This window comes from Sander lucioperca, chromosome 19 (genome assembly GCF_008315115.2).
Source record: "Sander lucioperca isolate FBNREF2018 chromosome 19, SLUC_FBN_1.2, whole genome shotgun sequence".
Taxonomy (NCBI): Eukaryota; Metazoa; Chordata; class Actinopteri; order Perciformes; family Percidae; genus Sander; species Sander lucioperca.
In genome coordinates, this window is record NC_050191.1 from 18,954,275 (window position 1) to 19,490,170 (window position 535,896).

Sequence of the window (535,896 nt, forward strand, 5' to 3'; positions counted from 1 at the left end):
GTTTGTACAGGTATGAAAGATTGACACACTGTGGACTGAAGGACCTATTATCTGGGCTCTTTTCTTGAGAGGGGGAGGTAGAACAGCTAATTCCGTTTGCAAAATTTACAAAAATACATGACATCCATATGGAAATCATGACATCGCTCTCGTTCCTAATTTTAAAAATCACTCGGCACTGATGTTTTCCACGCAAATGATACTTTCTATTGTACACTTAAAACTGCAGAAGAGTGAGCCTTAGCCCTTTTCGTCGCGGATCACATCAACCATTGGGACGTTTGCTCCTTTCAGCACATGGGGGCACAGTTGAGTCTCTTCACATTTCTTTCTTTTTTTTTCGCTGTCAAAACCAGCCAGTCACTTGTATGTACTTATACTCATTGTATGTTTAAGGAGACGTCTACAGACACTGATCTCCAGTCAGTTCTGTTAACGATGCCTGTTCTGCCCCTGAGATCCACGCCAAACTGTTTGAAAAGGTTGAAAACAGGTGGATCTTGAAATGAATTGACCTCAAGTATAATGGGGAGGGGGAAATGGCAAAACTTGCAGTGTTAAGTTTTGTTTGAATTATTGAGTACTCTTCTTGTCCATATACTACATTCTGGTTGTGAGTTTTCAGTCTTTTTAAAGCATAACTCTCGCCAAAATGCAACCTAGGGTCTTTTTGTGAATGTACCTGAGTCAAATTTTAGTTTAAAAGCATATTTAGGAAGGAAACGCCACTTTTAAGATTTACCGTATTTTTGTTTTTCGGTCAAATGGCCTTTTGAATGGGAGTAATAGGGGCACTTCTATGCTAGCCTCAAAATAGCTATTTTTAAAACACTAAGAAGGCTCGACACAACATGAAACTTTGCTCCAAGTATCACCAGTGGCTCTACACATGAACTACACCGGTGCACAAGGGATATACTAAATCTGTGGCTACTTGTTTTGATATCGACTCGTTTTGACTGCCGAGGTGGTAGCGGCTGGAAACAACAAGAGCTACGGTGAGTTGTTCAAAACCTTTCTTTTTAGTAAACTCTGTGTACACAAACAATGTTCTCAATGCTCGAGTTCATGTATAGAGACCCTGGTGATACTTGGAGCAAAGTTTCATGTTGTGTCGAGCCTTCTTAGTGTTTTAAAAATAGCTATTTTGAGGTTAGCATAAAAGTGCCCCTATTACACTCATTCAAAAGGCCATATGACTGAAAAACGAAAATACAGTACATCTTAAAAGTGGCGCTTCTGTCCTAAATATGCTTTTAAACGAAAGTTTGACTCGGGTACGTTCACAAAAAGACCCTAGGTTGCATTTTGGCGAGAGTTACGCTTTAAGGGGCTCAGATACTGATACATACTTGTGGCTTTCCAGTGAAGTGACTTCCTTTCTCTTCATCCTTTTTTTTTTCCTTTTACAATTGTAGCACATTCCAGTGTATACTCATTGTCCAAAAAGGCCTTATGAATACAACTGAAATACCACAACATACTGTACAAGTCCTTGGGTGCTATGCGCCAGTGGTTCTTGGGAAAGCAGAAAAAAATTCTTTTGTGTTTTGTAAGTGTTTTTCTTTTTGTTTCTTCATAGTAACCTATAGCTCCACCAGTCTTGGTATACATATCACTGATCTTGCTATGACAAAGCCTCTAATAAGAAGTTTTGTCTGCTGGAAGAGGATTAGCAATCGTACGTGATATGATGTGACGGGCCCTGTGTTAAAGGGATTGGAGTATGAGGTCCCTGACACGCACAGCACTCATGATCTGAATGAAAGTGTTGCTAACAAGAACCTGTTAAAAGGAACTTTTCGTGTAAGACTGAGCAGATTCTGTCCAGCGCATTTTCTCTTTGTGCGTTAAAGTGGAACAAGCTCAGTTTTGTTAGTGCAACTGCCATTTCAGAAGGAAAGGTTTGTCTGTCTATGGAATACAGAGCAGTTCTGGCCAGCCAAAAGAACCCCCTTTCATTCAAAATTAGTTTTTTATCTCACTTAAGCTCTAGTTATAACATGCAACACATTGTCTTGTTTTGTTCCAATCTAACCTTGGTTTTTACATGTGTTAGACTCATGAGTGCAAAAAAAGAAAAATTCAGAGCTTCCTTGTTTAGCTCTATGGGTTCCTCCTGTATGTTGATGACTTGACAGTGTTTTAAAAGAAATGACTAATCTTTTACCATGAATATCTACTTTCAACAGTTACAAGTTTTCTTTTGCCGTATATACTTGTGTGTCATGTTAGTGTGGGAGAGATAAAGGTATGAATATTTCTGGACACGCTCTCCCGACACCACATACACACAAACTCACATGCACGCCATTACTCTCCCGTAACTGTGTTCAAAGCAGGTGTATGCTAACAGGTTATATTGTACTCTGAGTATTGATCGCTCTGCAATAGAATGTAGCATCAGTGATTTACGCTGTGTGGGAAAAAAAAAAACTGCAGTGAGGTTAAATGCGACACCATCTCTCCCATGACAGACCTCGTCCAGGCGACTGGCCGGCAGGCCGCCTCAGTTTGGACAAACTACCCAATAATGACTATCTATCTGCCACTTTTGTTTACAAAGGAACTGTCATTGTAAATGGAAAAGTATATTATTTGTATTTAAAATCATTTCAAATAAAAACTTTTAAATGAGATGGTGTCATTATTTTCCCAATAGACTGTAGGTAGCTAATTACAGACAGGCATGTTAGATCCCAGAGAGGATGCCTGTCATGGGATTTTCTTTTTTCTGTAATTTAATGAATTTCAAACCTGTTAAAAACCACAATATCAACTAAGGTGGGTCCTGCATTATTCTAATTATAATCTTGTGCCCCTGTCAAACTCTAGTCTTAGCATATTAATTATTCTACTTTATAGTGCTCACGTGGCAGACCAGTTTCCTCTTCATGTGAACAGGTGTGGGAATCCCCTGATAGTATGTTTTGCAAATTTGGGCTCAGTTCCTCAAGATAACATGACTTGGCCAATATGATTGAAAGACATGTTGCCATCCAAGAGAGGCTAAATATGTACTTTGGCTAATGAAGTGAAACCACAAAGCATATCTTAATAGCCTATAGCTATACCATAACTATTATTATGAGAAACAATAAAAAGCAATGTAGCCTATCATAAAATATGTGTTCAACTCAAACACTTTATCTCTATCAAGGAGTTTTTTGGGGTTATCAAAAGGGGGCTGAACATCTTTAGATTGAGTGCTGCTATTTCATTTACCGTGCTGTCTCTCCCTCTGCAGGTAAATGAGATGCAGCTTTAAAGCCAGATAAGAAAATTATCCTCACCAACAGCCACGCTAACGAGTCAGTAACACGTTTCCCACCCAACTTGCGCCCTTGAGCACGTTAACTCCTACCAAAAACCTCCGGACAGCGTTGGGAAGGTTAAACTGCGGCTTTGCTTCCCGCCCCGCAGACTCTAGACCAGCCAGCGGTAGGCTACTCGCTCGCTTCCCTGCCGCATATGCAGGGGTGGAACCCGGACAAACCCAAGCCGAGAGTTCCCCTTGTGTGCCTGCCGCTTCTCCTGCTCCATGCACCGGCTCAGCGTCTGTCAGCCTGCTGTAGAGAAATGGATTCCCTCCGTCGAACCGACCCCATCGAGATAGGTAACAATATGAGACTATATCACAAACACGAACTTAAAGGCATCCTTTATCCTAACAGTTTGTAAAATGAAATTACATAGAACACGTCAATTGTTAAATTATTAAACGCAGACTGCAACAAGGTTAAACTCACTTTAATCCCTGTAGAAGTCTCTAGAGAATAGAGATGCTACGCTGCCTGCTTGGTGCTTGCATGTCATGATATCATACTACTACTTTAGACTTGTATTCTATAAGAGGACTTATTTAATATACTATCCAATTTTCATTAAAAAGATCATATAATAGCCTACTTAAGTTCTCTTTGATTTCACATGCATTGTTTAAATCTGATATAAAAAAAACATTTGACATGGTAATTATTTAGGCCAAATTCATAACAGAAAAGTTGATTGCAGTGTGCTGCATGAACTTGATAAATCCTCATTTGCCTAAATGCACATGCACATTTTTAAGATGGCCACAATGCCAACCTGCAGTGGTAGTAATGTGTGTGTAATAATGCAAATAGTGTAGAATAATTTAACCAATATCCCTCTTTACTCATCTCAGCAGGAACATTTTGGTCTGTGTTTTTGGGGGGTTGAAGCCGGGTCAGTGAATTTGAAATATGCACACTGAAATTAAAAGTTTGAGAAATGATTGCACTTTGCAGAATGACTGCATCTCCACACAAAGAAATAGTCTATGCAGACAACATGCACACCTTTGCAGACTCTTCAATAAACACAGTGGGTATGTGATTTTTTTGTCATCCATTTTTTTCACATTTCCCGGGATACAAAATGATGGGTGGCAAGAGTTTAGCAGATCTAAAACCAAGGCCATGAGATCAAAGTTATGTCATGAACGAAGTTTGTAGCCCATCATTTCACCAAGTCCACCCTGAGCTGTGTTTTTGTTTCAGATGGCGCTGCACATCACAGCACATCACAACTGAATGTATTGATTTAATTACTTATTTCTTATAAAATACTTACTCTTTTGAAAAGACAGGCATTGCAGAGTAGCCAGTTGCTGCAGTTATGGCTTAACAACAAGGACAGTTTGTTTTGAGCCTCTTTGCAAGGCACTGCTTTTTAATAAAGAAAAGGTGGTCAGCATTGAATTGCAGAGGGAAATGGTTTCAGGGTGGCACATTATTTACAGTGGCTGTATAAGAACTATTGAAGAGGTTTTCACACCTAACCCACACTGTACAGACGGAGGTCAGTGTTCACAATGAGAAAGCCGATAGATATAATATAAATATAAACTACTGCGTGACTGAAAGCAGAATGCTGGATGATTTTCTGCCAGGTGTTTTGCCCAAAATTTCACTTTTGACCCCCAAATATATCAACATTTTGTCTACAGTATGCCAAGTCTAACTGCAGTGACTGAAATGTTTACTCAATTAATCAAATTACTGTAATCAATCAAAAACAAACGTGTCAGCAATAATTGTAATTAATAATAGTTTAAGTTGTGTTTTTAAACACAAATCCATAAATTCACTGCCTGCATTTTCTGTTTTGATCTGATGATGATCAACCTAAGCCCTGATTTATCAAGACAATAATTGGCAGAATTATCGATAATGAAAATAATTATAAAATAATTATTTATTACAGTACAGTACACTGTGATCATACCAGGACTTAATTGGCAAAAAGGTCCCATACAAGTATTGTTGATATCAGATTTGAAATTGTGCACTGTTAACCTATATATAATTAAGTAAATCAATCAATCTATTAAATATATTATTTACAAATGTGATATAATAGTAATTGTTTTTTTCCTCTGCTTTGCACAAAATTTACAGTTGTCACTACTGACTGAGAACTATTTATGTAAGTATTATTATGTAGGTCATTGTAGTAAAGCCATAAAACTGAGTTTCTCTTTCACTCAGGCATTTTCTCCATCACTGCTTAGCTCTTCCACAGCTTTTGGGGATGAACAGCAGGTGTGTGTGTGTGTGTGTGTGTGTGTGTGTGTGTGTGTGTTTGTGTGTGTGTGTGTGTTCATATTTGATTTCAGCTACACTTCTGGCGGGGCTCCAAGCCACAAGTGTTTTGCTAGAATGGCAAGACAAAGTAGTTTCCTGCTCTCATGGGACTCAGAGCCTTTAGATAGAAACAGAAGCATTCCTGTGTGTGTGTGTGTGTGTGTGTGTGTGTGTGTATGTGTGTGTGTGTGTGTGTGTGTGTGTGTGTGTGTGTGTGTGTGTGTGTGTGTGTGTGCTGGGTTGCACTCTGTTTCATCAAATCTAACTTTTTTTATTCTGGTTGTTTCATGGTGCTACAGATAGACTGTGTGTGTGTGTGTGTGTGTGTGTGTGTGTGAGAAGAACCATCTTCTTTCATGTTTTTCAGGATGACTGTTTGATGTTTCTGATTTCTTTTTTGGTGATATGGAATACCAACCTGACCGAAGCTGACAGTTCATCCCTTAAAAAAATGTTTTATCTGCTCTTTTAATGTCCCAGTTTTCCACTGCATGTTCTTTTCTCATATCTCTCTCCTCTGTATATATAGGACACGTCTAAGTTATTTACTACTTTCACTGTTTTTAACTGAATATCTTGTAGTGGGCCTGTGCTTTGTGAGTATTTTTTTGCCATGCGAGGTCCACCACTGAAGACTGAAATATCTCAACAACTGTAGGATATTTTGTACAACCATTCATGGTCCCCAGGTGATGGATACTGACTTTGATGATCCCCTGGCTGTTCCTCTAGCGCCGCCATGAGGTTGACATTTTTGTTTTTTAGTGAAATATCTCAAACTGTTGTGGGTTGGGTGGATTGCCATAGAAATTGGTACAGACATTCATGGTCACCAGAGGATGAATCCAATAAACAAGTGATACCATAATGACATTACTATCAGCTTCAGCTGTACTTTGTTTACAGCTAATTAGCTAATGTTGGCACACTAAACTATGATTGGTCGATGTGTTAAATATTATACCTGCTAAATGTCAAAATGTTTGCATTGTTAGCATGCTGATTCATTTAGTTTAAAGCACCGCTGTGCCTAAGTAGAGGGTGACAGAGTATATATCACATAATATTTGATTACAGTTTAGATAAATTACTTTTATTATATTTAATGCACTCCTTCCATTGCTGTCAAATTATATTAGCTGATAATCCACAAATCTATTGAAGGAAGCAGAAGAAGCCTGTTCTGTATATACTTTTTGTGATGGGACAGAATGCTAATGCAGAATGTCTAATGGTGCAACCCAAAATCTAACCTCCAAGTAGGTAAAATATGATATACCATTGTACACATTATTTGCTCTAAACCTGATAGTGGTAAAAAAAAAAAAGCCCTGGGTAGGACTAACAACCACCAAACAGAAAAAAAGATCTGCATGCAAAATAGGGTAATGGGTGATAATGTGAACATTTCCATCAGCTTTTAAACCTTCACAGTTTCCCTCTTTACCTGCCTTTGTTCCATCCAATACAGAGGAGACTGAAAGCTCAGTTAGTTAAACGTTAATCAGTAAATCCAGCACCCTGCAGGCCAAATTGCATTTACTTTACAGCACAATAGATGCATTGTCCCCAATACTTTTATCATTAGCAAAGTCATATTCTTTAGTTCTTTGACCTCTGAAAACACACTGGTGTAATTACACAACCACCTCCCCCAATTTATTTTTTTGTGGATTGAAAACTCTAAAATCAATTTGTTGAGGACACGATTAATGTTCATTTTTTTTTTATATTGGAGCACTTCATCATGAGCAAAGGGTGATAAGTAGAATTCATATTGATTAAAAAATGAACTGTGAATACATTCACATTTGACAGCAGTTTTATATACCTGTGTACAACATTTGACGTATATTGTTGTTTTCTTCAGTGTGATGTATCTCGCTTTCCCATGGCGGGCTGCGAGGGCATGAGACTGCGAGGCGGCCGGGATTTCAACCCTGACTCCTACCTGGAACTGGCCCCTTCTCCTCCCCACCCTGTTGCTTGGTTACCTGGTGTCCTCAGCAAGGGTGTACGCCTTCGTCTGCGTTTGGATCGCCGTGACAACCGGGGGCGGGGCTGCTGGCAGCTGGTGGACTTGGAGGCGGAGTCAGAGCCAGTTGGGCGGAGGCTGAGGAGCCGGGCCCCCGACACCTGCACTCAAAGTAAGAGTTGATTCTTAAAAAATGATTCTCGGCACTTAACTTTGAAGGGGTGATTTGGCCAGACAGCCAGTATCTGCTGGAATGTAATTGGTAGTCTGTTGGTGTTTCAGTTTAACATCAGTGGTGGAAGAAATCCTCGGATCCTTTACTTAAGTAAAAGTAGCAATAACACAATGTAAAAATACTACATTAAAAATGTGTCTTAGCTAAAAGTATTTAAGAATTATTAGTAAAATATACTTGTCATGGTGGCCGAATGTCACTCTATTATTATTATATATATTATTATTATTATTATTATTATTATTATTATTATTATTATTATTATATATATTACTGGATCTTTATTAATGACTCATAAAAGTGTGTTTTATTTAAAACAATGCATCATATTTGAAAGGTCTTCTTATATTTTGTATATGAAGCTCAAATCTGTAAAATAACTGCATCTGTCAGAAAAAATGTAGGGGAGTTGAAAATACAGAAATACTTTGCAGTACTTGAAGTAAAAAGTAGTGCAAACGTGTGCAGTCTATTTATGTGTGTGTGTGTGTGTGTGTGTGTGTGTGTGTGTGTGTGTGTGTGTGTGATGTGAAAAGAGGACATTTAGGTATTCCTGGATGTTATGTATCAAATTCTCTCACTTCCCCCTGATCCATAGTTGATGAAAAGAGCAATACTCTCCACCTTCCCTTTCTTTTGGAGTGTGTTGTGTTATGAAGGAGCTCAGTGGAGATAAGGAGGGGCAATGTGTATGTATGTGTGTGTGTGTGTGTGTGTGTGTGTGTGTGTGTGTGTGTGTGTGAGCGTGCCTTATCTAATACACACATTGTTGTTTATGCGTTTATTTATTCCCACCTTATCACATGACTCTGGCGCAGAATCCGATTTCACTGTCTGTTACCATGGCGACGGCCTGCCTGAGCTGTAAATAAATTCAGGGGGTTGGTTACATTGATTAGACACACACACACACACACACACACACACACACACACACACACACACACACACACACACACACACACTAATCTTTTCTAGGCAAGCAGGCGAGGGGTATATAGTTTCTATTTAAAGTGCAATCATTTTATGCATGCAATTTGGTGTGTGTGTGTGTGTGTGTGTGTGTGTGTGTGTGTTTGCGACACTGTGTTTAGACTGTTTATATGTGTGTAGGTGTGCAGTTTAGTGAGGCATACTTCATTGCAGTTTTTCTTCTGCATAAGTGAAAACAGATACAAATCTCCATCCCCTGAAGCCGGTGATTAAGTTATGCTAATCATTGCTGATCATTGCTGCATTACTGTGTCCATAACAGTGGGCTCCAACGGCTTTCAAATGCCTTCCTCTAACATTCAGCTTCCAAAAAAGAGACAATATCCCTTAGTCGGAAAATTAAATTGGGCGTAGGGGTTCACTGATCTCTTAATTGCTTAATTAGCCATAAACAAATGAGGCTGCGGCTGCAATTGTATTGTGTTAAGGTGCAGTGGTGCAAATCTTTCCCCTCGCCTGCAAAAATGGTGTTACTGCCTAATATTGTCAGACAGTGTTAATGGGCTTCCCCCCTCATATCCAATTCTTTTTAAGTAAAAGGTGATTATCTGTTCTCTCTCAGTCTGTCTCTGTCTGTAATGTGATGAACTGTAATGGGACAGGACTGATTGAGGAGGGACATCAGGATTAATCTCACTGTGTAATTACTTTTATGATTTATGGGTCTCTTCCTTCACGCGCACACACACACAAACACACACACACACACACACACACACACACACACATAGGCCTCCTACCATCATGGTTAGTGTGTGCCAGCACTCAGTATCTCAGCCTTATTGTCCTGACCTTGCTGTTTATTTTCCCTTTTTTTATTATCATGTACATTATGGGCCTCAAGTAATGAAATACTGCCGTTTGTCTGGCCTGTCACATTCAGTATTAAAACAGCTTATGAGCAACCGCTTTGCAGCCGACTCCTGACAAATCTCTTTACACGCTGGCAGCGCTTCTGTGTGCGAGCGAGGGCACGCCGGCGTTTGATCCTCCCTGTGAAAGGTTAACCTGATTTTGATTGAGCGTTAAGACCCACCAGTGTAGCTTCTTTGACCGCGAATGGGAATCGGCATAGCAACCTGAGCAAATAACTAATCGATATGTGGTGGTGAAGGGGAAACCTGAGTTGTACTTTTGTAGACAATAAGAGCAAATAAGCCCTTTCTTTTAATACCTGCACCTCAGCGGGTAAAATGCGCTCAACCTTGCCTTTGGCTGGTCTTTTTTATGTATGTTTTTTATTACAGATAAAAACAAAAGCAGCATACACCAGCTGACACAAAGGCAGAAGTCTATAAATGAAATGAAGGCTGTGAGCTTTGACAGTAATCATTTTTTATCAGAAAGAAAAGCAGCCGAAGGTGTACAGAGCAATTGATCTCTTCACCTGTAAGCCAGACTGTACCAGAAAAGTTCAAGCATTTAGGAGTGATTAAAAGATTTCACATATTAGGATTTTGGTAAAATGTTTGGACATGAGAACATGCTTCCTGCGCAGAAATTGGAATTGTTCAGAAATAATTTGAGGACAGATTACAGTTTGTAACTCGAGCGCTTAGAGCACAAAACACTGCACAGCGTGAATCCCTTGTCACCCGCTATAAGCTTTTTTTGAAGACCGAAAAGAAAAACCCTGAGCTGCGGCAGCTGTAATTACATTACAGTCCAACCCCCCGCCCCCCCTCACACACACACACACACACACACACACACACACACACACAGACATCGTTTTGAGCTCAGCACGTCTGCCGACTGCCGCGGGATGTTAGAGGCGTGTTGCCATGACGACTGAAAGGGGACACAGAGGAAGGGGGTTAGGGTAGAAGCAAAGTAGAGGTGGGGGTTGTTTCGGAGGAGGACGGTGGTTGAAGATTGAGGAAGAGAGAGAGAGAGACCCACACAGAGTTGCCGGCGTCCTGACATTGTGTTGCAGCAGAGAATAGTAGAGGCAGGCTGTGGGAGATCCTTCAGGGGATTATTCAGAAACCTGCTGCTGCAGAGGAGCATCTCACAGACAGCGATTACCAGACGGCTGTGTGCATGGTAAGCAATACTCACAATGATTATATTGTGCTAATTTTGAAGCTTTTTTTGTGTGATTTGCTCTGAGAGGCATCATGCAAATGCACGTGCTCTGTCTGTCTCTGTTCCTGTTTTTCCTCAATGACAAATTCTTTGTCATCACAAGAAGATGATTTTATTCTCTAACATCTCTCTGCATTGAAATCCAGCCAGTTCTGCACAATATTATTTAGCCATTAGAAATAAAAGACTAATAGGCATATGCCGGCTAATTACTAGAACATCAGCCTCGACTTATAGCTTCAGTTTAAAAGGACATCGCCGGTAAGGGATTGTGTTGCATGAATGAAATGATGGTGAAAGGGATGTATTGTGAAAGTCATGGCCATGTGAATTAATGATACCAAGACAAACACTTGAAACCACTGCTATGTGTGTGTGTGTGTGTGTGTGTGTGTGTGTGTGTGTGTGTGTGTGTGTGTGTGTGTGTGTGTGTGTGTGTGTGTGTGTGTGTGTGTGTGTGTGTGTGTGTGTGTGTGTGTGTGTGTGGCTTTGTCTGTGCAGTAATGATATTTATTGCAATCTTTGCAGTTGGAGAGGGGGAGGGGTGTGATGGAGTACACGGCTCTATGTGGCTTTGTTTCTGCTATTTCCTATAGTGTGTGTGTGTGTGTGTGTGTGTGTGTGTTTGTTTGTGTGTGTGGACGGGGTAGACTCACATGTACATCTAAGTTTCCGTTCCAGTTTGGAGCTGAGGCAGTGGTGCATGCAGTTTAAAGCTGACACTTCCTGTTACTTTGAAATTGCATTTAATAATCTCTCTATCTCTCTCAGGTCTGATGAGTACTTTGTCCACCGGCTCAGAGATGCAGACTCCTGCTCTCTGCCCCCAGTTCATAGCGGGGCCCCAGGGTAAGGTACCTGGCAGGAAGAGGGGACGGCCTCCTATCCGTAAGCTGGAGTTCCAGAGTCACTATGTTGAGCCTCTGTCGCCTCTCAAGGTCCCGAAGAAGAGAGGCAGAAAACCCGGCTTTAAGGTCAGTCAGGCAGTCATGATTATATTTATTTATAATTCTTTGCGTCAATGCCATATTTTAAAGCTACCCTCTTTCACATTCAATTTCTCATTAAACAGTAGTGTGTGTTTCCTAGTGGCTGAACAAATGTGTTGAAATGCATTTCCTTCCTCATGAAATGCTTTGTTTACATCCACATTTACATAGCTAGCAGTCCTCTTCTTCTGTGCCTTTAGCTGGTGCTTTGCTAGGTTTGTTGTCACGATACCTCCACCAATTGTCAGTGAAAACTGGCAGTACAAATATAGCGTGGTTGGGCCGGCCTCTAGCTCACCCAGTAAGAGGGTTCATCTCATGTTGGCTGAGTCTTGCAGCAGCCCGGGTTCAAATCCGACTTGCGGCCCTTTGCTACGTGTCATCCCCCATCTCTCTCCCCCTTTCACATCTATCCACTGTCACTACAATAAAGGGAAAAGCCCCAGAAAATAATCTTAAAAAGAAATATAGTGTGAATGTCACATAAATGTTGTCATTAGTAATGGTTTTCATATTGGCACTGGTATTGTTATTGGTAGTTTTAGCTGGATTTCTTTAGATTAGGGAGAGGAGAGAGGGTATGGTATGCAACACATGTCCTAAGCCAGAAATTAATTGGGTACATTTGGACGTTGAAATGCGTCCTAACCAATAGTCCACTGGACGTGCCAGTATGTTATTATAATTCTTGGAATTGGTACTGGTATTGGTATCAATATAATGGTAATGGAATTGATATTATTATTGGTATGGTGCTGATTTTTTTAGTGGTAGTACTGTTAGTAATGTTCTAGGTTTGTTTTCGTCTAGTGCCACCTATGGGTCAAAATGTACACCTTTTTAACACTTAAGTGGATGAATATTTCTAAAACTGATGACCACATTCTCCTTAGCATCAGCTATACACAGCACACTGTGGCGCCACCCATTGGCCAAACTTTTTTTGCCCGAGTAGCAGGAAGGATCTAAGAATTTTCACAGATCCAACTATTGTTTTCTGATGTGTTTCGAGAATCATTCATCATTAAATAATGTGCATATGTGTACGTGTGTGTGTTTGTGTGTGTGTGTGTGTGTGTGTGTGTGTGTGTGTGTGCCTGTAGCTGAAGCCCAGGATGGTGATGTCCCCACTAGCTAACTCTCCTCCCAGCAGCACACCGGAGCCTGAGATGGGCTCCATCCCACAGGATGCTGCTATTGTCCCCCACTCTGCCACACCTCAAGTGCTAACAGGTAACACCACCACACACAGACACACATTTTAACCTTCATAAGCTTTTCTATCCAGCAGTGGTGTAGTCTACGTGATACGCACTAAGAAAGCTCCAGGATTTCCATATACCCACTTAAAAATGCCCAATGATACGCAACAACATACTTTCCATTATATTTTTGATATATTTTGAATTGGTATCTGTGTTTTTCTTCTTCACATAGGCTAAATAAAGGTATTTTCACCGTGAATTGGTGCTTAAAAGTGTATCAGAATACAGGAAATGAAGTCATTGATGCTCAAAACTTCCCTGGGGGAGGACACACAGACCCCCCACTATGATATGCCCTCCCTCCCCCAAAGGCAGATTCTGGCCAATATATATATATATATATATACAGTACAGTATACCCACTACAATACATTAGACACCTACACCACTGCTATCCAGTAACATGCTCATAAACGATAATGTGTCTGTACTAAATAAAATCCTAATCAGGACATTTAATGGTAAGAAGCAAGCAGGTTGATTCAAGTTCTGAGGTCTGATGATTTTTTTAGGCCTTGAGACCTGGATTCATTCAGTATGAAGATGGGGTTCTTAATATTTTAACACTTATTATACACTCACAGCTTAATTTGGTGGTGTGTTTGTGATATGAAATGTGCCCTCCCTTCCTCTCTTTTATTTTTGTATCTTATCTTTTTCATCTGTCTGCTACCCTGCTCTGACTGTGACTTAAATTCAGTGCTAAAATGCACACCTGCCAGTGTGGTGTCTTTCTTCTTTGTTCTCTAAAATACACAGATGACTTGTTCTCTGTGATGAGATATGCTTTTGGATGTAAAACATTACACTCTTGTGCATGTCTGCTTGTTGAATCAAAGACAGCACTAGTGTGTATGGTTTTACTATGTTTACGTAATGTACATACAAATGAGAAATACATGTCTTCAAACACAACCCAAACATGTCATTTCTTATTCCCTTTCAATCTTCTCGCCGAGCTTTCCTTTCCTGCTTTGGCTCTGAAGAAAATCAGAAATTTTTAATTCTTTCACAAAAGAAAATACACAGCCATTCTTTCTGACTCGCTTTCATTTTTTTCTCTCCTTTTTTCCCTCTCGGTCTGTCCTGCTCTGAATAAGCAAATATTTAAAGACTGCCTTTAGTGTATTTGAGGTGGGAATGGGAATCTCATGTGTCAAGGACCAGCAGTTTGCTCTTTGTTCTTGCAAATCGTAAAAGGTGTTTGATGTCAGACTGTAGACATTCAAAAGCAAAGCACGCACACACACACACACACACACACACAAAAATTGTCTATGTATTTCATGGTGTTTTTTGGGATACTGTCTAAGCAATGTACGCTCCCTTTCAAATACTGAACATTTTGTCACTTCGTATAATTATTTTAAATAATAATATGATTTTATTATCTTTTATAATATTTACAGGGTTCATTTTAAGAATATTTCAGATGTTTGGATGTAAAGATTTAAATTCTAAAATTTTAAGCATTTACTATAGGCTATAAAGGCAGTTCTGCACTGTGTGTGTGTCTGGTGTGTGTCAATATATAAGCCTCCCAACTCACATGCGCAGATCCTATCACATAATAGATTTTTCAGAATACAATAAAGTACGTTTGACCTCTGTGTGAGCACAAAGGAGAGGCAATTCAGAATGATCTCAGTGGAGAATTTCCATTTTATAAATCCCTCATCAAGTGAATTCATAACTCTAGCCATCCCTAGCATAACCAGCAGGCATCTACATTATTGACGATCTGAAAAACGGTTGGCACAAAGGGAGCAGATTCAGAGAAATTACTGACTACCTTTCAGCCGTTTCACATCCATACAGTTACAGGCTGAAGGAGCTTCAACACATCTTAGCTGTGTATTCATTGAACTCAGTAGTTAAAAGACATGAAAAATGTATCTGCCGTTTAATGTAGTGCATAGTCTGCAGATGTTATATTGGTCTGAGCGCAAAGTAAAACCCTTTCATGTTGATATATTTAACACAATGAATGAAGACGTATGCTTGCTGACAGACAAATATCGCCGCACTTTCCCAGATGGGCTAAGCATTAAAGGTCCAGTGTGTAACGTTTGTAGTTGTTCATTATCAAAATCTGTATTGCCCGTTCACAAACTTGTCCTTTTTCATGAATATTTAACACCACCATCAATTACAAGTATTCCTTTTGGCTTGAAATTTTACACTTGCATTTGCATGAACTGGGGTAGACACTCCATATTCATGCACCATCTTGAAATACGTTAGCCGGTAAGGGACATACTGCTCCGCCTTTCGCGTTTTCGCTGTCGCATGATAAACTCATAGGTGCTACTAATGCTGTTAATGGGTATCGTCGCTTCCCGGCCCCGGCAAGTTTGAAGAAGGAAACATGGAGGACCACACGTATTCAAAATCCAAATTTCAGGAACAGGAGTCTTCTTCTTCACCCAGAAAAAGAAAAAGGATATTGAAAAGAACAAGAGACTGGCATCCTCAGAAAAAAGCGTGAAGCCTACCGTAGCTGTAATACGTACTTTGAACTGCGTGGAGCGAGAGAGTTGATTGCGATATATGATCTCAACGCTAGATGGGGGAAATTCCTACACATTGGACCTTTAATGATGCTACTTCCTGTCGTTCCTCTTCCAGCAGAGACGTCGATGCCTGAAGACTTCTTATGTGACCCACCAGTGGACTCCAAGCGCTACGCTGTAGATCCTAGTGACTCTGCCTTCAGTGTCATGACATCACAGTACCCACCGAAGCACTCTTACAGTTACCGTGGCAGCAGTTGCTCTACCCCAATGGGCTTGTGCAGACAAGCATCGAGCCCAGGAAGCTTCCAGGAAGTAAACAGGAATGGTGAGACTGTGTTTTGCAATTTTGCTTTAGAAGTATATTTTGCTTTCGTTTACATCTTTTAAACACCTATGATTTTTTTATGACACTTTTATGACATTATATTTCATGTCTTTATTACATACTATACTACGACTTTTTATGACTTTTTATTACATACTATACTATGACTTTTGTATATGATGTTTTTACAGCATACTATAATTATGAAATTTCTAAGGCATACTATGGCATTTTTTGTGACAATGCTGTGGAACTTATGTCTTGTCAGGTGACATATAGGACTGTCAGTATTTTGTTTATTTGTTTTTTTTTGGCTTAATTGGATCCCCATTATGTTGAGCATTTGAGCATCTTCCCTCCACCTGTTCCCCTGTGTTACCTAGCATACAGTCCAATGCCAGACTCTGGAGAGTGCAAGCGTCCTGCTGGTAAGGACCCATCCAGCTGGGGTGTTGAGGAGGTTGTTTGGTTTATCAAAGACGCAGACCCCCAAGCCCTGGGTCCCCACGCTGATACATTCAGGAAGCATGTGAGTCCAGACCACTTGGCCCATGGCCATCGACTTATGCTGAAATACTAAATGTATTGGAATAGAGCTTTATATCCTAGCATGCTGCGGGGTGTTAGGCAGGGAACCTCTTGCAAGAGGTAGGATATACTTGTATACTGTTGTATACAACTGTAGCTTTATTCACCCATCACCCAGTTCTCTCTGGTCCTGAATATAAATCAGCAGATGTGTAAACTAATATTTAATGTTACTTAGCTTTTCTTCTCATAGCTACAAGGCTCCGAAACAGCCTGAGCGCTAGTCACACTGTCTCTGATTTGTTTCAGGAGATAGACGGAGATGCTCTGCTCTTGCTGAAAAGTGAGATGATGATGAAGTATCTGGGACTAAAGCTGGGACCTGCGCTCAAACTCTGTTACCACATCGACAGGCTTAAACAAAATCGATTGTGATTTGCTGCGGAGGAGGAGCCAAACCCCTGATCACACTGCTGATTCTCTCAGCTGTTCTCAACCATCAGCAATACATCATGAACACTTTTGGATCCTGATTTTGTTGACAAATTGGACATGTTGACTGTACATATTAAGACTATTTGCAGCTGAAGCAATTATTTCATTTCCATCATTGTTTACCAGGTATCTGAATGGCTTGAGATTGTTAATAGTTCGGCTCCACAAAGATGGCAGCTACTGTATATTGAAAAGTGACCTGTCCACTCTTTAGTCTGCATCTGACTCTCAACAGCATGAATATGTGCAGATCTTAATCATGGACAGGGTGCCAACACCTCTGAAGACCTACAGACAGTGAACTTACCAAACTTGTATAGTGCTTTACCTCAATATCATATTTACATTTAAAAGAGTCTTTGGGTTAAGGCACAATGCTGCTGCAGTTTTAAAATAATAGTTTTGTTGTAAACTGATGATAACGTTGACCCAGGTATCACTTCTCCTAGACACAAACTGTAACTAATAACCAATCTCTCAAACTCTTATATTAAAACATAAAAAACTGCATATGAAACAAGTGATGTATCTCACACTCAAGAAAAGTGAAAGAAACATGAAGATTTTTACCACAAACCACAGCACAGCACAATAGTGAAGCGAGGTGCATATAATCATGCAGCGCTCATAGCGACAGGAAGGAAAGGAGACAAAGACACTGGTTTTTTTTTTTACCATGTTCTCATGAATTGTGGTAGACTGGAGAAAGCAACATGTAGCAAACTCATACAGTACAACTTGGTGCTCACTAAAACCGTTACTGCCACTACCATGCTTAACAATTGAATCACTCTCCTACACTTCCCTACTATGTCCAGATAGTGTGACCTCCAGATAACACAGATATGACATTCTTCTCATGCAATACCTCTTCAGTCATTTTGAATATAAATTCCTCTGTTTTGTTATGTCAAATGATAAAGCAGTATTTCATTTCCAAACTGTAAAAAAGTATTACTATTACGTAAACTGCCTTGAGCATTAATAATAACATTTTTGGCAGCCACCATATACAGTTTTGTCATATGAAACTTGTATACACATTAATGATCAGTCGCGTGCAGTATATGACAGACTTGTACAACTGGTGGTTTATTACAATGCTTTCTTTCTTACTATACAGTACTTGTTACTCACTTTAATCTTTTGTGTTCTATGTGTTTTGCTTAAATTTGCCACAGCATGTATGTCTATGTATGAATTATGTATTTCATGACTGTCTTGAGCCCGAGGGAGCGACAGTATGGGCTGCATCTACCTTTCATATTTTATTTTCCAATGTACAATGTACTTTTCCAACCTGATAACTTGATGTCAGTGAGTTGCAGGAAATGAGACAATTGTGTTGCACATGAGCTGTTTACCCAAATTAGAATTTTCCAAATGTTTTCCACAAATCAATTTTGACTCCCTAATGACCTTACTTTTCTTTTCTATACAATGTTTTTTAAACCATACTTTTTTTCCAGAGAAAATAAACCTTCTTGTTCAATAAAGTCTGACTTATTATTATTATCATTATTATTATTATTATTATTATTATTATTATTATTATTATTATTATTATTATTATTATTATTATTATTATTATCATTATTATTATTATTATTATTGGTAGTAGTATAATATATGTGTTTCACTGTCAAAATATATAAATCAATTAATGTTATTTATTTTGACCATATACTGTAAAAATAAGATTTTAACACTGGAAAAGAACTATTAAATTGAGAGGGCTTCCGGACCTTTATTTTGAAGAGTGCGAGATTAACGTCGCTGTTGTATCGCGTGAGTAGTAAGCGATTCACTTCCTGTATGAGAGTGTGTTGATTTTCATGCGACTTACACAAATGTGTGCATCTGTCAGCCAGAGGTGAACATGGCTGAAGTCTCGGAGAGGACGCTACAAGTCGCCGTCGTGGTTTCTTTTGCTGCCGGCTTTGTAGCGGGTTGGCAGGCTAACAGAATGAGGAGAAAGTTTCTGGACTGGAGGAAGAAACGGCTGCAAGATAAACTGTCAGAAACTCAGAAGAAGCTGGATTTGGCTTGAATGGTAACGTGGAATGTGTCTTGCTACATTGGGTGTCATACTTAACGTTAGGCCTGCGATTAGCTACTTGACTAGTCTGCCTCTAAATTGGCAGGGAAACTAACATAACATTAGATATTGGTCAGAAAATCGTCATCTGAACGTAGATTTCGACCAAGCTTAAAGTGACTATATGTAACTTTTAAATGTTTCTGAAACTGTATTTTTCATCTGATGATCACAAATGACCTGTAACAGTAAACGAGACTAACAGTGAAAAGAAAAAAAAAGTTTTTTTTTATATAGTTTTCTGGGCCCTGTTGAAAGGCATTTTCTATGGGCCCCTCCCCGCATCCACAGCTATTCATTCTAGCATATTTTTGGGCCCTCCTCACATGAGGGCCCTGGGTACTCAGTCCCTTTTAACTCCTCAGTCCGATGCCCCTGTTTTTTTATCAATACCTTTGTCCGATTTTCACAAAATGATTTGAAGCAGGTAGACGGCGCTACAGAGCACACAATCTGATGACTCACAGAATTCAGCATAGCACCTGAAAAGCCTGTGTTAGTGAGTATGCAGGTAAAAGGTAGCAGTAGGCTTAATGTTTCTTCTGCATACCGAGGGCCAATTATGTAAGACAACCTGTTGCCTAATGTAGTCTAACTATTGTCTTAGTCATGAAGGGTTAAAGCTACATTGTGTAAGAATTTCTACCATTCACATGCGGTGAAATTGTATATCTCTCTCCATTGTTTACACGCAGTTGTTCTAGCCACTCCAATATTAACTTTGGTCTTGTTGCTTTGCCTGTCGCGTTGTCGTTTTAATTCTCTTTTTCGCTTCCCTGGCGAGTAATCTCCCCCTTGCATTCGTCACGGTGCCAATATGTGTAAGACGGCGACATGCGGTGGTATGTCCCTCTTTGGCTAATGTATTTTAAAGTTGGAGGCGCTACATGGCGGCCGTCATTCAAGTGAGTCGCTCGTATGTATTCTGAATGTCAGATTCTACTCTTAGGAGAATACTTTGATTAGTTGGTGGAAGTAATTACACATGAATGAGTACATATTTGTGAAAGAACAAAGGGATTTTTTGCTAAGAATCAAGTCAAAAAAATTACACGATGTAGGTTTAAAAAGTTTGACTTGTCTTTGTGATCATAGTGCTTCAGCTCTCAACATATATGTACATCCATGCTCTCAACACTTGCATTGTGTTTTAATTCTACCAGTATTCACTCCTGTCATTATTTCCATGGTGAACAGTGTCTAATCATTATTATATTCTTTATTTGCCAGGTCTGGGGTTGTCTGGTCTTCTCTGTAAAGCTGCTGGACCCTGGATGTGCTACACGTCTGTCACTGTGGAGAAGAGACCTCAAAATGACCTACCTGTGTTCTGCACTACCAACATTTTCGTATCACACCTTTTTAAATCAAGACTGGACTTGACATAATAGTATGGTCTATGGAAATACAATCATTACCTACAAACAGCAGCTTCTTTTCTCCCCTCAGACACTTGTCTGGCATTGCCAGACATATCTCCACAGCCTGGTGTCAGCGCTCGAGTATTGTCTGGCTACACTGCTTATCTATTCTGGGATAGTGGGGGGAAAAAACGCTCTGGCTTGTTATTTTTTCTTCAAACCAATCAACTATCCTGGGCTGCACTAACTAAGCCCCTGATGCACCGACCGTGCCCTTGCAAAATAGATAGAAGAAGGGGGGGGCTTCATCCCAGCAATGTACAGGACACTAACAGGGAAGAAATTTGGGATCTGGTTTTAGTGGTTTTCCTTTCCAGCATGTCTCAGTTTCTATCTGTTTCATATCTGGTCAAATAAATTATTGTGTTTTTCATGTTTCTCTTCATGTAACTATATTGTTGTTTATTTGGAAAGCTGGTATTCCACATTGAGGTTACATATTTGGGGATAAGGGTTCTCATTTGTTGGCTTTTGTCACTGTTGCATTTTCCTAAAACATACTGCCACGTCATCATCGTAATTGACACACATTTGAGGTGACTCATCGGTGACATGGCCAAAAGAGCTTTTAATGTATAAAATTGTTTAAATAAAAGTAATTTCCAGAACTTGTAGTGGTGGTAGTTAAATTACTTAAATATCTTGACTTGACACTTGGCCTCAAACAAGTCAGCACCTTGCATTTTTTTCTCCCCCCAACCAAGGGCGTTGGACTGGGGAGAAAAAGGGGACTGAGTACCCAGGGCCCTCATGTGAGGAAGGCCCAAAAAGATGATAGAAGAAATAGCTGTGGATGTGGGGACGGGCACATAGAAAATGCCTTTCTACAGGGCCCAGAATTTTGTGCTACGCCCCTGTCCCCAACATTAGTGTATGAATAATAAATGCAGTCTATTTACACGCCCCATCTTGCAATTAGTCTTGGTTACATATAAGTGTGCCAATTAAATTTAGGTATTAATATTAAAAGCTCAATTTAATAACGTCAGACTTGAGTTTTGCTCTGAGTTGTGGCGCCACCTGCTGGATAAAAGTGAGAGTCACAACTTAGACAAGCTGTGTAGATGGCAAAAATTACACATGGCACAGGATTTGTATTATTTTTGTGATTTAAAAAAAAAAAAAAACGTTTATACACATTACCTGTTATGTCTGTAAATTGAGAATGTTCAAAGGTGAAAAGCTGCAGTACATTTTAAAATAAAAAACCCTGTACCCATGGTGCATCATCATCCTAATAAATTATATATATATTTGACAAAATAATGCTAACTCAAGTTCCACGTTTCAGTTTTTATTTGCCTTGCTTTTAGGAGCTTTCAACTTAATCTAACTCCATCTGCTGATGAAGGCTGTGAGATGCTGTTGCTGATAATTTTGTCAAATTACAGTTTACAATGTCAAAGATGAACATTCCCGCTCAATATTAGAAGTTTTATTTGAACCTAATATATACTTGTTCATTCATTAAATTCTTATTTATATTGTAGATGTTTATTCACATGTTTTTTAACAGCTTAATCTTTACATGTACACAGCTTGTCCATGGGTGGTGCTAGTGCACTTTAATACTTTATGCACACAAAACAAGTGTTTGCCTACAGCATTCTAGTCACTGGCTGTGAAATTAGACCTTGTGAGCAGATCTCTCTTTTTCATCATCACCAGTCTAGCAGGCCTGTTACCCCCTCTCAACAAGCGTTTGACAAGACCTTAAGAAGTCTATTTTCCTGTAGCACTACATCAGTGACTTGATGAGACAGAAGGTGGAGAGTGTACTGGAGAGGGATCGTGTGAAGTTAAGATGACAGACAAATAGAAAAACTCTACTGAGCTTCATCTCATTCAGGAATATAGAATTTGCACGCCTTAATAGATTTACAGAGAGGAGTACAAAACAGCAGTATGCTGTTGTAGCTGTCAGTGCTCAAAAACTACAAAAAACATATTTCTTTGGAGACGTTGATCCAGTACTTTGATAGTGTGGTAAAAAATGCATGGTAATGGTGGCCTTTAATTGCTTGTGAATCAAACTGAAATCTAATTTCAAGCCACTTTATACTAGTTTGGGTCATATTTCATTAAGTTAATGGGAAGGTATTACATTATGTTGTATCAAAATCTTTCATTACAAAACTGTTGTAGGACTGCTTATAATGTATTGCACACACTGATGCATATCTGATATCAACACTCTGTGTTAGAAGACTTTACAATTTGCCTCTCATTCACACACACAATCGGGAGCAACTAGGGATCCAGTGTCTTGCTCAAGGACGTGGCCAGGAGGAGCCGAGGATTAAACAGCCAACCTTGTTTTAAAGGACAAGCCACTCTACATCGTGAGTCTCAGCCGCATCATATATAACTAGATCAACTAGCCTACTCAACTGATTATAGCTATATTTTGTAATTTAGTCACATAATGCATGGATTATAGTACAAAAAAAACATTCTAAGGTATTTTTCAGTTTCATTGAATTTCTCTTTACATTCACTTGAATGGCATAGCCTAGTTTTTAAGGAGAAAAAAAGAGAGATGACAGACAGCTTAGCGGGAATTAAAAAGTGTGAGAGAGTGTGTTGACAAATGGAGGGGAAAATGAGTGTCATGGGAGGAGAAGTGTGTAGCTGTTTTTGTTTTGGATGGTATTCTAGAGAGGGCGTTATTGTCCCTCAATGTCTAATGCTGTGGCTAAATTGTGATGAATAGCTTGCTGGAGTGTGTGTGTGTGTGTGTGTGTGTGTTTGTATTTGTGTTTGTGGACTTGTCTATTCCCTGTTTATTTTGTAGCAAGCTGTGTGTGATCGTGTGCAACAGCAGTGCTGGTGCGTATAGCTGAGAATTATTTTCAAAGTAGACGAGAGGGATGGTGAGTTAGTAGAGGAGATAATGTGCAAGAGAGGCGAAAGAAGAGACAGTAACAGAGAAGGAGGAAAAACAGAAGGAGTGAGGGAGAGTTCACTGACTGTGATGATTGATTTGAGTTTCCTAATTGGCACGTAGACCTCAGAGCCTATGTCCTTCGCCTATATTGAGTGTGCTCACTAAGTGTCATGTTTAATAAGCTTCCTGATTGGCTTTCTGGTTGTGATTGTGCCCTCTGGCTAAAGGGTGTCTGCAAAACAGGGAGACGAGAGGAAGCAAGAAGAGCAAAGAGAACACAGAAGGATAAAAGTAAGACTAGATTTGCTTAGTATAGTTCATGGGGGGTGGGGGAGGTTACAAGCAGTCTACAGCCATGCGAGCGGCTCTGTGAGGAGTGCTGTGAGCTAATTGCTAACATCATCATCATGCCAACATGCTCACAATGACGATGCCAACACGGCAATGTTGAGCAAGTATAATGTTTACCATGTTCATCATTTTCTGTTAGGATGCTAACGTTTGCTAATTAGCACTACACACAAAGAACAGCTGGGGCTGATGGGAATGCCATTAGTTTTGCAGGTAACTGGTCATAAACAAAAGGACGAATAAAAAACATAAGACCAGATTACGAAGCTCGATATGAAGTTCAGTGTGGACAAAGATGTGGACCAAAGACAGACAGACAGACAGACAGACCGATATTGCAATCCATATAGCCATACCACTAGCATGGCTACATGTAAAAACACTGTGGACTTTTTGATGCACAAAAAACACAAGTAAAATGAAAAAGACTGCTCCGTTTATAAGAAGAAGAAACAGCAACACTAAGAAACAGCATATAGGCCTTTTCCACAGCAGACATTTTGACTATCAATATAGGAAAAGCACAGGTGTTACTACTAACATTAATGATGGACCCTGACACCAAAGCAGCTAAATGGAATTCAGCCATCACTAATTGTATCATATACACCTGTAATTGTTTCCTTCCAATTTTAAAATAAGATTATATGAATGCACAATACATCAAATGTTCAGCTAAAGACAGGATCTCTACCCCAGCTCAATAAATGTTTTGCGTGAAATATTCCTTTCTATTAGTCAGCACTAACCTACACAGGAAATAGTTGAGTGTGCATTTATGTGTAATATAGGGAAGAAAAACATACCATTTTCTAATGCTTTTCATACTCATATAAACATAAATCCTGAGTACACATAAACGTGGACACACACACACACACACACACACACACACACACACACACACACACACACACACACACACACACACACACACACACACACACACCTGAGTTGTACTGAGCTTCAATCCAATACACCTCACACGCCAGTGTTTAGAGTTCAGAGTGTTTACATGCTTACGGATGACTAGGACCATCTCTCAGATAAGTACTGAGACTGTAAATTGGGGTGATAAAATATTTCCATTTAAATGTTGGTGTGATTATGTCTCGCTTTATTTGATGGAGGCTTATTTTGTAACATCCTTTCCAGAAGGCTTTTAGGAGAGAGCAGCAGCACCTCCATCCTCCTTTACAGTAGAAACATTACAGTAAGTAGAGAGATTATCAGTCTTTTACAACCCCTGAAAGAAGTGTTCTAGCCATACTAGCTAAAAAATCTCTATTGTAATTATTCAAAGTATGGCAGGGTACAGTTTCAGTACAACTTTCTAATAAGGCATTCCTTTTTAGAGGCTTAATAAGCTGTAACTTGTGTTTTGTCACCTTTTTTTAATAGGTGATAATTCATTTAGTAAAACATTACATTAAATTCATTTGGCGTTTGATGTTTTTGTCCTATTTTTCCAACATAAATACATCGGGAGCAATTTGGAGATCTTGCTAAAGGACACTTGATATGCTTTATAGATCAGTAATATAATGCTTTATTGATCAATATTAACCAATAATACAAACATTTGGTTAGTGCAAAATTCTCCTCTAACATAGCACTTGTTTTGTCTTTTTAACCTCCCTGGCAACCCAAAAGTTATTCCAAATAGTAGTTTATTACTTATTTATCAAAACTTGTTACAAGCCCAAGTTGGTATAGGGGAGAAGGGAGTAACATAAAGCCAGAAGAGGAAAATCAGGAGTCAAGTGGTGCAGTTTAACCCTTTATTGCCAGACATAGAAGCGTGCAGATCCCATCAGGGAGCGCCCAGGCCAAAATAAACTGTCCCTAAGTAAAAATGAAATAGCCTAACAGCTTCCTGCTGCTGCCATAAACAAAGGTGATGAGAGTGAAGCTGAAAGACGCTCTGCAAATAAGGGGGGGGACTGCAAAGGTGGTTGTTAAAGGTGCTGTAGGTAGTATTACGAAGATCCAGGACTTAGCCAAAAAATTTGAACATCGACAACTTCTCAGTCCCTCCCCCCTTTCTGCTAAAGCCCAAAACGGTCTCCTAAGCCCCTCCCCCCACAACGGAGAATGAATGCGTGTGCATGAGCAGTGATTGACACGCAGTTAGACACCCCCTCTGGCCCTGATTGGTGCATCTGAACAGGGAGCTGTGGATTTTTGCAAATCGCACTACAGGCTGTAGGTGGTGCCAGAGGAGCCAGATTTTGTCATGTAGTTCTACTCGAACATATGGTCAGTTTCAGCATATATGACAGAAAGTTAGTTTTATAAGGCTTACCTACTGCACCTTTAATTCTCTAGGGACACCTTTCACAATTCATGTAGTCATTTGACTCATTGTTCACCTACAAATATTGATATGTGCAGCTTTAAGAGAGGTGTGCAGGTTTATGCAGCAGTTTTACTACTCTAATCAATAAATTATTTGGTTTAGCTGGTTTCCCGCCTACTCGATGATTCAACTTACTTGGCTCAAATGAGTAGATTGTTTTGCTTTCCTGCCAACCAACTGTTTTGAAAGTGCGTTCAGTGGTGTAATGGGTAGAGTGTGGTGCTGGTAGCACTGCAGGGTTACAGCTTCATTTCCCACTGGGAACTAAATGGATGCACTCAAGATGCTCTGGATAAAAGCACCAAATGAATGACAGATGTGGCATTAAGCTATACAGTATTGGTACAGGCTCGCATCCTCTCATCTTTCTGTTTTTAGTTCTGAGTACACTTGAACAGTCTGGACAGACTCAAGGGAGTGTTTGTTGTTTACGCTCTTCAGTCATGGGGTAAAAACACTTTGAGAGCCAGATTGCTTTTACTGTTCTTTAAAGACTTTAAAGCAGAACCACCATCACCACCTCTTAAAGTACCATACACACAGTTCACCAAACTACGGTTATAGAAAGTATTTCTTTGTTTACATAAAATGGGTGTTGTGTTCCTAAAAGTTCACTAGAAACACTGTATGATACATAGGCTAGGCCAGGGCTCTTCAACAGGGGGTCCAGGGCCTCTAGGGGGTCCTCAGAGTCAGTGCAGGGGGGCCTCCAAATTATTGTTAATTTTTGAAAGTTTTTTTTTCAAAAATGAAAAAGTCTTGACATGAATCCAACATATTATCAGCAAACATAAATCCCCACTGCCTACTGGCCTATAGGTAAGGTAGTCACTAAGGGCCATCCACATACACAGTTCATCCTAAGAGTTCACTGTGCTACATGTATGTTTAACATGAACACATGATTTATAAAATCATGCCAACAATTAATAGGCTATTTAAATACCTTAGTATTCTATGCAAAAAGGTATAAAGACTTTAGGCTGCCCTACACATTATTGTAGGCACAGTTTAATATGCAACATAATTTTATCCATGAGGTCCATGCTCTCTCTCTCTCTCTTTCAGTTAAGGGGTCCTTGGCTTAAAAAACGAAGACCCCTGGGCTAGGCTATATATTACTGTCTCAGTGATGACTCAATGTCATCAACTGTCCTTGACTTTTAACATACAAACCTCAGCTGAATTTCAACACAAGTCCAATCTTTCTTTAATGTCTAATAGCTTGAACCAATATTTCACTGAGCACAAACATTTTCATCTATGAAAGCCATTAAGCACTGTGTGGAAAGCAGACTAGAACATTAGACAATTAACAAAAAACAACAACTATGAATTATTGAGAAAGATGCTTTTTAAAGCACAAGAATAAGAGAAACATAGGTCTATAGCCAAGCGGATGGCCCCTGAAGGCTGCTTGTTTCACACCACACAATAAAACTGCTGGATGGATAAAATTGGAGACACATTTTATATCCTTAAATCCTTACCACTAGGGGCAAACATTTTACATTTGGGTGGTGCCACAAAATAGACAATTATGTTACCCATATCTCATAGTGAGCAGCAGTGTTTTGAATCACAGAACAATATTTTGGACCATATTTTCTTGGGTTAAGGTTTAGTTAGTCTCAGCATTCGGGGATATGAGGAAAACATGCTCTGGTTTATTGGCATTTCTTTAAACCAATCACAATCGCCTTGGGAAAAGCCGCGGTGCCGCTGCAAAATAGTCTCGGAAGGAACTTGTTTTGGTGGAACATGTGTACGCTCAAAAGTTGTTTTAGTCTTGCAACAGAAAACTCAGATTGGACAGCTAGTCTAGCTTGCTGTCTGGATTTACCCTGCAGAGATCTGAGGAGCAGTTAACCATAGTCCTCATAAATCAACCGGAGTTTAAAATGCCAACACAAAGGAAGCCCGTCGGCAACGGAGCAATCCCGGAAGTGGAACGTCAAGGATATAGACTAAGGTTTAGTAGTGCTAGAGGACAGGCTGTCCACCCATCCTAATGCTTAGTATGTAATTTCACTACATTTTACTGTAGTATTGTATGTGACGAATAATAAAGTGGAGTGATTGGCAATTGTAAGACAGCTACTGTATGAAACATAACCTGAACCACGTAGCTGTCATGACTAAAAACATGACTATATATATATATATATATATATATATCAATAGAACTAAGCGTTCTATTTGACCTGACAGTGGCACTAGAAGAGAAGTAAGAGAGTGACCAAAACACTGATCGCCATCCTTTATGAGCTCATGACACTAAAAATCCAACATGTTCTTATTACACCCATTATATAAAATCTTACAGACTCTATAATAATACCCTTGATTCATACTTTATCTCTGCATGCGATTCATATTATACTCAGAAAGTATAATGGTTATGTCAAGGATAGTGTTAAAAACCAATTTGGGTTATAAGAATGTGAAAATGAAATATGCTTGGTTGTTTTTTCGTCAGAGTTCTGAGAAGCTAGATACCACTCTTGTATCTATACGCTAAATACAAAACTATCGCCTGCAGCTGGTTAGCTTAGTTTAGTCTGTCCAAACGTAATAAAATCCACCTACCAGCACCTCCAAATCTCACTAATTAACATGGCATATCTAGTCTTGTCTTCACCATGAGACTGCCAGATGACCAGATAAGACTGAAACTTTTCCATCAAAAAAGAACTTAATACCAGTATCGTACTTTACTACACTACTACACTTTACTGCCTGTTTTGCTGCTGAGCTAGTCCCTGTTTGTAATGTCAGGTCACCTCCTGTTTCATTGATTTATAGAATAGAATCTGTAAAATTATGACATGGCCCTTTTTGTAACTATACATGCAAATCTGGTATGAGGACAGGCTGACAACTGCAGTGACTATCCTTATACTTGTATTTAAATCAATCCCAAAGGAAAACCCATCACATTTAGTGTATTCAGCATTCATTGTATGTCACACCTTTTTGCACATTTGGCAATTATTCCTAGTTTGAGAAAATCACATTTTGACACACGCAATAACCTTGGCATAATTACTATAGGAATGAAAAATTTGCCTTTTAATGTGATAAAGTGCACATGTGCGAAGATTGTGCTCATGTGTTTCCCCTCATAAACATGCCATACACACAGTTTCAAAGAGGGCAATATGCACACACAAAGTCAGATCGTTGGCGGAAACTGCTTATTCCAGCTGATGGAGTGTATAATTCCTACATTGGAATAATAATGATGGCATTGTAATTCAGATGGATAGAGTAGAAATTAGATTCTGGGGCTTTTTGCATATTGCCATTATTGAGTTCTGCAACATTCTCTTCGTGAGAGCGAAATGAATTGAGAGATGGGATGAGTTTACATGTCTAATTTACTGAAGCGACCCGTGAGTCTCACCTTGCAGCACTCTGTGAGTCTGAAGTGAATCTAAAGTGAATCTTAATTATGTCCCAAAATAAAACAGTAACACACACAAATTTATATACACATGCACAGACACACATAGCCACCCTGTTGGTGTGCAACCTGAAAGTAAATGGCTGCGATCACATTAAACACCCCAGCAATGAGGACAAACAGCATTTCTATACAGCATTTCTCATAATGCCACTTCACAGATTGCCCTAATTGTGCTCCGTTTGCTGCAGAAAATAATCTATGTCACTCTCGCTTTGCTCCACTCAAGCACCCAAACAGCTAATCAAAGAGCCACATTTCCCTTTTCTCTCCTTTATTCAGAACTGTCAAGAGTCTTTGAATGAATGCTGAGCATTATGGTGCCATCTAAGGCCTTTTAAGAGAAGAAGATGTTCAATCTTCTCTTTTACTCTTCTTGTATTTGAGGCTGTGGGATGGCCTGTGGCGAGGGGTTAGCTAAAAGAGAATTTCCCACTGCTGATCAATAAAGTATTGTGTTATTATTATCATTACTTAAGGGACTCTGCTGCCTTTTTATTTTTTATTGTTGAAGATGGAAGGAGACCAAGGAGAAAATGTTCCTGTCAATATGTGATCTCAGCCTTACAGGGACAGAAAGGCTTCTTGTGATTTAAGTTATTTATTAACAATGACATCACTCTCAAGCCACAAAACAACGAAGAGCTCTGGGCTACATATCACTGTTGCCTTAAACTTTATAACCTCAGACTGTGATGCTCCACGACAGTCACTGTTTTAAACACGGGGTACACATGGTTAAAGCTGTGAATTCAAACAAAACTACTTGGTTAGGTTTAGGCAACAAAACCAATTGGTTAAGGTCTGGAGAAGATTGAAGGTGTAAGCTTTAAGTTTGGACTCATTAAATGTGATTGAGCAGATATCAAGACTGGTTTTGTTCCTAAAAAGGTGCCATTTTTTTTAGATGCAAAGGTATTATTAGGCAGTGACAAATAATATGGGCTCAAAGCATGAGCAAAACATGGCTCAGTAACTGAAGGTTGTTAAAAGTATAGCCTACCAGGTCCAATGCCAGAATTATGATGGATTTCTATTGGAGAATATTCCATTAATGATCTTTGGTTGTGATTTTTTTTAATTAGGCACCAATTTCCATAGCACGTCCTTATCAGCCTGTACAGTTGTAACCATGCATGCTCAATGTTTTGAGCACTAAAGTTTATTATCAATCTTTGGGAACAGTAGATGTAATCCCACTTCCAACTAGACCATGACAAATGGTACAAACATTAAGCATGTGGAGCACACTGTAAACTTTAAATCATTAAACCATGGTGAGATACCATCTGTGGCCTACTGCTATTATCCCCTACACTGGCTTGAGTGCAATACATAGTGTGATCCAACACTAGTCACTGTGCCCAATAATTGAATTGAAGTGTTAACTATTGTATTGTGGAATGGCAATCACCAGTTAAGGCCCGAACAAACACGTCTCCCATGTTCATCCACTTAGGTCCACCTCCGACATAGCAAATGTTATGATGAGATGTTTTGTGTGCTGGTCTTTTGATGGACAACAAAGGTGTCCAATCTTTGCGGTCTTTGATAAGCCCAGTACATTTACAGTGTTGGCAATGCTTATGGCACCTCCATCATGCCTTTTATAAAGTCTTTTAGGTGCTTCCATTTTTGATAATCCGTTACATGCCGTTAGTCACCATACTTAAGATACTGTATAAAATAAATGTCCTACATACACAAGTGTCTGGTAATAATTATGTATCAGTATTTGTGCACTACAACATGCATATAATACACTTGGTATATTACCACTGCTCTCTGCTCCTTTAATTTTAGTTCTTATATTTACCCTTCATATCCCCTTGTCTTGTTTTGTCTTGCCACTTGTTTTTGCCTCTATTTAGTTTGGTTGGTGGTGCATATAGAAGGGAAAAATAGAATTAATGAGACTCTGGGAAAATAAATGGATTTTGGCATTCAGCTCCCTCTTTTTCTTGCTCTCTGTTTCACCACAAAGCTGTCAGTTTAATCAGGTATTTATTCGATGATTTACGTGTAATCAACCTTAAAAAAAGTACTTTTCCTACCCAAACCGCTTCACTTGGCAAGCCTTCTGATGGTCCTGATCGTAATCAGATTAGGCACTCTCAGCTCTGCTTAACAGGGAATTAGGCAAAATGGACTTTGAGCAAAGATACATTTGAGCAAATGATGAATAATGCCATCCTCATGAAATCCTTACTAAAATATTTTGTATCCGTTGTTTGGTTACCTGACCCAATGTTCAGGCATTGACAGGTTTTCCTTAATTCAGGCAAATTTAAAACAATCTCAACTTGGACCGTGAGAGCAACCCATTTTGGAGAAATAAAAGGTTGATCTTAATCAACCCGCGCACATTTATCCCCATATTTGACAGAGTTGCAGTTTATTCAAATGTGTAATCACACTCGCATTACCGTGTTTGCCAGGGAGAACAGACTTTGCACCCCCATTGGCCTTTGTAATAGATGCACAAAGCAGAATTCTTAATGGTGTTTTGCAAAAAGTCTGATAGTTGCCATCACAGCTCTGCTGCTGGATGACGGACACTGAAGCCAAAATAATTGATAATGCCTCCCTGCAGTGGCAAAAAAGCAATGCTGAAACCCACTCATTTCAACTGGAGCCACTTTATTGCCCCCTTTCATCTTCTGCCTCTCTTTACTTCACCTTTGATCTTACATTTTTGACATCCCGATTCTGCTCTGCCGCAGCACTTACCTGTAATCAAAGAAGGAAGAAAAAACTGTTAGGCTTTTAGTAGAAAATTGTAGACACGCGCACGCAGAGGTGCATCCATAAGTACTGTACACGCACAGCCTATATCTCCTGCAGAACATCTGCTTGCCATCAAATGTGGCATCAAAGGCCGCTTGTTACTTGGATTGCATTAGCTTCCTGATGTTTCAGCTTTGATATGGCACAGCATTACTTCAGTGAATGACACGTCCTCCTGCTACACTGTCTGAAAGTCTGCAAGCCTCAGCCCTTCATGTCCCAACAATACGAGTGTCTTTCTGGCTGCCTGGATAATCAAATGAAGACGGATGATACGCTAGAACTCCTGCAAACATTGTCTCTCATGAAAACCCCCCAAAGTTAATGCTGTATCACTGTGTTTAATAATGCATGCTATTACAGTTTATCCTGACTTTCGTAAGAGAGTAGGTGAGTTCAGGCACACTTATCAATACTGTCACTTGAGCAACAGACATTTTGTTTGTCTTCTCACTCAAGCAGCTTAAAGGTGTTAGTGTGAGATAAGTGGAGCTGGATTTTTTTTTCTTCAAGGAATATTGCATCATGTCTCTTCATGTTGAGCACATCAGTAATCTGTTACCGTTCTCTCCAAGCCACCATTATCTAAATTAATTAGGTGGTTCTATATTTTATATGAAATTAGAAACTGATTCCACTTTCATCTATGCTAAATGCACAGGCCCATTAGATTCTAATATGTCTTTTATCATTTCTGTGCACACGGATAAATACAGACTCACAGATTTGTACCATTTGTGTGCATCTTTTTGTGGTGTATTTCTTTTCAGTTAACTTTATGTTTTTAGTGTCTGGAGGAAATACAATTATGATAAAGGTTAAAACTGGTAAAGAGTCTCAATTTCCACAGAGGTTGAATCCATTTAAATACATACTTGAAGTAACTCAAATATCTTAGGATATTTCCACGATTGAAGTCTGTTTTAATGTCCTTAATTTTGGTAAGTGTGCTATAACTTTAATGGGACAAACGTGAGAGCCGCTAATTCACACACTCCAGATCTCCATCATATATTTCCATGTACATACACCACAGTCGTGCGGATTAATTTATGTGATGCAATCAATATGAAAGCCAGTTGACTGATTTTTGAGGTTTAAGGGCTCCCATAAAAGTTTTATTGAAACTGTACCGAGTTAGATTCTTAGCCACGGCAACATTTCTGGCATGACATCTTCGGTGTGAGTCGAGCCTTTATTATACTTGGACACTTAACAAGTGATGGTGCATTTTCTGTTTTAAAACCAGAGCAGGAGATCATACTAAATTAAAGTAAAAGTTTCTTGTGGTGGCTTAGATGAGAAAATAGGAGGAAACAGCTAGCCAGGCTACCAGCATCTCTAGCTCACTAAGTAACATGTTCTACTGCATCTTATTTGTTAACAACGAAAATGGACAAGATATGACGTGAGCTTTAGAGGTGCTGCCAAGCAAATTTTGTCTGCTAGCTGTTTTCCACTCTTCATGCTCATGTTTAAGCTAACCAGCTGCTGGCGTTAGCTTCATATTTACGGTAGCCTACAAACATGACCATGGTGTCGATCTATCACTTTATCACAATAAGCATGACTATATTTGGAGTTAAATGGAAGGAAAAAAATGTCAAGAAAATGTTTTGTTCATTTTACTCACCTCACATTGTCTCAGCTGTTTTATCAATTTGCATGATTGTGGTATTAGCAACTTAATCCATTTAATCCATGATTGGCTTGTTTTTTTCTTTCCTTGCATACTTTGTCTTGTGCTCTGAAGTGGTGGATGAGTTGTTGAGAAAGCTAATCATAAATAGCATCATTCACTGAGCAGGAAGAGGCACTGTCATATTGTGGACATCATCACACACAAGAGCTGATATGCGAGCACTTCAAATACCAGTGCCTTCCAGGATTTCACTGTGTGGCGTTTTACATGATAATTGCATGGCTCAGCCTCATGTCCCTTATAATATAGCCTTCTATTAGCTGTCACATTCAGGATGTTTGCTCTGTCACACCACTTCCATCGTCAAAAGTGTGTGTGTGTGTGTGTGTGTGTGTGTGTCTGTGTCTGTGTCTGTGTATGTCTGTGTCTGCGTCTGTATATGTGGGTAGCAAAAGCATGAACACTTATGATGTGGGATATAAGGACACATTTTTCCCCCAAAATATTATTTGTATTGAGTCATCCCATTGCAAAAGCAATGCTGTGTTCAGTCTGAAATGAGCATTGTGTTATGTAAAAATGCTTTGTTCAGAATGGAAGGTATCATATTCACAACTCACAGGGGCGTCCCACAATAATGCAACACAAAGCAAAGTGATTTGCCAATGCCTTGCATGGGCCCTGTGTCAAAATCTAGCTTGTATCATTTTTTGAGGTTGGAGGAAACTGATGCAGTTCATCAGCATGCAGAGAACATACACACTCAACACAGAAGGGACATGCTTCAAAGATTCTGTTGTCACTCTGCTTTAACCTGATTACCCTTTAACAGTTCCATTCGTTTCTGCAGTTTCAGATGGGCAAATTACCATATGTAAATCTATTGTCAAAGAAATTGTATTAAATGGCAAAATGGTTCATTTAAAATGGTTTTCATTCCCTGGCCCATCATCATTTCAGACAGTTCCAAACAATAGTTTTGATATTTGGAAAAGCTTTTTTGCTAAAATGTCCAATATGTCAAAAGGCTCTTTTCAACTTTCCACAAACATTCTGTACTGATGAGCCAGAACTAAATATCCACCAACACACAGCTGACTGTTCAGACAGACAAAAGCGAAAATGATGAATGCATTGCAGAAATGGAGGTCTAATTTTCCCCCAGTATGCACTTTGTTTGCCTAATTAATTTGCTTTGGTTTGCCCAAATGCAGTTAGATAGACAGGGTGTGTGAGAGAGAGAGAGAGAGAGAGAGAGAGAGAGAGAGAGAGAGAGAAAGAGAGAAAGAGAGAGAGACTGTTTGGCGACTCTACTGGGTTTTCTTTCTGGTCCAATAATTCACTGACAATACATGGAGTCATTGATAAGTAATTTTGCAGACTTTGGGCCAGGCTTTAATTTGTTTTATTCAGTGAGTGCTCCTGATGGATTTATGTTTATGCTGTTTGATTCTTTGTGAGAACGTGCTGATTGTTTCTTTTGATTGAAACAAATTCAGGATTGGATTTCTTTCTAAATAAAATGACTGTAGCAAAGGCCAGGCCAGCTAAATTGAAACCATATTAATCCAAAAACAAATGTAAACTGTAATGTAATTGCAATAGGACACAGTATGATTTACTTTATAACTTTCATTGAATTAGGATGTAAAAATGAAGAATTATCTTTCACTGGCCAAGCAAAAGTTTGTTTTGCATTTCATTTAATGCAAAATAATTTATAATATAATAATTAATAATTTAATTATTTGGATATGAATGGATGTTGAATACTAAACAAAGTTATAAACCACCCAATATATTTGTGTTTGACACAGTATAGAGCCAGGGGGTTTAATGTATGTGCCAACCTTTTTAAGGTTTTCAGTCTTTCAGTTATTCTTACTGATAAAAAGTTCTGTACTGTCAGTAGAATGCAGCATCAGTAGTTGACTGTTTTTTTTGAGGAACTACATTTATGTTCTTCATTTACTAATTCAATAATAGATTACAATTATTATTAAATTATCAACACATCCTCATACCTAAACGACAGGTAGGCGATAGGTAGAAACGACAGAATAGGTTGATTGCCAATGACTCCCAAAACGACATATGAGCGTTCTATTTAACGTTGTGATACACTGGCCATAACATACCTATGCAGCTGTTTCCTGATGAGGAAGGTCTGTAAATTATCATCTATTATTGTAACATATTTTAGTTTACCTGTATAAGTAAATGAAAAATCAGTTGCAGAAAGTGAGAGTCGCAGGACTATGAAATAATTGAAAACTACACCAATATGCACAAAATGCAACCTAATAATGAAAGAAGTGTAGTTGGTCAAACCCTGCAGGCAGAGTATCTCTAGGCTTTCATGAGATGAGAGTGGATTTCCAGTAGCTGGATAAATAATTTAACAGCAGCCCTCGCCAAAATGAGCAGAAAGTCCACCCTGGGAGTTGTCAGTATAATACACCTGAGTGAATGAAGCCTGCTGGATAGAATAGAAAATTCTCTCAATCAACTTTCTTACCAGCAGAATTGCCATCAACTATAATCTAACAGATGACTATCAGGGAGTAACATGGTATATTGTTTGCCAGATTATAGGATGTATGCAGCCAGAGTGTCAGAGCTGACATCAAACATGGGATTGGTAATTAGCTGCTGATGTGACGCACCTGTGCAGGAGGCAAAGACAGCAGTATCTTCTTGTTAAATCTTTGCTCAGACAAACGCTGTGAAACATTGCTGAAAACAGTTTTTCTTTTAATATTGGGGAAAATGTGTCACTTACTTTGGATTATTCTGATATTTATGTGTTTTTATGTTATTATAACAGGTTGCTCAGATTCTAAATGTCCATTTCACACCATGACTGTGAAATTTGTGAGACTCCCAATTGGCTATTGTTAGATGCCAGAGGATTATTGGTTTGTGTTCATTTTTAAACGCATTCAATTTAATTACAGTTTATGTGAAGCTGTTTTTATATGGGTGTATTCACAATATCTACATAAATAAGTAAAACAAAAAGCAATCTGTTTTAAGTTTACTTTGAAAGGATTTTTTCACAAACTTGTCATAGTAAGAAATTAAGCACAGGTGTTACTAATAACATTACCGATGACTCTGTTCTATTCAAGTGTCCCTGTAAGCCAGGACAGACAGCGAGCCAACAATGCACAATACCCTGAAACTGAAGCAGCTAATTGTAATCTTTAATTATATTGTTTACACCTGTGCTTTTCCTACTGTGACATGTCAAAATGTCTTTTGTGAAAAATACTTGGAATACCATAGGCTATTTTATAACTGTTTGTACTACAGACCTGTTACACTAAGCTAAAGAAAATAAGTGGTACAATTTTTTTTTCTTAATCAGCCTTATAGCATCTTGTGTGAAACTTCCTTTGAACACACCAACAAGGAATAGTTTTTAAAACTGCTTGCAGGAATCAACTGAATTTTTAATTATATAATGATAATAATATATTAATGGACATCAAAACCACCAGTATGTAGCTTTAACAACTTCCCAGAGAATGGCGCTGCCTATTGATTCTCCCACAGGGGATGATTAGCCCTAACCTGTGTCAGAGTGCCAAGTCAGGGCAGTGATAATGCCTTCGCTCAATGCACAATAACAACTCAGGTGCCCCAGGAGCAAGTGCTAGCTGCTCGGTGCGTGCTAGCATGCTCATTTGCAGAGACTTTGTGATAAATGCATGCTGTCATTCCCGCAGTACAAAGTCAGCCTCTCAGCAGCAGCAAGGCCAATCCGATAAGCTACATCAAACAAAGAGGTGGGAGTGGGATTGTTTGTGAAGCACTGTAACATACGGTATGTGTAGATAAATATACACACTCATATCGAGCAACCCAGCTGCAAACGATGCAACACAAACATCACATTCCTACTTTCACAATCCTTAACAGCTAGCGCACAACCAACATACCTCTGACACCTCATTAGTCTTCATGTACCCCCACGAGAGTCTCGCTCAGGCCCGACATTTCAGCTCAAGGCCAGCTTCCCCCATTCCTATGAACCCAAGCCAATATTGTAATGTAAAAATTCCCTCCCTTTCCCAATCCTTCTTTCCCTCCCTCTGAACTTCTCTCTCACTCTCTCTCACACACACACACACACACACACACACACACACACACACACACACACACACACACACACACACACACACACACACTCACTCACTCACTCACTCTCACACACACACACACACACACACACACACACACACACACACACACACACACACACACACACACACAAAAGCTGAGGGGTAGACTTGCCACAATCTAAAAATGCATTCAGTGTAAAAATGCAATAAAGACAGACTACTCCGCTGCTGTATCGGCCTATCCATCACGATGAAGGGGCTAGTCAAACTGTAAATATAAAGACATAAACAGAGGTCATGTCGTTCTCTCCAAGCATTATTTATTTAGCCAGCCATACAAGATGTTTGAACCTCTCTGCATCGATATAGCACACTCTTAAACAATCATAACGCTGAACAAGAGAGCAAATGCTTAATAAATCAAAACTGACTGACCACTTTGACTTGATGCGAGAGGAGCAAAGAGACAAAAGGCAAGTTGGCAAATGGTCGCCAAATCTTTACCACTTGCCTTTAAGTCCGGAATAAAACCTGATAAATGGGCAACTGTTAAAAATCTCCCTTTTTACATATATTACTCTTTATAGTCTCTGTGAATAATGATCCAACACTCAGTCAGCATGTCAAGAGGGGGGAGTAGAAGGCTTCTGCTACATAAGATAAAGTCAGGTGAGGACAAATCAGAATAGTCGTTAATGCATTATTTGGAGTGTTGAGATTTCTGCTGCCACCCCAATACCCCAATGGAAGTGAAATGAAATATAAAAAAAACATAATGTCTTTTCAGAAACAATGCCCCCTCAGCAGAACCCAGAGTCCTATCTATGTAGGAAACGATTTACCTATAGGGAATTTCCAATGTAGGAACTTTTGACCTATGTTTCCCTGTAGGATAGCTCCAGGTGACAATAGAGTCCCTGCACTTTGTATGAATTAGGGCAATACAACTTTATTACAGTTGTGACTGTGTCGTTTTCTCATGTGTGAAAATTGCAGCTATTAGAGACAAATATCTCTACCATAATGCCTAATGTTCATATTTATTACCAGACCTAATATGAACACAAAGTATGCAGAAAGGCCCAGACCCTGGCATGAAAATGTTAAAAACTCTGTTCTTATCAGTTGCTTAGGTCGAGTTATCCTCGCAGTTCTTCATGCTGTTGCAGGCTGACTCGATCATATGGAACAGTCTACTTGACTACCTATGAGTCATGGGTGACAAATTAGTGGGGGAAAAACAGAATAAATGTATGCAGATCCTTCCATACAGGGCAGGAGGGGTCACTGACTGGTTTAATGAGTGTGAAAATGATTTCAGGCTCTGGTCTAAGCAGTTAAAGCTCTTGAACACCTATGGTAAATGGTGTCCATCCCTCCAGTAGACTTGGAGAATCTAACCTTTACGCAGACACTTTATGTTGGGTTTTGCCTTTTTCATTTGTCACCCATTTGTATCAAAAATAAATGTTTAAATGAGTCTCAGCCATGAGATGATCACTGCAAGCCCCCAGCAATACACATGGTTTCCTTATTTATTGAATTTGGACAAATGTGTTACATGCAGTGCATTCAAGTTGCAGTGTAATGGGCAAACACAGGGTGTGGGTTTCTACACAAAGACATACAGTACAAAGAGGATCTGTTGGCAGCGCTGGCACTCGGCGTCAAATTGAGACCGCAAAAGGAAAAGAGGGAGGGAAGCTTTTGAGAGGAATTTGTGATCCTCTTGCTCTTACAAATCACCAGAAATACCCATGCAAACACACACAGGCAACGACATGTATGAGGGCTTTATATGCTCGAGCTGAACGCCGCACACACAGGCAAAAGTACACCTATTTCCCAACCACTTTTCACAACCCACATAAACACATACAAACATAGCACACTGATTCACACACATACAATCAGTGATCCTCTGTTGGAATGCATCTAAAATGAGACAAAGAGGAAGAGGGGGTGGAGGAAGGGAATAACAGCAGATTTACAAGGCCTGTTCCAGCATCAGTCAGCAACTTCATTCTCCAGCCTCAGTGATGCTCTACAGCAGTGACACATGCATGCACACACATACTTTGATGTCTTTTTTTTCAGATGTAAAGAAACAATGTGTAGTCTTGGCTCCATGTTTCTGTTGGAAAGGACTTTTACTCAGCCTCTATATGACGCAGTGAGGATGTGTTCTGCAGGAGAATGGTGCAGATAAATGATACAAAGTGATTTCATTCAAAGCCTTTCTTCTGAGTTAGTATTCAAATGTACAAGCTGAGGGTGAATACACAATGTGGGCACAGATTGGTTGCAACAGTCTCATCTCTTGATTCTTGACAAACTAGTTTGTTTATATCCGCACGTTGACCTTTACGACTTCACTCACAGCAGAAAACAAAAATTTATTTTTAATTAACTGCATTGCAGATCGTCCCCCAGCTGCAACAAACATATGTTAATAAAGAACTTCTCTAACACGTTTCATTAATTACAAAGAGTTCTCTGTGTGTTATGAGTAGCTAGGCGTTCTTCTCCACAGAAAAAGCCAAATGCTGCTCATTTATCTAACAGATACACAGGATTGATAAATAAAAAATGCTTTTATCCCCTTCCCATTTTTATCTGTGAGGCCGAGCGTGTGCTTCTGTCTGATCTTCGCGCCTCTCAGAGATTGTTTGAGATTTTTTTGTGTCTGAGCTTCACTTCAGTTTCCAGTGTTGGGATTACCAGTCCCTTTTGAAATGAAATATTGAATCACTTTCTTTGAAATGAGTTTGCATAGCACTTTCTTAAAAAGGTTCCAGACACGTTTCAGGAGACATTCATGAATAAATAATCAATGTTTATATTAGTGTTGCCATTATGCAGTATTTATGTGGCATGCTTGTGGGGTTTCAAAATATAATTCCTTTGGGCAAATGTAATTTGTGATTCAAACTGCAATATTTAGAAAAAGGCATTGGATATATTTGCTAAGGGAGTGGTCAACACAAAAGACAAATTAAGCACAAAGTTAACTCTAGTTAAAACAGTGCTGTGCTGAATAACAAAATTCTTTAAGACCTCACGTGTTATGTTGTATCTGCAGTGAGTGTGCTTCTTTTGGAAGAGACAATACTTAAGTGTAATCCAAGTTGGTGGACAATGGTCGCTTCACTTTGTTTTTAAGCTCATTTTAACTCCCAGAGATTTAATCTTGTTATGGCAGCTGAGGCCGATTGTCAAGAATTATTCTTAGATATGAAAATCACTGCAGGCTCACACTGAAAGTTTATATGAAAAAAAAAGACTTCAATTCTCATGAGAAATGGTTTGAGCTCAGGGGATTCCATCAGGAAAATAAAGATGTTATAAAGAAATATGCTGCTTGCAGAGAAACATCTCAATATCTGAGTGAGGTCTAAGAATTTATGTTTTGTAATGATGGATATGTGCACCAAGTGCACGCTTCACTTATATTAAAACCAAAATGCTTGTCAAAAAATAAAATGCCAAAGATAATATGAAGCTGTCTTGATATGACTACAGCCATGATAGTGGCTCAGTCAGGCTATACCTGAGCAGGATGCTAACATGATCACAATGGCAATTCTAACATGCTGATGTAGCAGGTAGACTTACCATCTTAAGGTGATATTTCCTGATGGAATCCCCTGAGCTCAAACCATTTCTCTCAGGTATCTTCCCACAGGCCCTGAAAACTGCAGTCATTAAGCCACTCTTAAAAAAGAACAATCTTGACACGTCACTAATGAGCAACTATAGGCCGATATCAAACCTTCCATTTTTAAGTAAAATCATTGAAAAAACGGTTTCTCAACAACTCAACATTTTCTTGTCACTAAACAACAGTTTCGATGCCTTCCAGTCGTGTTTTCGACCACACCACAGCACTGAGAGAGCTCTTGTTAAAGCCTTTAATGACATCCACTTAAACACAGATAGTGGCAAAATTTCAGTCTTAGTATTACTTGATCTCAGTGCTGTATTTGATACGGTCGACCATGACATATTACTAGACCGATTGGAAAACTGGGTTGGCATTTCTGGCTCAGTACTAAAGTGGTTTTTTGAGTCTTATTTAAAGAATAGGGACTACTTTGTGTCTATAGGGAATTATACATCTGAGCATACAAATATGACGTGTGGAGTTCCCCAAGGCTCCGTTCTGGGGCCTCTCCTGTTTAACATCTACATGCTTCCACTGGCTCAAATTATGGAAAACAATAAAATAAGTTACCATAGTTATGCGGATGACACACAAATTTATATAACCTTATCGCCAGGGGACTATAGTCCAATACAACAACTGACTAAGTGCATTGAACAAATTAACGACTGGATGTGCCAGAACTTTCTTAAATTAAATGAAGAAAAAACTGAGGTGGTTGTTTTTGGAGCAAAAGAGGAACGATTAAAAGTCAGCATTCAGCTTCAAACGATAATGTTAAAAACAACAGACAAAGCCAGAAATCTTGGTGTAGTCATGGACTCAGACCTGAATTTTAACAGCCACATTAAGACAATTACAAAGTCAGCCTATTACCACCTTAAAAATATATCAAGGGTTAAAGGACTTATGTCTCAGCAGGATTTGAAAAAACTTGTCCATGCTTTTATCTGTATGACTGTATGACATTCTATATAAGCATATAAAGAGAAATTCCTATTTTATCTGCTTTTATATATTTAACTGTTTTAACTGCTCTTCAATGTTTAATTTCTTATACTGCACTGTAACTTTTATTCTCGTATTTTATCTGTTTTAAATTTTTTCATGTAAAGCACTTTGAATTGCCCTGTTGCTGAAATGTGCTATACAAATAAAGCTGCCTTGCCTTAAGGTGCCAGTACACTTCATCAGAAGTGTTTGTCAAATGATTGAATAGCTTGAAAGATGACCTTCCCCCACACCTTTCCAACATGGGAACTAGGGGAGAGAAAATGTGTACCGTTATCCCCATTTTTAAACCAATGTAATGACTTGCCCCTCTCATTGATGGCCAGCTTTTCACCCCACTATTTGGAACAGCTACACTTTTGCCTTACAACGTGGTCAGACAACCCATTATCCAAACTATCTTTTGTCTAAACACAAAATGCAGGTGAGTTATTTGGTCTTAACCCAAAGTATTAGACAAATTAAAATCATCAAAGTGACGGACTGACCGACTGACATTGCCCATAGATCCAGAACTCTAGCATGGCTAAAAACAAAGAAAAGACATTTTTGTAAGAATTGCTTTATCTTGCATCACTCTCATCATACTAATTAGATAGAATAGATCAGATCCACTTGGTATACAGTTTTTAAACTAGTGCTTGCATTCTGTATTTTGGCTGCAAAGTACTTGGAATTGAAACTCTGCGAAGTTTCAACCAAGACTCATGCCAGTTCGTGAAATGGTCACGTTATTTAATTCTATTGATTCGTGTACATATACATATGTATGTATATGTATATATGTATATATCGTAATATATAATATATGTATACATCGTATAGATGCTTCCCATTACATGCTGACTACGACGAAAAAAAACGACATAAACGTGTCCTTGCACGAATCAATTAAAAATAATGTGACCATTTCACGAACTGCCGTGAGACCGTGTTGGAAGTTTACCATTATTTTGTCCAGAGTAGTATTTAGTCCAGAGTAAATATAGCTCAGATCCTCTCCCAGCACCTTCCCATCTCTGGCTCTCTCAGTGTCTCGTCTCTTCCCTCTCTCCAACTGATTTGGCCTGTAGTTGTTGCAGGCCTGCGTGAGTGAATAGACCCTCGCCTCGTCAATAAAGCAATCATTAGAAGCAGATTGAGTTTGTGCTTGTGTACTGACAGCACATTGGATAGGGTGAATGGAGGAGGAGAGAAGCGAGGGATGCTGATGGTGAGACTCGATATTTTGATGCGTGTTGACTGAATCTGTCTCAACCAATTTAAATGATGGGAAGCACTCATATTGTCATTTTTAAGTCACACAGAGAAGCTGCCATATCTTATTTTATATCTATGATCACAGATGTGCACATTACTCTAGTAAACAGATTATTTCCCCCTCTGTCTTTCCTTGCTGCTCTTTTACGCAACACACAAACACAAATGAATCTCCAGCAGCCAGTTATAATTAAAATAAAACAGGGCCAGACAATGATCAGATATTGCAGCACAAACATTTTTTCCCCTCCGTCAGTATACTCCACCCCGTCCTCCTTTCTGTCTGAGTTGTGAGTCCCCGGGGCCAGACTTGGTCAGCGCTCAGCTGTGATTTCGTTGTGTTTGAAATGCAATCAGTCCCAGTTCTCTGTGCTCTCTCTCTAGCCCTCTAACACCACCCCACCCATTCCAACATTTAAGAGGACGCCAAGAGCCGGGCTCTTTTCTCTCACAGAAGCCATACATCTCTGCTCCACCTACTTCTAGTCATTCCCTCGTCCCCAACGTGCAGTTCTTTTCTTTTTTTTTTTAAACTATGGAGCCCATAGTTAAAGGACAGAAAACAAAAAAAATGGGGAATCAAGAGAGGTTTGGCAAGGTTCGTCAACCAGTGTGTTTGTATGGGCACTGTGTTGCTTCTTCCATCTACAGAACCATCATGCTTGTAGCTTCTTATGGCTTCTACAGGATCATATACCATCATTTCACAATCTCATAGCTATTTTGTAAGTCTACCTTGGGTGGTTAAGACATGGCTAATAATTAAAATCTTAATTCAGAATATGAATGGGATTTTAACTTTCCAAACCACACTGCTATATGGCCCTGCTACTGTACCACCACTACTACTGAAACACTAATACAAACTACATTTAAAATGAATCTTTCTAGACAATAATCACTGATCATAAGACTCGGCCAGACAAGTCAAAAAGGGAGAGATTGGTACTCCAGAACTGCAGAGTTGGGTGATAATTATCTGTGGCTTTATCACTATGAATGACATCTTTTCTGTTATTTCATCTGTTGTTGATATAAAAATATTGATTACAGCAGCTTTAAAGCTCCTTTTAAGGCTTAAGGGGGAGAACATGTTTAATCATGCAGTGCAGTCAAACATACATCAAATCACATTGTAAATCAACCAGCATGGATGCACAGTGTCTTGTGACTATGAAGCTTTAATCAAAATGTTGGATGCTGTAGCAGAGTAGAGCATGTAGCTGTTGTTCTGCTGGCTGTCTAAACACTCATAGTCTGTGGGTATTTAACCTCATTCAGGTTACATAAAAAAGCTGATTGATTCATTAGAGTGGGATAACCAGCCTTAAGAGAAAAGTTGTAATAGTTGCGATGTATTATTCATTGACAGACATAATAAAAGTTGTGCTGGGAAATGTTTTAATACAGAGGATAGCTGTATTTCTTACAAAATGATCTTTTTTGTGCATCCGCCATGTTAAATCACAAGAAATGAATGCTTATAACTGTGACGGGTAAATCCTGGTTGACATTTATTATGTCCCTCCTCAGGTAGACCTCCTATCTCATCCTTGGGCCACCTTTCCTATTCTTTAATGCCAACAAAAGCATATTCTGTAGTGTAGAAAGTGCACTCTAGGTATGTAACAGCATATCTCTGCCACTATAACACAACATAGCCTGACATAACACACCTCAGTCAATGATATGTATCCAATATCAGTGTTTGGCCATTTCTCCCCATTGCCTCTTTTTCATGTTCCATTTAACATGAATCTAATTTTCACACTTGTGTAATGTGTCCCCTCAAAGTAAGTAATATATGTCTTTGTGGATGTAATGGGCTTTAGGGAGAACAACACGCCCCGCACACAACAGTGCTCCTGAGAGGAGACATATGATTGACATGTTCGTTTATTACCTTCATGATTCGTGCTATCTGTTCTGCAGTGTGAGCAGGAACACTGGACACATCTGTTTGTATTGGAATTTGCACTACTAGCCTATGGGCATGATGCTTTATCTCTTATCGTTGTGATTGCCGGGGACTCTGAGAAGCAAAGGGCATAAAGGAGAGCGAGAAGAAGACAGACATGATGAATTTCATTCGTGAATTATCTTTCTTTTTGTCTTATTATATTTATTTTATTTCAATATCATGTAACAATCCCTTGCACCATAATATGCATATCTACACAGAACCCAATGCAGAATGGTGTACAATCCTTAGCAATACGGTTATGGTAGAGGGTATTCAGGCTATGTTGATACAGATCTACACGACCATGTGGCGAGCAGACCATTCACTTACCACCTAATCTAAAAATACTGGTTGGAAGCGTGTATTTGTCAACGATTTTATCAAGTAGGCACATTCCCTCACCAATATTTCATTGAGATATGACCATGACACCAACAGCAGGCTCAGTTAATACGTTGTTGCATCCCTGAAACAGCAGTAGTCCCATACACTGCCCTACACTTTGACTTAAAGCTTGTTCACACAAAACTCAATAATTTCTAAAGTCACTACTGGTCTTGACAACAGGCTAATTGGGTGACTGACCCTGCTGATTGAAAAAAGCGCACTCAGCAGTTTAAAAACCAAATTCTATCAGCAAGTACAAAGCTCATCTCAGAGCTGTCAGCTGTCAGTAATTTACAAATTATGAATTAAAGGAAAGAAATTGGTTCACCATGAGCCCACCAAAACAGCTTCAATGCTCCTTGCCATACATTATCTCTGTCTCTGGAACTCTACTGGACTGCATTCTTCGTTCACAACCTTTCTCTAATCTTAACCATTAGTTGCCTAACATTACCCAAACGTTAACCACATTTTTGCCATAACCACAAGCTTTCCCAAACCTTAATGATACCATACTGCAATGTGCAGATATGGTGGAAAGTGCAATTTTCTTTGGTGTTGCATCGGACATTAAAAGACATTTTCACTTAACGTAATCAGGGGTTTTGCAGAATAGTTCAATATAGGCTTTCTTGTCTTGTGATATGGGTTCCATCCACAATGTGCAGCTGACAACTAAAGGGCCACTTCAGTGTGCTCTAGTAGTACACTTCCATGAAGTTGACAGAGTACAAGTTTTAGAAGTTTTTTTGTCAAAATCGAAACAGCAGAAGCCACCATATCAGTAGTATAGGCCTCTAAACACTCCAAACACACATTTCCCATGATGCAACTCAATTGTTAATCTCCTAACCCCCCCTTTCCTACTAGAAATGTCAAGCCCAAGCTGAGATGAAGAAATCATTTCACTTTCAAAAGACCCCTCCAGAGCCACAGAACTTAGCCTATAAAGCACTTTTTAATAGGCTTAATAATACTCTCTGTGAGGATGTGTAAAATTGATGGAGTGCACCTTTAAATAGTGGTGAGAGGACATTAGGAGTCAAGTGACCAAAAACACATACTGTAATCAATATGGAATTGCTATTAGCCAGCAAACAAGCCAATTCATCTGCAAGCATACCATACCTTATCTATGTACCTCACATTCCAGGTAGATAACTTACTTACAAAAAGAAACCAAGTCTTTTTGCTCCATCAGTTTTTCCACCGACGTCGCATTAGCTCCCATCACTGCTTTATCTACTAGAGTAGGTGACTTTGCAACAATCCAATCTCACCAAACAACACTGAAGCTTTCAGACCCTGCTGCTCCAGTTTTATTGCAGACTCAGTATTGCTAAGAATTTTCTTTAATGTAGGGTGTCTACTGTGTCCTTTCATGGTACTGTGAGCCTCAGAAAATATACAGTACAGTCTGCTCCACCTCTGACCACAACAAGTCTGGCTTTAAGGTAGTGTTCACTATTTCCTGTTGGATTATCAGCTTTTTACCCAAATCTACCTCTGTCTGCCCTCTGTCCAGCCCATATGGAGTTTACATAGAATATGCAGCATCAAAATGCAAGTTTCTAAGTGATTTTTAAGAATAAATTGACATTTAGTGTACAGTAGATGCAAATTCAATTAAAGACTGTTGGATTTCCTTTTATAATTTAGGAGACTTTTTAAACAACTCAAATATGGTAAATTCCCAAACTATTTGGTCTGAGCAAGACATGATGGGCAGAGAGAAAGACCTTTGTGTACCGCTCAACTGTTGGACATCTGTTCTTCTCAGCGCATTGGCTGGTGAATAGTGTTGCTGCAAGACTTTATGTTGCTTCCCCCATCTGGAAAAATACCAGAGTCTGACACATCTCAACTGATGGCACCATTGCACTCACCGGTTTATGTAACAAGGCATCAGCAGTTGTTGTCTGGCCTCCCTCCATGGCCTTTATGTTTGTTTAGTTGGCAGACATGCCCTGTGCAGTGAAGCTATACTAAATTAAAATTAGTGTCTTGCAATTTCTTTTTATTTTTTTTAAGTTTTATAATGCAAATTTGGGTGTAAGGTTCATATTTGTTTTAATTTAGATTTCATTTCGGTTTTACATCTAGCCATATCGCTGGTGCAGCTGAACATTCACTACAGAATGTCTTAGCCCAGCTCCCCAGACATCACAAATTCCCCTCTAACCCACTGCCAGTCACCAGGGACTAGCATAGCACATCACAGACTGCAGGTGTAATTAATATAATTTGGTTTCACTACATACCCCAGTACTTTCTTCCTTTCCACTCTCTCTCAGGTTATGCACTGACCTTGCTTAGCCTGAGAGACAAGCTTTGCACATTCTGCTGTTTCTCTATACCTGCTGCTGATGTCCATCTTTCTTATCCTCAACAGATTTTTCTGGCTCCATCAACTTTGCTGCATGCAGAGCCTTACGCCTCCCCGCTCTTTATTGCATCTGTCCTACAATATGCCGGTGTCTGACTGCGCCAACAAGTTCTTCTCTACACTTCGATGAGTCTTAAGATTGTGTCGGCTTGTATTTTAAAAGTTGCAACATGCTGTACCCCCTTCCTAAGCTTTATATGTTGTTACTGTGGCATTGCAGGATTCATTTTCTCATCTTTAGAGAAACCTTCCTTGCCATTTTCCCCGAGAAGCTGTTGTATTTACTCAGTGTGACGTTCATTGTAGCCCAAATGAGGTCATCAAATCATTTCTCCAGTAAGCTTCGAATCCAAGATGCTACAGTAGTCACTTTGTCTGCACTGTTTGGTTGGAAGCACAGCTGTCCCTGCAGGCTTCTTCCACCTCCACTACCATTGAATCAGTTTGATGGCCTAATGATTACTTCTAGTACCATACAGAAAACATAAGGGGATATTGTGCAACCTGCTATGATGCTCACTACACTCTGTTGTCATGAAGCACATTTGATTATGCTAAACACATCCTCTGATCACACATGATGTTTGGAACTTGAAAAGCCTCACCCAAATGTTATTTGGATTTACACTGAATGCATTAGCAGGGTCCAAAAAACATAAACACAAACTGATATCTTAGCTTTTTAATGTGTCAGAGTATACATTGTGTTCCCTTTCACAACTTCTACAGAACTACACTGAAAATATTCCCTTGTATTTTCAAAAGTGTGTCAAAAGTCTCAGATATCGGGAGTTTTAGTTTAGTAACGGAATGCTGTGGAAGTGTGGTTATTTTTATATTTTTTTTGTTTTTATCCTGTGGGAATAAACAGCTTGGTGTTAGGTCTGCTACTTCTTTGCACATCTTACTATATTGTTTGAACATTTTTATACTGTATGTAAGGAGTGGTTTTGGTTGTCTAACTCCAAAATGTTCATGTGTGTGTTGTATGTGCTGTCCTGTTACTACACTCTAGCAATGTGTGAATATCTAGAAACTGTAAATTTGCTTAGCAGATTTGGTATTTCAAGACTCTCCACCTCTGGCTACTGGTGTTGCTTGGTTGGAATGCTTATTCTTTTTTTTCCCAGTACAGTAGCTCCACACACATACTGTACAGCCTGTGTGCACAAAGCCTTAAAGAAATGTGGCTCTAAGGAAACATTTTTGCAGTATGCCATATTGATTTTTTAAAATGTTTTTTCTTAATACATTTTAATTCACAAATGAGATGTAAAAAAGACAAAGCATATGTCTTAAAAATTGATTTAAAACTGTACAAAAGTGGCTGCAGCTCAGTATCAGAAGATGTCCGTACTGTTTTATACAAGCAAATATTACTCTACTCAAAATACCATCTTCTCTCTGGCAAGCATCTGTTGGCATGTGCACATTTGAGCCTTGTGTGTGTGTGTGTGTGTGTGTGTGTGTGTGTGTGTGTGTGTGTGTCAGCATTATCTTGCAACCTGTGCACAAAGCAGCAGGTGATTTCCAACACCTGGCACCAGTTGAAGGCAGAGGCCAGAGGGCAGCCACCCCCACTGGCCCTCCATGTGCTGCCAAATGCCCGGACTACCAGCGCACACACAAAGACACAGACCTTGTTCTGGCTGGGCAGCAGCAGTTGTATACGAACAATTACTAAAGCTGCCAGACGGAGTGGGGTTAGATTGGATCTATACCAGCTGTCAGACTGACAGTTACCCCCAACAGAGAGATCACCAACACCCTGGACTGCTGCATGAGGGAGTGCTACTGCTTCTGCACTCTCTAGCCTTCTTTCAATTGCATGCTGCCCAAAAGTTTTTTCATTCACTCTATGAACACACTACGCTGAACTCAAACACCTCAGAAATGCTGATTTACCAGTTTGCATTGTCACATGTCATTTGGTAAATATTTAGGCACTTGAACACACCTCGAAGACTTGTAAAAGTCAAAAGCTTGTCTGTAGTCATAATCCAAAAAACATTGACAATTTGTGGTGAGAGTGCTGGTCACACTGATAAAGTATGTTCGATTTGTCCAAATGTGCCCCGATGGCTGACTGTCAGCTTGATGTGCCAAGGTGAATGTTGTTTACTTAACTCATTACTTCCCTGTACTTCATTTGAATGAGTAACCAAGACGTCTGATAGTTTTTAATAACATGAGGAACTTTTTAAGCATGTATTTGTTTACTTGATTCCCTGTACCTTTGTCCAATTTTCTTTCTTAACCTTGCAAGCCCCCCCACCTATACTTTCATCATCCTCACCCCCATTTTTGTACTTTTCGCTCTGTCAGTTGATGGGGTTGATAGGCCAAGTCTTCCCCCATGCCCCTTACATGCTTATATCAATCTAGTTATTAATAACACAGGTTGTGGATATATAAGACTTGATTATTCTTACCTCTCTCTCTCAAGTCTCTGATCAACCATCAGACGCAGAACCAAAACAGTCTGGGAGAGCAGAGTTTCAAAGAGACAGAAACAAACATTCAGAAGTGAACAAATATATCGGTGTACTATATTTTCTTAACAAATTTTTACTGGACAAATTTACTTCTTAGATAGCAACAGTGAAAGTTGTAACTGTACAGTATAAACATGTGGCTCCTGCAAATGGTACTGAAATCAAAATCAGAAACTATCTGTGAAGTGTTACTCTTACTAATGGAAAGATTTTAATTTAGTGACAGTTGCTGCCAGACATTTGAGAGCTGTACAGGATATCCTACAAACTTTGGTATTTTGGAGTGTTTTCCCCTTTTCCATCAAAGCCCAGCTATCAACCATTACCAATTTAAGCTGTATCTTTAAAACATTCAACATTTTGGAGGACCTGTTGTACTGTTATTTCACTCTGAAATTGGAAGATAGCTAGCCTAGCTTGCTAATGTTAGCACTGATTCACATTTGATGATACTTTTCTTTTATTTCAAAATCTGCTCAGTCATGTTTGTCCCACATTATAGAAAGGAGAGGGTCTAGCTAGCATTAGTTGTCTTTCTTCAATGGGTCTAGATGTGGTGATGAATAGATTGTTAAAACTCACAGCAACGAGTAGTCCTATAATGTCAGTGCTCAGTATGTTACCCAGTGGTTTGAACAGGGAGTGTTATGAAGATTGGAGCAGGTGGACCCAAACACAGGAGACTGCCGGCAACAGGATTTTGAAGAAATTACTTTTATTCAAAAAAAATATGTGGAATATTTAAAGGTTTTTGAAAAGCTAACGCTTAACTGAATTATTGGCTTTAAAAAGTTCAATAATGCCAAAAGATATAGAACATTGTACAGTTTGAATTTATTTTCTAGCTGAAAGTATGAGTATGTTTTATAGTATATTATGTCGAAGTCATAAAAAAGTCTGTATGCATGTATGTAAGTATGTTGAAAGCGTCATAATATAGAATGTTGAAAAAAGTCATAGTATACTATGTCAAAAATAGTCGTAGCACATTATGTCGAAAAAAGTCATAGTATAGTATGTTGAAAAAAGTGTTAAAAAGTTATAGTATACTGTGTCAAAAATAGTCATAGTAAAGTATGTTGGAAAAAGTGATAAATATGGCGTAGTAAAATGTTTTTTATGTCAATAAAAGTCATAAAAAAGTCATAATATGGCATGTTAAAAATAATCATAGTGTCGAATGTTGAAAAAGTGATGAAATAATCATAGTGTAGTATGTCGACAAAAGTGATTAAAAAGTCATAGTATAGTATGTTGAAAAAAGTGATAAGAAAGTCATAGTATAGCATGTTGAAAAAAGTAATAAAAAGTCATAGTATAGTATGTTGAAAAAATTGATAAAAAAGTCATAGTATAGTACCTCAAAAATAGTCAGTATATAGTATGTCGGAAAAAAAGTGATAAAAAAGCCATAGTATAGTATATTAAAAACAGTGATAAAAAAGTCATAGTATAGTATGTTGAAAAAAGTAATAAAAAGTCATAGTATAGTATGTAGAAAAAAGTGATAAAAAAAAGTCATAGTATAAAATGTCATAAATAGTCATAGTATAGTATGTCGAAAATAGTCATAGTTTGGTATGTTGAAAAAAGTGATTAAAAAGTCATGGTATAGTATGTTAAAAAAAGATATGTTATGCCGAAAAAAAATATTAAAAAGTCACAGTACAGTAGAAGTAGTAGAAGTCATATAAATGTCATAGTATATCATGTCAAAAATAGTCATAATATATATATTATGTCGATAAAAGTCGTAAAAAGTCATAGTATAGTATGTCAAAAATAGTGATAAAAGTCATAGTATAGCATGTTAAAACTAGTCAAAGTATAGTATATTGAAAACAATGATTTAAAAGTCATAGTATAGTTGTCAGGTTGCAGGCTTGGACCCAAGTGCAGGAAAGAGAGGAGTAAGCAGCAGTTTGAATAAACAATCATTTTAATGAAACACAAGGAGACTTACAAACTTGTAAGCAGGAAAAGTAATCCAGAGAAAGCAGGAACACAGAAGGAAACACGGAAAAACTCCAGGAACAACCCAAAAGACAGACGACAAATGAACGATCAACCAACAACTGACACAGAAAGCACAGAGACTAAATACACAAGTAAACAAGGGTTAACAAGGGACAGGTGACACAAGAGCTGGGAACAAAAGTCAACCCTGGAAGGGCAAAGGGAGGACAAAGAACAGGGCGACAGCGGGCTTGGGAACCGAGATCAGCGGGGTTTGGGGAATCAGGGGCTGCTAGGCACGGGGCCCGGGGGCTGAAGGCAGAACCCCTCTAGTGGCCGAGCAAGACGGCGAAAAGTCTCAGGAGGCCGGCGGCGAAGGCGAAACCCCTCTAGTGGCCGAGCAGGATGTCGAAGACTCTCAGGAGGCCGCCGGCGAAGGCGAAACCTCTTTGGCGGCCGAGCAGGACTTCGAAGACTCTCAGGAGGCCGCCGGCAAAAGCGAAACCCCTCTGGCGGCCGAGCAGGACATCGAAGGCTCTCTGGAGGCCAGTGGCGAAGATGAAACCCCTCTGGCAGCCGGCGGCAAAGGCGTAACCCCTCTGGCGGCCAGCAGTGAAGGTGGAATCCCTCTGTTGACTCCTGTTTGTGAATATCAGACCGTTCCTGTCAGACCCTATCCCTGTCCCCGTCACCGTGCCCATCTCTGTCCCTGTCACCGTGCTCGTCTGTGTCTCTGTTCTCAGTCCTGTCCCTGTGGCAGTTATTGCTCCAGTCACCATCCCAGTCGTCATCCTAGTCACCATTCCCGTTACTGTCCCAGTCACCATCCCAGTAACTGTGCCCATCACTATCTTCGTTCCTATCCATTCCCCTGCCCCTAAGCCTGTGTCTGAGTCTGTCGTGTCTGAGTCTGTCGTGTCTGAGTCTGCCGGTGACCTGTCCGAGTCTGCCCAGTCTCCGTCCTGGGGGGGGGTGGTACTGTCAGGATCCTGCTATGACTGACTGCCTTTGTGCCTGGTGGCCATTTTGTATTTTGTGTTGTGTTTTGTGCTTGTTGCTGTTTGTCATGTACTTTGTGGTTAACTGTCTTGTTGTGTCTGCCCGTCCCCTTATATGGTCTGCACTTCCTGTCTTGTTAGTTTCCCTCTGTTTCTGCTCTCACCTGTTTCCAATTATTGTCTTGTTGGTCTTGTCCAGTCCCCTGTCTTCCTGTTAATTGGTCTGTGTATTTCTACACCTGCTGTTCCTCTGTCCTTTGTCAGTTCGTCTCTCTGTTTGTCCTGTGAGAGTCCTGTTCGTTTGTAGGTTTGTAGTTGTAAGTTGTAGAGTCAAAATAAAGCATGTTTGTCTGAACGTCTGCCTGAAAGAGTCTTGCATTTGGGTCCTCCTACTGAATCATGACAATAGTATGTCAAAAAAAGTAATAAAAAAGTCATTGTATAGCATGTCAAAAATAGTAATGGTATAGTACGTCGAAAGAGTCTTGCATTTGGGTCCTCCTACTGAATCATGACAATAGTATGTCAAAAAAAGTAATAAAAAAGTTATAGTATAGTATGTCAAAAAAAGTCATAGTATAGTATGTTGAATAAAGAGATAAAAAAGTCATAGTATAGTATGTTGAAAAAATTGATAAAAAAGTCATAGTATAGTATGTCGAAAAAAGTGATAAAAAGTCATAGTATAGCATGTCGAAAAAAGTGATTAAAAAGTCATAGTACAGTATGTAAATAAAAGTGATAAAAAGTCATAGTATAGTATGTTGAAAAAAGTGATAAAAAAGTCATAGTATAGTATGTTGAAAAAAAGTGATAAAAAAGTCAGTGTAGTATGTTGAGTACAGTGATTAAAAAGTCATAGTATTGTATGTCAAAAATAGTCATAGTATAGTATGTTGAAAAAAGTGATAAAAAAGTCATAGTATAGCATAATAAAAATAGTCATGGTATAGTACGTCGAAAAAAGTAATAAAAAAGTCATTGTATAGTATGTCAAAAATAGTCATAGTATAGTATGTTGAAAAAAGTAATAAAAAAGTCATAGTATATCATGTCAAAAATAGTCATAGTATATATATTATGTCGATAAACGTCATAAAAAGTCATAGTATGTATAATTGTAATATTATATTGTAATGTATAATTTATATTATGATCATAATATAGGATGTCGAAAAAAATAAAAAAAAAAGTCATAGTATAGTGTGTCAAAAATAGTGGTAAAAAGTCATAGTATAGTATGTCGAAAAAGTGATTAAAAAAAGGAGTATAGTACTGTATGTCAAAAATAGTCATAGTATAGTACGTTGAAAAAATTGATAAAAAGTCATAGTATAGTGTGTGAATAAAGAGATAAAAAAGTCATAGTATAGTATGTCGAAAAAAGTGATAAAAAGTCATAGTATAGCATGTCAAAAAAAGTGATTAAGAAGTCATAGTACAATATGTCGATAAAAGTGATAAAAAAAAGTCATAGTATAGTATGTCGAAAAAAAGTGATAAAAAAAAGTCATAGTATAGTGTGCCAAAAATATTCATAGTATAGTATGTCGACAAAAGTGATTAAAAAGTCATAGTAAAGCATGTCGATAAATATGATAAAAAGTCATAGTATAGTATGTCGGAAAAGTGATAAAATGTCATAGTGTAGTGTGTCGAAAATAGTCATAGTACAGTGTATCGAAAAAAGTGATAAAAAAGTCAAAGTATAGTAAATTAAAAACAGTGATGAAAAAGTCATAGTATAGTATGTCGAAAAAAGTGATAAAAAGTCATAGTATAGTACCTCAAAAATAGTCATAGTATATAGTATGTCGAAAAAAGTGAAAAAAGCCATAGTATAGTATGTTGACTAAAGAGATAAAAAATAGTCATAGTATATATATTATGTCGATAAACGTCATAAAAAGTCATAGTATAGCATGTCGAAAATAGTGATAGTATAGGATGTCGAAAAAAATGAAAAAAAAGTCATAGTATACTATGTTGAAAACAGTTATAGTATAGTGTGTCAAAAATAGTGGTAAAAAGTCATAGTATAGTATGTCGAAAAAGTGATTAAAAAAAGGAGTATAGTATTGTATGTCAAAAATAGTCATAGTATAGTGCGTTGAAAAAATTGATAAAAAGTCATAGTATAATATGTTGAATAAAGAGATAAAAAATAGTCATAGTGTATATATTATGTCAATAAACGTCATAAAAAGTCATAGTATAGTATGTCAAAAATAGTGATAAAAAAGTCATAGTATAGCATGTCAAAAATAGTCATAGTATAGGATGTCGAAAAAAGTGAAAAAAAAGTCATAGTATACTATGTTGAAAACAGTCATAGTATAGTCTTTCAAAAATAGTGGTAAAAAGTCATAGTATAGTATGTCGAAAAAGTGATTAAAAAAAGGAGTATAGTACTGTATGTCAAAAATAGTCATAGTATAGTACGATGAAAGAATTGATAAAAAGTCATAGTATAGTATGTTGAATAAAGAGATAAAAAAAAGTCATAGTATAGTATGTCGAAAAAAGTGAAAAAAGCCATAGTATAGTATGTCAAACAAAGTGATAAAAAAGTGATAGTATAGAATTTGAAAAAAAGTGATTAAAAGTCATAGTATAGTACGTCGAAAAAAGTGATTAAAAAGTCATAGTACAGTATGTAAATAAAAGTGATAAAAAAGTCATAGTATAGTATGTTGAAAAAAGTGACAAAAAAGTCATAGTGTAGTATGTTGAGTACAGTGATTAAAAAGTCATAGTATAGTATGTCAAAAATAGTCATAGTATAGTATGTTGAGTACAGTGATTAAAAAGTCATTGTATAGTATGTCAAAAATAGTCATAGTATAGTATGTTGAGTGCAGTGATTAAAAGGTCATAGTATAGTATGTCAAAAATAGTCAAAGTACAGTATGTTGAAAGAAGTGATGAACAGTCACAAAATACTATGTTAAAAAAAGTGATAAAAAAGTCATAGTATAGCATCTCAAAAATAGTCATAGTATAGTACGTCGAAAAAAGTTATAAAAAAGTCATAGTATATCATATCAAAAACAGTCATAGTATAGGATGTCGAAAAAAGTGAAAAAAGTCATAGTATACTATGTTGAATACAGTCATAGTGTAGCATGTCAAAAAGTCACGCTATAGTATGTTGAAAAAAGTGATAAGAAAGTCATAGTATAGCATGTCAAAAATAGTCATAGTATAGGTTGTCGAAAAAAGTGAAAAAAAAGTCATAGTATACTATGTTGTAAACAGTCATAGTATAGTCTGTCAAAAATAGTGGTAAAAAGTCATATTATAGTACTTAAAAATAGTCATAGTATATAGTATGTCGAAAAAAGTGAAAAAAGCCATAGTATAGTATGTCAAACAAAATGATAAAAAAGTGATAGTATAGAATTTGAAAAAAAAGTGATTAAAAGTCATAGTATAGTACGTCGAAAAAAGTGATTAAAAAGTCATAGTACAGTATGTAAATAAAAGTGATAAAAAAGTCATAGTATAGTATGTTGAAAAAAGTGACAAAAAAGTCATAGTATAGTATGTTGAAAAAAGTGATAAAATAGTCATAGTGTAGTACGTCGAAAAAAGTAATAAAATAGTCATAGTATAGTATGTTGAAAACAATTATGTGTGTATTATGTATAAAAGTGATAGTATAGAATTTGAAAAAAGTGATTAAAAGTCATAGTAAAGTACATCAAAAAAAGTACTAAAGAAGTCATAGTATAGAATGTTTAAAATAGTTATAGCATAGTATGTTGAATAAAGAGATAAAGAATTCATAGTATAGCATGTCGATAAATGTGATAAAAAGTCATAGTATAGTATGTCGAAAAAGTGATAAAAAGTCATAGTATAGTATGTCGAAAATAGTCATAGTACAGTGTATCGAAAAAAGTGATAAAAAAGTCAAAGTATAGTAAATTAAAAACAGTGATGAAAAAGTCATAGTATAGTATGTCGAAAAAAGTGATAAAAAGTCAGAGTATAGTACCTAAAAAATAGTCATAGTATATAGTATGTCGAAAAAAGTGAAAAAAGTCATAGTATAGTACATCAAAAAAAGTACTAAAGAAGTCATAGTATAGAATGTTTAAATAGTTATAGCATAGTATGTTGAAAAAGTGATAAAAAAGTCATAGTATAGTATGTTGAGTACAGTGATTAAAAAGTCATAGTATAGTATGTCAAAAATAGTCATAGTACAGCATGTTGAAAAAAGTGATGAACAGTCATAAAATAGTATATTGAAAAAAGTGATAAAAAGTCATAGTATAGCATGTCAAAAATAGTCATAGTATAAGATGTCGAAAAAAGTGAAAAAAAGTCATAGTATACTATGTTGAATACAGTCATAGTATAGCATGTCAAAAAGTCACGCTATAGTATGTTGAAAAAAGTGATAAGAAAGTCATAGCATAGTGTGTCAAAAATAGTGGTAAAAAGTCATAGTATAGTATGTCAAAAAAGTGATTAAAAAAGACAGAGTATAGCACTGTATGTCAAAAATAGTTATAGTATAGTATGTTGAAAAAATTGAAAAAAAGTCATAGTATAGTATGTTGAAAAAAGTGATAAGAAGTCATAGTATAGCATGTCAAAGAAAGTCTGGAAGAACATGCAAACTCCACACAAAAAGGCCGAGCCCAAACTGCTGGTGCTACTTGGAGTAGTATGGGGACTAGTAGTATTATAGTATGACGAAAAAGTGATAAAAAAGTCATCAGTGTGTCCGGGTTGGCTCAGTGAGCAGGCGCACATATACTGAGAGGTTTATTCCTCGACGCAGAGGTCCAGGGTTCAAGTCCGACCTGTGACGATTTTCTGCATGTCTTCCCTTTCTCACCTAGCTGTCCTCTCAACAATTAAAGGCGGAAAAAACCCAAAAAATGATCTTAAAAAAAAAAGTCATAGTTTAGTATGTTGAAAAAAGTGATAAACAATTCATAGTATAGTATGTGGAAAAAAGTCACAGTATTGTATGTTAAAAAAGTGATAAAAAAAAGTCATAGTGGAGTTTGTTAAAGAAAGACCGGAAGAACATGCAAACTCCACACAAAAAGGCCCAAACTGGGGATCTGACTTTATATGAAACCTGACGTCCATATTGTATGTTTTAGTATACACTGCACTACACTGTTACTCTGAGAGAGCAGCAGGAACAATGTTGAATTTATAGGAAGTTGTCTTTCAGTGTGTGTGTGTGTGTGTGTGTGTGTGTGTGTGTGTGTGTTTTAGTGTCTTAATCCTACCAGTGCTTCCCTCAGCTTTTCTCATCGACCGTGGACAGAGCAGGAATAGGTGATGAGTTCACAATGCGGAAGCCACAGGAAACATTAATTCGTAATCTAACAGAAGTATTGGTCTGGAACCTCTCCTGAACCTCTCCTGACTCTCCTATTGCACCAAAAAGTGATTTTGTTCTTCAGGTCTGAGATTAGATAGGCGATGTTTAAAAATGGAATTCAGGATTCAGATATTTTTGTGCACCGATATGTCTGTTTGTAATGTATTGCCTGCTGTGGTGTGTGTGTGTGTGTGTGTGTGTGTGTGTGAATGTATTGCCTGCTGCGGTGTGTGTGTGTGTGTGTGTGTGTGTGTGTGTGTGTGTGTGTGTGTGTGTGTGTGTGTGCGCGCGTGCGTGTGTGCATGTGTGTGTGAATGAGAGGGAGCAACCGATGGTGAGAGATGGAGGAAGAGAGATGCTGCACTGGTGCGTGGCAGGCGGGTTATTACAATAATGAGGATGGATGTGTTTATCATGAGTTGTGTATCCCATTCCAATCCTTCCCTCCTTCTCTTCCTCCCTTCTCTGGCTCACTTGAGTAGCTCCGTCTGCGTCCTACATCTGGTGGACCAGGACCTCATCTCGACACTCCAGCCTTGCTGTTACAGCTTGTCTCGAGAGAAGGTGTGTTTGGGTTTGTGTGTGAGTGTATGTGTCACCCTCCTCCGCGTCCACCACCCAAAGCCACCCCTCCACCTTTGTGGCTAAGGCCAGGTGTAGCCATGGGGGGGTAATGGGGTGTGCAATTTGGGAAGGAGAAAAAGAGCCCACTCCACAATTCAGTGCTTCCTCTGACAGGGCCCCAAGCGATCGCCCCTCCCTCTCCGTCCTCAGACTTCCCTCTACTTTCCTGTTGTTTTTAGCCTTTAGTCTAAGAGGCAGTGGTGAGAGAAATCCAATTTGCAAGGCACCTTCTTTCACGCATCCTTGTGCACATCCATCCCTCTGTCTGTCCACTTTTGATAGACTAGATTGACTAGATTAGGGCATTTGAGTGACAATAACAGACCCAGACATAGCCGTTGTAAATGATGGAAGTCATTAAAAGGTGCCAGACTTTGTTGCTAAGTATATTGAAACTTTCTCTTTTGGGAGAGAGTGGAAAGAAGAAATGTAAAACCAGTAATCTAAAAAGTTCCACATCTTTGGAAATACTGTTTCTGACAAAAGTATCACACTTCCAGATTTATTTCGTGAGATCAAGAGAGGCAATCCAGCTAGCATCTGAGTCAGGAATACTCTTAATGATGGCTTGGTTGTTTTGAAAAAGGCCGTTGAACTAAATGGAATGGAGCGTGGCTGGGCAGGCCGACTGCTTTGCAAAAGACAGATCTGAAAAGAGAGGGATACTCTGATCCACAAAAACGACACATACTATCACTTCAAAGCTCCTAATTAAATCATGAAAAAAATATAGACACTAAATCAAAGCGATCATCAGGTCAACAGATCAATTCTGTGCAAATCCCCCTTGCAAACGCCCTGCCACTTACATTCTCAGACACACACAAACTGAATTCTTCATCTCTTTTTCACACACTAACTTCTAGGGGTGGGAAAAATAATAAATTTTTAGATGCATCGCGATTCTCTCTAGAACGATTCGATTAGCGATTCTGATAAGTTAATAATCGATTTGATTTTTTTTTTTTTTTTTTTTTAAATGTGTTTTTTATTTAAAAGTCTCCAGACAAGTGCAAATCAGAAAACAGAGTGACTGAAAGAGGATGGGATAATGAACAACAACTTAGAGTTTAGGCAAGAGTGCAGAAAAAAAACACACAAAAATGGACAAAAACTTAATAATAAAGATACATTTTGAATATATACACCTATACACTTGATCTAATAAGACATACATAAAGTAATTAGGCAAAACACATAGGCTGTTCATCTACTTTATCACATTACATCTGACCACCTCATGTTTCATGTTCTAAGAAGCCAGTTATCCACCTTTAAACATGACTGAGCCTCTGACATGGAAGATTACTGTGAGAGAAGGTGACTTTCACAAGCATGTTTAAGGCTTAAGCATGGAATGACTACAAAACAAAACCTCAGTTGACAAAACATTTCATTAAAACTTGTGTGTGACAAATACTGTATATGTCAAAATCTTAGCTTTGTCTAGCTGATTTGTCTAGGAAGTGATTAGCAAACTCTGAGTAACTCAGATTTATATGTATATTTTAAAAAATCACGCATGGAAATGCACATAAAAAAATTGTTGCATCGATAATTGGTTTAGAATCGAATCGTTGGCCTCTGAATCGGAATCGAATCGAATCGTGAGGTGCCAATCGATTCCCACCCCTACTAACTTCCTCTGTCTCTCATGTTCACTCTATCTTCACCCCTCTACCCTCTCATAGGGGATCAATTCAGTCGGCTGTATTGGTTCGAAATTAAACATTTGCTTAATGGAACACAAATAAAAGGGAAAGGCATGGTTTCTAATGAGTAATTGATCTTCCATTATGTCCCTTTTTTTTGACCTTCTTGTCCTCTTATACACAAATGACATCCGATAGCTGTGTGCTGCATTGTTGCTCTCACAAAACTTCTGACACCTCACAATCAGAGTGACTGATGCCTCCCAGTGTCATATAAAGTTCATGGTAAAATTGTGCTCATTTCAACTCTCTCTGGCTTTTCTCTTTCTCTGACATTAATCATTATCGTTTGTGTGGATGTTATTGAAGTGAGCAAGCATACATGTGTTTTTCTGTGTTATTTTCCCAGAGATGGCCTCCTCGTTCCTGGAAATGAGTGCGACCACCCAAAGTAGCTAGTCGAGTGCTAATCAAGGCCTGTGTGATTGGCTTTGGGTAATCGTTAAAGCAAATTGCTGTGCTTTTTTGATGAGTCAAGAACTGACATGTCCTTGAATGAGTTGCTTCAGATATGAGCGCAATAGGTTTGAGTTTGTGTGCGGTGCGAAAATACCCATTTTAACACCGTTTTTTAACATCTTTGCAGTCCTTAAATTATACTTATGAAACAAGTGGATAATCTCCCAATGAGATGAGATGATGGTCCTCATTTCAATACGCTTACTTTAAGAGTTTTCTTATGACTTTAAAGTGGTAATATCTTGCAATCAAGATGATGCTTATACATATTTAAAGTTCATATCATTTGAGAATATCTTTTTAAAAGAAAGTGTTTGAACTGAGTTTATAGAGCTTTTGAAAAACTGTTTTCCCCCAGTGTGCTTAAAAGTGTGTAATTTTGTAAACAAAACTAACTATTTAAATTGTGTGTGTAGTTACATCAAAATTCTACAGCCTGTCACAGCAGTGTTTTGAGCTAAATGCTAACCTGCCCACAATGACAATGCTAAAATGCTAATGCTAAGCAGGCGAAATGTTTGTCATGTTCATTTTAGGATGTTAGCATGCTAACATTTGTTAATTAGCCAGACCCTCCTCCAAAGCGCTCTGTAGGAGGGTCTGTCTACTCCACATAGCATTCGGGGATGGGAGGAAAATGTGCTCTGGTTTATTGGCATTTATTTAAACCAATCACAATCGTCTTGGGTGGTGCAAAGCACCGGAGAAAAGCTGCTGCGGTGCCGCAGCAAAATAGGCTCGGAAGGAACTTGTTTTGGTGGAACGTGTACGTTTAAAAGTTGTTTTATTCTTGCAACAGAAAACTCAGATTGGACAGATAGTCTAGCTAGCTGTCTGGATTTACCCTGCAGAGATCTGAGAAAAGGTTAACCAACACAAAGGAAGCCCAAGGCAGCAACGGAGCAATCCCAGAAGTGCAACGTCAAGGATTGGACTAATTAGCACTGAACACAAGTACAGCTGAGGCTGATGGGAATTTCTACTAATTTGGCAGTATTTATTCCTAAAGTATTGGACAAATTGACAAATTATGACCTGATGATGGCTCTAGATGAAAAGTCAGGGGATCACCAAAGTCAGTAGGCTTAACTCTCTGGGGACAATGAATGTCTGTACAAAATGCCATGGCAATCCTTGCAATAGTTTAAATATTTCAGTCTGTCTATAGTGGTGGACCGACCAAATTTGCCAACCATAAAGCAATTCTTCTAGTATGCATAAGAAAAAGTTTGATCAATATTTAAAGTCTGGCTCTTTATAAACCCCTGTATCTCACTGGAGTCACCCAAACCAGTTTTAGAGTGCTTCATATTGACTGGACAGTAGGTGCGCGGGGTGAACTGGTGGGTTTAAGAAACCTCTACAATCCCTACAAAGCACTTTAACACCCTGAGTTAGATATATATTGGTGAGCCTGCTGTTCCTGCAGTTAGAAAGTGCTGTATTTCAGTTTTTTTCTGTCATGGCATGATGCACCATGTAATCTTCCCCTCGGATTGTTTGAGTTATTGGGATATTTGAGTGTCATGGCTGGCAGAGAAGGTTGGCGTCCTCGGGGCCATGACAACTGGTGTAAGATAAATCAGCTGCAAGTCAGCCGTACACAGTTGGGAACATTTTTACTCTTAGTTTGATAATAGAGATGAGCATAAAGCTCACTGGCAACCTGACAAAAATATAAAATAGATACTTGGATTAAGTGTACGGACTAGCTAACATTTTTATGTCGCTCTGTATATCTGGACGTCAGCACTTTAAGGGGCCTGTCTACTGGGTGACAGCTGTCAGTTAACTGATTTGAGGTGCAATGAAGAGAGACAAGATTTTAGCAGGTGTAGGATCAATGCAGAGCAGATGCTGCAGACTTGAGACTTGGGAATGCGTCTTAAGTCACACAAATAAGGTCATGACCTAAACTTAAGACCTGCCTTCCTAATAACTTGACTTAACTAACTTGAAACTGGACTTGAAACTTGGATTTGCCCTGAAGGACTTGAGACATCCCCTAAATGTAAACATGAGACTTTACTTTAAACTAGATTTTAAGGACTTCAGACGTTGACTTGGACATGCCATATAGAACTTGAAACCTGACCGGAAAGATTTGAGACCAGACTTGGACTTGCCCTAAAGGAATTAAAACGTGACCTAAAATATTTGAGACTTGGATTTTTCATGCAAGAACTCAGACTTGAAAGACTTAAGATTTTACTTGGACTGGCCACAGACATCTTGAGACATAGCATAATAGTCTCTAAAGGACTAAAGACTTCAGACTTTAAGTGAAAGTCTTGAGACTTAAGCAAAAGACTTGAGACTTGACTTGGACTTGTCCCAAAAGACTAGAGATTTAAACTGAAGGACTTCCCATAGATGACTTGAAACTAGACCAAGATTTGAGACTTGGCTTTTGCTTGCCATAGAGGACTTGAGATTAGACCTGAAAGACTTGAGACTTGACTTGGATATGCTCTAATGGACTAGAGACTAGCCTTAAAGCGTAACTCTCGCCAAAATGCAACCTAGGGTCTTTCTGTGAATGTACCCGAGTCAAACTTTCGTTTAAAAGCATATTTAGGACGGAAGCGCCACTTTTAAGATGTACCGTATTTTAATTTTTCAGTCATATGGCCTTTTGAATGGGAGTAATAGAGACACTTTTATGCTAGCCTCAAAATAGCTATTTTTAAAACACTAAGAAGGCTCGACACAACATGAAACTTTGCTCCAAGTATCACCAGGGTCTCTATACATGAACTCGAGCATTGAGCACATTGTTTGTGTACCCAGAGTTTACTAAAAAGAAAACAACAACTCACGTAGCTCTTGTTGTTTCCAGCCGCTACCACCTCGGCAGTCAAAACGAGTCGATATCAAAACAAGTAGCCACAGATTTAGTATATCCCTTGTGCACCGGTGTAGTTCATGTATAGAGCCTCTGGTGATACTTGGAGCAAAGTTTCATGTTGTGTCGAGCCTTCTTAAAAATAGCTATAGTGTTTTAAAAATAGCTATTTTGAGGCTAGCATAAAAGTGCCCCTAGCACTCCCATTCAAAAGGCCATTTGACCGAAAAACAAAAATACGGTACATCTTAAAAGTGGCGCTTCCGTCCTAAATATGCTTTTAAACGAAAGTTTGACTCGGCTACATTCACAAAAAGACCCTAGGTTGCATTTTGGCGAGAGTTACGCTTTAAGAATTGACATGAAAGATTTGAGACGTGGCTTGGGTCTATCTCGAATGACATCAGACTTGATGTTGCATAGATAAACAAAGAATACAATACACACAAATACACACACACACAACACACACACACACAAACACACACTGTTAGTAAAGATAACTATAACTATGCTTGCAACTAATGGTAACGGTTTCACAACTGGAGAGTAAAAATGAAGCCAGAGTTGGTTAGTAAGGGAGAGAAAGAAGATTTTATTCCAGCACAAAAAAGAGCTAACAGAATTGTTTCTGAGCAACTCTAATAGAATGAAGAATAGAGAAATATTGATCATACCGGTTTCTGAAAAATCTCTACTCTGCCATCCTCACGCTCTCATCTCCCCCTCTACGCCTTTCTCTCCCATCTTTCACTCATCTTCATCATTGGGTGTGTGTGAGTGTGTGTCGAGATTTTTCCATCTCCGACTGATAACAGTAACCGTGTAGGGCGGGTATTGCAAGCAGAAGATGATTTCATTTCATTCTGGATCAGTTGCGGCAGAAGTCGGTAAAAACATTCTCCTCTGCTCGATGGCACAGTATTTTGTGAGGGAAATTGATTTATAGATTTTTAACCAGACAGTGATGAAAAAACATTATGTATCAGATTTTGGAGGGCGAGGACGACCACTGATGCACCCCCTCATTACCCTTCCCAGTGTGCGTGTGTGCATGTGTGTGTGTGTGTGTGTGTGTGTGTGTGTGGTGGGTAATATAGAGTAATAGCCCGCCCTGTGGAGAACTACCCTAGCTGTTGCGGGATGATGACAGATGAAGCCTTGTGTCCCCTGATGATGATGATGACACTAATGCATTTACAGTCCGTTTCCCTCGCACTGATCTCTGCATGAAGGAATGAAGGAGAATAGGATGAGTGAGTGTGTGTGTGTGTGTATGTGGTGTGTGTGTGTGTGTGTGTGTGTGTGTGTGTGTGTGTGTGTGTGTATGTGTGTGTGTGTGTGTGTGTGTGTGTGTGTGTGTGTGTGTGTGTGTGTGGATGCAATTGAAAAAAGAGAGGGGAAGAAGTGCAAGGAGAGAGGGAGAGGTCAATAACAGCCAAACATTAGAATATTAATGTTTGCCTCTAGTCACGCTCTTTCTCCTCTTCTTCTTCCCCTCCTCTAACTTATCAATCTTTTTTAACATTTCCGACCCTAGCTTTCTCAACCCAACTTCCTCTCTCTCACATGTTTTCCTCAGTAGGGAGGGATTAGTGGTCATTAGCTGGGGACTGTGATATAATGGGGCTCATCTTCTCCCAGATGAAGGACAGTTTAATAGAGAGTGAGAGCTGCTTCGTCTGCCCAGGGGTGATCACATTAACCCTGACTTGCATTCGGACACTCCAGAGGTGTGCGGACGTTGACACACCAACACACACAACAGAGGTACTGTATTTGCATGGCAGTTAGTCCACCTGTTAAGCTGGGTGGAAACAGCACACACACACACACACACACACACACACACACACACACACACACACACACACACACACACACACACATACACACAAGTACTCATGTTGCAGTGTAAATTATGCACACCTCACCTCTGGAAGTGCATTCTTAAATGAAATTAAGACAATATGTATTCAAACAAGACCCTGCATATAAACAGACATTAATGCACATGCCCATTTGCATTGCTTCATTTAGATTGGAATCAATTTACATTTGATTCATATATTACAGAGGTTTTAACATACACGTCGACACACAAACACCCCTCAATTATGCGCCCTCCCACCTGTGACTGTGAAATTTGTTTCTCGATATTTCCACTGCGTCTCCCTTCGGTTCATTCTTTTACTGGCTGAGCCAGAGCTGTAGGTGTGTGTCAAAAGTCTTTTCAGCAGTGCCCATGCTTCCGGCTGAGAGCTCTATCTCCTGTGAGAGCTACCTCTCTGAACACGACAGATAAGGCCTCCTCAATGCAACAGCCTCTACCACAAGCCAGCAAACGCACACACACACGCACACACTTAGACACAAACACGCAGGCCCGCACAACACCCACGTGCATATTCGGAACGCATAGGAAAGAGCCGGTGACACGCACAGCTGGATGTGTTAACAGGTGCTTAAACACGTAGGCTACACATAGCCACGGGTTGTGACTCACAAAGACACAACCTTAATTTGAAGGATTACATGCAAAAAACATTCACTCCTACTGCTGTATTCCAACATGCATCAACACAAGCATTTATAGCCCCACTGAAAACAACATGTAGGCTTCAATGTGTTCAGTGTGTGTGTGTGTGTGTGTGTGTGTGTGTGTGTGTGTGTGTGTGCGTGTGCGTGTGTGTGTGTGTTTGTGCAACTGTTTCTGACTTTTAAATGTAAATGGTGTGAGTGGATGCGCTGCCAGATACATTGATAGAGCCCATGGCGGGGGAAGTGTGCCTGATGTTACCATGTTACACTTAAGTGGGTTTCTGTAAATGCAGATGGCTGTTTGCAACTGTTAAAGACACAGGCGGCTTTAGATTAAAGAAGCATTATAAACAGCCACAGGCAAAGCAGCATTTTTTTCCTCTGAAGTGACGAGTGCTCTATCCTGCGTGGGGTCACTGCTCGCCTGGAATCGCAGCTGGAGATCAAATTTGCTGTCAGACCTTCACAAGCTACTGGATGTATTTTTGGTAGATGTGCCTCACAAGGCCATGGCTTCAGCTCCTTGTGAGTTGAGGGGATTGAAACGTCAAGCCCCGTATTACTGGAGGGATTGAACGATACAACAGACACTCTCATCTAAATTTTAAGTTAGATTTGAGGGGTGAACCCAACTTGCTAGCTCACAAACAGGTGTAGTGGGAGAATAGAAAACTGCTGTAACCAAAAAACTATTATTTTGCCTATGTATGTATGGTACTAATTTGCTCTGCCAAATGCATTTTTGAAGAAATGTAATTGCTGCCTGGTTTATAATTTGGATATGGGTTAGATACTCTATCACTGGTGACTTGGGTTTGTGTTCTGTGTCCCACATGTTGTTAGGTTTAGGTTACTAAGGTTAGGGAAATATCAGGACTTGTTTTTAAATATTTAAAAGTCTAGTTAGTGTTGAGTTTTTTAATATTTAACTAAGACCATGCCATTGCCCTAACCTATCTTAATATCAGTCCAAAAAGTAGAGTTTCACCACCTTCTCTGGCTTCTTTGCACCTTTAACCACACCCGGTGTACTAGTACAATTCTACATCACTGATGCCTAAACATACGTATTTAAAACGTTAATCATGCCTTAATTGCCATTAGTGCTTGTGGTAGGGAAAACAAATGAAACACACTGAGTGAATGATACTTTCAGTCTGAAGATTTTGTATTTGGTATAGATCAGCTTCTAGTTATGTGGATTTCGGGTTGTTGCTTTAAAGTAGCATGCATGCTCACTGGGGTGAAAAGGCAAAGTAAAATATTTCCTCACAGACTGTCTGTCTGTGAGGAAATATTTTACTTTGCACAAGAGACACAAGGGAAAGGGAAAACAAAAGGAAGAGACACGGCCACAAATATATTTCTATATTCTATTCTATATACATTATACAGCGTCTTTAACAGCCATGCACGCCAGAAGAAACACACATAAGTGAAAACGAAGAATTAAAACACCCTAAACAGTACCTACAGGCGATGAAAAAATAGCTTAAAACTATGAATATGCATTATGTCTCATTTCAAATCCTTTATTTAAGGGATATACAAGGCAGAGAGGGATACAAGTGTTCATGTTTCATGTCGCAGTCAAGCAGAATTTGTTCATTTACATATAGCATGCTCTTAGATGAATAATGGAATGTAGCAGATGCCCTGAAGGAAATTAATGTTTAATGTTTACTGTGTCTTTTTAATTTTGTCTTTTGCTGAACACACTTGACTTGTGTTCATGCCATGCTGAGCGAATCATTTTTCAAGAAAACAAGAACAAGAAAAAAACATCTTTATCGTTTACCACTATCTTATAACTAATGTACAACACAGTATCCACAATAGAGAGTTATGTCTACATAAAGTCTCTTACATGTCGTCTGTGCATCAGGCCTCAACAATGTTGCAAAACAGCTGTGTGAACTGCAAAGAAAAGAGTTTGTTCTCTTTTCTTTTGCTTTCTTTAGAGTTGACCTTGTACCATTATGTTTCTTGTTAACCTGCTGCGTGTCCTGGATAGCTCCCTCAGATGTGCATGTTGCTTGGATCAATATTGTCAAATGGGGTGGTTGCTCCGTGTCTCAGAGAATCATCAGAAATCTGTCAGTGCAGACAGGCAATTACATGCAGACAAACGCCAATCACATCTTCCTCATCAGCTGCATAAACATACTGTCACAAAATTGGCCAAATTGTGCATCTACTGCTCAAAACCACCTTTTGTTTATTAAATACCAACTCTACATTTTTACAAATTTTGCAAAAAATGTTCTCTTCATACACTAACTCTATCAAAACACCACAAACCTGACTTAAAATCAAATCATTCGGTCAAAAACACTAGCACGTTTTTTTCCCCCAAGAGGAACAGCTAGTCAATCATAGCACAACGACTTTCTAAATACTAACAGTTAATAACAATAACTGCATTACTTTGCATGTTTCAGTTCTACCTGCATACAATAGACAATGTGTCTACTGTAATTCAGTTTCCTTTCACTTTAAACCACGCTATATTGTTAGATTGAGGGTCAAATGTGTGCATTTTTGGCAACAAACTATGTAAAAGTGAATGAGTCATCTTTACTTTATATAATGTACGGTACAAAAATGACAAAATTGCAGAAGTGAAAGCTTTATTAGCAACAGAAAATTGCAGTCAGTGATCAACATATAATCCAACCTATGTGGCTTTTGGTTCAAAATTTGTAAAGAATAAAATAAAAAAAGGCACAGAAGGAAATGCACGTTCCTGTTCTAATCCATGAGATTAGTACAGTATCTAATCTGTATCAGTATTGTAACTCATGTTTACATGTAGAGTAACAAATTATAAAACTCACTATAGAACAAGACATTCGATAGACAACATACTGTACCTGGACGTATTATTGCCTGAGTTCCTTGACCCGCTCACTATTCCTTTCAAAATATTTAGGGTTTTGACCACTAAGTCTTCAATTCTGATGTGTTGTGTGCAAGCATTTGTAAATAAGACAAGAAAGATCCATAATTTTGGTATTGGGCGAGCTTGTATGTAAAGAAGAAATTAACATTTTAGAAATGGGTTAATTGACTGCATATTTTGTGGGAACAACATGACTTGTAATAATGGTATGGCCTGAACAGACCAATGTTGGGCTAATTGTGTTTAGAGTTTTGAAAATGTGAATACAGATTGGACAAAACAATGTTAGCGATTGTAAATAACTGTCATGTTCAGAAAACTACGAAAGGTAGCTCATGCAGTATAGCGCCATATTGTATATAATGAAAGGCTTTCTGTGCTTTTAATGAAAGTTGCATTTTGATAGTGTTTCAGAGAAAATGCTATGCCGCTGCTGTCAAATGTGTTGTGTCTGCCAACTGCACCATCTGGAAGACCAAGCAAAAGTCTTTTGGTAGTATGGTGATGTAAATCCACTGTTATAGTAACAAGATATGCAGACTTGTGTCCAGAGATGATGCAGGGGATAAACTTCCTCTCAGGGACTCTTGCTTGCCAGAGATACACTCCCGCATCTTATCTTTTCTGCTGCAGTCTGAAATTTGTGTCACATAGCAATAAAATGCAAGTCATTAAGTCTCATATTCAACCATTCAATATTTCAACCTTTTTTTTTTTTTTTTTTAACTGGGGTGAGATAGTTCCTCGTGTTTCTACTGTAGCTGCTGAACTTTCAGGAAATAACTTAAATCAAGGCAGGGAAAAAAGCAATTTGCTTTACCATCATCATGATGAAAAATTACACCTGAAGAAACAACTTAAAAGAAGTTAACTTGCACCGTGCTCAATTGGAATTAACTCAACCTATTGGCAGTTTTTTTTTCTCCCCTTAAAAAACATAACATTTAATGAGTAATTTCTAGATTAAATGACTTGCTGAAATAAATATGTCATAGCTTATAGAACAGATTGTATTCTATTTAAAACAAGCAGTAAGAGACACAGGGAGAGTCCCTTTATCAAAGGTGCAGCATCATAAAAGTCCTGCAACCTTTGACATCAAATGAGTTTTACAAGTGTGGTAGAGTGGTAACAGGGCAGTGAAAATCCAGTCCTTCTGTCTTCAGTCTCTGCTGTAAAGAAAAATGCTTGCACAGAGTAGATTTGATGTAAAGTGAGACGAAACTGCTGAGGAAAGGTCCCTTGGATGTACTCTCATCTTTCTGTTTGGGGTCACTGAATATGATCCATGTACTGGTATTGATTTTGCAGTAAATCTGAAAACATCCTTATGGCCTACTCTCTAGAACTGCACTGTAGCCAAAAGGGACAAAAGGAGTGAACTTGTGTCACCCATATATTTCCTCTACTGTTGTTTAAAACATATAGTTTTAGGTTTGGACCTAATAAACGGAAACAGAATTTATATTGAACCCCGCCATCTTTCCTTCTCTCTCTGCTCCTAAATAGGTTACCTCTCAGGCATTCAGACACAGGGGAACACTGACTTCCCCATGAGTGTTTCCTCCTCACAACTTCACTGCATCTGCAAAGAGAGACCAGTGTCTGTGAGACAGAAAGTAAAAGAGGGGGTGGAGGGCCGACTGGAAGGGGTATTGTGTAGAAGTAGGTCAAAATGGCCGTAGCTGCAACTGTTTTGGCCGGAGACAAGTAAAGGGGGATGGACCGAGGGATGGAGCAAATTCAGGGTTTGGAATTGATGGGGAGGGCGGGAGAGGGAGATGAGTAAGATGAGAAATGGGACTCCAGAAAAAGATGTTAACAGTTATGGTACACCTGTGGCCACTGGTGAGGTAAAAGGGAGATCTATAAAGAGAAATAAAGTGAGTCCCTCATCCCATGAGAGAGACAGAATAAAGGATTAGATGTATTTCAATACATTACCCGCTTTTCATTTTCAATTCAGCAAAAGCTTTAGCTGATATAAGCCATTTCCTTCTGTTTTGCGTTTTCTGTCTCTTCGGAGAAACTGTTGACGGCGACAGAGGTCCCTCAAACTAAGTCCATACTCTAAAGCCATCCTGCTGCTGTGTCTGGAGATAAGAGCCAAGACAGAACCTTTTGAATAATAATACTGTGGGACACTCACTCACTTCTTTGTATGAGAGTCTGCGGGTTGCATATGAGTGTATACAGCATGCATGCAGCTCTGTGTGCAGTGGTGGAAAGTAAATGCATTTACTCAAATACTGCAATTAAAGGCACAATTCAGCCATTTCCCAACTTATCTCTATCTATCTGGGTTAGTGATATGGTGTGAAAAAAAGCCTGCAGTTCTTTCCTATGTTCTCTGTGTCCCTGGCCGGCCGCAGCTACCAAATCTGCTTTACTTCCGCACGGAAGAACTACAGAGGGGTACTTTAGCTTTGGTAGCTGGGAGTGCAATGCCGTTCACAAACTTCCCTGTTCTCTTCTCTTGTATTGCAAACTAGCTACGTTTCCATCAGCGAAAGGATGTAATGGACGAAATCCATGGCTGATTCGGATATCGAACCGTATCCCTATTCAGCCAGAGAGAGGCCGAGAGAGGCTGAGATGCCTTTGCTCAAATTGCCCTCCAATACCAACAGAAACAGAATAATTCTGCTGCAATTTTTTTTTTTTTGTTGGATAGTGTCGCCGACGACAGCCCAGCCCGTAAGTGCGCTACTCTGCATGAAGGTTTTACTCCTCACTTGGACAGAGGTGTGCTGGAGACTTTCTTCATGGTTCTGAAGATAAACTGGAAAAGACAACTAAGACCATAGGGCAATTTTTGGGTGGTATCTGTCATTTTATTATGCTAATTTATCGGTCTGCCTCCGAAGATGGAGTGAAACCGGCCAACGAGCCTCTGCTCAACGAGGAGCCGGGACAGCAGAAACAGACACGAGGGAAACAGCACGTGGAGCCAGTATATTTTCACATTTTACTCTGTGAATTAAGGAGTTCTTTGGACCAAATGAGAGTTGATGATTGTTGGAGCAGTACAAATACTAACTAGACGAATTTGGTGAGTTTTCTTTTGGATCTATCCAGTTTGAATGAAGTGTGTTTTATGATGAGTTAACAAGATAATTAATCTTGTATTTACTTGAAAGAGACAAATGTGTACATTCAAAATTTATTTTAGTTGTGCAACAGAAAGCTCAGCTGTCTGGATTTACCCTGCAGAGATCTGAGGAGCAGTAAACCATAGTCCTCACAAAATGACCAGAGTTTAAAATTCCAACACAAAGAAAGCGTAAGGTAACGGACATCCAGACGAAAATAGTGACATCTGGCGGAATTTCCAGCGGCAACGGAGCAATCCCGGAAGTGAAACGTTGTGGATATAGACTAGGGGACGAGAATATTCGGCCAGTCTCTAATAACCAAACCTGTTCATGTATAATTATGTTTGTCTCTCTACAAATTCAGGCAGTGTAGACAGCTGCATGATAAGGGAATGTTTTGTTTCAGGACTTTCTCCTTTTGGAGGTTAGTGGGCCTGCCACACTTTTGCATTCTTCACAGAGAGAGAGATAGGCTTAACTAGGCTTTAGCATCTGTGTTTAGGCGCCTGCAATATCTTTGTTTACAATAAAGGTTCAGCTAAACTTAACGCCTCCAGCATGAGTTTAAATACACCTTCAGGAAGACAGGAACTTCAGAGAGTTGGGACGGCACTGCACAATAGCACATTGTGGTTAAACTGTACTGCCTGCTTTATTCTGTCCTCAATTGAGTGTTCATTAAATGCTCCTGTGTAATTCATCAAAGTTCCCGAACCTTGTTCACGTATGTGAAATGAGTTGTGTTGCTCTTGAGTTTTTCCTTAACGATCAGATGGTTTTATTTAAGTAATTGTTTGAGGCCCAAAGAGAAAACAACTCTCCAATATTTCACACAAAACAAGGATTAGAGAATAGTCTAAAAAAATATATGTAGCAGAATTTAGTTTTTTCTTCTTTCCTGCCCCATTAATCATCTCACACCCCCTCAAATTTACATTGTGACATTTGGTTAAAACTAGCTGCACCTGGACCAGCTACAACAGCAACATGCTACTTACCCACTGTTGCATCATCAGTACTAACACTCTAATAACATTATATACAAGTATAATTATTATATACAAGCCATATACAAGCCATTTTTTCTGCAGAACGAGTACTTTTACTTTTGAGACTTTAACTATATTTTGCTGATGATATTTCTTTGTTTCACTTAAGGCAGCTATAATAGTCAATATTTTTTATAATAAGAATCAATCTTTGCAGAATGCAACCTTACATAGTCAACAACACAGAAAATAAGAAAAAAAAATATTTTTCAAGTTCAGAAAAAGCTGCACCACTTCAAGATAAAACAAAAAAACACAGAAATTCAAAACTAATCTGCCTTTAACATCAACCTTCCTTAAAGAAACTCTGTTGTCTGAATCACAAATACTTTGCCTTTACTTGAGTCAAACGTACAGATTATGCAAACTCCAAAGTCTACTGAACACCCTCAATCGGCTGTGATTCAGATTGCTTCAAGGATTCACCATTATGGGCCAAGGGGCCATTCGTGTGAGCTGAAATATCTCTGCTCTTTTACTCCCTGGGTCTGCGCAGGCGGACACAAACTTTACTCAAATCCTGATTAGTGGAGTGTTCTCCAGGCACAATAGCATGGTGGGATAATACACACTAACCACAAGATTCATTCTAAATTAAAATTATTTCAAATTAGACCTAAAGCCTTTTGTGCACCACAAGATTGTAGGCTGCCCTCTTTGACTGGTAATTTTCCCTTATTCTTCCACAGGCGCACAGTGGCTCAGCTATATTGTTTTTCAGCAGATGCAATCACTTTGTGTGTGCGTGTGTGTGCTCGTTTATCATCTACAATCATCCTGATTAAGTCATAGCAAAGTGGCCTGGGACTTTGGTTGAGCTGACAGTCACCCTGATTACTGTGAGCGTGTTTCAGTGGGATATGAAGGGTTATTTAACACTCGACACATGAGTCATATGTATAGGCTAGCCACAGTAATACTCACTCATGCATCTCTCTCTCCCACACACATTCACACCCACATACAGCTGCTCTCGCCGCTGTTTTTCCATTCCAACTCAGATATTGCACTGCTTTACAGCTTTACTCCTTCTACACAATACGGTGCCATTACCTTCCACTAATCTGCAGCTGCTTAACCAAACACATGCAAACACACATACACACACACACAATCTCATACTCTAATATTGCCTCATCTGTATTGAAGGTGGGTAAAAATGTGCAATCTCAGCAAATCCTGCTGTAAGAACAAGAGCTTGGAGAGACTATCTCTCTTTCTGTCTATCGATCTTACTGCCTGTCTGTCCCTCTCCTCTCCATCCTTTCTCTTCCTGATGTCCACAGGCTGTAAACTGTTTACCACGTTTAGATGCATCAGATGTTTTGGTTGTGTGTGTGTGTGTGTGTGTGTGTGTGTGTGTGTGTGTGTGTGTGTGTGTGTGTGTGTGTGTGTGTGTGTGTGTGTGTGTGTGTGTGTATGTGCATATGTGTTATTTTCTGCTGTTTTAAGCTGTCTGGTATGTTACGTGTGCAGGTTAAAGGGAGGACATGTGAATCAGATTAGTCGCACAAAGCAACACACACACACACACACACACACACACAAAATCACTCATGCAAACACATCCGCAGACATACAGATATAGCTCAGACTTTGCTGGCCCAAGGCAGGGACGTGTCATTTCTTATATGTGTGAGTGTGTAGAGGGTGTGAGGAGGACGAAAACAAGTTGGAAGCAGGAGGGAAGAAAAATAGAAGAGAAGATAAGAAGAGTGACAGGTAGTTGTCTTCTGGCTGTAAGAAACAGAAAGCGGTGGGGGAGAGAGAGTAGAGCGGAGAGATGGAGACGAGAGGCTCCAAGTTGTAGATAATTAAGGCTCGCTAATAGAAAAAAAAGGAAAGCTCTGGACATAGCACTGAGAAAGATGTTATTAAATCATAGCCAGAGGTAAGGTAGAGCATAAAAACATTAGTGCGCATATTCAAAGTACCGCCCAGGGCCTGTTGGCTAGAGTTAGATTTAAAAAGTAACTAATATGAAACATTAATTAGGGCTCTTTCATCGTATGGGGGTGGGTGGGGGTATTTCTTTCTGTTTTCTTGAATAAGGAATCCAAAAGCAAACCTCCAGGTGACCCAGCTGACAAGTAGAGAGCGCCCACATACAATGGGATAGCTTAATTGTTAAATGTAATACCTGTGACCTGTCTAAATGCGCATACAGATTTAAGAGTGCTATCCTTAGCTGATATTATTTCAGGATGTGCAGTTAAAATATGTGGATTTTGCCAGAATTTAAGCAGCAACATTTTTAGAAATTACAATGGCAAAAACTCAGCCTGTATCACAATTTTATTAAATGCGTCTATGATTAATATATACATTGGTTTGGTTTGGTTTATTGACAAACATTGTAATACAATTATATAAATATGTCAGACTTTGTCAGGGACAGAGATATACAATCTAGAGTTTTCACTGTACACCAAATTTGATCGAGATAGAGATTGGCAGTGAATGTCAGACATTAAGACATATTGTAAAATAAGAAATACAAACTTTAAGATTTTAATCATAGGAACAATCACATGATCCAGCAGCATTGAAACGACTGCAAAGCAAGACCTGAGCAATCTGAAATGTTCCTGCCAAATCTGCAGTCTTGGGGTTTAGAGCTATAATCCTTAATAATTTCTTGAAATCAAACCCCATGTTTGATACTATGGTAGGCATTTTTTCCCAGCAATAGCCATACAATGTATTTGCATTCTGTAATTACCTTTCAATTAAGTAGTTTTCATTGTTAGTCGCAGAGTCCACCATTCCCGTTTTAAATTCAAATTGCCTTCACAAGCACAGGAGATTCCCAGGAAACGTGGCATGAATGCAATGCAGTGTTACTGTTACTGTCATTTTATCCCATTGCTATCAGCCTTAATGTTTACTTTTTCGGTCAATTGTCACAACAGTCTGGCGTTCTGCTGAATTTCCCCTGAGCATTACTTTTGCTTTTTGATTCCCTACTGCTAGCTTGAAAATTGCTCAGAATGAACCCATGAGGTAAACCCTTAAAATGCATTATTCAAAACAGAATCAAACAAAATCATTTTCACCTTTGTTTTGGTGTGTTGGTCTAACGGGGCTCCTACAGCAATCAAAGATGGCCGTCAATCCCTTTGTTTTTTGAGCAATGCCCTGGATTGTAATGGATCAAAGAAATACGTAATTTCTACTGACAAATACAAGCTTTTTGTTTACCTCCATTTGATGGTGAAATAAATTGGGTCAAGATGTTGAGATAGACGTAGCAACACAAGACTGGTTGTCCGTAGGTTGACCGTGGAGAAACAAGCGATTAGGTGAAAGTCAAATCGGATAGAGTATATTCAATTATTTAATACATGTTCATAATTTATTGATTGTTTTATGAGGGAAGAGCTGAAATGAAAGGAAAATCATAACTTTGAAAAATCAAATGACCTACATTTGTATTTACCGTGGGTAACAACTTGCTAAATGCTTTTTTTTTTTTACGTACATTTTAACTTTTTAACTCCATACACATTATGAATATAAAATAGATTCCTGTAGCTTTCACAGTTTGAAGCTATCTTGGCAAAAGCAAAACCCTTATTTGGAAATCATAATGACAGCAAATAGAATATTTCTTTCTGTCTTCTTGTTTAAGTCAAACACACAAAGTGTGAAAATGTGAAATGTGAGTCAATAGGTGTCAAAGTCGCCTCTCAGAGTCAAAGAGCTTACGTGGGATCAATAAGTGATCACCATTAGGCGAACAAAAGAACAAAGCATAGGAGGGAAAGAGGAAAGAGGAGGGAGGGAAAGAAAAAGAAGTCTTTCCGCTCCCTCTCTCATCTGCGGGTCTTAGCGCCACCGAGGCTGATGATCCAAAGAGCTGCTCCAGTGTGCCGGGATAAGCTGTGCCACTCGGATCCGTCACCATAACACCGGAGAGGACGGATGGAGGGGGGAGAGGACTAAGGGAGCTTGAGGGGCAGAGAGGCCAAAGGGGAGAGAGCGCAATAAAGACAGGCCTAACACTCATCAAAAATCACATTGTTCCTGACCACCACACACGCACACACCAGCATGCACACTGATTACTTGTGGGTTACTCCCAGGTTTACTCCCAGCAGGTGCTCAGGGTGTTATTCTCGATGGTATAAAAATAGAAAACCTCTCGCATGTACATTAATGTTTCCCATTTTCTCCTTTTTTATACATTCAAAGGGAGTTTTTTACATTTCGCCACTAGCATGCTAACTGAATTATCCAAGCACATCTGCAAGGCATGTTTTGGTAGTATAGAAGTTTAGAAGTATGGTATAAAAACAGCACTGCCTAGTGAAATGTAATATTAAACTTAAAAGTAAAATGTTACAGAATGTCCAGTTTCATTGGATGGGTGACAAACACTTCTTCCATTTATCTCTTTATTGTACACCTTATACCACTATATATATATATATATATTTCATATCTGGAAGTTCATTTTCTGCATAGACAATGTTAGGTGACTGACAGCTGGAGCACTTCCAAGGCTTGGATGGGCATGTAACACTCCTGGTTGAATGATCAGTACTAAGGTTGAGCAGCTGTGCTAGAAAATATCTGGCTATTTGGTGAAAAGTCAAGAGGTACAAGGTTTTTCAAAAATATGGAGGTCAGAAGTCCAAAGTCAACCCATGCACTCCACTTTAAGACACCTTAAGAAAATCTCACATTCTCACATTTCTTGATTTTTCATCTTTTACAGCTTCAACTAATCAGTTATATTTTCTGTTAATAATATCCAGCATTACAGAGGTCTAAATGGAGTTTAAACATTCCTAAAACAAGGACAACTAGGATCTATTGATCAATTTTGTTGATGTAAAAAGTATTCAGATTTAAATATCTCACACCTAAAAGTATTGAAACTAACCAAATTAATACCCACCTTATGAATTCCCTTTAAATACACCTGGGATGCTAAAACTTCTAATTTCCCAGAAATAAATACAGAGGACATGTACTCAGTATCATCGATGGTTGCTTTAGGCACTTTATGAGAGAAGAAGAGATCAGCTAAGGCTAAAAACTATGATTTGTAAAAACCTGATGAGCAGTTTAAATTGATTAAATTTTCATTGCAGGTCATTGTGAATAAATTCAGCATATCCCGCAGTGTTTTTGTACCTGAATTGAACAACAAAGCGTTGTACTGTATCTTCAATTCAATTCAATTCAATTGTATTTATAGTATCAAATCATAACAAGAGTTATCTCAGGACATTTTACAGATAGAGTAGTTCTAGACCACACTCTATAATTTACAAAGACCCAACAATTCCAGTAATTCCCCCAAGAGCAAGCATTTAGTTAGAAATATCAGCTAAGGCTCATGGGTATTATAGTATCTAGAGCCGTTTGCAAAACTGAAACAGAATAAACGGAACTTCTCTTAAACAGAAGTTAAATAAATAATTAAAACTAAAAGGCATAACATAAATATAAATTACTGTTTATTTAACTAATTAAAGATAAATAATTGACAATATCATTAAAAGAAAACATCAGAAATGGGAGTTTATAGTGGGAAGCAAAATTCTTAGAAAACCAGCACTTCCTCTTATGTCTATAATCAATTACACGCACTAATCACCAGCCAAATCCATCCTCCCCCTTGCCATCCCACCCTATGTGACCCAATGAATAGAGAAGGCTTTGGGGAAACTGTTCCTAAAGGAGGCTGATATACTGTATCTGTCCTTCATTTATCCTCACTTCTCTCCTGTGACTCTTCTCATTAAGCAATCGCACCACGTTGGTGTATAACAACGCTAATAGGAGCTGATGATCAATCCTAATTGGTCTCTTCAGAGCGTCTGTCCGCTGTTTGAGAATGTGACCGTTAGCTGGTGCCTCTGCACCCTAATGAACTATTCATCTAGTATCGGCGCACTCAAAGGTCAGCCCCCTCGTACATCACCCCAGCTCCCCATACACACATGAACACACCAAGAGTCAACAGATATGCACTCACACACATTAAGACATCAGCATAAGGGCATTGGCATCTGTAGGAAACCCACGTTTTAACCAGGAATATGCATTTCCATGAAAAAGCAATGCTTGCATGTTACATGCAAATTGGAATGACTCACATTTCCCCATGTCTGCACACAAGCCCAAATATGAGGTGGAGGAAATTGTTATCTGTATTAATGATGACAGTGAGAGATGTTTTGTTGATTAAAGAGATGAGAGAGAGAGAGAGAGAGAGAGAGAGAGAGAGAGAGAGAGAGAGAGAGAGAGAAAGGTGACAAACATGTCTTTGTGTTATAGTGAATCTAAGCATCTGTTGAATATTCACACTGAGCAACTGTTTTGCTGAATGTGAACAATAACTGGTTAATGTGGGCGGAAAATGCTAATCGCGGTGGCAAAATGCTAATGTCGCCTTCCTCAAGTTGTTTGGCCATATGCACACGGGGGTGGCATTGAGATGTAACTTACACACTGTACAATCACGAACACACACATCAACACACATACACACACACACACACACACACACAAAACAACATAAAAGGGAAAACTGAGCAGGACACAGTGAGCATTCAGTGTGGCCAACCATGAGAAAAATAACATCAAAGATGGAACCTGCTGATATAGAAAAGGGAACACAGTCACGTGCATGTGTCTAGACTCTAGTGTCTGTGTGTGTGTGTGTGTGTGTGTGTGTGTGTGTGTGTGTGTGTGTGTGTGTGTGTGTGTCAGCTGCTTCCCACAGGCTGAGGGCGAAGCTGCTTGTACTTGCTAACTGTAAGTCTGTAGTCCCGTTTACGCTCTGATGGTTAGAATAAGGATTTGGTTTAAGGGAAAGCTGTTCCCAGATCTGTGTCCATGAAGGGAGAAATCCTCCGTCTGACTTAAACCACCTCAGAGCTCTCTCACACACACACACACACACACACACACACACACACACACACACACACACACACATATACAGAGTCAGTTAATGTAATGCTTCAGTAGGATGAGCATCGGGCACTTAGGGCATGACCAGCAAACAGGTTCTTTGCAGGTTTTCTTTCACTGCAGAGGAGGGAGGGGAAGAGAGAGAAAGAAATATTACTTGACACAGAGAGACGAGGGCATTCTTATGACACCATTCCTCCTCTCGCTCTCTCTCTCTCTATCTCTCTCTGTCATTTCCCCCCCCCGTCCTTCTAATCCTCATTTTAATTTTCATCATCTTGGCAGCAGCAACCTCTGTAACCTCTTTCTCACTGTCTTCCCGCTCTCCCCTTTCCAATCTCATATCCACATTTTCTTCATCATCTCCTCCTCCTTACCAGCCTCTATCATCGAATCAACACCCCTCTCCCTCCCTATTATCTTTCTCTCTCTGGCCGTATTTGAGGTTCCAAAGAGAGTAGCGCGAAGGTCTTTCCACAGAGCAGGTTTAATGAGGGGCTACATGTGAAAATGTGTTGCCTCTACAATGCAAATAGTACAGCAGCGTGTGTGTGTGTGTGTGTGTGTGTTTGTGTATGGGGGCATTTGCGAGCATCCTTTTGCAGGCACTTCCCTCCCTGCCACAGTAATCAATACAAGAAGTGGTCTGAGTAAAAACACATACTGTATTCATGCATGGCAAGCAAGGTTGTAGAAAAGCTGATCGCATTTTGTCAGCATGCTCAAGGGCACTCACGCACATGAGCACACACATAAGCACCACCTGATTCACACATCCTCAGGCAAGATGTTTTTTTTCTTTCTTTTCTTTTGTCCTCTTTTTATCGATACCTACAGCGCACACACCACTGTCGAGATAGCATCCCCCTCGTCCACTTTCTTTCCATTTATTAATAGTATACATAGGGTACTGTTCAGTGCTTTGTTCTCTATGAAGGGCCCCTCAGGAGAGTGTAAATCAAAAACGAATAGAGTAGAGGCAATTCATAAAGAGATGTTTTTTCCTTTAATCCCACTTTATGTGCAAAACTTCATGCGCATGTTGGTGTCTGTGTGTATGCACTTGAATGAAATGAAGACCATATGAAGCCCTTAAATATTTCCAGGAGATTGAATAAGAATTACTGGAGAGAGTAAATTACTTTACAGCACACGCATCTTGTGCACATACGCTTGTATGTAGACAACAGATATACAAATATTAAATCAAAAAACACAATAAGAAATTAACGCTTTGTCGTAATAAAAGTGTATTTTCAAATGACAGACAGTGAGATAAAAGCCAGCAGTAATGTGGGTATATACAGTCCTGTCCTCTTTTACACTAAATCTTTTCGGATGATTACTGTTCACCTGTTATGTGCCTCTACCTCCTGTCCATCTGCCCTTAACCTTTACTTTGCTACACCATACCTCCCTCTCACTGTAGGCTACATGTGTTAAGTCTGACTTTGTTTCGTTTAAAGCCATTCGAGTCGAAAAAGCATTTTGCACGACATCGTAGAAAACGTACAGGTTGCAGAACAGAAAGGCATTTCAAATTTGAGAAATGTTTCAAAAGAAAACATACTAGTCTCTAGCCTGGAAACCAGACTAATCTGTCAGCTCATGTTTCATTTTCTCTGGAAGATATGTCTGGCACCCCTCCCATTCAAAACGATTTCCAGCTGTCAGGAACTTAGATCACACCCATTTATCTCACATGGGGCGGGTTTAAGACGATAAGTTCTTTTGTTGCTCTGATTGGTTGTAGGTCTATTCAATTGCGTGCAGAGGTATTTTGGGCTGCACCGTTGATAACGCCCTTTGGAAATCTAAAATAAAGTGAGAGGCTCCCGTCTACGCATTTGCAAAATAGGGCTATGCCAGGCTGGTTGTGTCTCACTTATACATTTTGAACATTCTCATACTGACATTGTAGATCAGTAAATAAAAACATAAAAAGGAGGGCAGAGTTAGGCCTACTTGCAGCATGGATTATGGTATGGAGGAAATGGAGCATGGAGGGATCTGTTCATTCATTTAAATGGTACAAAATTATCCTTGCTCTTGCAACATTATTCAAATTTCAAAATTTGCATGAGATGAATTATCTTGAAGTTATTTCCTTTAGCATTTTGGTGCTGTATACACATCCCCATCTACAGTATCGACACTTTAAAATCTAATTTTAAAACCCTTATGTCTCCTTAATTAGAAATGTGATTGCTTTAATTTTGTTTGATTTCTGTTGCAGTTATTTACCTATTTATGTTTGTAAATATGTTTGTAATAATGTTTTTAATTGTAGTTTCTCTGTAAAAACAGTTGTTTTTCAAATGTACTCTAAAATGTTTTTCATTGAATAATGGAGTCAATTTTCTACACACCTATTTATTAATCATAGATGTCTTTGGGTACATCAGCAGTGCTTCCAGTCAGCCATAAGAATGTTTCTCTTGGTAGTAGCACTCAATTCTTCTTCATTTTAACACAGAAAACTAAAAGTATTGCCACAGAGGGTCACTGTTTCTGCAATCATTTCAAGGTAATGATAATAAAAGAGGCTTGTCAGTGTCATTGGAAAAAAACACATCTCCGGTCAAACCAAGTGGTGAACAACATGGCCTCAGAAGAAAAACATAAATGTCACCCTTAAATCTTTTCCCATTCTTTCCTTTGTTTATGTCGGCATCATTGCAGCAGAATTGTTTTTCTCTACATGTTTTAAACATACAACTCAGGTGTACTGACAAATCTCAGCACAACACAATTACACAGCATGCAAAAGACAGAATTTTTTTCCTTACAAACGTATACAATAGACACATCTTAGACAACATGTTCAGGTGTAACTCCGGATTTTCTGAATATAAATTCTATTTCCATGTGTATTTTTTCAATATACCCTATATACTATACCACTCATCACCACACAGTCCTCCCTAAGGATTTACAGCATTTCTCTGCATTGTGGCAACTTTAATTATTGTTTATTTCCCTGGTCATTTCATGGATCTTGTTATTTTCCATCAAGTTGTTTTGTGCTGTCAATTAGTTTCTGTTTTTCAGTGCAGTTATGCATTTGCTTGTCATCTTGAATTTGTTTTTTACATGTTTTCATCCTCCCAAGGTTTTTCCACACCCATTTGTTTTTGTATCACACATACGTGCTTGTGTTTTTATCATATTTTATCACAGGGGTTTTTCTTTGTCACCCAAGGGGAATACATATACGTGTTTATTTCTAACTTGCTGTGACACTTGTAGCATAAACAGCTACATTAATGTTCATTATCTAATGCATTTTCCTTTGTCATACTTTCTGTTAGACTCTTACGACCCCTACTTATTGTTGTTTTCTTCCTCCCACACCTTTTCTGAACTGCCAATATTTGTCAGATGGGGGAAGGACAAATGCAAGTGCACTTCAGCTGTTGCAAAACATTTCTTAAACGATGAAGTATGTGTGTCACTTGGATCAACAGAGCCGCCTCTTCGTTCTCATCTCATTCCCCCTACTTCTGTGCTCTGCTGTTTGTGTGCCTTGATGTGTAAGTAACAAATGGCGGGGCCTTCTCGTCACTCATTCATAATTACTGCTAATAGCTGCAGCATCTACTGCCCTATAAAACGTTGTGTGTATTGTGTGTGAGCGCCTTTGTGAGAGACAGAGGTCCTGTTTGTCGTCACTGTCAGACGTAAATAAAAGCTTTACTTACAGAGCCCCAGTTAAAAGATCTCACTGATTATGAGTGGGTACCTTATGTGTGTGTGTCTACCTGTGTGCATGTGTCTGTAAGTGTGTGTGTGCGAGCAAAATCTGAGGGATATCAGCCCTTGATCCCAAAACTTTTCAGCCTTGAAAACCCCAAACCAAGTTTCTATTTACATGAGGAAATGGGAAAATCAGCTATCTCTATCGCTTTTCTGTTTGTGAGCGCACACATTCACAAACGCACACACACACACACACACACACACACACACACACACACACACACACACACACACACAAGAAAAAGCCACCAAATGAAGCGACAATGTCCAGGTGAGGGACAATATACAGTCAGCTCAACAGATTCTAGTAAATTATTTGATATAATGAAAAATATTTATACAGCTGATGATACTGATGAACTGTACAGTTGAGGGCAAAGAATCCAATAACTACTGTATAGGCCAGAGGATTTTTATTCTATTGTTGTGTGTGTGTGTGTGTGTGTGTGTGTGTGTGTGTGTGTGTGTGTTGTGTGTGTGTGTGTGTGTGTGTGTGTGTGTGTGTGTGTGTGTGTGTTGTGTGTGTGCGTGTGTGCCTGTGAATGTGACTTTAATTGGGTTTTGATTGAAACCCCTCTAACCCAAACAAAATGGTTCGCAGTTTAAAAAAAGATCAAGTGTGTGGTGTGTAAAGCACCGAGAGCACATAATCATGAGCCAACAGGAGAGACACAATGTAGAAATAAATATTTGGCAAGTTAAAGCTAAAAAAATAGAAGAAGAAAAATACACTTTCAGTTTAAGTCTTAGTCATCCCCAAAATAAATTATGTGGTATTCCCTGCACTTACTTACTTATAAACTAATCTCATTAGCCTTAACTTACATGGAAAAAATAGTAAGGGTCCACAGTTAGGCTAGCAGCGCTATGAAGATGTACTTACTTGAGCTAAATGCTAGCATGCTGGACATTACATACATGTTTTCGCTAAACAAAAACTCACCAGAGTCAATAGGATTCTAATTCATCCTCTGGGAATGTCTGCACACGAATTTATGAAAATCTTTAAGTAGATGTTGAGATATTTCAATGGATAGGTAAACACTTTGTAAATACCTGCTGGTGGTGCTAGATGAAAAGTCAGAGGATCACCAATGTCTTAATGATTCATCATCTGGGCACCATGAATGTCTGTACCAAATGTCATCCATCCAATAGTTGTTGAGATATTTCAGTCTGGACCAAAGTGGTGGACCAACCAACAAACCAACATTGCCATTCCTACAGCCATCCACAAGACTGATGTCGTTGTATTTGTTAGATGCAGCAGTGAGATGTCCATTCTGTCTGTTTACCTCTAACATTACTAGTCAGTTCGAAATTTGCTAACTCCTGCAGAGAAAGGTTCATTTGTTTTCATCACCAACAAGCACAGTGAGCAATGTGTTAATGGCTACACTGTGCTTTCATGAACACACTATTATCCAATGTAAGAAAATCAAGTAATTCTAAAATTTCCAAGACAAAAAGTCTATAGCAGCATACTGATGAACGCCGTAGGGGATGTTTTAAATGCTTTTTGTGTGTTCTTTGTGTGCATTAATAACCTCCACTACAACCCTGGATCTGATGTTTCAAGAGAAGACAAAGCTGTATCAGGATGAGAATTTAATTATTCAGCCCTGGGCATATAAGCACAACCTGTAGAGTAACAACCATGAAAGTCACTCATTTACTCAAGGTCTTCCTCAGAACAGATGATGAGGTGGCTGAATGGAACCAATACCGTTGAGTTCGCTAATATGCTTGCCAGCATGCATTTGTGTAAGAAAAAAACAAGGTTAGATGTTCGGTTCACCAGGGTAGTCTGTAATTTGCTGTAGTAGTCTGCTTTGTTATAAATGACAGGTTTAAATAAGTCCTCATCCACACACATTGGCGATCTGAGAATTAAAAGAAAAAGTGAAACAGATACTTGTAATTGGACATAATTACTGCTAACCCATCTGGCGAAGCAGGGCCTTGCTGCTGGGAAGGTCAAACATATTTAAATGCAAATCGATGCCATTGCCAACAAGTATAACTTTCAAGTTTAATTTTGCCTTTTTGCCTTGGCTGTCTGACAAGTGACGACATCTCTGTGTACGGAGAGATTAGGACTGTCCCTCACCCATTTTGGTTAATGTGCCCGTTCTCTTTCAGCCTCTCAGTGCTTCTCTGTCTCTTCTCAAATGGACACACAAAAAGCCATAATGAGCCATGCTTTCTTGAGCACATATGATTTCGAAAACTAATGTGTACTCTCTTATTTTATATGATCAACCATGATTAAAGGATTAATTCCAAGCTGCAAATTGACAGCATTTCAAGTAAAGGATGAGAGTCACAGTCAAGGAATGTCTTTCATGTTGAGATACTGTTGGTGTGTGGTGCCTTAAATAATAATGCTGTGATGCTGTATGGAGAGGAATCCGCCGACACTGTTCTTGATTATAAAAAGGTTTATTACAATCAGAGATTCAGCATCAATTTTACAAACTCCTGCAGAGAGCTTGGAGAACGACCAACACAATCTTCAAAATTTGTCGCTCTGCCTTTTCTTTGTGTGCTCAACGTATATATCTCAATGCATTGTATTAGCATAGGACGTGATATGTGTGAGTATATGATTGGACCAGATAACTGACCAATCAATGCCTATTATCTGGCACAACTCCAACAAAGGTCTCTTCTGTCTTGGGGGGACCTCTACTCATGTTAACAATTTCCAGATGTTCTCAGTGAATGTAGAGTAAAGTTCATAGGACTCCCTTATAACAAACCTTTAGGACAAAGTTTATAGAAAGTTATAGACTGTCAATATACCACAGGTATGTTACACATTTGGACAGACTTGGAGGACTTAACTAGATCACATCAGACTGCATTTGTTTGCATTCATCATTCAGAAGATACAAGACTAAGAGTCTACAGTCAGGCTGCACTTAGTCGCAGCGGTACTTTGAGCTAAATGCTAATGCTAAGATGGCAACATGGTCACAACTAAAATGCTATGTGGTGCTTGGCAGGTATAATGTTAACCATGTTCTCAATATTATTTTACTGTGTTAGCGTTCTAACATTTGTTAGAATGTACATATAAAACACAGAAATATGCACAAAAAAATTCATACATCTCATCAGAAAACAATCTCCACTGTTGTACACACATACACACACACACACACACACACACACACACACACACACACACACACACACACACACACACTCAAACATTCTGCACCACAACCACCACACAAGACAATATCTCCTGGGATATTTGAAAGAAGCAGAGATCCATACAGAGCTGCACCTTCTGTCGGTGGAGAGCATCAGTAATGAAATTGCATATGCATACAGTAGCATAGGCCACAGTCTGGCTGCACTGACAGCACAACAACAAAATGCATGACAGGAACCACAGGGCATGGAAATATCACAGGGAGGAGAAACTAGGATGCTGAAAAAGAGGGGGAGAAGGGATGCAGGGGCAAAAAAAAGACACATGATGCGGGGAAGAGGAGAGGAAGTCACTGGGAGGCAAACGCATCCCTGCACAGAAAATCAAACAGACGTGTCTGACTAATCTCACACAGGTAAAGCAAAAAATTAACAAGCAGCCACAAAGCGAGGTATTACACATGCCAGATGCAGCCAGGCTCATACAATCCCTTACATGCACACATTCAACTGTAAACATATTCATGAGGTATATGCAGAATAACACTATCAAGGATCCATCTTGGACTAACATAAAAAAAATTCGACAAGCGAGCCACACTGGAATGTAGGAAACAAGGCCACAGCATTCATCACGAGCTTTCATTGCACATGACAGCCAGTGTGTGAAGTGGAGCCTACTGGCAAAGACCACAGTGTGACTGAATGTTATTGGGGTCTACATACAAAAGAACACAAGTCTGAATTTTTCAATTGGCCTTCATGGCTGTGTTTGCTCTAAGTTTACCTTTCAGCCAGGTCCTTAGAGATGACAACACTAAAGAAAGAAAATCCAATATCAAAGAAGCTCCCTATAATAATGTAAGAAAAACCTGTCCATTCTGTCAATCAACAAATTAAAGTGCAAGTTATAGAATCACTTTGCATCAAAGTTATAGATTGTATCGATTCAACACGTCTGGACTCCACAAAAGCAATTGACCACTTTTACAAAAAATCTTAACACAAGACCTACAATGTGAAGAAAACAATCGCTGAGGTTGCTACAAGTGTGGCTTTGTGACTGCTCAATCAAGCAAACAAGTTACTTTTGTTGCCTTTGCCCTATGGTCAGGAAAGTAGAAACACAACTCCTACACAACACTAAGACAAATATTCAACGTGAAAACACTAAAATAGTTTTTGCTCTTTTTTTCTTTTTGACAAGCTGGCGGTGTGCTTCTTAAGCTATTTTTTTTTAACTCACCCTTCAACAGAGGTTGTTTTTCTGTAACCCAAACCTGCAGGAATTTTGTCACCATTCACCACAATTATTACCCTGGAAATCCAGAGTTCTCGCAAGAGCACAATTTGAATTTGATCAGCGAGTCACTCTGGCATTGAGTAATGATGCTCATAAACTATGCCCTTGTAGCCGAGCTGCACCAATCACATCGGTGTATCTGATATAGGCGGGCCAGAGGCGAGCTAAACAGATGACGACAGTTTAATCTACCAGTTAGCTCCGCTGGTAGCTAAGCGTATGGAGCTCTGGATACGTCGCCCCGTGTATTGTTGTGATTGGTCGTAGTGTTATCCAATTGCGTGCAGTGAGATTTTCAAATGCATGCTTGGTGCCGCCCCTCGAGTTGGGCCATTTTCATTACTCAGTGCCAGACCCTTAATCTTTCGGATTTGGATCTGGATTTCCAGGCTACACAATTATTTGAATTATTTAGAAAAAACAACCTTTAACATTTACAAACCCTTCAAATGAATATTGTGAGGTCTGGTGGCCGAGGGTTTAAAGATGCTTACCATGTAATCGCCATGTTGGTAATGTGACTCCAGCCAGCGACTTGTTGGGTTGGGCTGTTTTTTATTCCACATTTCTCTTCTTTCCATTCTAATAAAGGCAAGAAAATGCCCCCAAAATACTTTAAATGTTTGGGGGTGGGTTTGTATAACCTTATTATTTCTATTATTATTCCTTTGTTCTTTTCTTGCCAACCAAATGGCAACAAGCTGTAGCTGTCAGAGTGAATGAAGAAAGACAACAATAACTTGTAGAGCACAGTATTTAAATATTTTGTGTACCACAGCAGCTTTTTTACCCACATATATTGGTTAACCTTTGGCTGAGCAGATACTCTTCAGAACTCACATGAAAAGGTTAATTGAAAATGCCTGCTGTTGTGTACCAGGATGGCTAATGTTTTCACAATGAGTGTGCATAACACCATCACCGCAAACTACAGAGATATTTTGAAAAAAGATGCTCTGTCTTTCAGAATGCTCATGATGGTTTTATTGTCTGGGTAAGCCAGCATTTACTTTTTTGTGCTTATTTGGTGGCATTCACTGATTGAATTCTTATTCTGCCAAGTTCTCCCTCTGCTCCTTTCACACATCTAACAAAGGTTCCTTCACACAGTGAGAGGAAGAGGGGGGCGGAGGGATTGAAGGGGTAGAAAGAAGGAATGATGGAAAAAGAAAAGTATAGAGAAATTGAAGGATACTGCATGACATTGCCAGCAAATGTTTTTAAAAGTATATTCAGAGAAAGCAGAAATGGGCGGGGTAGGAAATGGACATGGGAAGCTGGTGGAGAAAGAAAGATCCAGGCTGAGGCACTCAAAGCTGAAGAAGGCCTTTTTAGATTCAAAGCATGTGTTACATCCCGAGATTATTGACTAGAAATGTCAGTAAGGGGAAAAAAAGCATTCACAAGCAAGAAGCAGGGAGAAAGAAAGGAAGAAAGAAAGAAAATAGAGAACATAGGGAAGGAGATGCGTGAAATAATGTAAGTAAAAAGTGATGATGCAAAGAGAGAACGGTTGAGGGCATAGAAAGAGAGAAAAGTGAGGAGTGTGCGTGAGGAGAGGTCAAGAGAGAGGTGGAGTTGCCTGTATGCTCAGAGGTGGGATGAGAGCCACACATGCACAGATACATGTAAAGCTAGGGGACGACTTGGGAAATCAGATGAGGCTCTGAGCGATGTGTTCCTGCTCGCATATGCGTATGAGAACGTACGCATGTGTTCATGTGTGTCCGCATTTAACCTTCAGTATTTTAACAGGCTACCCACATGATGCCCACAGGGGAGTGGGAAGCGGGACTCTCCTGCTCTACCTGTGTCTGAAAAATCTATTCAGGCGGTCGGCGTCTGACCTCAAACTGACTGAGCAGCCATTTTTACCCCCAGTTCTCTGGGAGAGGGTCGGTTTTCTGCCCTACATTTCACAACCTTCTCCACTCGCTGTAAGGTGCAGCCAGTCATTTGAATAATGTCTGGCATGCTGTATATTGAAGGTTGTAGGATGTACAGTTCAAATTGTACTCTAAAAAGGAGAAGGATTTCAGGTCTTGTCGTTGCTACCACTAGCTATTGTCTGTGCTGTTATCCTTTATTTTCTTTCTTGCATTCATGTACAAAAACTAACCTCTCCGCAACTGTCTGCACATTCTTGCTTGAGGAGATTACATTTTTGGAGTGTAGTGTAGTTTTTCCACTATCTTATTCATCTCAAACCCAAAAGGCTTTTTCCTAACTAATCACTTTAAAGCTCTAATCCATATTTTTATATTGACAATGGCTGAGCAAAATAGGACCGTGTGCTAGAATTTTCTTCTCTCTCACCTATGGACATTTCCGCCTACGCATCTGTCCATAAGATATGAAAGGTGTGCATGAGCCGTCACAGTCAGTATTAACAATGACTGAAATGACCTCATAGTGATGAACCTGCAGAGTATCTCATCTTTACAGAGCATTTTAGTGTCTTTCAGCTAATTGTTTTGGTTTACGGCTTGCAACTTTACTGTTTTGGTTCACTCTGACCACTTGCAGATGCAGTGCAATGTAAGCCATGCGTAGCAAACTTCTGATGAAACTACGCTGTAGCCTAGTTTATTCACTCCAAACCAGTCCGATGGAAACACACCTTAAGGCAATTGTGTTTACAGCTTGTTTCCGCTGCCCCCAAGTGGTCCAAAACACTATTATTTCAGAGTTTTTCTTCTTTATTTTTTAGGTGTAAAAATCCTTTTACAAAAGCTATGTACAACCTTGTTTTATTTGGCCTACACTGTACCAGGCATTGTAAAGGCTCAACATTTCATAGGATACAGCTAAGACTTTCTCTTTAAGTTGTAGTACAGGTTCTTGAAAAGAGATTTCCTCACAGAAATGTTCTCATTTTTCCTCTTCTTCTTTCTCGATACATTTCAATAAGGTTCTTCCTGTCTGTGGCTGTACAAAGTGTATCCTTTTAGGAGACTCTCTGTCCAGTTCCTTCTTTGACTTCCTAATTAGCAAAAACACAGTGAAACACAAAAGAGCAGCTACACTAATTGCAATGGTGGCTGTCGCTGCAGCATTCTGCAACACAAATGTCCTGTCAAATCTCTGAGCAGGGTTTGAACTTTTTTTGTTTTACTTCATTATTTTGCCACTATTGATGACATTTAATTTGTAGTACAGTCATTTTATAATCTTCCTCTCTGTGGAGAATATACACACCAAATACAAAAGGTGAAGAACTTAGAACTGACAGATACCAAAACTTACCTAAACAAAACAAAACATAGATTAATTAATATCATCATCACAGACACAATAAAACTATACCCAACCAAAGATGTTGTGGTGTTTTTAATGAGGGTTATTTGGTATCTGTGAATGCCAGATTATTCACGAATAAACATGGCAGTTTGTACTGTTATAACTGTGTTTACAAGTGAGAGGGATCATGAGGTTGAGCCTCTGGAGGTTAACTGAGGAGAGAGCTATTGTCAGGGATAGCTGTGGTCTGTGTTGTTTGTTTGTTCTGTGATTCTGCGGACTAGAGGGAGAAGAAAGGACCAAAGACAATGCGAAGAGGATGCAAGCAGAGTCATTATCTGAGGATGAGCTTAAGTGTTCTAAGTTTGTGTCTGAGCTCCGAAGGCGCTTTAGTCTGTGAAACTCCTGTCTCAGCATCCCAGGAAGAGGCCCCTCTGCTGCTGGACAACATGAGCAAACCCCTGCTCCATCACCAAGGCATCCACCCCTTTGTGCTGATGTTGATGTTCACACACTTTCCAATTCCTGTGGGATTGGAAGATGAGAGATCATGAGTCGGCCATATTTTTAAGCATATCTACAAATGGTTAATAAGAATTAGGTGGCTTCTGGTCGGCACTTTTCTGTTAAAATTGATACTAAACCAAATAAATCTTCTGTAAAAAAAAAACACAATTCAGCCATAGACAGTTGTGCCAAGAAATTCACCATTTAAAGCACGTTTTTAAGGGTTCCAATTTTTTGAGGCAGTTCTCAAAGAATCTTAGCAGCAACAAGGTAGAAACAGTTGCCTTGAAAGAATGCATACATGAAGAACAAATCTACGTAAATATGCTTACTAACTATGTTGCACTATCCACGTCGGAGTAAAAACTGCTCCACAAAAGAGGAATGGTTTTGCCGACAGTTACGAAACAGGAGGCAATTGTTCAAATATGTTTTTTTAATACATTTAAGCTTGTTCCATTAGCAATCAAGCTAACAGCCATGCTATTTGACAGCAGCTTGCCAACAAAATTCCCAGAGGGAGTAACAGATAAACTTCACTTTGACAGTTTGTGGGGGCTCTAATGGTGAGAAGTGTTTAAAGAGAGGTTTTAAATGGTCGTGCTGTAACCCTGTATGAATATGATTGGACATTAATAGTCGCCACTGAAGGTGAAGCATGAATGAAGCAGCTACTGCTCTTCCTACACAATGCTCCTCTTTTTCCTTTTGTAGATTGGATCCAAGTTTTCAAGTCCTATAGATGGTTTTGTTATAGTTGTTTCCAAGAGCAGCTAATGCTAGATGCTCACTGTGCCAACACTTTGTATGGAGCTCATTCAACAGTGAAAATACAAACCCCAAGTCAAACAGTTCTTAGATGAAGGAAATTGCATACAAGAACACGAGTGGAACAAGTGTGTATGATGAAGATCGAAAGCACCATGAGCCAACACAAGTCTGGCTTCTAAATTTACTGCCTTGTACTGTAGCTGTGAAAGAGGGCTTTTATTAGTGTGTGCCTCCTGACACATTACTGAGCCACTAGGGGGCTGGAAAGAGATTGCATCATAACCATTGCAACTTTACCACACTGAAATATAGGTAATTCGCCAACACAACTCTGCCATTCATTCATCTTTGTATGCTTGCGTGTGCAAGCATGCGTGGGTAGGATCATGTGTGCGCTGGATGTGCACATACATTATGTGTACATGTGTGTACAGCATCTAGGCCCTGCAATCCATAACTTGTTCAAACCGAATGAATGTTCTACCTTGCCCCTGATTTGAACCCCCTACATCAAGTCTTATTGTCTTCCACTTCTCCTTTCTCTCACACACACACACACACACACACACACACACACACACACACACACACACTAATCAGGGCTAGGCAGTCGTTGTAAGAGGCAAAGGTCTGCAAGGCTGTTTGATAGCAGATTAGGCTGGCGTGTCAGACAGGGGACCAGGCCACACAGCAAGCAGTCACATGCTGAATCTACATGCACAAACGCACACCCACACAGTCCCAGTCAAAAGGAGGGAAACATGCGAATACGTGGGCAGACTTTGAAAGAAACTCAACACAAACCTTTTTGAAGCAGACCAAAAAGGTCAACCCTGTTGTTGCAAGCTGGTAACGAACAACTCAGTTAAATATGGCAGTAGCAATTAATAGAAAACACAGTTGAGTATTAAGAGAATAAAGCTCTGTTTTAAAGAATCAAGCTGTGGCAACTGACTTGGTAGTTTCAGTCCTGAGGCATACAACTGCAGCACGACTTGCACGGGGTTGGAATTTGGGGAAATACGTTATCAGTAAGCTTGGGAGCGGCTGGCATCAGTCATGACCAATCTTATCATCACCTCCTTTACTCCTCTGCAAAGGCAGTGCACTCTGCATTTCCTGCTGAGAACAGTCTTCAGCACAGCTGCCACAAAAGCTTCAAGGGATTCAATGTCCTTGTGCAAGGAGGTGCACAATCTGCACAAGTAAATACACGCCACCTTAAATTAACTTAATTTGGCGACAGATAATGCTTTTGCTTACCCTGGAACAAGGAGAACTGTGGTATTGCAGGGAACACTTTCAGTGAAAAGCAACATAGAAGCAGTGGTGTAGCTGATCATGAGAGGGACAACCACAAGCCATCCAAAATGCATATACAGGATGACTGACATGTCATCCCATAATGTGTGTGTATCTCCTCATGTGCACATTTCTTGATAAATCAATGGTAATAGCATAAACCACAGGCTTATTCTATTAGCCATCACCATGTGCTGTGCACCTCTGGCATGTTCTAAGCAGGTGGGAAGCGCAAAGTGCACAAATGCTTGACATCAGAATTACACTGTGGTGCCTGTTAATAACTGACACACCCCCACCGTGCCTTTCTTAACAGTCAAAGTCAATAAAAAACAGTTGCGTGGAGGTGAGAACACACAGATTGTTTGTGCATCCAATAAAGACACTTCACTAAAATCCTGGCTGCATGCCATTACAAAATGAGAGCCCCTTATATCATCCATCTTTTGACAATTAAAGCCCAATTTGTGATTTAAATTCCTGAATCATAATTCCTCCGTTACACTCAGAAAGAGTCGCTGACTCAAACCTGTGACCCTTTGGAGCCATTTACACATTAATACTCATCTGTATCCATGATTAAGTTTGTTTTTGTAGAATTAAGTTGATCATGATAATTGTTAAGAGCTTTTTTATATGAAACATAACATCCTTATTTCTTACAGCTAAACCACAAAAATAAGTAAATCCTGTTGACATTGGTTACATTAACACTGAAAAACCTTCTGTTCTAAATTGCTTCTTTTTTCATGTCATGCTATAAATGTGGCCCTATCCTGTATTGCTGCTGTACAATGTTCATAGTTCTAGCAGTGGGTGAGATTGTACCATTGTTCAAAGAATGTAGGAAATACTAAGAGGGGAAATGAATGTGTTAGAGTCCAGAGAAATATAATAATGAATGTCACAGTTAAGTGTACAAGTGGTCAGAAATTGTTGCAAATGCCATCGGGCCCTGTAGCCTGTATGCATTATTACAGACATTAGCTCATACTTTTTTGTTATCATGAGTCTAAAGTAAGAACAACATAAGAGGACGGCTCTGCATTATTCTTCATGGTACAGCAGCAAACTGAATCATATTATATTGACTCAGATCAGATCAAAATTTGCAAATATAAAATCACTGACCAAATTACTCGCTACCATACCAAGCCATATTTTAAGTTATTTCAACTTTTCATTTGTTCCGTTATGACCGCTGTCACTGCTCGGCTATAAGAAGGTATAAATAGGAAGGATGAACATGAACATAAATAGAGAAACAATACGTTGGATTTGAGCATTGCATCATTAATGTGTCCATCATCCGCCATCTGGAACAGTCCTCTCAGTCAACACTTTTCCCTCAGCCAGACATTCAGTTAACAGTTTAAATCAAACAACTATATTGACAGAGATGACAGAAATTAGGAGGAGGGAAAACATAGCTCATGTGCTTAGAAAACATGATGATGAATGTACTTTTGTTAGAACAGAGGAGGAGGATAATCACAGTTAAGGCCACTGATCTCCGAGCGGTAATTATTTTAACCTTTATTTATCTGGGAGAGGTTTGCTTACACACATTGACACGTGGGTGCTGCCAGCTGGAAGCTGCCGTTTCAGCCATCCACTAAGCAATTAGCTGGTCTACTGAGGCATTTGATAGTTTGGTGCGGTGCTCATCGGCACTTTGGCACTAGATGTTCAGTGTTCGCCTTTCAGATTTCTGCAACTGAAAAAGGATTATATGACTCGTCTGGGTGCGAATTATATTTTTTTTCTTATTAGATTTTCTTATGTGACTCACTTTCATTTTGCAACCCACAGATAAGTATTTGTATTGTAGCTACTGCTTATTAAATTCCTTGCCTCTACAATGGGAAGCAAAGAAATAATAACAAATGCATCTGGTTATATTTTCCTAACAGTCATACTAAAATACATTTCACATCAGTTGCATCAGGACTTCGCTAATAATAAGGCCAGTGTGTCCGAACTTGTGATGAACAGTATGTCCAGTGAGCATAACATATGTCTCTGGAAACAACAATTCTTCCTTCCAATCAATTAAATGTGTTCAAGACTGAGACGGGACCCTAAAAATATAGGACAGCTAACCACTGTGTTTTGATGGCTGTGATCATATCGCACAGCCGGCACAGTGCACAAGAGAAAAAGCAGTCAAGACAATGACCACTGTCTGACCTCTTTGATACCGCTCCCTTTCTCTCACACAAACACATATCGTGCACAAATATCCACACACACACACACACACTGACACACATGGTCTGGTTGTTGCTGATGTTGGCACATTTGCGCTCTGGGACAAGAGCTGCTTCATTGGCACTGATTACTGCTTTATCCTTCCCCTGCAAACACCAGCCAACATCACCCTGCATACCAATGGACTACACCAACCAGAGAGGGATAAAGGGGGAAAAGGGAAGAAAAGAATCTGGGAAGTGAGCAGGCCTGTGCAATATGGCAAGTGTTTTTTTTGTTTGTCATGATAGGTCACAATAAAGGTCATTTTTGTTGAGCTTAAAGATTTTAAAGACATTTTACCTTGTTTATTCACAATGTCTTCTTTCTTTACATTTAAGGTTGTTGTGGCTGTTGAGTGGTCACTTTATTTCATCTACTGTATCTCTCACTTCTTACCCCAAAACAAAAGCATATGGGCTACTTTAGCTAACTAAGGCCTAGTACAAACGCACACGGGTATTTTTTAAATCATAGTGTTTTGGCCTTTTGGCTGTTTTTTAGCTCACTGAAAATGGATCTTTTGGAAAATTCTTTCCAGGGTGAAGATTTTCAGAAACTCCCGTTTTCAGTGTTGATGTGTAGACAGGGAAAACTGAGTTTTTGGCTAGTAACATCAGAGTGTGCGCCATTATCCCTGTTGTGAGGCAACATTTCGAGCAATGGCAGACATGGTGAAAATGGTGCTAGTTTTAACCTTGCTAGCAGGACTTTTTACATGTTTACACATAAACACACTGTTACTCTTCCATTATATTGAGTAACAGAGGCGCCATTGCAGCCAGGTATCCTTCTGGAAATCAGGCTTCTGATTAGCCAACATGGCTTTAGGGTAAGGGTTATATCGCTTCCTGTTGGTTTGGCATGCTCGACAGCACTTACATTATGTGTATGCATTTTCAGTGCTTTAAACAGTGACATTTTTTTAGAACAAAGAAAAAAAAACTATCTTATAAAATAGCCGTGTACGTGTGGACTAGGCCTTAGCTAATACACCCTGCTGTGCATTAGAGAGTGGGTTGTCTTTTCTCAAAGTGGTAGCTTAAGGTGGCTAATGTTAGCAAACTTTATAACTCCACTAGCTATAATGGACATTACGGAGCTGCCTTGATCACTTTTCTCTTCACTGTGATACTGCTACATTATGTTATCGAGACTGTCCTCCCAACAGCATCAGTCGTTTTAGCCAGTGCCCCAAAACGACTAGTGCCAAAGCCCTCCAGCAGCCACGGCCATAGTAAGACTTAAACATAGGAGACTGCTCTTTGTTTCCGTTTTCAAACCAACAATCAACGTTATTGTTGTGACCACATTTGTTCCCTAACCTTAACCAAGTGTTTACTATAACCATTACGAAGAAGGTCCCCTAACCTTAGCGAAATAGTCATTTTAATGAGCCTAAATCCAACCAAACTTTAATCATAGCATTGTCACATGATTAAAATTTATTTATTTTTCAACACTAATTTTGTACATTTAACATTTTAAATATCGTCCTGCTGAACAGAAAAGGCTTCTATGAACCGTTTCAGACGGGATGGACAAACAACATATGTTGTTTTTCAATTTACCTTTTTCATTCTGTGAAAATGTTACATACATAGTTTCTATCAAGCAGTAGAAAAGGATATTAAAGACATTTAAGTGGTGAAAAGAGTGAGCAAAACACATTTTAGGTTATATTTACAGCAGTTAATAAACCATGTTTGGTGAGCAGAATATCTACAGATTTATGCCACTGCACAGTTCATTGAGCTACAACCTTCTGTCAACTCAGCATATTGGACACTATGATTTTGTCAACTACGTGGGATCACAGTGAGCTAGAATTCTGTTCTGTCAGTTCAGTACAGAATGATATAATTCAGCATGTCGGCCTTTTTCTGCACACATGTCACACACTCACACACACACACACACAGGTCTGTGAAAGGTACAAGTCTATTCAGAGCAGAGCAACTGTAGCAGAAATAAGTTGGAGATGGAGTTGAATCTGCAGAAGTTAACATTCAGGGTCAAATCGATGGGCTTCAGATGTGTCAGATGAGGGCCTGAATGAGTCACAGTCCACAGTCTGAGCAGAGCTGATAAGACCCAGCCGAATACCTGCTTTTCATTGGGAGACAGATGGAGATGGAATAAAACACATGACACACACACACACAGACACACACACATGCAAAACATGTCCATACATACACACGCACAAAATGGAAGTATAGTGTTTGACAAAAAAGGATTTGGGTGATGTTTTCTAATAATATTATTTGAAAAACATGTCTGTCATAGTTGGTAAACAGTTCTAAAATGTTGCAATACTTCATTTATTGAAGAGAGCTTTAAATTATATCAAAGTCTAAATAAAACACTGTAAAACCAAATATTCTCTGAACAGACGTCTAAACTTTAGACTTCAAATTCAAACTAATTGGCAATAAATTACAACAATCACAAACATAGACATTTCTGCGCAAAGACAAACAGTACGAGTTGTTATATATTACAATAGGAAGACCAGCTGTATTATGGAGAAACATGAAGGGAGACTTTTGGAACTGGTGTTACATAGAAAGACATTTGCCAATTCAATCCTTCATACTGGCAAAAGGAGTGTTTTGTGAGCAAATTATGCCGATTGCTTCCCCTGTTGAATTGCACGATGTCTAGGAACAGCTTGATGCCATATGTGACTGCCTGGATTTGAACCAGGGTCTTTAAGCCATTAAAAGACTCTTCTGTTTAGACATTACCGAACATCTCTATTAAAGGTATGTTGTTTCAAAACGGCAAATTTAGGCAAGCATAGCTTCTCTATGCACTTTCCAAACAAGAACCAAACCCTTGCTGTTCTCACTTTTAGCAGCAGGTCTCTCTCCTCTTGTCTGGACAAACAGATGACACTCTGATATGATGGCAAACTTCATTTATGGCACAATTAATATGGAGGGATATCCTAATTGATTTCCACTAGGATTGTTGCCATGTCTCTGGTTATTTATGCTGTACTTTGTGCCCATATTTAATATCTTATAAAAATCCAAATGAAGGGTGTTGACAGAGGTAGTGATGCCACTCAGCCTTGCTGCTAATTTGTTCCAGTGGCCAGTTGATCACCATTATAAAAGAGATGTCAGTTAAACCTTTGACTGGACACTCCTGCAAACAAAGTAATTTATTACTCTTAATATTATACATTTTTAATCCATGAAGATTTTATATTTATGAAACCATCCCAGAGCCAAGTGACTATTACTTTTAGAGACAGTCATGGGCCCAGAATTAAGTCCCCATGGTGATAAAACATCCACCCTGCGAAGGAGTCCTTGAACAAAGCACTTAACCAGGTGTGAATGTGTGTATGGAGAATATGTGTGTGTTGCTGAAAAAGAGGAAAAAACACATTTTTGTCAGCAAGATTTCCGCACTGTGGTTAAATAAACATCTTTAAAAACGTAATTTTCATTCTTTTGAATTGTGCCAGTGCATATTTTTACAATATAATTGCTTATTATACGGTTTAACCAAGCAAACACACTGAGCTTCATTGCTCACCATTCCCACTACGATAAAGACCATGTTCAGTTCAAGAAATAACACCCCAAAGCAGTCTTCACTGTGATTATAGATATGATGGTGATGTTGATGGCTACCATCTGCATCACCTAAGCACCTAATGACAGTCACAAACAAAAGACATGCTGGGGGTATAATTGCTTTTACACAAATGGCATCTGATTCTTTTCATATAACATCCACGCCCCAAAACAACAATTCAATATTTTGTTTTGCAGATGTGTTCATTTAAATATGAATTATCATCCCGTCTTTCATTGAAAGATTTATTTTTTTACAACTGAAACCTATGGCAACCAAAATATGGCATTCTGTCACTGCTGGCAAGTTTAATTCTAATATATATCCATTGGGTAAAAATAAAGAACATTTGTTCCAATGTTATACACATGTGGTGTGAATATTTGTCATCCAGCATTTACATACAACTGCTATTATGTACCATGACACACAGACAGAGGCGGTAATTGTAGAATAATTGTTGATGCCTCTGCAACCTTTATATACACAGGGCTTGGCTTTTCTGCTTCCTGTTCTGTTTGACTTTTCACTTAATATATCACATAACTGTTTCTTACACTGGGCAATAGCTCTCCTCCAACCATTAAAACATAGTATCCAAGCAGACTAATTTAAGTTAAGGTGCCATATATTCAATCCCAAGAAATAATATTCAGTTTCCTCCTGGGAGAAGATTTTGTGGTGGATCTCCTCCAGGCTTTTCACTCTATCATGAAATTGTCAAAACGAGAAGACAGAGTGCACTGCTTGTAAAGAGAAAGAATACATTGCAGGAGACTTGATGGGTTATGACTGAAGATGCACCACCTCACTGCTCCACCACCACGTAAACAATACCATTGGACTCAAACTCACCAAATATCAGTCTTACAATTGGAAATTGACTCAGGTTTGTCCTTTACACTATTGATAATAATGTTCTTTTTTTTTTTTTTTACCTGGCACTGCTCTGTTGCTGACCCTGCTCTCTGACCTCCCTGGAAACGCTGAAGCAAAAAGATTATTTTCCCCACAGGGATCAATAAAGTATCACAAAAAAGCTTACATTGTATTTTCTGCTACCTTGGTTTTTATACACACCAGAAAAAAAAGAGTCTTTTAATGATTTGTGGTGATTTCGAGAATAGAATGTGGAAACACCAGCACAAAAAATCATATACAGGTGGTACAGGTCTTTAAAATGTTGACATGATATGTTGTCTTTTTCTGTGTGCTGACATCAGCTCAAACACAAAAACATACCCATATTGTGCCTCAAGGGTTTATGACTTCATGTGGTGCCGTTTCTTCTCAAAAGACACACTCTTTATAATGTGTGTAGATAAACAAAGCGTTCTCAGTGTAACTGTCCATAAACGTATGGTCAGCAACTGAGTGTGACTGCATGCAGTACAACACACATTATGGTGTTGTATACAATGTCAGCTTGTACAAGAGACAGGGAGAAAAATAGAGTTTACATGAATGACATTTGTGCATGTTTGCATGTGAGTCAGTAAGTGACAGACGGACACATTGATGTTTGAATGTATAAATTTGCAGACAGCTGTGTGTGTGTGTGTGTGTGTGTGTGTGTGTGTGTGTGTGTGTGTGTGTGTGTGTGTGTGTATGCGTGTATGTGTGTGTGTGTGTGTGTGTGTGTGTGTGTGTGTGTGTGTGTGTGTGTGCGTGCGTGTGTGTGTGTGTGTGCGTGTGTGTGTGTCTGTGTGTGTTGGTCTGTTTCATCGGCATGGTATGGCGCTGCAGCATATATGATTTAGTTAGTAATTAGGGAATAGAGACGTATCCAATTATTGGGGTTGTGAAATATCACCCTGTCTCAGTAGTTATTCCAGTACTGTCTGCACTCTGCCTTATTATTACACCAGCTGCATATATGATTAGGTGTATGCGTGAAGGGAGAGAGAAAGAAAGGGAGAGAGAGAGAGAGCAAATACAGTATATGTGTGTGTCCAGGAAAGGTGGCGTCTACAAAGGAAACTCATTTCCAGCTCATTGTAGATTATAGGTGGCAGGACCACATGCCCGCAGGAGCTGCAGCCAAAGCCATTGCTGACAGTCTCATGACACCTTGTGTGTGTGTGTGTGTGTGTGTGTGTGTGTGTGTGTGTGTGTGTGTGTGTGTGTATATATGTGTGTGTGTGTGTGTGTGTGTGTGTGTGTGTGTGTGTGTGTGTGTGTGTGTGTGTGTGTGTGTGTGTGTGTGTGTGTGTGTTACCACACACAGGTAAGTAGTCATAAACAAATACAACTCTTGCAGCACTGTACATAAATTAAAGGCAATCAATCAGATACACATACTCCTGCCCTCACAATGAGGTGTAAATACATAGAGGGACAAACGCACGGCCGCATGACTGTTTGTCCTTTGTGTGCGTGTGTGTGTGTGTGTGTGTGTGTGTGTGTGCGTGTGTGTGTGTGTGTGTGTGTGTGTGTGTGTGTGTGTGTGTGTGTGTGTGTGCGTGTGTGTGTGTGCGTGCGTGTGTGTGTGTGTGTGCGTGCGTGTGTGTGTGTGTGTGTGTGTGTGTGTGTGTGTGTGTGTGTGTGTGTGTGTGTGTGTGTGTGTGTGAATCTGTGTGTGTGAATCTGTGTGTGTAAATCTGCACGATCATATCTCACTTACTGTAAAAAGCCAGCATCCGCTCTGCCTGTCACCAGTGGAAACAAAGAACAGGAGCTGTTCTATGTCGGCAACTGGAGAGCTGCTATCTCCAACCATCTGGGAGAGGAAAAAGAGAGATACTCTGAGGAGCTCTCTGGATGCTGCCAGAAAAAAAAAAGAATGAACAGATTCCGATGTGGATGTAGACAGAATTTTCACTACATAGAGATGGGTCTGACACAAACGGAGAGATGGCTATCTGCTCTGGGCAGTGATGAAAAGACAGACGTGACAGCAGAGCGCGGATGACATAACTGTACTCAGGTTTATCTTGCAAGCACAATATGCAAATATACAATATATTATGCATGCAAAAGTGAGGCTGAAATTTGATATGCATTTTAATTTCAGTCATATATTGTTCCAAGACATCAATGCAAAGTAAAATATTACTGAGTGTATTAATCTTCCAGCAGACTTCTTTGTTTTGTTCCTACTTTGCACACTAACACACACCTGCCTCCAGCATCTCCGTTTATAGTCTATACCCTCCCTACACACACACACACACACACACACACACACACACACAGGCATTAGAGAACAAGTGATGCAGTAGTGAAGCTAGTGAAACATGTGGAAATAAAGGAGTTACACATGGGAACTGGAGGACGGAGCCTACTCTCGTATTCAGGAAGGTGGGAACACATTTATGCCCTACAGCAACAGTGCGCATGCATTAAGGGTGCACTTTTGGAGCATTTCTGAGATGGGAGAAATGTTTATAGCACTTTAGAGCGCAATAAAAACTCGAGGCTCTCTCATATGCCCGTCGTGAGACCGTGTTGTCTTGAGATATGCAGGCTGTTATCACTGCTGACTGTTGCCTTGAAAACTTGCCTGCACGGACTCCGCTGATCATGTAGAGAATTCCACAGCTCTCTGACAACAAAAACCATGCCACGGTAACAGTCGCCTATCGCCTCCAGCCGCCCTGGGCGCAGCGGATTGGATCCTCTGATTGGACTGGCATGCTCCTCCGCTGTTCCAATTGGCTTGGCGGTAATGAGCCCGTGACTGCGCTCCAGTAAGACCCACTGAAGGCGGAGCGAGCCGGTTAAGGCGGAGCTATCCTTGGTACTTAAATGGAGCTGGTGCTGAAAGAAGTGAAGTACTAGCACTCACGACAGCCGGAGCGCCCGGTGCGCGGTGCGAAGAGTGAGAGACAAGTGTGAGAAGAAAGAAGAAAGAGGGAAGAAGAAGAGAGAATGAGAGCAGGGGACCGTGCAGCCCTCTGTACTAATGGACCATAAGGATATTTAACCATCTGCCCGGGGAGCGCACAGGTATCTTCTTTTTCTCCAGTTTCTCCTCATTTTGCGCCGTGCGTAAAGCCACAGGACTCACTGTTTTCTCTTTCCTCACCCTTTAGCAGCAGCAGGGTTCAGATTATTTGTCTCTCCTTTTTTCCTTTCCTCGTTTCTTCTGCATGGACACCGCAGGCTCGTTTACATTCCACTGGAATTAATGATTGACTAATTGGTGTGAAGGGAGCAAGGGGCAGTGGATCATTGATCGTGATAGTGTACTATTTCGGCTCAATAACACGAGAGAGATCTTGTCCCTATATACAGGTGACTGCTGAGAAGTGTTGAGTGCTTTCTTAGCCTACACTGTTATCTATTGAGCAATAGGGCTCAACATGCAGCCAAGCGTTTAGTGCATAATGTGTCTTGTTCTGTGAAAGCTATATTTTACGCTATTGACACTCCTCTCTACATCACTCTCTGCATCTTTCTCACGCTCTCAGACACCGCAGTCCATGCCTCTGCCTTGCCAGGTCATTGATGGGAAATCAACTGGATCGGATCACCCACCTCAACTACAGCGAGCTGCCCACGGGGGATCCGTCCGGGCTGGAGAAGGACGAGCTTCGGGTCGGCGTCGCCTACTTCTTCTCTGACGAAGAGGAGGAGGTGGACGACCGCACTCCGTCCGACTGCGGCTTCACCAAGGACCACAGCCCGGCCGAGGAGGGACCCTTCTCGGTCAGCGAGGTGGAGTACTCAGCCTTCTGCTCCCAGGAATGCATCTTCTCCAAGCTGCGGGAGAACGAGGACTTAAATGTATACTCGGCCAAAACTTTGCTGACTATGTGCAAACCGGGGGACCTGCTGGAGCTGGTGGCCACCGCGCAAGCCCCCCACTGGGCCATCTATGAGCAGGACGACCAGGTCATTCATCTGCACAAGGGCGAGATCCGCAAGGACAGCCTGCTTGAGATCAGCAACGGTCGCCACGGGAGGGTAGTCAACAATCGGTACCGGTACCGACCGCTTCCTCCTGACCTAGTGATGCAGAACGCAGTGGGACACCTGGGCCTGAGCAGCGAGGAGATATGCTGGACCAACTCGGAAAGTTTCGCAGCGTGGTGCCGCTTTGGGAAACGGGAGTTCAAAGCAGGGGGAGAGGTGCACTCGGCGGAGCAGCAGTATTTCCTCAAAGTGCACCTGTCCGGCAGCGGGGTGCACACTCTGGTCTTTCGCAGTCTGGAGGACATGATCCGGGAGAGGAGGCGAGTGGACGCCAGTGGAATTCTCAAAGAGCTGTCTTTGGTTAACGGGGGCAAGGAGTGATCAGGGATTCCGTTTGATATCCTCTCCCCCTATCTCTCCCCAGCTGCGCACGGACGCACAGTTTTGCGCACAAGCAAACGTACTCGCACACTCTCACACACGCACACAAGCACACAGACGCACACACATGCAAGGACCTGTTGGTTTTGGACTTTCTGCTTGTTACGGATGGACCCCGGGCTGCGTCTGGACCACAGGCGCTCTGTGGAATTTCCATCAAATTGAAGAGTATTGAAAACTGAGAGAGAGAGAGAGAGAGAGAGAGAGAGAGAGAGAGAGAGAGAGAGAGAGAGAGAGAGAGCGGCCATATAAACAGACAACGCCCCTTCAGATTAGAATTCGTGCTGAGTGGGACACACGATTTCTGCTCAACCCATTGCCCCGAACAGCGAAAATCACCTTTAAAGACCGCACATAGCGCACAAGGCTCGGTTTGGTTTTCTGTTTAATTTTCACGGGATAATGGAATTGGCCCCCTCTCGGCTTGGGCGCCTGCTGCGGCAGACCAGACGGTGAGAGATGGGGGGGTGAAAGATAGGATCTGGGATGGCTCTAGAAAAGTCTCCCTTCTATTTTTTTACTGTTAGCTTTAAGACCGGGACTGACCATAACACAGATCCACTAATTCATAGACCTCTGACAGATGGATACGCAGTTGCCTAAACAAAGCATTTGGCTTGTTCAAGCTCCCATTTTGCCATAACAAGAGTATTGTCATTTTCACAATGCTGTCATCCTGCTCTACAGCACTGGGTGTGTGTGTAAATTGTATTCATATATTGATTTCAATTTGAGTCCCTTATTTTTGTATTTAAGTTTAGTGGATTTAACCCTGATCTCTTTTTTGGTTCAAATAAATGGAGGTTGAAATATGAAAATAAGCACTTGGTCTGGCAGGTGTTTGTTTTGTCACACATAATTACTTGCACAGAAACACATGATCTCTCACTCTCTCTCACACTCACACACATACACACAGAGGGAAATATAAATTATTTATGCTCTAGTGCCTCCTGACCTGCCTCAAGCCAAATGGGCTTCATACATCTCCACAGTATTTGGAGGCAATAAAATGTTCATCTGCATCAAACCCATGAATGATTTATTAAAAATCCATACGGAATCTGGGAGCTACAGTATATAGGCAGCTGTATAGCATCAATGAGAACATACAATATTTGGCCACATGGGTATTTTTCCATGTGTGGGTTTTATCCTGCTGGTATTTAGACATTCACAGGCTTGTTTATCTCCAGATTATGTGTTTTTTATTCTTTTCAATAGCATTACTACACTACACATTTTGGCTTCTTACTTAATATATATTTCACAACTGCATTGTGGACAAGATGTCCTCCATATATTGCCTATCATGACAAAACACATTGTGTTGTTATGGCACCTGTGTTGTATTAGTCTGCAGTGGCTTAATCTCTGGATGGATGTTTTGACACCTCTGCTCTGAGAGCAGACAGTGCATTCCCTCTCTCTTGTGATCAGCCATAGTATAGGTGAAGGTCAGAACAATCACCTTGGTCTATCCTCATTGTCTCCTTACGTTTGCTTAATTGAGTCTGAAAGGACCAGAGATAGGCTTCATGGAAAGGTTGTGCCGTAATATGTGTCTTTGTTCTGCCAGGCAGCCTGCTACACCTGTGATTTATTGTTGATTGTATACATGAGCTTAAGAGGTTTTCAAAATGTAATATTGCCGCTATAGAGCTTGAAACCTCACCTCTAGGTACTCGTGATTTTAGCCTCAATGTGGTCATAAATAACCAAGCTGCAGCTGGAATGGCAGACAAAGAGTTTATAAGTGTGTGTGTGTGTGTGTGTGTGTGTGTGTGTGTGTGTGTGTAAGTTTGAGTGTGCAGATGTTGCAATCTCACCCCTCAGACATGTTTCCTGTCAAAATACAGACTAATAAGCCAGTGAATCTTGTAAATGTGCCTTGAGAAGATTTTCTCCAGCTATTGACCCAAATACTTTCTTTTATCGGCTGTGAATATATTGACACATTTTCTTCTCTTGTTAACTCCATTTTCCTCTTATTCTCTATAGCTTCTGTTGGCTCCAGTCTTGCTCTGTATTGCTTTACTCTCCTCACCTTTGTTTGTCATCGTTTCACCAAAGCCAAAAATCACCATTTTCCATTTCCATTCCTTTTAAGTGCCTGCACAGCAAAGCCAAATTTGTAGAAGTATTCAAGCGGATGTTTCAGATTTTAAATACGTGTTTAAGTCAGAATCTAAACACATTTGAATGATCCAAACATGTCATTCTTGCTAACGAACATCTATTCCAGATGGATTTACATAGACACAATTTTACCATTGTTTATTTCCCTGCTTTCTTGTGTTTTACCCGCTGATGACTGTTCTTTCTGTTCGGTACATTTCTAAAAAGGCTCCATGTTAAACTGAGGTAGCCCCAGGTCGGTGATTGTGTGCGTGTGTGCATGTGTGTGAGTGTGTGAGTGCGTGAGTGTGTCAGACACCCCCCTGTGAGTTTGAAAAATCAGGGAACAGGGGCAGCCATTGTTCAAGTGTGTACGTGTGTTTGTGGTCTGTGACTAATAGGCCTCGAAAAAGATTGCCTAGTGTGTGTGTGTGTGTGTGTGTGTGTGTGTGTGTGTGTGTGTGTGTGTGTGTGTGTGTGTGTGCGCGCGTGTGTGTGTGTGTGTGTGTGTGTGTGTGTGTGTGTGTGTGTGTGCGTGTGTGTGTGTGTGTGTGTGTGTGTGTGTGTGTGTGTGTGCGTGTGTGTGTGCATGTGAAAGTGTGAGACCTAACTACCAAAGCATTGTCAGGTTGTTATATATTGGCCATATGCTGTATGCATGCATATTCATGAAGGTCTGCATCTTTGTATCTATCAGCGACAGTGTGAAAGTAAACGCCGTTACTAGGGCAACTCCAGCTACTGTCATACTGTATATCCACTGAGGTCTTGTGGCTGCATGTGTGTGTATGTGCCTTAGCAAACCCTCCACAGCTTAAAGCTAGTTGTTACCCTTAATAGCTACTCATGTAAGACAAACATATGACAACCAAATCTCTTTCTTTCTCTCTTTCTCCCTCACACTGACTCACTGGGGACTTGCTGTGCAGTGGTATGGATGTATTAAATTCACACTGGGATTTCTCCAGTGTGTGTGTGTGTGTGTGTGTGTGTGTGTGCACATCTGGACAAAGCAGATCCCAGCTAGCCTGCTGCCAGCTAAATCAGTGGTCTCAGAGGAGATGTTCATGGGAGGAGGGAACAAGACAGAATATCCTGTCTATGCGATGCCTTTAAGAGGATCTCCCTCTAATCTAGACACTGGCCTGGACTCCCAGTAGACTTGTCTTCCGCCGTTCTTTAGAATGAACGCTGTATTCAGCAACAATGACTGCACACCTGGAGATGTAACTGAGGCAATGGTAACTGCCTTCAAAGCATTATCTTTGTGCAAGACTGATTAAACCTGTATTAGGTTGGTATAAACATGAATACTCCCTTGGACGGTGATTCTTTAAACTGGAATCTGGGCCATAACCTCTATGTAGCATCCTCATCTGTCATCAATATTTTATCAGTGAAATAACTTCTACAAAGTTCTTGCACACCATTAAGTTTTAAAGGATAAGTCTAGTGATATTCTATATTTTTCTTATTATCAATACATCCCATAAAAAGACCAAAGCCTACAATGATCCTACTAACAAGTATTGCCTGTACAGCCAAAGTTGTATATAGTTATACACCTCCATTTGTTGAACAAAAACTATTAAAAACATATAATTGAGCCATATCATTGCACTGGCTGAAATGTTACTTTATTATGATGAACATGGGCACTGTAGTTTATTTTGACTCAATACCTGCACCAATCCTGCAGCTGAGTCCCTGACAAATGCACTATTGACTTCTAAACTAGAAACTACTTCACTTTTTTAATAAAAGTTTATATTTGTTACCTGTTTTTAAAGATTTACAACTTTAGTAGGAACTAATGGTGTGGGGCTGAGAGCCACAGAACGGCTAGGAAAGTTGGAAGGTATTGAGAGATGGACTAAAACAACAATAATAGAAATATAGAAAATCACCAGCCTGGAGTGAGGTACCAAAAGCTAGAAATGCCAGACACTGTCAGTCACATGTATTTACTTTCAGCAGTCAACCTTCATCAGGTAAGATGAATGTAAGATTCAGCCTGCTCTACATTATAAAGGTCTATCATGCCAAAAGGTTGCAAATAAAGTGAGTACAAATGACAGACAAAAAGTATGACTAATAAGTAATGACTGTGTGTGTGTGTGTGTGTGTGTGTGTGTGTGTGTGTGTGTGTGTGTGTGTGTGTGTGTGTGTGTGTGTGGTCATGTTTAACTATATTCGTGGGGTCCAAAAACCGGGAATACAGTATACTTGTGGGGTCCGGACAGCTTTGTGGGGCCAAAATGCTGGACCCCACAACTTTAAAGGGCTGTTTGAGGGTTAAGACTTGGGATTATGGTTAGAATTATGTTATGGTTAGGGTGAGGGTAAGGGTTAAGGTTAGGAATGCATTATTTCAATGACGGGTCCCCACAAAGTGCCACGCACTATGTGTGTGTGTGTGTGTGTGTGTGTGTGTGTGTGTGTGTGTGTGTGTGTGTGTGTGTGTGTGTGTGTGTGTGTGTGTGTGTGTGTGTGTGTGTGTGCTGTTTCCACCCAGCTTAACAGGTGGACTAACTGCCATGCAAATACAGTACCTCTGTTCAACATTGTTTGTCTGCACCTGGCCACTGTGGTTTAAGTGCTGTACTCTAGCAAACTTTGTTGTCTGGACATACTTCATATATTGTAAGAGTATTCAGAGCTTTCACTTAAATAAAAGCGGAAATACCACATTTTAAAAATGCAAATACTCCATTACAAGTAAAGGTCAAGCATTCAGAAGTTTTCTTAAGTAAAAGTACAGAGGTATTAACCACAAAATGCACTTAAAGTATCACATTATTATTATTAAAGGTTTATTTAGATAGGGACAGATACAAAAAAACATAAATAAGCTTCAACAGTCATCTGATCTATGTATCATAGTGTTTTTAGCCGAAGCTAATTCATGACACTTGTCCCTAGTAGGGCTTTTGGTTAAAAATAAAAATACAGATTTACATTATTAAAAATAAGACAAAGATGAAATAAAATGGAATGAAATTAAAAAGGAAAGAAAGTATACAGAGAGAGCACAGTGTAAAAACTAAATATGAGAGCAAGATTGTTCCCAAATTAGCCACAATTTGGTTGTTTTTATTAAGGTGGCTAATGTTGGGATACTGAAGGTGGCTAATGTTGGGATACATGTAGAAGTGCTGCTCTGCTGCAACTGCTCTTCAAACAACAGCTTTATGAAGTCAATATCAGTATCATAGAAAATGTTATGTGTTTTGGTACAATCTAAAAGGTCAGTGGCTGGATAAAACCCAACCGTACCATTTTTCTACAGCCCATACATTTTCTATTCTGAGGGCCGGTGCTCCAACATTTGACTGTGCTTCACTGAGTTTAGGGACTGCATGGCCTCAGGATATGTGCTCTGCCACAGCGGCACCGCTCAGCCCTCAGAGCCTCCCCACCTCTGGTAAGAGTTAACTGACTGCTAAATGTCAACAGCATATTGTCAACAAGCTCTTTAAAATGTTGTAGTACCTTTCATTCATTTGGTTGTACTGCGCGGCATTACAAACATTAACTTTATGTTTACTCTAAACACTGAAGATAAAGATATTTGATTGCTTTTGGAACAGAAGAAAGAATCAGGCATCATGGGAGTCTGATATTTTGAGCATGGCATTTGTACGGTGAAATCTAATTTTGACAAAATTGAAATGAAAAATGTTGACCGCATAAGTCATTTCCCATCCCTTGACAGGTCTCAATTAATGAACATTTTGGAAATGTCTCAGCACATTTGCTCTTGGGCCTTTTCATAATCAGTGTTTTTCAAAGCAGCCCCCTTTCTCTTATATCAGCTCCATTTAACAGATTATTCTGCATAGTTTACAAAGCACATTTGTACATACTTATCAGCAATTTAGCAATGATAAAACATTCACGCAAGCTGAATTTTTCATGAAAACATTCTTAACATGAGAATGCGGTTTGAACTAATTTTAATAATGATGATGAGTTGCTTTAGCGCCCCTGTGGAGGTCAGAAATAGCAGGGATTCAGTGTTCAGCTCAACAGACAAAAAGTATGACTAATAAGTAATGACTGTGTGTGTGTGTGTGTGTGTGTGTGTGTGTGTGTGTGTGTGTGTGTGTGTGTGTGATCATGTTTAACTATATTCGTGGGGTCCAAAAACCGGGAATACAGTATACTTGTGGGGTCCGGACAGCTTTGTGGGGCCAAAATGCTGGACCCCACAACTTTAAAGGGCTGTTTGAGGGTTAAGACTTGGGATTATGGTTAGAATTATGTTATGGTTAGGGTGAGGGTAAGGGTTAAGGTTAGGAATGCATTATTTCAATGACGGGTCCCCACAAAGTGCCACGCACTATGTGTGTGTGTGTGTGTGTGTGTGTGTGTGTGTGTGTGTGCTGTTTCCACCCAGCTTAACAGGTGGACTAACTGCCATGCAAATACAGTACCTCTGTTCAACATTGTTTGTCTGCACCTGGCCACTGTGGTTTAAGTGCTGTACTCTAGCAAACTTTGTTGTCTGGACATACTTCATATATTGTAAGAGTATTCAGAGCTTTCACTTAAATAAAAGCGGAAATACCACATTTTAAAAATGCAAATACTCCATTACAAGTAAAGGTCAAGCATTCAGAAGTTTTCTTAAGTAAAAGTACAGAGGTATTAACCACAAAATGCACTTAAAGTATCACATTATTATTATTAAAGGTTTATTTAGATAGGGACAGATACAAAAAAACATAAATAAGCTTCAACAGTCATCTGATCTATGTATCATAGTGTTTTTAGCCGAAGCTAATTCATGACACTTGTCCCTAGTAGGGCTTTTGGTTAAAAATAAAAATACAGATTTACATTATTAAAAATAAGACAAAGATGAAATAAAATGGAATGAAATTAAAAAGGAAAGAAAGTATACAGAGAGAGCACAGTGTAAAAACTAAATATGAGAGCAAGATTGTTCCCAAATTAGCCACAATTTGGTTGTTTTTATTAAGGTGGCTAATGTTGGGATACTGAAGGTGGCTAATGTTGGGATACATGTAGAAGTGCTGCTCTGCTGCAACTGCTCTTCAAACAACAGCTTTATGAAGTCAATATCAGTATCATAGAAAATGTTATGTGTTTTGGTACAATCTAAAAGGTCAGTGGCTGGATAAAACCCAACCGTACCATTTTTCTACAGCCCATACATTTTCTATTCTGAGGGCCGGTGCTCCAACATTTGACTGTGCTTCACTGAGTTTAGGGACTGCATGGCCTCAGGATATGTGCTCTGCCACAGCGGCACCGCTCAGCCCTCAGAGCCTCCCCACCTCTGGTAAGAGTTAACTGACTGCTAAATGTCAACAGCATATTGTCAACAAGCTCTTTAAAATGTTGTAGTACCTTTCATTCATTTGGTTGTACTGCGCGGCATTACAAACATTAACTTTATGTTTACTCTAAACACTGAAGATAAAGATATTTGATTGCTTTTGGAACAGAAGAAAGAATCAGGCATCATGGGAGTCTGATATTTTGAGCATGGCATTTGTACGGTGAAATCTAATTTTGACAAAATTGAAATGAAAAATGTTGACCGCATAAGTCATTTCCCATCCCTTGACAGGTCTCAATTAATGAACATTTTGGAAATGTCTCAGCACATTTGCTCTTGGGCCTTTTCATAATCAGTGTTTTTCAAAGCAGCCCCCTTTCTCTTATATCAGCTCCATTTAACAGATTATTCTGCATAGTTTACAAAGCACATTTGTACATACTTATCAGCAATTTAGCAATGATAAAACATTCACGCAAGCTGAATTTTTCATGAAAACATTCTTAACATGAGAATGCGGTTTGAACTAATTTTAATAATGATGATGAGTTGCTTTAGCGCCCCTGTGGAGGTCAGAAATAGCAGGGATTCAGTGTTCAGCTCAAAGACACTCCGGCAGGTCTAGAGGTTCAACCCTGGGTTGACAAATATTGTACCCGTCAGGTCACCCTGACTGTTTTATGTGTGTGGCCCCCATCCGTCTCCTCACTTTATAATGAGTGAGAAAAGAAATCTCCCTTAGGTGGCCCAGCACAATCGCAGTTTGATTAATGGGAAGGACCTATCTTTCCGTCTCGGTGGTTTTAACCCTTTTTAAAAAGTCACAGGAAAAGGTTACTGTAAATGTCATTATGAGCATTTCCTGGCTGCCCTGCTCTGAATAACCCGCCGCTAAATGTCATTCTCTTAACATTTTGTCATGTTATACTCCTGGGTGTTTTCCCCAGTAAAGGTTTTATATTTTACCATTTCATAATGTTACTCTTTGCACCCAGAAATTTCTCTCGCATCTTTTACAATTGCACACTGTTAAATAATCACACTTCAGAAGTTAACGTAAGAATGTTGGTAATCTATTTCTCTCTCTCTCTCTCTCACTCTGTCTCGTTCTGGATAAGAACTTAAGTGCAGCCGGTAAACAAGCATGTGGTCATTTGACGGTCAGTGTGTGGCCTGCTGAGGCTATTTGATGCTACGTTTACACGTGGCCGGCTATTTTCATAAAAATTTCAACCTCTCCGATTTTCAAAAATAACATTGTGCACAGCTGTCAGTTTTCAGAAAAGCATTCGTTTACACATACCCGTGTATATACGCCATCAATGCCGTCAAGAGCATGCCAAACCTGTAGGTGGCAGTGTAACGAGAAGCTCAAGCCCACGTTATCCAATCAGAATCCCGAAAATAGCAACAACACCAACAAATCACTTCCTCTGTCTTCTCTTCCTCACTTTCTCAGCTGCCTAAACCTCCGTTTGTCTCAGTTTACATACAAACGTGCAAAACGTAGTTTTTCAAAATCTCCACTCTGGGCGGAGTTTTTAGAAAGAATCGTTTTCAGAGGCGAATTCTCCGTTTGCGTGTAAACAAAGGGCACAAACGAAGGGAAATGTCTCCATTTTTCTAAATAACCATGTATGTGTAAACGGGTAATAAGAGGTGAGAGGTTGGTGAATAAGCATGAAGCTCGCTCAGGCCTGCAGCGTGTGCTCGCATATTTATGACCATGGCTCATTCCCAACTCAATACAGCAACATTTGTGGGATAGGGCTGGGCAATAAAATATAATATCTCAGTATGACCATTTTGACCATAGACTGTAGAGCTCAATATTTATTTACTTTCTCTGTAATGGATTTACAAAAAGATTTCTGTAAAAGAACAATGCCAGTGGTCTCCAACCTGGCTCCTGGAGAGCTGCATGTTTTAAGTATCCTCCTACTCTAACACACCTGATTCTAATGATGTGCTCGTTATCAAGCCCTTGACAAGCTTCAGCTGCTTGACAATGAGCAGATCATTAGAATCAGGTGTGTAGGGTGATACCTAAAACATGCAGGGCAGTAGCTCCCAGCCTTTCATATTGTTAATGCTACAGTACAGTACATCAATTAGGTTTTTGACAGTATAGAGTAGTATCACAATTACAGTCAAAATAAACCTTTCAGTGAGCAACTGCACAGGAGCCCCAAAACTCAAGGGGTCCCCAAAAAGCACTAGGTATACACAAGTTTTTGAGCCGTTTCCGCTCTACATCCTAAACTCCTCCCGTCGATGCAATCCACTTCCGTTCTGGCGGGCTGGGTTTGTTTTGCTAGCTAGCTCCGTTGTGCCGACAAAGCACTGATTATCGTAGTGACAAAGAGGATATAACAATTAATTAACTCTTCCTGCTAAATGGCCGCTGTGTGTGAGTGAGAGCGTGGTCAGCGAGCTTGTTACGCCCGCAATCTCTTACTGCAGTTTCCAGTTAATCTTATAATGGATATGTGTGTTGAGTTATTTAAACAAACGATCGGGGAAATAAACGCCTCTTGTCCGCGAGTCTCATTGATATAGCCTGCGGCTGGATGGAGCTCTATCAATGAGAGCTAGCTAGCCTCCTCTTAGACCTCTGAAACGAAACTCCTAATGTTCACAAAAATGCATTAAATTGAAATCGGACACCATAGTTAGCTTTATAGGACCTTGGGGTAGATGTTCTATAAGTGGCATGACGAAATTCAAACTGTAAATATACGAAAGTTATGCCGGCAGCTGGCAGCCAGCCAGCTCCGGAGATCCGCGGAGCCCCGGTCGTCCAATAACCGAGAAACGGTGACTTTCACTGGGTATGGAGTTTGCCTCTTTCTCGTCAGACTGTGTTAATTCGGGTGGGGGAGAGTAACGCTATCTCCAGTCAAAGTAGTAGAACCGTGTTCCCAAGCTAGCATCGAAATCGCTGTATTTACACCGGCAGACGCTGCGCAAACCACTTCCGGCGGAAATTAAGTGCATTTGTGTAGTGTCATGGCGCCACCCGGGATTTGGCGCGTGAACTTGTGTATACTGGGTGTCAACAATAAAAAAAAGACGTGTTTGGGAATACAAAGTATCCAGTGACATGATAACGGCTTTAAGGTGGCTCCTGCTTTACCAGATCTTGAAGCCCTGTGTCAAAGTCTAGCTTTAAGACTTAAATCTTTCAGTTTTGTTCTCATATTTATATTCCTTAATGAACGTGTTTCCTCTGGCTCCCCAACAGGTTAATGCAGCGGATGGGGGGAAGGGGCAGGTGAAAAAATAATTTTGATGTAATAAAGTTTATATTTTATCTCATGAAATCCACCACAACATGCAACATGTCTTTCCTCTGCTGAAACTGCGAAACAATGTGACAGTTCACTAGATTACCATGAAAGTTTGTTGTTAACCCAGTGTTGGTCATCCTTGCACCAAATGTCTTGCTGGCAGATTTAACCTGTCACCTAAACATTAGAGTAGCCACATAAAAGCAAAACATGTAAAATCATGCCAATATTGATGATAATCATTTTTACTTTTATATAAGTTATATAACTTTTATATCTTCAACAAAATCAAGTCAATTGTCTCACCCTGGAATATGCATAGATAACAGTGGTGATACTGGGAAACAAAGCAGGAGTAATGGAACAAAATTACATCCAACACCTTAACTAAAATTAAATTAAATAAAGTAAAAATATCTAAAAGCCTGTGTACACAAAGGAAACACATCTCTTCCTAGAAAAATAACTAAGTATGAGTGAGTGTGTGAGTTAGTGACTGCAACTGGAAAGTGAATTGTCTGAAACCTAATGATTGGTAATATTTCCTCAGTGCAGAATCCGTCACAATCTATCTTTAAAACACCCTAATCGGTTACTCATCATATACTCATCATAACACTGGTTAAACATGGTTAAATTGACCATACTGGTCATGAATTTCGATCAAACAAACAAGCAAGAGGCGCCCCTCTAACCTCCACCAGAGAGTAACAGATCTGTGCTTTTTTCAGGGGAAGTTTAAAGACATTTCCTCCACTGTGAATAATGAATTAAAAAGTCAAGGATGAAATAAACACCTTTAATAAACACTAATAAATCCGATCGTGCTCAACAGTGAGCAGCGACAGGTTTACGGATGAGGAGGTCGAGAATGAGTCATAGATTGCTTGTCAATAACACCGCCGACACTCATCAATTAGTGTTGATGTTGTTTAACTGAGCCAAATGAAAATCGTCAGTGAAGAGCAGCCTCCACACACACACACGCAGACCACCAATTTCCTGAGGAGTTAATGAGTGCTACTTTAACATAAAATTAATAATGGTACACATGCCAAAAGACTCAAACACACACGTATTCACACATCCAGCCTTAAAGTGGTTACTGTTTCCGACGGCAATTCCCTCATATTTCCACCAATGACACAAAAGCCGGCCAAGAAAAACACGTCATATCAAACGCTCACAAATTGCTGCCATTTCTGGTATTCTTTCTCGACCTTTGATTCCTTCACACTCATTTCAATGCTGTCTATCACTTCTTGTCTCCTCCTGTACTCTTCAGTCTTTCACACTCACCTCTCAGTAACCCATGCAAAGTTTTTATTCTGGTACACCATCACACCAGACTTAATGGACTAGAAGGATAGGCTGTTCTCTCTCTTTGGCTCTGTATCCTCTTCTGTCTGTCTGCACGCCTCCTAATAATATCCTCTGTTTTTAACATATGCATTTCTTTAATATATATCTGGAGAATCGACACTTCAGTGTTTGGCAGGCCATGCAGGAAAAATGCAACCACACTGTTAGAAATGAAAATATACAGCATAAGCACTATATGGGAGGGAGGGGGGAATAGACTTAGCAACAAACTGCAATTTGTTATTTGCTGATTTTTATATTGCCAAAATGACTTAATAAACTACATTTTTCAGTTGGTTTGCTGTAAACCAAAGAAAATAATGCTGAAAGTGCAGGCTGAATCGACACATTCACTGCTCTTAAAAATGAGCAGACACACAGGGAAAACGGGGACACAGACAAAGTGAAAATGGAAGGATGATGGAGGAGATTCAACTTTGAGTGTCACCTGTCCAGGTTAAATCCACAGTCAAGAGCTATTTTGGATTTCATAACAACAAACAGGCGCTTGATGATTAAACCTGCTTGTAAACACTGTCATGGAAAAGTGGATTACACCTAACAGCAGTGAAGTCAGATCCCACTTAACACCATACAGCAGGGGTCTTCAACATCTTTTAAGCCAAGGACCCCTTAACTGAAAGAGAGACAGAGCATGGACCCCCTACTACATATATTGTATAAAATTAAGTTGCATAATAAACTGGGCCTAAAATAATGTGTAGGGCGGCCTAAAGCCTTTATACATACATTTTTGCATAGAATACTAAGCTATTAAAATAGCCTACTAATTGTTGGCATGATTTTATAAATCATGTTTTCATGTTAAACATACATGTAGCACAGTGAACTCTTAGGATGAACTGCGTTTGTGGATGGCCCTTAGTGACTACCTTACCTATAGGTCAAAAATTAACAAAAATTTGGAGGCCCCCCTGCACTGACTCTGAGGACCCCCTAGGGGCCCCGGACCCCCTGTTGAAGAGCCATGCCGTACAGAGTTAAACACTGAGGAAGACAAAAGAAGGCAACGTGATGTTTAACCTGCCAAGGCAGTACAAAAACAAGCCTGTAATGTGTATTCAGACTTTTTCATACTTAGGTTCATGAAAAACAATGACAGTAACAACTGTTCTGCATAATCCAGCAAAGCAACCATAAATCACAATTGCAATATTACGGCATAATAACTTGATTTGATACCATTTATTGCGCAAGCAAAACACGAGCCATGAAGACAACTGCATTGATTAAACGAGAAGTGTGTTCGACTGAAAACTATGCTGCAAGAGTCTACAACAATGCCACTCTTTGAGGCTGCACGTTAGCACAGCATTTTTTTGAGCTTAATGCTAACGTCAGTATGCTAACATGCTCACATGCTCACATTGACAATTCTTACATGCTGTTGCTGATGTTTAAAAGGTATGATGGTTACTATCTTAGTTTCACATTTGCTAATTTGCCACCAAACACAGCCGAGTTTGATGGGAATGTTATTAGTTTTATATGTGTGTGGTCATAAATTAAATTTATCGGACAAACTAAACTTGACCGGATGATGATGCAAATGAAAAATTAAGGAGTCACCAAAATGATTAAAATTCATCCTCAGTAGAATATGAATGGCGGTATCAAATGTCATGGTAGTCCATCTAATAGTTGTTGAGACATTTCATTCGAAACCCAAATGCCGACCTCATGGTGGCTCTAAAGGAAGGCAGAGGATCACTAAAGTTGTTAGGATGCATCCTCTGGGGACCATGAATGTCTGAACAATGTTTCATGGCAATCCATCCAACAGTTGTTGAGATATTTCAGTCTGGAGTTCAACAATGTGAACCGACTAACCAGCTGACAATGTCATCCTTAGATCTATGCAGCTAGTGTGGCGAAAAATAAACTTACATTAGACCCTCCATCTTTAAGTCTTTATGTCCCACGTCTCCCAAACCACCCAGTTTGTACCACAGGATTTTAAAATGTTAAAAAGTCGATCACCCTGATTACATCACTATGACATTGTCAATGTTACTTTCTTCGGCTTGGCAAAGCTCCTCCAGAACTACAGAAAACATAGTACAGCTGTTTCCACACACTCAGCAGTACTCCTCATCATGACCAAGAAGTCTTTCAAATATCAAATCTGTTGAGTGCCTCTTTAAAAGAATCAGCACCTTAAAAGTCAATATAAATATATAATATTCTATCGAGGATCCTGCCAATTTCCCTTGCACACACGCCTCAGGCACAAAATGCAAACGCACGCTTAAGTAAACACACACAGAGAATTTAGGATTAAATCGGGAGTAAAAACTCACCTTTCCTTTCACAGAGTGCCTTTAAATCATCCATACAGGTAATGGGTTTTGGAATTGATTTTACTTTCATAGTAAAGAAAGCAATTCAGTGCTGGTTTAACTACTGTCCTCTCCTCTAGGCAGGCTCTCACCATTCAGCAACCAGTGGTCCAATAACAATAGTGCACGGGATCATGAGCATTTACAATATGTGTGTGCAGCTGTGTGTGTTTGTGTAAGTGCTGCAAATGTGTTTGTGCGTGAGCTCATCCATAAATGAGTGTATGTGCAAGACAGGAAAAAAAAGCATAATCTACCGGTAATGGAACATGAAACCGAGCAGAAAATTGCAAAAAGAAATGACTTCTAGGAAGGGTATCAGCTCTGATGATATAAAGGCCTTCATATGTGGCCTAATAAAGGCAGGCAGAGAGGCTAATGTCCTCTATAATCAAACCTTTATTCTGATACACAAAAAGGATAAAAAAATACAAACACACTCACATAGCTGGAGCTGTGGAGCACAGCCAAATATTCAAAAGTGGCCTGATAGTTAATTACCAAGCATGATTCTGCTCCCTTGGGTGTCAGCTGGCTAGTGCAGGTAACAGCACTTGCCGCAGTTTTTCCTATTGGACTCAAAATATGACGTGTGTTCTTCACATTCAAACAGACAGCAATTAATAAAGCATAAATTGCTGAAAATGTTTTAGGAAATCAAAATGAAATAATCCATTCTAGAAAGATTTAGCAACAAGTGTTGCCTCCAAGGTATGTGTATGTGATGGCCAACTTCCTGCATTTATTACAGTAACCACAATATATAATCATATTGATATAGTCAGACCTCATTATTTAGGGACATAAATCAGTTCACTAAACTGAAATATGGATTTTTGAAACAACGTAATATCCTACCTAAGCCCAAATGTTTAAAACTATGTTAAATAAAAAAGGAATGCAGCGAATCATTTTCCAGATACAGATAGACTTTGAATCAATCAGGCAGCAGCCAATCACATTGTGTAAGCAGAAGGGAAAGGTACAATTGTATCAATATTACCAACACCACCAAACATAATGGTCGATGATGCTTTGTCACTGTTATTTGCGTTCCAAAGCAGTTGTTGATTTCCAGAGGGATTTGCTTAAACAAACTGCTCCATTGAAACCGAAGTACATATTTATTCATCATTAATTATTATTGGAAAATGTACTCTTCATATATATCGCGGTATATCTACTACTGTAGGTAACACAAGCATTCTATTGAAATGTTTTTACTGCTTGTGTATGATTTGAACACTGTTTCTATTTATTAGTTTCCATTGAAACTATTAGGAATTTAAAGACCTCTAAAATACAGACCTCGCCTCTAGCTAACAGCTTGGACTTGCCCTTGAAGGAAGCACTGACATGGACCCAAACAGAGAAATAAACTAATAGAGTGCCACCTGCAGATCTGTCCGGTCAAAGGTTAAACCTTTGGAGCTTCAGCTACATTTGTAGTGTCTGCCAAGGTTAATCAGAATGGGGGGTACACTGCTATTATGCACTACATGGAGTCTCTGCTCTTTTAACCCTCCCTTTGTCTCCTTCTGTCCGTGGGGTGTCATTTGTGTTGATGGGGCAGCTGGAATAGACTCAGCAGGGGATTATAATTTGACATTCCCGCTGTGGGAATTGGACAAAACTATATTCAGCAGCTATCATCAACTGACCTGCCCTTGACCGTCACTGCTCCGGTGGATTTGCTAAATGACCCTGTGTCAAAGAGTTAGGTTGTACTGGACAACTCCTCTGTGGATCACTGAAAACAGCGTGAGCACGCGTTGGACTCAACCTACTGTGGGTAAATAAAGGTTAAAAACCAAAAGCTAAAGGATTGTTTGCAACCATCTGGCAGTGGCAGTTTTTTTATAGCACTAAACGCAACTCATATCGTCCCAATGCGATCCCTGCCAGTCCTTCAATAGTGTGTGGTGGAGCATAGATAAAACCTTATTCTGATGCCCAAGAAAGAGCGAGGGAGTGAGAGAAAGAGGAGAGAAGAGGAGGAGAGAGAGTAAAATATTGATGAGAAATGTGAGGCACAAAAATAGAGCGGCTCTGAATTCCCAATGAAGGGCAAAGGACGCACACATACACACATACACACAACGCAGGGTGTAACAATAAAGTAGATGAGTAAAACACATACACACTCATATGCACGCGCACTGTGGCATTTTTGTGCAAAACCATGATTCAGCACAAAAGAAATCCCATCCACTTTCCAGAAGTGCTTTTCAACAGTCTAAAATACTATCTGGCTATCTTCCAAATTTTTTTTTCTGTAATATATTCTATGTAGCTATCATAAAAAAAAATTGCATCCTCTTTCATTATCTACAGTCTGAGGTCCACTCCAGGCACAGGCAATATGATTATACACAACAGGCAACAAAAAGGAAATTGAGACATGTTGTCAGAGTCCTTCAAGACCTTAAGAGTCAAACCAAAGACTGGAACAATGGAAATAAAGAATGCACAAACCAGGCGTTACAATCAGTGTAAAAACATGAACACAACAGGCAGGCGATAACAAGTTGCTGCTGCCAGCCCATGTTCAAATTCAACACTCCCACTTAGTGTATCTGTTAACACTTGCTTATCTCACATCAGCAGTTGGTATAAACGTGTGTGTGTGTGTGTGTGTGTTTTTTTATTTAATAAGACCCAGCTGCCCTTTAAAAACACTTTAACAATAACAGTTTACATTCAGATTAAATCAAATGTCAAGAAAATGGAGGGAAATCTCATTTAATATTTTTCAATGTTTTTTATCCCAATAAGGCCCACAATGTCTCTCAGCCTTTTAATACATTTAATTAATTAGTTTGGCAAAGGAATTACATCAACAGTGTACAACCGATAAGGGTTTCTTCTGGAGTTGCAGTCGAGATTATGCTGGGAGACAATTAGCGACAGAGAAAATGCGCATGCCCCCTTTAGTATGTTCTGGGAAAACAAATCTGAGATTTACAATAGCCCTTTTTTCACCTTATTATTTACAATAATAACAGGCCGTCTCACCCAGAAAACGACCGTATAGGTCGATTGTGCAAGCAGCTTATAACAACCCATAATTACATTTATTGGTAGGTGGCAACCTCTCATGGCCATAGTAATTAGCACGAGAGCAAACAAGGAAGTGAGGTGACAAAATACTTCGTATAAGCACGGCAAACAAACACAGGACTTTTACTCAGGAGATTGGGGTTTATGTCCTGTGTGAAACCAAAAGTCAACGGCCATTTTTTAAAATGAACTGACTTTTACGGACCTATAATTCCTTCACATGGGCACGTCCGTGACGTCATTATGTATCCTCACTTTAGTAGTTTTACATGAATCGTTTTAAAGGAACACGCCGACTTATTGGGACTTTAGCTTATTCACCGTATCTCCCAGAGTTAGATAAGTCCATACATACCCTTCTCATCTCCGTGCGTGCTGTAACGCTGTCTGACAGCTCCACCGGTAGCTTAGCCTAGCACAGAACATGCAGGTGAATGGTTCCACTAATCCTACTGCTCCGAATTGTGACAAAAGTGACAAAATAACGCCAACGTGTTCCTATTTACATGTTGTGATTTGTAGAGTCACAGCGTGTACAAAAAACAACGTTACATGAGACACAGCCATATTCTAACCGTAAACAAACCGGGAACTATATTCTCAGACAGGCTTGCTGCAAAGCAAATCATTCCGCCCAAGTACTATATTCTTCCGCCTGAGAATATAGTTCCCGGTTTGTTTACAGTTAGAAGATGGCTGTGTCTCATGTTACGTTGTTTTTTGTACACGCTGTGACTATACAAATCACAACATGTAAATAGGAACATGTTGGGGTTATTTTGTCACTTATTCGGAGCAGTAGGATTACTGGAACCATTCACCTGCATGTTCTGTGCTGGCCTGATGCCGCTGGAGCCGTCAGACAGCCTTACAACACGCACGGAGATGAGAAGGGTATGTATCGACTTGTCTAACTCTGGGAGTTACGGTGAATAAGCTAAATTCCCAATAAGTCGGCGTGTTCCTTTAAGCCAATCCCTCATATTTTACTTGCCCTAAGTATTTGTGTTGCTTAAAGTAGTTCCGTTTCACAAGGTTAACTAAGTGATTAAACGGCGACCATTACCTTAAATAGAACTGTCACATGATTAAAACAGCCATCGCGGTCACATGTGTAATGGCCACTGTGGGACATATTATGACATTAAGTAGAACGCTCATATTTGTCATTTGGGGAGTCACTGGAAATCGACCAATTCTGCTGTTTAGGTATTTTGATAATAATCCACTCTCAGACTGTGACCTGAGAGTCAGTCGGGCTCTGTGATGGAGCACGTCATCCAGCCTCGGCCAATTGCAGTTAATTGCTTCTGTGAATGACTGATTGGGTCCGATTTTTACCACAGCAGGATCTTAGAGGAAGAGGGGATGAAGGAAGGAGAGAGAGAGAGAGAGAGAGAGAGAGAGAGAGAGAGATAAAAACAAAAACATCAACCTGTCACAGAGGGGCAATTAACAGGTTGATTAACTCCTAGCCATGGCCAGACTTTTCTATAGTGTGTCTGTGTGTGCGTCTGCCTGTGCTCTTATAGGATGAACTGCAAACCCTTACTGGATATCTTATAATAGAGATAGATAGAGATACTTTATTTATCCCAAAGGAAATTAAGGTGTCCATTAGCTAATACATAACATACATACACATAGGCACACAGACATATGACATATGACATCCACGCATACATACTACAAAAATACAGTAAAGTTTGGTTGTAGCATGATTAAATGAGCGGTGTGGAAAAAATGCAGAAAGGTACAATGGTATCATAGTGCAAGATAGTGTCAGTGCAAATTCTATATCCATTCAAGTACAACAGGCAACACAATATATCAAAAATAGAACAGGCATTACTTAACAGCAGCTACATGGGGTTTAGCGAGTAGTATGTAAAGCCGAAATTCCGCATAGGGAGGTTGGAATACTGTTCATTTAAATTTCTCTCATCTTCTCATTCCTCTAAATCCCCTTTTACATAACCTGTTCAAGGCGTGAATTTAGCACTGTTACTCTACCTTGCCATTCTGTAAGACGTGTTCTGGTAAAAGGTATAGGAACACGGAATTGGGGGACACAGTTGTTCTGCCAAATCGACGTCTGTGTAAAAGGGACAGCCGGCATGGTGGGACTACACATGCACACACACTAGACGCTGTTATGTTACACGTCACGCCTATTTTGCTTCCGGAATGCCGGCATCATGCTATCAAAAATCACACTCTGGGACAGCATTATGCCACCGTTGTGTGGTTCAGTTTAAAAAAGCAACACCGGCATAATGGTGTAACCTCTTTACGGTGGTATTGCAGAATCTGGGTGTAAAAGAGGCTTATGATTCTGCTCTGGTAAAAGTTGGACCCAAAGTGTCATTCACTGAAGCAATTAATGAAAAAGAATGGGAATGGGACATTTGTTTGTCCACGCAAAATAGGTGGGCCAGAAGCTTGGTGACCATACACAGGGCCAGTTGGTGAACAGCTGGCGAGCAAACTGTTAACCTTTAACATATGCAGCACTACATGCATTAAACTGTGAAATACTAGTATCAACCAACACATTCTCACTCCCATCTCGCAAAATACGGACGCTTGGTCAGGTGCCTTTGTCGTTGTTATTGACGCTAAAAGTCTCCTTTAACGTCATATAACACGCTTTATTTAAACGCACTTGGTTGGGATTATTGGCGTCCCTTTTGACGCAGTTATGTTAAGGAAAAGGTCATGGGTGGGCTTACGTTTCCGTGACACGCGGGAATAACGGGACGGTTGGGTTTAGTAAAAGAAGGAAGTGACTTTAGGAAATGTCACACACGGGACACGAACCCCGGTCTCCTGGGTGAAAGTCCTGCGTTTGACCCATCCACCACCCCAATCAACCTCCCTATGCAGAATTTCGGCCTTACATACTACTCGCTACAGTAGTCGCTCGTAGTGTTACGTCATCCTTAAACCCTGTGTAGCTGCTGCTCTGACAGCCACTGTCCAAATGTCCATATTTTACGAGTTTGGAGTGAGAACGGGTTGGATCAACCCAGGTGTCAAAGTATGACTTTAAAAACAGCGCTACACTGAGGAAAAAATAATTTGTGAGAATATTATCATTCAGTATGGGTTTGCTACAGACATCCACATTTAAAATGATTATTTACCTTAACCCCAAAACCCACCGGCGGGTTAGGAAAAGCATGTTTTGTTTAAAAGATTGCCAAAGAAAAACAACTTACCCTAAACAAATTGTTTGTCGGATTCCTGCAGTGAAAATGTTACTTAATTAAAGGTATATAAGTATCATCAGGAAAATGTAGTTTAAGTATTAAAAGTAAAAGTAGTCAATGCAAAACTAGTAACTAAAGCTGTTACATTCCACCACTGGAGTTACCTTCGTAAAAATGTAACTAATTATTTGTGTGAATGATTTACAGCCAAAATTCTTTTTTTTCCCTGTATTGTATATACATGTGTTCCCTTAGGGAAATGGGTTATTATTTGATTCAATTGTTTTTCTTTCTTTTTTTAAATAAATTAGCAAATAAATGTAAATTACATTTTTCCTTTTTGTTAAGTTTAGCCATTATAACTTTGTTATACTGCTCAAAAGACATTTAGGAGTTATTCTTATGCAGAGCCTATTGTGTGAACTCAAGCATTATCTGTCTGATTGACTGTCTCTCCTTCTCTCTCCTTCTAACATTTCTGTCAAGTTTACACTTAACTCGGGTTTACTTTTAAGTTCAGGGAAGTTGCATGTTAGGGCTGTCACTTTTTAAACTGAAATATTCAATTTGTAATGATCTGTTCAACATCAAAATTCCCAGTATAACTGTAGCAGGCTGTGCCTTGTAGTACTCCCAAGGGGATTCTTCAACAAGGCATCTTCTCTGCTATCGGATAATGGAGAAAACCAGCTACCTGTGTTGAATCACGACACCAAATAGAGTGAGACTTGAGAAAACATTTTGAATTTGACACCATAGATGGCCTTGCCGTAACGTTAGCTTGTCACTCAGTGAGATCTCACAGCAGATGAACAGAACAAGGTCTACAATTCACTCAAAGATTTGTGTGGGTTGCATTCTAATTAATTACATGTTAGTTCTAATTCATTCAAACTTCTTCTTTTTTTTTTAAATGACATCACCCAATACACGTACTGTAAACACACACCAACACAAAATGGGTAATAAGACAGCTTGGAAGACAACAGGCAACACATTGTGACTGGCTTAAAGGCAAACAGATGAAAAGAACTAATTGAGAAACAAACATACCTGTTTTTAGTCATAAATGAAAGTTGAAGTAACTTTTGCTCTTTACTTGCATATACTGACACACATTGACCATCTCTCTCTCGTTGACTATCTGCCTCCCTTTCACAAACATACACACATTTACTGAATACCCAGGGGAAGCCTCCTGTCCAGCATGGCTCTCTACGCTGCTATAAATCAGACAGCTTTCACAGACTCACCATCTGGCAAACAACTGATAGGGAAAGAAAAAGGAGCGGGCCAGAAAGAGCAAATGAAACAATAGATCGGGTCTAATGAAACGATAGATACAAGAAAAGAGAGGGAAGGAGGGAAAGGGCAACAACAGGAGACTGATAAAAAAGCCAAAGTACACAAAGTTCATCTCAGCTGTTAAAAGGAGACGACAACTCAATTTGAGAATTGACGTACGGTACATTAATCTATGTCTCTCACAGCCCTCACAGTTATCATGGTAGTTTCAGGCAGGAATATTATAAGTGTGTTTATCCCCAGAAAATCAAAATCTCCTTGTAAGTGTAATCATCCTCGTCATGTTTCCTCTTGATTAAAAATGATGCTCCAGCCATAATAATGAATTTTAATCTCCTCAAGAAAATTATCTGTTCAGTCGAGATTCAGTGATTTGCTCGAGGACTCTTTAGTGGGGCCGGATGTCTACCAGAACTCAGGTCCTTGGTTTGAAGGATAGTCTCCCTGCTCATTACACAACACCCCTACCCTGCTGCCTACATTGTATCATCACATTTTACAAGGGTCACTCCTCTTTTGCCTCAGGCTATGACTGACTGCAGTGCATGTTTTACAGACTGAACTGTCCTGATGCGAATGCTGCATTCAGGCTCTGCAGCTGTGGTTTTCCTCTCCAACCAGCACAGACAGAACTGCTCTAGTAATTTGGTTGATTCATATTAAATCAAGGTCTAAATATGAGGAGGCACTTTTCATTCTGCACAATACTAAATATTATAACATATATGTATATAAAATGAGTGTACACATGGTTATTAATTTCAAGATTAAAATGGCAAGGCTGCAGTGCATGAAAATCCTTCCTAAATCTCCCTGAATGTCCAACACTGTACACTTGCCGGTAAAGCAGATCACATTTAGTCTCTCTGCTCTCCTGACATAGTGACTTCAAAGTCTTTCTTAGGAGGAGAGCTAACAGAATAATTAAATCTAGACAGACGATAGGGGAGCAAACGCCTGCTAAAAGGCCATCTTATCTGGCCTGACAAACTGTCAAACCCTCTCCTCCATTTGTACATAATAAGGTGGTGGAGGCAATGACATGACAACACAATGATGGGTAATTGTGAGGAGGTGGGTGCTTAGATGGGGAAGATGTCAGAAGCGACAGTGAGGTGAGATAGATGGATGAAGTCCTGGTTTGTTTAAAGCACGCCTAGAGTAGCATGCAAGGGAACATGAGAGAACTTTCTTCATATTATGAACAGATTTGAATTTTATTACTAAATTTGTTTTAGGATTATTTATATTTTTTAGCCAACCACGACTAACCTGACGCAAAATCTGAGAAGCCGTCATTGGAAACTGTTTGGAAAAGGGCAGGCACTTTAAAAGAAATACCTAGCAGATGATTGGATGAACCATCTGTCTATCACATCTGCTATTGTTGTTTTGAACAAACAGTCACGGACGTCATACACACACCTAAACGACGTCCGTAGCTGCAGTAGCTCCTCATTTACCTCCGGACGCTGATTGGTTTGGTCTGCTGCTGTTCGAACCAAACGCATTACTTGAAGTCTAGTCTATATCATTGAAGTGCCACTTCCGGGATTGCTGCATACATACATACACTGTCACAACAAAACTACAACTCAGTTACAGTTTAATCAAATTACAAATGATGCTGACAACTTTTCAGATTGTCCCAGATTCCTAAAAGTGTGTCTAGCTGCTTGCTTGTCTGTCTTTAAGTGCAGGTTTAGAAATATTTATTTGCTATCTATTTTGTAGGAGACAGAGAAAATTGCTTCATCTCTCCACATTTGTCTGAAATCGCACCAGCAAAGTGCCCCCAATGGTGAAATCAGAATGATCCCAATTTGGCCGTCAGCATGATTTATTTTTACACGCAAAGTTGTATGTGTCCAAATTCATCCTTCCATGTTGTCACTAAATGAGAATGCTTATGGTCTGAGAGATAAAGTATCGCCTGTAATAACTTAATGGACAAAACGACTAATCCTATAAACATCCCCATCCACACACGCACACATTATCTTCAGAATCCCCTCATCATCTCAAAATTGTAAAACCTTCAGTGTTAAATGAACTCCTAAGGAGCACAGTGTGAAATTGACACTTGACATAACACTGAGATAAAACTGAACTCTTGTCCTGGAGCTACATCAGCTTTAAGAGCGAAGAATTAACATTTTGAGCACCTAATTTAAGACGCTAGTGTATATATACGTCCAGAGTTAATCTAACACAAAAAATGTACAGTAGCCAATGATTGCCGTGTGTGTGTGGGCTGCTTTATAAAAACTGGAGGTCACTTGCTAGCATGGTCCAAGCAGCATATGATCTCAATAATATTTGATTATGCAGTACATACACACACACAACCATGCGCACAAAACACACAATTGCACACATTGCTGTGAGACCTTGGTTAATTATTCACATTGGTCAATAATGAGCTACAAATCAATTTTTAATTGTGTTTGTCTCCTGTATTAATCAAACAATCGATTCCAGGCATGTTTCTGGTGCCCTGATGAGCTCCAGCAAGCAAAAGCGCTTCAGGAAGAGAAAGAAAGATGGAGGGAGGACGGAGGATAACAGCTACTGCAAAGGGAAAGAAAGGAAGCAAAGAAAAAGAGGAGCAATGAGGCAGCATGGTGTGACAAATACATGATGGTTACTCCCTACCCGCAAAACCCCATGGGTTTTCTTTTTTGTTTCTGCAGGCAGGTATGCTCTTACCCCTGATCTTACCAGGTCAGCAGGTTTCAGGTTGTGTGTGTGCCAACAGTATTTTGAGGGGCTGTCCTGCTCCATTTCAGTCAACAAGCTGATAGAGTAATGGAGAGATGCTGACCTACCTACATGTATTGAACACACACACACACACACACACTATTATTCTAACGCATTCTATCTCTCTCACCTTCAGAGCAAAAAAATTATGTGCACCTGTCTAGCTCATTTTTTTACCTGAACTGTGGAGAACTGAGAGAAACAATTACACATTAGGCAAGACACACAAATCCAAAGTAACGGATTCAACTTTAGCAAAACGTCCAAAAAGCCAAGCCAAACAGCCGGAGTCCCTGATAGGAAATGTCAAGCGGCTTTTAAGGCACAAAGACAAGCTATTAAAAGAGTTGGTGTGACACGGCGTTTAATATTCCATCTAGCACGCACCTTTGAAAATGTCATCGTAGCATTTGAGCTTGGTGTGATGGAAAGGCACCTGCTTGATTACAGTCATCGTCCTTTCAGCCAGCCAAGACTTGAGAATACATTTACTAAAAATCCACAAAATGTACACACGGCCACACAAATTGTGTGACATGTTTAGATGCATACTTCCAAATCATATATTCACACATATCACTGCATGAAAACATTTTTCCACACTGAAAATATCATAGGACTGTTGTTTTTGCTTTGATACATCTCATTTTTTTTCCAGAAGACAAACCTCCAATGACATACTAATAACGGGTTAGTGTCGCCAAGGTAAAAAGCATGCCGCTGCGGCTTGCTTGATGGAGAGTCCAAACAATTCAGTCTATTGGTTTCAAAGAATAAAGGGTCTTGGTTTTCAAACATGCAGAAGGACACAAGTGGTGTCTGCCCCCCAAAAAGAGAAGGTATTACAATACTCTGCGTGTACCGAATCTGCCTTTGGTGCTCGTAAAAAAACATCTTTGGTCCATAAATTGACAATAAACATGCCGTTTACTTGCATTTTGGCTTCTTATTTTCCCTAATCAGGGGAATTGGTGCACAACATATGAGGCAATCTGGATTGTTTTTGTATTTAGTTTCTATGCCAATGAAATTGGATAGAGTAAATTGATAGAAATCTTTGACATTATTGTGTCTATTGCAGTGCTGATTGTGTATGAAGAGTGAGGCATAGGTTCAATCAGGTTGTAATCAGACAATAATAACATGCAGCGCCTTTTAGTGCTTTGCAAACAGAGACAGAAAGAAGAGAGGGCAGACTTTCACTCTAACACAAGGCTCTGCAGGTAAGTGTGTCATTCATTACTGAGCTTTCAATTGACTATTGGCTTATTGGAAAGAGCTTCACCACAAGAAGAAACTGTGTTTTGTTGAGGGGATGAATTAACAAGTACGCAAACCGCCGCAGATATCAACTTAATTAGTCACTTGAGAGCTGAATTAATCTGGCTGAACTCAATTAGTGTTTTCAAACTTAATCAACACCATATTTGCCCAAGAACCCAAAACAAGCCACAGTCCATCTTTTTCAATAGTCTTGTTCTCATTTTCCACCACTATTGGATTGGATTTGTGAGAACAGTTGGAATAATTTAGTTTTGATCCCCTCATGTTTGAATCATTTGAGGGTAACACCCTTTGATTGGCTGCAGCTCCCTGGGGAACCGAAGCCACGGCCCTGCACCAATCAGGCGGGCCAAATTCAGTTTGAGCCCATTGATTGATGGCTGGTGAAGATTAAGCTGCAAATGTGAACATGCATTGATTTGAAGGGGGATGTGTTATTATTCAATGTACCATGTCATGAGCTGGAGGGATGGAGGGACGGGCAGTGTGTAAACAAACAGAGAGACGGTTAGTCAGCAGCACCACTGGTGGCTGAAAATACACACATGAATCTATAAAAACACAATATACAGTAGGTTTAAAGTTAATTAACAATATAAATGATTTGTAAATATAAAGTTTCTGAGACAAATATGCAGACAAAGTGATTCACAGTACATAAAAAAGAGAATGTGAATCATGGGGATTCATTTAAAAGTAATATATGACATGATGATTAAGCAAATTGTTGCTTTTCTACATGTTTACCAAAATGCTACACTTAGCTTTTTGTATTCTCTTGCAGCAACATACATCATTCCATGGGCATTCAGAAGAATATCAAGATTCAAATCCATAAAAACATTAACTTTATGTATGCATGTGCTATGTGTGGACAGGTTTATTAGAGGCTAGTTACAGCCATACAAATTTTTTCTAATGTGAGTTGGGCTGTAGTGACTTGGGTTCATCACCTCCTTGCACTCCTCTTTGTTTGCTTGAGCAGTGTTATAGAGTGAGGAACAAACTATGGGAAGAAAAGAGTGCTTGTACTGGTTCTTCCTGCAACCTGGCACCCTAAAGCGCCTTCCAGAGGGCAGAAGTTGGAACTCCTTATGTAGAACATGAGAAGGGTCCAGGGCGATTATTTCAGCCAGTCTGAGTGTACGCTTAGTGCAGCTTTTGAGGACGGAGTTTTCCACTCCTCTGTTGTACCTTGTTGCAGATGAAGTTTATGGGTTGGTTGTGAATTGTGACCAGAGCAATATGGGTGTCTTGTGTAGCTCTGAAGATGTTCTCCTTTTTTTTGAGAGTGTGTGTGTGTGTGGGGGGGGATGGTCATGGACATCATGGTACCATGTGGACACGCCGACAGTTTTGTTGTCATTACTTAGAATTCCTCATGGGGGCAGCAGAAACTACGAACTATAGCGTTAAACCAAACTGCTCCAAAAAAAAGTATTTTTTTGGTGAAAACTGGTGAAATTATATTGTTTACACAACTTATCACTTATAATATTAAATTATGAGCCGCATCTTCATGTAAAAGATATAATCATGGGTGTGATTTATGTGACAGAGTTCACCATTATTAAAAGATATTTATGATTAGTTTATGAAAATTAAGTCCTGGTGAGAACATCTTGTGGAAGTTTGACAAAAACCCACATAAACCTTTTTGGTTCCAAGAAAATTGCATTAAATCCACTTGTTTATGCTTGTAAGTGCTCCAAGAGAGGAAGGACATTAAGAAGTCAAGGACTTCTGTGAGACATTAGGATGGTGGGAGGAGATCAGTGCCACTGAAAATGACCACGGCAGTGGCTGTGACATCTATGGCACCCGAACTGCCTGGAGTCATGCTCAGACATCTGGAATCAACAAGATGTAGATAGACATGCTCAGTCAGACAGGGAGGAGGACAGATGAAGCACAAACACTGATGTCAGTGATGTAAGAACCAAGTGGTTATGATGACCCAGACTCTGACTCTGGCAGACGCTGACTCAGACACAAAAATGCTGACAGAATGAGTACAGGTGTTCTAGAAGAGATGTAGAGTGGTGAGAGGACACTGGCAAAACTGAATCAACAGCAACTCTCCAGTGGCCGCAGAGGCAACAAGCTGGAAGCGGAAGTCAAAGAGCTACAGTGCTGACAGTTAAACCTACACTGACTGCTAATGAATGCTGAGCTCCTAAAGGGCAACCCCTCCAACTGTACACATCAAACTCAGTTTGAAACCGTTGTAAAGGAAAGGAAATACCCCTGGTGATGTCATCAGGTATCTAGGCTCAGGCTTGGAGAGCCTTTTTACCAAACCTGTATCCTAAAAATGACGTTGCTATACAACTAAAGTGCATTCTCAATTACGTTTCGAGGGAAACGTATTTTCTCCTGTCTTTTGTTTGTTTCAACACATTACGTAAGTTAACTAAAATAAGTCAACGTTGACTTTTGTTTTTCCACGGGACATGAACAGCAGTCTTCTGGGTGAAAGTCCCTTGTTTGTTTGACCTATCCATCCACCCTGATATGTCAAGAACAAACTTAAACTGGGAGAAAATACGTTTCCCTTCGAAACATAATTGAAAATGCAGTTTAGTTGTATGTGAACGCAATTTTTAGGAAGGAGACAGGTTTGTTTTAATAGAAACTGTGGGTATGAAAGACATGGGGGTTTACCAAACAGAGAGTCCAATTAAATGGTATTGAGAGTTATAAAGTTATAAAGAGTTGCACTATGGGAAATGTAGAATCAAGCATTTTTTAAACTGCATCTAAAAGTTATTCAATCTCGGCATTTGCTGGAGATATATGATTTTTCTTTTGCATTTTGCCTTTATTTGACAACATAAAATCAGATTGTAGTTGCAATTATTATTGACTGACTTCTTTATTAAAACAACATGAGAGTGTTTGGTGAGGCTGTAAACTGACACTCGGCTGATCTCCTGTTGTATTTCTCTCAAGGAGTGTTTGCTGTATTAAACCACACTTCTATCACCAGTATCAACGGGTGTTGCTAAATCAACCAGGACAGCAATCTTTAAAGTTAGGATTATAACTTTAAAGACAACATTTGAAGATCAATGAAGTGTCAGGATGCACTTTTACACTGTTTCTATTTACCAGACGATCAGGAAAAGCAGCAAGGAAATGGATTTGAAAATGGGGAAAGGGATTGCCTTTTTAAAAGCTGTATTCTTAATTCAATTAGTGAATTCAATGATTAATTCCTGTTTTTAAAAATGCATTTTCGAAATCATTTTAAATGCTCTTTTTTTTTTTAAAGATAATTTTGGGCATTTTTAGGCCTTTATTCGACAGGACAGTTGAAGACATGAAAGAGGAGCGAGGGGGGGTATGACATGCAACAAAGGGCCGCAGGTCAGAGTTGAACCCAGGCCTGCTGCGTCGAGGAGTAAACATCTATATATGGATGCCCGCTCCACCAACGGAGCTATCCGGGTGCCCAAAATGCTCTCTTTTATTTAGTAATTAATTAATGTATTTTTAAATTATGTATTTATTTACTGTTTTAAAGTTTAACTTTGAAACTCCTTTTATAGTTCCTCTATTAAATAATCGATTTTTTAATTTATTGTCCAATTAAATATTAAATAAAGAAATGCTCTATTTCAATTTTCAAGATCCTGGAGGTCCTCCATAGATCAGTAATATGATATGATAAAACAAAATTCTGTTTTTTTTCCCCGACCTGGCTCCTATTTTCTTAGTTTTCCACATCATTTCTATCAGTTATTTTACTCACCAACTGAAATTTGCGCATGTGGCAACATTGCTTGAAGGGCGTCCAAAAGGGCACAAGCAGTCAGATGATCACTCAAGTAAATAACATGAACAAACCTCCATCTTTAACCTGCTGATTAGGAAGAGAACACAACGTTATTACCAATTGTCACGTCTCGAGATAAAGCTGATAAGTAAATATTATCATAAACAATAGGAATGATGGCCAATCCTATTAAAAACGGGGAGAAAAATCTGACCTTTCTGTCAAGTACACTATAATAACATATGGATCATGGTTTACAAAGTGTCACATTATATTATTGCAGCCTAACTGCAGTTCAGTCACGTTGAATAGTAATCATCAATCAACACTATGACCCAACTAACAAGGAGACAATATTGTGTTGCTGCCCGATCTCTAAAGCTCATTTCCATGCCAGATGGATATCTTTTGGTAATTAAGCCGGTAAAAACACCCGCAGTCGCAGCTACAAAGACACACACAAATACACACAAAGACAAAGACAGCAGTTTGACAATTCACGTCAATGTGTGTTATAAGATATAAAGTTAAATATGGAAGAGAGCAGGGAGAGTAAGGTAAGTTGTCTTACGAGGCACCGTGTTGTTACAGTATGACAAAGACAACTCACACAAACAACACCTTGCTTTTCCTTCTTTTAACACCCAAACACATGCGCGCCTATATTCCCATTGGCATGCACACAGCCGCAAAGACACACACACACACACACACACACACACACACACACACACACTTATAGCTTCTTTCTTTTCTTAATTAGCCTAAAGCCCTATGTCTGGTTTAAGTTCTTCTTCTCAGTGTGGTGCCAGCGCTTCTGTTAGTTAAGATTTCAGCTCAACATCCTCCACTGCTCTCATCTCTCGCCTCCTCACACACACACACATTCACACACACACATCTTCATTGCAGTTCTTGAGCCTTAATTCATCACTTCTCCTCGTCTTGCTCTGGATCATCCTCCCACTCTGCTTTTACCGAGTGTTATCTCATCAGTTTTTTTTTGTTTTTTTCAAAAGATTCGCTCCCTGCCATTGCGATTGTTGCCTCTCTGGTTTTCAGTCCAACACTCCTCCCCCTCCCCGTCCTCCTTCTCTTATCCTGTGAAAGTGAGAGAATTGTTCACTGGAGCATGCTTGATGACATCTATCCAGTGGCGGTGTGACATCCGTTCACTGTTTGATGCATTAACGAACCCAGAGGACGTTACACCCTCCAAAAAGAGAGCCTGATAAACACTTCACCATCCTTTTCCTTTGCAAACAGGCCACACACACACACACAGTAAATATACAGGCCTATATTTTCTTTGACCAAATGCCCACCCTGCACAAGGGTGGAAGTCTGTGTCAGAGTGTTGCCATGGTTACGCCGATATTTGCTGTTCATCACGAGGCAAGCACTACCTGCTGGGAGAGAGTAGCAGGTGTGTGTGTGTGTGTGTGTGTGTGTGTGTGTGTGTGTGTGTGTGTGTGTGTGTGTGTAGATAAAAACAGATGTTTTTGGGGGGCAAGTAAGAAGGAGGAGAGAAAAAGCTGATCCTCTGGAGTGCCCAATTCTTCCAGTATTTTAAAGATCTGATGTTGTTTACCCCGGCAGCAACCCTTATCATCATCAAAGCCTGTAAGTGACACTCTCCAAACTAAAGTGTTCTGCAACAGTCCCCCATACTCCTCCTTTACCATCGCCATGGTAACTGATTGCCTCATTCTCCTCTGGCTTAAATCCCTCTGAAACACAAACACCTGTTGGTCCTGTTGTTGCTGCTGTCATTGGTTAGTTTCGATTTGTCTGCCATTATGTTGGATTGTTTGGAAAAGTTTTGATCAGAGCAAATCAGAAGCTCCTCTAGTAAACACTCAAAGGGGTACGTACAGTATGCTGTATATTGTAAACACACAATCTTCATTCCGTCATTGATATTAATCTTAGAAAGGGCCTGAAAGTCTATTTTCTTAATCAGCTTTTTAGGAATAATTGGGTTTTACATGGGCATAGAATTAATGGCACAAAGTCACTTATCAAAATAATACCTAAAGATAATTTTTTGATTGTTGCTTATTTAGCCATGGATATTTAATGTATTTAATGTAGAGAAATACCCAGGATTTGAGGTGCTAAGGTAAAAGTGTCCCTTAAAATCCAGTTCTTCTCTTATAAATAGCTTTACGGTTCCACTCTACTTGACAGCATCACATATTCTGTACTAACTTGTTTCAACTCATCACAGCCCCATGTTTTTCATTATATAAACTGGAAATATTCTCAAGGTCTTGTGCATAATTTATACACATTTTCCCACAAATTCATATTTGGTATCTTTGCAAATGGGATCTACACTTGGATTTAAGGGCTGATGTAACAGTGCGGCAGTGAGGGTGAATGGGTCAAAGTCTTGAGATTGAGAGTTCATTTTTGTCCATGGAAACAGCAGTTGACAAAATAACCCCACCACAAAGTCCATTTTGTTGTTGTACTGGAGCTTACATATCATATGGGTTTTGCCGAAATTCCATACTAACGTGCTATTTAGTAGGCTAAAACACAATGCAAGATTTTTTAGTATGTCCGAAACCTTAAAATGAAAGCAACAGTGAATTACATACTATTACCGGTGAAATATTACAGTATTCAAACACTGGACACTACAACGGCATAATTATCTCACAATAAAATGCATAACAGACAATGGCGGACATCGACCGAGGCAGCTCTGTAACGTCAATAACGAAATACACAACGATAGAGCGACAGTAAACATATTGGGTATGTTTACTATGCTAGGTATGCTATTTTGGATGCAGCGATGGTCTTCCTCAGCAGATGAGTTTCCTACAGTAGTTATCATAGAACTCTAGATTGTCTAATTTTCTTATTTTTCTTGAACATTACCCTCTTCAAAATCTCTTATCCAAGAGAAAGCCACACCACACACTACACAAAAGAGCATAACGAGTATACAATTAAGATACATATACTGCATCTGCACATGCAGACCTTACAGATTTAATATTTCACAAACAGCAAACACATTCAAAACACACAGCCGCACCAATCTCTCTAAACAAATTGTAACCATCCTCACACTAGGGGAGGTTGGTGTTGTCACAGAACATGGGAGCAGAGAAGATAACAGTTGCTGGCAAAGCACGTGATATGCCTCATTCTACCAAAAAGAGCAACATCAATGAACGTCTGATTGCAGAAGAAAAGATCCTAAATGCCCCACACACATGCATGAGGAAAAAAAAACACAAAAACACACAGAGTTCATATTCTGCACACGTGGGTGTATTGTACGCACACAGAAATATGCATGCACACACAGGTAGCTGCATGTTTCCCAACACACACACACACACAGCTGATGAAATCTTCTTCGCTCTATTCTTCCCGCTCTCCTCATCCACTCGTCTCCTCCTCTATTTGATGAGTTCAAACAAAAAGACAGCACACTAAATTTTACAGCGGGAAAGAGAAAAATATAAAAACATCTCCTCTGCTGCTCAAATTGATTTGGTAGATCTGTTCGATTCACGTCCTTTCTCCATCCATCTCCTGCTTTGGTTCTTGCTCCAGCTCTGTCCTTAGACATGCACAAACAATCTTCCAGTCATTCTAGATCCCCACTTTTACACTTCCACCTAAACTGCTCTTTCCTAGGTCTCAAACCAGCTCTCCACCTCCTCTCCAGCGCTCTCTTTTATTCTCCTAAACAACTGAACAGTTTGGGAAACATATGGCAGTCAGTAACAGTTTGGAGGATGTGAATGCTGTGCCTGTAAAAGAGGATGGGGTGTCAATGCCGAAATGTGAAATACAACCCATTACCACATTTTTTTTCATCTTCAGTGTAATAAAGCAGCTGTTATAGAAACATTTGATGCTTACAGATACACTTTTCTCCAGCGCAGAGATATTTTTGTGATGTCATAAACTCATGTTGCTCCCGTCTCAGAGTAAGGCGTCTTTTAATTCTATCATTCTTACACAGTAGTATTCACACAGGCGCCGCAGAACTGCTTCTATATAATCACAAACATACTATATTGATCTATTATTAAGCATTACAATCAATCAGACTCTCCACCAGCTGTGGGAGTAAGTTCACGTGTCTCCAAAGCAAATCAAGTCATTGCATCAGTTTCGGCGGATCAAGTGTCATTTTCCTGCTTAGTTGTGCAGTGATCGGCCTCATTCTGCCAACTTTTGAGAAGAACCTTAGGCTGCTGGCAACATTTTCTAAAAGTCTCAAATATTCTTAAAGTTGAGTATGACACTAAATATGTCAAGAGTTTCCAGGGACACTATCATAGAGACTTTGAATCTTGGTCATTGGTTGCAGAGAACCTGTTATTAGGTTCAGTAGTAAGCTCATATTATTAATAATAATGCCATATAACAAATTTCCTTCCTTGTTTTTGTAACTGGTCTGTCTACTGTACATTGCATTACATATGCATCCAAAATCAGTTTGACAAAATTCCTTCACGTTAAAAGAAGCCACCCATGCAAACATTAGCTAACACTTGAGCAACCACAAGCGGCAACTTACCAAACTAAGATAACATAGGCTACTCTAAAGTCACGGCACGACCCAGAGGCAACACAAAAGCACAAAAAAGATCAACACAAGATAAGCACGATTTTAAGCTGCTATCACACAAATACAATGCCCACAGGCAGTCAACAAAGGCTTGAGCGCACACAACTAGCCTTCAATCACTAAAGGCCACTACAGCTGCAAATAACAATATTCTAAAGTTACCTACACTTAACGCAATTAGCATAAGCTTCATTACCTCAGCAACAAGCAAAATGTTGGCAGTGCTAACGGTCGCTCTCTAACATGAAGTGTGTGTGTGTGTGTGTGTGTGTGTGTGTGTGTGTGTGTGTGTGTGTGTGAAAGAAAAGAGTAATGACAAAAAAAAAGAAAGTGGTCGGCGGTGGGTTGTTTGTGGCTTACCTTAATTCTACATTAGCAGCTTGTAGTAGTGTAGGGGCCACGAGCAGCCAGCCGAAGGCCGTCAAAGAAGTTCTTGTTCAGGTTTTCATTGTTGGATGTTGGTCTAAAAAGAAAACAAAACAGTCATGAACAGAGGTAACAGAGGCCATCAACTCTGTGAGTTGTAGGATAGGGACCTTGGCTGACTTAGAAAGTCAAATATAAACTTTATTGTCAGAGTCTTGTGCCATTTTTCTTTACGCTTTGAATTAAGCACATGAAGCTTTACTCACTTATAATCGATGTATCACACCAATACGTAGGTATTAGCTGTTCGAGCTGGTTCTTGTGGGACCCCATGGTTCCTGAGGGTCATCAAGTCTTTAGGTGCTCAGGAGGAAACCCCATTCTTTTGTGCCACGTTATGCAACACAGGACAGGCCTGGATCATTTTGCACACCTTTTCTGGTTTGAATAACAATTTACCAACACAGATGCATCCAAGGAACAGCCACCTTTCTATAGAAGGTCAATGCACCACTCCACAATAGAGAGGGCATATCTATGCACTATATTGTAGTACCTTTGTTGTGCAATCTGTGGATTGATAAAGGGGGTTAATATCCAGGGATGCATTTGGGTCGCCATTATTCTCTAAAAAAAAAGTGAAGCACAACCGATTTCAAATTGTAGATTTTTACCAGACCTTAATACTGTATTTTTAAATTATTCTTGGCACACAATTTGACCAAGAAGCGGATACTAATCAGATACTAGAACAGCTTGCATTTTTCTACCTACACTGCTTTAGACAGTATAAACGATTCATGGGTTGAGCCTGGCCATTTAGCCGCTACATTTGTCAACGCCATTTGCGCATCACAAATTATTTGGACATTGACAGAATGAAAGTGCTTTTTGTCTACAAACACAAATTCATCTTCCCAAGGTGCCCTTATTACAACATGTGTACAGCCAATTGCTATGATTACGTATGGAAAACCGGACATTGCTGCAAATTGCATTTTGATGTTGGCCTGCTCACCTGCAGTGTATGGGAATCTAATGTACTCCGACTTATAATAAATAATCCCATCCCACACAATAAGAATGACACGGCTTAATGTCGACTAAAATATCCCAGACGTGTCCACCACTTGCCTCTAAAAATGTCCCTGTGAACCCCATGAACCCAAGAGTTGTCAAAACCTGTAAATTGTTTTTTCTGGATCTGGCGTTCTAACGCCAGACCACACAGCTCAAGGAAAACAGCCCTTGGAAGCATAAAGCAGCTCATGAGCCAACTATACCATCATGAGCCAGAAAATGAGAATGATTTCGAAATACTTGCTCTGGCCTCAAAAAAATTCCACCAAAACCATTCCACACAGCTGCAGCTATGCGCACATTTTCATTGCACATTCTTCATTTATAAATACCAGTTTATACAGTATGTGGGACAAGGCGTATGCATGGTTTCTAAGTTACTACCAGCCTAATATACTGTGAGCCTACACTACTTAACCTCATACACTTAATTTGTCAATGAGTGTAAATCCAAAAATTTAGCGCAAATGCCATTTTTTTTTATTCATATATTAGTAAAAACAACTTTTGAGCTGTTTCACTGCAGTGCTAATAGAGGTTGCAGGACTGCACCAATGTCTTTGTTCTCTCCTGCTCTGTTATTCTGTTTTACTGAAGCTCTCCCATGTGATGCAAATCCTGCAGTGCTAACTTCAGACCTTCTATTAACTGCTCTTTCTCTTTCACTTATCTGACCTCCCACTTCCTTCATTTTTCTTCCATTCCTCATATTTAATACTACAACTCTCTCTTTTCTCTCAAATCTAGCTCTCAACTCTTTTCTTTTAGAAGAGGTTTGTTTGTGTATGTGTGTGTGTGTGTGTGTGTGTGTGTGTGTGTGTGTGTGTGTGTGTGTGTGTGTGTGTGTGTGTGTGTGTGTGTGTGTTTGTCTGTATTTCAGTTTAGTATAAGTAACAAGTCACTCTGTGGAGGGCAAGGCTGCCGGTCAAAGATGGGTAAGACAGGAAAGATGAAAAATAGAAAGGTAAAGGAAACAAACATGTCCTTGGAGGGTGAATGATTTCCCAGGATTCAGTCTGTTGACAAGGTAGAAGGTGTGTGAGGGATTTCCTGGAATGCAAACATTGTTTTTTTACTCCCTTTCTCTCCTTTCATGTTTCCACTTCTCTTCCTCTCACACTGTAGACTCCACAGAGGACTCGTAGGCGCAAGCTAAATGCCTTGTTTCAAAGCGATAACCTCTTCAGCAGAGGAGAGAGTTTGTAAGATCCCTGTCTCATTCAGCCTCCCCCTGGGGGGACACAAATTCTTACTCTCCTCTCCCCCGCTTCTCTCACCTTCTAGATGGATAGCGATGATGGCTCACACTGCCTGCATCGAGAGCTTTGTCTGACAGATCAAAAAAAGGATGCCGACACTGTTTACCAAACCCCAGCAGTAGGGGAGGTAGACCTTAACAACATCTTCCCAGAGAAAGCCCAACAGAGTGTGATGCTTGTGAGAACAGAAATAGTTGAAATTATACATAAGGAGAAAATATATTATATTTCAGGTAAGTATGTGAGGGCGGTGCAAGCTGAAAGGGAACTTGAAGCCTGAGATCTGAGCTCTTAAATGCCCAACATGGCTTTGTCAGCAGTTCTTAAAAGCATGAATATTATGAAATGCGTATACAGTAATATATTTCTGTGGAAACACATTGGTGGTTTTAATATTCAAAAGACGTTTACAGTCTTGTTTCTGGCCACCTAATGAATATTCACTCTCCTATGAGCTTTGTTATGGTCTTTACCAATTCCTGACAAACATATTTGGCTCTTTATCTTTAGTGGCTAAATGCTGCACTTTCTTCACCAGCTGGTCGCTAACTTTGTCTGTCTGTCATTTGGTGCTGGGCAGTTAGCTACAGTAGGTTTTAAGAGCTTTTTTCACTCAAAACAGCTGTGTAAAAAACTCTAAATCGCCTGTGAGTATAGCTCAACAGTTAAGTGCCTGGAAAACCAAAACAATCAGCTGAAACACGCTTAAAAAAAGTTCATAGAGCTAAGGAGAACTGCTTACCTTGCATGGCCGCTGGATTCTCACAATATCACACGAAAATCTATCTTGTCAGGCTTCGAACTATGTAATGAGTTTGGGTCGAACCCAGTCAGCATCCTGCAAGAAACTTCAGGCGTGGTGTATGACAACAGGGAGAGGCAATTGTTCGTTCAAAACAACAATGGCTGCTCCTAAAAAGATTAGCGTAGATGCTGCCATAGCATCAGTTATATCCAGGGTGCGATTTGTGAAGAAAACAGAGGGGGGGATGTTTTTTGATCATGCACAACAAAACAAAACATGCAAGAATTAAATCCCCCTTCCAATACCATGGATAGAGCCACTTGGTCGACCATGCCAAAACATTTATGCACTTCAATATCCAATGGAAAATAATCTCTAAATGAAATAGCACAATGTGGTGTCAACATAAAACACAGTGCTTTCAAGCCGGAGCAGAGTTCACTTTGTGGCGAAAACTAAATACTTTCCCCCAGGAACCACTCGTTCATTCCTCAGCATGTAATAATCCAATTCCGATCTTTTTCCTAAACTTAATGAGTCGTTTTGGTGCCTAAACTTAACCGTCATCACTGCATGATTCGCATTTTTTCCGGCTAAACTCCAATACATGGCCCCTGAAAGGACCATCATCTGGCGTTGCCTGTAGCCGGCTCGCAGTCACCTGTTGGGCACTAAACAACTGCCGCTGCCATGGCACTGCTTCACGTCCACAAAGACATTTTGGATGATCTGGATATTCAGGGTCTCATGGCAGAGTTTATCAGCCGAACTCCAGAGCGCAAATCTACGTTTGATGTACCGGTGTCATACATCTCTGCCCCCTGCCCCCGCCAGCATCCCCTGCCGAAAATGACTTCCCGCGCGTCTGGCCGCTGGTAGACGGCGTCCCGGAGCCTTGTAGCGGCTAAATACAACCAGCAACTGCTGTTCAGATTTTATCGTTGTATGGCACTATAGACCGTTCACGTTACAGCGCTTTACTTTAATATACTTCTACAAAGAATTTTAGGTAGGCAATATAATTAATATGTGGTCTAGGCTATTGGTGAAGTAGATGATCACTCTGAGGGGGGGGGGGGGGGACAATTTGTCCCCACCAGGCAAAAAAATATTATAGCGGCTTTAAAGAGAGCAGGGGAAACGCTACCAGACAGCTGACTGAGTTGGAAAAAGCATAATTAGTAGACATATGAAAGAGTAAGACAGAAAAATGTTTCAAGTGACAGACTTTTCACATTTAATCTTTTCCCCTCGTAACCTTGCTAAAAGACTGCTGCAAAATGAGATGCAAGTGGTGTGTGGACATGACTGAAAAGCTGTTTGGTATGTCAGGTGTCAAGAGTGGTAAACTCTGCTAATCAAGACGGGCCAAAGTAGCGTGCCAAAAAAAAATACTGCAGTGCTAATCCACTTGGTTCTCATTTTCCACTGTCCCCTTGCCTTTTTTTTGTTGCTATTCGCATCTTTCTTTCTGTTGATCAATATGTTAACAAAATTCTGTCTTAATGTTTTACCAGCCTCCCACTCCTCCAGAGATTTCTACATATTTTTCTTCTTTTAGTTTAGCAAAATGACTGCTTTAATTGGACCAGATGTATAATTAGTAATTACTCGCCTGTTTTTCTACCTAGTTGTCACTCAAACATTATGTAAGATGTACCACTTCGTTGCAGTGTTAAAAGCTAAATGTTGGAGCCTGTTAGCGCAGGATTCGATCAAACTGATGACTGGAGGATTAAGCAGTTCAGATTGATTACAAGGCTTTGTGTAATCTTGTTAATTCAGCACAAAGAGTTGATTTCATGCTGGCCAGGACTGAAAATGGACTCCTGCTGTAGCTCAAGGGTACGAACCAACCTGGGTCGATTACTATCTGAGACCAATCTAATTCATTTTGCAGGCTTGAGAGAACTTGTCTGACACAATGGAATGAGCATCAGTGTATTTTCTTAAGACTGCAAAGCCCAGTCATCTTTATAACAATCAGTGCCTGCCACTGGCTTAGAATAACACTAAATGGCAGAGCTATGAGTGAAGGAGTGGAAGGCTGGGAAATTGCCCCATTAATCTCTACAGAATTATTTCCCCTTATGATATAATGTTGACACTTCCCTAATGCAACCAGGCCTGCAAAAAGCCAATCTGATAGCTTTGTGTCTGACTGTATTTTCATGTGGCTCATCACTGACACAAGCATTGTCTCATTTTCCTCTACAGGTAAGGAGATTCATTACACTCTTGTTTGATATATAGACCACCCATCCCATCCCTTATATATGTGCCTAGAACACAGCAATATTGCTTTCAGGGTAAATACTTCCTAGCCATGGCCCTTTATTCAATTTCTGGCTTGAAACGAGCTACTATACTCCGGCAGCTGTTTTAAATGTTACCTGCCACAGGGATTTACTGTCGAACATTTCACGATCGTGAAAATACTCTAAAAGTATTGCAAATGACAGAGGGGTTAGGCAGGCAAATACCCCTGTGCACTCTTGGAACAAAAAGATAAGGGGATCTCAAACAAAATGTATTTAGTAGAAACGTAACCATGAGGGAATCAAAAGAAATTAACTTCTATTTAGTTTTTGGATGCAGCGGAAAAAGCAGAGTCTTTACAAACAAGCCATGCTAAACATTAAATTAAGGGATTGAGACCAGCAGGAGAAAGTCAACGAGCAAATACAGAAACATGGTCTGCTCATTACTGCCTGAACAGATTTAAATGGTGCCACAATTCCATAAGGTAGCCACCAAGAACAGTTACAGCTAGTTTTCAAGCAGCTGCATCTGGATAATTAACTGAAGCACGTTGCAGACATTAGTGCAGTATTTTTTAAAGCCACTGAAACTGTCTTCTCAAATCTTAAAGGCCCTGAAACCATTTTTTTTCCCTCAGTCAGCTTCTTACAATGAGCGATGTGGTCACACATGAACACATTTTCATTTTCTGAAGCAATTATGGTTATTTCCTTTGAGAGATTTGCTGTAATTTTTGTTTTGTTTTTGTCTGCTCTTCTGACAGGCTCATCAACATTATTAATGTTAAACAGAAATTCTTAAGATTTGATACCAAGTTTTCAGTGGCTTTATATATTTTTCTTTAACAAGTATGATAAAGGAGCAACTATATCAAAGTTTGAAAAATAATTTTCTCTTGGTGCGTGGACATACATGACATCATCTTTTTCCAGCTGGGCAGTGTCCACTTTAATCACTGGTTTAAAGTGGACAGGGCCCAGCTGGAAAAAGATGATGTCATGTACGTGTGAATAGCACAAATTCAAAAAAATAAAAAAACAATCTCTTATGTAAAATAATCAAAACTTCTAACTTTGGCAGAAAAGTGTGTTCCTGCATTACTTAGAATAAGAAGCTGATTAAGAAAAAGGGGTCTCAGGGCCTTTAATGTCAGTGACCACGGTGATTAGTAACTCAATAAAATATATTTCTCAGGTCAGATGGTTCTGAGTAGAAAATGTGGATCTTAACAATTGCCTAATCACCATCCAGACCCTCTATTCCCTCCCACTGTTCATTAAAAGGATATTTTACTTTGATAGAGCAGGTTCATTTTTGAAAACACATATTAAAGAAAATTGGCCGCTCTGGGGACCTGCAGTCAGCACTACTTCATTAGTTTCATTTTGAACACACAGTCAAAAACACACTTTGACAAACAAGATAAATTAGATTTTTTCCCCCCTCATTCTTTGCCCTGCAGCTAACTTCTCAAAGACATATTTTTCCCCTTTTGCAATTATCAGTCGAAAAAACTATTACAAATTCTTTTAGAGACCGCACAGTAGGTGTTGGTTGCTCCATAAACCCCACATGGATTCGCACGTGCTGACAAGTGAATCACTTTTTTTTTATGCTCTAAAATGATTTTGTAACTAAACAAAAAGTGCATTTAAGGGCAAGCAAAAATACACTACGCTGTATGTTTGGGTCAGAGTAATTATCTTGGAACAATGAGAAAATGCTGTAATTATAATGAAAATGTTTTGAGTGAATTCACTGTGAGATGCAACAAAAATCTTCATAAAAAAGCCATTAATTAAAAAGAAAAGAAAAACTCACTGAAATGGTAACAAGGTCGACTTTGAAAAAGCTTTGATTGCAAAGACTTAAATGTTAGAAAATGTTGCACTTTTCCATCAACACCATTATGAAGAAAGAAATAACAACAAACTCATTCTCATGTCCTTACATTTTTCTTTATTTCAGATCTGAAAGTGGGACAGAATTAAAACCTGTATTTTATATTGAAACCATGCTGACAGCATTACTGTGTGCGTACAGTGTAAACACACACGTGCACCTTTATTCCTCATCATCATTAGCTCTACGTTATATCGCTGGGGTGTCGGTGCTTGTAGATAGTATTTGTGCATCTGCGCACACACACACACACACACACACAAACAAACACACAAACACACGAACGAACAAACAGCGCAGGGCAGCTGCGGGGCTAATTTGTTTAAAAAGAATTAATTAGACATTATTAGGGGAATAACAATGGAGCAGAGGCAGGGTGTTTAACAGTGGGACGTCAAAGAGGCAAACCTGTCACGGAACAATAGGCTAATATGCACCCACTGCTTCTCGGCTACTGCTCAATTACTTTATCACACAATAAGACAGACAGACAGACAGACAGACAGACAGACAGACAGACAGACAGACAGACAGACAGACAGACAGACAGACAGACAGACAGACAGACAGACAGACAGACAGACAGACAGACAGACAGACAGACAGACAGACAGACAGACAGACAGACAGACAGACAGACAGACAGACAGACAGACAGGTAAATGCAAGCAGGAAGTGCATTTTCTGATCTAACCTCAGTCTGAACATTCATTCATGACGGAGAGACGGCAGTGGTTGTTGTTTCTGTATCCGTGTGTGTGTGTGTGTGTTTCTAATTGAGCAGATGTTTCAGTATTAAAGGTATCCGCTCTCATACCGTCAAGGCAGACACTGCAGCTGCTGTTGACGTGTTTTCAGTTGATGGACCCAATTACAGAACAAAATGCAAAGGATCTGATATTACTTAAATTCTCGCCTCACGCTAATTACTTTAGATCTCAATCCAATCTAATTCCTCTCCTCTGTCAACACCTTCCCACTCTCCTTCACGAAATCGGCCTTATCACCGCACTTGGTGGCTGCGGTCCAAACTGCCTCCCCGTAGCGCTCCTTCCCTCACACCTTGTTCTTCCTCCCCTCACAGCCACTTCTTGAGAACGGCCAAGGCAGAGTTGAAGGTGAACTGAGCCTGGTGAGTCCCGCGGTGAGCCAGCAGCAGGGAGCCCGCCTCGGGACCGTGGCCCGACGCCAGCAGCTCAGTGGCGGCTTTGTCTACATCCCAGCCTCCCTCCTGCTGGTGGGACAGCAGGTGGGAGCTGAGCAGGGGGTACAGGGCTGAGGAAACGCAGCCCACTAGAAGCCCTGCATCCAGGAGCAATGAGAGGAGTTCAGCGTCGCAGGAGGAAGCTGTCTCCTGGAGGGAGAAAGGAGGGAGAAAGTGTAAACACACATGTTGTAATGTAGTCAGGAGAAACTAACTTGCCTTTTTAAGCATGATTGTGTGTTTTTTTTTTTTTTTTTATCCCTGTGAATACATGACAAGAGTAACCGCCACAACTTTGGCACATATGGAACCAGTTCATCTGCCAAGTAACCAGCTATTATTCAGCAGACCTACTCCAAACACCCACTGGCTGATAAAACACTGAAAGTGGCTGGGAGGTGTGGAGATTAAGCAGCGTATTGTAGCTTCCTGCTGGAGCAGCAGAATTTCCAGACTATGTGTGATTACAATGTTACACGCATGAAGAAACCTGATGAGGTCAGACTGTTGGGACAAATCCTGTGTTGACACTACCAACATTCCCATGGCATTAGCGCGCGCGCACACACACACACACACACACACACACACACACACACACACCTTTGCAGCTTTTAAGAGGAACAAAACAATTTTAGACACATGTTCACACAGCCATAAACAAACCTTTACGTAATGTTTTAACCCCATCTTCCACCTCTTTACATCAATGAGTTGCATGAGCATGCAAATTCAAACAGCTAAATGCAGCTGGGGCTGCTGTGAGTGGTTTACAGGCCATGCAGAAGCAAGGCTGAGTGCTGGGGTGGAAAGGCCGTCTCTATGTGACTCAGCCCATCTCCCCTGCATCCTCTCACCTGTTTGCTGTCTCTATCCAACTATACAGCCATAATGTACGCACACATACAGACAACAGCGAGTCCCTGTCAGGGTATTTCTGGAGCTGAGGCAGATCAATTATAAATGTAGAGCTCATGTCTTCTCTTCAGTTGTAGAAAAGGGTAGCAGAGATGGATACATTTCTCTCCCTCACCTCAGAAATCTCTCATCTCTGTGCCGACCTTGCTCTATTTTTCTCTCCTTAAAGGACATTCTATCTTTAAAAACACTGAAAGCGTTTAAAAAAAAAGAAAAAGGATAACTTCGCCCATTATGATGGCTATAAGGGAACCTGAACGCCCCATATGAGAGTTGAGAGACATTCAACTGTTGTCATTGACAATGACACTAACCCCTCCTGGAATTACTGAACATTTTTGCACATAAAATAACTTCTGTCCCAAGATTCATAGCTTCAGTGAAAGTATGCTGGATGTGATTTACCATTTAAATACAAGTTCACGGTTGCTTTAGTACCAAAGGGAGACAGACGGCTGACGTAGAACAGTTATAGAGATACAGTATGTCATGCATCACTAATAATTTATCCATTGAGAGAAGGGACCAGATGAATCATGACAAGCCGTGGGAGGGACGAGGGCTACACAGAGAAGACAGACGGAGAATCTGGAGACAGAGGTGGACGAGGAGGTCATCCGGTTATAATGAGAATTAAGGGAAAGAATAGACGAGAGGGAGGGGAGGGCTGCGGAGTGTGGAAAATGTATGACAGAGAAAGATGGAGGGAGAGAGCTGGAGAGGAGAAAGGCAGACATGCACTGAAAACATCAGATGCATACATTTTTAAGTGCACCAACTGTTTCCAAGTGCTGAATGCACAATTGAACCAAGAAGAGGCACTTCAAAACAACTTAACACTTTTATTTTGGAGGCTCAACAGAGGCCCAGAACAAATGTTCTACAAGGGATTTCTGGAGCTGCAGTGCAGACTGACCTATTTTGAAGCTCAATATCTTACAAAGATGATTTCAGACTTTATGGATAGGAGAGGAGCAAAGGATGATATGTTTTTTACAACTTGGGTCTTATTTTTCAAAGTCTTGCCATTACGCCTCTTGCTTATGGTAATATTGTCCTCAACAAAGTATTTCCTGAGATCTAGGAACACAGTGACAGAGACATGGCAAGACACACAAAGGTTTGATGAGGAGAGAGGCTGTCTAAAAGACAAGAAGTGTGAAAACCAAGAGGTAAAACCAAAAGTGAATGAACCTGCAATGTCTGTAAATATCCTTCACTGCACAGGAAAATTGTGGGCGCACAACTACAGCAAATAGAGTAGGTCAAATTTGGATGTTTACAACAGACAGTTTGGGCAATCATTTCTTTTACAAATAGAGGTGAACCGACAGACCAACATTGCCAGAGCCACACAGCTTGCATGAAAAATAAGATGAAAAATGTCATAAACCAGAATTATTCTTCAATATTTTTACTTTGTTAAAAGTGGCCTTGCGGTGCCCTTTGAAGCTATTAGAGTGATTGAGGGCTAGACATACACATTTGACTTGATTAGGCCTGAAAGCGTGCTAATCGCTGAAATCACCTTATGTGGTGTTTGGCTGTAATGAGGGCTCACACCTACAGAATGCTCATGGCTCTGCATGGAGAACACTGGTCTGAAAGATGACCAATTTAGGTACAGGAATATATACATGCTGTACACAGACAGCTACTACTTATAAATATGGACAAATTCAGTCTTTCTTTCCTGCATTTCCTGGTCCATTATGGAAGAGAGAAAAACACAGAACATCACTCGAGCACAGGCCTGGCTCGGCACACGCACACACGCACACACACGCGCGCACACACGCACAAACACACACACACACACACACACACACACACACACACACACACACACACACACACACACACACACACACACACACACACACACACACACACACACACACACACACACGCACACACCTCCCAGGCTATTACAGTTTGACGGTGTCAAGAGAGACAGCAGATTTGAGTCTCCGAGTCGGTTGGATTGACAGTCAAGCTGAAAATAGATGTGAGGGAGCAGCACAGAGATGGAGGCATGGAGTGGAATCTTGATATCAGAGTGGAGCAGATAACTTTATGTCCTTTTTACAGCATGCTCAGCTCTGTCACATTTCAGGCACTGCTTTTCGTCCAATGTTCCCACCCACAGTACTGTAAGTATGCAATATATCGTAGACAGCTGAGTGTAATGACAAAGTTTAAATGATCACTACTCTAAAATCTTCTTATTCTTCCTTTATATTCTTCACTAAAGTCGCAATTACAGACAACCTCTCCAGCCATTCCTCTGCAGCTACTGAGCCGTTAGTCTAGGACAATATAATTTAATACCTAATTTCTACTTCTTAATACTATGAAACGTAAGCATAGTAGAGATGGGTGATAATTCAATGTTTTCATTTATCAACTTTAAGTGGAATCATATCACGACGATTAAATGAATACATTTTATTTATTACAAATTATCATTCTGCAAATTTCTGCAAATTAAAGGAATAATTCGACATTTTGGGAAACATTTTGCTTTCTTTGCAGAAAGTTAGATAGGAAGATCAAAACCACTGTCATATCCAGCTGTTAAATATGCAGCCACAGAACAGCCAGGAGACAATTAGCTTATCTTGGCATACAGACTGGACGCAAGGGAACAAGGTAACAAAGTTCGTCTACCAGCACCTCTAAAGCTCATACTGCCTCCCCCATCCTGTGAGGCTTCCCTCCTCACCCTTCTTTCTCTTGAGTTTTTGACTTTCCCCGGCAGTCTGTCCGGGCCTCGGTTTTACAAACTGTTCATCGCAAATAGAATCTGACTGAGGAGGGAATACATCCATCATGCCGTCATTTCTTTCTCAAAAGGTCAAAAGCTTGGAGAACATGAAAACCTGTCCTGTGGTGTATGTGTTTTTGCGGTACAGGTGTGTGTGTGTCAGGTTAAAAGCCTCTCCAAATCTTCTCTAAAGGTTCAAAGAACACTTTGTGTCTTCAGTGAAGCGAAAACAAGAGGCATCTTCGGTCTCGTGTGTGTGCTTGCGAGTGAAGCTGGTGTGCACCGTGAGTGAATGAACAAACACTCAGCATGACAAGAGAACGGACACATCAAACTGTAGCCATAAGATGTCCAACCCCCCTTTCACTCTTGTTATTACTCAATTTTTGCGGTCTTGCCCTGTGAAAGACAGCCAAGGTTGTCTTTCACACTTGTCTTCAGTGGTCGCTAAATGTTGCCTGATTGGTCTGGTCAATTTCTAACACCTTGTTTTCTATCGATGCTCTGCACGTCTCTCATTTCCTGTATATGTCTTTCTCCGCCTTCTCTCTCCCTGAGCTAAACTCCGCTGAGTGCTTAATTGGAATTACCGTACACGTACAATGCCTAATACATAATGCATGACCAAGCCTTCTTTTATCATTTAAATCATAAAGCTTCTTTGGAATGCCAGACAACACACAACTATCTCCTTCCCTCCTTCTCTCATTCTTTTCTCTCCTTTTACAGTCTCTGCTTCCCATCCCTCCATCCTAGCTGTCCCCAGGCTTTAGTGGCGCAACAAACTGAGCGTGCACAAACAGATACAACACCAAACAGTCCTTGCATACAGCGCGACATGATTGAAAGTGACAGAAGAAGAGGCTGTGAAGCCAAAAAAATAAGAAAATAAAAGTGGGCTGTGTGACGCACATGAGACACACAAACATGCAGTGAACAAATCAGGGATCAACGCACTGAGTGGCAAGCAAACACAGCTAGATTAACAGGTCCAATTTGGCACAAAAGCTGTAAACAAGCCCACTCAAACAAGCAATCGGACACATAATCAACTCAATCACACACTCACACACACACACACACACACACACACACACACACACACAAACAAACAAACACAAGCCATGTGGGCAGATGAAAAAGGTGTGTGTGGTTCTTCAGAGAGGCCATGTCATAGCAGGTCTGTTGGCTTTCTCCATAGGCCATACAGTGGTAAGAGAGATACCAATTTTGGAGGGTGGTGTCTATTTTGCCTTTACAAAACCAAAAGTACAAGAGCAAAAGTAAATGATAAGGAATGGATTAAACAGTGTGTTTATCTGCTCTAAACGGCAAATGTTAGCATGTCCAGCTAACAAGTTTACTTCCTACAGTAGCCCCCTAGCTTTACTTCCAAGGCCAAGAGTTAGCATATCATTGAATAACTACATGAGTTTGCAGAGCTACAAGTTACTAAAAAAAAGCCCTGTCCATGACTAGCACATCCACTGTGTAGTATCTCCCCTCTGTGTGAGGCTGGTCTGGATGCTGGCCAAGTTTATGTTAACTTGTGCAGTTCTGTCCTGCTCTTCACACGATTTAGGGAAGTGTGCACTCCAGCAACCCCAGAAAACGTGATTGTGTAGGGTTTTCCAAACACATTGCTTGGCCTCAGCCTTTTCTCTTTTAATGTCACAAGTTAAAATATATGGTTTGGAAATACAAACCTATACGTAAGCAGGCAAACAGGGTTATGTGAGAACAAAATAACAATCCGATGTTAAGTTTTTCCATGTCTTACTTATAATACTAGTACAAATGTGTTCTACACTGCAACATAAGACCAATGCTGTTCCTTGTGTTTTCTATATAAATTCTCAACTAGTTAGGATGCTAACCTTTTGCCTGGAACATGTAGCTTTAGCTTTAGTTAGCTTTAGTCTTTTAGCACGATATCATCTAGGCTACTGTACGTAGCCATCAAGTCCATATTTAATACCCCTTTTATAGGGTTCTCATTTTAAAACAATTAAAAAGTCAACCGGAGACAACGTTTCAACCAATTCACGGAATCAACGTTAGCTTAATTAGCTGGCTAGTCTAAAATCTGCTACAGGGAAAATTTGTCGGCCGCCGGCTAGAAAAAGGAAGCCTGCTTTTGTCGACCTCCTTCTGAAATCAAGGACCTATTTTTTTTTTTGATTACCGAGAATTTTGGATGGAAAATCTGCCACGCGGGAACTGAAAGCCTGACAGGCATAGCAACAGTCACATCAACTCAACAGTCGATTAATTCAAGTTAATCTGATAGAGGAAGAGAAAGAGTGAGTAAAAGAAGGTGAGAAGACATCAGGGCCATCACACAAAAAAACCTGTTGATACAGGAGAAAACAATGTGCACAGTAATCTATGACATCAGATACAGAGCAGGGAACACACACCGGTTGGGGAAGTGCTTAAAGATAAGGCCTGTCAATCATTCAGAGTGGCATGTCATTTTCATGTATTTAATCAAGAGTGCTGGGCTTTGCAGTTTGCAGTAGTGGCCAAAATCAACCGCAGGCTTGTTAATCTAGACATGAAACGGCAGGTTAATAAATGAAGAGTGACATTTAAACCTTTCACATAGTTTTCTATGATAAATTAATTATGTCTGATATTGAAACAAACTGACAAAAGAAATCAAACGCTTACACTAATTTAATAGTAGCAACAGTTAATTAATTGTTAAGCTCCCACAGTATACCTGAATTTGTGATCGACCAAGCTGAACTAAAATCAATTATTTCTGACCCCCCCACCCCCCTTGATGACATCCACTGATCTGCTAATGGCTGGCTGCTGACAAGTCCAGGCTATTTGTAGATCTGATAAAAGGTGTCTTGCATCAGCTTTAATTTGGTCATGATGGTGAAAAATGTGCCAGCAAAACAAAGGTTTAGAAAAAGAGCAGTGAACTATTCAATCGTGTTAAAGAGTCAGTTCACCCAAATTACTTGTAATTGTAATTTTTCAGTCTATTAAGTTTTGATAGCTCTAATCCAGAGATACTATTAGGAAGGCAACAATCTCTTTTGGTATTGCCACCAATACAACCTTATTAAGCGAACTGAGTATCAGCCATGATGTGACTGATCCATATCAAATATACTTTGTCAATGTCATACAATTTATTGTCAATTATGTAGGTACATTTTACTTCACAGCAGGGCACGAACCTAGGCCGTGCTCAGACTGATTTTAGTGCAGCTCCCTCCTTTATTTGAATAAAGCTAGTCCAGCAATAGGGAGTGATCCAGACCACAATGCAACGTCATCTGGCAAGGTGCTGCTGTGGCCAATCAAATACATGCAAGCAGATATTCCTGGTATATTGTGCATTTGCTATATTTCTATTGTTTGCATCACAATCATTGCAAAGAAAAGATAAAATAAAAAAAGATATATATAGTTGCTAACTAATAATTTTCCAGACTTGTAAAATCCTACATCCGAGTGTTACAATGTGTTGTCGTCTGATAAGCTTTCAAAATAACCGGATCTGACCCACATGCATGCAGCTGAAGCTGCAAGCCAACACATTATCAGATGTATTAGATGTCAGACAATTTCTCTCTGTCTCTGTTGATGTTATCTGCAGATGAACACTGTTCTGTGCTGCACCGAACATGCCCCTCTTCGTTCAGCTCTTAGGTGGCAGAGGCGAGATTATTTCTTAAAGAAGTGTGACACACTACCTGTCTCATTCAATTCATACAGCCCCTCTCCAACTCTTCTTGATTTATCTTTTCGGTCTTTCCTCCCATACCAACCGCTCTTCAGTCAGGCTGTGCTACCTGCTCTGTCTTCTTTACCTCTGTCTTGGTCTTTTTTACTTTACATTTTCATACATTTGCTCTGTCTTTCTAATTTCCCATCTCATCCCATTTCTCTCTCTAAACACCAATCCCCTTTCCATTTGATTTCTACTTCCCACAACTAAATCATACATCTTTTTTCTTCCCAACCTTTAACATCCTGCCTCCCTCGGAACCGTTTGCTTTACTTTCCGGGATAAAAGCAGCGTGTTGCTCAGGTGTGCCGATATAAGAGCTTTAAGGTTTCATTTAATAGGGGCTCTGTCACTTAATAGAGTAGCTTTCTCTTATCTGATCCAGGAACAAAGACAGGGTCTGCTGGGTCTGAGAGGCCTACTTTGTGACAATTGCTTATCTGATCGGGAAACAGTGGCGAGCGAACCACACAGTCTTAAACTATTACTCTCTATCTGATTGTGGCTTTCCACAACCACAGGACAGGTAGCAAGTGGATGAACAATAATTATTTGAATGTTGATGTTTATTTGGAGAACCTCATTCTTATCTTATGATGGTGAAGAGGTTTTATAATGTTTGGCTGGAAATAGACCACATTTAGCCCATCACATCTGCATAAGTCATCTTCTTTCCCTTTTTTTGTACGTCACTGTTTATATTCTGTCTCATACTTTTTTAAATACAGTATGTATACAGTATACGGTATCTGAGGCCTGCTAGCACATTATTACATTATTGCTTTTATTACACTGAGAAAAGAAACAAGGATGATGTTGGGTCTTACCTACTTGGGGTTGGGACCCCCAAGGGCTATCAAGATAAATCGGAGGGGTCATCAGATGATTAAATTAATGAAAAACAATACCTGTTTAACAAAATGATGTCACTGTAAACTGAACACATTTGGGTTTTGACTTTTGACTGGATCAGAAAAAGAATGTGAAGTGAATTTTTCACTATTTATTAAAGTTCTAGAGACGAAATGATTAACCAAATATTTGAAAAGATGTCTGCATTTAAACTGTGGTCCATGCAGTAGACTTGGGTATTGCAATGTCACTTACTGCTGTCATGCTGTTGATCTGATCCAGAGTCAGCTGCAGCAGTTGCTCATCACCACTCTCAGCCATCAGTTTGAGTGCAGGCTGCTGGAGGCTCAGCTGGTTTTGGAGCAGCAGGGTGGCTATATGTCTGATACACTGGAGAGGAAAAAGAAAGGCGGGGGGGAGTAGGCGAGGAACAGTGAAGGTTAATCGATGTGCATATAATGTACAGACACACAGGCACATAATACTTTTAAAAAGGTCTACACACAAACACACAGCAGACACACAGTCCTGTCCAGTAATATATGGATATCACAATGCAATCTGACTCCCCCATGCTCTGGCGGTTTCATTCCAGCAGATTCAAATTAAAGCTGTTCAGAACAGAGTAAAAGGCCTCCCACCCCTCTCCCACACTAATATTTGACAGTCAGGCAGACACTAGCCTATTCACACTGAATAGCATTAGCGCTAAACTAATATCACAGTCAGCTGGCGCTAGACATACAGAATGGCATTAGGCTTACCACTTGCATGGTGCTCAGTAGGGCATGAATAGCATTAGGAGCAGTCAGATATCAAAGAGCGGAAAGTGCGTATAGTACATTGCAAAAAGCAGTGAGCTGATGCTAACATGTTGCTGTGGGTTACATACTTAATAGCTTCGGTCTCCTGTATTAAGATACAGGGTAAAATGGTGGCACTACAGTGAGGTTACACTCAATTCAAACAAGTGTGTAATATTTTATAAAAATGGTGATAGCAGAGGAATCGAAAATGTGCTCAAGCTGGATTTTAATGTGGTTTAAACTATTAATTTCCACTATCCTCACTGTATTGCAGTGTTGGAAGGATTATTAAAATCTTTTATTTACTGTACGTAACAATACCACAGTGTAAAAATACTCTGTTGCAAGTAGAAGTAACATTTTACTGTTTAGAAGTATTGGCAACAAAATGTACTTAACAGTATCAAGTATGCATCACTTTCAGGGTCATTTAATGTATTTATTATTGGCTATTATCACAGACGCATTAAGTAGCATGTTAAAGTTGTAGTTTATTACTGTGGAACGTATTTCACTATTCTATATACTGTTGTGTAGTTTAATGTGTGTGTTTAATCTAAAACTATGTGTCATATTATATCAACTAAAATGTTAAACTGTAAAGTAACTAACAACTATAACTGTCAGATACATTTAGTGGACTTAAAAATACAGTATTTCTCTCTGAAATGTAGTAAAGATAGAAATGATCATGAAATGTAAATGTTCAAGTACAAAGATTGCTAAAAAATTGCACGTATTAAGTTAATATGTGAAATGTGGACTTCCAAACTAATTTGATCGACTTTCCAGATTACTGCAAAGAAAAGAAGACACAAGCAGTCATAGACGATTACCCAAGGAGTGTTTGATGTTTACCTGCGCAGGAAGCTTGTGTTTGGTGTTATAGAGGGATCGCACCATGGTGACAATCTGCTGACCCAGGTCTAATTTGACCTGGGACGCCTGGCAGCGGGTCAGCAGGGTTGAGGTCAGCACCACCCAGGGGTTACGCTCCGACTCGGCCCTGGAGACAGAGAGCAAGACAGACTCGTGAATGTGAGTGTGAGTGTCTGTGTGTAGTCTTCTGCTGAGCACGACAGAGGAACATAGACTGGTGAGACTGGTAAAACATGTGAAGTACTTCTTGAAGTACTTTTCTGTATTAGTGATTTAGGACAAAGAACCGAGGCAGGAACATACAATATACAGTAAAACAATATGTAAAATGACTGTAATGTTATTCATCCAGTTCTCTGCAGTCCTATGTCACCAGATGCTAATCCACAGCAGCTGTCATTATGACTATAATATAAATACAACAGCCACATTAGGCAAGGCAAGGCAGCTTTATTTGTATAGCACATTTCAGCAACAGGGCAATTCAAAGTGCTTTACATGAAAACAGATTAAAAAATTTAAAACAGATAAAATACAAGAATAAAAGTTACAGTGCAGTATAAGAAATGAAACATTGAAGAGCAATTAAAACAGTTAAATATATAAAAGCAGATAAAATAGGAATTTCTCTTTATATGCTTATATAGATTGTCATACAGTGTCAACAATGCAACTTCAGTATAAGAAATGAAGTTATTTAAAGAAAGGCAACATCAAATAGATAGGTCTTCAGCCTTGATTTAAAAGAACTGAGAGTTGCAGCAGACCTGCAGTTTTCTGGGAGTTTGTTCCAGATATGTGGAGCATAAAAACTAAACGGTCATACTGTACTAGCAGATCAGAAATGTATTTTGGCCCTAAACCGTTTAGTGATTTATAAACCAGCAAAAGTATTTTGAAATCAATTCTTTGAGGCACTGGAAGCCAGTGTAGGGACTTCAGTACTGGAGTGATGTGATCCACTTTCTTGGTCTTAGTGAGGACTCGAGCAGCAGCGTTCTGAATCAGCTGCAGCTGTCTGATTGATTGATTTTTTAGGGAGACCTGTAAAGACTCCGTTACAGTAGTCAAGTCTACTGAAGATAAAAGCATGGACAAGTTTTTCCAAGTCTTGCTGAGACATAAGTCCTTTAACCCTTGATATATTTTTAAGGTGGTAATAGGCTGACTTTGTAATTGTCTTAATGTGGCTGTTAAAATTCAGGTCTGAGTCCATGACTACACCAAGATTTCTGGCTTTCTCTGTTGTTGTTAACATTATCGTTTGAAGCTGAGTGCTGACTTTTAATCGTTCCTCTTTTGCTCCAAAAACAACCACCTCAGTTTTTTCTTCATTTAATTTAAGAAAGTTCTGGCACATCCAGTCATTAATTTGTTCAATGCACTTAGTCAGTTGTTGTATTGGACTATAGTCCCCTGGCGATAAGGTTATATAAATTTGTGTGTCATCCGCATAACTATGGTAACTTATTTTGTTGTTTTCCATAATTTGAGCCAGTGGAAGCATGTAGATGTTAAACAGGAGAGGCCCCAGAACTGAGCCTTGGGGAACTCCGCACGTCATATTTGTATGCTCAGATGTATAATTCCCTATAGACACAAAGTAGTCCCTATTCTTTAAATAAGACTCAAACCACTTTAGTACTGAGCCAGAAATGCCAACCCAGTTTTCCAATCGGTCTAGTAATATGTCATGGTCGACCGTATCAAATGCAGCACTGAGATCAAGTAATACCAAGACTGAAATTTTGCCACTATCTGTGTTTAAGTGGATGTCATTAAAGACTGTAACAAGAGCTGTCTCAGTGCTGTGGTGTGGTCGAAAACCCGACTGGAAGGCATCAAAACTGTTGTTTAGTGACAAGAAAAGGTTCAGTTGTTGAGAAACCGTTTTTTCAATGATTTTACTTAAAAATGGAAGGTTTGATATTGGCCTATAGTTGCTCATTAGTGACGTGTCTAGATTGTTCTTTTTTAAGAGTGGCTTAATGACTGCAGTTTTCAGGGCCTGTGGGAAGATACCTGAGAGAAGAGACGTGTTTACAATCTGTAGCCAAACAATTTGCAACATTTTTTAAAAGGCCCGTTGGTAGAATATCAAGGCAGCAGGAGGAGGTTTTCAGATGTTGTATAATGTCCTCCAGGTTTTTATGATTAATCATATGGAATTGGGTCATATTGGAATCTGTTTTGCCTGGACACTGTGACAACACATACCCTGTACTCGATATGGAAGCACTGACTGTTTGTTTAATTTTCTGAATTTTGTCACTGAAGAAGGTGGCAAAATCATTGCAGGCCTTTGTGGATAAAAGTTCAGATGCTACTGGTACTGGAGGGTTTGTTAACCTATCAACAGTAGCAAACAAAGCACGTGAATTATTATTGTTTTTGGCAATAATGTCCGAGAAGAAGGACCGCCTTGCATTCCTCAGTTCCAAATTATAAGTGCGAAGTCTCTCTTTATAGGTGTTGTAGTGGACCTGGAGATTAGTTTTTCGCCACCTGCGTTCTGCTTTTCGACACTCTCTTTTTTCTGTCCTTACCAGTATGGCATTTCTCCATGGAGATCTTTTCTTATCAGAGACAGTTTTTACCTTAATGGGAGCAATGGCATCAATAACATTTGTAATTTTACAATTGAAATTGTCTACAAGCTCAGTGACTGAGACCCCTGAGAGGGTGGGTGTGGACGAGAAAAGCTGAATGAATGTTTCACTGGTGTTGTCAGTGATATACCGTTTTCTTATTAACTTTGTTTGGACACTTTTGTGCACAGAGATAGTGCCATTAAAGAAAACACAGGAATGATCAGAGAGAGCAGCATCAGTCACCACAACCTTGGAAATGTTCACACCCTTCGAGATAATCAAGTCCAGAGTGTGCCCCTTGTTGTGTGTGGGCTCCGTCACATGCTGAGTCAGTCTATAGTTCTCAAAAATACAACACAGTTCTTTTGTCCCTCTATCCTGGGGGTTGTCAACATGAATGTTGAAATCACCAGCAATAACTACACAGTCAAAGTTAATACAGATTATAGACAGCAGTCCACTAAAGTCGTCAAAGAAGGAGGCACAGTATTTAGGTGGCCTGTAGATAATTAGAAATATAGGTCGAGAGGGGGACCTTAGCTGAAGAGCCACATATTCAAAAGAAGCAAAGTTTCCATAAGCTATTTGAGTACATTGGAACGAGTCGTTAAACAAAATGGCGACTCCACCTCCTTTCTTATTCGCTCTATTCTCACTCATAAAACTGAAGTTAGGGGGAGCTGACTCAATGAGAACAGCATCACTGTTATTATGGTCTAACCAGGTTTCAGTTAAAAACATAAAATCAAGATTGTGTTTAATAATAAAATCATTGATTAAAAATGATTTATCCGCCAAAGACCTGACGTTTAGTAAGGCTAATGTTAGTGTGTTAAAATAATTATCTGTCTCGTTTTTTGGGACAGGCTGTGGCTGACGAGGAATGGATGCTAAATTTGCTAAGTTGGCAGTTAAGTGCTTCTTTTTCTTACTTAGCGGATTCACCATTCTTTTTCTATTACCTATCACAACATAGATTGACGAAGAATTGAATACACAGGGCCCAGGCTTGTCCTGGAAAGAGTCATGAGTGCCACTAGGCATGCAGCCTCGGCCCAGCACATATCAGTTATATCAGTAGAATAACAGCATCAAATCACGGGCTGACATGGGCACAGGCAGAATTATCAAGAGGTTTGAAGACGATCTAATGAATTCTGACGTTGACGTGTACTGTAAGTGAGGAGGAAAGGTGTTTGACCACTTTACTCCTACGGTTTATTATTAAACACCTACACGCTGCATTTCCTCTCTCTGTGTGAACACCAGGGGACCAGCCGCCAGCACTGACAGGCGTCACTTTGTTGACACGCGCCTTTATGAGGTCTTCAAGACCTTTGCTAAAGCCTCCAGAGTAACCGATTAGCTCCCGCCAAGACCAGCAAATGCCAAAAAGGCTAAGGCAATACGACCTTCATGGATCTTTATTAATATAAATCATAGGAAAAAGAAAAACCTACAGGAACCACAGAACAACTCATTATCTGTTAATTAGATCTTGGTTGACGGATGGATCCTGTTGAAATTATTAATTATACTAATATTATCATTAGATTGGCTTGCAGTCAATCCTATATTGGAGCCCCTCTACCTTCCTAACACTAAGTGGCTATCTATCTATCTATCTATCTATCTATAGTATCTATCTACCTACAGTATCTATCTATTGTATCTATCTATCTATAGTATCTATCTATCGTATCTATCTATCTATCTGCATCAAGCCTTTAACCTTAGTTAGAAAAGCTCTGTCACTCATCTATCAGATATGAGCAGGAAAGCATTACTGTAAAAGAGGGAATATGTTTTACAGTTAGAAAACTGGCGCTGCTGGCATATCGATGCAAATGTTCGTTAAAAGTTATGTATGTGATTAACATGACAAGCAGTACATTAACTATTGAACAGACAGAGAAGGAAAAGGGAGGAGATGAGAGGAGGAATCTATTATGAACGTGTGCTTTGTTACGGGTATTTTCACATGATAAAGGGTAGATGGTAACATGCTGATAAATCCTTAGTTGTATGATGAGAATAAGACAAAAGTGGTTGAACCCTGATGTCAGATTAGGGTGCTGAAGTGTGTCTTAAGAAAGCTTATTAGAGGAAGGAGGCCCTGCAATATGTGTGTGCCTCAAGAAGATGGTGTGTGTGATACGAAGAGCTTGCAAATGAGAGAGAGATGACAGAGAGGAAGAGGTGAAGAGAGAGAGAGAGAGAGAGAGAGAGAGAGAGAGACAGCAGGGAGGACAGCAGGGCTCCTGTGTGTTTGACCGACAGTATAAAAGGCAGCTCTCCATCCAGCTACTGCGGGTGTCTTGTCTGCTTCACCTTCAGATAATGCAGCCATGGGAGCAAACAGAGTCCAATTGTGCTGTTTGGCACAAAGATGCTTCCTGTGCTTTACCAGGGTGACGGGGAGGCTCAGAGGCATGACTGTCAGTGTGCTCGCCAAATCTGTCACAGGGTGTAGTGTGAGTTACAGCCAGCCTTCCATTCGTGCTTTGAATCAAGACTCAGTTTATGCGCACAGACTAAAGGATCAGCTTTTTAGATGCAACTCAATATAGCTCCCAAAACCGCCTCTTGTAGTCGTATTGAAACAAATCTCCACTCTGCAGACACACACAGTAAACACACGTCCATCCCAACCCGGATTAAATGTCGAGTCAGACTAATACTGAAAGTTAACCATGTGTCTCACACACCCTCAAGTCTTAACTGAACATCTTAAATGAGGCATTTGAAGGTTAAGTTATTCTGAGTTTTGTCTCCCAGATTATGACGATGCAGCAGCCATTGCACATAAAATGCACACTAAACACAGATCAGACCCAAATTTCAGGCTTCTAAGCTTCAAAGAGGCACATTACAGCGTACTGTAGTTATTAGTGTGTGTGTATGCATGTTGCAGCAAATTAACTCGAGCGATTTAAATGAGGCCGACTAAAGAGACGAGCAAAAACAAAATCCATAATCAGAAGCTGAGTTTGTACTCAGCATTATGTTTGCATTTAAATCTGAAAAACAGTACAACAGCTCAGTCTGCAGTTAAAAGAAATGATTATAGCCGACTGTCCCAGGAGTGATGGTTTGGCTACAGCTGCACTCACAAAGTCAGTGAAATCTGTGGCTGAACTTGAAGCAGCTGTGTCGTCCAAACCTAATCCCAACTCTCCTACTGCTTCTCAGTATCAACTCAATAACAATTCTACTGTCCATTACAAATACACTTGCTCCTTTTGTTACACTGCCACAACTCTAAAAAAAACATGGGTCTTTAATTTAATTGCTTCCCTTTCAGTAATGCTTTACCTGCATTTTTAACAGAGGAACTCAGGTCTAAACTTAGTACCTCAGCTGTAGTTTCTGACCACAAAAACCATCCTGTTCTGTGGGTAGAACTGTCTGCTGTCCCAGGAACTATCACCTTCAATCATATACTGTAGTAAGCAGTACTGGGGAAATAATATGTGAACACACTGAGCATTTGCCAATAGTTTCAGTGCAGTTGTGCTCTAAAGATAAACTAAACAACCATCAAACATTGGCTTGAACGTGACTTTTATTCCGTTATTGGTCTTATTTGCCTAATCTTCACGGTTCCTCAGATGTGGTGGAAATACGAACATGGATGCACAAAAGTTCCTGATTCAGTTCCTGAGTTTAGCTCTTGTGGCTCCTCAGGAACCTGGAACCTCCTGGAGCTATTTGATTAAAGAGGGGGTTCAAAGAAACTCCACAAGGCCCTGACAGAAAGACTAGCATGTTAGATGTTTTTTTTGCCGCCTATCCCCTAGTTTGACATTGTCTGCAACATGGTGGGGGATGCCTTTGTTGCTGATATTCCTGATCCTGGAAGTCTGTCTCTGGCCCCTCCTGCCCGATCACCTTTACATTTCAAGCAGGTTGTGAAGTCACAGCAGGCCTGTGATCTCTTAACCTGACACATTGATCATATGGACAGACAACATATTGTGTAGTCTGATCCTGGCATACGGTTTACTTTAGATTGGAGTTGTGTTGGCATTTAAACTGATGCATCTTGTTCTTTAACAAACCAACAAATTCATCAAAGTCTATAAATCTGACTCTTAACACACTCACACACCTAGACACAGCTCTGTGCATGTTGTTGTGAGTTTCTAACAACTACTGGAGAAGAACTCTACTTTCAATTGCTGATCGAAACAGTTTAAAACACAGTCTGCTTTGATTGAGCTGGAAGGATAAACTCCCGACAGCATAACCCTGCATTGTCTCGGCGGGCCTTAGAGTACCACTCACTTTTAATCAAGAACAAAGGTAAAGGAGAAGAGCAATCACATCATTAGGCACTTATCAATAATACAGCCAGCATTTGCTGAGGCTCATGAGATGCCAGCTGGTGCAAGAAGCCCAGAGCCTGAAGCTTTGTAAAGATGCCTGTTTTCATTCCAACTTGTCTATGTGGACCTGAGGGATAACAGGCACTATTCGCGCTCGGTAAAATGAGAACATATTGCACAGAAGTCGCCCATTAAAATGTCAATATCTTCACGTGTCCCTGATTTTGTTAACAAACTCTGTTCAAAGTTTCTGTTAATAACCAAAACACACTCACAATCACTAAGCAAATGGTAAAATACCACTACTGTAATTTGACATTTTTTTAACTGAAGATGCTGAGAAGGTACCAATGCATTTAGAGAGAGGATAAAAAAAAGAGATAATTAAGTGAGGTGAAAAAGGATAGAAAGACAGTAAATCACTTGGTATTCTGCACACAATCTGAAATTACAGGTTATTTGCATTTTCTATCTCCAAAAACCTGCCTATTATAGAATATATATTTGTGATTTTTGTCTTTTTTCCTGTATTCATGAATGTCAGAATTATATAGTTACTAATGAGCCTAAATAAGTAATAACTGTACTGGAGGCGCTTACAGGAATAGTTTTGACATTTTGGAAAATATGCTTATTCGCTTCTTTGCCGAGACTTAGTTGAGAAGATCAATACCACTCTCATGTCCATACTAGTGTTGTTTTCGTCAACGAAAATTATGACTAACTATCGTTGTCAACGAACCTTTATCACGTGACGAAAACGAGACAAGACGCAACGTAAATGCTGGTATGTGACGATGACTATAATTAAATTTATAATGCAATTTTGTTGACGAATAAAAACGAGACTAAATGTTGTTTACAAAATAAAAACTATGCTAAAATGTCTCTTCATTTTCGTTGACCAAAATGAGACGAGACAAAATGTTATAATGTTATTTCATCTCGTTTAGTTCCCTGTGTCTCACTTCAGGGGCTGGGCTGCATCAGGTCGCACTCGGGTCGCACTGCGCAGACGCAGGCGACGTTACTTCCTCAAGCCCTGTCGCGGCATTATTTAATTAAGAAGATGCAGCGTTGAGTTAGAGAGTGAGATGAGAGTAAACGACAACAAACAAAATTAAGTCTGACAAAGAGAAAGCTGGGACTGTGGCCGGCTAGCCGGAGTTCGTCTTTGGGAGAAAAAGAATAAACGGCATTTGGAAAAACTTTCATTACATAGAAGTGGAAAAGAAAACAGAACGTGTTGTGGAAAAAGATGGGGAGAAATGCGGCCACAAAATCACAGTAAAAAACACCACGAATCTTAAGAGACATCTCAAGCCATTCCATAATGAAATTGAGTTAAGTCAAGACATTAACGTAACGTTACTTTCTATTTTAGAAAGCTAATGCCAACTCATGAGGCTGTGGTTAATGTGTCTCATTTTAACGTTAGCTTTAGACGTTAGCCACTGGAGCTGAAAACGACTGAGACAAACGTGTGTGTGTGTATGTGTGTGTGTACTTGTTTGTGTGAGAGAGTGTGTGGGTTCTTAGTAAGCATCCCTTGTTGGCCAACATTTTGGTTTTGTCTATACTACTAGGTACTTATACTATATTGACTGGATTAAATAGAATTGCATTACTAAAAAAGAGACTAAAATACAATTTTCGTCGACTAAAATGTCATCAGTTTTCGTCGACTAAAACTAGACTAAAATACTCATGGATAATTCTGACTAAAATAAGACTAAAATGCTCAGACTTTTAGTCAACTGAAACTTAACTTGACAAAAAAAGAGTATGAACGTGACTAAAACTAATAAAAACTAAAATGACAGCTTGACACAAAGACTAGACTAAAACTTAAATTAAAATAGGCCACCAAAAACAACACTAGTCTATACGTTAAATAAAAGGCTACAGCCAGCAGCTGGTTAGCTTAGCTTAGCATAACAACTGAAAATGGGGGGAAACAGCTACCGTAGGCAGGCTCAAAAGTAAGAGGTAGTCTAGCTCAACAACTAGTCGTTTTTACTTCTCACTTTTTATACAGATTAAACAAATGAGAAATGTGTTGTTATTTAGTAAACTTTAGAGGTGCTGGCAACTTCACTTGTTTCCAGTCTTTGTGCTAAGCTAACTAGCTGCTGGCTGTAGCTTCATATTTATCGACATGAATAATCAAATTTCCCAAATGTCAAACCATTGCTTTTACCCTGAAAGAATCAAAGATCAATGAGAAAAAAAAGATAGGCATCTGTCTTACACTTCCTCTTTCATCATGGGTGGCCACGCTTGTAGGAGGAGCATGAGCAGCTGAAAGTCCTCCCACTGATGCGCAGCTTCCAGCAACTCCAGGAAGAGGGCGTATCTTTTCTCCTCATTCTCCACATCTTCTATCTCAACCTGAGAGGAAGGGTGGAAAGAAAGCCGGCAGGTGAGGAATGCAAAATCCATTTGAGGGCAAAAAGCAAAGGCCTGCTGTCAGGATCTTGATTGTGAGATATTACCAGGTCATTGAGCACAAAGCACAAATTAGGTGAATGAAAAGTGTTCAGTAACTCGAGTAACCATCAGTTTCTTTCAAATTCTGCAACACATGCAATGTTGTAGATAAATATAATAAATGCGAGCATCAAGTGGATTTCAGTAATTTATTTTCTTGGACACTTCCACTAGACACTATCCAACACAAATGTAGCAGAAACAGGAGAGCAGCTTTCATTGATTTCAAATTAAGTTCACGATTGTGATGGCAAAACTTGACAACCTAATGATTGCAGTGGTTTGTGGGCAAGGCATTTCTGCCAAAACGGGACCCGAATGAACTGAACTGTGCAATCACAAACACTCAATCTAGATGAGCATCAAAGCAAACATTCAAACAAGAGCATTGGAAGGAAGGAACAAGGCTTCATGTGTATGGCACATTTTACTGTTAGTTTTAAAAAATGTCCCCTGTGGCCAAACATATTCTATAGTATTATGAGAAAGAGAGAGATAGAGAGGCAGAGTGTAAGAATGAAAATGAATGAGGGAGGGTTAATATGTAAAAAGATGAGAGGAGGTGGAGGGAAAGTAATTATTTTCTTCTCAAAGGTTGGCTTCTAGTGTGATTTAACAGTTCAGAGAACCGCTGATTTCTGAGGGGAAAACTACAACCTGCCAAAGCATGGCTGCGGCAAAGACAGGCTCCGTCACACATGCACGCATACATTTTTACACACACACACACACACACACACACACACACACACACACACACACACACACACACACACACCACTTGCAGCCAGACTCTACATAGTTTCAGCCTCAGTGGCAGGATCATATTTATAAGACTGGATATCTATGTAAAGCCTGCCGATATTTCATCAGTATAAATGTCTGTACACATTTTAAGACACAAGGAACTGTCTGTGAATGAACCTGTAAACACATACCTCTTCGTCAAACTTTTATTAAGACAGTTTTGTAATAAAGCCAGGTTAGTATAGAAACCATCTGTGCACTTCTATGAGCACTGCTGAAGATCTTACCCTGAAGTACTCATATTTGGGTTAGTCAATTTAACTGTCCAATTCAAATATTTTAATAAAATGCATTTTGGAGGCAGTAAAATACTTTTTTCTTAGGGCGGATACATAGCTGCATTAAGATGCCATACACCATCACAATAATTATCATACATGTTGCTATATCGCCATCAAAATGATAGTAAAACTGTTCTTTTTTCTTCAACAAATTAGTAATGCTGTTATAAATGGTTTGACAGCAGCAGGCAATGCTGACTAAATGTAAATGCCAAAGTTCAGTGCAGGGACCGCATGCCCCACTGCATGTTGCATCGACAAAACTGTGGTATACCCCTGGATTACAAACCCTTTAAATGGAACATATACCTAAGAGACATTTGTTGAAAAGCCACAGTGGAATGCCGCAGGTGAGATCTTTTATGCTGTGTAGGTCATTGTGCAGTCAAAAGCAAATAAAGCTCTACATTGCTAGTTCACTGGCAACTACTGGATGTAACGGCTTAAATGTTGATGAGGCTGATTTATAAAGGCAATTATTTTGGTTATTTTAATTAGCTACAAAAAGTCCATTGACCATAGATTCAGACGATAGCTGATATATGTGTCCAAACTATCTTATTCAGGGATCTTCTGACAGCCATATCAAAGATTCCCAGATTCTAAAGTAGCTAAAGCATTTTAGCCAGCAAGCTAAAAGGCTTTAGTTGCTAAAGGAAAACCATGATCACAGTCCTGGCTGGTAACAATAAAAAGCTTCTGTTTTTTTATCAACTGCTTAGATGTTAAAAGGCTTTATATTTTTTTTTATACTCCATTTTACTTGCAGTATTTAACCAGCAGTGTTATCCATTAACTGGTTCGACAATCTTTTGCTTCCGGTTGTCAGTAAAGGGCTTCATATAATCCACCTGCTTGTGTAATTATTATTATTATTATTATTATTATTATTATTATTATAATATATATATATATATATATATATATATATATATATATATATATACGCACTGTATATATATAATAATAATGTGTTACAACAGACCGAAGCTAGGTGCAATAGATGACTAGTAATTATAAGCAGTACTCACATTGGCTGCTTTCCTTAATAAAGTACTGATACTCTGATCTACTGATTCTTAGACATCAGTGGTGTTAAACCTCTAATTTACAAGCAAATAACTAGCAGCACAGCAGATCCACGCACGGTGGTGTAGTGAAGCGCCTTATGATGGGGAATGGAGCAATGAATGAGTAAAGCTGAATCTCAGGACCCTCTGGAAATGGAGGTCATTTGGGAAACAGAAATGGAATCTTAACTACCTGTAAAAAGCCCTCACTGCAATCTAAAGCTCTCAAATCCATCACTGAATGTAAACTGCAACCCAAAGCCTGTTCATCATTATTATTGTCTTACTGTGTTATGAATACTGAACACTCTCTAGCTATTAAAGCATTTTATAAAGTTTTATGGCCACATTTATTCATTGTTTGAAAATCCAAGGGTATGCAATACCTTGGGATACTCCGATACTATTTTGATTGCATGTTCTCCTGCAAAGCACATTACAAATTTCATTCAATATGGACTCTTTTCACATAAAAATACACACCTACATCCTCTCACCCGCTTGCACACACACACACACACACACACACACACACACACACACACACACACTAATCAAAACTCACCTACAGTAGATTGCAAATTAAAATACTGCCTATTACTATGTAGCTGTGAGGCTTCTATTTTCTTAACAAGGAAGGATGGTAATTAATTATGCCTCGTGAATAAAATCAACATTTCCTCTGTGGTGTTGTACAAAGAAAAGAGTGCAGGAGGGCAGAGAGAGGAGGGAGGGAGAGAGGGAGAGAGGGAGAGAGGGAGGGAGGAGACTGTCAGCCAATACCATAACACTCAGCAGAGAAGGGCTGGCAAATGAGATCTGACACACGTTCTCACAGTCAATCAGTCATCATATATTCTTTCCTTTTGCATCTGTCAGGCTTTCAAACACTTGCAAACTCAGTTCCTCTCGTCCCCATCTACCTGTCCATCCCAAGATCAGTTAGTTAGACAGCAGTATAAATACTAATTGCACCGTGTATTTGTGAACAAAGACTATATACTTTTTATTTGTCTTTCTTGGCCCATCACCACTCCCAAATAGCAACTTTCCAATCATAGGTTAATCTCATAGGCCTGTCAAACTTTAGATTTCTCAACATGCCAAAGCTTTTGTTTTTGTTTTTGTCTTTCTAAAAACAAAAACACAAGAGCAAAAGTGTAAGGAATGGATCAAACAGTTTATTTACTCTGAAAGCTGCAACCGTTAGCATGTCCCACTCACTAGAGTGTTACATTCAAGGCCAAGGAGCATATAATTAACTAGCTGCATTAGTTTGTTTATATTACATCGAAAAAGCCCCAGTTCACAACTACTGCTGCTACCACATCCACTGTGTCCATTTGCAACAAGTCCTTCAAAGCATACGACCATTTGGGTTGAGTACTCCTACCCTCTAGTACGACCTTTAAGAGCATTTCATAAATAAGCGCCCCTAGCGGTGGCAGGAAATACGACACACAGGAACGTTTTCCATCCTCATATCTAAACCGGTCACGGTTTAATACACAGTTTGGTTATGTTTAGGCACAAAAATTACTCAATTAAGTTTAGAAAAAGATTGCGATTAGGGTAAAAATCAGTACATTTGTTATGTTACTTGACACAGTTCTGTTTGTTTGGTGTCCTGGGTGAAAGTTCTGTGTTTTTTTATTTTCTTTTCAAATGTATATTTTGTTGTTGGTGTTTTTTTGTACAATACTGACAAGCACAACAAGACAAGGAACAAAGACAGCACATACAAATTGTAAACGCAGCACAGAAACAGTGCATCTACCCCCCACCCCTAGTTCTGTGTTTGTCTGACCCATCCACCACCCCTACCTGCCTCCTTATACTTCCTCACTTTACTTCCTGCTTCGCTCCCGTGATAATTACAACGGCCTCTAGAGGTCGATACCACTATAATATGGGTCGTAACTGCTGCTTGAATAAATGACTTATGGGGGCGTTTTCCCGGGAGGACAATCTCATCCATTGAGCTAACGTTAGTTGTTTTAGCTAGCTACAATACTGTAGCTACAACTGTTAACATCCCCTTTAAGGGTAGTTGTCATATCAGCCAGTAGAATTGATGGTTGCCGGCTAGAAATGAGAAGCCTGCTATCATCTACGTCTGTCGGGCATCATCGTTTCAAAAATTACTATAAATTCCATGCTATAAATTAATTATGGTGACAACATGCTACATGCTCACCCACTGTGACTGGAAGTATCCATGCTTTTAGCAAAATGATACACAGGGACATGGAAAGAGAGAAGAAAACATGAAAATAAAGTAAGCAGACAGTGAGGCTGAAGTAAATGAATCTTGACAACTGGTAGTTACCACCAGCTGCATTATTACTTTGACAACCTTTTACTTTTCAACACAGGAAAAAGAAACATAAGTGGATGCGGAGGCTTGTGTGTACCTTGGTGTGTAAAGTGATACCGTAAAATGGATATTGCATTTGCCCAAGTGCTGTGATTTGTTCACGAACTGGTGAGAGTTATGGAATTAAAAGACCCTTTATTGCAATATGGGGTGCTTTTACGTATTGACACTGGCGCACACGCACGAGTTATTTATGAAAATTACATTAATTCACCCTAAACTGAGAAGATGTTCATTCACCCTAAACTGAGAAGATGGATTAAAATGTCATAATTTCTAAAGTTTTATAAACAGTGTACAGGAACACAGTCTATGCACATTACTATTGGACAAACAGAGTGTGATGTATTTTGTCCAAAAAAGCTTGTGTAGTCAGACAGGGTATCTCTCCACTGATTAAAAACAGCAATGCAGTCAGCATATGATAATAACACGGGAGAAAAAAAGAGAGAGAGAGGTGTGTGTGTGTGTGTGTGTGTGTGTGTGTGTGTGTGTGTGTGTGTGTGTGTGTGTGTATGTGTGTGTGTGTGTGTGTGTGTGTGTGTGTGTAAGAGAGACAGAGAGAGATGGGAGATGCTTTGGGGCAAATCAATAGGCAGAGCAGAAAGCTGTCAGAAGCCACGTGGGTGAAAACATACACAGTTCACCAAAGGATAAAAATGGAGATGAAGTATAAAAGACTGCAATAGAGTGTGTGTGTGTGTGTGTGTGTGTGTGTGTGTGTGTGTGTGTTTGTGAGAGAGATAGAGAGAGCTAGACAGATGAAAGTGGAGTCATCTATTCCTCCTGAGAATTACTGCATGCTGACTTCTTTAACTCCATTTAAAGGAAGCACACACACAAATAATAAGAACCATCCAGACGCGCAGGTGTGCACACACAATCAAAAACAATCAGCTGAATACCACTGAAACAGAGCTACAATAAACTCCTGTAAAAATAATAATTTCCTCCATATGTCACCGTCTTTCCTCAATGAATAAAATCTCACGAAATAAATATTCTAACATCAAAGCGCTCTACCGTAGTCTTTTACATTTGAACCACTTTCAACACACAGGTCACATTTACTGTAGATCATTTTAGACACACACGTGCATGAAGAATGCCCTGCTATACATTGACTCTTCCCTAGTGAACATTGAGGGTGTGCATCCAGTGATTTGAGCCCCTAACCAGGCTTTGAGGTATTTTTATTTGTAGACAATAAGCATGTTTGCCAACAACAGCTAAGAGCTAACATACATATGTAGGGTTTATATGGTGCTTAAGCCTTTGCTCCATTGTCATTAACCTATTTCATGCTATTTTTGAAGGTGAGTTGCAAAAGAAAGAAACATGTTTTTTTGTCCATTTTGGACATTTCATAAGGGATTAAATGTCAACACCTACCTGAAAGGCTACTATGTGGGTTACAGAATAGAACACAAATGTTCAAGGTCAAGCCCCTGCAGAACTGCGCTGAGTAATTACCACCCTGGTGAAAGGTGCTGACTGACATTGTACTCCATTTTAGCAACATACCACTAGCGTTCTCACCTTAAACCTTATTATAAAGCACTGTCACTTGTTGGTAAATGAGCGCTGTCTGTGGTGCTGAAAGGCTTGGTGAATGAAACTATGTTGGAGTACAGTGGGTTTCAAACGGCTTGATGAACTGGCCTTTGTTGTTGTGTCATAGCAAACAGCCTATTGTGGTTTATGGCAGTCAAGCCTGTAAGCCCGACAGAAATGTACTGCTTTAGCATGATTTTGAAATTTAAATGGCTGCTAATATACCGCATGTGCCTTTTAAAATGTCCATTAAAAAGTCTTGATTTGCAATTTTACTCATACTCACATATATATTATAACACAAGTATTATGTGTGTATCGGCAGCCCTTAGAGTTAATTTCGTCCAAACACCAGTTTGTTCTGCACCCTGAGAAACTGTAGCATTATGCAAGCAAGATATTAAATGAGAAAACTGGGATCAAAGTGTCAGTCAGTATGTGTAAATTAGGGGCCTGCTTGAAAGATTTCACCCCACTTGTAACAAGACCCCTCCTCCAGAACTGATTAGACAGACGTGGGTTCAGTGTCTGAGGTTGAGTCAAAACAAATGCCGATAATGGCCAATTTGTTACGAGAGATGACAAAAAACTGTAATTTGTTTCACTTTTTCTAAAATAAACTACATGCATCAATGCATAATAATTGAATATTAAATTGAATTGTAATCTGTTTTGAAACATTTCATCACTGACTAATATATAACATTAGTGATGCAACTTATTACCAGTACTATACATGAGCGGTGATATTTGCTGTTAAACACCCAGTGTCTGGTAAAGTAGGTTTCTCCACACAAGATATTCTGCAACACAGGATGAGCATTTTGCATTTAGCAATAGTGGGTAAACTAAATAAGGACTTGAAATAACTTAAATTAAGACAATTTGCTTTGTTATAAAATCATGGTTAAAATCATTTCTTTCAATTTCCCCAAATCAGACAATTTTACATGTGAATGAAAACAATATTCCAGCCTAATTTTGGCCTCAAAGGCAACTTTCAACCTCCAATAACAACAGCAAGCTTTTAGAGAAACTAATGATCAAGCACATGTTTATTAGATATTAGTTTAGTATCATTAGTTGCCACTAAAAGAGGTACAAACCTTTCCAGCAGGATTTAAATCACATACTGGTTGGAGTATGAGTGCTAATTGTTGACATTTTCATGCTGTTTCAACCAAGATCGATGAGGTTGAGGTGTTACATAAACCTCAAGTGTTCAATCAATTCAACACAGTTATCTTGGAATGCTTGTTGCTGGCATGAGGTTTTGAAGGGGCGGTGCGTGTCCCAAAGCCATAGAGCCCATAATTAAAACTTACTTTTAAATGATTTCTGAATACCCCGACAGAAGAAGTAAATGGCCCTTTGGTCCAGGGTTTCCCACAGTTGTTAATAGTGGATGTGGCCCAACTCCACTAAATTATTAGTCTCGCTTTGCAGGACCATCCTCACACTGCAGAGTGGAAAAATGTGCTCTGGTTTATTGGCATTTCTTTAAACCAATCACAATCGTCATGGGCGGCGCTAAGCTCCGCACAGAGCCGCTGCAAAATAGTTGTGTGTGAGAAAACTCAGATTGGACAGATAGTCTAGCTAGCTGTCTGGATTTACCCTGCAGAGATCTGAGGAGCAGTCAACCATAGTCCTCATAAATCCACCGGAGTTTAAAATTCCAACACAAAGAAAGCGGAAGGAAACGGACATCGGCGAAAATACATGCATCCGGCGGAATTTCCTGCGGCACCGAAGCAGTCGCGGAAGTGGAAGTCAAGGATATAGACTACTAAATTATTGACAACATCTGCTAACATTAGAAGACATTAATCCCTCAGTGAAACAGACAGGGACTACTTCAACCAGCAAAAGCTATATATTCAATGTGTGAGGCGATTGTTAATGTTTACAGTCATCTAGTGACTTAATGAATTACAGTCGAGATGAGAACCAGTCAGAGTCTATTATAGCTCAGAAGATTACAGTGATTGTTTGAGTAGGCTTATACATCGTATTTACGCTTTGCTATAATTAATCAAGACAATACATTTGATTATTTCTAGGGAAATGTTAAAAAATAAACAGCTCAATCACTTACAGTCAGTAGGGGATGTCTCAGGAATAACTCACAGCACAACAACAGATAATCAGTGCTGCTGGTCAAGCACTAAGTCGAAGTCTGTTCAAAGTTTATTAATCATCACTTGAACTTTTAACATCAGTAACTCTCATTAGTAACTCAACTTAATTTTAGAAAAGGATTACACCGTCACAGCTCAGCCTCTCTGTCTGCCTTAACAAAACATTGGCTGGATTTGCCAATGGATCACACTGATTAATATATAGGCCAGATCTAGAATGGCTATAGGCTGAAATATGTATGAACATACACATTTCATACATATCCAAAACAATACAATTAATTAAACTTTCAAGCCACTTTGGCATTGACAGTACTGCTGATGCATCATTGCTGGTCAATAATTAATCAATAATTGGCTCTAAACAGCTGAGGCTGATGGGAATGTCATTGGTTTTGTAGGTATTTAATCCAAAGTATTAGACGCATTTTTTAATCAATGGATCACCAAAGTCAATAGGCTTCATTCTCTGGGTACCATGGATATCCGTCCCAAATTTAATGCCAACATAATAGTTGTCGAGACATTTCAGTCAAAACCACAATTATTAGGCTCATAGTGGCACTTTAGAAGAATAGTCAGGAGATCACCAAAGTCATTAGGGTACATTGTCTGGGAACCACGAATGTCAAATGTCCAATCCATCCTATAGTTGTCGACAACATTTCAATAAAAAACAAAAGTGTCAACCGCATGGTTAGACCTTACAATCCCTCCTCTGGGAACCATGGATATCTGTAACAAAGTAAAGGCAATTTATCCCAATGGTTGTTGAGATTTTTCAGTCTGGATCAAAATGGTAGACTGACCAACCGACCAACCGTCTTTAAGCCACGCCACTAGCCACGGCTTAAAACCCCGACCTTTGACCTCACATTATACAACTGTATTAACGTGTTATATAAGGAAAACCTATTCAATTTAACTGCAAGTACATTTACTGGAGATGAAACTTGGAAGCCTATGGGAGTGTTCAATGCAGTATTGATTGCTTCAAAACAACCCAGTAATGGAATGGAATTGATATGAAACATCGAAGTAATGGAAAGGGACACTTGTATTACCACTTTGCAGGCAGAAGTCAACAGACACCACACACGCACACACATACGGTCAGTACAGCTCTAAACAAACACCAGTAATCATATCACGCCCCACACATGCAGACCACACGACACACGTCATGTCTTCATAGCTGACCCGGTGACTGACTTGGTAAAGTATGTGGTGAACAAATCACCTCTGTGCGTAACACTATGGTAGACAGGTTAATGATCGGTGCTACCGTCACTGTCTGTCATGACAGCTCTCTCACTCTCACTCGTCACATCCTATTACCACTGCCAATCATGATGGTGCCATCAATCCCACCTTTCTATAAAATGAGCAGGATAAATGGAGGATAGCAAGTTTCATTAAATATCATGGCATGGAAAAAGCTCCGGGGTCAACTTCATCTTTTAATGGGGTCAGATTGCTAAATTAAAATGGCCATCATTCTTTCTTCAGGTAACTGTTTTCTGGAGGTTTTACTGTAAAGACTGTCATGACGTGCTGTAAATTACTTGATGTTAAAATTTTGTGACTGGGACTGAGAAATGTTTTTTTTAAATCCTGGATTCTAAATTATTTCTTGCCCCAACGACCAGAGACTTGTTCAAAGGTGGATATTTGGCCAGGTAATGTAGCTGATGAGATTGTTAGCCTTTCTGAGTCAAGTCAAAGATCCATTCTTTCTTCCTGAATTTGTATGAGCTGTTATAAAATAAAACACAGGGGAACTTTTGCCCCCGTCAACAAATCTGCCTGATAATCTTCTCTGTGACTTGGCAATTATCTCAGTCCTTGACCTGAGAGGGAGAGATAGGGAAGGGAGAGGGGAAAACACGAGATGTGGGCCTGTCAGTGTATCGGACTGGGAGTGCCAGTGGAGCCGTGGGATCCACAGATCTCTGTGTCTGGCCTTTACTGAGTGCGCTCTGAATGAGCTCATCAATATTCATTGACCCGCTCTGGCTAATGTCCCCAGCGACGGGCAGAATAAAGTTGCAGAGGTCGCACACTTCACAAGGAGAGAGAGAGGTGGGGAGAGCGAGGGAGAGAATGAGCGATGCTGGGAAAGTGAGCGGGGATCATAAGAGAGTGCAGGTTTCCAACAAAATGAGAGCAAAGAGAAGCAAACACCAAAAGGGCAAAGCCTCGGGGCCTGTGGGGGGTTAGGGAGTTTATTACGGCTTGAAAGTGAAACACATAAAACATGCAGAGGAAACATAAGAGCAAAGATAAAAACACGCACGCCTGTAGAGAACAAACAAATGCATGCGTGCACACACCCTTGTGCATTCAAAGTATGACATGACAAGATGAGTGCAATGACAAACAAATAAAAGGTTCTCTAACCTCTCCCTCTATTTGTTATGCTTTTTCTTGCTTGCTCTCCCTGTAGTCTGGGAGTACAGATGCACGTTGTATAACACGACACCTGAGTATACATAATGGTACACCCCTCAGGAGAGGAAGAAGAGGAAGATGAGAGACAGGGTGAGCTTTAGAAAATAGACATACACAGAAGGGGAGTGGTTAGAAAGACAGCAGATCAAGGTCAGGAGGAAAGAATGAGCTTGTAGCTTGAAAACATCTTGACACATACCTGCTTGACATGACGCCACAGTGCCAGACATCAATATTAAGCGCTCACGCATAAGCAGCCTTTACAGTATATTTTAATATTAAACCCATTTTTGCCAAGAGTCCAACCTCCTTAATCATGCATGCAATAGGGACTGATAAATGTTCAAGGTGGGACAAAGGCCAAGGAGAAGGGAAGATACATATAATGTAAAATGTGTGCTATAACACACAAAAACACATTGCTAAACACACAAACGCATGCAATTACTTAAGCTCAGTTGAATGCCTTAAATGTAAAACTTTAATTACATACACTGTTTCCTCTCTTAGATGTGGGAGGATGTTTAGGCATGCATGCACGCACTCACACATATGCTCAGGCTGAATCACAGCAGGTAAAACAAAGCCTTTGCCAGGTGCTACAGAGCAGCAGAGAGCTTGCCAACAAAGATAATGGTGCATGAGTGCCCCCACTTCATCTCAGATTGTAACGTCTTTCTCCCTCCTTCTCATGTGGCTCTGCACTGCCCACTCCCATCATTTCAACTGTCCTCAGGCCCTTTTCTCTTTATTTCTCCTCTCGTCTGTCTCCCCCTCCACATCCCCTCTTTTCTTGTTTACTTCATAGCACTGCCTCCTGTCTGGTGTTTTCTGAATCATCAACCATCCCACTGAGATGACAAAGTGCTGTGCTCTCCTCTCCTGGCTCCGAGTTAAAAAACGGAGCATAAATAAAGTTTCCGCAAAGGAGCCGAGGGGGATGATAAAAGCTGCCAAACAAGTGGAATTATAGCTGGGGCTTGGCTATCACGGCAATGACCCCCTGACCTGTTGCATTAGAGTGTGGCCATAAGATAGCTTCCTCAACTCCATCACATTTATTATTTATCTACTTGGAAAGAGACTCTGCTCTCTCTCCCTTCTTGTATAACCCTCTCCCTGCAGTCCAGGCTCATTCACTTTCATCAAACAAATCTCTCTCAGCTTCCCTGTGCAGCTTCTCTTCTCCACCAGGCCTTCACCTTGGCCATAAGCTCCATCATTTTTTTTCCCCACACAATCCCTGGTGGGACGATTCCAGAAGTTCTATTTCACTTTTCAACCTTTGGACACTGACAGCCCATCCGCCTATTTGTCAATATGTGATATGTGAGTGTGTGTTTGTGCACCACAGGGGCACAATGACAACAATCAGCGAAAACACATCGTTCTGTCAACCAACAACACTCCCACTTATGTTTCTGTTTGTATTGCTGTCATATGAAACAAAAATTGTAGTAACGACAAAATGGCATGCCATCCATCTGTGCAGATCTTTTGTCGTCTTTCATAGTGATTATTGGATGTGTGTCAGGGCTGAGGCTTATCTTCTCGCTATGGTTTTGCATACTTTGAAACTACGGCCTTATTATTTAAATATATACAGCAGGTGGAGTGGGATTCGTTACAGTGACAGGAGGGGACAGGCACACAGGTGTGGACATGCATAAGCACATAAACTCTTGTAAAATCACACACTTCAAATATTTACAGTTCTTTAGGCTTATAATACCTCATGTAAAAAACGACCACCATGTGTGTATGTGGACTGTATACCAAGGCACATGTTCTGTCTCTCTGTGTGCGTGTGTGCATATATGCTCCACCCCTATTAACATTGTGTCCAGAAATGGTGGAATTCTGTCATTTTCTGCTCAACTGGTGCATACAAAGTGTGAGTGAGAAACTAGGAGATTGACAAAGAGACCAAGAGGGAGATATGGGAAAGAGCTGATTGTCTTTGGAGGATTATATGGCCATGCATATGGTTCGCAAGCACAGCGAAGAAGGTTGAGAAAGAAGAGTAAATAATAAGTAATACTGTACGGAAGTACTGGAGGTATACAGAATGATCTGAATAACAGTCATATGTTTTTGCATTGCACATGGGTCATAGTATGTGGCTCTCACATTTATTACAAAGAACATTTACCCACGTAACTTTGCATTAAACCAAATCTATCCAAAGCAGACCACATTTGGGAAGAAAAAAATCCATAACTCAGAGAATAAATGGGATGCGTTTGTCAAACTTAACATCTCAGACGAGATCAAATCAAACTGTCAACAACAGTTTCAGGGAATCACAGGAGACAAAAAGCACAGGACAATATAAAAGGTGAAACGAAAATGAATGAATAACATGCCTCGGGAAAGGAAAGTAAGAGCTAGGTCAGGGTTAACGTGTGGGATTCGGAGGCTGTGCAGCTGCAGACTGGAGGCTGACAGAGTGCAACTACACAGCCTGCTCTGCTCTGCTCAGTTCATCCATATTAGATAGACGGCGCACTGCAAGGCCAAACAGCACCAAAACACGGTGTCACAGCAAATGATCCATGACATTGACAGGCGGGAGAAAGGGGCTAGTAGCATGAATCAGCTATCACTTTTGATGATCTTAGATGATGACTTCCCATGCACACACATGCACACACTCACACAGGTGTGTGTGTGTGTGTGTGTGTGTGTTTCATAACACTGATCTGGGCATTAATGCTAGCACTGCCATGAGACTCAGCATAATAATTACTATCTTCACACTAAACATTCAAGGATGCAGCAGAGCAGGCATTACATTAACAGGCATGTATGCACACATGAAGTATAAGTAATAGTTGTCACCTCTTTGACTGTGAAAAGCCATAAATAAATGAGTCTAGGTATATTGTTATCATAAACATAAAAGCCAAACACACACTATACACACGGACCCTCCAATCTTGACAGTGGTGACATTTGGACGCCCTCCTGTTATGACTAATCATTCAAAATGAAGGCACAACATCTATCCCTGGCTTCACCTCTTACACCCTCCCTCCCTTTCCTCCCATATCATCTCCCCACCACCTACATCTCAGCATTTCAATTGGGCTCATTAATACCTCCCTTTTTAGGGGTCTCTGTGTGTGTCTGTGGCTGAGTAGTATGTTGGGCTGCTGAGAGAGGGAGATAGGATGATGCATCGGAATGGTAAGTGGCCTGTTGTTCTCTTTTTCCGTTTCAATATCATCTCTGAATCTCTCGCTCTCTCCCTCTCTCTCTAGGTCTCTGATCCATCATTATTTCCCTCCTCTGTCTGAATCTTTTTCTCTGTTTCCCTCCGATTCATCATTGCTGGGTGTGTGTGACGCAGCGGCTGTGAATCATGCAGTGGCCTTTCCACTGACACGGCCCGGCCTGACCCAGTCTGGACACCACTGGGCTAAACAGCATCCATCATATTAGCATTCAGCTGGTCCTATCACAGGCTGGCATGCTGGAATGCACGCATATTCACCTGTCTGGTTCTTCTCTTGTTATATGTGTTGACTGCTGTCTGTAATGTATTTTAAATTATTTTTTACGTCATTTTAAACTGTATGCATGTCTAATGTATTTTATTTTCTAGCCCTCCTTCCCTTTTTTTTTGTCACTTGTCAGGCCACCATTGTAAATAAGACCCTGTTCTTAATTACTTGCCTCTGACGATGAAAATATCAAAAAAAATAAATAAATCAATTATACAATAATGCCCCTCTGTATGGATGATGATGCATAGACAAAAACATGCAGCAGATGCAGGCAAGCAGAAGGGAGGAGGTTTGGACAGCCAATGTGAAAAGAATAGACTTTTCACATCCTAACAGACTGTGAGGGTCTGAGGATTTTTTGACGTACTGTCAAAGAGGTGTGCGCATAAGGCAATGAGGCAAGAATGGAGGATTACACAGTAAGTGAATCAGATCTGTAGGAATACACAAGCAAGAAACACAGGCAAGCGGGTTATCAGGAGACTGGCAAACAAAAAGAGAGCTGCAGACCCAATAACCTTTGAGCTAAATCAACTGTGATAATCACAGTTACTGTACCATGGATTCAAATTCAATTCAATAAGTTATATGTGTGAGCTTTTGGAAAGTACTTTAGTAAAACTAGTAAAATCATGCCTTGTGATTGACTAGCGACCTGTCCAAGGTGTAAGGGTGTAAGAAGGTACTGAAAGCATTTAAATCATATTTTTATCATATTTATTTTTTTATAATAACAATGGATAAAATAACTATGTATACTATGAATATTGGACTTGCATTTGTCATGTAGCCCGAGACATGACTCCATATGAATGCTAATGTTGCTTTGTGAAAATATAGGCTGTTTGCTGACAAGTGTGCCATATCAGCTTTAACTGTGATAAGATGTCAGTGTTGTGTCCACAGCTTATTTTAGCTCCTCCCCGGTGGCCAACAAATCTGTTATTGCAGGTTTACATAAGGTGGTGTAAATTAGTCCCTGGTGATACGGATGCACAGGCATTTGTTCAGGCAGCTAGCCCATTGTCAGAGTTCTGAGAGCCTGCTGGCAGCTTATCAGACAAAAGTGAACAGCAACAAACGGGGACATACATATTTAGTGTATTATTTACACACAGTACATATACATACATATTTAGCGTACAGACATGAGCGTGGTATCAATGTCTTATATAACTTATGTTTTTAAGTATCAAATATTTCCCAAAATGCCAAACTATTTCTTTAAGTACATCTGAGCAGAGACACAAAAGTGATGTCTGAGAGGAATATAAAAAAATCAATAATATTTTTTTAATATTTCCTTATTATAATTAGTTGATTATGGCGGATAGAAAAAAATATGTTTATTTTTGGATTGAAGTGTTTTGTTAGTTGACCCTATTTGCTGCTGTTCATTTTGTTCTGACAAGCTGCCAACTGCCTGGAAGGGCTCCAACCAAAAGGAGTCGCAGCCTGAGCTAATCCAACAATATAAATAATAAGTCCATATCAGTAGTAAGTACTCATGTCAAGTCATATCAGCTTTTGTCAACAAAACTAATGCTGTTCTATTGTAAAAGAATGTCTGAATTTTATTTCTGTTTGTCCCCTCTGCCAGAAGGTCAGCAGTCATGGTCAGGTCACTACGGCAAGGCAGATGAATTCAGGCACCAAAGTCACTTTATCCAACGTCGTCATTTGTATCCGTGACAGTATCCTACTATCCAGTATCCTTCCCCCAAAACCTTAGTTAGTATTCATTGTCTGCATTTTCAGAACCCACTACTAATTACCTGATTTTTAGTCCCCTTGTTGTACTTTAAGTATCATCCACATTTCAATATTTGCCTGTTTTCAAGAAAGAAGAAAAAAACCCAAATATAATGCAAGTCTAGCATAATGTCTGTAATTTATCAATGACAATTAACCAGGCTCATTTGCAGCATATTAAAAAAGAGAAATGACAGCAGTTTTGATCCTGAATAATTACATGATTACTCGATCTATTCAAAACTTTAAAAAGATAACCTGTTGTATCCCCTCTAATCTACTTTGTAATTAATTAACACATTTTCATTTCATGCTCATTCTTAGAATAAAAAAATTAACTTTTAAAACATTATGTTTACTTTCTCTTAATTTGACACAGAAATAAATAATAAACATAAAATTAATGACTGCTGAGGTCCCTGGGGGCTCTGTGAAATACACAATTTTTCTTTCCTCTTTTGATTCATTAATGGCATTTTAGTTTTGATGATATTGAGGAAAGAGAGCCGAAATGGAATACAAAGAGAGATGGAGTTCTACACTTTGCACATCAGAGACGCACTGAGAGAGATAGAGAGTGTGTGATAGAGAGAGAGAGTGAGGATGGGGAGAGATTAATTTCTAAGATCAAAGTAACATTTTCTTCACTTACATCTCCTTAATTGAGACATACAGACAGTGAGTGGGTATATACAGTATGTCTGTGCATGCGTGTGTGTGTGTGTGTGTGTGTGTGTGTGTGTGTGTGTGTGTGTGTGTGTGTGTTTCTATATGTACATGCATCTTCATGTATGGAAACTACACCTATGAGTGTATTGCATGTGTGTGTGTGTGTGTGTGTGTGTGTGTGTGTGTGTGTGTGTGTGTGTGTTTGCATAGCTATTTTGCTGCTGCCTTTGAGCACAGACGACGGTGCTAATCAGACGCCTTTGTCAGAACAGCAAACAGACAGCGGCAGCAAAAGGAAAGATGAGAGAAACTTAAACATACTACTGATATCAGTTTCACTCACACACTGTGGCTTGAGAGCATGGTTGTCATGGAAATCACAGCAGGCAGTCTGTTTGCGTGTGTATGACTGTGCGTACATATGCGTGTACTGCACGGGAAGGCTGAGTATGCAGTGAAAGACAGATACTGTGTGTGTGTGTGTGTGTGTGTGTGTGTGTGTGTGTGTGTGTGTGTGTGTGTGTGTGTGTGTGTGTGTGTGTGTGTGTGTGTGTGTGTGTGTCCTGGGTAGCAAGTGGGACACAGTTAGAAGGGAATTGTGCTGATTAGTTGAGGGGCTCGGGGGACAGAAGAGGAACAATACCAATTCCTTTCCTTCCCGCTCTCCGCCCTGTCGCATCTGTCAGTGTCTGACTTCACCACTACTCTCTCCTCCTCTTCCTCCACTCCCTCTATCTTTCTGCTTCTAAACAGACATGATGAGGATAGACTGGGGCACCATCACGTCTTGGGCATGGCCTCGGGGCACCAACATGAGTGCCAGCGCTGCTTACGGGGGCTACCATCCTAGCCAACACGATTACTGTGCCAACTGCTTTCAGCCGGGAAACAGCCAGTGGAGACAATTAAGTGTCGCTCCAATTAGGAGGCGAAATACAATAAATAAAAAGAGTGGGTGCATGTGTTTCAGCACACATGTGGACATGAAAAATCTCTCCAACTAACAAAAATTTAGACGAGATAGACAAAATTAACTGAGACATTTGGCGACAAAAAAAACCCTGCTCACACATTATAAGGCCTTTTAGTTGCCTTAGGGAGAAACAAGAGAAAGTGGCACTTCATCTGAAACGAGTCTCGCTGTAGAGAGCAAGAGACTCATTTCAGATGAAGTTGATTCATCTTTAACAAGATTAATTAACTGATCCCTTGAATGTACACTCCCTTAAGAGTGCACATGTGTGTGTGTGTATGTGTGTGTGTGTGTGTGTGTGTGTGCGCGTGTGTGTGTGTTTCATCAGAGCCTGCCAAATGTCGGGAGAGCACCCAATTAGTTAAAGAGCCCAGGCCCACACACACCTGTCTACCTGCGCTGACAATGGCCCATGGCTGTGCGCATACATTTACACATTAATTGACCAGCTCGGGCCATTAATTAGTCAGTCAGGAAACTTAATGACTAGCCACTCAATGGTAGGTACCATAACCAGGGAGGGGGGAGTGCGCAGGCATAGCCACACGTGCAAACATATGCATGTGCAAACACCCAGCATGCTTGAATGCAGATACTGCACATATTGTATATTAAACACTACTGCAAACATACAGAGGATTTAGGAATGCTAACAAGCATTTATGTGATGGCATGTGTTAATTTTAAATTTACATAGACAAATACATTTATCTCCATTAGTGAGACTTAAAGATCCCAGATCAGGGCACTTGTAAATAAGCTCCTAAAGTAAAGTAAAGTAGAATTGCATTATATAAAGCTAAGAGAGAAACATATTTACATAGTTTCTGATTTCTTGTGGAATACAAAACACACATATGCATCCTCAAATTAAGATGCTCAACTGCCACTGAATCACATTTTCCAAGATCACACAGGCTACATTCAGACTCCAGGCAAAAGTGGCCCAAATCTGTTTTTTTTTGGGATCAAGTGACCAGGTCAGACTTCTTCAGAAGTAGTGTGAACACTCAAATCTAGCCCAGATCTGATTTTTTCAAATCAGATTTAGACCACTTCCATATGTGGTCCTGAATCAGACCCAGGTATGATTTTGCGGCCGCAGTATGAACAACCAAGGCGGATTTGATGCGACTTTTACGTCAATCTCCATCCACATTTGTCACAATTATGCGCTGGTGGGAGTTAGCCCTAGACACAGACAGTAAAATTAAAAACTTGACTAGGCCTACAAAATGGATAACAGTGATGGAGCAAGTCAATGGAGGGAGAGTGAGGTGGTAGACCTAATTAGTATATGGGGAGATACTTCAATTCAATCAAAACTAGAAGGATCATACCGTAACTGCTCCGTTTTTGAAAAAATAGCAAACGAAATGGAAGAATGGGGACACAGGAGAACGTGGCTGCAGTGTCAAAGGAAGCTGAAGAGCCTTAAAGCTAAATTTAAAGAAGCGACATCCGAAAGTTTAGAATAAACTGTGTCACGCAGTCCCACCACTCCACGCTTCGTCTCTGCATCCACACAGACCTCTGTTGTGAATTTGCAGCCATAACCCCGCAAAAGGCCAAAATAGCCAATTTGTCTCTTTCTCTTCATTCTTCTCCTCCTCAGCACCTGCTCATTAATGTTACGGCTGCCATTACACAAACATTTTGAAATAAAAGAGAAAATGCTTACTTCCTCCATAACCTCCCTAACTTTACTAGTGCATCAGCATGCTGCGTCTGATGTCATTGTTATTGTTCTTTTGCGCATGCGGGTCAGTTCGAAACCGCAAACAGGTCACACTGGAATCTGATATAGGCCACATATTAAAAGGTAATGTGAACAGCGGCTGCTGGCCGGCCAGTAGTTATCTATCCGTGAATCTGGGGGGTGGAGCTTCTGAAGGGGGGGGGGGGGGGGGGAATTTATCCATCCTCTTTAAATATTCACTACACCATTTCTACCCTGTTCTCTCTTCCTTCCACCCATCAATTTCTAGTATCTTTTCAAAATGTATTGCCCAGCATTTGATGTTGTTTCGGAGAAAAGAAAAGAAAAATACCCCAACAGTCAAGTACCAGTGTTATGTTTTTAGAGTACTTGATACTCAAATTGTTTCTCAAGTAATGTATACTCAACATCTCTCAAATTGTCTGTTAGTGAGAGGCTGATGAGTCATGGCTGTGTGCGTGTGTGAGTGCAGCTGTGCATGTTACCTCTCTGTCTTTCAGAACAGCCTGAGAATTGTAGAGCAGCAGAAGACGGACATCGCTGTCTCGGAGGCTGAAGTTACTCTCCAGGATCTGCAGCACGTCGATTCGAGGCCGCACGGGGAGCGCCGCGTCACCGCAGAATGGACGCAACCAAGCCAGGAGGTCGTCTGAAGTCACCACGTTGTCACTGAGAGAGGACGGTGAGAAAAACAGCAGTCAGACAGGCTGAGTGAGGCAGAGATTAAGAGACAGAGATAGAGAGGTAAAGTTGAAAGTTTCTTCTAAAAAGGAAAAAAAATAAAAGAAGAAAAATAGTTGAAGTTATCGGGTGGTCAGGAGTCTAATTCAAGTTCAAGGCTAACAAAATTCCATAAACTTACCAGGAGAAATGTTCACAAACACAAAACTCGAATTACATAGACATCTAATTTACACAAATATTTTTTGTATTCACACTTGTTATTGTTCTACCGAGCAAACTAACCAAATCAGATCCAAATTAATTAATTAGTCGATTGACAGAAAACTAATCTGCAACTTTTTTTGATAGTAGATTAAGTCATTTTTAAACCAAATATTCACTCGTTCCCGCTTCTCAAATATCAGCATTGGCTGCTTTTCTTTGTCTTTTGGATTATTAAATTGAATATTTTTTTTGCAATTCAAACATTTGAAGAAGTCTCCTTAGGTTTTTGGAAAACTGTGAGGGCATTTTCCACAATTGTCTGACATTTTATAGACTAAAAGCTTAATCGAGAAAATAATCCAAAGATGAATTATTAATGAAAATAATTCTTAGTTGCAGCCCTCATTCAGAGGCAATTCAGTTCATTCAGCAAAGAAAAAGAAGCTTAGAGGAAATCGCTTTGTGCATGACTACACTGAAAGGCAGCAAATGATGGTCACAAAAATCTGACCAGCGTGTAGAATAGAAGGTGCTGTTCAAATGTTGTCATCTTAAAAAAAGCTAACATGCAGGTTGGCAGGTGCCTCTTGTGGATTCAACTAACAAGCAGACATTTTACTGGCATTTGACACTCAGCAGGTGTTAATTTCAGGCCTTGAAAAGAGCTGAGAGAGAGTAAAGAGCAACATAGGAAGAGAAATATCTTTGAAGGGTGTTAGAATTAAGTATGACAAAAGTTGTGTGTGTGTGTGTGTGTGTGTGTGTGATCTAGATAACCTACCCACTCTGGACATTATTGTGCACAGCGGTCACCATGGCCTCCAGGACCCTGAGGGGTTGTGGGTACACTGTCAGGGCGTCTGGGTCTCCACTGAAAAACAAATCACATCACCAGCTTATCTAACATAATATGTTAATTAAGATAACACTTTCAAATGACCACAATACAATACAGACGGAGAAAAAAATCCAAGGCTTTCTTCTCAGGGACAGTGATAGTTAAAAGCATGTCTGACAGCAATTAGATGTTAGAGGCAAACTCAGCTTTGTAAAAACAACCAGCATGATATGATTTCCTGTTATTATTAAGTACCAGAGACATGAAGCAACAGAAAAAACATTTAAACCCGTCTCCATCGTTACAAGCTGTGAGAATGTTAGTGAAATCCCCCCGAATACATAATCATTTAATTTTTTTTTTTTTTTTTAAATAAGGTGTAAATGTTATTTAATGGCACATAATAGTAGGTGAGTCAAAAAGGTAATGTGTGATCTTTCTGCAGTGTCATTAGTGTATTTCGTGGTGTGGCTCTGGGTTCTGCTGCAGTGTGTATGTCGCAAGAGGAGGGTTATTTTTCACAAAGACAGAAAGGGGGGGGCGGGGGGAGTCTGATTTCCCCCGACTCCACTCCGTTTGCTGCTGGGCTCACGTGCGTACACATACACACAAACGCGCCAAGGCCCATGCATAACACACACAACACACATAGTACGTGCACGCAACATACAAATGATCTGGCAAAAGGTGGAAAGACGACGCAGCATTTTTTTTATTGCATTTTACCACTTAACATTTTTTCTTTAAAGACACACAAACACAGAGTAGTTATGACAGATACAAAAGATGGCCATTAGTGTAAGGCTCAGGTATGCCTACTGCGCCAGACTGAAGGCTTCGGGAGAGCCAAAAACAAGACCGGCTCATTCATCCCTGCCAAACACAATGCTTAGAGAAAGCCCTGCAACAATGGACAAAAACACACACACACACACACACACACACACACACACACACACACACACACACACACACACACACACACACACACACACAAACACTTGAATGCATAAAGGGATATTCAAATGTGAGTATTCAAACACAGTTACATGTTCAAAGGAAATAATACCTCTAGTGAATGCATAAGGCTGTGTGTGTGTGTGTGTGTGTGTGTGTGTGTGTGTGTGTGTGTGTGTGTGTGTGTGTGTGCGTGTGTGTGTGTGTGTGTGTGTGTGTGTGCGTGTGTGTGTGTGTGTGTGTGTGTGTGTGTGAGTATGTGTGTGTGAGAGAGCAGAGTGAGATCTGGAGGGGAACAGCTATATCAGGCTGCATTAATTATAAGAAGATAATGAATCAGAGAAAGGGGGAAAGCATGTGCGTGCAAGAAAGTGTGCGAGTGTGTGTGTATGTGTTCACCAGGGATGGTGCCCACATGTCTAATTAACTTTGAATGTATGAGAGTCTATGCACGTGCGAGAGTATTTTCTGGTGTGTGTGTGTGTGTGTGTGTGTGTGTGTGTGTCTGTCTGTAAATGCAGGTGCCATCTATCTGCCCTATGCGCCATTGAGCAGCCATAAAGAAGCGGGAAATGAGGCAGGAATATAATCAAAGTGATTGGCACTCATTTATCAAGCCCATCAGATGGCCCGATGATATCTGGCCCTGTCAGTATAACCTTGCTCATTGGTCTGTCTGTGTTAGCAAACAAGTTTCATGGGGCATTAAGGACAAAAACACTACTCTGAAAATAAGCCTTTAATTTAAGCCTATGTAACTTTGCATGCATTTTGTAGTTTTGGATGTTAAGTCTGACAATATCCAAGTATTTTCCGTGGCTGTAAACTCTAGCAGCTCTGCAGACATGTCGGCCTGAATCATCTCTCCCTTCCTTTTTAATGTAGTGAGCAGGAAGACGCCAATAAAATGCTGTGAGTCCAACTCCCACAGGCAGCTACTGTAGATTCAATCCAACACTTCAGGCATTTGTTCTGACAGTGTTTTTCCCACCAACATGCCCAAAGTGGACCAATATACAACACAATGTTTTCAGATATAGACAAACAACAGAGATCAGGTAGTAGGTGGTGTGTTCAGGTGGCCTTCAATGTCTTAGAATAAACATCATAAAGCCCGCTTTTGAGGTGAATGAAGATAATTCTCTTAATCTGACTTGTTTTAAAAATTCATATATTTTTACATTCATATGTACAGTATGTAATCTTACCAGACAGGTATGAAAGGGGTGCATGTAGATTATAATGTTGTTTGACAAGGCGCAACAGTGAATGTAAAAGAGGAAAAAGTGTACTAAAATGACAATTAGATTTTCGTCCTACCTTCGTTAGGCTTGTGACAGGGGGTGGTATCTTTGATTGTGCACACAAGCCTACAGCGTTGTCATTTTCTCACCACTGTACTATTATTAACCATTTTCTGGCTTACAGGGGGCCTACGAGTGTGCAACACTATTTATGATTTGTAACCCAGTATAAACACCAATAAAAAAATAAAAATACTCCTGAAGCAGAATATGTGAGAATATGTGATATGTGATGTGATTTTAGCTAGATGATAGTCGTGAGGAATTTGGTAACTATTATAAAATGCAACTGCAGTCGTTTGGCAGCATTAAGTCAGCTTCACTACATAGGAAAATGTATAAAGGGAATTTAGTCATGTAGTTTATTTTAATAGGACATTTGACTTCTAGACTCTGCAAAGGTGGGCCGTCAGGGCCAGCAAGGCCTTCTTTGCTGGCCAAGAGATTGTCAGAACCAGAAAATTATATTTTTATTATATATATATTTTAGAAAAGTCGCTTCCCACAAGTCCGTTACCGTAATTTCGTTGCTACTCTCTCCCTCGGTTGTGTGGCTTCAAGTGCATCTCATAAATTAGAGCTTTTATCAGATTTCCCCTCTGTGCTGTCTCCGGGTGAAAAATCTGAATGAATCCCTCTGCTGTTTAAGCAAATAAGGACAATGTTGTTGATTGTCATATTCTTTAGCTAATCAAATTTCGGGTTTGCCCTGTTGGGCGTATTCTTTGACAGGCCAGAGCCTTCTAGCTTGCCCAGCCACCTACGTCGGCATTTTTCAGACCAGTTAATATACGGTGGCCGAGAAGCAAAACTAGCTATTATCACATAACCGTAGCAGTAACCTTAGTTCAAGTTCGTTTCGAGTTTTAGATGTAAAGTTAATGAAAGAAAGTTTTTTCTTCAAATGATGAGCAGCTTTTGCTAAGTGTAATGGATTTTTCTGCATTTTAATTAGTTACTAGCTATTACTGCTTGCTTTAGATAGTTGCTGCTGGTGTTAAAGGTTTGAGCAGTGTCAGTGGGCGCTGTGCGCTGTGCCTGTGTGTGCGTGGTGGCATGTGTGTGTTGTTGAGTCCCAGCAGCTTGGCTGCAATTTGGGGGGAAGCCTGTTGATTGCTGATTGAGTTATTTGTGTTTTGATTACTTTGTGCTCATCATATGAGTAAATGTGACCAGTTGTTTTGGGTTTGTTTTTGTCTTTTTGGTAATTACATTACTTTTGACTATATGTGATGCAGCATTCAGTCACCGTGTATTCATGTCTCTGCAATAGTGTATTGAAACTCTAGGTGTTGAGCTTTGTGTTAAATCACTTTATTCCACATAATAATGTCCTAGTGTCATGGTGAGGTTATTCAAAGGTGGTTTAATTGCTATAGGATAGTACTGAAGCCCCAGGTGTAAAATACACGGCCCGACAATGAGACTCAGAAATGTAATTATGTTAATGTTTTTGCAGTCTGAAAAGTAAAGTTTGTACTTTTAAATTAGTGTAGAATGTTGTTGTTGCTATTTAAAATGTCTCATTTTGTGAAATGTGAAAAGTGTTTTTGAGTGCCTAGAAGTCCTGTCATCACCGTGAGGTTGCCAGGCAACCAGTAAATATTCCAGGAAGTCACTGTGCCAAGCCATAGCAGTTTTCTGTATGGATAATCTTGTTTAAAACAACTGTTAATGTATTGCACTTTAGAGGCGCTGGTAGGTTTATTATTGAACTTTAAAGAAAGCTGGGCCAGCAGTTTTACCCTGCTTCCACTCTTTATGCTAAGCTAAGCTATTCACCTATACATAGCTATCACGTGACTGATACCCATGTATTGGCTCCAGCTCTATAGTTAGAGCAGACATCAGAATGTTATTGATTTTCTCATCTAACTCTCTGCAAGAAGGCGAAAAAGTGTATTTTCAAAAATGCTGAATAATTGCTTCAAGTGTACAGCCAAGCTTATCGTGTTGTCACTGTGTATTTTCTCAATAAAAAGTTTTTGGTACACATGTGTATTGTATGGAGAAAGGGAGAGAGACAATACCTGAGTGCGGCCACTACTCGCTCCATTGCGTCACGAAGCACCGTTTTAACAGAGAGGTCTAGGGGTCCAACAGCCACACGCAGAAGCTCTTTAATGCAGTCCAGAGGCTGTCCATCAGTTGCCATGGTGACTGCCAGCTCATGGACTTTTGACCTCTCGGATCGGGACAAATCATAAAGTTGCCTGTAACGCTGGAATACAAAAAAAAAAGGCAAAAAGGAAAAGCATAAGGAGGCAAGAATTGAAGTGCAGTGTGGTTTAGGAAGTACAAACTTTAGTGAGTGAAGTTTGTTGTTGAGCGGTCGGTTCCCTACAGGTATTAACCAAGAGGGCAGCAATGACCTGAACCTGCTCACTCTCTCTTCTGCCCTGCTCACCTTTGCTTGTTTTTCTCTCTTCCAATAAAAAAGGGCTGAGGATTTCATCCTGGAGAGTCGGACATGGCATTTGGTTGTGTGTATTTGTGTTTGTGTTGGTCAATGTGTCTTTAAATATATATTTCCTTATCTTACAATCTTTTCAGCATAAAGTATCATCAATCATCATATCTTATCAATTCTGTTTTTTTTGCTCACAATTGATTTTATTTCTCCATAGGCAGAGCTCTCTCATCTTTGAGTAAACATTTCACCAAGATACATGACGTCAGAAAAGATCAGTTCAAAATCTGAATAGTAGGTGCAAAGAGCTGTAGTCTGAAGTTTGTCTCGTCACTGATGCAACCCAAGAACAAGCTTGATGACACTAGCCGTCCCTCTTAGTTTGAGATACAGGACTTCTAAGGCTGGTTAATTGATAGATAGATAGATAGATAGTATGATAAGTATCACTGTGCAAAAATAATAATTCTGCAGCTACTGTAGTCAGTAGTAAAAACCTGGGGGTGTGACGGCTTTCAAAGAAGCTAGATGCACAGCACTGCTGGTAATGCAGAGCTAGGAGTTTTATGGTCTGCCAGCTTTTAGAAAACAATCTGAAAGTACTTACCTTAAAAAAAAACCTTTGCACTTAATATATTCATTGTGCGGTACTGGCGGAGAGCTTCCGTTGATTCCCTTTACACTCTGAGCAAGACATTGACACTCTTGGCATTGGACTCACCCAAAGGTGACATTCATATATGATATATTCATGATATAGGGACATCCTATATTCATGATACATGGTATTCATAAGTAGAATATCAAGACCAAGCTGAAGACTGAAGAGTATCTGCTTTTTTAGCTAATGTTCACTGTGATCTCTGATGTGCTCTTCAGCTGAGTGTCATGCAGTCTGGAAGTCAAGTTTGAGACCACGGTCGTCTCTTGGAAAAATGTAGATCTTTCAGTACAGACGTGGGGAAGTACCTGCTGCAAAATGAGAAGCACGGGTATCGTTGGGTGTTATTTATGAGTGACTTCAGTTAGGGGCAGTGGGTGTGGTGTGAAGACAGAGCTGCGCTATAAAACTAAGCTCTCAATACTTTGTTCCAATCATTTCTTATGAAGTTTAGGGGGAGAGAGATTATAAGTGGCAGATAGGAGGCTTCTCCGCAGGGTGGCTGGTTTCTCTAACCCTATTTTCCCCTGGGCGTGTCTGCGCTGCGCTGCGCCCCGATATCGTTTATGTCTCCTTTACCACACCACAGACGACGAGAGATTCATCTTGGAGGCCGAAAAACATAATAGACGTCACAGATCTTTTTTATAAAGACAACGCCAGAGAAGAGAAGGCATGGAGTTTAACTGTAGGAGTGCCTGGAGTGGAAGGTAGATGCTAGGGGTGGAAATCACCAGAGTCCTGACGATACGATATCATCACAATACTGATGTCACGATACGATATTATTGATTTGAAACATATTGCAATATTCCGCAATGTCCTACAATTAACTACTTTTTTTTCCAACTTCACTTTTTTCCCAAATTCAAATTATGTCCCCAAAAGGAAACTTTTGTCAACATCTGTTTTATCTGAAAAGATACATTTCTCGGTTTGTTCATCTGACTTAAATTTTATTGCCACGGAAACTATCGCAATACTATGCCGTATCGATTTTTTCCCCCACTCCTAGTAGATACTAACTTAATAAACACGTGATTGCGCTGTAAAGCACAAAGTAGAGACAATGATATCTGTGAGTCGGGCAGACAAGACGCTCCCGATGTGGTATGGCGCATGGCGGAATCAAACCGTAACACAGCCGGAACGCAGCACAGACGTGCCCAGTGGAAAATCGGGGTAAGAGTAGCTCGATTAGAATCAACTTTATGAGGTGGTTTGGGAAGATGCCACTTGGCTGCTTCCTTTTCTAGGTGTTGTGGGCATTACAAGAGACTTGAAGATCAATGGATGGGACAATAGATGAATGCATGGCTATCTGGAACATCCTTGTACCGTGAGAAAATGTAATAAACAATTCCCCCAACAGCAAATGATATTGGTGGTTTTGGAGCGCCCTGTTGGTGTCTGGGTGAACGGTGATAACCATGAACCTCAATATCTCCAATTTGTTTCATGTCATCCCTCTCCTCATTTCCTGTCATCTCTCTACTGTTGCTATCGGAAAACAAAGTCGAAAAATGCCCATTTAAAAAACAATGTTGGTAATTGTGTATGTTACAGCACTATGAAGGCTTATCATCATAGGCATGGCTTTTATAATCTACAGTTTTTTTTCTATTGTTAATAACATCAAAGGGACATGGTTCTAATACAGAACTGTACTAACTTCTATACAATATAGCTGCAGTGTGTAATTTGCTGTCCTCACAGCAGGTCAAGGCGCCTGTGGTGGATTCTTCTACGATCCACTATTATTCCCAGCAGCTGGTCACGTACACTTGATAAATGACCACAGTATAGCCAAACAGAGCCTACAGGGCTCCTTCTATCTATCTCTTTCTATCTACCTGCCCTTTCCTGGTTCTTATATCCTTTTCATCTATCTCCAAGGATATAATCGCTCCCTGCACCAGTAGAAGGAAAGTTAGTAAGTTTTATTGTAGAGGTTGGACTGTGCCTTGTAATGCTTGTATCTTCTTCACTAATTTGTAGGGTATGTGTTTTTAAACCCAGATAAAACAGGGGCTAAATATTACAAACGGTGTGGTGGTCAGAAATGAACAGTTTTTCATGGGTGTCTCATGGTCGTCATAGCAACACTGAGCTCGCCAAATCATAAGGTTGCCTCTCTCTGGTCACACACAGCCACACACACACACACACACACACACACACACACACACAGGTGACAGTGGGGTAAGTCAGTGTGACTTTGCTTAATGAGATACAGCATGGTGTACGTACTGTACATACAGCCACATGGCATGGCTCATTTCAAACAGCTGCCCATAGATTTACATTAATGTACCCTTGACTGGTCCAGTGAGGCTCGGAAGAGCTTAGTCAAGCAGAACCAACCCAGGAAGATACCACACACACACGCACACACGCAGGCACGCACGTAAGCCGAGACAAAGTACATGCAGGCACATCTCTATGTCTAACTAAAGGTGACCTCATGACCGCAAGGGAAAAGGTTGTGAGTGATCAAATGACTATGGGCCCTATTTTAACGATCTAAGCGCACGGCGTGAAACGCATGGCGCAGGTGTGTTTAGGGCATGTCCAAATCCACTTTTGCTAGTTTGATGGCGGAAAAAAGGGTCTGTGCGCGTGGTTCAAAAGGGTTGTACTTCGTGGCTTAATTAATCATAAGTGTGTTTTGGGTGTAACATGCAATAAACCAATCAGAGTGCCAATCTCCCATTCCCTTTAAATGCCAGGCCCGTTTGTACCTTGGCGCATTGCTATTATGATGGCAGATTTGCTGAGCAGTAAGGAGAGAAGAAACTGATCTGCTCGAGCGAGAACTGAAAGCGCGCGAGCAAATCATATCATAATACTATTTCACATTTTTAATCTTTTGCATGTTTGTGTGCTGCTGCACGTCCCTGTGTGTGCGCCTAGTTCGCAAGTTCACGAGTCTAGGCGCATTTTATTAATACGCTGTTAAAATAACAATGAAATGCTGCGCTATTGAGTTAAGACCAGGTTTGTGTTGGTCAATTGCGCGATCACTTCAAGAATTCACCTGAACACACCCCCCTGTAAGACCAGCACGCCCATGGGCGCAGGTGCATTTGCTATTTAAACGACGTGGGCGCTGGACGGTCTTAAAATAGCAAAGATACTTGTGTGGCTTTGCGCCGGGCTTTGCGCCGGGCTTTGCGCCGGGCTTTGCGCCGGGCTTTGCGCCGCATTGCCCCGGGTGCAAGATAGGGTCCTATGTGTCCGTTGTAGATGGACATTAAATTTGTCACCTAGAGTAGGTGGTTAGCTTTATCGAAAGTAAGAATTCTGCCCTTTCTGTAACAAAAAAATAATTTTCAATTTTCATTTTCAAACAATTTTCATATGGTTGGTGGATTAATACATTTCCAAGATTAAGTTCAGTACATCATTAGGTTCATCCAGCTAATGAAGCTAGGTATATTTTTGGAACTATTTTAAGGTAAGCTAGCACACATTTAACAGTGTTTCTATGTATACATAGTGTATTCGACATAGCGAGCGATTTGGGTGTCTATGTCCACACTACTTTGTTTGTTCTTTTAACATTTACCACAATACATTTTTAATGGCTAAAGTGTCTGGAAGATGGGGTCTACCTGCTGGCTGTCTTTGAGTGACAGAATGACGGCATGGCTCAGAGTGTCCAGGTGGGCCTGGGATTGCTGCAGGTGTGTTAGAGCCTCATCAAAAGTCATCCCTGCTGGGTCTGTCCCTTCCTTCTCCCCGCTGCCATCGCCTGCTCTCTTCCTGCTCTTCTCGCCCAGCTGGCGCAGGGCTTTGGTGGCTCGCTTTATCACCTCCGACCTCGTCTGGATGCTCAGCTGGAGATGAAATAGGATGGATGGAAGGAACAGAATGAGGAGGAGGAGGAACGGGATAAGCACAGCAAAGTGTGCAAAGAGAGGGAAAGAGAGGTGCACATGTTTATTCGTTTTAAACTTAACGTGTTGAAGAGAGGCAGGTATAACCCAAAATATATGCACCAAAATGCCCCCAGGAACTTGGGTAGCATGTGTGTTAGTATGTGTGTGAGTGAGAGAGATCATATCTGCCAGCCTGGTGTAATTGATTATATTCAGTGAGAGCAGGTTAACCATTCATGGGCAGAAGAGAGGCCCTTTGGTTGTAGAAGGTTTTACTCTCTTGCATGGAAGCACACAGGTGCTGACAGGCCCCACACACACACATCACACCAGGAAGACACTTAAAAATCACTACACATTTCCACATACCTCAGACACATGCTTCTCATACTTCTGCATTTGCTCGGTTTATTGACTAAGATTGACAGCACCTTTCTCTGCCAGGACAGGATGATCACTCAAATAAAGTTTCCTGACAAAACTGCACAATTTCGTTGAAGGTTACGTGTGTGTATAATCATTTGTGTGTGAGCATGTACATAGTCTATTGTTTTATTTGTGAGTGGGGACAGAATTAGATTCACAGCCAACATCAGTCAAAGCCTAGGGAAAGGTTTGAGAGGCTGAGCAAAGGAGGACGCTTCCACTATCTATCTAAGATCAATACTTCGGGGTAAATGCCAACACTCTGTTTTCCTTTGAGGGTTAAAATAGGAATGAGGAGGAGGAGGAGGAGGGAAGAGGGAGCAGCGGGTTTCTGAGAAATAACCTGAATGTTAAAAAGCACAGTGGGAAAACAGTGCCTGCTGGGAATCGGAGTTTAATTGGCTCTGAAGTAGAGAGGGATCAATTAGCTCTCTCGAAGTTGTCGGAAAAGAGAGGGTGCATAAGACAAAAGTGGAAGAAAAAGGAAGATCTTGAGAGGAAGGGTGGCAGTGTGCCAGTGTGTGGAAAAAAAAAAACAGTCGGCTACTACTGACAAGGTGGGTTGAGGCACTTTAAATCCCTTGGAAGACAATTTTTCAGAGTGCTGTAATTAAGTGGCTGACATTTCTTGTGCAATTTTATAATTTCTTTTATAAATCATGACTGGTATGTGCTTCGAGGTGACGGTGTGGATGTGAACAGAATAATGTATTTAAAATCAGAAAAGGGCTTTTGTCGGTCCAAAAATTGAGCCAAAGGGAATGAGAGACGACCGGTCAGAGGACGACGAGTACAGTTTGATGATGTGTTTGAAGTGATTGGAAATCCCCACAATCCTTCCTTTTAGACAATATGAATCTTGTCTGGGTGGCTGCCTGCAACCAACTACCTTCTGTGCTGCAATTTGCAATTGTCAGTGTGCCAAACTCCCACCAGCTCCTGTCTGAGCCTCCTTCACACTATACTGTGTGTTACTATATTTTCTCTTTTCTGTCTGTATGGCATAAAGTAATTCATATGAAAGAGATGGCTGGATTTCAGGGGGTGAAAAAAAAATGTTATGACCAACTTTAGGCTTACATGTTCGGCTGCATCAGGAGAGAAGGTGATGCTATCCAGGAAGTGGACAGTGTCAGCAAGGACCAGCCTGTCTAGGTATTTGCTGCAGGTGTCGTACGCATGGAGGTAGTCTGGGTCGCTCTGTGGGGGTCTCTTCAACAGTTGGGGGTCTCCTTTCCAAAACAGCTTTTGCAGCCACACTGCGTAGACTGCACTGGGGGAGATTGTTTTCCCTCCACCACCAAGCACGGGCAGCCGATTAGCAAGCTTGGAGATAGACAGTACATTCTGACTGGTCAGAACTGGTTGTAGCGTCACCAGCGGATCCAGCGATTCATCAGTCAGCTTCCGGTAGTTCAAACCTGCCGGAGACATAGTTTTACTATTTAGAAACATTACTTTGTTAGGCAATGAATGTATGCTGCTGAGATATGCATAATACATCCCGACGATGTGTTTTCCACTTCACCCGACCCTCATAGTGCTCATAGTGCACTGCACGTACATCTGTATGTGAGTCATCAATCATGTCAAGAGGGATTATGTTCAAGTCTTCAACGCTAACTTGATTTCTTGACATTAAGGGTTTCCAGCTGATTTGCCACTAATAATAAAGGCGCATTAACTCCTAGGCTTTTCTGTGTGCCAAATTTTCCTCATTTTTTTTTTTTTTTGCCTCATTGTTTGGCAAATAGGTGCTTTTGTTGATTCTGTACCATTAGAAATTAGTCAGTTAGGTATTTCTTAAGTGCCATTGTTAATTGTTAGCAAATTAATTCCTTTCTTTATATACCTCTTTCATAGATGATTGCACAAGCAATGTGTGGATGAAAAGTAGAATTACACACTTTTAAAACCACAAGCAGTAACCCATCTCATTAGAAAGGCTAGGACTTCATCAGATTTTAGATGCAAACTGCGTCCATTGGTTCAAGGGGTTACATTTTGTGCACTGCACGTACGTAGATGAGCAAAAATAATCATCGCAATCATCGTCCTTGTACACATGACTTTACTATGGCTCACATGTTCAATGGTTGAAATATTCAACATGTAATATGATGAATAAAAAATACGACCTTTACATGAGGCCAAATTTTATTAATAAATTTACATTATGGAATATATCGCTACTCTTTAAAATACAGAGAGGTTGAAAACAGAAAAGGCATTGTGCATACAGTATTATTTAGCACATATCTATTTACTTGCCGAGGCAAAACAAAGTAGCTGCATTGTGTAGGAAGAAAGAGCATTCAAACTAATGCAGCATATCCAACATTTTTCAGAAAGTGGCACTTTACTACTGCATTCACATACGATGTGTGCAAAACATCCAGCACTTGCAGGGTAATTACAGTGATTTGATATGCAGAGGTTGTTCAATATTCCATTACATGACAGAAATGTGCAAAGAGACACGCAGAGAAGAGAGTAAAAGGTTCATGTGAACAACAAAGATAGCCTGTGTGTGAAAGTGGTGCCATCTGCATGCAACGGTGTACAGTTTGTCTATTGATACGTGTGTGCGCGTCATATCTCCTTCCACTGCAGTACTCTGTGTGTGTGTGTCTGTGTGTGTGAGAGAGAGAGAGAGAGAGAGAGAGCAAGTGGCGTGCTCTAGGTCTCCAGCACCGTCAGACAGACACATTACTGTGGCAACACCACAGCCTGTCTGGGCCTTAAATATTTAACACTGGTCTGCCTGTGGGGAGGGCTCTGTCAACGCTGCTCGGAATCCCTCACACACACACACACACACACACACACACACACACACACATATATAAAACTCTGAGCGCGCAAACACAATACTTTCAGACAGGCCCAGACGGACACTTAGACCGCAGATAAGAGTTACATGCACTTACACATGTACTCTCTCTCGGTCTCTCCCCTGCCCCACCCACTCCTCTCTCTGCCTCTGTCTCTTCCACAACTGATGCAGCATCTCACCTCCATCCTCAGGAGAGCCCACTCATACAGTCACCTGGTTTCTGGTCTGAAATTGTGATGAATATTGGACAAACACCACCTATCTCTACATTGTCTGAATGCCTTATAAGTGTGTGTGTGTGTGTGTGTGTGTGTGTGAGCTTGCTTGCTTGTCTGTTTAGGATTGCAAATTAGTAAGTGTGTGTGTGTTTCTGTCTTAGATTTGGAGTTAGTAGAAAGTTGGTGGCTCTAGAGACACCTCAACAGCCAGCCAACAGTGTTAGCAATTTTGCTACAAGAATGTAAATGTGTGAGTTAAGTTTTACTAGTGTTTGTTAACATATGTGTGAATGTGTGTGTGTGTGTGTGTGTGTGTGTGTGTGTGTGTGTGTGTGTGTGTGTGTGCGCGTGCGTGATACAGTTTGAACAGTGTTACTTTTTAAGTCACTGTCACAAAGTCAGTATGTGTCAACACATCACATACATCAGTTATTAATCCCTTGGGTGACGTACGTATGTATGTATATACAGTATGTGTGAGTGCTAATGTGTGTTTAGTAGTTTTATTTTGGCTGCAGGTGTGCAGTTGACAGTTTGTTAAACCCCTCCCCTGAACAGTGTTGTCCAATCACAGCTTAGCAACTGCAGCTAGGCATTGCAGCCCTGTCGACCTTGGGATTTCTCCTCATGATGAAGCTGTGTCCATGGAGCTCTAGTAAGAGTAGAGCTGGGCAATATATCAATATTATATCAATATCGTGATATGAGACTAGGTATCATTTTAGATTTTGGATATCATAATATGGCCAAACTGTTATCTTTTCCTGGTTTTACAGGCTGCATTACAGTAACGTGATGTAATTTTCTGAACTTACCACACTGTTCTAGTATTTGCCTGTGCCCACTTAGTCATTATAGCCACATTAATGATTATTTATCAAAAATCTCATTGTGTAAATATTTTTGTTAAAGCTCCAATAGTCAACCCTACAATATTATTGCAATATAGGTATTGTGGTATTTGGTCAAAAATATCTTGATATTTCATTTTCTCCATATCGCCCAGCCCTAAGCTAAGAGCAACAGACTTTATGCAGCCTGCCCTTTTTTTACTATTTAATTTCTGGTTTTGTCTTCCAGCTTCTAAATACACCCTTTTCACAGCAGACATTTTGACTTGCCAAAGCAGGAAAAGCCATTATCACTGTTAATTAATTAATGATTACCGCATAACATTTAGGTGTTCCAGGACTTGACCCAAAAAAAACCTTGTTCATATACAGACATCCACTGTGTAGTATGTGGTCTTGGATGCTATCAGAGTTTAGGGTAGCGTTAACAGTTCAGGTCTGTTTTTTTAATGGATTTGTGGAAGGTTAGACTCCCAGCCAGCAACCCCAGCCAACATTAACAAAGATAGTATAATGTTACAAACAATGGATCATCTTTTAGCACAATTAATATCACGTAAGCTCACTTTAATTGAGCTAAAGACTGTGTTTTCAACCAACTCACAGAGCGGACGTTAACTAATTAGCTAGCTAGCTAGCTAGCTACAGCTGATGAAATCTGCCAGCAACAGTTGTCATTTTTTTGTCATTTAGAAATGTAATTTTGCCTACTTCTGTCTGGAAATCGAAAGAACAATTGTTTAAAAAAAGACTAGTAATTTTGAGTTGTAAATTCAGCAACAACAACAAGGGTTAAACAGTCCGTTTCTAATGTAGTGATGTGATACGGTAATTGTGTGTGAGTGAAACTAAAATGTAGCAGGGCCAGTGTGAGCTCATAGTAAAGTGCATTTTTTTTTAGTTTATGTAAAAAAAAATGCAACAAAGCCTCGATGTGGATGACTCAGAGGTGTGTGTGTATGTGATTTGCGTATGTGTGTGTTAAACAGAGACATGTGTCACCGGTAAAAGCTGTGATGTTATCAGGAACAGAGGGAGGAAGTGAGGCGTGAAAACACAGCTGACACCCGGCTGACCTTTACTGAACTTCATCGAGAAGTGACACCACCTCAACCCGAACACAACAAAGTTTGAGCACTCTCGCCGGACCGCTGAACCGGTGACACGCCACAACCTGGACGTGACGTCCTTGGAGAGGGTACTGCCACAGAAATCTAAGTGGAAACAGCATCTTACTGCTGTTGCCGTTTCCTGAGCCTGCGGTGTTAGCTTGATATTTAATACAAAGGTTGATTGCTTCCCTTGTTGATTACAGGAAAACGTGAATTGTTGTTTGTTTGTTTCAATTCCATTCTGCTTTGCTATTTTGGAAACAAAGATGAGAGCTGGTTGAGAAAAAGAGGAATCGAGTGAAGACAAGATGAGGCAGGGATAAAATAGTATAGGTATGTCATCGGGCGTATTTCATTTGCCCCTTTCAGAGAAATATAAGGATCTGTGTTAGAAATGTGCCACACATTTAGGCATTCAGCTGTTGTATTTTTATTTTAAGATTATACATGACAGTCAGTGACTTGAGGTTATCTACCAGCTAGAAGGAACGTCAACATCTGTATGTGAGTCATCAATCATGTCAAGAGGGATTATGTTCAAGTCTTCAACGCTAACTTGATTTCTTGACATTAAGGGCTTCCAGCTGATTTGCCACCAATAATAAAGGCGCATTAACTCCTAGGCTTTTCTGTGTGCCAAATTTTCCTCTTTTTTTTTTTTTTTGCCTTATTGTTTGGCAAATAGGTGCTTTTGTTGATTCTGTACCATTAGAAATTAGTCAGTTAGGTATTTCTTAAGTGCCATTGTTAGCAAATTAATTCCTTTCTTTATATACCTCTTTCATAGATGATTGCACAAGCAATGTGTGGATGAAAAGTAGAATTACACACTTTTAAAACCACAAGTAGTAACCCATCTCATTAGAAAGGCTAGGACTTCATCAGATTTTAGATGCAAACTGCGTCCATTGGTTCAAGGGGTTACATTTTGTGTGACAATAAGCTGCCCTTTGTCCTTCCTGTAAACCACCTAGTAGTTATGCAGTTAAAAAAACTGTCTTACCGCTGGCAACAGCTCGAAGCTTCTTGAGCAGTTTGACATGGGACTCTGGCTTGATGGTGGTGGTGACGTAAGGCTCACAACCTGCAGTGTCTAGTAAAGTGTAGTAGTAGAGCAGGCGGTCCTGGTCGCTTCCCTCCACAGTCGGCAGAACGTACTTGGTCATGTGGCTGCAAAAGGCCTCAGGGTTACACTTCAAAGTGTCGAACAGACCGAGGGACTCGCTCCGGGATTCAATATCCTTGGTGGAAAGACTGGATGAGGATGAGGAGAAAAGAAGGGAACAAATCAGAAGAGAATAAAACCATGAATGTATGTAAACACAACAGTTTAGTCTATCCCAAGTTCAAAGCTTTTACATGTGTTGTTTTACAGCGAACACCTGCTGTGTGAGATATGTCTTCTCTACAGAGAATACCCATTGGCACACAGGATGTAAAACACTTAACAGGAAGTTCCTGGCATCAGAAACGGCAGCTTGTTTGAAAAAAAAAAAAAAAAAAACAAGATCTAAGTTGTTCGCATAAGCAGTGCTAATCACCGTGCCTGAAAAAGATAAGAGAAAACAGCAATACTGACCAAAAAAAAAAATGTCATCAACAAAAAAAAATCAGAGGAGGAAGACAACTAGCACTGAAGACCATTTGGTTGCAAAGTAGTTTTTGAACACACCAGTGCAAAAACAGCACAACGATCTACAGGCTTATCACCAAAGATGCAGTCCCTGGGAAAAAAAAAAATAAGAATACATTTAAGAACTTGGTCAGCTCTGACATTACAAATAGGACAGGGAGAAGATACAGGGAAAGAACGTGAAATGCTCAAAGAGTGGAAACAGTCTGTGTGTGGAAGCGTATTCAGCGATTTGTTCGAGTTGTGCATGATTTAAAACATGTTTTACCACTGAACAGAAAGCAGCAGGTGGTCTGAAGAATGAGAGGACAAGTGAAAAGAACACAACCAAAACACTGGAGAGTGGAGAATCGGAAAAGAAAACAAACTCAGAGAACTTCAAGAAAAAAAGGCTAATAAACAAGGGAAGATACAAAGAATGAAAAGGTAAAGGCAAAGGAAAGCCAGTTGCTGGTAGTCACCGAGGGGCTCTGAGCAATCTGCGGCTGTCAGGGCGTGAGTTTGTTTGTGTGTCTGTTTATCTGTTAGAATGCGACAACATCAAAGAGGACAATGTTTCCTCGGGGCTCTCCATCAGATCTCGCTGGGAGGCTTTCGCTAATGAAAAAAAGAAACAGTGGAGGCAGTGTGGAGGCAGCTGACAATAAGCTCAATAATGTAAATAACACTAATAATCCTCACAACAGGGGATATAATAAGACCGGAGTCAACAGAACAAGTAACTCGCAAGACTCTCTTAGTCACTTTCCCTCTCTCTTTCCCAAGTGCACACACTCACAGGCAGCACCAATCAAAGTCTGATATTTCATTATTTAATCACATTCGCTCCAAAGTGACTGAAAGCCCAGAGGCAAGAGAACAATGGCAACAACTTGTCCAGGAAGGACTGTTTGAGGGGTGTTGAAAGTTTTTTCCTTGGCGAGCGCACACAGGCAGACATACAGTACACAGGATCATGCCCAGTGTTCATGACAGAGTGTGTTGCTGTAGTTCTCCAAAGCCTGGTTGTCATCTCTTTGTTTTTCTTCTCTATCCAGCGACAAAAAAATGTTTAGCGCCTCTCTTTGCTGAGGTTGTGATCACCTCCTCTTTTCTCTCTACAGCTTTCCGCATCTTTTTGTCCCATTGATTGTAGTTTTATCTACAGCACACGGGCTTTGCTACAGCTGCTCGCTCGCTGGTATTCCTCTTTGTGCACAACACAATTCCCCACTCTATCTCTGTTTTGTTCGTGTGGCTGTAAAATCAGGAGCTTCTCATTACAATCTTTTCTTGTTTGTTTTCAAAAGCCAGAGCAAGGAACCGATTTAATACGGTGGAGTTTCCCTCAATCCATCTCTCGTCCCTCTCTCTTTCCCCAGCTTACATTTCCATATTCTGTTTTGTGTCTCTTCCACCATGTCCAAACAAAAATAGGCTTCTAATATTCTTAAATTCAGAGGCATATTTAATTGCCGTGGTAATGTGACAGCCACAATCAAACCCTATGGGTGCTTTGGCTGAGCAGTGATGATTGTTCAGCTCGTCATTGTTGTTTGAATTTATGCAAGCTGTAATTTCTTATGATTCTGTGCTGCTAATTTATTTACAAATGACTGTCCATTAGGGGGTTGTAAAAGTGTTTGTGTTCTATACAAGAAAATAGCAATTTTAAAAAGAGAGGCATACAGCTGATGATTTTTTTTTTTCTCTGCCCATCACTCATTTATACACACAACAAACATGCAACAACGACAGGTCTACACACATCTGCGCGCGCGCACACACACACACACACACACACACACACACACACACACACACACACACACACACACACACACACTTGATCCTTAGGAAAGAGTGATACAGTGTAGGGTAACTCAACTCCTATATTAAAAATGTAATTGTGTGTAGGATTTTCATATGAAAAAGATGTTGCTTAATTACGTATGAGCAGTTGCACTTACACACGGATACGTTTTGATACTTTCACAGTATTTATATAGCACCTCCACCTAGTGTGGGAAGCTTGTTGAGTTGCCTATTTATACATCCAGCAGTTACGGAGCAATATTCACGTTTCATTTTTCTGTTCACCTGATGAACTTTAAGTCCAAAATTCACTCTCATTTTGGCTCTCTTTTTGGTCTCAGCCAGTTCCTTAGGGAAATATCTGGCTCTTTAGCTGCTAAATGCTCCACTATGTTCACCAGCTAGTCGCTACCTTTGTCTGACTGCCGTTTGGTGCTGGGTTTATCACTGAAAACAGCTGCCCAGTGCATCTCGAAAAGATGCTAATGGGAGTAGTGAGAGTGAACCAAAGGGCTAATGAGGCTGATGGAGATGTGGAAATGGATTAATTTTCCAGTTATTCAGTCATAAAGCCAAAGTACTGAACTCATTAAAATGTTCACCTGATTGTGTATTGAGCAAGGTGGTGGACCAACAGACAGACCACCTGATATAAAGCCCTGCTGCTCCATTTTCATTTCAGGCAAGAACGTTTTTTTTTAAAGGAACATATCATTTCCACAAAAAAAGAAGCTTTTACAAAGTGGCATGTGGCAGTTAGAAACAGCAGGTTACATGCAGAGATAATGGCATAAATTGACTGACTTCGTTTGTTTGTTTGTTTGGAGTGTCAAACCTGATTGCCCAAGTGCCATGCATGTCTAAAATACCCCCCATTTCACTTCAGTCAGAAATACTGTACTGCTTTTGAATTACTGAGTCCATGACTGAACTAAAGTTATGCAGTTGTATTTGCCAGTTCAGGTCCGGTTCTCCCTGGTTCTCCCGAAGGGCTCCAAGAAGCATGCTTACAGTCACGCTCCAGGCCATGGTCACGCTCCAGGTTAAAACCTCGCAGAGTATCTGAGGACAGCACATCAATACTCCCCAAGCAGCAGGACCAACAGCAGCTGGACACACAAATGTACTGTTCCTAACCTGTGTGTCGCAACAGCATGATCCTCATTCACACTGAATGCTACAATACAAATGGGCTTTTTTTTTAAAATTTATTCTAGGCAGGACAGCTCATCAGCATGCTAAGCACGCTCACATGAACTCACAGCAAGATACATTCTTGCAGTAACTTCATTTGAGAGAAATATTGAAGATAAATGAAGTATGTTGCAGACAACAGCATGTATTTATATTCGGGTGATAGATAGTAGCATGTCCGCATCCTCGTGCTTACACCAAAAAGAAGAGTCTCTTTTGTAGAAATTACCTGATATTGAAAATCATCAGTTGAAAATCAGCTGATCCAAACAAACATCACGTTTGACATTTCAAACAACAATCTCCTCATTTCAGTTCCTGCTAGCTGCCAGCAGCTGCTGACCGCTTGTGCTGCCTTTTTCCGCAGATCAGTGTTCACCCATGATGAGAAATAAATCTCAATAAGTCTTTTGTGGCACCTTCCCCTCTGACTCATCCTTAAAGGAGTGATAGAATGCAAAACCGAGTTTACCTTGTCATAATTGAATAACGACCTAAGTGACCTCAAGTCCCATTGACACCATTTTACTATGCAAATCTCACAATTTGAAACTGCTGCCTAAAACGGGCGAATCCCAACGAAGCTAACAGTTGACGTCAACTCGGTGGCTGTACCTTAATTGGCTCTGGTCTGTACCTTTGTCACGCCCCAAAATGTAAATAGGCCTACAGACCAGTGGTCTGTAGGCCTATTTACATTTTGTACGGCGGGCCGCAGCAGTGGGCATCATTAGACTCACACACTGTCTGTTAACGTTACAGACAGACTTCCAAACGTGCAGCCCGACCGCAGGTAGCGGCCGCGTGCGTGCCCGACCGCGGGGCAGCCCGCCGCACGTTTGGAAGTCAAAAACCGGGTGGTGTGTGTGTGTGTGTGTGTGTGTGTGTGTCTGTCTGTGTGTGTGCGTGTGTGTGTGTGTGTGTGTGTGTGTGTGTGTGTATGAGTGAGTGTGTGTGCGTTAACAGACAGTGTGTGAGTCTAATGATGGGAAGCCTAAAGGGAAAGGTGGCGCTGAGAATGTCAGACTCAAAAGGAAGAAAAGGGATGGTGTTGCTGGGCTGTGTGTTGTTTTTTGACGTACAGTGATTTGAACTTTTATTTGCCAAATAAGGTGACCAGCTGTGCAATTGGAAGGAGCTGGTACAGAATTCAAAGGTGTCCTCTCTGCTGATTTCTTTTTAGGCTCAAAGCAAAACACATCTTAAGGATGAGTCAGAGGGGAAGGTGCCACAAAAGACTTATTGAGATTTATTTCTCATCATTGGCAAACACTAATCTGCAGAAAAAGGCAGCACAAGCGGTCAGCGGCTACTGGCGGCTAGCGTGCAGGAACTGAAATGAGGAGCTTGTTGTTTGAAATGTCAAACGTGATGTTTGTTTGGATCAGCTGATTTTCAACTGATGTGGAACACATTATTTGTGTGCCCTGCCTGAAGTAATCCAAGTTTCACTCACAACCTATTCTTGTCAACCGAATCCTGACACGCAGCAACAAACCCAGCAAAAAAAATTGTGGAAATCTTTTAAGACATTAAGTTAATATTAAGTGCACAAAAACGGCAATAACAAACGCCAAACGGAGATCAAGTACAACTGAATTGGCAGGTTATTTCTGAGTAACACGTCAACATCCTTTCCGTTTCTGGAGAAGTCATTTGAATGATTTAATAGCTGTCATTAAAATGTCAATAAAAGTGGCTGAAATTGATGTCCCTAAGGAGCCCCCGTGTACATCTACAAAGCCCTACACGCAGAGAGAACAGCTGATGGCGGTGGTGTTTAGTAGTACATTGATTCCTCTAAAGCGTTTATTCTGTGTTAATAGGACTGTCTCAGGAACACTCTGGCTCTATCATCCATCTCTTGTTCCCCCCCCCCCTCCCTGCACAGTGGTTATTTCTCCACCTAATGACCTTTCTCTACATCCTGCTTTTTGTAACACTTAACGAATGCTCAGCAGCTCTTTCTACTCATTTGGTCTGAAATACATTTATGCATTTTTCTATCGTCACCCTTTTGACCGTATTATTACCACGTGTGCAGTTGTTCCAAGAGCTGCAGATCTCTACAGACATCAGAACTGACATCAGGCAAACAATTTATTCTGCTTTTATACACAATACCAATACTGTATTAATTTTGTGTTAAATGCCATAGATAAACTAAGTACTTTTCTCTTTTGAAATAGAGATAGATGTTTGATCGCTCTAATGGAAAGAAACAGATTCTATCTTAATCATTTTTGTCATAATTATTCTGTATACATGTTTTGTAAAATCATCAGGAGGATTCGCCTCTTCCTCACTCTGCAGGCTTCCCAGGTATTCATCCATCCGCTTGACATCAACCCATCTGGACTACTGTAACTCCCCCCTCGATGGAGCCCCTGTGTCTGAAGGTAATCCGGAACACTTCAACCTCCCAAAGTTCTTCAACACCACTCCTCTTCTCCTTTCACTATACTAGCTTCCTGTTGCTGCTTGCATCCAGTTCAAGATGCTGGGACTGGCCTACAGGGCAGTGAAAAGGAATACTCCTTCCTACCTCCAAGCCATGGTCGAACCCTACACTCCAGCCTGACCACTGCCCCCCCTCTACCTCTGGACGTTTGGCTGTCCCGTCACTCAGAACACCTTGCGGGCGCTCATCTCGGCCATGGCTCTTCTCTGTTCTGGCCCCAATGGTTGAATGAACTCCTTACTGAAGTCTGGACATCACAGCCAATGCCTATTTTACTCAAATGAATGTAAAATAAATGCAAAGCAATAGGAAAACTCTTATTGCCCTTAACGCAAGTGCTGGCCTCAGGTCAGGACTTGATCCCAGGGCACTGCACTGTGGCTGGCTGCTGCTACTAAACAGGATGAGTGAAAGAATTATTTTTATACAAGGATCAATAAAATGTTTAAATCCCATCTCACACACCAGCTTCTGTCTGTGTGCGTCTTTTCCCCACGCCTGCTTTATTTATATCAGTCCCTGTGTCCATCCATCCGTTAAATCAATACGCATATTGCAGATGCTTCTAGTCAAGATTATAGTATGAATATTCTTCACACATTTGTCATGATGTTAAGATTTTGGTAGACACTCTCACACACAGCAGCTGTGGTCGGGTTTCAAGAAGGTATAGGTTGTAATTTATCATTAAGTGGAGTCCATAAACCATTTACCTTATATCAGAATGCGACGGGGGATATTTATCACAGATGCACACACGTGTGCACAAAAAAAAACCACACACACACACACACACACACACACACACACTCGTCTGCTGAAAAGGCATTCTATTAAAAAAAGGAAAGGTGCAGAGCTAGCCAGATCCCCAGCTATGAAGTCAGAGAGCAAATAAATTATGGAAATAGACTCAGACAAACCCGCATCCTCATTCCCTCTCAAACACACACACATATTTGATTTACTCTGTGGGTGCTTTGAGTATGCTTTTTATGTAGGCGAGTTTTGTAGTAACAGTGGCAGTGGCACAACTTAAATTAACTTTTTATTTTTTTGCGTGTGCATTTACTAAACTTAAACAGAAAAATATAGAAGTATACATGAGCAACGTATGTTTCATTATCAAATTACAAATGTGCCCATATTATGAAAAAATCTCTTTTTCTGGGATTTGGGGTGTTATGTTGTGTCTCTGGTGCTTCCACATACATACAAACTTTGAAAAAAATCCATCCATGCTGTTTAGAGTGAGATACAGTTTCTGAATGTGTCCTGCCTTCAGTCTCTGGGTGAGCTGTTCAAAATCGGCATGGCTTGTGACGTCACAAGCCGAAACGAGCAGGCTAACCGCAACCATTAGCTCGTAGCGTTAGCATGCTAACGCTAGCATGCTAACGCTAGCATGCTACCTCGTTCTCAATAGCAAAGCACTGCTACAACACACACAAGTTCACCATAATCTACAAAAGAACTACTTACATGTGCGTCCTCATTTAGAAGTCTCCCAGCTAATCCTGCCTTGTAACTGACCGAAGTTGTAGAAACAGCCTTTCTTTTACTGTCTATGGAGCTAGCTAGCTGACATGATCTACATCTGAGCTACTGCACATGTATGAGTGCAATCAAAGATAGTACAGAAGAAGAAGCGAGGTCTCACTCTGTAGCTAAAACAGAGACCAGGTGAAAAGAGGATCTGCAGCAGTGAGAGAGAGCACTGCAGTACAACAAAAATATGGTGTTTTTTGAAAATTAAACCATGTAAACCTATTCTGGTACAACCTTAAAATACAATTATGAACCTGAAAATGAGCATAATATGGCTGCTTTAAGGGCATTTTAAGTGATCAACTGTCTAAACATTTCAAACGGATTGGATGAAAAATGTATATATAATGATGTTTTGTATCACTGTGAGTGAGTGTGAGTGTGTGTGTGTGTGTGTGTGTGTGTGTGTGTGTGTGTGTGTGTGCATGTACCCGCTATCTGTAAAGAGGAACTCGAGGTGAGTCATGTAGACCTCCCACAGAGGAACACTGTAGCGCTTAGCCAGAGACAGGGCGATTCGGTACACGTCGTCCTCCAGTGTCCTAAACAGACACACATGTAGAGGAAAATAACAGATATCAGATATGTATCAGATTTCGTCGCATTAAAGCAATGGAGCCATCACTCCCATATGTGAAACGAAAAAATGCAGACCAAATAAAGCAAAACCCATTGTACTGTATGTAGGATTATTTCAGCTGAAGAAACATGGTATTGACGGACTTACTCTGTGAGGCCAAGGATGGTCTCCTTCTTGTAGTCGGGGTCAGAGCTGAAGCGCTGGACGTCCACTCCGCGGCCCAGCCCCTGTAACACCTGGGCCTGGGTAAAGTCCGTCAGTCGCTCGTTGTACACATGCAGCTGGCTGATCAACTTCTGCAGCTCCTCCGGCCAATCCGAATACGCAGACACATGCTGCGTGACCGATCGAATCAGCTCCTTTGGGTCAGCCTATGAAAACGGGAATAAATCTCATGTTTACACACAAACTGCTGCTGAATGTGTTATTTCATGCTGAAAGCCTCACAGGGTAAATGGATATGAAGTAGACATTGTGCTGAAAGCCACATCTTGTAATCCTGAGAATCACTATCATACAAACTCCTCTGAATAAAAGCAAATAAAAACTGGACTTGCAGATCCCTGCCCCTTTGCTGTAGGGGAGTGAACATATTGGCTTCAAAAACTTAAGTATTTAGAATTCCTGCCAGCTTTATATTTGCCAATTTATATATTTGTTACAGCAATTTTGATAAAATTAAAAAAATATGTAAATAGAATAAAAAAAAAAACAAGAACAAGGTTGAATTTATTGTATTTGCTGTATGATGGAGGTGGCCCAGACCTGCGCATTAAGCGTTAAGGAGGATAGATGAATATTGTATCATTAGTTAAGTTTCCATCCAAATGTGGAGTTGAGCACCCTAAGATAAACAGCTGGTGGCGCTTATTCTCCAGTTAGGTGCAATTATTACCATTGCAGAAGAAGAAGGGCAAAACCAGATGATGTAATTAAAAAAGCGCCAGTCAAACCTAAAACGATGGAAAATCATGTAGGAACATGATGGAAATATGCTATTTATGTTTATTTTATGTCATCTGTCCACACACAAATCTGCTGTTTCCATCTGCTGCTGTTCTTCATTTCTTCAGCAGAAGCTTGAGTGAGATTTAAGTCATATGCTTCATCATGGTTTATTCTTTAAGCCTGTTTCCATTGTATTTTGTCAAATTAGATTTTTATCAATATACCAACTGTTCTACCTCTGCCTAGTGTAAAAAGAAAAAGGGTTATGTTTACCGGGTACCATATGTTACGCTTTGCATACAATCTAATTTAAAATCAACTTTTTACTCTTATTTGCTTTCAAATGCAGTTCATACCCATAAAGTGATACAGGAAGTACACTAAACTTAAAGCCATAAGCAAACTCCCCTTACTGTAAGCTTCATCATTAAACTATGTGACACACTGAGCTTCAAACATCCTGCACTGCATGGTATCTAAAACTTCACAGGTCTTTTGCTGCTTTGCCGTGACAAACTAATGAGGCTATTTTTAAAAATGGCTGAAATTTTCAAAAATCGACAGAAAAAGGTAGACCAACTATCTTGGTACTTTCTTCAAGTAATTTTGCTTCCAGGAAGAAATTGACTGCGTCACCCGAGTTAAATCAGGCAATTCAATATGTGCCAAAGTATGGGTAAATGTACCAGGAACCATAATTGCTACCATGATTCAGGCCTATGGGGAACTCGACGGTGGATACACATTTATGATTGAAAATGTCATGCGCAGGGAGCGGTAGGTGAATGTTGTAGCTCTCTCATCACCCCTGTTCTAATTAAATGAGCTCCTGAATTTGGTTTTGGCATCTTATATGCTGTCGCCCTGCAGGATGAGATGTTTTATTTGTTGATCTTATTTGCATAAGGTAATTATGGCTGCTGGAAATGTGTGAGCTTGAAAACAGAGGGGTGTGGGTGTGTGTGTGTGTGTGTGTGTGTGTGTGTGTGTGTGTGTGTGTGTGTGTGTGTGTGTGTGTGTGTGTGTCTTTCTGCTCTCAGTACACATGTCTTTAGATGTGGCTTTAGCAGCAGTCATGGTGGCAGATTCACAGTTCAAAAGAAGGGCAGGAGGGAGTGTGAGGAGAAGTAGAAAGTGGAGAATATTAAAAGTGTAGAAAGTCAGAGGGGGAGAAGAAATGAGATGAGAGGAAAAGGAGGATGGTATTTTTTTCTGAATGCTGGCATCATTTTGGACACCATTTTCATAAGAATGACACACAAAGGAGAGCATAGGGAGAGAGAACAAAGTCTGCTGGAACTGTGATGGACAGGCCGATATTTGAAGAAGTCTTTCGTGACGAAATTCTGTTTGCATTCTCTCTCACTCTGTCTGTCATTCATCTACAATACTTTGTCCTTTTGGCTATTTGGATTATATTGTCCCTTCTCTCTCCAAACACTAGTTTTTCCTCGCATCTATCAAATCCTTCATCCCTCCTCTCTCATTACTCAATAGGAATCTCCCAAATCCTTTTTCTCTCTAATAAGTATTCTTTGCAATCCCATTTAGTCTTCAAATTAAGCAAAGACAATACTAAATCCCTCATTGTCTCTTCATCTTATATAATTACTTGCTTATTTGATTTATCTTAAAAAGCTACTTATAGTCTTTCTTCGAAGGGAAGGATGTATAAACTGTATGTTAAGTATAATTGCATAAGGTAGCGTGTGATGTTGCACAGCTGGGAGGAAGCCAAGCTCCCTCCAACTCCCCCTTTAGCTATTCCACCGCTGCCACAGGGCTCTTTTCTCTATGCTCCCCTCCTTCCTGTGATGCTGCTTAAGAGGGAACAGTATAAAAATAAAAAGTCTATGTCTCGGTCTCAAATCTTTTCAACTACGCTTGCTCTCTCATTTTCACTCTTAATTTCCCCATGTTATTATATTTCGGTCACAACCCTGAATCCATCAAAAATCCATTTGCCTTTCCCCTAAGATCTGTTTAAATATGTGAAATCAAATCTTATTATAGTAACCCCTTGAGTTAGTCAATTTTATTATTGTGATCAACTAAATTTTAGCATTACATAACACAGTGTTGTTTTCCCTTTTACCACCCACTGTTTCGCCTGTGGATGCTAGCACTGTGCAAATCTTTCAAAGACTGCTAATACTATCAAACGATACATGAATACAAACATGTTATATATGTATCAACAGATTAGACTCGTAATTTCAGTCATTGCAGTGATTTTCAAAAAGCACAGAAATAACAGACAGAACTGTGACCATTGTAGTGGGCTAACTTTCACATAAACTTCAGTATAAACCGACTTGCGGCAAGTCCCAGATTCACTGTGGTGAGGTTTTGCGACAAACGAGCAGTGCAGAGTAGTACTGTACGAAGCACGGAGAGCTGTCTTTTGTGCACTGTGTCTATTTCCTTGCTTGTAGAGAGGAATTCAGGATTGCTTCATATTTCTATTGGTAAGTCTTTAAATTCTATTTAATAAAAGAGCATGTAAAATAGAGTTCTTAAACTAGTGAGTGTGACACACTTTACGTCCCCACTGATGGAAGTTTTCACTACAGCAACTTGCAACAATCGTCATTTTATCTTAAAAATAACCACGGCAAACGGTTAAATGTCCGTTCTACTCTCATTCTATTTCTATGATATTATATGAACTCCCAAGCACGGTGCAGGAGGAGAGGGAGAGGCCGGCCCCAGGCTATTGGCAGTCACTGTCACTAGGATTACTCTGAGCAGCATGCATGGGAATGTATTACAATATAATATATTTGAATTATTTATTTAGAATATATTATCAAGATGAAAATCGGCCATTTCCAGTCACCGGTCCAATCGATCGGTGCATCTTTAGTCTGTACAAAATGTCATGGCAACAGATGTCCAGTAGTTGCTGGGTTATTTTAGTCTGGACCAAAGTGGACCAACAGACAGGCCAAACAGCACTGATCGAGAGCTTTGCTGCTACTGTGGCAAAAATACATTGTCTCCCTATCTTTCCATCAGTCTGACAGTCCAGCGATGTAATAATTCCTTGTCTATATTCATATTCATTGGAAGAATGTTAATAAAAAACAACCCATTTATTTTCATTTAGACAAACGATCTTTAAAAGGGGTTTGGGGTGTTAACGGGTTAAAGTCTGTTACATTTTCAGTGTAATATTATTCTGTGTGTGTGTGAGATCATCACATCATCAATGCCAATGTGTGTGTGTGTGTGTGTGTGTGTGTGTGTGATCATCACATCATCAATGCCACACACACACACAAAACCTAGTTTTTAACACATTGTCTCTCTCTGTGTCTCTTTGTGTGGTAGGAACACATAGAGGTTATAGAGAAACAGACATGCTCTCCCTCTCTACAGTGTAAGCTAGTAATGATCTTAATGAGTTATGTTTATGCCATGCCTAACACTTAGCTATACAGTCAGTGGCCTCATTAGCACTCATTCTGCAAATGGTGTATACACAGTATGTGCACATAATTAGGAGGAATGCACGGGGGAGAGAAACCAGGCACCGATTTTAAAGGAATAATCACTCCATAAACAGACTCGCCTGCACTGTAGGTCATAATACACCATGAAGGGGACCGATCAAAAGAGAGATACAAGCCTGCCAAAAAGACTGCAAAGACACGAGCAAAAGGAGTAACTTAGCGTCAACCCGGTGCATCTAATCAAAGGTTTAGAGACTATGTAGTCTCAAACCTTCCCAGTCAACTGCAACAGTGCATTAAGAGTGCACATTTATCTAATAGGGCCCTACTCTGCTCTACAGAGCTCCCATGGGTAAAATATAAACTGCTAATGATTGCGGTACAAGGGTGCAATTTGTAAAAGTGCACAATTTGTACAAAAAAAGGAAAGTGAATTCATTGAGTTTGCAGTGCTTTTCTATGATGTGGAAGTCTTTCAGTCTAACTCATTCTTCCAGGCACATCTGATGTCAGCTCCTGCAGCTGGCAGCTTGAATCCTGTTGTGACCATGAATTGAAAAGAAAAAAACATTTGTGATAACCGTAGGCAATGGGAAATGTCACTAGATGTAAGCAAAGTGCCGCTTTTTATAAAGTGATCTTGATGCTATTAGGGAAACCCTTTCATCATAATTTCTGTATGGTGAGTGCTTTAGTAGACTTTGTGCTTTATATTTTCTGTCTGAAAATCTTAACACTCTGTCCACACTGTTTAGATTTCCTTCAGGTAGAATCAAGTAAACACATTTACATACTTAATAAAGGTGAACACATTATTTCCAATTCACTGACTCCACTGAAAAATATAAGCTGAAAGTATCTGACAAGAATGTGTGGGGTTTTACTAAAATAAAAAGGGAAACGTCGTAATAAGATGTTCGAAGACCTATGCAGTTTTTCCTGCATAATGTACTTTACTGTCATGCTCTGTGTGTCTATAGCACAATTGTGTATGCTCTGAATGTGTTTCAGTGTGCACCAAGAGAGTGAGTGATCAATACTCTGAGAGAATGGTGACTGTAGGCGAAGATAAATGATTGAGTGACAAATCTCAATTCACAGCTACAATTATGCTAAGCACGAGGAATCTCTCACACACACACACACACACACACACACGCACACACGCACACACGCACACACACACACACACACACACACACACACAACCGGTAAACAGAACTTAACACTTAAATAAACATGGGCTATTGTGCAATATCGTGTAAACACCACCAGCAGAACAATTACGGTATAGAGCACCTCTATTTTGCAGCCGAGCACTTTAGTCGGTATAATGAAAACTTCCAGTGCGAGCAAGTGGAAATCAGCTCATTATGCCTTGGGGAATAATGGAAACCCAGCATCCGTGTCATTGAGCCTGGTGCTGCTCCGTCATGCCTGGGAGCCGTAATCGGATGGGAAAGTAACAGTTAAAGACCCTGAAAGTCAATAGTGGGCAACAGAATCTTCAAGAGGCAAAAAGTAGTCCGCTGTAACCAGTAATACAAGACAACTTAACAAGACTTAAAGGATAATATTTTAGTTTACTTGATCAAAAAAAAAAGCTACACAATTAAATAATAAACATGGGCAAACAAGCATCGCTGCAACACCTTAGTACTAAGGACTTAAGTATTATTATTAATGTAATACTGCAAGAGATGAGAGATATTACAGTGACTCTGGGACCACTTGGCTTATTTTCTCACAGTCTGACTAAATATGCTAAATGTGACTGTGAATCAGCCTCACGTTAACCACCAAATTAGGTAAATGGTCTGGGTATATATTTGGGAATATATTTAAATAGAATTTAACTCAGTGACGATTATGTTATTTCCAATTGGAATGATGGCCAAAGAATTCAAAAATAAGACCAAAGCTTAAAAATAAGCTTTAAGTAGTTTCTACGTTTCTTTCTGTGGGGCATGATCTCCGTGTGTTTTTGTGGGTTTCCCTCCATAGTCTAAACATATGTATGTTTGGTACTCTACTGTATGTTAGTCCTGCGACTGGCCTCAGAACTGGAATTGGTCCCTAGTCTGCGCTGTGGCTGCCCACTGCTGCTGAAGAGTTACAGAACATTAGGAGGGTCAAACACAGAATGCAAACTTCCCCACAGAGATCAACAAAGTATAATTTAACGATGTGCTACATGGTGCATTTTAAACATCAATATATTGTTGTTAATAGTAGTTAAAGCAACACTAGAGAACTTTTCCCGCTTCGGTCCCCCTACAGGTTGGAAGTGGAATTGTCCATTACATTACATTGTCCGGTTCATTCGAACTACAGATCTGCTACCCGATCTGGCAAACTTGCATAATGTAATGTAATGGACAATTCCGCTTCCAACCTGTAGGGGGACCGAAGCGGGAAAAGTTCTCTAGCGTTGCTTTAATAGTAGAACTGCAGTAAACAAAAGGCACCATGATAAAGACGACTGTGGCTTCTGTCTCACACAGTTCCATAGAACTGTCAGTACATTTCCTATTAGCCCAAAAATAATTCTGTTCTTATGTTTCACAACCACAGTAAACAACATGGTCAAGAGTAAATTTAATTTCAATAACTGTTTCTTTCAGCTTAAGTTTCAATCTTTTCTTTGCAGGCAGCGTCAGCTCCAGAAACCTTTATATCTACAGAATAGTGAGAAAAGAGGCTGTTGATTGAGGCTTTAAAAACACATCAAACACCTCGAGTAAACCCCCCTGAGACTTATGTTCCTATTTGCAACTCAATGACTTCAGTGTCTTGAGTGTTTGGTGTGTTATTGATTGGATATGAAATTATGCGATGGTGAGAAGAGAACTGAAAGAGTGTGAGAGTTATTGAGACACAGTGTTACTGCTCTTCAAGTGGAGAGTGGGAAACCATTGGAGACAGCTTGACACACCACAACACACACACATAGTATATAAATATATATAAATACACCACTTGCTGTCGCACAACAACAGATCTAACACTCCAACGCACACAAACATGTTAGCCTACACATGCTTGTTGATGTAACATGTTTTTCTCTCTCCCCCCAACCTCATTTGCAATCCAAAGCAAGCATGTGCATGTCATTTTGATACACACACCCTGTCAGACATATCTGAAATTAAATATCACACGCAGTACAATGTGTGCCTTTAAAAGATAAGCGAAAGCGAGAGAGCTAAAGAAAGCACAAGAGAAATGTATGCACAGTCAAGATAGCATTGTGGACGGAGAGGCCCGAGATTTGACAAGGCCTGGGGAGAATCTCAACAGTGTAGGATGGAGCAATGATAAAAAGCAACAAAAAGTGTGGACAAAAAGAAGCAGCGTGGAGACGTATAAAAACAGAACTGTCATGCCAACAAAGCAATTCATTAAACTAACAGATTTTTAAAAAGAATAAGGAAATGGGAAGAAAAAATAAGGAGCACACACTGGGGGAGAGAAGGAAAAAAAATCCAGGGGTAAAGTTTTTTTAAAGACGATGAATGTAGAGAAAGAAACAAGGATAAAAGGGTTGAAAGGTTTTCTTCCCCCTTGCTTCTATCAGTGTTAGAGTAAAAGTTGCCACTACCTCATCAATAAGAGCTGAGTGAAGGCAAGACCTGGAACACAACGATAACAAGCACACACTCCGGTGGAGCACACTAAAGAGGAAAAAAAAACTCAAAGGAAATGACAGATAAAGAAGAAGTAAGCTAAAAAAGAATGTACAACTGTCAAAGTGTAGAGCAGAGGAGAAAAAGCTGTATATATTTTAAGTTAATAGACTTGAACTTCACTTTAGGCAAGAGGTTGTGGAGTGATTACTGCCATTAGGTTGCAGTGAAGGGAAGTGTGTGTGTGTGTGTGTGTGTGTGTGTGTGTGTGTGTGTGTGTGTGTGTGTGTGTGTGTGTGTGTGTGTGTGTGTGTGTGTGTGTGTGTGTGAACGTGAATGTAGTGTTGAGTATAACTTGTTGATGTGGGAGTAGGAGTGTGTGTTTTTGTGCACAGTGCTGACCTTGAATGTCAACTGGGATACACTTATCCACTTCTTATGATGGCCTCTTTCCTTTTTCTGTTCTTTTATTTCAACATTTCTCTTCATTCCTTCCACCTAGGCTAAAACCCATGAGAGCCACAGTCCACTCAAGGAAAAGGTCAGAACCATTTCTTCACCGCTCACCCCCCGACACCCCTGCCGCCACTCTCCTCTTCTTCCCCCTACCACTTGTAATTCTGATCTCTTGTTCTGGTCTTGTTTTCCTCACTTTGTAAGAAGAAAAGGAACATACATTAATATGACCTGTTGGCTACTTATGGCTTGCATTGTTTCAGAAAATAACATGTGACATTAGCGTGCCACAATATCCAACAACATTTTTTGCAATTTAAACAGTCAAATTACATACAATCCAAAGAGTCTAAGAGCCAGTGAATTATGTAAAAATGTCTGGCTGCTATAATTAAGACATCTGGGAAAATAAAATCAATTTTACACACAATTATTAACACAAACACGTGTTCAGAAGACATTCACAAACAGAAGCATGAACACACATTCCAGGGCTGGTTTTGGATTAAATTAAAGTAAGTGGATTACTATGCGGATGAGTAAAAGTATAATTATAGTTATTTTCAACCTGGGCATTATTATACCAGGCGTTATTATCCCAGTTTGTTCCATTATGATGCGTGATTGTGTTAACATTTTTTTGCCTCCTACATCCCTGTACCTTTTTTGTATTGCCACTTTGATCTATCTAAACCATTTGGCCTCCATCTATGAGACCAAATGGTGTTTGAACATTTTCACCTCAAAAAAAGTGATTAAAATGGATTCTAAACACAATGACTCGGATTTCCAATTATTCATGGCTTAACCTTTTCAATTCCACTGTCCCACTGGCTTGACAGTCATAATAAAATCATAGTGTGCAGCCAAACACTCATCAAATCCAAACAATTTTATTTTAAATTCTAGTAGAGATCCCAAAGTTTCCAAAGATCCCAAATAAGCTAGAATGAATTTTGAGGAGACGTGTAGAAAATAATGCACAAGACATGTAGAATATTTTCATTTGATGGAACGTTGCAGCCATAAAAAAATCTTGGGTTTGAATATTTCACTTTCTTTAGCTTAAATGAAAAGCTGATGATAAATATTTCTGTGTATGTATGTGAGTTCATGTTACATGTTAGATAATGTGGAATATGATTACTTTTTCAACCTTAATGTCATTTGAAAGCAAACATTTAAGGAAAACAGATGTTAAGGGACTGTGTAAAGTTTAATAAACATGTTAGCTTAGCTAAAATAAGCTAGTTAGAAAGTAGATGTAACACATTTCATGTCATGTGAGATGTAAAGAGATGTAAAGGGATTGGTGACATTGCTGCTTTGTTTCCTAAATAAATATTTTTAAGTGGGTTAGTTTGGGCTGGGGTTCAGCGCTTAGCAGACGATACGCTCATTTATACTTTTACAGAGCAGGACATGACTGCTTGTTCCATAATAACTTAACACAGCTCAAACTATTATCTTAATATCCTCCTTACTGATAATACCCAGCTATTTCTCTCCTCTCATGTTTGGCAGTCAGCACTTATTTGAAATTCACGTTAAAACAATGTATCTTTTCATGCTTTAGAAACTCTTTTGTTGAGAGAGTCGTTAAAGCCTTTGTTTCATATAACATGTATTGTTGTATTTCTCTCGTCTTCACTTGGAGGAGCACTGAAACTTACACCTCCCACCTCAGCATAGTGTACTACCCAATACCTCCAATTCATGCAACCACCCACACACATAATTGGTGTTCCATGCTAACCTGGTAGAGAGTGTGGTTCTTGTCCTTGAAGCAAGGTATGAGGAGGGAGTAGATCTGCAGGGAGTAGTAGTAGGCAGCCAGCTGGAGCGACAAGGCAGAGTGACACTGCTTCTCAAAACACCTGTTGGCATCTAGTACCTGGATGGAAAGATATGCAAATGCAAATATACTCCACTTCCTTGATTCCAATACTTAACCCGTTCAATTAAAAATATCGCACAGTTCAGTTCATAATGTCCAAAAATAAGCAGTTCAGTAGACCAAACCCTGTGTTTCACTGTGTCAAACTCAGCCAGTTTGTCGTAACGTCAGTCTTATGTGAGTGGCGTTAACAAGCTCTTGAAGTAATAGCTATGTAATATCCACTCCAGCAGTTTAGTATTACACTGAATATGGTGCAAGTGTTTAAGACTCATGAGGGATCTCAGTTCCGCCACTTGAAGGTTTCTTTGTCTTATATTTCATTTTCTTAGCTAACCCAATACACTGACTGCTCCTCTGACAGCTGGGACAAGGTGGACAGGGGCTACATATTGCATTGTAGGAATGCTTATAGTATGTGTAAATGTTTTTGTTTTTTTTAAAGATAATTTTTAGGCCTTTATTCGACAGGACAGCTGAAGACATGAAAGGGGAGAGAGAGGGGGAATGACATGCAGCAAAGGGCCGCAGGTCGGAGTCGAACCTGGGCCCGCTGCGTCGAGGAGTAAACCTCTATATATGGGCGCCCACTCTACCAACTGAGCTATCCAGGCGCCCAGCATGTGTAAATGTTGATTGACTTGAGGGAGACATGAAACTATGTGAGATATAAAGTGTCCTGTATTGTATGACGATCGATCTGAGACCGTCACAATGTCATGCTTTTGATGAAACTGCTCCTGTTATAAGTCATTCAACAACACTACTCCAGTGCCTTTTAAGTGTGACTTTGATTTGACAGACTGATGATGCAAACTGTCTAACACAATAGCTCATCTAAAAAAGTTAAGGGATCAGTAGAGGATATGGATTCACTCAGCCATTTGCCAGAATGGGAAAATAATCAGAAATACAATCACACTTACATTACCAGAACCTGTTTGTATGTGTGTCTAAAAGTTTGTGTGAGTGTGAGTGTGTGTGTACAACTGTGTGTCCACCTACCTGAGGCAGGGCCAGTAAGTAGGACAGAGCCAGCATCATGTCCCTGGGAAATGCATCGTTGGCCAGCTGCAGCAAAACTGGAAAAGGATGGAAGGATGGAGAGAGAGAGAGAGAGAGAGAGAGAGAGAGAGAGAGAGAGAGAGAGAGAGAGAGAGAGAGAGAGAGAGAGAGAGAGAGAGAGAGAGAGAGAGCGAGAGAGTAAAGAAAATAATTTAACTAAAGCACTGAGGATTAACATCCAACCTTCCCCTCTTGGACGAGTTTCATCCATCCCACGTTTGCTGAATACAGACGACAATGCCTGTCAGAATACACCTCTCTGTGGGCCAGACATAAGAGAGGGACGGTAAAAATAGAGGGATATGAGAAGAAAAGTGGGAGACAAAGTCAAGAAGCGTCATTAAAAAAAACCCAGACTTCTTGGATTCTGTCCATCTTCTCGCTGGGCTTATGCGTTCGTGTCTGTGTGCGTGTGTTTGCATACGCTGTGTACAAATGGCTGTGGTTGTGTGTGCATGTCTGCGCGTGTATGTGCGCGTATGGTGTATTGCACAGGGATTATTCATTATTCAAAGAGTAAGTACATGCCCACTTCTAATAAGTGCTCTCCAGATGAGTCCAAACTTTATATAAGTGCACTTTAAAGTTGAATCCCCTGAATGTCAAATTAGCTTATGCATATTGACAGCATTGACAGGCAGAGGAGGTTGATTATAAGAATCCCCAATTATCTTTGTTTAACTGGTTTTGACTTGTCTGTTTGAAACACTAATCTGGCCGAGCAGGTCATGTTGAATGTAGTCTATATCGACGACGTTTCATTCACAGGATTGTTCCGGTGCCGCTGGAGGGTCTGCCGGATGTCTCTCATTTCCGGCCTGACGTCCCTACCCTAGCAGCCTCCTACACTTTCTTTGTGTTGGCATTCTAAACTCCGGTCAATGCGGGAAACATCCTCCGAGCTAGAACCGACAATCAAATTATATTTATCTTTTTTTTTTTGGAGTGAAATTGTCATCACACACTCGACAGCCATTTTAATTCCAGAGCACGCCTTCCAACGTGCACGTTTCACCAAAACAGATTCCTTCTCGAGTCTATTTTGCAGTGGCACCATACCTACATCTGGCACTTAGCGCCGCCCAAGAAGATTGTGAATGGTTTGAAAAAAAAAAAAATGCCACTAAATCAGAGCATGTCTTTCTCCTATTCCGGAATGTTGTATATGTACTTTCTGCCACTAAGGGTCCGTTTCAGAAAGCAGGTTTAGTGAAAACTCTGAGTTTGTTAACTCTGAGATGAGGGAAACTCTGGGTTTTCTGTTTCAGAAAGGGAGGTTAATCAAACCTGAGAGAGAGGGGTAACTTCAGCCCGTTTCAGAAAGAGAGGTAACTTAACCTCAGAGTGAGTTACTATGGTAACTGAGCCTGTGAACCTAACCTGGTCGGGAGCAGGTTTTCTTCAAGAAACCTCGAGTTTCTCTCAGTCTCCTCCCTCTGACACAGTGCACTTTTATTTCCTCATTCATTCATTCAGTCTGTATCAGGTGCATTTTAGAGCAGTTTGTTATCGGCATGAATAAAAAAACAGTGTCTGGTTTATTAACCATGTTAGGCTATAAAACGTTTTTGTTCCAAACATGACATTTCCTTGAGTCGACGATCCGTTGATGAAGAAGCTGTATTACTTCGCAGGGAATTAAACATATGTCAGGAGATGATATTGAGGCCCCGACTATAGATGGATTTTCATTTCCATAACTACCTATTTGAGCGGTATCATTTTTCTTCTATCAGTTATGTAGCCTACATAACCTTATCCGTCCTCATATCACTAACGTCACCCATCGTGGACATGCTCTACATTCCAGCACATTCTTTGTGTCGCATTACATTTTTTGCAAACGGCAGTTTTCTTTACAACATTGGTGATGCGGCGCATTGTAGTAAAGCCACTGTAGCGCCATCAGAAGAATATGACTCACTCTGAAACGTGTTTTAAACGATTAGAGTTCCCTGAAAACAAACCAGTAAGAGACATTAAAAAGAAATAAATGATTGTAAATCATAATTCTGTTAATGATGGTGCTGCAACCTCAGAATGGGTTTAGTAGTAGTTTACTTTTTCGCCCGCAGGATTGCACCTAAATCAAATTATAGGTGTAGCCTACTACCATTCCAGTTTTCACCAGTAATATTATAGGTTACCTGTGATTAAATATGAAATTAATACACTATATTAGAGCTTACGCATTGACTCAAGCAGCAATTTTCTCCCACACCAATTCTAGCTATTTTACAGCAGCCGCTGTGTTGCTTTTTTTTAAAACTAAATACATGTTCAAACTTGCTGTATGTGCATGAGTATTTCCGCCGACCCGTTTGTTTGTGGTTGTTACCATGGTGAATCGTAGTATCATGGCTCCATTCATGCTGCCTTTTTATTGTGGTGGTGCACACGCTTAACTCTGAGTCAACCTACTCTGTGTTGATTGAACCAACTCAAATCAGCTGTTCTGGAACCGAAAACTCAGAGTTTCCCATCTCAGGGTAAATCAACTCAGAGATCAGGGTTAGACTCAGAGTTTGTTAAACCTCCTTCCTGAAACGGACCCTAGGAGTCTCTCATCATAACAATAACAAAAGATGAACTTTGATGATGCTGTAAAGTAGCGTGGGATCATGGGAGTTGTTGTCTTCATTGTTAAACAACCAACATTGCCAATTAAAATCTATCTGACGTGAATCCGGCAGAAATAATGTTCACGGACAAGTTAATGTATTTAAGTTGTATTCACGTTATGTTTAGTCACATTTATTTCCGTTATGTCATGTCATTCTAATGAAATAGCCGCAGTGTTTCCCACAGAATCAGATTCTATTTGTGGTGGTAGCTGACCGTCGAGGGGACATCATTCAGTTAGCCGCTGTAGCAACACAAATTCAGCCGAGGTCTGATGCCAGAACGCCACGACTCCCCGCCGGACCAGCAAACATTCTGCTGCTGGTTAGACCCAGGAGGCTGGGGTTTGCGCTAGCTGAATTGGAGTTGTTACTGTACAGCGGCAAACTGGAGGTCTGTCACCGGAGCTGTTGCTCTCCTCCTGGTAAAGTTTTCTAGTGCCGGGGAGGTGAGGCAGAGGGACCGCGGGGTGTCAACAAATTACGTCACTACTGGATTGTTACAAACTGACTTGCAATTAATGACACAAAAGTTTGCTGTGCGGCAGACAAAATGCTGTATTACTGTTACTACTGTAAGTGTAATTCTGTGACGTTGTATGATTTAAAATGACTCTCTTACATTTCATCTCACCTAAAAGTTAGAGCAACTAAGGATATGATGCCATTGACAGGTGACCAAATGTAATGTATTTTTACGTTGAATAAAATTAAACATTTATCTAGGTTTGAACACTGTTGGAAACCTTTGGTATAATGTAGTAAGTTCACAGCATTTAATATTGTCGTTTTAAGATATTTCAATGCAGAAATGTTACATATTATACTTAAAACTGTTGAGTACAAACAAAAAAATAATACAAAATGTGTGCCAATGGACACAAATCAAACTAAAACTTTGGAATGCTACAGCCAATTATGCAACCTCACAAAGAAAACAAAAACTGTTCTAACAATGTTTACTTTGGGCATTGATTTGTGGAACAATAGTATGCATCGACTTAAAACAAGGTTGAACAATCAAGCATTTTTTAGTATGCATACTGATTTTAGCACACTTGATTTTGACATTTGTCCAACGTTTTTTCCATTTTTTTTTATACTCAGAAACATGCTTAGAGTTAGTTAGCAATATGGAATTGGGACACGGCCCATTTTTTCGGTGTCCCTAGGGCTGCTGGGATTTGGAGTCTAGACGGAGCTTTGGGCAGAGGGATGGACTTTTATCCCAAACTGCTGGCCATATGGACACATCAGGCAGACACAAGGATGAATAATCACACACATACCATTATGATTAAATCTAGATGAACACCAAACACTGCAAACACACAGACTCCCTTAGTTAATCACTCACTAATTCACTCACTCACAGTCGGAGAGAGCAGAGAGAAGCAGAGGCAGACAGAATGACTTTGTAGTCTCAGACCAAACGAGAACAAAAGCCTGTGTTGGTGATAAGAGCCTGAGACAAAACGGAACAGAGTGGAGAAAAGTGGAGCATGGACACTGGGAGAGAGGCGGGGGCAAAGGGAGACATATACTGTAGAACAAAATGCACACGAATACTCATATGTGCGCACACGGGCCAATACCTGACAGATACAGCTGGAGGTTCGGTGTGTGCATGTGTGAGCAGGGGTGGAATGATGTGCCAGCTTAAAGAGCCATAACAGCTTTCTTAAGCAGAGTGCCCACCCTTCTCCTTTTCCCGTTTTTCTCTCCCCTCCTCTCCTATCTCCCCCCCCCCGGGTTTCAATGAGCTACACCTCAGAATGAGCTGATTACACGCCTCTCTAAAGCTACTGATACCATCGGGACAGGAATTACCAGAGGGGTAAACACACACACGCACACACACGCGCACGCGCACGCGCACGCACACACACACACACACACACACACACACACACACACGCGCACACACACAAACACACACACACACACACAAACACAGAATAGATAACCCTGACTTAAAAGCATACAGTACTTCTGCTTGTGAGGGAGAGAGTGATAAAGAGACACCACGTGAGTGTGGGTGCGTGAGACTGTGTATGTTTGTGCATGCGTGTGCCTCCAAACATACATACACACTCCTGCTCCTGTGTCAGCTAAATCGGGCACATTGTTAGTGGGATAGTGAGACAGTGACTTATTACTATTTCCCTGTGAAGGCAATGTGAAAAGCAACTGATTATGTCCTGGTCAACATGCGGCCAATGGCAGCACTCCATGCTGTTTGTGTTTTTGTGTGTTTGTTTGTGCGTGTGTGTGTGTGTGTGTGTGTGTGTGTGTGTGTGTGTGTGTGTGTGTTTGTGCGTGTGTGTGTGTCCCTCTGTTTCCCCTCACACCAAGTGCCCCTTTCAGCACCTTACTCAGCTCAATCCCATTGAGTTACTTTCCACTTGTGTCATCATTAATTACCTCCACCTTATCTGGGCCAGGTGAAAAATCAATATATTTATTTTCTTAAAGGCCATCTCTTAGTCTGTTTTTTGAGGACAGCCGGTGTGGCGGGCCGATACGCGAGTCATTAATCGAAGGGTTGTTATCAGACGTTGATGCCGTTCAGACCGGCTTTTCTCTTTCTCGACACGTCGCGCTCGGTGGCAGCTCCGAAGGGAAGGTGACTTTTAAGAAGAGAGATATTCATTTGAAAGACAACAGCAGCGAGAAAGAGAGAGAGGATTTGGTAGAATGTGTGTGTGTGTGTGTGTGTGTGTGTGTGTGTGAGAGATGTGTGTATGCATATCTACGCATTAGCAGTCCATGGTCAAAGTGTGCGTCTCACATTCCTCAGTGTCCCTGTATTAGTATTCACACACACATACATTTGCTCTTTATTTTTGTAGTGGCATTGATTTTGGCGAGCAGCTGTGATCCATCACGCAGCATGGCCTTGATGTTTTGACTTGATGCAATCTCTCTGGTATCGCTGTGGTGATGCGTCATTATTTACTGTTGCCGTGGGATGCGTGGGAATACATTAATTAATCAATGTGAGGCTATTCTTCCCATGTTGTCCCCTAGTCCACCACATATGGGCTCCCTGGCTAGACGGATGAGGAGAAGAGAGGACAGGAGGAAGGGAGGGGAGCGAACCACGCTGCGCTTTCTGCAAACACCACAGCTTCACTGAGACAGGGCACTAAGAAACAGCTCAAGTTACACAACACTCACTCGATCTATCTTTAACACTTAGAAAGCACTTTCCAAGTGCTTCTTTTTTAGAATTTGTGAATTTAAAAAGAAAAAGAAAAGCATTTCTAAATTCAGGAAAAGCTCATTAGCCGACGTGCGAGAGTTTGGTAAATCAATGTAACAGTGGGTCACAAAATATTCCAACTGCACTACAAAAGCTTGTGAAATTAAGATAGATATTTAGGCCCTTTTGTCATTCAATAAAAAAACCTTGAAAGATATTTAGGCCCTGATTAGCCCAAAAGTTGCACTAAACTTGCACTACATGTTTGGATTAGTCTTCCTACACATCCAAAATGTACAACTTCTTTGCTCACACTGTATGGATCAATCAACCTGCCACAACGCTGGCAGTCACACTGAACTTAGAAATGGAAGCCTTGATTGGTTTTGCCCATTGACAATTTCAACAAAGTTAAATTAAACAAGATGGCCGTGTGCTAAAAAATGTTGACAACAAAGAGAACGGCAGCCTTACATTGTGCAATGGTTGAAGTCAAAATGAAAAGTCCGAAGGGACGGGCATGACCCACCTCTGATTGGCTAGTACTCGTTGCCTTCATTGGTTAGGTTTAGGCAAGAATATCAGGGTAAGCCGATCAGAGGGAGAGCAGGTCATGCCTTTGCCCGTCCATCCTGACCATCCGTTCTAGCATCAACCTTGTGCAATTCTACTATGTAGAGAAAGCATGAAGAAAAATGAAAAATATGGAGCTGCAGATGGCTGGTAGATGCAGAAAATATGGTCTGTCTGTTCTGCAGCAAAGTTCAATTTTATTTCTATCACAGCACTGTCTCAGTGGCAACAACACGTAAAGCACTACGATGTTATTTAAAACAATCTCACTACAGTCTTCAACAGATTTTCTGACTTTCTGGCGTGGGAATTCGGACCGTGGAACATCTCAAGCTGTGTGACAGCCGACTTAAAGTGACCGATCTGGCAGAAATTCAACCTGATTCTAAAAGTAGTCTGGGGCTACCAATCTGGAATTAAAATATACAGTATGTGGTATCATTAATATTTATATCTACACTTTATCTTGACAAGTACCTGTGGGTGTCACTGTGGGTCATTTGTGTTTCTGAATGCTTACCCTCCGTAGCAGGAAACAGGGTTTTTCCTTCAGTTTTGGCCTCAGCCATTTTGCTGGTCCTCAGCAAAACCTCAGCAAAGTTTTCCTGAGGCATGTCTTTGTAGGACGAGTACACATCTAGACTCTGAGAGCGAGAACAGAGAAGAGAGAGTGATGAATGACTACCTAATACTAGTCATTGTTCCGAGGGAATCCCAACACTTAGAAGAGCAGATCAGAAAATTACACACAGAGATGTGATTAAGGTGACTGTGATTAAGGATATGACAGATGGAGTAAACAAATGAACTTCAGAGCTAAATAAAGCCTTTTAAGACGGAGCCTATTGATTCATTTATAGGATTCTGTCTGAGAGGTGAACAATGAGTTCTGAGATCTCGCCGGCCCCAGAGCTGTCGCTTCAACACGCAATGTTTCCTGTCTATCTTTGAAGCTCTCACTCTATCCATCTTTCTGTCTTGTTGCATTTGTCTCTCTTTGTCTCTCAATCAGCCTCTCCTCCCTCCCTCCCCACTTCCGTCATTGGAACAGTTAAGGTAAGAACCAATCCCATTGATCAGGCGGCTCATAGACAGATGGACGTGGGGAGCCATTATTGGTAGATGGATGATGGAAGATAGATGAACGCTGGGGATGGAGCGGAGGAAGGGATTTGGAGAGGCCTATTAAAATGTCATGAGAAGAGATGTATCGGCCTTCTCTGTTTCCCCTTGCATCCACTCTTTTAGCTATCCACATGATTTGTGTCTGGGAGTAAAAAGCCCAGTCCTAGGCCAGTGCGACCATTTTCTAGGCATAAAGGTCAAACTACTCTTTCTACTCGTCTTTTCTACTTCCATAACTCCTTCTGTCGACATCCTTTGCTTTTGAAGTTTTATGGTATTCATATCTGCCCCTCCATCTAATACATATAATACTTCTTCTGTTAGTGTTATATTTTCGACCACATGTCCAATTTTGTTCGCTGTTATTGTACCATCACTCTTTAGTTTATCCTGCTTTCTCTAAAAAGCACTGTTAGCACTTCCGAAAATGCTTTTGGCATTAAAACTACTTAGTCCAAAATCAATATTCATTTTGAAGGAATTTCTAAGTCATAGGAGAAAATAAATCTAATTAAACGCCTTAAATCATGAACCTACTCTGGCATTTTTTTTTGTAATTTAATACGGTGACATGAGGTAAAAACAGGAGAAAAAAAGGACAACAGGGATGCAAATGGAAGAAAAATAATGAGCTATAAGACACACGAGTCTTCAGCCACTCACCAGTTCTACACAGGGATCATCAATGAGTTCCTGATAAAAAGGGCTACAGCCTTGACGCTGCAGGTTGGAGTTCTCACACGCCCCATCCTGACTAGTGGCTCCTGCACCGTGACCCTGAGGATCCATCAAAACATCATTAAACTTTCACAACATGCCCACAGCACTGTCATCTCTCTCTGTCCCAAAGCTCACATCCTCTCGGTTTTTCTCTTGACTAAGAAACTTGTGACCACGAGCTGCCCTCCCAAATCGCTGCTGGGACCAGAGACGCCATTAATCCCCACCCCGGCGACCGCCGAGGCAGTCCAGCCGCCAGCAACCGCCAGATTATGAAATATTCAATAGGCGGGCCAATTAATTATGCAAGAGATGAGCTTTTGATTGGTTGTTTTTTGGATGAGGCCTATAAAGTCTGTGTGCAAGAGCGTGTGAGATATGGCAGCAGGGGCTGACATGTAACTGTGCCTTTTCTCTCACACACACACACACACACACACGGTGAAACACACATGCTGTGCCACTCAGGAACCAGTAGAGTTAAAAAAAAAACATGCATAAAGCAAATCATGGCTCTGTTATTGTTGGCTGCTTGATCATGCCTTTTACAGCACACTACTGTCAATTCAACACATAAAAACCACACACACAACAGAAGTTAGTTTGTTAGTTAATTCATTAGGCCCTTTATTGCCCCTGACATAGAAAACCAGATCACATAAATGAAAAATAAAACAGCCAAAGTGTTCTTACTTGCAGCGGCCGAAGGTAGTTGAGTGATTCCTTCCACCAGCGGTGGTCGCTGACTGCGGTCAGTACAGCCTTGGTGGTCAGTCCTGTAGTGGTCAGCACCTCCATGGTCTTAGCTGTAGTCCTGTGCAGCAGGTCCCCCGCTGCCCCCACAGGGGAGCCTACAGAGGGAGCGCAGGCCTGGGACCAAGCGGATGACAAAGGCAACAGGATGGATAAAAAACATGACGGCCACGTTATTCTAGTGTATCACTCTTGTATCTTTGTGGTAGTAGAAGCTCTATTACTTGAAAACATCCCGCATTAGTACAGAATCCTCTGAATCCTTTTCCTTACAAATTAAAAAGCAGGGGTTCTCTGATCGCTACATCTGTAATGTTATATTTGACCAAAGGACAAATTTGGAGCTGTGGACCCTTTATTAGGTACTTGAGAGGAGCACTTTAATGAGCATAGGGCTCTTTGTGTTGTTTGTGTTCTGCGTAAGGGAATTACAATATGCACTATTTAGGCAGCACAGAGCCCAGCAAGCCCTGCCTGAGAGACATACAGTTAATAGTTGTACAAAAAATGTGTCAAAAAGTCACACAGTAAGCACTAGGTTGTGTAGTGCTACGTTAGTGTGGAGCAAATTCATTACACAAATTGTTTTTAGAACTACATGAAGCAGGTAATAAAAAAAAATCTGGCTCCTCTGGCGCCACCTACAGTGTAATTTGTAAAAATCCACAGCTCCCTGTTCAGATGCACCAATCAGGGCCAGGGGGGGGTGTGTAACTGCATGTCAATCACTGCTCATGCACACGCATTCATTCTCCCTTGAGGGGGGAGGGGCTTAGGATACTGTTCTGAGCTTTAGCCGAAAGGGGCGAGGGAATGAGAAGTTGTCGAAGTTCAATTTTTTTGGCTAAGTCCTGGATCTTCACAATCATACCTACAGCACCTTTAAGTGTAAAACACATAATTTTACTGTTTTATGGGGGGTTATGTGCCAGAATGTTTTAAACTTCTGCTGGTTGACTGGAAATGGCTTCCGGTCTAGAAATAGTCTGGCACATAACCCCCATTAAACGGCAATTTGTTGATTTGGGTTTTTGTACAGATTAAAGAAACAAAATATAATGTTTTAACTAGTGAGCTTTAGAAGTGCTGGTAGGTGGTTGTGTTAGCTCTGGACAGAGCCAATCAGCTTCCTGCTGTAGCTTCATGTTTGACAGTCAGACATGAGAGTGGTATCAATCTTCTCGTCTAACTAAGTTTTCATTATCATTAAAGTCAACAAAATGTAACAAAGGAATGGTGCATTGTACTGTGAATTACATTCTTGGGGTATTTTTGAAAGTGTGCCAACAGTTTTCATGGTATGTTGGTTGCCGCACAATTGAAAAGGATTTTAAAACCAAATTTAGAGGGCCAGTGGGCCGGGGCCAAATCGTTTAGTGCCTTTCATCAATACTTTATTTGGCAGGGGATTGAGGGTCAGGGAATGAAAAGAACCCAAACACACATACACTCAAGATGTTTGAAGAAAAAAACAAAAACAAAAAAAACAGGAAGATATAAAAGAAAAATGCACCCACCGACACACACACACACACTCACATACATATCTAGGGCTTAAATATACACAAGTGAGGAGTAGGGACATCAATACAACACTAAAATGACAACAGACACTTTCAAATGAGCAGCCATCCACACACAAAGGGGATGCAATGCAAGTCATGAAACATTAACAGCCACTCAAGGCATCATAAAGCTGGCGGTGCTGAAGGAGAGGAGAAGGGGAGGCATAAATAAACCAAGCGAGCGGAGCAACCTTAACACTAGATTTACACCTCATCAAATATGGAGCAATAGGAAAACACACAAAACAAACAAAAGCAGAGAGACACACCCACACAGGGATAGCAGAAGAGACTACAACTCAGACAAAGAGCAAGCACATTAACATGCAGGAAAAACATACAGAGAACAACACACGCAAACCTTTACAGAGTCTGTCTCGTCGGCCTCTCGTCCACTCTCAGTAATAACAGGCTCCATTTGATAGTTAACTACCTGGTACAAAACCTAAAGGGCAAAAATAGAGAGGAAGAAGGAAAACAAAACTTGAGACTTATATGATATTATCATACAACCTGCTATTTGAGCAGAGCAATCTCACTGGATACGTGGATCAATTGAAATGTTGTTATTTGGTATGACTGAAAGGCAAATAGCACAATGGTGAAAAAAAGAAAGACGTTTTCACGGTTATCCTTAAAAGAGAAAAGAAACTAAAATGACCAACTCGCGGTGTTTGTCCGCCAACCGGTCAAGTTGAGGATTATGTCCATTTCTGTCCAGACTTTGAAGGAATTTAATAAAAGGTATTAGGTGTATTTTTTGGAGAAACGTGGATGCTTCATACACATCTTCAGCCCAGTAGCACAGAAGATCTATATAATCACCACAGTTTCAAGATTAGTATGTGACCAATTCAGTATCCGACCAAATGTCCCCCTTCTGTTCCTGTTCCTTTTGGATATAAAATGTCATCACTTAGTCATTTTATCCTATTAGATATTTGTGTGAAATGTTGTCAAAATTTGTGCAGGAATTCTTGAGTTATGGCCAAAATCCAATCAGTTCATCCATAAGTCCAAGCGGATGTTTGTGCCAAATTTGAAGAAATTTCCTCATGGTGTTACGGAGATATCGCGTTCACAAGAAAGGAACAGACGTGAGGTCATAGCGACCATTGACCACCAAAATGTAATCAGTTCATCCTTGAGCCAAATTTTAAGAAATTCCTTCCAGAGTTTCCTGAGATATAGCGCTCACAAGAATGGGACGGACAGACGGACAACCCAAAAACATAATAAAAAAGAAAAAGTGACCAGAATTGAACTTATTTGAAATGAAACAAAGTGCTGTTCAGATAGGACAGGATATGATATGATGCATTAACTACGTTGGATTTTGTTGTGGGCTAGACTAAGAGCGTAGTATTCATACTACAATTTGACTAATAAGCAATTAGTGTTAATAATTATGGTTCCACTGCTGACTGGGTCTCTCAAATTACATGTTATGGTCGTTTGTATATTTAGCTGATTATTTTGCATAACATTCTTCCAATTTTAAGATAATGAAAAAATACTGGCATCGGCTCTAGTAGTAAAAAGATAAATAATACATATACTGCGAACTGGCTAATAAAAACGGGTCAGGGGTAAGGCTAACCAAATTTTAAACTGCCCTGATCGCCCACTCTTTGAGGAGTTTAATCTGCTCCCCTCAGGTCGCTGTTTTAGGCTACCTATGTTAAGAACTAGACATGCCAGGGATTCTTTTATTCCTGTGGCTATTAGGAACCTGAATTCACTTGATTGACATGTCTTGAATGTGTGTTGATGATGATGTTGTATGATGTGATTATTTATTTATTTATTTATTCCTGTCCATGTTCATTATGACAGATTTACCTGTGTACTGTCCAACTGGATTCTGTCATTGGTTTTGGGGGAAGGAGTGTCTCCATTGATGTGGTCATGTGTGTCCTGTGTTGTGTTTACAATGTTGTTGGCATCTGGTGTGCTGTTTCTGTGTATGTGTTTTTAGACATCCTGCTGCACATTAAATTTCCTTTTCTAAGGATAAATAAAGTGGAACTTGAACTTAAAAAGCCATATTGATCATAATCATAACAAGAGGTAAAGAGTGACCTGGGTTTGCAGGTCACTGGAGGCTGCCAGGAGGCCGTGGATGTTGTCAGGGGGACAGTGGGTGAGAGAGAAGGCTAAAAGCTCCTGCCGGGCCTCCAGGTTGCCATAGCCCTCACACTGACCGAGCAGACTGCACACGTCCCACGCTGGACTGTAACCTGGAGGGAGAACACATGGAGGCAAACAAGAAGGGGGAGGTAAGGCAGAGTAAGAGTAAGAGAGGAAAGGAGAAAGAAAGGATGATGTGTTTTTAGTGCAGGAGATAACAGCAACCTGCGATAAACGAATCGATAAAAATATTACCCAGCAAGGGGAGATGAAGCAAAATATAAGGTCTAACTGTCAAATGTAAACACACAAATTGGCTCTGTTCACACACAAACATATCACCAAATATAGGTGAGCAGAAGTGGTTTTCATTTTCTATCTCTGTCTTTCTATCACTGCTAATCTACTCTGAATTAGATAGAAGACCGAGGCATAAAAACACACAAGGTAAAGCCCACACACACAAATGCTGCATGAAATCTAAGAATTTGCAGATGTGGAGGATATAATGTTGAGATATTGATGAAACAATAAAGTCTAACCTTCCAAGTCCTTGGGGTATTAATATACATTTAAGTCTAAAACATGCTTCTCCCCGAAGAAGAAAATATTCCATCGTAATAACTGTGCCACATTTGTTCCAGCTTCATCACAGTCAAAAAGCAACACGGCTGCCCGACTTAATTCTTGGAGATTCAATTATTCCCACTGCGTTCGCAGACAAAGAACACCGGTGCTTATCTGATTACACCTTCTCTTTCTCCCAGACACCTTTTTCTCATCCACGCTGTCTCCCGTTACTCAGCACTGTGGGAAGACTCAGGGAAATTGTATTCACTTTAATTTTTATGTGGCGTAACACGAAGCGGGATCAGACAAAATATCAACTTTGCAGTGACCACTTTGAATTCCTTCAGGGATACTCTGAGGAGTTTGCAGTCTAGATTGGAAGATTATTGTGACATGGTTGTCCTAATTATTGTTTTTGTGCATAACAGACACAAAGTCACTCAACCTCCACTTTAGGCCATCCAAGGAAGGATGTAAGAAGCCCAAAGCGAGAAATTCTTAAGCGTTAACCATTGTGTTCTTAACCATTACAGGCACCAACCTAAAGAAACACCAAAGAGCTCAAACATAAAACAAGAAATACTGCCGTGACATAATCATCATCTTTAGCGTGACACTCGCTGAAGTTCACAGACATTTTCAACACCTCACTGGAGACGTGCCATGTGCCAGCCTGCTTCAAGACCTCAACCATAATCCCTGTTCCCAAGAAGCCAAGGACCACAGGACTTAATGACTTCAGACCTGTCGCCCTGACCTCTGTGGTTATGAAGTCCTTTGAGTGCCTTGTGCTTTCTCACCTCAAAGCCATCACTGACTCCCTCCTGGACCCCCTGCAGTTTGTACTATAGAGCCAATAGGTCTGTAGACGATGCAGTCAATTTGGCCCTCCACTACATCCTCCGGCACCTGGACTCCGCAGGAACCTACGCCAGGATCCTGTTTGTGAACTTCAGCTCTGCCTTCAACACCATCATCCCGGCTCTGCTTCAGGAGAAACTCTCCCAGCTTGGTGTGCCTGACTCCACCTGCAGGTGGATCACTGACTTCCTGTCTGAGAGGAAGCAGCATGTGAAGCTGGGGAAACACGTCTCCGACTCACAGACCATCAGCACCGGATCTCCCCAGGGCTGTGTTCTTTATTCTCTGCTCTTCTCCTTGTACACAAACAGTTGCACCTCCAGTTACCAGTCTGTCAAGCTTCTGAAGTTTGCAGACGATACCTCCCTCATCGGACTCATCTCTGATGGAGACGAGTCCGCCTACAGGTGGGAGGCTGACCACCTGGTGCAACCAAAACAACCTTGAGTTCAACGCTCTAAAGACAGTGGAGATGGTTGTGGACTTCAGGAAGAACCCAGCCTCACCTGCCCCCATCACCCTCTGTGGCTCCACAATTGACACTGTGGAGTCATTCCGCTTCCTGGGAACTACTATCTCCCAAGATCTCAAGTGGGAGCTGAACATCAGCTCCCTCGTCAAGAAAGCACAACAGAGGATGTACTTCCTGCGGCAGCTGAAGAAATTCAACCTGCCAAAGACAATGATGGTGCACTTCTACACAGCCATCATTGAGTCCATCCTCACATCCTCCATCACCATCTGGTACGCTGCTGCCACTGCCAAGGACAAGGGCAGACTGCAGCGTGTCATTCGGTCTGCAGAAAAGGCGATTGGCTGCAATCTGCCGCCGTTCCAGGACCTATACGCCACCAGGACTCTGAAGCGTGCTGGAAAGATTGTGGCTGACCCCTCCCACAAACTCTTTGAGCCACTCCCCTCTGGCAGGAGGCTGAGGTCCATCAGGATGTTATCCAACCAGCAGTCTACAGCCAATAATAGATACTAGATTTGCACATAGATGCCACCTTATACCAGCAGCTACATAATATAGCTGCTAAACTGGGGTATCTTATATAAGAGTGATACATTCATGTGGATTCAAAATCTGTGTGTATTCCTTTCTAGTAAGATATTCAGGTTTGTAAATACTAAATAATAACTGGGAATTTAATACGTACAAGCGAAATATGTTCAGAAAATCAAAGCAATGATGTGATGCTATACTGTATCTTGATTATTAAATACCAGTGTAACCTAAATCTGACTGTGGGCAGTATGTGAGCGGATGATAGTCTATGATTGGTCAGTCAGGGACTCCAGCAGGGCGCTGCAGCATTTCCTTGGCATAAAAAAAAAAAAAAGAACCCTTCACTTTTGATTGACACGGTCCCTTCTATGAGCCAAGATCGTGAAACTGCTGCTACTTCATCGTTCACAAGAAGAGCTAACCAAAAGGTTGGCAAAGAGAAGAACGGGAAAGAAAGAAAAAAATAATCACTTTTATGACAGTGACTATGGTGGAGCTCTGTCGCCAGGATGTTAAAAATCCAAATGAATTTGGCAGATAATGAATGTTTTTGGAAGCTTTGCTATCATCATGTAATGATATTTGAAGCAAATGAAGGAAAATGCAGACAGGCAGGAGGGAAGTTCACATTAGATTTTTAACAGGCTTCAGTGCACTCTAATAGTTCTGTCAACTACCTGCCTGTGTACTGTGCCACATGTTACATACCTACAGCCATGAGGTCCTGACAGTGGATGTAGGAGGCCTTGAAGTCCAGACACTGGAGAGCCTGCTCTGCCAGCAGGGTCAGCACTTGGCCTTTCCGCACGTCCTTGTCATCGCCTAGATACAAACAGACAGATATCCATTTAAGCAGACATCAACACACAAATACTATTTTTCTTAATCTTGAGTAATGTCAACATGTCAAAGCTAACACACTAAAGACCAAATCTCATAATCCTTCATATGACGTACAACACCACGTACAAGCTGGTTTACCTCATCCTAGGTACTGCCCTTCTTTGTATTGTACTTTTTTTTTTTTGTCCCTCTCTCATTTCTCTTCTTTCTTAATTTGCATTCTATCTTTCTTGCATTCTTTTTTTATTAAAGGGGTGGTTCCAAATTTTGGACATAGGACCTCATTTCCAAGTTAGCCAGTGTGTTATTTATCAGTGGAGACCGTTTTCAACACTTTTCATCCAGTCCTTCCAGTTGCAGAGTTCGCTGGTGCTAGGCTAGCGCAAGTCAACAGTATCTGCTAGCCTACCACTAAAAACAGTCTTACCCACTCCACAGTACACCCGAGGCAAATAAATGCTATCTAACGCCAGACTATCGATGTAAATGTCTGTGTTGATAGAATAATGTTAGAAATAAAACTACCCTTGCATCTCAATGATCGCATTACATTTTGAGGGGCTAGTTTCTCATCAGCGGCAGAATTTTACTTTGCTCCGGTTAGTAGTACTATAGTATATGATTATGTTGACCTGCCAGGGACTACAGACGAAAATTAGCTTTTTTGCTAACTCTGGTACATTTACATTTTGAGTGTAAACTAAAAATGTCAATTGATGTGCGTTGTCTCTTTTAAATAAACAAATAATAGTAACAACATCTGGCTTAATAAACCTCTTTATTAAATCTCCATCTGACCACACACAGGCTCAAGGTTGGAACATAAGGCCGTCTAACTGTATTAGCTGCACCACAGACCAAGCCTGAGACTACATATTAATCTGTCTGCCTAAAATGAGGTTATTGCCGTGTCTGTTCATCTAAAAGAGGGAGTATGAAATATTTAAAAAATATATATCATCCTGCTGTCTTGCTTAACATGAATAAATCTCAGTTTGATAGTGTTGGTGGGATTGGCTGGGGTGTTAACATTCAAGTGGCGGCACAGGGCAATCTTTGATCTCGGTCTGAGTTCAGTAAACAATAAGGTAGAGGACGGGACGATCAAAGGAGGCAGAGGCAGGACTTCTGAACAAACCTGCACACTGCAGATCAAAGGACGCCCGTGGAGATGAAGAAATGTGATGGCGTTGGATTGGTCTGTGTGTCTGTGTGTGTGTGTGTGTGTGTGTGTGTGTGTGTGAGTGTGTGTGAGTGTGTGTGTTTGTCTGTGAAGTGAGTGGCAGATAGAAATGCAGTGTTTACTGCGAGAGGGAAAGAGGTGTGGGTCAAATATTTTCAGGGTGACTGGTGAAAGGGTGTCTTCAAAAGCTGTCAAGACCTCAATATAAAGGTTTGTGTTTGTGTGTTTGTGTGTGTGTGTGTGTGTGTGTGGGTGTGGGTGTGTGTGTGTGTGTGTTTTCTTTTAGACCAAATGCTTTTAAGACCTAATCTGGCATTTATTTTCAATCGAAGCCTCTACCTGTCGTTTGACGGACCAATCAAAAGGGGGGGATAAAAAGGTGAGAAATGTCAGGGAAACAACAAACAGGAAATACTCAAGACAATGAGCTCTGAATACAAAATGAAAAAACTCCCGAGGTTCTATACTGGATCACCACGATCCAGTCTGAGTCAGCACAATTTAATTCTCATTTGGAATATCATAATTATTGATTAATTCAGACAAAAACAACTCTCTCTACCCCATAAGACAGAATGATTTACGGAGCTTTTCTGTAGACCGAGGCGGGCACCAAACCCTTAGGGTTTTTTAACCAGTGTGCTGGTGATACATGCATTAAATATTCACCACAAAGTCCCGGAGCTATGCGCTCTTCAAAAGCCTCCCCCCTGCATTTATTTATTTAAAAATGTGTTTATTCCTCTTCTCATCTCCCTCTGCCTCTTTTTTTTTCTCGGCAACCACACAGCGAGAGCTGCCTGCTGACTTGAATGTGAGCAGCACAGACACAGAACTGCCACAAGGCCGTTTGGTTAGCAGGTTTCCTTTAGCTGGTGACAGGCCTCTGAGAGACAAGACAGAACGGGCTACGAGTTAACAGATGGAGGATGGAAGAGGGGAAAGCAACACACATGGAGAGACAGATAGACGGCAGGAAAGTCTATCTCATAGAAAAACAAACACAGAGATACAGAGGGAGAAGGAGAGAGAGAGAGAGAGAGAGAGAGAGAGAGAGAGAGAGAGAGAGAGGAAACAGCAATGTTCGTGTCATGTTGGAGCATGAGAAGTAACAGGATGACATCGTAAACTTTCCCACATGTTGTCAGTGTCATGGGTTGGCTGTGGGTGGTAGGAGGGGTTGAAATATACAAAATATGAACATATATTTATTTTTATCTTCATGAATTTTAACTAGGAATTCAAATTAAATCAAAACTGAGCCAACATCACTCACGTTTCATGTGTCGACTGATCAGTTAGCTGTTAGCAGTGTGTGTTCGCAGTGATACTGTTCCGCAGTTTATAATCCCAAATGGGAGATATGAAAGCTCACAAAAACATAACTAAATATAAGAGAATCCCCTCTGGAATAACCAAAAGCAGACTGATGTAAACATTTTTTTTCGGGTCAACTCCAAAAGAAAGGAAAGAAAACATGAAGAGAAGAGAGAAATACTTAAAGAACTGAAAACTGTTAACCAAAACTAGAAAAGGCTCGTCACCGGCATTTCCTGGTGAGGTTTGTGAGTGTATATGATAATGTTTCATTTCACTTTTTCCTCTACATGCTGCACATAGTCAAATACTTGCCAAGTTATGTCTGTTTTTTTGGTCCAAGTCTTTCAGATAATTTTTTTGGACATCATGGAAAAAGGACTTTAATATAACTAGATTATCATTGCAAAAACGTCTGTTCAACAAATTGAATTGAACACTAACTTGAGTGCCTCTTTCCAGCATCTGTCAGCTTTAAAAGTGGTTTTGAGGATCAAAGATCTTCTGTTTTTAAAAGCAACAAACAGGTTTAAGAGGCTTAACGGCAGGTGCCTGGATAGTAGGTACAGCAAGCAACTCCAAACTATTTTTATGGGTGATGCAGCATTCTCAAAACTCATAATATTGTCTGTAAAACGTCCTCAGCTGTGAAGAACACTAAATAAGATTTGGGCTAAAATGAGGACAGACGGATAACAAATGACAAGTATCATGACATTTTTTGAGGATGTATCTATGAATGGGCTGCCATTCAGGAACAACATCTATCCTGTTCACAAAGATAATCTTGCTAAATTTGAAAAAAGAAAGAAAAAAAAATGCTGCTTGTGAAGATGAATTTCCCTCTTGTGTGAGAATTGTCAGTGCACTCGCTTCAAGTACCCACGCATGCCGGGGTACATCTCTGTGTCTCGTGTGGGCGCTCTTTTCTCCCTTAATCTCATGAGCTTTGTAATGAATCTGCCACCAGTGAATCAGTGAATGTTCATTGAACAGCTCCCTAATCCCCATGATAAAACAAAAATGATGTAAAAAAATATACACTGTATATAAAGGGGCTGCGATGAGGTCAGTGGTGTCTGTGTGTATGCGTCTTTAGGTACCTGCCACTCTCAGAAGCGAGGCCAGATTCAGCAGAGTAGTGGATTGCTTGTAGGCCGTGGAGCAGTGGGCGATGCACTCTTCTATGAGAGACAGACGGTCTGATCGCAGGCGCACTGGGAGGGAGAGAAGGAAGGCAGAGGGGGAGGGGTGTCAGACATGTTTTGCTAATTACTGTATCCAATCTGGAAAAGTTGCAGCTGACGATACAAATGATGTTGTGTAAACGATGGATGCAGCTGCTGTCATGATGTCTGCGAAATAATAAAATGTTGTATAATGATACAGTATAGTTATGATGATTATGATGATGATGATGATGATGATAGGTGGGTTTTTTTTATTGCATAATAGAATAGATATCTTTATTGGAAGTTTTTCTTTGGCTTTACAGACATACATACACATAAAAACTTCCTCTGCCATTGATTAGAATACATGAGAAAAAGACAATAAATAAGTAATAAGCGAATAAACAGCTGGGATGAAAGAGCTTAAATATTAACAATTAATACACATCTTAAATAGACATCATAAAAAACAGCAGCAGTCACTAATATCTAATCAAAGTAATTTATTTAGTAAGATGACAGAGGATGCTATGAAAGAACTCCTGTTTCTCGTTGCTATGGGTAGCCTATATCGTCTTCCTGAAAGGAGTTTTTCAAACCCATTAAACAAAGGATATGAAGGGTACCGAACTATTAATGTTGCTTTCCTCCTGGTTTGTGTAGTGTACAGCTCCACCACCTGTCTCTGTAATCTTGCTGGCAGTCTGAACTATTTTTGTGAGCTTGCTTTTGCTCCTAGCCCATACATTTCCGTACCAGCATGTGATGTTGTCGGAAAATATACTTTAGTTTATTTCATTTATTAGGGACCGTGTACAATTTTAAACATAAATGTTACCATTTGATGCATTGTACCAGAGTTAGCCTCAGGCTAATTTACATCTGCAGTCCTCTGGCAGGGCACAATAAAGAACATACAAACAACACCCCCCCACTCCACCCCACCCCCATCCCCTACACACAGACACACACACACATTTTGTCAGCACCACATCAGTGTCAGTGGTTGCAGATTTGAGTGGTCTTCAGAAAAAAATTCTGTTGAGAGTTAAAGCTCTTAATGGTACTGCAACTCTTTTCTGTGTCGAGCTGCATGGAAGGATTCACTCAGGAGATTTTTTTTTTTTTTTTCAAGCTATTTAATAAACACTGAACACACTCGCTGCCCAGAGGCCATCAACCTCCACCCAGGTCTTGGCCATGGTAACACGCATACATTGTAAACATGAACACTAAATTAAGCACACAACACTAAAACTCACGTAACATAAATGCACACTCAAAACATTAACAGAACATTATTAAAAACACACTTCAACTAGAACAGGAACAGTCCAGAACACAGTCCCATGAACCTTTGCACTGAGTGTTCATTTAAATGTAAGTGTGTGTCTAAGATCATTCCTAGATATTTTAAACTACCTACCGTCTCTACAGCTTGGCCCTCAATTGTAATTGGCTGACACATTGGTTTGTTTACGAGTTCCTTGGTCTTGTTAGCGTTCATGAGCAAAGCATTCTCCTGACAGTATCTTAATAGATTGCTGATGAGATTAATGTAGGAACTTTCTAATTATTTATTACCCTTAAACCCACCATTGCCATGTGATCTGCATACTTAAATGCCCTAAACACAGACAGAAAGAGTGTTTTAAATTAATCTTGCTGATTAGATCCGTCCGGCGTGTTTAAAGTAATTGATTGACATCTTCCTGAGCCTCTTGTTAGCTTTGTTGCATCAGTTAGGGCAGGACAGATGACAGTTTTTTTTCCCATTCTTATTGGTAGAAAATATTTGTGACCTAATAAGTTCCAACTAAGCTCCAGCTTCAACCTGAGCCGAGGTCTAATCAGCCACAATAACTGAAATCACCCGGTGTGGGTGTTCCGAGGCTTTAAAGAGACTAAAGTTGCTATCATAGATCTGCATTTCATTTACATACATAGAAAAAAGTGCAGGAGATAAAACGCAACCATGAGGCACCCCAGTATTCAAAATGATTTAATCAGACAGGGGCGGTCAGATAAAAAGTATTTGATCCACACTGTGAAAGATGTCCATTCGTATCAATTTTACAAGGTCAATTTAATTAAATGTCAGTCGTGATCGTATTAAAAGCTGAACTAAAATCAATAAATAATAATTCTGGATGTGTTTGGTGTGTAATGTACAGTTGTGTTCAAAAATAATAGCAGTCCAACATCACTAACCTCATAAATCAAATATTTTGTTAGAAGTGATATTTCTACATGGCAAATAATTTACTAGTAAGTGTTGTAGAGTCATAGAAAACCAACAGACCCAACAGTCATGACATGCATGCTGCTCATTCTGTGTAATTGAATCTGTAATTGAAAGGGGCATGTTCAAAATAATAGCAGTGTGTGTTCAGTTAGTGAGATGATTGATTCTGTGAAGAAACATGTGTCAGTTATGGCCCATATTTAAGGAAGGAAGGAAGCAAATGTTGTGCATGCTGGTTATAGTGCATTTCACACCGAAATACTCAGCAAAATGGGTCGTTCCAGACATTACTCTAAGTTGCCTTATGCTGAAGAGGAAATGCCTTTGACATGGGTCTTTCAACAAGACAATGACCCAAAACACACCAGTAAGCGAGCAAAGTCTTGGTTCCAGATGAACAGGACTGATGTTATGGAGTGGCCAGCCCAATCCCCAGACCTCAATCCCATAGAAAACTTGTGGGGTGACATCAAAATGCTGTTTCTGAGGCAAAACCCAGTAATGCAGAGGAATTGTGGAATGTAATTCAATCGCCCTGGGCTGGAATACCTGTTCACAGGTACCAGAAGTTGGTCGACTCCATGCAACACAGATGTGAAGCAGTTCTCAGAAATAATGGTTATGCAACTAAATATTAGTGCAGTGATTCAAAGTAAAGCAAACCCTTGAGACATTTTTCAGTTTATACAGTAAATGTTTGAGTTTGTAAAGAAAAATGCAAATACTGCAATTTTTTTGAACAGCCTAATATTCCTTTTTCTTCACTTTCTGTAAAGGTTTAACACAAACGTGATCAATTTTGGCCATGTTTTGATTTGGAATTGAATGTGCAGTGTTCCCAATGCAGTGATATTATGGAATAAAAGCTATTCTAAGGATTTTGAGCATTATTCACTTTTTTAAACACACTGCTATTATTTTGAACACAACTGTAGTATCCTAAGGAACTCTTGCTTCATAGGCAAATTGGCGGTAGTCTAGTTGACCATGGGGAGATGTTAGGTGTCACAGTATAACCCTTTCCATGCACTTGCATAAGATACTGGTAAAAGCAATGGGTCTGAAGTCATTAGGTGAGGAGGGGCGGCTCTTTTTAGGCACTGGAATGATTGTGGATCTCTTCCATGAGAGTAGCACAACGTGTTCATCAAGCAGACCTTGGAATAATATTGTAAAAACACCTTTAAATTGATAAGTGCACCCTGCAGTGGCTCTTCCTCTGAGACCATCTGGCCCTGAAGCTTTGTGTGGCTTTATCTTAGCACGACCGCCTGCCATCTCCCAGTTTGTTTGTCGAACTGACTGTAGAACTGGTTTAGCTCATTGGGTGACAGTATCTGTGGGTAGGCAGTGTTGTTTCCTAGCCTCTCTGCCCATTAATGTATTGAGACTGCTCCATGCTTTCTCTGCATCGCAGGTAAAACATTGTTTTTCCATTTTGGGTCTATGCAGTTGACTGGATCTTCTACAACAAAACAAAAATCTGGTCATTATGGTTGTCAGCAAACAGTGAATGTAAATACAAGCCAATAATCGTTTTGTTGACAACAAAGATAATTAGGGGCTGGCATGTAAGAGCCATGTAGTATTGTTTACGGTTTTTGGTATTTTATTCTCATTGCAAAAGTAAATTGTTTTATGACATTTGAAAATATGTAGCCTAATATACATTACAATTTAGGTAATGTTGCACAATGTGCTTTGATGCAGCTCTGTCCTGCTATTGGACAATTTAAAGTTGGTTTCTTTAAGTGGAGTAAGTGTAAGTTAGGCTTCAGGATGTGGAGCAAAAAGTTTTGTCTGTTGACTGTAATTTTGGTTATAGGAAAGTCAATTTCAGCACAAGGTCAGTTTTTTGATAATCCAGCACTGTATATGGATACTTCTTTTGTTCATCTTCATTTTTGATCATTTCCGTGAAATAAACTGTTTTTCACTGTCTACGAGCCTCATCCTTTTTGGATAGCCTTGCATGGAAGTTGGACATGGTGGTCTACATGTGTCAGAACCCTTACATCCTGCAAGAAGTGGCGAGGAAGGTTTTTAACAAGCTGCCACTACAGTTAACATGAGTAGAAATTTGATCATAATAGAAAAAAGAAATTAAAGCTGCAAAGATATATTGATTAATCAATTACTTCAACCAAGTCGATTTATCATTTTCGTAATTTTTAAAGCAAAAATCGGACTATCTTTGACTTTTGGACAAAACAAGACAGACGGGACCTTGGAGCCCAAGAAACTCTGATGGGTCATTTTTCACTATTTGCTATATATTCACTATAGACCAATTAGTTGAGAAAATAATCAGCAGGTTAAATGAGAATGAAAATAATTGTTAGTTTCAGCCATAGAAGAAATAAAAAAAACATATATACAAGAAAGACATGTAAATCTTTTACAAATCATTATATGAAAAACTAGAAGTACACTCTGAGAGCGCAGACGTTCGCCAAAGCATGCCATATTTCACAATGTTAATGCAGTGTGAATTTTCCCAGTCAGAAACAAATTTTTCCAATTGTTCCGAAACCACATTAATGCATCACATACGCCCAATCTTACAATGTTAATGAAAGCGAAAAATAATTTGTGTATCCGCCTGTGATTCGCATCCGCTCCAAAATCATCCTTGGCCCATGCTACACCCCTAGCACCAGTTAATGAAAATGGGGGCAGCAGAACAAACCAACCAACAAGCCGAGCCAAAAACATAACCTCCTTGGCGGAGTTAATAACAGTCAAATATAAATAAATATGCAGTATATATATATATATATATATATCTCTATATATATATATATATCTATCTATCTATCTATACATTTTTTAATTATTCTACACCATATCATTGTTATAATGCTCACTGTTTGACTTTTACAATATGCATTTCATTTTTAATAACTTGCATGTCAGTCCTTACCGAACTAACAGGATACAGTGAACTTTGAGGGAGGTTTTCCACTTTTTCATAATTTGAGTCCAAGTTACAGAAACTCCCAAAAACCCATTTCCATATATTTTTTTAAACTTGCACTGAAAACATGAGAAATAGCACGTTCAGTACCTCCCCACAAGCCTTTTTGCTTTCTTTGCACCCTGCTGAGGATCTTTTTGGCTTGGCATCCCTTTGGGCGAGGCCTAGAGGGAATTCTGGGGAGGGTGGTGTGCATGAAGCATCGCTTAAGGCGCAGTTGGGGGCTGGGTAAGATGGATTACCTATGCTCAAATCCTTCCACTTCATACTTGTGCGTGTTTATCTGTGAGTGTGCGAACCTGCAGGGATATGGCTTTTACTTTTGTGAAAAAGAAAGTGAAAGTGTATTTTTGTGTGTGGACACAAGTAGGTGTGCATGTGTCCTTGAGTCAGTATAAAAGATTGTATGAGGGCACCGCAGGCAATACAGAGCCGTGGAGCCTGAACTTTGAAAATAGGCTTTAGACACTTATCACTGATACAAAACCACAACAACACAAAAATTTAATAATTGGAGATTTTTACTACACCTACTACCTCTTTATTCATTGGCTCTTTCCATGTGCCTGACCCCTGTCGCATTTTTCCTTCATTCCTTCTTTCTCATACTTTCTTCCTAAACTTTCTCCTGTTCTCACTTGGTCTCACAGGTAAGGATACATCGGCAGTGAAAAAATAATGCGAGGAGACAGAAGGGAGTGAGGAGAAAGAGGAGTGATAGTAAGGGAGCAAGAAGGGAGTGGAAAAGGAACAACTAAGGAATAAGTGATGCAGAAAGAGAAAAAGAAGAGGGTGAGAGAGATGGCAGTTTATGGCTCTCTCTGTCACAGTGGTTTTATGCTGGCAGCTCAGTTTGATGAGGGCAAAAGGGGGACGAGAGCAGAGGCCTCGGAGGCAAACAACACCTCGGTTCAGAGGTAAGGCGACGAGGGGCCAAGCTGGTGCATTCTGGCTCCATAGTTTCCTTTAACAGAGAGCCATGCCTGGGAAATGCTGTGATAGGGTACAGAGGTGGAGCCAGACAAGAGAGAAAGGAAGAGTGTGGAGGTGAATACTGATTGGCCAGGTTTACAGATGGAGCGGAAATATAAAAAAATGACATGTGTGTGTGTGAGTGTAGGAGAGAGCACACACGCAGAGACCAAACACTTCAATCCTAATTAGGCCATCAGGCAGATGTTGTTTGCATAACAGTTGATACATAAATAACCATATATTTAGATATAGTGGCAAGAAGAAGTGACATAGGGAGGGATGGAGGAGCTGACGGCAGGGATAGAGACAGGTTGGATGGTGCATGGTTGAGTGAGGTTAAGGACGACGTCCTTACATCCGCTACATGTCTGAGTTTAAATTGGGAACACTTGGAAGAATAGACACAGCACAGACAACAAATGCAAGCACACATGTGGTGAACTGAGCCCATTTACTTCCCAGACATAAACACTGTATAGTACCTTGCAGCGGCAGGATGCTGACGCTGAAGTCTTCCAGTTGGCTCAGGGCGCTGATGAGGTCTAGTTCCTCCTGGATGGCCGGAGGACAGTCTGTGATCAGCTGGAGACACGCCCTGTTGAAGACAACAACCAGTTACGGAAGTCTGAATTTTCAGATTCTTATGATCTGAACATGGAAACGCAACAATCACTTACATTCTTCAGATAGTTTGCAGAAAATGGTTTTAAAACAGCAGCAACATATTTGATTGTATGACAATTTTTTTTTTACTTATTTAGGTACACACTTTCAAAGTTGTAGCAAAAATTGCTTATTAAATCTGAAGTTTGTGAAGTTTCAACACCGTGTTCAGAAGCATAAGACTGTTCAAGTGGATTTATTTACAAAGTCTAGACTCATTTGACGGATCTAAAACAGGGGAGTTTTCTCTTCCAACACAATCCACACTCATTACCCTTAATAGGATTATGTAGCACATTAGTTAGCATATGTAACAGTACACTGAATGTGTGAGAGTCTGTGCTTGCTGTTGATTTTCACAATTATCACATCACACAATTACACAGCAAAGCAAAATACAGGAAAGATTGAGAGAAAGGGGGGGGGAGGGGGGGACCCGAATGATTAATTTATAAATAAGGAAATCCCACATAAAAAAGCTTTGACGTCAGCCAAACCACAGTTTTCTTTAACCCTTGCAGTGTGTGAACAAAGACAACAAACAGAGAAGAAGAGGCATCCCAGAATCCCTATCAGCGTAACGAAGGCAACTGAAAACATAAATCTTCAAAACCGTTTAAATCAATATTGTTAACAGACTAGAGTACACACACTCGGCAAAGCACTCTCAGCAGCTTCCCACTCTTTGAGCATGGCTGGTGTTCTTGCCAGGAACAAGAGGTTTGTCCTGGCAAATGAGAGCAGAGGAAAGGGCTGTGGATGGGCGAATGAGAGACAGAAAGAGGGCATGGTGATTATGTACTCGTGCTGTGAAGTGTCTGCAGGCGCGTGTGTGCGTGGAGACTGCCTGGGAAAAGACAGTGGTGAAAAAAATCTATTTCAGTTTCGAGAGTCACAATGTGCTTTGCAGCATGTAATGTGCAGATAACTACTTCTTATTAAACAGACACACAGTGTAGCAGTTATCTATCAATGGAACACCACACTGTAGTAGAGACCTTGTCCTTCTTTTGACCAAACTAAGCTGCACACCAGCACCATACTGACACAAAAATGATTTCTCTCTCCTCATTTCTGTGTCATTTCCACTCCAGGTCTCTCCTACTCAAACAAGGTCTTGCATTGTGAGATTTCTTAAATATGAGAGAGACAACCAGCAGCAAAATGAATCATCCCCCCACCCTATTTCTGACATTTGTTCCATTTTTTTCCTGTATAATGGTTGTGCGTCTTTCTCACAAGAGTACCTGCAAGTTTTAAGAAGCTACACCAGAGACTTTTTGACACATTTTACTACTACTCTAGAATACAATTGAAAGGAAGTTGTAACTCTGGCCTGACATTTAAAAACACAAAAGATAAAAAGGCTAAAAGTTGAGTCGAAATAGTTAAAACAAATGGTTGGCATGTTGTATTGACCTTATCCAGTGCTGATAATGACATGCATGTAGGTCAACCTCCCTGAGATCAACTGGACTAGTACCATAATAAACCTGAGGAAGATAAATCTAACGCTGTACTGGCAGTACAATCACAATCGTTTGGTAAACAAGCTAATTAAACTACATTAAATAAGCCTATTTTATTTTATTGGAAAGAGCTAAACTATACTTAACTATACCCAGGAATTTAACAATTTCAGTGCATCCAGCAGACACAGCACAACATTAGCATCCATTTAAGCACAGGCGTAATTTACCTAGTAAAAGTTCCCTAACATAAATAAAGACATTTGCACCATGAACTGAGGCATACAAATTCACCAGAATGCTGAAAATGATGTTTGACACTTAAAATCAATTCAATTTTGCTCAAAAGTGGAGATCTCAACCCCTCCTCCTATGTTGAACCCAACGTTACGGCCTTGGATTAAAGTCAAATTTTAACTCTGCTTTTCGTTCCGTTTTTGGTCTCCACCAACTCCTGAGGGAAATTTCTGGCTCTGTAGCCATTAAATGTTCCACTGTGTTCACCAGCTAGTTGCTAGCTTTGTCTGTCAGCTCGTTGGTGCTGGGAAGGAAGCATACAACGATTTTTTTTTTAGAGCTTTAAAAAAAAATCTAAAACAGCTTCCTGATGCTGGTGGAAACGAGAATGACAAGAGTGGTGAGTCACGACCTATGGTCATTTGACCCACTGTTCATGTAAAAATATTGATTGGTTCAGCTTTAAATGATATATAAAACTTGTTTTCAGATTTGTTCAGGACCTATTGATACTGTGTTTGTACTTCTTTGTTTGCCTGTCTCTGTGTATGTGAGCGTCTGTGTGAGTTTGCCTATGTTCCGTCTGCCCTGAGTGATGCCGCAGGATCATTTTAGTACTTGGGAGGGGATTCCCATGTTATTTTAAGAGATCTTTTTGTCCTTGTGTAAACTCGTGCCTGGTGCCACTGACCGCATCCTTTCAGGACACCGGCAGGTACAGTTTGTGTATCTGTCAGAGCGTGTGTGTGTGTGTGTGTGTGTGTGTGTGTGTGTGTCTTTGGCCTTTAGTACACAGGGTAAAATGTGTGTCTGTGGAGCAGTTATTTTAATCTAAAGGACACAGGCAGTTAGTCTGTATGGCCTATTAATTTCAAAGCCACATGCACAAGTTCATAGACTACTTTCTGTGTCATGTCTCAAATTCACAAGCAACAAACACACACACACACACACACACACACACACACACACACACACACACACACACACACACACACACACACACACACAGAGTGGGAGTGTTACAATGGATGATGTTGTCCAAGCGTGTGGAGGGGGGCCTCTGCATTAGTTACTATAAATGAATGACGACCCAATTACTGTCCCACTTCCCCACTACGAACAGACGGTAAGGTTAGACACCCACCAGCCCCCCTCTGAGATCTAAAAGCAGCAACAGACACAAATGCACTCTCATACAAGTACTTGTACTTGGTATAAACTTAATGCAACGTACTATAGGAGATGAAATAAAATAAGGCACCATTATTTTTTTTCATGTCATGCGAGCACAAAAACATACATCCACCCACGCAGGGATAAATGGTGTTTTCCCTACATCAACAACAAGCAAGGTCCACACCTGAGACAGCATACAAACACTTCTTCATGGCAAAGTTTGTTCAAGGAAGTTGGTCGGAAATTACATCAAACAATATAACTTCTAACATTTATCTTTACTCTCAGATAAACTAAACTAAATGTAAAGTCGGGCTTTGAGAACTGGCAAACTGACCATTGAAAAATATCAAACTGGTCCTCATAAGTAGGGAAATACTTCTCATGTTCCTCCTCACCTGGCCAGGCCCATGCAGGGGTCCGTGAGCGTTGTGGATGAGTTGAAGTACTCTCTGGCAGCAGCCAACACTAATTCCAAGCTGTTGCTGTAGGCCACCTTCAGAGCGCAACCTTTACCCCGGAAAGACAAGCTGACGGGAACATCCTGGCTAACCTGGAAACACGAATATAACATTTAGAGATCAATGAGACTGCAGCATTAGAATTCATTATGGCTGGTGTAATATTTGGAGACCTCAATGGGAAGTGTGAGTGTGAAGTGGTGTCACGGGTCATGTTTAATATACCTTGGAGCAGTGCATGAGCTGCCCTGCCAGGCGTACGTTCTCAACACGGCTGGAACACAGCAGGGACTCAACAAAGACCTGCAGCAGTCAGGGAGGAGAGTGGATATTATGCAGCGAGAGAGATGGCGTTTAACTGTGCACTGTAGAAGTCTAAACTCAGTTGTTCAGGAGGTGGACACGCACAACTCAATGTGTGGATTAGGGAACAAAGTTACACTCAAGGAGCAAGTCGTGCATTCTGACACCTTAAATTACAGGTTTCGCCTTTTTAATCAAACCCTTTTAGCACAAATCTGATTATTCCGTGTAATCTTCTTTTGCTGTTTTTACCTGGTGACATGTCTCCAGTTTTAGACAGGTGTAGACATTCTGCTGCATGTCGAGCAGGTCCTGCAGTAGACCTCTCCACACCGTCTCACTCACTGGAGGGTTTCTGGACACATGCACATACATGTTAGGTATGTTTCTGGGATACTGAGAGACATTTGTGTTTGTATGTTTCCGTGTTGTGTTCATACTTGCGGCCAGTGTGGCGGCACAGTTTGACCATTAGTTGGTGGGCTTCTTCTTCACTGTTCTGGCTGTTCCTCACATATGAAATAGGCTTCTGCAGGCCGTGTTTCTCCAGAACCTCCACCACACTATTAAGTAAGAAGCACAGATTCACACATATATAATTGCTAGTCTAATCCAAGTCACATTAATCAACAAGTTCTTTCAGTACTAGCAGAAGACAGGATGTTTGGCAGTGGTAAGTATCACAGTAAGAAAAAAAATAAAATAAGCCTAAAACATTCAAGGGAGAGTACAGATGAGAAAGACAGAAGATGTGTACACTCTAAGCTGTTCATTATTTTGGCAGCAGAAAGTCGTTTGCATGCCATGGTGCAGATGAAGAAAGTGTAGAGCAAGACTGAAGAGCAACGTGAAAAACTGCACACCAACACGACAGCACCTCTTTGTAAGTGTGTTCGTCGAGGAGCATGTGAATGCTGACAGTCATATATGGCCGAGGAAGAGTGTGTGCGTGTGTTGGCGTGGGATTAGCATGACACCCCCAGTCTCAACAGGGCCGTGCTGCTACAGATCTTCGCCTTCTGCTGTAACTCATTACCATAGTAAACAGGTGACTGTGTGCGTATGTGTGTGTGTGGCTATATGTGTGTGAATGTGAGCAAAGGATATGGACAACAAGCCTTTCTATTTACGACGTGTGTGTGTGTGTGTGTGTGTGTGTGTGTGTGTGTGTGGGGGGGGATGTGTGTGTATTTGCTCAAGTGTGAATGTATGTGTGGGAGTGTCTGCATGTTCCTTGTGCACATATTAATGTTCCAGAAAGTGGCAGTGGCAGCAGCTGAAAACAGCTTTTATTCTGGAAGCACTTGGAGAGCAGACACTTTGCATTTACTACCTGATTCATCTGGGTGAGTGTGTGTGTGTGTGTGTGTGTGTGTGTGTGTGTGTGTGCGCGTGTGCGTGTGCGTGCGTCACAATGCTTCAGCTCAAAATATACATAAACACACTTCCAAGGCTCCCCGGGGTGCAGTTGTGCATGGTTGTGTTTGCCTGTGTGTAAATATGTGTGGATATTTGTCTGCAAAGGCCAACACACGCTTTCCTGTTGCCTCTTCCTCCTCCTCATCATCTACATTCGCATTCCCTTCAGGCTCCTGCCCTCCCCCTGCCTTCATCCTTATCCTCCTTCCTTCCTCCTCATCACTTCTCAGTGTTTGAAAATTCACCCTGAGGAGAGGCGGGTGGAGGAGAAAGAGAGGGAATAAGAGAGAGGGAGAGGGAGAGGTGCGACACGTAAGTGATTTTAACCTGTAACCGAGAAAATGCCTGAGGCTGTTTGAATACCATGAGACAGACAGAGGTCCGTTGATATCAAGTGTGTGTGTGTGTGTGTGTGTGTGTGTGTGGACTGCACATCCATGTCTCCTCTCCTTGCGGTTTTCCATCAGGCCCATAATGGGGGAGGGAAGTAATAAGCATTGCTTCAAAGTGAACATTTCCCAAGCATTGCAGCACTAATCACCACACTGATGGGCTCTTCCTCAGCACTTTAAATGCCCTGCTAACGGGTACTGCAGTGATGTATGGATGAAGAGCCGGAGTGAATCCTTGTGTTGTACAAAACAATATAATATATATATAGTCCTAATACTGTATGCATGCCCAGCTGAACTAGGTGGAAAGGAGAAAATGGAGGACAAAGAGGGGGATGACAGCTGAAAGATGGTGTGAGTGTGTTGACGTACCTGAGATGCTTCTCAAGTTTGTCCACCCGATCGTGGAGGGATGCGGTGATGTCTGTGTCTGGTCTGTAGGATGATAAAAACACAAAGCACTGGTTATTTTATGTTCATGTCATCAAAAAGGAGTAAAAAGTAGAACATTAAGTAGAAAAATCTTTATTATTAGCATTATAAAGTGTGTGTCGTGTGCATAAGTGCATACTGTGTGGTTATTTATGCTAGTACAGTGTACACAGTGTACTGTATGTGTGGGTGGGTGTGTGTGGCCTACAACTGCGAGGTTGGACCGATTCCCCACTAAAAATAAAACCCCATGATGCTTTGCCTTGAGGCAAAGGATTCTGGGTCAGGCTGGCCTGTCCCCCACTAGAGTACTGACCCTGATGAAAGAACCTTCTGTGTGTGCGTCAGAGAGTGAGCGAGTGTGTGTGCGTGTGCGTGTGTGTGTGTGTGTGTGTCTGTTTTTGTAAGCACACTTCTCTTCGTTTTCACATACACAAAATCTTGACCTCTTAATGCATTTCTCTTCTTCCGCTCTGACCGTCTCTGCTGCTCCACCTCCTGCTCTTCCTTTTTAATATCCTTTTCTCCCTCGTTCTATTTCCTTCCCTTCCTGACCACCATCTAATCCCCTGCCCATTTCCCTATGTCCCACTCTCTTAGGGCGAATGCACATCACATTCTTCTGAGCAGACTTAGACCTAATTAAGCTGTCTCACCAAAAAAAAATAAAAAAAATAATTGAAAAATGGGTTGAAACTACTAAGTCATGGTTTCTCTCCTAGCTCGCAAATCTGTAATATTCTACGCTGGCATTGCAATTTTGAAGATTAGTAAGTAAGAGAAATCACTGCTGGGAGAAATGAGAAGCTGAAGGCCTTGCATATACAGTAGAGCCTTGCAGCATTGCTAATCCAAACACTGCAGAAAGGAAGCCTGTCTGGCAAAGTGAAATGCTTAGTATGAAATGTGCTGATTTAGAAAAAAACGTACAGTACCAGTCTTATAAACACTCAGATATTTGTACAGTAAGATCCTATTTTGAGTAGTTAATAAGCTCAATTGTTTAACTGCAGTATTCAACGATAGCATTCAATACTTTGGTCTTAGCGCTTGTTTTGGTGGAGTGAGAAATATAACACAAGATGTATGTGAAACGGCAAGTGAGACTGCCACATCTGAGTCTATAAATGTGTTCAGTGAGATACATTGCACTTCCTTTCTTAAATCGAGTCAGATTCCTGAAAACATTTTACCAAGTCCACCTCTGCTCCTATGTCATCCTCCTCTTCCAAATGTGTCACCTAGAAGCTCTTTATCCATTTGAATACTTACAAAGAGCATGAAGCAGACCAGGATTGGTCAGTAACTACCGTTTTTATAGGGATTATTTCTTTGGCAGAAAGTAGTTCAAATGAAAACAGCTAGATATGTGGATTATTCAGAGTGACCGGGACATTGTTTTTGGAAGGACATTATGCTGCTGAGATTGCAAAAAAATGTCAATGCTGTCGGTGCAACAAACAACTCTGCATTGCAAATAAAACCAATCTGCATAACAACAACAAGCATCAGCTGACTGAGGGTAATCCCCTCGCTAGCTAGCTCACTAAACTCAAAAGTAACAGCAGTACTAAACATATTACTATTGGTAATTTGCCCTAATAAAACAGCCCTAATTACCTACTCAAACTTTACAGATAGCAAGATTATTAGTGTTGCTGCTAATAGTTGAGGTTAATAGTGAGATGATTAGCAGCCCATCAGAGTTAGCTAGCTAGAAAGGTAATAACCAACAGATCATAAGATGCTGACTGTTAAGTAACAGCTGAACATTTTGTTGTAGGTGTTTTTGTGTGATTTGGTTAAAATGGCGCTAGAATTAGCATTAGCTTAACACAGCAAATACACCACCAACAGTATAGCAAGGAAACATATGAGTGGAACAAAAAATCAAGCCACAGACTCTACATTATACAACAGCAACTGTGGGTTGAAAGTGGCCATGCTCCCAAGCCGTACCACAATATCTTGTTTCATTGCAGTTATCCCCTGCTGTGAGTGTGTGGTGGAAAGGCATAAAATCACAGCACAGACCACCACAGCGCAGCCAAAGCGAGCTATGTGAGCCCGTTGAAAAGTGCAAAAGATGCCATTGTTAAGAAGTGTGGTTGCCTTATTGCAGCCAACTGTCAAGAACAAAACAAAGCACTCCTTAAAGTAGTCCTTCGGTTTTCCAATTAAGGTGCACACAGGAAGGATAATCCATCTAAGAATGAGGCATTTAATTAATTTAAAGTACTCAGACACTCTACACGTCCATTTCATCAACAATTTTGCTCTTTTGTACTCTTGCTTTTTACCTCTCTGCTGCATTTTTATTACTGTATCACTCTCACTCTCCTTGAAATGCACTGCATCCCCACACAGCCTCACGGGAGACTTAAAGGACAGGCCCTCTTGCCATATGAAATAAAATGTTTTACAGAAAAAGTAGGGGGAGAGAGAGAGAGAGGTAGAGACAGCAATAGCAGTAGGTAGGAAATACTGTATAGACTGTAGCTAGGCTAACTGATGGCTCCTTGGAGTCAGAGTTAAGCATGAGAGAGAGGTAGAAGGAGAAGAAAAGGTGCAAATGGAGGGAGGCAGAAACAGAGGTGGTACTTAGGTTTATTGATGGGTCCTAGGAGAGAGGCAGAATGGTGGAAGGAGAGAGGTGGGAGGAGTGGCACCAATGTATTCTTGTATATGAGGCAATGGTGGACTGCTTTACCATATTTATATGATGGTTTACATTTAATAAATCTATTTGAGATTGTGTGAACGTGTGTAAACATGATCCATGTGTTTGTATGTGTGTGTGTGTGTGTGTGTGTGTGTGTGTGTGTGTGTGTGTGTGTGTGTCTGACCCGTAGCCTCTTTGCGGCAGACACTCCAGGATGTCATAACAGAGGCTGAGCTGGTCATCTCTCTCACAGCTGTAAATGCAATCCAGAGCGACCACCATCAGCTGGTCTGGGTCCCCAATGATCTTTTGCTGGCACTAGCGAGCGAGAGAGAGAGAGAGAGAGAGAGAGAGAGAGAGAGAGAGAGAGAGAGAGAGAGAGAGAGAGAGAGAGAGAGAGAGAGAGGAGAGGATGTATCGAGGCGTGACTGAACTTATCGTCTTTTTGCACTCACGCACTGAGGCACTGTATCACTTTGAGCTTATTCTTCCCTTTGAGTGTTTGTGTGTGTGCGGTGCACATGTTTTCTAATAGCCAGGAGACATGTCCTTGGCTGTGCCCTTATGGGGTCATAAATATAACATTTACAGCCCAGGGGTACGACACTGGCCCTGACATGGCACAAACAGCCAGAGGTGCAGTGTGTGTGTTTGTGTGTTATGGTTTCCCAAGTGTGACGCCCCTGACACTTGTGTTTGTGTGGGTGTTTGGATACTTACGTCAGGTTTGGAGTGCTGGAAGTTGATGAGGGGCAGGGTGAGGTCTCGCTGGGCCAGGCTGACCAAGTATTCTCTGAGCAGAGACTTAGCAGCGCCCTCTTTCTGCCCCTCACATCGGTGCAAGAACGGCACCATCCACTGGAAGGCGTCTTTCACATAGCGCTCAGTGCTGGACTGGTGATAGAAATACATTTACTTTAAGGATGGATAGGAACAGGTGGCTGCAGCCTGTGAACTACTGTCCCATGATCCTAACTATTTGTCTTATTCCAAAATACTGATAAACATTGATCATCTGATTGATCACCCAAAATTCATATATACATATTCAAATACTTGTTTCATTCTCTTTCAACAGTTACTGCCTGCTCTGTATTGAGACATGTCTAAGGTCAGGGCTACCTTGGCCACTGAGTTATCGCTGTACTTCTTTGTACAACATTAATTTTGGAAATTGTCAGGTGATTTATTAACTGAAAATTCAACATTTTGCTGTAAATTACTTTTTTTTTTTTTTTAAAGTAGTGTATGTAACAGCAGTGGCTCCCTTTGAACAAAGCAAGCATTATCTTGTTTGTTTTTAAATTGAATAATTCATTTGAAATATTTGGATTTATTAAGAATGAAATTAGCAAGCTAGCACATTTGTACTTGTCCTTCCTTTATGTGTCAGCAAAAATTAGCAGGCCTTCTGTCATGTGTCCAGTAAGCCAGAAATGATATGCTAGTTAATGTGTGTTGCTGCTACAGAGGAAATACATTCTTTTTTGTTCACATATAGAGATTTATGTTTTTAGAACAGTGCAAAGTACTTAAGACTGCATTTACATGAAATCGTACTGTGCAATTAAACCTGAACTTGGACTTTAATCGCTACAGCATGTGGGTTGTGCTGTGATTTGAGCGGATGCATGTCAAGTTTGTGCACGGCATCACACCCACCTTGCGACAGCTCTGACTCAGGAGGATATACAGATAACAGAGCATCCACAGGAAAACCGAGATTAAAAAAAAAATATTCAGATGCTAAATGCAAACTTGCACACCCACCCACAGGCAAACATTTTATTTTGCTGTACTGTGTCTCTGATAAAGACAGACATCAGATGCAGGCAAAGAGGGAGATTTAATCGAGGCGAGTTCGGTAAACATTCACACACATACTGTACACACACACAGCCCAAAAGGGAGCGCCAGTCAAACAGCATGTGTTAGTGCAGTCAACAACATTTGCTGGCTGCCTGCCTATATGGCAGATCCTACTGGCAGTGGTCCTCACAGGCTTAAGCTGGCAGTTATTAGCTACAATTTAGAGGACAGCTCATATTATGTACTCCAAGGGGACTTGTAACTCTAGTACCTGCAACAGACTAGCTTTCATAGCTCTCTCGCTGCTGTTGGATGGAAAGTTTGTACTGTCAAATGTCAGATACTTCAGAGTTAAAAGAACGGATTTACAGTGAGATTGTTCCTAAATAAATTTTTTAATTATACCATTTTTTTTTATTTGCTTCGTTGCCTATTCAAAGTCCAATTAGCATACATCATGTTTTAAGCAACAATAAAGGATTAAAGTAACCACACAATGGAACTTTAAAACCAAATGTAATTGCAGGGAAATGGAAGGCGGGGTTTCTTAGTGTTACTGACAATGAACACCACACACACTGTGAACTAGACAAAGCAGCATGCTGGGAAATGCACATTTAACATGGTGGAAAGTGAGGGTAGGCAATATTTTTGTCAGCAGATACTGCATTGTAAAAAAAAACATAAATGTATTCATCTCTAAATTGGGTTTTGTGAAAACTATTAAAGGTCCCACACCATGCTCATTTACAGGTTCATACTTTATATTTCTACTATAACATGTTTACATGCTTTTTATTCTTTCCCAGAATAATAACTCTTTTTAAACCAACAATTGATTTCAAAACATTTTATGGGGAAAAAAAGCCTTCCAGTGAAAAATGTAAATTAGGCCACTTACATTTTTCATGAGCAGGTGGAGCTTGTCGATGTCTCTTAGCTGCTGCAAATCTTTAAGTGTCAGACTCAATTCACATGATGTCTCATACACAAGTGTTTCCATGGTGACCAAGTCATCGCACAAGAGCTCTAGCCCTGGGATCTCCCGCTCCTTCCCCAGACGTACCAACGATAGGGCGCAGTCCACCTGATGGACACAAACAAATGCTGAGGAGAGAGGAGCAAAAAACTAAGTCTAAAGTCTAGTCCAACGAGTCAGTGTGAAGCATCTACATCTTATTGTAAAGATAGCCAAATTGTTATTTTATAGATAAAGCAATGTATTGGAAAAAATGAAATTGTGACGTAATTATAAAAAGATAAAAAGTCAGGGGATCATAAACGTTCACAAAGACCATGGATGTGCACACAAAATGCATGGAAATCCAGCCAACAGTTGTTGAGACTTGCTGAGGTGCGCTGGGGAACAAAATGTATTGCCAATCCATCTTGTAGATGTAAAGATAATGCACTGGATATATGGAAACTTTGACCTGCTTGTAGACTAAATGTCAGAGCATCACTAAAGTCATTCATCCACTAGGAACCATCGATATCTGTCCCAAATTCAATGGCAATCCATCCAGCAGTTGTCAAGACTTTTCAATAAAAATCCAAAAATGTCCACCTTAAGGTGGCGCTAGAGGGAAAGTCAGATCGCCTAAGTGAGTAGGATTCATCCTCTGGGGACCATGAATGTATGTACTAAATTTGATGTACTTCAGAGCCATCCAGCAGGATGACGAAATAATCATATTCAAATTCAACTTCTAAAGGCATTAAATATTATTGAGCAAACTCAAAAGGGTAAGAAGAAATATCGCTGTATACTCCAATCCAAAGCAGTACAGAAGCACTATAGAAATCCAACATTTGTGAAACCTATAATATTTAAAGGTGCTCTAAGTGATGTTGGGTGATGTCACTTCTTGTTGACGTTCGAAGTGCTGTCAAACAAAACAGAGGCTAGCTCGCCCCTCCCTCCTCCTCATCCTGTCCCCTCCCCCTCCCTTCTGCGCACTAACCCCCCAACCCCCACCCACAAATCCTTCTTGTCGGTTACTGGCTGGAACACTGTTTATGTTTCGTGGTGCAGGTTGGCGCAGTTTGTTTTTGTTGGCGTTTGTGGAGCCTGGGCTGTCTAGAGAGACCGCGTTTTTTTTTTTACAGTGTGTTCAGGGGACAGGTAGCTCGCGGATAGTGAGGAGATGTTTGCTGTATGTGACAAAAAATGTTGTAGCCTAAAAAACGCGTGACATTGCTTAGAGCACCTTTATTCTCTTAAACTGTACATCTATGTACATGTACTTGTATCTTGTGCCATGTATCTTTCCGCCTTGTTACAATCCAGTTAACCCAGTTGTGCAGCAAGTGAATTCTGTTAAGAGCAAAGTGCCATGCAAATAAAAAACTGTTAGCGAGGTCACTAAACTGGCACAAAAACAACAATATCCCAACAAATTCAAAACTAAATACCAGTCAGTCATTACTATTATCCTACCATTATTGTTTGGACAATAAAACAGAGAAGATTTGGGCTTCCCGATACTCTGATCGATAAAATTCCACCCAGAAGAGCAACCAATCGATATCCGACCACCTATACGCTGGCGGCGCGCCCTGCCAATCGATGCTCAGCCACCTGTGGCTGCTAGCTAATCAATAGCAGATGCCGCTGGGCCCTGTAGTGATGATTGCTTTCTCTCCACCTTTTAGAGAAAGAGAGCCCTTTGGCACAGCGGTTAGCGCAGCATCTTGCTTGTGCACGAGCACATGCACGCACTGACACACGCAGGGTCTGCAACACTGTCATATTCAGCTGATCTCAACACATTTACAGCTGAATAAATAATTGCACACCTTTATCTATCTATAAATTGCAGGAACGTCTGTCTGTGTGTGTGTGTGTGTGTGTGTGTGTGTGGGTGTGTTATGCGCATATCTCTAGAACCGTTAGTCCAATGGATTTCAAACTTGACAGGTGTCTTACTACAGGCAGTTCGTTAACGATCATACGACATAAGATCTCTCTCTCTCTCTCTCTCTCTCCCTCCCTCCCTCCGGTTCTGGTGGTTGATTAACGCAGATACGTGTTGATTAGCTCTCATAACGGGCCGTATGGGTAGCACACTGCGCCCTGAGTCCATGAGGCTAATGTCTGATTACTCCACAGTGTCATTGTGATATTTTGTGATTACATTCTGAATCTGCAATTTGTGATTACATTCTGAATCTGCAATGTTCTCTGTCAGGTAAATCAGTAAGTTAGTAGTAGGGTATACAGGGGAGTTGCATATGAAGTGGTTTGGGGTCCTTCTGTAAGTATTTTTTGGGTACAATTTGGTTTTGATGAATTCTACAAGCAGCAATACCACAGGCCAAGCAATCAGCCCATTCCAAACAGGCACATTTTCAACGGGCATTGCACTAGTTTGTAAAATGCACGCACGCACACACGCGCACACACACGCACACGCACACACACACACACACACACACAGAACGAGAGACAACCCAAATCACCTTGTTCCCTCCACCCTCCTCTCTTTCCCTGCTCTCCAGAGTTAGATTCCCCAGCTAACCACAGACAATTCAGATGTTAAAATCTCACACTTTTTAATTACAACCTCGTCTCCATGCCCTCCTCTCATCATTCTCTGGGCTTTGTAGACAAGGTGTGCCCTCTGTCTCACTGTCTCCCTCCTCCCCACCCCCAGCAAATTTCACAGACTCTTCAGTTTAATTTTCCAACTCAATTTGATCCTCCTTTGTCTCTCCTCCCTGTCCTGTGTTCACATTTTCCGTTTGTCTCCCCTCTCTGTCTGCTTTCCAAAGCCACCGTCTCATTTTGTGTCATTTGTGTCAACAGTGTTTCAAACAACACTTTTCTTTCGTATCCTTTATTTCTACCCTTTCACCCTCTTATAACCTGTGATTATCGTTCCCCCAGACAGCGCTTTCCATGATATTGCTTTCCCTTTTTTTACATCATCTGTTAGTCCTGCCCTCCCCTATTTCTGTTTGTAACACACTCTAACCTAACTAGGGTGCTGCTTTGGCTCAGCATTTATCTACTTTTTCTTTCTTTCGATTGCACTTCCCTTCTCCATTCTCTTTTTCTAACCCATCTCTCTCTCCCTCTGAGTCATCTTGTCAATCTTCCCATTCAGCGCCTCGCTTTCTACGGCTCTGTGATTGGTTTAAAACACTCCAGCTTCTTCTGATGTGGCTCCTTTTAATCAAACCCCATTTTCCTCCATTAAAACGCTCTCCCAAGCATAAACAGGGCCAGATGAGGGATGGGAGGAGCGTGCAAACAAGAGAGAACATATGAGATGAGAAAGTGAGGATGGAAGGAGGAAAAAACGCTCAGCAAACAGCAGCAGAGCAGTTCCAATGTCTCTCTCTCTGTTGTGTCTATGTGATTGTAAAAAAGCGTTTGAAAAAGAAAGAGATGTGAGAGTGTGGGACGTTCCCTAGAGGCTCCTGTGTGAGAGAGCAAAAGGAGATGAGGTTGAATTAAAAAAAAGAACAAGGGAGAGAATGAAAGAGAGAGCTGGTGTGATTCCTAGAGATTAACAAAGACTTCCTTTTACACAAACTCACTCGCTCGCTCGCTCACTCACTCTCACTCCTCTCTGAGTGGATGATGAAAGGCACGATTCCCCAGTTCAGAAATGAGCAATGGGCCCCAAAATCCCTTCTCCTCCACCCTCTTTACATCCAGTGGAAGGGATGAAATGAAGAAATGAGGGAGAAAGATGTGACTGCACCCTAGTTAGTGCTTTCACAAAGACAAAGAGAGTGATGTGACAACCTTGATCCATCACTGTGAAGGAGGTAAAGAAAGGACAGAGCTGCCATGTGGATAGTGTGGGCGGAGAGAGTGGGCAGCTCCAGTGGTTACATCCCATTACTCCACTAAACAAGTCCTATTTTTCCGTTACAGCAACAGAACGCAGATGACAGAAGCTTTGGTTACTCTTCATTGAAAGTCCATATGGCAAATATGATAATGACTGTCACAGATAGGATCAAAAGGACCTTGACTGATGGAGGTTGGCAACATCTCTTCTGCGGTCTGAATCTAAGCTTGTCATATGTTTCTGCCCCAATCATGTAAAAGTAAAAGTGTGCAAAGGCAATCATCTTCACAATTGCCAGAGGTCTCTTACTGCTGCTGTCCTGCTGTAAGTTCCAATCAAGTAGAAGCAACCTGAAAAGGAACCTTGGCAGAGTGTGAAAAATGTTCCACCTTAACGGTAAGTGGGATCTGTTGGAAGCCAAAACCTTTCTTGAACAAAGTGCCTTTGTGGCAATCAGCAGTCTGATGCTTTGATTCTGCAGAGATGCACTCACTGCTTATTGTTTTATAGCCGCGACTGAGAACCTGCAAAGACATTAAGCGTTCGCACCTGTCTGGAGCCGGAGTCGATGTCCTTAGCTCTGCTTTGGTACCAGTCGGTCAGCAGCTCGATGGCAGGTATGGCTGTGCGGAACCTCAGCAGCTCTGGAGCCCCCTCGTACAGGAAACTGTCATCATCAAACAAGTTCTGGTCCAGCATTGCTCTGAGGAAGACATGGAGGGAGAGTGGAGTTAGATGCATGCATTAAAAGCAAAAACAACAATACATATATCCTGCTAACAAGTACTGTCTGATATTGCTGATTGCTCTGTGCCATAGAGCTTCATTTAAGTACAAAATCTATATATAAAAAAAATCAATGAGTCTCACTGTTGCACTTGCCGACATGTTTCTTCATAACAATAAAAAGGGTTTCTCCAGTTTATTTTGAGTCGATCGGACATTCAGTGTCCTGCTGCTGTAAATACATTTTGCATTTTAAAATGACAGTGATATATTCACGATCCGTTGTCATAGAGTTTCGTGTTCAGTAGCAGCCAATGGGCTCAGGGTGGAAGCCACAGACAGTATAGGGAAGGCGGAGAGTACTGAGAGGCAGAGTAACACACTGTCTTCTCATGGGATTTGTTGAGAATAACCAAAAAATAGAATATCACCGCCCTCATCTTTTCAGGAGGAGGATATAGGGTTCGAGCGAGAAGAGAGAGAGAAAATAAACAGAAGAAGTCCTAAACCTTGCTGCCAACACACAATTACAGTATCAAAATTTCACCCTGCAATCCCTGGCCATGCATACCACAATAGCCAACTGATATTATGACTCTACAACCAAAGAGTAATAAAAACAAAAGAGCTTGCTAAATTAAATTGTCAATGAAGCTGGCCTCCCTCCTGGAGCAAGCAAATGGCATAAATTGGCAGTGCAACAAGATTTGGTATTAGTTTGTTATGGTTCTGTTTCACATTTAGATAATAGGATGTCATGTTTTGTTTCACATAATGATGCCAGCACAAGCATCTGGCCTGTGTGGAGCATGAATTTTAACAACTCTACACTCAGTGGTTTTGTTATCGTGGGTATGGAGAGATTTCACTATGATATCAGTTGATTTAAAGAATTGGTTTATTATAACGCTTAGTGTACAGTGTGATAATGTTGGTGTGTTTGCAGTTTACCTGAACTCCTCTGCCTCACACCAGTCCATCTCTCTGTGTCTCTGCTCGTCCCACGGAATCAACTCCAACTCACCTCCGTCATTCATGCTGAGAGGGTAATAGAAAAACAGAAAGAGACAAATAAGTCAAAAAGAGAGAAAGAGGCAGAGCAAGACATAGAAGAAGAGAGGAGGGGAGGGATACTAAATTAGAGGAAGGGCCCAATTGTTGGAAAAAACATGCTCAAGAGCAAATATCAGAACAAAGGCCAATGACTAGCCAGGAGTCAAAATAATCTACCCACCAACCTATAATGGCACTTGATAAATCAGCAAAGACATTTACTGTCCCAAACTATACATGGTCATAAACTACAGGAAAACACTGGTGAGAGGTAGCAACATAAGGGAAATGGAAACAGCAGAGCATAATAGGCAAAGAACGTGTGAGGGAAAAAAAGACAAAACAAAAGCACAGCAATAAACAATTCAAAGAACTTTGGAAAAGAGTCCGAGTTGTGCCTCGGTTGTAAATAGCCAGGACTTTTATTTCCTAAACGCCATGTTGGTACTAAGCTTTACTTCTTCCTGGTCTCCTTGAGTGTGACAGGTCTGAGGAAGATAAATAGGGAACAGACAAAAAAGAAACCAAAGTGAAGAATGACTCTGTAACCTCGCGTCAGTGCTGACGAGACTCAGACACACACTCGCAGAAGTATATGAATGCACGCACACATACTGAGGCACCGGGGTGAACAGAAGCTGTTTATATCTTATTCTAGGATTAATGCATTTCTTGTTGTTATCTATTTGTCTGTAGACAGAAAACTATGTACTGTGGCTGTAAAACTCAAGGAGATAGCGCGGGCTACAAATCATCTATAGCTTTGGTGCAGTTAAATGCCGAGTGCACACACGCTGCAGCAGTTTTTTAACACCGCCATAAATTCTATCCAATCGCAAAATACATAAGATGTGTCCGAGGAGCAGATGTGATTTATGTCAATGCACAAAAGTAGGAAGATTTCTACCAACACTCCAGCACAAGTTCATCCATTCAGATTGGAGTTTTAACACCAAGAAGACAGATATCGAGAAGTCTCAGTTCTTCCTCTAAAATGCCCACAGAAAGTGAACCTCATACTTTTTTTATTCTGTCGTTCCCCAACTCCCTGGTCCTCTTTCCTCATTAAAGACAGCCAGGTTAGAGGGTGGAGAGTAAATATTGGTGTGAGAGCTCGGATATCGATGGGAAGAATGAATTATTCCGTGCCCGCTCCCCTAATCTACTTCACGTCAGCCTGAGAGAGTCAGGGAGGGATATGGAGACGCAAAGCAAACTTGGAGCTGGTGTTTTGGTTTATTTTTATTTCCACAGGGCCAACCCTTTAAAGCTAGCTTTCTTCCGCACGTCTAGAGGTCCCCTTGCAGATCTGATCAATATTACAGAAAAATATTTTCCCCCTTTCAGTGAAGCAAGACTCCAGTATGGAGCGAGTGAGCTCCAAACAGATGGCGTGAGCTGACTCCGTCTGCTGCAGTGGAGGAGCGACGCGCTGTTGGGAGGAGCAGTTGGTGCTCACAGGCTGGGAAAATAGGAAAACTGCCCCACAGCGGCAGAGCCATGATGGATGCTCACTGCAGAGCTACAGCCACATGACCTCCATACAAACTCAGATATGGCTAATAAAAGGGAGAGGCGGGGTGTGTGTGTGTGTGTGTGTGTGTGTGTGTGTGTGTGTGTGTGTGTGTGTGTGTGTGTGTGTGTGTGTGTGCGTGTGCGTGTGGCGGTGGAGGCCGTAAGAACAATCATTTCTATCCATTTATATGTTCTTTAGCTCCAACGGACTATGGCCTTGTATTTGTGTTTTTCTTTATACAAATGTATATGTGGTTTATGAATAAATTAAAAACTGGCTCAAGCAATATAGGAACAGTTGAAAATGTAGGAAAGGGAAAAAGGAGAAGCGAGTTAGGGGAAACAAAAAGGCAAAATGGATGGCTGGCTGTATTCATCAGTAAGTCCAGTCTGTCTGTCACCTCTCTTAGTGAACCATAAAGGGGTGAGGAATGACTTATTCCCCTCCAAAAAACTCCTCCATCATCTCCTTCTCACATAGCCTCTACCCCGACTCCCTCCCCTTCAGCGTTCCTTCATTTCCACAGCAGGAACTGAAAGATGAAAACTAGAACACAACCAAAGTGCAGGCGGACAAGTGGCAACCATTGCCTCAAGTATTGTATCATTTTAAATGTTAAATGTTGTTTGCATGCAAATTTATAAGTGTCAATTAAGTGTCTCTTTTTCTGCCGTTGCCATGTTTGCAAATGTCAGCCATTAAGCTGCAAGAAAGATTCCTGCTGTGTAACAGTGAGAATAAAGGCTGAATAAAAAGTGAGAAAGAGTGAGCGCTCCGACAGAGGTGTGATTCCAGATTCATTCCAGAGGTGTAAATGTGGATTTTCAGACATCAGAGAAGGCGCCCCTGTGCTGTCCCTGAGGTAATGCATGCATTTTTACACCGCTGCATCTATGTTTGTAAAGTGAATTGTTGTAAAATGTCTAAATGTTCGTTTTTAAATGGTATTTAAACTGCACTGAGGGATTCATTTTTATGAAAAATAAGTTCTTTTCAAGTACAAATGTCTGTTAAAAAAAAATAAAATAAAAAATAATTTAAAAAAATGTATAAATGTTTGTCTATATCAGTACATCTTAATGGATTATTTTTTGTGCCTAACTGCGTGTCAATCACTGCTCATGCACACGCATTCATTCTCCCTTGTGGGGGGAGAGGCTTAGGAGAATGTTTTGAGCTTTAGCAGAAAGGGGGGAGGGACTGAGAAGTTGTTGATGTTCAATTTTTTTGGCAAAATCCTGGATCTTCGCAATCCTACCTACAGCACCTTTAACTCATGACTGTGTGCATTTGTGTGTGTCTCACCAGGCTTCCGGCAGCAGGATGGTGTACTCGTGTGGAGAGGTGGTTTCTGGAAAGTTGTGAAGGATAGCTAGCCGATGCTGGAGGAGTTCGGCTCCGTGGTACGTGAACAGGATGTCCAGGGCCTGAACGTTACTCTCCTGCAGGCAAACAAATGCATGATCCAACTACTGAAACCCTTTAACTAAATCGACTTGTATGTGATTACAGTACTAAAAAAAAGCACAACATATGACAATAATGACAATCTAATTATTCACACAAAGCAGCTAATTCGAATGCAATATATTTATATTAGAGAAGAAATAGGTCTAAAACCCTTTTGTAGGAAACACAAAGAAACACACACAGTTGCCAGTTTATTAGTTACCCCTAGCAATAAATCCTACCTTTGTGAATATTGGATTGCTGGACTGTTGCATTAGACTGCATTCGTTTTGCGAGCGTATATCACATTAGTGCCAAATGGAGATGCCGACAGCTAAGACAACCAAATTAAGTGAGATCACTAGCAAGACACTTTGAACAAAACAAGAGGCTGATGTTACCCTGGCGTAGTTTCTTGCTGACAAAAGGATATTTTGACTGCGGAACTTCTTGAAGAACTCTGCATCATATTTCTGCTCTGCTGCGTGAGGCCCACCAAGTATCTCCTGGAGAGTGTAAATCAAGAGAAAGAGAGAGGGGGCAGGGGGGAGACCAGAAGAAATGAGAGATACAACTGTTGTTCATAAAGAGACATTTGTGAAGCAGAGGGTTATCTTTCCAGAGAAAATAGTGTGAGTGTGTAAAAAGTCAAACTAAAGACGAGAGGGAAAAGAGTGCGTAAAGGATGTGACTGCAGATGAATGCACAAAGACAAAGTCAACAGAGATGCTATTTAACTTTCTAACATGCATCTGTCTTGTCATTTTTGTTGGAACAATCTAAGGAAGGTACGAGAGTGTGTAAGTGTGCGCAAGTGGCTTAGAGGGACTTATGTGTGTCTGTGTGTAGAAAATCTCTGCAGCATCCTCTATGCAAGGGTGCGTGTGCGGTGTGTGTGTGTGTGTGTGTGTGCGTGTGTGTGTATGTGTAGATGTGTGTGAGAGTCTGTGTCTGATGGATAGCCTTTGAATGGGCTCTATGCAGACAGAGTCAGCCCAAGACGGGATGATAAAAACCCTAATATCATATTCATAGACAGCCAGAGAAAATGGATTGGGGCAAAAGGAATCTGACGAGGGCTGCAGTTACCATGACAATGTCCGAATAAAGAGAGAGGCATCATTCTGACTGAGTTGAATATGTAGCAGGGTGAAATCTCATCTTTCCTCCCCTGCACGGGAGAAAGTATGGCCATGTTCGTCTGTGATTTATTGTGGATGAATAGGGCGTGCGTGTTAACATTATTCATCGGAGATCCAGTGTTCCGGTGTTAAAGTGGTTGCAAGTGTCAAAGTTCCACTTTAAGTGTGTATCTATCTATGCTGCACTGATGCTTATAATATACTGTAGGCCTATTAGTATTAGAGGAAACCCATATTTTTGTTATATCAAATTTGTCTCTCAGCTTGCTAGTTGCCAAACCCTTCATTCTTTTATTTAAATACTTAAAATGCCTCTCATGTAGATATCTTCTTTTCTATATATATATATATATATATATATATATATATATATATATATATAGAAAAGCATTATGATTCAAATTGGAAAACAACTAAGCAATGAAAAATGTTTAACAAAAACATTAACTTAAATGAAACATAAAAATAAACACATAATATTCTCCTTTGGTGACCCTCAAACTTAATAGTAGTTAATAGTACTTCAAACAGTCTCCTTTCCATATAGTCTCACAGAAACAAGCCTTAATGTTGTGAGATCAGTTTTCATAATGAGACATTAGTCCGGAAAACATCCATTCAGACTCCAGACTGGCTCTAAGCTGGACCAATCAACACACGATTTTTTTTTTTTTTGACTATTTCTTTTTGGTCTAACACTGTGTTCACACAAGAGGCGTTTCAGTCATCCATCTCACTCATGGATATGCTTTCATTTTATTCATCTAAGGTGTCTACACAGGCCGTAACAACTTCTTCTTTGTGCGCATAACCATGACCCAAAAGATGTTTCTTCCCTTTTACACACGTAACTGCAGTGAAGTTGTGGCTGAATGGGTCCAGTGCAGACACTGACAGAGGACTGAAGCGGCTGCTGCAGTGTAGTCAGGGTGTTATTAAAGTAACCTCTCTGAACCCCTCATTTCACAGTTAAGTGACAGTAGCAGACTTTTACACTTGTCAATTTGATGGTTCATATTTATTATTAAATCTAGAGCTGAAACAAGTAGTAGTTAATCGAACAGTCAATTGGCAATAAAAGCAATTTTGATCATAGATTAGTTGTTTGATTCATTTTTTTAAGCAAAACGGTACCATCTTCTTTTTCTCAAATGTGAATATTTTGCAGTAAATGTGGTCTTCTATGATAGTTAAGTGCAAAACTTTGAGTTCCGGTCTGTTGTTCGGGTTCTTGGAGACTGTGGTGGGCCTTTTCACTATTTGCTGACATTTCATAGACAAACGGTTAATTAAGATGAATATCGGAAGATGAATCGATAATAAAAATAATCGTTAGTTGCAGCCTCAAGTAAGTCTTTTTAACTATTATACTACATTTTCTCAGTATGACTTCAGGCTGTGTAATAACTACTCATTAACTATTTCCCAGAGTACCCGACACATGGTGGGTGACGGTTGTTACCTCGTATGTTTCCAGTCGGTCCAGGTAGGAGAGTAGTTTCAGTCGGCTCCGACACAGCTCCTTCTGCTCCAGCGTCAACCTAAGCATACACATATACACATAAATCAACAGCATGCCTGCACAATCACTTCAAAAATCACAATTAACATCTTAAATGCCACCTTGAAAACTCAAAATACACAATCTGATTATTGTTACACACACACACACACACACACACACACACACACACACACACACACACACACACACACACACACACAGCTTTGAATTAACTGTAAATTGACCCTAGACAGTATACCCACAGGGACCTACCGTATATAACAATGCTTGGGACTGGTGACTATAATACCACATAGTGCCCTCTAGACCTAATCATTTTCTAAGGGCAACAAATCAACTCCTTATGACCACAAGAACCCTTTGGTTGTTATGTATGGGATGCTAGTTGTCAATGAGGTAAGTGATTGCCCTGTGAGAATCAAATCTATTTTCAATGTCATTTAATCACGACCATAAATAAATTGGATGACGACAAAACACCAAGGCGCTAGGTTATATAGGATCTACCTACAATTCAATCACCAAAGGTATGCCCAAGGGAAAGGAACCACAACGCTGGAAACTACTGCGAGTGGTCGGGTACGTCCCCTCAGTTCACACATACTCAGAGTAAAATAAAACATTTTCCACCACATATTCACACACCCTCTACGTACAATCCACAAGGAAGTAAATGATCTGACCAGGTGAAGCCGTGCCCAAAGCTCCCTAAAAACTTGGCCTGGATCAACCGCAGTGTGACCCCAGGAGAGCTGACCTCTCCACCGCCGTCTTAATCCCTAATCCCTCATTACAGAGTGCGCTATCAAGCTTTAACAGGGTTCCTCTACACAGACTAACAGAGATTAACACTGGCTCAACACACTCTCTGGCACATCAAAGACTGGCAGCTTAGCACTCGTACTAGTGGTAATTATTGCTTTGCTCTGCCTCTTCAGAGCATATGTTTAAAAAGTGGAGATAGAGGAGGGATAGCGAGAGAAGGAGACGATATGAGAGGAGATGTCAGAAAACTATTTTACCCCGTCTGTTGTCCTCTCTGGTTTTGAATGATAGCTCAATCAGGAATTCCAATGTCAACAAAATGGCCTCAAAAGAAGAGAACATGGTGACAGGACATCTCTCATTCTCAAGGTTTGATAAACCTCTTAACTTACTGCAAAACTGTTTATTAAATCAACTGTAAAATCTGTAAAAGTGCCATGCTAGCCAGACGATGTATCCTAACGACTTTGGTGATCCTCTGACCGTTCCTGTAATGCCACCAGCAGCTCAGAATTTCAATTAGAACGATGCTTTGTTTTGTGACTAATTATATGGCATTCCAATCCCAATTACCTGCTAGGGATTTAACATCAGCCATTGATTAAAGGTCTTAAACTTTTATAAACATACACCAGCGTGGCATTGTGTTAATGTTCAACCCAGGTCCACAATTGCTAATCCCGCTGCTGAATTCCACGGACGTACAGTACAAACAGAGCGCAGTACATGGTTACACATGCAAATGGGGAACCTGGCTGTACACCAAAAGGGTAACATGGTGCCTGCATCTTTGCAAAGGTTTATATTAGTTCCCTGATTTGCCCTTACAATAAACAGTGAGTGAAGGGAAAAAACTTGTAAAGAGAGGACCAGGAGTGAACAAAAACACTGCAACACATCTGAATGGAGATTAAGGGCTCTGAGGTTTAAAAATGTAATGTGCACAACCTAAACTGTGCTTTAGACTGTTACACACCATTGCACATGCTGTCTAATGTGAAGTGACCAGACCCTGATCGCTTCGAGGTGTGTGTGTGTGTGTGTGTGTGTGTGTGTGTGTGTGTGTGTGTGTGTGTGTGTGTGTGTCTTATATTTTGAAGCTATCAGGACTGCAGGTTATTACAAACAGATGGCATTGCTCCTCCATCTCTGTACAAACACCCTGAATATGACTGTACTGGACAGAGATTGAACCGCATAAACAGGCCCACACACACACACACACACACAAACGTGGTGTGTGATAAAAGCGATTAGCAGGCAGTGTGAGGGACAAAATTGGACAAAAGCCTTTCTGCTTGAGTCTTCACATGCCCACAGATGCCACAGTAAAATCATAAACAGTTGTCTATGCACACACACAGAGACACAAACACACACGACCAATGCTGGAGCAGATGAGAAAATGAGACTTCTGATTGAGGTCTGAATCTGATCAGATAAGAACATAAACACCGGCAGCTGCATCTCTCTCTCTCTCTCTCTCTCTCTCTCTCTCTCTCTCTCTCTCTCTCTCTCTCTCTCTCTCTCTCTCTCTCTCTCTCTCTCTCTCTCTCTCTCTCTCTCTCTCTCTCTCTCTCTCTCTCTCTCTCTCTCTCTCTCTCTCTCTCTCTCAATAAGGAGGCTAAAGGATAAAACTGTCTGCATGCATACATTGGCAATAACCAAGTCCTGAGGAAGTCTGTATTTTATATGATGTTACATCTCGGGATAACTGAATGCAGTGCAAGTACAACACATTGCCTATAGGGATAATGCTGGTAGTAACAAGAGAGGCTGAAGAAATTTTATTGATTCATTTAAACGAACGTGTGTTTGCTGAGAGGGAAATGAACATCTTTCAGCTTCTTATATATGACAGCAAAAATTGATCACGTTGGTTTATCTCAGATTATTGAAAATGTGACAAGAACTGCCTTTTTTTTCTCTTTTCAACCCAAGAGTTAAGAATAGTCACACGTTATTTCATTGTACCAACTGGTGATAGTCTTTCAAACACGCACACACAGACACACAGACACACACACAAAACACGCAGAGGGACAAAAGATGCACTCGGTGTGACAGTCAGTAGTTAAATACAGTCCTTATCTACACACAAGAGCATCTCACACACACACAAACAAAACACACACAGCATCTGTGATCGATACCAAGCCATTTCTGTAATGGTGGTGTAGTTAAAAAGAAATTAAGAGAATTATTTTCTGTCTCAGACATTGGCCGCAGGCCTCAAGGCAACATGGGCAGATCCATTATTGAGGGGCTTCGCTGCACCCAAACACACACACACACACAGTATATATATATATATATATATATATATATATATATATATGACAAACGTCGAGCTGCCTGGCAGACACTATGAAATCGGCAGATTTAAAGAAGGTAATTCACTAGTGATTTAATGTAATGTTTTTTTTAATGTTAGTAAATTCTCGTTTTATTAAGTCCCTTCTATCTCTTTCTCATCCTCTATCTTTTCTTTATCTGACATGGAATAAAGGTCCGCAATAAAGCTAAACAGTTTTATAAGGCAAAAAAAGGGCGAAGGGACAAAAAAAATTAAACAAGCTTTGGGGGAGACATTACAGTGTTTCTGCCCCTTCTAATTCAAATGCAGACCCGAGCCTCACTGGTTAAGTATCTGAGGTGAGGAGAACAACAGAGACAGCAACTGAAGCTTGAAATACCTGTTTGCACAAGGCTTTCTTGCATAAACGCAGTGTGGGTATGCATTTTAATTGTGCATCATTTATTTCAGTGTATTATCTTGTGTTTTAATTTTATCAGATGTGTGTAACAAGTGTATGGGCTCATATTAAGCTTAAGAGTGTTTCATGATACATGGGCATGTGTGTGTGTGTGTGTGTGTGTGTGTGTGTGTGTGTTTGTGTGTGTGTGTGTGTGAGTGAGAGAGAGAGAGAGAGGTGATTAGTGATCACTAAAGGGTTTTTCATTAGTCTTTCCCTGGGCACTCAACAACAAAGGCATAAATTACCTCCAGCAGATTACCCACTAATCTCCACCAACGCTCTCTCCCTCTCGCTCCCTCATCCTCATTAATGTCCCTGCCTTTATGATCCCTTCTCTCCGGTGTGCGACCTAATCAAACAATAGGTGTTAAATTTGGAGGCCCTCTCCCATTTCTTCATTGTTACCTTGTCTACCCCTTAAATACCGTCACCACAATCTCTCCTTTTTATTATTTTTACACAAGTCGAAGTGCCGTTGCTACCCCTGTCATTACACTTTATACCGTAAATAATAATGACTTAATTTAAGCTCTTTAAACAATAGGCAACAACCTGCTGACTGGGCGACTCACACCGGTCAGCGTCAGGTTTCCCTTAGTCTCGCTTTGCCAGACCATCTACACCCTGCGGAGCAGAAGAGGTTCTGACTAACTCCACACAGCATTCCGGGATGGGAGAAAAACGTGCTCTAGTTTATTGTCATTTCTTTAAACCGTTCACAATCGTCACGGGCTGTGCTAAGCTCTGCACAGAGCCCCTGTAAAATAGTCTTGTGAGAGAAAACTCAGATTGGACAGATAGTCTAGCTAGCTGTCTGGATTTACCCTGCAGAGATCTGAGGAGCAGTTAACAATAGTCCTCATAAATCCACTGGAGTTTAAAATTCCAACACAAAGAAAGCGGAAGGAAACGGAAATCGGCGAAAATACATGCATCCGGCGGAATTTCCTGCGGCACCGAAGCAGTCGCGGAAGTGGAACGTCAAGGATATAGACTTGGTGTGCGCCCAGATAGCTCAGTTGGTAGAGCGGGCGCACGTATATAGAGGTTTACTCCTTGACGCAGCGGTGCAGGGTTCGACTCCGACCTGCGGCCCTTTGCTGCATGTCAACCCCTCTCTCTCCTTTTATGTCTTTATCTGTCCTGTCAAATAAAGGCCTAAAATGCCCAAAAAAATAATCTTTAAAAAAAAAAAAAAAAAAAAAAAAAAAAAGATATAGACTTGGTTTCCCTTTGTGGGATTTTACCACCCACTTAACAACTGCTACTGAGAGTCAGAAACTGGTGTTGAATTCTGGTGGTGCAGTCTTAAAGAGTTTAGTGAAAAATAAAGGCTTGCAACAATTTAGTGACAAGACTGAGTCTGAGTGCTGACATGCTCACAATGACATTGCGAGCATGCCGATGTTTAGCAGGTGTAATGTTTATCGTGTACAACATGTTAAATTTAAAGTGTTAGCATGCTAACATTTGCTAATTAGCACTAAACACAGTACAGCTGAGGCTGATGGGAATATTTTTAGCTTTGCAGGTATTTGGTCACAAACCAAAGTATTATTAAACAAATAGAAATTTCGACCGGATAATGAAGCTAGATGAAAATATTTCAAATCATTCTCTGGGGACCATGAATGTCTGTACCAGCTCATGGCGATCCATCCCATAGTTGTCTAGACATTTCACTCTAAGACAAAAATGTCAACCATGCTGGCTGCACTCGGAAAAAAATCAGGAGATCACCAAAGTCATCATCTGGCAAGCATGATTATCTGCACAAAATGTTGTTGCCAATCCATCAAGTGTATGTTGGCATACTTCACTGAAGAAGGGTTAAAAAATGTGTCCTGCTGGTTGCACTGAAGAAAATGTCAAAGGATCACTAAAGTTATGTATCCACTAGGGACCTAGAATACTAGGACTAGAACAATATGCTTTTGTCCCAGTTTGATTTTTTCATGATACATGGGTGCCAACTTGATTTGTATTGCAATTCGGTAGTATTGAGTATTTTCTTTTCCTTTTTTAACAAAAACAAAAGTTGAATAATACACTTCTAGAGTCTGACATCCATTTCATTTGTAAAGTACATAAAATGTCTTTTCTGCATTTTCTGCTTTCGGTCTGTTTTGCTGGAAACGATGATGATGTAGTTGCTGTCAGCAGTAAAGTATAGACAGACAGATAGTAACAGAAAATATTTAGGTGGATAATTGGTAAAAAATATATATTAATATATTGATTCTGGGGTAAATAATTGATTTAAAAAATCGTCGCCAAAAAAAAATTTTTTTTTCCCCCACTCCTATTGAATACTGTAGCAAATTTCAGGGCAATCTGTTGAATTAGTTGTCAAGATATTTCACTTGGAACCACAAATGTCAACCTCATGGTGGCGCAACAGGCCAACCAATAATCCGACCGACCACACACTATGTACCACAATGGAAAAGGATTATAAGCATGAGATAAGGGCTTTGGTAACTTGCACAACGATACTTCAGCCAGGCAGATGCTCGCCAACCACGTGCTCGTGTAGTATTCTATTATTATTTTATGTATACTGTTTCCTATTACTATTAATGCTGTGTGTCTGATATTTTGCTGCTGCAACACCATTATTTCCCATTTTTCTATCTATCTATCTATCTATCTATCTATCTATCTAATCTATCTAATCTATCTATCAACCAACCAACCAGGCTTGGGTCCTCCAGCTGAAAGATAGTCTCTGTAACCACTAGCCAGCCTCGGTGATTTTGTTCAAATAAAATGCTCTAGTCTCTGTAAATTCAGAGCATTGGCAGCGTTTCTGCCTGCTGCAACGTTCTGTCTTCATCTGCTGTCTGACTGAATAACTGAGCTGACTAACCAACAGTCTGACTGTTTGTGTACAGTGTCTTCTGGCTTGGAAACGGTGTTTTATTCACAACTTCTCACCTCATAAAACACTTATTTGGAACAATGCAGATATTACAGTTGAAAACAAATCCCTGTTTTTTCTCTAGATGGTTTGAATGTGGCATCCATAATATTATTTCTTTATTTGATAGTTCTGGCGCTATTTTAACATATGACATTTGTTATCACGTCATGGCTTCCCAGTCCCATTTAGGGAATTTAACACACTGATTAAAGCTATCCCTAAGGGGTTTTAATCCATCTCATGAAAAGTCACCTGTCTTTTGGTTTGGACAATGTAACACAACATAAGTTCATTTTGAATGGGATTGATGTGGTAGACAAAAAATATGATAATAAACATTATTCGAACGAAATTCTACTGGGCATCTTTAATTCCTGATATCAACTGGAAAAGAGCTTGGTTGTTACCTAGTAATTATTGCATTACAAATAAAGTGAAGGCGGTTCAATTAAAAATTCTTCATAAAATATACCCCGTGATTGTTACTTTAGCCAAATATGCAGACATAAGTAGTGCTTGTTCCTTCTGTGGTGATGTGGATGAAACACTATCACAAATATTTTGTGAATGTGAGAAAACTAAAACATTTCTCAGTGACTTAAACAGTCACCTTTTTATCCACCTTACTCTCTAAAAAGATTTTCTTTTTTATTATGATAATCCTGATAATAACACTTTGGAATACGTAATGAACTTTTTTGTTTTGCAAGCTAAGTTTTTTATTCATAAAAAGAAATGGCAAAAGGCACAGCCTTCCTTCCAGGTATTTAAGTTAGAAATAGATTTGCTCCTTAAATCACTTCATATAATTAAAAATAACCAAAAAAATGATCAGCGTCTGTGTCTCCTCTACACATTCTGGAAATCCTGAACAGTTTTCCTCTTTGTTTTATTTTGTTTTGTATGTGATTTGTTTTTTGTTGTATGTCTTGTTTTTGTATGAAAAACTGTATTGTCATACCATGACAGTGTATGATGTTTTGTGTATTTGTGTCTTTAAGCATCAATAAAAAAAAAAAAATAAAAAAAAAAGACTGTACCTGCTGAAGTCGACCCTGGCCAACAGCTCCCGTCTCTTCCTTTGCTCCCTCTCCTTCTTCATATCCAGCTCCTCATCGCCTGACAGGATGTCTTCGTAGGGAAGGTCGTCGAGGTCAACGTCGCCTGGCATGATGAACCTGGAAGATGGCAAGGAAATGACACTAACTGTAGCTAAAAGGTAAATACGGATAAACAAAATAAGGCAGGCAGAATGAGGTCAAGGTTGACGAAGGGAAGAAGAAACAAATAGCGACTGACATTCCTATTTGTGTTCAAGGATTGGCATTGGTGTGTGTTCATGTGTTGGAGAGTTGCCCTACCTGCCCCCGTCTTCCCTGTTTCCTATGGCTATGAGGGCCTCGAGGTCAGTTCCCTTCAGGCCGTACTGCAGCAGCTCCTTAGCCGCGTCAACGTTCTCCGGGACCCGCTCCACACACTCGTGCAGCACCCATGAGCGCTTGCAGATCTTGCTCTGGGTGGGAAGGAGGGGAAATGAGTTGAGAAGAAATGAAGTTATAAAAAGTGATACAGAATTATGATGGAAGGATGTGAAAATTTGCAACAAATTGGTAAAAATGATGCATGAAATAGAGTAAGGGGGCTGTGCTGCACTTAAGCGTGTGCTGTACCCCTACTCGCCAACACACACATACTGTATATTTCTTACCAGACATATACTGTTATAAACACCAAAAATCTGATACAATTCTTCTTCTCTCTTTCTGGACATCTATCTCTCTTATTTCTTCTATCTCTTACCAGATAATCTTGTATTGAGGCAATGCTGACAGTACTCTTCCTCCACTGTCTCTGGTAGACCAGGTCAGAATCCAGATTATATGCTTGGGCAAGAGACAGGGCTTCACCGTATTCCTCATTGTCAATCTGTGGCATGAACAAAAAATGCACACGACAAACTATTTATGAGATCATGATTAATATATATATATATATATATACACATGTCTTCTTCACACTGTGAAACAGACAGCACTAACTCAAATGTAAATGATCAGAAAAGACGAGCAAAGGAATGGATTCAGTTTGTGAAGTGAAAGAAATGAGATGAGAAGCTTATCCAGGATTTGAGCAGACATAACACTAATTAAAGAACACTGTTCATTTTCTGATTCAAGAATAAAAATTTCCATCACAGTAAAACAATTCATAGCACAATAAACAGAACTGCACATGAAACCACACAGTGTATAAAGTAAATATGTTGGCAAAAAAAACACAGACAGGAGAAAAGTCCATGGCCCAATTTTTCATCACACTCAAGGACAAATAAGCCAAGGTTTTGAATAAACCTGTGCACAAGCTACTATTGCACTTCCAAAATCCTGAGTACACACTCTTAATACTTAAAGACTAAATGGGAACAGCTCTAATATGCAGATTTCAATCTGTGTAGCAATGTGCAATGCGACAGAGTCTGGATTGGGTCTGCTACGGAGGGATAAGGAGAATGGCTGAAGGGGAATGGAATATTTGGAGATATTTAAAGAAAGAAAATCAAAAGGACGGACAGAGAAAAAAACCAAAGGAGGAATCCAGAGCCACATATTGGGACTTAATATCACACACAGTGTTAGTGCTAGCTCACTAAAATAACAACACACAGCGTGGTCTACAGCCACGCTAGCAGCTGTATTTAGCAGCATGCTAACATGCTCCGAATGAACTAACATGCAGATTTTTAGCAGGTATGTTTATCCTGTTCATCATCTTACTTTAGCGTGTTATCATGCTAAAATATGCTACTTGGCATGCTGAGGCTGGTAGTAAATGTATTAATTGTGCAGGTATTTGGTTGTAAACCAAAGTAGTGGACAATTTCAAATTTGAACATTATTAACATAACACCTGCCTAGCACATGGATGTATTGAGGAGAACAGGCTTAACCTCAAAATGTTAGCATAGTCAATGTGAGCATGTTAGCTTGCTAATGTTAGCATTTAACTCAAAACTACTACTACTACTACTACTACTACTGGCCCAATGTGCTTAGATGTTAACACATAGTGATGCTAAAAGAAGTTTTGTGTCATATAAATGTCTCGAAAAATCATTTGATCCAACAACAGCATGACACCTCAGTCTATGCAGGCCCACTCAGTGTGTGTGAAGGTACCAAGCACACACACACACACACACACACACACACACACACAGAGTATCCATCTCTTTCTGTGTGTAGGAGTACAAAGCAACACATTAGCCAGACTGTGGTTCCTTGAGGGCAATACGAACCCCACACAGTAAAACTTCACATAGGAGGACATCAAAAACTGCTTGCTTCTCCCACTGGATTCAGCTAATAAAACTGTTAGCAGCCTTGCCAGTGTGCTACTCACTCAGGCAGGGTTAAGCCACCAATCGCATCATCAAATTCCTAAACACATGAAGAGGCTGACTTGAGGAAATAACCAAAAATCACCTGTTGTGGTCTATTCACAGTCAACTGGACTACACACCTAAACTGAGGTGTATCTCTGAGGAGAGATCAGGTCATTCTGATGATTTCTGTGTGTGAGGGCGTGTGAAGTGTGGAAAGGTCAACCTGTTCAAATATACCACAAGCAATATGTAGGCCCTGACACAGACAATATGTACACATATACACACAAACGCACATGCAGAGAACAAAGCTACCCCTCACACACCTACACCTACATGTGAATAGAAAAAAAACCCAATTCCAACAGAAGAGCACCAGCTGGGGAAGTGCCGCGGGTACCAAGTGTTACAAAGAGATAATAATGATATATTACTTTGTAACTCTCCACTGTTAGGATTGATGGCAATGACAAATGGCTTCTAATGATGATGACAATGATGAAGAAGGAAGTAGATGATGGGTCATAAAAATGACTGATGAACCATGCTAAAACTTGGGACCGTTGAGAGCCGATACTGTGCTTTATGACAGAGCATGTTGTTGCCTCTGCTGCAATTTGTAGCGAGGAGCAACAACAGCCATATTTCTAATGAAGCAATTAGCATTTCAGAGAAACCCCTGGGACTAAGAAATTGCTTTAAAGCAGACTGAACATCTTGCTTGGTTTTCATTTCATTTCTCCTCAACAGCACTCTGGAGCTAAAGCCCACAAAACCACAGTACTTCACTGAGCTGGCACAGCATTTATTTAGTCAGAAACCAATTTTGTAGATCATCCTGTTATAATTCAGTCAGTGACCAAACGGATTCATGTGACGTCCTTCAGTTGCTGCTAAATTAAGCAGCCAAAAGAAATGAAGACTTTCATGGTAAATGTGATTTCCGCCACTGAAGAGAATTGACAATTGATCTTAACAAAATATTACTGGCATTGCAGTGAGGCAAATGTGACTCATGTATCACTTTGCATATGATAAAAGCCTTACAAAATGGGTGGTAGAATTAGGAATGGAGTGTCTTTGAAATATTAAATAGGTAATATCCATTTCTTTGCAAAAATGAATTTATAACACTGTGTGAGGCAGAGAATTGCATGTCAGCTCTGGAATTGCTGTTTAGATTTCTGAGCTAAAAGAACATTCAAATCCAAACATGAAGGCATGAGCACTGACGAAAGATTTTCTCACCTAAGCACATACGAATTTTGTTGTGTGCCCCAATGAATAAGTAAACAGTAGCAGAATGTGACTCTTCATTGTGACTCTCAGAATGAGATATGCTACCTCATTCTGAGTACTCCTACTACAAATGTGACCTGAACTGTCAAATAAAAGTACCTTTCCAGACTGATCACACAAATTATGTAAATGTTATGAAATATGAATACTGTGATGGGACTTCTCCACTAAGCACCATAGTAACCAACCAACTGGCTATTCACTCAAATCTCAAAGACTACTGCTAGCAGCTCCAAAAGGCTGTACATAGGCACAGTGTGCATGTGAGCATGGTAACATTTGCCAAATAGCGCTAAGCACAAGCACAACTGAGGCAATGTCATTACTTTTGCAGGGATTTGGTAATTTCCAAAGTATCAGACTAAGTGAAGTTCTGACCTTATGATGGCACTGGATGGAAAGTGAATAAATCACCAAAGTGATTACAATTTCACTCGGTGGGGAACATGAATGCAGGGACCAAATTTTGTGACAATCCATCCAACAGCTGTTGAAATAGTTCTCTCAAAATCACAAATGTCAACCTCATGGTGGCACTGGAGGAAAAGTCAGGGGAACACCAAAGTCATGAGGATTCATCCTATGGGGATCAGACATGTGTGTACAAAATTCCATGGTAATTCATCCGATAGGTGTAGGGATATTTCAGTCTGGACCAAAGTGGTTGACCGACCGACCGACCGACCGACCACTGTCCCTAGAGCTGTGCAACAGATGTCTAAATGTCTTCAGTGCTAACCATTTCTTAGAGTTCCTGGATCATGGTGGTCATCAGAATGGTTGGACTATATTTACAGAAAACTATGCAACAGAACAACAGAATAGCCAATGTTAAACCGCAGCTATACAGGGGGCTCATTATTCTCCCTTTATCTGATCCAGCACTTTCAAAATTTGATTTTTCAAATGTAAAATGTGACAACATGGAGACAGGCTTGGAAGAATGTCTTTAAAACCAAAAGTAGGACACCAATGAAGTTATCTGCATCCTTTTTACAAATGTAGTTTTGATCCTCCCATTAAAAAAAGCAATGTTGACAGAAGCTTTTACCTGTATAGCACATTCTGGAGACAAAATTCAAAGCTATTGCCCTTATTAACGAGATGCACGAGTTTGGTGCTTCAAGAGAGTAAGGATAAGGATAAGCATCAGCAGGTGAAAATGAACACTAATACTCCAGTGATTTACAAGCCTACCTTCCTCTGGTACAGTTCCTCTGGTGTGGTTGACCTCAGGCTGACCAGACGGTAGTTCTTGATTACGGTGCGGGGGCGTTTGCGTGGCGGGGCGAACCGTTCCATCTCTGTCACATAATACAGGCCCTGCTTGATGTAGCCAAAGTAGCGGGCTTTGGCTGAGGACTCGTCGTCTGAGTCAGAGTCTCCGCCATCATCACCGTCCTCATCCTCACTGGGCCCGCCGCTCAGTTTGCTCTCCAGGCGCCCACGCTTCTGAGCCAGCTTCACCTCACACTGTGGATTATAAATATAGCGTTACGAATGTGATGGAGGTTAACTGAGAGACGACAAATGTTAAGGATGGAAGCAGAGGAATTCAAAAATGATGGTACACAAGGGACTTGATGAACAAGGGAAACATAAAATACACAAGTGATTTAAACATACCTTTGAATGATACTGCTAACATAAGTCTTAGATGTGATCATAAAGCCGCAGTTGTCACATTACATAAAAATACATCTGTCTTGTTGGTCCAAATCATAAAGTGAGGGCTGCAAAACAGAAGAATTGCCATTCCTGATGATTGAGACTCAAGAGTCAGATTTACAGCCTTTGCCCAGAATGACTTTCTGAGTGATGAATGAAAAATGAAGTGTGGAATGCAATACAGCACAGTTTACATCTAGCTGTGCTTAAGCTGGTAAACACAATTAATTTAACACCCTCATGCCAGATCAGCAGACGGTCTAAAAAACAAAACAACAGCAAGGTCAGGCTGCTCAATAAAAAAAATCTAAATCCAAGCTGTCCAGAGTACTTTCTTCAACTTGTCTTGTCCTCTAGTTTTCAGTTGGGGGAATATTTTTTGCCCATTTTTCACCTGCATGCTTCAGCACAACCTCATATTTTTAGTGATTCCCGTCTGGGTTTTAGCTCACTAGAGAAAAATGCTAGCCTCCAGCAAAGGGGCTCCCAGCCAGGGTTAATGAAACATTTAGCACCTGTAAAGCATTGAGCGCCTTAATCAATGAGGAGCTGAGGCAGCTTCCATAGTGCTGCACTAATACATTCATCACACACAGGAAGATGCAAATGTAATCATCATAAACACACAAGGTCACATTATTCTACATCTGTGGAGGCGGTACACACAGCATAAGCCCAATGCTCAAAGTCATTTTAACACAAACCCTCAGCTTTGGATATAGCTACACAGGCACCAGCCCCCACTCCATGCAGAAGCAGGCTGATGAAACCTTTCCAGAAAGTTGGCCGCCGGCTGTTATCACTCTCACTCTCACTCTCACTCTCACTCTCACTCTCACTCTCTCTCTCACAATGACACTAAGAAACGTACAAAGGATCCATCACAAATCAATGCACACATTGATTTAACAGATGATTGTCATTTTAAATCTTTAATAATTAAAACAAAAGAACTGACATCCCCATAATAGACTGGTGACCAGTGGGGATATTTATGGGATATAAATGTATGTTTAGTGCCCTTTTCTCACCTAGTGCTGGGCCAAGCTCTAGCCCTGTGTGGCCCTGAACAGAATTGTCAGTTTTGAAAATGGATAAAAGGGTGGAAAATTGTATTCCATAATATGCCTTTAAAAGGCACTGAAGGCCAAGATCTATGATGTTTGAGTAGCACTTAAAGATGCTTACATGAGCCTCACAAGCCATTCTATTGACTTACAAAGTCCCTCTATCTGTTTACCTAACCACATATGCATACAGCTATCTTGACATTTACTGTACCTCCAGGTTGAGGAAGCCCCCGTCGTGTGCCGCGGTGACTCGAGGTGAGGGCTCGAACCATTCGCAGGATTTCCCCAGCAGGTTGCGCAGTGTCCTGACGGATGACACGGTGACGGAGCCGGAGCAGCGAGCCAGAATCAACACAATGTCACTCCACCAGCTTACATCAACCAGCGGGTAGTACTGTTCCTTATCTGGGACAGGTAATGGAGAGAGATACGTTTTACAAATGTGCACCAGAGGACGGGGAACCAAAGCTGATAGAGATGTGTATTAAAACTTTCCTTGAACATGCTTTGTGCACTTTTTCGGATCATATACTCTCATCACCAATAACTTTTTTGAATTGGTTTCCTTCTCCAAGACATATTTATGTGGACATATTCATCACTTGTCATGCATGAGATGAAGACTAGCACAGATTATTGCTTACACAAGCCGTTATTGCGGTTATCCCAACTGGCCCAAAACTGTCAAAAAAAGACTGTAAAGCCGCACAAACAGGCAATACACACAGACAATTGCACAAGCACAGAAACACACTCAAAACAAGCATGGACCCCGTGAAGGAGGAAAACATCTTCTGGCCTTGGCAGACACCATATGGATGTATGTCTAAATAACTGTATAATTCAGAGAATAAGACATGTCAAAGACCATTAAATTGTATCCAGTGTGCACTGCTGTGTCAGCAACAAAGTCGTCTCTCTTTAGCCCTTGGGGCCTAAGTACCTTTTATTTTCTTCCTTCTCTCCAGCGATGTCTTCCACTCTGGGTTGAGCTCCTCAAATCCTGGCTGCGGGGAGCACCGAAGGATGGTGGGACCGAAGAGGAAGAGAGGAGAAGAAGAGGGCGGGAGAAATTAATCTGCTAACCCTGTTTACACTTACAGCATGCACACAGTAGTTTTTCCAGCACAGACCAGGCGATGAAGAAGAACATACACACACCCGCTGCATAAATCGGCAAAACATCCTGCAAATATAAGTTCTCTTTAAACCACCTCACTCAATGTCTAATGGGCGTACACACACACACACACACACACACACACAGAGATTACATTAATACATTCAGTCAAGCATCTAATGCACAAATAAAATACCAGCGCACACAACTGCAATGCACACAGGTTTATTCAGCATACACCCACATAAACACAAGCAACTTAGAGGTGTACCTGTTGATCTTGGCTCCATGTGGCCCTCTGTTTGAGGGAGGGGACGTCCCAGAGAGACAGGCGACCAGAGAAGTGGATGACAGCCAGCAGGGTGCCATCGGGGCTCAGGCTCATGCGGAATACACCGTCCTGGACATCACACATGCACACACACAAAATGTTTTTGGCCAGATACTTGCCATTAGGCTTAAAATTCTAATTGAGAAAGAGACAGATAGAAGAGATCTGTGGTACCTTCTCATCTCCCTGTCTGGAAAAAAATCTGAAGCTGGGGATCTTGAAGAAACCTCTCTTCTGATTCTAACAGACACAGAGAATATAATGGCAATATTTAGTGTGTGTGTGTGTGTGTGTGTGTGTGTGTGTGTGTGTGTGTGTGTGTGTGTGTTAGATACTGCATGAATAACTGTGTGTAGTCTCCTTACCGCGCTGACATCGTCCTCGTAGCTGGTGACCTGTTTGTAGTGGGGCGATCCAGACAGAGTCCTCCAGGCTGTAATCCCATAACAAGAGGCCTTGGACGTACAGTCATCCCCCGACTCACAGCCTCCTACTAGCAGCAATCTGACAAGCAAGCACACACACACACTCATGGTTACCGCCTCCCTGATTGTCCTCCTGACAGATCAATCAGCGAATTAAGGTGGTCACCTCATCCTGGGTTCAAGCCAGGGTATCGGTGCGTTTTCTCACTACTGAAGTGCCATTTAGAAAAGTAGTGAATTAAAAAAAAAAGTAATCTATCGGAGTTAAAAATCTGGCTGGAATCAATGTTTTGTAAAAACACAAACAATACCACAATGACTACAGTGATCTGTGGGCCTCTCATTGCAGTGAAACAGAACAGATGCGACAAGGATCAGGAACTCTTGGAGTAGGTGTGGATGAAGCCGCGCTGTCCAGCTCAACACTGCCCCCTGGTGCAGAGAAGTTGGACATTTAGTAAGAGGCAAAAGTTGAGAGTGAGTTTATAAACTGATGGTAAGCTAAGTTTTTTTTGCGTTAACATAAAACCTCACGTCTGATATAAGCCACTTTCTCTGTGTGCTATGATATAAGGTTTCATTGAAACAGATTTTAAGACTACTTCTCACATTCCTGATGCACATCTGTATATTCTGCATATACATGTATATACAGTATATTAATTCTATATTTCATGGTAATGAGAAGATCACAATGTCTAAGTGCACATCTGGAAACATTTGTGAGTATTTGTAATCCCGTCTGTGCGCCACGTAATTTAAAACTGTCGCTGGTAAACACTTCCATAGTGTCTGCTTGAACCTGCACGTTACATCTTCATCATTTTACAGTATGTTCATCTGTACGTTCAACTTTTGTAATTATTATTTCACACCCAGCTACTCACCTTGCCTTTTTTTTTTTTTTTTTTTTTTTTACCTCTATGCTGTTCCCTCGGTTGCTAACCCAGTTTTCACACAGGGATCATTAAAGTTCCATCTCATCTATCAGTTGGCAAACACTGGACAGTAGCTGCCAAAATCCATCAAGCTGCCAAACCAAGCTTCACCGGCCAAACTAAATCTGGTTTGGGCAGACTGGGGAAGCGTAGTGAAAACAGTCAGGTCACGGGTGTGAGCCAGACATAATTAACCGAAACCTTTGAATGCTATGTGGTCCGGAGGGCCAAGGACATTTTAGACTGCTATAGTCAATTCCTGCAGGTGTTGCATTAAAGTGATTGGTTCACTTATTCCAGAGTAAGACAATTGGCCCCATTCCATAACGTACATCTTATGCCTGTGCAAGAATGTCTGCATAAGAGCCTTGTATTTCTTCTTTGTTTTCTGTTGTTCTCAACTGATATTTATGGTACATATTTCATTGTATGGTAAAATGAAGTTTCACTAAGTTATCTGTAATTCAGTGAATTCACATTACGTTGTAGCACAAGAGATCAATATAATACATATTTATGAGCGTATTGACGACACGTTGGCGTATACTCATATTTCCCCTAGATGTCAAATGATGATGAAAGCGTTTGAAATCACACAGCCACTTCTAAATTCAGATATTTGAGATGTACATGGCATCGTGTAGCATCATCTGAAAATAGGTTTAAGGATGAAAATTGATTCAAAGGAGTTATGAAGATGTCTGAAGATGTATGAATGTAAATGTATGAACAAAACTCTTGATGAAACACTGTTGTAATAAAAGAAGGCTCGGACTGCGGAGGCCACAAGAGAATATACAAATCACTAAGGTTGTCAAGTGAATGCAACATGCATTATTTACGCTGCCATTGATAGATTAAAAGATACATGCATTGTTTTTTAATATTTAATTATATTCTATTATATAGAAAGTCACTCTAACCCCTAGGGCTGGCAATATCATAAATCAGTTATTAAAAAGGGAAGCATACTCTCAACTCCTTGGAGCCACATAGGTTAAATGAGTCATCAGACTTAAGTCCATTTTTATAAAAAAAAAAAAATGTATAGCTTGTATGTCTAAACTACATTATATCTCTATGCCTACAGGTGACTGAAACCCCACCTGATACAACCGCTTTCCCTCCCCTCCCTTATTAAGACAGGTATATTTTATATCTACTCAGTAAATAGTATCCAACTTCTGTAATCTAACATAATGTATTATTTGTTATGTATAGTATCCTCTTTCTTCTAATGTATATTTTTCTACTGTTTTTGATTTGATATGTATCTTATTTTAGGGATATTCATGTACTTTATGATATTTATGGTATCTAATGAAAATGTATGCACTCTGGGTCTACTCATCCTCTGTTGTACTCAACTTAATTGTATTTCATTATCTTATGGAAATGGAAATGTAATATTTATATCTAATTTTGTACAGTAGAATTATAGTTGCTATTGATTGACTGATTTTATTTGACCACTTAAATATAAAAATATGAAACCATACTCTGTGCCATACATTAAAAACACATAAATAGTCAGGGATGACACAATAAAGCCCAAAGACTTATTTCCATTGTGGTCCCTGGTATTGCCTACTTCTTTGCTATTGTTGACTTTTTGAAGGGCATTTGTATTGGGGAATGTAAACCTGTTGAATCAGCACCAGATTATTTAAAAAGGTGACGTGCTCATTTTCATTTATTTATTTATTTCAGCAGTCTACTAGAACATGTTTTCATGCTAATGTTAAAAAAACACATTATTTTTCTTATACTGTCTGTTTCAATATACGTGTATTTACTCTGTGTCTGAAACACTCTGTTTTAGCGTCTCTTTAAAAAAGCCCACTCTGCTCTGATTGGCTTGTGAGAAAAACACGATGCACCTTCGCAAAGTAGTTCTCAATGCACACGTAGCACAAGTTCTCAAGCTGTGGGTGGAGCCAAATCTGAATGGCTTGTTGAATCCCATGTTTTCTGATCTAGGCAGCCCCCAAAAAACTGACTGGGTTGTCTTATTTCACAGTTTGTGGATTGGTAGGCACTCCCGATACCCACATGTATGTGCACAAGCACTGAAAAAGTGAGTCACCTTTAAAAGACACACCTGCATGAGTTTTGGAATAAAACAACATCAATATTATCTGATGTGATGGGATGTTGACTTTCTACTGACCCGATTGTTTTTACTTAATTGATTGTTACTTAATGACAACTCAAAATTACACCTATTTGGGAGACAGAAGAAAATCTGGCTAGCCGGATCAACCGCGACCAAGAAAATGATGGCTCAACGCTGGCTTCCCCCCCCCCCACTTGCTTTGTATAAAACAGTGGTTAGCGTATTTTCTAGACATAGTTATGCTTGAGCTCTCTACAGCAAGGATTAACAAAGCCAAATCATCGACTATCTACTTATGGAAAAACGCAGCAGCACAAGTATCAGTCCTAATGACCTCAGCATCACAAGAACTAGAGGAGAGTGACTAGGCAAGGTGTGATTCCTGTTTTTGTTTTCCTCGAGACTTCAGAGGGTGGGGGGTGGGAGAGGGTTGTTGTTCTTGTTCAATTGTGTTTGTCTGTTCTGTATGTTTAAAAAACATAAAACTAATACAAAAGTGATCTTAAAAAAAAAAAAAAGACACCTGATGGCAATCAAGCAAAAAGCGATTCTAATGAAGCAACATGCAAAATGCGTTGTTGGCTCCTTTTTGTTTTTAATGTAATCTTTTAGTGTCTATCCTGGTGTGAGCTTGAGGTTGAAAAGGTGTTGGATTGTTGGCAACAACTAACTTACCGGTGGCCAGGGTGGTAAATAGCAGAGGTGATGCCGTGGGAGTAGTGAGCGGAGAAACTGAAGCTGTGGTTCTCTTGGAAGTTCTGATTGGTCCCCACGCTAAGAGAGAGAGGGAGAGGTTGGTCACAAGACAAGCCAACTATAATTAAACTCTGGCACATAAACAATCAAAACATGAACACTTGTGTGCAAAATGTTAATGGTGCGACAAAGCTGTTTTGGGGAAGATGACAGAGCAATTTACACCCCAGCTGCAATTAAAATGAAACATGGCAAAATATATAATCTAATTTAAGTGGGCAATCTAAATCAGATTGGTACTAGAGGAGACGTCGTGTAATTTGTGTGGGCATATCTCTTTGGGGAAATGTTGTTTCCCTGCAGTGGAAACTGCACCGAGAGAAGGAAAAGAAAAGGAGGAAAGAAAGAGTACAACACAGTTCAACTTCCTCCAGAAGTTTAGGTGTTTATGCCACCGTAAAGCGTCTGTGTGTGTGTGTGTGTGTGTGTGTGTGTGTGTGTGTGTGTGTGTGTGTGTGTGTGTGTGTGTGTGTGTGTGTGTGTGTGTGTGTGTGTGTGTGAGCAGACACACACATAAAGTGCTGGCACAGACCAAGAGAGAGAGTAAGAGAGATTACTTATTGTCAAGCCTCAGCTATAAGTCTGAAATTCTAATTCAAAGTGTTTGAGCAAAAATATTGGAATGCAGTCATATGAAAAGGAGTGAGTGTGACATCCATTCTGAAAATAAAACAAACCAGCACCCTCAGAGTAAATCTGGAGCAAATGTCTCACACGTCTTAATTACCTCCTCTCACACACACACACACACACACACACACACACACACACAAACACCATTTATCTGCCTGTAATAGAAAAGTAAATCAGCATTTTCCTCTGTGCACACAGAACTGAAGGAAAGTCATGCGCAGGATGTCGTCTGATCGAGATTCAACACACATGCCCAATCTCATCCCGTGTCTTGGAGTGTCAGCACACCAGGGCTTGTTGCCACAGTGGCAATCATGCAGAATGAAATGGGAAATCTCTAAAATAATGCCATATTAAATAATAATGCTAAATTAATAGGGAAGGTGCAGCTGCCATGAGGAAAGCACACACGCAGATTCATTACACAAAATCAGATGTCATTAATCAAATACTCAAAATGTGTATTTGGATTGGCAAGTAGGGGAATTGCTATGCAAAGAGAGGTATCATTCCCCCTAACGTTTACACATAGACAAACATGCAGCATCAAATCTTACCACACATAGAGTGCAGTGTCCGAGAAAGGTTAGTGTATACAGAGCATGCATTTAAATCAGATGATACTTTAAAAAAATATATATTAAAAAAAAAATCAGATGATACTAAAGCAGCTGAGAAAATCTCCAGAAATGGGACAGCTACAAATCAATTTTCTTGTGTGTATTTAAATATGATGTTTGTTGAAACTTTTACAGTGACAGTATGTCGTTATTGTGTGTGTAGATTTCTACCTGCTTCCTCTTTCTTCTCGTCTCTTTAAATGCACTGGTTATCTGATTTACGGTGAGTTTTGGAAGGAGGCAGAAAAGGAAGTAATTGGGCCGGAGTTTCAGACCACCGAGCCTATCATAAACAAGGAGTCTCTCACCTGACTAGGTAACTCTTGAGCCCGCCACCGTATGTGATAACGAGCAGCTCGGCTGACCACTGGGCGCTGGCTGTGTACTTCAGAAAGATCAGGCCCGCCACTGCACAACTGAAATCCCCAGGAAAACTCACCGCCTGGTACAAGACAGAGATGAGAAAGAAGAGTCAGCGGCGGTGTGAAAGTATCTGAAGTAAATGGTAGAGGAAATCAAAAGAAATATGTATTATTATCTATGAGTTTATGCCCCCACCAAGTTTTTACAGATCAAATAACAAAGATACATGACAACAGCGGCAATTGTAGAAAGAACATAAAATAGACAGAAAAAAAAAGATTAAGAAAGAAAATGATGAGACAGGGAATGCAGGGAACAAAAGATAAGAGACAAAAAAGTGAAAGAGAGATAAGGGAGGTAGGGAAGCAAATTTAAAAAACAAACTCATCTATGCATACTTTCTGTCAAATTGATGTTTTTTATCCTCCAGAAATAGCAGCAAGTCACCGGTTTGTGCACTTTTTTTGTCACACAGTGACAAACAAGAGAAACAACACAGCAGGGTTGGGGGGTGCTGGTGTAAGTGTGCAAACACACATACTTTAGATACATAACAAAGTAGAGTTGCACTAAAGGAATGAAGATCACTGACGGTGAGAGATGGCTGGGGTGAAAGGACGAGTGTCTGTGCTCATCGCCCCCGACAGGGCCACTAGAGAAACCGAAGAAATGATGGATAGAAATGGAGGAATGATAATATGTAGCACACAGAGGGCATTAAAGGGAGGGGGAACGGCATACTTGAAATGGTAGCGTGAGGAGAGCTACTGAGAGACAGACATGCAAGAATGAGAGAAATGCTAGAGGAGGGAAGGAGAGGAGAATCTAGGGAGCAGCACTCGTGTGAAAAATTAAAGAGAGGAGGAGGTGATGAAGATGAAGAAGGAAAGAGTGGGACACTATGAGCAAATGGGGAAGAAGAAAGAGAGATGAGACAATGAATGAAGAAAGCAGGCCTGACAGACAAAGAGTGGGTGTCTGAAATGTTTTCTTTAAAAAGGTGACAGGCAGCTCAAAGTGGCCAGTAAATGTGTGCTACACTGAAAGAACAGCACATAGCCCAACCAGTCTCTGGAGCCAAGATTGTGGATGTCTGATTCTCTCATAAGTGTGTCACTGTAAAGTTACAAATACAGCCAAATCTGCTGTAGCATGTTAGCATTTAGTAAGGATAAGAAGCTGCATGCCCCAATTTCTATTTGATGATTTAATTTATCAAAACAGAATCAGGCTGTACAGTTCTTTCAAGTGATACATTAAGGGGAGTTTATACATTAATTCATATGAGATGAATATATGTTGCAGCTGAACCAATCATCTAAGAAAAATGTGGAAATAACAAATGAAAAAAAAGCTAAGTTAGTGCTGAGTTTCCATATGTTACGTCTGATTGATGCACAAGAAAAACATTTTAGACACAAAGGCAGCTTGAAGGGGGAATGGGGTTGTTTGATGACATCAAAGAGGAGGGACTGGCACAGTTACCGGCGGGATGACGAAGAGTTCGCTGCCCATGAGGTCGAAAAGGCGCACGGTGCCAGTGCTGTCGGCATAGGCGAGCAGTGTGCAGTCATGGCTCCATGCCACCCTTCGCCACTGGGGGTTTGGGTCCTTTGGCACTGCGGTAGATGGAAAAAAAAAAAATAAGAAAGACTAGAAAGCTCATACCAAACAGAGAGAGAGTGGCAAGAGAGCCACAGATTTCATATTAAACCAGATGAGAAATCTCTCTGCGAATAATCCCTGGTGTTCTGTTGTGTGCCGATGATGAATACAGATGGGAGAAGAAGGATGAAGTTAATGACATACATCAACACAGTGTGTGTAAGGACCTATCCAATTCATCTATGAAGCATAGCTAAAATAATACATCTCAATAATTGTTTCTCAAAGACGCACGCGCACACACTTTCCCACGTGCGATGAGAGGGGGAGAAAGGTGGAGAGCGTCAAAGAGAGGCAGAGAGGGAGGGGGGAGGAGAGCGGAGATCATAAATCCAGCTTTTATTGAAGTATAGGCTACTGTTCTACCAATCTGCTGGCTCAGCAGTGCTGTGAGTGTAACCATATCGCTGTGATAAAGCACATCCCTGCCTGCTGGCACCTTCTCAAGGCTTCGCTGTCATACTTCCCTCTGATGGAAGAGCTGGGGCAGTCTGGCAGGCCTCAGATCTGTTTTGAATACTTGTTTATGACATATTGAACAGTATGAGGGAAATAGGGTAAGACCTGTGCACAGTCTCTGTGCATTGGGTACAAGAAAGCTGAGTATTACGACATACAAGCCTTCAGCATTGAAGACATACATTGAAGTGTTAAATATAATATCCCACCACGGGTGCTGTGTCTACTAAGCAATAAAGGTATGAAAAGGAAGTTATGTTTTTGTTGATATCACATAACGGCGCTATCGGCGTTTATTGTATTGAATTTCCAGGCTGAGGAACGCTGCTGCAACCCCTGGTGGGCAATACTGCAAACGAATGGAGGCGTTGGATATTGTATGACTAGAATTTTAAATGAAGAATAAAGGAGAGAAGTGGGAGGTGAGACAGACATGGAGAGGGAAGAGAATGAGAGAAAGAAAGGCGCCAAAACAGGGAGAGAGAGAGAGAGAGAGAGAGAGAGAGAGAAAGGAGGAAACAATGAATCTGGCACCCACTGAGAGAAATAATAGCTCACCAAATTGTAAGGCCTAAGTATCGGAGAGCACCTAGAGAAGTAGGCGATTTAACACACCTCTGAGATTGTCGGCTGAGAAGGAGAACATGGAGACATTATGAGAGCCGTAGGTACCAAGCATCTCCTCTGTTCTCTTCTTCTTCTTTTGCTTCCTATTGTTATCTTTTTTTCTATTTCACTCTCATGCTGCCTCTCCTCCTATCTCGCTGCCATTATGAATTGTATACAGTATGTTGTTATGCGGCAGAGAGGGCTCCATTTCCACATAGATGGGTTTTTTGGGGAGCTGGAAAATTGGATGCTACTGTCCTATCCTGTTTTTTGTGTGTGTTTTTTTTTCTTCTAGCGATGGCGGGGGCAGAATTACACTCAATGACCCGATAGAAGCCTTCTATCTAAAGCCTCACGGATGCATTTATCAGAGCTCAACACTTATGAATTATGTACGGGGGTGGGAGACGACTCCACTGTAATAGGAGCTGACAGGGAGGAGGGAGGGGGGGGGGAGACAGAGAGTGATACACAGGTGTGGATGCACAGAACGCTTTCACGCACGGGGGATGCGTATGCACAAGCGCACGCACGAGCAAGAAATGCAGTAGCACACACGCACGCACACTCCTCCATTAAAAGCAAATGCCATTAAAGGCAGGATCACAGCAAAATCCATTAGGACAAATCTCCGTGAAATGAAATGAAGTAAAAGTAAAATGAAAAGAAGAGATGAAATGGAATGAAAAAGAGGAGGGAGGCCGGGGTTTACACACACCCAGGGGCTACTGTTATCCACACTATGAACCATTAGAACAACGGCACACAATGACGGCTAGCCGGAGCAGAACAAATGTAGTGTGAGACAGAGAGACAGAGAAGGGGTGAGAAAGATGATGAGAAAGAGAAAAGGAAGAAAAATATTAACAAAACCCACACCAGTGTCATTTTAACTGTACTCTTGCTCTTGCTCGTTACTGTGACATGTTTGGAGCAGTGTGTACGCGTTTGTGAGCGAGTGTATGTGCAAAAGATGTGAAGACAAAACTGAACTTCATAAAGAAAATACCCTTGTATTTTTTTTTGTTCTCTTTAAAGTGATCCTCTATAGAGTGTTAGTGATAATAGCTTCTGTCAAATGATTCGGATGGCTTTTGTTTTTGTAAAAATATTGAACAATCCTGCTCAAAGTTGCTGCAGTCTAGTTGTTTCTTTCAGCCAATTCATTAAGTGTCCTCTGGTTGGATCTGTGGAGGGGACTGCGGACATTGGTTTGCATTGCTGTCCACCAAAGTGTATTATTTGTTGCTACCACGACTGGATGTCTTAAGTCAGAAATGTATAGATTATAGTACACATAGTGGCTCTAAACATGATTTGATTTGTTTTTGGCTACTTGGGGGCAGTCGGAGCTGGTTAATGTGGCTCGGGAAAGGGAAGTTTGGGGTCCCCTGCTGGAGCTGTTGCCCCCGTGACCCGATACTGGATAAGCGGACGAAGATGGATGGATACTTGGGGGCAGCACAACAAGCTGTAAACACACATATAAATATGCAATATGCAAATATATCACCTTACAAAGTTTTTTATGGTGAGCTTTAGCTAACATTTACACATCCAGCAGGCACAGAGCAACATTATCTTCCATTAGGAGTCATGTTTCTGTCTACCTGATGAATGTAAGTCCAATATTCAAGGTTCTTTAAACTCTGTTTTGGTCTCCACCAACTCCTGCGGGAAATATCTGGCTCTTTAAATGCTCCACTATATTCTTGAGCTACTTGCTAACGTTGGCTGTCTGTTTGGTGCTGAGCAGGTAGTTTATGGTCTTTGGTGTTTTTTGCCCCCAACGTCTCCTCCCAGGCAGCGCGGCAATGGTTATGTTTAGGGTTAAGGTTAGGGTTAGCTGCCTGGAAGGCGCCGTTGGAGGCAAAAAACACCATTGAGCATAGTTTACAGTTGGGTTTATCTGAGCTTTTTGCTAAAAGCAGCTGCATGTCGCAGCTGGAAACGTGGTTGATGAGAGTGGTAAGAGGGAACTAAACAATAAAGCTATGGGTAGGGCTGGGCAATATATCAATATTATATCGATATCGTGATATGAGACTAGATATCGTCTTAGATTTTGGATATCGTAATATCGTGATAGGACATAAGTGTTGTCTTTTCCTGGTTTTAAAGGCTGCATTACAGTAAAGTGATGTACTTTTCTGAACTTACCAGACTGTTCTAGCTGTTTTATTATTTGCCTTTTCCCCACTTAGACGTTATGATTATGTCCACATTACTGATGATTATTTATCTAAAATCTAAGTGTGAAGTTATTTTGTTAAAGCACCAATTGTCAACCCTAGAATATCGCCGCAATATCGATATCAAGGTATTTGGTCAAGAATATCGTGATATCTGATTTTCTCCATATCGCCCAGCCCTAACTATAGGCCTTAAAACCAAAACACTAAGCTGAAAGACACTTAAATTCTACACAGAGCTGAGAAAACTCTTCTACATTACAAACAGTGATTTCATCTGTTAATATAAACATTTTGATTAGTGCAGCTTTAAGTAAAAAAAAAAAAAAAAGATAGTATTTTGAGTTTTTCTGTATTCCCACATTACAAACATTTTTAACTTGCAGAACGTTTTGGGCCTCGCCATGTTTAAAGCAATTAAAGCCAACACAGCAGGCCATTTTAATAGCTAATCAAACAATGGAGGAGATTCATTCTAATCAGCCACTACGAGGCGGCGTATAATGAGTGGCAGCGTAGGGGATGAGGGTGATTATCTGTGTTGCTATTCACAGTCCCTCTCACACATTCCAATTAGCCACCGTGGTTGATATTTTTCTTTGAAACAAACTCAAAGTATGTGTGTAAAAACAAACACAGGCTCACACACAACTATAGATACTGTAAATGAAGACTACAGGTTAAAAAAAATGTTGTGAACTATAGTATGTGATTGATAAAACGGGGCGGCAAGCTTACCTTGGCACTTCCCGATGACTGAGCCAAAGTCATCTCTCACAGACCTGAGGAGCAAACACACACACAGACAGAATTAGAGGGGCGGGAAACGTGAAAAAAAATTACACTGCACGACAAGGATACACACACCCAAGAGTGCAACCATACACACTCTTAGCCTCATATGACCTGGTATGAGGTGGGTTATAATAGCCACTGATGGCCTGCCAACTGAAGTAGCTCAATTGATCAAGCAGACAGGGCCTTGAGAGTAGGCAGTGTTTAGACAGACTCTTAAACAGAGCTCAATGGATAAGGCCTTGAGCTGACTTAACACCCACTCACACCAACAAATGCCATAAAGCAAGGTGATAAAACACACTGTGATTAAACAACAGTGGTGCGAACAAAGGACACAGGAGAAACCCACACTATAAAGCTGAGGCATAAGAAGAGAGACTTGATTGCTCTCGATTACAGCAGGTCAACCACAACACAATTCTGAGTGCAGTGAGCAACAGAAACGTACTCAGGTTTTTACATATGGATATGTGCATGAAAATTACTTCCAATTATGCAGAGGGACAAAAGGAACTAAAGCTTCACAGCCATTGCACTTGCCTCTTGTTAGCCTCTGGAGAGCAAGACTTATTTGTATACCTGCATCATTGCTGTTGATTTTCATTTCAATTTTGCACCATTTAAAGCACTACATCGTGTCAATAGAGCACATTGCTGAGGGGGCACATTTTCTCTGTGTAAGGGGGAAATTGGATTTGTGTCTGAAAATAATTACAACCACTCCAAATGAGCACAAACACACTCATGCGTATGTATGCTGTGGTGGTTTCTTTCTCTCTCTCTCACACACACACACACACACACACACACACACACACACACACACACACACACACACACACACACACACACACACACACACACACACACACACACACACACACACACACACACACACACACACACACACACAAGATTTAGGCAGCACTGGTATTTTCAATTTGTTAGCATTCATTTTATGTTGTCTGAAATGCCATAAAATGCATTGTTTTGTTACTGATTCTGAAGGTATTGTTTTGTTACTGCAGAGACTGCAGCTCTTTTTTAAGAGTAGATGTTATAAACCACCCCACTAATTAAAAAGGCTCTCCATCACTCGGCACAAAGAGACAGAGTGCCTCAAACAGCAGGATAGAGTTCAATAATTACCTAATCTCCACACACTGGTCCTGAACCACTGCCAACAGTTTGCCATTACTGTGGAGAGAACAAGAAAAAGGTGAGGAATAAACAAGAGTAAGAAAGAAATGAGAGAGAACACAAAGAGAGTAGCGAGTAAGAGGAGTAAAAAATCAAAGTGAACAAATGTCATTATGACAGAATTTTTTTCTATATTTTTATTAATTTTTATTTAAGTGGGGGATGAAATGAAGACCATCTTGGGTGATTAAGGAAGATTAGAGTGTGTATCTGGTAGGGCAGTTTGGATGGGAGATAAAGACTGGATGGCTTGTGTTGCCGTGTTTGATGGCTTAAAGAGAATAAAAACAATAATAATTGGGAGCATTACACAGAGCAAAGATAGTTTCAGCAGAGGGATTGAAATGAGGGGAGAGAGAGTTAAGGGCAGACAGAAACTAAATGGAAGGATCAAGCACATCAAACCAATGGACATCTGCAGCATCATTTGATAACGCCGTCTTACATGGTGGAATCGATAGCCAATTAAAAACAGCCTTTCCATTTGGTTTGTCTGTTGTAATGAGTACAATTAAATGATTGGTTGAGGGCATACACACAAGGGAGAGGAATCAGAAGAGAGAAAGGCTAAGTGCATGTCAGCAACAAAGTATCTAACACTCAGGTATTGATCACAAAGAGAGGGAGAGAGAGAGAGAGAGAAAGTGTGTGTGTGTGTGTGTGTGTGTGTGTGTGTGTGTGTGTGTGTGTGTGTGTGTGTGTGTGTGTGTGTGTGTGTGTGTGTGTGTGTGTGTGTGTGTGTGTGTGTTGCACCTTGCAAGCACCAGCTGCCAGTTTATCTGCTTGTTGGCCAGGCGGACAAGACCAAGAGGCAGAGACGAGCTGGAGGGGCTGAGGTTTACATAATCAAACACACAAAACAGAAAATCAACACATGAATAACTGCTAAACAATATTCACCAAGTGTCTTAACTTCATGGGGGTCCTTCTTAATGGGGTGAAAAAGCTCCCAGCAAAGAGTTTCCTCTTAAGAACTTTTAACAAAGCTGGTAAGAGCAACTTTTACTGAAGGACTGGGAGACCTCCAGATGGAAGCAGTGGGGTTGACCCATAGACCCTGTTGATATGAATGACATCACGCTTATTCACTGTCACATGTCTACATGTGATTGGCTAACAGGTAGTCCACATCCACGACATTCCACATCCGGGATTGCTCTCGTTCTGCTGGAAATTCTGCTGGATGTCACTCTTTTCAGATGTCCATTTTCGGATGTCCCGTTACCTTCCGCTTTCTTTGTGTTGTAATTTTAAACTCTGGTCGATTTATGAAGACTATGATTAACAGCTCCTCAGATCTCTGCAGGGTAAATCCCAGATCTGTCCAATCTGAGTTTTCCGTTATATGACTAAAACAACCCTTGAACGTACACATGTTCCACCAAAACAAGTTCCTTCACGAGGCTAATGTAAACTAATTATTCATCAATACATAAGTATTTAAGTGTTAACACAGGAGCTAGATTAGATAATATTAAATTAAAAATACAAAAATTGAATTAAATTAAACTTGAATTAAATAATCCCAACAATTCAAATAACCAAACTTTACATAAATGAAGTTAAAATAAAAAAAATATGAAATCAAAGTAAATTAAATGACATTATATTCAAACATTCTAATTTAGTTACATTAAATTTTGTTAAATTAAGAAAATAATTGAATTTAATAATACAAATTAAAAATTAGATGAAATTAAAATAGAGTATATTTAATTTAACTTACATTGAAATAAATACAAAACAAACAAATTAAAACAGCTTTATTTATTTTATTTAGTGATTATTTAATGTACACTTAATGAACTGTCGATCTGAAGAGCGTATTTTTGGTTCGAGGAATAATTTCCACAGACATCTGAGATATTTCAAGTTCATCGGCACTGCAAAGTGCATTTTCCCAGTGTCCAAGTAGTGGAGAGTTTTTTAAACTTCCATCTCTGGTGTTATGTTTCGATTCGTTGCTGAGCTAAATTTGATTCTTACTAAAATTGCCAGGAGCTTCTGTTGAAAATGAAAATGTTGAGGGCAGTCTGCCTACTCTGTTTGGTAATGTCTAATTAAATCCCTGATCCCTTTGTCTTCCACAAAAAGAGAAGGAGAACTAGGAGAAAAGCATGGCTAGGAGAGTTCTTAAATATTTAACAAGGTTATTGATGGTGCTAGCTAACCACCTGCTGAGAGGATAAACAGGCCTCGGTGCTAGAGCATTACAGAATCCATTGCAGGCCACATCTAGCCATCTGTTAACAGGCTCCAACAGATACTGTGCAGTAAGAGCATGGTGAAACAAACATACATCTTGAATACAGGAGTATGTCTATGAGACTTTTGTGCAGTAAATTTCAGGAAGTTCAGGGCAACTAAGCCAAGCAGGGTCTCTGTCAAAGTGTAGTTCTACTCACGTCTGTTGCAAATAGATACACATAAACTTCCCTTTTAATCTTAGTTAGGGAAGAATTTAAGACTGCCCTAAATGTAAGCTAAAACATTATTATTCAATGCCCTCATATGATGTAATATTTCATACAGTATAACATGACCAAACACAAGCACAGTCATTTCCAGGACAAAAATCTATTTGTTTTAGCTTTTTTTGTCATGTTTGTTTTTTTCAATTATAGCTTTTGTCCAAGTATTTGGAAAAAATAAACCTTTCTAAAAGGAGTTGCATTAAGGGAACAAGTTACTGCTGAATATTGTTAATTACACAGATTTTAATGTTGGGTTTAAATCTAAAAGCATAGGCTCATTAAGAAAAATTGAACTAGCATGAACATCTGATAACTTAGAATCTCACAAAGTAAAAGTGCTCGATCTATTTTTGTTTGAAGTAGCTTAGTGTTAATGCCGCCTACCATGACACAGCACTATATCTAGTGATGGTCAAATGAAGCTTCGCGAACCACTGTCTTTATTTTCTGAGCTCACTAGATGGTGCTCTCTGTTCAAAGAAAAAGGTTAAAAGAATGGCAATTCAGTGTGTTTTCAACCCTTTGTTGAACTACATCCTTTATCCAGTATTAAAACAGAATGATTTTAAATGGTAGACAAATGTCACCAAGACAAGCATTCTGAACAAACTGTGTACATTTTATTACGTTGTTTTGTAGTACATTTAGCCTAGAAATCTAGACGCACCCTATTGGCAGCAAATGTAATTTGCAGCCAGGGGGTCTAGCAACTCTCCGTTGCTAATTGTAATACAAGCTTGCTTCCAAACCATAAGTAGTAATAACCATGCTTATAATGTGATGTAGTAAAACATTTACGTATTACTGTAAGTCACACATCTTTGTTTTAAAAATCACACTACTAATAAGCACCATCAATCCCAGCTTCATGTGGCATGTTAATGCATTACAACAGTGAAATAATGACAGGTCTTGTGTACCTGTCAGCATTATAATGATGAACTTACCTGTACCACAAGTAGTGCAAGATTAACCGGAATGGCCCTGTAAGAAATACATCACAGTATGTAAGAATAATGATGGTAACTGTGTCATAATGAAATATTGTATTGATCATTGTGTAGGCTGTCTGTTGTCACATCCTAAATTAAAATCAGAAACTGCAGTCAAAGGACATGGACCTGAAAAGCAGTCTCTTTACTACGATCTAGGCAAAAGATCTAACTATACAAAACTATAGCACCTTCCAGGACCTATGATCATGTTCATCAGTGACTCTGGCACCTCCTACTGTAGGACTTGGGGAAATCTGTTTTCTTGGTTATAAAGACAGTCTGTTATCATAACAGGCATGCCAACATAATCTTGACTAAGCAATCGTGTATACATAATTAGATATATGTGATCAGATGTCAGATTGAACTACGGTAACTCCAACAGAATTGCTGGCCTACCGGTAATCAGCAACATTGCTTGGTACCAAGCCTACATTGTATTCTGGTAGAAGCAAACTCCACCAAGACACATGTAAAGTGTTGATGTGTTGCATACGTGGGGTACACTGATTGCTAAATTTAAGAGTGAACACACACAATTTGGAACATGTCATGGTTATGTCAGGTGCTGAATATATATTTTGTGATGAAGTAAAGGGCCCCTTTTTGGCATGCAGAATATAAAAACAGAACTTACCTGTCACTGCTTTTGCAATAAGTGAGGTGTTGTGCTCCTTGTTGCCTCGCAACTGCAAATGTTAAAAAGTGGCAGGTGGGTTTGTCAGTTGTCTCGGGTCACTTAAATGAAAGTGTCATGGCTAAGCTTCCCTCCTTTTGCTAGGGTAACTTCATTCATGTATGGCAGCGCCAAAGTAAGTGTAGCAGCCACATACTTTTGGGCTATAGCTAGCTAAATGGAGCAAAATATGAATGTTGCCTTATAAATGTAGCTAACTTAACTGCCCATTGCACAAGTGACTATTATGAAAAATGAAAACTACACTATATGTCAATGTGAAATGAGATTATGAGGATTTAGCTAGCAATGTAACGTTAACAGTGTATGCTACGTGGCTTTGAGCGGCTGACCCCATGCAACTGATTAGATTTGACTTTCGATGGCCATTTTTACAAATAAATGTTCAACAACACTAAACTGAAACGAGCGGAAATAGAAGTCTGACTAACCTGAGTGTCCGTCTCTGCCGGCCATTCAGTAATGACAAGTAAATCGTACAAAATGTTTTCATCTTCGCCTTCAATCAAGCTTTCTTCAGCCATGTTTACTTGAACAGGCTGTCAAAAGTCTACGGCGAGTAGCACTGGACAAGATATATCAGGAAACCGCGTTTGGAAAATGTTGCGAACCGCTCAGGAGAGTTTAATGACTTAACTTTGCCTACTATAGTATGATAAAACATTGAAATATGTGCCCGAAAGCGATGTGTACAGTAAAATATTGACCGTATTTTAGGAACTATCTTTATTGGACCGGTAGTTCACTAACCGGAACCAATGACATAAGATTACCCACTAAACGAGTTGCACCGAGCCGAAAATTCTGAACACGTTATAACATCCGGTTAATTTGCACTCGTTGCAGTAATGGCAGCGTTTTCTGGTAAGAGTTTGTATCAACAACTGCATCATGTTAACGTAGTATCCTACGTATCCTAGTAAATATATTAAATATGGGTTTTGTTCAACAGAAATGGGGGTTATGCCTGAAATCGCGCAGGCTGTGGAAGAGCTGGAGTGGCTGTAAGTCACTGCAAACCTCCAGCGGGGTTGCTTGTTCGGCAATGTTGCTATGTCATACCTTTATTGTGATTTCTGTCCATGTTGTTGTTACCTGTTACTTGTTGCTGTAAGCCAGTTGACACTGAACTGATGTATTTTAATCATTGGATTTCAGGCTACCTACTGACATCCAGGCAGAGTCTATTCCCCTCATTCTTGGTGGAGGAGATGTACTTATGGTAAGTGTACCTCTTTGTTTATGTTTGTCTCAGACACCCAATGTGTACCCTGCAAGTTTTATATCTCAATTTCTTTTCTTTTTTAGGCAGCAGAAACTGGTAGTGGCAAAACAGGAGTAAGTACTTGACAGCCACTCAGTTGTACAATACAACTTTACCTCTGCAGTGTGCATTTAAACATCAGGCCAAGTAACATACAAAAGCTTAAGTTAAGTGTAATACTTCGTCATCCTCAGGCCTTCAGTATCCCAGTGATCCAGATCGTGTATGAGACCCTGAAGGATCAGCAGGAGGGCAAGAGGGGCAGAGCTTCCATCAAGACTGGAGGAGCTAGTAAGACCACTTAACATAATATTGTGACTTATTTGGTTGCAGTCTGGGTGTTTGATATGCCAGGTAAAACACACTCATAAATGTGTTCAGAACTCTCTGGTTTAGTAGACGTAGTCAGGCCAGTATCATAATTGAGGATCCTATATAATACTAAATGTATAAAAGCAGTGGTTTGTGCTCTGCAGAAATTTAACCCGCCATGTTTTTTTGTTTTGGTTCAGTTTTCAACAGTTGGCAGATGAATCCTTATGACCGCAGCACAGCCTTTGGTAAGAGGAGAAAAATAAGCATGTAATGTCAAATACCAGCACTGGAGGACAGTCTAAACTGTACGGCAACTGTAAATATTCCAGCTTTGTTTTTTGTCTTCTCTCCTTATTGACGCTTTTTGTTTTTACCTGTACAGCAATTGGTCCAGATGGACTGTGCTGCCAGAGCAGGGAGTTTAAAGAGTGGCATGGCTGTCGCTCTACAAAAGGGGTTACCAAAGGTACTTGAAATTGATTGCGATTTAAAACCAAACAAATTAGGATTTCAAGACAACATACATGTGTTTAACAGGAAACCAAATTGTTACCTGTACTTGTCCATGTCTTTCTGTGTCCAGGGAAGTACTACTATGAAGTGACCTGCCATGACCAGGGTCTGTGTCGCATTGGCTGGTCCACCAGTCAGGCAGCCCTGGACTTGGGTATGCTCCTCTACTCTTCACAATCTCCATTCTGTAAAACATACAACTTCTTAAATAAACTCTTAAAAAGATTTCTTTCTTTCCAGGAACTGATAAGTATGGTTTTGGTTTTGGTGGGACTGGAAAGAAATCCAACAACAAGCAGTTTGACAGCTATGGAGAGGTAACAATTAATGAATATTCAGATATGTAAACAATTGTAAGGATACTTTTCAAACATGTTTTCTCTTTGTTATCTTGCCTCTTTGCAGGAGTTTACCATGCATGACACTGTCGGATGCTACTTGGATCTAGACAAGGGCCAAATATCCTTCTCTAAAAATGGTGCTGTCTCAGTAGTTATGATTCTCACTATCATGATTATGTACCAGTATCAGTGCTTGGTGGTAAGTAGCAAAGTTACTCATATATCTTGCTCCTTCTTTCAGGTAATGACCTGGGTATGGCTTTTGAGATCCCTCAACATGTGAAGAATCAGCCCTTCTTTGCTTCCTGTGTGCTCAAGGTATCACATCAAAATAATGGCAGAACACAAACCCAACAGGTGCCAGATTTACACCATACAAATTGCTCTTTTTCTTATCTGTGTGCCAGAATGCAGAGTTGAAGTTCAACTTTGGAGGAGAAGACTTTAAAAATGCCCCTAAGAGTGGGTTTGTTGCCCTGAACCAGGCGCCAGAGGGCCACACAGTCAAATCTTCTCAGGCAGGTGTGTGGATGCAACCTCATTTCAGGTGCAGCAAGAAAATATACTAAATGTGATTTTTGAGATAGATATCATACACTTAATCTACGTAGAACCAGAGATAATTGGATGGTTAGACTAGATAATGTATTTGTTCTTTTCACAATAAAAAGCCTTCTTTCGCTAGATATTTTGAAAACAAGGTACCAGAGCAAAATTTTTTACCATTGCTGATGCACCTATGAACTTAACACCACAAATACAATGCCACTGGTGTATTCCAGTGATGAATAGCTGCCTTTGCTCTCTGTTTGTGCAGGCACTGCCAAAGTGAGTCAGGTGAAAGCGTCATCCACCGCACCCAAAGCCCTGATCATCGAGCCTTCTAAAGAATTGGCCGAACAGACTCTCAACAATGTGAAGCAATGTGCAAAATATGTTGATAACCCCAAACTCAGGTATGAATATACAGAGCTGGTATTGACATTGCTTGGCATACATATTTTGTAAAAACCACGAATTGTGCAGAAAATCCATGTGTAGTATATGTAGGTACTTTTGTAAAGTAGTGATATTGACCTAAATCAAAATTATTCCTGCAGCATATTTAACAGTGTTAAACTTTAAGCTTGATGTATACTTCTGCGTAAAATCTACGCCGTTGCTACGTACGTAGGTACGTGGAGACACAAACCTACACCCGACCCTACACCGTAGCCTGGCGTGCACCTCTCGAAAACTGTAACTACACGCCGCGGAGACGTACGTCGCTCGGCCGTTGCTTGGTAGCGTTGCATTTCCCCCGACTCATTTCCTGGTTCTCCTTCTCCATAACCAACATGAAATCAAGGAGAGGGTTAACTTTTCCTGCTACAGATTCCCCACCGTGGTCAGAAAGCACAGGGGAGACACTTTGTGTCTCTACTCGCTCCAAAGCTAATCGCCGTCACTCTCTCACTTTCTCCCTCGCTCTACCACACACTCCCCACACAGACACACACACACACACACACACACACGCCAGCTCGACGCACACCGCAACGCACAAGTATAAACATCAGGCCACTTATGTAGGCTATGGCGAAAGCTCTGCATGGAGCCTCCGCAGAACCATATATCAAGCTACATTGCATGCTGCACTTGCTTGCATATTCCAGTATATATGTAAAAGTTGTTTTATACCAGCAGATGGAGCCAGTGTTTAATATAAAATGTTACCATCAGTATATACGGTAATTTGTCGATGTGTCACTACAGGGAGCTGTTGGTGATTGGTGGTGTGGCTGCCAAAGACCAGCTGGCTGCTCTGGAACAGGGGGTGCGTGACATGTACGGTCTCCAAACAAACATTTATTAAACACAGAGTTGAAACAGCTTTAACTAACAGACATCTTCTTTTTGCCTTGTTTCCTTTTCCTGTTTTCTGCTTCTTTATGTCATCTTATAATTAGATCGACATTGTGGTGGGGACACCCGGCAGACTGGACGACCTCATATCTACTGGGAAGCTCAGTCTGGCCCAAGTCCGCTTTCTCGTCCTGGATGAGTGTGTATGTACAACACATCTAGAGTACATCAGAAGCATTGATATTTTTTTTTCCCCCAGCCTACAAAGTACAAATACTGTTTTTGGTAATGGTTGATTCACATAGCATAACAATCTCTGAAGTCACTCACTTTTTTGTCTTTGTTCTCTGCGTCCCTCAGGACGGCCTACTGTCCGCAGGCTATACAGACTTTATCAACAGGATCCACAACCAAATCCCTCAGGTCACTTCTGACGGCAAGAGACTGCAGGTAACACTAAATTGCACGCGTGACAATAAAAATTTCAGCGACGACAACAAAGACCACCTTAAACAGTAACGTAGGCGCAAAACAACCCACTTAACTGACGGTCAGAGCAGTCGTGGTGCATTTTCTGAAAACTTTTCATATGCGAGGTACAGCTGGATACATGTAAACGATGCTCTCTGGGGCTTACCAGCTAGCAAAGCATGTAGCATGTAAGATAAAAAATACGTTGTTAAGATGGGGTAAGTCCAAGTGAACTATTTCAGTTTTGTCCATGTGCATCAGCACATACTATATATGTGTTGCACATTCTGCACTCAATCCATTCAGCCTATTTTTTTCTGTGTTAAACAGCTATTTTGTATATACTTTTTTTTCTGTATTTATTGGGGGGGGGGGGTTCATATTAATGTTCAATATGTTGGTTAGTTTATGTGTGCACCACACCACCTAGGCAACTTCCTGTTACTGACTTGGCAACAAACCATTTTCTGATTGTTCAGATTTATCTGATCAGTTGACATCTTCTCTTCCAGGTGATTGTGTGTTCAGCCACTCTGCATTCGTTTGACGTAAAGAAGCTGTCTGAGCGTATCATGCACTTTCCAACTTGGGTGGACCTGAAGGGGGAGGACTCTGTCCCTGAGACTGTCCACCACGTGGTAGTTCCTGTCAATCCTAAAACCGATCGCCTCTGGGAGCGCCTTGGCAAGAACCACATCCGGGTGAGTCCCTTACGTCGGCCCAAAGACGCACGTCATGGCGACAGTCTGAGTAATAAGGGGGGAAATGCAGCGGGGCTTTGCTTTGCTGTTGAAGCATTGTGGAGGATTCAACACATTTTAGTTAGTTGTTGTTTCTCTCAGTTTAGATTATTTTGTTGACAAAGTGTTTCTCCTTTTTTCTGTTTCGCTTTGGATAGACTGATGAAGTCCATGCCAAAGATAACACCAGACCAGGAGCCAATTCTGCAGGTGAGAGCACATAGGCAACACAGTTTAGACCATTTGATTTCATCCCTCTAGTTTGATGTGTCTTTGAGGGGCATCTCCGATCAACGTACATTACATAAACAACAACACACATATATATGATATAGTAATTTACTTGTATGAATAGTCATGAATAAGAACAAAAATGTGTATGTGTGCATTTTAGAAATGTGGTCAGAAGCCATCAAGGTGCTGAAGGGCGAGTACACAGTGAGGGCCATCAAAGAACACAAGATGGACCAGGCCATAATCTTCTGTCGCACCAAGATTGACTGTGACAACTTGGAACAGTACTTCATTCAGCAAGGAGGAGGTAGGAGGCATTAGTTCCACTTTTCAGCCGTCACTGGACAGAGGTTTTAAAAGTGGGAGCATACCATTGCAGACACACACTTGAATGACAACATAATCTACGTTTGACTTCTCTCAGTGACAATTCAGAATCCTTCCTCAGTATTGGTCTCTTTTCTTTAGGTCCGGACAGTAAAGGCCACCAGCTTTCCTGCGTCTGTCTCCATGGTGATCGTAAGCCCAACGAGCGAAAAACTAACTTGGAGCGCTTTAAGGTAAAAGAACAACAGCTTAATGATGCCCTTTTACAAATTACAACCCTGTTCTGTCTGTCGATGTTTGAAGATCTTCTTTGTGTTCTCAGAGAAAAGAAGTCAAGCTCTTGGTCTGCACAGACGTAGCTGCCAGAGGAATTGACGTCCACGGAGTTCCTTATGGTAAATATATTTGATTTCCAATACAGAACCTAATTTTCTACTTACCTTTTCAACTGCTGATATATATATATATATATATATATATATATATATATATATATATATATATATATATATATATATATATATATATACAGTTTTCATTACAAAAGAATACTTTGCTGTATTTTGTCTATACAAGTCCACCCTCTGCCATCAGTTCTCACAACTTTCATCTTTTTTCTCCAGTGATTAACGTCACCCTGCCAGATGAGAAGCAGAACTATGTCCATCGTATCGGCAGAGTAGGAAGAGCCGAGAGGTAAGCGCTGACATTCCTGAAAAATAACGGAGGGAGGGATTTTGTTTGTAAAATCCCGTTCATGTATCAAATTCATCTTCATTGCAACCTAAAACTTCCACATGATATATCTTTAAATGTCTCATTATGATGATCATACGATTCAACTGAAAGACAATAAATTTGAATATTTACTCCCTGCCCCTATCATCACCTTTCCTTTCAACTTGCAGAATGGGACTGGCCATCTCCTTGGTTGCTATGGAGAAGGAGAAGGTCGGGTGGATTATAGAGATACACTGACAATTATTTTTTGATTACGCATAGACTTTTGAAAATGGTTCAAATTTGAATTTTTCTATACGTGCAGGTGTGGTACCATGTTTGCCCGAACCGAGGCAGAGGCTGCTACAACACTCGGCTGAAGGAGGATGGAGGTTGCACCATCTGGTACAACGAAAAAGAGGTGAACAAAGACGCAGACAAATACTTAATCGAGCTGCGGTAGCAAGTAAAATTTGCTATTTGAAATACGACAAAGAGCATTTTTAAGTGATTTGATAGGAAGCAGGTGCATTTGTCATCTTGGCAGAAATGGCCCCCTTGGGTTTGAAGGGTGTGTCTGATGTGAAATTGAATACATTCATAGTCAAACCCTAGTGCGCAGTAATGTTTTGCTCTGTTTTTGAAGCACTGAAAGCTCAAGCACACACACACTTTTGACCCTGTCACAAGATGACATAATTTCTCACTACACATTGTGGACTCTCAATTCTGTCCTTTTTCCCTTTCCTCTCACCACAGCTCCTGTCAGATATTGAGGAGCATCTAAAGTGCACAATCACCCAGTGTGAGCCAGACATCAAAGTACCTGTGGATGATTTTGATGGAAAGGTCAGCTATGGTCAGCGCAGAGCATTGGGAGGTATGTGTACGAGCGTATTGAAAACATTTTAGCAACACTAGTAACATGACTTTATGAATAGTTATCAATCATCCTGTACTGTGATAAACATGTATTACATTCACTGCTTTTATGTTATGCTAGACCAACTAAACTGTTGCTCTTGCCTAGGTGGTAACTACAAGGGTCACGTGGATATTCTGGCCCCGACGGTCCAGGAGCTGGCTAACCTCGAGAGAGAGGCCCAATCTTCCTTCCTTCACCTGGGATACATGCCAAACCAGCTTTTCAGAGCCTTCTAAACACACCCCAACTAGCCACAACACTGTAGGCTGCACTGAATGGAGCAGGTCCACATGGGTTAGGATACAACCAACAGGATACAAAGTCTTTAGCAACCAAGCAGCAGTGTGCTTTTATTTTTCAACTTATAAACATAACTTGGAAATTATTTACATGCAATGTATACTACAAGGTGGCAAAATGCATTTCACTGCTAATGACAAACTTCTCTACAGTCTGTGTACACAGGATAAAGTTCAGCATTAGTGCTTTGGAAATTGGAAGATTGTAAGCATTTAGTATAGAGGTGCAACAATGAATCGATTAATCGGTTAGTTGTCAACTATTAAATTATTGCCAACTATTTTGATAATCGATTAATCGTTTGAGTCATTTTTTTTATTAAAAAAAATAAGATTTCTCTGATTCCAGCTTGTTAGATGTGAATATCTTCTAGTTTCTTCTCTCCTTTGTGACAGTAAACTGAATATCTTTGAGTTTTGGACAAAACAAGACATTTGAGGACGTCGTCTTAGGCTTTGGGAAACACTGATCCACATTTTTCACCATGTTTTGACATTTTTATAGATCAAACAACTAATCGATTAATCGAGAAAATAATGCACAGATTAATCGACTATGAAAATAATCGTTAGTTGCAGCCCTAATTTAGTATGCAGTATGCAGAACTCCTTGGCCTTCACTACACTGCTTGAAAAAATAGTATGGAATGGAATACTTGACATGTAATGAAAAACCTAATTTGTTGGATTTTTGTGTTTTCTGATTGATACGGTTTAATAAAATATTTAAGTTTAAGAGTAATTGGCTAAAAAGTCTATGTAATTAAGTGGCTGTTTTCTTTCCTGAAATAAACTTATAGCCTGCTCAGTTTTGGGTTCATTTTCTTATTCTTATTTGCTCCTCAGAAAGGAAGGACATTTACATCAATTGTAAATGCCTCTTATGTTGAATTTATTCAGTGTTAAGAATTTAACTTGCGAAATTCCAACAGGCAGCAGGAAAACTGTTCCATGAAAAATGGTTGACGCTTTTGATGATTTGTTTTAATTGATAATAATTAATTGATATATAAAGTGCTAAAAGATAAAACTGGTTGTGGAAAAACGAAGCCATCACCAATGTAGTTCTATAATCCAGTTGTATTATTTATGTAAAATCCCGTTTTAATTACGGACCATTATTTATTAGACACTTTTATTTTGAAGTATCCCAACTCGCTTAAATCATCACTTCCGCTGGACACTGCATCGTTTCTTCAACAAGAGATTTTAAGGCTTGGATTTTGTATTGAGACATGGAAAACTAGCTACACTGTCTTAACAAAGAAGAACATCTCAGCGATTGTGCAGCCTAGCTACATTTGGTACGTGTAACACTCGTTTGTGTCGTCCTATTTCGATCAAGGCTGAGGTTGTTGTCAAGAGGGTGTGCTTTTTTCAAAATGAAATCCATGGCTGGGCTGGTCTGTCTATGCCCGGGATGCCCAACAATAGTTGATATCTTTTTGTATATAAAATATACGCTATCATAAGTGCTAAATTTGAGTAGTGAAGACTCATTGGAACCCACGAATGTTTTACCTGCTTTGTCGCTGTACAGAAAGTAGATGTTTTATAGCGTTAAAGGTTGCCATGTGGACGGAGAAAGAAGCTAGCTTCACTGAATGCAAGGCCGTTAACAGTGGCTGCACGACTTTACACCATTCCAGTGCTGGGGGAAAAAAAAGTGGAATGTAGCGTTGAAATCAGTATATTGAAAAATGGAAGATGGCGTTGGGGGGAAAGAATGGAGTGCACGATTTTTGGCAATACTTGTTTAGTTATTTTTATTTCAATATTAACTTCAGCGGGACGTACTAAGTATATTTAGTCAAGTACTCTACTTAAGTACAATTATGAGGTTCTTGTACCATGTAGGCCTATTGTATGTTGTATTTCCATTAGCCTACTTCATTAAAGGACAATTCCGGCTCAAAATGAATCTAGGGGTTAATAACGTGTACCGAGTTGAACGTTCTCTGGGACATGTTTTCATGCTAATCGAATGCGTCTCTCTCTAGCTTTAAACAAGCTGCACAACCGGTGGTTACCTGCTAACGTTAGCTTTCAAGGCTCAAAATAGCACCACACTTCCATGGAAGCATAATGAGGGTCCCTACATGCAAACCGAAGCATTGAGAACTTTGTAATAAGTGTACAGACAGTTTATTAAAAAGATAGATTATAAAGACAGTAGCGTTGGTGTTTACATTCGGGCGCCATCTTAGAAAGAATCACGAACGCTGTGTTACTGGTTAGTGGCATATGTCGGTACTGTCGGTACACGATCCGTTCTGCCTGCACGATCCGTTCTGCACATGCGCAAGATAATACTGTTTTACGTATCCATACGACCTGCACGATCTGTTCCACGCTAGCCTATGGCTAGCCTCCACCGGGAAGCTAACGTTAGTTTAGCTAACAGCTAATTCGGCTAACCGCTAGCTGACAGCTAGATTCAGTCTAAAATAACGTTAACTCAAACGTAATGGGAAAAGCAGGCTACAGCTAAATTAAGACTTCACAGTAATAACAATAAAGACAAGTATTGAGTGATTGTATTTTAAATGAGCACAAGTAAAGTAGAACTGACGTAACAGCTGTTATATATGTTAGGTGTTTGTTATATATGTCAACGTTTATTTTCAAGTTTTATTTTGAGGGTCTTTTAAAGTTATTACATGCTGTCTCAGCTAGCAGTTAGCCGAATTAGCTGTTAGCTAAACTAACGTTAGCTTGGCTGTCGACCGGAAGCGTGGAACAGATCGTGCAGTGTCGTAAATTCTCGTACAACCGCGCATGCGCTAACATTTTGCGCATGTGCAGAACGGATCGTGCAGGCAGAACGGATCGTGTACCGACAGGTACCATAGACTGTATATAAGAATGGACCAACTGATCCCGTTGCTCTGGACGGAGACTAGTGAAGGCCGTTAGAAGCACTTTTCCGGTGAGCGCTGAGCGTTACTGCGCAGCCTCCAACTGAGAGAGACAACGTAAATGTGCCGTGAGCAACGTGTCTGAAAGTTGTAAGTCTTCTGGTAGCTGTGCCAAGAGAAATCTCAATCATTCCCAATCTTGCAGAGACGGAGAGCGTAGGTATATGTGAGGAGATAACATGGGCACAGGCTAATTATTGCTAACTAAAATGCTAGTTAACATTAGTAATTACACTTAAACAGCTAATGTGAGACGAAACTGCCTGCACGCTTCTCCTGTACTATACGGTAATTCCTCTACTATGCGACAGTAAGTCACGTGGTTATGACCCAATCGTTAGCCTATTTTTATAAAAACGTCTGCTACGGAGCCATAACGTGAGGTACAAGGTAATGGAGCCTTTTATACATTGTCGTGTTTCTTTAGAAATAAACAACGGACAAATAGTCTTTAAATGTTTCAGATGTAAAGTTATTCGCTGTCAAAATGGCGCCAAAATGAATGGCAGTCAATGGAATGCTAACGGGGGTTGATCGCTTTGTAGCATTAAAATGGCGCCATAGGAGGTTCGCGGTCCGAAGAGCAGCTTACCCCCTTGGTCGGTACACGATCCGTTCTGCCTGCACGATCCGTTCTGCACATGCGCAAGATAATACTGTTTTACCGAGGATACGACCTGCACGATCTGTTCCACGCTAGCCTATGGCTAGCCTCCACCGGGAAGCTAACGTTAGTTTAGCTAACAGCTAATTCGGCTAACCGCTAGTGACAGCTAGATTCAGACTAAAATAACGTTAACTCAAACTTAATGGGAAAAGCAGGCTACAGCTAAATTAAGACTTCACAGTAATAACAATAAAGACAAGTATTGAGTAATTGTATTTTAAATGAGCACAAGTAAAGTAGAACTGACGTAACAGCTGTGTATATATATATATATATATATATATATATATGTATACGTGAGCAACCTGTCTGAAAGTTGTACGTCTTCTGGTAGCCGTGCCAAGAGAAATCTCAATCATTCCCAATCTTGCAGAGATGGAGAGCGTAGGTATATGTAAGGAGATAACATGGACACAGGCTAATTATTGCTAACTAAAATGCTAGTTAACATTAATAATTAAACGTAAACAGCTAATGTAAGTCGAAACTGCCTGCGAGCTTCTCCTGTACTATACGGTAATTCCTCTACTATGTGACGGTAAGTCTCGTGGTTATGACACAATCGTTAGCATATTTTTACAGAAACGCAGGCTACGGAGCCATAACGTGAGGTACAAGGTAATGGAGCCTTTTATACGTTGTTGTGTTTCTTTAGAAATAAACAATGGACAAATAGAGTCTTTAAACACTTCAAATGTAAAGTTATTCGCTGTCAGTGACGTCAAAATGAAAGTGATCGCTTTGTAGCATCAAAATGGCGCCATAGGAGGTTCGAGATCTGAAGCGAAGCTTACCCCCTTGGTTGCACGCAAGCAGTGTTGCCAACTCTTTCCCAAGGGGGTAAGCTTCTCCTTGGACTGCGAACCTCCTATGGCGCCATTTTGATGCTAATAAGCCATCACCTCCCGTTAGCATTCCATTGACTGCCATTCATTTTGGTGCCACTTTGACAGCGAATAACTTTACATCTGAAGCGTTTAAAGACTCTTTGTCCATTGTTTATTTCTAAAGAAAAACAACAATGTATAAAAGGCTCCATTACCTTGTACATCACGTTATGGCTCCGTAGCAGACGTTTTTGTAAAAATAGGCTAACGATTGTGTCATAACAATGCGACTTACTGTCGCATAGTAGAGGAATTACCGTATAGTACAGGAGAAGCGCGCAGGCAGTTTTGTCTCACGTCTCTCGACACGTTGCTCACATCACATTTACGTCGTCTCTCTCAGTTGGAGGCTGCGCAGTAACGCTCAGCCATCACCGGAAAAGTGCTTCTAATATCCTTCACTGGTCTTTGTCCAGAGCAACGGGATCTGTTGGTCCATTCTTACATAGTGTCTATGCTCTTTCCCAATGAAAGTCGCTAGTACCAGCTCCAAAAGTCGCTAAAAGGCGCTAGATGACGTCATATGCTCACTTGCATATTTGTGAGAATGAAACGTGATTGATGAACGTTCTCTGGAACATGAAAACGTGTCCCAGAGAACGTTCGACTCGGTACACATATGTTCTTAACCCCTGCCGTTCCCTTTGCACCGGAATTCTCCTTTTAAATTCTTGTTGTTCCTATTTTTGGAGTGTCGTGTGAGCGTTATATGCATGATTTAAAAAACATTCAAACTTGTTTCATTCAGGGTTGCACTGTACCAGCACCGTCCCATCGCCGATTGGATGATGTCCACCTAGCATGCAGACATACAGTGTGCCAGACATGTTGGAGGAAGTTATAGCTAAGCTAAATCAAGTCTCACAAGGTATGTAGGAAGCTGAACTTGCACTAACATTACTAACTAAACAATGTTTATTGCATGTATTATATTCCATATTACTCACTATGTGCAATCCTGTAATTTACACCAGCAAAAATAAAAATGTGTGGTGATATCTGTAATAAGCTCAACTCTACGGCCGACATCCAATCACCATGGTATTGTGGTTATGATGTTATCACAGCATTAGTCTCAAGGTCAGTCTGTCCTCTCTGACTTGATAGATTTCGTGGCATGGTTGTGATAAGTAAGAAGGGGCCGCTATGCATTCTTGACCACTAGTAGTGCTATGGATCTATAATTCAATGACAGGGTTTTCCTTTTGTTTGTATCATTTACATGTGCACAGGGTCCACAATTCTGCCAAAAGCTGGTAAACTGAAATAATTTAATCTCATTGTCATTGAAAAGACCATCTAAAATAGTAAATACATTACTAAACATACTTGTTTACTGGCTATATGTGTAGTACACACATTTGTGGTGGAAAAAAGGTTTTGTTTTTATCTGTTTATTACATTTATTAGTCCATTCTTAGATTCCTTGTGATGCAGACTCTATTGCATATAAAAATAGTGAGGAGTGTTAAAGGACGTTTTACTAAGTGCCCTACTGAAAAGCCCAATGATACTCTACAATGTTACATGCACAATGTCTTTTGATGAGAAATACTGAATGTAAATATACCTTTTTTGCACAGAAACTCCACAAGTTTAACTTGCTTTTAACCAAAAGTGACTTGCAGCAAATGCATTTAAGCCACATAGGAGCAAGAGCTAGACATCATTAGATTAGATTATATTCAACTTTATTGTCATTGTGCAGAGTACAAGTACAAAGACAACGAAATGCAGTTTGCGTCTAACCAGAAGTGCAAAAAAAGCAGAAAAGTGCAATGTGATATACAAAGTATAGACAGGTGGTGCATAGACAGGACAACTAATATATTGCAGTGTTATAAGAGCAGAATAAATATGGCCATTATATGAACAATGTATGAACAACATGTACAGATATGTGCAATGTAGTAGCAGTAACATTATCATAGTAGTAAGAATAATATAGATATATGCAGTGTATTAGCAGAATATATAATAAGAAAAACAGAGTAAATATGGATATTCTGTATGAAACATATAGACAGATATGTACAGTATAGTACAGCTATGTACAGTGTGGTAACATAAGAGTAGTAAGAATGAATAGTATGAAGAGCAGTAGAATCTGGCTATGTATAGGTGTAATTACAGTATGTACACAGCTAGACATCATCCCAAATGCATGCATCATTGATTTAAAACAAATCAGTTCATGTTTGAGCTATGTGTTTTTCTTTTACTGAGGCATACGTTTGCGCTAGTAACGTTTTTTTTCTATAACTGGTCCTAAATATAATAAGTATCCAGTACTACAGTAGTACTAAGGCGAATCACTACATCCCATCTCTAAAGAAATGGCCTTTGTTTTTTGATCAGCAGTCTGAGGACCCAAGGCTCGAAAATGTAACAATGAGGAGGAGACAAACCCACAAATTCTCACATTTGAGAAGCTATAAGTTTTGTTTTATCTTTGTCTGATAAATAACATAATTAATGAATTTGATTGTGTGTGACTAAAAAAACAGTGTATTGCAGAGGTATAGTGTGTATCATTTATCCTTTTTTTTTTTTCCTCCTGAACTAAATACAGGAAAGGAAGACATAGAAGACCCAGAGGAACAGTATATCACTACAGATAGACAGGAGGGACGCCTGCAGTCTGACGGACAAAAAAAAGATGGATGCAAACAAAGTATGGCAGTGGCGCATTATGCATGCAAAGACATTTTTGAGATGTCCAGACTCATTCTATCACAGCAATAGAATAGGATTAGATTTTAATGTAGCATCCAAGACACATAAAAAAAAAGAATTACAATTATTGACAAATGGAGTCGTGCTTGAGATCTGTGACTTTGCTAAAACAGTAAGCAAGAATAAAATGCTTTTTATCACAAACATTCTGGAGAACAATTTCGATCTTGGATTGGAAAATGAGCAACAGCGTGTTTATTTTTCCAATCAAATTAAAATCAAAGTCCAAGACCCGAAGAGGTTATCTCTGCAAGATAAAAATGAAGTTTTTACTCTCTTTGACATATCATCTAAGCCAGAATGCAACAGCAACAATGGACTGAATATGGCATCTACAGAGCGTAAGACAGAAAGTTTCCTGGTGGAAATTGATGATAGTGAATATGAAGATACATTCAAGTGTTCACAAGCAACATCCAAAGAATACATGAAGACAGAAAATCTCTCAGAAGAGGTAAATGGAGCACATATTGATGACAGTGAACGTGAGGATGAATTAAAGTATTCAGGAGCACCGTCGGCAGAAAAACTGAAAGAGGATGTTCTTCTCCCTTTGTTCCCTTATTGTGAAGAAATTGGTCTGAACCTTGACATTGGGTCAAAACAAAGTCTAGATGTAGGTTTGTTGACAAATGGTGTGATGTTAGAACTTCTACAGGTCACTAAAATACTGGCTGGATCCTTCAGTCGTATTATTTCGGATGTGTTGGGGCACAACTTTGACCTTGATCTCAAAAGTTCACAGGAGAGAACTCGAGTTATGAACAAGATATTGTACATTCTGAACAAAAAACAGCAACTTATGATCATCGGCAAAGTAAGCCCAGAATTTAACAATAAGACAATTTCATTACAGAGAACAAACTTCAAAAGAAACAGAGGGTCAGCACTGTCCAATATGGAAGCCCTGCCATATCAATTTAAGGAAGTGACAAAAAGAAGGCAGTCTGATTTAAAAAGTAAACAGGAAAAAAGGGCTCTGTTGAAAACAAGTGAAAGGGCGAATAAAAAGAGCAGAAGAGGGCAGTCTAAAGACTTAAAGAAAAACGGACCTTATCGACACACTGATTTGTGCAACAGTCATACAGCAAAGGGAGATAATTTTTACAGTCATCCTCTAACAGAGTCTGATGTAGACTACTACACTGGCAATGAACGTGACATGGAACAAGAGGAAATGGAAACCGAAAACAACTACACTTGTCCTCTAGGAGAGTCTGATCTAGACTCAGACGAAGTCACAGATTCAGGAAACACTGGCAATCAGATTGACTTGCAAAGCACAAAAAGTTGTTCTCTGAGCTCGGACATTCCTAGAGAATTAAATTCAAGTTGTCCGGGTATTTGTGCACCTACCCTCACCACCATTGATATTTCATCCACTTTATCAACTGTAAACTCAAATGTGAACCCACCATTTGTAAGTCAACCTGATGAAAGAGAGCTTCATGGAGATGAAGAGCAAGCACAGACTCCAAGAAAGTCACCAAAAAAATGTAACATGGAACAAGAAAAAATGGGAACAGAAAACAATTACACTTGCCCTTTAGGAAAGTCTGATCTAGATTCCGATACTGGCAATGAATTTGACATGGAACAAGAGAAAATGGAAACCGAGAAAAACATGTGGAAGTTGCGCGCTAACCGTGTAAAACAAATCCTCTCTTCATTAGAGTTCGGTCCATTCAATGGGTCCAAGAGATTTGGCCTTGAATTCAATGTTGGATTTGGCCCGAAGCAAAACTTCAGTGTAGACTCTTTGCCAAATTCTGTTCTGCTCGAAGTTGCTAAATTTGCCTTAGCAATGAATTCATCCCAACAAAATTTCATCATGGAGATTCTTGAGTACAACTTTGACATCAGCCTGCAGAGTGAATACCAGAGAAATCTTTTCACATGTGAAATCATGAAAAGAATAAGACAACTGAAAAACTCTGAAGATGCAGTTAAATTCTCAAAAGATATCTTTGAACTACCTGATTCCATGTCATCAATAAAAATGGCAAATACTAGTGTGGGCAGTGTCAATCCTGAACTCGGATACAACATATCAAGAGTGGAGAAGTGTGACGTTGCTCCCAGGTGTCCTGCTCATTCACATGCTGAAACCAAAGATCATATTCCAAGGAACAGTGGGGAGGTGTATCCCATCTGCAAGGAAATGGGTCTGAAGTTACATGTAAACAAACATCAACCAAACAAAAAACTGGATGTCAGCAAACTGACCAATGGAGCAATGACTGAAGTGACAAACTTTGTAGAAACGTTGTGTGGGACATGTGAGCAAATCTGTCTTGACATCCTCAGACACAACTTGCATCTTGATTTGCAAAGTGGAGATTCTGATCTTGCCAGAAGTATTGTTGCCCGAATTCCTGCTATAGTGGAGCAAAGGAATCTAATGACGAGTGTTAAAACCTTAAAGAAAATAAAGGGCTCAAGAAAAGACTCCTCAACGAAGGTGAAACTGGATTGCCAGAGTTACCAACATGTAGATGCATGTAGTGCTGGTTCTTCCCAGGCTGAATTCAAAGACCAAGATGTAGGGAATTCCCCTGACACTAAACATCAAGATGAGCTCAATTTAAAGCTGTGGAAATTGCGAGCCAATCATATTCAGCAAATCCTCTCAACACCTCATGAAGAACATTGTCCACTTTATTCTTACTCCAGATGCAAGAAATTAGGCATTGATTTTAATGTAGGATCTGGAGTAAAACAAAATCTTGATCCCAAATTACTGACCAATGGCATCATGGTTGAATTAAACACATTTGCCACAGCACTGCGGTCAGCCCAGAAACATTTCATCACTGAGATACTGGAGTATAACTTCCATCTTGATTTCAAAAACAAGCTATATCGCAATGCCTTTGCACAGCAAACTTTAGAAAAAGTTAAAGTTGATGCGCATAAAAGAATCGGCGTTCCTCGAATGAAAATGCTGTTTGAACTCCCTGACATGAGGTACCTACAAAAACTTACTTGTGAGAAAACTACATATTGCCCCAAATGCTTTCAAGACAGAAACCAAGAGCTTCGTCAGGATGAATCTGACCCTGGTCACATGAATCAACCTCGTCCACATACCATAACTGACTCGGTCACTGCAGATACAGACTGCACAGCACAAAAGCCTTCAAAAGATCCGTCCTCCAACTTCTCAGCAATAGAGGAGACGATAATGGACAGTTACCCTTGCTGCAAGAAAATAGGTTTGAAACTGTGTGTGGACAAAGATCAACCAAAAGAAAAGCTTGACGCACATGTATTGACAAGGGGGGCTATGATTGATGTGGCTAGTTTTGCCAAAAGATTGTGTGCAACAAAAAGTGGCATCATTCATGCAGTCCTTGAGCACAACTTCAACTTAGGCATGCAGAGGCGGGACGTTGATATTGCACAGCAGTTCTTCAGAGCGACTGCACTAAAGGATGGCGGGCTGGCCTGGTTTAATGAAGTTTTTGTTATTCAGTCATTTTCTCACAGACAAACTGGACGTGGAAGTACCGGTAAACTGAAACAGGCAGCTGCCTTGCGGAGAAGTGAATGGAAGGAAAAAATCAAAAAAAGAAAGCTTGCACTGCAAACAAAGATGAAAAGAGCCACACTGTCAAGTCATAACATCAATGATGTAAAATCTAATTCAAATCGTCAAAATAAAGGAAACCGCTTTCCCATTTACACTGAGATGGGTTTGGATCTAGACGTGACATCAAAACCAGGTGAAAGAGAAATACTGGACTTGAAGCTATTGACCAGAGGGGTGTGTGATATGGAACAAGAGGAAATGGAAACCGAGAACAACTACACTTGTCCTCTAGGAGAGTCTGATCTAGACTCAGACGAAGTCACAGATTCAGGAAACACTGGCAATCAGATTGACTTGCAAAGCACAAAAAGTTGTTCTCTGAGCTTGGACATTTCTAGAGAATCAAATTCAAGTTGTCCGGGTATTTGTGCACCTACCCTCACCACCGCTGACATCTCATCTTCTTTATCAACTGTAAACTCAAATGTGAACCCACCATTTGTAAGTCAACCTGATGAAAGAGGGCTTCGTGGAGGGGAAGAGCAAACGCAGACTCCAAGAAAGTCACCAAACGAATGTGAAACTGAACAAGAAAAAATGGGAACCGAGAACAACTACACTTGCCCTTTAGGAGAGTCTGATCTAGACTCAGATACTGGCAATGAATTTGACATGGAACAAGAGAAAATGGAAACAGAGAAAAACATGTGGAAGTTGCGCGCTAACCGTGTAAAACAAATCCTCTCTTCATTAGAGTTTGGTCCATTCACCAGATCCAAGAAAGTTGGACTTGAATTCAATGTTGGATTTGGCCCGAAGCAAAACTTCAGTGTAGACTGTTTTCCAAATTCTGTTCTGCTCGAAGTTGCTAAATTTGCCTTAGCAATGAATTCATCCCAACAAAATTTCATCATGGAGATTCTTGAGTACAACTTTGACATCACCCTGCAGAGTGAATACCAGAGAAATCTTTTCACATGTGAAATCATGAATAGAATAAGACAACTGAAAAACTCTGAAGATGCAGTTAAATTCTCAAAAGATATCTTTGAATTCCCTGGTCGCATGCAATTAATAAATATGGAAAATCGGAGAATAAAGGAGTGTGACGTTGCTCCCAGGTGTCCTGCTCATTTACATACTGAAACCAAAGATCATATTCCAACGAACAGTGGGGAGGTGTATCCCATCTGCAAGGAAATGGGTCTGAAGTTACATGTAAACAAACATCAACCAAACAAAAAACTGGATGTCAGCAAACTGACCAATGGAGCAATGACTGAAGTGACAAACTTTGCAGAAACGTTGTGTGGAACATTTGATCAGATTTGTCTTGACATCCTCAGACACAACTTGGATCTTGATTTGCAAAGTGGAGATTCTGATCTTGCCAGAAGTATTGTTGCCCGAATTCCTGCTATAGTGGAGCAAAGGAATCTATTGATCAGTATTAAAACCTTAAAGAAATTTAAGGGCCCAAGAAAAGACTCCTCAACGAAGGTGAAACTGGATTGCCAGAGTTACCAACATGTAGATGCATGTAGTGCTGGTTCTTCCCAGGCTGAATTCAAAGACCAAGATGTAGGGAATTCCCCTGACACTAAACCTCAAAATGAGCTCAATTTAAAGCTGTGGAAAGTGCGAGCCAATCATATTCAGCAAATCCTCTCAACACCTCATGAAGAACATTGCCCACTTTATTCTTACTCCAGATGCAAGAAATTAGGCATTGATTTTAATGTAGGATCTGGAGTAAAACAAAATCTTGATCCCAAATTACTGACCAATGGCATCATGGTTGAATTAAACACGTTTGCCACAGCACTGCTGTCAGCCCAGAAACATTTCATCACTGAGATACTGGAGTATAACTTCCATCTTGAGTTCAAAAACAAGCTATATCGCAATGCCTTTGCACAGCAAACTTTAGAAAAAGTTAAAGTTGTTGCGCATAAAAAAAACAGCGTTCCTCGAATGAAAATGCTGTTTGAACTCCCTGACATGAGGTACCTACAAAAACCTATTTATGTGAGAAGTACATATTGCCCCAAATGCTTTCAAGACAGAAACCAAGAGCTTCGTCAGGATGAATCTGACCCTGGTCACATGAATCAACCTCGTCCACATACCATGACTGACTCGGTCACTGCAGATGCAAACTGCACAGCACAAAAGCCTTCAAAAGATCCGTCCAACTTCTCAGCAATAGAGGAGACGATAATGGACAGTTACCCTTGCTGCAAGAAAATAGGTTTGAAACTGTGTGTGGACAAAGATCAACCAAAAGAAAAGCTTGATGCACATGTATTGACAAGGGGGGCTATGATTGAAGTGGCCAGATTTGCTAGAATATTGTGTGCTTCAAAAAGTAGGATAATTCATACAGTCCTTGAACACAACTTCAACTTAGGCATGCAGATTTCAAACGTTGATATTGCACCTCTGTTCAACAAAGCGACTGCACTAACTGACGGCGGGCTGGCCTGGTTTAATGAAGCTTTTGTTATTCAGCTGTGTCCTCGCAGACAACCTGGACATATAAGTAAACTGAAACAGGCAGCTGCCTTGCACAGAAGTGAATGGAAGGAAGCTATCAAAAAAAGAAAGCTGGCACTGCAAACAAAGATGAAAAGAGCCACACTGCCAAGTCATAATACAAGTGTCGTAAAAAGATCAAAGACAAATACTCAGAGTCAAATACCGGTTAACTGTTACCCTATTTGCACGGAGATAGGTTTGGATCTAGACGTGTTATCAAAATCAGGAGAGAAAGAAAAATTGGACTTGAAGCTATTGACCATGGCTGCAGTGAATGAGATACATACATTTGCAACTAAGAAAACAAGACACTATTTGCCAAACACTTTGTACGAAATCCTTGACTATAACTTTGATCTTAGCTCACAACATCACAGGCGCTGGAAATTTTCCATAGAAACTTCATCCAAAATCCAAACCATGGTTAAGCAACATCGTAAAAATCCAAACAGACCAGACGAGGTCTTCAAATTACCATTTGTGTTTGCATCTTCACCAAGGTTTGCAGAGAACAGACTAACTGAGAAACGGAACAAGTATTCCTGGGAAGAACCATACAAGAAAAAGACTGAGGGAAGGTTTGTGCGCCAAGTGAGATACCATTCAGGTGTCAATCGCATCCATTTTCTCGATGGTGTCAAAACTAACAGTGGCGCTTTGTTCCAGGATCCAATATATCCTGGGACAATAGAGCAGATGAATGGGAATCTTGGAAGTGGAGGTCCTCTCCACAGAATCCTACAGATTAAAGAGGAGGAGTACGATCCACATCATGGCAATGTGAAACCAGAACCGGACACTGAGGAAAAGTATTGTCCACATTCTGATGATGTCAAAACCGATCCTGGGACGATAGTGCAGATGAATGGCAGTCTAGTGAGTGTTGGTTGTGGCAGCCCTCTCCAGAGAAACCTACAGATTAAAGAGGAGGAGTACGATCCACATCATGGCAATGTGAAACCAGAACCGGACACTGAGGAAAAGTATTGTCCACGTTATGATGATGTCAAAACCGAATCAAACGCTGAGGATGTCGAGCATTTAGTCCCAGGTGAACCTACAGGACCCCTTGCATATACTTTATTAACTTTATGGCCGAACTCTGAAAGTCAGAAAACAGTATCAGAAAACGAGAATGTGAGTCAAATAAAAACCGAATGGGACACTGAGGGTGTGAAGTATTTAGTCCCAGTCGAAGCAGTAGGGTCACAGGAGTACTCCATGGTAACCATAGGTCAGGGCAATGAGAGCACATTGATAATAGAAGAGCAAAAATATGTGCCCACTGACTCGCACCATTATGGAGTTCACAGAAAATGAAGTGGGCATCTAAGAGGAATGAGTTCCTAATGTTCTAAATTATAGTTGACACAAGAGACAGGTGTGTTTTACACTAAACAGATGTTATAAGCTGCCTTCATTGCTATGAAAATGTATTCCTTGTTGAGGGAGAATGTAGATGATAATTTCAATGCTGCAGAAATGTATATAACGCAGTTAAACTCTTACTCAAGAAATGGATGCCCAAAAAGGTAATGGATCTGACCAAAATGTTTCAATGCAAATGGCTGTCTATGTAATGCCTTGAAGCTTTGAAGCTTTGTTCAAAAAAAGACCTGCCACAGTTGGAAAATGTTTAAGCTAACGTTTCCTTTTCTTAAGTGGTCAGCTTTTGGTCATTTCTTAAGTTTGTAAAAATCTGTATGAGGATCTTTTGACACTGAACTTTACGTTGTGGATAGCAGGCTTTTGTATTATAGCTATATAGTCATCTGAGTTATTATGGTCTGTTTTTAAAAGTGCTTGTTCTCCTGTCGTTTTTCACTTTTTATTTTTATTAGTACCTTTTATGATTCATCGTTCATTTTTGTTTCGTTTATTAATAACACTTTTGTATATTACAAAAACTGTTACTTTCTTGAAGCTGTAAAGTAAAGATGAGTGTGTCAGTAATTTTGTTCATATTTGTATAATACAGATATACACTATAGAAAGGAAAATGACCTGGATCTTGATGGACTGGTGTATTTCTCATTGCCATTTGAGTACAATACGTTTATATAAAATTGTGAAAGCACCCTTTCTGCGTTGTCCGTGTTCTTTTCAAATATTATGAACTTGTCCCATATAGGATATGCGTATGGCTTATGATTATTTGCATAGTGTGGTGCAGATAAAGCTCTCTGATCTTTTGTATTTGCTTAACACTGCTTAAAGAGTATTAAATACCAACTGCCCTATCTCCTATTGTCATGCATCCTCAACTCAACCAATAATGGTATCAGGGTCAGTAAGATTATGACTGTTAACTTGTAGATGTAATACTCAAAGTTGGCGGTGCTCCACACCAGCAGCATTCTTCTCATTTTCCTTTGGGGGCAGAAAAGATTTTTTTTCAGACTCTTCGAAGCTCAAAAACCAGGAAGATGCAATGAACTACAGATATCTGCATCTCAAAAGAACAGATAGGGAAAAAGGAAATTATGCAAAGTTGACTCAACAGAATTATAAAGTAAACCCCAAATAGGCTTTGGATACAAAATAGTGTACAACTTTGACTTGAGCTCTTTAAGTACACATCTCAGCAATTACCACATAGGCTTTGACTCTGCCCAGTCAATTCATCAACAAACAGCAAGAGCACTTAGGTCAAGTGGTTGTGCTTTCAAAGTAAAAGTATTTAAGTGTTGCATAAATGTAACTGAACGTGAATTAGTACAGTGGATAACCTATGTTTAGAACCAATCAAGCTATCTGGCCCTGCTGCTTTCCTGTGTGACTATGTTTATTTGTTATTACATGTGTATACTGTACAGACACATCTAATATACTCTAGGCAAGATAAACATGATTACATTAATTACAATTAAAGGAGAGATGGAATGGCAATTACTAAAGACAAAAATGAATTATTAATGAAACAATTGCTTATCTTTTCTAGCTATCCAAAAATTAACACTGTAAAGGGTAAATTACCAATGCTTATTTAAAATGTCTTTAGGCGTTAACAAGATAGCTTTGACTTCATTACCGGAACAAAAAAATATGAGTGAATAACTGAATTACAAGTGTATTTTGTGAAGTTATGGTTATGGTTGCAGCTTGTTAAAGAGGATGTAGAACCACAGTTCAGTTACTACTAGCTACCATAGACTGTAATATATACAGTCTATGGTAGCTACTAGTCTATATCCTTCACGTTCCACTGCAGGAAATTCCGCCGGATGCATGTATTTCCGTTTCCTTTCGCTTTCTTTGTGTTGGGTTTTAAGTTTGGTGGATTTATGAGGACTATTGCTAACTGCTCCTCAGGTCTCGGCAGGGTAAATTGAGACAACTAGCTATCTGTCCAATCTGAGTTTTCTCTTGCACGACTATTTTGCAGGCTCTGTGTGGAGTTTAGCACTGCCCATGACGATTCTGATTGGTTTAAAGAAATGCCATTAAACCAGAGCACGTTTTTCTCCTATCCCCGAAAGCTGTGTGGAGTAGCCAGACCCTCCTTTGGTGCGCTTTGGAGGAGGGTCTGGCAAAGTGAGACTACTAAACTACTAGTTAGGCTGGGGTTCATTGCATAGTTTTAATCAAAGTGTTGCCATATTATGAGCGTCAAGGAGTTTTTCTGTGAAAGTCATGCCCGGAAGTTCGATGTGTAATTCTGTGTGACTTGACTTTCTGGAGACGCCCATTTCCAGTCCACACCCGCCCCGGCTGCTGGATCGGTTCTCCCTCTCCAGCATTTTCATTTGCCAGCCTGGATGTCGGATCACCACCGCTATTCTACAGCAACAGGTAAATGACCAGAAATCATTTTAAATGTTATCAAGAGGACGGGACAAAATGTGAAACTTACTGTCGCTGTTGGTCTGTTTTTTTTCCACCTTTTAATTGGAAGGTAATTGTGGGATGTCCTGCTTCATTAAATCATATTTAAAAGGCGAGGCAGTGTAGCGTATTAACAGTGTGTTTTTTTTTAGATGTAGATGTGTCAGAACAGAATGTCTACACTAAAATATGTAAATTACTTACACCTTTTACTAAACCCTGAGTAGCCTTTGTCTGCGTTTTAGATGAAGAACATCCCATGTATGGCTGAGAAATACAGACGTTATATTTATATCTGAATATGCAAATGCGTTGCGACAGATTGAAGATAAATAAAATAAATAAGATAGCTTTTTTTAAATAGCCAAAACAAGCCCTGCCGGCTGCAAATTGTCTTAATGTTGTCAAGATAATACACTGTTAGTGTCAGTACCAATTACATGTATACATAGCCTATACAATGGATAATGGCTTTATTGTTTATGCCAGAAAATAGCCTATAAATTCAGAGGTTATTCAGATCTTTTTCCCTAAAGTAAACCATTCATAGAGAAGGTGTGTTCACTGGAGATGACAGGCTGCTCCTTTTCATTTCAGTATCCAGAAAATCCAGACTACAGTAATTAATAATATGGCCATCCTGATCACCCTTTATTTCATTTCATTTCAGTAATAGAGTCTGTGTCTTTAGAGCATTTGTAATGCAAAGGTGTCATCAGATGTGTAGATTATTTAACATTGGTGCAGTTTTTTATTTGTCTATATGGTGATTCGGGCAAGTTGAGCAGTTATCCTTCTCGTGTTCATTCACTGCAGTATAGACTCATTATTGAGATTGCTTATTGGGTGTGTGCACTTGTGTGTTTGTGTGTTCTGCTGCTCTCAGTGGAAACAGAAAGAGGATGTTTTTCTTTGCTGAAGTGGCAAAGTCCATCTAAACTGCAGTTCCCAGTGACACCTGCCCTCATCCCAGCAGGAACTGTTGCACATCCACCTGCCAAGACACAAAGCAATGCATAACACACACATGCACATAAACACGCACAAACATACTTTCATTGTTGTGCTGAAAGTGAGTGCTTATGGACTTTTAAGGTCCAATTCAAATGACAGCCACAGTAGCGTGAATGTGAATGCTATATTGAGGACAGTTTGGACTAATAATACTTAAAGTCAAGAATAGAAATCTTGTGCCGAAGGTACATAGGTTAGAAGTTGAGGTAGGACATGCTACTGAGTGTGTGTATGAAGTGTTGGAAATGTAAAGGAAGTAAAATAGTCTTTGGTGAATCATTGCTCGAGCTGACCTAATATACTACATCCATGCTGACCCACAAATGTATCAAAGGAATAAATATGAGAAGGGATTAATCTGGTTGAAGTGTCCCCAATTTTCACCTGCAGCACAACAGAGGAAGGTGTGTGGATGTCTTTGTGTGTTTCTGCGCTCTTGTGAATAGGCTGAAAATACTAGCACATACACACACATGCACACAGGCTTCTTTCATCCTCAGGCTCAGCAAAGCTTCCTGGGCTGTGTCTGCTAGAACAGGGTCCCCCTCTGTTTGAGGAGTGTGTGTCAGACACACCCGTGCACACAGGCCGACGCATTGATACGCACATCCGAGCGGGCCAGTGTGGCGCACACAGGTGTCAATCAGCATGCAGGGCAGAGTCAAAGGTTCTTTGAGTCATTTTTTTCCTCGGTGCAGTGGGTCAGCAAACCACTGGTCCTTAAAGTGACACACTGCTCACCAAATCAAAAACTAGTGCTACATGTAGCATTTTTAAACAGCTTTTGGCACTGCAACAGGGACCCATATAAGAAATACATTATTGTCAGCCTAATTGTAATACCCATTAACAAATGAAAGAAACAATGATTGTGAAAGTTCTTTGTTGACCTTGGAAACGTATTTTGAGAAAAACAATAATAAGTTGTTAAGTTGTTTTTTCATTTGTCACGATGATAACTCAGTTGCCATCGCGTGCATGATCAGATTAACCTGTTAATCACTCCCCAGGGCAAAATGTTTGCTATTTTCCTATTGGCCACCGACCCTCTATGCATTGTGTATGTTCTGTTACCTTCAACTTCTCGGTGCACACAGCAGATTACTCACGGTACTCCAATTACTGCCTAGCGCTGCAGCATTTCTAAATAATAAAAGATCGTAAAACCAGAGTTTGACACAGTGCCTCTTTACAAGCTGTTCTGCAAGGTTAGCTAACTAAACACTTGGCATGCAGTGAACCCAGGACTTTTGGGGCCCCTGTGAGTCTGGGGACCCTAAAAGTCATTGGCCAATAGTTAAGCCTTAATCGCTTAATCTAAGCGTGGAACTTCCGTCATGTTCCGTTCAAGTTGAAAGCTCCAGGAAAAAGTCAGTGGACTTTTTTGTTCAATGAAAGCATAGGCTAATTGAGAAGATTTGTAGTCTTTATGTCACACTTTTGAAATTAAAACAAATTCCAGAAAGGCTGTTGCTGTTTAACCTTCCAAGTGTTCCACCATACACCCTTCATTAAAACGTATGTGCCAATAAATCGTGATCGTTATTAAAATTGTTAGTCTAAATACATGAACACAGGGATGAGTTTGTTTTTCCAGTTATGAACAAACTTTTTTTGTACGTATTTGTTAATAAGGTTAGGGTCAGAAGTTTGCAAGCGCTGTGAGCTGTCCATATTGTGAAATAACTTGCTTCTAATACCTTTCTGCAACATAACATCGGTCACATCAGGTGAATCAAATCAAAAATGCAGACATTTCAGAAGTGCTCAAGTCCTTTCATTCACTCCATGGGTATTTAGGAATGATGTAGCGGGTGTCCTCTGTGCCTAGTGTTGATTTAGTATTGTTTATATTCAGGATGTGTCCTGTTTGAACAGAGAAGGCTCTCTAACGTAGCCAATAGCAGATACTATCTTATATTTTAAACCACATACACCTCACGGTACAAAAGTCTTTCTGTATGAGGGCAGATAAGAGACTGCTAAATACCTTCATACAAAGTGTTTACATAAGGGAGTGTGTAGCACACATATACAGTATTTACACATGCACACGCAAAGCTCAGGGGCTATAAGAGAATGCTCTTTGTGGTATCTATTTTTATAAATTAATAGTTTACCCAATAATGAATATTCTGGCATTATCCTACTTGGCTTTATGTCAGTGGAAATACTGTAAAGCATTAAAATAAAAACACATAGCGAATAACTACTGCAACAGCTTCATTTTAGCCCTCTAGAAGTATTTATTTATTTATCTGAGTTATAGTATGCAAAAAAAAAGTCTGCCGTAACGTATTTACTAAGTGTAGATTTACCACAGCACTAAATTACAACAGGTTACACACAAACTTATTTTTACATAGACATTAGTTTTTAATAAAACCAAGTAGGCAAACTGCCATGTGTAACTGTTGCATAGTTAACTGGTGTAACTGATAAGGCTAACGTTAGCGTGTTGACATATTGCTGCCTTCAAATGGGGTCGTGTTTACCGTGTTCATGAGAAGATTCCATATGATGCCCCCTTCCGTAATTTTCTGTAAGCTCTGAGTTGAAGAGTCCTGTACACAACGTCCATGTTGTAAATACAAACTCACAAAGTTGATTTGAAGGCAGCAATATGACCTGTTTAGAGTGAAGAGAAAAAGACATAATACAGTCCACAAATCTGACTTCACCCTTATGCTGGGAAACATTTATAGCTATTAAAAATTAGCTAGTTTTAGACAACATAGAATATAGTCAACAAATCTGACCTGATTTCCTAAAAATAACACATCTCAACGTACAAATAACATTTATCAATTTACGTGACCTAGTTATAACTTCATAGCCTAGAAATCTAGGTGCACCCTAGTGGCAGCAAATGTAATTTGCAGCCAGGGGGTCTAGCAACTCTCCGTTGGCTTGCGAGCTGGAAAAACCAAACTCTGGCCGGGCCAATCACATCGTGTATAGAGTCGGTGGGCGGGCTTATGGCTGCTGCTGGCGAACAGCGGTCTTCTGGAAGACTTGGAGTTAAGCTTTCTTTTGAGAAAAGAACAAAGAACGGCACTGAAGTCATTCTTAAAAAAGGAAGATGTGTTAAGAGTTTTGCCGACCAGATACGGCAAAAGTTTAATCTATCAACTAGCTCTGCTACCTTCTTCGTTGCTCTGCTTGGTTGCAGCGCTACCCTATTGCATGCAGTGGGAATTTGAAAGACAACCGTTTATCCCACCCCTCGGATTGAGCCCTGCCAATGGTGAGTTCCCAGACCCAATATCTTGATGTGGGTCTGGCTTGTCAGGCTAATAACTTTGGTTAGCAGTATTACTAGCTAGTTTGAAACTAGCTAAGTAATGCTAGCTAGTTTAGTATTATGGGTGGATAGGATACAGTGTCTACCATCCCATTTAAATGAAGATGGCTATTCACACAGTTATGTTACTACTACAAGATTTTCTATGAGTAACTGCTTCCTTTGTATTGTCTGAACATTTTTGTTTGTGTGTGTGTGTGTGTGTGTGTGTGTGTGTGTGTGTGTGTTTCTTTGTCACATTGTGTGTGAGCTTGCGCACATGTACAAGCACATAAGTGTGTATGCAGAGGCATACGCCGCAGTGAGCGGTTCATTGCTCTTAAGTAATTGGCAGTGTTGGCATGTGCAGAGAATGATTTATACTACAACAACCACCGTCTCCCCCTCCAGGAATCCACACGAAAAGAGGGAAGCCAATGATGGAGCAATAGTGTAACAAGAGCCGAAGGAGAGGAAGGGATGAACGAAATTGGGTGGAAGTCCTGTAAGACGGGATGCATGTTCGAGTGAGGGATGAATAAGAAGTAGTGGAGCTGAAATGGAAGAGATAGGGTGGAGAGTGAAGTGATGTAAAATAGTGTGAAGGAATGATTTGCTGAAAGCAGAGAGGAGATTGCTTCAACTTGACAGGAATCATGGCTGGGGAGAAACCTTGCTTGTCTATAGGCTTGTAGATAGATGGATGAAACAAGAGGAAATAAAGGGGTAGGTCTAAGTGGATGGGCTAATAGAATCTGAAGAACAGGATTGAGAGAGTTGCTGGAATACTGGAATGAGAAATTGCAGGAACAGGAAACTCAGCTTAATGTGAAAAAGGAGGGAAACTACCTCTATAAAGAAGTGTGTATTATGAATTTAAAGATGTAGGAAGCACAAATGATCAAGAATATGGGGAGTGCACTGGCAGAGCAATTGGACTGAAAAAGGATTCAGCAACAACAGCAAAGGGAAGAAAGAGGATAAATGGCATGGAAATCCAAGGGGGCATGAAACAATTGACTAGACATGGTACTCCACCTGCAGATGATTTTTGTGTGGCGGAGCTTTCTGTGGTGCAAAAAAAAAAGAGAAAGCTCATACACACACAGCGCTCATTTTCCAATTCCTGAGTATTAGCCTACCTGCACAGGCTCATCTGTTCCCTCCACCTCCTGGGACTCTGCCAGAGATCCCACAGAGGAATCTCATCAGGTGGGCCAGTCTTCATGCCCACCAGCAACAGTGGATGCAGACTGCACTCAATACATCCATAGGTCTTTGTTTTGTGTGTGGTCTGTGCAGTGCAGATACGTGTGGGCATTCAGTGTATATATATTTTATTATTCAACTTAATCAGAAATCCCCTTGATGACTCTTGTCAAAAGACAAATTTCTATACCCCTATTAGGACAAAAAAAGATATATATATATATATATATATATATATATATATATATATATATATATATATATATATCTTTTTTTGTCCTATATATACAGTATATATACTGTATTTAAATATATATCCCTGATAAGAATAGTTATATTCATAATAATAATAATAATTTGGATTTCTAATAATACATATTTTATATTTATTAATATGTAATAACTCAAGTATTTATATCCCCAATGAGACACATATTTATATTCTTAATAATACATATTTGTATTCGTAATAAGAAAAATATGTATATCCCTGCAAAAAAGATTGATGAAAAGTTTTTATATTCCTGACATTTTTTATTTTTAATGAGGCACATTTTTTTATTTCTAATTTATGTTCCTACTAAGAATATGTATATTCCTAATGACTGAGAGAAATACATTGATAATAAGGCACATATTTATATCTTTATATTTATACATTTTAAACAAATATTTTGATTCCTGTCAAGACAAATAGCTGTTTATATTCCAGATAAAATAAATATTTCTATTTGTAATATTAGAAATATTTATATTCCCAATAAGAGCCAAAGCCATAATGGTAATTGCACGAAAAGGCAAACAACAGACAGACATGTTAACAATGGAGAAATAAAGATTCACTTTGCAAAAAGCTGCTGGCTTGAGCGGCCATCTGTGATCTGAGAGCAGACAATGATGAATACTTCCTTCCCGTAAGACCACCATCATTTTTCCCCTACTCTGTCTCCCTTAACTGTCTGCCCTCCTCTTGCATACTTCTTCCTAGTGGCATTGTCTGTATCTCTGCTCTTCCTTCTTTTCTCCTCATCCTCCCCTCTCTCTGTCATTTTGTCCCCCTCCTCTCCCTTTATTTCCCCTCCTCTCTCATCCCTTACCGTGTTAGCCGTTCAGTATGCCGTCCTTGCATTGTTAACAGGGGGATGAGATATATTTTTTTTCGCTCTTGCACGCATTTATATCATTTCCATTCTCTTTCGTACTCACACATGCATGCTTGCGTTCCTCACTTACTGTACACCCGTTGCTCCGTGACACACACAAAATCACACTCACTCCTTCTCCCTCTCTCTTTCTCTGCAGATGTCTGAGAGCTAGCCAGCTGAGTAGAGGACTCACCTCTCTGCCTGTGCTCTCCACCTGCAGCCATGAATGGTAAGAACACTTTGTCTTGTTCATGATGTGTTTGTTTGCGGGTGGTAAATATGCACTTTGGGGAGAGTGTTCAGGGCGGAAATTAGTAACTTGAAAAGAATAGTTTGATGGGGAATAAAAAAAAGAAAGAAGCAAAAACAGAGAGACAGAGCTGACCAATAAGTAGCAGTTGTGTAGTGCCTTTTTCCCCTCTGATTATCTTCCTGTCAAGACTGAAAGATGCATTTGTCCTTACAGTCAGTTGTAAACTGCACCCTGACATTGCATTAAAGATATTGATCATGGGCTGTAGGACCAGACTTTAAGATGAAAACGTAGTAGTTTGGATGTAGCCTAAACTGAACCCACCTTTCATCCTGTGACACTTTGCGCAATAAATTACAGCCAATTCTATGTCGTATAAACCTCTTCAGCAAAGAGCGCTTGAAGGAATATTAGATATTATTATTTTTATTTTTTTAATTCCTTTTATGCGTATCATGAGCTATTCTGCTGTATATTTCTGTGTGGGGAGCTGCCTCTGTTTCTGTTCAATCTTGGATGTGATGCATCTCTTTCGTCCTTGGTGTGGACAGAATTACTCAATAGTGTGTGTATGTGTGTGTTAATCCTCTTGTTTCATATAGAACAGTAGTTGCTGCTCCTTAAGGGCCTCTATGGTAAAAATGCCTCAGAGAAAGTGTGTGTGTGTGTGTGTGTGCGTGCGTGTGTGCCTGCGTGCATGCCTGCGTGCGTGCCTGCGTGTCTGCCTGCCTGCCTGCATGTGTGCGTGCGTGCGTGCGTGCGTGCGTGCGTATATGTGTCGGATGCATCTTGTCCACATGACATATATTCTGCATTTTAACAAAGTGCCAAACCCCCACAACTACACTCTCTGCTTTTAGGCTGAGCTCTTTGCTTTATTGCACCCTAATGGACATGGTGAATCTGAAATGAGGCAATTGTAAAGTCATTAGTCAGTCAGTTTTCCAAACAGGTGGACAGTATGCAACAGCATGTGTTCGTTGACTGAAATGCTGCAGCGTGCAGAGACTGTTGATCAACTGTACCTATCCGCAACATCATCTTGTCCTCCCCAGGTGAAGCGTTTCATATGTAAATATAGTTATGAAAGCAGTGATGCGGTTTCCCCTCAGAAGGCCGGCGCTGGGTGTCTGGAGATTTGATTCCAGCGTCTCCTAAGGCCGGTACAGCACCTAGACAACAGCACACAGGCTGACAAAGGGAAGTAATACCACACAAGGCAGAGGCTCTTTGTGTTGCAGCTGCTGAGAGGGTGAACTGTGGTACAGTTGGTTTAAATTCTGCACAGACGTTGTTGCTCTGAAAGCTATTCCATATAAGTATACTGCCGGGTTTTTTTTTCTGTGGATAGTCTGCGTTATATTGTCTCAATATCTGCTGAAGGGTTCTTGTGTATTGGCTCAGAGTTTGTCTTCTAGGTTGCTGTGGAAGCTGTTCCTATTAGTATTACAGTCCAGGTTGCAGACTTGACAGCGTATGTCAGGATGGATTTACATTGACAGCCTGGAAGAGTCAAAATGTTAATAGAAACCCAGGGAAAAAACAACAGAAAGACAAGATAAGAATGCTGGTTTGCAAAAGACAGCAGAAGCTACATTTAAGAAATAGTTAGTTAATAAATAGTAACATTTTGGGATATACACTTATATCTAAAATGTTCCCAGAGTTAGATGGGAAGATTGATACCACTCTTATATTTATCTGTTATATACTGTAGTTATATATGAACCTATAACCAGGTGATGGGTAGCTTAGCAAAAAGAGTTAAGGGTGGCTAGCTGTTTCCCCCTTAGCTTTTTTTTTTTAACCTTTGGGCAGAGCCAGGCTAGCTGTTTCCCTCTGCTTTCAGTCTTTTTGCTAAGCTAAGCTAACCATCACCTGGCTCCAGCTTTATATTCGGAGTGGTATTGACCTTTTCATTTGACTCTTGGCAAGAAAGCAAATAAGTGTATTTCCTAATATGTCAACAATGTTCCCACTAAAAACTTTTACAACAAACAGCAGTCCTTTGTTCATGTCTTGTAAGTAAAAGTTATTTTGAAAAACAGATTTAAAACCTATAGCTTAAAAGACTCATTATAAGCAGCTTTTAAATGCATATTGTACAATTTGGCACCTTTTTATCTGGTCTCACATTCAGTGGCCAAATGTTTTCAACACAAGTGTCAAGCCACACAAGACCCCTATGTATTCTGCCATTGCTGTGTGAGAAGCTTTGTGTTGCCCCACTTATTCATTCACCGTGCATTCAGCCTTTTGCTGATATACACACGCTGAATCAACTGACAGGCCTGTGGATGTGGCCACGCTAGCTACATGTCCCAGTGGCACTGTGCTAAATATCACCCCCCTTTTTCTCACTTACAATAGCTTCTAAATGAGGTCTGTCAAAGCCAACGAGACGATGTGGAGAATACTCACATCTCGGTGCGTGATTAATTACATTCTCCTTTTTCAAGGCTGCAATTTTGCTGACAATGCCAAAACTAGGTCGGGCGCTGCAAGGTACCAACATTGGCTTTGTCAGGGAAAAAGCATATACCTGAACAGGTGTTGCCGTGGCGCTTTAGACCAGCTCAAGGCAGTCGGCCAGGGTGTTTGTCAACAATCAGACATCTTTCAGTTAAGCAAACAGCTGGCAGTTTTTGATTATGAAAGTTTAATCTTCCTCCCTTAAGCTCTGTTGTTCTGGCTGCTTATAAGGAGCTGCTGTGCTGTAACTTTGTGTCATTCCTCAGAGATATATGTGTGTAGATTGTGTGTGTGTGTGCTGCAGCCAACAAGAGCCAGTGGGGTGTTTGGGTTAGCGTCAGGGAGGAAGTTCCATCATGGGCAGCATGGTATTTCCTGAAGCTGCTGGTGAACAAATTACACCCTAGATACCAGGTCTATAAAGACACACTCCCATAATAGCACAAAGAATTGTATTTTGCTATTTTATATTGCAGCTACTATATTACAGCTATAGTTCTTGTCCTTAGCTATGCGACTTCATTCCTACTTTCTGAATCTTTTGCATCTACCAACTCTCCCCTTATAATAGTATTGTTGTTCATGTTGAGATGAAAAGTTTAGAGACAACTTCCTGTGTAAGATATTCTCTGTCATCTTAGGATAAGAATCTGAATCAGATTGGCTTTTTTAGTATCCCAAGTAGATTGTTGTTGACAGTACTTGTGGTAACAAGGGAATATGGCATCACAGTCTTCAGTCTTAAGCAGCTGTGTTTTTATATAGATTTGTTGTTTCCTTGCCATGAATTATTATGACAATTCTCTTAAGTATCTAAACCATGGCTTCCAATTAGATTTACATTTTCTTTTTTTTGTATTTCCTGTTCAAATTTTTACTATAGCAACATTCCATGTCCATTTTTTTTCTTCATTATTTATGTATCAGATCAGTTTGGGGGTAAATTTCATTAAACAAGTTATTTTAGTTTTCTTTATGAAATTGATTGTTGAGGTAAATCACACATTTTCATAACAAACTGAGGATGAGCTTATGATGATAGGAGGTGAATTATTCTAATTACAATTTCTCAACATGTTTTCATTTCACACTAAACTCACTGTTATGAAAAATCTGTGTAAAGATTTTGTTTGAGGGTTGTACCGTTGTGATCGCTATGGTTACAGCCATTAGCATCAAGGAGGCCCATCTGCTGCTGTCGAACAGAGGAAGATGAGCTACATATGAGCTGATAAACAAAATTTGTTCAGTTTTTCCCCCCTGTTGTTGTCCATTGATAACTTTGCAACTGCCAACTTGACAGCTGTAGCATTGGCTAGTTTCTTTTATCAACCCATCTGTTTCTTCTTTCTCAATGTAGTTTACAGTCAATAAACCAATACATCACTCAGCCTCTCTAGTTCAAACTCATCTTCTGTGCATCATTCTCCTTCTTTATCTCCGCTGTCGTGACTTATTATCTGTCATTGTCTCCTTATCTACATCTCCTTCCTTCAATTACTGCCATATGGAGAGATCCATCTGTGCACAATGTCAATACTGTCAATTTCATTAATTAAAAATGGCTCCCAAGTTATGTAATAGAAATGAATGGAAAGGCTTTGAGGATACCCTGATCGTGTTATGATTTGATTCATTTCATGGATTCCTCTTATGATTAATTGATTATCAGCTCCGATGATAATCTCTTATCCCCCTCTTTTAAAGACATTTTACGAAAATGAGTATGAATTGAGTTCCATACCCCTCACATAGCACACTGGACTTCATGTTTAATTCATGGCCAACCCTGAACTTACCTTGAGATATGCAGGAGTGGAGCAGAGTGAAAAAAAGCTGACTAGACATTTTTATACATTAATCATTGTCGGGTGTTGGTTAAGAGTGGTTCCATCTGAGGGGGAGATCTAATTTGGGATGGAGATTATGCAGACTTGTTGGATGGCGAATTTGAAAAAGACAGTGTATATTAAATTTGGTATGAGCATTTCTGCTTTGGGGACTTTTAATGTGTTGCTGCATTTGTGTGTGTTGAGTAGTGGAGCGCAGCCCACACATCATGGTTTAAAATAGCTTTCTTCTAATATATTTTCTTGCTGTCATATTTATGAAAGTTTGGGGCTCCAAAATGTAGCTGGTATTATAATAAAGCAGGATCTTCTTGTTTTCAAGATTCTTATACATAGCAGTGCCGGTGACAGCAGCTGTTGACGTTGTGTAGAATTACAGTATATTGAAATGTTAATGTGTGGTGTATATACTGTATGCATTTGTGAGTTTGCATCTCTGTCTGAGCTTTTGTAGTGTTTGTAGTGACTTTTCAGTCATGCTAGTGGCGTTGCTCTTTGGATGGCAATGTCAGTCTATGCCATGAAATTTTGTACAGACATTCATGGTCTCCAGAGGGTCAATCCTACTGACTTTGGTGACCCCCAACTTTTCGTCTAGTGCCACTATGAGGTTGACAGTTTTGTTGAAAATGTCCTCATATAATCTTTTTTTCTCCCTAAGGCACTTTTTCCTTTGATATGTGAAAGTGCAGTGGAGGACAGGTAGTCTATATCCTTGACGTTCCACTTTCGGGATTGTTCCGGTGCTGCAGGAAATTTCCTTCCGCTTTCTTTGTGTTAGAATTTTAAATTCGGTGGATTTATGAGGACAATTGTTGACTGCTCCTCAGATCTCTGCAGGGTAAATTGAGACAGCTAGCTCGACTATCTGTCCAATATGAGTTTTCTCTCGCACAACTATTTTACAGCGGCTCCGTGCGGAGCTTAGCACAGCCCATGATGATTCTGATTGGTTTAAAGAAATGCCATTAAAACAGAGCACGTTTTCCTCCCATCCCCGAATGCTATGTGGAGTAGCGAGACTCTCCTTGGTTCAACTTTGAACTTGTTAAAATTTTTACTATAGTAACATTCCATGTCCATTTTCTTTTCATTATTTATATAGCAGATCAGTTTGGGGGTAAATTTCATTAAACAAGTTATTTTAGTTTTCTTTATGAAATTGATTGTTGAGGTAAATCACACATTTTCATAACAAACAGAGCTTTAAACTGAGGATGACCTTATGATGATAGGAGGTGAATTATTCTAATTACAATTTCTCAACATGTCTTCATTTCACACTAAACTCACTGTTATGAAAAATCTGTGTAAAGATTTTGTTTGAGGGTTGTACCGTTGTGATCGATATGGTTACAGCCATAACAAGACAAGACAAGACAGTCAGTCAGGATTGTCTCTTGGTTTTGTCCAGGCGGAGCCAGTGTGTGGGAAATCACTCCAGAGGAGAGGACGAAACACGACAAACAATTTGACACCCTCGTCCCCATCCTCGGCTATGTCTCAGGTAGGCTGTTGTCATAACAAACACAAGTGGTGTCATCAGTGGTTCGACTGTATCAAAGGCCCGTCTCTCTGAACCCCAGTCATTTTTTTTTTGTCTTTAGGAGAACAAGCCAGGAAATTCTTCCTCCAGTCTGGCCTGCCTGCTTCTGTCCTGGCTGAAATCTGGTAAGCACCTACTAACCACACTGTTAAGCCAGAGCAAGTAGGTCAGTAGGTCCAACCTTTGTTTTTTGCCAGAGTTAGTTTGGTCCTTTCGGCCTACTTTTTACTTCCTGTTGAGCTCTCACTTCCTTCACAGCCTGCCCCACCTAGTAAACTGTGTGGAAGAGGGGGGAGAAAGTGTGTGTGTGTGTGTGTGTGTGTGTGTGTGTGTGTGTGTGTGTGTGTGTGTGTGTGTGTGTGTGTGTGTGTGTGTGTGTGTTTGGTGTTTGGTGTTTGTTTTGGTGTTTGTGTTAATAACGCTACTAGAATTCAATCCAACCAGAGCCTTGTGTAAGTCTCACCCTTTCTACTGTCTCAATAAAGCACACTTTGATCATATTATACCTCAGCGTTCTCTCTCTCTCTCTCCTCCTCCTCTTGCAGGCACCTAGCTGACATGGACTGCGATGGGAAGATGGACAGACAGGAGTTTTCCATCGCTATGAAGCTCATTAAACTCAAACTTCAGGGGCGGAATTTACCATCTGTCCTGCCAATTACCATGAAGCAACCTCCTGTCTCCAATTCTGCTTCAACCATCCCTTCATCTGCACGTTTTGGTAAAGATTTCTCAGAGGATATTACAGCCACAGTCCAACTTAAGTTCCACTACATTTTACTCTTTTTTTTTTTTTTTCTTTTTTTTACAACCTAACCTCTTAGAAGTGTTGCTTCACATAGGAAAATAACTCATACATTTGAGTTTTATTTCAAAATGGGATGCTTATGTTTTTGAAAAAGAAATAGTTCCTCTCACAAAGTGATTTAACTCAGATGAGTTACAGTAATTTTCAGGGGTTTCCTTCTACACAATGAACCCATTTTAAAATGTTATGTTATTCTGTTTTGTGAAACAGTGTTCTTGATCTGTTCATGTTCACATGTGTGTTTCCTCCTTATAGGAATGGGTTCTATGCCAAACCTGTCAATTGGTCTCTCATCCATGTCAGCTATGTCAGCCATGCCCATCCTAACACCCATCATGGCTAACCCCTCCATGCACTCTGTGCAAACCTTGGTGCCAACACCAATGACTCTGCCCCTCATCACCTCCCTGGGAAACTCTGGACTCCCCAACGGCAATGTCAACCTCCTCACTCCACCTCTTGTTCCCAACAATGCAGGTTGGTTCTGCAGTGGAACCATTCTGATTTCACGGGACACATAAAGTAGATATTGATTAGTGGATTAGCACCAATTTATTCAGACTTAACCTGGGATCAAGAAGGTGAATGTATGCTGAAGATGTCGGATTATGTTCCAGAGTAAAAGGGATATTTCACTGGCACACATCACTGTGAGACTAAATGCAAAAGAGGACAAAAACAGCATAGATAAAGAGCTTGTGCTATTCTGCACAATAGCATAGAATAGCATTACAGCTGGGAACACAGATACAAGTTAAATGAGAAGAATAAATGTGCATGTTCTCATCTTTTTGGGTGCTTGACCCTTTAGGTGTAAATCTACTCAAACTTTTACAAGGTCCTTGGACCAATTGTACCAGCTCTTTGTAGGTTGAAACTAGTCTAATTATAACACAACACAAGTGTTTACTAAGTTGAGATGAGGCATCAATAAGTTAAAAACAGGTTACATCACACAGTTTAGCTCAAGTACAATAGTTGTTATTAAATATTTAAACAAAAAAAAAAAGTAACTTTCAGGTTTAACTGCTACATGGCTAACTGAACCAACGACAAAGCTAATGTTAGCTTGCTAACATGTGACCCATGCTGAATGAAGAGTAAAACGAGTTAAGGTCGACATGTTTGACCTAATAACGATGTAAACTAAAAAGATGTTAAATTATATTTCACAAAAAAAAAAACTTGATATAGGCTACCTTAAATTACAAAACGTTATGCTAATAGCATCAGACTGAAATAACATGACCAAATAGCGTCGATTAGGTTAGCATAATGGAATATTTCCTTCTATTTCAAAAATATGTAAATACTACTAACTCTGACACACACTGATTTCTCCAATTATGCATAATTCAACAAAGTCCTGCCTAAATTTGCACAGGACAGCTTCTGATGTGACAGTTACTTCCTGTTTACATTAAAGTCTTAACTAAAGACAGTTCATAACATTTAATGGTGCAAAATGATTAAGTAAATCACTAGTTTGAAACAAACTAGCAGTAGAGCTTAGAAAGGACTTAATGCACAAAGTTAGTGGGATTTATGAATAACTAGTGCAACCCAATCCTGTTGTCTTATGTTTAGTTTATCAGGGTCAGTTGGGTTTATGATGCAGTGTAAATGTGGTGTAGTTTTCATATTGCAACATGAAAGGGCTGCACCATATCTATCTACTTCCTGAGGTCTTTTATCTGACTGGAATGGAATATGGAAGCATCTGTATATTATATACAGTATGTGTATGTATGCAAGCTATGTAACAGCTGTTTTTTTACCACCAAAGAGATGAATCACCACAGTCTTTAGTTGGTGTACGTATTAGATAAAAACATTGATATTAGTTTTGGGTTCACATATATAATATATTGTTTACTTATTTATTTATTTTTAATTTCTCTTTTATTTGACTGTGTACTCTTCATCTCTCACCACCTCCATCTGTCCTTTGGCTGCTCCTTTCATTCTCACTCTGTTCAAGCACAATTTTTGGCTGTGAAATGCGCAATCTAATGAGTGTGAGTGTGAAATATCTCTATTATTTGGTGTTCCCTCGATCTTAATTCCCCCCTCTCTCTGCTGCAATGCCACAGCTCTGGAGACTAACCCTCTTTAGCGCAGGGTTGCAGAAAACAGCAGTTTGTTTTTAGCCAGATGTCAATAACCTTGCTGATGGAACTCTGTGTGATACTACTGTAAAGTATGAGGAGATAAGATTAGATGTAAACACGTTCAAGGGCAACTGCACCATGCACGGCTACAGCATGTCAAAGGTTGATTGCATAAGAAAAAAGCACATGCACACTCAGTGTACTTACACATTTCCTCATATTACCTTGAGTTTTTCAAAATGATATTTAACTAACTGCCTCCAACCCTATTTGCAGCGCTCCCTGTCTCTGGTTACTCCTCTCCTATGGCGTTCTCTCCATCCACCGGCATGTCAAAGGCCAACTCTCTTCTGGACCTTGGATCCAGCAGGTAAGACCCAGATTGTAAATAAATACATAGCCTACTGTTTAAAATAACCATGTCAGCTCCCCCAAATAGCATGTAAAGAGAATTTTGTCAGCACATCAAGTTCCTCCTGAAACCTACATTTATAATCAAGTACTCAAGTTCCGTGTGATTTTTGTGGAAGATGTGAGGATTTCTAAAATGCACCATTTATTATGCAGTGATTTTAAGGGAAAGGCTGGTATAAACACATACTGCCAGCCCATTAGTCCAGTGCTTACAAAGAAGCAGAGTTTTTGCAGGGAAGGGTTAAGGATCTGAATGCAGGCAGTGATGAAACATGTAGATAACAGAGAGAGCAGGAAGGGCATTTTGAAATCAGATGTTCTAGTTGGAAGTGGGCTTGTTTAGTCACAAACATTCAAGTCAAATGGCATTCCTACAAGAGGAGGTCACTATTACTGTAAACTTTTGTTTTGTCCCAACAACTACTGATTGTATTGCCATGAAATTATGTACAAATAGTCATCGTTCCCAGAGGATGAAGCCTACTTACTTTGGTGATCCCCTGAAATTTCCTCTAGCCCCACCATGAGGTTCACATGTGTAGTTCTGAGTGAACTATTTTAACAAATACTGGATGGATAGCAATGAAATATGGCACAGACATTCATGCCCCCCTCAGGTTGAATTGTATAACTTTGGTAGGCCTAACCCGTGGCTTTCCCTCTAGTGCCACTGTTTCAAATTTTGTATCTGTCCAATACTTTGGTTTACAATGACAGACCCATCTGCCCTTAAGCTGTTTGTGCTTATTGTTAATTTGTAAATGCTAACAAGCTAAACTAAGATAGTGAGCGTGATATTACACCTGCTAAAGCATGAACTGTTAGGAATGTTAGTACTGCTAATGTTAGTACTCAAAGCACCGCTGTATCTGTGTGCGGCCTCATAGAGCTGCTAGCGTGGCTCTGGACTCTTAGTCTTGTTAAAATGTAAAAAAACAGTGTTTGTGTTTAAGATGAGTTGTGTAAAACATGTTATGTGGATTAAAGGAGATATATGCACTAATGTTTAGGTGGCCAATTCTAATAACTTGTCAGTGGGGGGTTGTCACATTTAAATGCTAATAATATCACATTTATTATCAGCCATGAATGTTAGCTTGTATCTCAAAGGGAGGTGGAAATATGAGATAGCGACTGGAGGGGTTTGTAGTCCTACATCTAAACTTTCATTTGTGTTTTTGCACAAAGCACCTAATCTCGGCATGGAATAGTTCCAGTAGTGAGATGTAATGAGGAGTAAACAAAGAAGAAACCCGAGTCTGGGAGTTTCTTTTTTCGCAGCTTCAGCAAAAAAAGACAAAAGCAATATCTAATATCCTTGATCCTTCTCATTATGTGGTTTGGGAAAAGGATCGGAGTAGTATCTGATTTCATTTTGAATGTGTTGTTCTAAATAGCCCAGTGTTTGTCCTGGCCTCCAGGTCACGGTGGTAAGGCAAGCATTAATAAGAGTGTTACGATGACAAATACCAGTACAGGTTGATCCAGCAGCCACCCACATCACTTTGACCTTCCAGTCCTAATTCTGACATCCTCTCATATCATGTTCTTGTCCGGTTGTTGTTGTTTTCTTCAGACCCATAACAAGTTTTTATTTTTTTTAAGATTATTTTTTGGGGCATTTTAGGCCTTTATTTATATGGGACAGCTTAGACATGAAAGGGGATAGAGAGGGGGAATGACATGCAGCAAAGGGCCGCAGGTCGGAGCCAAACCCGCGGCCGCTGCGTCGAGGAGTAAACCTCTACATATGGGCACCCGCTCCACCAGGTGAGCTAACCAGGCGTCCCCATTACAAGTTTTAATATGGTGGACTTTTTCCTTCTTGGTCGCACACATACAGATATACACACACACACACACACACAGACAAAGAAAGAAAGAAAGAAAGAAAGTAAGCCCTTGGGCAGTGGGAGGATCCCCCATTGCATGTCTCATTGTCTCCCTGAAACCTCTTCTTTTATTTTAGAGGAGTGTTGCAAGTTTCCACCCAGCTATAATGATTAAAAAAAAGTACATTCTCCTCAAATGACCATCACCGACCCAGCCTATCCTTTTTGCAGAGGCATTGTTTATAATAAAAACACAACGGCTGATTAGCATAGCCCGAGTGTACGCCATTGTCTCGTTTCAGAGAGTAATTATCTACGTGGTCGCTCACTTCCTCTGCAGCTAATTAAGAGCTGTGAGATAACAGCTGGGAGTCTCGGAGCAATTAGTGGTTTTCAGACGAGGCTTGAATACAAGGGAGAAAGGGAACGCTGACCACGTAATATTATTCTGTAATTTCCCTTTAGGTGATATATTGGTGTGTCGACATGCCTCTCTTTTTCTCTCTGTCCGTAGTTCAAATTCTTCCTCCACCACGTCGTTGGCCAGTAACTCTCCAAAGACAGGTGCAAGTGATTGGGCCGTTCCGCAGGGCGCGAGACTCAAGTACCGACAGCAGTTCAACACGCTAGACAAGCTCATGAGTGGCTACTTGTCTGGTAGGTCCCACACAGACACAGGTGTCTACAGTATACACACTCCAACCCTAACTAAACACAGGGTTCTCAGGACAGCTTGGCTGCTCATGAGTGGCCTTCTCAAAGTGATTGCTCTTAACCCCACTTGACAGAACGTGGCAGTCAGATGTACCCAAACACGTTCACATCAGTTGGCATGAGAATTCACTCTGTTATTATTTCTGATGTTATTTTTACTATGCAGGACCTCAGGTTAGAAATGCGCTGATTGCATCCAATCTGACCCAGACTCAGCTCGCTACCATCTGGTGAGTATAAGGTGTGTGTGTGTGTGTGTGTGTGTGTGTGTGTGTGTGTGTGTGTGTGTGTGTGTGTGTGTGTGTGTGTGGCAGAGATAGATGGATAATGCCATTGAATCTCAACGACACTGGTATTTTTGCTTCTTCACCTGTGGAAATGATTGCCATGACCCAAAACCTTCACATGAATATGATTTATTGCCACTTGGTTTGTCATTTAACATGACTTTCCAAAAAAGGAAAAAAATTAAAACCTTAACGAAGCCGAAAAAGCCACATTTTTCTCTCAGGAGTTAGTGAAAACGAAAACAGAGCTAAAAGGAGAGTGAGCATAGGACTCATGAGCCAGGTGGTTAGAAACATCTGCAAATGAATGTTAATGTTGCTCTGTGCCCACTGGATGTGGAAATAGGCAACTGTTTGCGAACTTGTTCCTCATAACAACCTCATGAGGTGATAATTTGTCAATGTTTTCAGCTTGTTCCACTGCCTCCAAAGAAAACAGTAGCGCTTCTACAAAAGCATGATATTCTAACCAAAAAAGTTACAGATCATCTTTATTGCTTTACAATGTGAGTTACTATGTTGTGCGTATATAGGACCTTGGCAGATGTGGATAAGGACGGTCAGCTACAAGCTGATGAGTTTATTCTGGCCATGCACCTGGTGGACATGGCTAAAACTGGCCGACCCCTACCCCTCACACTGCCTCAAGACTTGGTCCCTCCCTCTTTCAGGTAAGATACACACACAGATTGACTCACTCACTGGATTCATTAATACATTCATTATAACTGCAGAGATTCTTTTTTTCATTTCAGAGGAGGAATCAAGCCCAGTGAGCTTGTTAATGGAACGGGGCCCTACATAACTCCCTGTTTAATAGACACACCAGAGATAGAACCTGCACAAAAGACCAAGAGCAGTGGTACGACATGTCCTGCACACTGTATGTTTTGTTGAAATTTGAGTCTTTGGTCTTACTCTGTGTCATTCCTTTCTCTTCTTCGTAGTGTCCTTCGAGGACAAGCTGAAGGAAAACTTTGCGCGAGGCAGTGCCGAGCTGGAGAAACGCCGACTGGCTCTGGAGGAAGAGCAGAGAAAGGAGAGGGACAGGAGAGAGAGGGAGGAGAGGGAGGCTCATGAAAGGAGGGAGAGGGAGGCAAGGGAGCAGGAGAACCGCAGGAGGCTGGAGGATGAGAGGCGGTTGGAGAGGCAGAGAGAGATGGAGAGACAGAGGGAGGAGGAGAGGCGTAGAGAGCTGGAGAGGAAGGAGGTGAGCAGGAGAAGTAGCCTCACCTGCGAGATGCTGAACATCTAGATTGCCATATCCGGTGACCATGTTCCTTCGGTTTTTTTTAGGCAGCGAAGCAGGAGATGGAGCGCCAACGAAGGGAGGAGTGGGAGCATGGGAAGAGAGAGGAGCTGGGCAGGAGGAGAGAGGGGGAGCAGGAAGAGATTTCCCGACTCAGGGCCAAAAAGAAGAGTCTAGAGCTGGAGCTGGAGGCTGTGGTGAGACTGCACTAACATTCAAAAATGTGTACTTAGAAGCAAGAAAGCATGGGCACACACTGATATCAATTGTGCCCGGTCTCGCAGGGCAACAAGCACAAGCAGATCTCAGACCGTCTCCGTGACGCTCAGAGCAAGAGGCGGATCCTGAAGGAAGAGGTGGATCTTGTCAATCAGAAGAGGAACACACGCATCATAGAGATCAACACGTTGCAGCTTCAGCTTGAGGTTAAAGAAATGCTTTTGCTTTCACTTCCTCCCCTTCAAATATATATATTCCCATGAATGTTTTTTGTTTTCATTCTGTTTGTATGCCTCTGTGTTTGCCATAGGACTGGCAGAGGAAGCTCCTACAGCTGGTCCCAGAACAACAGAGGCTGAACGAGAAGCTGCGAAACATCAACCTCAACAAACTCTCCTGTGGGTGAACAAACGCCTGCTTGCACAACACAAAGACATCATAGCGCTCACTGAATTCTCTCCCTTGCTCACTCTGATCTTTGACCTTTGCCATGTAGCGGTGACTCTGACCTCTATGACCGGGAGTGTGACGGAAAAAGGCGTGAATTGTCGGAGACTGAAGGACCAGCTGGACACTCTGGAGAGGGAGACCACAGACAAACTGGCTCAAATGGAGCAGTACAACAAGGAGCTTAAGGTCAGCGGTCGGCACAGACTAATTCAGGATATTTAATGACCTTTTTAGCCCTTTTAGACTTTTTCAATTCAACCCAACCCAAATTAGCACAGGACGAGCCACGTCAGCCTGCTGCAGATGAGGTCAGATCACAGATTATAGAAAAACTTTGATGTCTGTTGTGTCACCCATAGGTCTTTGTAGGGAACATGTTGTAGCTTTGAAGAAGTTTAGCTTCACTTCTCAATATCTTGGTCACTTGTTGGAGGCAGAAAATTTAAGATTTGAAATATTGTGACGTGCCTGGGTGGAGCTGGAGTTGTTAATACATTAATGCTGCGTTCCGTATTGATTTAACTTAAATACACAAAATAAGAAAGTTTCACGTAAAAAAAAAAAAATCTAAAACTTTATAGCATACGTTCGAAGTAGATTAGCAAATATGTCACATTTACACAATTAAAACTTGCGTATGGTCTTTTAAGTATTATCATATTTTTCAAAATTGCCATGAAAGAAATAGTTTGACATTTTGGAAAATATACTAATTTGCTTTGTTTCTAAGTGTTAGATCTTACTCCCTGCAAGAAAGCAAATAAGTGTAATTTCTAAACCTAAAAAGAAAAGAAAAAAAAAGAAAATAATTGGCTCTTGAGGCCCTAACTCTTTTTGGAAAACAGTTGGGTATTTTTAGAACAACACTATATGATGGATTACACCAATGTTCCAAACCAGAAGCTGTATTTTTTTATTTCCTTCAGCAATGGTTTATTGGAATAGAACAGCGTGAGTTTAACACTTAAAATGCTACTGGAAAATCTTGTTCAGTTGGTCATGGTAAACTCTAGAGTTTCACCCTTTAGGCAAAGAAAACCTTGTTACCTAACCCTTACTGCACACATACGGACTCAGACGTACACACTTTCTGGCAGAAAGTCTGAAAATTCAATACCTGTGGTGTATGATGTAATGCCTTCTCACAATGTCAACATCAATCTGATACTAATAGTTGCAGCGTCAAAATTCCTGCTCTCTCTCTCTTTTGGTCTGTTAAAATGTTTAACTTAACACTTTTAACGTCTTTCTTTCTCTCCTCCGTCCCTTTTTCTATGCTTCCCTCTACCTGGACATCTTTCTTACTAATTTACGTTCATCTCGTCTCTGGTTTTCCATGTTTATTTTCTTTTTTTTTTCTGATGCTTCTTTTCTTTCTGCTTTCCTTTTTTTTTTTAAATCCGTCTTACAACTCACCTCTGTTTTCCTCCTTTCATTATTATACCTTCTGTCCATCCCCTTCTCTCCGCTCCTCTATTCTCTCCCCGCTTTCCCTCCCACCATCATCACACTGTGTGTTCTTTCTTAGCTTGGGGATATGGATGACTGTGTCCTGCGGGGCCTTCTGTCTCTGCTGGCCTGCCTCAGCCAACTCTTCCTTCTCATCAAGGTTATCTTTCTTCCTCTCTGCGTCTCTCACTCTACCTCCCACTGTGTAATCTTTTTCACCACCACTCCTTATTAGGGTTTTTTTTTCATCTCACCTCTTGTTTTCCCTCAAGCCTCAATGTTTAATCTTACTCTCCTTTTCATCCTGAGATGATTCGATCTGTTCGCTCATCCATGCTTTTTTTGTCTTTTGACTCACCAAATGGAGCTCTGCTTTGGTACCATGTACCATTTGTTCTAGCCTGTGTTTTCTGTGTAAACAGGATGCACCCTGATGGTAACACACACACACAGAATGCTTAACCCGCAGGATTTCCCTGTTAGAAAGGGGAAAAATTTGAACTCTGCATATACATATAGGCCTATACACACATCTGCATGTTTCTGTGAATGGCTGCCAGTTTGTGGACTTTTTTTTTACATCAGTTTCACATGTTTGGAAATGATTGTATTTGTACTATTGCACCAAACATGTGTAGTTTGTAGAGATGAGTTTTGCAACACATGTGATGTAGAGTACTGTACATCCTCTACATTGGCTGTTTTATGGTCAGAGCAGAATGAAAGCTTGCATATAGTTGTGTTGTGCTTTGTGGCTGATCATAACCCTGTCTCTGCATTCTTATACTGGTTGATGCTTGTGTCTTTTATGCCTTTCTCATGCATTGTACATTCTGTGGCTGCATCAGGAGCTGAGGGAGAAGCAGGTGAGGCAGCAGGCTGTCCTGGACGACCTGCACAGAGTCAAAGAGGAGAAACTTAGAGAGCTGCAGAGGCGCAGGGAGGAGGAAATGGAGAGGAGAAGGAGGGAGGAAGAAGAAGAGGCAGCCAGGTGAGTGTGAGGGAACATGGGGCTGCAAATTACTCATGCTTGACGTGAATCTTTTGTTTCTCAAGATATTTTAGGTGACCTTCATTTCCAATAAAACACATTTTCTGTGTCTGGCTTTTCACTTCCCACAGACAGGCGAAGCTAGAGCAAGAGAGAAAAGAGCAGGAGAAGAGAGAGAAGGAGGAAGACGAGGCACGTCAAAGGAGGCTCCTGGAGGAGCAGAGGGCCAGACAGAGGGAGGAGGAGGAGAGGGAGGCACAGGCTCGCCTCCGAACAGCCCAGGAGAAAGCACAGGAAGAGGAGAGAAGAAGGAGAGAGGAGGAGGAGAAGAGGAGGAGGGAGGAGGTTGAAGAAAGGAAACAGAAAGAGGAGGAGGAGAGGAAGACCAAAGAAGAGCAGGAAAGAGGAGGACAGCAGCCGGTGTTGGTGGCTCAGCGATCCTCCAAGCTGACCACGTATAGAGCTCTGTACTCATTTGTTGCCCGAAACGCTGATGAGCTGAGTATAGATGCAAGCGGCCTCATAGAGGTACGAGACACACACTCACAATGTAAACACACACTACACACATATTCACACATTTACCATTAGATGCCTAAACCTATATCAGCATTTCAAAAGCCACAAAAATCTTGTTCTTGTCTTTTTTTTCATTTACCTCTTGCTTTTTAAGAAAATGTAGTTTTTATATGTGGGTCAAAATGGCCTGTATGCATTTACAACTACAAATTATAGGAATTGTTAATTTCTGTCAGGGATGTTACAGTATGTTTACTGTGGACCACATCTCAGCTGTCATTAGCATCACCTCTCAGCTACATCATTTTACACAGCAAGATACCTTTCCATTTGATAGGTAGGCTACATATAAGAAGAAAAATATATCACTAAATAACAGGCGTTTAACATAACATTTACATGTTATTATGTAATGTTATTTCCTATTGTGTAAAACATTACCTGCTTTTATAATCGCATTAGCCTTCTTTATAGCTAGCTAGCACACATGTAAGCTAATTAGCTAATGTTACCTTAATGTTGCATTTTTGGCAGTTAGATGTTGAGTTTTACTGTAACATTTGTTAGTTTGTAATATAATATTTGATGACTCATGATGACATGGGGTGGCAAAGAATGCAGGACAGAAATAAACAAAGTTAAGTGAAAAGAAAGAGTGGTCAGATCTGCCCAAGTAAAAAGGACAGTGAGACAAGTAGTTTGATTAAACTGTGTTTTCCATGATGCAGGTGGATGAGAAGACCGTCGGTGAGCCTGGCTGGTTGTGCGGGAGTTACCGTGGAAAAAAGGGCTGGTTCCCCCAGAGTTACGCAGAGAAATGCCCTTCCCCCTCTACCACTGAGACAACCCCTTCTTCACCTGGAAAATCGTCCTGTCCGCCGCCATTACCACTTAACGCAGGGTAACATAGAGAAAGACACAGGATGGGACAGACACTTTCTGTGTGATATTTCACTTCCCCTACACTAAAGATAGTAGCCTACAGTTTTATGCTTTTGTGCTGTCTGCTACTCTGTAACAGTCACCTTGGGCATTGTAATTTATGCCACAGTACTGTTGGGTTGTTTTTATTCTTGTGTTGGCTCCTTCCCTTATGGTTTGTCCCTCCTGTTTTATCCAGTGTCCCAGATGGGGAGGTAGCGTGTGACAGCACTGTTCCTGCCCAATCAGACGCTTCACAGGTAAAGCTTGACTTACTTTTAACTCCAGGCATGTGGTGAAATGGGTCTAACTTAGAAAGAAAACTCCTAATGGACAGATACACATTTTGGTGACCTACTCCAGTTGCCGTGTCAGTTCAGAGCTTAGCATTCATTTTCTGGATAGAGTAGTTTGTAGGCCTATGTTTCCTACAGTAGCAACATGGGAGTTATCTGTTTTTATCCTTTCTGTATACTCTCTGTTGTCAGGCATCACAAGGACAAAATGTTCTTGTAATATCTGAGCTTTTGGATTGTTTGAGGCCTCCCTGTCCTGCCAGTTCATTAAGATTAAAGCTTCTATAATTAATATTTTCATATTAACAATGGATCATATGACTATGTGAAAAATGAACTGAGTCACTTGTAATGACAAACCTACAGAGAATTATCATGCGATCCTACAGTTCCCCTCAGCTCTACAGAGCTTTTTAGCTTCTTTTAGCTTATTATTTGGGTTTTCCAGCTCGCAACTTTACTGTTTTGGTTCAGTCTCACTGCTCTCATCAACATCATTTCCAGCTATTATATACTTACAGTCAAAGTTAGCAAGTAGCTGCTGAACATAGTGGAGCATTTAGCAGCTAAAGAGACAGCTTTTTCCCTCAGGACTTGGTGGTATCCAAAACAGAGCTAAAAGGAGAGTGAATATTGGACTTATATATATATATGACTCTGAATGAATGCTAATGTTTCTCTGTATCTGTTGGATGTGTAAATAATGTAAGCAACTGTTTGCTAATATGTTGCCATGTCAACTTTGTAAGGTGATTATAAGTCAATGTTGTGTTTACAGCTTGTTGCACTGCCAAAAAAAAATGTAATGCAATTTAAAAATAGTTCAAATGTTAGCTTAAACTTTGCTAGGTTTCCTGTTGGTGTATTGATGTCTGCCTTCACTGTATATCTGAGCTATAAACAGGCTTTGGCAGGCAACTAACTAGGTCTCGCTGGGGTACTCGCGCACACACACACACACACACACACACACACACACACACACACACACACACACACACACACATCTTCAACAGCAGCATGGCTGTATATTTATAGCGTTTTTGCCTATTGAGAGTTCCTCTCTCTCTGCCTTTCTGTGGGTCACACAGAAATTTACAGATCTCCATCTCCCAAAAGATAACATGTGTGTTAGTAGGTCTCATGGTCAGAAAGTGTTAGGTGAACAGAGATATTTTAAACTGCTCTATATCTATATGAGTCGCTGGGAGGCTAATTTGATGGTTTCCTTGATTTCTTATAGATGACTTGCTCCATTGTGCCTAATGTGAAACCCCGCTGCTCTACTAATCTCACTCCTCAGTCCTCCGTCCCTCTGCTGGCTCGAGCCGTCTCCTCATGGTCAGCCACCTCAGAAACTCACCTCAACCTCTCCTCCGATGCGGATGACGTCATCACTGCGCTGCTGAGCTTCTCACAGGGTGACGTCATCAGCGTGCTACAGCAGAGGGAAGACTGGTGGTTGGGACAGCTCAACGGGACACGGGGATGGTTCCCCAAAACCTATGTCACTTTGGAGACGGGTGGCAATGCAGAGTATGAAGACACACGAGAGAAGACGCATGCACACACACACCTGTCTGATGTTAACTTTAAGCTGATCGTAAATTGACTATGTTTTTTTCCCCCATTTTAGTGCGGATGCATTCGACACATCTGACTCTGTTCAGCTAGAGGGTAAGTGTAGTTTATCTGTAAAAAAAGTTCTCACATACATATTATCATGACAAGCCTACTGTCAGATATGTGGCTCTGACTTTCACTCTTGTATTTTAATCCTAACCAGAGTATGTGGCCTTGTACACTTATGAGAGCCCAGAGGCGGGGGACCTGACGTTTGTTGAGGGAGATGTTGTCATGGTGACAGAGAGAGAAGGAGAGTGGTGGCGAGGATGCATCGGGGATCAGACAGGGGTTTTCCCCTCCAACTATGTCCGACCTGTTGAACCAGAGGTGATTCAAGCTGTAAAGTAAAAAAGTATTATTATAACCAATGGTTTTTGCTGTTTCTGACCTAAATCTGAAATGTTTGTAATAATAGAAACACAAATTAGTTTAATTTATGATTTTATTTATTGTGTGAAGTATGTTATAGATATTTAGTTGAAGTAATATTGCAAAGATTAGTCAGCAGTCATACCTTTTTTTAATTTTTTTATTATTAGTCAGATAAAATAAGCACCTTTGGAAACTTGTGATAAGCATGTGTTATTTCTTGACAATCAATTCTAGAAAGCAATTAAAAGCTAGCATTTAATTAAGCATAATTATTACTTTACTCATTAATTTACTACTACTTTATTCATTTAGGCGACAAAACCTGGAGCTCCAATCAGAAAGCCTGGTGAGACAGCTCACAAATACTGCACACACACACACACACACACACACACACACACACACACACACACATACACACATGCATGCACACACAGACAGACACAACACACAGTCTGCTGATTAAATCTGTTATGCTCTTGACATTTACCTGATCTAAATTCATCCTTAGCTTTATTTGTTCGGTCAACAGAGATCGCCCAGGCAGTCACCACCGCTGTCGCCCCGACGATGCATCAGCTGCGTCTGTCTCCAGGGCAACTGATCGTGGTCCTGGCTAAGAACTCCACCGGCTGGTGGCTCGGGGAACTGCAGGTCAGTTATTAGTGCTATAAGGGCCCTAAGAGAGTCATAGTAGTCTTATATATTTACCTCTTAATGCTGATGTCCAGTTCAAGATCAATTGCACCTTGGAGGTCTGTATGTGTATCAGTAATCCGTCATAATGGAGAATATTTAAATATCCACATTGATGGTCTTTTCTTCCTCTGTTTCGATTTAGAATTCAGAAGTGAACCAGCATGAGATTGATTTACTCTCACTGGCTCTTTTCCCTCCAGGCTCGAGGCAAGAAGCGGCAGAGAGGCTGGTTTCATTCCTCTCACGTCAAGCTCCTCGGCCCCTCCAGCAGCAAGTCCTCTCCCTCCCCTCTGCCAGGTGATGACTGACACCCTTTGAACATAATGATTCTGTCTTATATAGTCAAGCGGACACATTGATATTTCTACACCACTATTACTTTGACAACTGTGCCAATAACTCCCTGATTTTGACATTTTACACAAACATAATGCAATAATGCATTCACAAGTATGGTGCAAATACTAAGATGCTAATACATTTCTGTAACTCCCTGTATCAGTGGTCGACTAACCTGTAATGAGTGTATATAATTTAGAATTGCATTTCTGTCATTTTGTGATTTTTTTGAACGGCATTGTATCCAAATATCCAATTAATGCTGTATTTTGTCCAGTAATAATTCCAGAAAACCTTAAAAAGTCTCAGTATTATCAAAACATTGATGACATTTGACAAGATTAAGAGTCTACAGCCATGCTTTGTGAGCTAAATGTTAATGGCATGACAATGCTAACATGCGGATGTTTAGCAGGTATGTTTACCTTAGTCACCATTTAAGTTTAGCATGTTAACGTTTGCTAATTAGCACAATGTATTTAGGGGAATGTATTTAGTTTTGCAGATATTTGGTCAAATATGAAATATGAAAGGTCAATTTAATGATTTGACCTGTTGATGGCGGTAGATGAAATGTTATTACAATTCATCCTGAGGGGGACATGAATGTTTGTACCAAATTTCATGGCAATCCATCCAGTAGTTGTTGAGATATTTCAGTCTGGACCAAAGTGGTGGACCGACCAACTGACCAACACTGCCATTCCTAGAAAACCTAGCAAAAATTCATTAAACTGAACCATCTCAACATGCTTAAACTCACGTCCTTGTAAAACCCCATTTGTGCCTTTTCTCCCCTCAGTGTGCCAAGTTATTGCGATGTACGACTACACCGCTGCTAATCGGGATGAGCTGAGCTTCTCCAAGGGTCAGCTCATCAGCATCCTGGACAAGACCAACCCTGACTGGTGGAAAGGAGACGCCAATGGGGTCACCGGCCTGCTGCCCACCAATTATGTCAAGATGACCACAGAATCTGACCCTAGCCAGCAATGTGAGTAAACCTAAGAACTTTTCCTGAGAGGTCAAGTCATATTATTTGAGAGAAAATCAATAATTTACACATTTGAATTGTTGAATTGTTGTAGGAGTGTTGTTAGGGGAAAATAAGACTGTTCAAGCTGATAAAACATATTGATCAGCTGTAGAAACAAACTTCGCACTTGTTGCTGACAATCTGATTGGTTGACTTGGCTCACTGCAGGTACAGTAGATCCCTTATCCATGTCAGAGCATGGAGAGAGTGACGGTAAGAGTTGGTTTCTGTCACTGAGGGGGTCAATGGTGAACATGAACCCACTGCACTTAAAAGACTCAATCTCCCACATATTTTGGGTGTGGTGCCTATTGAAAATTCATGAATGGGATCTCACACTTTCTTAAATTAACAAAAGACTAAAAGTAAAATCATTGTTAAATTGCCTTTAAGTGGCACTGAAGTGGCTGCACCAACAATTGATATTCAATCAAAAGGATAGTATAACATTTTGGAAACTACGTTCCCCTCGGGGCCTTCTTGTCAGGAATGTGTCTGTCAAATGGAGCTAGCAGGCAGTAAGCTTAGCATAAAGACAGGAAGCAGGGAGAAAATGTTTCTGGATCTGTTAAGTACATAAAAATACCAACACTTATCAAGCTCACTAAACAACATATTATATCTAATTTGCTTTAACCTTACAAAAACAGAAATACAACAAGGCTAGCTAGATAGGCTAGCTGTTTCCCCTTTGTTTTTATGTTAAATCTTCTCATCTAGCTCTGCAAGAAAGTGAATGAGCGTATTTCCCAAAATGTCTTACCAACGAATCACTGGGTCACAGAACAAAAGGGAACAACCACTGATTTGTTTCAAATGAAGAGCAAATGTTTTCATCCTAATCAGTCACATTTTTGGAAGCTTAATTTTCACTGGGAAATTGATAAGGTAGGTAGAGATAATGTACAATGCATGTGCCCATTATGCATACTCCTGTGTGTCTGTTGGACAGGGTGTGATTCTACTTCTACTTTCTTATTCACACATAGCTGGTCTGATGATTGAAAAAAAGAAGGGCCCATTTTTAAGTAGTTGTGTGTTTGAATTAGTATTCATAGCTTGCGTGTTCTCCACACAGCAGTGGATCTCTGTTAACAAGAGTGAACACACTGGACGTTTAATTAGGATGAACTTGTTTAAGCTGCAGACACAAAACACAATGAAATTTTTTTAATTTTACTAGTTGAACATGAAATCCTACACACAAGGCGTGCGCTTCATCAGAGAGAAAAAAAAATGGAAGAACTTACTATCATGCTTCCAGCTGATATGATTAGTAACAACATTTACATTTCCAGAAATACATTATTAATGCACCTGCATGTAAGGGTCTAGCATTAATATTAAAACTATATTAATGTCTCTCCATCTCTCCTTCATCTCACTCACCTCCCCCTCCCGCTCCTCCACTTCATCTCTTTTTTTCCTCTGTAGGACAGTAATGCTGGCTTTCCTCTCTACTCCTTCTCTTCTGTGTCCTCCTCCTCCTCCTCCTCCTCCTCCTCTTCCTCCCCCCTTCTGTCTGAGCCAATCCGAATTGCCCTGTCGCAACAGGAAGCCCAGCTGCCAGCGAGAACAGCCCAGCTCTGCGCTTTCCACCTCACTCGTTTAGGATGTGGTGTTCTTTGCTTCTCTGTTTTTGAGCCCCCTTTTTTATTTATTTTGCTTCCTTTACCCTTTCCTCTTTAATTTTTCTCCTCTGTCTTTTTCTATAAGGCATTTATTACTCACCCTTACCCCCCTCCCTCTCTCTGTTTCCTGCGTTCCCCTTGATGTTTCTTTAACTAATTAACCAGGGGAGCGAGGCAGAGGCAGCTAGACGTGTTTTAGAGGCTTTTTTCCCTCTGATACAAAGGCATGAAATGTATAGTTTTGCTAAAGATAAGTGTGAGTAAGAGTTTGATTATACAGTATAATAAAACAAATATGAAAATGACCTCAGTCATTTAGTTTTCTAAATCAGGCAATGAATCTGTAATAATTTTTAACAGGGTCACTCATTCTTGCACTAACAACATTAAACCTTGCTAAAATGGACCAACATGAAGACTCACTGTTGCTTAAATCACCAATAACCTTGATTGCTGCTTGCTAACGCATTGCTTCTACTAACATTTAATTGTGATCTTATTATTGACTTCTTATGCACTCCTCCGTTTATTAATGCTTCCAAGCGATGAAGGTTGAAACTCATGCTGTACTGAACTGTGATATCACCAGCAAAAGAAAACACACAGATATTAGCATACCAACTGGCAATCGTAGATTCCGGGATAATGACACACCACACTGCTGACATTTACGTCCAACTTTTGCCAAGTTTAAGCCTCAAAGACTACCAACTGAGTCTTCCACTGCTCTTTCCCTCGAGCATTAGCTACTTTACTCATTCACACCTATGCAATCATAAGGTGCTTAATTTTTTTTCTTGAATTCTTTAATTTTGTGTACTTGGGAGCCGTGTTCTTAGCGTTAGCATTAGCCTGCTATGTCCCCTAAGTTCATGTACTGCAACTACAACGTGCCTCACTCTTGTTTCTGCATTAAATGTAAATACGATATAGAAGTGATAATAAATGGAGATTTTAACACGCTGATGTGTGTGGTGTTTTTGACAAAAGTGCTGTATTTCCTCAGACACTGTATTGGTGATTGACAGGAAAGTGTTGGTGTGTTTGTGCATGCCTTTGTGCATGTTTGCCCGTTTGCATGTGTGTGTGCTGTAGGGTGCGCTGACCTGATGACGTTGGACACTATGACGCCTCAGGAGAGGAAGAGGCAGGGTTACATCCATGAGCTCATCCAGACTGAGGAGACCTACGTGGAAGACTTGGAGCTGGTTCTAGAGGTAGGGACGAACACACACACACACACACACACACACACACACACACACACATACACACACACACACACACACAAATACAGGTGAACATATATTTTCTATAGTATTTCATTTTTCTTCCCATCTCAGGTCTTCTACAAGCCCATGTCTGAGTCAGGCTGTCTAACAGAAGCTGAGATGGGAGTGATCTTTGTTAACTGGAGGGAGCTGATAATGTGCAACACCAAACTACTCAAGTAGGTACACATTTATGAAGCATTCTGTGAAATGTTGTGACTTTACTCTGCTTCTTCAATGGACGTTTCTGGTATTTTCTGTGGCAATACTGCATCGATACACACGACGGCAAGTATCGATCTATTATCGATCTATTATTATGTGTTGGTCAGTTTGTCTGCTGGACAATCCCATTTTGCAGCAATAAAACTGAAGTGAGGTGAACAAACAGAGAAATTATCTTTTTAGATAAAACAAGATGTTGACAAAGTTTCCTTTTGGGGACATAATTTGAAATTGGGAAACATTTGAAGTTAGAAAAAAAGGTAATAAATTGCAATATATCGCAGAATATTGCAATATGTTTAAAGGAACACACCGACTTATTGGGACTTTAGCTTATTCACCGTAACCACCAGAGTTAGATAAGTCCATACATACCCTTCTCATCTCTGTGCGTGTTGTAACTCTTTCCGACGGCTCCACCGGTAGCTTAGCCTAGCACGAATCCTGAAGGTAATCGGTTCCATCTAGCCTACTGCTCCGAATAAGTGACAAAATAATATATATATATATAGTCACTAATTCAGAGGGGGGCCTCCAAATTAGGTTTAAGTTTTTTCAAAGATGAAAAAGTCCTTAAAATGAATTCAACATATTATTAGCAAATATAAATCCCCACTGATGATAGGCTTACTGGTCTATAGGTAAGGTAATCACAAAGATCCACAGATACAGTTCATCCTAAGGATTCACTGTTCCACATTTATGTTTAACATTAAAAACATGATTTATAAAATCATGCCAACAATTATTAGACTATTTTAATAGCTTAGTATTCTATACAAAAAAGGTATGTATAAAGGCTTTAGGCCGCCCTCCATGTAATGTAGGCCCAGTTTAATATGCAACTTAATTTTATACAATATATGTAGTAGGGGGTCCATGCTCCATCTCTCTTTCAGTTAAGGGGTCCTTGGCTTAAAAAATGTTGAAGACCCCTGATTTAAAGGAAAGTCCACTGTAAAACAGATTTTGATCTACAAATGAAGATGTAACAAAAATCGTGTTTTGTATCATCATCATCGTCCCAGGGCGCTGCGGGTCCGTAAAAAGACCGAAGGAGAGAACATGCCGGTCCAGCTGATAGGGGATCTGTTGGCCTCGGAGCTCGCACACATGCAGCCTTACATCCACTTCTGCTCCTGCCAGCTCAACGCCGCTGCCCTGCTGCAGAGCAAAACCCACAACCAGCCTGACTTTAAAAACTTCCTCAAGGTACGACTTGTAGATATTGGATAGTGACATAAAAAAACGTTATGTAGAAACAAAGGGACAAAACATATGGTTCTGAGATGCAACAAAATATACATCTTTATCTCTCTCGCTGTCCGCCTCCTCTTGAGCAGAAGATAGCCACTAACTACCGCTGTAAAGGAATGCCACTGTCCAGCTTCCTCCTCAAGCCCATGCAGAGGATCACACGATACCCTCTGCTCATAAAGAACGTATGTGGAAAAAATGCTCTCTGTTTGTCTAATTACAATATACCCCACCACCCATCACTTTTTTCCCCTAATATTCACTACGTACGTGATTCCATGTTTCTCTCCTTTCCCCTTCCTGTTGGTCAGATCCTGGAGAACACCCCAGATGGTCACGCGGACCGCAGCCCACTGATAGAAGCTCTGGAGCGGGCCGAGGAGCTGTGCTCTCAGGTCAACGAGGGAGTCCGGGAGAAGGAGAACTCAGACCGGCTGGAGTGGATACAGAGCCACGTGCAGTGTGAGGGAGCTATAGTGGTAAACACATCCAGACATGATGTTTGTTTTTTTTTAAGATTATTTTTTTGGGGCTTTTCCCTTTATTAGACAGTGACAGTGGATAGACAGAAAAGGGGGAGAGAGATGGGGGAAGACACGCAGCAAAGGGCAGCAGGTCGGATTCGAACCTGCGCCGCTGCAAAGGACTCAGCCTACATGGGGCGAACGCTCTTACTGGGTGAGCTAGAGGCCACCCCCAGACATGATGTTTTTATATTCATGGGTGCAAATCAAATTTAATGACGGCATGTGTAGTCTGTAAATGCCGATATTTTATTACTGCAGTAAAGTACAGTTGTAAACACTCCATTCAATGCATTTTATGTTGGATGCCACTGTGATTGATTCTGCTGGAATAACTCAGTGCTTCTTCCTCACATCAGAATTGATGTTATCTGTTGCTAAAACAAATGCACGCATACAGTAGCAAACCCAGGGAGCATTTTTCACTAAAGCACGTACTTTATTTATAGTACTTGATAGTTTCCTCTCCTCAGTATTGCCTTACTTTCTTTCAGCACTTGGTCTTCAACTCGCTGACTAATTGCCTCGGGCCTCGCAAGCTGCTCCACAGCAGTCGGCTTTACAAAACCAAAAGCAGCAGGGAGCTGTGGGCTTTCCTCTTCAATGATTTTCTCCTCCTCACACACAGCGCCAAACCCTTCTCCTCCTCTGGATCAGACAGGCTATTCAGCCTCAAGACCAACATACAGCTGAAGATGTACAAAACAGTAAGCGCAGACAGGAATATGAATACCTTTGTGGTGTTGAAATACGATTTATGTTGCTTTGATTATTTATGAAATAGTGCTAAGGTGAAGTCTTATAATCATTTTCCTTCTCTGGACTTCTCTCCATAAGTCATTCATCACTTCATTTTCTCCTCCAGCCACTGTTTCTAAATGAGGTTTTGGTGAAAATGCCACCGGACCCCTCCAGCGATGAGCCACTCTTCCACGTCTCACACATCGATCGTGTCTACACACTCAAAACGGAGACCTTGAACGAGAGGTACGCATGCACATGTACATCTTCACACACTAAAAACTAATAAGCTAATCAAATTGTGTAAAGGATTTATGTGTTTATTGGGTTGGTAGGACAACGTGGGTTCAGAAAATCAAAGCAGCATCTGAACATTTCATACAGACGGAGAAGAAAAAGAGAGAGAAGGCTTACCAAGGTAAACAGTGATATTTCTTCTGTGTGAACTTACTGTCCCCCGTGTGTGTGTGTGTGTGTGTGTGTGTGTGTGTGTGTGTGTGTGTGTGTGTGATCTTGTTTAACTATATTCGTGGGGTCCAAAAACCAGGAATACAGTATACTTGTAGGGTCCAGACAGCTTTGTGGGGCCAAAATGCTGGACCCCACAACTTTAAAGGGCTGTTTGAGGGTTAAGACTTGGTTTTAAGATTAGGGTTAGAATTAGGTTATGGTTAGGGTTAGGGATGTCCAGATCCGATCACGTGATCGGAAATCGGGCCCGATCACGTGGTTTCAGACTTGATCGGAATCGGACGTTACCTCCCGATCAGGACTCGGATATATATGTATATATATTCTCATTATTTTTTAACACATCTATAGTTATGCGGTGGCACAGAGTTAGACCCTTTTGACTCCACACAGAAACAGCAACGCGTGCGGCATGACATCACTTTGTTGCAGAGACGCTATTGGTTAAATGCCGGCAAAGTAGAACACGGAAGCAGCATGAAGCGGAAAGCGCGAGTATGTCTGCGGTCTGGAGGTATTATAAAGTTGAATTATTATAGAAGTATCGGATCGGGACTCGGTATCGGTAGATACTCAAAATCAAATGACTCGGACTCGAGGGCAAAAAAACCTGATCGGGACATCCCTAGTTAGGGTGAGGGTAAGGGTTAAGGTTAGGCATTTAGTTGTGATGGTTAAGGTTAGGGTAAGGGGCTAGAGAATGCATTATGTCAATGACGGGTCCCCACAAAGATAGTGAAACGCACTGTGTGTGTGTGTGTGTGTGTGTGTTTTATTATTATTTTATCCCACAACAAGGCTTGCATTGTAGCATCTGACAGAAGTCCAGATGGTCCCTGAAGGGTGAAGCTCAGGGGGTGAAAGACCGTGTGTGTGTGTGTGTGTGTGTGTGTGTGTGTGTGAAATAGAGATGAACATATATGGGCATGTTTTTCCTGTATGTTTCAACAGGCCCTGTGGGTGTTTACATCTGCATGTGTCTGTCTGTCTGTGTGTGTGTGTGTGTGTGTGTGTGTGTGTGTGTGTGTGTGTGTGTGTGAACTGCAAACCCTCCTCCCAATAAATCATAATATAGTACTGAGTTGGTTTAATTATTCTTACTAGTAGAATAGCCATCAATGTGCACATATTTCTGAATTTATGGCAAACATAGGAAAATAACCTTTTAAACCGTTCTGTTGTGATGCAGGCTGAAGTGAAGGAGGGAACATCTGTTGGTTTGGTTTATTTTGAATCAATCTAGCAGACAAAAGCTGAAATATAAATTTGTTCAAAATTAAAAGACCCACCCATGCTCTCCCTACCTTCCCTTGAGCAAAACACAAATATCCATAATCCTCCTCCCCGAATAATTTCCCCTTTCTCATAACAGAAAGATATTTTCCATCTGTCAAATTTATAATCAGCCTTAATTATATAAGCACCTGAATGTGCATATTGTCCACACATTATACACAAAATCAGCTGTTTCAGCTGGCAAACTATGTAATGCAGCGTTGTAAGCCTACATCTAATGCCTGTGTTTGTTTTAGCACGTTCTCTAAAGACCAGCGGTATAGGCCGACTGCTGGTAACTGTCACTGAAGCCCAGGAACTCAAAGCCTGTAAACCCAACGGTAAGGCCTTGTGAAGGATTACAGATCCTGTCACTCTGCCCTCCAGCTATCAATACACAATTCAGTACAGTCTGATTCACATAATTAATGTCCAGTTAATTAAAAAAAACATATCATTTCTCTCCAGGTAAGAGTAATCCGTACTGTGAGCTGACGATGGGGGCTCAGTGCTACACCTCCCGACCAATCAGCGACACTCTGAACCCAAAGTGGAACTTCAACTGCCAGTTCTTCATCAAAGACCTCTACCAGGACGTGCTGTGTATTACTGTGTTTGAGAAAGACCAGTTCTCCCCAGATGGTGAGTGGATAAGGGACACGCACAGCACAGAGGCGCTCACATTAACACAATGGATTGTTAGGCTTTGTGTCCAGTTTGTCCTGTCTGTCTGTACAGAATGAAGGGAACACACAGTCACTGGTTGCAGGTCAGCTTCTGATGTCTTCTTTTGACTGATAATTAGACATTCCTCTTTCCACAATTGTTTTGTTTGTGCTGCTGTGCCTTTTTTCTGAATTTTCTGTTTTTTTGTTATGACCTAAAAATCCTCAGCCTTAAAATTCAGTATCAAACTGGCTACTGAGATTTAAAATCCCTATGAAGAAGTGTCATTCATTTGTTGTTTGCCTCTTCAGATTTCCTGGGTCGTATTGAAGTTCCCTTGGCAACTATAAACAAAGATATGGAAAGCAAGGGTGCCGCAAATCGCCGCCTACTACTGCATGAGGTCCCTACTGGAGAGGTTTGGGTCAAACTAGACCTACAGCTTTACGAGCCAACTAAATGAGGACAACAAACATCCAAAACACACGCACCACTTAATGTTATAGTAATGAAGAGAAGACATTTTGCATAAGCATAAACAAGCACACACACCTAAAAGTGCCCGTTTGTAGCAGTGCAAGGGTTGCCTTGAAAAACTCTCACTTTTACCGTCACTGCCTTATTCTGCCCTGAGCCGCCCAGACCCATTTAAGTGACCTTTAACAGAAAGGGAACTTGCCAAAAATGGAGAATGACACACAGATGAAGTCATAATGTATTGTGGATAAAGGTGTTCTTGTTGCCAACAATCCAGCTAAAATGTAAACATAATGGGCACAGTTAGATTTTTGTAATACTCATATTTACACTATTTTACTCTTGGTGCCTTACAACATGTCTGAATTTGTTAATATGAAGCCATACACCCTGTTATACATACGCCTGCACACGGCCAATGTTGCACACTACTGTACAATGTAATGTCAAAAGTTAACCCTAAGTGTGCCATAAAATCCTGAAAATGGCATGAATAAAATGTACATAGAGTAAACGTTTTTTCTTTGTTGTGTCCCTGGGAAAACAGTGAGGTAGTTAGAAGGGAATAGAAGTGACAATTTACGGTTAATGTGGATTTTATTTGGAGGTAGGCGAGGACTGAGGTTGTTGTACACTTGCTGCTTGTCGCCGACATTTGGAGAACCAGCAGCCGGTCTGATGGCACCTTCCATCTGGTGTGGCAGTTGCACAGAGGCGGCATGGTATGGTGTTGATTCTGGATGAGACACATTTGCATGACTATTACTTCTCACATTATTTTAACTGAATAGCTTAGCTGAGATTCTTAAGTGGCGCTGTGCTGCAGCTGTATCACTAAGGCTACGTTCAGACTGCAGGCAAAAGTGGCCCAAATCAAAAAAAAATTGGGGTCAAGTGACCAGGTCAGACTTCTTCAGAAGTAGTGTGAACACTCAAATCTAGCCCAGATCTGATTTTTTCAAATCAGATTCAGGCCACTTCCATATGTGGTCCTGAATCAGACCCAGATCTGACTTTTTCCAATGCGGCCACAGTGGTAACAGAGGGTCGCCCCGTGGTGCAATGAAAGTGAGGGCCGGCGCGCCGGCTGAGGTGGGATCCCGGCCGCTCGGGGTCGGGCGCGCCACTGGCCCGTCTCGCCCGCACTGTAGGGGAGGTGGAGCATGAGCGCGTGCGATAGGACCCAAAAGATGGTGAACTATGCCTGGGCAGGGCGAAGCCAGAGGAAACTCTGGTGGAGGCCCGTAGTGGTCCTGACATGCAAATCGGTCGTTCTGTCACACAGACCTCTGTAGTGAATTTGCAACCATAACCCCGTAAAAGGCCAAAATAGCCAATTTGGCTCTCTTTCTCTTCATTCTTCTCCTCCTCAGCACCTGCTCATTAATCTTACGGCTGCCATTACACAAACATTTTGAAATTAAAGCAAAAATGCTTACCTCCTCCATAACCTCCCTAACTTTACTAGTGCAACAGCATGCTGTGTCTGATGTCATTGTTATTGTTCTTTTGCGCATGCGGGTCATTTCAAAACTGCAAACAGTTCACACTGGAATCTGATATAGGCCACATATTAAAAGGTAATGTAAACAGCCTAACAAAAAATCAGATCTGAGCAAAAAATCCGAATTAAGCATTAAGACTTGCGGTGTGAATGTAGCCATAGTCTCTGCGGTTCCTGCAGTGTTATAGAAAATATATGCTATAAAAATAAAACTTCTCATAAAAGTGTATATTTGTACCTGCTGGACTTCCTTCCTTCAGTCTTATCCACCACTGGAGTTTTTCTGGATGCAGTGACCGGATGATTAGATGAGGCGTGTAGCAGCATGTCGGCCTGAGACGTCACAGACTCACTAAGAGGACGATCACTCTGAGGCAGCTTCTCTACTTGTCTTTTACATCCTAAAATGGAAGGGAAAATTGGTTTGCTAACATTAACCACCATTAGCCACTGGTCCTACCAGACCAAGTAAGGCAGTGCCAGCAAAACCCCCTGAGTGTATTGAGTTGAGCAAGGGTGTTTTTTTTGTTGTTTTTTTTGCTTATGAATACAGCTTTTCATTTGTAACAGGAAGAATGTGTTAGTTCTCAAAAGTTATATAGTCTCACTTTAATTCCCCCAAACTAAAAGGAAATGCCACTGCAAATATCACAGCTCATACTCAAAGAAAAGCATTCATATAAGTCTTAAATGTACTTTTGCTTAAATAATGAAAGTACCAGGTACCTTCTTCATAAGAGCGGGCTGTTCTCTTCTCCTTCAGTCTTTCATGTAACCGAAGGTACAATGGGTCCTTTAAGTCAGCTGTACTGAGCTAGTGATAAAGTAGTGAATATATTATCAGCAACAGACACATTTAGAATACTTCAATGTGTCCAAAACTGTTTATATATATATATATATATATATATATATATATATATATATATATATATATATATATATATATATATATATATATATATATATATATATTAAGTGAAATATTTAAGTCACAAAAAATTACCTTCACGTAGTGTGGCTTTTTAATGTGGAGAAGAAACGGATTGTATTCCCTTAGATCATAGCTTTCTAGAAGCACAACGCCCTGAAGAGTAAAGAAATTACAGCAGTTGGATAGTTACACATCTCTTGTGTGAGTTTTGTCTGTTGTAGTGAAAAACTAAGCACAAAAATAAGCATATTTGTGTGAAAGTCTGATGCAGAACTATAAAGCATCACAGTCCACAACAAGACAAAAGCAGTTGCCACTCCAAAGCAAATACAAGCGGACTGAACGGTGAGATTAGTATCACCTTGGTGTTGCATTGATGGAGGTAGTGACTGTATAAACTCAGGCGCCTCTTGACCGCCACAGGGCTGCAGCTGGACACATGTCTCTCCACTCTCCTCTGGAGGGGAAACCACACACGCTCAGTCCAGCGCTTGTGCAGCAGCTCCCTCCTTCTCAGCTCTGTTACGTCCCGTTGACTCAGAAACCTCTCCAACTCCTCAACGAAGACACATTTCAACCAACATTTCAGTTACAGAGACAAAGTTACAGTTTCAAAACCCTTTTTTCATAATAAAGAGTAAACATTGTTAAAAAAAAAGGAAAAAAAGCTGCATTTTTTTAAACTGCCAATTAAAGACACTGGAAAGTCACATAAGTTAGTTAATGTCCAGCATCTTACCTTCATAAAGCCATTTTCTGTATCCAGTATTGCTTGAATTGTTGCTTTCACCTGTCTATCATCCTCCATCTCTGCCTAAATAGTAGCACATGCAGTAAGAAAATCCACCTCATCCTTTTGTGTAGGTATGAGTTTGGCTGAGTGCATTACCTGCAGTTGTCTGAGGGAGGTGTGAGAGAGCCAGTCCTGTGTGGCTCCCGACTGTAGCCCAGAGGGTGAGGACTCATCCTTTTTCTCTGCTCTTACACATTTACTGGTGCTCTTCGTCCTCTCGCTCGGCTGAGACGGGCTCTTTCTGCGGTCTGTAGCGTCCTTCTCAACAGCCATGCACTCCTTAAACCCCATTTAGGGTCAATTGATAAACACAACATGCTGTAGTTACAGTTTGCAGTGCACACTTTCATTTTAAATCCCATTGCAAATAACAGCAAATATACAGACAAACATAAACTGCAGTGCTTTATGCGGACTTCAAACTCAAAAAATTCCAGCTCGAGTTCACAGACAGACCAGACACAATCATGTAGGTGAACAGAAGGCAACAGAGGCCAGCACAACAGGCACTGACAGATCATGTCACTACCTGGAAACCTGAGCTGCATCTCTCTCTTACACAAACACACATGGTGGGACATGTATGTCAGTGCACTATGGGGGATTTCTTTTAACATGATTTAGCAACTTTAGCATCAGTAGAAAGATGACAGCTTCCTTCCTTGCTGTGCTTTTTGTTGTGTTACAGTAATACCAGTATCTTTGAATTTTGGATGCTGGGCTGGTTTGTTCATCTGCACGTCATCTGATCCCTCACCAGGCATTGTTTCCTATATTGTCCTGAGTTAAGAGAGGATAACAGTGGCTACCGTATCTGTCTGTCAATAACCTGAAACCTTTCCATTCATCTTTCCAAGGACACTGAGATTCCAGCATTGTACATGCAGATATGACACTGTACAGACAGAGGAGAAAGAGGGGCAGCCAGGCATTCACAAAGCCATTGTAACCCCTGCCTGGGCTGGCCAGGGTACACATACCAGTGATACATTATTAGTTAGCAATTATGTTTGTTTTTTTTACCTCTGATTTTAACAAGCTGACATGAAATGGTGTGTGGAAGGTGATCACACCACTGGCAGTGTTGTTCTTCTTGGGGCTCATCCCTAAATCATGAAAAAATATTAGAAAATATTGGAGCCATCAGAGATCGTATATTTGCCTAATATAGGCTATAGGTGGCTACTGGCCACAACCAACCTGAATCTACAGTTAGTAGTCTTAAGTGCTAGCTAGCTACATGCTACAATACTTTGTAGAACTCATGCAGTAGGCTAGTTAAATTGAATATGAATTATATTGCATTACATTGTATCTTTTATTTTCGAATTTACCAGCCCGTGTGTCACCATAATGTTGTGGTTTCTTACCTTCGTTTACTTGAGGACGTTTGGGTTATAAGTCCGAAGAAAAATAGCCAACATGAAGTAAACCTCCTTTGGTTTTGGGTCAGCTCATCACGTACAGGTTGTCCAGCCGTCTGAAGGTTTTCCGTTGCCAGGACACCGGCTCACGAGAGAGCAAAGTCGAACGCGGCGTTCAGCGCGAGACGACTTCAGCTCACCAAAACGTTATTATGAACATTAGTAATAGTAGTAGTAGCCTTTATTTATTTACAAAGTGAAGAGATTCATGTCAGGACATTTCCAATTAATAGACTATCCCCTCTCTATATAACTCCCAGATTCATTTATTGAATTTTAAATTTGTTTCTTCTTTAAAACGACAATATCTATTTTAGGCAGGGTGATTGTTCCCAGTGTGTCTGCCACTCACGTGTGTCTGGAGTTGATCCCGCCTAGTAGTAAACCCAGATTTAGTTGTAGCCTAATTAAACTTTTTAGTGGTCACTATAGTATTATTCTTTCATGTTCTGTAAAAAACATATTCATTACTTAATCACATTTGTTGTTTGTAATAATCAGCTTAAGTATGCAGTGCACAGATCATATTACAGAGATAACTAAGGATGTTAAGTTTCTGTATGGGAGGGACGGGGTCATTTGAACTGTTTATGCACTGAAGCGGTGCAAAGGCTCATGGGGAAAAAAGTATATGTTCTGAACAGTTTCTGCCCTAGTTAAAGTGTGTTTTAATAATGGTCTTTTACTGTTTTGGGTACAACACTAAAAGTGTGTTGTATGGTTGATTTAGTGTGTGTGTGTGTGTGTGTGTGTGTGTGTGTGTGTGTGTGTGTGTGTGTGTGTGTGTGTGTGTGTGTGTGTGTCTCTCTACATTTATTGTTGCACCACGACCAAGACCCGCGTGGGGACTAATGGGGTGTGGGCAGTGTGGTAGAAAATGGACACAGAGATTCATGGGAGTTCAAGTCTATGCATTGTCATTCTTTCTCTTCAATCAGGGCTACTGTATTGAATACGTTGTTCTTGAGACTATACTGTTATAAAGGAAAAAACATATCTACAATAATTATTTGTTTCTGTAGTTTTGATTATAGAGCCTAATATTTCATATTTCTATTTCAACTTTTTTTTTTTAATGTTTACTAACGAGTTTTAGTAACGACTAGTAAGGTAAACTTGATTTGTCTACTGCATCAACTTACCAGTCTGTGGTAATGCAACTTGACCTATTTAGTTTCACCTTTTGTAAAATCTTAAATGGTTTAAGACAACGGGTTTCCGCGCAAATTTCTAGTAAAGTCAACTAATTCACGGTAACAGTGCAGTAGTACACCCATGATATATTTGTACACACTGGTATCCTCTTTTTGGCATTAGAAATAATCAGTTCTGCATAAAGCATATGTTCTGTGAGAGAGTAATCGGGCCCTGGTTGACATTCAATCAATAACATTAAAAATAGATTGGGAGTAAGGAAGAGAAGAGATTCACAGCTAGAACTATGCAGGAACGAATGCATGTTTTTTTTTATTTATAATAGGCTACCCTTAAAATGTTTGAAATAATCTGTTAAATCCTTGATTGCAACTATTTAATTCTTAAGCATAATGAATGTCTATTCTGTGAGACACTGTAAGGGGCAGTAGGTTAAAGAGTTGTAGTCTGTCCTAATGCGCTTGTTGACAGCTCAGATGCACTTTCAAGGTGCTGCGCGTATAACGCTCAGACACCTGCGGAGAATACGACTACTTAATGTGTCGGTATTAGCTGCGTAAAGGCAGGGCAGGGCTTGGCCAGATCATAACTTTTGGCGTTTCACTGCTTTCTTTCTTTTCGTTGCCGAGCCCGGGACAGGGGGGAGACCACATGGATTGGTGGACTTGGTTGGCAGCGATTATTGCCCTGCTCTGGATTTTCTGCTTTATAGACGGTAAGAGAAAATGTAGTTAGTGGAGATTTGGAAGCTTTTCAGGAACACTGTGGCACCTTATGGCGGAACAGCTGTCATAAATTCACAGCATAAGAAATTAGACCATTTCTCTCCCTGCATCAAATATAAAGTAGGCCTAGGCTGTAGCATAACGTTATTTTTCTGGGTAAACTATAAAGTATCTTACTTTGTTATTTTGCTAAGAATTTATCAGTTGCCCAAAACCTATCAAGACATTTATAGGCTATCTTAGATGAGGAAATCACATTATTCTCATTTTACACACCTTTCCCAAATTGAACTTGATTGGAATAAACGCAGGTGCAGCAGTGCATGCCACCCACTACAACTTTTAGGAGTTATGTAGAGTAGCTAGTAGCTAGTATTAGCTGCTCATATTGCAGAAAGCCTGAAATATGGGTCACAAAATCTTTTTTGTGATGAGACATTTAAAACATTCTGGGGGTTTTCTTTGGCATTTTGAGACTATAGGCTAGGCCTACTATAATGTCCCCATGCTTATGCTTAGCCTACTTGTTTCAATAGGCCTACACACTTTGGACGAAGGTGAAACTGCAATAGACGGACATTTAAGGCTCTATTGCAGAATAACGGATTTGTGATATTTGTCAGAGAATGGGTCCCGTGCTGAGGGCCCCCATTAGCCCCCCCGCTTCGCGCGCACAGGTGATAGCAGCTGCCCACATGGCTGGTGAACACTTTAATCCAGGGGCAGACGCTGTTTGTAATGGTTGCTGACATTAGCCAGGGTGTTAAATTAGACTCCAGCTGACCACGTCACCCTCTTATCTCCAGGCAACGCCGTGCTTGAGCTGCGGCTGCTCTTCCATGCTCTGACCAAAGCTGCATGTCACCTGTACCTGGCTCTTCTCCCGCTGCGCCGGGCCGTCACCCACTTCGCCGACTGTGCGAGATACCTCATCAACCATGCCCAGCAAACCCCCTCTATCCAAGGCGGCTACCTCCACCAAGGGCAGCCCCTGGCCAGGAAAGGCACGCTGCACTTCCTGGAGGGTATGTGTGTGGTGTGTGAGACGGTGCCCAACATGATGGGCGCAGCGCTCAGTGTGGGCGCCGCCTTCTGCCACATGCTGCAGGGAGGTTTCTACGTGCTGGCGGCCACGCTGCGCACCATCCAGGCCAACCTGTTCTCCCAAATGAACGGCGAGAAGGATAGGTGGGACAAAGAGCGCCACAGAGCTAAAGAGGGCGAGAAAAAGCTAAATTCTAAAGTGGTGGAATACATCTCGGTGTTTTGTCAAGACCCTGTCAGCGCTTTACGCATCAAAGTTGACGTACCACCTGTGTATAGATAACTTTTATCAATGTTACACAATACACTGGTTAAATGGCACATAAGAGGCCTTCTTCTAACTGCTGAGGGGTTAGGTGCATGCAGTGTGTTGATTGGTTTGCAGAGATGACAGGAGGGTGAACTTTGACCTCTGGTTTTCACCCACAGTTGAGGGAATGGTACAAACAGAAATGATATTGAACATCCAAGAGTCTATGGTGCATTTTGTTACATTTGTTTTACATTCATTGAGATGTAAAGAAGTTAAAATAAATGTATCAAACAACATTGTTGATGGGTTATGGTATTTTACATTATTATGGTATTTAGATGTTTATTGGTACATTATTGTATGTACAATCAAGTGTCATAAATCAGTGTTTACTATCTAATTGCACTTACTTTGCCAGCAATCAAGTTTTTTTTAAGTGTTCTATTGTTCATTAGACATGCCAGCCTTGTCAATCAGCAAAATATCTACATTACAAACACATACTAACATAATGCAACTGATTAAAATACAGGTATAGTTCAGTATCTTGATCCACAGGCATCACTAGTGCATCAGTCATACGTACGCCTTCCTTAATCGACTAATTCTGATTATAGATATCAAACAAAATCAGCAATACTGCCGCCCTTGGGTCACCATATCAGGTCTTTGTAGCTTTATCTCAGTCCTGTCAGAGATGAGAACAGGGACACAGAGAGGGGGGAGGTAGCAAACGTTCAAGAGCGGAACGCTGCCAGGTTAAGTCTGACCACTGGCATCCAGGATATTAAGTATTTTGTCTGAGTTATGGTGCAGCAATTCTCCTGACAGCTGCATAAAGGCACGGAGGAAGACGAAGTGGAAAGGGTCAAGTTGACGTTAAAAGGACTGTGAGCTGATACTGAAGGTGGATCTCGTCCAATGGAGGCTAAAGTTTTGCATCAGGTGTAGTTTGGATCATCTGGGGAGAGATTTCCCCAGCTACAGTGAGAGAGGAAAAGAAAAAAAAATCCTTCAGGCTGCTGTTTGTTGTGGGAAACACAAACAAGGTCTGAAACCCCAAATTATAAACACTTGGTGAGGACATTTAAGTCAACGTAATGTTAATCAGCTGTATTTGAAGTAAGCTGACTCACAAAGTATGTCATCGATTCTTCTGACAGCTGCTTTGTTCACTCTGTATTCATTCTGCTCAGACCTGTGATGAGAACTTTGGCATCAGAAACACAGATGGCTTCTCAACCACCTCAAAAAAATGAGCTTCAAACCAAACAGATATGCAGGGGCTAATCTCGTTACTCACTCCCTCAACTTTGTCACCGTCTTCAGTCTCTGCAGAGCCGACAAACCGTTCTTTTGCGTGTCGGACGACAGGGCTTCATAGGTGTGAAGCTCACCTGAAACACAGACATCATGATGAGGAACGATTTTCCGATAAGAGTTGAACAGCTGGAGATTGATTCTAGAGGTCCGAGGTCACTTTCTGTTTCACCTGAGAGGATGAGCTTTGTAGCCCGGTTTCGCACAGCAGGAAGGACCTGTTTCTCAGTGAACACGTTACCTCCGTCTTCACAGAGGTACCTGAACATCACCTGGACATAAAAAAAAAAAAACACACGATCAAACAGAAAGCCCCTATTTTTTATAATTTAAAATCCAACATTGGAAGAATAGTTAGAGCCTTAAATAGTAAGTTTTCATGCACTGTCTGCTATAGCGAAGATTGAAAAGGTAGTGTGGAAACATAAAATCTGCGACTGCGAGACTTTTACTTCCAGCATCATGGCATGTTATAGAAATATCAGCCAGAACAGAACAGATGTAACCTAACAACCCAAACAGCATCTTTCAGTAACAGAGAGGGAGTGTCTCTAATCACACAACTCCACTATACAGATGGGTTACAATACATTAATTTAACCTTTGATGAAACATAAACATTACAAATATCTTATTTAAAAAGCACTGGGAGGGAAAACAATCTAACATCTCTTTTATTGTTCTTATTCTTCTCTTTATATAATTTTCTTTTTTTTATTAATGTACAGCTCATTTTATTTAAACAACTGCTTAAAACTAAACTAATTAAAATAACTGTCTCACAACTTTGTCTCTACTTTTTCTATAATTAGTACACTTAAATATGTACAGTATTTCCAGCCCTGTAAAATAAAGCGCTTTCTGGAGAGAAAAAAAATTGGAAATGAAATGGGTAAAATAAAGAGCACCCAATTTATTTTCCAACATGAAGGATAACACTACTAGGATAACACTGTGTTGGAGAAATACTGTATTACTTATTTTGTGTTTATTCATTCATTTTTGTTGACCTAAAGTACTCATAAAAACAAAATATTAAAAAAGAAGTCAAAATTGTATAATGTGAACTACCCCAGGGTTGCTAAAACCCACAAAATTCCCAGAATAAATTCTCAATGATAGCTACACTGTAAACCCAGATTTAGTTGTAATTCAACTTAAAAAAACATGAAGGACTCTTTAGAAGAGGAAATTATCTTCACTCGATTTTCTGCGCGCGAAAGTCGCCGGACGACACCAGTTTCTGAACATAGCCATACTGAGAAATACAGAGAGAGTTTTGTGGAGCTGAAAGTCTTAATTACCTTTCTAGCAACTCATTTGGCAATGGCTTGAATGTAACGGACATTCATTAATATCAAGAAGTTACGCATTAAAGCTTTAACTTAACATGCTAATTTTAGACAACATGACTCAAGAGAAAGAAAAAAATTGTTTACTAATGATGTTTAGTAATCACTACTAATGTAAACTTGATTTGTCTACCGCATCAACTTACTGCTCTGTGTTAATACAACTTGACCTGTTAAGTTTCAACTTGTGTAAAAACTTAAATGGTTTAACGGGTTTCCATGCAAATTTCTAGTAAAGTCAACTAATTCGGGATAACAGTGTACAGCCCTGTCTGCAACATGTGCATAGTGCGTTATCTCGATCAGAGGAGGCAAAAGTCAAAGGACCTGGTAAGAGTGTATGAAGGGTTGTAGAAGGGCCTGCAGGAAGGATAACACCTCCAGCCGTGCGTCTGACACTATCACTTCCTGTTCACTGATGTCGACTGCTCCACATTTGTTCAGGAGGAAGCACGCCTCCTCAAAGTCCTGATTAATGAAAAGACAGATATCAACAGGCACACACTATTTACACACAATATCAATAACATGCCAACAAAATGTTGGACTTTTTAGACTTAAAACTTTCTGGATCACCAATGAACAATATGCTAACAAGTAGGTAGTCTCGCTTTGCCAGACCTTCCTTCACAGCGCTGCCGAGGAGGGTCTGGCGAGTCCACACAGCATTCCAGGACGGTAGAAAAACGTGCTCTGGTGTATTGGCATTTCTTTAAACCAATCACAATTGTCTTGGGCGGCGCTGAGCGCCGCACGGAGCAATGGCGCCTCTGCAAAAAAGCCTCGGGAAGGAACTTGTTGGTGGAACGTGTACGTTCAAAAGTATAACGTTGTTTTAGTCGTGCAACAGAAAACTCAGATTGGACAGATAGCCTAGCTAGATGTCTGGATTTACCCTGCAGAGATCTGAGAAAAGGTTAACCATTGTGCTCATAAATTCACCGGAGTTTAAAATACCAACACAAAGGAAGCCCAAGGCAACGGATAGCCGGCCTAAATGAGTGAAATCCGGCGGAATTTCCGTCGGCAACGAGGCAATCCCAGAAGTGGAACGTTGTGGAAACAGACTTACAAGCAAGTAACCACAATAGTAAGGAGTGTTCTGGTTTTCAACGTTTTAACAGGAAAATAATCCTCTTTGGGATATTTGTCCTGAGATGTCCAAAGGAAGCTGAGCCCTGAAAGATGAGGTTGTTACCTGAGACGACTTTCCAGGGATGAAGATGAATTCGTTGGAGAAGATGTCCCGTAGGAACCAGAAGAAGGCGAAGAGCTCGTCTGTGAACAGAACGGTGGATCACAACGAAGCAAAAGGAAAACATATTGGAAAATCTCACGGTGTGTTAGTTGAGAAATATATCGTGTTTAACCCTCACCTCTCCGTGCGCTCTTTGTGACGCGTATGGCCACTGCGAGCATGGCGGGACGCACAAAAACGTGCAGAGACTGATTCCTATAGGAAGCCAGCATCAGCACCGCCGCCGCCGTCCTGATCACATCCAACTCTGGGCTGATTGGATGTTTCCTCACGGGCTCTTCCTCCCGAACCAGGTAGACACGCCCTGCTTTGAGGTGAACTACGGATCGATGGAGAGTCACGGTGGAGGACATCACATCCAGGTCAGGGACTTGTCCTGCAGAAAACATTCATTGCTCAAGGGGTAGTTTGGTGTTAAAGAGGGTTGTATCCGCCTTAGAATAGTTTGTGAAGTATTTGTGCATATGTGTGTGTGTGTGTGTGTTAATGTGCCTGCATGTGTGTATTTGCACACACGAGACCTGTAACGGGAGACAGTTCAGTGGGGTTCTCTTAGGATAAGTTACTTAAAGGGAATTAATCCGCTGAAGATCTCCTAAGTGAATCGGAACACTTGTGCCAACTCACATTCATCTAATCTGTCTGATCTACGGCAGACCGGGTCAAAGGAGTCTTTAGTATGCCGAGGTGAGAGGCGGACAGATCCAACTCAGTTACTTTTCTGGTTTAACTTTGTCTGGTTCACCTGTAATGCAATATGCAAATGCCACCTACTGGGCATTCAAGGAATGTGAAAATAAACCTCCTAAAAATGCCTATGCCCTAAAAATGAGCACTTATCTCAACCATGCGCTCAAGCTTGATGCAGCTGCATTTGTGCTATATATACAGTATATAGATACAATATTTACAGCAAATATATAAAAATTAGGGCTGTCAATCGATTAAAAAATGTAATCTAATTAATTACATACTCTGTGATTAATTAATCGAAATTAATCGCATACATAATTAACGGTGCCTGAACCGATACTTTTTAAGAAAGTAAAAAAAGAAAATAAAAAAAAAAGGGTACTAAACAACAGTCGGTGACATTAAAGAACGGCTTGTTTATTGCTAAGGCCATATGGTCAAAATTAAATGATTTAATAATAATGTATAACAATAACAATAACTTATTTCACTAGTAAATTGCTGTTGAATGACAAAAACAACCACCAGATGGGAAATGGACATTTACAATAACTTAAAATGCACCACGAGGCTGTAGTTTACCAGTTTCATTGAACGCACCGTCTGTGTTGTTTCTCGACAGCAGCTGCAGATTGTTACATATCGGTGTTGAATCCTCTACAGTAAAACACAGTCAAACTTTACACCGTTTAGCGTTAGCTGTCACCATTTTAACCGTGTTTAATCCAGCTACTAGCTAGCGGTAGGCTAATGTTAGCTTCTGTCGAGTATAGTGTTAACTAGCGTCACGTGCAGCGGTGTTTGTGTTGCCTGTATCGTCTGTTTCAGAGCATCAGAGAGAAGAGCAGACATATCAGTGGCACCAAATTTCGGTAGCCAGGGTTGGCAGGAAGAAGATTTTTACAAGTAAATGTTCCAATTAATGATCCAGGCAGCACATTCTCGTCTCCCTCCTTCATTTTACAGTCGAATGGTGGCTAGAACGGCTCCGGGTCAAACGTCAATATGGAATAGATTAATCTGCGTTATTTTTTTTAACGCGTTATTTTTTCTCAGATTAATTAATCAAAATTAACACATTATTTTGACAGCCCTAATAAAAATCCATCTATCTTCTCCACCCACCAGGCCAGTTCAGGTGAGCCCCAAAGTCTAGCGCCAGCTTCCTGAGCCAGAGGGTTTTTTCTGTAAGCTGATGCCACAGCAGGCCCTCCTGTGTTAAGACTGTGGTAGGAGCCTGGAGCAACAGGCACGCCATCAGAGACCAAGGGCTGATCAGAGAGCCCTCCTCTTGGATTCGTACCATCAGATTAGCCAGCCCACTCACACAGGCCTGGGTCTCGGCACTGGGTTTCTGGGGAAGATCTCTGTGAATAGATATAAAGGGAGAGAAGGGTGGGCAGGAGGAAAAAGGGGGGGGGGCACAGCCACACAGGATATGTTGCAGTGAGTTAGGAAAACACATGGCTACAGGACTGTAGCTACAGAGGACACTGAGGTCATGTCCTAATATTTCTGGAAATTTGGAGTTTAGATTATACAACTATTACACTTCGATTCAAATGTTTTTTAGATTAATTTTGAGTTTTTAGACAAAAAAGTAGATGGACTTTGGTTTTCTACCTGGGTATGAGGTTGTACTGGCAGCGGTTTATCTTGCCCTGACACAAACGTCGGACGGACATGGGACGGCCAAAGTTCACATGCATGTTGCCGTAATCTTCCTGCAGCACTTTGGTAGCCTTCAGCAGACCCTGCAGAGAAAGAGCAAAGCTGGGAGTGAATCACAAGCCAGAGCTAATCAGCTTTATTCATGCATGAACCCTTCTGACCTGCACAAATGGGTTAGTGAAGTTAGAGATGAAGTGATATTGTTTGCAAATAGAATAAATAAATTTTTTCCTGTATTCTTACACCTGTAACTAACAAAATGATATGACATTAAGGATTCGGAGATAGGCAGGAGTAATCAACCTTTGCTATAAACAGTTTACATGTCAGTGATATAGGTGAAGTGAGTAGTGTAACCAAGACGTACTGTGGTGCTTTCTTTGGGTTTGGGGATGCCCAGTAACTCGTGGGCGAGCAGCGACTCCTCCAGCACTCGGTCGTAGCTGATACTGATGGGGACCAATGTGATGTCATACACCTCGCCTTTGAAGTAAGGCTCCAGCACCATGTGCATCATGCCTGCAGATACATGCAGATATTGTAGAATCTTTCCACGTCTTCAAATTAAAAGCATGAATGCAACGGTTTTCCCTCTTTGGTCACTACAGGTAAATTGTGGGGACTTATGGCCAATTGGATGAAGAAAATACAGACTTTTGAACAACCTAAATACACTGTACCAGAGCTGCAGTGGCAATACTCTACTTCTGTACACAATGACATAAAATAATGAACCAATAAATATTAAACAAAATAACTAAAATTGTTGAGACAGACTGTTATGGGGAAATGGAGGAGAAAACACCCATCATTATCATCTGTTATGTCTATTATCAAGCAACAAAGACCACAATGCCCCAAAATAATGCTTTCTGGCAAAGACACTTTCCTACACTGGGACACGCAAAGTGCTGACATGACACTTACCTAACTTGGGCATCAGGGACTTCAGTGTGCGACTCCGCAGGCCTTCCACATAAAACTCCAGAGGAGCACATCCTTTCTAAAGAAAAACACATTTAACAGTTGGAAGCACTCTTTACAGATGGTCAAATGCAGCAGCTGATTCAGGACTACTTGAATGAGCTAAAGCCATTTCCAAAAGGGTTATGACAGTTTGAGTTTGGTAGGGGGATGTGTCAGGTTATGTCTCACCCTGACAATGGTTTTGACATATTCCGACAGCACTGCCCAGTACAGTTTGTCAGAGCCAATGGCACGTCGGATAAAGAAAGCCCCCGAGCGACGCAGTATCTCTCCGACCATCTTCATCCCTGCAAGAGCTTTACAGTGGAGAGAAATAGAGGAATTAATAGATGGAGAGAAGTGAGCGTCTGCAAGCAAAGAAAGAAGGCATGAAAATGTTTACATCAACTAGAGAGGTTTTAATGTAACTATATTATCTATATAATATTCTTTTGTTTTAATTCAAATAGATACTTGCGAATTCCTGCAGCAATAACAGGTAATGGGATGTCGTAGGTGAACAGGATGTAGGAGATAACCAGGAAGTCCACATAACTCCTGTGATTGGGCATCAGGATCACAGGACTCTCCTGAATGGCTTGCTGGAGCTGCAAGGGGACAGAAAACAGAGAAATCATATATATGGTATCAGTAGCAGACTCTTGGTAGAAGCAACTTAGAAAGTGTTAGAAAAAAACTTCTCAAGTGCTAATTTTCAGAAGATATATCTTATATATCATAATGTTCATCTGTTGCAATTAGAATCAAGCCACTATTTCATTCATTTTAATAATTTATCAGCTGTGGCAAAAAGTGGATGTTTCATTTCCGGGATTGTTCAGATGCTGCCGGATATTCGGCCGGATGTCCGTCACCTTCCTTCCCTTCTTTTCTTTGTGTTGGCATTTTAAACTCTGGTCAGTTTATGAGGACTATGGTTAACTGCTCCTCAGATCTCTGCAGGGTAAATCCAGACAGCTAGCTAGACTATCTGTCAAATCTGAGTTTTCTGTTGCATGACTAAAACAACCTTTGAACGTACACGTTCTCCCCCAAACAAGTTCCTTCCCGAGGCACAGTTGCTCTGTCCGGCGCCTAGCAATTGTGATTGGTTTAAAGAAATGCCAATAAACCAGAGCACGTTTTTCTCTTATCCCAGCATGCTGTGGAGACTAGCCAGACCCTCCTCTGCAGCGCTGTGGAGGAAGGTCTGGCAATGCGAGACTAGGTGAGCGCCAATCGCTACATCTTTATATACAATCTATAATCGCTACACAGTAACTTCAGCCGTAGGGACAACAGTTACAATGTGACATTGTGTTTCCAGGTGTGTCAACTGCAGCGCCTGGGCAAGAAGGAAATGAGATAAATGAGGACAGAAACATCAACATAAATATTCCTACAGAAGTCCCATTCATCTAGTCTCACTTCACCATGTTCAGTTTAATGTGAATCATAACGCTAAGTAGGCTACAGAGTTTATGTTGCTATGGACGCAGTGTTCCAACCGTAGATACCAAACGGACTGACTGTGTTCTTTAGCGGAAGCAATACACTTGTTTTTAAATCAATAAAATCCTTTTCAAATCAATAATTTTGTGTCAAATTACTGATTTATTTGGTAAGTAGCCAGTCTGGCTATCACCAGACCAAGCTCAATCTTTTAAGATTGAACATTAGTCTGGGGAGTCTGCTCTGTATTTTCTACTGCACGAGAGGCGTGATCAACGGGCATATTTCAAATGACTCTGTACGCAATTGGATAGTCCTTCAACCAATCAGACCAACGATCCGGGTGACGTAGCAGCGACAGCGGCATCAACGGGTGGCTGCGCTTCGGTGGCCACCGTGTTGAAAGTAAACAAAAAGCTGCTTGCCGTCGCTTCTCTATCGTCATCGTGTTAACACGCACGGAGATGAGAAGGGTATGTATTGACTTATCTAACTCTGGGGGTTACGGTGAATAAGCTAAAGTCCCAATAAGTCGGCGTGTTCCTTTAAACCCGCCAATAGTGCATCAGGTGGATAAGCCAGTTTGTGATTGGTCCCCGCAGATTTGTAACGGAAGCAGGATAGAAAAATGTACAGGTTTCCAGCCTGAGCTGCAGGGTGAAATCAAATCACCGGCAGATCGGGCTGGGTTTACCCAGTCTAGTAAGTAGCTGTGTAATAAGCAGGATAATATAAAGCAAGCCGATCAGGCTGATTCCAGACCCTCCTGCATCACAGTCGGGGTTGTATTCACTATAATGACCGGCTCGCTCTACATTATCCCTTACATAAAATAGGCTAAGAGTTACTTAGACGTTGTACATTGTAGTGGACTAGGCTAGAGGTGCAACGATGAATCGATTAATCGATTAGTTGTCAACTATTAAATTAATCGCCAACTTATTTTGATAATCGATTAATCGTTTGAGTCATTTTTTCATTAAAAAAAATAAGATTTCTCTGATTCCAGCTTGTTAAATGTGAATATTTTCTAGTTTATTCTCTCCTCTGTGACAGTAAACTGAATATCTTTGAGTTTTGGACAAAACAAGACATTTGAGGACGTCATCTTAGGCTTTGGGAAACACTGATCCACATTTTTCACCATGTTTTGACATTTTTATAAATCAAACAACTAATCGATTAATCGAGAAAATAATCGACAGATTAATCGACTATGAAAATGATCGTTAGTTGCAGCCCTAGACTAGGCATGGGCCGGTATGAGATTCTGACGGTATGATAACCTTCAGCAAAAATATCACGGTTTCACGGTATTACGGTATTGCAATTACAGCTATAAATGTATTATTTTTGAAATGTCTGGGTAAAAAACAACTTTTTATCCAGTGAACACAATGTATTTTATTTTGAAACACACTGCTGCACACAGGCAGGGAGAAGGAAATTTAAACTGCACTTTCTGTCCTTTAAGACTCATAAAAAACAGCTCATACCTTAGGAACGTATGACAGAAAACTGTAGTGGTTTTGAAACTGTGACTTTTTCAAACCGCGGTATACCTTGAAACCGGTAACCGGCCCATGCCTACAGTGGACACTGTGCTGAACTGGCTCTATGAAGGTGGTGTATATATTGTAATGTGCTGTTGTTCTGAACACAGTATGGATTAGTAATTTGGTCCTCACCATGTTGAGTCCTTCCATGTTGACAAAGATGCCGGTGAAGAGTCTCTTTAACACCTTGGTAAGTGTGTAGGCCATCAGCCTGATGGACCCCAGCTGCAGGTTTTGAGACATTTCCTCCAAAATTCTACAAACCTCCTGTCTCACATCCTCTCCCGATGACCCCGTCTCCGTGGCGATCTGAGGAGGAACGCAGGAAAAAGACTGACTCCGTGTTGATGAAGCAACAGTGTGAACCTTCTCTGTTACATCTTCTTAAATCACACCATCCCAGTGGGATGATCCCACCTCCTTGGTCACGTAGCGTAGATACTGGGACTCCAGCACGGCTTTGTTGAGGTCAGCCGTGGAGCAGGACGGGGCTCCTTCGTAAGGGCTGGGGCTGTATGTCCTGAGGGCATGGCCAAGATCACTGCTGCACCTCCTTTTCTCCAATATATCCACAAACTCCTCTGCATTTTCCAGCCCTGCTCTGCCTGAATCCCTATACTGGAGGAAGAAGTCACACTTATGTTTAAGGCATTAATGGTAGGTTTGATGTTTGACACCTTTAAAAGAACAAAAACACGGCTAAATAACTGTGTGACTCATGTATGTGAGAGGGAGGAAAGAAAGAGAAAATAAAATGTTGGGAGGTTACTTGTTGCTGAGGGATCAAAAATCAACCCAGCAACACATAGCACCACATTTCCAACCTCTACATTAATCAGTCAATTACACATAAAGATTTTACAGTTTGTAAACAGTGGTTTGTGGAAGGTTGAGGCCATTTAAACGTAAAGTCCCCCTCCACTTAAAAATGTGTTTTATTATTACGTAATTTGGATGTTTGACCCTTAGTGTGCAGAATGATGAATGTTTTTTTTTTTACATTCATCTGTTAAAGGGGGACGTTTCTTTGTGCTCGCCTTAAATCTGAGTTTAACACATGTGCATAGAGGCATGATTAACCAGAAGCCAATTATGGGCCAATATGCATTTAAGATGATGTGAAGTGATGTGATAACTTTAAACATCCAGCCCAAACACACACACACACACACACACACACACACACACACACACACACACAAACAAACACAAACAAACACACACACACACACACACACACACACACACACACACACAGAGAATGGACTTTTGGGTAAAGTAGTAAACATCTGTCCAGCAGTAAAAAATAAATGCATTTTCATAGATTCTGGATTTTTCAATGATAGGGGCTAAATATCCAGAATCTATGAAAATGCATTTATTTTTTTTATATATATATATAACAGAAACAAACACTGACTCTTATCTTTTCTATTCAGTACTATGACCCTCTACTATCGGTTGGAAGCAACCTATTAAGCAACATTACTCAAATATGTAGGCCAAAGTTTCAGCAGTGCATAGCCTCAGCTCTATTGGACATATATGTTTGCACTATTTGCAGCTAAATATGGCCTCAGCTTAAAAACACAGCTAACACATCACATGTATTTCGCTCATTCGGTCTCCATGTCAGCACTTGGATATACTTTATAATGTTAACTTTTAAAGCGTATACGCTCGTACTGTGCACAAGAGCAAGCGACAAAGCGGTATGAAAGGATGCCAACATATTCTGCATGAAACCAAACTCATTTCAACAGGTGCTGACAGGTGTCTTACCGTATTTGTCATTCTTCACGGAAACAAACATAAACCCTCGCAGATGGCTGTGTCCTCATCGACTTTCGTTTTCCGTACTTAAAAGCTCCCTTCGATACACCCTGCGTAGAGCGCAGCACCCCCACGGGGCCAAGCCAATGGAATCGCTGGTTTTAGAAACTCCTCCCGCGTATTGTAATGTGCAGCCCTTTGCTCTTGAATAGCACTACGACCCCCCCACTATTGTGTGTAGCAAAGTGGAACATCTGCGTTTTGCTGCTTGCAGATAGACAGATAAAATGAGCATGCACATGTCTGAGACTAAGATAAAGTGTGTAGCGCACACTTTGGTCAACCGAACAATTTCTGTGTTTTTGTGCTTATAATCAATCTTATAGGCGTCCTCTATTTATTTTTTCTCCAAGGATTCATGGAGGCTGGAAAGATAAGTCCCTGTTTAGGTAAACCTGCATCCTGTCAGCCTTCACCCCCCTCTATCTGTCTGTGAGCAGCTGATGCATCACACTGAGTGATGTGATGACAGACAAGTGAAGAGATGCAACTGGAGCCCAAATGGACCTAAACTTTGTACCTCTTGTTTAAAAATGCATCTGCTATTCAGGCAGTGGTGTAATGTGACCACCGGTGAGTAGATTTAGCCTACTGTACAGCAGTACAAATTTGAGGTAATTTACTTGAGTATTATCATTTTGTGCAACTTTATACATGTCAGAGGCTATTATTGTACTTTTTACCCCATTACATTTGCCTCCCAGCTTTAGTCACTTTTCAGATTACAATTCTTCATACCCTTCCTGTCCAGAAAGAAAACATGTAGATCTCCAAATTTGGTGTTTTTTAAATTAATTTTTCTGATAAAATTTTTCTGAAAGATGAAGGGTTCCTTCATGGGTTGAGAAAATGATCCTACTACTTAAGATAAATGAACTATTTTTATTATTATATAACCCTCTTAATTGGATGAGCTGGAAAACATATCGTCACAAAGCTGAATATAGGGGCTGTTCTCACAGGACAGCAACGCTACAAACATGATGATCCTACAAAATACATACCTCACTGTAGATCAAACTACCTTACAGTTTATCAGAATCAGAATCAGAAAAGGATTTATTGCCAAGCAACACTTACAAGGAATTTGCCTTGATGGTTGGTACGTACATAAACAAACATAATAAACATTAATATCAAATAAATATAAATAAATTTGTTAAAATTAGCACAACCTTAAACATCTACAGCAGTAAAATGCAACATTTGCATTATGTAATGCAGCAATAATATTAATCCACAAACAATATATATACTAGGAAAATACTTACAGGGAACATTTTATTGCACAATGATGTACTTTTACTTGTAATACCTTCAGTACATGTTGCTGATAATACTTAAATACTTTTACTTATGTAAGGTTTTGAATGCAGGACTTTTCAAGTATGTGAATACTTTTAAAGGATCTGAATACTTCTTCCACCACTGTACTCCGGTGAATAAAGTGTTAATACAGGGAGTCAGTGGATATTGACACTCACTCACTCACTCACTGGTGTACCAAGGCATTTTTTTAATAAGTTTGATTACATAAATGTAACAGTGAACTGGTCAAGAGAAGGGGTGGAGAGAGTAAATGAACAAATTCTTGATCATATTGTTCACAGTTAAGGCAAAGATAATACGCTTTCAGGCTATGTTTAGCTCTTTCATGGAAAGAATAATAAAAGCATTATATACACACATCCTCTTTTATAAACTGCAGGCTTACTTGATATGATGATACTGTTCAGATAGTTATGTTCACAGTAAAACCACTGATATATTAGGCAGGTTACCGTGATAGCAGCTCCTGTACATATACTGTATATGACCTCAGGTTATCTGTGGTATTGTAAGAAATAAAGATCACTTTACGAGTGTCTGTAACTTAGAAAAAAGGTAAAACATTCCTTTTAATACCGTGGCCTACTGTCCGCTCTAAGCTATGTAGTCCAATAAGGGTTTTGCTTTAAGTGACATTACAAGGGCATGGAAGTACAGTAATGTCATCAGATGAATGAATAAAATATACTCAATGGCATTTATGGAAATCATCTTAGAGAGTGGAACATATTGTATGAACTGGATAAATTAAAAGGTGTTTCATGAAGGCCACAACAGAAATGACATTCTGATCACAACATATAGACAGTGTGGATCTCAATAGAAAAACAAAAATGATTTAGCAATTCCTCCCACAGATACTCTTGATTTTGACCACTGGAAATGTTTTGCTTTCTGTTCTCCTGTCAGCATTACTTTGTCTCAACAATAAATACTCATTCCAAACCGTCTTTATAATGCACCCTCTGTCAGGATAATGTCAAGCTACATAGATGATCATTCGGTCATTGTGCTCTGTAATACATTTTAATGTAATATGTAACTAATACTGATTTTTTTCAAACAGAATATTAGATTACATACACATATGTTGCTATAAAGTCAAATTAGCCTGCATGTATTTATATATAATCTGCATTTCCATGCTGATTGAGGATCTGTAACAGTCTGGACTGAAAAAACGAAATACGAAGTACGAAAATAAATTCTACATTGAGTATTTGGCACAAGTTTAAGTAACTTGCTCTCTTATGTGTGCACAGTGTGTCTCTGTGATGCACTTTTGAACAGATGCCATATCATCTGTTAGATACAGAATGCAACTGTCTGCCTAGAAAGCTACCTTTAGCTACCTAAATAATGTCAAGACTCACTCAAAAATAACATATGTGCTAAGCTGCCTGAATAAATTATTATAATTTCTCATATACATACATCTAGTCAGAAGGCTACAGAGGCCGTCTTTTCATAAAAGTGCGCTTACATCCATCTTGTGCGTTATAAGAGTTTTCACAGCAGCTCTCTCTCTCTCGCTCTCTCTGTGATCTCAAAGTGCTACATCTTCTACAAACATCTACAGATTCATATCACACACATGTAACCATCACACCATCAGTGCTCTGCCTGCTAGGAGCTGCTCTGCAGGCCACGGGTAGTCAGCTGCTGGGACGGGGAGACTGTGGAGGTGTAGTGTCCTGATGGTCCACCCGGGGGAGCTGCTGCCTCCAGTAGGTGAAGTGGCTGTAGGTGTCTGAGCAGGGGAAGTCTGAGGAGGAGGCCCGCATCTTCAGAGGAAACACATGGTCCACCACCTCACCCAGACGGACGTAACTGAAGAGACGAGGAGGTAACAATCAGACATGAATTAAATGAGCAAACCAAGTCTTGTTTTTCTGAAGTCATTACGGTCTTTCCTCCTAGAATATATCATGTAAACTGCATGCGTTACTTACGATGAGATGTTGGTCTTGGCATGCTCCTGCACTAGCTCTCCTTTAGGGTTTACTGTAAAAATCCTGTTTAGAGGCACTCCTACTTCTTTATAGGAATATACATCCTGCAAATATAAATGAGAATTGAGTGTTAAAAATGTTGTTTATCTAAATGACATGCATTTAGGCAATAATCTACAGCAAAGATGGCTTTCATTTTTAACCAAAAAAACTCCAGATGAACCAAATTTTATATGTATGTGCATACCGTTGGTCTGTTGCCAAACGCTGCATAGAATGGCTGTGTGTTGGGGTAGAAGAGGTTCTTGATATCGTTGAGACACTCCACCTTGAATTTCTCTGGTTTCTTCTCGATCACTTCCCTGTCAAACACAAACAATGTAACCAACAATCAGCCGAGTACAACAATGCTCAAGTCTCCTGCATCTTCTTGCACATTGTTACATGACTATAGTAAAGGGAGAAAACGTGTGTGAGTGAGAGAGACCTGTGCAGAGCTGAAAAGAGGCTGCTCGGGCTGAGAAGGACGGGGCCTATAGGAAGCATGGTGCCTCTCTCGTTGACCCAGTGTAGGTAACCTCTGGTCATGTCAGCCATGCCGATAGCTCGAGCTGAGCAGTACAGGAACTTGTAGCCATTTCTGACGGAGCGAGAGAGAGAGAGAGAGAGAGAGAGAGAGAGAGAGAGAGAGAGAGGGGCACGTGTATTAATAATGATCACTTAATGACAACAAATCAGAGCATTTTTCAGAGCTTCTTTTGGCCTGTTTAGTGGAAAATACATACAGTATTTTCAAGCAATGTGTGCCTTTTGTGCTTTGCTTTGAGTGGAACTATTCAAAGCAATTAACATCTGACACTGGGTTAGTAAATTAGTAGGGGTGCACAATTCAGAAAATGTCAAAATTCGATTCAAAAACGATTCACAGTATGTAAATGTGGTTACTTTTCCCATGTGATTGCAGTAGATATACAATAAAAAAAAAAAAATATATATATATATATATATAAATATATATTTTTTTAAATAAAAAAATATGAATAGATTTTTGCAATTCTATGAATCGATTTTGAATCGGTAGCACTTGAATCGTGATTTTTGCACACCCCTATAAATTAGTGCTTACTGGCTGACTTTGTGGTAGAGTTGTGCAATGCCCTGGTGGGTCCAGTCTTTCCCCAGTGTGGGCAGGATATGGCCCAGTGTGTCCGACCTGGAAATACACAGCACAAAAATGACATTGAGACATGTGAGCTCAGGCTAATGTATGTCCTGCACACAGCTTGTAGATGACCCTGTCATCTTGGGCCATATCTATATACATTTTCACCCCAAACCAAGTTAAACTGTATAGTAAAGGTGACTGTAAAAGTATGTGTGTATTCACATGTATCACACACCTGGTGATGGTTCCATCTATGTCAGAGATAATTATCTTGTCGTCCCAGTTCCAGAGGTAGATGGTGCCCTGACAGCGACAGGTTCCCTGGTACTGAGTGGTCACGCTGAACACAACATCGTTAGGACCATCCTGCAGCTGGAGAGACAGCTGTTTGTGTGTGTGTGTGTGTGTGTGTGTGTGCGTGCGTAAGAAGAGGGAGGGAGCGAGAGAGAGAGAAAGAGAAAGAGGAAGAATGAGATATACTACATGGAGGTAAAAACGATGTCTATAATAAATAAAACAGTTCAAAGTCTACAGTGTATTCATTCCAAACTCCTCACCAGCTGCTCTGATGTGAGTCGAAGTGTTTTCTTATAGGTCACGCCTCCTGGTGTGAGCCCAGGCTCTGATTGGATGGTGGCAGAGCTCTGTTTGGCTGCTCTGTGGTCTTCATCACTAGAGGACGACTCTTCTTTGTGTCTAACATCAGACAGGTTGACAATGTGTTAAAGGATGTTTAGTCCTGTCAGCTAGGATGTGCGATCGCTCGCTAATTTAGAGGATATTTTCTGGCATTGAATGGTTTTCAGGGTTCCTCACCTGCTTGACATTTTCCCAGCCTGCTCATCGTAGCCACCGGCCCCACGCTCAGAGACGGAATCCTACAGGAAGACAAACAGTGTTAATCTGCTTTACTCCCTCATTTACTGGAACTTTATCAACAGATGAGAAGAAATTACCGATTTGGTGCTGCTGTTTCTGCCTCGCCAGGAGAACCACCACCTCCCTCCTTTCTTGGGCATCTTCTCCTTCATGATGTTCTCCACTGCAGCCTGGAGCAGAGCACACACAACCCCAAACAACGAAAACACAACACTGTAAAAAAAAAACACTCAAAAATGAACTTAAGCCAAACCAGACCATAAATGAACAAACAGTAACACAGAAGCAACAATGTGTCTGCGGTTGTAATGGGGAAAATAAAGCATGTATGGCGCTTGGAAGTTTGATACGGAACAAAGAACGAGGAAGGTAGATAAAGTAAAAACAGGAGAAAGAGGCAAAAGAGTGACTGACGTACTGAGCTGTAGCCCAGCACACCAGTCAGACAACAGAGAAGAAACTCTAAAGCTGAGTGAATATAACGGAGGCAAGAGGACTGATGAATGGATGGATGGATGGATGGATGGATGGATGCACCAATGGGATGGGAAGGGAAGGGAATAGAGGGGAAGACAGGGTTTAAGGAGAACAGATTCAGTGGATGTTTGTCACACAACATGAAGTCTATCTGAGGCTGCAATAACAGAACATTTAGACTGTAAGGTTATAGATTACACATTATGCAACCTAATGATAGGTATTTAAGGTGCATAGAGATACAAACATACAGGGTGCAGTACCGGTTTCACTCAAAAGGGGGAGTGGTATTCATGTAGCACAACCACGGTCTGAGTCATTAGTATCTGTGCTGTGTATCAATTTCTTACCTTTGGCAGCGGTTTCTGAAAGGCCTGCATAGCCAGCATAAGTGGAGCTGCAGAGCTCCAATTATAGTATCTGAGGGAGAAAACAAAATATATTTTTATCAACTTCATAACCGTAGCAAAAAACACTTTATGAGCCCAAACAATCCTGCAGACACTGCAGTTTCTGCTGCAATGTGTGGCAGTTCAATCTGTAAATCATACAGTGGATTATAGACTGCTTATAGCCTGCTGGTTTTACTATATTTAGACACAAACATGTTCTCCCTCTAGCAAATGTGTCTTACTTGGAGCCAATTTTCACAACTAAGTTGGGGTCGTCGATGATGGAGGGGTTTTCCGAAAACTGCTGGTAAGAGATGATCTTCTCATGGAACTGCTCTGTAAGGACAATTTCATGTTCAGTTTCCCTTTTTCCCACAGCTTACAACACAGTGTGTGACGTTTTCAGTCAGCATCTTACCTTTAGTGATCTCCCTGTTGTCATTGAGTCCTCCACACAAGGAGATGGCGATAGACGGCATGTCAGCCAAGGGGTCGCAGTAGCTATCCACTCCGCTGTCCCCTCCAGAGCTGAGCGACTGTGGGGACAGACTGCTGCTGTGGAGGCCCGGGTCTGAGATGCTCCTCACTGCTGCACCACTGTCACTTCAGAGGAGAGGTGTTTTGTTTCGGGGTCAGCCCTTTGTTCCCACAGCCCAATGGTCCCACATTCCTAAGAATTGTCTTAAAATTTGGCCCTATGTTTGGGTTAGGGTTACATTCCATCTGTAGTCCATTGCTACTGGATAATAGGTTGGGTGTAATTGGCTACCAATTTGGGAGAAAGGGAGATAAAATCTGATACAAATTTATGAAAAAGGAACTGTGGGAACATAGGGCCTAATTTTGAAAAAAATCTTAGAAATAGGCACGGAACATAGGCACACTCCTATTTTGTTCAGTGGTGGAAGAAGTATTCAGATCCTTTACTTAAGTAAAAGTACTAATACGACACTGTAAAAAATACTCTGTTACATGTAAAAGTACTGCATTGAAAATGTTACTTAAGTAAAAGTATGTAAGTATAATCAGGAAAAAGTGCTTAAAGTATTACAAATAAAAGTAATCAATGCAGAAAAATCCTCACATTTTAGAAACTGTGTTTAATCGTCTAATCATTTCAGCTGTACTTGTAGGCCTATATATTGTTGGGTAGTTGATTTTATAATAAAATATCGTACCGTATAAACTACAAGTGATGTGTGTGCAAAATCTTAATTTGTAAAGTAACTAGTAACTAAAGCTGTCAGAGTAATGAAGTGGAGTAGAAGTACAAAGTGGCATGAAAAGAAAAGTACCTTAAATTTGTACTTAAGTACAGTACTTGAATAAATGTACTGGGTTACATTCCACCACTGGTTTTGTTAAGTATTATTAAGCTCAATGTGATACGTTTGGACTCTTTCATACCTCTTAGGGAAATAAAGGGCCGCCACTTCAGGCTCGAGCTCTGTGATGTCATCCAGGTAAATTCCATCAGCACCAAGATGGCGGCTTCTCTTGTCTGCAACAGAGAGACGACTTTTGAGATAAATTGTCAGCTTCTTGTATTTGCTTTTTTCTTGGGTTTACTCGTGACAAAATCATTTGACAGCTTGGTTTTGAATTGGTTTTCTTCAAGCCATCAATCTTTTTTGCTTTATTTGGTTTGTGTTAAACCAAAAAATGCTTTCTTAAAACCAGCAGATTGGGTTGGGTAATTTTGAGTAACTATCATTATATTTAGAAAGCTCTTATTAGAAAGTATTTTTTTTGGTGATTTTAACACCACAAACTGAATGCCATTGAGCTAAACAGCAAACGAGAGAACTACAGCTGACAGCTTAAAACCTCAGCCAATGAACTGATGGCTGGTTAGATCAACAAGACTCCCAAGGGAATGATACATTTTATTGTGTTGGTGCTCTTTGACTGTTACCTTTTCTCTTGGATGGAGAGTCTGTCTTTCCTGGTGGACGAGACATTGTCTCCTCCATGTCAGACATACAAGCTGCCGCACCTCCGGCTGTCTGGGTCTCCATCCTCACGGATTCGGACTCCATTTCAACTGTCTCCTCACTGGTCTCCTCTGGCATCAGCAGTGTGAGTGCTGATATTTCTGAGCAGGGTCCGCACTGTTCTGAAGACGTCTCATGAGTTATCACACGGAAGTGTGTGCTTTCAGAAAAAGGGATGGATACTGGGCACACTGGTTGATGGTTGGATTTCACTGGAAGGAAGGATGGCTAGGAGAGGATGAAACAAAATGAACACAAATATATATATATATGTATATAGTTGTTCTCTCTGTGTATGTATGCACAGTGGAAACTTTTGGTTACCGTGGCAGCCTGTGGCAGCTCTCCCCATGCCCAGTGCATGGTTGGATTCTGATTGTCTGACGGCTTGCTCATTAGTTCAGAGTCGCTCTTGGAAGAGGTGGGACGAGAGTTTCCAGGGCTGAGAGAGGAATGGAGGATAAACCAACCATTAAAGAGCTGTTTCTTCTGAATAATACCATGTCGGTCTTCATCATACAGTATGAGTGAGTGAAGCACCTCTCAATAGGGCTCCACTCTCCATCTGAACGAGTGTAGATGCCAGTCTGTTTGAAAGAGCCGCCTGTTGTCTCATCTCTTAAAACGTCCCGAGATGAAGTCCTAAAAACACAGAACAAATACCGTATATGTACACCATATCATTGCATGTCATTAATCTGCATTTTTTTCCGTCATGTATTGTGTCTTTTATTTCATGTAATTTACCTTTCACTTTTCACCCATTTTAGACCCACAGAGATCATGCCTGAACTTGTTGCACTCTGCCTGCACTCAAAACATAACATGTCTTGTAGCTAGAATACTGTATTATGATTAAACATATGTGCATATTGTGAGTCCAGATAGTGAGTTTCTTTTTGACTCCCAAATTGTAATTATGTTTGGTTCGAACAGTTAACATTAAAATAAGTAAAAAATACCAGAAAGGCAGATTATAGTGGTTTGGTGTTTAAGGTAGATTGTTCCTTTAATAACAAAGCATTATAATAATGTGTTTACACATTGCACATCTTTTTTTTAAATAACTGCACTTGCATACGCTTAGCAATGTTTTCCAGTAGAGATGACCCAGAATTTAGATGTAATGTATCCCACACACACATGCAGAGATGGAAATAAATCTGCCTTGTAGCAGTTATTTACAACAGCTGCTGTATTCATTCATGATAAATGGACTTAAACACTTACAGTTTGGGAGGGGCATGGCTCTTATAGCTGCATGCCTGACCGGTTTATGCACATGCTAGTCTGATTTAGATCAAATCTAAATCTGCACTGCACACCATAGGCCAAGTCACATGTCAGCATAATGCATACACATGAAACACTCCTTGACAAAAACACACACAGTGAAGATATTTCCTTTTTTCAAGTGCAAAGCTTCTTCTTTTCTGTTTCGTGTTTCTTAACCATCACATGGCTGAAGTACTGTAGTGGTTTCCATACGATCTTTGAGTGTCTTTTCAGAGTGTGCCAATGCCACAGCTGGAAGCCTCTCCACTACAGACGCTGGTCTGTTTATTCTCCACTTCCAATGCAGCTGCTCTCAAAGCTCATTTCGTTGATGCATTATAGTTTTTACATCACTGCTTCACTGTCCACCCTTTTACCCCCTCCCTTATTTTGTCCCGTGTACTGCTTTTCCTCTTTTTGCTATCTTTATTCCTCTTTTCTTCCATCTCCTCCTTCCCCTTCTCCACACTTTCTCACCTGTTGCTCTCCATCTTCGTCATTTCATCTGAGCTGATGTCTATGGTGAACATGTCTTCATCCTCGGAGTAGTCCCCACTCTCCTCTCTCCTCAAACTGTCCGCCCGAGTCTTCTTCCTCCTCTTCCTCCTCTTCTTCATCCCCACACTTCCAGTCTCTCCCGTGCTCCCCGAGGAGCCCAGGGTTTGTATGGTTGGCCCGGAGCATTTCCCCATCAGGGAGGAGCTCATCAGAATGGCTCCATCCGACAAGATCGGAGAGGTGGCCAGGTAGGACGGAACCACTTCCTGTGATAAATTAGATCAAATCAGGGCAAAGATGCATCAATGAAACGCCTTTGAGAATTAACTAGGTTTTGAGATGAGATTTTAATTACTTAACATCAAGTAAATGGGCATTTATTATTTATAAATTCCTGAAGTGTTTGTGTTGACATGAATTGTTAAGTGCATTTGCAAGCGACACAAAGAACCCTGTGTGCTGTGCTGTGCAGTTTATTTGAAACACGTCCAGGCCAAAGAAAAATTGACTGTGCCACCTGCACTAATAATACCTCAAACACTAAAATACAAAATACTACATCCAACATATCTTCTCTGGCATCCACCCTGACGATTTCTGTAAGGGGGTTGAAAGAAGCATTTTGAAATCTGGAATAACTCCTGCTGGAACATGAATCTACTGTTTTGCACAATTTTTTGAACCGAGGAAAATGTGTACAATCACTGCCAAACTGTTGCAGCCACTTCTCCTTTAAGGAGACCCTTTGCCAGCAAAACCAAACAGCCCATCCAAAACAGACTCTGTTCCTTAGTTCTGTGTATAATACCTCCTTCTAGGAAATAAAAAGGCTTTCCAGGAGGGTGTCCTGTGGGGGGAGTATGAAAAGAGAGAGAAAGAGAGAGAGAGAGAGAGAGAGAGAGAGAGAGAGAGAGAGAGAGAGAGAGAGAGAGACAGAGAGAGAGAGACAGAGAGAGAGAGAGACAGGGAGAGACAGAGACAGAGAGAGAGACAGAGAGAGAGAGAAAGACAGAGAGAGAGAGAGAGAGAGAGAGACAGAGAGAGAGAGAGACAGGGAGAGACAGAGACAGAGAGCGAGAGAGAGAGAGAGAGACAGAGAGAGAGAGAGAGAGAGAGAGAGAGAGAGAGAGAGAGAGAGAGGGAAAAGTGAGGGATAACCATATGATTTGTGGTCTCCCATTTTTATTCCCTGTGCCAAGAAAAAATGGTTCAGAGGCACAATCTCTCCCCCCCCTTTCTTTTCCAGGCCTGGGAATCTGACACCACTCTGGGGAAAATAAATCACCCACTTCCCTTGTTGGTGCCGGGCCCCCCACCCGGCCTCAGTAGTTCACCGCTTGTTTGTGTCTTTCAGCTGCACACATCCTCATGTGCATACCATGGCGTAGACACATTTCATAATGACAGTACACACAACTTGGCTTTTTCAACCTGCAGCTCAAACATCTTGGAAAACCAAATGAAAACACTTGATGTTGAAATAAGTCCACTTTCCAATAACTGAGAAAAAAACAGCCACTGTTTTCAGAGTTTTCCATGAATTTTAGAGTTTTGAATGGCTCTCATGGGCTTCATAAACATAAAAACATAACAAGTGTAACGATTTTGAGAAAGAGGAGGGTATTTCTTACTACATCTAATGTCAACCTTTAACCATTTCTCTACACACGTCCTACTTAAAGGAAATTTCTTAGCCAGGAAACTCAAGTCTAGGATGATCCTCAGTTAGTCAGTCATTAGGCCCCATCATTTATTGTATAGGTCGGAAAGCCTGGGTTGGTAGATGCTGCATTCAGGACTCATTCACTCACTAATGAACAGAGGAATGCTGGTTAGCCAAAAGGAAAGAAAAAAATTCCTTGTCGCTGTGCCAACTCGGCACACAGCGTGACCTTGTTCAAGCTACTACAGTATGACTGCGCCTAAGGAGGAAGATAGTTTGGATAGCGCTTCTCAGTTGTAAACATGGGAGTGTCTGGGTTTCAGGGTGTCAGGAGGGTGGAGACTGATGCGTGTTTTCATTTAAATGTTGATTTTATTTGAATCAATGTCTGCCATTTAACAGCTGTTGTATTACACTTTGAACTAGAGCATCTTACACAGCCACTCACTGCTTAGTTATGGTCATAGTTACCTCGTCATTTTCTGTTTCTTGCACAAAGAATGCTTCTCCGTTGTCCCCAAGCTTCATATGGAGATTCACTGGTTCTCCATTGATCTCCATGTCCACCTGGAGGACCGGAGAAAGGGGCAAAAGAGGGGGGAAAACAATACTTTAAACATCTGAAAGTCCACAATTTTCTCAATGTAACAACAAAGCAAGTTGCCCATACCACTTTCTCTCGGGAGCGGAGGACTCCCATTTTGCCGAAGCGAACATGGAAAGGTGAGCAGTGCAGGGATCCATCGGGCTGTCTCACTACGATGACATCAATGCAGCCAGAAAGGGTGGCGGGATTGAGGCCTCGGTACAGCTCTTTGACCTGGACAAACACCTGGCCCGCCAACTGGCCCACGTAGTTCATGGTCTGACGGGTCTGGGGGAAGGAACAGTGTGAAAGGGGGACAAGACGGGACAGAAGAATTTCTTTAGCAATTAAAACTATAAACTACATCCATACCAAAAGGTCCAGATTCGCTACCTAATATAGTCCTGATCACTAAGCTCCACAATACTTTCTAAAACTCAGTCAACCTTCAGAAGAGGAGGTGTTGATGCACCAGCATTTGCTGTGACATTCTTCAGTCTGTCAATCAAACCACCGATGACGCATAACTCTCCCTCAGGGGCATGGGGTGAAGTTATTCCAATACTCTGATATGTCGTTTGAGCTAGAGAAAGAGGACATGGAGGCTGGTTCCTGTTCAGTACTACTTGTAGTTTCTCCCAGGACTGTCTGTGGCCTACATACTGTGGCAAGAACCTGTTGCCACTTTGACCTTCCCACCTTCTTCTCCCCTGCCTTCCTGATGAGTGTGGAAATCCTATCCGACTGTTTTTCATTCAGCAACCCCCAGCAACACAGGTCAAAGGACAAACCAAGTTAGACCAGTCTGTGTTAGGTGATCATAACCTTCCATGATGTATTGGCTGAGCTGAGGCATCATGGGAACTACAGCAGAATGCCTTTTGGAGACATGTAAGATGTGAATGTCGCCAATAAGGTTAGGGATACTGTTAGGCAAAAACTAGACTGAACACATTAGTCTGAGAATGATGATTGTTCATCTTTGCATTGTTCTCTAACAACTTTAGACCTCTTAGAGAGAAACGTAATGTAGTCCTTAAAGCCCCTGAACACTTATCAGCTTCTTACTGAGGGCATCCCACATGAAGACATAGTTTTCTGCCAAATTTATGACAGTTTTGCTTGTTTCACATTAGAGATTTCTGAAATTGTCTAAACGGATCAAACCACACTCACGCAGTCCTAATGAAGCAGATTATCTGAGTTTTTTTGAGCAGTCACTTATGATTTGAAGCCAGGCTTTCGGGGGCTTTAAACAATGTGCACACACTTCCTCTTGTAGCTGTAGCATTTAGTCCTGTCGCTCGTTTCCTGTTCATTCATTTCTGATACAAGCAATGTTTACTGCCCAAATGCTTTCTCAGATGAACATCAAAAAATGCCTGGAAAAGAAAATCATATTTTGTTCTGTCTGATATCCAACAAACATTTAACATTTGGACATCATTTGTGTCATCTCAACACATGAATTCCTAACTTCTCCATTCTAGTATTGATCTTTCTGTATCCTCTCAAACAATCACGTTTCCCACTAGTTGTGACAGCTCAACTCTAAAACAAACTACGAGGAGCATGCAGAAGGTAAGGAAAAGAACTAAAACCATTTCAAGAGTATCTATTCAACCTCATCCTTGCTGGCATCATTTGATGACTAAATGATTTACATTTCTATGATGCAAACAAACAACGTGATAAATCCCATTTGTAAATCTTTCCAGACTTATTGGGGTTTGCAGCTGTCTAATAACTGTCTAAGGGGGTCTGAACTAGACTCAGTTGGCAGTGGGCCACCAAAATGATTGCAGCAACAGGGAAGATTTGGAACAATAACCCCCACCTCTGACCTTTGAGCATGTGAGCAGAGAACAGGCTCCTTACAGAAGAACAGTTCTAATTTTAGAGCAGCAGATGAATATGAGGAGCCATAACAATGGCTGAGTATTGAAATGCCTCTTATAGATTACCTTAACTGTCTCTCATCATTCATTTCACCTATCATTGAGGCATTGAGTTACAGAGCTGTGAGTGAACCTGAGCTGATTTTCAAAGCAGAGGAAATTTTATGTGCTACATGCTGCAGAGCAGCCTTATCCAAAAATAGATACAGATGAGATAAAAAGAGGAAGAGGTCTGACAACTGCTTTGTTTCAAAAATGAGTAGTGGATAAAAAGTATTCTTTGAGGAAATCCTATTTTTAAAAACCAGTGACTGGTATGGCCATTAGTTTAAGCTGCAGTTATGAAGATTTCCTTGTCCTTCTGGCTGGGCAACTTAGCAGATAATGTGTTGCAGGTATAGACAGACTGTTTCACTTTCACCAAGTCTCAAGGACCATATTACACATACATAACCCATACGGCTCACACAATATTATACACTCCCCAATTATAGAGGTGGGATGTAATGAATTATTAGTTAAAAAGACAGGCAGTCACGACAGATATATGTGCTTCACACCAATCAGCTACAGTTTTCCCAACCGCACATTTAAAGGGAAATACATTTAAGAATCCAATAGATGTATACTATAACTAACTCGTAACATCCTGACAGTGCAAATAGACAATGTTAATGAATGATAAATGATGATAAGTAGGCTATATAATGAGTTTAAGGACACAGTATTGATCATAACAGATATGTAGCTATAACTGTGTGAAAATCAGATATCATCAGACAGGCAGGTGCAGTCAAATCCATAATAAAAACAGGCTCATACCTTCTATACAGTAGCTGAGTATGCGGACAGCCTTTAACACACGGAGACTGGCGTTTCCTCAGCGGTGAATGGCAGCTTAACAACACATCATAGAAGCGGAATTTCCCGATAGAGGTGATATCTGAGTGTTTGATAACGCCTTGAGTTGCTGTCACCGCCTTTCAGCGACAAAAAAAATGCTATTTTAAGTCAACGCGATGCTAACTTCTCCCTTTGACCGTTTCTGTTTCTCTCGCTCTGTCTAGCTCAGCGAGCCTTGTCAGTGGATGACATCATCTGCATCGAACCCCACCGCTGACCAATCAGCGTAGAGCTGTTGAGTTGCCAAAAGCATCGGTTCAGCTGCCACAGTGGCAACACAATTACAGCTGCTTACATTGTTGCAGACAGTTGACTGGTTGCGTCAAATTGGTATTCTCAAAGTGGAAGTAGCGTTTGGCATGTTTTGTGGCTTATATTCGTTATTATTTTACGCGACAAAAGCCACGGGATACCACTAATTCTGCACTGACTTAGTTGTAGTTTCAAAACTATATATATATATATATATATATATATATATATATATATATATATATATATATATCTTGGATATAGGCTATATATATTATTCTGTTTTTCATGCGAAGACTGTAGACCTATATGACATGTTAAACGATACATTATTAGCAACATCTTACAACGCTACAATGTCTCAGTTTAAAGAGCACCGAATAAAACTGTATCCAGCAGCTGCTATACTATCACGGCGGGAAATACCGGGGCTTACGTCAGCGTTTGAAGTCACTCAGTCAGTCTGGCGCAGTGAGGTGATCTTTCAGGCCAATCACAGCCCTGTATGATAGCACATGCGATGTTGCCAGTAGCCACAGTGTGTGTGTCTGTGTGTGTGTGTGTGTGTGTGTGTGTGTCTGTGTGTGTGTGTGTGTGTGTGTGTGTGTGTGTGTGTGTGTGTGTGTGTGTGTGTGTGTGTGTGTCTGTGTGTATGCATGCATTAGATCTAATTGTTTTTCCAGACCATGAAGCACACTTTCTTGGCTAAACCAGAAAAGGAAGAATGCATGTCTTTGAGAGGGTTTTTTCCTCCAGAGTCTACCAACGCTGAGCCCTGTGTTGTTATCTTGTGGGACTTTTGTGTACTTTTGAAATGCTCAACCTGATCATGCCAAGTGGCACTATTGTGAAAGAAATAAAGATAAAAACACAGACATGTTCCACTGATAACTTTGAAATAGTTGATAATTTCTTGAGTAGCAAGCAGTGCATGTCACCATGTCACACTGTACAATGTCAGAGCTGTGGTCTCATCCTGCACTGCTCCGGCTGTGTGTATGTGTGTGTGTGTGTGTGTGTGTGTGTGTGTGTGTGTGTGCTTGTTTAACTATATTTGTGGCGTCCAAAAACTGGGAGTCCAGTATACTTGTGGGGTCCGACAGCTTTGTGTGTGTGTGTGTGTGTGTGTGTGTGTGTGTGCGTGCGTGTGTTTTGTGATTTACAACCTTGCAGGTTCAGCATGTTTAGTTTCAATACCAGTTTGTTGAGTGAGAAGTTTGAAGTTTTTTTCATTAGACTGCTGACCCTGCACTAACCTGCAACCTCAACTGACATTATGCAGTTTTATGAATAGATAGATTGGTGGTTCCTTTTATTGCATATGTTATGTAAAATGTACTATCATGTGGTTTGTCATTCAACCTTGTTTAAAATGACACATTTCCCGCGAAATATGAAGTATGCTCTTCAAATTTCTCTCTCGTACTGAGCATTTGTTTCTCATTTGTAAAGAAGCTCTTCTTCCCTGTGCAGCTACAGTTTAGTTTCATGCATCACAGTACAAGCCACTTGCTTGAAAATGTGACAAATATGTCCATCCAGATTATAAAGTACAAACAGTAATAATGCTGTACAGGCGTGACACATATTGTTATAACTCAACACTAGCAGTGGTCAGCCCATTCTGGCATTGCTACACATGCAGAGATCAGTCTTTATGTCACTGAGATTCTCTCAGGATATATGAGCCAGCTGCCCTTAGACGTGTTTCTAAAAGCTGCTTTGCTAGGAAGAGCTGAGCTCAGCCAATGTACTCTTGACACCAAACAGCACATGATAGCAATTTCATTTTTAACATGCATGGTCAGTGCTGTGAGCGGTATCAGGCTACGACAAATATGTTGACACTTTAACATTAAGTCTCTGTTACTAAACCACTCAGCAACATATTTCAACAAAAAAACGTTCAGGTTTTATTTTCTTGGATATTCTAAAACCCTCAAATATCTCAAACTTGACTTTTTGTTACATGCATTTACACAGACTTAAAATTTGCCTAATTTGATACCTGTAGGTTGACCTATTTAGCATTGCACCAAAAAATTCATCCTCCCTCCTCGAAAGGAGTGTCTTGCCTGGTGTGGTCCCACACAGCCAATCACAACTTTGTATATACAGATTTGTAGCTATGAGCTGACTGCTTCCTATGCACCAATCACACTGTAGTACAGCAACAATTTGTTCAAAAACCTTGCTGTAGGACACAAACCCGGGTCTCCTAAGGTGAAAGTCCTGTGTTTGTTTGACCCATTGACGGTGCTTCAACAAATTCATTGCATAATATTTTAACACACTTGGTTGATATCAAGGCCTCTGATTGGCACAGGCTATTCTGGCCTGAGAGTCATAAGACTCTGACAGAAACATTATGAGCTGGACTATTAGCTGGAACTGCCAAACTGTGATAGGGTGATTAAAAGGAATGCTTTGTCCTTAATTTGTGAGATTATAGGTGTAAAACACCTTCTTGGGATAAACATTGTTGTGTTATGGCTGTGGACTGTGAAAAGGAGGAGAAACTGAGATGGACATACTTTTTAAATAACTCAAGATTTAAAATGGGGATATTTATTTAAAAAAATAAAAAAAAGTATCCACAAATATCGTTTAGGATGTTTTGGTCACAACAAAAGGCCACATGATTAAAGCGTAACTCTCGCCAAAATGGCTAAACCTAAATCTAGGGTCTTTTTGTGAATGTAGCTGAGTCAAACTTTCGTTTAAAAGCATAATTAGGACAGAAGCACCACTTTTAAGATTGACCGTATTTTCGTTTTCAGTGTTAGGAGCACTCCCATTCACTATTTTTAAAACACTAAGAAGGCTCGACACAACATGAAACTTTGCTTGAAGTATCGCCAGTGGCTCTACACATGAACTCGAGCATTGAGAACATTGTTTGTGTACACAGACAGTTTTTGACTCGCAAGATGGCGGCGAGCGGAAAAAACAACTGCTAAAGTGAGTTGTTCAAAACCTTTCTTTTTAGTAAACTCTGTAAAAATAGCGTTTTTGATGCTAGCGATGCTTTTTGTGAATGGTACATTCACAAAAATACCCTAGGTTGCATTTTGGCGAGAGTTACGCTTTAAGACAAGATTAAGAACTTTCTTAATCATATGGCCAGGCCTTGAAATCAAGATTGTGTGGCATGTCACAAAATCCCACAAAAAAGAAAGAACAATTGTATAGGCCTATTTATGAATGAATATCCTATACATGTATGCAATACACTCACAAATTCAACAATTGTCATAGGTATCTCCTAACCTTTACCTCACCTAATGAGTCTGAGTTGCAATTGTTGCAACACATTGTTTTCTTCCGAGGATCCTTTCTTACCAAAAATAACCTAAACTCAGAAAAACCACAGATGGGTTTAGAAGATCACTTCATCCACCAGGCTATCCCTCTACCCCTCTTTAAACCTGTCCCCTCTTGCCCCCCTTTTTACACCCTTCTTCTCCCTCCCAAGTTTCAGTCGGAACAGATCGCCTTACGTGGGGATTACTGAAGCACACATCTCTGCTGTCCTGTCTCCCCCCCATGTCCCTAGCTATAGGACCCCTTACTCTCAAATGCTGTCAGTCAGATATTTTATTTATGTTCATATTTAATAAAAACAGAAGAGAATTTTGAATGACGGAAACTTATGTCTTCAGTCCTGCTCTGTCGTGATACAAAACACGCAAACACATGAGCTTGCATCCATGTACCTGGACACGGTTATTCCTCTCTGTGCATTTCTCTCAATTCCTGCTGTCAACTAGATGCATGTAAAAGCACAATCCTTCACCTTTACATCTATTGTGTTCATCAAGATGTAGCCTACTCTCTGTTATCCATATTTCATGCTTTTTCTTCCACACATGCAAAGAATTTACAAACTACTTTACCCAGCTCCAGGTGGTGTCAGTGGCATAGCGCTCAACGGCCTCATCAAACTCTTCATCATCCGCTGCTGATGTCATGATTCCATAATGCGTTTGATCCAAGCTGCAGGTCTCAGGTCTTAGCTACCACTAAACAGATATGTATGTATAAAACTCCACAAGTCCGATCCAGTCCAGAACTTAAGTCTTCACTCCTTGAGCATGTCAAGAGTCTGACTGCCGTGTGCAAGTGGACAGCTTCTGACTAAATTTACCTGAGTCCCCTGGTCAGAAACCTGAGACTGGTCATCGTCCACCAGACCCTCTGACTTCTTAGGCATTTGAGGAGGGGGGGGGGGCACTTGTTAGGACTGTTTGTCAGAATGTTAGTTAAGTGGACTTTACACACACACACACACACTTGATCACACACACACACACCAGTCAGACGACAAATTACCTTGGTACAGAGCTCCCCTTCCCACATGAATGCCTGACAGTTTTTTTCAATGTGTAAATTCCTCATTAGTTAACAGTGTCCAGTGGCGTAAGGTACTTATGACAGGCCCCCAGTGCATTACTGTCGCTTTTATGTTTGAAATGCATGACTGCTCGCTTGGCTTGCAGATGTGCTCAGTTTGGAAAACTTTGACAGATTTTGCGCTTAAACTACCTATCGTATATCGTCTCATCACATGATCAAATAGAGACTTCACCTTGGACATCAACATACGTATTACTCAGCAATTACCATTGCATAATCTGTATATAACAAAAATACCCCCCAAAAAGTAAGACAATATTCATTAATTGAATAGTTTTTTAGATTGCTACTGACTATTTTACAAAAAAATAAATAAATACCACTACAGGCCCCCCAACCCAGGGGCCCCAGTGCAACTGTGCTGCCTGCACTGTCTATATTTACGCCCCTGTCAGTGACTGTGACACCTGTTGTTGCTGTTGATCCCATGTTGACCACGGTGGTGCAGTCACTGACATTCAGACAAGATCAGAACACCTGTTGCATGGGAGCTTATTTGGACTTCCCCAAGTATCCCTGGTACACTGTTACCACTGATGTGTTTGAACTGGTAACCTTTGGTGTATATATGATAGACCAGCTGACTGCTTGCATCCATGGCATACGCCTCAACTGCGAAGCCTTTTCAATAAAAGTCTACACTGCCACCCTGTGGTCAAAAAAGGTAACTACATGCGAATTTGGAATTAAAGGCCTAGTTGCATTCACTTGCTACATTTACACTCCGACAAAGACAGACTTATGTGTCTTTGGTAGAATAATAGGGAACTAACGTTAAATATATCCAGAAACAGAATGTATCCTCTCAGTCAAATATTCTATGAAAAACAACAGTCTACTTTCATCAACTAACAAAAATAAAATGCCTCTTCACTTACAGTTAAGCTGAGCCTCACTTTTTTGGGTTACAATTATATTAAATTTTAAATTAGGTCTGGTTGGATTTTGTTGGTTAAATTTGACAAAGGAAAACTCAAGTTCAATGTTCTAGCTTTTTCATAAGGCTCCATAAGATTAGGTTGCTCAGTTAGGTTTAGGCAGAGTGATAGAGAAAGACATGGCTCTGGGTTTAGGTTTGTTAGGTTAGGTATAGGTTTGTTTCATTTACTGTATTTATGTGGACTGAATGGTTGATGAAAACATGACATTATATTTCTGTAAAATAGTAGTACAGCTTACTGGCTGATGAGTGGTAACTTGTCGAATCAAAATCTAAACAACAACCAAAAAAAAATCGAATCAAAATATGATCATTATTATTCATTATTTGATTCTGCTCTGATATCTGCTCTCCAAAATGCGAACGACAAAAATTTTCTGTAGCACTTGAAGGCAGCATAATACCGTACTGTCCTTCTCCTCTTGTCGCATATTGATCCAGCTAGCTGATCGTTAGCTTTTGTGTCAGGATGGTGTCTGTTTTGTGTAAATGTTTGTCCGTAGTTTCTGGCTAAAGATATCGGGCATTTGGGGGCTTTAATGTTTGGTGCAGCTAATCTAAAAACCATCGGCAAAGCGGGAACCGGCTGGTAGGTGGTCTTTGAAATCAGTGAGACGTAACACTTTGTCCACTCAACTCTTGTGAATAAGCAAGCTAAAGAGCTAAAGCTAGTTATGCTAACTGTCTAACTAATATCGAAGGTTTCTTCGTTGTTTACTTTCCGGTGACAGTCGTTAAAGTTACCTTAATTTAACGCGGTGAATCTAGGTTCTTAATGGTTAGCTACGTTAGTTAACGTTAACTAATATTTTCAGGGTTAATTGGAAGTTTTCTGTAACGTTAGCTAACGTTAGTTGATTTAGCTAAGCTAACTAGCAAGACAACATTAGCTCATGACGCTTATAACAACCCAAACAGCTAACTAAAGAAGATAAATGTTAGCGTTATTACAGAGAAGAGTTTGCACATGACACCGCAGGCTCCTAACGTTACATCAGACCTCTGGAGATGTATTAAGTATGACGCAAAACGCAGTGAACTCATTGGCTGTTGCATAACGTTACAACTTCGCTCGACGAAAAGAGATGAATGATGTGCAAAATGCGAATAATTAGCTATCTGGCTCGTAGCTGCCCATGTCTTACATCGTTGACAGCAGCTAGCGTTAAGCTAATTGACGTTACGGCGCTTGGATTTTGGTCGGTCCCATAATGTTACTAGCCTGTCGTTTCAGATCCCCAATGACAATTTGCAAATCATTCCTACATACACACTGATACGTTTTGCGGCCTGCTATGCCAATAAGTATCACAACAGCACCCATAGCATACGCACTGCTGGTAACTTTAGCTATAAAACACAAGTTACATTCTTTAATGCTTTAAAGTGTCCAGGCGTGCATGTGTTAAATAGTATCCCCTTTCCCCCGCCACCTCAGGCACTTTCACCGGACGATGGACGAACTGGTCCATGACCTGGTGTCAGCACTGGAGGAGAGCTCAGAGCAAGCTGCGCGTGGTGGTTTTGGTGATGGAGGTGACCATGCACTGGCCGTGGGCTGCCTGCTGAAGAGGCAGGCTCGGAAGCGGAGGGGCAGAAAACGACGCTCGGACAACCCACACCCGCCTTGGGAGACAGGCCACCTCAGTGAGGGCTCAGAGTCTAGTGTGGAAGAACACAAGGTGAGTTGGGTTGAGTGGATGGAGGACAATGATTTGGTGGTTAAGTTACACAGTTCTTCACCCAGGACCTTTCAGCTAAAAACACTGTCAACAAACCAACTGAAAGGTCCTTAAGCTAGAACATCCAGAAATGTTGTTGTCTTGAGATCTGGAACCAGGCTATTCTGTTGATACTCTCACAACTTGCTCCCTTTATCTTAATGGATACCCCACAAGAGCAGAGAAACCTTAATCTGTTCTGATCCTTTGGTAACTAATCAGCTAGTCTTCACATGAAGTTGGAATTGCCCACTTATTACAGATTCTTTGAGTGGCATTTGTCTTATAGTGTTATGGACCACGTAACTCTAGCCCAGATCCTTAAGTTTGTTCGAGTTTCTTAATTTAGCATCAGAATCACCGGCTGATATTTTCCATGACGTTTGTTGCAGGACTACCGTGCCAGTACAGGGGGTGTCTCTGCTGCCAACAGCCATGCCCGTGACAACAGTGACTCGGATGAACAACTTGGCCCCAAACGGCGCACCCTCCTAACAGCTGACACAGGACGAAGCAAGCGGCCGCTTTGGCCAGACGACTTGGGTCTCCTGGGATCCGCAGAGGGAACTCGCAGCCTTAGACGAAGACGTAAGGTCAAACGTATGGCTGTAGACCCACCTGTAGAACCAGAACCCCCCTCCTGCACCATGTTAGGCCCCCCACCTGTCCCGAAAGCCCGTGCTAGTGCCAGGCCGCATAGACTGGGTGCTAGTGAGGGCAGGGTTGCCATGGAACTCTGTGGAGGTGGACTGATAGGGCCAGGGGGAGGAAAGAACAGGGTGAAGAAGAGGAAACTGGCTCCCCACAGGCTGGGCATGGAGGCTGCAGATGAAGGGGTAGTGGTGGAGAGTGAGGACCACATTTCTTCTCCAACGGAAGGGTCCAAGGACAAGATGGAGTTGGAGGAGCAGAAGGGCTCGGACGAGGACATGAGTGACAGGTGGTTAGTGTTTTGACTTTTGTTTTTTTCATGCCCCATGTTTCCAAAAGTGGCAACTCCTCTAGGTCTGCTTATGTAAACTGTGTGTGGGTGGGTGGGTGGTTTGGGTATCCAGGGTTTCCACTGGGTCTTAAAAAGTCTAAAATAAAAAATAAAATAAAAATTAGGCCTTAAAAAGTCCTGTATTTGCTGAAGTATTGTGTTCTAGGTCTTTTATAATTTTAAACCGGTCTTAATTTTCCTACATCATGTAACGCTACCCCTAATGCTCATTGAAAAACATTTCATTCATTTTTTGTTATTATTATGTTGTAGTTCTTTCTTTTGCTAGTCCAAATATAATTCACTGAATATGTACAGATTATTATTACTCTGTGTGGCTTTTATTCCATTTGAATAAATGTATTTACTTGCAAGTACTTTTTTGTGACTCTGCATTTCGTTGTACTTTAATGTCGTGATATAGGTCTTAAATTGAATTCATAAAGGTCTTAAACAGTCTTAAATTTGACTTGTTGAACCCTGCAGAAACCCTGGTATCGAACATCAACGCTTTTTTGTTTTGACAGAAATGTGTCTGTTGCTCTTTCTTTACAGTGAAACCAGCAGTGTCAGTAACAGCAGTGACGGAGGCCTCTACACCAATGATGAGGGGAGGCAAGGTACATACTTAAGATTTGTTTGAATTGATTGGTCAAACCTAAAAGACGTTCACAGTTTTTACATTTGGCACGTACGTTTCTATTCCAGCCGATGACGAGCAGAGCGACTGGTTCTATGAGGGTGAGCCAGGCTCCGCCCCAGCACCCGGAGGTGCATGTGCGATAGCAGGAGTGGTTCCTTGGTGGGAGAGGGACACGGGGTCAGAGGAGCTGGACCTAGTTGATCCTGTTTTCAACAGCATCATCACTGGATCCTTCCCCCTCATGAGCCCTGGAGCACAGAGAGGTAGGCTGGAAACATGCAGACTGAATACTTTGAATTGAAAAAAAACGCATTCTTATTTTTTAGAAACTCAAGACACATAATAATAATAATTCTCTTTTAAATGTGACTCGTAACAAATTCTGAAATTAAACGTAGATAATATAATAGGAGTGTTTATAACGTTTTATAGTAAATATAGGGAATAACATTCTACCCATGGCTTAAGCAAGCAGTACAAAATAGGAAAACATAAATTATTCAGACAAATAAAACTAAGGCCTACCTAAAAAATGTTTACATAAATATCCCAGTTCCTCAGGATACAGTCCATCCTCAGTGGTCACCCTTGTGTACCAGTAGGCATTGTGCCTTTCTCTCACTTACTGATATTCCAAAGGACTGTCTGCTGCACTTAAATGTTAAAATAATCAAACCAATCTTATCATTTCAATATCAGTGTCCTGATATTTATCGCCCGCAGAAATGATGGAATTAACGTTACATGTAATGGGGTCAGTGATGTCATGTCCAGTGCTTTGCATCAATCATAACAACTATTAGTGCCTATCTAATTTTGATGCTGCTTTCTAAATGTTACAACTACAGTCCAGCAGTACAAATAAATTGCATTCTACTCTGTACTTTATAAAACGGGGTAAGAAAGCCTCTGAATATGTCTATTCATTTGACAACACTGACACATTTCTGTGTGTGTATACCATACATAGCTACTGCAGAATTAAACCCTCAGAACGCATCAGTCTGTGGTTGTGTTTTGATTTTGATCTTAAAATGTTATGGTTGGAATGAAGTAAACATAATATCACAGGCCAAACCAGTTCAGCGTTTCTTTAATGTCAAAGTAAGCTGCGTTCATTATTGTGATGTTGTAATGTATACTGTACAATGAGACATTTGAAATAGGCTACAAAACACTAGTACAGCTGGACTGGACGTATGCGACAACGTTAGCTGTCCACTGAATATGACGTGTAAATCACCCCCCGCCCATTTCCAGCACGTGAGATGATTGGTGTGCGTCTCTCCCGGGGTGTGACCCAGGTCGAATCTGAATTGTCGGGTTCAAACCGTGTTGACTGGCTCGGTTTGAATTGACATAAGGGTTGAACGCCCTGGTCCGACCCTGGTCATTGGTGTGAAAGAGGTATTTGTCAGTGTTCCAGGCACGACTGAGTCGTCTCCATGGAAACCAGCAGGCGTCTCAGGCAGGCAGTTCCGGCCAAGGCTTCAACGACAGACTGGGCAGACAAACCCAGGACTCCCATGAGTGAGTCCCCATCTTTTTTTTTAAAATTTCTATTAACTCTGACTGTTATATATTTCCTTTTAATCTGCTCTCATAATTGTGAAGCAGTTTGAGTTGTATTTTATTTTATTAACAAATAAAGTGGTAGAGACTGAGACCGGCGAGCCACATTTTTCCTCTTAAATCAATTTAGATTTAGTTGTCTTGTACACACGTTTGGTTTGCAGACAACAGGGGTTAGATTAGAAACAAACACATACAAAGAATATGTATTAACAATAGTATTAGGATTAATATAAAAGCAAAGTAAACTGGAACACAGACAATACCAACTTTCATCATGTTCATATCACTGCTTCCACATTTGTCCCTTATCAACTAAAAGTATTAAACTGTAAGTTCCTGCACTCCAAATGCACATATGGTTCCAAAGTTAAAGGTATAATATGCAGGATTATCCTTAAAAACAATGTACAGACTAATACAAAAGTAGTCCCTAATTATAACTTATTACCCACTAGAAGTGTGTGACGGTGTCTGTATCTGCAGAGACCCTGCCCTCACCCTTTTTTTTCTTATTTTTCTGTGTGCGGGGCATTTATGGGTGTCAGCACAGAGCCTTTGGGCCCACCGTGAGTGTGTAACCCCCAGCCAATAGCCAGGTGTGCGGGACGTTCTCATTCCCAGGTACTGCCCCTTTGTCACGCCCCGCGGCGTCTGATACCGACGCACACTCGGAGCACAGCAGAGGAGAGTGACTAGGAGCAGGGGAAACACTGAAGCACATAAAACACTCATGTTGATGTGTTTATTTGTGCTTTAGAATGTAACCACCGTCAATCCTCTGATTCCCAGCTTTGTCCTCGCTAATGTCGCTCCCTCTCCTCATTCACTCCCTAGTTCGCTCGACCACCGCTGCATTCTCTCTCTCTCTCTCTCTCTCTCTCTCTCTCTCTCTCTCTCTCTCTCTCTCTCTTTCTCTCTCTGGCTCGTTAAGCCGGGGAGGAGGGGCTAACTTTAAACGCTGTGTGTTTATGAACGCCAACTGACCAACCTGCACATACCTTTTTAAAGTCTAAAAAGGTTCTTGAGTTTCTGTAAAAGTGTCTGATGGACAAGGTCCAATAGTTCATTTAAGGCAAGACATGATAATGAATAGCAGTTGGGTTTCTGTCTCTGGAACGTTGCCTTGATGGGAATTTGAGGGTCCTAATTACACTGTTATATGTTGAACAGGCCTTGGTTTAGCTCGGCTTCGAGGAGAGAACACGGACAGGTGAGCCATGTTGCTTTTCTTCATTTTATTCCCTTTTGAAATGCAACTTTTAGATGTAGATCTATTACAAGCACCTATGTGGTTGGTGCTAAACACACTAGTGTTATAAGGATTTCTTGCTAACTGCTTGAACATTTAACTTTAGTTTTTCCTTATCTTTAACCGTTGCCACTTCAGTTGCATTGGGACCCACGGTCAGACAGAGGGCATCGGAGAAGCTGTTCAGTAAAAACAGCCAGCAGGTGAGAACAACAGTTTAACTAAAAACACCAGTGATTTATGACCAAGACTCTTTTCCTTTAGTTCCTGCTTTTGTCTCTGCTGCAGTCTCATTGACCAAACCCCTTATTGTTTTCATAATGTTTAATGGTATTTTCCAAATGAAAAATAATACTTTTCAGTGTTATTTAAGGTAAAACTAATGCTCTCACATTTTTGTCTTGCTTGGCTGATTTTGCAGACAGACCAGCGGGCACCTTGGCTCTCTGTGTACAGGGGATGTCAAGCGGAGGCGAAAAGCTGCCCCCCTCGGAACCACCGCCCCCTCAGGTATAGGATGCAAACCTAGCTACACCTAACACACCATCTGGCACTTTTTACCAACCGCCCCTTTTATTGTATTTTTGGCTCTCACTTTCTCGCCCGTTTTCCTCCCCCTCTTGGTTGAGCTCAGTATGCTCACCAGCCTGCTTTGCTCATTTCCTCCTGTCTCGCACGTACACTGATGTAAACACAAGGGACTGGGACGAAAAATGAGGCTTTCACTGCACATTTGTAAAAGAATTAATTGAGAGAAGGGAGTCCCTCATCCTTCATTTGCTCCCTCTTTCCTCCTCTCTCATTATTAAGCCATGCTTAACCCCCCCCTTCCTCCTAAGCTTTGTTGGACAAGACTCAGCTGGCTAGTCATGCTATCAGAGCAGAGATACTGGATTAGCTCTTGGCCACTAACACTTGTGTATCACCCCGCTCCCCAAAACCACTCTCTTCACCTCTGGGCCAGTTGATCCTTTTAGAGGAGGAAGGACGTGGTAGCAAAGCCTAATACTGTTAGACCCAACTCCAGTTATAATATATGTAGTTAGGGTTGGATAGCGTTCACGTTTTTATCGGTACCAATACTGCTACCTGAAATTCGGTTCCAGTAAGCAACGGTACCTTTTTTCAGTACTTTCCCTCTGTAATAACAAAAAAATGATTTCAGTTGTAAAAATAATTCCAAAGCTATTTATCCTATTTACTTAAAACATAATTCTATTTATTTAGAACATTTTACACTCAATAAAACACAAAAATAAAACACCTCCCTCTCCCATCCCTACAACCTATTATTATTATTATTATTATTATTATTATTATTATTCATTTCTTACTCACTGTAAGTTTTATTCTTGTATTTGTATGTTATTCTATTTTAGCCTGTTTTATTTTCATGACTGTTTTGAATTGCTCTTTAATGTTTTATGTAAAGCACGTTGAATTGCCTTGCTGCTGAAAACCACTGTTGTGCCTGCTTGTCTCAGAGGAAGTGTAACGTCAACGGCACCACAACCGCTTTCGCCTCGCCATTAATATCATATTGCAGTGAACGGTGTTTGCGTGAAGTTTTGAAAACTGTAACCACACTTGGAACCGCTTTATTGGCATTGAGACTGGAAACAGCAGAAATGACGTAGTTTGCTTGGGTTTGCTGCGTGCGTGCGTGCGTGCGTGCGTATGTGTGTGTGTGTGTCGGAGCTCCACTCTCTGTCAACATGCAGAGTGGACAGATAAGCTTGCGCTTATGCGCTCTCGGGTACTGAGATGTGGCACTGATTAATTTTATGTAAATCGGTCCTCAGTAGTACCGACGTAATTTGGTTGGTACCAAAAAAAGTACTGAGTTCGTACCCAACCCTATATGTAGTCTGAAGCCATGTCCCATTTAGACCATGACATCAGAATTGTATGCACAATGGAGTATCAGCTAAAGACATTAGAAGATCCAGTTTGTTTCATGTTTTTGTTGAGTTGTGTGCTCCATTTCTCTATTTATTTCCTGACCCAACACACAACTAAGTATTGCTAGTTTAAGATAGAAGAAAGTCTTAGCGACACTCATAAAGTTAATGTGTTATAGATTAATTTTTATTGTCCAAAGTCACACAATCAGCGATGCGTTGCAAATATCAAGCACACTTGCTCCAAACATGGGTGCAGCGCTTGGCAAGGGCCTGCCAAATGCACTACTGACAATTTGGCTTGAACCCACTGTCTACCATCGTGTGTGTGTAAATGAGCGTGCGGCTTTGCTCTGTGCTGAATTCAAATCGAGACGGGATTAAAAAGAGTAATAGGTCGGCATCTGTGACTGGACCGTGAACTTCCAGGAAGGGCGAGGACAAAAGGGTTAGTCTAGTTTGAGACAGACGTAGGTGTACTGTCCTTCACAGGACTGGAAATGTGACTAAGTCGATTACATTAGTATTATTCTTAGATGTGTCAGAGGTGTTCAGAGGAGCTTAACAATTTAAATGGAGTGATAATGTTACAGGAGTAGACCTTTTAGTGCAGCAAGTTTTACAGACTTTCATATAGAGCCACTACCAGACATAGACAAAAACACAAATGAGCAACCTTTCCTGCTCGATTTAATTTATTAACAAAAACATGCTCATCAAAAGTAACTAGGTGATGTCTTCAAAACACAAACATATCCTATTTATAATGATGTAAAACAGACCAAATCCTCACATTTGTACAACTGGAACCATATAATAGATATGTACACTCACACATAAGCTGATGAAATCCCTCTCTTATCTAACCTGTCCCCTCTCTTTTCAGGAGTGGTCGGGGAGAACGCGCCTCCCATCCCTGACACAAACATGGGGAGCCGCATATTACAGAGCATGGGCTGGAACCCGGGGATGGGCCTGGGTCCAGAGGGCAGGGGCATCACCGAGCCAGTCCGGGCCACACAGAGACCCAAAGGCACGGGTCTGGGTTTCAACTGAACGCCAACCGGGTTTCTGAATCCTGAACCTGAAGTCTTGCTGGGACTTCCCAAGAGATAGGAGTGAGGGAGATGCTGCTGAGGGCAATGAAAGATAAAAAAAAAAAAAACGGTCCAGAATAATCCAGGTATCTGAGTCATAAGAAGGGAAGGAATGAGGCTTGTCCTAACAATAGAAACTTTCCCATATTGGGGAAACGGCAAGAACCCTGGGACACACACACACACACACACACACACACACACACACACACACACACACACACACACACACACACACACACACACACACACACACACACACACAAATGACGTGGAAGTGAATGAAACTGAGCAGAAGAAAAGACTTCTTGCAAACATGTTCTCTCAAGAAATGTTGGAGAAAATAAGACATTGATGCCTCATTGATAGTTTGTAAAGCTGGCATGCCGCCTTAGCCCTGTTACCTCAGATGCCATTGTAATTGGCTTGAAAACTGGGGAAATGATGACCAAATACTGAGCCAATGATTGAGTGGTTTGTTTTCAATCAGCGATATCGGTTAGTGAATTAACGATAAATGGTTTTGTCCGGTATTGCACAAGAATTTTGGAATCAAAGACTATTTCAGTAGGCCATACCTCAAGATTCATTTTAGGTTCTTCTTTAAGGTAACGAAGGTAAGGGTACACTGTGCGGATGTGTGTTGGAATCTCTGGATTTTTCCCCATTTACTTATTGTTCATTTATTGGAAGAAGTCATCTCATCAGAATGTTTTTATCTATCAAAAAAAAAATAATTTAAAAAACCCCCAGAATTTTCCCTTCATTTAGCACCACTATGTATGCATGTGTAGCTGTGGCTGCTGCAGGTCCTGCTGATGTGTTCTAAGAAAAAACACGTTGGGACATGTGAAGTGAAGTCTTGCGACGACTTGCTTGACTGTCTTATTTCACGCAGTTTGTTTAGGTATTTTATCCTGGCACATGTTTGCACCACAGACTGCAGTATTTAGCCTACCACAGCCATGCTCAATGACAAAATGGCTGTATGATTGTCAGCTTACAAGCATTTTAGTGTCTCCATACAGGTTTGGAGATTCCAGTGAAAGAGAGAGAGAATTAATAAATATAGCTCTTTTCAATGTCTTCAGAAGTTTAAGAAAATGAAATATTGCTGTCATAATACACAAGGAAAGGTCCTATAATACCTTTTGTTTCACAGGTGCTTTCACTTAAAGTGCTCATATTATGCTCGTTTTCAGGTTCATAATTGTATTTAGAGGTTATATCAGAATAGGTTTACATGGTTTAATTTTCAAAAAACACCATATATTTCCTGTACTGCACATTGCTGCAGCTCCTCTTTTCACCCTGTGTGTTGAGCTCTCTCTACAGAGTGAGGCATCACACTTCTGTTCCGTCTTTGTTGGGAGTCACACATGTGCAGTAGCTAGGTAAGCACTGCTAGCTAATTAGAAGCAGAGTATGAGGGTGTGCCACGCTAGCAGCTAGGCGAGCATTATAACGTGTGTTACAACGTGATGATGCACGTTGGTCACGAAAGTAAAGGCTGGACTACAACAGAGCTGTTTGGAGCAGTTTGTTAACAGTGTTTTCTGTTGGAGATGGTAAGTCCCTTTGGGGGGACTTTGGGCTTTTTTACTTTGGAAGCCTATTACATGCACAAAAAAAGATATATATATATATATATATATATATATATATATATATATATATATAACACAATAAAGGAAAGGGAAAACACCAAAAAGCATAATATGAGCACTTTAATTAGCCTGATTGGAGCTTTTCTTAGCATTGCGTGAATATAGACTGAAGTCTAATCAGACAGAAGTGAAAACACCTGTGTGACTGTGCAGGTCTGTAACTAAAACAAAAGAGGAAGAGCTACTTAAATTACAATTTAGTTTTAGACCCATTGTCATTTACTTAACTGTGATATTGTTTCTTGTGTTTATTCAGAGTATGTTTGCTAATATAGCTTACCTGCAACCATCGATTGTCCTGAATGCAGATTTGAAATTATTTTAAATGCAGGTAGAGAGATTAAGGTCTAGAATAACGAATGAAATTATGAATTAAATGTGCAGGAAATTAAATGTGCAGGAAGTTGTACTGTAAATGTAACAATATTTGTTTCCTCTACTTTGTTGTTGTAACCATTGAGCACCGATGGATGGTCTTTTACCCTATTAGGGGTTCATAGAAGTGTGAGGTGTCAGTGACACAACCAAGTATTAAACTCAAAGACTGCCTAAACTATGCGGTAGTTATTGAACTATTAGGTTAATCCCACCCCTCTAGTTCATCAGGAGGTTTAAACCAAAGGCTCAGTTGATATGTTTTGACTAGAGCCTGATCCATGCTAGAAACCAATATTAATATCACTGTTTGAGAGTGAAAAACAGGTAACATAATCTGCTGTGTCCATTTTGAAAAACATTATTGATAAGCACCATTTAAAAAGAAGAGTTTGACATTTTGGAAAATGTGCTTATTCTCCTTCTGGTCGAGAATGGGATGAAAAGATATGAAGCTATAGCCGGTAGCCGGTTAGCTTAGCATTTAGACTGTAAACAAGGGGAAACAGCTATCATTGTTGTGTCCAAATGGAAGAAAACCCACCTACTAGCACCTTTCAAAGTTTTTAACACATATGTTTGTTTAATCAGTTTAAAAGTGTAAAAATAATTTGTGTGTTTGGTGCATTCACTTCCTGGACTCTGCGCTGGTTGCCTGGCAACCTTCCAGCGAAGACAAGACTCCAGGAAAGAAATAGTCCGGCAAAGAAACCCTGTAAAACCACACGTCCATTTTTCTACAAATTAAACTAACAACATATAATGTGCTAATTGTGGAGCGTTGGAGGTACTGGTACCTAATACATTTGACCCATGTCTGCAAATATGTTTAACTCACTCTGACAGCTGCCAACAGAAACCTTTGTCATTGTTTGAAATTAGTTTTTCACAGTCTGTGGTCACGTATCAAACTCAAAAACAACTGTAAAATCAAACCTGTTGAAATATAGTTAACATCCAGTGGTAGTGAAGCTAATTCATGGCCTTTCATGACATCCACTGATCAAATACAACCCCCCAATTCCAATGAAGTTGGGACATTGTGTAGAATGTAAATAAAAACAGTATACAATGATTTGCAAATCCTTTTCAACCTATATTCAATTGAATACACTACAAAGACTAGATATTTAATGTCCAAACTATTTTTGCAAATATTCACTCATTTTGAATTTGATGCCTGCAACACATCCAATAAGCTGAGACGGGCATGTCTACCACTGTGTTACATCACATTTTCTTTTAACAGCACTCAATTAGCATTTGGGAATTGAGGACGCTTTTTGTTGAAGCTAGCTGAAATTAACAGGGTCGCCCCTGAAAAAGTATTTGCTTGGATAGCAGCATATGTTGCTCCAAAACCTGTATGTACCTTTCAGCATTAATGGTGCCTTCACAGATGTGCAAGTTACCCATGCCATGGGAACTAACGCACCTCCATACCATCACAGATGCTGGCTATTGAACTTTGCGCTGATAACAATCTGGATGGTCCTTTTCCTCTTTGGCCCGGAGGACATGACGTCCATGATTTCAAAAAACAATTTGAAATGTGGACTCGTCAGACCTCGGCACACTTTTCCACTTTGCATCAGTCCATCTCAGATGAGCTCGGGCCCAGAGAAGCCAGCAGCGTCTCTGGTTGTTGATATATGGCTTTCGCTTTGCACGGTAGAGTTTTAACTTGCACTTGTAGATGTAGCGATGAACTGTGTTAACTGACAATGGTTTTCCGAAGTGTTCCTGAGCCCACGTGGTAATGTCCTTTACATAATGATGTCGGTTTTTAATGCAATGAGGGATCGAAGGTCACGCGCATTCAATGTTGGTTTTCGGCCTTGCCGCTTACATGCAGAGATTTCTCCAGATTCTTTGACTCTTTTGATGATATTATGGACTGTCGATGATGAAATCCCTAAATTCCTTGCAATTGTACGTTGAGAAACGTTCTTAAACTGTTGGACTATTTGCTCACGCAGTTGTTCACAAAGTGGTGAACCTCGCCCCATCTTTGCTTGTAAATGACTGAGCCTTTTGGGGATGCTTCTTTTATACCGAATCATGACCAATTAACCTGTTCACCTGTGGAATGATAGAAACAGGTGTTTTTTGAGCATTCCTCAACTTTCCCATTCTTTTGTTGCCCCTGTCCCAGCTTTTTTTGGAATGTGTTGTAGGCATCAAATTCAAAATGAGTGAATATTTGCAAAAAAACAATAAAGTTTATCAGTTTGAACATTAAATATCTTGTCTTTGTAGTGTATTCAATTGAATATAGATTGGAAAGGATTTGCAAATCATTGTATTCTGTTTTTATTTACGTTTTACACAATGTCCCAACTTCATTGGAATTGTTGTTTGTACAAACCAGGAGAACTTTCTAGAGTTTTCTGATGACAGCATATGCACAAACACACTCTCAGCTCTTTTTTATTCCTTAACTGTCCATAAGAAAACATGCCCTCTAAGTATTTCCAACTCTTATCAAAACATGCGTCACATTTACATGCTGACTCAACATCGCTGTAATATGATGCTCGTTCTGTCTCCCTCCCTCACTCCCTCTTTTCTCTCCCTCTCTCTCCCATCTTTGCAAGGTTGCAATAGAAATCCCTTCTCTGTATCTATGGGAATACAGGAGCGCTGTGTCCTCTACCCTCCCCTCTACCCACCACCTCCCGCTGAATATAAGAGAACGCTGGCTGCCCCCCCCCAGCCCCCCTCCCAATCCCACCCCTCTTCTCTTAGACACACTCTCAGGACTCCCCTGCCAGCAAGCTAGGTAGGTAGGTAGGTAAACTCAGCACTAGATCAGAGTGAGAAGGAGAGGGGAATGTGTGCGTGTGTGTTTATGTATGTGTGTGTGTTGGGAGAGTGTGTGTGCGCTGCTGCATCGCTGAGCCACAAAGACCGGAGGCGAGGAGAGCTGGAGCGTTTGTCCTTCAGACTGACTGACTGACTGCAGCTGTAGAGCGGAGGACCGGCCATCCAGCCAGTGGATGAAACTGACAGTAAGTGCTGAGCAAAAGCAATAAGATGAGCGAACGGGAAGAAGTAGGTGCAGGCTTCTTTTAATTGCAGCAAATGGACCAATGTGTTTTTGTTCCTGTCTGCTTAGAAACACTCCAGGGAGGTGTTTGAATGGAAACAGAGGTGCGCACAATATATGTATATAAATATATATATGTGTGTGTGTGTGTGTGTGTGTGTGTGTGTTGACCCAGGTGAAGGGCTACTCTGCTCCCAGGTGCACTCATCTCTCAGGCTTTTTATTGGCTCCCATCAATACTTGCTTTTCAGCCTATGTAGGACTTTGTAAGCAGTTCAGTTGCAATTGTTCAGCTACTCAGTTTGTCTGCAGCAGCGCCCACTGTGCCATTGTGTGTGTCTGTTTGGCGTTAAGAAACATGTCAGTAAACATAACATTACTGTACATCTCTGAAGCTGCTTTCCTCTTCCTCGCTGCTTCTGTTGACAGATCGATAGTTATGCATCTTTAATTTGGAAGTCATTTTTCATGGCAACCCTCCAAAGCGAGCCATTATCATGTGTAATCTTGCAGAAAATTACATTTTGACTGGTGTACCTTGGCGTGGCCAGGAACCAGTGGACTGTGCTGAGCGGGCTGAAGGATTACCGGAAGGTGGGGTTACTTAGGACCCCAAAGCCTGGTGAAGGGTGGTGTAGGGTGAGGATGAGGAGGCAGAGCCATGAGGAAATGGGCCCGGTGTCACATTTTGCCCGAAAGCAAGGAAATCCCAGCAGTACCCCCATGGGTGCATCTGTATGATCAGATGAGGAAGGACAGGAAGGAAGGAACGGATGGCGGCACAGCGTGAAGCATTAGAAAGAAGGGAAGGAAGTAATGGAATCAGAGAAAGATAGACGGGTATTGGCGTTAGCTCTCCATGCTGTGAGGTGGCGTTGTGAGCTGATACTGGCTCACCTGTGGAGCTGCTGACAGAATGTGTTAGACCACGTTAGAGGGGTGGCTCGATGGATGGGGGAGATAGAAAGAAAGCCAGAAGGCAAATACACAAAGCTGTGGTAGACTTTTTTTTTTTTTTTTTTTTAAACCAACATGACAGGATAGCTCTTTTAGTCTCTGTCTGTGTTAATTTGTTTATTTTAGACATGCTGACAGTGAGCCAGAGGGCTAAATTTGCCACCTGTGGAGATAAAAGTGATATGATGAGATAGACTGTGTCCTGTGTTGTTATGTGAAAGTGTGTATAATAGTTCCTGACATCAGCAGTAGGTGTTTGGTGCTGACTACCAGGATTTTATGTGTGTTGGGCCCGCACCCGCTGATCCTCACCGGAGCAGGTCTGGGAACCAGGTGTGTGTGTGTAAAAAAAGGGAGGCAACTTGTGAAAGGATGTCTATGAACCACTTCTGTTCAAGTTAAGCAAAGGCATTTTTGTTTTAGATATATTTTTATCCTTTAATTAAGTAAAAGTACCACTACCACAATGTAAAAATACTCCAAGTAAAAGTATCCAATGCAAAAGTACTCGTTCTGCAGAAAAATCACCCTTATTACTGATGTATGATGATATATTATATTAGACTGTTAATACTGATGTAACAATGTGTAAGCAGCATTTTACTGTTGTTGCTGGTGGAAGTGGAGCTACTTCATATACAGTTAGGTAGTTTTGTACAGTGTTTTCCAACCTAAGAGGTCAGGCCCCCTCAAAGGGTCAAAAGTTATATCTAAAAGAGGACATGCAAAGACATGCATTAGATACCGTATGTACAGAGTAGACAGAAAGAAATCATATCAAAAACCAGAATGACTACAATCGGTAAATAAAGTGCAAACAAATAAAAGTTATGGATCAGAGAAGATGACCTCTGGACCAGAAAGACCTGGAAAGAAGACACAAACATACAAGTGGACTCAAAAATTAAGGAAACCATTGCCCTTTTTTCCCATCTCTGATTTAAAACACTGAAACTGTGGTGGATGAGTAAGGCTATCATGACCCGCCAGAGGCTGACCAGTAAATCCAATACAGGTTGTTGGGAATATAAATGGGCCATGCTGCAGTAATCCACATTATGTTGTTAGGATAGGCTTGGTTACATAATCACCCTAAGAACCTCTAGATGGGCACCTGCCAGAAGACAGCTTGGCATGATGACTGGACGGGGAAACAATGAAATGTTCTCGACTCTATAATCAGGGTAAACTTCAGTCACATTACAGTTCCATTAGAGTTAACGGTGCTTTTAAACAAACAGCCCTTATCAAGCTTGTGTTCAGTTAAAGGCAGAATGCTGTACTGTGAATGTCAAAGATATCTGTCCACTAGGGGGCAGTCGAGCCAAGTTATTAGTGTATGTAAACCAGTTGTAAGAGCCTGCATTTCTACAGTGTTTCTCTGTGCATTTAGTCTCAAATATTCATAAAATTATCCCAAATTAGCCCTAATGAAATCCTGCCTGCCTGCATGCCTTCCTGTGCATTAATGTATCCCAGCACTGACTCACTTCCTCCCAAGTGGGACCATAGGATGTCCAGTTTAGTGAAAACCTTTTAGAGACCATTGACCCTTCTGAGGATAGCTGCAGCAGGTTCCAGTAGCTCTAAGTGACATTTCAATGGTTGCGTTGCTTTAAGCTTCTCCCAGAGGCTTTCTAAGGTTTCTGGTATGGACGTGGTGTGTGCAACCTCTGATCCCTGTACAGTGCGCTCCAGATCAATATAGTGAAACTGATCCTATTTAAATCTGTCACTCAATGCCTCATTTTAAGTATAATTTCCCTCCCATTCATCTATTTAAAGACACCAAACTGTACAGCATGCATACAGAACAAAGCTCTTCCATTTCTATATCATATTTCTCTTCTCCGCTTTCTTCCTTTTCTTTCTCTTCTTTTACTTCCTAGTCCCCACACACACACACACACACACACACACACACACACACACACTTCTTTTGTGAACCATTTAAGTGTCTGAGAGGTACTGTGTGTTGCAGCGAGACAATGGTGTTTGCACACAGTGTCAATAGTCTTTCCCTCTGTCTCAGTAATTGATGGATGGCTGTGAGTCAGGCATAAACTAAGCAGATTACACTTACTAGATTTGAGAGCTGATGCTAGTGTGTGTGTGTGCGCGCACGCCTGTGCATGTGTGTGTTTGCACCTATGCATGTGTGTGTATGTGCGTGTGTGTGTGTGTGTGTGTGTGTGTGTGTGGTGGGGGTTGGAGTTGCAGAGTGACTGTCCAGTTTTGGAAGTCAATCCGACAGCTGTCCCCGGAGGCTGAGATTTGGTGGCTGTGAGTTTAGGGATGAGGAGAAAGGGGTGAACACACACACACACACACACACACACACACACACACACACACACACACCACACACGCACTGCAAAGGGTGTCTGCTTCACTCATACTTTTGCTTTTCTTTAGAGAAAACGGGATGCATCTGGTCAATAGCTGGCAGCTGGGCACCCTGTTACAGGCAGCGTCCATCCGGAGCAGCTATTGAACTCCTGTCTTCGGTTCAGCCTCAGTGGTGTAAAAATATTTTCGATGTTTAAGTCCAGCCACGCATGTTCAATTTCATTTGCTGCATTGAGCTTGTTTCCTTTTCTTGTTATGTCTGGATTTTGCTTTGCTTCATGCCATTGTCCTCTTTGCTCAGTTTACTTGTCATTTGTCTTCTGCGCTTTTGTCATTTTTCATTACATGTTGTTTTTTATAAGCCCCTTAGGTTTTATTTCATCTGAACTGTACAAGCTGCCCTTTTGTAGCCTACCTTTTTATTTGCTTTACTAGGCCTAAATACATTTTTGACATCCAGCAGGAGGTTTCAATTGGTGTTTAGCCCAACTAATTTGAGGCTGATACCGATATTGCTATTTGCAAGTTTACATTTTTTTAATATATTGGCTAAAAAATATTTTTTTAAGCCATCCATTATTTACGGTTTCAAAACAAACTTGTCAGTGCTCTCTGATAGACAGACTATGTAGAATAGAGACACTGTTTCTAAATGATCTTAAACATATCAATGGCATTTCTATCCTGCAATTTCTTGTCACTTAATGACCTTATTAAACCAATACCAATATATCTGCTATAAGCTAACATTGGCTGGTATATTAGCATGGATGATTTATCAGCCTAGCTCACCTTTTTATAAGATTCCATAAATGTATTGTGCAATCTGAATTAGATAATTGATCAGTCGATCGACAGAAATATATCAACAGCAATCATAAAACTTCACTTAGGCTATCCAGCAAAAATGTCAAAAACTGCAGGGAAGAAAAAACTTCTCAGCTGTGAAAATTTGCTATTTTTCTGTGCTTCATATCATTTTAAATGAAATACAATTGAGTTCTGGACTGTTATTTGGACAAAACAAGCTAACGGAAGATGTTATGTTGGATCCTGTGAACTTGTGAGGGCCTTTGTTAATCAGTGATCAAATAAAACAAGACTACAGCCACGCTAGCAGCTCTGTGATGCTGTACGCACAGCGGTGCTTCGAGCTAAATGCTAAAGTCAGCATGCTAACAAGTGAATGACAATGCTAACATGCTGATGTTAGCGGTAATGTTAACCATGTTCACCATCTTAGTTTAACGTGTTAGCCTGCTAACACTTGCTAATTACTAAACACAAATTACAGCTGTTATAACACAAATTACAGCTGTTATAACCAAAGTTATAACATTTCACCATGGACCTAAATGGAGGTTGATAGATTATTTGACATCATAATAATTATTTGCGGCCCTAATCTGAATTTATTCTCAACCTCTTTTAAATCAACCAATTAAATTCAGTGAGTTAAAGTCTGTAAACTTTTTTTATTTACATTACCTCAAACGACATCAAGCTTTGACAATGGAGCCACTGCAAAGTGAAACAAGAAGCTTTTGTACAGTAATGAGTCAATTATCAGAAAAATTAAACTACTCTGGAGCTTTTGGTCCTTCAAGTGGCTCGCTTGACGCCACTCTGACTTGACTCAAGTGTGCCTTGCTATTGTTGTGGTGCGTCTCAAGACCACTCAGCCGGTGCCAAGAAAAATGTCAACCATTGATAAAAGTTATTAATCTCAAGTTTTGATTTCAACCTGAATATGTGAAAAGCTTGAGCAAATAAAGAATCCATTGATGGCAGCTGCCAAACTAAAAGCCACTCAGAGATAACAGCCACTTGCTTAAAAGTCAACATCCAGTTTCCTAAATGGTTTATAAAAGATAATTTCTCAGTGTGGATAATGTTTTATGTGATACGTTAACTTCAGGAGATTTGATACGATAGTAGCACTCAGTGTCTGGCTTCTTGCGTTTTATGGTTGAGATAAAATAATGTACCATTAGAAATCACACACTCTTTATCTTTTGTGGGTTTGTATATGTGCTCTCTCCTTTGTGTTTGCATGTGCGTGCGTTGGTATTTTTTTGTTTACACGTGTTGCATGTGTGGCTGCTGTATTTCTGTTGTCGAGCTGTTTCATGTGGCGAGTAATGAGATAAGGTCCACTCCATGCAGTCTGCTGTCTGGCCTTTATCTGAGCAACAGATTAGCGCAGGTGATTTCATTCCTGTGGAGGTTGGTTAGGCTAGGGTCAGCTCAGAGCACGAGAACAACGTCATGTCGACCAGAGGGGAAGAGACAGGCCGAGACTGACATGAAAAGAGCAGAAATTCTGAGGTTTACGTGTACCAAACTCACTTTGACATATGGGCATTTTTGATGCTACATTATTATTTCAAACTGTATTAATTTGGGGAATTCTTGTTGCTATGCTATTGTTCTTCTATCACCGTATGTTAAAAGCCACAGGGTGCATTTTCAGTGAGAAAGTTAATCCACAAAGTTGGATTCTGTATCAGACTCTATTGTGTTCTAAAACCTAGGTGGGATTTACTGTGAAAGTGGAAATATGCTCCTGTACATTGATGGAGAGTCATTGCTGTACCAACCTATCATTGTGTCCTATATTAATTCAGAAACAACTGGAATAATGTGGAATGAAAATATTTGATGCACTATACTGTGATATTACTATCATTTATTCAGTGCTTCATGGCAAGCATCCACACTGAGGCCTGTGTTGGGACCTCAGGGTGTAACCATCGTAATTTGAATTTGACCCATGACTGCTCAACAAAGCTGAGCAGTATCTGTGTGTATCTCCACACAGCCAAACACATTGTAAGGCTTGTTTTCTGCATAAAGAGGGATTTTTGTGGACATGGAGTCGATCACCTGTGCATCTGTCTTTTAAGTGGATTAGGACATAGTGACAACAGGTTGCATAAGACTCATTTGACCCCAGGCTACTTACTCTCATTGGAGAAATGATATTATTTATTAGTGGACTGATTAGATGAATTACTGTTTTATAATATTACAGGTATTATTTACTGGATTCTTGTCAAATCAAAGCAGGGTAAATTGTAGAATTTCAAGTGTGATCAAAATAGATCCCCATTACATACTGTATGTATGAACCAAAAACAGAGGGAAAGGGAAATTTGAATTTGGACACAGCAAAATGTAACTGTGAAAAGTGCATTGTACATTTAGTTCTGTTTTCCTGTGCACTGACGTTTCTTTCACACTATATGTTGTTGCACATGTTAACCTTTTTTCCATGCCAAGCACTGCTTACTGGGCTTCTCATTTTGTGTGCATGTGTATGATGTCAGCGAAAGGCGAAGACCATCACATTAGGCACATAGCCACAGCTGATTAGATCGGATAAAAGTACTAGCAGTAAGTCCATTAAGGCTTGCTTTCAAACTGTTTGGAGGCAGGCAAAATAAAATCAGCATCTTCCCACACATATATGAATGAACATGTTCATTCATATATGTGTGGGAAGATGCTGATTTTATTTTAGACGTAGCATTGACTTTAAAAGTGTAGATTTTGGAGGAAATTATTCAGCTCATTATATCCAGCATTTTGACATTATTTGGCCTGAGTCTAGTATCAAATCTTTTTTATGGACAACTTATGATTCATGATTGATTCCTTTCTTGATAATAGTTTATTATATTTATAGTGAAAAATGCTCATCACAATTTTCCAGAGCCCAAGGTAATGCTTGTTTTGTCCAACCAACAGTCCAAAACCTAAAGATATTCAATTCATAATAATATAAAACAAAAAATAGCTTTTTACATTTAAGAAGCTGAAAACAGAATGTATTCCTTCATACATGCCTATAATTGATTATTAAAGTAGATTTATTTTCTGTGGGTCTAATAATCTGTTGTTCTGGGCATGTGTGTGTGTATTTCGACCTGTGTGTAACGTGTATAATAACTAAAAACAGAGTGTAAAAATGTAATTTTCCCTTGTTGGATCAATAAAGTATCACTTAATCTTAATCAACCAAGCATCAGATCAGGAATTAGATCAGATAAAAATGTTCTGATGGTGTTTCTTTTATCACATTTTCTTTTGAAAAAATGAATGACACCATAATGATTCTTGACTGTAAGGTTTTGTGATATGTTGACTAAAAAAATGAGTAAAAGCTTTTCACAAAAACATTGCCTATATAAGTAATCACTGTAATAACAACATCTGATGCCGTTCATGTGACAAGTCACCTTCGACATTCCCATATGAAGCTCTTTCTAAGAACTAAAACCTAAAACATCCTCTGTTGTCATATCCACCTGCCCCAGTGAGAAACTGTCTCTCATTGGCTCAGAGGACAGCCAATCAACTGCCAGCTCAGCGTTCTGGGGGAGTGGGAGGTGGGGGTGGGAAGGCCATTCAAACGGTGTGGCTAAGTATTCATGAGGGCCAGCTTCGCTTGGAGACCCTTGTCGTGCACACAGTCAGCTAGTCCACCAGTCAGGACTTCAAAGGCAGGGGGGCCGGTTGTCGGTGAAAAGTGCGAGTGACAGGAAGACAGACGCAAGGACAATGAGAGGAGCTGAGAGTGTGATAGCACAGAGGAGAGGACAGTAGATGGAGACAAAGTTTGAGGGTAGAGTAAAGAGATAGTGACAAACTGCAGTGAGAGATAGCCTACAGTTTTCAAAATCTGCAGAGGAGAGGGAGATAAGTAATAAAGAGAAGGAGAGGCAGAGCAAGCAGGCACAAACAGACGTCTATTTTTCTCCTCTTCAGAGCATGGTGGCAGAGGGCACATGGATTTAGTTGACCTCTACCTGCCAGAGTGTTTCACCTACCACTCTGACACAGAGTAAGTACTTTCACCCTGCAAAATGATTGCACAGAGCATGAAGTGTATACTCTCAAGTGTCACACAGGTGTAGCAAACTGAGCTAGAATTGAGTGTGAAAGTTATATGACTGTTTCCTAATGATGTCTTGACTGAGATAAGTGTTCTTTTTTTAAAATGTCTGATTTGTGGGACCTGTGTGCGTGTGCGTGTGTGTGTGTGACTCAAAAGTGTATGTTTGTGCTGCACAGGTATTATGCACTGTATGCTTTTAGATTTTCAGTTGATCTGTGTCAATCAACCTAAAATGACTCAGCACATTGAGAGAGTTGGAGCGTGAGAATCAGGGTCCATCACATCAGTGTGGTTGAGAAAGGATAACACAAGTGGTATAAGTATTTTGCATGTCATGAAATGTTTACATATTGTCTGATTGGGTTTTGGACCCCAGGAAGACTGGTCGTTTAGGCATCAGCTAATGGGGATACTTGTAATAAACTAAACAATATTTGCTCATCCACTTGTTATAATTCACAGTCTCATTGTGTCTTTTATAGGAATGCAAGCATAAATGTTAAATCATCAAATGTAAATCATCCTTGTATTAAATTTGCCATTTATTTTCTTTTGAATTAAGCCGTTGATTACCAGTTTTATGCCTGCAGTCTTTTCTAGTTCTTCCAGCATCTATTATTACTTTCTCAATTGATCAATTCATCCTGTAGTCTATGAAATAGTAATTAACACTCATCACGCTTTCTTTAAGCCCAAGATGACATCTTAAAATTGCTTGTTTTGTCAAACCAACAGTCGAAATCCAAATATATTCAGTTTACAATGATATAAAACAGAGAAGATTTAGGTTATGGAAGTAGAGAATGTTTGGCTTTTTTTTTTGCTTAAAAAATGTCTCAAATTATTAACCAATGATCAAAATAGTTGCTGAATAATGTTCTGTTGACCGATTAGTTAATGATTTGGCTAATCCTTTCAACTCTTGAGGTGTAAAAGGAAACGATTAACGTAAATAAGTGTTAGACTATAAAGTTTCTTTCTCTGTGCTTTGGGGAAGTTTAGATGAACATTTCCCTGGTGAGGAGGTTTGTTTGCATTGCTTACAATTGTCATTGTTCAGCCTGTTTGTTTGTTGATAGTGAGGGTGAGACCAGTTTGAGAGCAGCCTGAGTCATCCAAGGCTGGTGAAAATCTTCCCGACATTCACAAAGCAGTCGAAAGCCTGTGAAAAGATGTGCGAAGCAGCTGTTTGATTACCCCGGGACAGCTTTCTGATTGCCTTTCTTTTCTGTAATCATAAAAAAATCATGTTCATTATCATCACTGCTGCGCTTTTATCAGCTGTGGCATAATCACTCTGCTCTGAGAAAACATCTCATTATGCATTTTTTGGGATTGGAAGTAGCATTCCCTAGCAGAGAAAGATTAGAAGAGAATTGGAGATGGACCAAAAAGAGGGAGAAGACGAGCAGATGTGTGGACGTACATGCCGGCTGATTGCTGGTGACAGAAGTAACCAGATAATGGGAGAAAAGGCTGCAGTAGCCGCTCATGATCCCCCAGTATGACACGCTATCCAGAGCCTGCGGGTCCAAAGCTCCAGCCACAGGCACCTCATCTCCCTGCTAACAGCTTCGTCCAAAGCCTGACTAAGGCTCTTACTGCTGGCCAGGGGTGCCACTGATCCCTGCTCATCTCTTACTGGCTTGTTAGTAAAAAACACCACTGAGACCCTGCTGACCTAAATAACTGCTCCTCAGGGTCAGGGCTAGGGCTAAAAGGTTTGTCATTATTTGTTTTTTTTTTGTGATATTGCAGGGAGAATCTTAGTCGCGTTGAGTTTTATTTTCACTTCCTCCAGGCCTTTAGATTTGTCTTTATATATCTTGGTCACTTCCCTTCTGTAGTTTCTTTCACTCCCTGTTTTCTTCTCACTCTCCCTCCATCCGTTGGGTCATTGTCTGCATTATGACTTCTCATTTGAAAGTGAGTGTTGCCTTCTCTCTTTTCTTTCAACACCCCCAGGTTAATGAGCCACAGGGCTGCCCCCTTTCCTTCTGTCCCTTCACGGCCTTTTCACACTCCCTCTATCTGTCTGGCTCTCTTGTAATTTCCTCCCGCCTCTCTTCTTCTTCTCGCTTTCTGTCTCCTCGTCGTTTCACGCTTAATTTTGGCCTTTGTTGCCAAGGTGCAATTAGAGTTGTTTTGGATACTGGGACACAAAGGGGTAAGGTACGATAACTTTGAATGCCCATTGACACACGCACGCACGCACGCACGCACACACACACACACACACACACCTCTCTGAGTTATCCCTGCTGCATGCCGCTGTAGGAGCTGCACCAACAGTCTTTTGATGGGCTTTTATGTGGACTTGTAGATTAGTAATCTGTCAGAGTGAATATTGCATCACATCTGATCACCCCACTCTAATGCCATTTCATTATGAAAGCAAAACACCAACACTCCCTCCTCCTCCTTCTCCTCCTCTTCCTCCTCCCCATGATGCATTATAATGGGAGAGCACAAAGTATATCTCACTCTGTACCTGTCAGAGACTTGACACAGCAATATGGACGCCTGTGATGGATAGCCAATAAGTAAACCTGTGAGTCACTTTAAAAGCAAACTAAAATCTCTACTGTTTTTATCGTCGTCAAAGTGGATTGGAGAGGTGAAAGATGGCAAGGGGGGGGGACTCTTGTTCATTGGTTATTGCGGTAAAATTTGTCTGCTTAAGACAATAGTTGGATATTGTTGGGAATGTTTCAATACTAGTGCTGATATGATATCTTATTAACAGTACTGACGACAAAATAATATTTTTTGGTATCTTTTTTATACAAAACTAAAATGTTTAAAGCTGCACTAATTGAAATTTTTTTATACCAGCAATGGATCAAATTACTCACAGCAAATTATCACCACAGTCCCCCCCCCAACTCTACAGAGCTTTTTAGCATCCATAGGCTAATTGCTTTGGTTTTATGGTCCACAATTTTACTGTTTTGATTCACTCTCACTGCTCTTATTGAGGTAATTTCCAACCGTAGAGGTTTTTAAGGAAAGAGTAACACAATTGACAAGTCTGCTGAACATTGTGGGGCATTTTGCAGCTAAAGAGATATTTCTTTCAGGAGTCTGTGGAGACCAAAACAGAGCTAAAAGCACAGTGAATATTGGACTTATATTCATCAGATGACCAGAGACGCAACTCCAAATAAATGCTAATGTTGCTCTGAGTCTGCTGTGTAAATGGGCAAAAAAAAATTGCATGTTTTATAAAGGGAAATTATGTCAAGTGTTGCACTGCCGATAAGTAAATTAATGATAGCCTCACCTAAGACGGCAGGTGGTGATTTTGTTGCTACAGTTACTTTGTTTTCTTACAGAGAAGTCTACTGTTGGCTCTCTTGGTATTTGTTGTCTGTCTGTCTGTGCATCTGTGTGTCTGTCTTTGTGGGTTTGTAGAGTGGTCAATAGTGCGTACCCATAGTTTACTCTGGAGGTGGTTAAAAGCAGCCAGTCTTTTTACCTACCAAATGACTTGTGGCCAAGCAAAGACTGATTTACATAGCAGGAAATAGAGTGATTAGGACATCCACCTCACCAGGCCAAGATTAGAGTGGGAGAGATGTGCGACTGTGTGGATACTGTGTGTGTGTGTGTGTGTGTGTGTGTGTTTCTCTGCATGTGGAAGTGTTCGAAAGAGAGTGAGACAGAGGGGTCTTTTTAAAGTTGGCCTGGCGGCAAACAGTTGCATACCAGTATGTGTCGGGGTGTTTATGAAGACACTTGCTTTAAAATGTGTCTGTAAGTGTGCGTGTGCAGGGAGCTTGAACATGCTCCTGATCCCATGAATCTGAAGTGTGTGTAGAAAAGTCGGAGCCTGTCTATGGTTTTTATTTTTACATCCACACATGAACGCCTGACGCCACAGTGTGTGTGTGTGTGTGTGTGTGTGTGTGTGTTTTCAGGATGTGTGTGTGTGTGAGTGCAGATCACATGCCTGTGAGGCTAGTGTACACCTCAGCTGTTTTTTTCTCCTTGTCGTGGTGACAGAGAGTCTGTTGTGGTCACATCTCGATCCAATAATAAAGTAATGATACACGCTTTAACATGCAGGCAGAGGAAGATTTATTTCCAGCACTTATAACGGATGTATTCATAGAAAGAAAAGGCATGTCTATTTTTCTCATTAGAAAATATATAACTAGATTATTGTCCTTTTTAGGGGTTTTTGTGTTGGCTGTCCATGCACAATACACACAAAAATGCACTAGCACAAACATTTTTTCTTAGTTATTGCATTAGAAAGCTTTCGTTCATGTCTCATTCAATGGATTCTTTTAATATCTCGAGATTTCCTAAAAGTAAGAAAAAAAGCTGTTGTAGACTGCAGAGTGTTTGATAGGTCGAGTATGATGAGTAACTGAGAGAGACAAAGAAACAATAGAGGGAGAGAAAAATACAAAAGGGAAAAACGACCATGTTTGGATTGAACATGGCAATAATAAAGCGGATGATTGCTGGTTTGGCTATTTCCCTACGTTTGCTTAAGCAATCTTTTTCTTTTAAAAACAAAACAGTGTAATGGACAGCACCTTTGCATATGTGGGAAATCACAAACGGCTGGTTTAGATAAGACTGGGATGGATGGATGGATGCATGAATGAAGGGGTGTGGAGATGGAGAGGCGGAGGTCGCCGAATGCATCGGGAGAAGAAAAAAAGGGTGTAGTTGAAAGAAAATATCATGAGGTTTCTGAACGTTTGTAGCTCTGTGTATGGTTTGAAAATACACATGAATCCATAGATTAATGGTAATGATTTTTCCAAGCTGCAAATTACATTATTACTATCTGTGTTAATTATGCCTGACTTAATAAAACTAGCCAGTCATTAATATTTATAACAATACCAAGGTGACCCATTATATAAAGCTGACCTGAGAGCCAAATCGTTCACCATCATGAATATGTATTACAATAAGGTGCATATTTCTCCTCTCTTTTCTCCAGACATTTGGACAGGATGTCAGTGAGGGGCTTGGACCCCACCTGTCCCTCCACTATAAAGCGTGAGCCCTCCAGCCCCAGCCCCAGCTCTCAGGGTGACGTCAGCCCAGCCCAGCCCAGTCCTGGAAGCTCTTCCTCCGACACAAACTCCAGCTACGGGCCCCTGATCAAAGGCCATCACAATCACAGCAATGGGCTGGACTCGCCAGGCCTCTATGGTCACACAGCGGCATTGGCCAACAATGGAGGAGCAAACAGGTTGGTGTATACATTATACTGTCCCTTATTTTGTGTGTTTAAATGTAAGCACTATTAACTATCTGAGCACATTCCTCTGATTGTGTCCCCTTCAATTCCTCCCTCCCTCTCTCTACCTCTATCAAGGAGGTTTGTGGAGGAAGAAAGCCAAGTGAAGTGTGAATTCATGCTGGGCTCGGTGGCCAAGCGTGTGTGTCTGGTGTGCGGTGACGTTGCCTCGGGCTACCACTATGGCGTGGCCTCCTGTGAAGCCTGTAAGGCCTTCTTTAAGAGGACCATCCAGGGTAAGAGAGAGACAACACACACACACACACACACACACACACACACACACACACACAAAAACCACACATTTAGGCGCAGGTTCCACGCTCAGCTTTATACTTAGTTTATTCTGCATGGCTGATAATGCCTTCCTGCATCATATAAACCTGTTTTGCTAGCAACATGGTTCATATGCAGTCGTGTGTTTTGGTAATAACAAACCCCGATCAGTTAGCTCACAGCTTCCGCCTCCTTCCTCAAACTGCAGTAAGGCTTTAAATGAAGACCTGTTTGCAAACAGCTGATATGCTGTTGTAGCATTGTGTATATAGTCAACATGTTTAAGTTTAGGCTTTAAAGCTTCAGATAACATATGATGTTGAATGTGTGCGCAATCACTTCACCCCTGAAAGCTGTTAGTTGAGAGAGGCAGCGGGCAGTAGCATGCAAGTGTGGGTGTTTTAAAATTATTGTCCTATTCTCTGTGGGCTTGCGGCCGCGGCAGGCTGCGATGCGTTTCTGTCTGTAGAAGTTGGCTACTGTAGATGGGATCAAAGGGCAAACAGGATGAACGTCTGTCAGGTCAGCCGGGGAGATCTGATGTCTGGCTCATCAGATACTTCCTGTTTCTGATTAAGTGTGGCAGCTGAGAGTGACCACAACTGGCTGAACGCCATCAGGCTTAACGCACACTTTTGGCTGCCATGGCTATTACTCCCCATTAGGTGTTAGGAACATGTGTTTTTGTATGTGATTGCATTGATGATTGTGAGTGAAAGTCAAATTGTCATTGTAAAAAAATGACTTTTTAAATGTGTTTTACAAATCACAAGATATGTTTATGCCCAATGATTTAAAGGTGCACTCCACTGATTTCACACATGGAGATCAGTTTACTCGTTACAAGGAATACTTCACAGCCTGTAAAAACAGTTAGTAAAGTCTGTAGCTTGGAGGGAGCTTTGTCAAGTCTGAGAAAATAACCCTGATGATGTCATAGTGATATCATCAGGGTCATCTCCGTTTCTGTTTGAGATCGTAAATTTATAACAGAAGGCCTGAGGCACAAAAAATAGTGGTGTGGAGTTTAAAAGGTGTACATAATTACCAGGCAGCTATGGACTCTTTTCAGTTGCATTATGGGAAGTGAAGGATCCTGTGTTTTGAGGGCATGACCCACACAAGGAAATAAAAGCCAGGATATCTCCATATCGTCTGCTTCAATTATGACGATTCTTTTTTAAATTTATCTCTTGTGAGTTGCCTAACTTTATGGAAGTACAACACTAAATTGCTAGAGTACCCCTTTAAGATTGTGTGCTGTGACACATTTTAGTGGAAGTCAAGTTGAAATCTCAATGAGATAATATTGTCAAAATTAAATGAAAAAAATGATTAAGAATAATGTTCAATTATTGCTTCACTGCAGTTTAAAAAAAAAATAATTTACTCTCTTTTTCTCTAGGTAACATTGAATACAGCTGCCCAGCGTCCAATGAATGTGAAATCACCAAGAGAAGGAGGAAATCCTGCCAGGCCTGTCGATTTGTGAAATGTCTGTCTGTAGGCATGTTGAGAGAAGGTAAGCTATACACCAAAAATCACTTTCAGACCTGGGTCAAAACATTGTTTGAGTTGCTTTTTCTGCAATTGATCTGTTGGTAGTCTTGGCAGAAGTTCAGACCTCATCCTTTAAACAGTTGAGACAGAGAAAAAGCACCCAGAGAATAAAGGCTAACACAAGTCTGACTGCAGTTTCTATGTTGTGCATTCCTGAAAGCAATACCCCAATTACCAGATGTGATTCTCTAAATGCCTCACCTGATAAACTGGCGATGGCATGTACCATAGTTCTGTAGATTCCAGTGAAACCTAAAACCTATGACAGTTAAACTTCAGCCCCTTCGTGCCAGCTGTGATGTGTGTGTAGGTCTGTGTATGTGTAGTAAACATAGGGCTGAACAATACATATCCGCGTCTTTGACAGGGAGGAGGGGGTTACTAACTGTTCAATTGTGTCAGTTTTTGCTTGTGTTTCTCAGAAAAAGCTTTTGGAAAACTGCCACTGTGTGTACATGTAGGTGTGTGCGCAACACTGCAGCAGCTCGAGAAATCGTTGCTGGGGCTCCTGGGACAAGACTTTACAAAAATGAAAATCTGCGGACATTTAAAAAAAAAGTTGGAGATACATTTTTACAAGTGGGGAGTTTAATGAGATTATGGTTTATACCAATGCACAAAATAACTTAAGGTTGAATAAATATAAAATACAACAAATAATCTTAGCAGGCTTTCACATTCCAACATCTTTTGTACAGCTAATTTATTCTCTACGGTACCAAACTTCATTACATATGCTCAAAAAAATGGACTAAGAGTGGTGACATGTACCACACAGAGAGTCTGTGACAGCGGTCAGGTGCTCCTTTAGTCTGACTGTGTGCCTGTCTGGTGACATAGTGTTGTCCAGATTTAGAAGTGACTCAAAAAGGAAAACATTAGCGACCTCCTACTGGAGCCACTTGCTGCATGCTGTGTGGGACCAAGAGATGATAATAAAGAGGGGAGGGCAGATAAAAAGTATGTGTATGTATCTGTGGTGGGTACGATGACAGATAGTAAATGTAAAGATGAAGAATTTAAGTGTACACCATTTCAGAGTCATTAAAGAGTTATTTAAGAGGGAAAAGGGGAGAAATGCTTGCTTACCGCTTCCTGATTGTCAGTTAGCAGCTTGTATCTAGCTCCCAAATGGGGTCATAAGTTTGCAGTTTATAGAAAAACAAGTATTTGTACTCCCGACTTCTGTCTCAGAAACCATGCTTCTTTTGTGGAGCGGTTTATTTACGAATTATATTAAAGTGGATGGCACGACACAACTATATATGTCTGGCTCGCTAGCAGTCAACTGCGTGAAAGTTCTTAAAGTTGAACTTGAATCGATGAAATGAAGTGATGTAGAAAAATTTCGCGATTTTAGATTCTGACGTGACCAGGCCTTTATACAAAGCTGCAGGTTAGCTACATTTATTTGGAAGATAAAATAAGAGTCAACCATAAATTCTAATCCGAACGTTGTTGATATCATGCTGTAACGTACAGCACATAGGCTATCACAGTTGTGCACACACCGCATTGTCTGACCTTTTCTTGCTCTGTCAGACTTTGTTGTTGCGCAGTCGCCGTATTTCCTGCTCTCAGCAATTTATATCACAAATATATTGTTATCATAACCAATCGAAATGGTGGCCAAAACTATGAAAATATGATCCCAGTTGTAATAAACTGGAATGATCCTTTAATCCCACCTACTCATCTCCAAACACAGAGTAGCATCTGTTTATTGCTGCTCTGTGTTCCTAAAGGTGTGTGTGTGTGTGTGTGTGTGTTTGTGTGTGTGCGTGTGCGTGTGCGTGTGTGTTATGTATACACAGAATTATAGCATCTTTACACGCGTATCAGTTTGTGTATAAGAGTTGGTTTAAACACGTCAGCCTGCACTCACATTTTATGCGCACACCTCTGTGTGCTTTTGTGAGTGTGTGTGTGTGCCATTTTTCTAAATTAGCTGCTTTTAATGGGGTAGGGGAATCAACAGCATCCCAGTCCCCCCTCTTCTCTCGCCACCCCCTTTTGCTTTCCCTCCCCCCTCGTAAATTCCTCCAGATGCCTTGTGGGATTCCTGGACCTCCGTGAAATGCGAACTGCCCCTCGTAACTCCCGTCGTAAGCGCCCTCGTAATGCGCTTCATCGTGTCTCGTAATGCCCCTCTTCCCCGGAGAGGCCGCAGTAAAGGCTGAGACAGAGGAGCTGTGAGGTTTAATGGGGAGAGTCAGAGTCGTATTATATACACGGCTAAAAGACATATAGACCCTGGGCAGGATTTGATTAAGCCCTGTTTAGTGCTCAATATTACAGTTGCTGTCGCTTCTAAGGGCAGTAAAAACATGTATGTTGGCAAAATGTGCGCAATATATTTAAGATAGTTTATCATACAGATGTAATGGTGTGATCCTGTATTTTAATGGTTTATGCTTTTAATGGTCAGTGGTGCAGCAATACCTCTGTAAAGTACCTTCCTCTCCTTCTTTGTCTCTTCTTCCCCAACTCATCCCAACTTCCTGCTGCCTGCCCTGAAGTTATTTAGTCTCAGGTGTGTTAATCATCCCGCGTTAATCTGTATTCTGAGAAAAGCATCACAGAACGGCAAAGACTATGTGTGCTTTTCGCTGCCAACTTTCCAAATCCTTTTCATTTGAGAAGCAGTATACAGGGAATGTAACGCCACAGTGGCATTGTGTACATTTGTCACAATATCTGAGACGCGGGGTATTGTTTATACTGAACACATGCTGGTTGTGGCACCAGTGACGGAGGCGGTGGTGCGCGGGGGGGGGGAGTGCTGCCGCAGAACACAGTAACCTGGATCAGTCCAGATCAGAGACTGGATGTCCGTGTTCCTGATCCTGCTGCACTGTGTGTGTTTTGGGAACCTGTAAAGCCTCCAATGTGAAGATCCAGACACCCTCAAAAGAAGGATGAGTGATGAAAGCAGCCAAAAATAGATCAATGTCTGAGTAGTCTGTGTTTATCGAACTCTGATGGGCTGTACAGAAGTACAGGGAGGAAGTGTGTGTGTGTGTGTGTGTGTGTGTGTGTGTGTGTGTGTCTGTGTGTGTGTGTGTGTGTCTGTGTCTGTGTCGCTTTATCCAGCAAAGCTATTCTTGGCCTTTTGGTTGTCAGCACATTCCACTGTGAAGAGTTACACTTAGCTCTGATGTGTGTGTTTGAATCAGATCTGAGTACAAACACGCACACAAATATACCCGTATAAATCACACTTTTCCAACGTATCAGGTGACCAAAGTAGTCGTTTGATTTAATCCAGTGTTTGCCAGCATTTCGTGTTAAATCTGTTGCTCAAGTAAGCACCCTCATCCCTCATCTCACACCTCGGAGTGGCACCTGCCAAGTGCCCAGGATAATCCACACTTCCTCTTTGCCCCTCGTGACATCACCAGAGGGTCAGGGGGGCATTACGTTTTCCTGACCGATCTCTTCTTTAATTCCCCCTTCATCTTCTTGAGTATGAGCTCTTCACTTCTTCCTTTTAACCCCTAAAACTGCCTACCCATATCTTGCCATCGTTGAACCAGATGTAATGTCCAAAGGTTTGAAGCAGGGCTCGATGATATGATCTAAAATCTATATAATGATAATTTGATGTCATTGATTGTTGTACATACAGTATAACTTAAATTATATAATAGGATTTAAACTTTTAAACTTTTTCGTGGCTGTCAACCATATAGGCTAACAATGTCTTCATAAGCAGATGAAGACATTGTTAGCAGATACATGATCTATTACTTATTTTCCCAATTGAGCCCCACCCACTTCAAACCAGTCAGAAGAGCTTAGAGAAAAACTCAAATATACAAATCCCTTATGTAAAATATGTTTGCAGAAGATTTTGTGTTGTAGGATAAATAGGCTTACATAGGACCTTAAAGGAGATGGGTTGGTAGGGATTTTGCAAGTGTCTATCTGTCACAGTTGTCCACCTTTAAATATGGAAGTAGACATGTCATACAACATCTGAGCATGATATTTCATAGTAGTCATGTCGGGGAGCCTTTTAGCTTACACTGTAAGCTAAAAGGCTTGTAAGCCTTACAGCAAAGGTTACAGATCACATTCTCACACCATCTCTTTGTTATGAGTGCCCCCCTCTTTCCATCTTACCTATATCTGTTCATGGTACATTAACAAATAAAGCAGAAATTCTATAAAAGTGTTGTTATGGTAATGACTTAACTATAAAATAACTTTACAAACCAATGATGCAAAAAACCTTTCAGCCCTACAACACATTGTAAATGCCTGATTAAAAGGAGGTTGTGTTATTTAATGTGGATGTTCATGCATGCTCTCCATAAATATCTGCATAAGTAAGAATAAGTACTGGAGGCAGCAAGCTCAAAGGGATGAAGTGTCACTGTGAGGTGTCAAGTGGGCAAATAATACCCTCAGAGTGCCATAATACAGATCTATTCAGGTTCACTATCGCCGTTTACACTGTGTAGATCAGGTAACTCAATACCACTACTGAAGGCTCCCTGAGTCGCGTTCACACTCGCTGGACACATTTTCTTTAGAGATACACCAGTTCTCAGTACTGACTGTTCCCCTCTGCACACACACACACACACACACACACACACACACACACACACACACACACACACACACACACACACACACACACACACACACACACACACAGTGTGTTTCACTATCTTTGTGGGGACCCGTCATTGACATAATGCATTCCCTAGCCCCTTACCCTAACCTTAACCATCACAACTAAATGCCTAACCTTAACCCTTACCCTCACCCTAACCATAACCTAATTCTAACCCTAATCTTAAAACCAAGTCTTAACCCTCAAACAGCCCTTTAAAGTTGTGGGTCCAGCATTTTGGTCCCACAAAGCTAGTATACTGGACTCCCAGTTTTTGGACCCCACGAATATAGTTAAACAAGAACACACACACACACACACACACACACACACACACACACACACACACACACACTTACTTAAATCCCCATTACCGTGGTGATGAGGCTACCAAAATGCTCGTTAAGATGAGCAGTTGTCATCAGCTGCTCTGAAGTTCCTGCGTGTCGTGTTACCGGATGCTGTGCCACTATCAGACATGTTCCTTTCATGTCTCCTTCGGATCGTTGAGACACGAGAGCCGATGATTGGGCCACATCCTGATGGTTGACTCAACATTGGTTGGATCCACATGGTGCCGCTTTCTGATAACTGTTTAGCAGTTTGAAATGTAGTCTGTTAGTCTGTGTTTGGAGTCACTGCAGACATCACTCTTTTCATCAATGCTAATGAAAGAAGATTAATTAATCTGATTACTTTTGGATTAATTTCCAAATGAACATTATTATTATACTTACTTACTTTTAGTTATACTTACTTATACTTATATTATACTTATATTACTATTTCAACACGTTTACTCTGATTTCACTCTCTTACATCTCTCACAATCAAACATGGAATTCTTTATTTTCTATTATTTTTCAATACTATTTGAAATACTAATCAAAAAGTCAAATTGACATTACTGAATCTTTATTATAAGCAACCTTTTGTGTCATTATCTATCTGGGATGTGAGTGACTTCACCCTGAGATTTAAGGACACCCAGGCACATATATTTCAAGTGTGACTGTCACCAAATGCATCATTAATGTCCCTGTGTTTGTGTTTCTGTAGGTGTGCGTCTGGACCGGGTTCGAGGCGGCAGACAGAAGTACAAGAGGAGAATCGACGCTGACAACAGCCCGTATCTGCACCCACAGAATGGCTTGCCTCAAAAAAGAACGTGTAAGTGTACAAAAAATAACTTACATTGGGCATTGCGAACACGACTGTAATACGGAATTGTTAAGTAGTCAGTCTACTTGATGAATTCCTTTATTGTAGATATCAGAGGTTCTGGTTTTATCTGTGTTGTGGTCTGCCAGTCCATATCATGCTCGCTGTGATTTTGTCTGTCGTAACAATAATTTTTTATAACTCGTATTTTCTAGCAAGTTGGCATTAAGTAATGTCAACATTAGATTTTTAAATGTGAGACGTGGAACGCTTTGAATGGCTGTAACGGACTATGTTGGCGTCCTGTGAAAACCATGTATCTCCAAAACCTCAACTTCTCATTAACTAAGAAAAACAGTCAATCATCTTTTTTACATAATACCATGCATTTTTTCAGATAATCCTGTGGGATTGTCAAGTTAGAGGTAGGGATGTTTTCTCAACCCATAAAGGAACACTTTATCCCTTTTGATTCAAAATAACCAAATTTGGAGATACATGGTTTTCACTGGACAGCGACTTAACAAATTTCATTGAAAAAAGGATGTCTTTGATTGTTTCCAGCGGTGTTTGTATGCATGTGCTTTTGTGTAACCGGCTATAATAACTGGTTATATTTAGATAGAGGTGGTTATGATAATAAAAACGTTTCCTCTCTCCGTCTCTCTCAGTCATTGTTGGCGGTGTGGTAGAAAACAAGGTGGTGTCTCTGCTGCTGGTGGCCGAGCCAGAGGGCATCTTCGCCATGCCAGACCCCACTGTACCTGAGAGCGACATCAAGGCTCTGACCACGCTGTGCGACCTGGCTGACAGAGAGCTGGTGGTCAACATCGGCTGGGCCAAACACATCCCAGGTACAGTCAGTCAGTCAGTCAGTCAGTCAGTCAGTCAGTCAGTCAGTCAGTCAAGTCAGGCAGTTGTTTGCTCACACACTGCACTGCACACATTAGTTCACATTAAGGCTATAATCAGATCAGAGGAGGAGATTGTTGTGACTTGTGGTTTCCAAGATGCCCAGAGGAGAGAGGGCATGTTGGCGCGACTTTGTGTTATCCGTCAGTCATCCTCTGTGTGTGTGTGTGTGTGTGTGCTTGTTTTACTATATTCGTGGGGTCCAAAAACTGGGGAATACAGTATACTTGTGGGGTCTGCACAGCCTTGTGGGGCCTTAAATGCTGGACCCCACAAGGTTAAAGGGCTTTTTGAGGGTTAAGACTTGGTTTTAGGATTAGGGTTAGAAGTAGGTTATGGTTAGGGTGAGGGTAAGGGTTAAGGTTAGGCATTTAGTTGTGATGGTTAAGGTTAGGGTAAGGGGCTAGGGAATGCATTATGTCAATGACGGAGTCCTCACAAAGATGTGTGTGTGTGTGTGTGTGTGTGTGTGTTTGCTGACCAATGTGTGTTCCTAATATAACATCCAGATGACCAGTGGCCACCTGGAAGTTTTAATTCATTTCCTGGACCACAGCCGTCTCTGAATTACGGAAATCCTCCTGATACTTGGAACACACTTAGCTTCTCCTCTGACACAGGAACAACAGAATGTCCAGAGTTTTTTTTCCCTTTGGATGAGAGAGTGGAAAGGAGACGGGAAGTGCATTCTGACAGGTTAGCGGGATTAAAACGCTGGTATGTAGCTACAGTCTGGTGGTGGTTGTAATCGTATGCGGTGGCAACAGACGTTTGCAGGACATTTATTTGATACTTGGCTTTGGAGACCTTCACACTCACAAAAAAACAGCTCTTGCACTTTTCACACATGGAGACGTGTGTTTCCTTTCTTCTTACCCATTGCAATCTCACATAGCACAAGTTGATGTCTTACTTTTATTCGACCAGCAGTCCAAAACCCAAAGATATTCAGTTTGAAACGGTGTAAAACAGAGAAAAGCACATTTTAAAAAGCCGGAACAAGAGAATAATAGACAAAAATGACTTTGTTGATCGATTGTCAAAATTGTTGCCTGTTCTATAAATTAAAAGCAGTGGTCTGCCAGGGGTTCGGTCAATACCAACCTCTAGCGTGGATCTCAAAGTTTCCAACAGTAAAAGGGTTTATCAATAATGATAGGAGTAATTATTTTTACAGCAATGACCAGTATACTAGAGGCATTATCATCTCTCTCGATTTCTCTTCTGTGCTGTTTTCTCATCGTCTTTTCCCCTCTAACTGAAGCCCTGACTGTTTTATCAGCCGTGGTTAACCACACCCAAAACATCACCAGGGAAACACCTGGGCTTTTTGTTGATGTCCTATCTCTGAAATGCTTACAAAACAAACAAAGCAGGTGTGTGTGTGTGTGTGTGTGTGTGTGCACGTGCGTGCGTGTGTGTGTGTGTACTATATTTGTCCCTGTATTTCTTCCTACAAAGTGGACATGAAGCAACCATTTGAGTGTGTGTTGGTGTTTGGTGTCCCTCATCAGCATTTCCATTGTTCTGTGAGAAAAGGAAGAAGAGCATTTCCTTCCCCTCCACCCCCCACCCCCCCCCCCCACCCTAGGCTGTTGCTGTCTGCCTCTTTTCTCCTGTTGACGGCTCTTTACTGTCAACGCACGAGACAGACGGAGTCCGACTGATGGGTGTATTTGTAGCCCTTTTGCCAGTGGAGGGTTTGGCTGGGAGAGCGCCCGTACACACAGCAGATACCCACCTTAGGGGAGAGAGAAAGACAGGGAGCTATGTACTCATCAAACTGCCAAGCTCATTTAACTTAAAGTTATGAAACGCAACAAAAAACAAAACAAAATGCAACAAAAGGCCCATTTCAAAACCAAGATCATTAGCAGGCAGTTACGGTTCATGTCAGTGAATTACTGAGAGTTAGATGAGAAGATCGATACCACACTCATGTCTATACATTAAAAATCAAAGCCGGAGCTTGCAGCTGGTTAGCTTAGCTTAGCATAAAGACTGGAAATGGGCAACAGTTCAAAAAATACAATTTGCTGTATTCTGTCTTTTTTTTTGCTGGACTTGGCCACAGTGAAGATTTCAATAACTTACTGCTTTAGAGATGCTCGTAGGTGGATTTTGTTACCTGCGGACAGAGCTAGGCTAGCTCTTTCCAGTCTTTATGCTAAGCTAACTGGCTGCTGGCAGAAACTTCATATTCAACAGGCAGATATGAGTGTGGTATCGATGTCCTCATCTGACTCGACAAGAAAGCAAATATGTGTATTTCCTGATAGATTTGTGGCAATCAATTGATAAGTCCTTCAACATTCTCTGGTTACACCTTTACAAATGCTGGTATTAGCTTCCCTCTGTTTGTAATTATTATAAAACATTACATATTTTTGGTTGCCTGTCAGACAAAATGTAATACATTATTTTGTGCTCAGATAAAATCTAGTGAGCATTTTCTTTACTTTTAAGATTCTATAGACTAAAGCAAATCAAAAATCCAATACTATGTAACTTTATTTATCAAAGAAGAATTTCATTTGGTCAAAGGTACAAAACAAATACACAGAAGCAATTTTTTTTAATTTAATAAAAAAGACAAAGGCGGATAAAGAGAAAAAGATAGAAATGAAAAAATGAGGTTGACTCGAGATGAGATGACAGATATCACGAGACAGAAGTTTCAATAACATCGTTCAAGGAACAGATTGAAGAAGTAAAGGAGACCATGGCCGCTCCATTGACACGAGACAAAGAAAGAAAGGTAGATAGAAGAGACATACACACAGAGAATAAATATTACAAAAAAAGACTGCACCCTCCTAGCAGCGTAATGGCCATGTCACATCAGCTCTGGATGAGTGGCAGGCCACACGGCCCCCATCGCTGGGAGAACCAGGGTCTTGGGCAAAGTGGCCTGGGCCATCTGAGTTATTTGCCCAGGGGGAGGTGAGTGTGATGGGGCTACTGTCCTGGCTGCTCCCCCTCTTCTGTGTCCGCTCTTATCAGGCAGATTGACGGTCATGTGGTCTGAAGTCTGAGGGCCAGACTGGCAGATGAGCTGGCTAAAGACCAACTGCCTCTCTGCTTTTGGCCTTTTTTTGAATCTGTGCTGCAAGTTGGCTGTAAAATGTGTGTGTTAAAAACGACTGTGGTGTGACTGGCTGTGCGTTGCGGTTGATATGAGACAACTAATGCCGCGAGAGAATTTCCCCCAAATGTCAGCACTCCTTTTTGCCCCCAGTGCCCTTTGCTTCTTTCCTTTAAAACATGCTCTTTTCTCTTTATTGAAGGTTTAACTTGTATTTGTCCGTAAAATCTATCAATATATTGCCTGGGATTTCATCACACAGGCACAAACACACACACTCACACAGGTCTCTGTCCCTGATCAATGGTCAAGTGCCAGAATACTGATCCCTATCGACCAATGAAATTGTGCACAGACAGCGTTTCCAATCAATCAGGGAGCGATAGTGGGGAAGTGGGCGCCACTGATGTCCTCGTGGTGATTGTAAAGAGCAGTGGATCCTGATAACAATCACCGATGGTGTCAAAAACACAAACGCCTCCCCCTCCTCCCCTCGCTCTGTAAAATCATCTGTTTTAATTATAGTAAACGTGTGTGTGAGTGTGTGTATGCAGGTTTATGTGGGGAACGTGAGCAGGTTTAATCATGCTCCTGTGGGGTGTAATTGTCAATCAAAGTGGGTGTGTCCCACAGAGTGTAATTAAATTCACCTCCTGTTCAATCCCTCTGTCCTTTGTCATTCCCTTTGCAGTTGTGTCTTCTTATGAGGGAATCTGTATCATTGTGATATTATTATACTGAATACACATTATTATTAATCATGGAAACTATGGGAAATGACGTAGCAGGTTGAGGGAATATGGATACAAGAAATAATTTAACCAAATTATTTAAAGGAGTTCTACAGCAATTTTGTAATGCCATTTCATAAAGTTGAGCGATTTGCGAGGGACAGTTTAAAAGAAGAATTTGTGCAGCAGAGGCTGATATATCCTGACTTTTGGTCCCTTGTATCAGTAAGACTCTTTAAAAATGCTCGATCCTACAATTCCCATAATGCAACCTAATAACATCTTTCATTAGACTTTAAATGCCCACTTCTTTCAAACTCCATACCCAAGTTTATAAAGCAGGTTTTCTGTGAAATATTTGCAGCCTCACGCCCTAACCAAGATGATATTATACAGCTGTTTTTACAGGCCTAGTAGGACTGACCACAATAAGTAAACTGATCTGAATGCATCACTATGCAGAGTGCCCCTTTTACATTCTTTCTTTTCTGCATCCCAAGTAACTGGTTCATTTTGATCCTCTCGTTTCTCTAGGCTTCCCCTCCCTCTCTCTGGCTGACCAGATGAGTCTACTGCAGAGTGGCTGGATGGAGATTTTGATTCTTCGAGTGGTGTTCCGCTCGCTGGCCTTGGAGGACAAGCTGGTGTACGCTGAGGACTACATCATGGACGAGGAGCAGTCGAAGCTGGCTGGGCTGCTCGACCTCAACAACGCCATCCTGCAGCTGGTGAAGAAGTATAAAGCCATGGGGCTGGAGAAGGAGGAGTTTGTGGTACTCAAGGCTATCGCGCTCGCTAACTCAGGTATTAAGTTAGGCATTATAAGGCTCTTAGGCTTTGTATCGCCACAAGTTTTAGCCATGATAGCATGTGGCTCTATGGATGGCAATGTCTGTCGGTTGGTCCGCAGATTTGGTCCTGACTAAAATATCACAACAACTATTGTATCAATTGCCATGAAACTACTAGTGAGGCCAAATGAAGCTTCATGAAGCTTCGTGAACCATCTTCTTTATTTTTGGAGCACACTAGAGGGTTCAACCCTTTATTGAACAGAGAGCGCCATCTAGTGGGCTCGGAAAATAAAGAAAAGCTTCATGGAACTTCATTTGGCCATCACTATAATGTACAGACATGCATGGTCCCCAGAGAATGAATCCTAATAACTTTGGTGATCCCCTGACTAGGGCTGCTCCCTCTTAGTCGATTAGTCGACTAATCGGTCGTTTTGGTCTTAGTCAACTTAGATTTCTTTAGTCGATTAGTCATGTTTTATGCTTTTTTCATGCTGAATGACTTATTTCCAAGAAATGTATGAGCACATCTCTGGTAAACACAAGAATTAAAGTGCTGCTTTTGCATGACTCTTTGCAGAGAAACTCAGATTTACAGATCTGTCGATTAAATCAACTAATCGATTAGTCGATACGATTGAATGAGTGTTAGTCGACTAAGAATTTCTTTAATTGAGCACAGCCCTACCCCTGACTCATATTTAATTGCTTGACATACCTTAATTCCTCAATTGCATCTCTCCTTATAGACTCCATGCAAATTGAGGACTCTGAGGCAGTCCAGAGACTCCAGGACGTCCTTCACGGGGCCCTACAGGACTACGAGGCCACCCACCACCCAGAGGACCCTCGGCGGGCCGGCAAACTGATCATGACCCTCCCTCTCCTCCGTCAGACGGCTGCTCGTGCTGTCCAGCACTTCTGCAGCATCAAACAGGACGGCCGTGTGCCCATGCACAAACTGTTCCTCGAACTGCTGGAAGCCAAAGCCTGACCCGAACACAGTCAGTCATCAGCCTGGTCCTGCCCCCCGACGCAGCGGGTTAGGATGACAGGGAGTGAAGGATAACGGGTAATGGTGGGGTTTGACACTATGTATTTTTCCATTTCAGCTTTGACAAGTTTTGAATCTGCAATCACCAGGAAGTATGTTCTGTAGGCAAGCAGATGGAACAGTTTTAGAGCAACATCCTTCCTACTCCCAATGAAAGTTTGAATGGAGCAGTTTAATTTGCATTTAGTGTCTCCTTGACATTGTCATCTTTGCTGTTTGTGACACTAATTTAAGCGCGTTGACCTGCTTCGAAAGTTCGAAGGCAGGCGGACAGGGAGCATTAAAGCAGAAGAAATCGCCTTCTAGAGATATTTACAGTAACATGCCAAAAGTAGAGCTTCTTTTGTCAAATGACCACCTGGTACTTGAAGATCCTCATGGATTATTTCATTCGTCTTGAAGCCTGTTAATCTGCATTCTAGAGCCTTTTGATGATTTGATATTGTTTTGTTTTTTTGTATAGAAAGGTAAATGTGTCCTAAGAGGTAAGTCTTGCCAAAGAGTAAAGACTCATACTTTTAATACCAGCATATGGCCACAATAATATAATATGGCCTATAAGACATTTCATGTAAACCTGCATCCCTGCTGTGTTGTGTAATCCAAAAGTATCTATTCAATACATTCATATATAAATGATTAAAGGGAAGCTATTAAATCTCATAAAACAATAACTGGCCTCCTGATTTTAGTAGAAAACGTCAGGGAAATAGTACTTAATGATACATGATACAATTGTATGATAGCAAAGTGATATTTATTTAAAAGTGGCTCTGTTCGTTTGCTGTTTTTTTATTTACTAATGTGGCATTAATGAAGAGTAGATTAAAGCAATTACAGTGGATAATAATTTTTTTAAAGATTTTTAAATATTTAAATGAATACTTTTTTTACTAGCTTCTCTGCTACAGCACTGATACCTATGTGTACCATATCATGAAATTCAAGGCAACATGATTACTATTGGAGTGCGTACTTGAAGATCATAATGTTGTAGAGTTGTGCTAGACACGTAGATATAACTTTAACTATGTAAAATGGCTGCCATACTGTATAATCTGGATTAGCGAGGCATTTGATGTCTTTTCTACTGTAGAAGTCTATGTGTAGGATGAAATTTGTGCACAAATTTTTCCTTTTAGCCACAACGTTTGGGGAAACTGGTGATGGCGCTCTGTTAATCTGTTAGTGTGTTTTGTGTGAAGAGTAGTTATATCTGAAATTTGTCTTTTTTTTCGCACACATTAAATGAAGGGATGAAACTTGGAAGGAAATTCAGTACAATGAATAAAACATCTTGCTCCTTTATTTTACTCAAGGTACTGTGGCGCTACAATGTGCATATTTTTGTGACAAGATGATTAAGTGTATGTACTGTACGTTTTGCTGTATATACGTCATGTCTTATGCCAACAGAGATGTTTGAAGATGCAAATAAGCTTTGGTGGATGAGCTGTGCCGTGCTATTTCATTCTCAGGTGGATTCTTGGGCAATAAAGATGATCCCCTTAATGCAAAGCTCATATCATCTCAGTGTCGTCTTTCTCAATAAAGAGAAGAAAGGGCTGTGAAACAAATTCATTAAGAGCTGGTAAGTGGCTGCAGTCAATTCTGCACTGTATGACAATGGACTGTCATTTCCACGTAAGGCCCATTATGGCACATTTAGGCCATCACAGCCCAGTTGGATGGAGATTTATAATTAACAGCTATAATGTAATGAAGTACAACAGTGGCCCTGGGGAGTGCTGGTCATCAGATGCCTGTTGAGGCTGACGGAAGCAAAGGCGGTCGACTCATTGCCCCATCATACAACCACCCTGAGAAAGGACACTCCCTTTCAACACAACATTTTGGTAACACTTCACTTAAACCTCCTATTTAGCCTTAATAAGCAGTATATAAACACTTAATACATTGTTTATAACACTAGTTGTAAGCAAATAATAATAATAATAACTTATTTATATAGGGCCTTTCAAGAAACCCAAGGACACTTTCCAGAATTACTGTGGCTAAGCTAAAGGAGGTTGTAGGCTGTGGTAAACAAGTGGTGTTTCAGGAGTTTTTTAAAAATGTCCAGGGATGTAGCATTTTGGACATTTGCAGGGAGGGTGTTCAAGAGGGATGGGGCTGCAACACTAAAGGCTCTGTCTCCGAAGGTACAGAGTCTGGTGTGGGGAATGGAGAGCAGGCCAGCGTCTGAGAACCACGGGTTTTGGGGTGGGGTGTATGGATGGAGGAGGTCAGAGAGGTACTGTGGGGCCAGGGCATGGAGGGATTTGTAGGTGAGAAGGAGGATTTTTATATGTGATGCGGGACTTAATTGGGAGCCAGTGAAGGTGGATAAGGGTTGGGGTGATGTGCTGCCAGGTCTTGGTGTGGGTGAGGACCCTGGCGGCAGAGTTTTGGACACACTGGAGCCTGTTTAGGGTTTAGGACTCCATTGCAGTAGTCCACATGGGAGGTAATGAAAGCATGTATGAGAGTTTCTGCCACGGAGTCAGAGAGCGATGGCTGGAGTCTGGAGATTTTTAGATGAAAAAAGGCGGATTTGGTGATGGATTTGATGTGAGTATGGAAAGAGAGGGTGGAGTCCAGGATTATACCAAGGTTGCGGACCTCAGGGGATGGGCAGATGGCGCACCCATCAACATCCAGGATGAGATCTCCAACCTTCTGGAGCAGTGCCTTGGGGGCCACAACCAAGAGCTCTGTTTTATTACATTTACATACATTATTACATACTCTGTTTTAAATACATACATAATATTTGCTCAACGTATTTTGTTACATATAAGATAGTAATGGTGCAATGTAATAGTAGTAATAATACTGTATAATACTACTACTAATAATAATAGTATACTATAGCAGAATAACATTGAATATCAATGTATATAATATTATATGGTATATGAATAGTGAGTCTAGTTTAATATATAAAAATATATCACACATACAGTGTCTTGTGAGCATGTTTGTATACAGTACAAGAGGGGAGACGAGAGGAGAGGAGACAATGCCAGCAAAACCTGAAGAATAAAGATGGATGAATAGATAGAAAGACAAATCCAAATCCAAGTCAACCCATTTGTCCTTTATCCCCCCTCAACCGTCAGCAGATAAATAATCTCCCTATTTTCCCGTGGTTAAAACTCACGGAGTGCACCGAGGGATTTGGAACCGGCTGGAGATGTTTCACCACATCAGCCGTCAATAAGTGAGTTAGTGATCTTGAGTGATATATCCCGGTATGTCCCTCTCCTTAAATGAGTTGGTATGTGTCTAGCGGCCGTGTCGCCCAGACACCTTGGTGATGGATGGGGCCCTGAGGAGATGGGCTGTAAAAAAAAGGCTGATTCTGGCACTCAAGGGTGAGATCACTTCCTCAATAAAAAACCATTGTCCCGAATCATCACAGCAAGGTATGAATGCTGATTAGGGTATTAGACTGAGGAGAGCTCTTCTGTAAAAATAAATCAAATGAGCAGTTAGTTAATGTGGGGGGCCCCCTCTTATAAAGGGGTGGTCATGTCTGGAACTGGGGATTGATGGCTACAGATAAAGAATTAATCACTTTGTTTTGGTATAATTATTATGGAGCAATATTGCAATCAAACATTTAGTTGTGCGTCTTGTGTTGCAGGAACTGTGTTTTTATGTTTAGCTAACCCTGCTGAGTTTCACCACAAAGAATGGTCCTGAAATGGCCACGCTGAGCCCACATTTTCAAGGTGATGTCATCCTTGAAAATAAAATAATGCAATGATTATTGTGTGTTTTTGTTCTGATTAACAGCTTTTGTTTGTCATCCTACTATCCAAAAGTAATTAAAACAACTTTATTTCTAATGGAGTTTGGAATGCTGATGCTACTAGAGGGAACATGCCTTCACTGGATCAGGAGTCTGAGGAATTCGTCATAAAACTGAAATAAAATAAATATTGGAGTATGAGTTACATGTTACATTTAAAACTCTTTAACACTTTCCACTGTCTCCATCAGGAGTTTTTCTACAAAGTTACTGCATCAAACATTTCAGTCAAAAAAAAATCTCCTTTGGACATGTTAGACATATAAAAATACTGTGCTTTAAAAACAATATTTATTTTTTTTAACAGAAGATTTTGATTAACTAAAAAAGTCACTCACTGAAAAAGCCAGCATCTATAAATATGCGTATATTCAATATTTTCAAAAGTGTTCTGCTTGTTTGCTTATTGAACCATAATTGACTTCCAGACTAGTTGTGATGTCACAGATCCTGCTTGCACGAACGCGTCTTAAATTCTCATTAAAGGTGAGCACAGCCTTCTGGTGTTAAACTCTACATATATTGTTCTGCACAGTGAGGGTCAAATGAAGTGACAAAGAGAAATCACATTTTTTAGGGAAAGGGGGCTTTATATGTTGTAATAAAATATGTCTGGGAGCTCCGTTGTCAAGTACACCATTATAGTTCATGTTTAATCTAGGACTTTTGAGGTAGAAGAAGAAAACAAGACTGCAAAACATCCCAGGATTCCACCCCTAAGTTGCTCACATGTTTGAAAGTTTTATGGCGTCCTGCAGCACTACCATGTACACCCTGACAAACTGTTACTAAATCTGCTACTGCACCTCCTGCCTGTCCTCTCAATCATTCCTCCACAGCAGATGGACAACAGTATCTGTACAGTTAGAGATCACTTGAGGACGATGCAGAAAGAAAGTGACTTTTTTGCACATTGGGCCTTCAGCCCAACTGTGCTGCTTTATCCTGATAGGGAAGACAAAAAGAGTGTTTAGTTTATGTATTTTTGAACATGCACGCACATACCAGACACAGCAGCTGCTGCTGAGCGCCATCATGTGGTTATACAGCTCATTGCAAGGAACACTAGTCTGCTTTAGGAATGAGGACATTTTATTCCCAAAACAGTTAAATACCCATATTATGTATAAAGGTCTTTAAAGTTACAGAGAGGGCTTTTAAAAGGAGTATTCACCCTAAAAATCTCTGCTAAATATTTCAAAAAATCTCACCCATAACTTTTAAAATATTCACAGTTAACACATTAATATAACTTTAAAAGCCATATAGCAAAAAACTGAAACCAGAAATTCAAGTAAATATACTTGAATATATACAAATATATTTGCACTCATAAGTGACTTCAAAAAAGTGATGGTTTGGTTTGATTCTTTAAAAGGAGGCCATAACAGTCATGGTATAGTATGTTGAAAATAGCCTTTAAAAATTCATAGTATTGTATGTTGATAAAAGTGATAAAAAGTCATAGTATAGTATGTTGAAAAAAGTCATAGTATAGTATGTTGAAAAAAGTAATTGTATAGTAGGTTGATAAAAGTGATAAAAAGTAATCATATTGTGTGTCAAAAAAAGTGATAAAAAGTCGTAGTATAGTATGTTGAAATAAGTGATAAAAAAGTCATAGTACAGTATATAGAAAAAAAATCATATGTTATGTTAAAAAAAGTCATAGTACATGTTAAAAAAAATTATAGTATAGTATGTCGAAAAAAGTCATAGTATATTGAAAAAGTGATGAGAAAGTCATAGGATAGTATGTCAAAAAAGTGATGAAAAAGTATATAGTATATAGTCTATATAGTATGTTGAAAAATACATTAAAAAGTCACAGTATAGTATATTGAAAAAAGTAATTGCATAGTATATTGAAAAAAGTGATAAAAAAGTCATCGTATAGGATGTCAAAAAAATGATAGTCATAGTATAGTATTTTGAAAAAAAGTGATAAAAAAGTCATAATATAGTATGTCTAAAAAAAGTTATTAAAATATATTAAATATAGTCATATGCAAACCACTGAGTCACCGTGCCACCAAATAGCTTACGTTGAAAACAGTCACAGCATAGTATGTCAAGAAAAGTCATAGTATAGTATGTCGAAAATGGGATAAAAAAGTCATAGTATAGTATGTTGAAAAAGTAATGGTATAGTAGGCCAGAGAAAGTCTGGAAGAACATGAAAACTCCTGGGGTGGGAATCAATCCAAGGGTGAAAGTCTGCAGTGCCTTTGTTGATGCCATTTGGAGCAATGCTAACCACTTATATATATAATATATGGTATATCAAAAAAATGTGAAAAAAGGTCAAAGTAACCTATAGTATGTCAAAAAGTCATAGTATAGCATGTTGAGAAAAGTCATTGTATAGTATGTCAAAATAAGTCATAGTATAGTACATCGAAAAAAGTCATAGTATAGCATGTGATAAAAAAAGTCATCGTGTTGTATGTCGAAAAAAGTGATAAAAAAAGTCATGGTATAGTATGTCAAAAAAAAGGGATAAAAAACGTCATGATATAGTATGTCGAAAAAAGTAATAAAAAAGTCATAGTACAGTATATCGAAAAAGTCATAGTATAGTATGTTGAAAAAGGGGTAAAAAAGTCATAGTATAGTATGTCGAAAATAGTCATAGTATGTCGAAAAAAAGTGACAGTATAGTATGTCAAAGAAAGTCTGGAAGAACATGCGAACTCCACACAAAAACTGCTAGCCCAGACTTGAGAATAGAACCCGGGTCAGAGTCTGTATTTCCTACATGCTGGTTTTAAGTGGAGCAATGTTAACCACTATACCACCATTCCACCAACATGTTAGGTTGAAAACAGAGAACATGTATGTCGAAAAAAGTGATAAAAACGTCATAGTATAGTATGTCGAAAAAAGCCATAGTATGGTATGTCGAAAAAGTGATAAAAACCTCATGTTATAGTATCTGGAAAAAAGTAATAAAAAAGTAAAGTATAGCATGTCGAAAAAAGTGATTAAAAAGTGAAAGTACAGCATGTCGAAAAAAGTGATAAAAAAGTCTTATTATAGCATGTTGAAAAAGTTGATAAAAAAAGTCATAGTATGGTATGTCGAAAAAATTCATAGTATGGCATAACAAAAAAAGTGATAAAGAAGTCATAGTATAGTATGTCGAAAAAGTGATAAAACAGTCATAGTATAGTATGTTGAAAAAGACATAGTATAGTATGTAGAAAATATTGATGAAAAAGTCATATCGAAAAAAGTCATAGTATATTATATATTATGCTGTTAAATCAGCATTCACACAATAAACTTTCACACTTAACTTTGGAGGGGAACAACAGTGAAGACACTTGCAACTCAAATTGTGGGTTAAAGGATGGCTTCAGTTCTTATTATAACACCACAAAATCCCAGTTTTATGTGTTTCATCCTTTGTATTTTTTATGCTGCAACATGCTGTCCTTTAATGTCATATTTCATGTCATCTCACTAAAGACTGTAACAAATGCCAGACCAGTTCATATATTAATGTACAACATCACTCTATTGACTCTGGGAATGTGTTATGTAATGTTATATTTTAAAAAAAAGAAGATATATCATATGTTCTTATGAGAAAGACATACAAACAGATCACCTGAGGATCCGAAGGGTCATATGGCTGCTACCATGCCTCTTCAGCTAAACTGAAACTTGACACCTGGCTGTTACCATGGCACTGCTGGAGAAAAACGTTGATAGGAGTTTTAGAGCGTCAGAGAACCACGCATGCAGTTTGTGTGAGGCTCTCTTTAGCCCTGATACTATGTTTCTACCTTGTGCTCTCTAGGAAACTTTAGCCTCAGGGCAGGGAACAAGACATGGGGACATTTGTCTCCTCATCGGTGTGCTGCTGAGGAGTCAGGAAGTAAAAGTATCAGGTGTAAAATATTGATGGGGCGACAGGTTTTATCCTAACAACCCGGCAGGTCTTTGCCCTTCTGATCGATGTATCACACAGCGAGGGGCTGCCAGCACCCCCGCCAAAGGCCGAACCACGGACCTCAGTACTGGTGAGTCTCTGGATGGACATTTTTTTCCATCAGCCCATCCAGGGTCTAAACTCAGGCTTTATTTTTCTCTTACCGTCAGTTTAAAAGCAAGAATTTGTACTGTATTTTGAACACAAGACAGCTTTTCCAGGAACATGCTGGAAAAGAAAGACATAATAGCATTCTTATTCTCAATTTAGCAGCATCATGTTGCCTTTAGGGCCTACCAATAAACTGTATAAAGTACCAATAAATAACTTGACATATTTAGAAGTACAGAAGTCTAAATTAATTGATTAAAAGTGGCTTATTAATGAGTGTGGTGCTATCTGCAAACTAGAAACTAGGCCACGAGAACAAGTATGTCTCCAGTTACAGTGTTATCTCTTCTACAGCACATGTGTGATCATCTTTCTATCTCACAGTGTTGACTTGTGATGTATTCCTAAACGTAAACCCAACAGAAGGAAAAAGGAGGTTTGGACAGAAAACGGAGCAACCAAGGAGACATTTAGATGAGCAGGGTATATGTTATATGACTCAGATATAAGCCATTTTTTTAAAATTATATGACAATATACATATTTCTACATATTTTGTCTGACAAAACTTCAGTTAATGATCATTCTCCTGAGGACCCAGGAAAAGGATGTTGCTTATATCATTTTAAAACAACACAAAACAATGTCTTATTGGCTAATTGGATGATGTAAGGATTTATTCTGGGTGTTAGACATGTAATGAGTAATGACTATCAAAACTCAAATTGAAAATGTCGTTTTTCCCTCCAGATTCACCGAGCCTCACTCCTCCAGCAGGAGGAGGAGGAGGAGGAGGAGGAGGTGGAGGTCAGTGGGCAGAGGGAGGTCAGGGAGACCAGCCGCTCGTCCGGGAGCTGTGGTTCATTGTAGTGATGGCAGCCATTGCCCTGCTGCTGCTGGCCATCCTGCTAGCTGTCATGCTCACTAAGGTAAGAGACAGTTATTTATATACTATATAACATTTATATTACGGTATGTCAAGGGTGACAGCCAGGAAAGGAATGAGCCCAGCAGCACAGGCCAGTATCTATTTTCCTTCCATGACCCTGCACCAGGCCCTGAACAAACCCCCCTTCACCAGAGAGAGACCCCCGCTGGTGGCCCTGCCCATGAAGAAGAGGAGCCCCATGGCTGTTTATCCAGCCAGCAACTCTGTTTTGGTGAGGGGACATTCATTTACTAATTACACAGCGAAATACCACATTCTCATGACATACTATACCATGACTTGTTTTGTCATGTACATTTTATTTAACTTTGAGCTGGATTTTCTTGCCATCCATTGACTTTTTCTTCATTTTCTTTTTATTAATACTGCTATATATATATATATAGTCTTATTACTTGTTTTATTTTTTTTATGACTTTGTTATGACTTTTTTATGACATACTATACTATGACTTTTTTATGTCATGTGCATTTTTTAGCATTAAGCTGGATTTTTGTCCCATCCATTGACTTTTTCTTCATGTTTTTTTTTTTTTTTATTAATTCTGCTAAATTTGTACTGTGTTATATACAGTGTACCATTAAGCAGATTTCTAATCTCTAGGAATACCCCAATAAAAAAAAAAATCAATACGAAAATTCTTGGGACACAATAGGAAATGTTGAGCATAGAAAAAAAAAACACTTGCTAGCACAATAATTACATTTTGTATAGAGAAATTATTATCAAGCAAGGAACAATTTAATTTGAGCAAACAAAACTGTCGAAATGGTCATGATGTCAAAGTAACAGTGAGACAGAATTGACTTATAGAGTGTAAATTATTGTACACCCCTCTTGCTAAAGTCTGGCCTTCTCCTTTTCAGTTTGACACTGTGCATGACACAACAGGAATCTCCAACAGTGTAACACTCAAGGGCTTCACCATGAAGATAGAGGTAAAACACACACACACACACACACACACACACACACACACACACACACACACACACACACACACACACATACACACAGAAACATGTAGCTGCACATTTGCATACCATAAATATATCTCCCTCCACTCCCACCAGGAAGTGTTTGAAGCTAAATGTGAGCCCAGTGATGAGGTATGTGAGCCCATTGATGAGGTCCCACCACAGGGTGAGCTGGGGATCCTGAGTGTGAACGCCCTGAGGCGCAGCGTCAGCCAGATGATGGACGGGAAGTCCCTCGCGGGAGATGACGAAGCGTGGGACCCAAACATTTCAGGCCATGACAGCGGGATGGTGAGAGACCAGAGTCACATTACAGAGATGAACTGTGTGATGTTATAATACTGCTGGTCTTGCACACATTTTCACATTTTTTTGCACCAAAATACCAATATCAGGACAAACATAGGGAAACAATTGGACATTAATACTCTAGAACATTCACACAGATGTAGAGAGACATATTTAAACAAGCCAAAAAAACACTTGAAAGTGGCTTGAAATCAGGCCGAGTCCAGTTTATGCAAGCTCTGCCTTTTTCCCTTACAGTTTATGGACGATGAGGAATTTGTCGACACCGTCAAAGGTTTTAGCACAGTGAGGAAGGAGCACACCATGTTCACTGACACCAACCTGTGACCTGAGGATGACCTTTGAACCTGACGACACCGGCCCTGGATGTAGAACATTTTGACAAGCGAGGCCACTTGCTCACATAAAATCCACTTTCGTTGGTCTGAAGCTCTGGCCAGTTAACCTGTCACTGTGGCTGGTTAAGAGTTCTAAAGAGGTCAGACACAGCCGAGGTGAAGTTCCTTCCCTCTTACAATGAAAACATGACTCATGACAGGATCACTGCAGTACCCGTAGCAACCAGGAGGAGAAAGGAAGTGAGGATGTGACATTCAAATGTAAGGAGGAAGTCTGAAATGATACCACTGAATATAGACTCAGAGCACACAAGACAAACCAAGGATACTGTATGGTGATGCAGCAGAAAGTTATCTACGTATTTTAGTTTTTTTCCTCTTCTCTCTGGTAAATTTGTAAGAGGCATACATACTTTTATTTTTATTTTATAGACACATTTATTTTCAATCAGCTCTCCATGCCTGGGAACTTTTGTCATCTTGACATATCTTTGGATGCTTTTTGGTAATGGAATTGCTAAACCTGCTGTGAACTTGCACTGTCTGGTGAGTCCAACGAAACTTGAATCGATCCGGTGGATGCAGCTTGCAAGTGCCATTAACTTATCGAGCAGTAACTGAGAGGACCATGCACAAAACAGACTCTTTCCTCCTGTCTTTTTCTTTTTCTTTTCCTCACCTTCAATACACCGTGTATTCTAAGATATTTTGCCAGAAGCTAAATGATGAGGTTAACACATTACAGTGACTGAATTACAGTCTGGTTGGATGGTGATATCGAACTGGGCAACTTTTACACAAAAACCTGATTGATTTCAATACTGATATGTACCATTTGATATGAAAATAGTAAAAACAAAATAGGGGACTTGGACTGGTGCATAGTTTCCATTAAATACAGCAAATGACTTACACAACTAGCTTCAAGTTTTTACATATTAATTTATTTGAAATGAGTTGCAATGCAATGTGGGCACAAACACTTGCACCATTACAGTCAATAATATGGTTACAAAACTGAACATTTACATAATAAATTAATATACTGCAGTACCACATGAGACAGTAAACATAAAACCCCAAACTGAGGAATTATATTGCATTCAACAAAAAGGAGTTGGTTTAATGTACAAAATAGTTCAGGCATTTACAAAGGCAGCCTCTTTTTCTGTTGCTTGTTTTGTTGTACATATATAAATATAAATCTCTAAATTGTCGTTACACTGATATGTCGCTAATAAGAGACCAGACAAGGGGTTCTGGCCTGAGACGGGATCCAGATCCTCCAGTGACTGCCACGCTGACCGCCATTTCATTATAAAACTAAAAAGATGATTTAAGCTTTTGTAAGATTAGGATCAATTGAGGGATGTTTTTCCTCTAAGTGACTCGTGTGTTTCACTGCCACACAACATCTGATGTTTAACTTTGCCCTTTTTTATTTTTTCTTCTCAACAGTATAAATGTAATGCTTATTTGCTTTGAGTTTTTCTGCATTCCATTGCGACATGCACTTGTCCCTTTTAGTGTGATATTCATATGTCTGTAAACAACAAATTAATCATTATTAGAAATGTGTTTGCAGCAGTAAAGTGCATGTAGCACATGCTAGGTTGTGAATGTTTGCAAAGCTGGCAACAGTAGAAACAACAGTTACATATAAATAGTCAATATAGAGCTATAAGCTTTTGTCTCCTTTAAAAAGAATAAAATAGACCCCTCAAATTTAAGCAACCCTTTGTGCAATCTTCCCCAACATCCATTAACTTTATCACACCCCTTCGTCATCTTCCTATGCCCTTTTCTTCTGTGAAACATGCCTAAAAAGTTTAACCAGTAAAAGTAGATTGCTTTTTCAAGAGAGTTTCACCTTCTCCTCCATATTAACGCATTTTCTAAGAAATCAAAGCCGCTAGATGTTACAACTGCATCTACGCTATTGTCACAAGACTGCTACACCAAGCAGGATGCTACTTTGCTGTTTAATTGCTAACTACACTACTAATCAGAGTCTAGGACTTTAAGCATTAAATTGTGTTTCAACAAATCACGACATAAATCAACATCTGTAATGCTACCCTGGTTTAGTCAAGAGGCTACCGTGATTGCCTCCACTGGCTCGTCCAGGTATTTAAAGAAATTTGTGAAAAGATAAAAGTGCAGCAACGTCTAGCTAATACAAATGTTGCCAGAAACATACAAAGACTCAGGAATGTCAGTACCTTTCAGAATAAGATTTTAAACTACTAACACTGATGATCGTACCTGAGAGCTAGACTAGACCTGATCTGACAGTGTGTGGTGCACCTGTAGTAGCTGGTGATCTGAACCTTTAGTGTACCAACAGACCTGCAGTGCTAGACTGCTGGTATGGGCTTTTAAAGGGGTGCTCCAGTGATTTAGTATTGCACTACCATGATGTGTGGAGACTTGCAAGAGACAAAAAAAAAAAAAAGAGCGATCAAAATTGATTAGGCAGAGGCTGAGATATTCTAAGTTTTAGTCTCTAGTATGGGGCAAGCTCCAAAAACACTGGATCCTACAATTCCCATAATGCAACTCGATAGTGTATTTTTCATTTGACCCACATCTTTTCAAAACTCCATGCACTGAGTTTGTAACAAAGGCTTTCAGTTATAAATTTGTAGTCTCAAGCCCAAGCCGAGATGACCCTTATGACATCATCAGGGTCAACTTCTCAACTTTGACAAAAGTCCTCCAGAGCTGCAGACGGCATTATACGACCGTGTTACCGGCTGAGCAGTAATCTGTATGGCGTGTAAACTAAATGTAATGTGTAAAATCAGCGGAGTACCCCTTTAAGGTGGTTTAAGTTCTCATGCTCACGATGATTAATAAGGTTAATAGATGGATGCATGACAACAATTCCTCATGCGGACGTGTTTTGGCACCACTAGCTAAAGCTTATATGCCTCATCTAACACTAATCTAGTGAGACGTACTCTTAAGTATCAACCACATATTCCACTACTACATGACCAGATCACTGACAGACTAAAGTGCTACCACAACATTTCCACAACAGTTTAAGGGTTAACAGACAGAGAAAACCCCACAACTTATAACAGAAGCTTAACTACACAATTTACAAACCTATCATAATCTTATTGACATTATTTATCCTAATGATACGACCAGTTGGGTCATTTTCTACTAATGCAAATATGTTATACGAGGTATTTTCAGACTCATGTAATGACGACTCCTGGGGAAGTGATAAAGTTGTTGGGGGTGGTCACTATTTGAGGGCTCAGAGGTCAATGGACAGCATTTACAAAATGATGTTGCAGTGTGGTCACAAAAGGTGGCTACTGGCAAGTCCCTAATCTCACTAAAAACAATTCCTTCTCTGAAAATATGCTTTATATGTTTGTTCATCCAGCTATTACCTTCTTAAGTCATGTGAACTTTTTTTTCTTCCCTTTTTCAAAAAGTAAAAAGTTCCAAAAACTGTGCAATTTCTCTTATTCGTATACAAAATATTTCATTTTAACATTCAACTAACAGCCAAAATTGAGCATAAACCCAAAACCAACATGCAAAGATGGGTAAACCTACGATTTTAAAGTTAAAGGGTTTGCTCTTCAATCTTTAGCAAGCAGAGTTTTCAACCCCCGAGACATTATGGGCAATCAATCAGCAAATGCCACTAAAGCGAAGGTTTTCATACAGGAAACACAGGATTTATGCTCAATACCACGACCAGCCTGGCCTGGATTCCCCCAGGATTTGTTTTTCCCCGTCAGGCATGAGCTACACTGACAGGCCTGCTGATGAAGCCCATGGAATTAAAATATACACCTGCCCCTTCTCAATTCAAGAGCCACTGGCTAATCAGGAAGTGAGGTGTAATACTGATTACTGGCATCCATAGACAAGTCATCATGCAGTCAGGACTTACCGGGTTGTATCACTCAGGCATTAAAAAGTTAAAACATTACATATGAAAAGAACTATACAGACCAAGGAGTTATATCTAGAGTTAAAACTTTAAGAACAACAACAGTGGCAGAGTAAAAAAGAAATGCCACAAGGAAAGAAAGTCTATGGTTTGAAGAAGAAAAAAAAAAGGAGAAAGGAAGATTTTGAATCCATTATCTGGGTTCTTCCAGATTACCAGAACCCTCTTCTGATGGTCCAATGAATGGTTCTGGAAACAGGAGGCTTTCCTTTGGCTTTACGTGGGACAAAGCACTGTGAAGAGAACAGAGAACAGCTTATGATCAATGGTGTCTTGATGCCCACTGTGGCTGATGAAGGAGAGCTGGGAATTATGGAAGAGCAACTACTACGGGGGAAAAAATTTGGGGTGAGAAAGAGAAGAAACTGGTGAGACGAACAGCTGCTACTACAAGCAAAGTAAGTAAAGGGGAATTATGTGCATAATCATGTGTTTCAGGGTAGGGGTAGTGCAGCCACAAGCACTGCACAGCATGATAGGCACTACAGCGAAGAGCGAGTGAGGGAAGACTGCTGCTTTAAAGGGAAGGAAAGTGAAACTACGTACTGAGAGAGAGAGAGAGAGAGAGAGAGAGAGAGAGAGAGAGAGAGAGAGAGAGAGAGAGAGAGAAAAATGGCATTTGACAGGGCTCTGAATAGAAGGCTGCAGGTGAAGAGTCTGTATTAATGTATCAGTGGCTCACAAACCTCAGTTTCCACTGCTCTCATACCAGAGCTACCCAGAGGACATTGCAGCAGACGAAAGACAAGGAAGGTACAGGTCAACAATGAAGGGTGGCAAGAAAAGCTTTTTTCCCCTCCCTCTAAGTAATGTGTGTAATCTGTGTTGAGTGTTACTTTTCTCTGTGGCATCCTGTTTGATATTTTCTACCGTCAGCTTCCCTGAAAATAAAGAATTCTGTGCCTCTTTCAAACACCAGGGGGCAAGATGTCTAAATGTCAGCTGGAACCGACACAAACTAAAGTCACCTGGCTGTGACACAGATCTCTGCATATAAGTCCCTTTTAGGAAAGTTTTCAAGACTTTGAGGGTTTTTTTTTTTGTTTTTTTTTACATTACTGCTATGAACCAACTTGACATGACTGAAGTTGCTCACCGCTCACTGATATCAAACATTATGGAGAAGCAGTTAAAAATGATCGACGACGGCTGTGTGTTTACCTTTGAGAATGTAGTCTGTTAGCAGGGCAGGAACCTTCTCACTGTCATCCCTCATGGCGTGGAGGACTATCGAGGAGAAAGCACATTGCATTTTGAAAACATAAACATGCATTGAGGCAAAACAAAGAATAAAAAAACCAAAAACAACAACTTGAAAACAAACAATCTGCAGAGACTACATCTAATTGTGTCATTATGGTCCAGTTAGTGTGTGTGTGTGTGTGTGTGTGTGTGTGTGTGTGTGTGTGTGTGTGTGTGTGTGTCTGTCTCAGAGGTTGCATTAGACTTTCTCGTTGTCCCTTATTTTAACGGACAGGGTTGTAAAGATTCCAGAATAATATATTATTAGCCATTCATTTCATTTTTGAAATAGTCAATATACAGAACAAGCTGATAGATTATGCATGTATAAGGGCATGGACAGAAAAGATGAACAGAGACGCCGACCGTGCGGTCACTCTTCATGTCAACACCACACAAAGCAGCACATAGGATTTATTTTCTGCAGCCTCCGCGGAAGTCACTAAAACCACTGCAGCCATTGTGACGTGACCATTTTGGGGTATTTGAAAGAAAAAGGACACTCGTCTGCTGTGATATCAGCAACATTTGTTGATCTCTGGTCGAGCCTCCACTGCAGAGTGGGCGCAGTTACAGTTTACAGATTGCCTCATTAAAGTTATCAGGTTCAGTTATCAGGTTCCCTATTAGCGTTGGGAGTCAGCTGGAAAAAAAACTCTGACACCGGAAAGGTTTGTCAGGGTGACTCTTGGCGCATGCTCTGCTGCGACAGCACTCACCGCACTCGCTTGACACGCCTCATCTTTGTAAGCGTGCTATAACATACAGCGTTGTGACAAAGAATTTCCCCTTGGGGACAATGAAGTCTAAAAAAAAAGTCTAAATCCAAAATATTTGCCAAATAGGTGCTTTAGGTTTTGGCCAACTCCTCTGCCATCGTCTAGTCGGTAAGCTCTCCTGACTCCTGCTACTCTGTGCTGCTGCTGCCATACAGAGCAGACACTTTCAGTTTAACTTGCCGTTGTGTGAATCACTCAGAGTTATGGTAGATCGCCCTCAGTGTTTCATCGGTCAAAATGGCGGACAGCCTACAGAATTTTCCATCATCAGTACTTTTTGCACATTGTCTGTTGTTTGCCTGTTGTTTGTTTGGTGGTTTTTTTTTTATTGTGGAAAAACTGCTGCTGTAACAAGTGAATTTCCCCATTGTGGGATGAATAAAGTATTATCTAATCTAATCATTGTTAAAGAAATTCAGTCAATGGCGGAAAATATTGGGTTAACGTGACCTGTGGTGTGTGTGTGATTCTGTGAGGGTGCCGATACACTTACTCTTTGTGAGGATCTGGAGGTCTTCTACCACCGGGGAGCCAGCTTTCTTCTCATAAGGGATTACTGTGGTTAGGTACTGAAAAAGAGAGGATCGTGTAAGACACAGTGAATGAATGCTGTTACACATACAGGTGGACAATATTTCCTTTGTACAGTCTTCTATTTTAATCTTAAACATGCTGTAAAAAGAGTATACATACATAAAATCTGATGTCATGAAGGTCAACATGTGAACATATGATAAGCAACAGGCTTGTATGGGACTGGTAGTTGGTTTTAACATTTCAGAGACCTAATAGAGTAAATTACGCAAGCTAAAGAAAGCAATGATTACGCAACTAGGGCTGCAACTAACGATTATTTTCATAGTCGATTAATCTGTTGATTTTTTTCTCGATTATTCGATTAGTTGTTTGGTCTATAAAATGTCAGAAAATTGTGAAAAATGTGGATCAGTGTTTCCCAAAAACCCAAGATGACATTCTCGAATGTCTTGTTTTGTCCACAACTCAAAAGATATTCAGTTTACTGTCACAGATGACAGAAGAAACTAGAAAATATTCACATTTAAGAAGCTGGAATAAAAGAATTTTTACTTTTGTCTTCAAAAATTACTCAAACCACTAATCGACTGATCGATTATCAAAATAGTTGGCGATTAATTTAAGAGTTGACAACTAATCGATTAATCTTTGCAGCTCTATACGCAACCGTGTATTCTTGGCTTAAAACAAAGGAATACGTAAAAAGACAAGTGACAGACAGAAATTAAGTTATTTAAAAAAAAGGATAAAGAGATTAAAATCAACCACAAAGAGAAATCTGATGAAAAAAATGACTGAACATATGACACCAAACGCCAGCAGTAGCTGTAGAGAAGAAAACATGCCAGTGGTAAAAAAGGAAAAAAAAGAAAAGCACAGAGGAATATCAGCAAAGAATAAACATGTGAGTCGAAAGGAAGAGCAGGGGCACCTGTTTGTCCCCTCCTGTGTTGCCAAAAGTTTGACGGAGGCCATTCTGAATGACATTGGAGAGTCCCTCCAGAGTGAGGAGCTAAAAGGAGCGAGAGAAAGGAGGAAAAAAAGGAGAGTGAAGAGAGATAGGGAGGCTTCTATAGTAAGGGAAAGAAGGAAAAAAAGGTTTGGCACAAACTCTTTGTGCTAAAGTGAAAGCAGCTCTCCCACGCAAACTGTCAGGCCATGCATCTACTTTGAAGAAGTGTGTGGCTGTGCATACGTGTCTCTATTTCACTGATCGGCACTATAATCATGGATTCAAGGCATATGTTTTCATCTTTGTCTATGCCTCCCACGCCGTGCCACCGTTGACTCACCGTGCCTGGTATGTGCGTGCTGGCGGTCCTCTGGCCGTTGGGCCCGGTTGTAGTCGTACTTCGGATTTTCTTCTTCTTCCGCAGCAGCTCGCGGTGCTCCTTCTGTCGGTTCTGCACGTCGATCAACAGCGAGATGAAGCTGTTCTTCACCTATTTTAAGACAAAATTATTCATGCTAGTTTTTAGGATCGACCTGCATTTGAACTTTTTGATTTTTCTTCTTTATACATGTAATGCTCTTAGAGAAATCTATTTTTACCTACCGGTAAAATTACACAGTGACTGTCATGACATTGAAAGGCAAATGACATTGTGAAACAGCTGCCAGCGATTCACTGACCCTCTCACCAGCCTACAGAACGCTGTGAGCACTGCGGTCTGTTCCCACGACACAACAGATGTTTGATGCTTCACATCAAAACTAACACTTAAAATAGTCTTTACAACCAAGCATTACTGTGGAATTGTCTGGCCGATTGTGACTTTAAAGTCGGCCGGGTGCTGTTAACTATTTGGTCATTTTTGGACTGGTTTTCAGCTTTTCAGAAACTCAGCAGACACAGATGCGGTTCATGTTGTCGCCTCGTTGTGGTAATGTTAAGAAGTTAAGAAGATAAAAATCAATGCACCTCCTTTTCATAGTCGAGTTCGTCTCGCAGGGCCAGAGCCTGGATCAGCTCTTCGCTGTAGCGGCGGATGGCCGTCTCCACTTCCTCCAGAGTCTCGGTTAGTTCAGACACAGACAGCTGACGCAGCCCTGAGGATGGTGTGTAGACGGATTAGGAAGAAGTAGTAGATTTAAGTTATTGTTGTGTATGGGGTTGTGTGAAAGCACTGTATGTTTGATGAGTACTCAGCATGACAGGATGGCGGTTTGAAGGTGAATTACTTTGAATGGAACACGCAAAATTAGAATGTCCAATAATAATGATCACTTTTATGTAGTGGCTTCCAATACTACCAGCAGTTAAATATCACATGCTCTAGACAAACAACCTTATCATAACTGCAATAAAGGCACTTAAAGGAACACGCCGACTTATTGGGACTTTAGCTTATTGACTGTATCCCCCAGAGTTAGACAAGTCCATACATACCCTTTTCATCTCCATGCGTGTTGTAACTCTGTCTATATTCTCAGAAAGGCAAAGTAGTGTTACTCTCTGCTCCTCACCACAGGGCTTCTCAGGTGCTGCAAGCAAATCACTCCGCCCAAGAAGCAGTGCTTCGCCTTTCTGAGAATATAGTTCCTAGTATGTGTACGGTAAGAAGATGGCTGTGTCTCATGTGACCTTGTTATTTGTACACGCTTTGACTATATAAATCACAACATGTAAATAGGAAAATGTTGGCGTTATTTTGTCACTAGCAGTAGGCTAGATTGAGCTGGTTACCTCCAGGATCTGTGCTAAGCGAGGTTAGCGGTGGGTGCCTCTGACAGAGTTACAACACGCATGGAGATGAGAAGGGTATGTATGGACTTATCTAACTCTGGGGGATACGGTGAATAAGCTAAAGTCCCAATAAGTCGGCGTGTTCCTTTAAGGCATGTGTGAAAATATCCTTTTAAAAAGACGGATCAAAGGTGGAAGTGATGAGAATTTAAGGAGAAAATAGGTTTATACATTTTACAAGTCTGGTGTCTCATCTTACACTGTAATCACTCCGAGTGTGAGCAACGAGCTCAGTGTAAATATTGTGTGTACACTTAATGACACTCATTATGCGCTGTCTAATATGTTAAAACACACAACATATTGTAGTTAATATGCTCAGTCTACACCAGCCTGGCACTAAAAAACTGTGTGTAAGCCAAATACATGCTGTTGATTATATAACATGTAGGAACAACGCAATTGCTGTCTGTTTGCATTTGTTACACATTATGTAAGAATGTTAGTGCATTTGTGTGGCTGTTTCTTCGTGTTCCAGACAGCGCGACCCATTACACTCCATAACTGTCAAGTGGCAGTAGAGTGTGAGACTGCTGTCTCACAAGAGAGAGAGCACAAACGACATTAAAAGCTTTATTCTCTGCTTGTAAATGTACAAGATCGCAGCGGTACTCACGGTCCTCGTAGCTGGTGTTGGAGCCGGAGCGTTTCAGGGCATGGAGGTCCTGAGAGAGCATGGACAGGTCCGACTGTGAGGGACTCTCATCGTCCTCTGGGTCTGGAGACTCCTGCATCATCTCCTCTATCTCCTCAATCACCTGAAAGACACCAACCACACACACACACGTACATTCACATGTGTATGGTACTGCTTTTTTTGGAAAGTGTGTTTGGAACTATGTGACAGTGTTTTCTGTGTTAGATTTATTGTCACTGAGATGAGAGGTTTGTCATTTTGCAGCTGCCCTGTCAGAGAAAATCAAGTTTGACAAGATTAAGACTGTTCCAGTATGACATGCATATCTCACCAGAGCTGATGTTTGTGTAAGATACATGACACGCATCAGGGATGGATACACTCAAACCAAACGTATGTGTCACTTCATCACACTAGTCTGTTGTGAGTAGTTACATCATTAGATGTTTAGAGATACAACAGTCTCAATTACCTTCACCGGAATGTAACCAGCAAGTGAGCAATAAGTTCATTTTTCAAGGTTGCTATTTTGGTTCTACTGAGTTGAGTCTGTTTGTAGTTTTCCCCTGTGAGAACTATTTTAGATCATGGGATTTTTAAAGGGTTAATAAAAGCTTCCCAGGAAGACATATCCCGACCAGAACCTGACATTTGTGTGTGTGTGTGTGTGCAGTGCATGAAGCCAAAAACCTGAACATGCTCTAAACATTAAGATGTGCTAAAAAACACACACAATAACTTTGAATGCACCACAAGGCTGGCGAATTTCAAGTAAACGCACCATCTGTGTTGTTTTTACGACAACGGCAGCTGCAGTCAGACTGTTACGTCCCGGTGTTGGAATCCTCTACAGGGAAATACAGTCACACTTTACACCGCTTAACGTTAGCTGTCAGCATTTTAACCATTGCGTTTAATCCAGCTACTAGCTAACGGTAACGTAGCGTCCTGTGCAGCGATGCTTCTGAAACTGTCGTTCTTATTTGGTCTCGTTACTACCGTTTACATCGGAACCATGTTTCGGTACCCAACCCTAATGAACAAACAGGATGGACTTTAGAACAATTACTTGGCTAAGCTTAGGCTAGTTAGTAAAGAAGAAAAGAAAAATAAGCAATTTTCTCTTTGTCACATCTGTTTTAGTGTGAACCGGGAATTAGCAAATTATGCAAGTATGTGGCAGATTTGAAAGGCCCCAAACACAGGAAAGGAAGTAGCTTCCAGTAAAATATGCAATTTGCAGTGCAAATGTATTTACATTTCACATTCACTTTACTTGCCACCTTCTTAAGAATCCTAAAAAGCTCCCAGCCCTGTGTTTTAATAATTTCCAAAACAACCAAGTGAATGCAACCCACGCCGCTGTGCGTGTGAAAGCGTACCTGTTCGGCTGTGAAGAGCGGCTCGTCGTTGATGCAGGAGACGATGATTGAGTGCATATCCATCTGCTCCCTGAGCTCCTCGTCATCAGACAGATCCAGAGATTGGTTATCCAACTTCTGTCCATCGGGGAAGGAGGGGAGAGATTTAAGAGGGAGAGACAGAAAGAGAGAGACAACTTGGATGAGACAACAGGTGGTTAAGCAGATTGAGGAGCAAACTGCTTACATTTGTTTCTTGGCTCTTCTTCTGCAAGGTTCAAAAACAGGACGGGATTATTGAAATGTAGCTTGTGCGTTTACTGTGTGCTTAAAATATTACACTAAAGGATTGTGATTGTTTGTTTGTGTGTGTGTGTGTGTGTGTGTGTGTGTGTGTGTGTGTCTATGGTACCTCATGCTCAGTGATGTTGAGGGTGGGCAGGTGTAGGGAGCGAGTGTGCGATGTCTTCCAGTCCACAGCCATCACGTTGCCATAATTATCTGTCAGAGCGTTCCACACTCTGGAGTAAAGCAAGAGGGGTTCATGAATTCTTTTTTTTTAGGTTTGGAGAATAACACAATAGTACGAGAGACATAATAAAGTTGTGAATAATGGACAAAATGATAAGTGAAGCGTTTTCAACCCACAGTAGATAAGACAACCCGTTTCCTTCTATTTGTACTGTGACACAGCATTACTCTGCAGTGTTTGTCCTGCTATCTGACCACCCCCTCACCACTTCAGTGTTCCTGTCGCTGCGTCTCATAGCAGCCGCCTGAAACCACTGACGAATGTAACAACTCCTTAATCCCATGGCATTTTCCCCTAGTAAACATTCTCTGGTGAGAAACATTGACGCATATGCGGTAGCTCCAACCTTAAAGCAAAGGTCTACAATGTTTTGGTAACACATATGCAATTCATTTCTGTAGGAACCATGCGTTTAGATCACTCGAGTCTTTTTGGAAGTTTGCTGATAATATCGACTGCTTTAGAAACAGTGGCATCATTACAATAACAGACTGTTGAGTGTTTGTAATGCTCTGCAGCATGCATGTTGATGCAGATGGTGGCACAGAGTCTGTTAAAAAATGTTACTGTTCAACTGTGAAATCCATTATCTTTTTTTAAACTTAGACTACTGGTTACCGGATTTGAGGGATTGCCGCAAAATATGTGAAAGCATGTAATTTAAAAAAAAAATCTGAATGATTTTAGAGTGGGTAGTTGTTAGATGAGTGTGGTTCAGGGTGATTTAATATATCCTGATGGATTAATTAAAAGCATATGTGCCATTTGATAAATCTTAACAATATAATAAACTAACCCTTCATGTTGAAAACAAAACTAAGAATTGTAGGCATTGGGCATGTTTTCAAACACTGACGGGAAATCGAGTCTGTGCAGAATATTAAATTAATCCAAGTGCATGTGCAAGTCACTGTACTTATTCCTGGTGACTGCTGCGAGCGAGGATGGATGCTGTGACCCCATGTGTCAGAGTGGCTATGCATCGTCATATCCTCTCTCTCACACACACACACACACACTCACACAGACAAGTGTTTACATAACAGGCATGTTTCCCCCTGAATGCTCGTGCACAGCTTGGGGAGTGGGGGGCTGAGGAATTGTTCTAAATAGGGCAACGGCTGGCAGGATGCATTTTTTGTGCCTCAAGCAATGACACTGTGTTGGGCACGTGGGTGCATGCCAAAATGCACGATTAGCTTCACTGAGAACATTTACATTCTAAAACGAGGCCAGTCTAGATTTCAAGGGACCAATCTTCCTGTTTCTACTTCGACACTGCCAATTTCTTTAAATTTACTTGCTTGAATATATTTATGTGGATGCTGCTTCATTTCGCACACATATAATCCACATGCACGAGTTGGCTTTAACACAAACGCATTTTTATTTCTCCATTCACACCCACACATACACCCATTTCCTCCTTGCTGTCCCTGTTGTTCGTCTCAGCCATGGTCTTCCTGGAGAACTAGTTAAGCGCCTGGGCACGTCCTGCAAAAGTGCAGTCATCCAGAAAAGACTCTCACTGAGCTTGGCGCTGCTCTTTGGGCTTAACCAGGCTGACGTCCAATTATTCTATTCCCTCCTTCCTCTGTTTCTTCACCTACAACAACTATAGACGCTTCTCTCCCTGTCTCACCAACCCTCCTGCATCCCCCTAAACATTTAGAGCACCATTAACTGCGAGACTTTTACTGTTCTTGTAACTGTCAAAAGCTCTCAACTACTGTATTTATGAATGTTAGTGTACATGTGCGTGGCCAAGTTTCAGTAACAAAATGTCCAGTTAAAAACCCACGGTCCTCATTCTCATGTCCAAGTAACCAGCTCTGAGTCCAAGATGACGTCTACGAGTGTCTTGTTTTGTCTCATCAACAGTCAAAACCCCAAAGATATTCAGTTAAAAATTATATATGAGACAAGAAAAGCTATATAAAACAGAGAAAAACAGCAATTTGAGATGCTGAATTTTAGGAGCTTGGCATTTTTGATAAATAACTGAATCAATTAATGCCTATTAATTTTCTGCCTATTGACTAATCAATTTATCGACTAAATGTTGTTGCTCTGTAGCTGATTAAAAAAAAGATAATTCATTGCAACTCTAAACCAATGCTTTTTAAGCGTGTGTGACATTTTAGGGGGATTCTGCCATCATAATGCTGTCAAAAATTATAGACTCGGCACTACTCTTCTTCATCCCAGTAAAGGTTACGTAAACAAAGCTCTCAGTACATGATGGTAGTCTTCGGTGATGGAGTCCCAGGTCCAATATTCAAGTAAAGCAACACTTTTGAATGGATATGACTAACTTGGTAGAGAAGGGGAAGCTAAGGCTTACATCCATTATGTGATTAGATCTAACAATGTCACCATGTTGCAATGTCACATGCAGAAGAAAGCAGAAGGCAAGAGGAGGGTGATTTATGCAGCCCACACAACCATGCAGTTACAGTGACGTCCATGATTTGTGTGGGATTAATGTGACAAACTGCTGGGAAGTAATAGCAGCATGTTGGCATGTGAATGTGTAGCTGTGACATTTGAGTGTTTCTAACAACTGCTGCAAACCTCCGACTGAGATAGCAAGGACTGCTAAGGTGGTAAGAACAGATGCTCACAGTGTAACCTTTCAGAAAGTAACGATTACATGTATGAAACACGACATGTTGCGTTTGTTTGCTGTAAGAGCGAACAGCAGGGCTCCTAAAAGCCAAGTCAAACACGTTTTGTCTCGTCTCGCATATCAAAAGGAGCAGCAGCAAGTGTGCAGGGAGCAACAGCCAATTACTTAGCTAACGTTACTCTCAATATAGCTACACTTTATGGATCAGTGATTTAATAGCTAACATCAACCAATTTAGCATGAAATGAAGTACTGTTAACGTGGCATGACCCCTCCCCTCTCCTTTGCGCACACACACACAAACAAACTCTTGATTCATCCCTTCAAGGACCAAACAGTCAAAATATGTTGACACTTGTATTTGTCATAACATTGCAACATATTGTTGCTTCTACAGTTGTGAAAGTCAATTAACGTTACGTTAGCCACATAATGAAACACATGTTGTTGTAATACGACAGAAAGTGTTTGCTTCGCAAACATGCACTAGCTACTTAGCTAAACTTTGGACGGCACTGATTGCTGCTCACTGGGTCACATCAACGTTTGGTTAGCCTGGTGAGGCTAACGTGGCTAGCTAGCTAAGAGATTAAAAGTTAGCGTAAATAAAACACGCATGAAATTCACACTCACTCGTCGTCTTTCAAGTAACTATCCTCTGTGATAGGTTTAATGGGGGCTATGTTTTCTGTCGTGCTGTTGTAGTTTCGGAAACACACTGTCAGCTTCTCGTCGAAGTCGTGGACGAGGTCCTCCATCGATTTGAAGCTGCAGATCTCCCCGGAGAAACTGTTGTCCAGGTCTGAGAAATCGTCTAGGCCCGACGAAGGATCGCTCACGTTTGAGTTCAGCTGGTCCAATTGGTCGGCCGACGCCGAGGACGGCTTGAACTCGTTAAAATCCTGCCAGTCCTCGTCGAAGTGGGCTAACGGCGCCGCCATGACTGCCGTAGGAGCTCTGTTGACAGCCAGTTAGACCCCTCGATGGTGCTCTGTTCTCGGCTTCTAGACACTGGACTAGACTGGGAGGCGGAGAAAGAGAGAGAGAGAGAGAGAGAGAGAGGGGCGGCCCAGTGTGACGTCAGTTCGGACGCCCCTCCCTTTCAGATGGAGCAAAACAAACCCACATCAGCTGGGTTTCCATCTATGGTTTCTATAATGGATCTGATTGCTATGCTGTTTATATAAGCCTTAACACTTTCAGTCAGAACAGATCTGCACTCTAATAGGCTATATTTATAAATCCAGTTTAGAAAAGCAGCCCATACATCTTGCATCACTTCTGCAGTAAAGGCAAACTCATTGCTTTGCTATCTCTCAGGAGTGTCTCTCTCTCGAGGCTCTTCAATTCAAAACAACCTAGAGTCTGATAAAAAAAGACCTTTACATGTTTTTCTCCATGCAGATGGACTACTGTAAACTGCAGCAGGATTTGAAGTGGGATCACCTGGTTTTGGGGTGCAAAGTAACTAGATTTACTCAAGTAGCCTACTTTATTTGAGTACTTCCATCTTATGCAGCCTTATCTACTCCACTTCATCTCACAGGTAAATATTGTAGGGGGATTTTTTTACTAATGGTCTGACAGCTTTATGGAATTTTCTGCTAAACTGAAGTGTTCCTTTATAGAGTGAAAAAATGACTCCTACTTACAAGATAAATAACAATTTGATCGTAAATCACTGACAGAGACCATTTTTCTGCAGAATGAGTATTTTTACTTTTGATACTGATAATACTCACACACGTTTACATAAGTCAGGTTTTAAATACAGGACTTGAGTTTGCTGCTTTAACTTCAAAAACAATCTACATATATATTTTGTTCAGCTTGTTTTCCTTTGTTTTCTTCTTCGTTGCTTCATTTTCCTGTCTTTATGAATACTTTCTGCCAAAGAAGGCCTACCTTTCAAAATAAAACTTTTAATACATGTAAGGCAGAATCTGTTTGTTTTTTTACTCAGGCTGGGATATGAACTGACAGATTTTGCAGCTTTTATATGGGTGTATTTATTTTTTTTTTGTCCCTGGTAGAAAGTGTTATTCAAAAAATTAAGCCATCTGTATAATTTAAAAGATGACACACAAAATTAACCATTTAAAATGACAGTTTGAAATGAAATGTTTGGGCAGAAACACTTGTGGCCAGTACCAATTTATTATAAACCAAGGAAGTTTGATTTTAGACCTCATGTTTTAGTTTTTATCAGCCAAAATAGAAAGTGCTTCATACAGGCCACAGGTGGTGCTATCCACATAGAAAATGGACCACTTGTTCCCTGGATCATGGCCTAACTTTGCACTAAATGTCAGTGAAGTCTGTTTAGAGATACAGTAACCAACAGACAAACAAACAGGACCAAATACAAAACCTCCTTGCTGGCTCGTACTGTGCTGTATGTCGAACAATGCTTATTATTATCTTACTACAGTGTGTACAGTTCATGGGGAGCAGCTTTATGTGTCTTTTTGATTTTATTTGCATCTGTTAAAAAACATGTCACTGTGCCACTTTGTGACAGCTGCTACATCAGACATCCAGACCAAAATCTATTTGTAACATAACAGAAGACTTGACAGCAACGTTACAATGAGCCATCAGGTTTACATATATGAAAAATAATTAAAAAGTTCTTCAACTAAAATAATTCATCAAGTTAGGTATGCATCCGCTGTCACAGGGGTCCATGATCAGCTCCAGGTTTTATTCTACTCCCCATATAGGATTCTGTCCCCGCCATGTTTTGTTCTGCTGCTGTGGACTTTGTTTTTACTTAGACACCACCAGGTGGCGCACTGAGTCTGATATTGCAGATTAATGGAGCCCCACAGTGGTTTATATTAAATAAATAACAAAATAAATGAATACACACACAATATTCAATACAACCACAAATAGTGAAATAATCCAGTACATTTAAAATCTCATCTCATTATTATGCAATGTTGTTTCATTATGCCTTTCATTTAACAATAACAGAGTTTACTGCAGGTCATTTCTATTTATTTCAGTCCAACAGTTTTTATTTCAAAAGGTCCTTTTTCCAATTTCTTTTTTTATTTCATGATGACATTTCCCCCACAATGGCCTTTTTATTGCATAATACCACTTTTCATTGCAAAGCCATTATCTGTCAATCAATTATGCTGTCTGCAAAGCAACGACCAAATTGAAAAAAATGTATTGGATTATTTCACAATTCCATGGTTTTATTCACGTTCTACTTCATCATTTCTCATTTATATTCTTTAATAATGAACACTTATTCACCCCCCAAAAAAAGATACTTTCACATTTTACCAGCACCCATGCCTTGTGCAACTACTTCCTAAAGTTCCTGGTAAATGGCAAGTTTTTTTTATAGAAACGGAGGGCCAACAACAGGACTTACTCAATATAATGTTCCTAATAGCATCAAAGATAACCTCTTACTATATGTTCTAGCTCCAGAAATTGCTTTCAAGACATTTAGAAATAAATGACTGAATATGAAGTAGAAAGAAATTCAACCCAGTGTTTTAAACTGTATGTGACCCTTTGACACATCCTATGCCCAAAGCAGTGATTCAGGGCCAACCTGGACCCCCTTTCTGTGTTTTAAGAGGTGGGAAAAATTGTTTTTTTTGGGGATTTGAAGCTTTGTTCTCGGGGCCTTCACTATTTCTTGCCCCATCAAACCTCCATTGGCCTTTTTGTGTTTTCAAAACCCTGAATGCTTTATTGAAAATATGCATACATAACACTTTTCCTACACAACAATACAAAACAGTACAATCACTTTTGTAAATAACACATTAAACGCAAAGCCACACATCACCCCTTCCCGCCATAGCCCAAGGAACTTAGAGATGCTACAGTAAGCACTTGGTATTCCCCAACCAGGCCCTCCCCACCACCACCATCACCTCTGAGAGAGAAATAAGACATAGTTAAATCAGAAACAACTCCCTTGGTAAACTCAGACAAAAGAAGAGTGGACACCAGGTTGCATACAGACATAGCATTTGTGAATTGAATGATAGGCTTGAAACTCTTGTTAGGGTTTAGTGTTTGTGATTTGCCTCAAGTCTTCTGAAATAATGGGTGTGGAGGAGGAGTCCATTCTGCATCCAGGAGTTGAGATAAAGGTTCCCAAAGTGTGAATATCAGACCATGACACACGTTAACCTACAGAAAACACCAAGTGTGCCAATTTGGCTTTGAGAAATATCAGATTAATCAACAATGGCACACCAAGAGAGAGAGAGAGATTTCGGTCAATTACACAGACATGCGGTAAAGTAGATTTTCACATGAAGGAAACTCTTTAAAGGCGAGGGGTGGATAAGTTCAAACCTGATTTGATTGTAGGTAACACATTTCCTAAAAACTATCCCCACTCCAATTGACATGGGTGGTACCGTGCATATTCATTTGTAATAGTAGTGGTAGATAAAATGCAACTGAACACAAAGAAACAAAAGAAATATATAAAAGAAAGATAACAGGGGGTTATAAAGAGTACAAAAGAAATGAGGAGTCCAAAATGTCTGGTTATATTTTAATATGATCATACAGGGATAGAGGTCAACCAAAAATGATATAATGTGAACAAAAAATTTAAGTAACAAAAAAAGTTCAATAAAAACAGACAGAAAAGCACTGTTTTAAACATGTTTTACTGTATATCAGTCTGTAGCAAATAGTCATTACATACCCTAAAAAAGGGAGGACGAAAGCTTTGAATGGCGAACTGACCACTGAATAACTTGGTTGGAGAGCAAGGGGGAGAGGGGGGGAAAGAGAATTCTCTCGATCCAACAGTGGTATACCTCGAGATGAGGCTGCTGTGCCTTATATGCACGAGGTTCCGTTTTATAATGTCTACAAGATGATTAGTCACTGCTTCTGGGTGCATAGAGGCATAGTGAGGGTTCAATTCCTTTAGCAATCTCTGGTAAGGTTTTGAGTCTTTGCCAATGTGACCTTTTAAGCCATGAGAACGGCAAGTGCAGTGACCTTAAGACTATGAGAAGCTTATGGATTTATGCCATTGCAGTAGGTGCGACTGAGCAAAAAGACCACGCAAAGTGCAGTGGTGGGGGTGTCATACATACTGAAGGTTTGTGTGCAACTGTATGAATAGGAAGGCAGTGTGTGTGTGTGTGTGTGTGTGTGTGTGTGTGTGTGTGTGTGTGTGTGTGTGAGGACTGCAACAACACTGTGGGCTCAGAGAGTGGTTCTGGTTATTGGTGCCTCTTCTCTCTCGGGCCGTGCTTACTACTCGTTCAATAATTACAAACAATAACTTCCCATATGAAATGACCCTTTGCTAAGAACACAACAGTTTTACAGCTTTTTGAAACATGCCTCACTCAAAATGCTCTTTTGAAATCTTCCTTTTCTCCTTTTTCCCCCCCAACAGAGACGATTCATTGGCCATAAACTCAGTGCCGTTTGAATGCCACGTGGTAAGGAGAAGAAGAACAAAATTGTAATGTAAAATTAAAGCCCCAGATTAAAGAAAAGTTCTTCTTTTACAAAATGGCTCTCAAGTATTCTTTGTTCCACAGATAGAGGTCCCTATGGGGCTTTGGATAACTTAGAATTGGTTTAAAATCCTCTTTACAATTTTACTATGGGATTAGGAGCGTAGGGGAGGAGGGGGTGTGAATCTTCTGCTGGTGTGAATTGAACACACATACAAAAACACGCGCCAATTAAACCTGCACCCACAAATGTCAACTCTCCCACTAATGTGTGCATGCATAATTGCTCTCGCTCACTCTCTCACACACAGAGGAGGGACAGCAGTCACTGGTGTGCAATCCAAGTTGCACGTGAACTCTTTCACATCTGAAAGTGTGTCTTTTGAGAAAGGTCAGAGTATGTGTCCTGACAGTGGAAACCCCACCTCACCACCAACGTCTGACCCCCTCACCGTTGATATGTGACCTGTGAATCCCTCTGTCCATCTCCTCTTAGGCAGATGTAATGGGAGTTGTGCGGTAGCTAGTTCAACAGAGGGGGTTGGGGCGGCTGTCAGCTGGAAACACTACAGCGACCGTCCATGTTAGAAGTTAAATTAAGGAATAAAAAGTTTGTTTTCCTAATGTCGAGAAACACAAAGTGGAATCTTCACGCTAAAGCTTTCCACGGGCACTACTTGAGCTAAGATTCACCTCTTAAATGAGAAATACGCTATGACTATCATAAAAAAAATCCAACATTTAGCATAGCCTCTTTTTTTTGTGTGTGTTCTTTGTCAGATGGTCGGTCTGTGTTTTAATGGTGGATTTGCAGCCTTTGTCCAACAGATCGAATGCGAAGAATAGAGCAAGAGAGTGGGGAAGAGGAAAACATACATACAGAAGAGTTGCTATATGCACCATCCTCCCCCAACAACACCCCACCCATGTCCTTGGAGACATTATACAGGTAATGTGAGACAAACAGGCAGACAAATGGTAGACGGCTGGTCTGCTGTGTCTGTCTGGAGGAATCACGGGGGGGGGGGGACTTGATGTGCTCCAAGCTCAAAGTGGAGGTGGGTTTCCTGGGAAACTGCTGTGTGAGGACCTGGCATGGCTGGTGGCCATGCAGCCAGATGGGGTAAAAAGGGTCAGTTGGAGGAGAACAGCCGTTACATCTCACCAGTGGATGGCGGTCGTTTCCCGCTGGGCATTGACTGGGTTTCCTCTGGGTCGGGATCAGGTTTTGGACGAGGACCTGAATATTTAGAGTGTCCTTCATCACCTCCACCATTTTCTTTAGGTCAGTCAGAAGACGCATTTTTCTCACTTTTGTTTTCTCTTTTTTGTCTCGGTGGCTTTTTGTGGTTTGTTTTTCTTGTCTTGCTTTAGGTTGGTGTTGGATTTGATTCGCCCGTTGAGATCTCGTTTTATTGTGGGATTCTTGGATTGTTGTTAAAGAGAGATGTCATCTGCTCCATAAGTGACCATCAACTGTCCATGTTACTGCAGTTTTCTGCGGAGAATTAAAAAAAAAAAAAAAAAAAAAGAGATCAGGTGAATAAAGAGATGTAAAGGCTGATTTATACTTCTGCGTAAAATCTACGCCGTTGCTACGTACGTAGGTACGTGGAGACACAAACCTACGCCTAGCCTGATGTGCACCTCTCGAAAAATGTAACTACACGCCGCAGCGACGTACGTTGCTCGGCTGTGGCTTGGAAGTGTTGCATTTTCCCCGACTCATTTCCTGGTTCTCCTTCTCCATAAACAACATGAAATCAAGGAGAGGGTTAACTTTTCCTGCTACAGATTCCCCACCGTGGTCAGAAAGCACAGGGGAGACACTTTGTTTCTCTCACTATGTCCTTGCTCCGAAGCTAATCGCCGTCACTCTCTCACTTCTCCCTCGCTCTATCACACACTCGCCCCACACACACACACACGCCGGCTCGACGCGCACAAGTACAAACATCAGGCCACTTACGTAGGCTACAGCGAAAGCTCTGCGTGGAGCCTCCGCAGAACCATAAAACAGCCTTAACACCTTGTGATTCATTTTGGTGATCAAAATGACGTTTTCTTTTGCTAACACCGCTTACATCCACTATGGTAAAAACAGATTTGGCAGTTACCGTTGAGTGCTTCCGCCTCTTGTGAGTCGAGGAAAGGTGCAGGACCCCAGACACGCACTGTGCCGTCATCGGAGGCGGAAGCCATGAGTCCTGGGATGGCCGGGTTCCAGCTCACACAGTTAACGGTGCGTGTGTGGCCTGTTAGCTCAGCAATGGGAAGTTCACCACGCCTGTGCCAGATGTACACTTTGTGGTCTGTAGAGAAGGAATGACAACACAACAGGTGGAAGTAAAGATAGTCAGTAAACGGTATGAAATATGACAATACATGGATAATAGTTAAGAGAAATTCAGAAAAAAAAATTGCAATCACTGCTGAAGCTACATTTATGTCAAGTCTGATGATACGAGTCAATACTACCGCACTAATCAGCAAGGATCCAGTAAGAAACGGCACCATATCACACCACACTGAGAGAAGACTTATAATGCAGGACACTGGGATTTTTCACTTAACACAAACCAAACACAGCAAGATTCTAGTCTCCCACAAAGTCCACAGAATGAGATGAAAATGTGTCAGCAGGGGCCGCCTAAGTACTACAGTTTGTTACAAAGAGCCACTGTGTTATCCCTGTCAATATGTTGCCCTGCAGTACTCTCGGACTGTACCTTCGCTGCCACTGGCAATAAAGTCTTCGTTGTGGCCTCCAAAGCAGGAGTGGATGGTGTAGAAGCCCTGGGTCACACCTTGGTATTTCCTCACCAGCACACGGTCCTGGAGGTCCCACAGGTGCACTCCCTACAAAAGATTGTGGAAGAATAGCCTATAACTGCTGAAACGTCCTGCATAGTGTCTTATCAAAACAAACTGTGCTTTAGAAGCATATAAAGTGATATTAATAAAAGGTGGAGATATAGTTCACCTGAGTTGCTACATTTAACAAAGCTAATCTCCCGTTCTTTGAAACCGTAAAAGACATGATAGGGTGGTCCTCCTGAACTCTGTAAAGGACATGTAAACAAGACACAGGCAGTCAGGCACTGTATTGAATAATGCAAATATACAAACATTCTGTGTGGGTGGACAATGATTGGGTGGGGGCTTTAAATATCCATCTCCTTTCGCTGGCATTCATAAGCAAAATGTGTCGTATTTTCAACTAATAATTGAACCATACTCTAGATATACTACAGTACAGGGATTACTAGGGCTGACACATACATGTTTCTGTCTGTAAGGTCCTCGAAGTTGTACCCCCGGATACGTTGGTGTGTGTCCGAGGCCAGCACGGCCCTGCCATCACCCAGGCACCACAGGCACTGCACTCTCACGCCCTCCCAGGAGTCCAACAAGTTACCGTCCAGGTCCTGACAACACAAACACAGACACCTCATCTCTCATTCTTCACAGGGGAATGAAAACATGGACAAACCATATAATGACGAAATTATTTACCAAGAGGACCTGTTAGCTGCTCTTTTTTTCTGCTCAGGCACCAACACAGTGCAACAATCAGACAAAAAAGTACTTTCCTTCCTCTTAACAACATGTCACTGGTTTGTCACACCAATGAAACAGCTGTACATTTTGGCATTTCTACTTTACTTATTACTCACACATTTCTGCAGTTTGACAGTTTTTTTTTTTTTTTTTTTTAAATGTGTGGGATATAAGTTCAAATGTTCATTTCCAGCTTATAAATATTTACAGACATTATCAAATGAATCATTATCAACCTCAATTTTCCCCTCTGGGGATCAATAAAGGTTTAGCTTATTTTATCTTAACTATACAGAGACCTGGTTATGCACAACAAGCATAGATACACACATAAACCATATTCCCAAAGATATGAGATAAAAAAAATCATCCTTATGGGTTCATCGGGTTCATAGCTAGAAAATCAATACACCGGCAGATCCAATTATCTCGAAGTGGTCTGTTTAAGGTCAAAGCAACATTTGAGCAGATGTTTAAAAGCTGTATATGACTCACATACAGTGTCTTCCCTTTTTAGCGCCCCCACCTGCCTTTAAAACACAACAGGCATTCAGCATTGATTGACTACAGATACAGAGATGATCCATAATTCTTGAGAGAAAAATGGGACGATAAATATTGGAGACATTTACTGGTTCTGACACATCCCACTAAACAATGCTGTTCAGGGAAAAATAAATGTATCCATTCACTTACACACTGATAAAACTGTCCCCTCTGTCCTCCGGTGACGAAGCGTTTGCCATCAGGGTTCCATGCCACACTGGTCAGACTGTCTTCATGGGACTGGGACATTTTGGTCCGCAGCTCCCCCGTCTGCTCATCAAGGGTATTGGCAGAGACAGTTGAAAAACAAGAGGAGAGATAAATGGGGGGGAAGGGAGACAGCAAGAAGAAACATTAAGTAAGAGTCGGGGAGGGGTGGATAAAAGGAAATGAAAGGGGAGGGGGAAGGGAAGGGAGAGGTCATTGAGTACACACAGCCTACAGAGTATCTATGGGAGGCTGAAAGGCCTGTTTTTCTTATGTGCTTGTTTACAGAATTTGAAATAGACAGCTCAAGTCTTTGACATCACCAATCTATGCTGTTGTAAACTCATGTTCACATGTAAAACAGGGCTGGCATTTGGAAACATGCCAATTAAGAGGTATCACAAGTACAGGTTTACTGTATGTACAGTGGGGCCTGAAACGTTACCTGAACATTCCAGAGCCACAGCTCAGAGCAGTCGTCAGGTCCACAGGCAATCAGGTAGGTGTCATCGGGACTCCAAGCTAAGTAGGAGACGCCGTATGCATGACCCTCCAGCGTTCGCAGCAGCTTCAACTGGTGGCTCTCCTACACAAAGATAAGACGAAGGGGATTATAATAAAATTAATTCTGACACACTGAGGGTTGGGCCCTCTTTTGCAGTGGCGCTAGGGTTCCAAGTTTTCAAACTGAAGTCAGAGTGCACATTGTTGTGATTTGATACTATAAATAAAATTGAGAAGTTCCATGACATTAAATGAAGAATTCAAAGAGATTCCAGACTGCTACAAAGTCCAGTCTTCGTGACAAATTCATTTTCATCATTCCATGCACTAAATTCAAACCAGTATTTAAAAAAAGAAAAGAAAAAGTCTTTCCCAAGTCTGAACCGACATAACCTGGACGACAAGCCACTTCTGTGAATGGACGTCATTTGTTTCAGGGTTCTTATTTAGTAGATAGAAAGTAAACAGCCTTTCTACTTTATATATATATAGTATAACAGATACTAGTGTTCCTCACAGAAAGAGAGGACCAACCAAATTCAGAAGTTAAGGATACAATGAAGAGTACCATATTCATTCTCAGTAACATAGCTGAGACAATGACAGACTTCACCAAAGGGCTAACAAGTGGAACTTATGTATTTCTATAGATAATGTCTCATAATGTCAACATATGTCAATGTCTCATAATGTCAACACAAAAAGTGCTTCAACGAGTGTTTTATATGCACATAAGGGTTATCATGGGAAATTCTAACAAAGTACATTACTGTTAGATACATATTTTAAAATGCCAAGAAAAACCTGCCTGCAAATGTAAAAAAGCACTGACCACGACATTCCTGGAGGGTAATTTTAGCTGTTGACTAAATCATAAAAAAGGCAGTGTGTTAATTTAGGCATTTTTCACACTTACCGGGTCTACTTGCCAAATTATGACCGTAGTGTCTTTGGAGCCAGTGGCTAGTTTGGTGCCGTCATTTGAGAACTTGCAGAACCACACCTCGTTACAGTGCTCTGTCAGAATCTGTTGAGTGTAACAGGGGAACTGCTTCCTGGGATGCGGAGAAAGACCAAAGGTTAAAATCTTCAGTGTTTAAGTCAGCAATAGTAGGTCTTCTTTGCTTATAATATCTATGTCTCAACATGTTGCAATCAGAAAATCAGAAAACATAGGGCAAGGATAGAAAAAATGATGAGAAAATGATAAAGGCTGAACTTATGAAACCACAAGCGTAGTGCAGCCATAATACAGTAGTAAGATGCTAGGGGCAGGACATCAAAGAGAGGGGAAAGGAGTTAAGACTTCTGACACAGGAGACAAATTGTAAAGGAATTTAAACATCTGGGGGTGACATTGGACTCTAACTTAACGTTCAAAAGTCATGTAAAAAGGGTGGCAAACAAGGTTAAATTCAATCTATAGAATTTCAAACAAATTAGGCCATTTCTTAGTCTAAGTGCTGCCAGAATGTATATACACACACAATGATATTCTCACACATTGAGTACTCTTTTACAAATTGGTCATCAACTAACATGACAACGCTTAAGCCTATTGAAATACTCAAGAGAGCCATTAAAATCTTGGATAAAAAAGTGTTATCATTTCATCACTGTAGCATACTGGAAAAACAGAAACTACTGAGTTTTGAGAATTTAAAATTTTTAAGCATGGCTGTTTTTTATATAAGGTTATGCATCATCAACAGTGTAATTTTTTACAGTGCACAAAGAGGAGCTGCCTCCAGCCCCTCCCCCTCGTGAAGTTGCGTGCTGCCGTGTGCACTTGTTCAGAGAGGCTATCGTTGTGTTAGCTAGTTGCTGGTGTTATTGCCATGGGATTAACTGTACTAATAAAACCGTTGAAACACCGCGGCCACGCTGCTGTGAAAGCTCCCCGAACGTCATTTATCAGAGTCTGATTGTTACCCCTCTCAGTGGCAGCTCCTCCACTCCATATCTTTATAACGGAGATAACCGCTAACCGGAGCTAACCGCTAATCAGAGCTAATCGTTGCCAACCGAGCCTTGAGTTCTGCGTGCCTGTATCCATTAACTGCATGTATAGACTCAAGCCCGAATAAAACCCTTCATTTTATTAAAGTGGCTGTAAAAGTTTTAAACTACAACTCAGAGTTGTTTGAATGACAGAAATCAGCTCAAGGTACGGCGTAGCGTTAGCGTGCTAGTTGATGCTTTCTCTGCGGAGTGCAGACTGATTTGCTCTCGCGAGTCATGTGACCAAATCGCAGCCTTTGTGATTAGGAAATCGCGTTTTAACATATCGCGATATTATCGCAAATGCAATTAATCGTTCAGCCCTAGTGGTAATACAAGGGCTTCCACCAAAGGGGACTGTGTAATACCTTTTAGGCACACATTTGGACAAACTGTTTTGTCAGTAAAGGGAAATAAATATTGGAATAGCCTGCCCCCCACAATAAGGGACCGTCCCACATACATCAATTTTAAAACTCATTTAAATATCTGTCCCTATCTAAATAAACAATTAAATAAAAAAAATAAAAAAATACAAAGCAAGGCTTTCAGTCCATATGCATCAACATTTTAGTTTTATAACAACAGGTGCTCAACTGATGCATACATATCAGATCCTGCAGCAGGATAGTTTAACACTAAGGTCTTTATGGGCCTGAGCAGCATGCAAACTGTGCTGTACCAACCTGCTGCAGACATGATCGAGGAGGAGAGAGACTGAGTCCAAACTACTGTCCAGCTTTGTGTTGTGATAGAGGCAGCGGTCCCTCTGCAGCTCTACTGCTTGCCGCAGCAGGGTCTGCAGCCGCCGAGGGGGCAGCATCACAGAGGGTGGCAGGTATGCTACGAGGAGAGATAAAAGCAGACATATTGGTTATGTATTTAGTAGTGTTATAATCATGTAATATGTGTATTAGCTCTACAGAGTTAGCGTATAGACAGGTCTCCTCACTCTGTAATTTGTCCAGCAGTCGGCAGCGTGAGGCAGTGCCCTTGCCCTCCCACTCTGCCTTGGCCTTCAGGTCCTCAGCATGGCTGCACATTAGGTACCTGCAGGAAGACACAAGCAGCACAGATCAGAAAAATAACAACGTACAGTTAACAGGAAATGATAACATATACAGTAATATTAAAACAAAAAAAAGTTGCCAGCAGGAGCACAACATAGTGATTAGTATGGTGAGAATCAGTGACAATAGGGTGAACATTTCTTACTAATACTACACCAAGTACAGATGTAATGCAAAGAAAAACAAACACTGCGCACTCAGAATGCAGAGTTACTTGTGGTTTCTAGAGTATCTAAAAGTAGAATAGGAGCCATAGCTTTCAGCTATCAGACTCCTCTCCTGTGGAACCAGCTCCCAGTCTGGGTTTGGGAGGCAGACACCGTCACCACATTTAAGAGTAAACTTAAAACTCTCCTCTTTGATAAAGCTTATAGTTAGGGAGTGAGGAGTTGCAACGTTCGCCTAGACCGGCAGGGAGGGTGTATAGCTTCAGACACAGCACCCCTTCTCTTCTCTGCATCTCTTCATAGTCGTCAGATTAATCTACCAACCCTTATAGAACTGTCTAAGGTTTGCCTTGCACCAGCTCTTAATTATGCTGTTATAGTTTTAGACTGCCAGGGGACTTCCTTTGACACACTGAGCTCCTCTCTCTTTCCATCTGTGTGCATCCATGTCACAGCAATGCTTGTTACTAACTTAGCTCTGAGGAGCTTATTCCCTGGAGTCCTTATGTTTTTTCGCCCAGCAGTTTTCCTTGGATTAGGGTGGCACCTAAATCATGGTTGCAGCTGTCGCCGTGGTCCTGCTCTGCGCCCTGCTATGCTCTGCAGTGCCCTGCTATGCTCTGCAATGCCCTGTTACGTCCTGCTATGCCCTGCAGTGCCCTGCTACACCCTGTAACGCCCTGCTACGCAATTAACTACTACAACTACTATTTCTAGTCATAGTTCCATTATCTTTATTGTGACTATTATTGCCCCTGTTCATCACCCCCCCAACCGGCACCGTCAGACACCGCCTACCAAGAGCCTGGGTCTGTCCGAGGTTGCTCCCTATAAAGGGAGTTTTTCCTCGCCACTGTCACACTAAATGCTTGCTCTTGGGGGAATTACTAGAATTGTTGGGACTTTGTAAATTATAGAGTGTGGTCTAGACCTACTCTATCTGTATAGTGTCTTGAGATAACTCTTGTTATGATTTGATACTATAAATAAAATTTAAATTTAATTGAATTGAATTGTGCATTGATCAGACCATGGATTAGATGATGCTGGAGCTACTGATACCCTTATAGTGAATCTCAGAGGATGAATTGTATTATAGTATGTATATTGGACAACCAAATTACGACCAAACGAAAGATCATGAGAGATATTGATCCAAGCCATTGATTTTAACATGCTGTAAAAGCAATCAAAATTAGCGCAGTTTAGCACGAAAACAAAAACAGAGGTAAATACTGAAACTGGTTTTTAAAAGGCCACATGATTATTGTCAATAGTCACGCTTTCCCTGACTTGAAAGATAAATACACATCTCTACCAAAAAGAAGCATCCTACCCTACAATGTATTGTGTAACTTGATGAACAATAGCTGTGTGACAAAATTGAAAATACTTATCTACAATGTCATTTTCAGGATGGATTTGACTGGTTAAAAACTGTCCGGGTGCTTGAGAGATATATTCCATTCCAATGACTAACCAGCCTCCATTAAAAAGTCTCTCGGCTCAGTGGTGGGAGCTGTATTATTAGTGATTACAGAGTTATCTAAGTTTGCAGGTGTGTATTTGTGTAGACTGATATGTAGTCTGATGATGACTATGAGACAGATGAAATATCAAACTTGTAAACGTACCCGCTAAGTACATGGATGCGATCTGTGTTGTACTTGAGTGGCGTCAGCTCTCCCCGGAGAACCTGCAGAGCCTCCAGGACTTTGCCATCCTCCAGATATTCTAGGTACTTCTGCTGCAGCAGCAGGAACTTCATACGCTGAGAAGAAGAGAGACATAGGTACAGAGAAGAGATTTTATATTAAACTGAAAAGGAAGGAAGGAATAAAAGAATGACAAGTAAGCTTATACTACTGCATCCAGTTTCCCTTTGATAAGAAGCGATTTCAACCACTGATCAAACAACAGCTGGTCTGCATGGCTATAGAAGGACATAGAAAGCTTTCTAGGTACAGCTGTGCATAGCAACAAAAAAAAAAAAAAAAATCCCAATATGAAATGTATGCTGTCATTTGCCATAAATGCTTGAAATGGTGGCAGCATATTGCAGGGCAGCATGTTTTCATTATCAGAACATATTTATAGATGTAACCAAGACATATGGTCATGCCAATAGCCTACTTTCTTCATACTGAGAAGACCATTGGCAAGTGTTTACCAGTCGCTGCTGCTGGTCAGTGTTCACATTTGTGGTATCAAGACTCTCTGTCTTATCTAAGGTATGCAGTAGGAACTGCAAGCACATAAATTCAAGAAAACATCCACCCACAAAGGTCTACAAATAAAGAGCGCAAGAACACATCTCCTAACTCTCCAACTCGGCCTGTGATATGAGTAAACTGCCTACCAGAACTGCAGTGAAAGTCATGTTGACAATGACAACACTAACCTAAAATGGCTACCCACATTGTACATATAGCTGAAAATCAACAGCTACAGCAGCCGTTCTTTAAATAACCCAAATGGTGATGGCAGTTAGAGAGACTTCTGACACGGAGCAGCAGGCACTTGACTGAGACACACGGGACCATTTTTAAAGCTCATCTTGTCTGCTAATTAGCATGCTAGCTGGGGCTAATTAGCCAGTGCTAAGCCTCATTTCCAAACTAATACTGTACAGTATGTACTATGGTACAAATCTTCACAGTATAAAATGTTGGCAGTTAGTATACAATACATGTAGTTTTATAATTGTGTATTAACAACAAATCATACAAGAAAACTTACATATGTCAATCAAAATGCCAAGTCAAAATTTGCAGTTTTTTCTAAAAATTTAATATTTTACTTCTAAAAAGTTTCCTTAAGCTCTTTTCCCACCATCCAGTTATTTAAATTTTTTCCCAGCTGTGAGTAGATCTCCTTTATTTCCAGTGTGAAATGCATTGTGGGACACTAGTGTAGTTCAATGCCACACTTAAAAATCAAGCAAATTTGGCATGTGTGGTACTAAAATCTGTGTAGTGAGTACACTTAATTTTCATTACTTCTCAATTTGGATGCAGTACATATGTCTTGTTAAAATGACTATGCAGTGTGGAATTGGTATACAGCTATGGTTATACTCTTGCCGTTATGAATGAAAATAATTTTTAAAGCTGACATTGATATTTGAGCTTTTAACAATTCTGATAACAATGTATTGGCTTACAGTCATTTGACATAAACACATAACACATGAACAAGTGTCCCTTCATTTGTTTTATTAAACCTAATTGTGACATTAATATGTACTAAACAAGATATGTTAAATTTGAAAAATAAACTTGTCAGTAATCTCCAGGGGACAATGTAAATAAGAGAGAACTGGCCATTTCAGACATATCTTTGGCATTTCTGTAATGCAATTTCTTGTTATAGATCTACTGCCATATGCACAATACATCTGTAGCAGGCTAAGATCAACTAACCAGTAGAGCTTTAGTTGCATTAAATTTTTATATATATATATATATATATAAAAATTTATATATGGGCTGTCAATCGATTAAAATATTTAATTGCTATTAATAGCATGATTGTCCGTAGTTAACTTGCGATTAAACGCAATTTAATTTGTATCTGTTCTAAATGTACTTCAAAAAGGTATATTATTCAAGTTTTTAATGCTCTTATAAACATGGGAGTGGACAAATATGTTTGCTTTATGCAAATGTTTATTATTATTGCAACAATCCAAAACAATGACAAATATTGTCTAGAATATTCTCCAGAATAACGTCAACGGAACTGTATGCTCACAAAATATGCTGAAAGCATAATATGGCAAACATAATCCCATCAAGCAACAACAGATGGGTATATTGACCTAAATGTAACATTACTTGGTAATACTAACACAATGTAGTGTCCCACTTTACACTTGTACTTCTTACTTCTTTGTACTTCTTACACCTCTTACGTCTCCGTTGAAAACTATCCAGCGCGGCCTGCCTTTGGCGAGTGGGGGAGGGTTCTCTGCATCAGCCGTATGCTTGGCCAGCAAGTGGTATTTGAGACTCGACGTACTCCGGTGGTAACTCAACTCACATCGATAGTACATGCAAATAAACTTTAGTTTTGTCGAGATACCCATCTGGAAGGGCTTTGAAACTGCACTTGCAATTCAAAATGACCCTTTTCTATATCCATTTCTGTTCACGGTTGGTTTCTGCTAGCCATCATGGTTGTGTTAAGAGAAGGATGGAGTGGCCTGAGGCCCAAATCACAGAACGCGTTAATGGTGCCCTATCATGTTAATCTTGACAGCCCTAATATATGTATATAATCAATAGAAAAGTGCCTATTTTGAGTTTATTAGTTTTAATCAATGTTGGGACAAGCTAGAGGAACAGAACACGGAAAAAAATCGTGCTTGCAAAGCCGAACCACATTTTGCTTAAAAACGTCAGAATCACGCATTCATTCCCTAAATCTAATGAGGTGTCCATTCCTGCTGCTATACTTTCCGAGGCGTCATCCAGAACGTTTTGGCTTTCAGCGACCCACAACAAGAACCTGCAGCCCTGCATTTTAGCGGAACCATTCTAGAACCTCCAGTTGTGCCTTCTAACTGGCGGTCATTCAGTTCAAGGGGAGCTTACCACAATGGCATTGGGAGAATGCATCAGTGCTCTCAGCTCATTGAGATCATTCTCAGCCTAGATCAAAACAAAGGGAGGGTGATGGAGGGGAGAGACAGAGAGAGAGAGAAATGGTTAGCTCAGCAGTTTCCATGCATGGAGAAACAAAATGTATCACACCAGCAGTAATACAGATATTTTGGTCAAAAAACATACTGGTCTCTTGTCTTATTTACGCAGTAGAAAAACTAGATTTCGGGAATTAAAACAGTGTCTTGGTTACGAATGGTTTGTGAAGAGTACAACCATACTCGCCACATCCAAAAATGTACCACTATTTGGGTCAAGGCTGGTATTATTTTCCCATCCTGCAGTTCTAACATAGGGTCATTATTCTAGAAGATTCACAAGGCCATATTTAATAAGATGTGTGCTTTCATAAGCCTCAGCTCTAAAATGTTCGAACGAGAATTATTCTGCTGCAAGAACAGGGTAATACAGCCGAGAGTGTTGATTTCAAAGCCAATTAGAGAAAAATGTCCTAAAGTGTGCCAATATAAACCTAATGTTTTCAAATTCCACATTACCGGCCTGATGGAGTCCTCACAACATCCTGCAGTACCACTCTGCTATGCTTTGGGTGTTCTGGTTAACAATTTTTTTTTGATCTTTTAATATAATAATGGGCACATATTGGGGAATGTGCCTTGTTATTTTGTTATACAAATGACAGAAAATGGTTCGCTAGAGTAGGTATAATAGTAATAATGAGCAGTTTATACTCGCCCTTAATAATTCAAGATCTGTTGACCAACCAAACATTCTTTTCAACTACCAGTAGTCAGATTTTTCCACGAGCTCTCAATGATAATAATTTGAACCCATTTAAATTTTGTTCTTCTAAATACAATCCATGACATTGAATGTCATAACATGAATCATGTGCTTAATGGTTACAGACTTTAAATAAAGCTATGTGCCCTATAATTGCCAGTTCCAAAATCAAATAGCACTTTAACAGTAAGCTCTGTTAGTCAAGAAAAGAGTTCCATTGGTATTTATCAGTAATGTGTATGAGTGGCCCAAATGCAGACCACTTTAACTACTTTGCTTATGCTTTTCCGAGCTTCCTTTAACACTTCCTAACAGGAATCATACTTGCTTTTGTCGATAAGTCATATGAGACGATCGCATAGATATATGTCTGCTGGTTTCTTGACAAAACAAGCTCTTCATCTTACAGTACAATACAGACAACAGATCACCAGGAAGGTCACCAATTCCCTGTCTATCGAAGTGCATGCTATTATGTAACCATGGTAACCCAAGACCAACCTTGTCCCACTCCCCCTCCATGACATGGTTGCGGAACTTGGTAGCTGAGGAGTGTTCCAGTCTACAGCCTGATTCCTGCATCAGCAGGTCCACTGTCTGACTGCAGAAACACAGAGAGAGAGAGAGAGAAGGGGGGGGGCAGACAAAGTTAGCTGACAGACACAAGACAGGTGAAATAAAAGAAAGCAGAGGAAAGCTTTAAAATGTATTATAAATCAATCTTAAGAATCAAGTGCAAAGATAATATTTCAGAGCCCAGTCAGGACTTGAAGTTAGCTCATGATTATTGATTATACAGTGCCATTTCCAGGCAGATTACTCAACTTTTCTTGTTTATCTAATCACCTATTTCACCACAGTGACTGTACCATGGTCACAAGGATAGCAAATAGGTGAGTGGGAGATCTGCAACAATAATTTTAACACTGGGACAATAATAACGTCATTGGCTGACAATAGGATGAAGGCAATTTCATGGCCAACAATGTCGGAAGGAAGCCAGCCTAACACAGTTGTGTCACCAGAGCATTATTTGTGGACAGTAGGAGGTTCACTAACATGAACCCGAGCTTCCACTGCAGTTGAGATCATCCTCTCAGCCTGTAAACCATGAACCATAACCATCTGTCCAAACACCACCTCTCTGCTAAACACACTCCACCACCACAAACAAGTCTGCTGAGATGTGTGTGTGTGTGTGTGTGTGTGTGTGTGTGTGTGTGTGTGTGTGTGTGTGTGTGTGTGTGTGTGTGTGTGTGTGTGTGAGTGAGAGAGAGAGAGAGATAGATAAGTGGGTTGGGGTTTGGGATGGGGGTGGCTGACACCTTCAGCATGATGACATCATTTTCAGGTATCAATGGAGTGGCGCAGCAGCTCTGTGTTGAGCCTTTCATCCAGCTGGCTGCTACATTGATTTCTCTTGCATATTCCCCAGCTGAAAGCCCCCCCCCCCTCCCCCTCTGTAAACATAGCGATGTAAGGCTGTCTTTTATAATGCCTTGTAATGGCAGCTACACTTTCTCAGCTGGAGACCAGAGATCTGCGGATGTCTAGCTATCCAACAGTGGCTACCCGAGCCAGAGGGCTAGACATACATTTCTTGAAACCCCCACTATGCTATAATTAGATTCAAACACAGCGCTTCCATCTAAAACAGCTGATAGAAAGCGCATTCTTCAGCCGCCATGAAACCAACATATTCTGTTCAATCCAGGACCAACTGTCGCCCACTGTATCGACTGCTGTTTTTAAATAAATACATGCGTGTTACTGTTTGTGACTGACTGTTGACACATTGCTCTGACACAGTGACAGCGACAGAACAATAAAGACATTAATCTAGAAATAAAATGATCATGTTCGGTAGATAGCTGCATATGGTGATTAATTTGATATAATAAAGACATGGACAAAATGACAGCCCAGGACGTGCAAACGGCGCACTCGGAATACTAAAATAACCAGGGCAGTTTTCATTACCATGCTAGTTATTACAGTGTGGCCGACCTACCCACCCAAACGGTCTTGCAAAAAAACATATTATTCTTCCCGAGGCAAACAAGATGGAAAATGAAGAAAACCACCAACCAACAGGGCGAAAACAGACATTCACAACCCGCACTAACATTTCCTCCGCATATTTTTTTTGCAATAGCATTGAAACGCACCAATCTACACTGCAAACTCGATAATCCTGCTTGTGTAAGAAGCTAAATCAAGTGTTATCCATTCGCGTGACATTCATTTTATGCTTTGCAAACCATAACAAGTCAGTGGATCTCTGAATAAACGTTACTAGCTAGATGATGTAATGCCTTTGATTCAGTGCGAAATATATAATGTTAATTAACGCATCATTGCGCTACTGGCATATGAAACATATTTCAGCTAATTATAAATGTGTTAAGCAGACACATTTTAGACGGTGTTTTATGTTTGTGTGAAGGTTTAATGTCAGGACATAGCACCTCAGCGCAGGCTAGTGCGGTTAGCTATCAAGCGAACTGTTATTGTGCAAGATGGACCCCTTCTTTCTACCAACAGCCGAGCTCACAGGCTAACTAACGTTAGCTAACGTTACCCCATCCCCCATGTTTGTGTCTGTCAAGCACACTAATAGCGCTTTTACCATCTGCTATGTAGCTAGCTAGCTGTTTCACACGAAACACCAGTAATGTCGATTACATGTCATGTGTTCAACTGTAACATTATATACTTTTGTAGGTTTTTCATCGACTTTGAATAAACTTACTTCAGCCCTAGTCCGTGGAGATGTTGCCCTATTAATCGTATGACATCTTCCTCCGCCTGCGATAGCCGTTTTTTCTTTTTCAGAGAGCCGACCTCCGAGCCCGAGGCCGTAGAGGCAGCCGAAGTCCCCGAACCGGGCCCGGCTGAAGCACCGTTACTGGTACCGACACTATTCCCGTTGTCTGTGCTGGAGAGAAGCCCATTGGAGTGGGTTCCGCCAGCCGAGGATGACTCCCCGTTTTGTGCGCTATTTAGGCAGGAGAGCTCTGGAGATTCTTGTCCCTGTCCTGCCCCGTTTGCCTGCATGCTGCTGCTAAGATTGTTGACAACACTTCGGTTAAAGTGGATGGCAGAGGTGGCTTGAGAGTGTGGAGAGTGAGTAGCAAGTCCTAATACAATTCCCGAAAGGCCTGTTACAACCGCTGAAGCCCCGGGCTCTCCTGCTCCCTCCGCCGCCGAGGCTCGGTGCTTCTTCCGCGGGGGCGGCGACGCTCCGCCGGTGTCCGAGTCGGAGGAGGAGGAAGCGGAGGCCAGAGTTTCCTCACCGAGAGCGGCCGTGGTTAGAAGCCGGCGGAGCTCCGGGTGGGAAATCAAGGTTAAGCTTCCAGATTTGAGGCCTTGTTGTTGGGCTCAGACCGGACTGTCAATATGGGAGCGCTGTCAGTTAGCCCGTTTTTGTTGTTGTTTCTCTCCAAACAGCTGCAGCTCTAATGGAGTCCTGACGCCCTGACGTAACCGGAAATTCCTACACTACCAAGTTTCCGGGTAGAACTATAATCCATGGGGGGCGCATGAGATGCTAGTTAGCATAATAATTAACTGACAACAATAACACATCACATTAAAATTCATTTGACTGTCTCTAGAGACCTGACTTTAATAGCCTATATCCGGAATTTTAAATATGCAATAATGTGTTAACCTCATATTGACTTTCCACAGGTGTGCAGCTTTTACATTTCTAACTAAACCGCTCACAACTCAATAAATCATGTTAGCCAATTAGTTATCTCCAAGAATAGGCCTGCATACATTATAGGTAGAGGGTTTTCGAATTTGCCTAAAAGTTGACTTGGCCACAACTAAATTTGAAAATATTAAACACACGGCTATGTAAACAGAATAAAAGCAGCAATTGCTCTTGCAGTCCATATTTAAATATAGGTTATCATAAAGAGTAGGCCCTAAGGGTGGTTATCATCCTCCTTACCATAAAAAAGGGGTCACACATAAGTCATCACATTGGTATCACCTTAATCTACAGATTCATTCCAGTCACTTTTCAATAATCATTAATAATAATGTTATTCAATTCCTAATATATGATAATTTTCATTGGGCCACTTATTAATATTGAAAGACACTAACACAAATAGACACTTTGCACAGGAAAAGCATAGGTGTAACAAATAATATTATTGATGGCTCTGCTTCATTAAATGTCCTTGTAAGTCAGTGAGCCAGCTTGCACAATAAGAGTCATGTTTCAACGGTTGGGATTGTTTTGTAGTGGGGCTATGCTCTTGTAGACATTTAGATCACAGACTGTGCCTGTAACTGTTCCTTACAGGAAGACTACCTGACAAAGTCTGATCAAGGTCTTTTTGCTACCACGTCTGTAAATAGATATTGAATTCATCAATGAATGAATGAATAATGAAGTAGCAGAGACAACAACTGTATTTATAATTAGATCACTGGTGGAGCACTGTTAACCTACCTTTGTCTTGTCAGTTATACCTGTACATACCTTTAGCATGGGAATGCTAACATTTAGCATGTCACATTTGGCATAGATTAATTCTTATATTTTAGTACACATCAAAGTGCAACTACATATTTTATAAGTAATGCTGACATCATCACGTAATATATCGATTACATTTTTTTCTCATTATTTGAAATTTGTATATGATTAGCAATTAGAACACACACACACACACTTGTATTTTCACTAATTTTGCCTGATTAGAATTATTCTCAAGCGTGCATGATCCACAAATGAATCTCAAAAATATAGTGCAAACTTGTTTTATTAACACAGTATTTACAGTGTGATTAAGCTACATTATTTTACAAAACCTGAGCTCAAGGTAAAACGACAAAGGAAGTGAGTTTATATATCTGTTCCAAGCTTGTAATTTTCATAGCACTCTATGAATCAAGTGCAAAATGATAAAAAAAAAAATCTTTAATGCAGGAGCTCTGTGAGATCGTCAACTGTATTCCTGAATTATGTACAACTATACAGAAACAGTTTCTGTTATGAAATTCCTTTGTTGCGGAATGCTATTTCACAGTTGTAATGCTCACAATAGTATTATTTTGTTGTGTTGGTCTACTTCCATATGCTTTACATTTCTACAGAGCTTATGAAAAAGATCTATGTAGGTAACCTGTGTATATGAAAGAAATTGAGCAGAGTGGATAATTCAGCTTATCCTTGTGTTAACGGCTTTTCACCAGGTGAGAATATTCAAAGGTCCCCAACTTGGTGTGGAAGGGCAGTGGTCACTGGACCGCCATTGCTGCTGGCTTTGTCTTTTCCTTTCATGAAGAAGGTAAGCAGCTCCCCTTTGCCTTTGACAAATATGGGCCCTCTTCGGATAAAGCGGAAGCCATACTCCTTTAGAATGTCATAGCAGTCCTCCACTACCTGAGGGCAGAGCAGGGCACAGCATTTAAAGGAGGAGTACAAAATCAGAAAACAAAACAAAACAAAACCAAACAAAAGTTGAAAATGAGCATGAAATAAGTTAAGGAGAGTAATAAGTCTGCTTTTGTGTTTGTGCTACCTGGATGTTTCCCATCACTCCGGTGGACTCCATTCTGCTGGCTACATTGACTGTGTTGCCCCAGATATCATAGTGAGGTTTACGAGCTCCAATCACTCCAGCCAAAACTCCCCCCTTATTCAGACCTGAAGGGGATCAACATGAAAACATGGACATACACACTTGCAAACGGGCACACAGACAGACTTAAACACGGACAGCCACATACAGTAGCCTACACTAACCGATTCGGAGCATGAAGTTGTTGAAGGACTGTTTGTTGAGATTGTTGAGGGTGACTTTCATGGCCAAGGCAAAGTCTGCCAGGTCAGCGAGGTGCTGCCAGCGCTCGATCAGTGACTGGTCCTCTGGCTGTGGAACAACAGTACAACCCTTTACTATGATCACCATGTGCAACGCCAGTTAAGATAAAATGGTACAACAGATTGTTATACTTAGACATGTATATTTGTAAGATATAAGCTGTGAACCTTGCGGTTGCTGTATCCATTCGTATTGCTCTCTGGGGTGAGTCCTGATGCGGCCATGTAGGTGCTTCCTATTGTCTTGATCTTAGTGATGCAGCGGAACTCATCCCTGTCTAGTAACTGGAGGAGAAAGCGCATATCAGTTAGTCAAGGGGAGTTGTACCAATAGTTCTCAATATGTACAACCAGCTGTACAAACGCAGCTGGGACTCACACTGTCAAAGTCGGAGATGATCTCATTGAGAATCCTGAGACACTCAATGCCGCCGTTGTTGATGTTCTCTTCAGTGTAGAAATCAGAAAAGTTGGGGATGGAAGCAAACATCACACCTATTTCATTGTAAGACTGGCTGTACAGCTCCTACAAACGACACATGACATGGTGTTAGTTTTTTTCAGATTTTTCATTTTTGATAAAACTTTTCTTTATCAAAAAGCTCATTATCACTGACTATTAGAATAAACCAGAGGAAAGCTTTAATATGTTGTTATGAAGTGGACCACAAGATGGCACTGATATTTAATGAATTTCATTGCAATGTTGTGAAGGCCTCACATCCTGTACAGTACCTTCATTCATTTAATGATGCAATTAACATTAGTATATAAAGGTGCTTTTGAACAGTTATTTCCGTTGCCCCTGATGAAGGTGTAAGGTGTAATGTCTTTTAAACAGAATCATGACCTTCCTCTTACTTCCTGACATTCCTCACTCATGCCCTTTTTCTTTTTCTCACATTTCTATATCATATTATAACTTGGCACACATTCATATGCACCTCATCTCTCTTCTTAGTGCCCAGAAAGTGTTTGGCCACATGCTCTGGCAGCATATTGGTGACCAGCGCTTCGTTCCAGCGTCTCATCTCAAACACCCTCTCCTTCTGGTCATGCACACCAATCTTCCACAGGAACAGCTTCCTGGACTGGTGCTCCAACTACACACACCACAGAAGGAATGAAAACCATATCATGTTAAGAGAGAGAAGTAAGTAAGTTATTTGGAGAGAAAAATACACCATTATAGAAAGTTGATAATTGTTTTGCCCTGTTACAGGAAGCTTTCCTCTGTATGTACTGACTTTAAAGTGCTGACTCTATATGTAGCAGCAGGCTGTGGGTCAGCAAAGTGTGATACAGTGTGGGTGTACAGTGACTCACATGGCGGGCAAAGAAGTAGAATCCAATCATCATGACAATGATCATCATGGTCATGAGGTACTTGGATGGCACTATGGATGTTCTGGACAAAAGATAGAGGCAGAATAACACAGGTATAAAAGTAGTATACTTTGGTGTATTAGAAATATACTAGCAAAATAAAGTTATTACAAGTATACTTTTACTTTTTGTCCTTAATTTAAAGTATATTTAACATAATTTTAAAAAGTGTACTTTAAACTAGATGTAATTAAGTTTAACTTCAATGTACTAAAATAAAATACACTCATTCTGCAATTCCTATAGTGTTATTTCAGTGTACTTATAACAACTGTACTTTATTGTAAGTGTATTGTAAATTGTATGTACGTTTACTTTTTCTATTGGCTTATTTATTTACGTATTTTCAATAGCATGACACAACAACACACCATCTGTTTTATCCATTTCTCACCTGTACGAGGCATACTGTATATAGTCATACAGGTCATAAATGTCCCTCCAGCTGTAGATATTAACAGCACCAGTTGCTGTGACGACCAGCATCATGAGGCCCAGCTTAATCAGGTGGCTGACCTGTACCAACATGGCGGTGGCGATGAGTGACATCACAGCCATGAAGCTGTAGTGCTTTGGATTCTCTGCACAGCCTCGGTCACCAAGTGACTCCAGCACGGGGCCGGAGGTGCTGTTGAAGACTCGAAGGGACGGTGGAACACAGCTCAGCTGCAATATCAGAGATGAAGGGCATGAGTCTTTTTCAGTTAACACTTGTTATGTAGCCTAGATTTGTGACTTTTCACGTAACTTGGGGGGACATTCATTTATTAATTTCAGTGTTGAAACATGAACCTGGCAGAGTCACATTGAAAATATAATTTTATGTAGCTAACTACTGTAGCTACATTATATAAACGGTATAAACTATATGTTATATATATATAAATAGCAACAACAGGAAAAGTAAAACACATTTGCTTTTTTTTCTCCAAGCATTTTTGTCCAACTGTGACTATCACCTCCACATGACAGCTGAGACAGAGAAATTAATGTTCACTTTAGCATCACCTATTCCTGTCAGGCCCATTGGGCCGTGACAAATGAGTCAGCAGGCAGCGAGACAGACAGCTAATGGACCCCACTGGGAACATGTAGTCAGACACATAAAAGGCAGTGATAGTTTGATGAGGACAAAGTGGAAACACACAAATGGAAAGACGCGCACACACACTAGGGTTGGGTGATATGACGATATGTACCGTAATTGCAGCATTCGATTAACAGGATTTTTACATTATGATGTATATTGATTTTTAGGCATTTACAGTAATTCACTGGATTAGCCAAAACATTAGTCATATTGCCAACTCCTAACACACACATACACACACACACACACACACACAATGTATTAAAGTTACATCAAAGTGTCCTGCAGTCGTACCATGTCAGCGATCACAGCCATGGTGAGAACAAATATGGCCGCCATGGCCCATGTGTTTCTGGCCCACCGTGTGCGATCAATCCACACTGAGAAAGACACCAACCTTTTGGAGAACATCTGTGACAAACAAACACAGGTAATGTACAGTAATGTATTGTCTCTCTATACTTTATAAGATTCCATCAGTCTTTAACTATTTCAGTCTTTAATTTTTACAAATTATTGTTTATTGTATTGCCTTTGAGCAGATTTTTTTCAGAGAATTCAGAGGCTCATTGAAAATCAAAAAAGAAAAAATGTCTCGGTGTTAGTGTGCCCTCTTTGATCATGTACATCTGCATCAGAAATGGTTGAAAATGTTGTTCTCGAGCCAAAACAGTTTGAAAAGTGCTGCACATCACCACAACCATGGATACTAATTTTGTTTTCTCACCCTGGGGAAGATGGCAGCCAGGGAACACACTGCGAGGATAAGCAACAACACCTCTCCTATTGCAAAAGTCACATAGTTGACAGCCAAACTAGAACAAGAACACACATCTTCAGTCAATTTCTTGGTGCACATTTGCCATTTCCAAACACAATAGATTCATATATGAATTCACAGATGTATGTGTGTGTGTGTGTGTGTGTGTGTAATGCTTTTTATGAGATGTAAGACAAAGTAATGTATGTGAACTCACAGTGGGTCTATAAACACCTCCATTGCTGTGATGAAGAAGAGCACTATGATGCAGCAGCAGAAGGCCGCTCCGCTTCGCTTCTCCTTCTCTGAGGAGTAGTGCTCCTCCAACTTTCCATCCACAAAACACAACGACACAGGGTTGATCTGATGATCCTTTATTCTGTAAGGAACACACACAGAGATGTTATCCCTCTAACTTTGTAATCATCGTCTTCGGCTTTTGTTATCTTTCTTTTAATTGTCTCATGTTCTCACATTTGCTGAGTTTCTCTCTCCAACAGCTCCTGCTGCAGCCGACTGTTGATCACTTGTTCCTCGACCATCTTATTCCTCTGATGATGGCAGCAAGAAAAGGAAGATCATGTAGGCAAGATTATCAAGCTCTTTTTCAAAGAATGTCTGTGCATTCAGAATTCTGAATTATGTGTGTGTTTCTATGCATGGGTACCAATATACTCTTTACCCATATGTACTGGTGTGAGTTTATGGTTGACAATGAATAAAGACATTCATCATAATTTACCTCCTGTTTAGACTCAGTGGGTGTGGATTGGGGTGAGGCTGCATTCCAATTGGTTGCTGTAGTGCTGATCAACTTGTCTGAATTTCTGTTGGACAATGTGCCTGGTTTCTGAGGGTAGAGTAGCAGGAAAAACATCTGTTAATGTGATACAAATAAAAACAGCAAACAACAAACTACATTTAATGTAGTGTTTTTGAAAAGTATTACTGTAATTTAATGTTACGTTGTTTTTGATTCAAGCTACATCTAGGTTTGTGAGTTAATAATCACATCATAAAGTCACTCACATTTTCACTGTGCCCATTTGCCACCTGTTTAGACACTAGAACCAAGTAAGTGTCGATGCCTTTCTCCAGCAGGTATTCGCACCTCTCCCCGCCATCCCCCGGCTCTAGTTCAAATTCTCCATGCAGACTGTCCTTGGTGGTCTGGGAAATATGCACTCTCCTGTGTAGCACACAAACTTCTTGAAATAAAAAGCATGAAAGAATTTGACTGCTCATCCTGAGAGTGAAACAAAGTATTGTTCTCTCACCCAGGAATCCCCCCAGATTCCATCTTATTGGCTACAGTGACATCTGTGGACCAAACGTCAAACTGCCACCTCTTCTGCCCGAGCACTCCTCCCAGCACGGTGCCCGTGTGAACGCCCACACGCATGTCCACGTCAGTTTTAGTCTTCTCTCGCACGTACCTGAGGCAAGAGGAAAAGTGGAGAGACTCTGTGTATCTTCAAAGTCATTTTTTAAAGTATTTTTTTCATATTCATATAGATTTAAATGTATTTTTTATATTCATACAATTTTAAAAATGTAGTTTGTCTTTTTTCTCTCCTATCTCTTCTCCTACTGTGTTTATTTAAACATGTATTTCAATTTAAATTATTTCTTTTGATTCTCTGTTGTCTTATACAAAAGATATATAAATAAACTGATCACGATTCCACTTCTACATCGTCACTATCTCTTCCTTTTACTCTGTTCTATGTCTTTTGTCGTGTTTATGTCGTATTATTTATTCAAAATAAAATCACTACTCACGATATGGCGTCTACCATCGCTAGGCCCATCATTATGGAGCAGGCAGCGTGGTCATCTCTGAAGTCAGGAAGACCACAGATGCAATAGTAACAGTCTCCGAGGATCTTTATCCTCAGTTGGTGATGTTCCTGCAAGAGAGCAAGAGAATAGAGAGTGTTGTGCATATTTAGACTAAATTAAGTGTAGAAAAAGCAAAATTTGGCATAGGAAGAAAGAAATATCAATGCAAATGTTGTGAATATATTACATTCCATTCTGTAAAAACTCTGAACAAAGCCTCTCTCATCTGTTTAAAATTGGTATTATACATTTGTATCATACACTGTAACACTGTTTTCCTTTCTGAAGATATATCTGCGTGAACCTATCTTCAACCAATGCTCCTTTCCTATGGAGCCTCTTTCTTATATCTCATCATCATGTCATCTAAGTGAATAGAGCGATTGTAAGAAAATGTAAATATTCTTGTGTGCGTCTCGTTAAACCTTTAATATACTGTGAGCTGAACCCTGCTTTGTGTCACTTTGTTCTTCCAGATCTCGGTACTGATTTCCGAATCAACTCACAGAGGCCAGTAGATGATAGGATACAAACCACAAAACCATCGTGATCGGATTGTTTTACAACAGTGTAACAATGGAAAATGACATATCAGCTGTGCAAAACATTACCAGTAACTCCCTACAAACAATTTCCCGAGCAGTAGATTGTCTTGATCAAATCACTACAGTAAACTACAACGGAGACACAGAAAAACAAACACTCACTTCTGCCAGTTTATCGAAGCGGGCGAACAGTTCATTAAGCAGCTTTACAAGCTCCTGGGCGCTACAGGCTGAGGACAGCTGGGTGAAGCCCACTATGTCAGCAAACAGGATACTGAAACACAAGTGAAGAGGTTGCAATGTAACATTTAACAAGCTGTGAAAAAAAATCCTGTAACAATGATCATCAAAAGCTGATTTTGTGATCCCGACCTGACGTTTTCATGGCGGTACATGTACATGGTGTTGAACTGCTGGTGCTGTCCCTCATTCTGATCGGCCTGGTTCTTCATGCCCTGCAGCATCTCGTCAGCGATGTGTTTGGGCAGGATGGACAGTAATAGTTCCTCCTACATGGAGACACAGTTGAAGAACAATGAGTTTTGTCATGTTTAGTACTGACAGAAAGAATACATCCGTCCCATGTGTATTATGTGTGTTTGTGTCTGTGTATGTGTGTTGTGTGTGTGTGTGTGTGTGTGTGTGTGTGTGTGTATAGCATGACTGAGGAAGTAAAGGAATTCCCACGAGATCCTGTCAACTGGTGTAACATGTTCTGGTTGGCTCGGTCTTCTTGTCTTCTACCAAGCCCCCCTGAGCAAAAACACTTTGGGAATTGAATCTACTCTCTTTTTGAGAGTAGATTCTCTTTATCTCTGTCTCTCTATCCTCATCTACATATCCACCATTATTCTTTCCACCCCCTCTTTATACAACTCTCACAGGTCTGCTTTCTCTTTTTCCACAAATTGTCCCAGTCAGAATCACAGAAAGAAATGTGAAGAAAGTGAGAGTGGATCAAATAGAAAAATGAAATCAATAAAATCAAGGTTGGAGACATATGTTACATTATCCTTGGTTTTAATAAATTAAAGTTATGGATTAGCATCAACTTATATATACTGGCAGCCTTGTGGCCTGAGAAGAAATACATACAGTAATAGCTTAAAATGGCTGTGAAGAAACACTGTATTATTGCCAGTTTATTCACAATTTGATTGCACTGAAAATGAATCCCATCTATCCATGACTAGAGCTCACACTGGCTCACACTTCAAACTTTTATTCATGCCACTCCTTCACTTCACCCTAATATTTGGGAGAGACAAATGAAAGCCTACATTCTCAAATAGACAATTAACTTAAGCAAATGGACCATAAACAACATTCTCAGTATAGAGAAAGAGCATGGTAGCTGCAAAAGGAGTACAATAGAGAAAACAGAGATGGATGCTTAACACGAAGGGAAACTAAGAACAATAATCAAATACAATAAACATGCTTTAAAAATATCAAATCATGTCTTTCCACAATTTTGGTAAATGTTATGTTAGTTGTCACAGAGCTCAAGCTGACCTTGTTGTGTCTAGTCCCTAACGGTGGCTGCGCTGGTGAAAACAAGTCTCTCTAATCAACCTATTAGCCCCGAGCTGAGCAAAACACACTGTAATTAGGCAGCGCAGGGTGTTCTACCTCACAGGTGTGTTTGAGTATGTGTGTGTGTGTGTGTGTGTGTGTGTGTGTGTGTTTATTTGCGTGTGTGTGTGAGTGGCCCAAATAAGGAAATGCATTATCTCATTAAGAAAAGTATACATATGTGTGTGTGTGTGTGTGTGTGTGTGTGTGTGTGTGTGTGTGTGTGCCCCCACTTACCTGCTGGGTGCTCTGCTCCTCCAGCGTGAGTTTGACCTCTAGTGACTGACGGGCCTCCAAAAAAGCTGTCCTGTACTTCCTGTCCGCCATGTAGTACGACATCACACCCACTGTGGCTGCGCACAGGTACAGCATCACGTTGGCTAACAGCTGAAGAGAGGGAGAGAGGATAAGCATTTGTATATACTATATGTGTGGTGGTTAGTTTCCTCATACTATCTCTTTGTAACCACTGTTTGTTATTCTCAGATTTTTTCACATCAACTTTTAAATTGTGTATTAGAGTTTCCAGATTCATCTGCTGGATTCAGAGACTGTATATGTATTGCCTCAAACATTTATAGCAACATATTTAGTTCTAGGGAAGACAATTTCTGGAAAAGATGGCACATATTCCAGAGAAAAAACAGGTGCAGGCTGATACAAGTGTAAATTCTTTGTCATAATTATATATAATTCACATCCTGGAGATGGGTCACAACACAAGCAGTGACTTATTTGGCTATCAAAATGTTCTAATTTTTTTAAATAATTATAGTGTAATTAAATTATTATTACAAATTAATTTGAAAATATGACCAACTTCACTTCCACACATCGTGATAAGAGCCTATTGAATTGTGTGGCACTAAAAAGAAGTTAGGTTACATGCGCAAAATACATTTTGTGAACAGAATCAAACAACTGCATTTTTCGCAGGCAAATCTGAGACAAGGCCAACACATCACCTAGGTAGTAGTATTATTCCCTTAAACAATGGTTACCACCATCTTTGGCTTGTGACCATTGCCCTACCGCGTGGACACTCTGCACGCACCTCCACACCTCTGTGACACCCTAAGTTACAGGTGCTTTATCATTTATCCCTTAACTGAGGGCCATATTTACCTGTCTCGCCAGCATGGGCCCCTGCAGGTTGTCCTCAAAACTTAGAGCCACGGTCAGCCCCAGTACCAGGGTGTATATCCCACAGGAGAGGGCTGTGAGCAGGAGCAGCGGCACCATGTTCAGCGGGAGTGTCAGAAAGCTGGAGAAACTGAAAAAGACCTGCCAGCCCACAGAGTCACTGGCATGGGGGAAACGCTTGCAATTCAGAAAAATGTAACATAAAACGTGGACGGTGATCATCAGCCACAGTATGTACGGCACTGCTCCGCGTGAGACTGGCGATGCAGGGAGCTTCTTTCGCCAGGACAGCGCGTAGAGCACCATGTCCGCAGCCAAAGCCACAGCTGCGACCACCACCATCGCCAGTTTGTCCTCAGTGTACACCACCGCGCACATGATGATGATGAAGCTGTTGAAAAGAGCAGCAAACATCACCAGCACGAGCATGTTCTCTTGTCTCTGTCGGCAGAAGTAGTTCTGATAAATTCTCTCCAGTGATTCTGGCGCAAAAGTGAGGAGCATTGCGCGCGGCAGGCAGCGGCAGCAGCTCGACTGGAGCACGGCCACTTCACGCGTCTGAACCGCTCCATGACCCGGATCACTGGGAACCCGAACTGAATACTCCACTGAGTACTCTGCAGACTGCTCCGTGTCTGTTGTATGGACCCGGTTAAGAGACATGTTGCTTCTATTAATGTAGCCTACTTCTCTTAGGGTGCATTAAGTAATACTGTTGTAGGCCTACATTAGTCCTGAAGTGCGCAGAATAGCAAAATCCATGGAAAAGTTGGGATGCGGCCCATCTTTGTTCTACTTTAGGAGATAATTACATTGTCAAACTTTTTATTTTTTGTTGTTGCAAAAATCAATCAGTCAGTGCAGAAACTAATTACATCCCAGAGTGTTCCAATGACTTTCACCATTGGCTTTATCCACCATAGAAATGGGCTTACCTTTCAAAACGATTACCATGTTTCTTCATTTATGGTGCCATACAATTCCTTAGAAGTGTATTAGATTCTCAGAGCTTCTCACAGTCTTGGAGTTGCTGCTCTGTCCCCAGACTGTTTCAGTGGGAAAAACTTCTTTGTTTATGATGCTGCAGTCCTGTGTGCTGCCATGGTAGACCAACAAAACCCTGAGCCACAGGTGGATATCCATTCGCATGCAACATATAATCTTTTCAGTAAGGGTAATATGAATATATATAGGCAGAAAATGTTATTTTGATATATGAGTCTATATTTGTCTTAATCGTCTGCACAACAGACTCTACTCCAAGATGCTCTTCAGTCTTCTGTTAGTCTTTGCTTCTCTCTCCTCCCACTCCCCCTCCTTTTTCTAGTCCTCTGTTACTGTTGCTAAGATGAAACCAAAGTAACTGGCAACTTGCAATCACCTCTTGGGAAATATGGCAATGCTGGTGTGAAGAGGTGAACAAAAGGGATCATTACAGCTATTTTGACATTCAAATTGTTTTACGCCCCAGTGTCTTACAGTAATCAGTATTAAGATATTCATATTTTAGTGAATAAATACAAAAACACATGCTTGGATAACTTTTATCATCCATTTTATTTAACACTGGTAGCCACAATAAAGTATGTTTATGATTATGATTATGATGAATTGTCAGGTTTGATCAATAAGCAAATGCGCTTTTGAATTTAAAAATCAGATTCAAATAAGCTCAAATTTTAAAAGGTGTTATAACTTGTGTGCCAGTGTAGACGTGCAATAATGCAAACACATCAATCTACTTAACATGCACACATATGCACTATTTTTTAGTGTCTGGCCTTGTGTTCAGGCATGCAGAGACAGAGATCTAAACCCAGGCTTCAATCACTCTCTGTGTGCGCTTGTTGTCGGCGGTGATTTTCCTATCATGCCACTAAGAGCACTTCCCAACGCCAACAATATAGCCACCAGAACTCCCACAGTCCCCAGTCTCCCCAGGGCTGCGGTACCCAACGCTGCAGCCCCGAGTGCCCCGGCTCCGATAGGTGCTGCTGCTGCGGTGACTGTCTCCATGCCGATTCCTTTAATTAGCTCTGGCCCCAAGAGAAGGCCTCTTTGTAGATTCACCTGAGTGTGGAACGGGCTCTTTGGTGCACCAAGAACAAATCCCCCCACTGCAACAAGGGTGATTGTTAGAAGTTCTGATGTTGTCAGGAGAGTCACTTTCAGTGCTACACCTTGCATTGCCAGAATTGCACCAACAACAACTGAACCTAAAGTTGCTAAAGTTGAGTTTCTAGACCCGAACGCCTGTTTTGCTGCAACACTTGCAGCTCCGAGTGACACCCCTGCAGCTGTAGCAGCTCCTAACGTTCCCCCTATGCTGCTTCGGGTCCCCAGAGAAGAGCTGGATTGCAGAATGGCTCTCAGGGAAACTGATGATATTATAGCAGCTCCCACAGCGACCTTTCCAGCCACCTCTGGCCCCAGCCCGACCATGGCCACTGTTCCCAGGCCAGCCCCTAGCAGCCCTGCAGACAGAAACGCCACCCAGAGGACCGACTGCAGCATCAAAATCACCTCTGCTTCAGACCCTTCTCCTGCTTCACCTGCACTCAAACCTACTGAAAATCCCAGTATCCCCACAAAAACAGAGTAGAAGAATATCCTTTCTAAAAGTTTGCACCCGGTTTTAGATTTTGGTCTCTTTGTCATCCTCTCTGTCAGAGCCTTTCGTAGGGCACAAAGCACAGAGATGGTCAATCCCACGACGAAGAGTCCAACCATGACACCCATTCTGCCGTATACAACACTGAGGTACAGAGTGGTGAAGATGATTAACAGAGCTGTGGTCATGTCGTTAATATTGGAGTAAGAGTAGACTACAAGGACCAGAATGCCTTGGGCTGCGATGTAGATCCATGGTGGAAGGATGCCCGCTAACACTCCTGTAGTGACAGCGCCCACCACAACAGAGGCTCCTGTTGTGGCCTCCACTAACCACGGCAACCTCACTCCAACGTTGGTCAGCAGCTTCATCACCATGGCAGCGAGGAGGAAACCACTTCCCAGAGAAATGAGCACTGAGGTGAACACGAGGCATGCCGTCACCACCCCGACACCTGTGGAACCAGCTCGTCCAGCAGCCAGAGTCGCAGCAGTCAGCAGGACGCCATCTTCAGTCAGTGTAGGCTCAACTGCAAATAATGCAGCTTCTCCAAAAGCAAAACCTGCTGCTGCACTTTGTAGGATTGTCTTCACAACACCAAAAACACCTGGACACAAGGATTTAATGATGTAAAAAATGTTCTCTATGAGTCACTACTGGTTGAAAGTAACTAAGTACATTTACTTCAATACCAATATCAATGTTGAGATATACAGTATAATGTCTGCTGAGGTTCTGGAGCGAGCTTTCTAAAACCTGAGAAAATAATCCTGATGATGTCATTGGTACTTTTTTACATTTTTAACAGAAATCCTGCATTACATACTGTGGCAAGTGTATCAAAAGATAGGAGTTGCATTATGGGAAATGTAGGATACTGGATTTTTGGGGCCTAATCTACAGTGTTTATTATCATTATTATTTAATTATTTATTTTATTTATTTACTTTTTGATCAACGTTTTTACATTTTTCACTTGAATTCTTTTCTTAATGCCTGCCCTTTGTAAAGCACTATGTATTCACAAAGTGCTATATAAATAATCATGATTATTATCATATTATATTATGATATAGCATGCAACTAAAAGTGTTTTCATTTCAGATGTAAATATTGTACTTGTTACCCCGCTACATTTATCTGACAGCTATATAGGTACTAGTTACATAGACTTTTCAAAAAACGAAAAGTCTATGTAACTTTTCAGAAAACGTTTGATCAACTTATAAACTATGATGCCTTGTTACAGATCAAAATACCCAACTATAAAGTATTTAAAATGAGCTCCACCTGCCGCATTAAACTGCTGCTTCATATATTAACGAATCTGTAATAATCCAATAATATATAAAGTATTTTTTTTTACATTGTATTTACATAGTACATGTGTACTTGTATTAACTACATTTTAAATGCAGGGCTTTCACTTGTAATGGAGTACTTTTATGTTGTGGTATTGCTACTTTTACTCAATTATGCACAGACTGTTCTCCACGTGTTATGAACTGCTCCTGTCACTTTAAGAGGAAAGTGAAACCACTTGAATCGGTCCATGCCTGAAACTTAAAACCAGGAAGTCTGTCTGAACAACGAAAATACAACAAACATTTCAACAGACCGTCTTACTACCTACACACCTGCGATTCCCTGCAAAAAAAAAACACTATCTATGAATCTATGCTCTGCCTGTACTCGTGTTTATTTTAGGGATCACATCAGCAACTCTGTGACATGGCTGCACCTTTTAGATTCTGTTCAGACATCAACTCTGAGTCATCTATCCAGCAAATTTAATCAGCTGTATGGATATCTGATAGAGCCTTAAATATCTCAAGTTGAACACATTTAGTTTACAGTGTATTTCTGAAGTCATCTTACCCAGGCTTGTTTCTGCCATGGCTCCTTGTGGCTGCCTGTGTGCTTCTAGCTTAGGCTCCACCTCTTCGTTTGATGCCACTTTTCACCTACAGAGGGCAGAACCAACCAGAAAAACCAGTAGTGTATGATTGACCTGTTCTGTACAGCCTAACTAGCAGCTCACAAATCACATACAGTATTCACAACCACAATGTAGCCTAAACCAGTAAACATATTGTAATGCATGAATGCACAATTGTTTTGCTGTTGTTATTGTTTGTTAATGAGAAAACAACTGAATGCAGGTGATAATATGAAGAGTTTGGAATCCATTTGGAATAGTTGAAATAACTTGTTTTTGTATTGTCTTAGTGCACCTCTTGCTGGACTCTGCTTTACTCTGCTATGTTGCAGTTCCACTCTGATCAAATAGAAACCAGCTACAACAGTAAAATGCTACTTACACATTGATATATCAGCACTAACAATCTAATGTCGTATGACAATATAGGCCACATGGGCCATTTTACTGCAGAACAAATACTTTTACTTTTATTACTTCTGTCAGGTCCATTAAAGTCAAGAACAACACAGACAATAAAACGCTTTAGGACATTTTATTGAATAAATTACGAATTAAATTGGCGGTATGGCTTATGAAAGCACCATGAAAGAGCAGTGAATCAGGGGACAGCAGCAGCAGCATTAGGGGATGCTCACACAGTTTAAGACTGGGAGAGCTAAACTATTCCCCCATATGAACAGAGCAGCAACGATGACATAGAAGCAAATGCCACGTTATACACGACAAGGTGGAGCAGGGGAGGAGGTGGATAGCATAGATGCGAGCAGCAAGCAGTTAGGAGCAAACTAAAGCAGCTTTAAGTAGGGCGCCCTGTTTGAGTGTAGACATTTAGCAGCGAGGAGAGTTGACCAGCTGATACGCTGATGCAGATCAGCTGATGCAGCTCAGCTGATGCGACCGTGTTGATTGGCCAATAGTGGTCAGCAGCGTCTTGACTACTTGGCATGCCAGAACTGACGCTGAATTTTAAGTACATTTTGCTGATAAGACTCCTGTCACTAAGTGGTAAATGATCTGAGTATTTCTTCCACCACTGCTGGAGCCCCTGTTTATTGTGTATGGCAAAGACACCTCATTTGCTCCTCAGACCATCTGGGTCAACACACACACACACACACACACACACACACACACACACACACACACACTGATCACAAAGTTGACATATACCCATGAAAATCTTGAGTCACACAAAAACAATGTGACTGGATTTTGCTTTCACTGCGCTTCATGTACAAAGTTCAGCAAAACGTTTTACAGGAGTCGCCTTGATTTCAAACAAACATATGAACACACTGCTGTTTTTTGCACTTTACTTACTTTATTAGAATGTGACCTGTTTACAACACAGTTTCAGTTCAGCTTCTAAGAGCTTTACAGGTTTGTATTTTCCTAGAATGGTTATAGGTTCTTACCTAAATTTCTCAAGTTGTGGTTTAAAGTGTTTTGTTTGTTGCTGTTTTGGAAGTGCACATCGGCCTACTTTGGCTTTTATGTAGGCTACAAGACTCATTTGCACTGTGCATTGTCGTACATAAATATGCATTGTATTATCAGCAATTAGCTGGTTATATTTTTAATCCAGATGAAAGTAAAAACATTGTGGTACCACTTTATAGTAAGGCAACATTTATAAAGGGTAATAGAAGCTGTAATTAATGGTTTAGTGGCATGCTGGATGCATTCCTGTAGTATTCCACCTAATCCTCTAACTGTGGTGTTTGGAGTGGCTCCAGAGGGAATATCCCTTTTAATTTACCAATCTAACTCCCTTGCATTTGCTTCCTTCCTGACCCGTCAGCTCATTCTTTTTAAATGGAAGGATTGAGCTCAGAGAAGTAGTAGCTCATTTAAAAATAGAGGAGTTAAGATATCGTAGTCAGGGCTCTATGGCTACAAGACATGACAACCCTTCCTGGATCACTTTAAAGCGCCCATATGCTCATTTTCAGGTTCATAATTGTATTTTGAGGTTGTACCAGAATAGGTTTACATGGTTTAATTTTCAAAAAACACCATATTTTTGTTGTACTGCACATTGCTGCAGCTCCTCTTTTCACCCTGTGTGTTAAGCTCTTTGTTTTAGCTACAGAGTGAGGCATCACACTTCTATCCCATCTTTGTTGGGAGTCGCACATGCGCAGTAGCTAGGTAAGGACCAGAAGCTAGCGCTGCTAGCGGTTAGCCACCTCGTTCTCAATGGCAAAACACTGCTACAACACTATAGAACTACTTACATGTCCCTGTTCTGCAGGTATTCCACGCAAAGTTGGAAGTGCGCCCTCGTTTATAAGAAGTCTTCCGGCTAATCCTGCCTTGTACTGACCGAAGTTGGAGAAACAGCTAGCTGATGTGGTATTAGCTAAAGTGGTTAGCACACACCAAATGTTTTGGCCAATGACGTAGACGGCCCTGCCGATTTTGACCAGCTCACCCGGAGACCGAAGGCAGGATACATTCAGAAACCCGTATCTCACTCAAAACAGCATGGATGTTTGTTTTTTTCCAAGTTTGTATGTGTGTGGAAACACCAGAGACACAAAATAACACCCCAAATCCCAGAAAAAGTGCTTTTTCACAATATGGGCACTAACACTGGGCTAATTTCATTAGTGTTTGAATTCATACAGTAATTAAAAACATTAAAAATGTAATAAATAAGAGTTTGAAAAGGGATGTTGGATTTAAAATTGTACTCAAATATTTTACCTAAAAATATTTTTTGTTTAAATTTGTCGTTCTTTATTACAAATGTAATTTTTGATGTTGAGGTCAAAGGTCAAATGACCAGAGTTTAGCGAAGGCCTCACCTGTTGCATTGTGGGTTAGAGGAATACAGAGAGAGAGCCAACATGGCTGCAGAGAAATAATGTACAGCCTTAAACAAAGATTTTGCACGGTCCAAGAGGCGCACACGGTAATTGTGCTTTTTGTATTTCAGCCTTGTCATATTTGTGTTTAATATTTGTTGTAATTTCTTTGCATTTAAAGTGCCCATATTATGAAAAAAACACTTTTTCTGGGATTTGGGGTGTTATGTTGTGTCTCTGGTGCTTCCACACACATACAAACTTTGAAAAAAATCCACCCATGCGGTTTAGAGTGAGATACGGTTTCTGAATGTGTCCTGCCTTCAGTCTCTGGGTGAGCTGTTCAAAATCAGCACGGCTTGTGACGTCACAAGCCGAAACGAGCAGGCTAACCGCAACTATGGCTAACGCTAGCATGCTAACGCTAGCATGCTACCTCGTTCTCAATAGCAAAGCACTGCTACAACACACACAAGTTCACCATAATCTACAAAAGAACTACTTACATGTGCACCCTCATTTAGAAGTCTCCCAGCTAATCATGCCTTGTAACTGAGCAAAGTTGTAGAAACAGCCTTTCTTTTACTGTCTATGGAGCTAGCTAGCTGACATGATCTACATCTGAGCTACTGGGCATGTGCAGTGCAATCAAAGATAGTACAGAAGAAGAAGAAGAAAAGAGGTCTCACTCTGTAGCTAAAACAGAGACCAGCTGAAAAGAGGATCTGCAGCAGTGAGAGAGAGCACTGCAGTACAACACAAATATGGTGTTTTTTGAAAATTAAACCATGTAAACCTATTCTGGTACAACCTTAAAATACAATTATGAACCTGAAAATGAGCATAATATGGCTGCTTTAATGCACTTTCTGTACTGTTGTGACGCTAACATTGTGGGGCCCGTCTACTTAAGGAAACATGCTTAAGAGACTGTAAAATGACTGAAAGAAGTATATTTGACTCATTGTATTTTTTGTGTTTATTTTCTTGTAGTTTTCACGGTGTCTTACGACGAAAACGTGGAAATAAATGATCAAAGGACATCTGTATGATGTGTGGCCTTATTTAATTGGACCAGTGTATTTACAGGCACTTTAACAGCCTACCATGTACCAGTGTGACTGATTGAGGTCCCTATACCCTCCCCCCCCCATCCTCCCTTCACCCTCCTTTCTTTTTTTTTCAGTGGACTGTAGTTGTCAATTTTAATTTCGTTTTAATTTAAATTGTCTGTAAATCTGTCCTATTTCTGGCATTGTTGCTGTTGTAATGTAAAAGTCAATAACAACAGTTAAAAATAGGGTCATGCCTGATTCCACAACCTGGCAACTCGAAAGTGTTCTTGTTAATGGCTTATAACTGATCTATAAAGCATTAGTAAATGATTTAATAAAGCCATTCCGTTTATAAATCCTTTATAAATGGTGCCTTCAGAAAGTGGCACCACAATTTCTATAATAGGCTAATAATGACATATCCAAGACCATGAAAAACGCAAATGTAGCTCTCTGTCACTCATTTTTTTTTTTTTTGCAAGGACGAAGTAGGGAAAGGACCGATTGAAGGGAAGGAATCGAGGCGAGTAAAATAATTAATGGGACGCCCCCCCCCCTCCTCCAACTTCCTGCTCTGCAGTCAGCTGACTGAGCCGCTGTCACGTGGCTATTGTTTCCTTTCCCCTTTGGAGCGGCTTACTTTTCTTTCTTTACAATCGGTCAGAGAGGTTGTTTATCACGGGGTTTGTTTAAAAGTCTGAGCGAAGTAAAGCTAAGAGAGCAGAAGAACCAGCAGAAGAAGTAGGAGGGGGAGTAGAGGAAGAAGAGGAGGAGGAAGAATAAAATAAAAGCAGAGATTTGAGGAGACTTTAGCACCTCCTCCTCCATATTCCTTCCGTCCTCCCCTGTAACTGAGAGTATAGTTCCCTCAATTTAGGTGAGTAACGCTACGTTTATCTTTTCATGATGTTAATTATGTATGCTAGCAAACATTGTATTTTTCTTTTAAAATAACAACTACAATTCATCTATTTTATCAACGTTTGGGCACTAAGTTACTTTATAAGTTATAGTTTAGTGCCATGTATGTTTAATAACAGAACAGAATTAACAGAAATCATAATTTAATGTTTTAAAAGCAGGTTTATTTCAACATGTATTCTATCTGCCATGTTGTAAGAACTTTATGTTCTTTGTAATAAGTACTGGGTTCTAAATTCAGCCGGCTAATGTGTTAGGACTGTGTCAGTGGGAGAAGTCACCTGGCAGGTTGTTGCTGCTTTCTGTCACGGTTACACCCAGTCAGGTGAGACTCAGGAGGTGTATGTGTGTATGTTATTTGTTACTCATCATAATATACATTGACGGTATTCATGGGGTGGCTGTAATAAAAAGTAGCTTTAATGAAAATGCTCTAACAAAGTATATTAAACTTCCCAAAGACTTTGGTGTGATGTAAGACATTGGTTATTGCTGAAGATTGATGACATTCCAATGTTTGATATCTCTCATATTCTCTATTATAAGGATAATCTAAATACAACTGTTTCCGACATAAATATTATTCTACTATTGGGTAAATATCTTCACTGTAGTAAATGGAGAAATAGTAAGCCCTCCTTTAATTGGTTAATACATGACTAAGTGTAGATTTTTATAAGGTATTGCCGTTTTGAATTTTGGTCTCTAAGTTTGGATCACAAGGTCCTTGCTCCATTATTTTCGAGATTTGTATGTGCTTGGGTTTTTATTTATGATTATGTTTGATCAGATATTTAATTTTATTTGTACATTAATCCCTCCTAATCCTTTTTTCTTTCCTTTTTTAGTTACTTGTTTGTATTTATCTATTTCCTTGTCTTTAAGGTCGAATGTTATATTCTTTCATTAATATTTAATTGAATGTATATCCTCTACGAGAATTTGTATGCTTACGTTTGTAATATTTTTTTAAATGTTCAATAAAAAAATAAAAAATACACAGAAACAGCCACAACATTGTATGTTAAAGACATTTTTGTACAGTCAGAACACCTTAACCTCAAGATGTCATCCAGAATACAGCACTGACATCTGATTCAACTTCATGTTTGTTTCCTCTGCAGGAATGCATTTGGCGGTGCTTCTGTTTGCGTCGGCGCTCTTTGTGGCCACCTTCGCCCTTGACAATGGAGTGATGAGGACCCCTCCAATGGGCTGGTTGGCATGGGAACGATTCCGCTGTGACATTGACTGTGAACACGACCCCAAGAACTGCATCAGGCAAGCCAACTTAATATGCATATATCATTGGGATCTCACTTGAGCTTATCTTTAGAAGCAGGTGTTTTTTCACTGTCACCAACTTTTTCAAATTATGGAATTGTTCCATTTGAATAAACCACCCTGAACTGGCCCTTGTATACTATTATACTACTATATTTGAGGTATCATTTTGAAATAAAGGGTGTGGGCCATCATTACTGCCAGCCAATCAGGGTAATGCTACAGGTGTAATGAACTACTAACATCCTGTTTTAGTATAGGTGTGGATTTGAAAACAATAAGACCCATGGAGATATATCTCCTGAATATGCAGCTCCCCTCAGCTTTACAGAGCTTTATAGGCTCTATTCCACCTTCTAGTGAGACATTTCTGTCTTCCCTCCAGTGAGAATCTGTTCATAGACATGGCAGACAGACTCTCAGAGGACGGCTGGAGGGAACTTGGCTACATCTATGTGAACATAGATGACTGCTGGTCCTCCATGAAGAGAGACGAGAAGGGACGACTGCAGGCTGACCCTAAAAGGTAATGGCGCAGTATGTACTGTATGCGCACACGCACGCACGCACACACACACACACACACACACACACACACACACACACACACACACACACACACACACACACACACACACACACACACAGAAGCTGTTGCTGCAAACATCAATCTGTAAGCCTGTAAGTCAATAAAACAGTTAAACAAGGTGATTACAATGTGACAGTCATGCAATCATGTGACTAACAAAGAACATTAGTAGTAGGTACTTTCACTTGTGTGCGGTGTATATTCTATATATGCGTCATCAGCTTAAAAATGATACATGCAATGGTTTCTCCTCTATCTTGCTGGAAGGTGGAAGTGCAAATAGTGATGAACAAAACACAAAAAAAATCACACTACTCACCATCTTAAAGAAACAGCTGTATACTTTTCAGATTCAGATCTTCACTATTTGAGTGCAAAGATATTGGGTGCTTGAGACTGAATTGTACGTCTTTGAATTGGTATCAATCAATCAATCAAAATTTATTTATATAGCACTTTACAGCAACCAGCAGGTATCCAACAACAATCAAGTATAAAACAACATATCATACAATAAAAAGAATGAAACATATAACACAGTCAAATCAGAAAAGGTTACAAAGAAACAGAGAGTGAAATTGTCACACCACTACTACGTATTAAAAGCCAGTCTAAACAAATAGGTTTTGAGTTTGGACCTAAAAAGAGCTATATCCGTAATAGTGCGATTATCAGGCGGTAACTTGTTCCAGAGTCTCGGGGCAGCAACTGCAAAAGCCTGATCGCCCCACCGTTTATACCTTGACCTTGGGACTTCTAAAACCAGCTGATTTGAAGACCGCAATGACTGGTTGTGCTCATGCAAAGTTAAAATTTTGGGCAAATACTTCAGGGCCAGGCCATTTAAGGCCTTGAATACAAACAATAAGATCTTAAAATCTATTGTAAAACACACAGGGAGCCAATGTAGGGTGTAGAGAACAGGAGTGATGTGTGCACGTCTAGATGTATTTGTTAAAAAGCGAGCAGCAGCATTTTGAACAAGTTGAAGGCGTGAGATGGAGGTCTGATTCAGACCAACATAAAGAGCATTACAGTAATCCAACCTTGAACTAATAAAGGCATGAATAGCCTTTTCTAGATCGTGCCTGCTCAGGAAAGGCTTAACTTTAGCCAGGAAACGAAGCTGGAAAAAGCTCATTCTAACAACATTACTGATCTGCTTGTCAAATTTCATGCTGCAATCAAAAGTAACCCCCAAAGTTTTGACAGCTGACCCTAGTGTACAATGCCCGAGCTCCCAAACTCAAAGCTGGACCATTTTGCATGCCTGAAGTACTGAAAATAATACACTCAGTTTTATCTTCGTTCAAATTAAGAAAGTTTTGTGAAAGCCACAACTTAATATCATTAATACAGCTAAGCAGGGAGTTTAGTGCGACACTGTCATTTGCTTTCATAGGCAAATACATTTGCAAATCATCTGCATAACAATGAAATGACAGGTTGTGCTTGCCTATAATAGCCCATAAAGGCAACATATATAAAGAAAACAGAATGGGGCCAAGAATAGAACCCTGGGGTACCCCACAGGAGAGAGGAGCAGCTGACGAGGAGAAGTCACCAATCATGACAGAAAAGCTCCTATTTGCCAAATAGGAGCTAAACCATTTAAGTGCCGAGCTTCGGATACCTACACACTAGAGGTCTGATCGGGCCGAATTTTTCCGTCCGAACCCGGCCCGAGCCCGACAGAGCCGTGACCGAACCCGGCCCGAGCCTGACAGGCATTAAGATATTTATGTCCGAGCCCGACACAGTTAAAATTTTGTTTTTTTTCTCATACTAATGACACATGTACGTTTGTTTGTGTGGAAAGCCCGCTTTTATTAAGCAACTATATGAAGGCATTCGGAAATGTCAACAGATGACCGCATCAGCGCACACGGGGAAACAAGCACACGTTAATAAGCTGTTTAATTTAAAATGTTCAATGTGTTAACCTTTCCTGATCGCTTCGATTCTGACCGTGATCAGAAAACCAGGGGAGACTCCTTACCTCCAAGGCCGACATTATATAACGTCGGGGTTAAAATCCCGTCTCTGGTGAGCAGATGAATGAACTTGGCTTTCAGTCTGGGGTTTATCTCGGACACCACACACACTGTGTACAAAACTCGCACTGAACTCTCTTAAAGGAGCCGCAGCACCATTTTACAACAAATGCCTTATCGCGCTGATGTGACCGACCCGAACCCGACCATAATTTCTAAATATCTGTCGGGACCCGTCGGGTACCGTCGGGACCCGTCGGGCTCGGGTCGGGTATCCATTAGAGCTTAGATCGGCCCAAAATATCAAGCCCGAACCTACCCGAGCCCGAGCACGTTGCGTCCGAGACCGGCCCGGCCCGACACATTAACTGTAATTATGAGCCCGAGCCTGATTTAAACCCGACATTTTTTTAATACGTGGGCCGTTATAACTGACGTTCTCAACTACAATTCAGAGTTGTTTGAACTGCAGACATCTGTTTAGAATAACGCAACAAGGACGAAGCCTGTAAACTGCTGTTAGTTTATTCAGAATGGAACGGATCGCAAATGGATCCGAATGAAGAAACGTAAAAAAAAAAGAAACAATGATGAACAACATATTGTTGTCACTGCCCACGACTTGTTTAAACTGCTTCCATACCTCCGACTTTCCTCCACACTTGCTCAAAGGTAATTCTCCTGTTTTTCTTTTTTTCTTTACATCTTCAAGCTCCATGTTGCACTTAAGATACACAATACAGCACAGCAGGCCTGGTGTGATGCGTGCAAGAGGAGGAGACTCCGCGCATGAAGTGCTGCATTTTGTAACTGCAGCCTAAATTTTGTACACATTTGTTACTTTTATATAGCTTATATATACATATTTATAATATTTCTGATTATGGCATAGCTTTCTCCCCACCCAATTAGGCTAAATAGGTAATGGATAAAAAATAAATAAAAAAAATGCTTGATCAAGGGTCCGGTCTGAGGATAGTGGCAGAAAATAACGGCCCGAGGTCCTGTCGTGTCGGGCTCGGGCTTGGGCCAAGAATCTAAACTCTAGTATCCATGCCTTACTACACACTGATCAAGGCGAGAGAGGAGAACTGCATGGTCCACTGTGTCAAAAGCCGCTGTGAGGTCCAAGAGCACTAAAACAGTAGGATTCCCAGCATCTACAGACAAGGCAATATCGTGTACTCTCAATAGTGCAGACTCAGTGCTGTGACGTGATCTAAAACCAGATTGAAATTTTTCAAACACAGAGTTCTGTTGTAAAAAGGCCTGTACCTGTATGAAAGCAAGTTTTTCCAAAACCTTTGAAAGAAAAGGCAGATGAGAGACTGGTCTAAAATTGGACAACACTGTGGGGTCAAGATTAGGCTTCTTAAGTAGGGGCCTGACCACAGCATGTTTAAAGGCAGCTGGGACAGAACCTGAACTAAGACAAGAATTTAAAAAAGTAAGTAAACTCGACCCAATGGTGCTATTAAAAACCTCCTTCACCATTCTGGCGGGAACGATATCTAAGGGGCAGTTGGTAGGTTTCATGTGTTGCACTACCTCAGTAAGCAACGTCAGAGAAACTGGCTTAAATTCCTCGAACACAGCAGAGTGCACAGGAGCAGCAGGTACAAACACATTAAAATTAGCACTGCCGTTTTGCCTGACAGATGCTACTTTGTCGATAAAATAACAGAAACTTCTCACATGTACTGATTGAAATTTCTGTCGGAGCAGAGGTGCATGGATTCACGACAGAGTTAATAGTATTAAATAACATTATATAACATTACAACTGTCCTTCTTCCTCACTCTGCCTCAGATTCCCAGGAGGCATCCACAAACTGGCACGCTACATGCATGACAGGGGTCTCAAGCTGGGCCTCTACGGGGACATGGGCACACACACCTGTGGGGGCTACCCCGGCACAACACTGGACAAGATCGAGATAGACGCTCAGACATTCGCTGAGTGGGAGGTGGATATGTTTAAGTTTGACGGCTGTTATTCTAATGCCACAGAGCAAGAGAAGGGTAAGAAAGGAGGAAGTGACTTTTACACTGTGGTTACTGAGATGTTGCTGACTTGATTTGACTCTTGTTCCTCTCTTGAACAGGTTACCCTCTCATGTCAAAGGCTTTAAATGCTACTGGCCGTCCCATTGGCTATTCCTGCAGTTGGCCTGCCTACCAGGGTGGCCTGCCACCTCAGGTATAATCAGGATGTGTTAAAGTTTATATCATCCACCTAAAGATTTAGGCCTGACAATTTTACATAATTCATGTCATTGAATAGATTTTTTTTCCCCCAGTGGAAGTAGACGCTGTTGTCAGGACTAAGTTCTAATACTTTAAATCCACAGTTTATATTTTTACATTTTTGTGAAACTGATATATGTTTTCAGGTAAACTACACTCAGCTGGGCGAGATATGCAACCTGTGGCGTAACTATGGCGACATCCAGGACTCTTGGGACAGTGTCCTGAACATTATTGACTGGTTCTTTGAAAACCAGGATGTCCTGATACCTGCAGCTGGTCCTGGACAGTGGAATGACCCTGATATGGTCTGTTCAACTGACTTAATAACTGGCATTATTTTTTAATTATTTACTGCTTACTATTTACTATATAGTCTGTCAATGAGGTTAGAAAGCACCAATGGTACACGTTAAGTAAAAAAAAAAAACTAGTTAGTTTTTTAAAAAGCGCTACAAGTATAAAATCTTATTTTATCTTCCTTGATTGTGTGATGTTGACCTCCACAGCTGATTGCTGGCGACTTCGGCCTCAGCATGGAGCAGTCTCGGGCTCAGATGGCTCTGTGGGCCATTATGGCTGCTCCTCTTTTCATGTCCAATGACCTGCGCACCGTCAGCAGTGGGGCCCGCAGCATCCTGCAGAACAAAATGGTCATCAGCATCAACCAGGACGCCATGGGCATCCAAGGAAGGCGCATTCTAAAGGTGACACACTTTTGCATGGATCTTGCTGCTTCTTTGCAAGTGATCAAGATGACGAAAAAAATAAACAGAAATTAGCTGGTTAGAGTTTTGTCTTGACCACTGTTGTTCACATATATACATGGGGTTCAAAATTAACTTTTTGTCCACCAGCCAAATGGCTAGTGAATGTTCAAATTTTACAAGCCACTCAATATATTACCATTGTTTTTTTGGCTGCTGAGTTTGGCAGCATTTGGCTGGTAGCTGGTGCTCATTTTGAACCCTGCAACATGTCTTGTCATTCTTTCTGTCATTATTCACAATTTCTTGTCCCTTTCTTTCTGCCAGGAGAAGAGTCAAATTCAGGTGTTCTGGCGCCCCCTGTCAAACAATGCCAGTGCATTGGTCTTCTTCAGTCGTCGTAATGACATGCCCTACCACTACCAGACTACCCTCAGCAAACTCAACTACACCACCGGCAGCTACAAGGTATATCTTTTAAGGTTTTCTAGACTCGGACAGGAAATGTATTATCTCTGGTCCACTCCCGGCTTCTCAGTTTAAAGCTTTAGTGCGTAACTTTTTTATATTAATGAACATCCGTTACATTCAAGCCATTGCCAAATGAGTTGATACAAAGCTAATTAAGCCGTTTAGACTCACAAAACTCTCTATCTCTCTATTTCTCAGTATGGCTATGTTTAGAACATGGTGTCGTCCAGCGACTTTCGCGTGCAGAAACTCGAGTGAAGATAATTACCTCTTCTGAAGAGTCCGTCATGTCTTTTTAAACCTCCGTGTCCTCCTTGGCTACAATAAGTATTATGTGGATGCAACAACAGTGGTGTTGTCATTACTTAGAATTCCTCATGGGGGAGACAGAAACTACGCACTATAGCTTTAAAGATATTAAATTCAGCTATAGTATGTACGCCAATTATATATCTGGCCAAAAGGATACTGTAATACCCTTGGCATTATATTTGTTGATAATTTCACCACCTTTTATCACTTGAATCATGATGGAACACACCTGAACAGTACACGGTATTCTCCAGTTCCACTACTCTGTGTGACTATCCTGCCATCAAACCTTTAAATGGCACCCTGATCCAAAATTAGCACACGTCATGCTCACTCATTTCTGTATCAACTTCACTAGCTCACGTATCAATTTCCTGTGAAGGAATAGCTCAGTGTGTAGCGAGGGAGGGAGTGAAGGAATAGCTCAGTGTGTAGCGAGGGAGGGAGTGAAGGAATAGCTCAGTGTGTAGCGAGGGAGGGAGTGAAGGAATAGCTCAGTGTGTATCGAGGGAGGGAGAGAAGTAAAGTTGTGTCGTGTTAGTAAATGTACAGTGTAGGTTTCAGCTTGTCCACGAATAAATGCTGCAGCTCCTCAAGCCCCAAGTAAAGTTCCTCTGTCTTGCTTTCCAACTGTGGGGTAAAGTGAAAGTGGTTAGCCCCGAAGTGAGCATCAACCTCGGCTCTGGAGGCCTAAATAAGTCTTCCCTGTGCTTCCTGACCACGGAGAGCGATTTAAAAAAAAAAAAAAAACATTGCCACGGTGAATTATTTTTCCGTTTTATTGTTTGTTCAGGCTAAATATTCTGTGTATAAATTTAAATTTATTGATGGTATATTTTTGCACGTAGACGGTCAATTCATGTATGCACATGCATGTGTACACAATCCGACCCCCGAAAAACAGGGTTCCCTGAGAGCCACTGTGTAATTCAAACACTTATATTTACCATGCACGTAATGTTTTTTGTGTAAATGTATCGGACAATAAATGACAACTTTCTTTACATAAACAGTGTCTAAATGACCCAAATGTCCTTCAATTAGCGCATAGATTTCAAAAGGGGCAGACTTTCCTGCCACAGTGGCAGGCAGTGATTAAAGTTAATTTCAGACCCTGTGTAACTACTACCCATATGTCTTAATTATCAATGTGCTGAATTGATTTGCTGCACTTATACTACAGTGTTGATCCACTGGACATCAAGGTTATTATGGTTTTAAATTTTCCATTGGTTTTTATTTAGCTTAGTTTTATTTAGTTTTTTAGAGTGTGTTTTCTAGTTTTAGTTTAGTTTCAGTTATTCAAAACGATTTAGTTTAAGTTTTTATATATTTAGTTTGTTTTTGTTAGTGGCAGATATAATGTCTCAGAAGTATGTAGCTATATATACATACAGAATACATGGTTGGAGAAATGTATAGGAATGGCCATGATGTTTAAAGGTCCCATGGCATGAAAATTTCACTTTATGAGGTTTTTTAACATTAATATGAGTTCCCCCAACCTGCCTATGGTCCCCCAGTGGCTAGAAATGGCGATAGGTGTAAACCAAGCCCTGAGTATCCTGCTCTGCCTTTGAGAAAATGTAAGCTCAGATGGGCCTCCTCTACCTCCCCTTTCTACGACGGAGCATTAGGGCCACATCAAAGAAAAAAAAATAAGGAGGAAGATATTTTTTTTATTTATTTTGCATTTCGAGAATAAAGTCGAAATGTCGAGAATAAAGTCAACATGACGAGAATAAAGTTGAAATACTTTTTCGAGAATAAAGTCGAAATGTCGAGAATAAAGTCAACATGACGAGAATAAAGTTGAACTATACCATTTCGAGAATAATGTTGAAATGTCGAGAATAAAGTTGAAATATCGAGAATAAATTCAACTCCTTTATCACTGAGCGACTGTCCGCCATGCCAGCTGCCATGTAGGAAACATCATAGATATGGGTTACGTCCTTGGAGTGCCGCACTCGCCTGAGCTCCACTCCATCAGGATCAGACAAATCAATTGTCTTGTAGGTGTAACCATCGATACCCTCGCATCTGTCCATTACAAGCTATTTAAGTTGGCCACCTCTTCCAAGTTTGTGTGGTTTCTCCTTCTGTACAGACGCAATTTTCGGCACAATCTACTGTGTTTATGTGCTAAAAGAGAAAGAGTTCATGCATTTTGTAGAATACTATAGGTAATATAGCTAGTAGTTTGGTTTATTCTCAAAAGTCCGACTTGATTCTTGAAATATCAAGTTTTTTCTCGACATGTCGACTTTATTCTCGACATTTCGACTTTATTCTCGAAAAAGTATTTCAACTTTATTCTCGTTATGTTGACTTTATTCTCGACATTTCGACTTTATTCTCGACATTTCGACTTTATTCTCGAAAAAGTATTTCAACTTTATTCTCGTCATGTTGACTTTATTCTCGACATTTCGACTTTATTCTCAAAATGCAAAATAAATAAAACATCTTCCTCCTTCATTTTTTTCCCTTGATGTGGCCCTAATGCTCCGTCGTACCTTTCTCTGCTTTGCCCGCCCAGAGAATTTGGCCCGCCCATGAGAAAGAGAGAGACATCATGGCTTGCAAACAAGCGAAGCATGGCAGTTGGTCAAGGCCACACCCCCACCCTCCACCTTGCCCCCCCTCTCTCTTTCTCATTAGCATTTAAAGTTACCGACACAGAAATGGCACATCCTAAGGAAAGCTCATTGTGGGACTGGCTCTAGTGGCTTTAATTCTGCACCAAGGCTAAATTTCGGGAAAGAGACTTCAGATACAGTATTAGGTGACCACTAAGGCCTATATAAAAGAGACTTCAGATACAGTATTAGGTGACCACTAAGGCCTATATAAAAGCATCCAAAAAGCAGCATGTCATAGGAGCTTTTAATGTTTAATCTTTGCGCTACTTTAGTCTCCGATGTTAAGCAATTACGGCACAGCACCATCTCCTGGAATGTCGATGTCAACTAAAAAACTAAAACTGAAATGATTTGCGTTTCTTTTTCTATTCTTTTTTATTAAAAACAAATATGATTGCATAATGTTTAATAATACCAGTTTTAAACATGGAGTTTGCTAACCAAATGTGCGTAAATATGCTGGGAGAATCACTTTTTGTCCTTTAACTCCCTCAGATCTACGATGTCTTTACTGAGAAGACCATGGTGCTGAAAGACTCCACCAGCTTCGTGGTGTCAGTGAACCCCACAGGTGTGGTCATGTGGTATGTGTCTGCGTCCGCCAAACTGAACCATCGGCAGTTCTACAAAGGTGGCAGACTCCAGGGGTCTGGATATGATGATGAAAACGCCATTCCCCGTGTCTTCCTCTGATCACTGACTGATTGAACATAATAATCACATCACTGTGTCTGCCTCAGTGCAGTGGCTCTTGATGAAGTGTTAACTGACAAGACCTCACATGTACATCAGACTTATTTCTCTACTTAAACCATGAAGTGGCAATGATTAGCTCTAAATTGTGTTATCTTAAAAGGCAATATATATTCCATGTAATGAAATCACTGGATATGGATCTGGATATGTCACTAATCTGAAATTCTTCATGTGATCCTTCTCTCAAATTCTGCACGTGCAGTATCAGTGTTGATCAAGGAAAAGGATGTAAAGTTTTTTTTCTGTGCTTCACAGATCATGAGAGCTGATGATTAATTGTTTCTCTGTTGAGATCGCCAAAGCTGAAAAACTGATTGTAGATCAGCACAAAGACTCAGAAGACTCCGCTGCTCTTATTAAAACAATTCTTATAAGGAGAAGCAGATGAGCCTGTGTCTCAAGCTGTTCCAAAAAGCACAAAGAAGGGCGAAAAAGGCTCCTGAAATGCATTTTTTTCCTAATTGTTCACATTTCAATTGTGCTTCGTTAAAGGATAATTTTTTAGTCTGTCAAGATCCAGATGGTGCACTGCTTAGGATAATACTTATGGACCTTGGTTTTAGAAATGAACGTTTTTTATAAGAAATTATTTTGTGAATGATGTGTTTTTGTTGAACACTGAAATAAAAAATGTGCTTTTAAATCAAGCAAAGGTTTGTGTTTCATACAGATAAAACATGCTGTTCTGGAATCACATTTGTTCTTCAGGCCATGGGGGGTGTGTACTGTTCACACAAACATATGAATGTACTGCACTGTCTGTGTTTTTGTCCCAGTGCTTTAGTTTATTAGGGTGTGATCTACGCAGTTTTGGTTCAACTTCTAATAACTTTCCAGGTTCATGATTTCCTAAAAATGGTAATAGGCTGTTATTCACTTTTAGCTTTCACTTCCCAATTGCTAAGAACATCTCAACTTATGTTTTTTTTTAGTTGTTGTTATGGTAACTTGAACTTGAAGTTCTGTAGCGGACACATTTATCATTAATCAGCATACAAATACAGATACTCTTTGTGTTTGTTTTACAACAATACTACATTACAACACTACTGTGCTTGCCAAATACTGCTTAATTTTGTAGGTATAACTTGCAGATGTATTGGAGATTTATAGAGATGAACATGAATAGCTTTGATCTGCACTTGTACAGCAGCCTTTAATGCCTAACAAACATTAAACAGCCTGTTAACACATGATGTCATTGACGAGTGGCTGATTATGTATTTTTCTAGCATAGATACATAATGATTTTGTACAGAAACTTAACTCACAGATTATTTTGCACAATGTACAGAGAATAAAGACAGAGGGAAAACTTAAGCATTTACCCAACAGGAACACAGGTACACATCCATATTTAGCCAGTAGATGTCAGCGCTGCTCTTCAGGCTTCATGGACGTAACAACACAGGTCTTCCACTCCCATACGCTGCCAAAAAATGCAACTGCTGAAGAACCACAAGGACAGTCAGCCGATTCGGCTCAGTCCTTTATCTCTCTGTAATGATTTGCTCTCCTCTGGCATCACCTTCTCTCATTTTCACATTTTCACAAACTCTTTTAATGATTGAGTTTGTCCTTCATTCCCCTTCCCCTCCTTACTTTATTGTATACATCCTACCACCTCATCTTCATTCCTCCCCTCTTTGTGTCATTTTTGTGATAAATCCTGTGCATGGTATCGCCTCTGACTTTGGCCTGAAAGCCCCATGTTGGTTTACACACAGTCTCGAGATATACAGTCATACAGTCGCATGTGCGTATGTATGACATGAGGTAACACACACACACACACACACACACACACACACACACACACACACACTCACTCACACACTCACACACACACAGCTGATCTGGCCTGAAATGAGTGTGTATGTGTGTGTGTGTGTGTGGGAAAGATTATCTTTGCCTTCCTTTCTTTCCCTTTCAGTCGTCTCAGATATCCATTGGCTGGCCAAACACCACGCATCTCTCACTGTCAAGGTCCCCGCCGCTTGGGAACATGACGTGGGAGAGGAGTGAGGGAGTTTTGATAGAGAAAAAGAGAAAACAGTGCGAGGATTTGAGAAAAAGAGGAAGGGGGGGGGCTGTCAAAAGTCTATTAGAAGGTGCAAATGAGCAAAGGAAGGGGGGAGCGTGAGAGATGAAAGAGAGTGAGGGAACGAGTAAGGGAGGGGGGTGAGACGAGGAGTGAAAGCGTTCCTGCCGATGCTCACGTAGGCCCACAGCTGCAGAGAGGCACAGTTGCCACTCTCGTCTTTGTGCCCCCCCCCCACAACACCAGCACCCCTCATTCAAATCAGGGGTTGATCCCCCCTTCCTTCAGGCCAACACACACGTAGTTGTTGTCACGCTGTTAGTCACACTCTCTGCCTCGCGCCTCTAAAATCCAACCCAGAAGAAAGGGGCACTGGGGTGGATAGGAGGCAGACAGAACTTTGCATATAGGTCAGAATATTTACATGCTCTCAAAGGAGGCCATACACTCTCAACACCTCTAAGGTGCTGCTACAGAAAAAGAAAAGTAATTGAGCTGTGTCTCTTTTGTGTCTGGCTTGGTATCTAACATTTACAGTATATTCCTGTTTGCACATTGTCAACAATGTCTCACAAGCACATACATGAGTCTCGAAGCCTGTGATCATGTTGGTAGAACAATTTCTGCATACTCAGACACACACAAAACAATGGTACTGTGCTCTTCAGCTCTTCCCGATGACATCATCACTCCTTTCTGGTGCTGCCTGTCTAGTTGCTAAGTCATGACATCACAATCTCAGTATCTGATCCATACACAGCAATCTCATCCCACTGTAATGTTCTCTTCCTCTTTCGCCCCCACAGCTGTTCAAACCATGAAATACATAGCATTAATTCTTCTCACATGATTCTTCTTTGCCACCAGACATCCTATAGAAAACAGGACATGTATGGAATGGAGCAGTAACCACAGAGCCAGTGAAGTTGAGAAAAATTAATTGAAGTGAACTGTGTAACATATATATAATGTGTTAAAACCTTTTTTATGCCTTAGGCTGATGTACATCGAGACACTGCACTCTATGTTTAGAAAATCGAAAAGGTGCAGGAAAAATGCAACAAACAGAGTGTGTGTGTTTTCTTCAGCTTTCTTGTCCATTGTAACTATGGGTGAGTTTTATCAATTAATCTTTCATTGAATACATGTAATATGTAATTTAAAGGCAGTTAACCGTGATTTGAGTTAACCACATCAAATCACGTGAGCTCTCTAGAGTCAGACGCTGCAGAGACGACAGTTACTGCTACTCTGCTAAGCTATGTTTTAGTAGTTTATCTAGTCTACTGTTCTTTTCTACATTCTCTATGATTAGATTTAGCGACACTGCCTTATTCATGTAGCATTAAAAAGTCAAGGACTAAGATGTTAGAGCACCACAAGAGGGTTTTTACACAGTAAAGTCGGGTGCATTAGCTTTAGCTATGGCTATCTAACTAGCTAGCCTTATAGCCAGAGTGCAGTCACCGCAGTTCGGTTTTTACCACTATTTTCTACTTCTTGCAAATTATGCAGTTTCATTGTAATGGCATAATAACTTATATATGGTAAAACAGATGTGGAATATTGGTGAAATATTCTGGTCACTCAATTTATGTAGTTAACAGAACTGGTAACTGCACCATTTGAATAGGATATTTTATTGCTTTAACCAACATAAATGCAGATGAGACAGAAAACACAGACCATCCTGCTTTTTCTCTTCAACATTACTGTGTAGAAGTCAGTTATATTTGCATTAAGCATTGATTTGTCATTTCCTGTGTGGATTTCCTGCAGCGGTTAAGACTGGACACATTGAGCAAACATGGAAAGTCTGCCTCTCTGTCGCAGCTTTGACGTCTTTTCCCTCCTACTTTTACTTGCTCATGCATTAGTCGAAGACCAGACACCTCCTCCTCTGGCCACAATTGCTTACATTACACACTTTCTCTTCTGTGTAATTATGTGACCCATTAAGCAAATGACAGTGTTCCTGCTGCAGACTCACTAGTCATGTTTCCATCAACCTATTTTTTATGCGCATTTTGAAGTATCGCATTAGAAAATGTTGATGGAAACGACAAAATTTGAAAAAACGTCCTCAAATTCGCAAAAAGTTTTTACAGTCGCTGCTACTCGTGTTACGCACAATGCTACCTCTCTCCATTTAGCCAAAGAACTTCTAAGAGCTTCTAAACTCTTTAATTTAGCAAGCCGGTTTGCAATCTACAACCATGTGTAACGTCAACTTGTGACGAAACTACACTTTGCGTAGTCTAGTTTATTCGCTCTAATATGGAAATGGAAACGCTTCTAATTTGCATTTTCTTCTTTGCAACATTTTAAAAGTTCGCTTAAAATTTGATTGGCAATAAGATGCTAACATGACTACTGTGTGATTTCTATCCAAAAGTACTGGGGCATTAAGTTGATTTGGGTCCGGACTCTGAACGTCCGATGGAGGTTATCCTGTTCTGTTCTGGGCTGTTACAGCACAGGGTGTCCTGCTGGCTGTATGGAGATGCTGTTGTTACAGCTGGAGTGAGAATGTGTGGATATATGCTTGTGCACTAGTTAGACATTTATAGCCAGGGGATTGTGGAAATATGTGTGCATGATGACAAATATGTGTCATGTCTGCAACTTTGAAGGGATACTACTGATGTATCTGTCTCATCACTGATTGAAACCCACTTGACGTCAGTGCAAAATATTTTTGTGATCTAGCAGTTTATACCTCCAGGTTTTGATGTGTGTCACCACTAAACCTCATGTGAAATACTTCTGTGGTTGTGATTTTTATGAATGAATGTCTGAATATGTCCACCAGTGGTTGCTGTTGACTCAGTAAAACAGACGCGCCTGGTAACAGTTTCCACGGCGCTGCTGTGTACGAGGCAGGCTGCACGTTGCCGAGGCGTTGGGTTCGCATGGCAACTGGCCAGGCTGTCAGCTGCCTGCTTACTGGCAGCCTGTGTGGGTCAAAGTCAGAGACTGCAGC

General features: G+C 40.5%; 17 protein-coding genes and 2 long non-coding RNA genes across 56 annotated transcripts; 11 read left to right on the forward strand and 8 right to left on the reverse strand.

Annotated features, from left to right (window-relative positions):
- Nucleotides 1–3,243: 3,243 nt before the first annotated feature.
- Nucleotides 3,244–18,511, forward strand: scml4 (Scm polycomb group protein like 4). Of its 2 annotated transcripts, XM_031321912.2 has the most exons (7): nt 3,244–3,616; nt 7,480–7,756; nt 11,672–11,874; nt 12,993–13,122; nt 15,783–15,995; nt 16,379–16,524; nt 16,833–18,511. In XM_031321912.2, the coding sequence occupies exons 2-7, from the start codon at nt 7,501–7,503 to the stop codon at nt 16,956–16,958; spliced, it is 1,074 nt and encodes a 357-aa protein (XP_031177772.1). In that variant the 5' UTR covers nt 3,244–3,616; nt 7,480–7,500; the 3' UTR covers nt 16,959–18,511. The 2 variants fall into 2 exon arrangements, with proteins under 2 accessions (XP_031177772.1, XP_031177773.1); XM_031321913.2 differs by lacking the exon at nt 3,244–3,616 and having other exon boundaries at nt 7,362–7,756; nt 15,786–15,995.
- A 284-nt stretch (nt 18,512–18,795) lies between these two features.
- LOC118493850 (mitoregulin-like) lies at nt 18,796–21,141 on the forward strand. Its single transcript, XM_035995354.1, has 2 exons — nt 18,796–19,071; nt 20,347–21,141. The coding sequence occupies exon 1, from the start codon at nt 18,898–18,900 to the stop codon at nt 19,066–19,068; it is 171 nt and encodes a 56-aa protein (XP_035851247.1). The 5' UTR covers nt 18,796–18,897; the 3' UTR covers nt 19,069–19,071; nt 20,347–21,141.
- Nucleotides 21,142–98,883: 77,742 nt separating this feature from the next.
- On the reverse strand, nt 98,884–105,080 carry LOC118493914. Its single transcript, XR_004895966.1, has 3 exons — nt 105,071–105,080; nt 100,190–100,192; nt 98,884–98,950 (listed from the first exon to the last, which is right to left on the reverse strand). It is a non-coding gene; the product is annotated as an uncharacterized LOC118493914 (long non-coding RNA).
- Nucleotides 105,081–105,454: 374 nt separating this feature from the next.
- On the forward strand, nt 105,455–107,796 carry lratd1 (LRAT domain containing 1). Its single transcript, XM_031322423.2, has 2 exons — nt 105,455–105,625; nt 106,090–107,796. Exon 2 carries the CDS (start codon nt 106,127–106,129, stop codon nt 106,913–106,915), a length of 789 nt encoding a protein of 262 aa, XP_031178283.1. The 5' UTR covers nt 105,455–105,625; nt 106,090–106,126; the 3' UTR covers nt 106,916–107,796.
- Nucleotides 107,797–138,079: 30,283 nt separating this feature from the next.
- LOC116065986 lies at nt 138,080–150,012 on the forward strand. The gene is made up of 3 exons (XR_004108867.1): nt 138,080–138,099; nt 144,792–144,795; nt 149,694–150,012. It is a non-coding gene; the product is annotated as an uncharacterized LOC116065986 (long non-coding RNA).
- On the reverse strand, nt 149,966–307,943 carry nbas (NBAS subunit of NRZ tethering complex). Of its 2 annotated transcripts, XM_031321689.2 has the most exons (54): nt 307,736–307,943; nt 307,245–307,296; nt 306,560–306,596; nt 303,892–303,969; nt 303,088–303,135; nt 301,879–301,922; nt 297,701–297,834; nt 296,161–296,294; nt 294,519–294,617; nt 290,730–290,868; nt 290,539–290,604; nt 290,305–290,433; nt 289,857–289,920; nt 289,125–289,318; nt 287,373–287,648; nt 283,295–283,420; nt 282,856–283,007; nt 282,535–282,672; nt 274,985–275,063; nt 272,782–272,886; nt 272,237–272,373; nt 269,314–269,400; nt 268,186–268,339; nt 263,733–263,918; nt 262,685–262,696; nt 261,743–261,916; nt 261,207–261,340; nt 258,301–258,363; nt 256,558–256,680; nt 256,370–256,472; nt 256,040–256,117; nt 255,752–255,906; nt 252,288–252,400; nt 245,540–245,653; nt 241,802–241,915; nt 238,606–238,763; nt 236,885–236,968; nt 234,899–235,075; nt 234,149–234,262; nt 232,881–233,004; nt 225,902–225,978; nt 224,756–224,893; nt 214,662–214,885; nt 214,366–214,476; nt 206,311–206,561; nt 201,371–201,711; nt 199,598–199,822; nt 194,943–195,133; nt 190,595–190,684; nt 189,411–189,594; nt 169,383–169,522; nt 160,192–160,339; nt 158,783–158,917; nt 149,966–150,389 (listed from the first exon to the last, which is right to left on the reverse strand). In XM_031321689.2, exons 1-54 carry the CDS (start codon nt 307,826–307,828, stop codon nt 150,114–150,116), a joined length of 7,122 nt encoding a protein of 2,373 aa, XP_031177549.1. In that variant the 5' UTR covers nt 307,829–307,943; the 3' UTR covers nt 149,966–150,113. The 2 variants fall into 2 exon arrangements, with proteins under 2 accessions (XP_031177549.1, XP_031177551.1); XM_031321691.2 differs by lacking the exon at nt 262,685–262,696.
- A 73-nt stretch (nt 307,944–308,016) lies between these two features.
- Nucleotides 308,017–316,106, forward strand: ddx1 (DEAD (Asp-Glu-Ala-Asp) box helicase 1). The gene is made up of 27 exons (XM_031321692.2): nt 308,017–308,168; nt 308,257–308,308; nt 308,463–308,526; nt 308,613–308,642; nt 308,763–308,859; nt 309,081–309,128; nt 309,266–309,349; nt 309,467–309,550; nt 309,637–309,713; nt 309,802–309,874; nt 309,979–310,055; nt 310,145–310,259; nt 310,555–310,693; nt 311,493–311,553; nt 311,687–311,785; nt 311,943–312,032; nt 312,566–312,754; nt 312,952–313,003; nt 313,188–313,334; nt 313,496–313,587; nt 313,677–313,749; nt 313,978–314,050; nt 314,263–314,305; nt 314,400–314,495; nt 314,834–314,954; nt 315,105–315,514; nt 315,896–316,106. The coding sequence occupies exons 1-26, from the start codon at nt 308,153–308,155 to the stop codon at nt 315,233–315,235; spliced, it is 2,223 nt and encodes a 740-aa protein (XP_031177552.2). The 5' UTR covers nt 308,017–308,152; the 3' UTR covers nt 315,236–315,514; nt 315,896–316,106.
- Nucleotides 316,107–316,465: 359 nt separating this feature from the next.
- LOC116066065 lies at nt 316,466–330,658 on the forward strand. Of its 6 annotated transcripts, none has more exons than XM_035995234.1 (4): nt 316,466–316,602; nt 320,519–320,638; nt 322,343–326,643; nt 326,728–330,658. In XM_035995234.1, the coding sequence occupies exons 3-4, from the start codon at nt 322,430–322,432 to the stop codon at nt 329,894–329,896; spliced, it is 7,383 nt and encodes a 2,460-aa protein (XP_035851127.1). In that variant the 5' UTR covers nt 316,466–316,602; nt 320,519–320,638; nt 322,343–322,429; the 3' UTR covers nt 329,897–330,658. The 6 variants fall into 6 exon arrangements, with proteins under 6 accessions (XP_035851127.1, XP_031177695.1, XP_035851128.1 ...); XM_031321835.2 differs by having other exon boundaries at nt 322,343–326,032; nt 328,595–330,658; XM_035995235.1 differs by having other exon boundaries at nt 322,343–323,681; nt 324,111–330,658.
- Nucleotides 330,659–332,259: 1,601 nt separating this feature from the next.
- itsn2a (intersectin 2a) lies at nt 332,260–370,557 on the forward strand. Of its 12 annotated transcripts, none has more exons than XM_031321882.2 (40): nt 332,261–332,368; nt 339,210–339,281; nt 345,042–345,134; nt 345,235–345,298; nt 345,719–345,894; nt 346,237–346,458; nt 348,369–348,462; nt 350,853–350,995; nt 351,219–351,282; nt 351,873–352,010; nt 352,095–352,201; nt 352,287–352,549; nt 352,636–352,785; nt 352,873–353,013; nt 353,118–353,205; nt 353,304–353,443; nt 354,786–354,866; nt 355,555–355,697; nt 355,829–356,225; nt 356,945–357,117; nt 357,337–357,397; nt 358,677–358,969; nt 359,070–359,110; nt 359,220–359,386; nt 359,744–359,777; nt 359,943–360,085; nt 360,331–360,427; nt 361,272–361,463; nt 361,674–361,718; nt 364,232–364,353; nt 364,480–364,586; nt 365,661–365,844; nt 365,976–366,074; nt 366,201–366,368; nt 366,908–367,120; nt 367,279–367,400; nt 367,490–367,572; nt 369,158–369,241; nt 369,369–369,542; nt 369,878–370,095. In XM_031321882.2, the coding sequence occupies exons 2-40, from the start codon at nt 339,275–339,277 to the stop codon at nt 370,027–370,029; spliced, it is 5,265 nt and encodes a 1,754-aa protein (XP_031177742.1). In that variant the 5' UTR covers nt 332,261–332,368; nt 339,210–339,274; the 3' UTR covers nt 370,030–370,095. The 12 variants fall into 12 exon arrangements, 11 of the variants coding, with proteins under 11 accessions (XP_031177742.1, XP_031177744.1, XP_031177747.1 ...); XM_031321884.2 differs by having other exon boundaries at nt 359,964–360,085; XM_031321887.2 differs by having other exon boundaries at nt 358,737–358,969.
- Nucleotides 370,558–370,621: 64 nt separating this feature from the next.
- fam228a (family with sequence similarity 228 member A) lies at nt 370,622–374,854 on the reverse strand. 4 transcript variants are annotated; one of them, XM_031321898.2, is made up of 9 exons: nt 374,645–374,854; nt 374,298–374,380; nt 373,371–373,553; nt 373,221–373,295; nt 372,843–373,034; nt 372,554–372,634; nt 372,274–372,361; nt 371,786–371,948; nt 370,622–370,779 (listed from the first exon to the last, which is right to left on the reverse strand). In XM_031321898.2, exons 2-9 carry the CDS (start codon nt 374,376–374,378, stop codon nt 370,641–370,643), a joined length of 1,002 nt encoding a protein of 333 aa, XP_031177758.1. In that variant the 5' UTR covers nt 374,379–374,380; nt 374,645–374,854; the 3' UTR covers nt 370,622–370,640. The 4 variants fall into 4 exon arrangements, with proteins under 4 accessions (XP_031177758.1, XP_031177757.1, XP_031177760.1 ...); XM_031321897.2 differs by having other exon boundaries at nt 372,843–373,037; nt 374,645–374,853; XM_031321900.2 differs by lacking the exon at nt 374,298–374,380 and having other exon boundaries at nt 372,843–373,037.
- Nucleotides 374,855–378,174: 3,320 nt separating this feature from the next.
- On the reverse strand, nt 378,175–390,126 carry si:ch73-21k16.5 (dihydroxyacetone phosphate acyltransferase). 2 transcript variants are annotated; one of them, XR_004895863.1, is made up of 17 exons: nt 389,926–390,126; nt 388,561–388,761; nt 388,276–388,452; nt 385,614–385,743; nt 385,325–385,452; nt 385,097–385,172; nt 384,537–384,688; nt 384,122–384,252; nt 383,624–383,865; nt 381,924–382,181; nt 381,746–381,825; nt 380,875–381,015; nt 379,368–379,467; nt 379,179–379,272; nt 379,012–379,073; nt 378,629–378,856; nt 378,175–378,590 (listed from the first exon to the last, which is right to left on the reverse strand). XR_004895863.1 is itself a non-coding variant. In XM_031321790.2 (16 exons), exons 1-16 carry the CDS (start codon nt 389,935–389,937, stop codon nt 378,804–378,806), a joined length of 2,037 nt encoding a protein of 678 aa, XP_031177650.1. In that variant the 5' UTR covers nt 389,938–390,126; the 3' UTR covers nt 378,175–378,803. The 2 variants fall into 2 exon arrangements, 1 of the variants encoding a protein (XP_031177650.1); XM_031321790.2 differs by having other exon boundaries at nt 378,175–378,856.
- A 1,352-nt stretch (nt 390,127–391,478) lies between these two features.
- si:ch73-21k16.1 (phosphatidate phosphatase LPIN1) lies at nt 391,479–409,378 on the reverse strand. Of its 3 annotated transcripts, none has more exons than XM_031321787.2 (21): nt 409,136–409,378; nt 402,271–402,474; nt 402,072–402,167; nt 399,917–400,203; nt 398,912–398,971; nt 398,705–398,806; nt 398,489–398,606; nt 398,086–398,392; nt 397,578–397,671; nt 396,589–396,773; nt 396,413–396,506; nt 396,129–396,198; nt 395,379–395,471; nt 395,239–395,300; nt 394,980–395,118; nt 394,658–394,806; nt 394,384–394,470; nt 393,745–393,897; nt 393,505–393,619; nt 393,258–393,361; nt 391,479–393,135 (listed from the first exon to the last, which is right to left on the reverse strand). In XM_031321787.2, exons 1-21 carry the CDS (start codon nt 409,208–409,210, stop codon nt 392,961–392,963), a joined length of 2,769 nt encoding a protein of 922 aa, XP_031177647.1. In that variant the 5' UTR covers nt 409,211–409,378; the 3' UTR covers nt 391,479–392,960. The 3 variants fall into 3 exon arrangements, with proteins under 3 accessions (XP_031177647.1, XP_031177649.1, XP_031177648.1); XM_031321789.2 differs by lacking the exon at nt 409,136–409,378 and adding an exon at nt 404,907–405,322; XM_031321788.2 differs by lacking the exon at nt 398,912–398,971 and having other exon boundaries at nt 409,136–409,377.
- Nucleotides 409,379–410,983: 1,605 nt separating this feature from the next.
- Nucleotides 410,984–420,196, forward strand: gpatch2 (G patch domain containing 2). 4 transcript variants are annotated; one of them, XM_031322091.2, is made up of 10 exons: nt 410,984–411,184; nt 412,034–412,277; nt 412,709–413,259; nt 413,854–413,918; nt 414,007–414,204; nt 415,360–415,471; nt 416,687–416,726; nt 416,895–416,968; nt 417,187–417,275; nt 419,553–420,196. In XM_031322091.2, the coding sequence occupies exons 1-10, from the start codon at nt 411,135–411,137 to the stop codon at nt 419,720–419,722; spliced, it is 1,593 nt and encodes a 530-aa protein (XP_031177951.2). In that variant the 5' UTR covers nt 410,984–411,134; the 3' UTR covers nt 419,723–420,196. The 4 variants fall into 4 exon arrangements, with proteins under 4 accessions (XP_031177951.2, XP_031177953.2, XP_031177952.2 ...); XM_031322093.2 differs by having other exon boundaries at nt 416,904–416,968; XM_031322092.2 differs by having other exon boundaries at nt 412,709–413,256.
- Nucleotides 420,197–424,571: 4,375 nt separating this feature from the next.
- LOC116066248 (estrogen-related receptor gamma-like) lies at nt 424,572–454,046 on the forward strand. Of its 3 annotated transcripts, none has more exons than XM_035995416.1 (8): nt 424,572–424,816; nt 438,024–438,278; nt 438,405–438,562; nt 440,008–440,124; nt 445,846–445,956; nt 446,619–446,801; nt 451,210–451,479; nt 452,219–454,046. In XM_035995416.1, exons 2-8 carry the CDS (start codon nt 438,037–438,039, stop codon nt 452,461–452,463), a joined length of 1,326 nt encoding a protein of 441 aa, XP_035851309.1. In that variant the 5' UTR covers nt 424,572–424,816; nt 438,024–438,036; the 3' UTR covers nt 452,464–454,046. The 3 variants fall into 3 exon arrangements, with proteins under 3 accessions (XP_035851309.1, XP_035851307.1, XP_035851308.1); XM_035995414.1 differs by lacking the exon at nt 424,572–424,816 and adding an exon at nt 432,591–433,006; XM_035995415.1 differs by lacking the exon at nt 424,572–424,816 and adding an exon at nt 435,386–435,611.
- A 6,032-nt stretch (nt 454,047–460,078) lies between these two features.
- Nucleotides 460,079–464,066, forward strand: si:ch211-57i17.5 (usherin). Of its 2 annotated transcripts, XM_035995225.1 has the most exons (6): nt 460,079–460,368; nt 461,139–461,317; nt 461,444–461,548; nt 462,205–462,276; nt 462,412–462,606; nt 462,862–464,066. In XM_035995225.1, the coding sequence occupies exons 2-6, from the start codon at nt 461,261–461,263 to the stop codon at nt 462,949–462,951; spliced, it is 519 nt and encodes a 172-aa protein (XP_035851118.1). In that variant the 5' UTR covers nt 460,079–460,368; nt 461,139–461,260; the 3' UTR covers nt 462,952–464,066. The 2 variants fall into 2 exon arrangements, with proteins under 2 accessions (XP_035851118.1, XP_035851117.1); XM_035995224.1 differs by lacking the exon at nt 460,079–460,368 and having other exon boundaries at nt 461,063–461,317.
- On the reverse strand, nt 463,893–478,441 carry si:ch211-57i17.1 (uncharacterized protein LOC565010 homolog). 6 transcript variants are annotated; one of them, XM_035995221.1, is made up of 12 exons: nt 478,041–478,441; nt 474,659–474,767; nt 474,494–474,514; nt 474,268–474,384; nt 472,865–473,006; nt 471,424–471,551; nt 470,795–470,944; nt 470,434–470,514; nt 469,459–469,534; nt 468,106–468,171; nt 467,631–467,658; nt 463,893–467,177 (listed from the first exon to the last, which is right to left on the reverse strand). In XM_035995221.1, the coding sequence occupies exons 1-11, from the start codon at nt 478,346–478,348 to the stop codon at nt 467,648–467,650; spliced, it is 1,209 nt and encodes a 402-aa protein (XP_035851114.1). In that variant the 5' UTR covers nt 478,349–478,441; the 3' UTR covers nt 463,893–467,177; nt 467,631–467,647. The 6 variants fall into 6 exon arrangements, with proteins under 6 accessions (XP_035851114.1, XP_035851116.1, XP_035851113.1 ...); XM_035995223.1 differs by lacking the exon at nt 470,434–470,514 and having other exon boundaries at nt 478,041–478,440; XM_035995220.1 differs by lacking the exon at nt 467,631–467,658 and having other exon boundaries at nt 478,041–478,440.
- Nucleotides 478,442–480,598: 2,157 nt separating this feature from the next.
- On the reverse strand, nt 480,599–499,843 carry wdr26b (WD repeat domain 26b). Its single transcript, XM_031321733.2, has 14 exons — nt 499,092–499,843; nt 496,841–496,940; nt 495,527–495,583; nt 492,566–492,702; nt 490,647–490,744; nt 490,381–490,537; nt 488,610–488,748; nt 487,635–487,775; nt 487,133–487,252; nt 486,158–486,303; nt 485,859–485,937; nt 485,605–485,734; nt 484,993–485,187; nt 480,599–484,373 (listed from the first exon to the last, which is right to left on the reverse strand). The coding sequence occupies exons 1-14, from the start codon at nt 499,394–499,396 to the stop codon at nt 484,348–484,350; spliced, it is 1,830 nt and encodes a 609-aa protein (XP_031177593.1). The 5' UTR covers nt 499,397–499,843; the 3' UTR covers nt 480,599–484,347.
- Nucleotides 499,844–501,105: 1,262 nt separating this feature from the next.
- Nucleotides 501,106–515,108, reverse strand: LOC116066254 (adenylate cyclase type 3-like). Of its 2 annotated transcripts, XM_031322211.2 has the most exons (21): nt 515,018–515,108; nt 510,511–513,746; nt 509,623–509,772; nt 508,183–508,319; nt 507,973–508,084; nt 507,206–507,333; nt 506,701–506,859; nt 506,453–506,612; nt 506,166–506,273; nt 505,898–505,974; nt 505,641–505,802; nt 505,391–505,478; nt 504,958–505,074; nt 503,968–504,239; nt 503,514–503,595; nt 503,132–503,290; nt 502,567–502,713; nt 502,356–502,472; nt 502,110–502,236; nt 501,886–502,010; nt 501,106–501,746 (listed from the first exon to the last, which is right to left on the reverse strand). In XM_031322211.2, exons 2-21 carry the CDS (start codon nt 511,189–511,191, stop codon nt 501,567–501,569), a joined length of 3,288 nt encoding a protein of 1,095 aa, XP_031178071.1. In that variant the 5' UTR covers nt 511,192–513,746; nt 515,018–515,108; the 3' UTR covers nt 501,106–501,566. The 2 variants fall into 2 exon arrangements, with proteins under 2 accessions (XP_031178071.1, XP_031178072.1); XM_031322212.2 differs by lacking the exon at nt 510,511–513,746 and having other exon boundaries at nt 515,018–515,089.
- A 4,442-nt stretch (nt 515,109–519,550) lies between these two features.
- LOC116066291 (alpha-N-acetylgalactosaminidase-like) lies at nt 519,551–531,519 on the forward strand. Of its 2 annotated transcripts, none has more exons than XM_031322269.2 (9): nt 519,551–519,823; nt 520,992–521,148; nt 521,537–521,677; nt 525,545–525,756; nt 525,840–525,934; nt 526,128–526,289; nt 526,491–526,688; nt 527,016–527,156; nt 530,612–531,519. In XM_031322269.2, exons 2-9 carry the CDS (start codon nt 520,994–520,996, stop codon nt 530,807–530,809), a joined length of 1,302 nt encoding a protein of 433 aa, XP_031178129.1. In that variant the 5' UTR covers nt 519,551–519,823; nt 520,992–520,993; the 3' UTR covers nt 530,810–531,519. The 2 variants fall into 2 exon arrangements, with proteins under 2 accessions (XP_031178129.1, XP_031178131.1); XM_031322271.2 differs by lacking the exon at nt 519,551–519,823 and adding an exon at nt 520,093–520,192.
- Nucleotides 531,520–535,896: the final 4,377 nt, after the last annotated feature.

Excerpts from the sequence above, each read along its gene's own strand:
- LOC116066254 (XM_031322211.2), bottom strand. The coding sequence starts at position 511,191 with ATGTCTCTTAACCGGGTCCATACAACAGACACGGAGCAGTCTGCAGAG. Across the intron at positions 502,237-502,355 it reads ATGGATACAGCAACCGCAAG|CCAGAGGACCAGTCACTGAT; the intron begins GTTCACAGCTTA and ends GTTGTTCCACAG. Across the intron at positions 502,011-502,109 it reads CAACTTCATGCTCCGAATCG|GTCTGAATAAGGGGGGAGTT; the intron begins GTTAGTGTAGGC and ends GATCCCCTTCAG.
- fam228a (XM_031321897.2), bottom strand. The coding sequence starts at position 374,378 with ATGAGCCCCAAGAAGAACAACACTGCCAGTGGTGTGATCACCTTCCAC. Across the intron at positions 373,554-374,297 it reads TCAGCTTGTTAAAATCAGAG|GAGTGCATGGCTGTTGAGAA; the intron begins GTAAAAAAAACA and ends ATGGGGTTTAAG. Across the intron at positions 371,949-372,273 it reads AGCCCGCTCTTATGAAGAAG|GATGTAAAAGACAAGTAGAG; the intron begins GTACCTGGTACT and ends CTTCCATTTTAG.
- si:ch73-21k16.5 (XM_031321790.2), bottom strand. Across the intron at positions 381,826-381,923 it reads CACAAAGAGCGCACGGAGAG|ACGAGCTCTTCGCCTTCTTC; the intron begins GTGAGGGTTAAA and ends TTCTGTTCACAG. Across the intron at positions 379,468-380,874 it reads CCTTCATACACTCTTACCAG|GTGATGTTCAGGTACCTCTG; the intron begins GTCCTTTGACTT and ends TTTTATGTCCAG.
- ddx1 (XM_031321692.2), top strand. Across the intron at positions 313,588-313,676 it reads CTAACTTGGAGCGCTTTAAG|AGAAAAGAAGTCAAGCTCTT; the intron begins GTAAAAGAACAA and ends TTGTGTTCTCAG. Across the intron at positions 313,750-313,977 it reads CGTCCACGGAGTTCCTTATG|TGATTAACGTCACCCTGCCA; the intron begins GTAAATATATTT and ends TTTTTTCTCCAG.
- wdr26b (XM_031321733.2), bottom strand. The coding sequence starts at position 499,396 with ATGCAGGCAAACGGGGCAGGACAGGGACAAGAATCTCCAGAGCTCTCC. Across the intron at positions 487,253-487,634 it reads TGTGGCTCTGGAATGTTCAG|ACGGGGGAGCTGCGGACCAA; the intron begins GTAACGTTTCAG and ends CTTGATGAGCAG. Across the intron at positions 485,735-485,858 it reads TGTTAAATGTAGCAACTCAG|GGAGTGCACCTGTGGGACCT; the intron begins GTGAACTATATC and ends AATCTTTTGTAG.
- si:ch211-57i17.1 (XM_035995220.1), bottom strand. The coding sequence starts at position 478,348 with ATGGCGGCGCCGTTAGCCCACTTCGACGAGGACTGGCAGGATTTTAAC. Across the intron at positions 474,515-474,658 it reads TCAACATCACTGAGCATGAG|AAGAAGAGCCAAGAAACAAA; the intron begins GTACCATAGACA and ends TGAACCTTGCAG. Across the intron at positions 470,515-470,794 it reads GCACGCACATACCAGGCACG|CTCCTCACTCTGGAGGGACT; the intron begins GTGAGTCAACGG and ends CGCTCCTTTTAG.
- LOC118493850 (XM_035995354.1), top strand. The coding sequence starts at position 18,898 with ATGGCTGAAGTCTCGGAGAGGACGCTACAAGTCGCCGTCGTGGTTTCT.
- LOC116066248 (XM_035995414.1), top strand. The coding sequence starts at position 432,951 with ATGGATTTAGTTGACCTCTACCTGCCAGAGTGTTTCACCTACCACTCT. Across the intron at positions 445,957-446,618 it reads CTTGCCTCAAAAAAGAACGT|TCATTGTTGGCGGTGTGGTA; the intron begins GTAAGTGTACAA and ends CGTCTCTCTCAG. Across the intron at positions 446,802-451,209 it reads CTGGGCCAAACACATCCCAG|GCTTCCCCTCCCTCTCTCTG; the intron begins GTACAGTCAGTC and ends TCGTTTCTCTAG.
- itsn2a (XM_031321882.2), top strand. Across the intron at positions 353,444-354,785 it reads AGTACAACAAGGAGCTTAAG|CTTGGGGATATGGATGACTG; the intron begins GTCAGCGGTCGG and ends GTTCTTTCTTAG. Across the intron at positions 354,867-355,554 it reads AACTCTTCCTTCTCATCAAG|GAGCTGAGGGAGAAGCAGGT; the intron begins GTTATCTTTCTT and ends TGGCTGCATCAG.
- si:ch211-57i17.5 (XM_035995224.1), top strand. The coding sequence starts at position 461,120 with ATGTCGTTTTTCCCTCCAGATTCACCGAGCCTCACTCCTCCAGCAGGA. Across the intron at positions 461,318-461,443 it reads TAGCTGTCATGCTCACTAAG|GCCCTGAACAAACCCCCCTT; the intron begins GTAAGAGACAGT and ends ACCCTGCACCAG. Across the intron at positions 461,549-462,204 it reads CAGCCAGCAACTCTGTTTTG|TTTGACACTGTGCATGACAC; the intron begins GTGAGGGGACAT and ends TCTCCTTTTCAG.
- si:ch73-21k16.1 (XM_031321787.2), bottom strand. The coding sequence starts at position 409,210 with ATGACATCAGCAGCGGATGATGAAGAGTTTGATGAGGCCGTTGAGCGC. Across the intron at positions 398,393-398,488 it reads AGCTGCCACAGGCTGCCACG|CCATCCTTCCTTCCAGTGAA; the intron begins GTAACCAAAAGT and ends ATCCTCTCCTAG. Across the intron at positions 393,898-394,383 it reads CTCTACCACAAAGTCAGCCA|AAATGGCTACAAGTTCCTGT; the intron begins GTAAGCACTAAT and ends TCGCTCCGTCAG.
- LOC116066065 (XM_031321836.2), top strand. The coding sequence starts at position 322,430 with ATGGATGCAAACAAAGTATGGCAGTGGCGCATTATGCATGCAAAGACA.
- gpatch2 (XM_031322091.2), top strand. The coding sequence starts at position 411,135 with ATGTTTGGTGCAGCTAATCTAAAAACCATCGGCAAAGCGGGAACCGGC. Across the intron at positions 412,278-412,708 it reads CTAGTGTGGAAGAACACAAG|GACTACCGTGCCAGTACAGG; the intron begins GTGAGTTGGGTT and ends CGTTTGTTGCAG. Across the intron at positions 415,472-416,686 it reads CAAACCCAGGACTCCCATGA|GCCTTGGTTTAGCTCGGCTT; the intron begins GTGAGTCCCCAT and ends TATGTTGAACAG.
- scml4 (XM_031321912.2), top strand. The coding sequence starts at position 7,501 with ATGGCGGGCTGCGAGGGCATGAGACTGCGAGGCGGCCGGGATTTCAAC. Across the intron at positions 13,123-15,782 it reads CACACCTCAAGTGCTAACAG|CAGAGACGTCGATGCCTGAA; the intron begins GTAACACCACCA and ends TTCCTCTTCCAG. Across the intron at positions 15,996-16,378 it reads CCAGGAAGTAAACAGGAATG|CATACAGTCCAATGCCAGAC; the intron begins GTGAGACTGTGT and ends TGTGTTACCTAG.
- lratd1 (XM_031322423.2), top strand. The coding sequence starts at position 106,127 with ATGGGAAATCAACTGGATCGGATCACCCACCTCAACTACAGCGAGCTG.
- LOC116066291 (XM_031322269.2), top strand. The coding sequence starts at position 520,994 with ATGCATTTGGCGGTGCTTCTGTTTGCGTCGGCGCTCTTTGTGGCCACC. Across the intron at positions 526,689-527,015 it reads AAGGAAGGCGCATTCTAAAG|GAGAAGAGTCAAATTCAGGT; the intron begins GTGACACACTTT and ends TCTTTCTGCCAG. Across the intron at positions 527,157-530,611 it reads ACACCACCGGCAGCTACAAG|ATCTACGATGTCTTTACTGA; the intron begins GTATATCTTTTA and ends TAACTCCCTCAG.
- nbas (XM_031321689.2), bottom strand. The coding sequence starts at position 307,828 with ATGGCTGAAGAAAGCTTGATTGAAGGCGAAGATGAAAACATTTTGTAC. Across the intron at positions 234,263-234,898 it reads ACTACCTTCGGCCGCTGCAA|GGTCACGGTGCAGGAGCCAC; the intron begins GTAAGAACACTT and ends ATGGATCCTCAG. Across the intron at positions 199,823-201,370 it reads CTCCTGATGCAGCCGAACAT|CTGAGCATCCAGACGAGGTC; the intron begins GTAAGCCTAAAG and ends TTTCATCTCCAG.